The sequence below is a fragment of the Drosophila rhopaloa genome, unplaced genomic scaffold (genome assembly GCF_018152115.1).
Source record: "Drosophila rhopaloa isolate 14029-0021.01 unplaced genomic scaffold, ASM1815211v1 contig_218, whole genome shotgun sequence".
NCBI classification, from domain to species: Eukaryota; Metazoa; Arthropoda; class Insecta; order Diptera; family Drosophilidae; genus Drosophila; species Drosophila rhopaloa.
In genome coordinates, this window is record NW_025335104.1 from 1,853,373 (window position 1) to 2,430,088 (window position 576,716).

Genomic DNA, 576,716 nt, shown 5'->3' on the forward strand with positions numbered 1-576,716 from the left:
TTGAGAACATTTTTCGATTTTTTAGGGTAAATATTTTTTGGGGCAAAATTCCTAATTTTAAGAAAACAAAGTTCCATTTTTACTAAAATATAGAAATTCTTTCTTGAATTTAGGGCAACAATTTCTACATTTGAAACACATTCTTGATTCAAGAAAAGTTTTCTTGTTTGGAGAAAAAAATTCCTTGAAAATAGAAAGCTTTTCTTGGATTTAGAAAAAAATAAAGTTTTATGGCGAATTTCTAAAATTTAGGGTTAATTCTGCTATGAGTGTAGGATTTAAACATCATTGGGGGCAACCGGGGGAAACAATTAAAACTTTACCTAAACAACATTTACGATAAGCAAAGTATATACCATTATTAACAATATCCATTTTATTCGCATTCGTGCTTTAAAATTTATTTTAGTTTTTTTAAAGGGGAAACATTTTTTATCAGATCCAAAAATTGATTTTTGGAAATAATTTCATTCGATTGTAAAACTGTTCAAGAATATTTCTCTAAAATTTCAAGTCGATATCTGAAGTATTTACAAAGTTATGTGATTTTGTAATTAAAGGGCCGGGAGGCGTGTTCAAACGCTGCCGACGGCCGTGCGTTACAATTCTCAGTTTATTTTGTCAACTCCCTGCAGTTCCGAAATTCATCACTACAAAAATTCATCGCCCTTTCATCAGCAGCGGACTGCAACGCCGGCAGGCCAAAGGCAAAGTCGGCAGAGCCGAGTGCGACGCAGGCAGAGCCGAATCGTAGGAAACGCAGAAAAATTTCAATCTTACTTTCTATCTTACTCTGTCTCTCTCCCCATAAAATGAGCTGAGAGGTGGGGCACAATGTATTAAAATCACAACGACCTTTATACACCCTTGAAATGAAATGAGCATAATTTTTGTATTGTAGTCGTCGATTCTTATTAATTATATTATTTTATGGAAATACTTTTTAAAAATAAAATTATTATGATAGTTTTGAAAGGTATGGATTCCTTTTTTAAGTGAATTTAAGTTATGTGATTATTTTGCATAGTCGGTCATGCTTTTATATACCCTGCTTTGACGCGAAGCGAAATATGTAAAGACAAATTAGGCAAAGGAAAGAACAATAGGATTAACGGCGCCCTTGTTATACCCTTGCAGAGGGTATTATAATTTTGGTCAAAAGTGTGCAACGCAGTGAAGGAGACATCTCCGACCCTATAAAGTATATATATTCTTGATCAGGATCACCTCCTGAGTTGATATAGCCATGTCCGTCTGTCCGTCTGTCTGTCTGTCTGTCTGTTTCTACGCGAACTAGTCTCTTAGTTTTAAAGATATCGAATTGAAACTTTGCACACACCCTTCTTTCCTTTGCACGCAGTATATAAGTCGGAACGGCCGGGATCGGCCGACTATATCCTATAGCTGCCATATAACTGATTGATCGGAAATGCCATTACTTTGGTGTTTGTAAAGTTAGGAAGTTGGGACTTTCTATGGGTCTTATATTTGGCCAATCAATCTGACCTACCAAATTCATAAGGATCGGCCGACTATATTCTATAGCTGCCATATAACTGAACGATTGGAAATGCCATTACTTTGGTGTTTTTAAAGTTAGGAAGTTGGGATTTTTTATGAGTATTAAGAATGCATCATATGAATAATTTTGGAGAATATAATTTACAGAGTATTCTGCAAGGGTATATCAACTTCGGCTCCGCCCGAAGTTAGCTTTCCTTTCTTGTTTTCAACTGAAGTTGTTTTCGCGGTTTTTACGTGCACTTGCCTTTGAGACAACGGAGAGAACAGATCGAAACTGGAATTTTTTGTGAAATTTTATAACCAAATTTATCAGAAATTTAGGTAAGTGTTATTTTATTAATTATTTTGAACTGTACCTACATATACTGTTAATATATTTATTCATTATTTAAGGCGAAGCTTATAATAAAATTGTTGGGCCAGCATAAACTAAGCTGGACTTGGCCGGCGGCAAAACAAAAAACGCAGTAAGTTTTTATATATTTTATAATAATTTTTCTATTTTAGATATACTTGGTCAGGAAGAGCCAGTACATAAAGCACGAAGTCAAAAAAAGGGCACCGAAACGGAAACATCCTCAACACCTCCGAGACAACTGAAAACGTACATATGTAGATTGAATTAAGTTAAATTAATTAGTTATATGTAATGATAAAATGAAATAATAATGAAATAATGTAATAAAATAAAAAATGAAATTTATATGAAAATTTACTGAATGAATTTTACTGATGAAAAAAAAGCGATGAAAAAGCGAAGCAAATGCGATGAAAAAGCGATGAAAATGCGATGAAAAAGCGATGAAAATGAGATGAAAAAGCGATGAATTACTGATTAAAGAGTGATGAATTACTGATGAAAATGTTATGCATTCATCACTCTTTAATCAGTAATTCATCATTCGGTAATCACTATTTCATCGCATTTTAATCACTCGTTCATCGCATGTTCATCAGTAAACGCTGTTCAAAGAGTGATGAATTACTGATTAAAGAGTGATGAAAAACTGAAAAAAGAGTGATGAATTACTGATTAAAGAGTGATGAATTTTTCACTGATTAACTCCTAGGACATGCCAATGTTAAATTCATCACTAATTTGTATGAAGTTTCATCGCCGATTAATCAGCAGTGATGAATTTTTGGTGATGAAAAAGCGATTAAAAGGTGATGAACGGTACTGCAGGGAGGTGATGAACGATACTGCAGGGTTGTCACCAATATTTTGTGTGTAGATGTGCGCAGGTGTGTGATGCTGTGCGTAACTGTGTGTTGATTCCGGTTCTTTAGGGAAAATGGAAGTAAATTTCATGAAGGAAATGTTTTCTAGATCAGAAGAAAAGTTGGCGTTCAGTATGTAAACTATATAGTCGACGGCGACTCTAAAACGTTCAAAGCTATCTTATATTTCAATCCGTACGGCAATGACTGTCCTGTACAAAAAAGTGAATGCGTTGTCGAAAAACGAATGAGCACAAGACTTCGAAATGTTAAGAAAGAAAAGAAACTCGGAAAACGTGGAAAGTTAACCGTACGCCAAAATACTGATTCGGTTCAGGCAAAGACCAATATAATCTCTAGAATAGATTTAAATGCAGGTTGATAATATTAGATATGATGTTATTCATATTTACTTAAAATATTTTATGTCATTAGATCAAAGTTTAAAGATTTGAATATACTATGATTGTTAAACAAAAACAAAGCGAACTATTTTTAAATTGAATATATTTAAAGGATATTTAATTAAATATATTTCGCTTTATTTTTTAATCCATGGCCAATTTTAAAATGGAAATATTTCATTTAATTTTTATTCAAATATATTATACCGTTTGGCGTTTTTCTCCTAAACACATCCACAGTGGAGCAAAGATTGTCTCAATTGCTGCATATGTCGCTGCATCGACATTCAATGCAAAATTTTGATGATAACAAGAAAATTGGGTATCGAAATTGGCAACCAAGCCCACAATTTTGCTACCGCGCAGGCCGACAAAAGAGTCAATAGACAGGACCAAAGCTATAACAGCTCAAAAAAAGCAAGAACGGTCGTAGAATGGACATGTTGGCCCAAAACTAATTATACAACTAATTCTCCGACCTACCAAATTTCATAAGGATCGGTTGACTATATCCTATAGCTGTCATATAACTGAACGATTGGAAATGCCATAACTTTGGTGTTTTTAAAGTTAGGAAGTTTGGATTTTTATGAGTATTAAGAATGCATCATATGAATAATTTTGGAGAATATAATTTACAGAGTATTCTGCAAGGGTATATCAACTTCGGCTCCTCCCGAAGTGTGCTTTCCTTTCTTGTTTTTTATTTGTGTCCTACAATTTTTTCTGATTCATTGTTTCCGAAAGTTTTTTATTGTGTCCTTTTTCGTCGTTGCCTCTTTCTATTCTTTTTCGTTGCGAATTGTTGTGAAATAAATTTGCAAGTTTCGTTTTTCTCAATCAATTTGGTTTTTCAAAAATGATCCACATTATTTTTACTACTTTTACTTTACGCGCAGTTTAAGCGTTCTGGGATCATAACCTGATGTAAATCAGACGAGTAATCAATTAGTAAGATTATAATGTACGTACTTGGAGATAACTTCACGATTAGGGATGAGTACGATGAGCAATTTTGGGAATGATATTAAGAATATTATCATAATTGATCCGCCAATTATAACGATGCATGCACCCAACCAGAAGTTTCACAATTATGTTTGAATTCTAAAAATTAAAGTTTTATTATACTACCGATGGAATGAACATGGACTTTAATTTTTCTACCCTTGCAGAGGATATTATAATTTCAGTCAAAAGTTTGGTTGGAACGGCCGGGATCGGCCGACAATATCCTATAGCCGCCATATAACTGATTGATCTGAAATGCCATAACTTTGGTGTTTGTAAAGTTAGAAAGATGGAATTTTTTATGGGTTTTTTTTTGGCAAATCAATCCGACCTACCAAATTTCATAAGGATCGGTCGACTATATCCAATACCTGCCATATAACTGAACGATCTGAATTGTCATAACTTTGGTGTTTTTAAAGTTAGGAAGTTTTGATTTTCTATGGGTTTTATTTTTGGCCAATTAATCCGAACTACCAAATTTCATAAGGATCGGCCGGCTATATCCTATAGCTGCAATATAACTGAACGATTGAAAATGCCATAACTTTGGTGCTTTTAAAGTTAGGAAGTTGTCATTTTTTATGAGTATTAAGAATGCATCATATGAATAATTTTGGAGAATATAATTTACAGGATATTCTGCAAGGGTATATTAACTTCGGCTCCACCCGTAGTTAGCTTTTCTTTCTTGTTAATTATTTTTTCTGTTCTTTGGGATTTGGTATTATTTAAATATTGTTGAGTTACGGTTTTAATTAAATTAAAATCGGACAACAACATCATATAGCTGCCATAGAAACGATGGCAAAATGCAGCGCAAAATCGACACAGCTTCATTGTTTTTAGGCATAGAAATCGAAACGTAGTCGATTTGTAATAACTGCAAGGGTGTATAAAGCTTGCCGAAGTTTGCTTACTTTCTTGTTTACTTATATATACTCCAACCCCTCCCCCATAACTATCACGATCAGAACGATACAAATTAGAGCCATCACATTCCACAAGAACATCAATAAAACCCGGGAGCTACCAGGTTTCCAATAAACAAAGAACATCACCACTTTGTTCCATTCAAGTGGATTTTTTATAGTTAATTGCTGCTAAACGAAGCCATCTAGAAAAACATGGCACTGCAACTTCCGAGTCGGGCTAAGAAGTAGTTTCTTCTTGATTTTTAGTCCCTTCAGGTGTGGACCATTAGCAATAACACGAGGCATGGTTGTCAAACTTGCTTTAACGTTGCATTTTTCCCTTATCTTGGCCAAAGAATCCTGAGAATTGGAAGCTTCTCTTGATTTAAGTCGCTTGTCCGCGCTAGTAAGCATACAGTGTGTGCTACTTGTGTGCTATTGTTATTTTTTGTTTATTGTAAAATTCTGACTTTTTAAGGCGTTCTGATAGTCTTGGTATATGTTACGGACATGTATTGTGTAGGTTCTCTACATTTTGTTTTTTGTTCCATGTTTTGGTGCCTTTTAATTAAAGTTCTAATTAGATGGTTTGGGTTTCTTTTGGATTCTTCATGAAAAATGTTGTCCGAAATGGCTAGCATCCGTTGTATACAACCTACTGCTGTACTGATAATCATTTTTTTAGGGTGTTTTGAGTTAAAGTTGATGATTCGTCCTGATGCTGTTGGTTTTTTATACAACTTTAGTTTTAGAATGCTCCCCTGTCTATGAACCATTGAGTCCAAATATGCTAGTCCTCCATCTTTTCCTGTTCCAGTGTGAATTTTATATTTTTATTGAAAGAGTTTAAAGAGTCAAGTGTGTTTTGTATTTCCTCTTCTTTTACTATTGCGAATAAATCATCCACATATGTACTTCGTCAAAAGTCTTGGTTTGTGTCCTAGTTTTTTCAAAGTGTTGTCTAATAGCTCTTCCATTACTATGTCTGCAATTATTGGTGAAGCAGGGGATCCGATCGGCATTCCTTTTAGTTGTGTGTATATATCGTCATTAAATTTAAAATATCTGTTGTCTTGTATGCAAAATTTTACTATGTCCATAAACATTTTTTTCGGCATATTTGTATGTTCTTTTATTTTTGTCTTTAATATGTTTAAAATATATTTACAAAGTCCGTGTGATGGTGATCGAATAGATGGTTCTGTAAGTTCTCTACATTTTGTTTTTTGTTCCATGTTTTGGTGTCTTTTAATTAGTCACGACAACGGCATTACCACCACGCATATACGGACTACCAAAAATCCACAAGGAAGGGACTCCATTAAGACCCATATGCTCATCTGTTGGATCACCATCACACGGACTTTGTAAATATATTTCAAACATATTAAAGAACATCACCATGGGCTCTAGCTACAACATCAAAAACTCAGTAGAATTTAAAGAAAGAATCAACAACAAGTACATCTGTGATGATGAAAAATTAATATCATTTGATGTTGTCTCACTATTTCCCAGCATACCTATAGACCTATAGAGAAAAATGGACAAAAATAAAAGAACATACAAATATGCCGAAAAAAATGTTTATGGACATAGTACAATTTTGCATACAAGACAACAGATATTTTAAATTTAATGACGATATATACACACAACTAAAAGGAATGCCGATGGGATACCCTGCTTCACCAATAATTGCAGACATAGAAATGGAAGAGCTATTAGACAACACTTTGAAACGAGGACGGAAGCTAACTTCGGCAAGCCGAAGTTTTAATACCCTTGCAGGCTTTGCCGAAATTGCTAAAGACTAGTATCCAGATCGACAAACGATTACGCTATCGTAAAAACTTTAATCTTTCCAGTGTGACCAAAATTTTGAGAGTTGCACTTTTATTGTTTTTTTCGTACATTCTGGACCTAAAAACCATTTTGTTCTGACAAGAGGCACCCCAGATAGTATTAATGTTATTTTGTCCTCAAATGTAAGCACCTGCAATCGACTTTTGTGAGCTTTGTTTTTTATTGTCTAAATATTTCTAATTTTTAGGGTTATATTATGAAATTTTTTTATTTTATTAGGATAAATAATTTTTAAGAAAGAAGAATTTCTCATTTTAAGAAAAATATTTCTAAAAACAAGTACCATATTTACTAAAATATAGAAATTGTTTCTTGGATTTAGGTCGATTTTAGTTTATGGCGTCAATTTCTAAATTTAAGAAACACTTGATTCAAGAAAATTTTTCTTGTTTTGAGAAAAAATCCTTGAAAATATAATTTTTTTTCTTGGATTTAGAAAAAATAGAGTTTTTGGGGGAATTTGTAAAATTTAGAAAGCTTTACGAATTAGTCGCCAGATCCGGATCGTTCCGACTTATATACCACCTGCAAAACCTGAGGTACCTGCTTTAAAACTGAGGGACTAGTTTGCGTAGAAACGGACGGACGGACATGGCTAGATCGACTCTCCTGGTGATGCTGATCAAGAATATATATACTTTATAGGGTCAAAAATGTCTCCTTGACTGCGTTTATAATACCCTCTGCAAGGGTATAAAAATGCAGGAAATGAAAGATCACGTACGTTATAAAATCGATAAGCTCCTGAAATCTAATATTATTCTTCCCAGCTGTTAAAATTTCGGTAATCCTATGATGCTCGCTAAAATAGAACGGTGATCGTCTTTGCGTGGATTACCGTGCTTCTACCAAATACCGGTACAGATTCAATTAGGTATGCCAAGCTACTTTTAGATCCTTTCAACCTTCTCGTATTACAGTTGACTTTTTAAGTCGATTGATTTTTTCGAAGAGCAAGTTGTTTGTAGAAACCATAATGCAGGGTATGAAAAAGACTGTTGGGTGAATATCAAAGTCCTTCTTATCATAAATTTTGATCTCTGTTGAGGAGATCTGGGGGTTTACATTTTCCTTACATACGATCCTTACGCTATCCTGGTGACTCAAAGCGATGGATCGGCCAGTGTAACTTCTATTTTGAATCGGTGAAAGTCCTTTAAAATGCCGCAAAGAGCTCCGAATGGTAAATACTGCTTTTGGGCGTCCTCTTCCCAATCCACATTGGGGCGAAATGCCTTTATTTTGGCCACAACCCTAATTTTAAAGCTAGAAAGTAGAAACTTGCAGAATTTGCTGCTTATATTATTTGTGAATTTCGATTTTTTCTTGACACTGCAACCTTGCCCTCCTTGCCGTCCACGTAATAGAACTGCAGTGTATATAAAATTCATATTAATGTTGTTATATTTTTTTCTTCATATTTTTTTATCCACAATTTTTAGAAAATTTTTCTATTTTAATATTTTTGCATATTATAACATAGCTTAATTAACGAAAACTTAAAAATAAGTACATAAACTTGTTTTAATATAAACGTTCTTCTTCTAAATCAAAATCAAAATATGGTATACTTGTAAGCCCTACTATTGAAATATTTAACCCCCCGCAAATTCCCGCAAATTATTTAAATGCTATCTGAATATACACATAATAACACATACTACCACATAAGTTGTTATTTGAATCCTATTGTATCTTGCTAGATATGCTCCACGAAACACAAATATTTTAAGGTTAAAATCAACAAAACTACTGTTTACGTATTTCATTAAAAACATGACAACACAAAAGCACACATAATTAAACACTTATACAAATATTTTTTAAATACCATGCGAAACATTTTCCATTTTAAGGTTTTTTAATTGGTCAAACTGTTTAAAAATACGAGAACGCCAAAATTAAGAAACTTGTCTAATAAACAAGTTTGCACGCACCACTTGGCAAGAACAGCTGACTTTAAAGTGCTGCTGGAAGACAAGGGGTGCACAATAAAATACCAATTAAATATTTTCGATGTCTAGGGACTTTTCTTAGCTTGAAATAATTTTAACATTATTGATATATTAACACGAACTTTTTAGGTTGTGGCCAAAATAAAAGCATTTCATCCCAATGTGCCATCTAAACATTCGATTCGCCTTGAACCTGCTTTTTAAATTTTTATTTTTGGACACACGCGGTTGATTTTGTTTTTACCTTCTAAAGTCAAAGAACTTATTCTTTAATTTAAGAAACTGAAACGATTTGTGCTTTAAAATGGGATAAAGTTTTACCTAAATAGTTAAATAAAACCCAAGTGTGTCAATAATTTCGTTCAGAGAAATTTGTGTCCATTTTTTGGTTTTTTATTTGTATTAAATTATTTATTAAAGATAATTTAATAAAGCTATTTGTATTTAACAATAAATTACTCATTCTATCTAAAAATATTTTTTTTCATTTAAATATCAACATATTAGACAAATAAAAATAGTCTCTAAAAATATTTTTTTTTTCATTTAAATATCAGCATTTTAGACAAAGCAAAATAGTCTTACAGTTCAAAATGCTTGATGTGCCAATAAATAAATGTGCCAATGTATAAATATACCCATGCATTTTTAAGAGCATTGCCAAATGGACAAATAAGTGTTATGGCCGGTGTCGGTAATTGGGTGTTGATAACACTTATTCGCTAAGGAAGAATTGTTAAGTATGTATGTTCAAAAAAAATGTAATGGAAAGAATGTTATCAAGAAACCAATTGGCTTATGTTTGTCTACATGTAAAGAAATGTTAATGAAACGTTTGTAGACAATTAAAATCAATAACTACTGACGTGTGAAATTGTTGTGACATAGAGTAAAAACATAGAGAAATAATCTATAGTGAAATTATTGGGTTTGAGTCGAATAAATGATTCACCTGTTGGGTTAAAATCAACTCTGAACTTTAAATTAAAACATAATTGAATGCGGTGCTGTGTCTTTATTATTCGAAGATTGGCTTAAGACTAAATTCTTGTGATAAAAATCTTACTTGTTGCCCTTTGTTTACATAAGTTTGGGAGCGAGATCGCCCTCTTATGATATTGATTGTATACAATAATTTGAGAGTACCACTTAGTGCACGGCACTTAGTGATTGCAAAATTTGATTATGTTATTGAAGAGCGGCATAGCCAGCTCCGGATGTAGATTGTTTACATTGAATATTCTTATTTCTCGGTATGAATATGTGAATATGTCACTTCCCTCCCCTGAAAAGGCTTAGGCAGGCATTTCAGGGTACAATGCAGGCACCTGGTTTTGTGCCGGTTCTATTTCTTCTTGTGGTTCTTGATTATTTGTTGCTTGTTTTCTAAATGTTGTATATAAAAAGGTAATTGGATTTATTGTAACAATTTTTGTTGTAGGGAGGGCGATCCTTCTACAAAAAGATTTGAGACACAAAAGAATTCCCACGGTGCAAACGCAAATGAAGACGAAAATGAAGAAGTCGGGGGCGTCGTGGTGTAATTCAGTGTGTTTTATTCAGCTGCATACATGAGACTAAACTTAAAACTAAACCCGCGATCCCGCCCGCTTTACTCCGCTGAAGCGAGAGCGGGAGATGGGCAGCGGCCGTCCGAGGAGTTCGTATGCGAAACCCGAAGCTCGCACTTTGTTCTATGTGCTTTTTATACACTCATACCAAAATTAACCCTAAACACAAGAAATTAGCCCTATTTTTGTCTTCAAAGGCATCGCACCCAAAATTTTAGGGTAAATTTTTCTAAAATTAAGGACGTTCCTTTCTAAAATCTAAGGCAAAGGGCCCTACAAACAAAAAAAAACTTTTCTAAAAAATAGAAAAATATTTCTTTAAAATAGGGCATATAACCATAAATGCATTTTTCTAAAAATTAAAAAAAATGTGTCTACATTCATCATGATGTAATTTTTCATTCAGGATTTATGGACTTATGTATATTTATTTATGTGTATACATATGTATATGATTTAAACTTCGCTTTTTATTCAGAAAAGTCACAAAGTTTGTATTAGTATTGCTCTAATGAATTGACAATATAGATTGTAATTCTGTGGGGAAGAGAGAGAAATTGTGTACAATTAGGATTTATTTCAGTTCTACAAGTAAATTCCGATAAGTATCATATCCGAAAAAACTTTATTCGTCCGTCGGTGGGATTCGAACCCAGGTCTCACGCGCGTGAGTTCAAAGACATTGAATGGAGCCACGGTCGCGCACGGCAAACCAAAGACTATATGATGGGGCGTTTGCGAAGAATATTAGTTAAAAAAAGTTTTTAGAACTCGTTAAGTCGCAACTGTGAAAGTCGAAATATTTAAAATACATTTTCTAAGATGATATTTCATATGACAAAAATGTTTTAATTACTTTTTAATAAAGGGTAAAACCTTTAGTCATGTGTGTTCATAACACAAGTAAAAACGAGGACGGAAGCTAACTTCGGCAAGCCGAAGTTTTAATACCCTTGCAGACTTTTCCGAAATTGCTAAAACTGAAAAAGTAGCGAAAGAAATAAGGTATACATAAATAAACTAGATTTGCATCGTTTGATGTCAATTGCTTTTATACTGCAAAAATGTTATATAAAAATAGAAGAAAAGGGATACTTTCGCAGCCTTTAACAATTTTTCCCACGGAAGCTATAAGATATAGACGTCCGAACGGCAAGCGTTTTTACCCTAATCAAGATATGCGTAAATAAATAAGACTCGGAAAAAATTATGTCAGTAGCTTACACACTGCGCGAAAAATTCTGAAAATCATCAAATTTTGACCGATTTCACCCTATCGTTCCTATGGGAGCTATAGGATATAGACGTCCGATCGTCGCGCGCTTTTACCCTAATCAAGGTATGCATAAACAAATACGATTTGGAAAGATTCATGTCAATTACTTATATACTGTGCGAAATATCCTAAAAATCATTAAATTTTAACCGATTTCACCCTATTGTTCCTATGGGAGCTATAGGATATAGACGTCCGATCGCCAAGCGCTTTTACCCTGATCAAGGTATACATAAAAAAATAAGATTTGGAAAGATTTATGTTAATAGCTTTTACACTGCCCGAAATATCTTCCATTCTTGCAAGTTATATCCTATTGTTCCTATGGGAGCTATAGGATATAGACATCCGATCGGGGCGCTTTTCAAACTTGATCTGCGTACACATGTTTTAGGACGACTGTGAAAGTTTCAGATCGCTAGCTTTTAAACTGAGCTCGCCAACGGTATGGAAACAGACGGACAGACGGACGGACAGAAGGACATGGCTATATCGACTCAAGTATATATATACTTTATGGGATCGGAAACGTCTCCTTCACTGCGTTACAAACTTATGACCAAAATTATAATACCCTCTGCAAGGGTATAAAAAGATTAGCTATACGTAATCAAATTCATTTTTAAATAGCGGCTGTGAGCAAGGTATACATAAATAAATTAGATAAATTGCATAGTTTCATTTCAATAGCTTTTATACTTTAAAATTGTCATATACAAATTGGAAAAAAATTGATATTTTCGCCGCCTTTAACAATTTTTCCTACGGAAGCTATAAGATATAGACGTCCGATCGGCAAGCGCTTTTACCCTGATCAAGGTATGCATAAAAAAATACGATTTTGAAAGATTCATGGCAATAGCATTTACACTGCGCGTAATATCATCAATTCTTGCAAGATATATCCGATTGTTCAAACTTGATCTGCGTACACATGTTTTAGGACGAGTGTGAAAGTTTCAGATCGCTAGCTTTTAAACTGAGCTCGCAAACGGTATTGAAACAGACGGACATGGCTATATCGACTCCCCTATTGATCCTGAGCAAGAATATATACACTTTATAGGGTCGGAAACGTCTCCTTCACTGCGTTACAAACTTCTGACCAAAATTATAATACCGTCTGCAAGGGTATAAAAATATTTCGATGATAAAAGTAGCGAAAACACAGATTCATTATTTGTGGAAAATAGTGAGAAAAGATTGGGATTCGAAAATCCTGAGCACGCCGACGTCGAAATATCCGTCAATAAAAATACAAATATCTTGGGATTCGAATATCCTGAGAACGCCGACGTAGAAATATCCGTCAATAAAAATAAAAATATCTTGGGAATTACAAATCTGAGAACGCCGACGTAGAAATATCTGTCAATAAAAATAAAAATATATTGGGAATTAAAAATCTTGAGAGTGCCGACGAAGTAAATACCGTCAAAAATCGAATAAATAAAAATCGTTTGAAATGTAAAAATTTCAAGCCCGCCGTAATTGAGTTATCCGACAAACAACAGAGAAATAATTTACTAATAAATAAGACGAACTAAAGGAAAAAATTGTTCACCATATTGAAAAAGAGCATTCAAAGATTAATATGCAAATTCCTTTTAGAACAGACATAAAGGGGGAAATAAATCTTATTCATGACAGGCCAATATATGGGAAACAATATCCATATGCTTTATCTGTCACGGACTTCGTGAATAGTGAAATCAGTAGAATGTTATCAGAAGAAATTATAAGGCCTAGCCGAAGCCCTTACAATTCACCAGTTCTGGTAGTCCCAAAGAAAGGAGAAAATCAAGACGGAAGCCGTAAATTAAGACTTGTTATTGATTATAAAAAATTAAATGAAAGTACCATACCTGACAGCTACCCAATGCAAGACCCATCAGTAATTCTATCTAATTTGTGTAGCAGGCCAGTTAATATAAGTATGCTCTGGTACCACTATCCCTTAAGTTACGCTCTCTCGAGAGAGCATGTTACTCTCTCAAGAGAGCGCCTCTCTGTGAAAACGGGGGTTGAAAGCAAGCTGCCTGCGAGCAGTGACCTCACTTGGTTATGAGAGCGCAACGAAAGGAGATCAGTAAAAGACAAGCAGAGATTAGTGAACTAAACCTAAACGAATGTAATTTAAACTTAAACTAAATAAACTAAAGACGCAATAAATAATATATAATAAAAACATCCTGATACAATCTCAGAAGTGGGATCGAGTAAAAAATTTTACGAAACGAATATAACAAAACCAAAATGGATTTGGCTATTAATGAAGTAACAGTGGTTCAGCTAAAAAAGTGGCTGGAGTGTTTGAATTTATCAACAAAAGGTTCAAAAGCCGATCTGTACGGCCGATTATGTGCAGTTCCACCCGAAAGCCGAGGCAGTGCACCAACGATTAGCCAGGAGGTGCAAGAAATAATGGACACGGAGGCGGAATGTGCAGAGTTGGAAAGGCGCATGCAGCAAAACCGCATTGAACTTGATAGTGGCCTGAAAACCATGGAGGAGCTGCATCAGGGAATCGAAAATGCCAAGAAAGTTCTCGAGAATCTTCAGCAGCAAATCGACAGCGTCGGTTCGAGAATTGGCGGCACGCGACACGGTGGCGCCATAAGCTACATATCTGAGAATGGCGGCGGCAACTTGTTGGAGGGAGACGGCGAATGTAGCGGTTCGGCGAATGATGCAGACAGAAACGAAAGAGACGTCAACGAAATTTCGGCACGAGTGTTGGCAGAGGCAGGCGAGACGATTTTTCTTCAGCGGGATTTGGTTTAGCCAAGGAAGTCCTATTGGAATTTTCGGATAATATGTCTGTTCGCTCATGGGTCTCCCAGTGGGACAATATAGCCAAGTTGTATAAGCTGTCGGACACCCAGAGCAGAGTTCTACTTATTGGCAAATTGAAAGGCAGCGCGTTGCAGTGGCTGCACGCAGATGCAACCCGTTTCTTAAGTTCGACGAGTGAGCTGGTGGACCAGTTACAGCTTGCTTTTGGCGGCAACGAATCGAAAGCAGATTTGAGGCGCAAGTTTGAGGCCCGTCTATGGAAGCCGACCGAGAAGTTTGCAGTATATTTCGAAGAGAAACGTAGGTTGGCCCGAGATGTCAACATGGAAGATGACGAGCTGTTGGATGGCCTTATTGTCGGCATTCCAGCAGTGAATTTGCGTACGCAGGCGAAGCTGCAGTGTTTCGACAACCCTGGAAGGATGCTGAGAGCGTTTGCTGACATAATGCTGTCGGCAAGGGCTCCTGGAGGGCAAAAGGTGCAAACGGTGAGGAGTGATCCGGCAAGCAAGGAATCGCGTTGCTATAACTGCAATGGAAAAGGACACTGGGCAAGAGCTTGCATCAAACCGAAGAGAACTCCAGGGTCCTGCTATGGATGTGGGGCAGTGGATCATTTCATCAGTGGATGTCCCCAAAACAAGAAGGATGTCGCTAATAATTATAGTGCTTAATAGATTCAGGAAGCCCAGTATCGATCATAAAATTTGCTTATGTACCCAAAAATATTAAATTAGAACCGCAAGAAGCTGACTTTTATGGATTAAACAAGAGTCGATTGAATACTTATGGAAAAATATTATGTTTCATTATAAAAGAAGAAATAAAGATTTTTTTTAATTTAATTGTGGTGGCAAATGAATCTATGAGCTGTAATATTGTGCTGGGCAGAGACTTTATGGAAGCATGCAATTTGAAAATGAATTTAGAAACTTTAAATATGATTACTGTTGAGAATATTGAAACCCAAGTCGATAAGAGCGCAAATATTAGTTTATTGGATAATAATATTGAGAAACCTAATGAGTTAAATTTTCAGTCCGGAAGTAAAAGTTTAGAAAGTAAAAGTTTAGGAAGTAAAAGTTTAGGAAGTAAAAGTTTAGGAAGTGAGAATTTAGGAATTGAGAGTTTAGGAAGTGAGAGTTTAGGAATTAAGAATTTAGGAACTGAGAGTTTAGGAATTGAGAGTTTAGGAACTGAGAGTTTAGGAAATGAAAGTTTAGAAGAAGAAAGGTTAGGAAAGGAAATATTAGAAAAAGAAAGTTTAAAACTTAGCATTTTGGAAAGCGAGAACTTAAGAAATATAACTTTGGGAGGGAAAAAGTTGGAAGAAAATTTTTCGGAAAAGGAATGTTTAAGCAGTAAATCTTTAGCAGTATTAGAAGATCGAAATTTAAATATGGATCTCTGTTATGATAACTTTGAAAAGGAAATGATGAATATAAATATTTTAGATGATTTTAAAAATGAAAAACTTTATAATATTGGTGAACAAGTAAATTATTGTGATCGAATGAAGTTTATAAAGTTGTTAGAAACAAGTTATGTTCAGGTCAAGCGACCGGAAAATCCGAAAATAAGATGTGAAATGAACATAATATTAGAAAACTCAAAACCATTTAGTTGTGCACCAAGGAGACTGTCATATTGTGAAAAGGAGGCATTACAAAAAATGTTAGAGGAATACGTTAGAGATGGAATTATACAACCTAGTAGTTCGGAGTACGCCTCTCCCATTGTGTTAGTGAAGAAGAAGTCGGGAGAACTTAGGCTTTGTATAGATTTTAGAAGATTGAACAAAATTATGGCAAAGGATAATTATCCGATACCATTAATAGACGACCTTTTAGATAATTTAGTTGGAAAGTCAGTGTTTACGAAATTGGATCTTAGGAACGGATATTTTCATGTATTTGTTAACAAAGAGTCGGTAAAATATACATCGTTTACTACGCCTTTGGGGCAATTTGAGTTTTTGCGGATGCCTATGGGTCTAAAAACAGCTCCACAGGTATTCCAGAGATTTGTTAATGACATATTTTCGGACATGATAAGACAAAACAAGGTCATCATATATATGGACGACATTTTAGTTGCTAGCAAAAGTTTAGAAGAGCATTTAGAAGTATTATTAGAAGTATTTAGGAGACTAGTAGAAAATAAGTTAGAATTGAGAATGGACAAATGTAAATTTTTACAAGACAAGGTTAAATATTTAGGTTTTCTGATTTCGAATAATGGAATTAAAGCTGACAGTAAAGGTTTAGAAGCTATACAAAATTTTCCGATTCCAGGCAAGGTGCAAGCAGTACAGAGTTTTTTGGGGCTTTGCTCGTACTTTCGACGATTCATTAAGGATTTTTCAATTTTAGCGAAACCTTTGTATGACTTAGTGAGAAAGGATAGGCAGTTTAAGTTCGAGGAAGAAGAATTAAGTTGTTTTTCGCTTTTAAAAGCAAAATTAATGGAAGCGCCAGTTCTGGCGATATACGATTACAGGGATGATGTCGAGCTTCACTGTGATGCAAGTGCTTTAGGATTTGGTGCTGTGCTTCTTCAGAAAAAAGATGACAACAAGTTGCATCCTATTTTCTATTTTTCAAAGAGGTCGACAGCAACGGAAGCAAAATACCACAGTTTTGAGTTAGAGACTTTAGCCATAATTTACGCGTTAAGAAGATTTAGAATATATTTACTTGGCAAACGATTTAGAATTGTTACAGACTGCAATTCCTTAACCTTAACGCTCAATAAGATTGAGTTGAATCCAAGAATAGCAAGATGGGCTCTAGAGCTACAGGAGTTTGATTATGAGTTAAAGCACAGGTCAGGCAGTCAAATGCAGCATGTAGATGCATTAAGTAGGTGCAATAACATAATGATAGTAGAGGCGAATACATTCGAAACAAATTTAGTAATTTGTCAGTCAAAAGATGTTAAGGTTCAAGAGATTAGAAAAATATTAGAAAAGAGTGAGCATAAATTATATGAAATGAGAAATGGGGTGATTTATAGAAAAAGTAATGACAACCGATTATTATTTTATGTACCGAATAGAATGGAAGAACATGTGTTATACAAGTACCATGACAAAATGGGTCATATTGGTAGGGACAAAATGTTAGATGTAATTAGCAAAAGCTACTGGTTTCCACATATGAAGGATAAAGTCTTAGAGCATATTCAAAATTGTTTAAAATGCATCGCTTATTCTCCGAAAGTAGGTAAAGGAGTTGGGCACTTACATAGTATACCAAAAGGTAATAAGCCTTTCGAGATTATTCATATAGACCATTATGGGCCGGTGGATAATAGCAGATCGAAAAAACATATATTCGCGGTTGTAGATGCGTTCACAAAGTTTGTTAGGTTGTACACAACAAAAACGACGAATACAAAGGAGGTGATAAGTGCATTGACTGATTACTTTCGAGCATATAGCAGACCGAAATGTATAATATCTGATCGGGGGAGTTGTTTTACTTCTTCTGATTTTGCAGAGTTTATGGAAAATAGTAACGTTAAGCACATAAAAATCGCGACGGGCTCGCCACAGGCTAATGGCCAAGTTGAACGAATTAATCGAAGCTTAGGACCTATGATTGCAAAATTGACAGAGCCGGAAAGGGGATTACACTGGGATAGGGTTATTGAAAAAGTAGAATATTCAATGAATAATACGATTCATAGTAGCATTAAGCAACGTCCAAGTGAAACATTGTTCGGAATAACACAAAGAGGAGAAGTATGTGATGAGCTAAAAGAAAAATTAGAAGATGAAGAAGAGGTAGAAAATGTTAGAAAATCTTTAGAAAACATTAGAAAAGAAGCAGAAGAAACACAGAGAAAGGCTCAAATAAAAAATGAAGAACACTACAATGCGAAAAAGAAATGTGCGACAGAATATAAAGAAGGAGATTATGTTATGGTTAAAAACTTTGATAGTACGGCGGGTGTCTCGAGAAAACTTATTCCGAAGAACAAAGGTCCTTATGTAATCGAAAAAATATTAAAAAATGACAGGTATTTGCTTAAAGATATTGACGGGTTTCAGTTATCTCGTAATCCATATCAAGGCATTTGGAGTGCAAATAATATTAGACACTGGATAAAGATATGATAATTATATGTAATTGTAACTAATAGATTGTAAAAAAAATTGTAAATACTGTAAATAATGTAACGAATGTATAAAAATAATCTATAATATCAAGACAGAGATAGAGGGCTATCTCAAAGTCAGGACGGCCGAGTTGTAGCAGGCCAGTTAATATAAGTATGCTCTGGTACCACTATCCCTTGAGTTACGCTCTCTCGAGAGAGCATGTTACTCTCTCAAGAGAGCGCCTCTCTGTGAAAACGGGGGTTGAAAGCAAGCTGCCTGCGAGCAGTGACCTCACTTGGTTATGAGAGCGCAACGAAAGGAGATCAGTAAAAGACAAGCAGAGATTAGTGAACTAAACCTAAACGAATGTAATTTAAACTTAAACTAAATAAACTAAAGACGCAATAAATAATATATAATAAAAACATCCTGATACATTTGGGAAAAACAAGATATTTATCAAAAATAGATTTAGAATCAGGTTTTCATCAGATATTAATGAAAGAATCTGATGTCGAAAAAACATCGTTTTCAATAAATAATGGAAAATACGAATTTTTAAGAATGCCATTCGGACTAACAAATGCAACAAGAATTTTGTAGAGAGCAATGGACGACATCCTAAGAGAACAAATAGGAAAAACATGTCATGTCTACATGGACGACATAATAATATTCTCAAATTCGATTGAACAACATTATGAAGACTTAATCAAAATTTTAAATATATTATTAAGGGCAAACATGAAAATTTCTTTAGAAAAATCAAAATTCTTTAAACGCGAAATCAGTTTTCTAGGATACATCGTATCTTATAACGTCATCAAGACAGACCCAGAAAAAATTGACACCATTAATAAGTATCCGCTTCCAATATTCGGGAACTAAGGAGTTTCCTAAATTTATTTTAAATTACGCCTTCATAGCGAAACCTCTAACCAAATATCTTGGAGGTCATAATGGCAAAATTTCAAAAAGAATGTCAACAAAAATGTTAATTCAGCTGGATGACCCAGCTATTAAAGCTTTCAACGAGCTGAAAGAAAATCTCATTGCTCAAGTTCAACTAGTTCAACCGGACTATAATAAAAAATTTACCCTGACCACCGACGCTTCGGACGTCGCAATTGGTGCAGTATTATCTCAAGAAGGTAAACCAATTACTTTTATTTCAAAAACCTTGACTAAAACAGAACAAGTTTATGCAACTAATAAAAAAGAACTTTTAGCCATAATATGGGCCCTTTAAAATCTAAGAAATTACTTATTCGGAGTGATTGGAATTGAAATTCAAACCGATCATCAACCATTATCTTTCGCAATTTCTGATAGAAATCCTAATATCGAAATGAAACGCTGGTACTCCTTCATAGAAAGTTTCACTCCAAAAGTCATTTATAAGCCAGGTACAAATAATGTAGTTGCAGACGCCTTATCAAGGATTCAGATCAACAACTTAACTGACAGTAACGAATCGGTCTCAGATCAAAACACTCAACATTCAGTAGAGAGTAGTTTTGAGAATGTTATACAAGAAACTTGTAAACCCTTAAACCAGTTTAAGCAAGAATTCATATTAGCAACGGGGAGGTATAAGTTAACACGCGCAAAAAGAATTTGGAAAAATTGCCAAATTGCAGACCGGATCCGACGGCCAACACGCGCAAGGGCGAAACTGCTGATCGCGCATTCCCGGGGCAGTTGCCCGAGGCTCGGTCCCAACACGCCTGCAGCGAGTGATTGTCGCTAGCTGGATACGGAATGCTGACATCGCACTTAGGCGACTGCGCTGCAGCGCAAATAAGGGCTTCATGGTGCGACCGGGACAGACCTTTAAGTTAGTTTAAAACTGAACTCCGAAACTATAGCTGGCGATCAACATTATAATTAACAATCCATTGTATGAATTAAAATATCTTTGGCTTGAAAAGGCTTAAGTGAAATAAAGAAATACCTTGGTATCTAAATAAATAAACACAATTAAATAACTGTCGCCCAACAGGAATAATTTTCAAAAATCCACCAAAATTAAATTTAAAAAAAAAGTGAAAAAGTGGAATCAATTGAAAATCTAGAACCCAATAAAATTAAATCAAATTCCAAAAAGTGGAACGAATACTACAAAAGTGCAAGTGTTTATGTGAACGCAAATAAAACAGAACGCGCAACAAAGTTTGGCGAGAAAACAAAATATTTGCAAGTTTATAACCAAGAGAGGAACGAAAGGGAGCTGCAGAGGAAACACCTCGCCCCCTCCGCGGGAATAATATTGAGCAAAAGGGAGCTGTAGGGAAACCCCTCGCCCCCCTCCGTGGGAGTAACTGAGCAACAGGGAGCTGTAGGGAAACCCCTCGCCCCCCTCCGCGGGAATAATTGAGCAAAAGGGAGCTGTAGGGAAACCCCTCGCCCCATCCGTGGGATCTACAGCAACAGCAGCAGAATCCAGCAACAATTATAAGAATATTTAAGAAAATGTAAGTAGGCTATTTGTCCGAATTATTATATTAAATAAAAACTCAAATATAAAACCGTTCGCTAAATCTGTGAGAAATAAAACGATTGAACTTAAATAACACTTACCGTGTCGTCTCGTATTTCAAAAAATACACCGGGAGAATTGGTTCAAATTTTTACCAAATATGAAATATTTTAAAACCAAAGTTTTTGTGTACATTTTTTTTTGGAAGAAGCCAAAATCGATAAATTCACCGAAAGAAATAATATAAAGAATACACAAGATAATATTTTAGAACTTAAAAACATTTATGAATAGTAAATAAAACTTTATATTTCTTAAACAACGTTTTTAATGATATTTGATATTATTTCTCCCCGCTAATTTAATCAATAATATAAAAAAACAACTCTTGATCAATTTTTATGATGACCATATATTTTTACCAATATTAACACATGTCTGATACAGACGAGGACATTTTAGAAGAGTATAGGAAGCTCTTAGAAACCAAAATAAAAAAGCATACAACGAAAAAAAAACAGGATTTTAACGAAGAGGGTAGCCACGCGTCGACCAGTGGGAACACAGGCAAGGTACTTATCCGGAAGAGTGCCTTCGATATAGAAAATCTTGAAACTAACAGACAAGCAGAAATGCAGCCAGAACAATTAGCAAATATGGAGGCCGCAATAAATCAGGCACTTCAAACACAGCAGGCGCAATTTGACGAAAAATTAGCCGCAATTATGGGGGAGCTAAATTTACTAAGAAAAACTCCGAAAATTCAAACATTCCAAGAGATTCAAATAGAACCTGAAAAACAATGTAATGAGCCCCTGGACATTATCAAGTCCGTCCCAGAATTCGACGGGAAACAAGAAAATTATGTTTCCCGGAGACAAGCTGCTTTCGCAGCCTACAGGGTATTTGAGCCCTATGAAGGGAGCAGTCGCTTTTACCAAGCGGTCGCAATCCTCAGAAATAAAGTAAGGGGACCGGCAGCTGCCGTATTAGCTTCATTTAATACGGTGCTAAATTTTCATGCCATATTGGCACGTTTAGACTTTACGTATGCCGACAAAACTCCGACACACGTAATACAACAGGAATTAAGCATGTCCAGACAGGGCGACCTGCCCCTTCTCAAATATTATGACGAAGTAGAACGGAAGCTAACGCTTCTGACAAACAAAACAATAATGACGCACGACGCCGCCGCGGCGTCTGTTTTAAACACATAATTTAGGAGCGACGCTTTACACGCGTTTATATCAGGTTTAAAAAAATCATTAAAAGTAGCTGTTTTTCCAGCACAACCACCTGATTTACCGTCGGCATTAGCATTAGCTCAAGAAGCCGAATCGAGTAATGAAAGGAGTATTTTCGCGGCCACTTTCGCTCGGCATAACGACGAAAAGACTTATAGGCCAACTAACCAAAACAACCAGCGACAGGCTGGTTGGAAAAATTCACAATACCAAGAGCAAAATCAAAATTCGGGGGCGATCAAAAAAAACCCTCATTTCATAAGACCTCAAAGAGGAGGCAATAATCAAACGGGTTCGTCCCGGCAAAAAATACACACTAATGGGGGGAATAATCAGGGACGAACTAAAACAGAACCGATGGAGGTGGACGCCACCTCATCTCGATTCAGGCAACCCACGACATGGCAAAAGGGACAGTCAGCACGAACACAACAAAAAATCAACTTCATGCCAGAAGAAGAATCTGGTGCAGAAGATTATGAGTCCGTTGCTCAGGCGTTCGCCACGGAAATTCAGGATGATCTAGATGCAGATGAGTCTTGTAATTTTTTAGGGTAAAGTCCCTGCTTCCATACGTCACATGTAGGCTAGCAGGAAGAGAAATAAAATTGTTAATTGACACGGGCACCTCCAAGAATTTCATCTCTCCACTCCCGGGGCTCAAAGGCATCGTGGCAGTGGATACCCCATTCGACGTAAAATCAATCCATGGCATTACTAAGATAAATAAAAAATGCCTGATTTCGGTATTCAAGGCTAAAACTCCTTTTTTTATCCTTAGCGCTCTTAAAGACTTTGACGGTATTATCGGGCTCGATTTACTTAAACAAGTAAATGCGAAACTCGATTTTACTGGAAATGTTCTACACACCAATAACGGAACTGAGAAAATTCAGTTTACAAGAGTTGAGAATGTAAATTTCATTAAAATCAATGATGGTGACGTGCCCCCCGCAGTAAAAACTGCTTTTGATAAAATAATTATAAAAAACCATAAAGCCTTCGCCGATCCAGACGAGGCGCTACCTTTCAACATTAACACGGTAGCTACGATAAAAACGGATGGGGAGCCGGTATATTCCAGATCATACCCGCACCCCATGGGTTTAACGGAGTTCGTCAACGCAGAGGTTAAACAACTTCTAGCGGACGGCGTAATAAGGCCATCCAAATCTCCTTATAACAACCCAACCTGGGTTGTAGATAAAAAAGGAATTGACCAAAACGGGTTTAAAAAAAAGCGATTGGTTATCGACTTTAGGAAGTTGAACCAAAAAACAGTGGACGATAGATACCCTATCCCTATGATTTCGACAATACTGTCAAATATGGGAGAGTCCAAATTTTGTACCACTCTTGACCTCAAGTCAGGTTTCCACCAGATAGAACTGGCAGAGAAAGACCGAGAAAAAACGGCTTTTTCGATAAATAACGGCAAATACGAATTCTGTAGACTGCCTTTCGGACTCAAGAATGCTCCAAGTATTTTCCAGAGAGCCACAGATGATGTTTTAAGAGAAGGAATATCTAAGATATGCTACGTTTATGTCGATGATGTTATAATATTCTCCAAAACCAAAGAAGACCATATTAACGATATCAATTGGGTATTACAAAAACTTATTGAGGCCGGCATGAGAGTATCCCAAGAAAAGTCAAAGTTCTTTAAAAAGAGCGTTGAATATCTGGGATTCATAGTGTCACAAGGGGGGCTGCGGACATCACCTGAAAAAGTGAAGGCTATCAAAGAGTTCCCCCCCAAAAACTTTGTTTGAACTTAGATCCTTTCTAGGACTAGCAAGTTACTACAGGTGCTTCATTAAAAACTTCGCGGCAATCGCCAGGCCCTTAACAAGTATCCTTAAAGGCGAAAACGGAAAGACGAGCAAATATCAGTCAAGGAAAATTAATATCGATCTTAACAAAGAACAAAGTGAAACATTCCACAGACTAAGAGAAATCCTAGCGTCAGAAGATGTTTTACTTTCCTATCCAGACTTTAAGAGACCGTTCGATTTAACAACGGATGCGTCAGGCTTTGGTCTAGGGGCGGTACTATCGCAAGACGGACGCCCGATAACAATGATATCACGAACACTACGCGATAACGAAAAAAACTTTGCCACCAACGAGCGAGAACTCCTCGCCATAGTTTGGGCACTTAAAAATCTTCGTAATTATCTGTACGGAGTAAAAGACTTACGGATCTTTACCGATCATCAGCCTCTAACTTTTGCTGTCTCAGACAAAAACCCTAACGCGAAATTAAAACGATGGAAAGGGATTATTGATGACCACGGGGCAAAGCTGATTTATAAACCGGGGAAAGAAAATTTCGTAGCAGACGCATTATCTCGTCAAAATATAAATGCATTGGAAGATACAGTAGAATCTGACGCGGCTACCATGCACAGCGAACAATCCTTGACCTACACTATAGAAACAACGGACAAACCGGTAAACTGTTTTAGGAACCAAATAATAATTGAAGAGGGGAACAGTTCATCGGTAAGCACACTCATTTTGTTTAAAACCAAGGTGAGACATATAGTAAACATTTCGGATCATGACAATTTGCTAAATGTGTTACAGGATGTAGTTAATGCCAATGCAGTGAACGCAATACATTGCTCGCTCCCAATCCTGGCAAAAATCCAGCACCGACTTGTAGAATTGTTCCCAGGAACTGTATTTAGACACACGAAATATTTCGTTCAAGACATAACGGACAAAAGCGAGCAGAAGGAAATTATATTAACAGAACACAATAGAGCCCATCGAGCGGCTCAAGAAAATGTAAAACAAATTTTAAGGGACTACTTTTTCCCCAAAATGCTTAATTTAGCCACGGAAATAACCTTAAATTGCAAAACCTGTTCTATGGCAAAATACAAACGCCATCCATCCAAACAGGCTATAGCACAAACTCCAATACCAGGTTATGTGGGAGAAATCCTCCATATCGATATCTTTTCCACAGACGGAATCCTCTTTCTTACGTGTGTCGATAAATTTTCTAAATTCGCCACGGTGCAGGCCATCGCATCAAGAGCTATTGTCGACATTAAGGCCCCTATATTACACATAGTAAACTTTTTTCCAAATATAAAAACAATTTATTGCGACAATGAAAGGTCATTAAATTCCGAAACAATAAAATCAATGTTATTAAACAACTTTAATATTACTATTTCGAACGCACCACCTCTCCCCAGTACCTCAAACGGCCAAGTGGAGAGATTTCATAGCACCTTGGCAGAAATAGCCCGATGCCTAAAAATAGAACACAATCTGAACGACACCACCGAGATAATCCTTTTGGCTACCAATAAATACAATAAATCAATTCATTCGGTAACTAACGAAAAACCCATAGAAATTGTCCATTCCAAGCCCTAAGAATTTGAAAGGGAAATTAGCAAGAAAATCCAACAGGCACAAGAAAAACCATCGACCAAATGAACAAAGATAGGACCCATAGGAACTATCAAGTCGGCGAAAAAGTTTTTCTGAAAGCAAATAAAAGATTAGGAAACAAGCTTTCGCCGCTATGCTCAGAGGGAATCATTGAGGCAGACCTGGGGACCTCGGTTCTCATTAAGGGGAGGGTGGTCCACAAGGACAATCTTCGATAACGATCCTTACTACATTTTTAGTTATTCTATTCTTTTCATATTATTTCTAGGTTAAGACAATATCTTTTTATCTTGGCACTAGTGGTTGTTAGGACAGACGCGACGGTGAAACTCAACGACTACACGAACGCAGACTATATCCCGATAGAAGACAACGACATCGTAATCTGGGAGACTTACGGATACTTACAACACGCAACGAACCTGACAACTTACGAGGACTACGTGGACCAGACAGAAGCAATGACGAAAACGTTCACTGACGATCACAGGACTTCGGTAATATTAACGGACCTCCGACACATTCGCAAGTTGGTAGCTACCTTAAAAATCCACAATAGAGCCGCTAGAAGTATTAACGTAATTGGAACAGCCCTCAAAGTTATTGCAGGTACGCCTGACTTTAGCGACTGGGAGCAGATAAAAATCAATCAAGAGATTTTAATGAGAACAATCGAGGGACAAACAGATTTAAATATCAAATTTCAAGAACGCTTAAATGAACTCGCGAACGCGATGAATGAAATTCAAAAATTCGATACAGAAAAAGAAACACACCTTTTGGAAATTATTTTGGCAAAAAATAGAATCGTTATCACAGATTTAGAAAACATTCTTATGGGCTTAACCCTGGCAAAAATAAACATTGTTAGTCCGGCTATCCTGGATAGCACTGACATTGGCGAATTTAAGGACAAACAGCCTATTAACATTAGTCTTGTAGAAATATTAGAAGTATCTAGCATAAGTGTCTTCCAAAATTCAGAAATTCTTCACTTCCTAATTAAATTTCCAACTCCTAAGTTCGTATGTAAGAAGGTAACGGTCTACCCAGTCCAGCACAACAACAAGATCCTAGACTTTGAGAACGGGAACTTAGTCGCCGAATGCCCAACACAGAACCCTAACATCGGCCACTGTAAAGCGACTGTAGGCGCCACCTTCTGCAAGGAACTACAAAACAACACTTGCGCACAGCAAATCGTTTCCGGAACCACTGCGCACTGTCTCACGCTCCCGGGTCACCTAGAACCGGTTACAATAGTGGATCATGGTACCCTCATCATCAACGACGTTAACGCAACCATTACCGATGATCAGGGCCGAGACCAGGGAATATCGGGTACTTACCTGGTGACGTACTCCGACAGGGTAGCCGTCAATGGAACCTGGTTCATAAACCAACTGGGAAGCTCGAAGAAGAAACCTGCAGTATCAGCTATGACCGTAGTAAACATCACTGGTCACCATAACCGGCTAAGTCTTCCATTTCTTCATGAGCTTAGCCTGAGGAACCTCCACCACATTGGAACCCTTAATGAGCGGTACTCGATGAGATCCTTCCTCAACAATTCTCTCATCATACTAGTCGCCATTCTGTTATGCTGCACTATCTGGCTCGGCAAACATTATCTGAAGAACAAACGTCTTGCCAGATCAAGGGCTGCCGATGACATAGAACAGACGGGTCACCGGGACGGCGACCATTTAAAGGAAGGAGAAGTTAACACGCGCAAAAAGAATTTGGAAAAATTGCCAAATTGCAGACCGGATCCGACGGCCAACACGCGCAAGGGCGAAACTGCTGATCGCGCATTCCCGGGGCAGTTGCCCGAGGCTCGGTCCCAACACGCCTGCAGCGAGTGATTGTCGCTAGCTGGATACGGAATGCTGACATCGCACTTAGGCGACTGCGCTGCAGCGCAAATAAGGGCTTCATGGTGCGACCGGGACAGACCTTTAAGTTAGTTTAAAACTGAACTCCGCAGCTATAGCTGGCGATCAACATTATAATTAACAATCCATTGTATGAATTAAAATATCTTTGGCTTGAAAAGGCTTAAGTGAAATAAAGTAATACCTTGGTATCTAAATAAATAAACACAATTAAATAACTTATACAATACATGAGTCGGTTAATATATTCGCAAATACCAGACATATAATGGAATTTGACACTCTCGAAAATTTGATATCAATCTTAAGGGAATATATTCCTCCTAATTTAACAGTAGGCCTTCATTGTACTTTAGAGGACTTTTATAGAGTTTAAAAACCACTTAAAGATAATTTTATGAATAAATTTTTGTATACAAGAATATTTGTCCAAGATGTAGAAAATTCTGAAGACAGAGCACGATAACATTCCTCAAATTTTAAAAAATACACAACAAAAAGTGTTAGAAATACATAATGGAAACAGAAAAGACAAAGATTATTTCTTCTCAACTACCTGATTTTGAGAAGAAACACGGGGAAAGAAATAAACTTAAAACTCGATATAAAAAACAAGTAGTTAAAGAAAATTTACCTAACAAATAGTATTTTTAGTTATCTTTTATTTAAGGACAATAAAGACGTATAGACGTACGATTCATTCGCAGATTTATTCCACGTAACTAACATAAGTTTTTATAAAGAAATAATAAAATTGGAATCAGATAATATAAAAAGGGATTCTAATAAAAGGTCACAATGGGAAATTAAATATGACATAGAAGAAATCGAATTAATTTTATCACAATTAATATCAACTAGATCAAAAAGAGGTATAAATGAGTTAGGCACTGCAGTGCACTGTATGGAAATGGTTAGCTGGAACTCCGGATCATGATGATTTTATTAAAGTTCAGAATAAAATCAATGAATTAATTGAAAATATTAATAAGCAATCTATTATCAACACCAAATTGTTCAAAGAAATTGAATCTCTTTATGATGATTTTAAAAATGTTTTTATTGATCAAGATTTACCACTGCGAAACATCGTTTACGAATTTTAAAATTTGATCTGCAAAATTTAATTGACACAATCACACTAGCAAACATAAACGTTTTTAATAGCAAAATTTTAAACAATGGTGACATCATGAAAATATTAAAACATGAACAAAAACCAGTAATTATCGCTGACTTAATGGACATCTCAGTTTTTAAAATCGCACTGCATAAAAAACTTTTAATATTTTATAGAAAATACCCAATAATAAAAAAACGATGCGAAATTTATCACGCTAGAGCGATTTCCCAAAATGATGGGAAGATAGTATTAAGCAATCAAGGTGCAAAATGCGCAAATACGTTTTATGAAATGTCTAACTTTAATTATTGCACTTTAATTAAGGAAAAAACTTGTTTTACCCGATTATTAAATGGAGAGAAATCGACTTGTAAAAAATTAAAAGAAAAAAATAAAAAAATTGACAATATTGTTAACAACTCCAATTTAAACGGTTCATTTTTAATAACATTTAATGGTACAACCAATATTAATAATATCACACCAATTTGGAAAACAAAATTCTTGACATATGAAATATCCGATTATATAAAATAATCGTTATTATCAAATAACTCGCAACTTTCTTTAGATAATATAAACATTTTAAATCCTTTTACTAAAATTAATAATACTAAAATATCACTTTCCTTTATATTATTAATTTTAATCATTATATATTTAATTTTTTTACTTATTATAAAATACAAAAATGCTATATTATTTGTAACCAAAAAACAACGGCCAGAACCAGAAAAATCTAATAACCAAGAAAATTTTTTAACAGAATTAAGAGATCAATTAAATGAATTTCATATTGAATCGGGACGATCCATTATAGAAGGGGGAGAGTTATCCAACCCGTAAAACAAGGCCACTTATGGCTTTTATAAACAATATTTTCAAACTCTGCATTTGCCTTTGTCTTTGCCTTTGGCTTTGAAGTCCGATCTTGGTTCCCTAACTAAGTTAAACCAATCAAAATTAAAGTAAAAACCAGCTTCCGTTCGAATCCCAATCAATTGCTAATTGAATTTCACAATGAAATGCGTCAGTTTAATCTTAAGCGCAAATTCAAATTAAAGTCAGCTTCCGTTTGAAGCCCAATCGTTTTGCGCCCTTTTGCGTTTCAAGTTCCCACCAAATTGCATCGGTCAGCATAATTGAATTTCACAATGAGATGCAACAGTTTCATCCTTAGCTTTTAATCTAAACATAAATTGAAGTTCTAAAGTTCAAAAAGAAAAGCTCCTGGCCGATGTTCATTGGATTAGATTTAGAAATGAAGCGGTAGTCCTATTTTTATCGCGACCGCGTTCGGTTGAAAAAAAATTAGAAAGTAACAAAAAGTGTCTTGTATTTAAAGTGTTTAAGAAAAGGTTTATCACCAAAATAATATAATAAAAAATGGTATTTTTTTAGGTCATCGACTAACAAGAAATTTAATTTGCATGCACCCAACCAGAAGTTTTACAATTATGTTTGAATTCTACAAATTAAAGTTTTATTATACTACCGATGGAATGAACAGCATCAGAGTCGATCTGGCCATGTCCGTCCGTCCGTCCGTCCGTCCGTCTGTCCGTTTCTACGCAAACTACTCCCTCAGTTTTAAAGCTATCTGCTTGAAACTTTCCCAAAAATTGTCTTTCTATTGCAGGTAGTATATAAGTCGGAACGAGCCGGATCGGCCGACTATATAGCTCCCATAGGAACAATCGGAAAACAAATTCAAAAAAATTATAACTTTGTTGTTTTTATACCCGTGTTATAATTTTGGTCAAAAGTGTGCAACGCAGTGAAGAAGACATCTCCGACCCTATAAAGTATATATATTCTTGATCAGGATAACCTCCTGAGTTGATATAGCCATGTCCGTCTGTCCGTCTGTCTGTTTCTACGCAAACTAGTCTCTCAGTTTAAAAAGCTATCGATTTGAAACTTTGCACACACCATTTTTTCCTTTGCACGCAGTATATAAGTCGGAATGGCCGGGATCGGCCGACTATATCCTATAGCTGCCATATAACTGAACGATCGGAATTGTCATAACTTTGGTGTTTTTAAAGTTAGGAAGGTTGGATTTTTAGGGGTTTTATTTTTGGCCAATTAATCCGACCTACCAGAGTTCATAAGGATCGGTCGATTATATCCAATAGCTGCCATATAACTGAACGATTGAAAATGCCATAACTTTGGTGCTTTTAAAGTTAGGAAGTTGTCATTTTTTATGAGTATTAAGAATGCATCATATGAATAATTTTGGAGAATATAATTTACAGGATATTCTGCAAGGGTATATTAACTTCGGCTCCACCCGTAGTTAGCTTTCCTTTCTTGTTAATTATTTTTTTTGTTCTTTGGGATTTGGTATTATTTAAATATTGTTGAGTTACGGTTTTAATTAAATTAAAATCGGACAACAACATCATATAGCTGCCATAGAAACGATGGCAAAATGCAGCGCAAAATCGACACAGCTTCATTGTTTTTAGGCATAGAAATCGAAACGTAGTCGATTTGTAATAACTGCAAGGGTGTATAAAGCTTGCCGAAGTTTGCTTACTTTCTTGTTTACTTATATATACTCCAACCCCTCCCCCATAACTATCACGATCAGAACGATACAAATTAGAGCCATCACATTCCACAAGAACATCAATAAAACCCGGGAGCTACCAGGTTTCCAATAAACAAAGAACATCACCACTTGAATGGAACACCCACAAAGTGTATTTTTTATAGTTAATTGCTGCTAAACGAAGCCATCTAGAAAAACATGGCACTGCAACTTCCGAGTCGGGCTAAGAAGTAGTTTCTTCTTGATTTTTAGTCCCTTCAGGTGTGGACCATTAGCAATAACACGAGGCATGGTTGTCAAACTTGCTTTAACGTTGCACTTTTCCCTTATCTTGGCCAAAGAATCCTGCGAATTGGAAACTTGTTTTGATTTAAGTCGCTTGTCCGCGCTAGTAAGCATACTGTGGTTGCGGACCTTCACGTTTTTAAAATAATTAGCCTCCCTATTTAAAAAATTTGGTATTTGGCAATAGATAGCCCAGAATCCTTGTAAGCTGGGATTTTCCCTTCTCTCCGGCTCATATAATGAAGTGTCACGCCCCATTTTAACTTTTTAATTAAATTTAATCGAAAAAAGCAAAATGTTTAAGTAAACTAGAATTTCTCTCCACGTGCCAACGATAACGACCAAATAAAATGTATGGTCTATTCAAGTGAATGCTCACTTGAACAACTTTATAACGGTTCTATTTTAAAACTTGAAATATACCAGCAAGAGCGAAAAATGCTTGCACTAAGATAATATGGAAAAACTAGAGTATTTTTACCAGGGTGTCCTATTCAAGCGACGAGCAGTATAATTAGTTGGTAATTTAAGGGTCATAGCTCTGCACTCAGTTCTTTTCCGTTTTTATACCCTTGCAGAGGGTATTATAATTTCAGTCAAAAGTTTGCAACGCAGTGAAGGAGACATTTCCGACCCTATAAAGTATATATATTCTTGATCAGCATCACCAGGAGAGTCGATCTAGCCATGTCCGTCTGTCCGTCCGTCTGTCCGTCTGTCCGTCCGTCTGTCCGTCCGTCCGTCCGTTTCTACGCAAACTAGTCCCTCAGTTTTAAAGCTATCTGCTTGAAACTTTCCCAAAAGTTGTCTTTCTATTGCAGGTAGTATATAAGTCGGAACGAGCCGGATCGGGCGACTATATCATATAGCTGCCATATAACTGCACGATCGGAAAAGCCATAACGTTGATGTTTTTAAAGTTAGGAAGTTGGGATTTTCTATGAGTTTTATTTTTGACCAATTTATCCGACCTACCAAATTTCATAAGGATCGGACGACTATATCCTATAGCCGCCATATAACTGATTGATCGGAAATGCCATAACTTTGGTGTTTGCAAAGTTAGGAAGTTGGGATTTTCTATGGGTTTTATTTTTGGCCAATCAATCCGACCTACCAAATTTCATAAGGATCGGCCGACTATATCCTATAGCTGCCATATAACTGAACGATTGGAAATGCCATAACTTTGGTGTTTTTAAAGTTAGGAAGTTGGGACTTTTTATGAGTATTAAGAATACAGCATATGAATAATTTTGAAGAATATAATTTACAGAATATTCTGCAAGGGTATATCAACTTCGGCTCCGTCCGAAGTTAGCTTTCCTTTCTTGTTCCGACCATTTTTGGTCTAAGAAAAATTTTCCTATTTTTTTCAAGAGAATTTATGGTTTTTTCTTGTCGCCAACTTTTACATAATTTTTTTGTAAACAAGGCACTAGAAAAATTGGATTTGTGTAGTAAGAAAGGAAGCAATTTTATAAAAAGATTTCGCATGAAAATGACAAAATTAACAAATCCATATCCACCCGCATTTATTCTAATCCTTCTGTTATTTGTTATTTGTGTTAGTGGTAACGTCGCGCAGGCAGTCGAGGATGAAGTAAAATATTAAAAGAATTTACTGTGCTTCCAAGGATTATTAAAAATGATACTCAAATATACATATATTCTGATTCTCGTGTTAGGAATTTATGAATACTCGGAACCATTTTCCTTTTTTATTTGTTTAAAAAGTCAGTCGAACAAAAGCATTTCAATAAAAAAGTGAATTATTGCACATTTTCTTATTTACAGCTCCTATTAATCGCCGAGGAAAATTAATAAAGTCTGCGCAATCGTACGCACGCTCTGTCCCATAGCTGACGAATGGATTGAGTACTAGGTTTTAAGCTGAAATCTGACTTGCTAGTAATACTCCTAGTAAGCGACCCAGAAGACCTCGCCTGCAAAAAGCTAAATTTAGATACTATTTCCAAGCAGAAAATTTATTACGAAGAATCATCTTTTTTTTATATATTTCACGACTCTATTAACTCAAATATGGTAATTTTAAAATACAATTACCTTTAGCACTATTTACTTTAAATAATATACACAATTCTGTGAAAGAAAAGTCCGATCATTAAAAGTAATACATATATACTCGAAAATTTTTGGTTATAACACAACAACTGTTGTTTATCAAATACTTAAGTAAAAGTTAAGCATTAATATATGATACACTAAAATAAAAAACAAGAGAGAATGATATAGTCGGGTGCCCCGACTATCAGATACCCGTTACTCAGGTAAAGGGAGTGCGAGGGAGATGGAGATAGAAACTTTGATCACGCATAACTTTTTAACGAATGGTCCGATTTGAAAAATTTCTTCTACATTTCGATAGGTATTGATAAACACAATAAAACTGCATTTTTACTTTTCCGAAATATTTAAATTTTTAAAATCGTATATTAACGATTGTGGGCGTTTAAGGGGGCGTGGCACCTTTTTGAAACAAACTTGCGCTGCGTAGGAACTCCTAGAATCTGCATGCAAAATGCCAATCTTCTAGCTTTTATAGTTTCCGAGATCTCAGCGTTCATACGGACAGACAGACAGACAGACAGACGGACAGACAGACGGACAGACGGACAGACGGACATGGCTATATCGACTCGGCTAGTGACCCTGATCAAGAATATATATACTTTATAGGGTCGGAAACGCTTCCTTCTAGCTGTTACATACTTTTGCACGAATACAATATACCCTTTTACTCTACGAGTAACGGGTATAAAAACAAGAAAGGAAAGCTAACTTCGGGCGGAGCCGAAGTTGATATACCCTTGCAGAATACTCTGTAAATTATATTCTCCAAAATTATTCATATGATGCATTCTTAATACTCATAAAAAATCCTAACTTTAAAAACACCAAAGTTAAGGCTTTTCCAATCGTCCAGTTATATGGCAGCTATAGGATATAGTCGGCCGATCTTTATGAAATTTGGTAGGTTTGATTGATTGGCCAAGAAAATCCAAACTTCATAACTTTACAAACTCCACAGTTATGGCATTTCCGATCAATCAGTTATATGGCAGCTATAGGATATAGTCCGCCGATCCCGGCTGTTCCGACTTATATACTGCGTGCAAAGGAAAGAAGGGTGTGTGCAAAGTTTCAAATCGATAGCTTTAAAACTGAGAGACTAGTTTGCGTAGAAACAGACAGACGGACAGACGGACATGGCTATATCAACTCAGGAGGTGATCCTGATCAAGAATATATATACTTTATAGGGTCGGAGATGTCTCCTTCACTGCGTTGCCCAAAATTATAATACCCCCTGCAAGGGTATAATAACTACATTTACTTCTTACTGGTTCGTCTTGTAGGAAAAATTATGAGTTTCGTGCTCGTGGGTGCTGGCAACTTGAGCTTAGAACGAAATTTTAAATTGACATTGAACATAATATGTCCTCTGCCATTAATTTTGCGTTGCGAATGATAAATCATTATTTTTGTAATTAACAGCAAAATAATAGGAATGAGTTTCGGCCAATCAGATTGAAAGCGGAAATGTGTCTTTCAAGGGCTTCATGAACACTTCTCAGAAGGTATTTTAGTTGCAACTAAAATGTGATTTGACACCTCTTAAAATACTAAATTAACTTACATGGGTCTCCAACTGAAGACCCTCGGTCAACTCTTCGGCGGCCTTAACCTCCACGCTGAGTCCGTCTCCTGTCTCCCGCAACACATGATGTTTTAGCTGCTCGATCTGATGCAGTAGTTTTAGGGTGCCTTCATCTAAATTGTCGTCCTCTAAGCGCAACTGGCGCTGCTGCTCCCGTTCTTCGTCCACGTCCCATTCAAGCGACTCCGGCGTGGATGTATGGGACCAGGAGTTCTGCGTGGACGAGCAGCAGGAAGTCCGCGTGATTGGGCCCCCGTGGAGCTGGATGTTAAACCTTGCTTGCCGTGCCACATGTCGTCCTTGAACGGTAGCCATTGCTGCAGCTGCCGCCAGCTGGTCTAGGGATGTATATCGTGGCTTGGGCGGCATAGAATGTGGCTCCTTACAAGTTTGTTGGCATTGGAGTTGGTACTGCCGCAGCTGCGAGTACTCGTGCTCCCACTCAAGGTCCAATGAGGAGCTGGCACGTGAGTTAAAAATGCGCAGAACGTTTCCTCGTCCCATCTCTGTCTCTCTGGTGGGCGTTGCCTGGGCGTTAAGCAGCTTGCAGGCGTCCAGGTTTTGCATCTGAATTTCAGGCATGGCTCTGAAAGGATTCTGTCAGTATTCTAACGTTACTGAGGGCCTCACATACCTGCCACACTCACACTGCAACTTGGCATAGCTGGACTGCTGCTCACAGTTCTGGCCTAACAAATTTCGGCATTGCTGCCTCCGCTTAAACCGTAGCACGCGGTAGATGAATCCGTTTCGTTGGCAGCAAGTCCTTTTCGCACTTGATATGAGCTCTACCTGTTGACCGTATCTTTCTCGTTCATCAACTCTACCTCCGGTTTTGTGGTGCCGCCTACATAGTGAAAAATAAAAGAGAGTGGTAAATGGAAAGAAAGCAATTGCTAAAGTTTAGAACCGAAAGAGCTACGTTAAAGACCTTTGCAAAAATAAAAATTTTGCAGAATGTAATAGTACTTGAATTTAGAGCTTATGGATCTGGTTGTGGCTGCGGGGATAACTTGCAGTTACCACCCATTAGGGAGGAAGGCCCAGCGGCCGTTGCACATTTTCAGGCTATTGATCCGTTGGATAGCAGCGACTGGAATTCGACCAGTTGTATTTACCAAGCAGTTTAGACTACCTGTGGGCCAGTCGTAAACCAAATAAACCAAACCCCTAGCTAAGATTATGTTGATTGTCTAGTTAGAAAACTGGTTATTGGATTTGCGAGCTACAAATTTAATAAAGTTTAGATAACATAACTAACTTACCCAAGCCAGCTGTTTGCCATCCAAAAGGGTGATGGGGTTGTCAAGTAAGACGATCCCGAGGTCGTTGAGTGAGTGCTAGAGTTAGACGTCGATGTGTTTGCGGTTTGGGCGGGGGCGGTGGCGGTGGCAGCACTGCTGCCAAGACATGAACCCATGGAAACGTGCAACTCCTGCTGCTGTTGCAAGATCTTTTTTGGTTTCGGTGTAGTTGTGCCTAGCGATTCACATTATTTTTGCGCCTACATGGCGTCATATTCTTGGGTCAAGGCTTTGCTGCTCAGGCCAGCAACCCCTTTCCTTGGTCCTTCCTGTTGTTTTTAAGACCTTTTCAAGTAGAACCAGCGCGTAACTGTTTTGGCCCTGCAACAGCTGAGTGATTGGGAATAGTGCGGTGACTTTCGAAAGTCAGCTGTTTGCCTGTGTTTTGGCTTTCGCTGTTTGCGCTGTCAAGTGGAGTTGAAGGGGAGCTTTGTGCAACGGAAGCTTTGTGCAACGGGAGCTTTGTAAGCGCCCCAAAGCTTTGGCAGGCTTGCAAATTGCTTTTAGGCTTCTGGTAGAAACTTTTTTAGGGGTAATAACGGTAAATGTAAAGGGATAACTTACCAACTTGGTTAACATGCCTTAACAGGGACTTAGATGCGGGGAGAATGTTTTAAATGACTTAGTTAAATTTGCCTTAAAGCTCCAAGGGGAAATGTTAATGAGAAATTGTTCTGTAAACAGTTCTTTTGTGAACTGTGCAGAACAGTGAATAGAAAATGTTGTGAACTGTTCAGAACAGTACTTAAATCAAGCGGATTTTAACTGCAAGTTAAATGTTCTAAGGCAAAACTGTATTTTGTTGCCAATTTTGTTTTTATTAATTGTGTTTTAAATCTAAAACACAATCATTAAATTCTCAACTCAAATTATTTACATTTTTTTGTATTAATTGGGACAACATCTTGAGTACATTACCAAATTTACTGCGAAGAAGCCCATTTGCCTTCTCTTTGCCGTGGAACCATTAAAAACGGTTATACAAATATACAATTGATTGTACGCCCAATTTATAAAGCGATGATCAAAGTTTTTTGTTATTTTTATATCTGATACGTTTTTTGCACCCTTTAATATTTTTTTATACATATTCCTCTCTCATGATAAACATGAAATTTAGTTTGACGCATTCCGGGAAGTACATTAACGGTCTCAGATTTCGATTCAGTTTTTGGGGCACGGCATGTTATGTTAGGTCTGCAACGGGAGCAATAAACATATGTAAGCTAACATAAATCACGGCCAACCGCAACATTTGTTTATCTTTTTAACATGCCACAGCCGAACTGACGACTACCACGACTCGTAGATGGGATGCTGGTTGCTCGGCTGCTCGTTCTCCGCGTTCGTGCCAGTGTCAAATCGGCTGTCATAACGTTCGGTTGTCGCGAGATTCGCTTACGCTTCCGTGTTCGCATCCCTATCCTCCGCTAAGAGTGTCGTATTTGGTTTCGAGACCTGGCGCTGTTAACGGTGACCAAATAGTTAATACTAATATTTCCGGTTGCCATTTCTGGGCCTTTAGTTGCGTCTTGTTGTATATAATCAACATATGTGAGTGTTTCTTATCTATGCACGTCGACTGCCCACTGGAGTTGGTGCTTTTGTAACGGCGTCTAAGTGTCTGCCGCGAGGTCCCCGTATTTAGTAATGTTGTAAAAACGGCAGAAAAAATAATTTATATATCAGTTGTTGTGCTTTCTCCTGCCTCTATTTATAAATTGATTTGCTGATTCCGGCTGACAACTGACGTCCCATCTGCTTTGCAACTGCAGCATCTCATTTAATACTCAGATATTAACTCGGTAAGTTTAAATGGAACGGAACATTAGATAAGGGATAAAGGTAGGGGACAAAAAGACAGACAGGGAAATACTTAAATTATTTTTATTGGGCTTATAGACTACATTACCTTTTATAAAATATGAATTCTCAACGACGTCTGATGAAATAATGTAGGCGAACATCGCTTATGATGTCTTACTATGTATTCATATATGATATTAATGTATCCACAGTGAGGTATCCTCACTTAAGGCATTGCTTGGGATACTTACCACTTTTGCTGTTTGAAGCGATTCTTATTAAGACTGAATTTCACTGCTTATGGTTCGTTTCGTCGATGCAACTGCATCAGACAACTAAACAGTTCTTTGTCCAAGTTTTCCTTTTTGGCACAAACCGAATACGTCATATTAACCTCTTTTTGAAAAGTTTTACCGGCTTTAATACTATTCGCATAAAAAATCACGATCGGCATTAACGGAATCATTCTATGTATGTACATGGTACATGGTATATGGTACCAGAAACTCATTGATGCTTGTCAATGTTGCTGTTCGTTTTAAATGGCAACCGTAACCATAATAAACTTTCGCTTTTGTTGCCGCCAGTAGCAGAAAACATTCAAATGAAAATAGTACACTCACAAATAAAACCTAGTTTTAAGACAAATTTCTCTAATGTGAATTAAAAAAAAATCTTGTATAAAACTGATAACATTTTTTAAAACTCTTGATTCCAAGTTCCAAGCTGTCAAAACAAGAACAACATTTGTAAATCAAGTGCATTCGTACTAAGTAAAACAATTATTTCAACCTTTAAATAAATGTAACCATGAAAACTCCCGAAAACAATTCAACACAATGCATTATCTGAAAATAATTACACGAATCAATCAAAAAATGCAAATCCCTACAAAATATTTGAAACAACCAACAACATTGTACTTGTTTCCAACCGAAATTCAACCGAACAGATATCTTTGTCACACCCTAATTTGTCTGTTCTGCGCTTGTGAAGCGAGAAATGAAGTGACGCCCAGTTGCTACAACAAATTACATTTAAATTTTCAACTCAGTAGAAGATCTTCGGTGTGGAATTCTTGCAACTGATCGACGAAAAGGTTGCCGAACCATGATATAAAGAATCAATAAACGAATCACGCCTTTTGAGCACAGTAGAGGTCAACCTCACAAAACGTGTAAGTATTCTGGAGAATAAGGCAAAGAAGGATAGCAGGACTGTGGATTGGATGCTAAACTAGCAGACAAATGTAATTAGCAGGAGTTGGTAGAAATAAATCTAAACAACGTATATATTTTACTTTTAAAATAAAACCATACTTATAATATTAATGTTTTTTTCCACACAGATCGAAAAGAGATGCAAAGCTTAGAATAGCCTTGTAGTCATAATGGCAATATTACTCTACATTGTTGCACTATATTGTTGCACTCAATCATTGTTTCAGACCGCGAATTTTCGTTAGTGTTCCAATGACATTTTCAATGAATAAAATAATATCACCAATGTTTCATAGCCCTATAAATAGGGCCAATGACATTTTGCAAGCAGCTGATAAGGTCGTAGGTGACTTTTGATTGCAACAATTGCCCTGAGTCGGGCCTTTTTTGATCTCGGTACTCAGACCGACATTTTTGATCTAAGAAACACTCTGCTCTGACAATAGACACTTCAAAAGATTAAATTTTGTTATCTTTTCGGTAGGACATAAAGAACGTTCGCTAAGAGTTCATTTCAGGTGGTTGGTATTTTTTCGCCGATCTGAGTACCGTGGTGACAAAAAGCGCCTCCCGAAAAGTGTATGCTCTGTCCCGTGCTCTTTCTCATAGCTGACGAACGGAGTTCGTCAATCTGAGTACTAGGCTTTAGGCCTTATCGAAAATAATGCATATCCTAATCATTGAAAGTGTTTGTCAGTTTGGGAAAAGATCGCAAGAATTTAATGTAGAGAATAAAAACGTTGTAATATTATCTGTGCAGTTCAGGCCAGTATTTTGGGGTTGATCGACAAAAAGCATTTAGATTCCAATGTTATCAAAAGAAAACTTGGTATAATGCAGTAGATATGGACAAATATTGTAAGTCATAATAGTGCTTTATTAAATATATATATATATAACATTTATAAATACCTAAATCAGATTTATATGTTATTGTCTGTAAATTTCTTTAGATAGCCAAGATATCATCAAAGGTTATTGTTCATATTTATACCCTTGCAGAGGGTATTATAATTTTGCTCAAAAGTGGGCAACGCAGTGAAGGAGACATCTCCGACTCTATAAAGTATATATATTCTTGATCAGGATCAGCTCCTGAGTTGATATAAGCATGCCCGTCTGTCCGTCTGTCTGTTTTTACGCGAACTAGCCCTCAGTTTTAAAGATATCGAATTGAAACTTTGCACACACCCTTCATTCCTTTGCACGCAGTATATACTATATACTATATTCTATAGCTGCCATATAACTGAACGATTGGAAATGCCATAACTTTGGTGTTTTTTTAAGTTAGGAAGTTGGGATTTTTATGAGTGTTAAAAATGCATCATATGAATAATTTTGGAGAATATAATTTACAGAATATTCTGCAAGGGTATTTCAACTTCGGCTCCGCCCGAAGTTAGCTTTCCTTTCTTGTTATACCCGTTACTCGTAGAGTAAAAGGGTATATTGTATTCGTGCAAAAGTATGTAACAGGTAGAAGGAAGTGGTTCCGACCCTATAAAGTCTTGTTCAGGATCACTAGCCGAGTCGATCTAGCCATGTCCGTCTGTCCGTCTGACTGTCCGTCCGTATGAACGCTGAGATCTCGGAAACTATAAAAGCTGGAAGATTGGCATTTTGCATGTAGATTTAAGGAGTTCCTACGCAGTGCAAGTTTGTTTCAAAATGGTGCCACGCCCCCTCTGACGCCCACAAGCCACAAGCTGTGGCCACAGTTTTGATGCTATTATGAAAATTTGAATTGATATGTATTTGTTTCGTCAATACCTATCGATTGACCTAATAAAAGTTTGCCATGCCTACTCTAACGCCCAAAAACTCATTAAACGCTTAAGCCTGGCTAGCGCCTACATTTCCGCCTTTCATGGCCCGTGGTACCAATGTCTTGGGGTAGATGGCGCAATACAATAGCGCCATCTAACGGATGACTTTGGAACAGCTGGCTAGGGTGCTCAACAGAGTCAACGTTAATTCTCTATAAGGATTTCTATTAAAGGAAATTGCGATGGTTTTCATTTGTCAATACCGAACTATATCCCAAGAACTGTGCAAATCAAATCAAGTTAGTTAAATTGGAGGTCTGAGTCAAATAATGGCCTATGTGTGTATGCTGGTGCAGGACAAAAGCTGCCTGCGCTAAAGCAGCGCTGGTGCTGATGCTCGTGCTGTAAAGCTGCCAGCGCTAAGAGATCGCCTAATTCAAATTGATAATTTGAACTTTTTGTCCTATTTTCCTGTGGTCACTCTAAATCACATTATGTTAATGCAAAATCAAAAGTTGTTTAGCTGAGTAAGGGGTATCTAATAGTCGAGGCACTCGACTATAGCGTTCTCTCTTGTTATACGCGTTACTCGTAGAGTAAAAGGGTATATTGTATTCGTGCAAAAGTATGTAACAGCTAGAAGGAAGCGTTTCCGACCCTATAAAGTATATATATTCTTGATCAGGGTCACTAGCCGAGTCGATATAGCCATGTCCGTCTGTCCGTCTGTCTGTCCGTCTGTCTGTCCGTATGAACGCTGAGATCTCGGAAACTATAAAAGCTAGAAGATTGACATTTTGCATGCAGATTCTAGGAGTTCCTACGCAGCGCAAGTTTGTTTCAAAAAGGTGCCACGCCGCCTTTAACGCCCACAATCGCTTATATACGATTTTAAAAATTTAAATATTTCGGAAAAGTAAAAATGCAGTTTTATTGTGTTTATCAATACCTATCGAAATGTTTTCAAATCGGACCATTCTTTAAAAAGTTATGCGTGATCAAAGTTTCTATCTCCATCTCCCTCGCACTCCCTTTACCTGAGTAACGGGTATCTGATAGTCGGGGCACCCGACTATAGCGTTCTCTCTTGTTTTTAATTAATATTAAGCACATTACCGAAAATATAGGGGAAACCCGACGGCAAGTCGTTCAAAACATTAATTGGCATGGATTACATACATTGCGCTGAGACTACCGAATGCATTCTCAGGGCATCGATAATCACAACTTATCCTATAATTAAGAAGAAAGTATCAAAAATCGGCAAGCCGAAGTTCATATTCCCTTGCAGTTATTACAAAACGACTACATATCGATTTCTAAGCCTATATTACCAAAAAAAACAAAATTAAGCTATGTCGATTTTGCGCAGCATTTTTCCAACGTTTCTATGGCAGTAATGATATTGTTGTCCGATTTTGACAAAACTAAAAGCGTAATTCTAATATAGTAAATAAGTACTATATCACAACATTTTAAAAAATACAAATAAATAAAATAAAAATATAATGGGAGCTATATGATATAGATGTTTGATTTTAATTTAATTAAAACAGTAATTAGTATATAAAAATATAAAATATATAAATATATAAAAATCTATTTCTTCCGACATATGTACATAGGTATTTAACAGGATACGGCTTTGTGATGCGCTTATGAAAGCAGAATGCATCATCCCTGTCAATTAAATAAACTTTCCAATTCCATTTATAAAACTTTCGTTCAGGATCGTCCGCACCTCTAACTAACAAAACACCTACCTTCTTTCTAATTCTTTCCTCATTTTTTTTCTTCTCCTCTGTTTTATCAAGAACTCCGTATACCATTTCTTTGCATGCAATTCTGTAGAATTGTTTATGTTTCCGAAGTTTCTTTGCGTCTGTATTGACAATCGGGCATGACAATGTTGACATAATATTTTTCTGTTCATTGACGATTTTTCGTAAACCATGACAATAACATTCAAAATATTTTTCTTTTCTAGTTTCCAGATTTATCTTGTGAAAAGAAAAAGTGATTAATAGATGCCATCGAAAAATATCCTTTGTGTATATGCGCTTTTGGTGAATCTTCGCTACTTCACAAAAAATCGGATTCTTTTAAGGTTTAAAATATGGACAAGCCTAGTACTCATATTGAAAAACAAGTTCTCCAGCGGAAAAACTTGAATCTTTCCAGCGTAACTGCGAGAGTTCATCAGATTTGAATGTGCTATGGTCGTACTGTTAAGCCTAGTTTCCAGATCGACAAACGATTACGCTAGAGTAAAAACTTTAATCTTTCCAGTGTGACCACAATTATGAGAGTTCATCAGATTTAAGCGTGCTACGGTCGTACTGTCAATCAGCTGGGTTTGTTGACAAGCAGTTAAAATTCAAATATCGTATTTGCGGGAAAGAGCCTTTAAAAGATATTATCAAATACCTTGGCAAGACAAGTCTGCCGCTGTACAAAGAAATTTAAAAACAATACAATTTAAATTTAACAGTTGTTTTTTTCAATTTACTGATAATTATTTGCTAATTTAAAGTTCAAAGCTGCACTTTTATTCTGTTTTGTTCGTACATTCTGGACCTAAAAAACATTTTGCTCTAAGAAGAGGCACCCCAGATAGTATTAATGTTATTTTGTCCTCAGATGTAAACACCTGCAATCGACTTTTGTGAGTTTTTTGAGTTTTTCCCTCCATTTCTTATAATGTTAAGTGAGAAGCGCACGCCAAAAGATTAAATTTTTTAATCTTTTCGCTAGGGTTCACCCAAAGTTCATTTCCGCAAGGGTATTAAAACTTCGGCTTGCTGAAGCTAGCTTTTGTCCTCGTTTTCTTTAATGTCTCACTTAACTCTACTCTTGGGCGTTTAACCATTTTTTGAGACTTTTCATTAATACAATTGGAACTGAATTGCATTTCTGATTTTAAAATTCAACAATCGAGTAAAATAAAATAAAAACATGAAAAGAAGCAAACTTCGGCAAGCCGAAGTTTATATAGTGCATATACCCTTGCAGTTATTACAAAACGACTACATTTCGATTTATATGCCTATATTACCAAGAACAATGGTAAAACCGTAAAGGGTCGCACCCACAATATCCTTACTAGCGCGGACACGCGACTTATAGTGACAAATTTAATTATTGGCTCCTCAAGTTGAATTTTAAGTCTATTTTTATACACTTGCACAGGGTAGTATAATCTTCGTCAAAAGTGTGTAACGCAGTGAAGAAGACATCTCCGACCCTATAAAGTATATACATATATTCTTATAATATAAGCATGTCAGTCCGTCTGTTTCTACGCGAACTAGTCTCTCAGTTTAAAGATATCGAATTTAAACTTGCCACACACCCTTCGTCCCTTAGCACACGGTATATAAAACGGAACGGGCGGGATTGGCATCCTATAGCCGCCATTGATCGGAAATGCCATAACTTTGGTGTTTTTAAAGTTTGGAAGTTGGGAATTGGCGATCCTCATGAAATTAGGTAGGTCGGATTGATTGGCCAAAAATAATACCCATAAAAAATCCCTTTACAAACACCAAAGTTAAGGCAATAAATATTTCTTAAGTATGCCGTAGGTTAAAAAGTAATTTTTAATATTTTAGATCAACCCAATTGTCAGTAAAACATTAAAAACTTTATAATACAAAATATATATCTAAAGAAATATCAACATAGGTGGAAAAACCATAAAATTTCTGAAGTCATTATACCCGTTACTCGTAGAGTAAAAGGGTATATTGTATTCGTGCAAAAGTATGTAACAGCTAGAAGGAAGCGTTTCCGACCCTATAAAGTATATATATTCTTGATCAGGATCACTAGCCGAGTCGATCTAGCCATGTCCGTCTGTCCGTCTGTCTGTCTGTCTGTCTGTCTGTCTGTCTGTCTGTCTGTCTGTCTGTCTGTCTGTTTGTCTGTCTGTCTGTCCGTATGAACGCTGAGATCTCGGAAACTATAAAAGCTAGAAGATTGGCATTTTGCATGTAGATTTTAGAAGTTCCTACGCAGCGCAAGTTTGTTTCAAAATGGTGCCACGCCCCCTTTAACGCCCACAATCGCGTATATACGATTTTAAAATTTAAATATTTCTGAAAAGTAAAAATGCAGTTTTGTTGTGTTTATCAATACCTATCGAAATGTAGAAGAAATTTTTCAAATCGGACCATTCGTTAAAAAGTTATGCGTGATCAAAGTTTCTATCTCCATCTCCCTCGCACTCACTTTACCTGAGTAACGGGTATCTGATAGTCGGGGCACCCGACTATAGCGTTCTCTCTTGTTTTATTTTTATTTGACTCAAGCTGTCAACAACAGCCGGAGAGTGCAGACGTGTTTTGCGCGAGCTCCGGAAAAAAACCGCTCAAAAGTGAAAAAACAATAACTAAAAATACTGGAGTGGTGTAATAAAGGCAATCTTATTGCTAAAAACAGTAAATAATAATTAGTGCTATCTAAAAAACTAGTGCAAAGTTATTATATAAACTAAGAAGTGCCACGAGTGATAGCTCGATGAGCGGCGATTCAAAAAATGAGCGTAGAAGCTCAGTTATATTTCTTATTTCTCAACCCGTGCTACAGAAGTAGAAAGAACTCAAAGAGCAACTCGGCCCTTCTGACCATTGACAGTGCGAGAGCACGGTCTTGTTCTCCCGCCCTACTCACACCAACTCCCCCCTCATGGAGCTTGCAGTGTAGAACCCCACCCCCAGCTTCGAGTCACAGCTCACCAGCCACAAGCACTGCGACCTCGTTAATTTCTGCAACCGCAGCCACTGCAACAACAACATCAACGGTCGCCGTTAACAACAACGCGATTTCGAATGCGTTTGCAACTTCTGCAGCGTCGAATAAAACTACAAAGCCAATTGTAAGTACGAGTGCCAGTATCGGCAATATCAAACAACAACAAGTGGTTCCGGCTATACAGACTGGCATGGACCGTTACATCCAAATCAAACGGAAGCTAAGCCCGCAAAATAAAATGGTTGGAAATAAACCAAAACAAAATTGCCCTAATAAAGGCAGCGAACAACCAGGGGCATCTAGTAACAACAGATTCGCCCTATTGTCGGAAATTGATAATAATCAATCCGAATCTGGACAGGCTGTTCAAAAGAAACCAAAGCCCCCACCAATTTACATAAGGGAACAGAACTCAAATGCCCTAGTAAAGAAAATTGTTGCGCTGGTCGGGAATGACAACTTTTATGTTACTCCTCTTGTTAAAGGGAATATTCATGAACCAAAGCTTCAAGCTAAAACTGAAGATCAATTCAGAGCTGTAACTAATTACCTATACGAGGCTAGGAAACCCTAGTACACGTACCAGCTCAAGAGTAGCAAGGGCTTGCAAGTAGTGCTAAGGGGCATAGACGTAAGGGGCCCGACGTATCCACCAATGAGGTAAAAGAGGCACTGAAAGAAAAAGGATTCTTCTCCAAAAATATTATTAATATTATCAACAAAAATAAAAAGCCGCAACCACTCTTTAAGGTCGAACTGGAGCCAGAAAGCAGAGCCTTGAAGAAAAATGAAGTGCACCCGATTTATAAACTGCAATTCCTGTTGCACAGAAGGATTACTGTTGAAGAACCGCATAAGCGGAATGGCCCGCTGCAATGCACAAACTGCTAAGAGTATGGACACACCAGAAACAACTGTGGGCTTCGTTCAGTCTGCGTAGCTTGTGGTGGCTTCCACAAATCCGAACCTTGCCCTGCAAGCAAGGAAGACCCAAAGACAAAGAAATGCGCTAACTATGGAGATAACCATACCGCAAACTACAGAGGCTGCCCGGTCTATAAAGAGCTGAAGAGTCAGTTTCAACAAGCAAAACAAGCACGCTCCCAGAATGCACGAAATGCGTACGTGCAATCCCAAACCACACCTAATGTTTTCATTGCGAAAGCAGCCAGATCTTTATTTGGGCCCCTCAACACAAATAGGGGAGTTTCATACGCCAGTGCCCTAAAATCAGGACTTGCCAATCAAACGGGGTTCCCACAAGCTCAATGCTCTGAGCAAAATATAATAACACCTCAACAAGCAATAGGACAAATACCAAACAGCATGGAAACCATGATGCTGACTTTACAACAGGGTATGATGGAATTTATGTCCTTCATGAAAACAACAATGACAAACCTTATGCAAAATCAAAACATTTTAATAAATATGCTCACATCCCAATAATCTAAATAACCGATGTCTTGTCTTCGAACATCCATGTGGAATGCCAATGGCGTTTCAAGGCACAAACTTGAAATAACTCAATTCCTCAATGAAAACCAAATAGATGTAATGCTGCTGGCAGAAACGCATCTCACAAGTAAATACAATAAGATACAATACAAATAAGAGGTTATACTTCATACTGCACAGATCATCCGGACGGTAAGGCTCACGGAGGAACTGGAATCCTAATCAGGGAACGCATTAAGCACCACTTTCACCAGAAGTTTGCAACAAATTATTTGCAGGCTACATCTATAAAACTACAAGCAGACAACGGCAGTATCACTATAGCCGCTGTCTATTGCCCACCGCGTTTTACAATAACTGAAGAGCAATTCTTGGACTTCTACAATTCACTCGGAGATCGCTTTATAGCAGGAGGAGACTACAACGCCAAGCACACGCACTGGGGATCAAGACTCGTGACGCCCAAAGGAAGACAACTGTATAAAGCAATCATAAATTTGAACAACAAACTCGACTATGTCTCCCCTGGCAGTCCCACATATTGGCCAGCTGACCCCAGAAAACTCTCGGACTTAATTGACTTCGCTGTGACCAAGAACATCCCAAGAAATTTAGTAAACGCCAAATCGCTATCGGACTTATCATCGGACCACTCGCCTGTTTTAATAACTCTCCTTCAAAGCCCGAAAGTAATCGAGCACCCCTTCAGGCTGACCTCGACTAGACCTAACTGGCTAAAGTACAAAAGGTACGTAAGTTCCCACATTGAACTAACACCACAGTTAAACATAGAGAACGACATCGACTTCTGTGCTGATGCCTTGGAGTCAGTACTCGTGGCAGCAGCCAAAATCAAAACCAGAAGAGACAATCGTGCGTAGCAACCAATACAAAACTAATCTACAAATCGAACAACTGGTTCGGGAAAAACGACGTCTACGACGCGCTTGGGAATCCTGCAGATCGCCCCATTCGAAGCAACTCTATAATGATGCCACCCGCAGACTCACCAAAACCCTCAAACAAGAAGAGGAGCTTGCACAGCGCCGGTACATCGAGAAACTGTCGCCGACCAGTACAAAGCATCCTTTGTGGAGAGCTCACCCAAAATTTAAGCTCTCCGATAGAATCAGTCACTCCGATTAGAAACTCCTCGGGTACTTGGGCCCGCAGTGACGAAGACAGAGCCGAAACATTTGCTTTACACCTACGAAATGTATTTCAGCCGAACGCCGCCACAAACTCTCTTCAACTACCGCCGCTTAGCTCTGAAATTGCAATTAACCCGATTTTATTTCAAGCACCTGAAATTGCTAACGTCATTAGGAAGCAAATAAAACCAAAAAAGGCTCCAGGGGGCGACCTAATAACCCCAAAAATGATAATTGAACTTCCAAACTGCGCAGTGGATGTTATATGCAAGCTATTTAACGGGATCACAAAACTTGGCTACTACCCCAAAAAATGGAAAAAGTCCGTGGTTATAATGATACCGAAGCCTGGGAAAGACCACACAATTCCCTCATCGTACAGGCCAATAAGCTTACTATCGTGCCTGTCCAAATTACTGGAAAAATGCCTGCTCACGCGCATTACACCATATTTAAGAGAACAAAACTTAATCCCGGCACATCAATTCGGGTTTCGTGAAAACCACGGAACCATCGAGCAAGTCAACCGGATAACTTCAGAAATTCGTACAGCCTTCGAACATCGGGAATATTGTAGTGCGATATTCCTCGACGTCTCTCAGGCATTCGACCGAGTGTGGCTTGAAGGCCTTATGCATAAAATCATAACATTACTGCCAGAAAACACTCATAAGTTACATAAGTCGTACCTCTACCACAGAGTCTTTGAGGTTAGATGCAATACAACGACATCCAACGAGTATAACATTGAAGCCGGAGTCCCACAAGGTAGCGCCCTGGGCCCTACCCTGTTTGTCCTATGCACAGCAGACATCCCTACGAACGAGAGGCTGACTACGTCCACATTTGCTGACGACACCGCCCTCTTGAGCCGCTCAAGATGCCCAACTAGAGCAACAGCTCAACTGGCTGATCACTTGGTGGTAGTTGAAAAGTGGCTATCAGACTGGCGAATCAAAATTAATGAACAGAAGTGTAAGCATATAACGTTTACCCTTAACAGACAATCGTGCCCCCCGCTAACTTTGAATAGTACGAAGATTCCCCAAGCTAGCAATTTAACATATCTCGGCGTCCACCTCGACAGACGCCTAACCTGGCGGAGGCACATTGAATGCAAGAAAGTACATCTCAGACTTAAAGCTAGCAGGCTACACTGGATTATAAATTCTCGATCACCCCTGTTCCCCTGTACCCCTGTAAAGTTCTTCTCTACAACTCCACCCTTAAGCCCATTTGGACCTACGGCTCCCAGCTCTGGGGGAACGCGAGCAACAGCAACGTTGACATCATACAGCGCTCACAATCAAAACTCCTGCGAACAATCACTGGGGCACCATGGTATGTTCGGAACGAAAACATCCACAGGGATCTGGGCATACCACCGGTCAAAGATAAAATAGCAAAGCAGAAAGCGGCCTACCATAACAAGCTTACACTGCACCCAAATAATCTCGCAAGGAACCTAAGACGGGTTTCGAACAGAACTCGTCTGCATCGTAACGATCTACCAGCCCAGCAATAAATATTAGTCTAAATTCAGTCTACATGACTGTAAGTTAAGTTATATTCTTAAGATTTTATATACTTATTGTTAGTCTCATATAGAGAAGATTCAATAAATAAAGCATATATTATAAAAAAAAAATATTTCATCGTAAAGGTTAACATTCTTAAAATATATTTTAACAAAAAAATAGGGAACTTTCAACAGTAAAATTTAGATATTTTCTTAAATGAACTTGAAAAGTCATAATTTTACGCACAGAAATTATTCGTCCACTTCATATAATATTTAATAAAAACATATTTCTTGATGTTTTAATATTTTTAATATTTGGTGGGTCCTCCCCCAGCATCAATGATAGCTTGTAAGCGTCGACCAATGCTTTTTACCAAGTTGCTTGTCTCATTAGCGCTAATTTGACCCCATTCAGCCATCAATGCAGTTTTCAAGGACTCCCTGGACGAAATGACGTGCTTCCGAATCCTTTTCTCAAGAATATCTTAAACATGTATAATTAATTTGATGAACTGGGTCAAATAAGCTGTGACGTTACAAAAGGCAGTATTTTTAGTTTTTATTGTTTAATTAAGAAGTTCCTTGCTATAATAAATAAATGAAAACATATTTTTTAAGTTAAAACAACAGTTAACCTTTCTGCGTTTTATTTTTATGGGTATCTCTTATGGTTCAGGAGCTATACCTGTTTAATGTTGAAAATTAGGTTTGGGTCAAATAAGCTGTGAGCCACTGTTTATGTTTATAGGCAAGCCGAAGTTTGCTTCCTTTCTTGTTTTCTATTTTTATATGTCTGCAAGGGTATTTAAACTTTGACTTGCCGAATTTAGCTTCCGTCCTCGTTTTTTTAAATTTTTAGATTTTTCTATGGGGGCTATATGAATAAGATGTCCGATTTTAATTTAACTAAAACCTTAATTCCATAAAAACAACAAACTTATCCTTTTTAAAATTTTTTTCCTATTGTTCCTATGGGAGCTTATTATATAATATAGTCGCCTGACTCGTTCCGAGTTAAATACTACACTCATACCAGAATTAACCCAAAAAACCAAAAATTCGCTATATTTTTGTCCTCAATGGCATCGCACCATAAATTCTAGGGTATATTTTTCTAAAATTAAGATCGTTCTTTCTACAATTTAGGGCAAAAAGCCCTAAAAACAAGAAAAACTTTTCTAAAAAATAGAAAAATATTTATTAAAAATAGGCCATCTTATCATAAATTTTAGGCTATTTTTTCTAAAAATTAGAAAAAATGTATAAAAAATGTGCCTACATTCATCATGATGTAATTTTTCATTCAGGATTTATGGACTTATGTATATTTATGTATGTGTATATGTTATATGATTAAAGCACTTCGCTTTTCATTCAGAAAAGTAACAAAGTATAAAGTATTGCACTAAGGAATTGTTAAGATCGATTTCAAATAGAATCCTGTGGGGGAAAAGAGAGAGAGAAATTGTGTACAATTATGATTTATTTCAGTTCTCACAAGTAAGTATTTTTTAGAACAAAAAATATTTTAATTACTTTTCAATAAAGGGTAAAACTTTTAGTCGTTATAAACATTACTTCTCAAGTGAGTTTATAACACAAGTAAAAAAAAAGAAAAATGTATGTCCCGACGGCAGTTGAAATTGAACTTGCGGTGCTTAGATTTCTGGTCAGACGTTCTAACCCCTAGGCTACTCGGACAGGGTTAGAACAATTTTATGGTCAGGGTGTGATATTTTAGAAAATGTTTTCTATGTTATAGAAAATATTTCTATATTTTTGAATTCATTTTTTAGAAAATATTTCTATATTTTGGAATTCATTTTTTAGAAAATAGTTCTATGTTTAGGAAAGCGTTTCTATTTTTTAGGGTTATCTAAATATAGAAATTCTTTTTTTGACTTAGGGCGAATTTAGTTTATGGCGGCCATTTTTACATTTGAGAAACACTTTCTTGATTCAAGAAAAGATTTCTTATTTTGAGAAAAAAATTCCTTGAAAATAGCAATCTTTTCTTGGAATTTTAGAAAAAATAAAGTTTTATGGCAAATTTCTAAAATTTAATTGTTAATTGTGCTATGAGTGTACCTGCAATAGAAAGGCAACTTTTCAAGCAGATAGCTTTTCAACTGAGGGACTAGTTTGCGTAGAAACGGATGGACGGGAGGACGGACAGACGGACGAACAGACGGACATACGGACAGACGTACAGACGGTCATGGCTAGATCTACTCTCCTGGTGATCAAAAATATATATACTTTATAGGGTCGGAAATGTGTCCTTCACTACGTTGCAAACTGTTTATGAATGAAGTGGACTGTATTATTTTTGTATATAGCGTTTGAGATATTATTAATATTAAGGGGACCCCCCATTCTCGATTTTAAATGTTGACGATTTTCAATGGGCTGGTAAATGTACATATATTATTTTTTAGGTCGATCTTAAGGGGACCCCCCCATTCTCGAATTCAAATTTTGAAGATTTTCAATGGGCTGGAAAATGTACATATATTATTTTTTAGGCTTGCAACTTTGCATCCATTTATTTGAAGATTTAAATAATAAGAAAAAAATTTAACATAATTTTTTTTTTTTTTTTTTGTCATTGAACAAAAGCCCTTCTTTTCGGCGGCGCATGGGATTTAAGCTCACTGGAACATCTGAAACCAAAAACTCAAACGGGATTAGGAAGAGTACATGTATGGCTATAGCATGAACTAGGACTTTTAAATTCGCACAAAAATTAACAAAATGGCGGACCTTTGAACATTTTTTGTTTAATTGCTTTCTTTTCAGCCACAAATCAAGTTGAAAAGTAAAGAAGATCTTCACCGATTTGATTTATCCAAGTTCGTGCTATAGCTATATATGTATAGAATAAAGTAATAAAATTTGGAACCGATTGGATTAATAGTTTTTGAGTAGAATGAGGCTACGCCAGTCGTAAAAATACTGTTTCGAGAAAAACGCGTTTAAAGTTTTGAGAAGCTCTCGCCGTCGCTTGACGCTTCCACAACAAATCGACTATATCTTCAAAAGTTTTTTAAATTTTCACTTGACACTTTAGTGTGAACGGGGGGTGCGCACAAAGGTCGATAATTCAGAAGCCCTTCAATCTGAATTAACATGTCAAATATTCCTCGAATGTTAGTGCACTGCTGCCAATCACTCATTTTAGGTGCAACTTTATAGATCACACACCAGTCTCTTAAATGCCTCCAAAATGGGGCGCTGAGGGCGATATGAAATGCCAATTAATTTCATGACTCGACAAGAAGCTCGAAATCTCTTCGCTAAGTTCGCTTGCATTTCAGCTAAGTCTCGTTTGGCTCCGTGAAAAGTTGTGCCGTTGTCCGAATATAAATCCGATATGGGCCCTCGTTGAGACCAAAATCGTTTTAAAGCGTCTATAAAAGCGGATGTTGTCAAATCGCTGACAAGTTCAATGTGTATCGCTTTTGTAGAGAGACAAACGAAGATGGCAAACCAAGCTTTGCCAAATTTTGGTGTCCGACCTGTGGAGGCTTTGATCGTCACAGGTCCAGCATAATCCAATCCAGTGTGAAGAAAACATCGGGCAGATTGAATTCGAAACTCGGGTAAATCAGCCATAAGTTGAGAACTAGTATGTCGTCGTTGCAAGAAGCAAGTTCTGCAATTAAATACAGTTTTGCGGACAATGTTTCGAGTTCCTAGAATCCAATATGTGGATATTGATACAATAAAACAGATTCCTTAGGCAGAATTATGGAATGTTTTGCGTCATAATTAGCCATAGAATTGTCGATGCGAACTCCAACACGTATTAATCTCTGCTCGTCTAAAAAAGGGGTGTAGTCAACTTCAAGTTATTTTTTAATGGCTGTCCGGTGTTTAACTGCTTGTATACCACTTTGGAGAACCTCTTCTGAACGTGGGTGAATATCCCGTATCGGGCATATTGTAGCTCCCACGCCGACAAAAACGCTAAAAGTTGATTTCTCCCACGAATACGATGAACGAGACGAAAGCTGTAGCTGAGTATCGTCAACAAACGAGACCATGAAGAGGTTTTGTTGATCATACGGGTTAGTGAATTTCCGTCGGCGGGAATGTGTAGATTAACCTTTGGTTCGGACTTTAAGTCCAGGCATGCTTCTTCTTCTGTCGACAGAATAAACTTAGCCTTAACGGGTGGCCAAGTTGAGCGTGACTGAGATAGCCAAGCTGGTCCATTCCACCAGATTGGATGGTCCATGAGGTCCTTTGGAAGTATTCTTCGGGATCCACAGTCTGCAGGGTTATCGCCACTTCGAATATAATGCCAGCAGCTACGTGGACACGCCTCTAAAATTTCTGCAGTACGGTTGCAAACATATGTGTTCCAGGTCCGGGGAGGAGATGTTAGCCAATGCAAGACTATTTCAGAGTCTGACCAACAATTGATTCTGGAAATAGGAATAGTTAATGATTGCTTGACCAGGGAAATCAATTTAGAGAGTAAATGGGCTGCGTTTAACTCGAGTCGCGGAATGGAGACAGTCTTAATAGGTGCATTGCGAGTTTGTACCATTATCAGTTTAACAGCATATCCATTGTAGACTTCGACGCGACAATAGATGACGGCAGCATATGCCTGAGATAATGCATCTGCAAATCCGTGAAGTTCCATTGTTTGAAGCGGTGCTGATATGTAGCGAGAAACTCGACAAGTTTCCAATAAACGCATTTGAGATACGAACTTTTGCCACCGTGTACATAATTGGGGAGGTAATACCTCATTCCATTTGACAGAACTCAGCCAACTATCTTGAAAGAGAATCTTTAGAAACACAGTTGTGGGTGCAAGCAAACCCAGCGGATCGTAGATCAGCAGAATGCATTTGGTAAGAGCGTTTGTAATTCCGGCGATTTCCGGCTTGAAGAAAATATAGTCTTTTTTTGGTTCCCAACATAATCCCAGCACCTTAAAAAATCAAAAGGAACTGTCTTTCTCAAAAGCTTCAAGTGGATACTGACAAATCTCGTTTGGCAAAAACTTCAATAGGGCGTGACAGCTTGAACTCCACTTTAGAAGGTTGAATTGAGCTTTGCTTAGAAGCGAAATTAATTCATCTTTGAGTCCAATGATATCCTTGATTTTGTCGCATCCAGTGGGAATATCATCAACGTACCGTCTCTGTTAAGAACGACAGTAGCGCTCGGATAAACTTCGGCATAGTCGTTCGCGATCTGCCTAAGAACTCTAACGGTAGTGTGCCAAATAGTTGCAGAGTACTTGATCCTCAGACGCTTCAGCAGCAGGTATCAATTCCATGTGTCCTCTTTTAAAGTAATCCTCCATGAAATTAACATACTCTTGTTTGAGTGTAGGTAAATTGCGGAAAGTAGACCCAAGACTCAGAAAATATTGTTTTGCAGTGATTAGTTGGGGCGTCGATGAGTGCTCGTCGATGGAAGGCAGCTTCGTCGGGCGTTACGGCTGTTGCACGTAGCCGGGTGGCAAACTGTGGAAGAGATTTGGAAAACACTCGACGATCGCGAAGCGCGAGATAAATGAAAAAAACTCGTTGAACTTTTTCGTGGTAATAGCGCGGACCGGCTTGGCGATGTATTTCATTCGTTTGACATTGAAAAACTAACTTAAGCCTAATTGAGCGCTGCGCTTCAAAGCGCAGTGGAGAGATTCCGGGAGCGGGAAGGCGGGAGAGCCTGAAATCGCAGGCGTCCAGTGCGGGAGAGCCTGGAGTCGCGAGCATCTAGTGCGGGCGAGTAGGTATTCGTCACGAGGGAAGAGCGGGCAATTTAAGAGAGGGGAGAGCGGCGTAAACATTCCGCCCCCCTTGCAATCGCTAGCGTTGCAAAAGAAAAAACCCACTCCTGTCGTCTAGGCTTGACTGCAGGCGCCGGACAGGATCCACCCGAATGCCGTCCTCTGGGCCACTTGGAGGCCCTCGTCGACCAAATGGAAGCCAGGTCGGATGACCTTGGCGTAGACATCCGCACCCAGGACTACGGAGATGGTTGCCGGCAAGTAGAAACGCTCGTCGGCCAACGGGAGGTCCCCGTATCTGCCGACCACGGTGTCAGAGAGCTCTCGGATGGGGGTGCGTTTGCGGACGTTCGGCTCCACTTTTAGGACTACCTCTAGCTTGAAGCCGTTGTCGCACTTCGACCGAATTGTCGCTGTGCAGATCCTCTCATCGCCGACGGTAGTAGTCGGCAAGCGGAACGCAGACGCCAATGATGCGTCGATGCAGCTCGTCGGCGTACACGGGTCGATGAGGGCGGCCGTGTCGAAGGTCTTCAGCCCGGTCTCCAAAGTAATCATGGCCGTCGGCAGGACATTCACGCTGTGCCGTTGGAGGATACACGCAAGTGACGGAGCCGGTGCCGAGGAGGCTGAGCGCGCGGAGAGGCAAGCGCTCTGCGAGTTGGCGGATCTTGCCGGAGCGAGCGCTGCTGAGAAGGGGCGGATGCCGAGCGCCTTGCCGGGGCCAGCTTTCCACACCCGCTTCTCACAGGCCTCCCATATGGGGTGCCCCAGGAGGAATGAATTGCCAGTTGAGCTGCTGATGAATATACGCATCATTCACAGACTGTTTTACGGCTTGTAGAAAATCTCGGGAGAGCAGGGTGGCAGCGCCGACAAAGGTTTTCCCATTGTCGGACTGCACTTGACGGGGACAACCTCTTCTGGATACGAACCGAGCGAAAGCGGCGAGAAATTTCTCGGTCGTCAGATCGGATGTAGGCTCTAGATGGTTGGCCTTTGTAGAGAAACACACTAAAACCAACACATACCCTTTTGTAATTAGGCAAGCTCTGCCTGTGTAATTATACCCGTTACTCGTAGAGTAAAAGGGTATATTGTATTCGTGCAAAAGTATGTAACAGCTAGAAGGAAGCGTTTCCGACCCTATAAAGTATATATATTCTTGATCAGGGTCACTAGCCGAGTCGATATAGCCATGTCCGTCTGTCCGTCTGTCTGTCTGTCCGTCTGTCCGTCCGTATGAACGCTGAGATCTCGGAAACTATAAAAGCTAGAAGATTGGCATTTTGCATGCAGATTCTAGGAGTTCCTACGCAGCGCAAGTTTGTTTCAAAAAGGTGCCACGCCCCCTTAAACGCCCACAATCGCTTATATACGATTTTAAAAATTTAAATATTTCGGAAAAGTAAAAATGCAGTTTTATTGTGTTTATCAATACCTATCGAAATGTAGAAGAAATTTTTCAAATCGGACCATTCGTTAAAAAGTTATGCGGGATCAAAGTTTCTATCTCCATCTCCCTCGCACTCCCTTTACCTGAGTAACGGGTATCTGATAGTCGGGGCACCCGACTGTAGCGTTCTCTCTTGTTTTTTATGTCGAAAGGGCCAGCGTAGTCCATCCCTGTGTACGTAAATGGCCGGGAAAAAGAAACTCGCTCTTTCGGAAAACTTCCCATCATCTGAACTAGCAATCGCTTCTTATGGATAACGCAGACCTTGCAGGAGTTAATAACGGCCTTTACCAAGTTCTTTATTTTCGGAACCCAGTATCTTGACCGGGTGAGACGTACGACTAACTGGTTACCTCCGTGCAACGTTATGAGATGCGTAAAGTTTACCAGTAGTCGTTATGCGGCCGCACGCCCTTATAAGCCCTTTCTCATCTAGAAAGGGGTTCAAGCAACGATATTCATTAGCAAAATATCTGCGCTGAGTGCTAATGACCATGAGCCGTTCAGCGGCGACAAGTTCTTGGGCTGCTAGACGGACTTCCGGAATCGGCGACTGTTTCCTACATCGCTGGACAAAACGGTGGTCATACGCAAGGACCCGTAAAGCTCTATTTAACTTGGAAAAGCGATCAAGGATGTCTTCTGTCAGAATGGACGCAACAGGGGCCTTGACAGGACGCCTTTCCACTTTGGTCACCTGTAAGTCGTTGCTTTGGGCAGGCCACTGATCTCGTGGCTTTTTCAACCAAGTTGGCCCATGCCACCAAAGGGAGTTGTCGACCAGTTCTTTAAGGCGGATCTTGCCGGAGCGAGCGCTGCTGAGAAGCGGCGGATGCCGAGCGCCTTGCCGGGGCCAGCTTTCCACACCCGCTTCTCACAGGCCTCCCATATGGGGTGCCCCAGGAGGAATGAATTGCCAGTTGAGCTGCTGATGAATATACGCATCATTCACAGACTGTTTTACGGCTTGTAGAAAATCTCGGGAGAGCAGGGTGGCAGCGCCGACAAAGGTTTTCCCATTGTCGGACTGCACTTGACGGGGACAACCTCTTCTGGATACGAACCGAGCGAAAGCGGCGAGAAATTTCTCGGTCGTCAGATCGGATGTAGGCTCTAGATGGTTGGCCTTTGTAGAGAAACACACTAAAACCAACACATACCCTTTTGTAATTAGGCAAGCTCTGCCTGTGTAATTATACCCGTTACTCGTAGAGTAAAAGGGTATATTGTATTCGTGCAAAAGTATGTAACAGCTAGAAGGAAGCGTTTCCGACCCTATAAAGTATATATATTCTTGATCAGGGTCACTAGCCGAGTCGATATAGCCATGTCCGTCTGTCCGTCTGTCTGTCTGTCCGTCTGTCCGTCCGTATGAACGCTGAGATCTCGGAAACTATAAAAGCTAGAAGATTGGCATTTTGCATGCAGATTCTAGGAGTTCCTACGCAGCGCAAGTTTGTTTCAAAAAGGTGCCACGCCCCCTTAAACGCCCACAATCGCTTATATACGATTTTAAAAATTTAAATATTTCGGAAAAGTAAAAATGCAGTTTTATTGTGTTTATCAATACCTATCGAAATGTAGAAGAAATTTTTCAAATCGGACCATTCGTTAAAAAGTTATGCGGGATCAAAGTTTCTATCTCCATCTCCCTCGCACTCCCTTTACCTGAGTAACGGGTATCTGATAGTCGGGGCACCCGACTGTAGCGTTCTCTCTTGTTTTTTATGTCGAAAGGGCCAGCGTAGTCCATCCCTGTGTACGTGAATGGCCGGGAGAAAGAGACTCGCTCTTTCGGAAAACTTCCCATCATCTGAACTTGTAATCGCTTCTTATGGATAACGCAGACCTTGCAGGAGTTAATAACGGCCTTTACCAAGTTCTTTATTTTCGGAACCCAGTATCATGACCGGGTGAGACGTACGACTAACTGGTTACCTCCGTGCAACGTTATGAGATGCGTAAAGTTTACCAGTAGTCGTTATGCGGCCGCACGCCCTTATAAGCCCTTTCTCATCTAGAAAGGGGGTTCAAGCAACGATATTCATTAGCAAAATATCTGCGCTGAGTGCTAATGACCATGAGCCGTTCAGCGGCGACAAGTTCTTGGGCTGCTAGACGGACTTCCGGAATCGGCGACTGTTTCCTACATCGCTGGACAAAACGGTGGTCATACGCAAGGACCCGTAAAGCTCTATTTAACTTGGAAAAGCGATCAAGGATGTCTTCTGTCAGAATGGACGCAACAGGGGCCTTGACAGGACGCCTTTCCACTTTGGTCACCTGTAAGTCGTTGCTTTGGGCAGGCCACTGATCTCGTGGCTTTTTCAACCAAGTTGGCCCATGCCACCAAAGGGAGTTGTCGACCAGTTCTTTAAGGGGCTCTCCCCGACTGGCCAAGTCAGCTGGATTGTGTTCAGATTAAACATGCATGTTACCCGATTGGCAACGAACGTTGCAAGCAAGCACAATCGTGGAATCGGTCAAACAATGGAGTTTCGAGGACAGCATCGGCATATGGGGGAGGATGGATTCCGCCATCTCGGATAGCAATAGATCTCCACACAGCTCTAGTCTGGGAAGCGACACAGTTTTTCCTGGCGCCACGCGCGTCTTGGCCGTGAGAAGATGCACTAGCGTCGTGTGCCCCATCTCGACGCGCACATAGATCGCAGCACCGTACGCCTTTTGAGAGGCGTCACAGAATCCGTGATGTTCCACTCGGAACTCTGGGCGGAAGGAAACCCATCTGGGAATTCGGACTTGATCTAGGACTGAGTAGCTTTGAAGGAAATCACGCCACTTTTGGCACAGTTCAATTGGAAGTTCATCATCCCACCCTAGATCATGCAGCCAGATCTCCTGCATGAAAATCTTGGCACAGACCACGAAAGGAGCGAGCCAGCCTGCTGGATCAAACAGCTTCGCAATTTGGGAGAGAACATGTCGTTTTGTGAGCAGTGGCGGATCTAGGGTTGCTGGTGCCCGGGGCAAAGCGAAAAATTCCGCCCCCTCCCTATTTGCTGTACGAATAACATTAGGAGTATTTTAAGTGTAAATAGGTTATTAATTATTAAAAGCTTATATGTTTGAAGAATTGTATTTCATATCGATTCTTTTGTCAGTCAAGCCTAGTATCCAGATCGACAAACGATTACCTAGCGTAAAAACTTTAATCTTTCCAGTGTGACCAAAAGTTTGAGAGTTCATCAGATTTAAGCGTGCTACGGTCGTACTGTCAATCAGCTGGGTTTGTTGACAAGCAGTTAAAATTCAAATATCGTATTTGCGGGAAAGAGCCTTTAAAAGATATAATCAAATACCTTGGCAAGACAAGTCTGCCGCTGTACAAAGAAATTAAAAAACAATTCAATTTAAATTTATCAGTTGTTTTTTTTAATTTACTGATAATTATTTGCTAATTTAAAGTTCATAGCCGCACTTTTATTGTGTTTTTTCGTACATTCTGGACCTAAAAAACATTTTGCTCTGACAAGAGACACCCCAGATAGTATTAATGTTATTTTGTCCTCACATGTAAACACCTGCAATCGACTTTTGAGAGTTTTTTGAGATTTTTCCTCCATTTCTTATAATGTTCAGTGAGAAGCGCACGCCAAAAGATTAAATTTTTTAATCTTTTCGCTAGGGTTCACCCAAACTTCATTTCCGCAGACTGGCAACGCTATGGAATTTTCTGGTATTTTTTTCGTCGATCAGGGGACCGACGTGAAAAAAAGGCCCGACGAAAAGTGAACGCCAGCTGTTTGCCTCTCGCTCTTTCTCATGACTGACGTACGGTTTTCGTCGATCTGGATACTAGGCTTAACAACGGAAAAACATTATTATATGTGTTTTTGCAAGACAAAAAAATATTACTTTTAGAATATAACTTTTCTGGCCTTGATTGCCGCAAATTCAGCAATAATATCATTGTAGTCGAGTGATGCTGCTACTTCATTTTCGATAGATAGTAAGCTAAATTTTACAGCCTGTCTTGGTTCATGGTTCTGCGGAGATAAGATTTTATCAATTTCAGTTTACTGAATGATCGCTCACACGAAGCCACGGACATTGGTAGAGTCAGCAAAATTTTCAATGCCGTCACAAGTCTTTTGTACGCCTCTAACCCCAACGATGAAATATACAATAGTATTCCTTTTGGAGTGAGATCAAGACTTTCTCCCTTTTTATTGGCCCTTTTCAGAAGAAAAATGACATCTTTGATATCGCGAAACAATTCCGTACCATTTAAATCATTAGAATTAATTTCAGCTAATGACTTGCATTTATCGTTAACTTCCAGTAGTTTTCTATTCAACACTTCTTTATCGTCATCAAGATATTCTTTGAAGTTGAAGAAAAATCCGAAGCGCTCATTCAGCACTCTCAAGCTAGCAAAACGAGTAGAAACTTCGATTGAGAGGCTGTCCAAAATTTCAACTAAAAAGCGTCTTGTTTCTTCGTAGGTATCGAGCGCAGCGTCATCAGCAAGTTCACCTGGCATCTTACGTTTCTTGATTATCCTCTTCGAAATCGTTACGCCCATTTCTTCACACAGTTTTTTAGCTTTCAATATGAATGTGTCGCAAAGACTAACTCTCCACTCTTTTATGTGGTCTGACAATGTCTCAAGTAATTCTGTCGCTTCGTAGATGGTGATCCCTTTGGTTGGATGGCGAAGAAAAACTCATCGGATGTTGCTTCCCAACGGACTCCGAGAGTTTTCGCCGTGCTTTCCGTATCTATTTCGAGGAAATCGGCATTTAAAAGATGATCGGTTTCGATATGAGCCAGAACTTCTTTGTGGTTGGAGGTCCATTTCCTCCGTCGCCACTCGTTTTAGAATTAAGGTGGAATAATTTTTCGACAGGAGTGAGTCTGGGATTGTTGATATAAATTGCCGTGAATAGATCCCTAAAGGTTGGCCAACGAAGATAATCGCCGGTAAAAACCTCGGTATCGCACGGCGGAAGCCGGCAGCCTGACGGAATGTACGTCTGAGAAGGATCATGGCGTTGGGGAAGGTTGCGGAAGTTGCGGAGTTTGCGCTATCATATCTGCTATCTGGGTGCCGCACCTTTCGTACGCGCTTTAGCAATAACCGTACTTAGCCTTGAGGACTGGCAAGCTGTCAGCTGCACCTTCTCCGGCTGCTACAAGGCACGCGGTACATGCATCGTACTCTTTTTTGATGCGGACCCATACCTCTCGGATTTCGTCTCGGCGAATATTGAGGACGGATAACGTAGGCGGGACCGCCGAGGGAATATTTATTCGCGATTCCAATTCGGACAGTCGATCCGAGACTTCAATAAACTGGCTCATAGCGAGGTCGGCAGCCGTCGCAACCACTTTTGTGTTGGCTCGCGTTATTCTTTCGATGGGAGAAGGAGCCTGTTTGGGAGGTGGCGACTTTTTGGGAGGTGGCGTCTTTACCTTCTTAGGTGTGGGCGTCCTTAGTTTGTTAGAACTTTCCCTGGACATAACAAACTAGGATGCTGTTAGGATGAAATGTGCGCGCTGATATTTCGGACAAAAATCAGAGAAACAATTACGGACCCACTTATGGACCGGTGGAAATAGAGTATCGACCAGCTAAAAAATAGTCGATATGCGTTGCTGAATTATTGTTAAAATATTCCCCAGGCTTTTGGTGGAACGATGGAGCAAGAATGGAAAAAATACCAAAAAATACTACAAAATAAAAATACTGACAAATAATGTACTTGATGAGGTATTTGTCGTTTGGTATTTTATAGGGGGTGGTTGGCCGAATTAGGATGGGATTGGATGTCCCCGGCAGTGTATGGAGATTATTGGTTTTGTTTTTCCTTATTTTAAAAAATATTCGGAGACAAACAAAAAAAATACCTTGCAGTGGTAGGCGGGTGGTATTTTTTCCCAATTTGTATTTTTTATCCCCAAAAGCCTAGTATCCAGATCGACAAACGAGTATGCTAGCGTAAAAACTTTAATCTTTCCAGTGTGACCAAAATTTCGAGAGTTCATCGGATTTAAGCGTGCTACGGTCGTACTGACAATCAGCTGGGTTTGTTGACAAGCAGTTAAAATTCAAATATCGTATTTGCGGGAAAGAGCCTTTAAAAGATATTATCAAATACCTTGGCAAGACAAGTCTGCCGCTGTACAAAGAAGTTAAAAAACAATACAATTTAAATTTAACAGTTGTTTTTTTTTAATTTTATGAAAATTATTTGCTAATTTAAAGTTCATAGCTGCACTTTTATTGTATTTTTTCGTACATTCTGGACCTAAAAAACATTTTGCTCTGACAAGAGGCACAACAGATAGTATTAATGTTATTTTGTCCTCACATGTAAACACCTGCAATCGACTTTTGTGAGTTTTTTGAGTTTTTCCCTCCATTTCTTATAATGTTCAGTGAGAAGCGCACGCCAAAAGATTAAATTTTTTAATCTTTCCGCTAGGGTTCACCCAAAGTTCATTTCCGCAGACTGGCAACGCTATGCAATTTTCTGGTATTTTTTTCGTCGATCAGGTGACCGAAGTGAAAAAAAGGCCCGACGAAAAGTGAATGCCAGCTGTTTGCCTCTCGCTCTCTCTCATGACTGGCGTACGGTTTACGTCGAAGTGGATACTAGGCTAAAAGAAAAAAAAGGAGTATCGATATATATGTAGATTTAACAAGCTCAATAAATAAGGAAAAAAATACTGGAATGGGCGTTTTGTGAAAAAATGTGAAACCGAAGAAATAAATTAATAAGTCAATAAATTAATAAATTGATTCCACTAGTTTCGCGATGGCGACAGTATTTTATATATCTCTTTTTTTTTGGAACTGGCAGTAATTCTCAGTATTTGTTTAATTTTATTGGAGTTGAAATTGGTTTTTATTAATTTTGTTGGAATTTATTTATGGGATGATTGAAAAACAACTGCCCGAACTTTTGCAGGCTGTGTATTGGTGACGCTGGAATGCGCGGGAATTTCGAGCTTTTTGCGGTACTGCAATTCGTATGTGTAGATGTATGGATGGATAGTGCCCAAAAATATGTAAATAAGAAAAACACACTGAGACACAAAAGTTATTTCACGTCGGCTTTGGGAATTTATTTAATATATATTTATTGGATGGCCGACGGAAATACTTGAACTTTAGGAATTGGGGTGTAGTTATGTAGAAAAATATGTATAAATGTATTTATGGAATATATGTAATATGGATGTAATATATGTAATCAATATGGCGGAAAATTGTGGACTGTATTTGGATTTTTAATAATGTAAGCAAATATTGTCACAGCGAATGTACAATAAAAAATTAATATCAAAAAAATATTTGTGGGCCGAAATTGGCGGAACATTTAATTTTTGTTACCCTTTCTTGTGGGAAATTAATTTGAACTCAATTTTGAAATTAATTTATTTTTCACAGTTCACTGAATTTTTTTAAAATTAATTTATTTTTCACTGTACGCTTGACTTTTTATTTGCACACTTTAATTTGGATTTATATTTTTTATTTTCTTCAATTTGATGTTGGATATATATTTAATGGATGTACGGCCAAATGCGAATATGAAACTTGTAAATCAATATGCACACGAAAAGGAATTGGAAAATAGGCAATATGGCCGCACGTTAAAAGAGAACGATGAAATAAAAGACGGAATTGGAATTGTAATTTACTAACTGCTGTCGCCGGATTAAATCGGACTTGGATTTTAGACAAATCGTACAGAAAGTCAAACGAATTATGTTTTTCGGATGGCTGACTGTCGACCGGCAGTTAATAAAAAATTAATAATATGGCAATTATCCGGCTCGAAGGACCAAAAAATGATTAGTTGGGGCGTCGATGAGTGCTCGTCGATGGAAGGCAGCTTCGTCGGGCGTTGCGGCTGTTGAACGTATCCGAGTGGCAAGCTGTGGAAGAGATTTGCAAAACACTCGACGATCGCGAAGCGCGAGAGAAATGAAAAAACTCGGTAAACTTTTTCGTGGTAATAGCGCGGACCGGCTTGGCGATGTATTTCATTCGTTTGACATTGAAAAACTAACTTAAGCCTAATTGAGCGCTGCGCTTCAAAGCGCAGTGGAGAGATTCCGGGAGCGGGAAGGCGGGAGAGCCTGGAATCGCAAGCGTCCAGTGCGGGAGAGCGGGAGAGCCTGGAGTCGCGAGCATCCAGTGCGGGCGAGCAGGCATTCGCCACGAGGGAAGAGCGGGCAATTTAAGAGAGGGGAGAGCGGCGTAAACATGCAGGATCACTGGCGTCAATCGTTGCTTTGCTCGGATGAACCTGCTCCATGCCCATGAATGATCGAACTAAGGAATCCAAATCTTCGTAAGCGTGGTGGACTTGTGCGAGCGTATATGCTTCGTTACAATCATTATAGCTGCCTGTAATAACCCAACCAAAATTAGTATGTAGTGCGACAGGGTACTCAATATCAAACTCTCGGTAATGTCCAGTATATATGTTCCATAGTTGATCTGGGTCTAAAATTACGTCGATTTTTCCCGGTGCTCCAAACGTCGGGTCAGCTAACGGTAAGCTTCGAATCTTGTTTCAGATAGGAGCGCTGGATTTGACCTGTTGAGCGGGAATCAAAGAACTCAGAGAACTTATAATCAAAGCAGATACCTCCAATTATCCAGTCGTGGTTCTTGAAAGCAAAGTGAAGCTGGCGACCTCGGCTAACTCCAGCTGGGTTAGCACCTAAACCAACAACTGAGATGCGAGCATGCGTGCGTGGAATTCCGATACTTTGGATAAAGGACTCAGCTACCATGGTTATTTTTGATCCAGTATCGAGCAATAACCTACATGTAGTCAGTCTTGTTGCCACATGTGTCAATTACATTGGCAAGTTGGAAGTAGGGCTTGCTTTTTAGCCCTCTCCACAGTATGATAGCTGACAGCGGCAATATTCATATCAGCATCATGATCAATCAAAGGAACTATATTTACCTCAGCGGCAGACATATGGACGGAAGTCAACGGAATCGATCTTGACTCTTCCGGGTGGACTAGCGTGTGATGCTTAGCGTTGCACTGACGGCAAGTGTTCGAAGAATTACAATCCCTGACTTAATGCGATCGACTTAGACAATTAAAACAAAGCTTAGTATCCCTGGCGAACGTACGTTGTAGTAAATCCAGGGCTTTGAATTCAGTGCATGCATATATATTGTCGCGAGAAGACTGATTTGATCCACTTGCATGATAAGCGTCTTGGCGGCGTCTACTCTGGGCTGGTCTTGAAGGTTGCATTACGTGTATATCCTGACAAGACATCAAAGTATCACAATGAGCGAAAGAAAAAGTGAATAGATTATTTATGGTGACGTCTTCCTTGGACGACACACTACAGTTAGCACCAACTTGTTTGATTTATGGGTCTAACTTGGATAGCAAAATATGAATTAGCCACACATCGCGGCTGTCACAGTTCAGCGAGTGTAGGCCTCGGATACATTCGTCGGCAGAGTCAATTACCCTACGCAACTCAGTGATATTCAAATTGTTAGCGGTTGGCGACGAAACAAAATCCTCGTACTTTCCAGAAAATGTCGGAATGCGAGTTAATTGCCCCTTGCAGGCACCACGTTATTGAAACGTCCGATGCATTATCGCGTTCATGACGAAAACGGCGGCTAATTTTTTATGTATTATTCACAAAGAAACTCAAAATCAAACGTGGGTATCCGGGTACTCGAACTGTATTATTTTTGTTTATAGGTATTGAGATTTTATATATATATATTATATATATATTTATATATTATATATTTATATATATTATATATTTATATATATTAATATTTTATATTATAACAATGTGTTTTCAGCGGGTTGCGATTAGCGAGCGGTTGCGGTGAAGTCAGAACTTCAGAATGCGTACACTAAAAGACACAGTCAAAATACACCATAGACAGGGCCGCAGTATTAACATGATAGGATCTGCAGATTTTAAATACTTTAAGACAATAGTAAAACGGATAGCAAAACATGCAAGATAGACTCACCCCACTTGCAAATAGAGCAGTAATAACTGAATTGAAAAACTTATTTACTCCTATAACCTTGGAAAAAGTAAATTATTGACCTCTGTTGCTTTAGACAACGTCGACGTAAGAGTGACACGAATAAAAACTAATGTTAGTGTGACTGAAGTGTTAGCGGTGGATAACGTAAAAATATTATTTGCATTGTCTAGTTAAGTTAAGGTTTAATTATAACCCGTACACCATTCTGTGTCTTAAAGAAAGCGCCGGCCGTGCCAGTAATGACAAAAAATCCATGCGGTCGAGCACCACCAACAAGTCTACTGCATCTACACAAAATCAGCTTGAGATCTTGGTGGTCAAATCGATGTGGCAAAATCCGGTCCGTATTGAGGAATTCAATCAACTTGTTTATATATTAACATTATATTATATTATATTATATATTAATCTTCTACTATAGGTTGTGATAATAGTTTTGAAGAAAATTGTAAAATTAAATAAATAATAAAGTAATTTTCGAAACTATAACCCTTTTTTGAAAGAACATTCATTTTTATGTTCATGCGGTTTATGCCCACAGCTAATTTAGTCAAAAGTTTACAGTGAACGGCACAGTTCCATCCTATAAAAAGTATATTTATTCTTGATCAACAAGTTTAAATATTGATGTAACTTTGCAAAAAATCAGGTAGTATATAAGTCGGAGCGGGGGGATAGTTCCCATAAAAACAATCGGGAAAAAAATGTAAGAAATACAATTTAAACTTTGTCGTTTTTTAACATATATTCCGAGATTTGGTAATTAAAACGATTTAAAAATTACTTATTTTACTTTTACAAAAATAGGACGACTATATCATATACTACAGCTGCTAGAGGAACAATCGAAAAATGTATACAAAAATCAACAAGCCTTCAATATTTTTATGCATTGAAAATAAAAAAAAAAAAAAATATGGGATATTGAATTTTTGGATCACCTGCAAAAGTATATAAACATTAGCCTCCCAAAGTTTCCTTCCTTTCTTGTTTTTGTACATTTCGACTCTCCTTTTTATACCCTTGCACATGGTATTATAATTTTAGTCAAGAGTATAAAGTATATATTATATATTCTTGATCAGCATCACCAGGAGAGTCGATCTGGCCATGTCTGTCTGTACGTCCGTCTGTCGGAACGAGCCTGATCGGGCGAGTATATCATTTAGATACCATAGGAACAATCGGATAAAAAAATTTCAAAATGTTTTTTTGTTCTTTGGGATTTGGTAATAATTAAATAGATTGACAGTATGACCGTAGCACGCTTAATTCTGATGAACTCTCGAAAATGCAGTCACTCTGGAAAGATTAAAGTTTTTCCGCTGGCGAACTCGTTTGCGATCTGAGTACTAGGCTTCAGCTAAGAGAATGAGAGAGCGAGCAAAAAGCTGGCGGACCCTTATTGGCAGACCATTCATTCACCCCGGTAGTCAAATCGACATATCAACATAGCGTTGCCAGCTTTCTGAAATGAAATCTGGCTGGAAGTTCGTCAGGCCCTAGCGAAAAAATTAAAAAATGTTACGTTTTAAAGTGTGTGTTCTTAAAGCAAAGTGTTTCTCAGATGGACAAGATGGAAATGGATGAAAAAGCCACATCTTGGCAAGCTAAATGTTGTGTTGAGTAAAAAAATTATTTATATTAGAGTGGTCGAAAAGAAATTTACTTAGACTGTGCGTAAATATTATCGAAAGAGAGTGGGACCTAAAAAGGCTCTTATAAATGTATATCACGGTGAAATTCGAAAGCTATGTTTAATTTTTAGCTCTTTAATTTTATGTTTGTTTTCGAACCTATTAATGGTTTTATATAAATAATTTGCTCTTATATTTCAGGAAGATTACACAAAATCCAACCAGAAATAAACGTGCAGCTAATACAGTTAAGTGATGATAAAAATTATTTGGCCTGGTTAATTAATTGACTTAATATTTGATAATTAAAAAGCCAAAAAACGTGTAAACAAATTAAAAAAACTTCGGGCAAAATGCTAAACCGTTTCGAAGCAATATTTAATATTCTGTATGTGGGTCTTGGATGTTTACTTGCAACAACTGTGGCTTTAAGCACCGATACCGGAAGTGATGGCAATGCCGTCAACACTGGCGCTTCAACCCTTAACAATGGTAAGTACTGTTGAATAAAAACTTTATAATTATCTTAGATTGTTCTTACAAAATTTCGAAGGCTTCGTACATTTTTATACCCTTGGAGAGGGTATTATAATTTTGGTCAAAGGTGTGTAACACAGTGAAGGAGACATTTTCCGACCCTATAAGGTATATGTATATATTCTTGATCAGGATCACCTCCTGAGTTGATATAAGCATGTCCGTCTGTCCGTCGGTCTGTTTCTACGCAAACTAGTCTCTCAGTTTTAAAGATATCGAATTAAAACTTCTTTCTTTCCTTCTTTCTTTTGCACGCAATATATAAGTCGGAACGGATTACTATATCCTATAGCCATATATCTGATTGATCGGAAATGCCATAATTTTGTGTTTGTAAAGTTAGGAAGTTGGGATTTTCTATGGGTTTTATATTTGGGCAATCAATCCGACGTATCAAATTTCATAAGGATCGGCTGACTATATCCTATAGCTGCCCTATAACTGATTGAATGGAAATACCATAACTTTGTTGTTTGTGAAGTTAGGAAGTTGGGATTTTCTATGGGTTTTATTTTTGGACAATCAATCCGACCTATCAAATTTTATAAGGATTCATTTGTCAATAGACCGTTTGGGCAGTTTGAGCTCTGTTTAGAAACTAAAAGTAAAATACAATTAAATCAAAATGAGTTGAGTCAAAATTTGTTGCTGGCCGAATTTGGTCAGCGCTTACATGGGCAGGATCGGATTTCACCGTCCGGATTACCACTTACGCGCACATCCGGTGTTGGCCCCAGATCGATGACCGTAGTCGGGTTAACGCCTTCCAATTTTAAGTTAAGGCCGCCTCGGTCTTTCCCAGTATATCTGCCAGCAGCTTGTCATTTCGGCGGTTCTTCTTCTCATTTCAGCGACGGATCGCCGATTCGCTGCAGATTGCGATGGCTTAATTTGGGCATAGAGTAAGAATCTATATATAGGTTTAATTTTCTCTGGCCGCACCTCTGCCAAAGCTCTGCTGAGTACCATGTTCGAAGCTATCATCGCTTTCTCACCACCCCTAAAATGTGCGAAGCTCAAGCAATAGTACGTGGAGTTTTCGCAACAAAGCGTCGATCGATGAGACGGCGCATTATCGTGCAATAAACGCCAACTTCCATCTTCCCGATATTTTGGCCGAATACGGCTCACCAAACGCTTCAAAACTCCAAGGTAGAATACCGCATAAGCGTTTTGGCCGGGTGGAACAAATTATTTGTGGACAATATGAGGGTGGTCCGATAAGTACTTAGCCTCCAAAAGAAAAATGAAAATTTTGGAAAAGCGACGATTTATTTCTCAACATAATTTCCTTTTAGCTCAATACACTTGACCCAGCGATGCTCAAACTTCTTTAACCCGTCTGAAAAATACGTTTTCTCGAGGTCTGCAAAATAGGCCTCTGTGGCGGCGACGACCTCCTCTTTCGGCGCAAATTTTTGTCCAGCGAGTGACTTTTTCAAGTTTGGAAACAGAAGAAGTACACGGGGCCAAATCTGGAGAATATGGTGGATGGGGTTGCACAGTTCGTAGCTCAGTTCGACCAATTTGGCCTAGGCTAGGCGGAAGTGTGAGCCGGTGCGTTGTCATGATGGAAGAGCACGTTTTTCTTCGCCAAATGGGGCCGTATTTTCTGCAATTTGGCGGCGAATCGGCCCAATAATTCGGCGTAATGCAGCCCTGTGACCGTTTTGCCCTTCTCCAGGTAGTCGATGTAGATCACACCTTGTGAATCCCAAAAAACAGTGGCCATCACCTTTCCGGCCGATGGGACAGTCTTCGCCTTCTTCGGAGCAGGTTCGCTATCTCGGCGGTCTACCAATACGAGATCGTGGATTTTTGACACGTTATCATCCGTGGTAACCGTTTTCGCGGCGTGGCTCATCAAAAACCGACGTGCGACCACGTTGAAACTCCGCCATCGGCGGTGAGGCTAAGTACTTATCGGACTGCCCTCGTATCCTTTTTGTTGTGAAATCGTAAAAATAGATTGAATGTGTATTAATGTTATATTCCTGAACTGCTTTAAAACCCAAGTCTTCAAATATCTTTTTCCCGTTGCTTTCTTTAGGCATCTCAAACTATTAGTTGAGATTGAGTGTATCCTTTCTATTTATCCGTTATTTGTTTATGCATACGGTACAGTAGTGTCAAAGACCAATATAAACTATATATATTTATAAGCTATATGATTATATTGGTCTTTGGTAGTGTGCACTGATATTTTAAGTTGATCCTACCTTCTAGTTGCTGCTGAACTTAAGGGGGTATATATCTTTTTTGTCGAAAAAAATAGGAAAGTTTGGATTTTTTTATGTATGTAACTATTGTTTTTATTAAATGAATGATTATATTTTCTGAAAGTTTAGATTGTGGACAATGTTTATGCAAAAATTTTTGAAAAAATATTTAATAGTTTTTAAGGTGTGGCTGTTTCCCTTAAACGCCTTTTTTTTAAGTGCCTTGCGGTGATAATTCCCCAGGACAAATGGGTCAACTGATACTGAAAAAATAAAAATATTTCATTAGTTTAAAGTAGTATCCTGTACTTGAACGAAAGTTAAAAAATTTTTTTTTTTGTGCATACGGGAACGTTTAATGCAAAAAATGACGTTTTTGGACGCAAAAATTCTTAAAAAACTATCTATTTCGGCGAAATAAAAATTTTTACATGAAAAAACGATCGTTCAAGTACTAATAAAATTCATTACGAACATTTAAAAAAAAATTTGAAGAAAATCAGTTCAGTAGTTTTTCGCCAATCCATATCACCGCAAAGTCATTTAAAAAAAAAACCAATTCGAGATATTCGCGTTTAAAGTTTCAAGTTTGGGTTTGGGCGGGGACGAGGCGCGCGGCTAGGATCGCTGTAACTTTTTTTCTACTGCTCAAATCTCTATGAAAATGTTGGGAAATATTCTCAAGAAATGGTTCTTTAAGATAAAGCAAAAAAAATTTCCATTTCTTGAAAATGAAAAAGGTATATACCCCCTTAAAGCGCGTTAGTTATCCATTACGATATATATTCTGACATAGTAAATAATTACTATATCTCAAAGGAATATTTTGGTAAATAGATATTTTTTCATTTTAATTATATTTTCATTTTTTATTGTTCCTGTGGGAGATATATGATATAGATGACCGATTTTAATTTAATTAAAGCCGTAATTCCATAGTATTAAAATATTACCAAATCACAAAGGAAAAAAATTCAAAACAACAAAGTAATACTTAAAAAAAACTTTGTTCGATAGTTTCTATGGGAGCTATATGATATAGTCGCCCGATTCAACTCGTTCCGACTTATATACTACCTGCAAAATAAAGACAACTTTTGGGAAAGTTTCAAGCAGGTAGCTTTAAAACTGAGGGACTAGTTTGCGTGGACACGGGCGGACGGACGGATGGACATGGCTAGATCGACTCTCCTGGTAATGCTGATCAAGAATATATATAATTCATAGGGTCGGAAATGTCTCATTCAGTGCGTTGCAAACTTTTGATTGAAATAATAATACCCTCTGCAGGGGTATAAAAATAATAACCAGTGTTAGAGCTGTCTAAATGAAAGACGTACACATATGTTGAGTTATATTTTCAAACTGTTTTTATTTTGTATAAGTTCTAGTTTATAAAGATTATATAAGATTCTTACAACTACTTAACTATATACCGACAGGTTGCGGGGGTAATGTTGTGACCCGAGCGTGGGATCATTCTAAGTGCGCTAAGCGGCATTTCAGCTTCCCCGATAGCACTTATCTCTAAATATATTCTACTATCCCTCACAGGAGGTCCAGTACTTATCATGTGCTGAAAGGGCACAGATATTTTGGTTTTCAGATAGGTATTTTTAGATCAAATACAATGCCATGTTCAGGTGTAAACATTCTGCAAAGGGCCAGGAGGAACTATGGCTTGCATGCGCCATTGATACGTTAATTCGTCTTATCATATATACAATTAAAACTAACATGATAATTCTACGATTAAGGCCGCGTGCCGCAAATATCATGAAATTAAGCACTTTTATTTCCTAATGTTTTTTTATATTTATTTTACTTAATTCCTTCATTTATTTATTTTTTCATTATGGGTAATGACAGGTAAAGTTAATGGATTCCAAACAATACTTGGAATCTTACTTATGTTACTTACGATACGAAACTGCTATTGGCTCATAATTTTCTGAGTTATGTGATGGGCTATTAATATTTTCCTTGTTCCGGAAGATCTATTAATTATTGTAGAAAATTATTGCATTGTATTCTAGTCTTTGTTTTTTCTGAAACCTTGAAACCAACTACCTTTCTTTTGTAGCTCAACCCAATAAGAACTTTCCTGAGTCATTATTTTATAAACACAATTAGAATGACTATTTTTTTTAAGGAAGTGATCTCGCAGGTATTTTCACTTACGATATTCCAAGGCCAGTTACCTTCACATATAACTTTATTAGTTTTCAATTTTTTGGACTTATTTAAGGTAGCTTCTGTCATTAAATGATAGAATCAATTTCAAAAAAGTAAACTAAATATTTTGAATTTAAATCTGCAATTGGTTTTTACTGGCATTCGAATTACCCTAAACAAATGGAAAGGGTGTCAACGAAATAAGGGAATTTTTACTTTTAAAATTAGTTTATTATCTACTAAAATTTGTTTAGCCGTTAATAAAGTATAAATTTCCTTTATTTCCGTTCCCGTTCTTTTACCTGCTAGTACTAAAGTTTCTAGTAATGCATCCTTTATCCTAGCTATTTCCGATTTCAATTACATAGGCTTCAATATATTTGGATTTAATCTACGATGGTTAATATCTATAAGTAGGTTAATTACTTCTGCTTGAATCTTTTTGCACTCCTTAATTAAAGAACCTAACTGTTTAGTTACCATAAAGAAATTAATTGACTCTTTATAAACATAGTACATTTCTTTCAAAACCTGTATTCTCGTATTCATGCTTCTAACATTTGAGTTTACTTCATCTATTGTTCTTTTAAGGTTATTCAATGTCGACTCTACAACAGAAATTTGCTTTTTTACTTAATCTGACGTATTTTCATAATTCTCTAAGAGTTTTTTCGTATTGCACTCTAAGTTTTCCCAATCTTTAGCGTCCATTTTACGAAACAGTATGTGATAGAGAAACCCATAAACTCAAATGGAGCTCTTTTAAATCTCTTCCTAAGGTGTACGAAATTAGTACACGTTATGTTAATGACTTTTTTGTCCACAAAAACAAATTTCTTGAATTTTTTTTCTACGAATTATTCGTGTGAGACATAAGCAAAGAGAATCTAAAAAGTTCAGTAGGATTTTCCCGTTAGGTTTATTCTTATCAAAAGAATTTTGCTTCTGCGAACGAAATAAGTAAGTGGGACAGCTCTTTATACCCGCTACTCGTAGAGTAAAAGGGTATATTGTATTCGTGCAAAAGTATGTAACAGCTAGAAGGAAGCGTTTCCGACCCTATAAAGTATATATATTCTTGTTCAGGATCACTAGCCCGATTCAACTCGTTCCGACTTATATACTACCTGCAAAATAAAGACAACTTTTGGGAAAGTTTCAAGCAGGTAGCTTTAAAACTGAGGGACTAGTTTGCGTGGACACGGGCGGACGGACGGATGGACATGGCTAGATCGACTCTCCTGGTAATGCTGATCAAGAATATATATAATTCATAGGGTCGGAAATGTCTCATTCAGTGCGTTGCAAACTTTTGATTGAAATAATAATACCCTCTGCAGGGGTATAAAAATAATAACCAGTGTTAGAGCTGTCTAAATGAAAGACGTACACATATGTTGAGTTATATTTTCAAACTGTTTTTATTTTGTATAAGTTCTAGTTTATAAAGATTATATAAGATTCTTACAACTACTTAACTATATACCGACAGGTTGCGGGGGTAATGTTGTGACCCGAGCGTGGGATCATTCTAAGTGCGCTAAGCGGCATTTCAGCTTCCCCGATAGCACTTATCTCTAAATATATTCTACTATCCCTCACAGGAGGTCCAGTACTTATCATGTGCTGAAAGGGCACAGATATTTTGGTTTTCAGATAGGTATTTTTAGATCAAATACAATGCCATGTTCAGGTGTAAACATTCTGCAAAGGGCCAGGAGGAACTATGGCTTGCATGCGCCATTGATACGTTAATTCGTCTTATCATATATACAATTAAAACTAACATGATAATTCTACGATTAAGGCCGCGTGCCGCAAATATCATGAAATTAAGCACTTTTATTTCCTAATGTTTTTTTATATTTATTTTACTTAATTCCTTCATTTATTTATTTTTTCATTATGGGTAATGACAGGTAAAGTTAATGGATTCCAAACAATACTTGGAATCTTACTTATGTTACTTACGATACGAAACTGCTATTGGCTCATAATTTTCTGAGTTATGTGATGGGCTATTAATATTTTCCTTGTTCCGGAAGATCTATTAATTATTGTAGAAAATTATTGCATTGTATTCTAGTCTTTGTTTTTTCTGAAACCTTGAAACCAACTACCTTTCTTTTGTAGCTCAACCCAATAAGAACTTTCCTGAGTCATTATTTTATAAACACAATTAGAATGACTATTTTTTTTAAGGAAGTGATCTCGCAGGTATTTTCACTTACGATATTCCAAGGCCAGTTACCTTCACATATAACTTTATTAGTTTTCAATTTTTTGGACTTATTTAAGGTAGCTTCTGTCATTAAATGATAGAATCAATTTCAAAAAAGTAAACTAAATATTTTGAATTTAAATCTGCAATTGGTTTTTACTGGCATTCGAATTACCCTAAACAAATGGAAAGGGTGTCAACGAAATAAGGGAATTTTTACTTTTAAAATTAGTTTATTATCTACTAAAATTTGTTTAGCCGTTAATAAAGTATAAATTTCCTTTATTTCCGTTCCCGTTCTTTTACCTGCTAGTACTAAAGTTTCTAGTAATGCATCCTTTATCCTAGCTATTTCCGATTTCAATTACATAGGCTTCAATATATTTGGATTTAATCTACGATGGTTAATATCTATAAGTAGGTTAATTACTTCTGCTTGAATCTTTTTGCACTCCTTAATTAAAGAACCTAACTGTTTAGTTACCATAAAGAAATTAATTGACTCTTTATAAACATAGTACATTTCTTTCAAAACCTGTATTCTCGTATTCATGCTTCTAACATTTGAGTTTACTTCATCTATTGTTCTTTTAAGGTTATTCAATGTCGACTCTACAACAGAAATTTGCTTTTTTACTTAATCTGACGTATTTTCATAATTCTCTAAGAGTTTTTTCGTATTGCACTCTAAGTTTTCCCAATCTTTAGCGTCCATTTTACGAAACAGTATGTGATAGAGAAACCCATAAACTCAAATGGAGCTCTTTTAAATCTCTTCCTAAGGTGTACGAAATTAGTACACGTTATGTTAATGACTTTTTTGTCCACAAAAACAAATTTCTTGAATTTTTTTTCTACGAATTATTCGTGTGAGACATAAGCAAAGAGAATCTAAAAAGTTCAGTAGGATTTTCCCGTTAGGTTTATTCTTATCAAAAGAATTTTGCTTCTGCGAACGAAATAAGTAAGTGGGACAGCTCTTTATACCCGCTACTCGTAGAGTAAAAGGGTATATTGTATTCGTGCAAAAGTATGTAACAGCTAGAAGGAAGCGTTTCCGACCCTATAAAGTATATATATTCTTGTTCAGGATCACTAGCCGAGTCGATCTAGCCATGTCCGTCTGTCCGTCTCTCCGTCTCTCCGTCTGTCCGTCTGTCTGTCCGTCTGTCTGTCCGTATGAACGCAGAGATCCGGAAACTATTAAAGCTAGAAGATTGGCATTTTGCATGTAGATTTTAGGAGTTCCTTCGCAGCGCAAGTTTGTTTCAAAATAGTGCCACGCCCTTTCTGACGCCCACAAGCCATAAGCTGTGGCCACAGTTTTGATGCTATTATGAAAATTTTAATTGATATGTATTTGTTTCGTCAATACCTATCGATTGACCTAATAAAAGTTTGCCACGCCCACTCTAACGCCCAAAAACCCATTAAACGCTTAAGACTGGCTAGCGCCTACATTTCCGCAATATAATAGCGCCATCTAACGGATGACTTTGGAACAGCTGGCGGCGAAAAACATACAAGAAAGCATATTTATATTAAGTTGTTTAGCTGAGTAACGGGTATCTAATAGTCGAGGCACTCGACTATAGCGTTCTCTCTTGTTTTGTGTTCGTTTCAGTGAAGCTGATGACGTTGGATTAAATTATTTAAATTGCAGTGATTGCTAACAAATACAAAAAAATCAAATTTAGTGAGTTTCGTGAAAAAAACAAGAGAGAACGCTATAGTCGGGTGCCCCGACTATCAGATACCCGTTACTCAGGTAAAGGGAGTGCGAGGGAGATGGAGATAGAAACTTTGATCACGCATAACTTTTTAACGAATGGTCCGATTTGAAAAATTTCTTCTACATTTCGATAGGTATTGATAAACACAATAAAACTGCATTTGTACTTTTCCGAAATATTTAAATTTTTAAAATCGTATATTAACGATTGTGGGCGTTAAAGGGGGCGTGGCACCTTTTTGAAACAAACTTGCGCTGCGTAGGAACTCCTAGAATCTGCATGCAAAATGTCAATCTTCTAGCTTTTATAGTTTCCGAGATCTCAGCGTTCATACGGACAGACAGACAGAAGGACAGACAGACGGACAGACGGACATGGCTATATCGACTCGGCTAGTGACCCTGATCAAGAATATATATACTTTATAGGGTCGGAAACGCTTCCTTCTAGCTGTTACATACTTTTGCACGAATACAATATACCCTTTTACTCTTCGAGTAACTGGTATAATAATAGTTTTAAAGTTTTAATTAACATTTTTTGTACAGATATGCCGACTTTCACTTATTTGAGCGATGTAGAGCGAGCAAGAATATTGGCATTCCGAGAAATCAATAATGTCAATACGCAAAATTGCTGAAAAGTGTGGGAGGAGTAAGCGGACGGTGGAAAACCTTTTAAAAGACCCTTGTTGACGAGCGGAACAAGTGACGAATTAAATTTCATCAATCAAATCAGTGCATCTCAAATACGATGTAATTTGTCTCTGCCAGTATCCACCTGACGGGTCCAAAAAATTTTAAAAGGAACTGAAAATGTTTCTTATGAAAAAAAACTTAAACCTGAACTAGTGCCCAGGTACAAAGTATCCCAATTGCAGTTTGCCAATTAATACATATTTTGGGATATAGAGTGCAAAAATGTAATATTTAGCGATGAGAAAAAGTTTAATTTAGATTAAACTAAGATAAGACAGCTATTATAATCGCGATATAAGAAGTCCCAAAAAATCCACGTCTCCAGGAACATTCACTGTCCCATCGGCCGGAAAGGTGATGGCCACCGTTTTTTGGGATTCACAAGGTGTGATCTACATCGACTACCTGGAGAAGGGCAAAACGGTCACAGGGCTGTATTACGCAGAATTATTGGGCCGATTCCCCGCCGAATTGCAGAAAATACGGCCGAAAATTTGCCGAAGAAAAAAGTGCTCTTCCATCATGACAACGCACCGGCTCACATTTCCGCCCTCGCCAAGGCCAAATTGGTCGAATTGGGCTACGAAATGCTACCACATCCACCATATTCTCCAGATTTGGCCCCGTGTGACTTCTTTTTGTTTCCAACCATGAAAAAGTCACTCCCTGGACAGAAATTTGCGTCGAATATTTTGCAGACCTCGAGAAAACGTATTTTTCAGACGGGTTAAAGAAGTTGGAGCATCGCTGGGTCAAGTGTATCGAGCTAAAAGGAGATTATGTTGAGAAATAAATCCTCACTTTTTCCAAATTTTCGTTTTTCTTTTGGAGGTTAAGTACTTATCGGACCACCCTCGTAAATACCTTTTCCTATTAAATTTATCCTAAAATTAACATTAAGCTTAATATTTTTACTTCGTCCTACTTACTTATTTCGTTTGAAAGTTGTTGATTTATTTTTATGGGTTTTTTTGAAAAATATTCAATCGTTTTTAAACAATAAAATTAGGTGTCCTACATACTTATTTCGGGCACCTTATCTTGGGTCATAAAAAATGTATAATTGTCTTCCAAATCTGTAATCTGTCGTTGATTGTTGTGAAGGCTCAATGTAAGCCTCAAATCCATGAAGTTTACCACACACCTCTCTCATTTTTTAATTTAAAATCTTTCCCTTTTCTATCATATCGATACACAATTATATCCCAAGAAGATGCTATGACTTCGACTTTTCCCATCGGATCTAAATAAATAGACCTAGTGCTCTTCAATTTTGCTACCACTTTTGCTGCCCTTGTGCAGGTAAACTTGCATTAGGAATAACATTATTGCCATTACTCCAAGTTTATGGTTTCTAGGGCTTTTTCGATTCCCCCTTGTCATATACCTCCAAAATGAGGTCCATTATCAGAAAACATATTCGCACATTTTCCTCTTCTGAAAAAGAATCGCCTTAGGGCAGCTTTTTTTTTATATATATATGCTTTATTTATTGAATCTTCTCTATATGAGACTAACAATAAGTATATCAAATCTTAAGAATATAACTTAACTCCCAGTCATGTAGACTGAATTTAGACTAACGGGACCTAATATTTATTGCTGGGCTGGTAGATCGTTTCGATGCAAATGAGTTCTGTTCGAAACCCGTGTTAGGTTCCTTGCGAGATTATTTGGGTGCAGTGTGAGCTTATTATGGTAGGCCGCTTTCTGCTTTGCTATTTCATCTTTGACCGGAGGTATGCCCAGATCCCTGTGGATGTTTTCGTTCCGAACATACCATGGTGCCCCAGTGATTGTTCGCAGGAGTTTTGATTGTGAGCGCTGTATGATGTCAACGTTGCTGTTGCTCGCGTTCCCCCAGAGCTGGGAGCCGTAGGTCCAAATGGGCTTAAGGGTGGAGTTGTAGAGAAGAACTTTAAAGTCCAGACACAGGGGTGATCGAGAATTTATAATCCAGTGTAGGCTGCTAGCTTTAAGTCTGAGATGTGCTTTCTTGCATTCAATGTGCCTCCGCCAGGTTAGGCGTCTGTCGAGGTGGACGCCGAGATATGTTACATTGCTGGCTTGGGGAATCTGCGTACTATTCAAAGTTAGCGGGGGGCACGATTGTCTGTTAAGGGTAAACGTTATATGTTTACACTTTTGTTCATTAATTTTGATTCGCCAGTCTGATAGCCACTTCTCAACTACCACCAAATGATCAGCCAGTTGAGCTGTTGCTCTAGTTGGGTATCTCGAGCGGCATCTCACCTCAAACTAGAGGTACGACTTAAGTAACTTATGTTTTCTGGAAGTAATGTTATGATTTCATGCATAAGGCCTTCAAGCCACACTCGCCTGAGAGACGTCGAGGAATATCGCACTACAATATTCCCGATGTTCGAAGGCTGTACGAATTTCTGAAGTTATCCGGTTGACTTGCTCGATGGTTCCGTGGCTTTCACGAAACCCGAATTGATGTGCCGGGATTAAGTTTTGTTCTCTTAAATATGGTGTAGTGCGCGTGAGCAGGCATTTTTCTATCAATTTGGACAGGCACGATGGTAAGTACACGATAGTAGTAAGCCTATACGATGAGGGAATTGTGTGGTCTTTCCCAGGCTTCGGTAGCATTATAACCACAGACTTTTTCCATTTTTTGGGGTAGTAGCCAAGTTTTGTGATCCCGTTAAATATCTTGCGTATAACATCCACTACGTAGTTTGGAAGTTCAATTATCATTTTTGGGGTTATTAGGTCGCCCCCTGGAGCCTTTTTCGATTTTTTTGCTTCCTAATGACGTTAGCAATTTCAGGTGCTTGAAACAAAATCGGGTTAAATGCAATTTCAGAGCTAAGCGGCGGTAGTTGAAGAGAGTTTGTGGCTGCGTTCGGCTGAAATACATTTCGTAGGTGTAAAGCAAATGTTTCGGCTCTGTCTTCGTCACTGCGGGCCCAAGTACCCGAGGAGTTTCTAATCGGAGTGACTGATTCTATCGGAGAGCTTAAATTTGGGTGAGCTCTCCACAAAGGATGCTTTGTACTGGTCGGCGACAGTTTCTCGATGTACCGGCGCTGTGCAAGCTCCTCTTCTTGTTTGAGGGTTTTGGTGAGTCTGCGGGTGGCATCATTATAGAGTTGCTTCGAATGGGGCGATCTGCAGGATTGCCAAGCGCGTCGTAGACGTCGTTTTTCCCGAACCAGATGTTCGATTTGTAGATTAGTTTTGTATTGGTTGCTACGCACGATTGTCTCTTCTGGTGTTGAGATTTTGGCTGCTGCCACGAGTACTGACTCCAGGCAATCAGCACAGAAGTCGATGGCGTTCTCTATGTTTAACTGTGGTGTTAGTTCAATGTGGGAACTTACGTACTTTTTGTACTTTAGCCAGTTAGTTCTAGTCGAGGTCAGCCTGAAGGGGTGCTCGATTACTTTCGGGCTTTGAAGGAGAGTTATTAAAACAGGCGAGTGATCCGATGATAAGTCCGATAGCGATTTGGCGCTTACTAAGTTTCTTGGGATGTTCTTGGTCACAGCAAAGTAAATTAAGTCCGGGAGTTTTCTGGCGTCAGCTGGCCAATATGTGGGGCTGCCAGGGGAGACATAGTCGAGTTTATTGCTCAAATTTATAATTGCTTTATGCAATTGTCTTCCTTTGGGGGTCACGAGTCTTGATCCCCAGTGCGTGTGCTTGGCGTTGTAGTCTCCTCCTGCTATAAAGCGATCTCCGAGTGAATTGTAGAAGTCCAAGAATTGCTCTTCAGTTATTGTAAAACGCGGTGGGCAATAGACAGCGGCTACAGTGATACTGCCGTTGCCTGCTTGTAGTTTTTTAGATGTAGCCTGCAAATAATTTGTTGCAAACCTCTGGTGAAAGTGTTGCTTCATGCGTTCCCTGATTAAGATTCCAGTTCCTCCGTGAGGTTAAACTCTTATTTGGAAGTTGTATTTACTTGTGAGATGCGTTTCTGCCAGCAGCATTACATCTATTTGGTTCATTGAGGAATTGATTTATTTCAAGTTTGTGCCGTGAAACGTCATTAGCATTCCACATGGATATTCGAAGACAAGACATCGGTTATTTAGATTGTTGGGATGTGAGAATATTTATTAAAATGTTTTGGTTTTGCATAAGGTTTGTCATTGTTGTTTTCATGTAGGACATAAATTCCATCATACCTTGTTCTAAAGTCAGCATCATGGTTTTCATGCTGTTTGGTATTTGTCCTATTGCTTGCTAAGGTGATATTATAATTTCCTCAGAGCATTGAGCTTGTGGGAACCCCGTCTGATTGGCAAGTCCTGATTTTAGGGCACTGGCGTATAAAACTCCCCTATTTGTGTTGAGGGGCCCAAATGAAGATCTGGCTGCATTCGCAAAGAAAACATTAGGTGTGGTTTGGGATTGCACGTACGCATTTCGTGCATTCTGGGAGCGTGCTTGTTTTGCTTGTTGAAACTGACTCTTCAGCTCTTTATAGATCGGGCAGCCTCTGTAGTTTGCGGTATGGTTATCTCCACAGTTAGCGCATTTCTTTGTCTTTGGGTCTTCTTTGCTTGCAGGGCAAGGTTCGGACTTGTGGAAGCCACCACAAGCTACGCAGACTGATCGAAGCCCGCAGTTGTTTCTGGTGTGTCCATACTCTTGGCAGTTTGTGCATTGCAGCGGACCATTTTGCTTATGCGGTTCTTTAACAGTAATCCTTCTATGCAACAGGAATTGCATTAGGGTAGCTAAAATGGCATCTGAAGTCAAATCGCTAACAACTCCTAAAAGGATAGCCTTCGTTGCCATGCAAACAAATACAGCAATTTAACCTTTATAAGATTTTTTACCTCGATTTCCATTTCCTATAACCTTTCTAAATCTCGTACTTCCACAGTAGTAGCTACAATTAATTTTTTACCTTCTGATTTTGTACAACCGGATACAATCCATCTGAATTTAGTGTTCTGTCCTAGTAGTCCGCCTATTTTAACTACTCGTTCCTTTACGATATAGGGATATAAATCTACTCCTATAATATTATATACCCTACTTGGTTTATTAAAGTGAGGGTCCGCCAACGTATATTTCATCCATTTTGACTTGTCAACGTCTAATGTTTTGATCGGTAAAGCCTTCATTAGTTTTGAAAAAATATCAATATTCAGGGGCTTTTTTGGTGCATTGCGATCCACTATCACTTAATGCCCTTAGATTTTCTTAGCCACCTTTATTTGATTTTACTTTTATAAATGCCGTAGCTGGAAATGATTGTTCCTTAGTAACCCACGTGTTTACTTTTTCCCTTTTTTTCAGTCGCAGCATAGAGCATGGTGTGATGTGTTTTTTTTTGCAAATTTAACATAAATATTACGAGCAACACTTTCTGAAAGAAGAATGCTTAAAGCATATATTGCACAAGCGCTGTTTTCGGATAAGCTCCCCTCGTTCTATTGGACTAATTCCTCTAAACGTATAACAATTTGTTAAAAAGTGTCCATACATTTTACAAAGTAGACAACTTTCTTTAACAATGGTATTTACCACTTTTTTAATAGCTTTCTTTTCATCATTTAGTGTTGAGCTAACACGTTGCTCTAAAAATTGCACTACATCGATTAGTAATTGAATTTCCTTAGTTTTTTATATACGTTTCATATATTTGAAGCGGTTCTGTTGAATTTTCGGATAATAATGTGTGCAAATGTGTGCATTCATTCATTCAGCTATCTTTACCATTTTGGTTTTAGAACAAACTTTCAAGATTGCCAATTTACTTTTTAGTATTTCAACAACTTTACAAATCTCTTTAAACAACATTCTGTTAAAATAATCATGATCGCCTTCTCCACATTTTAGTAATGACGCATGATTTGCAACAAATCTAGGTGTTGAGGCTATCCAATTAAGTAATTATTTTACTGGTTAATAGATATACTTATAATATAAGTCTTATATGATTTAAAAAAAAAAATTGTTTAATTTAACTTATCTGCTGCTTCCGATGGGGGTGAATACGATGAAATTGCTGCTTCGAGATTTGGTTTTTTGGTGCTTCGGTGTCGTTTATTTTGTTGTTACTGCTTCGATGTTTTTTATTTTGTTGTTACTGCTGGTTTGGTTGTTGCTTCGACGTGGTTGTGTATTTTTTTTTTTACTTTAAACACTTTAGGTTTGTCCTTTCCAAAACTGTTCCCGTTTTAACCGAATACTTTTTTTTAACAATTTACCAATGTTTCTGGCCTTGGTAACGCCAACGTCACGTAACAAACCCGTGTAATGATGCAGAATTCTATGCCCGTTTGGCTTATTATTTTTTAACAGGATTTTAACTTGTGAATATATTATATTCTCGGTCTCTTACCACTGATGGGGAAAAGACGCGAAATTATTATTTCTTATTTTTGCAGCCTTTAGCTGATCGTGTGCTCACAACAAATCATACTTTAAGATACTGGTTTAAAAACTCTGAGTCTGGTGGGGGAAAACTACAGACTGCCTCAAGACACCAAAATGTTAGAGCTGTCTAAATGAAAGACGTCCACATTTGTTGAGTTATATTTTCAAACTGTTTTTATTTTGTATAAGATCTAGTTTATAAAGATTATATAAGATTCTTACAACTACTTAACTATATACCAACGGGTTGCGGGGGTAATGTTGTGACCCGAGCGTGGGATCATTCCAAGTGCGAAAAGCGGCATTTCAGCTTCCCCGATAGCACTTATCTCTAAATATATGCTACAACCCCTCACAGGTCCAGTACTTATCAGATAGGTATTTTTAGATTTATGTAAACAATGTTATCTTAAATTAAATGTCATGTTCAGGTGTGAACAACCAGTAAGCCACTTTATAAACAAAATATAAGCAGATTACTATTAACTCACATAATTTAAAATAAAAATTTAATTTACGATACTTAAGATACTAAACAATTTGTCAATCAAACAATCGTAATACCTCCAATTTCTTAATTTATATTGCATAACTAAAAGAAGATTTTAGTGATTTAGTTGATATGGGCTTTTAGATAGGTAAAATTTATAAAGAGGCACGTATCAACATAATAAAAAACAGGAAAGGAAGCAAGCCGAAGTTCATATACCCTTGCAGGTATTACAAAGCGTCTACATTTCGATCTATGCATATATTACTAAAAACATTGAAGATATGTCGATTTTGCGTTGCATTTTGCCATCGTTTCTATGGCAACTAAATGATATTGTTGTCCGATTTTGACAAAACTAAAAGCGTAATTCTGATATAGTAAATAATTACTATATCTCAAAGAAACATTTTGATGAATAGAAAAACATTGAAAAAATTTTTTTGTTTTTTTAATTTTTTATTTTTCTATTAGAGTTTTATGATATAGATGTCCGATTTTAATTGAATTAAAACCGTAATTCCATAGAATTTAAACATTTACAAATCCCCAAGAACACAAAAAAATTAAAAACAACAAAGTAATAATATTTTTGAATTTTTTTTTGATTGTTCAATAGGAGCTATTTGATATAGTCGCCCGATCCGACTTATATACTACCTGCAATAGAAAGACAACTTCTTGGAAAGGTTTAAGCAGATAGCTTTAAAACTGAGGGACTAGTTTGCGTAGAAACGGACGAACGGACAGACGGACACGGCTAGATCGACTCTCATCGTGATGCTGTTCGAGAATATATATACTTTATAGGGTTGGAAATGTCTCCTTCACTTTTGACTGAAATTATAATACCCTCTAGCATATTGTTGACCTAGACGTTTATAGTCATTCGAAAAAGTTGCAGAGGTAATTGATGATCTTCAGAAAAAATATTATCCAAACATTAGGTGATTTAACGCATCCCCTATAATACTTAATAGTGAAAAAGAAGTCTGGTAAAACCTCATTTGTGACGCCTTATGACCAACATAAGTATTTACGAATAACGTTTGGCTTAAAAAATGTATATACCTCATTTCAAAGAGTAATTACAAAAATATTAGTGGATTTTATTAAAACATGGTTTGGTTAAAAAACTGAAAAAAAATTGGATATCAATTGAAAAAAATTCAAGTTCTTTAAAGGTTGGTTGTAAATTTATACCCTAAAAAGCTGATCGTAGCGGGGCACCTATGCATTAAACAATTATCTTCAATTTAAATGGGAAAACCAATGCAGCTGAAACTAGGTAACATAGTTTCGAGCTGGAAACCCTTGAAAACATAGGTAGTTCAAAGTAGTTACAGATTGATACTTATTAGTGCGTAGTGAGTAGAAAAACCATACGCCCTAAGATAACAAAATGGTCTATAAAATATCAGTATTATAACCATTCCATAGTTCGTTGACCTAGCGTTAACAGCCTCACGTGGATGCCGTCAGTAGACGAGATCAATTGCTAGATTCTCTAAAAGTAGATTCCGTTGGCATATTTTTTTTTATTACGCTATTTTTATTTATCATCTTTTCTTTTCGAGACTAACATAAATTTAATTAGTTAAAGTTAAGTTTTTACGAGAACGGCCCTAGCTATTGTTGCTGGGTAGGGAGATCTCTTCGCCTGAGTCGTGAATGGCTAGTGTTCCAGGTTAAATAGGTGCAAGCCTATTTGGATGAGACTGTAGCTTGATCGTATACTTTGCTTTTACATTGTCGATTTCGTCTTTAACTAATCCCACATTTAAATCTCTGTGAATGTTTGTACCACGGTGCACCAGTTATAGTTCTCAGTATCTTTAATTGAGCTCGCTGTATTGCTTCCAGGTTGCTAACGCATGCGTTTCCCCATAGCTCGGAGCCATATTTCCAAATTGGCTTGAGAACTGCATTGTACAGAAGTACCTTGTACTCCAATTTAAACGGAGAACGGCATTTAGTTACCAATGTAGGCTTCTTGCTTTTAATTTAAGTTGTGTTCTTTTAGCTTCGATGTGCTTTCGCCAAGTAAGCCGTCTATTAAGGTGGACTCCAAGATATGTTACCTCAGTTCTTTGTGGAATATGAATGTTGTTCAGAGATAGTGGCGCGCAAGTTTGTCTGTTTAGGGTAAAGGTGACGTATTTACTCTTTTGCTCGTTAACCTTTATGCACCAATCTGCTAGCCATTTCTCTAGAAGCCCGATATGAGCTAATAACTGTTGCGTTGCTCTTATGGGGCACTAAGATCGACTTAGAATGGCAGTATCATCAGCAAATGTTGAGGTTGTTGTAAGACTGGTGTCGGAAGGTCTGCTGTGTGAATTATATACAAGCACGCTACTTGAGGTACTCCAGCTACAATTGGATGGTATTCGGAGAGGAAATCTTTACATCGCCCTGCGAAACTTCTATGCTCAAGATATGACTCCAGTACTTTATGGGTGTTCTGTGGTAGCAAGGTTTTAATTTTAGAAATTAAGCCGTCCATCCAAACGCGGTGGAAGGCCTTGGCGACACCACTGCGGAACAATACTCTCGATTTTCAAATGTATTTCGTATCTCGGAGGTTATTCGGTTGACTTGTTCAATGGTTCCGTGTTTCTCGCGAAAACCAAATTGGTGGTTTGGAATGGCATTATGGGACTGAAATATAAATAGATAAACATTGAGATGAAAATAAGGAAATTATAGCGTTAAATATACCTATTGATCTTAACAAAGCGTTAAATTTACCTATTGAGAATAAAATATTAAATATTTTCAGCATCAGAGATAGAAATTGAACCCATGAACCGAGAGAAAAATCAAAGATTGATAACGATGATAATGTAGAAGGTATGAAAGGTTAAAGTAGTTTCTATGTTGAAGGTAAAAAAGTCGATGGAATAGTTGAACTTGAATATGAAGGAAAATCGTTGTTAAAGGCAATTAAATTAGTGGAAGTAGTAGGAGCAACTCCTGAAGATTTTGATTTCATTTTGCAAACAGAGCAGATGTGGGATCCTGAAATAAATAGAATAAGGACAAATATTGAAAAAAAAGCTGCACTACCTTTAAAGTTGTAGATGGCGTTGCTAATAAACAAAACTATAAAAGTTTATTATTCTAATTTATTCTGAATAGTATGGAAGAACAAATAATTCGACTTTTTAATCAACAAGTGACCTTGGCAGCTGAAAAATACACAAACTATTTGAAAAGAAATTATTGGTTCCCAAAAATGAAAAGTAAGCTAACAAATTTAATTATAAAAAAACAGCTGCTTTCAAGCTTTTTACCGTAAGCGCAAGGAATTTTCTTAGAAAATATATTAGGGTTACAGCCGCCCTAAGATAATCGTATTTGATCGAGGATCTTTTTTTATTTTTGTAGAGATTATTTTATTCTGATGGACGTTGATGCACTACGAGCAGTACAAACAAGTGGCCCAACGACACCAAGCACGTGCTTGCTACGCGCGGGCCCTATTATCAATTTGGGCAAAAACTGCGAGTTCGCGAGGAAAATACATAAATTAAATAGAGACAAGACACAAGTGAAAATAAAAGGCACAATTAAAAGAAAAGCAAATGAGTTAAAATATTAGTTTTTAATAACGGGATAGAAGTGGAAATGCAAATTAGATGATAAAGGTTGTTATAAGTATTACATAGAACGCGAAAGGGCTCGTGCAGACAAAAATTTGATGAACATCGTGGCAAATTTAGAGGGATATAATTTCGTGTTAGTCTAACAGGAACATTGAAAGTTAGGCGGTTTACAAGTTCTGCAGAATCAATATCACCTCTTATAAGATTATGCATAAAAATAGTACCAAGCATTTTTCTACGATTTACAAGTGTAGGTAAATTTAGAAACAGTAATCTAATCTGGTAGGAAGGTAGCCTTACGTTTTGATCCCAGTTCAAACTACGAAGGGCAAATAGAAGAAATTTTTTTTGTACCGACTCAATACGGTCAATGTGCACTTGATATTGTGGACTCCAAACCGACGAACAATATTCCAAAATAGGACGGACAAGGGAGGTAAATAATAATTTGGTCGTATAAGGGTCATCAAATTCTATTGACCAACGCTTTATAAAGCCAAGAACACTCATGGCTTTATTAACAGTGGACATTATGTGGCAGTCAAATTTAAGTTTAGGGTCCAGAAGAACACCTAAATCGTTAACTGAATATATACGGTCGAGTGACGTATTTTCAAGAAAATAACTAATAAACGTAGGAGTACCCCTATAAAAAGTCATAACGTTGCATTTAAGGTAGTTCAACTTTAAAAGGTTGTACTCACACCATTAATGAAAACAATCAATATCTGACTGTAAGTTAAATCCCGACGCTATTTCATTATATGATAAACAAAGCTTAGCATCATCAGCATACATCGTTGATAAACAAAGTAAACAGCAAAGGGCCCAGGTGACTTCCCTGAGGGACTCCAGATGTCACGTAGATTAATTTTGAAACAGAATTCTTGAATATAACCCTCTGAGTCCTACCATTCAAGTAACTTGAAATCCAAGTTATGAATATGAACATAGAGCATATTAAAGTAAAAACTGGAGTACCTCAAGACAAGGAGCAGGTAAAAAGGGTAAACAAAGTTTTAACAAATTCGTTAATTAATTATCTTAATCGTTAAAACAAACAGATGCTTATACATTACTTAAAAAGTGAATGGAGGTCGATCTTAAGGGGACCCCCCTCACTGGAACATATGAAACCAAAAATTTCAACTGGACTAGGAAGAGTATATGTATGGCTATAGCATAAACTAGGATTTTTAAATTCGGACAAAAATTAACAAAATAGCGGACCTTTGAACATTTTTCGTCTTCTTTTCAGCCACAAATCAAGGTAAAAAGTAAAGAAGATCTTCACCGATTTGATTTATCCTAGTTCATGCTATAGCTATATATGCACAGAAAAACGTATTAAAATTTGGAACCGATTTGATTAATAGTTTTTGAGTAATCTCCTACGCCAGTCGTAAAAATACTGTTTCGAGAAAAACGCGTTAAAAGTTTTGAGCACCTCTCGCCGTCGCCTGAGGCTTCGACCTTGAAATTTTCACTTGAAATTTTAAAGGAACATTCTTGAATAGTTATAGGTTCGAATTAAATAAAAAAAATTTATTTTTTGAAACCGAGAATGGGGAGGTTCCCTTAAGGGGGTATAGTTAATCGGTAATTTTTTACGATTTTTTATTGGCGATACGGAAAGTCTCAGTTAAATTTTGTTTTCCCATGTATTAATACCAAATTTAAACAATGTGTGTCATAATTTGCGATGTACATCGTTAAAAAAATCAATTTGCATTATTTAAAGGACAAATTTCCCAGGTAATAATGTCGAGTTTTTATTTTTAAATTTTGTTTTCCGATTTTTAAAGGTACTTAAAAGTCAAAAACCTCGATTTTTGTCCAAAAACACGAATTATTTGTTGTTGTAAAAATAATACATTTTTCCAAAAACAAAAAAAAAACTCGACAGTGTTACCTGAGGAATTCAGTAAAGATTGCAAAATTTCAAAACGATTCATACAGTAGATTTTGCAGCATCGTGTACACCGACTTTGAAAACGGCAGCTTTTCAGGAGAGCGTTTCAAAGTTTTGGACACCCAAAAATCTAATATAAAACGCGTTAACTTACCTACGTTCAACTGCCCATTACTTCGATAGTTATACTCGGATCAATCTAAAATTTAGCAAAATATTTTTAAAATGTTGCGCATTTAAAAAAAAAAATTTTTTTACTTAATAGGTTTTGAAAACAAATGTAAAATAAATATTCCAAACTAGAGGTGAAAGTCCGTATTCCTGTTGTTTACTTTCCGGGTCATAAAATCCACATGCATCGAAAGCTTGTGGAGAATTAAAATTTTTCAGATTGGGCTAATAGCCAAAGACCGATACTGTACCAACCGTAAACAGAATAAAATAAATATAGAATTCCAAAGTTAGTCAGGCAAGGAAAGGTAAAAAAAAACTGAAATTTTTTTTTTCTTTTTTATAATTGTTAGTTATAATTTTGGTCAAAAGTGTGCAACGCAGTGAAAGAGACACCTCCGACACTATAAAGTATATATATTCTTGATCAGGATCGCGTCCTGAGTTGATATAAGCATGTCCGTCTGTCTCTTTCTACGCGAACTAGTCTCTCAGTTTTAAATATATTGAATTGAAACTTTGCACACACCATTTGTTTCTTTGCACGCAGTATATAAGTCGGAACGGCCGGGATCGGCCGACTATATCCTATAGCCGCCATATAACTGATTGATCGGAAATGCCTTAACTTTGGTGTTTGTAAAGTTAAGAAGTATGGGTTTTCTACGGGTTTTATTTTCTGCCAATCAATCTGACCTACCAAATTTCATAAGGATCGGCCGAATATATCCTATAGCTGCCATATAACTAAACGATTGTAAATTACTGATCCATCCGTGTGGCGCATACCGTATTCACAGCATGGACCACAACGCCTTGGAGAACGAGAGGATGTCCCCAGACTTATATTTGTGGTTTACAATTACTAATAAAATACATTTATTGCCGGTACTAGGGAATACTTTTTGAAGGTCTTAGATGTGGACATGGAAGCCTCTGCAGCGAAAGTCAACGCTCAGGCAGCTCTGCGGCCCTCGTAAAGCGGGAAAAGGTGGACCACATTTAGACAATATTGGGCAAAAGCAGTTCTTATTTTTTCTGCAGGCTGGCAAAAATCTGCAGACATATTAGTTCGATTTGGTTGTTCGCGTAGATCACTTGTAGTCTGTTACTAAGTATCATTTATAACGCTGTTGTGCTCATTTTAAATTTTGTGCAAAATGCAACGGGCTAAAATGGTGAGCCACAGCTGTAACATTCAGCAAGCCGAAGTTTATATACCTGTTGAACTAACAAGCCCTTTTGTCAGCTATGTTAAACAAATCACAAGGCGAGATAAATTCAATACTTCGGTTTATTAAAGTTTATATGTATGCAAGGGCTACGGGTCTTATGAACACCGTAGCTTGCAATCAACAACAACAAAATGTATGTGCTGGCGACGGACCGTAGGCGTTGAGAGGCGGGGTCAGACAGAGTAGTCCAATTAATAGAGAGATAAGAGGAGCCGCTTAGAAATGAGTGATTCTGACTCTCTCTTTAGTTGGAGTGGTTTGCCGCTGTGCTCAACAATACCCTTTCGATTTCTATGCCTATATTACTAAAAACAATGAAGGTACTATGCCATCGTTTTCATGGCAGCTTTTAATTTAATGAAAACCGTAATTCAATATTTGAATAATACCAAGTCCCAAAGAACAATACAAATTATACAAAAAAAAGTTCTAATTTTTTGAATTTTTTTTTCTGGAAGAGCCTTGCGGTGATAATTTCTCATGACAAACGGGTCAACTAAAACCGTAAAAATACAAAAATGTCCTTAGTTTTTTTGAACGATCGTTTTCATAATTTTATGCAAAAAAATCCATTTCGGCGAAATAAAAATTTGTCCATGAAAAATCCATCGTTTAAGAACACACAAAATTTATCACGAACATTAAAAAAAAACATTTGAAGAAAATCGGTTCAGTAGTTTTTCGCCAATCCATACCACCGCAAAGTCATTTTCAAAAAACACCATTTCGAGATATTCGCGTTTAAAGTTTCAAGTTTGTGTTTGGGCGGGGACGACGCGAGCGGCTAGGAGCGCTGTAACGTTCTTTCTACTGCTCAAATCTCTCAAATTTAAGAAATGTTCTCAAGAAGTTGTTCTTGAAGATAAAGCAAAACAAAATGTTCGATTTTTTTTTAAATGAAAAAGGTATATATTTGTGGGCATTGGAGTGGGTGTGACCACTTTAAATTAAACAATTATACTACTCATAAATTATTTGTCATATATTTCTTTAATTTAATTGATTTATTTTGTTTGTTTTTGCAAAAATAAACAAAGATAAACAAAGAAAACTACAATTTTAAAAATCGAAGCACGTCCGTTTTCAGTATGAGATTAATAAAATTTCAACTGCAAGGTTGTATAAGCTCTTTTTCTGAAAACTAGAAACTAACTTGAATCTAACGTTCAGACCAACTTTGCACCTAACGATTGAAAATTTATAATTTGGCGAATCAGAAGAAAAGCTCGGCTGCTTTCTGGGCAGCAAAGCGGACAAATTCAATAACATTGCAAGGAAAAAGCATTTCTATAATTTATTGACGAAAACAAAATGTACCTTCTGAGCAACCAAAACCGCTAAGATTAGCACGGATGAGATCGCAAACACTGATCCGTTGATCCATATGAGAACTTGCCCGTATTAATGTGCTTTCAAGCTGAGATGACCTTGAGCCGCCAGGCGCTCTCCCTCGACAGAAGTGTCGCCGACTAGCTTTCGACCGCAGAAGCACAGGCAACTATAAATCTATCATGTTTACGCCGGGCTTGACGAGTGTGGCCGGAAAGGCAGTACATTGCAGTACGCTGGAGCACAATTTGTTTACGCAAGTCAAGTGAGGCTGCTAGCGGCAAAACGTTGCTTGATTCATAACTTTGTTTATCCCATATCGCAAGGAGAAAAAAACAAAGTGTTGCTCCCCAATAGGCTTCAAAATGTTCGAAGTAGAAAAATCAGTCCCAAGCGCACTTCATCGGGGGATGACTTCGCCACTATATAACCCGGTGGTGGCGTGACTTGTTATGACATCATATTTATAGCCGTTACTCGTAGAGTAAAAGGGTATATTGTATTCGTGCAAAAGTATGTAACAGGTAGAAGGAAGCGTTTCCGACCCTATAAAGTATATATATTCTTGTTCAGGATCACGATCACTAGCCGAGTCGATCTAGCCATGTCCGTCTGTCTGTCCGTATGAACGCTGAGATCTCGGAAACTATAAAAGCTGGAAGATTGGCATTTTGCATGTAGATTTTAGGAGTTCCTACGCAGCGCAAGTTTGTTTCAAAATGGTGCCACGCCCCCTCTGACGCCCACAAGCCACAAGCTGTGGCCACAGTTTTGATGCTATTATGAAAATTTTAATTGATATGTATTTGTTTCATCAATACCTATCGATTGGCCTAATAAAAGTTTGCCACGCCCACTCTAAAACTCATTAAACGCTTAAGCCTGGCTAGCGCCTACATTTCCGCCTTTCATGGCCCGTGGTACCAATGTCTTGGGTTAGATGGCACAATACAATAGCGCCATCTAACGGATGACTTTGGAACAGCTGGCCAAGGTGCTCAACAGAGTCAACGTTAATTCTCGATAAGGATTTCTATTAAAGGAAATTGCGATGGTTTTCATTTGTCAATACCGAACTATATCCCAAGAACTATGCAAATCAAATCAAGTTAGCCAAATTGGAGGTCTGAGTCAAACAATGGCGTATGTGTGTATGCTGGTGCAGGACAAAAGCTGCCTGCGCTAAAGCAGCGCTGGTGCTGATGCTCGTGCTGTAAAGCTGCCAGCTCTAAGAGATCGCCTAATTCAAATTGATAATTTGAACTTATTGTCCTATTTTCCTGTGGTCACGCTAACTCACATTATCTCAATGCAAAATCTAAAGTTGTTTAGCTGAGTAACGGGTATCTAATAGTCAAGGCACTCGACTATAGCGTTCTCTCTTGTTTTTTTACATTTAAAATAGTGAGTAGCTCTTATTTTAGTAAAAGAAAAGCTTAACCCAAACGAAAGACGGTCCTTTAATAATAACATTCCGTTTTTATTTAAATGTTATTGATTATAGAATTTTCTAATGGACATTTACAGCATGTACAGCAAAACGTCATTAAAGGAACTAAAATAATTGCATAGCAACATTTACTGTTATGTCATTAATAAAAAACTTTAAACCCATCTAACGACCAGGGTTCTATTTAAAAAGCAAATATTATCACTTATAATAGCTAATATTGCTGTCGACTCCTTTGATTATGACATTACTGCATATTTGAAAAGCCGTGTTTAATAATAATAATTTAATAGCGGGGGCGGGGATTTTGCTAGCTCTCATTGTGTGATGTTGGCACTATAGTTCGGAGCATATTTACTAATTACTTATTTTATATTACCGGGTTTTTTTTTTTTTTAATTCTTTTGATTTGGAATGAGGGTTTTATTATTATACATAACAAGAAAGGAAGCAAACTTCGGCAAGCCGAAGTTTATATACCCTTGCAGTTATTATGTGAGAATTTGTGGAATTCCTTGTGTGAATTACCCCCAGTAAATCCGTTCCGAAATAATAACGCCACGACTGAACGTTAAGTTCATAGGAAATTATAACTGTATAAGCCGTGTCTCTTCTTTTCACGGTGAAGTACAATGTCGAAGTCGTTTTAGTGTGAGTGATGTGACCAGTTTGTTACTTTGTAAATAATACTCCAAATTACAACATATTACAAATCGACTATGCCTATATTAATGAATTAAAAACAATGAAGCCATGTCGATTTTGCGCTGCATTTTGCTATCGTTTCAATGACAGCTATATGATATTGTTGTCCGATTTTAATTTAATTAAACCGTATTTCCATAATATTTAAATACCAAATCCCAAAGAAAAAAATTATTTTATTTTTTTAATTATAATTTTTTTGGGAGCTATATGGAATAGTCGCCCGATTCGGCTCGTTCCGTCTTATATACTACCTGCAATAGAAAGACAACTTTTGGCAAAGTTTCAAGCAGATAGCTTTAAAACTGAGGGGAAGGACGGACGGACGGACAGACGGACGAACGGACGGACAGATGGACATGGCTAGATATACTCTCCTGGTGATGCTGATTAAGAATAAATATACTTTATAGGGTCGGAAATGTCTCTTTCACTGCGTTGCAAACTTATGACTGATATTAAAATACCCTCTGCAAGGGTATAGAAAGGGCAGCTATTCTGATATTAGCAACTTTCTTGTCATTGCTAAGCTTAGTATAGCCCACAAATCAAACTGCCGGAAGAAGACTGAAGCGTCGGCACCCTGGCGATCTTTGGACACAAGGACGTCATCAAACCCGCGTCTTGAGACAATAGTGTCTCTGTTATAAAATTGTTACATTTTCTCATTTCTGTTATGTTTCATGTTAATGTTTTTTTTCTTTGTTATTTCCATGCGTTTTATAGCCATTAAGTTGGTTGATCAACGCTTTAATAAATAGTAATAATGCTCCGTAATCTCTACGGATTTTAGCAAAGCCTTTGGTTTAGTCAACAACGGAGCTACTAATCTAAAAGTTTTTCCTCCTAGGATTCCCTTAAAATTTTCTGGCATGAATTCGTTCCTATATAACAAATCGCACTCAATAGGTCCAATACAAAAGCGTTTTTAGAAAAACGGTTTCATTACTAACTTAAGACAACTTCGAGCTACTAATTCAAAAGCTTCTCTTAAGTTTTTCTTACATGAATGTGTTTGAAAACTTTGCAAAAAGAATATAAGTCAGAACGCAATCATATACTCCGAGATATATTAATTTACAATGATTTCAGAATAACGGTTTTACTTTTTTAAGAATCAGACGACTATGCCATTTATTTGGCATCGAAATCAAAATATAGAATATCTAATTATTGTAGCAGCTGCAATTGTACATATGTACATATATAAACTTTGGCTTGTCGAAGTTTGCTTCCTTTCTTGTTTAACTTGCTGTTAACTTTGGAAAAGGCTTTTTGCACACGAGTCTCGAATCCAAATGCACGAAACAAGCTTCAGTACCTTATTGATTTCGTAGCCTCTCCGCAAACAGTTTGACACTTTGGTTTTGGCACTTTGACAAGCCACGTCGTAAAAAAGTAGCACCTAAAATATTTATGAAAATGTTTTTGACACGTTTTTAATAAGGTTTGTTTTACCCAACTTCGCATTTCGTTGCTTGCTGCTGCGGAGACTGACTGCGCTGGCTGCGTTTGACAATTCGTGTTGTTAATTTAATTAAATCCGGCGAATGTGGTCGCGGGCGTTCTTAACAAGACCGCTCCTGTTCATGGCACGACTTTTTGAAATCGCGACCGTCAAATGAGCATTAGCCAAAATTATCTCTCAATTTAGGTCAGTTCAGAAAGACGGCGTTTAGAAGTTTTGAAATGCGAGTTAACAGGGACTTTTAAATCATGGTTTTGAGAAAAAGACACTTAAAATTTTTGCTTCTACATAGAGCAACTAAATACAAAAATGCACATTATACGATCGACCTAAAATAATTACTAATGTTCTTTAAATATTGAACGTATTTTCCCAGATTTGTATATAAATGGACCGATTTTCTAAGGTAACTGGTTTTTGTGATTATAGAAAATTAATATACAAACAAGAAAGGAATGCTAACTTTGGGCGGAGCCGAAGTGATATACCCTTGCAGAATTTTCTGTAAATTATATTCTCCAAAATTATTCAAATACTCAATACTCATAAAAACCCCAACTTCCTAATTTTAAAAACACCAAAGTTATGGCATTTCCGATCAATCAGTTATATGGCGGTTATAGGATATATGTTAGTCGGCCGATACCGGCCGTTCTGACTTGTATACTGCGTGCAAAGAAACGAAGAGTGTGTGCAAAGTTTCAATTCGATATATTTAAAACTGAGAGACTAGTTCGCGTAGCAACAGACAGACGGACACGAATGAATAGAATATATTATAATACCCTCTACAAGGGTATAACAATCTTAATTTTTAGTCAAATGCAAATCAGACAAAAATAAATTCTTCTATGAATTTTTTTTGACATATGTGTCGCTATGTAACATATACATCATTTAAGACCTGCGTTTTGTTTCTGTAAGCTGTTTAGGATTGAGAAAAATTATTTTTAATAAGATTTTTCCTTTGACTGTTAAAAGACTAAGCACAAATTATTTTTATTACTTTAAATATTTTTTTAAAATTGTAACTTAACTGTTAGTACTTGCGTATAAAAAGTCATGAATACAGAATTTTTATAATTTTTGCATTTTTTGACATCTGTTTTTTAATCGTAACCTTTGTGTTTAATATATTTATATATGTTTTCGCATTTTCATACCCTTTCAGTCAAAAGCTTCCAAATCTAGTGAATGACCCATTTCCGTCCCTGAGAAGTGTATATATACTTGATCAGCATAATTCAAGCAAGTCGATCTAGCTATATCCGTTCGTCAGTTACCTCAGTTTAAAAGCTATATGGTAGCTTTACATAAGTCGGAAGGGGCCGGATAAGCCTAATATTTCATATAGATTTTAATTTTTCATTATTTAAAGAAAAATCGAACGATAATATCATATAGCTGCCACAGGAACTATCGTTTATTGTTTTCAAGCATCGAAATCGAAATATAGAATATTTTTTTTTTTGTAATAACTTTGTTTCTTTAAAAGATTGTATGTAAGAGCTTACTTAATACAAGTAATAACGTATGTTTTTCAATGGAGAAACGCTATAGTCGAGAGCCTTGACCAAAAAATACCCGACACTTAGCTAACAAATTTCAATGGGGCAACAACAATTCGACAATTTCACAACTACCAATTAAAATGGTTAATAACTTGTAAAATAATGCTGCGATTTGGAAAATACAATATAAAATGTAAATATAAGCATATACCGCCCAATAACAATAATAATTCAGAAATTGACTTGTAGAATTTGCCTGACAGATTCTAAGTCTCCAGCTCTTTTATGTAGTTTCCGAGATCTCGACATTTATACGGACGGAATTTCTAGGAAAATTGGACAATCGAACTATTTTTAAACTTTTTCATTCAGTTTTTGTTCTGTTTAGACTAGTTTAGCCAGTCCCCTTAACAATCTCTCCTAAACTCAGTCCAAGAATTATTTTATTTTTTTTTTTTTTTAACATTTGCATTTTATTTATTGGATCTTCTCTGAATTGAGACTAACAATAAGTATATAGAATCTTAAATTAAAAAGCTATCTGACAGTCAAGGTGACTGGCGCGAAAATTTAGGGGCTCTAATAACTATAGCTGAGCTCGAAGGTCATTGCGTTGCAATCGGGTCCGGATGGAAGCCCTGGCTAGGCCCCTGGCGAGCTGGTTTGGATGAGAAGTTAGCTTGGTGTGATAGGACGCTTTTTGTTTTGATATTTCATCTTTTACGGGTAGAATGCCAAGATCTCTGTGGATGCTGTCGTTCCGAACATACCAAGGTGCCCCAGTGATAGTTCTCAGGATTTTTGATTGTGCTCGCTGAATAATGTCGATGTTGCTGCTGCTCGCGTTTCCCCACAATTGGGAGCCGTAGGTCCAGACTGACTTAAGCGTTGAATTGTAGAGCAGGACCTTGAAGTCCAGCCAATGGAGACTGTTTGATTTTAGTTTTAGGTGAATTTTCTTAGCTTCGATATGTCTCCGCCATGTAAGTCTCCTGTCTAGGTGGATGCCAAGGTACGTTACATCGTCAGCTTGTGGAAGTGGCGTGTTATTTAGGGTTAGCGGGGGCCACGTTTGTCTGTTAAGAGTAATCGTTATGTGTTTACACTTTTGCACATTTATTTTTATACGCCAGTCTGATAACCACCTCACCACTACAACGAGATGATCAGCTAGTAGTGCTGTTGCCTGAATTGGGCATTTGGACCGACTTATGATCGTGGTGTCGTCTGCGAATGTAGAAGTAGTTAGCCGCTCGTTCGTTGGGATATCTGCGGTGTAGAGGAGAAATAGAGTTGGACCAAGGGCGCTACCTTGGCGAACTCCAGCCTCTATAGCGTAGTCATCGGATGTTGTGGTGTTGCATCTCACGGCGAAGGCTCTGTTGTAAAGGTACGATTCAAGTATCCTGTGAGTGTTTCCTGGCAGGATCGTTCTGATTTTATGGATAAGGCCATCAAGCCAGACTCGGTCGAAAGCCTGTGCAACGTCAAGGAATACCGCACTGCAGTATTCCCGAAGCTCGAATGCAGTCCTTATTTCTGTTGTTAATCTGTTGACTTGCTCTATTGTTCTATGGCTTTCTCGAAAGCCAAATTGATGTGCTGGAATAACGTTGTGCTCTTTCAGATATGGAATGATGCGCGTCAGAAGGCATTTTTCGAACAGTTTTGACAGACACGAGAGTAAACCTATCGGTCTATACGAAGCTGGTATTGTGTGATCTTTCCCTGGCTTTGGGATCATTATGATTACCGATTTTTTCCATTTTTTTGGGAAATAGCCAAGTCGTGTAATCCCGTTGAAGAGTTTACAAATAACCTCAACTGCACAGTTTGGAAGTTCGATTAACATTTTGGGAGTTATTTGATCACCGCCTGGGGCCTTTTTTGGTTTCAATTGCTCGCTGATTACTTTTGCAATTTCATTTGGTTGAAACAGAATTGGCTCCGTCTCAGATTCAATTCGAATTGACGGCGACGGTAGTGCGAATGAATTAGTTGCAGGGTTTGGCTGAAAAACATTTCGAAGGTGTAAAGCAAATGTACAAGCTCTGTCTTTGTCGCTTCTGGCCCAGCTGCCTGAAGAGTCTCTTATGGGGATTACTGTTTCGGCCGGCGCACTTAGTTTTGGGTGGGCTCTCCACAAGGGATGCTTAGTGCTGGTGGGTGAAAGTTTCTCAATGTACTGGCGTTCTGCTTTTTCTTCTTCTTGCCTTAGAGCCCTGGTAAGTCTGCGACCAGCTTCTTTAAGACTTTGTTTTGAGGATGGCGATCTGCTGGTTTGCCAAGTACGTCTCAAACGTCTTTTCTCCAGAACAAGCTGTTCGATTTCATGGTTAGTTTTGTGTTGGTGTGTGTGCCCATCCCTCCCTTGCGGTGTTGAGACTTTGGCTGCTGCGACGAGTACAGACTCCAGGGCATCGGCGTAGCAGTCGATGTCCTCCTTGATGTTGAGCTGTGGAGTTAGTTCAATGTGGGAACTTACGTACTTTTTGAACTTCAGCCAGTTGGTTCGATGCGACGTCAGCCTGTGAGGGTGCTCGATTAATTCAGGGCTTTGATGAAGAGTTATTAGCACTGGTGAGTGGTCCGATGATAGATCCAAAAGCGATTTTGCAGATATTAGATTGCGAGGGATGTTTTTTGTCACAGCAAAATCAATTAAATCAGGTAGTTTTCTAGGATCTGTAGGCCAGTATGTAGGGCTGCCTGGTGAAACGTAGTCCAGTTTGTTGCATATTTTAATGAGTGCATTATATAGTTGCCTTCCTTTGGGGGTCACAAGGCGGGATCCCCAGTGCGTGTGCTTGGCGTTGTAATCTCCTGCTGCTATGAATCGCTCTCCAAGCGAATTGTAGAAGTCCATGAATTGGTCTTCGGAGACTGCAAAGCGGGGTGGGCAGTAGACAGCGGCAATGGCAAGGTTGCAGTTGCCCAACTGTAATTTTATCGATGTAGCTTGCAAATGATTTTTAGCAAACCGTTGGTGAAAGTGGTGTTTGACGCGGTCTCTTATTAAGATTCCAGTGCCGCCATGCGCTTTTCCATCTGGATGATCTGTGCCATAGAACGTGTATCCCCGTATTTGAAAGTTATATTTGCTGGTGAGATGCGTTTCTGCCAGCAACATAACGTCGATGTGGTTTTCGTTCAGAAATTGAGTTATTTCAGGTTTATGCCGTGAAACACCGTTGGCGTTCCACAGAGTTATTCGAAGGCTAGGCATGGTTTATTTGGACTGCTGAGCTGCAAGCATTTGTAGTAAGATATTTTGGTTTTGCATAAGGGTTTGCATAGTGGTTTTCATGAAGGACATAAATTCCATCATATTTTGTTGCAAAGTAATCATCATAGATTCCATGTTACTTTGTGGCTGTCCCATGGCCTGCTGGATGTTATCAACTTTCGGCTGTATGTGAGCTGTGCCTGATCTTAGAGCACTGGCGTAAGAAATTCCGTTGGTGGTAATTGAAGGGCCAAATGATGATCTGGCTGCTTTTGCGAAGAAAACTTCCGGTGTCGTTTGTGATCTCATGTAAGTGTTTTGTGTGTTCAGGGAGCGTGCCGTTGTTGCTCGTTGCATCCGACTTTTCATCGCCTTGTAGACTGGACAGCCTCTGTAGTTAGCTGTGTGGTTTCCTTGGCAGTTTACACACTTTTTAGTGAGAGAGTCTTCCTTGTTGGCAGGGCAGGGTTCGGAGCCGTGGCAGTTTCCACAAGCTACACATACTGACCTGAGGGTGCAGTAAGCCCTGGTATGACCGTATTCCTGGCAGTTTGTGCATTGCACTGGTCCGGTCCGTTTGTGCGGCTCTTCCACTGTGATCCTACGGTGCAGAAGGTACTGCAACTTGTAGATCGGGTGCACTGCGTTTTTTTTCAAAGTTCTGCTGTCTGGCTCCAGCTCGACCTTGAAGAGTGGTTGCGGCTTCTTGTTTTTGTTCATAATGTTTATAACATTTTTTGCGCAAAAACCGTTTTCTTTTAAGGCCTCTGTAATTTCGCAGGGGGTCACATCGGGTTCTATTCCCTTAAGCACAACTTGCAAACCTTTGCAACTTTTCAGCTGGTACGTGTAGTAATTCTTTTTGGCATCGTTTAAGTACTTCGACACTGCTCGGAAATCGTCTTCGGTTTTGGTTTGGAGTTTAGTTTCGCTTATATTCCCTTTCATAAGCGGAATAACATGAAAGTTATCTATTCCGACAAGCTCAACTATTTTGTTGACTAGGGCATTCGAGATCTTCTCCCGAATAAAAATAGGTGGGGGCTTTAGTTTCCTTGGGGCTAATTGTTCAGACTCTGTTTCAGGCTCCGCCAGAATGGAAAATCTGTTTTCATCTAATGGCCCGGGATTTACAGGGCCTTTGCTGGAACGATTTATTTTGGGCTTATTGCCGTCCGAGTTTTTTGGGGGTGTTAGCTTGCGCTTGGAGATATTAATGTAGCGATCCATGCCTGTCTGAATGGCCGAACCCGCTTGCAGAATTGACACTTCTTCTACCGTAGCTTTGTTTTTGCCGTTTGCACCGATTTTTGCACTTGGTTGTGTTGTTGCTTTACCCGCAGCACAAGAAGAGGGTGGAGTCGTTATTGCATTGTTGGCGACAGAGACCGTTGTAGTAGTCGTAGTAGTTTCTGTTGTTGTTGCGCTAGGCGGCAGAAGCCCTGTTGGAGTCTTGCATTGCTCACTCCATGGCGTTCGAGCGGTGAAGAGCAGGGCGGGAGAGCAAGAGTTAGCTCTCTGGTTTTCGGCGGTCAGTAAACTTGCACCTTCAAGCACTTTCGGTTCTAGAGTATTACTCGTCACCGTAAAATAGGCGTTGTTACGGGCCAAAGAGAGACGACGTTTGTCTTGTTCTCTCTGAATTTTTTCACGGGTTTCGTCTTGTTGTTTTTGTCTTTGAGTGCGCTGATCCACGTTCTTACTCATTTGTTTATAGTTAGTGCGTAAAGATTAATTATTTAATTAATTAAAACTTTAGTTTACGATATGCGATTTGCATCGCGAAACGCAAAACCTCGCGCTTATTTTTTTTTCGAACGTTTTCGACTGATTGGCTAATTGTTTTTCCGGAGCGTTAATAAAACACGTCTGCACGCAGCCAAGAATTATTGAATGCTGTTTTACCGATATCATACAACTCATAAAGGCACTCACAACCAGAATACATTTTATGATATTCGGACCAGCCTTAGTTAGAAGATGGCCACTGATCCTTACAGGATTGTTTAAAATCTGATGTTGCTCATAATATCTTATTTAACTTCTTTATATTGAAAAATGCCAGAATCGTGGAAAAAGCCTTCACCTATTTACAGGTATTGAAGATTGATCTAGCCGTCCCTAATATTAAATATCCTGCCGGTAAGGCATTATAAACTCAATATATAAACTCAATAATTTTGTACCTGCCCCGCCAATCTTGAACTTAAGTTTTTAACCAATAATAATAATGTCCTCGTTCTAAAAATATAATTTTATTTTAACGACACCGTGTATATTGAATTTTTTCAGGTTTACAAATTTTTTACCGTTGATAAAAATAAAAAGTTGACCAAATATTTGTTATAAAGGAAAACATATAATTGTTAGGTATCTTGTAAAATATGAAACGAATTATTCGAATAATTTTATTTGCTTCTATAGATTGGTGTATTTGTATACCCTTGCAGAGGGTAATTCCTGCTGTTGCAGGTTGTATATAAGTCGGAAGCGATTACATCATATAGCTCCCATAAGAACAATCGGAAAACAAATATTTTAAAAAGTATACTTAGTTGTTATACCCTTGCAGAAGGTATATAATTTCAGTCAACAATTTGCAATTGCAGTGCAGGAGACATTTCCGACCCTATAAAGTCCGTATTTTCGTCCGTTTCTCCGTATGTCCGTCCGTCCGTTTCTCCGTCTGTGCGTCCGTCCGTTTCTAAGTCGGAACGAAATGGATAGGGCGACTATATCATATACCCCCTATACTCATAGCAAAATTAAACCTAAATTTTATAAATTCGCCATAAATCTTTATTTTTTCTAAATCCAAGAAAAGATTTCTATTTTCAAGGAATTTTTTTCTCAAAGCAAGAAAACTTTTCTTGAATCAAGAAAGTGTTTCTCAAATGCAGAAATTGTCGCCAATAAAACTAAACAATATTTTAGTAAAAATTGTACTTGTTTTTAGAAAATTTTTTCATAAAATTAGGAATTCCGCAAAAAAAAAATACCCTAAAAAATAGAAACGCTTTCTTAAATATAGAAATATTTTCTTAAATATAGAAATATTTTCTAAAAGATGAAAATGAATTTCAAAATATAGAAAAATTTTCTATAACATAGAAAACATTTTCTAAAATATTTCGACTTTTATAGTTGCGACTTAACGAGTTCTAAAAAATATTTTTAGCTAATATTCTTCGCTAACGCCCCATCTTATAGTCCTTGGTTTTGTCGTGACTGTGGCTCCATTCGATGTCTCTGAATTCACGCGCGGGACACCTGGGTTCGAATCCCACCGACGGACGAATAAAATTATAAGTTTTTTCGGATTAGATACTTATCGGAGTTTAACATATGTACTTGTAAGAACTGAAATAAATTATAATTGTACACACAGGATTCTAGTTGCAGTCGATCTTGACAATTCATTAGTGCAAAACTAATACAAACTTTGTGACTTTTCTGAATTAAAGGCGAAGTGCTTAAATTATATACATATACACCTACATAAATATATATAAGTCTATAAGTCCTGAATGAAAAATTACATCATAATGGAATGTAGGCCCTATTACTAACAAGAAAGGAAAGCAAACTTCGGGCGGAGCCGAAGTTGATATACCCTTGCAGAATATTCTGTAAATTATATTCTCCAAAATTATTTATATGATGCAACTTTCCCAACTTTCTAACTTTACAAACACCAAAGTTATGGCATTTCCGATCAATCAGTTATATGGCGGCTATAGGATATAGTCGCCCGATCCTTATGATATTTGGTAGGTCAGACTGATTGGCCAAAAATAAAACCCATAGAAAATCACAATTTCCTAGCTTTAAAAACACCATTTCCCACCGTTCAGTTATATGACAGCTATATGATATAGTGGCCCGATCCGGCTCGTTCCGAATTATATACTACCTGCAATAGAAAGACAACTTTTGGGAAAGTTTCAAGCAGATAGCTTTAAAACTGAGGGACTAGTTTGCGTAGAAACGGACGGACGGACGGACGGACAGACGGACGGACAGACGGACATGGCTAGATCGACTCTCCTGGTGATGCTGATCAAGAATATATAAATTATGTTTTTCGGTTCGGAATATATTAAAAAAAAAGCGATTTTTATTTTAATATATAGCGGAGTCTTTATTGGTAAAGTTCTTTCAAGTTAGATCCCCAATCTTAAACTGATTTTACAAAATGCATTATTCTTATAACTATGGCTTCTACCGGTGACATCGCGCGAGCAGCGAAAGTGGACTTTGATTAGATAATTTTGATTGGTCAAAACTGTGGCCTGATGGGTTGGTTTCTAGGCTGCATCTTTTGTTTAATTAATTTGGATTGGCCAAAGCTTTTATGCTGACGAATGGGTTCTCAGGCTGGACCCTTTGTTTAAAGGTCTGAATATTGTTTATGTCTACCGTCGTCGATAAAGGCGTGTGAAGTGTTTATAATTCGGATGCCGCCGATCGAAGGCGTGGGAAAGATTTATGTCTGAGGGGTTAAATGTTTATGTTGGATTGATTTGAATAACTGTAATAGTAGGCTCTGGACTTATGTTATTGACAATTGTTAAATGTTTATGTCGGATTGATTTGAATAACTGCAATAGTAGGCTCTGGGCTTATGTTATTGACAATTGGAATAATGGGTATCTCTGGATATACAGGTTGTATGTTGGGTGTGCTAGCTAGGGTATTTGCGTATACGTCACTCGCCCCTCCTTTAGAATATTCAACATCCTTGTTGAATTTAAACAAAATTTCTTTTTTGTTGGCTAGGCGCCTATAGGTAAATATGATGTAAGTTGTGATGCTTAAAAGTATAATTATTAATATCGTAAAAACAACCCACTTATAGATTGATTCTTGTTTTTGTTGATGGGTAATAGAATTTTTAAGTTTTAACAATCGTATTGGTTCATATAAAGTAACATTAGTGCTGGATAATATAATTTTATATTCATTTATATTCTTTGAAGTTGTAAATTTTATATCTCTTATTTCTAAGGAGCATTGACTTAATTGTATTTGATTGTTACCCTGAATTGTTTTGTTGAACATTTCGCAATCTTGCTTAATTTGTGTTTCACTTAAATTATAAGTAATAATGATGTTAGGTTCAATGTATTTTACAGATTCATTTTCTGATACAAAAGTGTGTTGACATTTTGCTAATTGATTAGTAAGGATTTGAGAGATACATTGATCCGTGATTATAAATTTTTGATCTAATATAGTTGTTAATGAATTTGGTGAATTTTCCAAGTAAAATACCTTTTTTTCGTTGTTTATAAAATAATCATAATTGTCATTAATGTCAATTTGTCGTCCGATATTATCTGGGTATTTTATAATTCTATATTTTTGTGTTTCTTTAAATGAACTGGGTATATGGGTTAGAATAAAAAAGTCTTTAGTTTGACTGCTTAACCAAGCTGAAGTTTTGATTGATAGTAATTTTTCTTCGTTTATGTTCTCTAACTCTTCATGTTTTAATATTTTAGGATTAAATATTCCTACTCTTGTTAATTGTAAACTCATTTGTAAATCCTCAATGTATTCTAGAACTATATTTAGGGAGTATCTAAAAATGTGCAAAGCATCTTCCTCTTCTTCATCTCTTACGAGTCTGTTTATATGTTTGGATTGCTCGTTTATTATTTGAATTATCTCATTAAATTCTTTGTTTTTAATTATTTTTTCCTGTAAGTTTTCTAGTTTATCTTCCAACTCCTTTTTATCATCTTCAGTTAATGTTCCAAATAGATATTTGTAAGCTATTCCTACAAAGTTGATTAATCCCCGTATTTGTCTTTGTGATGAAGTAATTCCCTTGATTTCATGTTTTAATTGTTTCAATGCTAAAGCAATGTCCGGTACGTGTTTAAATTGGTTTTCGTATTTTATAAAATCTTGATATGTTTCAAATATTTTAGTTTGATTTATTTTAATCATATGGTGTTCATAATTTAGAGGTATTTTTATAGTCCCTGTGTTCAGAAGTAAATAACCGTTGTTCGAAGTAATGGGTGTAATGCTAATTTGTTGAGCTGTTATCAATGGTATTTTCGTCCATGTCAGTATCATGATCAATTTCAGTATAAGAGTTAGTACTGTCAGTCTCCCTGGAATGATGAGAAAGATTATGCATTTTAGCTTTTTTGAATTTACTTCTGTGTTTTATTACTTTATGACCCCTATTAGTTTCTTGCCAGTGCTTTTCATCTTTTTGTTCTAATGCTCCTGTCTTTTTGAATGGGTTTTCTAATTTAGCTTTACGTTTCATTTCTTTTTCAACTTTAGTATATTCCAAATCTATTTCATGTTCCTCGCGGTTTTTATTAATTTTATCTATCTTGTATTCTTTCCGTTTTTGTATATTTTTGTTCGGTTTTATGCCATAAAGAAATATTTCGGCAGGAGTTTTACCTGTGGCATCATGGGTTATTTCATGATTATAAACGTATGTTGCTTTTTCTATATTCATTAATTTATCTTCTGCGTCTGTAAGTGTATTGATAATTCTAAGCTTTCCATTCATTGTTTTATGGACCCTTTCTATGTCGGCTACACCATTCTTGCTAGTTGTTATTTCAATATTGATGTTTTCCTTTTTTAACCAATTTTGTAATGATTTAGATATTAGGCCAGGATCTTGATCCATTTTAATTGTTTTTGGTTTACCTATCATACTAAAAATTTTTAGAAGAGCTTTTTTACTTTCAATCCAATCTGTCGTTTTGGTTTCAATAATAGAAATGAATTTTGAATGAATGTCGATACATGTTAAAAATTTACGTTGGTCAATAAAATAATAGTCTATAACATATTTATCGCGAATATTTTTGGTTTCTGGAGTTTTTTCAAAAGGAAGAGCAACTTTTCTGTGCTCTGCTTTGCATAAATTACAAATTTCACATTTATTAATAATGTTTTGAATAAGTTTTTGTGCGTCTGGGAAATAGTATTTAGTTTTAAAATCGTCATAAGTTTTTTTTATACCTTGATGTATTGTCTTTTCATGTATTTCTAATATTTTCTCGTGAAAGTCTGCATATGTGGGCAAGTTGGGAAGTATAACTGAAGTTTTCATTAATTTCGTTCCAGTATTTGGTTTAATTAATTTCATATAGGCTCGTTGAAAAATAGCAAAGTCTTCGTCATTATTAATGTACATAACCAAATTGTGTCCACATATAAATTTTATAATTATGTCTTTTGCCAAGATTTCAGTCATGCCAAGATTTCAATTTCATATAGGCTCGTTGAAAAATAGCAAAGTCTTCGTCATTATTAATGTACATAACAAAATTGTGTCCACATATAAATTTTATAATTATGTCTTTTGCTAAGATTTCAGTCATGTCACTGTAAATTATTTTATTAATAGTTTTATTAAAGTAGTGAGTAAGTTCGTTAGTGTCTTGATTTCCCTTTTCAAATATAAGTTGGTGATTAAAAACGTTAACTGGTCGTTCGGTAATTTGTATGCAATCACCGTTATCTTCTTGTGCACTATGCACCGTTGCTGCAGTAGTATCTAAATCGTCTTCATTTTGAAATACTTCTTCAATTTTGTTATCTTTAGTTTCTTTCTTTGTAATCCTTGACAAAGCATCTGCTACGTAATTCTCTTTTCCTTTAATGTACTATTATATATTTAGTCAAACTCTCTAAGTTTTATTTTCCAACGTTGTAATTTCATATTAGGTTTTTTTATGTTATGTAACCAAACAAGCGGTTTATGGTCAGAGCATATTTTAAAACTTCTTCCGAAGAGATAGGGGCGGAAATACTTAGTCGCCCATACAATAGCTAATAATTCTTTTTCAATAGCTGCATAATTTAACTCATGTTCATTTAATGTTCTACTGGCAAAACAAATGGGTTTGCCTTCTTGGGATAGAACTGCACCTAATGCATAATTGCTTGCATCTGTAGTTAAATCGAACTTCTTTTCAAAATCTGGATAAATGAGAATTGGATCGTTACTTATTAAAGTTTTTAATTTTTCAAACGCTTCATTGTAATTAGGATCGCTTATATTTATTTTTGATCCTTTCTTTAAGCAAAGAGTCATTGGTTTTGCAATTTTTGCGAAGTCTTTTATAAATTTTCGATAAAATCCACAAAGGCCTAAAAATTATTTTATTTGTTTTGGAGAGTTTGGAATTTTAAAATCTTGAATAGCTTGAATTTTATTTGGATTTGCTTTGATTCCTTCGGTTGAAATTATGTGACCTAAGAATTCCGTTTCTCGTTTCATAAATTCACATTTATCTAATTGTAGTTTGAGATTTGATCTGCGAAGACGTTCGAATACTTTTTAAGAGATTGAATGCGCTCTTGTAAAGAGGTAGAAAATATAACAATGTCGTCTAAATATACTAGACAATGGGTACCTATTATGTCGTGTAATACATTATTCATACAACGCTGAAATGTAGCGGGTGCGTTTTTAAGACCAAAGGGCATTCTAGTATATTCATAGTGACCTTTCTTAGTGGAAAATGCAGTTTTTTGAATAGAGTCTGTGTCCATTTCAATTTGATGGAACCCTTTAGCAAGATCTAATGTTGTAAAATATTGACATTTCCCTAACTTGTCTAAGATTTCGTCCATGTTCGGAATAGGGAATTTGTCATTAATAGTTACTTCGTTCAATCCTCTGTAATCGATAGCCATACGAAATTTGGGTATGCCCGATGCATCCCTTTTCTTGGGTACCATTACAATTGGACTGCAATAAGGAGATTTTGATTTTCTGATAATACCTTGTCTTATCATTTATTCAATTTGTTTTTCTACTTCTGTATCGTAAATATACGGATAGCTATATGGTCTCCTATAAATTGGTTCTTCATGTTTTGTTTTAATAACGTGTTTGATTTCGTTCGTGAAAGTCAAATTTTCACCTTCATGATACTGAATATCAAAATATTTTAACATTAAATAATGAAGTTCAGTTTTTTCTTCATTATTTAAGTGATCGTCTCTTATGTTATTGTCAGATAAATCTGTTTGTAAGGCATAAATATATTCCTCATCGTCTACTATATTTGAAAAAGTTTGTTTAGGTTTTTCCGTTATATTTACCATTGGGAATTCATATTTATTTAATTCAATAGTGTTTTTCATAAAATCAATTTTTGCTGATGATTCTTTTAGAATTTTTCTTCCAATAAGAATGTCATAGTGATTTGAAAAGTGGTTTATATAAAATGTTTGTTTAGATGAAAATAATTTTGGGATACTAAACTGGATATATTTATTCAAAATTACAGATTCACCTATAGTTTCAATTTTAGTAGAATTATTTTTAATTGGGTATTCAAAGAAGTTTTTGTTAATTAAATTTATGGAATATTGGTACTTTGAGTACTCTGGTTACCCTGTCCTTGATTATTTTGAGAATTTTTAGGATAATAATTATTTCCTGAATTATTATAATTATTGTTGTTACCCCAACTTCTATTAGAGTCGAACTTACTCTGTCTCTGCTGATTGTTGTTATATTTGTTTTGATAATTATTATTTTGGAATCTACCCCCTTGGTTATTATCTGAATGACAGTTGGGTTTTGTATTTGAGAATGATTTTGATGTTTTAAAATCTTGAAATTCATAGTCTTCCTGAGAGTTTTGGGACATATACGAACGATTATTTATGGATTTTTCTTCAAACATTCCTACAGATTGGGCAGCTTGTTTTAATTTAAGAGGAGTTGAAATATCAAATTTGATCAACGTAATAAAAGTTTTTACTGGTAATTTTTCACGAATCACTTCAGCGAATGTATCACTCAATGTCCTCGAAACTAGAACTGTGTTTGACGGATTATTATCTAAGCTAAGTTTACAACAAATTCTACTTGTCTGTTCTTCTAATTCTTCAATAAATTTACGTAAATTATTTTTATATTTAGTCTCACGTAATTCGGCTATCATTCGATGTGGAGGCGTTGCGCTGTTGAACTCGCCGATAAGTAGGCTTCTCAATTCCTTCCAGTCCTGTGGTACATTTCTCATCAAGAGTGATCGGGCTTGTCCAACTAGGAGGTTCCTGATGGCTGCTTGTATAATTTGATTTTGGCCTTCTGATGCTGTAGGATAATGGTAGACTAATTCATCGACTTCTTTTATGAAGAGAGCCAAATAGAGTGGGTCTCCATTAAATTTATTTATCTGCTTCAGTTGCAGAAGGAAATGGTTCATTGATACATCTGAAAGGGTTTGTGCAGCTTTTGATGCTGCGGCTACGGCTGCTGCTGCTGCTGATGTTGATGGCAGATCCATATTTAATGTTTTTATACCCTTGCAGAGGGTATTATAATTTTCATCAAAAGTGTGCAACGCAGTGAAGGAGACATCTCCGACCCTATAAAGTATATATATTCTTGATCAGGATCACCTCATGAGTTGATATAGCCATGTCCGTCTGTCCGTCTGTCCGTCCGTCTGTCTGTCCGTCTGTCTGTCCGTCTGTCTGTCTGTCCGTCTGTCTGTTTCTACGCGAACTAGTCTTGAAGTTTTGAAGATATCGAATTCAAACTTTGCACACACCCTTCTTTTCTTTGCACGCAGTATATAAGTCGGAACGGCCGGGATCGGCCGACTATATCCTATAGCTGCCATATAACTGATTGATCGGAAATGGCATAACTCTGCTGTTTGTTAAGTTAGGAAGTTTGGATTTTCTATGGGTTTTAAATTTGGCCAATTAATCCGACCTACCAAATTTCATAAGGATCGGCCGACTATATCTTATAGCTGCCATATAACTGATTGATCCGAAATGCCATAACTTTGGTGTTTGTTAAGTTAGAAAGTTGGGATTTTCTATGGGTTTTATTTTTGCCCAATCAATCCGACATATCAAATTTCATAAGGATCGGCCGACTATATCCTATAGCTGCCATATAACTGATTGATCGGAAATTAAACAAGAAAGAACGCTATAGTCGAGTGCCTCGACTATTAGATACCCGTTACTCAGCTAAACAATTGCAACTGTGTACAATGTAAATACATACATATGTATATGCTTACATACATACACACATACGCCATTGTTTGACTCAGACCTCCAATTTGGCTAACTTGATTTGATTTGCATAGTTCTTGGGATATAGTTCGGTATTGACAAATGAAAACCATCGCAATTTCCTTTAAGGGGTTACCCGGGTCTTGGAGCACAAAAAAACCTATTTTCGTGAATTTTTTTAAAAGATCTTAGGACAATTTCACAAATTTCGTTTATTGTACATTAATGTTTATGGTTTGACCAACATTGTGTAAAAATTTTAACCAAAATTTTTTTTAAATTGAGCTGTTGAGGCAGGCTTGAACTTGACCTCTTAAAAAATTGTGTCCTTGCGGTAGGCAAAATATCTAAGTCAATTTTTATCTGAAATCAAAAAACCAAAATTATTCTGATAGTGTATGTGTCTCGCTTGTCCTCTACGAGCCATTTTTTTTTTAAATTAAAAATTGAATTTTTGGTAGCGCTTTTCATAAAAAGTTTTTTTTTACGTATATTTTGGCCATATTTTGGCTTATAAAATGAGTTGTAATTAAAAATTAAAAAAATCCCTCCGTTAAGGACAAGAGAATTATGTCTAAAAGAAGTGGGCAAAAGCAGAAGTTGATCGGTGCAATAGTTTTTGAGAAATCGTGACTACCGACTTCAAAAAAGTGGTTTTGAAAAAAACGCGTTTAAAGTGCCGCATCTGCCCGACGCCAGGGCCCGAATTGCCCGTTGTGACGTTCGACGCGCTGGGATTTAAATTTCTCCCATTCCTACATTTTTGCTTCGATCGACTTGAAATTTTCAGACAACATTTCTGAAACTTTGTACTATTATATAAACAAGTTTGAAAAAAATGAATTTTTTGAAGTGTCAAGACCCGGATAACCCCTTAATAGAAATCCTTATCGAAAATTAACGTTGACTCTGTTGAGCACCTTGGCCAGCTGTTCCAAAGTCATCCGTTAGATGGCGCCACGAAAGGCGGAAATGTAGGCGCTAGCCAGGCTTAAGCGTTTAATGGTTTTTTGGGCGTTAGAGTGGGCGTGGCAAACTTTTATTAGGCCAATCGATAGGTATTGACGAAACAAATACATATCAATTAAAATTTTCATAATAGCATCAAAACTGTGGCCACAACTTGTGTCTTGTGGGCGTCAGAGGGGGCGTGGCACCATTTTGAAACAAACTTGCGCTGCGTAGGAACTCCTAAAATCTACATGCAAACACATCTACATCTTCTAGCTTTTATAGTTTCCGAGATCTCAGCGTTCATACGGACAGACAGACAGACGGACAGACAGACGGACAGACAGACGGACAGACAGACGGACAGACAGACGGACAGACAGACGGACAGACAGACGGACAGACAGACGGACAGACGGACATGGCTAGATCGACTCGACTAGTGATCCTGAACAAGAATATATATACTTTATAGGGTCGGAAACGCTTCCTTCTACCTGTTACATACTTTTGCACGAATACAATATACCCTTTTACTCTACGAGTAACGGGTATAATAACTTTGGTGTTTGTAAAGTTAGAAATTTGGAATTTCCTATGGGTTTTATTATTGGCCAATTAATCCGACCTACCAAATTTCATATGGATCGGCCGACTATATCCTGTAGCTGCCATATACATAACTGAACGATTGGAAATGCCATAACTTTGGTGTTTTTAAAGTTAGGAAGGTGGGATTTTTTATGAGTATTAAGAATGCATCATATGAATAATTTTGGAGAATATAATTTGCAGAATATTCTGCAAGGGTATTTCAACTTCGGCTCCGCCCGAAGTTAGCTTTCCTTTCTTGTTTTTTTTTAGTTGTTGTATTTAGGCGAAATAATTTAGATTATTTTCACTGGTTTAGACACTAGAAATCCTCATTCGTGATTTAACTAATGTTGTTTTTAAAAAAAAAATTTTTTTAAGTAAGTTCGTTTTGCGGATACAAATAATGTTTTATTTTCGCGAAGTAATTTTTTAATTCCTTTTTAGGTAGTCACTCGCGAGGATATTACTTGTATCCTACCGGCTGCGCCAATTATGTTTTTCGGTTCGGAATATATTAAAAAAAAGCGATTTTTATTTTAATATATAGCGGAGTCTTTATTGGTAAAGTTCTTTCAAGTTAGATCCCCAATCTTAAACTGATTTTACAAAATGCATTATTCTTATAACTATGGCTTCTACCGGTGACATCGCGCGAGCAGCGAAAGTGGACTTTGATTAGATAATTTTGATTGGTCAAAACTGTGGCCTGATGGGTTGGTTTCTAGGCTGCATCTTTTGTTTAATTAATTTGGATTGGCCAAAGCTTTTATGCTGACGAATGGGTTCTCAGGCTGGACCCTTTGTTTAAAGGTCTGAATATTGTTTATGTCTACCGTCGTCGATAAAGGCGTGTGAAGTGTTTATAATTCGGATGCCGCCGATCGAAGGCGTGGGAAAGATTTATGTCTGAGGGGTTAAATGTTTATGTTGGATTGATTTGAATAACTGTAATAGTAGGCTCTGGACTTATGTTATTGACAATTGTTAAATGTTTATGTCGGATTGATTTGAATAACTGCAATAGTAGGCTCTGGGCTTATGTTATTGACAATTGGAATAATGGGTATCTCTGGATATACAGGTTGTATGTTGGGTTTGGTAGCTAGGGTATTTGCGTATACGTCACTTATATACTATATAGGGTCGGAAATGTCTCCTTCACTGCGTTGCAAACTTTTGACTGAAATTATAATACCCTCTATAAAAACAATGAAGCTTTTTGATATTGATGTACGATTTTGACAAAACTAAAAACGTAATTCTGATATGGTAATAAGATATCTCAAAGAAACATATCGATAAACAGAAAAGCAGCAAAATACAATCTTTTTTAATTTGCTATATCTCAAAGAAATGTTTTGATAAACAGAAAAACAACATTTTTTTTTTTAATTTATTGATTTTTCTATGTGAGCTATATGTTATAGATGTCAGATTTTAATTTGACCAATTTCAGAAAAACAAAATTATACTTTTGAAAATTTGTATTTCCTATTCTTCCTATGGGAAAGTTTAAAGCAGATAGCTTTAAAACTGAGGCACTTGTTTGTGTAGAAACAGACGGACATGGCTAAATCGACTCTCCTGGTGAGCCTGATCAAGAATATATATACTTATAAGGTGGAAAATGTCTCCTTTACTGCGTTGAAAAATTTTGGCTGCAATTATAATACTCTCTGGGTATAAAAAACGGGTTGGCATGCGGCATGCGGCTGCACCGTCCCGCACGCTCAGCTTTTTTTGTGTTTGAATGCCAGGTAACTGAGAGCACGCCTGGCTGCTGGATAAAGGACTCTACTTGACTTGACACCAAGGTTATTTATCAAAGCGAAAGTTTTTGTGCAGTTGCATGACTAACAAACATACATAGGAACAAACCCTAAAAGAGAGATCCCTCTCGCTCGCTTGCGGGTCAATTATCGCGCTATGCATTCTACGAACAGTTGTCACTCATCACCCATTCTTTAAACCTCGCTTCCTCTTCTTCTGTGCACCTTGGACCTTTTCATCGTCCGCTGAGTTGGGGGAAAAACCAAAAGCCAAAACAAATTTGTTGCCCCATTGAGATGGCCTTGTTTGTGTTCGCTTGCCGGCTTGTCTGTTTATTTGCTTAGCCCGCGGTTAGCCATTGCAAGAAAAACTTTTTTAACGCTAATTAGGCATTACGAATAGTCGAGCATCTTCAGTCCAGACGCTAAGTCTCGCTTATCTCTGCTTTTTGTGTGCTGCAATGAATGCTTTCAATGTTTGTCTCAAGTGTTTGATGGCGCACCCAAAAAAAAAATATGCAAATTTTATATTACTAAAAACAATGAAGCTATATATGTCGATTTTGCGCTGCATTTTTTTCTTCTTTTTTCGCGCGGAGTCCCACTGCTATCGTTTCTATGGCAGCTATATGATATTTTGTCCGATTGTAATTTAATTAAAACCGTAATTCAATATTATTTAAATAATACCAAATCCGAAAGAACAACAAAAATATTGGGTGTACCACTTTGCTTCCGCCGTTTTTTCCCAAAATTAGAAGCTTTATTGCGAAAAATTGCTTACAGAGGTATTATTGAGAGTATTGTCCGTCGCAAGCGACAACTTTCTCCCATCTTTCCGGCAATTTTCGGATCCCGGCTGGAAAAAAAGAAGTCCTCTTTTGACGCAACCCATGAAGCAATCCATTTTTCCAATTCTTCGAAGGATTGAAAATGTTGATCTGCTAGGCCGTGTGTCATCGAACGAAATAGGTGGAAGTCAGAAGGGGCGACATCTGGGGAATACGGCGGGTGGGGCAAGACATCACATTTTGTCACATTTCAGCGTTTTCATGAAAATTTGAGAAAATTTTTCTATTTTTTAGGGTAAATAATTTTTTAGGGCAAAATTCCTAATTTTAAGAAAAAAATTCTAAAAACAAGTACTTTTTTTACTATAATATAGAAATTTTTTCTTGGATTTAAGGCGAGTTTAATTTATGGCGACAATTTCTACATTTGAGAAACACTTTCTTGATTCAAGAAAAGTTTTCTTGTTTTGAGAAAAAAATTCATTGAAAAAATAAATCTTTTCTTGGATTTAGAAAAAAAAAGTTTTATGTCGAATTTCTAAAATTTAGGGTTAATTTTGCTATGAGTGCAGGTACTTTTTGAACACTTTTGCGACGCGAGGCCTGATCCCACCAAACACAAAGCAAAACCTTGGCGCCGTGAATGTTCGGTTTTGCCTTCGATGAAGAAGCATGACCGTGCTTTCCCCATGATTTTCTGCGTTTGGGATTATCGTATCGAACCCATTTTTCATCACCGTAAGTTTCAGACAGTATTCGATGGAAAACTTCCCGCAAATTGCGAGAATTTGGCACATAATCGGACATTTTCGATCGTTAATAATACGAAAACAAGAACAACTGTCACTGAAACGGCGATGACAATTCGTTAGGCACTGTTTGCACTCACTTTGAAGGCATTCTCATCTACATATGTACATACATATATCGACCAGCCTCAGCCAGTACAGCCACCTATCGGAAAACGGCGAAAGCAAAGTTGTACACCCATTATTAAAAACAACAAAGTTGTTTTTTTTAAATTTTTTTTCCGATATTTCCTATGTGAGCTATATGAAATAGTCGTCCGATCCGGCTACTACCTGCAATAAAAAGACAACTTTTGGGAAAGCAGATAGCTTTAAAACTGAGGGAATAGTTTGCGTAGAAACGGACAGACGGACCGACAGACAGACATGGCTAAATCGACACTCCTGGCGATGCTGATCAAGAATATCGTCTCTACCCTTGTGGACTTTCTCATTTTTCCCATCGGCCATTTGGCTGGTTGCCAATTTTCGTTTATTTAAAGTACTACTTGCCGTTTTTCTAAATTTGGAGTACCTTTTTTCCATTTATACCTCTGTTGCAAGGTATACATGTAGTCGTCTTTCCACTTGACCCAAAAGTCTTTTTTAAATTTCATACCCGTTAGTCGTAGAGTAAAAGGGTATATTGTATTCGTGCAAAAGTATGTAACAGGTAGAAGGAAGCGTTTCCGACCCTATAAAGTATATATATTCTTGTTCAGGATCACTAGTCGAGTCGATCTAGCCATGTCCGTCTGTCCGTCTGTCTGTCCGTCTGTCTGTCCGTCTGTCTGTCCGTCTGTCTGTCTGTCCGTATGAACGCTGAGATCTCGGAAACTATAAAAGCTAGAAGATGTAGATGTGTTTGCATGTAGATTTTAGGAGTTCCTACGCAGCGCAAGTTTGTTTCAAAATGGTGCCACGCCCCCTCTGACGCCCACAAGACACAAGTTGTGGCCACAGTTTTGATGCTATTATGAAAATTTTAATTGATATGTATTTGTTTCGTCAATACCTATCGATTGGCCTAATAAAAGTTTGCCACGCCCACTCTAACGCCCAAAAAACCATTAAACGCTTAAGCCTGGCTAGCGCCTACATTTCCGCCTTTCGTGGCGCCATCTAACGGATGACTTTGGAACAGCTGGCCAAGGTGCTCAACAGAGTCAACGTTAATTTTCGATAAGGATTTCTATTAAGGGGTTATCCGGGTCTTGACACTTCAAAAAATTCATTTTTTTCAAACTTGTTTATATAATAGTACAAAGTTTCAGAAATGTTGTCTGAAAATTTCAAGTCGATCGAAGCAAAAATGTAGGAATGGGAGAAATTTAAATCCCAGCGCGTCGAACGTCACAACGGGCAATTCGGGCTCTGGCGTCGGGCAGATGCGGCACTTTAAACGCGTTTTTTCAAAACCACTTTTTGAAGTCGGTAGTCACGATTTCTCAAAAACTATTGCACCGATCAACTTCTGCTTTTGCCCACTTCTTTTAGACATAATTCTCTTGTCCTTAACGGAGGGATTTTTTTAATTTTTAATTACAACTCATTTTATAAGCCAAAATATGGCCAAAATATACGTAAAAAAAACTTTTTATGAAAAGCGCTACCAAAAATTCAATTTTTAATTTAAAAAAAAAATGGCTCGTAGAGGACAAGCGAGACACATACACTATCAGAATAATTTTGGTTTTTTGATTTCAGATAAAAATTGACTTAGATATTTTGCCTACCGCAAGGACACAATTTTTTAAGAGGTCAAGTTCAAGCCTGCCTCAACAGCTTGTGAGGAGTTAAATAACCCCTCACAAATGAATGAGAGTTTGGAGAATACAGCTGGAGAGAGTTTGGAGAAATACAGCTGGTGAGAGTTTGGAAAACACAGCTGGAGAGAGTTTGGAGAGATACAGCTGGTGAGAGTTTGGAGAACACAGCTGGTGAGAGTTTGGAGAACACAGCTGGTGATAGTTTGGAGAATACGGCTGGAGAGAGTTTGGAGAGAACGTGTAACGGTAGAAGGCGACGGACTTTGGACCGAGTATGGTGCCGTGCGCAAAAACCGAAAAGGAGAAGCCGAGAATTAACGGGATACGCCGGCCTATAAAAGCGGGCCGAGCGCAGGAAGCGGGATCAGTCGATCACAAGGAGTCAATCCAGCAAGATCAGTAGACAAGCAGTAAATCAGCGAGGAAAACAAGTCAAGTCAACATCAGGAGGAAGCAGAGCCGCGCCGAGTCAACAGGAGCAAGATCGCTACATCAAGACGTTCGGGACTTAGAGTTGAAGTCGCCGAGCTGAGAAACAGGTAGCTGAGGTCCTTGAGGCATCACGCGGCTAAGTCCAGGCGCTTTGTTCTAATTCTTGTCGCGACGTGAGCTTGGCATATTGCTCGGCGAGTCCGACGGAAGTGAATAGAAAGAGTCCTTCGACCGAGAACCGTGGGCTCGAAAGGGAAGTTGTCCAGAACGAGCGGCCGTGCGAAAGCAGTTGCCATATCGAATTCCGGCGTACGCCTGAACCGACAGGCGAGAATTGTGCAGGCCCTGGTGCGACTAGCCACGAGGGACGCGCGTTTGAACCACTGGTGTCTCGAGAGGCGTATGCGTCGAGAGCACGGTAATTCACCGCCAGAGTCCTAGACAGGCAACTGACCGAATCTCGAGAGCCAAAGACCGCTGCACCTAGTCTCACTAGAGCACGCAGACCACGACGTGAGCAGAGCAAGGGCATCGAGAACACAAGGAGCGACGAGCAGCCATCGCAGGCCCAGCGGCAACCAAGCCATTCCACAACACATCCAGTCCACGGCTAAGAGGCGAGGGCGGAAGCGTTCGTCTTGAACCTAGCGTCCTGCCACAGGGACTGCATTGGCGGCCTTCCGGCGTATGCTTGAACCGTCAGGTGGAAACTGTGCAGGCGTCTGGTGCGACCGGCCGGGACAGATCCAGGGACAGGAGGCTGTGGCTGCGAAAGGCGTACGCTTTGAGAGCCCGGTGCCTGTTCACCCTAGTCTGGGAACGGTGACGCATCCCTAGACCCTCAGAAACCCCGAGGCCAAAGACAGCGGAGGCGTTTCGGAGCAGCGAGCAGCGAACGGCGAGGCAGCGGAGAGCGACGGTGGAGCGACCACAATTCTTCAAGGGAGGCGTTGAGATACCCATCTGTCACCATTAGTCCCAGGCCGAGGGATAAGTCGGCGAATAAAGATCCCAATACAAGCATCCCAACATTCTGTGCGTTCTCACTAGATAATCGGGCGGTCACGTTTATATAAATTTGGTGGGACGAACAACACACATCTTCTGAGCTAGCCGCACGAAACTCGTAGCGAGCAGACATTCAAATCAGTTCGTTACATCTGGCGCCCAAAACGTGATTGTCCGGTCGGTGAGAATCAGCAAACAAACAGAAAATGGGGAAAGGATGGATTTATCTCCTCAAGAAAGAGGATTTCGCCAAAATAGGAGCCAAGTTAGGCATCACTTTGGAGGGAAGAACGGATGACATGAGGAAAGCCCTCTCAGAGTACCTCACAAGGAAACAGGATGACCCAAGAGTAGCAGAGATCTGGGCTGAGCTGGAAGAGAAATACGGCGATAAGCCAGGCCCAACAATCAAATTGCTGAACCCTGACGCCGAGGAGCTCATAGCAAGTCTCGGAGTGGACAGCATGAGGGAAGCTGGCAGGAGTCGAAACCCAAGCCAAGAAAGAATAACAGGGCAGCAAAGGCCTAGCACTCCAGATTACGCCAAAGTCGCAAAGCAAGTGAGGGAATGGTCGTTCAAATTCGATGGCACAGAGAAGCCACTAGAATTTCTAGAGCAGGTGGAATGGTCCGCAAACACGTACGGGCTGAACCTGAACATGATCCCACGTGCAATGCCAGAGCTATTGCAAGGCAAAGCACTGAAATGGTTCATTTCAAACAACAAACAGTGGAGAACATGGGGAGAGTTCAGCGAAAGTTTCCAGACGTACTTTCTGCCGAGAGGGTTCTTCTCGAAATTGGCAGACAAGGTGAAGCAACGGAAACAGGGTTTCAGGGAACCGTTCAAAGATTACATGGTGGACATGCAGACTTTGATGAGGCCACTCGGGTATTCGCCAAAGGAGACCCTAGAAATAATCAAGGACAACTGCACACCAGACCTGAGAATCTCACTAAGAACGTACAAAGTGGATGATCTGGACACACTAATGATCCTGGCTGACGAGTACGAAGAACTGGACAAAGAGCGAGAAGAGTTCATCCACGAACACAAGTTCTCTCGAAACAAAATCGCAGCAACACCACAAACTACATGCAGGAGATGTGAAGACAGCACGGTAAACCAAACCCCGTCCTTTGGCCAGTGGACACCGGCCAATACAACACAACAAAGGCAACCAACGAACACGTTATGGAGGCCACCAAACACCACTCAGATAGCACGCAACCCAATGCCAAGAGCCACCAATACACAGACCCACGTGGTGAACCCACAGGAGGCATGTCGCCGTTGTGGAGGACACGAACACTGGGCACGAGGATGCAGAAACCAAAGACTACTGTTCTGCTGGGTGTGCGGCAAAATTGGCATCAGGAGTGTAGAGTGCTGCCAAAAGGCGGGAAATGGGCAGCGATCCCAGTCGCAGAGAGGCGCACAGGGGTCGCAAAGTGTCTCCTCTCCAAACTAACTGGCAAGTTGATCGAGGAAGAGCAGCAGTTATCCGCGTACGTTGAAATTGGAGGCGTCGCATACAAGGCCACAATTGACACGGGAGCAACGTCAAGTTTCATTAATGAGGAGCTAGCGGATAGACTGACTGACACAGGAATGATCACAAGGACAAGACGGCAAGTTAGGTTGGCAGACGGCAGATGCAGCCGGATAAGCTCACAGCTCGAAATCACGGTGAAATTTGGAAACAAACAATTGGAGATGAATCTGTTAATACTTCCAGGAGTAGTGGACGAACTAGTGCTGGGATGGAATTTCCTCACAGGAGTCGGTGCAGAAATAAAATGTGCCGGGCATGAATTGCAAATACCGGCAAGAAAACGACACAATGGATGTCTAGAAGAAAGGCTGTCGGTGGCTGTAGATTCACACTTAAGTGATGAAGAGGACATCGAGAAATTCCTCGCCAAACAGTTAGCAGATTTCAGCACCATGTCAGGAACATCTACAGTGGCCGAGCACCAAATCACCATGAAAGACGACAAGCCAATCAAGCAGAGGTATTATCCTAAGAACCCAAGAGTCCAAGGAGAAATCAACGCAAAAGTGGACGAGCTGTTACAGATGGGCTTCATAGAACATTCAAGAAGTCCATACAGCTCGCCCATCGTGATGGTGAAAAAGAAGACGGGCAAGTGGAGGCTATGTGTGGATTTCAGACAAATAAACGCGAAGTCCATAAAAGATGCCTACCCGATGCCGCGAATCAACTATATCCTGGATCAACTCAGAGAGGCGAAATATATAAGCAGTCTGGATCTGAAAGACGGATATTGGCAAGTCCCTTTGGAAGCAAATAGTCGGCAATATACGGCATTTACAGTACCCGGCAAAGGTTTATACCAATGGAAAGTAATGCCTTTCGGACTACATTCAGCATCGGCCACGTTCCAAAGGGCTCTGGATCAGGTAATCGGCCCGCAGATGTCACCATACGCGTTTGCATACCAAGATGACATCATTGTGATCGGACGCACACTGAAAGAACACGTGGAGAACCTAAAGGAAGTGTTCAGGCGCCTAAAGGAAGCAAATTTGAGAATAAACGCCGATAAATGCAAATTCTTCAAGCAAGAATTGCTTTACCTAGGACACCGCGTTACTAGCGAAGGGATAGGCACAGATCCCGAGAAGGTAGCAGCCATAGCCGAACTAGAGCCACCGTCGACAGTACGCGAACTACGGCAATACCTAGGCGTAGCCTCATGGTATCGACGATTTGTGCCAGACTTTGCGCGTATAGTTAGACCACTGAACGATCTTCTGCGCAAAGGCACAAAGTGGACATGGACGCCGGAACACCAACAGGCCTTCGAAGAGGTAAAGGCACGATTAGTAGCCGATCCAGTGCTGGCGTGCCCAGATTTTGAGAAAAAGTTCATCCTTCAGACGGACGCCAGCGACTATGGGTTAGGTGCAATCCTGACTCAAGAGACAGAGCACGGCGAAAGGGTCATTTCTTACTCAAGCCGGACACTGAACGGCGCGGAGAAAAATTACTCCACTACTGAAAAAGAGTGCTTGGCAATCGTGTGGGCAATCAGGAAGCTGAAGCCGTACTTGGAGGGCTACCATTTTAAAGTGGTTACAGACCACATGGCTTTAAAGTGGTTAAACAGCATAGAAAGCCCGTCCGGAAGGATAGCAAGATGGGCCCTGGAACTACAACAGTACGACTTCGAGGTAGCGTACAGGAAAGGACAACTGAACGTAGTAGCAGACGCCTTATCCCGACAACCGTTGCCAGAGACACTTAGGGCCATAAAAGACGCATCAGAACCTACCAATAGCTGCAGCTGGATCAGGAGTATGTTGGAGAAAATAAGAGCACAACCACAAAAATATCCAGATTATGTGATGGAAGGCGAGTCACTATATAGGCACATTCCTCACAGAGCGGGCTATGAAGATGTCGTGGCTTGGAAACTGTGCGTTCCGCAGGGTCTAAGACAAGGCGTCCTAGAAGAGAATCATGACTCCCCATCCGCTGGCCATGTTGGGAGTAGAAGAACAATAGCACGCCTGGCAGCCCGATACTACTGGCCAGGAATGCACAGAGACGCCAGGATCCACGTACGCAAGTGTGAAGTTTGCTTGAAATACAAGCCCAATCAGCTGCAGGCAGCAGGGAAAATGCTAACTCAGGTACCAGAGGAACCATGGGCAACAGTATGTGCGGACTTCGTCGGGCCACTACCTAGATCAAAGCATGGAAATCAAATAATATTGGTTTTAGTTGATCGGTTCTCTAAATGGACGGAAATTGTACCACTACGAACAGCAACGGCAGAGACCCTACAGAAGGCGTTCAGAGAACGCATAATATCAAGATTCGGGGCTCCAAAGATAGTGATAACCGACAACGGAGTACAGTTCACCAGTCGATCCTTTAAAAGATTTCTTAACGAAATGGGAATAAAACACCAATTCACGGCACCCTACACACCGCAGGAAAACCCAACAGAACGGACTAACCGTACGGTGAAGACGATGATAGCTCAATTCGCAGGAAAAGATCACAGAACTTGGGACGAGAACTGGCCAGAGATTATGCTAGCAGTGAACTCAAGCATATCTGAATCAACTGGATACTCCCCAGCGTTTCTCACACAGGGCCGGGAACCCCGTCTGCCAAACGCATTATATGACAAAGAAACGTTAGGCTCTGGGAGAAACACAGAGACACCAGATGAGAAGGCCGCCAAATTGAAAGAAATCTTCGAAATAGTAAGGCGGAACATGGAAAAAGCATCCCAGGACCAAGCCAGATACTACAATCTGAGGAGGAGGCAGTGGACGCCGGAGGTGGGCAGCATAGTATGGGCAAAAGAACACCACCTATCCAAAGCAGCCGAGGGTTTCGCAGCGAAATTAGCCCCGAGGTACGATGGTCCTTACCAGGTTGTAGATTTCGTCTCGCCGGTAATCTGCAAAATACGCCACACACATTCGAAGAAAGAGCGGACTATTCACATTAGCGAGCTTAAGCAGCAACAAGCAGAAACGGCACAAGAGCAGACGGCGGACACACCGGAGGACTAGGACAAGGGTTTCATAAGGGATCCAGACCACAAGGCAACAGGATTCAGCGTCGGGCGTTCGCCAGAGTCATCCATGATCACGCCAGGCGGAAAGGACACTTACGGATACAGCACAAGGACACGATCAACATGCAAGGAACCCAGACCGCAAGGCATCAGGATTCAACTTTGGGCAGTCGCCAGAGTCATCCATGATTACAACTCGCGGAAAGGACACTCATAAGGGATCCAGACCACAAGGCAACAGGATTCAGCGTCGGGCGTTCGCCAGAGTCATCCATGATCACGCCAGGCGGAAAGGACACTTACGGATACAGCACAAGGACACGATCAACATGCAAGGAACCCAGACCGCAAGGCATCAGGATTCAACTTTGGGCAGTCGCCAGAGTCATCCATGATTACAACTCGCGGAAAGGACACTCATAAGGGATCCAGACCACAAGGCAACAGGATTCAGCGTCGGGCGTTCGCCAGAGTCATCCATGATCACGCCAGGCGGAAAGGACACTTACGGATACAGCACAAGGACACGATCAACATGCAAGGAACCCAGACCGCAAGGCATCAGGATTCAACTTTGGGCAGTCGCCAGAGTCATCCATGATTACAACACGCGGAAAGGATACTCATAAGGGATCCAGACCACAAGGCAACAGGATTCAGCGTCGGGCATTCGCCAGAGTCATCCATGATCACGCCAGGCGGAAAGGACACTTACGGGTACAGCACAAGGACACGATCAACATGCAAGGAACCCAGACCGCAAGGCATCAGGATTCAACTTTGGGCAGCCGCCAAATCATCCGTGATTACGCCAGGCGGACACTGAATCGGGAAAACACAAGGATACCCAAAGGATACACGTAAGGACACCACAAGAACACACCAAAGGAACCCCGAGGATACCCTAAGGATTCCCTAAGGGTAACACAAGGATAATCCAAGGATACCCGTAAGGACACCACAAGGATGCCCTAAAGGCACCCAAAGGATACACTAAGGATCACTAAGAATAAAACAAGGACACCCCAAGGATACCCGTAAGGACACCACAAGGATGCCCTAAATGCACCCAAAGGATGCACCAAGGATCCCTAAGGATAACACAAGGATAGTCCAGGGTTACTGCAAGGACACCACAAGGATACCCCAAAGGATATCCAGAGGATCCCTTAAGGGAATCCCAAGGATACCTCTAGGATAAACCAAGGATACCCAAGATATATACCAAAGCTACCTGGACAACATTTGTTAAGCACGGTGAGAAGCGGCGAACCGCAGCATCCAAAGTGCTATGTGGATATGTCAAGCTAAAAGGCTTACAAGTTTTACAAAGAAAGGGGGAAGACGGCACAGCAAAGAGAACTGTGCCGTACGAGAGCAAAGGATAACGGTAACAAATAAAGAGGAGGGCACGAAACCGAGGCTTCATTCGAGGAAAGCCCTGCGACGATTAGGCATTAGGAAAACGTCAGTCAAGATGAGCAGTGTGATAACTCGAGCCGAAGCACGTAGGAGGATGGCGGCCCAGCAGGGACCCAACCCGGGGCAAGGATGGTCGGCAGCCCGGCCTACCCGAACTCCGTGGCGGTCCCTGAAACGGGCTCGCGCCGTAGAGTCTTCGCCGGAGCCCATTATCAGCTCGGACAGCGATGTCGAGATGGTGGATGACCCTGTCACAGAGCAGAGGGAGTGGCGGCTCCGCAAGGCGGCGAGGGATGGTCGCATCCCACCCGGGACGTCGGCTGTCGGGGGCCAAACCCCCGAGATCAGAAACGAGGAGGCAGCGCCATCAAGTGGCCACATCGAGGCGGTCAGCCGGGCCATGGCTCAGAAGCAGGCGGGGCCTGAGCTCCGAGATCCGACGGAGCAAGAGCGGGAGCAGGAGCCCGAAAGGAAGGCCCAACTGCACCGCCACCACGTGGAGGCGGCCATTCGGTGGCACGCCAAATTGAAGGAGGCGGAGGAGGAAGAACGGCGGATGTGGGAGGTCCCGCCAACGCCCCGATATGTGGCGGAGGAGCCTGCGGCGGAAGAGAAGGGCGAGGAGGAAGAGTGGGCACCATCTCCGCCGAGATGGTTGCCAGAGGTGCCGCCGACGCCACGGTACGAACCGATGTGGCACTTCGGCGAGGAACCGGTGAGCGGGGAAGAGGCGCCGATGGCCACGCCTCCATGGCGGCCGGAGGGGCATCGCGACGAAGACCCGGGGAACGGAGGAGAAGTGCCGAGGGCTACACCCCCATGGCGGCCAGCACGGCCACCTACCCCGCGGTACCCCCAGCCCGAGCCAAGTACGCCGGAAACTCCATTCCCCACAACGGAGGGGTCGACGACGGTGAGGACCGACGTACCGGCGGCCCACGTCAGCCACAGCACGCGGGCATTTATTGCCGAGGGTGTGCGGTGGCGGCAGCAGTCGGTAGTATGGACGTGGCCGGAGGGACCAGCGACGGAGGCAGACGGGGATAAGCCGCGTATATGGGAGGAAGAGGCCCCCCACATGAACCCGAGGGATCCCCGGAAAAGAGGCCGGCCGGACGCATGGGCCCCACCGACGCCGAGTACGGGGCCGTACGACAGGAAGGAGGCAACACACTCGGAGGAGCCATTGGAGAAAGGACCCTGGGTGTGGCCAGAACCCAAGGTCAACCACCGACCTCCTCTGCAGCGGCAGCAGTCGGAGCCAGAGGTAGCGCGCGCGAGGCCACTATTCGAGCGGCAGACGTCGGCTCCGGAGCCAGGCGGTTGGCGAGAGGTCGCCCGCGAAGAATGGCCGGAAGGCATTACGGAGGCACCGGCGGTCGCGACGGCGCAAAGGAAGGGCGGAAGGAGGTGCGTCCTGGTCACCCAAGGCGGACGGAGGTTCCGGGTGAGGGTAGGGGCAGCCGGCATCCGGGTATACGCCCAATAAATCAAAAGAAAAAAAACACAAACACACATGTAAACACAAACTTATTAATTTAAAGTCGGGGAAGTAGCTGGAAAGATGAGGGAGGGATGCATCGTCGGCAGCAGTAATCTAAAAAAAAATTAATAAGGAAATATATTAGTACACGCAGGAAAGATGAACGTTAAAACTTATGATACGTACCTGAAGCCGGGGCGAATAACAATGCCCAGCAATGAGTTTAGCTTCTTCTTTGCACTCTTCCTGTCAGGTCGCCATCTCAGCCAGAGAGAGGTTGAGCCTGGAAAGGGCATCTGAAGGGCGAAGGGAGAAAATAAAAAAGGGAAAACAAAAGAAAGCATGAAATACTCACCAAATGCAAAGAATTATGCTACATCACTTCATTACAGGGATGGGGGCGCTTCGATTTATAAGCGGTCGATTGGCACTAGACGATAGTGTCGATCGATGGGCTCAGAAAACTGGAGATGACGGCACAGGAAGGGTCACACTAAAAAAATATATCGCCACAACCGGATGGCAACGCTGCAATAATTCGAATCATCGATATCGGCTGGAAAACCGATCGGGAAAGCAGTAGTGTGACCAGACAACGAAGGAAAGGAGATGCTTAGAACGCGAAGCATATGGGGGAAACATCTTGGGCGGGACATTCAAAGGAGATGCGAAGGAGAACACGAGACGTCTATGGGGAAACATCTTGGGCGGGAAAAGGAATGGAGCATCGGCGCTGTGGAACTCAAATACGAGATGTGAGCGTCGAGGGAACCATTTGGAGGAGCAAGAAGACTCAACGGCTACAAGGATTTACAAGGAAGACAGCCGGGGAGAAGGAAGTCAAGTCTATGGGGGAAACATCTTGGGCGGGAAAAGGAATGGAGCATCGGCGCTGTGGAACTCAAATACGAGATGTGAGCGTCGAGGGAACCATTTGGAGGAGCAAGAAGACTCAACGGCTACAAGGATTTACAAGGAAGACAGCCGGAGAGAAGGAAATCAAGTCTATGGGGGAAACATCTTGGGGCGGTAAATACATAGAACGAGAAGGAGCGACGTCGAGGGAAGGAGGACCAACATCAGCGATCCAGAACAGCGGATCCAAGGAGAACTCCAAGATAACAGCCGGAGAAGAGGAGCAAGTCTCATTTCGTTCCCGAAGAAAGGGGAGAATGTGAGGAGTTAAATAACCCCTCACAAATGAATGAGAGTTTGGAGAATACAGCTGGAGAGAGTTTGGAGAAATACAGCTGGTGAGAGTTTGGAGAACACAGCTGGAGAGAGTTTGGAGAGATACAGCTGGTGAGAGTTTGGAGAACACAGCTGGTGAGAGTTTGGAGAACACAGCTGGTGATAGTTTGGAGAATACGGCTGGAGAGAGTTTGGAGAGAACGTGTAACGGTAGAAGGCGACGGACTTTGGACCGAGTATGGTGCCGTGCGCAAAAACCGAAAAGGAGAAGCCGAGAATTAACGGGATACGCCGGCCTATAAAAGCGGGCCGAGCGCAGGAAGCGGGATCAGTCGATCACAAGGAGTCAATCCAGCAAGATCAGTAGACAAGCAGTAAATCAGCGAGGAAAACAAGTCAAGTCAACATCAGGAGGAAGCAGAGCCGCGCCGAGTCAACAGGAGCAAGATCGCTACATCAAGACGTTCGGGACTTAGAGTTGAAGTCGCCGAGCTGAGAAACAGGTAGCTGAGGTCCTTGAGGCATCACGCGGCTAAGTCCAGGCGCTTTGTTCTAATTCTCGTCGCGACGTGAGCTTGGCATATTGCTCGGCGAGTCCGACGGAAGTGAATAGAAAGAGTCCTTCGACCGAGAACCGTGGGCTCGAAAGGGAAGTTGTCCAGAACGAGCGGCCGTGCGAAAGCAATTGCCATATCGAATTCCGGCGTACGCCTGAACCGACAGGCGAGAATTGTGCAGGCCCTGGTGCGACTAGCCACGAGGGACGCGCGTCTGAACCACTGGTGTCTCGAGAGGCGTATGCGTCGAGAGCACGGTAATTCACCGCCAGAGTCCTAGACAGGCAACTGACCGAATCTCGAGAGCCAAAGACCGCTGCACCTAGTCTCACTAGAGCACGCAGACCACGACGTGAGCAGAGCAAGGGCATCGAGAACACAAGGAGCGACGAGCAGCCATCGCAGGCCCAGCGGCAACCAAGCCATTCCACAACACATCCAGTCCACGGCTAAGAGGCGAGGGCGGAAGCGTTCGTCTTGAACCTAGCGTCCTGCCACAGGGACTGCATTGGCGGCCTTCCGGCGTATGCTTGAACCGTCAGGTGGAAACTGTGCAGGCGTCTGGTGCGACCGGCCGGGACAGATCCAGGGACAGGAGGCTGTGGCTGCGAAAGGCGTACGCTTTGAGAGCCCGGTGCCTGTTCACCCTAGTCTGGGAACGGTGACGCATCCCTAGACCCTCAGAAACCCCGAGGCCAAAGACAGCGGAGGCGTTTCGGAGCAGCGAGCAGCGAACGGCGAGGCAGCGGAGAGCGACGGTGGAGCGACCACAATTCTTCAAGGGAGGCGTTGAGATACCCATCTGTCACCATTAGTCCCAGGCCGAGGGATAAGTCGGCGAATAAAGATCCCAATACAAGCATCCCAACATTCTGTGCGTTCTCACTAGATAATCGGGCGGTCACGTTTATATAAATTTGGTGGGACGAACAACACACATCTTCTGAGCTAGCCGCACGAAACTCGTAGCGAGCAGACATTCAAATCAGTTCGTTACAAGCTCAATTTAAAAAAAATTTTGGTTAAAATTTTTACACAATGTTGGTCAAACCATAAACATTAATGTACAATAAACGAAATTTGTGAAATTGTCCTAAGATCTTTTAAAAAAATTCACGAAAATAGGTTTTTTTGTGCTCCAAGACCCGGGTAACCCCTTAAAGGAAATTGCGATGGTTTTCATTTGTCAATACCGAACTATATCCCAAGAACTATGCAAATCAAATCAAGTTAGCCAAATTGGAGGTCTGAGTCAAACAATGGCGTATGTGTGTATGTATGTAAGCATATACATATGTATGTATTTACATTGTACACAGTTGCAATTTGTAAATATATGATCCCCAATTCTTTTTTGTAAGTGATATTTTACGGACTTATTTTATTTTTGTACGTTTTTTAAGTTAAAGATGATTGTTTATGGTTGGAATTTTTTTTAATGATTCTTGATTATCTCCTTTTTGAAGTTCATCCAAGTCTATATCACTTTTTTATACCCTTGCAGAGGGTATTATAATTTCAGTCAAAAGTTTGCAACGCAGTGAAGGAGACATTTCCGACCCTATAAAGTATATATATTCTTGATCAGCATCACCAGGAGAGTCGATCTAGCCATGTCCGTCTGTCCGTCCGTCTGTCCGTCCGTCTGTCCGTCCGTCTGTCCGTCCGTCTGTCCGTCCGTCTGTCCGTCCGTCTGTCCGTCCGTCCGTCCGTTTCTACGCAAACTAGTCCCTCAGTTTTAAAGCTATCTGCTTGAAACTTTCCCAAAAGTTGTCTTTCTATTGCAGATAGTATATAAGTCGGAACGAGCCGGATCGGGCGACTATATCATATTGCTGCCATATAACTGATCGATCGGAAATACTATAACTTTGGTGTTTTTAAAGTTAGGAAGTTGGGATTTTCCTTTCTTGTTTTTTATTTAAACATAAAAGACTTTATTTATTTTGTCGTTTATAATTGTTATACTCAATCCCTTACAGCGAATGTAATCAATTAATTGTTTTTAGCGACCAGAAAAATAGTCTTTAAGGTGCTGAATTTATTTTGACCAACCACATAGTTTCTTTAAGGCGCTGGTTTATATCTAAACTTCTTACCTACAATCGGAAAACTTAAAGAACGGTTCGAAGACCAAAATGTTAGATGACAACCCAAAAGAAAACACATCTACCATGCGTTGAGTTCTGAATTAAAAGTGTTTTTATTTTACTAAGTCTATGTTAGGTAAATAACATGAGAATCTCATCTATGGTCTACGCAGAGACCACATCTGTTTGCCTGAGCGGGAGCCTTATCAACGGGTACACGTGCATCACTGCAGGGTTGACAGTAGGGTTGTCGAAAATTTTAAAAACATCGTTTCGATGATATTTTTTTATCAAAAATAAATGATAATATTAAAAATATCACATAAAAATGTCGATATATTTATATTTAAATGAAAAATTGACCGCCCACAATAAAAAGACAATAAGTTACTTTTTAAAAACAATAGTATTTTATTATATATATTTTATGACCAGTATGCAGTGTTTATGGATTTTAATAACATCCTTTGCGTTATGTGTGCGTCAGTCATCATCATACAACACATTTGATGGCGGACGCCGTTTTTAATATCCGTATAGTTTGATTTTACACTCAATTTTTTTTGTTTCGCGCCTGAATTCTTTCAGTCTGTCGCTTTGCAATTCAGAGTGACCAAAGACAAAAAAATCAAAAAATATCGGAATTCCGATATTTGGGCAAATAAAAAATCACGTTATAAATATATCATTTTTAGGAAAAAATATCGATATATTGATATTTTGATATATTATCAACAACCCTAGTGGACAGATGGCCGCAGCTGGATAGGTTTTCAGGCCACCAGACGGAGCACGACAGAATGCATCTGCTTCTGCAGAGGGATCAGCAACCGAGAGAAGCCGTAGTAGACTATGTCCATGCGAAGCAGCAGTTAGCCTCTCGCCTAAAAAAACCAATGTCAGAGCGACAGATGGCGAAGATTATCAAAAAGGGCTTGAGAAAGAGCGAACGAATCTTGCGTGTTTACGCAATGGATGTGCTGATGGTGGACGGATTGTGCGAAGATGTGCGGCCTATGCGCAATCCTCCTGCGGAGAAGGCCAGGGCTAGCGAGGCAGCTGATACCCAGACTGCAGAGTAGGTGAATGAGTTGCGTGCGAAGGCCAGGAATACATTCCGAGCGGGCTCCTGGAACTGCGGAGCCGTAGACCACGGGTTCCGTGACCGTGCTGCAACAGAACGCCGGTTGTTCTGCTACCGATGCGAAAGGCCAGACACCGTGTCTCCGAAATATCCGAATTGCGCGGCTAACGGTCGTCTGGGCGATCCGAGGGCGGGAAGGATGCGTCCAGACAAGAATCCCGCAAAGCAGTAAATGTGCTCGACTCTATCCGATTCCTCCAGCCAAGCAGAAGGTGTTTGAGGATGAAGTCGACAAGATGCTAGCGCTCGGAGTCATTAAGGAGATGACCCGTGGAGCAACAGTACCACTGTGGTTTCAAGGCCCTTCTGCACGTCCTCGTGATTCCGCGAGCTTGAGTCCGGCTTTGCGCAACTCAGGAGCTGAAATCCGAAGTCTGGCTTAGTAGAAGTGATAATACTTTATTGATTTGTACTTACCTGGCCCTTTTTTCCCTCTCGGAGCTCGGAAAGCTAGGAAAGAAACGGGGTGTTAAATTTAAGCCGCTCCGAGGGCAAACTTAACTTTTCTCCGTGTCCAAATTTCCTGACTTAAAAAGAAGGCCTTGCAGCTGATGCAGTCCAAGCCCGGGTAGCAGTTTTGCCTGAACTACAATGAATTGTTTAAGAATGAGAAGATGTTTAAATAATGTTCCGAAAAATCTTGTATGTATATACACAGTGGCTCACAGCTTATTTGACCCACACCTAATTTTTAACATTAAACCGGTATAACTCCTGAACCATAAGAGATACCCATAAAAATAAGACGCAGAAAGGTTAACTGTTGTTTTAACTTAAAAAATATGTTTTCATTTATTTATAATAGCAAAGAAATTCTTAATTAAACAATAAAAACTAAAAATACTGCCTTTTTCAACGTCACAGCTTATTTGACCCAGTTCATCAAATTACTTATAAAAAATTGCAAAAAAAATATTATTTTAATTTTAGTATTTGGTAAGGGCGGCGGAAATTAAAATAATATTTTTTCGACAACCGACTTCAGTCGATTGGGAATAGATTCGACCAATTTTTTTGTGGTCTTCAAGTCGTTTTTATTGGAAATATTGCGCTCCCGAATTTTCGAGTCCAGCAAAGCCGACAAATTCTCAATAACATTAAAATCGGGTGATTGAGCAGGCGATTTCATTATATGGGGACAATTATAACCCAGCCAATATTGAACTTTACCCCACTTTTGCTTTGGGTCAGTGTCTTGGTAGAACCGAAAACTCTGTTTTATTCCCAATTTCTCAGCACTTTGGAGTAAATTATCCTTAAGGATATTAAGATAAACATTTTTATCCATTGTGCTTTCAATAAATTTAAGGTTTCCGACTCCTGCTGCGGACTTACAGGCCCAAACCATAAAGTGTCCGCCGTCATGCTTAACGGTGGGTTTTAGATGTTTGTCTTGCAGCTCTGTATTGGCTTTACGCCATACGTAAGAACGTCATATGGATCCAAAAATATTACGTAATTTTCGCTGATGAGTCAAAATTTAATATTTTTGGGTTAAAATGTGATGAATTGCTGATTAAAATGTGATGAATGCATCGCTATTAAATCGCATTTTCATCAGTAATATATCTCATTTTCATCATTAATTCATCGCATTTTCATCAGTAAATTATCTCATTTTCATCAGTAATTCATCGCATTTTCATTTATTTACATAAACACATAATTTGATCAATATTTAATAATAATTTTTTCTGACATTAAATGGTTATTATTATCTATATATATAAAAATGGTACAAAAAATGTACGCCATCACAAAACAAGAGAACGGCTGGGCCGATTTGGCTCAAATTTTTTTTCAGTTGTTTGTAATTGCCAGAAGAAGGTTAATACATAAGAAAATTTTGGAAAGCCTGCCGGAAAAGTCGCTATCGGCTCAAGAGATGTATTCATTGTTGTACATAAAACTGTTTAAACAGCGGTCTTTAAAAATAATGCCTTCATTGTTGTACATAAAACTGTAAAAAATCAAGTTAACGAAACATTGCCAAAGTTTTAATTGGAAATAATGCCTGCTTTTAGATCAAGACTTGGATGGCATTTACGCAATGCGATACATTCTCAGAATGTCCGTAATAATCGAACGCAAGAGGTACGTGCAGAAATAAATGCATCGGCACAAAGACCACCTCAAGCCCGACAAAATGTGAGTAGAAGAAGACCAGCCGCAAATGAAAACTTGAATCGCGCTGCATTCGCATACAATTCCGAAACACCCTACAAAGATCATAGCTGCGTTGTTATTGGTTCATTGTCTGTCGTATGTCAGCATTGCAATGCACTGAAGTTTCGATTGGAAACCCCCGGCTTATGCTGTGCAGGTGGCAAAATTGCCCGTTTTTTCTCATCCACCAGAGCCATTGTATTCGCTACTATATGGAAATTCAGCCCAATCAAACAGTTTCCTAAAGCTTGCACAAAAATATAACGGATGCTTTCAAATTACGTCATTTGGAGCCGAGGTTGCTCATCAACCAGGCTACAATCCGAGTTATAAGGTAATGGCGTCCCTTTATTATCAAAATGGACAACTCTCATTTTTTTCAAAATTGCATCCCAACATTCAGATTCAAGGGCAATTCACCATCGAGCTGGCGCTTTTTTACACCGAACAAAGATCATGAATTCCTTCAGATCTACTTCATTGGTGATTCGGAAGATGAACTAAATCAGCGTTGTGCAATTTTCACTGCAACTAAACGTGAAATTATACAACAATTGCAAAATCTTCTGCATAAGCGTAATGAATTGGTCAGATTGTTCAAAACCGCATTGGATACGAATGCATTGTATGACGACCACAAAATCATTATCAGCGCTGACAAAAGGCCCACTGGAAGCCATGCAAGACAATTTAATGCTCCCACTATTAATGAAGTCGCAGTGGTGATTGTTGGCGAGAATGTGGAATCACGCGATATTGTTCTCAAGCGTCGGGATGATGGCCAATTGCAGTCTAAAATCGTCCTCTTTGTGGCGATATGTCAAGAAGTTTAAATTGTCCACGAATATGAGAGTCGCATTGCAGAATGACCCTTCCGCTGCTTAGTTCTCAAGACAACTCCTGGCGCTTGGCAATGTCGAAATTCCTGTTGATGTTTAGACTGGACTAATATCGTTCCCAGCAAATTTTTGCGAGTTCACATCGTCGAAAGAGGAACTCATCACAAAAGTGTTTCCCGACATTGCACAAAATTATAAAAATCTCGATTGGATTAGTGAACGGGCAATATTAGCAGCGAAGAATAAGGACGTAGATAGTTTGAATTTCGTTATTCAAAGTCAAATCGCTAGAGAACTGCATTCATACAGATCCGTTGACAGCGTGACCGACGAGGATGAAGCGACCAACTATCCGACAGAATTTTTGAACTCACTGGATGTGCCAGGAACTCCGCCGCATAATTTGCAACTGAAAGTGGGACCAATTATTATAATGCTGCGGAATCTAAATCATCCGAGATTATGCAACGGTACGCGGTTGTCCGTTAAAAAACTGATGAACAACATGCGAGAGGAAGTTCTTATCCCACGAATTCTGATTATTCCAACAGATCTTCCATTCCAATTCAAGAGGATTCAGTTCCCAGTTCGATTGGCATTTGCGATGACAATCAACAAATCGCAAGGCAAATCGTAGGATGTCTGCGGGATTAATCTGGAATATCAATGTTTTTCACATGGGCAGTTATACGTAGCCTGTTCGCGTGTGGGAAAGACGTCATCATTATTTATTTTTGCACTGGATAACAAAACAAAAAATATTGTTTATCACATCGCTCTCCACTGATTTCGAGTCAAATACATTTTTTATGAAATTGGAATTACCAGTGTTTTATTATTACTCTGGGCTTATATGAAGTCGTGAAATTGGGGCGAGACAAAGTTCGCCGGGTGCTCTAGTAAAGTATATATATTCTTGATCAGGATCGCGCCCTGAGTTGATATAATCAATTTTTTAATGTGATCAGCTGCTTAAATAACAGTGTTGCAAAATGTGAAAATTTCAGGTCAAAATAATTATGTTCAAAAAAGTTATTAAAAAAACAGTTTATGGTAGTGGCGGTGGCTTAAGTCTATGAGCACCACTGTACGTAGCCTGTTCGCGTGTGGGAAAGCCGTCATCATTATTTAATAAAAAATAAACAAAAAATATTGTTTATCAGATCGCTCTCCAATGATTCCGAGTCAAATACATTTTTATGAAATTTGAATTACCAGTGTTTTATTATTACTCTGGGGTTATATGAAGTCGTGAAATTGGGGCGAGACAAAGTTCGCCGGGTGCTCTAGTTTATTATAATTCTTAGTATTAATCTTAATTAAATTTACATTTTCAGTTGTCTCGGAGGTGTTGGGGATGTTTGAGGTTTCGGTACTCTTAGGCACCAGAGATCTCTGAAATATTTCTCAATTCAACTTAACCCATTCTGCAGAGATGTGATCGCGAGTAATGCACACCCGAAATAAAAAATCGGAGAATAATCATGCTCGTGAATCATTTTGCTTTTGAATTCTTGTAGCATTGAAGTAAGAAACTATACATAGATTCTAGCACAGAGTAAGAAACTATACATAGATGTGCTTTATGTGCTGGTTCTTCCTGACCAAGTCTAAAATGGAAAAATTATTATAAAATATATAAAAACTTACTGCGTTTCTTGTTTTCCGCCGGCCAAGTCCATCTTAGTTGGCCTAACAGTTTTATTATAAACTTCACCTTAAATTATGAATAAATATATTAGCAGTATAGGTACAGTTTAAGCGATAGCAAAAACAAAAATAATTTTACAAGTTGCTGCTATTATATCAGAAGCTTTATTTATATTAAACAGATAAAATTGCATTTCTCCAACCTTTTAAGTTAACTAAGTTAACCGGGCGACGGCAAACCGATCGTACGAAGGTTCGCTCCGGCCAAATTGCTGACACAGCGTCTGGCCGGAAGCTCGTTCATAGTCGGCAAACACTGCACATTGGAGTGGCCGCTATGAGTCTCTTTTTTGTTAGCTTTAAGTTCAGTTCAAATTTAGCATTCATTGAATAAAGAGCAGAAGCTCATACAAATAAAACTCCGGCTATGAGCCGTTAAATTCTTATCACTTAAAATACTGTCTGAGTCTCTAGGCCAGCAGGTAAGAAGGGCAGTCACCCTTCCAACGTAATCTCCCTAAATTCTGGATTAGAGGATCACCGGCCAACCGGCCTTCCCTTACCACCAAGCTATTCCTAAGGAGTATGACCGCTGCGTGGGACCCTCCGGCATCAGCAGGCGTACCACGTAAATTACAACTCACTTATAATTCTAATTGGCGCCCAGTGTAAAAAAAACCAATCAGGTTAAAGTTTGGAAATCATGTAAGTGAGCTATTCCTTTCGCATATTTTCCGAACATCTGCATGTCACTAAACAATTAAATACACTTCCAAAAATTTTTCTGCAGCTCCATTTTTTACATCATAATTAACATATGTATTTCCAATACACTCACTAATTGATTGACGATTTGAATTAAATATTAAATAACGAAATATCGAATTTTGTGTATATTTTGCATTTTTTTTTTGTGTTTGAAATAAAATACTGGCATTAAAACTAATTGCCAACATAAAAGGTGAAAAAATTATAAACATTAAATGCCTCAGCAGATGGGCGAAAGCGCTGTTGAAAAATAATTCAGTAATGCGCAAATAAACCTCTTAATAAGATCGGGTGCACTTTATTCGGCCCTTATACGAGGTCGTTTATGTACTTGTGTATGAATTCTTTGTGTTAGCTTCGAGCAGTTTCGGATTTTTTTTTCTCCCGGCTCCTCACTCCATTTTATTAACCCGATACAGCGACGTTTGCATCGCAACTTTGTTCAGCTGTACGTCTTTGTTTATGCAACGCTTTTGTTTACGTACGCAAATCGCTGCGCGTTGAATTCAGCGCCTTTGATATTAAAAAGTAATGAATAACCACAGGGCAGAAACATGGACTACACCCGACTTAGACGTATAGTTAACAGGTATACAATCCGATACCCTTAACTACAACAAATGATTTAGAATTTGTAGCGAATTGAATTTAATTAGCTCCATATGAGCTCCCCATTCCTCCATTATAGGAATAAAAAACAGTTCGCCCCCGACTCAGAGTCCGATAGTGAAGGGACTCCAATTACGTCCACTCTAAAACAGATATCCGAGAATTCCCCAACAGTAAGCAAAATGGCTATAGATCCAGAACAGCTTAAAGCTGTCATTCAGGTGGCCGTTAACCATGCTTTAGCAGAAATGGCCGCCGAAGACAACCGTAGGGAAAACGAATTGCGCCAGACTATACACAATCTGGCCAGCCAAGTATCGGCGGTGCAGATTGCACCAACCCGAGCGGAAGCTCCTCAGATACAAATATATGAGCCAATAGCAATAAGCGGCGACGTCCAGTGCAATGAGCCTTTGGACGCCGTTAAGTGCCTGCCCGAGTTTGCGGGAACACAGGAAACATACGTGTCCTGGCGACAGGCAGCAGTAGCCGCCTACTACATATTTAGGGGGTATGTTAACAGCTCACGCCATTATCAGGCGGTGATTAGTTTAGAAGCAAAATAAAAGGCCCTGCCGATGCCGTGCTGTCTTCGTTTGGCACTGTGTTAAATTTCGACGCGATCTTAAATCGACTCGACTTCACATATAGTGACAAACGGCCAATTCACGTTATAGAGCAGAAGATGGGGACCCTCAGGCTACCCTGCGCCTTACGTTACTACAATACTATGACGAGGTTGAGAAAAAGCTCACCTTACTCACCAACAAAGCCACCATGTCCTACGAGGCATCTGCAGCGAAGGTTTAGTGTGATAAATTCCGGGATGATGGGTATTCATCTCAGGACTTAAACGAAGCCTCACTGACGTCCTATTCTCGGCAAAGCCGAAAGACATGACGTCTGCGCTCGCATTGGCTCAAGAGGTGGAGTCAAATCATGAGAGTTACACATTCGCAACGTCATTTGCAAGAAGCCAAGAGGATAAGGATCGAAGGTCAATACGAAAGACGCTAGAACGTCAACAAGACAAGATCCCCTCCCAGCCAAACCAGCAGTTTTGTGCGAGTAAAAATCCGCACTTTAGTAGGCAGCAAAAAGCGCAGGCCCAACCAGAACAACGTAACATTAAACCTCAACAAGAGCCCATGGATGTTGACCCATCCTTCTCTAAAATGCTACCGCACCCCCCACCCCAGCCTACCAGAATAGAAGGCCAGCTGCGACTGACCGCACAAATATTCAAAAAAGACAAAGGGTTAACCATGTCACTCAGAGTGACGAACAGGCAGGAAAAAACTACACCAACGTAGCCTCCAATGCGGCGACGAAAATCGAGGACGACATTGAGGAATATGACTCCGACGCCGTCAATTTTTTAGGTGAAAATCCCTGCCACCCGTTCTCAGACGAAGAGTAGCGGGGACTGTTCTAAAATTTCTTATAGACACAGGCGTCTCTAAAAGCTTTATTAGGCCTTATAAGGGGCTAAAAGGCGTCCGACCCAGATAATAGAGAAATGCCTTGTCTCAATTTTGTATATCACGGCCACATTTTTTGTTCTACCGGACTTATCAACATTCGATGGGATGATCGGCTTCGACCTGTTAAAACAGGCCGGGGCGTTGCTCTGCTTAGAATCGGGAAGTCTTAAATGGGGCACGGAAGTCGAAAAAATTTCCTTCCACACCTGCACCAATGTCAATTTTACTAACGTAGATTGTTCTGCACCCTCTTTTATAAAAGACGCATTCCTGAAAATGCTAAAAAGCAGGAAAAAGACCTTTGCAGACCCAAATGAGGCTCTGCCCTACAATACCTCTGTAGTAGCCACTATTAGGACAGAAAATGAAGAACCCATTTATGCAAAACTGTACCCGTACCCCATGGGGACGACCGATTTTGTCAATAAAGAAATTCAAAGTCTATTAAGTAATGGTATAATTCAAAAATCAGTCTCTCCGTATAACAATCCGATATGGATCGTGGACAAGAAGGGCACTGATGAGATGGGCAAGAAGAACATACGACTAGTGATTGACTTTCGCAAACTCAATGAGAAAACGGTGTCTGACAAGTACCCCATGCCGAATATCTCTATGATATTGGGAAATTTGAGCAAGGTCAAATATTTCACGACATTGGACCTTAAGTCAGGATATCACCAAATCATGCTCGCAGAACGCGACCGTGAAATAACTTCCTTTTCGGTAAATGGAGGAAAGTATGAATTTCGAAGACTCCATTTTGGCCTGAAAAATGCAGCCAGCATATTCCAGAGGACAATCGACGACATTTTTTTTTTTTTTTTTTTTTTTTCGCGCGGAGTCCCACGGCCCACTTAGCCGCCCAACCGACCGGGGGGCACAGCCGTGTATCGTACGGCACGATTCGCGATAAGATAGACGCGAGATAGGAAAATAAAGGTAAAGGTCCGGGGAAAAAAGTAATAGTTAGATCAATCTTGTGCCAATGAAGCAAGTATCAATCGTTTTAGGAGCGGCAGAGAGTCAAGATTTGATATTACAGGAAAAAGTCTATTATAGTCAGAACATAATACTCTGAATGGCTCATGCAAGGCATAGTTAGATCTACAATGATTTAAAATTAGGGGAAAATAATTTCTAGTTAATCTACATGGCACAGAAAAGTTTAGCCGACTTAACAAGTCGGGGCAGTCAATATCACCATATATAAGGTTATAAATAAAGATAGTACCAAGCATCGTTTTACGGTTGGCTAGGGATGGTAAATTAATCAAAAGAAGTCTACTAGAATAAGAAGGTAAGATAAGGTTTGCATCCCAGTTTAGGCGCCGTAAAGCAAAAAGAAGGAAGTTTTTTTGTGATTCAATACGACCAATATGTAATCCGTATTGTGGACTCCAGACGGGAGACCCATACTCCAGAATCGGACGGACTAGCGAAATAAATAAAGTTTTAGTCAAATAAGGATCATCGAATTCTTTTGACCACCTTTTAATAAATCCAAGCACTCCTCTGGCTTTATTAACCATGGACGAAATGTGATTAGAAAATTTTAGTTTAGGGTCCAAGAGAACGCCAAGATCGATGAAGTGAGCTCTAGAAGGTTTGTGATTGTGGATCTACGTTTTATAAATCCGTGTTGACACGGAGAAATGATTGATCTGCAAAGGTGCTGCAAATGAGGAGTAATAATTTTTTCAAAAAGCTTAGGAATAGCTGACAACTTAGAAATACCTCTGTAGTTACTGGCTTCTAACTTGTTACCTTTTTTGAGAAGAGGAATAACAAATGATTCCTTCCAAATATTTGGGAATTGGGAAGTTTCTAGAGATAAGGTAAACAACTTGTGAAGAGGTTTGCACAGGGCCTTAGCGCAATACCTAAACACGCACCCAGGAATACCATCGGGCCCAGGCGAATAAACAGGCTTAATACGAAGAAGATCCAAAAGAAGAGAGCCTTCTGTTAAAGTGGGACAGAATATGAGATTTGACTTGGACATGGTGTAAAAATAAGGCTGTGATGAATAATCTAAAGTAGAGTAAGTCGTTTGAAAAAATTGGGCAAATAAATCGGCTATTGCCTGATCTGTGCTTGCCGTCATGTTTTCGAACGACAGCGAGGAAGGAAAAGAATTAGATTGACGCTTGGTGGTAACGAAATAATAAAACTTTTTCGGGTCCTGAGAGAACTGGACCTTACAACGGTTTAAGTAACTATTATAACACTGAGCATTTAGCACGGTAAATCTTGACCGAGCACTTAAATATCTAGTAAAAACAGATTGAGAACCGGTATTTTTATATTTCCTAAAAAGTCTAGACTTTACATTTCTTAAGTGTGTCAACTCTTTGCTAAACCAAGGTGATTTATTGGAAGTTGACGGATAGTACCACGGAACACAGGAACTAAAAAATGAGTTTATTGCAGTGTAAAAAACATTAACTGCATCGGACATAATAATGCATAAGTAAAGATCAGACCAATTAAAGCCAGAAATAAAATTATTTAGCCTCAGAAAGTCTGCCTTGCGAAAACAATGCATTCGTTTGGATTTTTCTGATTTTTCTTCTATAACTCTACCTGTATCAAATGAAAGTTCGATTGTTGGATGATATGGATCTTCAGGTTGCGTGAGTGGTGCTACTCTGGACATAAACATACCTTCAGGATTTGATACAAAACACAAATCAAGTAGGCGAACTAATGAATTTCGAACATGGTTTACTTGAGATAGAGATATGTCAAGCAGGCCATCAATAAAATCATGCTGTGCTATAGGTAGTAAGACATTCGATCCATCCTCAGTGGACCAAATAACTCCAGGTATATTAAAATCACCTAGAACTATCAACTGATCCCTATCGGAAAGCTTATTTGCAACGGACTTAATAACGGATAGGTGATTTAAATAATCAGGAAGTTCAGACAAGGGCGGAATATATGAGCAAGTTATGTATATAAAGTTATTAGGAAGCGATAACTTTACACAAATAAATTCAATGGTCTTGAATTCATCAAAAAATAACTCCTCAGACGGGAAGTTTGAATCAACTCCAATTAAGACTCCACCTCCCCGTCTAGAGGGACGGTCATACCTATATATTGTGTACTTACCTGGAAAAACTTCGGAGCTAAAGATCTCCGGCTTTAACCAGGTTTTTGTGAACACAATAATATGAGATGCAAAGGAAAGGCTATCAGAATACAATTTAGTGAGTTTGCTACGCAAACCTCTTGCATTCTGATAGGAAAGAAGGAGGTTAGAAGTTAGTTTTTTGAAATTGGTACACTGGTTTGGCCTCGACTAGGAAGTTTTACTCCCACGGTCCCCTTCTTCTTTATCTTAGCCTCGAACTCTTTTACAACCATATTATTCGGCCAAAAGTCGCCCGAGCATATGGCTTCAAAAAGCTCGTTAGGGACAGTTATCTTGAAAGATGAAATGTCTCTAGCATAAGAAAACTTAAACTTTTCCACCTTTACACTATTACAATCGGCTTTAGTTTGGTCTTGTATATAAGACAATACATCTGAAGATGTTTGATCAGGGGAAAGCCGAGAAACGAAAATTTGTTTCTTTAGTGGAACCACTGTAAGGGATTTTGGTGGAGCAGACATTGTTTCTGCAAAACCAACTTGAGCCGGTTGTCCGGACTCAGTAGTCCCTTGTGGTGGTGATGCTACATTCTGAGAGATAGGTGGATCCACTAATTGTGAAACCACTCCGGACAAATCGGAAATCTTAGAAGTCCCTGGTTGCATGCATTCTGTAACGGATTGTTTGGATACCGAATCTTTTTTAGCTGCTGATCTTAGCAACATTTGAGGGTTTGCTGAAATCAGCTGCTGATCCGCCGGAATGCTCTGTTGTTCTTTTGATTTCGGTTGCGGGGTGTTCCCCTTTGCTCCTTACCACCAGCGGCCTTTTTGCGCTTAGGGGACTCTTCTAATAGCTTACGACTATTAAACTGCGAGTCCAGCGCAGATAGGAGATCATCAGCTCGGCGAAAACTATCTCTAGCCACTCCGAAACAGCTAATCAGTCCCATCAGGCCGCCTTTAGTTTGGCGCATGAACGATTTCATCTCGTTCGCAACCTCGACACAAGCGTCACAACAAAACTGCAAATTGGGCCCCTTTCAAAGGTCATCACTTGTCCGGCCAGTAAAACCGGCGCACTTGGTGTGCACCATATTTTCACACAGCCAGCAAGTCATATTAGACTGGTCAGCCCTGATTACGAGGCTGCATTTTTTGCAGAACCAGACTAACTTTTTATTATTCATTTTATTTATTTACCACTGTACCAAGAAAGCGAAATTGAAATTTATAAGCGAGCAGTTATAAGTACCGCAAGAGCGCAGAAACTGCACGCTTAGAACTTTCAAAAGCAAAGAGAGCAAGAGAGCGGGAGCGTAAATAAGTTAAGGTGCATGCACAAAAGAGAAACGGCGGGGATATAAGAAAAGAAAACACAGATAAGAATTACGAAAAACTAAAACAATTAATTAGTATTGAGTACAAAGTGCACTCGCGAAGCGAACGGAGTTTAAATTTATGTTTAAATAAACCGGAAGCGAATTAGAATTGTTTTGATAAAACCCACCGATGGGAATAAACGAAAACAAAATGCAAAATTCGAAGCGCAGAAAAAAATCACGACCGTTCACTTTGAAAGTCAAAGACGATGATTTTACGCGAACAAATCGGCAAGTTTTGTTACGTATATATGGTCGATGTGATTATCTTTTCGCAAGACGAGGAATCCCACATCACGCACGTAGATTGGGTGTTAAAGAGTCTTAACGAAGCCAATATGAGAGTATCAGTTTAAAAATCGCCTTTCTTCAAAAAGAGCGTAAGTTTTCTCGGATTCATAGTCACTGGTAACGGTGCAACAACCGACCCAGAGAAGGTCAAAGCCATCCAAGACTTCCCGGAACCAAAATCCGTATTTGAAGTCAGATCATTGCTCGGCCTGGCAAGCTGCTATAGATGTTTTATAAAGGATTTTGCAGCAATAGCAAAACCCATTTCTGACATCCTAAAAGGGGAAAACGGAAGTGCTAGTAGGCATAGGCCACGTAACATTCCGGTAGAGTTCTCTGATACGCAGCAAAAAGCGTCTCAGTAGCTGCGAAATATTCTGGCATCTGAAGATGTGATGCTAAGATACCCTGACTACAAGAAGGCATTTGATCTAACGACGGGCGCCAATGCCTATGTCATTGGTGCAGTCCTATCTCAAGAAGGACGCCCCATCACAATGATTTCGAGGACGTTAAAAGACAGAGAAATCAATTACGCCACAAATGAGAGGGAGCTAGGCCTTGGCCAATTGCGGCACTACTTATACGCGGTAAAAGATATAAATATCTTTACCGACCACCTGCCTTTAACTTTCGCAGTATCGGAATCCAATCCGAATGCAAAAATCAAATCGTGCGCAGCCAATATACACAGCGAACTCTCCCTGACCCATGCAATAGAAACAACGGATAAGCCCTTGAACTGCTTCCAAAACCAAATAACTTTGAAGGAGACACGCTTCCCGTTAAAACGCAGCTTCGTCCTCTTCGGAAACAAGAGACGACATGCGATCAACTTTTCCTGCAAGGAGTCATTACTTGATGAGCTCGCAGACGTAGTTGTTCCTAAAGGCGTCAACGCCATCCATTGCGACTTACACGCGCTCGCAATGGTACAGGACGTACTAGTTCGGCAATTTCCGGCCACAAAATTCTGTCATTGCAAGAATCGTGTAAAGGACATTTTTGCGGTCGGCGAAAGAAGAGAAATTCTCACGGCTGAACATAATAGGGCCCATAGAGCTGCCCAAGAGAACGTAAAGCAGGTGCTCACTGAGTACTACTTCCCAAAAATGACTAAGTTAGCTAACGAAATTGTTACTAACTGCAAAACGTGCGCCAGGGCTAAATATGACAGGCACCCGAAGAAGCAAGAGTTAGGCGAAACACCGATCCCTTCTCATACGGGAGAAATGTTACATGTAGACATTTTTTCCACAGATAAAAAATACTTCCTCACCTGTATAGACAAGTTCTCAAAGTTTGCTGTGGTACAACCGGTTGCCTCCAGAACAATTGAGGATTTGAAAACGGCCTTATTACAGCTCATGAATTTCTTCCCGAACGCGAAGACAATTTACTGTGACAATGAACCGTCACTGAATTCGCATACGATTTCGTCTATGCTGAGTGACCATTTCGGTGTGGCGATTTAAAATGCGCCACACCCACCCCGCCACAGTGTCTCAAATGGTCAGGTCAGCGCTTTCACAGCACTATTCTCGAGCTAGCAAGATGCCTAAAGATTGATAAAGGCATAAGTGATACCGTGGAGGTGATCTTGCTAGCCACCACCAAGTATAACAAGTCGATCCACACTCAATAAGAGGCCAGCCGACGTTATACAAAATGAGAATGAGGACATGCAACGAGACATTTGCGACAAAATTAAAAGTGCCCAGAACGCGCTTAGAGCCAAGGCAAACGTTTCGCGTCAGAGCAGGGTTTTCGAAGTTGGCGACAAAGTCTTAGTGAAAGCCAACAGGAGACTTGGCAAGCTCACACACAAGCTCACACCACTGTGTGAAGAGAAAGCCGTTGAAGCGGACATAGGGACCACAGTCCTTATTAAGGGGAGGGTGGCCCATAAAGACAACCTTAGGTAGGCGAATCACAACCTTGCCATCGCTCGCCAGATAGTTCCTAAATTTTTATATTTTTTATTACTCTCACCACTAGCCACTTGCCATAAGTTTTTTGACCGCTTTCATTCTTAGTAAAGATTATTCTTTATACTTTGGTGGTGGGCTACCCTATTTAGAACAGACATAACAATTTATCCAAATTACAGGCTTACATCCATACCCATGATCTTCCTTTCCAGGCTAAATACATTCCCATCGTAGATGGTCAGATTTTAGTGTGGGAGGAATACGCATTCGTAAGACACACTGCGAATCTGTCGGAACATAGGCGCGTGGTAGAGGAAACTGATGGCATGACCAACATGTTCCCCCAAGCACATATGCAGAAACTCTTGGTCGTCGACGTCGCTCATCTGGTCGACTCGTTGAGCGTCCACCATAGAGTAGCTAGGAGCTTAGATTTCCTGGGAACAGCGTTGAAAGTAGTGGCAGGGACACCAGATGCGGATGATTTAAAAAAAATTAAATTCACGGAATTCCAATTAATAAATGCAAACAATAGGTAAATAGATATCAATAATAAATTACAAGACCAAATTAACAAAATTTCCACAACCGTCAATCAACTTCTGAGGTCAGCCAAAAAATCCCAAATTGACACGAGACATCTGTACGAGATGTTATTATCTCGAAATAGGATGAATGCAGTGGAGCTGCAAAATTTAATAATGGCGATAGCTCTTGCAAAGGTCAATGTTGTGAGTCCAAGCATATTAGATCATGCAGACCTGGAAAATGTGTGGATGGAGGAGCCCAAAAATCTTACAGTCCGTTTACATTTTGCATTTTATTATCAAATTTCCAAAAATCAAGGCAGCCTGTAATAAAGTTACTATTTTTCCCGTTTCGCATCACGACACGATGCTCCGGCTAGTAGACAACGAAGTGGCAGAATGCAATGGAGAGTTCCGCACAGTGAAGAATTGCTCCACAACTACGTTTTGCCAGTTGGCACTAAGAAGTTCGTGCGCTCAAGAACTCCATGCTGGAGGCGTCGCGCATTGCGAGATCCAGTAAAGCGACTTGCAGCCCATTACCTACGTCGACGAAGGTATTATCATCGTAAACGATCGACCGGCTCGTGAGTGTGGACAACGGCACCTATGCTCACATACGAGGAACTCACCTCATCACCTTCATTGAGAGTGCCACGGATAACGAAACCCCTTACGTCAACCACGACGTGGCCCGGAAAAGGGTACCAGGAGTGGCTAGCTCGCCTTCCCTGAACATCACCCTGGAGCACAAAATACTCAGCCTTTTATACCTTCACCGCTTGAGTGAACGTAACCTGGAACATATTAAGAAGTTCGGGGAAGATATCAACGGCTATCGTTCACACCAGACAGTGCTAATCGCAGGAGCGATCTGCTGCGCGTTGATCTGATCGGCATCACCCAGGCCAGGAGATCTACGCCCAGCTAAGGGAGGTGATTGCCCAAATAGGGTCGGCCGACGGCGGCCTTAATTCTGAGGGGGGAGTAGTTAACTAGGTTAACCGGGCGATGGCAATGACCGATCGTCCGAAGGCTCGCTCCGGACAAATTGCTGACTATTGGCTTGACAATTGGCTATGCTCGTGCATAGCCGGCAAACACTATAAGTTTCTTTTTTGTTAGCTTTAAGTTATCTTCAAATTTGGCATTCATTGAATAAAGAGTACAAGCTCATACAAATAAAACTCCGGCTATCAGCCGTTAAATTCTTATCACTTAAAATACTGTCTGAGTCTCTAGGCCAGCAGGTAAGAAGGGCAGTCACCCTTCCAACGTAATCTCCCTAAATTCTGGATTAGAGGATCACCGGCCAACCGGCCTTGCCTTACTACCAACCTATTCCTAAGGAGTGTGACCGCTGCGTGGGACCCTCCGGCATCAGCAGGCGTACCACGCAAATTACAACTCACTTATAATTCTAATTTACATATATTAATGATCAGGATCGCGTCCTGAGTTGATATAAGCATTTCCGTCAGTCCATCTGTCTATTTCTACGCAAACTAGTCCCTTCGTTCCTTTGCACGTAATATATAAGTCGGAACAGCCGGGATTGCTCGACTATATCCTATGCCATATAACTGATTGATCGGAAATGTCATAACTTTGGTGTTTGTAAAATTAGGGAGTTGGGATTTTTTTGAGTATTAAGAATGCTTCATATGAATAATTTTGGAGAATATAATTTACAGAATATTCTGCAAGAGTATATCAACTTCGGCTCCGCCCGAAGTTAGCTTTTCCTTTCTTGTTATACCCGTTACTCGTAGAGTAAAAGGGTATATTGTATTCGTGCAAAAGTATGTAACAGCTAGAAGGAAGCGTTTCCGACCCTATAAAGTATATATATTCTTGATCAGGGTCACTAGCCGAGTCGATATAGCCATGTCCGTCTGTCCGTCTGTCTGTCCGTCTGTCTGTCCGTCTGTCTGTCCGTATGAACGCTGAGATCTCGGAAACTATAAAAGCTAGAAGATTGGCATTTTGCATGCAGATTCTAGGAGTTCCTACGCAGCGCAAGTTTGTTTCAAAATGGTGCCACGCCCCCTTTAACGCCTACAATCGCTTATATACGATTTTAAAAATTTTAATATTTCGGAAAAGTAAAAATGCAGTTTTATTGTGTTTATCAATACCTATCGAAATGTAGAAGAAATTTTTCAAATCGGACCATTCGTTAAAAAGTTATGCGCGATCAAAGTTTCTATCTCCATCTTCCTCGTACTCCCTTTACCTGAGTAACGGGTATCTGATAGTCGGGGCACCCGACTATAGCGTTCTCTCTTGTTTTTATATTAGTTTCTGCGATAAAATATGTTTTTTGCTAGTTTAACTGTTTAAATTGTCTCTCCGTTCTCTCAAATACAAGTGCCTGTAAAAACCGGGAAAAGAACTTCGGTTAAGCCTAGTACTCAGATCGACGAAAACAGTCCGCCACTCATGAGAGAGAGCGAGAGACAAACATCTGGTGTTCACTTTTCGTCAGGCTTGATTTTCACCTAGGTATTCAGATCGACGAAAAATACCAAAAAATTGCATAGCGTTGCCAGACTGCTGAAATGAGCTTTGGGTGAACCCTAGCGAAAAGAATAAAAAATTTAATCTTTTGGCGCGCGCTTCTCAGTGAATATTTTAAATGGAGAGAAAAATCAGAAAACACGCGAAAGTCGATTGGAGGAGTTTACATGTGAGGACAAAATAACATTAATACTATCTGGGGTTCCTCTTGTCAGAGCAAAATGCTTCTTAGGTCAAAAATGTAAAAAAAACACAATAAAAGTGCAGCTATGTGTTGCATTTCGATTTGAAATCGGCTGGAAGAATTAAGCCTAGTATCCAGATCGACAAACGATTACGCTAGCGTAAAAACTTTAATCTTTCCTGTGTGACCAAAATTTTGATAGTTCATCAGATTTAAGCGTGCTACGGTCGTACTGTCAATCAGCTGGGTTTGTTGACAAGCAGTTAAAACTCAAATATCGTATTTGCGGGAAGGAGCCTTTAAAAGAAATTATCAAATACCTTGGCAAGACAAGTCTGCCGCTGTACAAAGAAATTGAAAAACAATACAATTTAAATTTAACAGTTGTTTTTTTTTTAATTTACTGATAATTATTTGCTAATTTAAAGTTCATAGCTGCACTTTTATTCTGTTTTTTTCGTACGTTCTGGACCTAATAAACATTTTGCTCTGACAAGAGGCACCCCAGAGAGTATTAATGTTATTTTGTCCTCACATGTAAACACCTGCAATCGACTTTTGTGAGTTTTTCCCTCCATTTCTTATAATGTTCAGTGAGAAGCGCACGCCAAAAGATTAAATTTTTAATCTTTTCGCTAGGGTTCACCCAAAGTTCATTTCCGCAGACTGGCAACGCTATGCAATTTTCTGGTATTTTTTTCGTCGATCTGAGGAGCGAGGTGAAAAAAGGGCCGACGAAAAGTGAACGCCAGCTGTTTGCCTCTCGCTCTCTCTCATGACTGGCGTACGGTTTCCGTCGATCTGGATACTAGGCTTTAAGAAGGAGGTATTCGTTTTTGGTAGGGCTATCGATAAAGTTGGAGGGTGGCAACCCCTACTGAAGTGGCGCCCCCTTCTGCTGATGCCCTTGGCTATCTAGCTATTTAAACTAGCCCGGTTCGCTCTGGGTATGGCTAGGATGGCCTTGATATGTCCAATGACCCAATTTCGAGAGAGGCAAAGGGAATATGGCGATATAGGAATGATAGGCAGATTTTGATATAGTCGTAGCCATATTGTCCCAGTAGACAGATCGGGAATTATTTAAGTAGTGTTTGTGCCGAAATAAAGAAAAAGTGAGTGTTTGAGAAATGACCGTGTTAGGTTTATTAGTTTATTTTAATTATAAATAATTATCTGTAGGGCAATCGGGGTCCCAACACAAAGGGCCCCGGGATATTAAATTGGGAGATTAAATCGGGAGATTTAATTCGGAGATTGGCATACATTTATATACGCACCTTCGTTCGACCCAGCGATACGATTTGGACCAGCATAACTCGCCTTCCTCGGACGTCGCCAACGCTTTTATAACATACGCCGATGAGTCCGTTCCGGGCTGTTAAGTCGCCTTGGGGTTATCTGGCTGGAAGGCTCGCTCGGCCTTGCCTTACCACCAACCTATTCCTAAGGAGTGTGACCGCTGCGTGGGACCCTCCGGCATCAGCAGGCGTACCACGCAAATTACAACTCACTTATAATTCTAATTTACATATATTAATGATCAGGATCGCGTCCTGAGTTGATATAAGCATGTCCGTCAGTCCATCTGTCTGTTTCTACGCAAACTAGTCCCTTCGCAAACTAGTCCCAGCCGGGATCGGTCGACTATATCCTATGCCATATAACTGATTGATCGGAAATGTCATAACTTTGGTGTTTGTAAAATTAGGGAGTTGGGATTTTTTTGAGTATTAAGAATGCTTCATATGAATAATTTTGGAGAATATAATTTACAGAATATTCTGCAAGAGTATATCAACTTCGGCTCCGCCCGAAGTTAGCTTTCCTTTCTTGTTATACCCGTTACTCGTAGAGTAAAAGGGTATATTGTATTCGTGCAAAAGTATGTAACAGCTAGAAGGAAGCGTTTCCGACCCTATAAAGTATATATATTCTTGATCAGGGTCACTAGCCGAGTCGATATAGCCATGTCCGTCTGTCCGTCTGTCTGTCCGTCTGTCTGTCCGTCTGTCTGTCCGTATGAACGCTGAGATCTCGGAAACTATAAAAGCTAGAAGATTGGCATTTTGCATGCAGATTCTAGGAGTTCCTACGCAGCGCAAGTTTGTTTCAAAATGGTGCCACGCCCCCTTTAACGCCTACAATCGCTTATATACGATTTTAAAAATTTTAATATTTCGGAAAAGTAAAAATGCAGTTTTATTGTGTTTATCAATACCTATCGAAATGTAGAAGAAATTTTTCAAATCGGACCATTCGTTAAAAAGTTATGCGCGATCAAAGTTTCTATCTCCATCTTCCTCGTACTCCCTTTACCTGAGTAACGGGTATCTGATAGTCGGGGCACCCGACTATAGCGTTCTCTCTTGTTTTTATATTAGTTTCTGCGATAAAATATGTTTTTTGCTAGTTTAACTGTTTAAATTGTCTCTCCGTTCTCTCAAATACAAGTGCCTGTAAAAACCGGGAAAAGAACTTCGGTTAAGCCTAGTACTCAGATCGACGAAAACAGTCCGCCACTCATGAGAGAGCGAGAGACAAACATCTGGTGTTCACTTTTCGTCAGGCTTGATTTTCACCTAGGTATTCAGATCGACGAAAAATACCAAAAAATTGCATAGCGTTGCCAGACTGCTGAAATGAGCTTTGGGTGAACCCTAGCGAAAAGAATAAAAAATTTAATCTTTTGGCGCGCGCTTCTCAGTGAATATTTTAAATGGAGAGAAAAATCAGAAAACACGCGAAAGTCGATTGGAGGAGTTTACATGTGAGGACAAAATAACATTAATACTATCTGGGGTTCCTCTTGTCAGAGCAAAATGCTTCTTAGGTCAAAAATGTAAAAAAAACACAATAAAAGTGCAGCTATGTGTTGCATTTCGATTTGAAATCGGCTGGAAGAATTAAGCCTAGTATCCAGATCGACAAACGATTACGCTAGCGTAAAAACTTTAATCTTTCCTGTGTGACCAAAATTTTGATAGTTCATCAGATTTAAGCGTGCTACGGTCGTACTGTCAATCAGCTGGGTTTGTTGACAAGCAGTTAAAACTCAAATATCGTATTTGCGGGAAGGAGCCTTTAAAAGAAATTATCAAATACCTTGGCAAGACAAGTCTGCCGCTGTACAAAGAAATTGAAAAACAATACAATTTAAATTTAACAGTTGTTTTTTTTTTAATTTACTGATAATTATTTGCTAATTTAAAGTTCATAGCTGCACTTTTATTCTGTTTTTTTCGTACGTTCTGGACCTAATAAACATTTTGCTCTGACAAGAGGCACCCCAGAGAGTATTAATGTTATTTTGTCCTCACATGTAAACACCTGCAATCGACTTTTGTGAGTTTTTCCCTCCATTTCTTATAATGTTCAGTGAGAAGCGCACGCCAAAAGATTAAATTTTTTAATCTTTTCGCTAGGGTTCACCCAAAGTTCATTTCCGCAGACTGGCAACGCTATGCAATTTTCTGGTATTTTTTTCGTCGATCTGAGGACCGAGGTGAAAAAAGGGCCGACGAAAAGTGAACGCCAGCTGTTTGCCTCTCGCTCTCTCTCATGACTGGCGTACGGTTTCCGTCGATCTGGATACTAGGCTTTAAGAAGGAGGTATTCGTTTTTGGTAGGGCTATTGATAAAGTTGGAGGGTGGCAACCCCTACTGAAGTGGCGCCCCCTTCTGCTGATGCGCTTGGCTATCTAGCTATTTAAACTAGCGCGGTTCGCTCTGGGTATGGCTAGGATGGCCTTGATATGTTCAATGACCCAATTTCGAGAGAGGCAAAGGGAATATGGCGATATAGGAATGATAGGCAGATTTTAATATAGTCGTAGCCATATTGTCCCAGTAGATGGAGCAGAAATTATTTAAGTAGTGTTTGTGCCGAATTAAAGAAAAAAGTGAGTGAAATTAGAGTGTTATGTTTTATAGATTATTTTATTTATAAATAATTTTCCGTAGGGCAACCGGGCTCCCAACACAAAGGGCCCCGGGAGATTAAATTGGGAGATTAAATCGGGAGATTTAATTCGGAAATTGGAATACATTTAAATACGCACCTTCGTTCGACCCAGCGATACGATTTGGACCAGCATAACTCGCCTTCCTCGGACGTCGCCAACGCTTTTATAACATACGCCGATGAGTCCGTTCCGGGCTGTTAAGTCGCCTTGGGGTTATCTGGCTGGAAGGCTCGCTCGGCCTTGCCTTACCACCAACCTATTCCTAAGGAGTGTGACCGCTGCGTGGGACCCTCCGGCATCAGCAGGCGTACCACGCAAATTACAACTCACTTATAATTCTAATTTACATATATTAATGATCAGGATCGCGTCCTGAGTTGATATAAGCATGTCCGTCAGTCCATCTGTCTGTTTCTACGCAAACTAGTCCCTTCGCAAACTAGTCCCAGCCGGGATCGGTCGACTATATCCTATGCCATATAACTGATTGATCGGAAATGTCATAACTTTGGTGTTTGTAAAATTAGGGAGTTGGGATTTTTTTGAGTATTAAGAATGCTTCATATGAATAATTTTGGAGAATATAATTTACAGAATATTCTGCAAGAGTATATCAACTTCGGCTCCGCCCGAAGTTAGCTTTCCTTTCTTGTTATACCCGTTACTCGTAGAGTAAAAGGGTATATTGTATTCGTGCAAAAGTATGTAACAGCTAGAAGGAAGCGTTTCCGACCCTATAAAGTATATATATTCTTGATCAGGGTCACTAGCCGAGTCGATATAGCCATGTCCGTCTGTCCGTCTGTCTGTCCGTCTGTCTGTCCGTCTGTCTGTCCGTATGAACGCTGAGATCTCGGAAACTATAAAAGCTAGAAGATTGGCATTTTGCATGCAGATTCTAGGAGTTCCTACGCAGCGCAAGTTTGTTTCAAAATGGTGCCACGCCCCCTTTAACGCCTACAATCGCTTATATACGATTTTAAAAATTTTAATATTTCGGAAAAGTAAAAATGCAGTTTTATTGTGTTTATCAATACCTATCGAAATGTAGAAGAAATTTTTCAAATCGGACCATTCGTTAAAAAGTTATGCGCGATCAAAGTTTCTATCTCCATCTTCCTCGTACTCGCCCCTTTCGGGGCACCCGACTATAGCGTTCTCTCTTGTTTTTATATTAGTTTCTGCGATAAAATATGTTTTTTGCAAGTTTAACTGTTTAAATTGTCTCTCCGTTCTCTCAAATACAAGTGCCTGTAAAAACCGGGAAAAGAACTTCGGTTAAGCCTAGTACTCAGATCGACGAAAACAGTCCGCCACTCATGAGAGAGAGCGAGAGACAAACATCTGGTGTTCACTTTTCGTCAGGCTTGATTTTCACCTAGGTATTCAGATCGACGAAAAATACCAAAAAATTGCATAGCGTTGCCAGACTGCTGAAATGAGCTTTGGGTGAACCCTAGCGAAAAGAATAAAAAATTTAATCTTTTGGCGCGCGCTTCTCAGTGAATATTTTAAATGGAGAGAAAAAATCAGAAAACACGCGAAAGTCGATTGGAGGAGTTTACATGTGAGGACAAAATAACATTAATACTATCTGGGGTTCCTCTTGTCAGAGCAAAATGCTTCTTAGGTCAAAAATGTAAAAAAAAACACAATAAAAGTGCAGCTATGTGTTGCATTTCGATTTGAAATCGGCTGGAAGAATTAAGCCTAGTATCCAGATCGACAAACGATTACGCTAGCGTAAAAACTTTAATCTTTCCTGTGTGACCAAAATTTTGATAGTTCATCAGATTTAAGCGTGCTACGGTCGTACTGTCAATCAGCTGGGTTTGTTGACAAGCAGTTAAAACTCAAATATCGTATTTGCGGGAAGGAGCCTTTAAAAGAAATTATCAAATACCTTGGCAAGACAAGTCTGCCGCTGTACAAAGAAATTGAAAAACAATACAATTTAAATTTAACAGTTTTTTTTTTTTTAATTTACTGATAATTATTTGCTAATTTAAAGTTCATAGCTGCACTTTTATTCTGTTTTTTTCGTACGTTCTGGACCTAATAAACATTTTGCTCTGACAAGAGGCACCCCAGAGAGTATTAATGTTATTTTGTCCTCACATGTAAACACCTGCAATCGACTTTTGTGAGTTTTTCCCTCCATTTCTTATAATGTTCAGTGAGAAGCGCACGCCAAAAGATTAAATTTTTTAATCTTTTCGCTAGGGTTCACCCAAAGTTCATTTCCGCAGACTGGCAACGCAATTCAATTTTCTGGTATTTTTTTCGTCGATCTGAGGACCTAGGTGAAAAACCCTTGACGAAAAGTGAACGCCAGCTGTTTGCCTCTCGCTCTCTCTCATGACTGGCGTACGGTTTCCGTCGATCTGGATACTAGGCTTTAAGAAGGAGGTATTCGTTTTTGGTAGGGCTATTGATAAAGTTGGAGGGTGGCAACCCCTACTGAAGTGGCGCCCCCTTCTGCTGATGCGCTTGGCTATCTAGCTATTTAAACTAGCGCGGTTCGCTCTGGGTATGGCTAGGATGGCCTTGATATGTTCAATGACCCAATTTCGAGAGAGGCAAAGGGAATATGGCGATATAGGAATGATAGGCAGATTTTAATATAGTCGTAGCCATATTGTCCCAGTAGATGGAGCAGAAATTATTTAAGTAGTGTTTGTGCCGAATTAAAGAAAAAAGTGAGTGAAATTAGAGTGTTATGTTTTATAGATTATTTTATTTATAAATAATTTTCCGTAGGGCAACCGGGCTCCCAACACAAAGGGCCCCGGGAGATTAAATTGGGAGATTAAATCGGGAGATTTAATTCGGAAATTGGAATACATTTAAATACGCACCTTCGTTCGACCCAGCGATACGATTTGGACCAGCATAACTCGCCTTCCTCGGACGCCGCCAACGCTTTTATAACATACGCCGATGAGTCCGTTCCGGGCTGTTAAGTCGCCTTGGGGTTATCTGGCTGGAAGGCTCGCTCCGGACAAATTGCTGACTATTGGCTTGACAATTGGCTATGCTCGTACATAGCCGGCAAACACTATAAGTTTCTTTTTTGTTAGCTTTAAGTTATCTTCAAATTTGGCATTCATTGAATAAAGAGTACAAGCTCATACAAATAAAACTCCGGCTATCAGCCGTTAAATTCTTATCACTTAAAATACTGTCTGAGTCTCTAGGCCAGCAGGTAAGAAGGGCAGTCACCCTTCCAACGTAATCTCCCTAAATTCTGGATTAGAGGATCACCGGCCAACCGGCCTTGCCTTACCACCAACCTATTCCTAAGGAGTGTGACCGCTGCGTGGGACCCTCCGGCATCAGCAGGCGTACCACGCAAATTACAACTCACTTATAATTCTAATTTACATATATTAATGATCAGGATCGCGTCCTGAGTTGATATAAGCATGTCCGTCAGTCCATCTGTCTGTTTCTACGCAAACTAGTCCCTTCGCAAACTAGTCCCAGCCGGGATCGGTCGACTATATCCTATGCCATATAACTGATTGATCGGAAATGTCATAACTTTGGTGTTTGTAAAATTAGGGAGTTGGGATTTTTTTGAGTATTAAGAATGCTTCATATGAATAATTTTGGAGAATATAATTTACAGAATATTCTGCAAGAGTATATCAACTTCGGCTCCGCCCGAAGTTAGCTTTCCTTTCTTGTTATACCCGTTACTCGTAGAGTAAAAGGGTATATTGTATTCGTGCAAAAGTATGTAACAGCTAGAAGGAAGCGTTTCCGACCCTATAAAGTATATATATTCTTGATCAGGGTCACTAGCCGAGTCGATATAGCCATGTCCGTCTGTCCGTCTGTCTGTCCGTCTGTCTGTCCGTCTGTCTGTCCGTATGAACGCTGAGATCTCGGAAACTATAAAAGCTAGAAGATTGGCATTTTGCATGCAGATTCTAGGAGTTCCTACGCAGCGCAAGTTTGTTTCAAAATGGTGCCACGCCCCCTTTAACGCCTACAATCGCTTATATACGATTTTAAAAATTTTAATATTTCGGAAAAGTAAAAATGCAGTTTTATTGTGTTTATCAATACCTATCGAAATGTAGAAGAAATTTTTCAAATCGGACCATTCGTTAAAAAGTTATGCGCGATCAAAGTTTCTATCTCCATCTTCCTCGTACTCGCCCCTTTCGGGGCACCCGACTATAGCGTTCTCTCTTGTTTTTATATTAGTTTCTGCGATAAAATATGTTTTTTGCTAGTTTAACTGTTTAAATTGTCTCTCCGTTCTCTCAAATACAAGTGCCTGTAAAAACCGGGAAAAGAACTTCGGTTAAGCCTAGTACTCAGATCGACGAAAACAGTCCGCCACTCATGAGAGAGAGCGAGAGACAAACATCTGGTGTTCACTTTTCGTCAGGCTTGATTTTCACCTAGGTATTCAGATCGACGAAAAATACCAAAAAATTGCATAGCGTTGCCAGACTGCTGAAATGAGCTTTGGGTGAACCCTAGCGAAAAGAATAAAATATTTAATCTTTTGGCGCGCGCTTCTCAGTGAATATTTTAAATGGAGAGAAAAAATCAGAAAACACGCGAAAGTCGATTGGAGGAGTTTACATGTGAGGACAAAATAACATTAATACTATCTGGGGTTCCTCTTGTCAGAGCAAAATGCTTCTTAGGTCAAAAATGTAAAAAAAACACAATAAAAGTGCAGCTATGTGTTGCATTTCGATTTGAAATCGGCTGGAAGAATTAAGCCTAGTATCCAGATCGACAAACGATTACGCTAGCGTAAAAACTTTAATCTTTCCTGTGTGACCAAAATTTTGATAGTTCATCAGATTTAAGCGTGCTACGGTCGTACTGTCAATCAGCTGGGTTTGTTGACAAGCAGTTAAAACTCAAATATCGTATTTGCGGGAAGGAGCCTTTAAAAGAAATTATCAAATACCTTGGCAAGACAAGTCTGCCGCTGTACAAAGAAATTGAAAAACAATACAATTTAAATTTAACAGTTGTTTTTTTTTTAATTTACTGATAATTATTTGCTAATTTAAAGTTCATAGCTGCACTTTTATTCTGTTTTTTTCGTACGTTCTGGACCTAATAAACATTTTGCTCTGACAAGAGGCACCCCAGAGAGTATTAATGTTATTTTGTCCTCACATGTAAACACCTGCAATCGACTTTTGTGAGTTTTTCCCTCCATTTCTTATAATGTTCAGTGAGAAGCGCACGCCAAAAGATTAAATTTTTTAATCTTTTCGCTAGGGTTCACCCAAAGTTCATTTCCGCAGACTGGCAACGCTATGCAATTTTCTGGTATTTTTTTCGTCGATCTGAGGAGCGAGGTGAAAAAAAGGGCCGACGAAAAGTGAACGCCAGCTGTTTGCCTCTCGCTCTCTCTCATGACTGGCGTACGGTTTCCGTCGATCTGGATACTAGGCTTTAAGAAGGAGGTATTCGTTTTTGGTAGGGCTATTGATAAAGTTGGAGGGTGGCAACCCCTACTGAAGTGGCGCCCCCTTCTGCTGATGCGCTTGGCTATCTAGCTATTTAAACTAGCGCGGTTCGCTCTGGGTATGGCGTTGGAGTACGCTTCGGCCGGGGGACATCGCGCCCGGGGCCCAGCCTAGAAGTGGCTGAAAATAATGAATGTTAAATTAAATGTGCACATTACTAAATTTATATACTTACCTGTTGACCTGTAAATTTATCCGGACTTAGACCCGAAAACCTCAATTTGTCCTCGTTGTTGCCTGTAAATAAGGGTCACTATTATTAGTTTTCGGCGGGATTGTTTACAGCGCATACTACTTACCGTTTGGCCTGTCCCTTCTTTTCCCCAGGAGCTCCTCAGGATTAGGTGACCCGACACATACATAGTGTGTGCCCTTTTTTGTGCGCCTCGTTCACTGCGAGCTCCACCAATACGTGACTGGTGGAACATATTTTTCGCGGCGCCTGTAGCCTTTGCCAAGGGAAGGTAATCTTCTGCTTTGACCGCGTAAATCCGAAGACGGAGGCGCCGTCCCAGAACGAAATGCAGTTCCGTAACATATGAACTTAAAATTAGCAAATAATTATCAGTAAATTAAAAAAAAAACAAAAAAATAAATTGTATTGTTTTTTAATTTCTTTGTACAGCGGTAGTCTTGTCTTGTCAACGTAGTTGATAATATCTTTTAAAGGTTATTTCCCGCTAATACGATTTTTGAATTTTAACTGCTAGTCAACAAACCCAGCTGATTGACAGTACCACCGTAGCACGCTTAATTCTGATGAACTTACGAAAATGCAGTCACCCAGATTAAAGTTTTTACGCAAGGGAACTCTTTGTCGATCTGAATACTAGGCTTAAAGAATTAGGGCACCGTTAATCCTATTGTTCTTTCCTTTGCCCACTTTGTCTTTACAAGTTTCGCTTTATGTCAAAGCAGTGTATATACACAGATAAAAAAAAAACGGGATAAAGTTGGCAAAAACAATCTGAAACGGTATCATTCTCAGGTTAATCAGGGATTTTCTTATTTATGGTACGAACGTACTTAAATTTTTCAATCCCAACTATCTCAAAATTTGTAATCCCGAAAATTCTTGATACAATCACGACTACTCTTAAAATATTTAATCCCGAAAATTCTTCTTTTAATCCCGACTACTCTTAAAATGTTTAATCTCGAAAATTCTTGATTTTATCCCAACTATTCTTAAATTGTTTAATCCTCAAATTCTTGATTTTATCCCAAAAAGTCTTAAAATTGTTAACTTTTGGTATACACATTTTATTTTGAAATGGTTTTATTTTTAAGTTTAGTTATAGGCTTATATATAATTATTTATTACTTAAAGTACAATGTGAATAAGAATACTAAATATATTTAAAGACTTTTAACTCTTACATATGTTTTTTCTTTGTTTAATAATAATAAACAACCATATTTGTTCACAAGCTTTTGGGTATTCTAAGTTAAGTAGCTGAAAAATTTTAAAGCACACATCAAGGCTTTGTATAAACGAATCAAACTTAAGCAAATTTTGGTCACAAAAAACAAAAAATGCCTTTACATCATAAGTATTGCCTTCTATTATAAGAAATGGCTGCAAGGATTCTTTTTTAAATAGAACTTATTCACTAGTTCGTCTATCTTAGGGCGTATATTGTTCAGGGTACGAAAGAAGTACGTATTTGAAGTACGAAAGACTCCTGGGAATCCGCAATCATCCGTTTTTTTTGTAGTTTTGCAGTTTTCGCTATTTTTAAAGCGCGAACCACAAGGCAAAACACCATTTAATAATATCGATACAAGGAAGTCTTGGAGATCTGTAATGTAGAAATAACTTGTTTTAACAAATATATTTATTAACAAGAGAGAACGCTATAGTCGGGTGCCCCGACTATCAGATACCCGTTACTCAGGTTAAGGGAGTGCGAGGGAGATGGAGATAGAAACTTTGATCACGCATAACTTTTTAACGAATGGTCCGATTTGAAAAATTTCTTCTACATTTCGATAGGTATTGATAAACACAACAAAACTGCATTTTTACTTTTCCGAAATATTTAAATTTTTAAAATCGTATATAAGCGATTGTGGGCAAAATGCCAATCTTCTAGCTTTTATAGTTTCCGAGATCTCAGCGTTCATACGGACGGACAGACGGACATGGCTATATCGACTCGGCTAGTGACCCTGATCAAGAATATATATACTTTATAGGGTCGGAAACGCTTCCTTCTAGCTGTTACATACTTTTGCACGAATACAATATACCCTTTTACTCTACGAGTAACGGGTATAATAATAATAATAATTACCTTTATTTGTAGACGACTTTGCTACTGCCAGTTGTTGTTTACAAAAGTCGTTACGAAGGTGGGTTGAGTAATGAGTCAAAATTTTGACTTTGAATTCTTCCCACTTCGACAAAAGCAAATGACCTTTGCCAGGATAGAGCATTTGAATGTCAATTTCAATCTGAAAATAAAAACCAATTTGAGAAACTTATTGAAACCTAAATAAATTAAAGTAATAACTGTATAGGCAAATTTATCGCATAAGGCTGAGATGAATGTAAAGGCAAAGCTGAAGACAAAAAGCTGTATATAACTGTAATTTCTGCATATATATACATGTCTGTATGTACATAGTCACATTTATATGTACATTGTATGTGGCATATGGCAACGCACTTGCGTATAGAAATACAGTACTGTACTTTTTTCGTCTGCATCTTCGTTCTTCGTATGTATTTATGTATGTACATACATACAAGGAAAAACTACAACCATAAACATATTTTTGCACAGCACTTTTGAACTTCACTTTATGTTAAATATATACATATGTACATTCATATGTATGTATGTATGTATATGTACATAGATAACACGCAAATATTCTAGGTAATTTATTTTATGCAATTGCTCTCTGTCTGCCGGCCACACTTGCACATATGTACATATTCACATACACAACTCAGCTTAATACATATATAGTATATACATATATATATACATATGCATATACATATACATATACATATACATATACATATACATATACATATATATATTATATAGTAAGTACTACTTACCGATTAGATAGTCGCGCACTTTTTCAAGTTGAAACTCTTTCAGCAGGTTTAGCAACCTATCCGGAGTTTCACACATTTTCACTTTCACGTTCATGATTACTTTTAAAACTTTTCCGTGTTGGTCTCTCGACGTTCTTGACTCAATTGCCAAAATGTACGCACCTAAAATGGCATGGTACATTTAACTGAAGAACATAAGGTAGACTATTTAAGATAACTGCGCAGTATTGAACTTGCTCTCTCTTTCTTTCGCATGGCTCTCCAAATGCTTTGAGTTCCCAAGAATTCCGATGACTACCTTATATAGGAATACCATGCGAGAGAGATCAAACGAGAGAGAGATTGCTCTCGCTCTCAGCAAAAATTGACTTTTTAAGAATTTTTAAGCTTAAAGAACGTTTCAGATTATTGTGGCATTTTAATCCCGAATCGGGATTAATTTAACCTTTTAATCCCGAAACGTGATTAAAAATTTCAAGAAAACGCGTTCTATATTCAATCAAAATATTCTTGATTTATTCAGGATATTTTTTTATCTGTGTAAAAACATCTCTGACTATGCAAAATAATTACATTATTTAAATTTACCTAATAAATGAAACAATCATAAGGTATATTATTTTAAAACGTATATCCATAAAATATTATAATTAATAAGTATCGACTAAAATATTTATTACAAAAATAAAAATTATGTTATTTGAATTTCAAGGGTGTGCAACAGGCGTTGTGATTCTTATAGATTTATCATCTTATCGGGAGAGAGACAAAGTAAGAGAGGGCAACATTTGTTGGCCAAAACCCAATTTTGAAAAGTCGTTAAAACCAAAAAAGTTGTTTTAGGATACATTAACAGAAGACCAATCTGAATTGTAACGTTTCAAGAATTACGATAGAGTGCGCTTTTGTTAAGATAACAGCTGTTAAATCAGATGTTTAAGATGCAAGCCACGTGCTTGTGACTACGTGCCACGTGCTTCGACTTATAAATTGCATTTTTAAAGTGTTTAAAAAAACAGTTTATAGCGTTCCAAAAAAATTTTGTGACATGAATTCGATGAATTGAGGTGTGTGCTAAGTGTTTATGTGTTAAAACGGTTGAAATCTATCTTGTTGTCTTTGTACTTAAGTGTTAAAGTGAGTTGTCTAACACGCTTTTTATACCCTTGCAGAGGGTATTATAATTTCAGTCAAAAGTTTGCAACGCAGTGAAATAGCCATTTCCGACCCTATAAAGTATATATGTTCTTGATCAGCATCACCGGGAGAGTCAATCTAGCCATGTCTATCCGTCCGTCTGTCTGTCCGTCCGTCTGTCTGTCCGTCCGTCTGTCCATCCGTCTGTCTGTCCGTCCGTTTCTAAGCAAACTAGTCCCTCAGTTTTAAAGATATTTGCTTGAAACTTTCCCAAAAGTTGTGTTTCTATTGCAGGTAGTATATATATCATATAGCTGCCATATAACTGAACGATTGGAAATGTCATAACTTTGGTGTTTTTAAAGTTAGGAAGTTGGGTTTTTTTATTGGTTTTATTTTTGGCCAACCAATATAATTTACAGAATATTCTACAAGGGTATATCAACTTCGCTTACGCGCAAAGTTAGCTTTCCTTTCTTGTTTTAATTAGAAAACTATAGAGCAACAAAGTGAGTCCAGCGGAGTCGACTGCTGAAACCTATTGAGACTTGTAGATTATTAAATTCTTGTTAAAATGTATATGGTTAAAATCGCCACTTACTGCCACTTTTTCCGAAATTTAATTTTTAAGTAGATAAACTTTAACAGTAGTTTCGTTGAAAATGAGAATCCTTTTTTATTTTCAATGCATTATTGATCTCGAATCCTAAGAGCATAATGTTTAATAGCATGTGCCCTTTTTATACCTGTCAATAAAATATATTCAGCCGAATTTTTGTGAAATCACATTGCACCTTTATAGAATGAGGAACATTTTCTTTTGCATTTTGAATTATATTATATGATCAAGCTACCACATAGGTGAATTTATGAAGTAAATAATAAAAAAACAAGAAAGAAAGCTAACTTCGGGCGGAGCCGAAGTTGATATACCCTTGCAGAATATTCTGTAAGTTATATTCTCCAAAACCGGATCGGTTATTCATATGATGCATTCTTTATACTCATAAAAAATCCCAACTTCCTAACTTTAAAAACACCAAAGTTATGTCATTTCCAATCGTTCAGTTATATGGCAGCTATAGGATATAGTCGGCCGATCCTTATAAAATTTGGCAGGTCGGATTGATTGGCCAAAAATAAAACCCATAGATAATCCTAACTTCCTAACTTTACAAACACCAAAGTTATGGCATTTCCGATCAATCAGTTATATGGCGGCTATAGGATATAGTCGGCCGATCCTTATGAAATTTGGTGGGTCGGATTGATTTGCCAAATATAAAACCCATAAAAATTCCAACTTCCTAACTTTACAAACACCAAAGTTATGGCATTTCCGATCAATCAGTTATATGGCAGCTATAGGATATAGTCGGCCGATCCCGGCCGTTCCGACATATATACTGCGTGCAAAGGAAAGAAGGGTGTGTGCAAAGTTTCAATTCGATAGCTTTAAAACTGAGAGACTAGTTTGCGTAGAAACAGACAGACGGACAGACGGACATGGCTATATCAACTCAGGAGGTGATCCTGATCAAGAATATATATACTTTATAGGGTCGGAGATGTCTCCTTCACTGCGTTGCACACTTTTGACCAAAATTATAATACCCTCTGCAAGGGTATAAAAATGATGTCACTATCTTAAAAAACAACAAAGTTGAATAAATCGATCGAATGGCAGCTATGGGATATATACGTTCGATCCCATTCTTTTTATTAGTTACGTTGCCTAAGGATACCAAAAAAGGTTGGTTTTATTTCGATGTCTTTAAAATTGAGCGAGTTATTAATTTTGGCCAACAAAAGTGGTCGTTGGCCCCATAGTGCGATCGTCGACTGAGAGCTTCGGCTCTGCATACGTCGCATTCGGCTCTGCCGACTTGTCTTTGGCTCTGCTGGCGTCGCAGTCGGCTGCTGATGAGAGGCCGATGAATTTTTGTGGTGATGAATTTCGGAACTGCAGGGATGCGTTAGTATGCAGAAATTTGTCAGAGCGACGATAAAAGCCGAATGCGTGAGACAGACGCCGCTGTGAAAAGTTAGTTGACAAATGTTATCAGTTTTGACTAATTTTGACTAAAGCCTTATTTTATTTGGGTGACTAAAGACGGCTAAGCAATTCAAGAAGATTAATGAGTCAATATAATTTGAGAAGCCGCAAAATGTCGTCCGATGAGGAAAGTTTAAACAAAACAGTGTGTGAAATTAAATAACAAAATGCCTGGTTGGAGAAGCCAAAGAAGCTGTAGCATCCCAGCTAATTTACCCAGATAATGTACGAGATGTGAAAATTAGAGTTCGGGTTCGGTCGCCCAGAGTTACTGATTCTTTCTTGGCCAAGAAACTTTCGGAAAAGTTGCATATAAAAAACCCGAGCAGATTGTCACCTTCGCAAGAAATGTTCGTGAATGGTTAATTTTCTGTTAGCGGCCAACCACAAGGAACATTTAAATAATCCGATCTTATTGGAAGAACTTTTAATAAAACTGCCCATTTACATGGATAGACATGGATAGTCGATAAAGGGCCGACTATTACCAAATTTTCTGAATGGCTGAGTTCAATTTCAAGAGTCGTCGGCCGCTCACCATTGTCAAAGAACGATGGGCTCTAGCCCATACTTGTTTAAGGTGATTCCAGTGGTATTATATGGACAAACCAGTAATATAGAACGACGGAAGTTCAGTTACCTTGATGGAGGAAGCTATTGTTGACAAATTAGGACTAGAAGGTGAAAGAAGTCCATTAACTTTTCAGTCGAGCGATAACAAGCTAAGTTTAAAAATGTCTAAAAGAATAACACTCCGTATGTACCACGTTACTATGGGGTTTTTTACCTGTTTTTGTGGCATTTATTAATAACTCGGTCAGTTTTGGAGATATCGACATGAAACTTTACCAATCGTTATTATTTGTCCCTAGGCACATATAGTGTGAAAATCGTTCGGATCCTATAGCTCCCATAGGAACGATCGGTTAAAACTAAAAATAAATTAATCAAATTTAAGGAGCTGAAATTTGCTCTATGCCTATAAAAGTGGATGATAATAAGTGCAACAAAAGCAAAAAGAAAAAATTCCATCAAACTCATAAAACTCAAAAACTAAAACAATTTTGGCCATAAAATTGATCATTATAATTCGGACGTTGATGCACTATGATCAGCGCAAACAAGTGGCCCTTACGACACCAAGCAGTGCTTGTTACGCGCGGAGCCTAATAGGCGTAAAAACGAGATCGCGAGAAGTTAAAAAGCACAATGTAGAAGCGGACAGACTAAGATTAGAAATACGTACGAGACTAATACTAATACTAATTTTGTGCTAAGTAAGATAAAATTAATGCTTTTAGGCTTGGCAAAGAGTCGGTAGTAGAAATAATGTGGTATAGTCTATTATAGTCGTTACACAGTACTCTAAACGGTTCATGCATATCAAAGTTAGATCTACAAATATTTAATGTAAGAGGAACATAGTTCCTGGTAATTCTATTAGGCACGGAGAAGCTTATGCGACCCAGTAACTCGGGACTCTCCACATCCCCGTGAATAAGTTTATAGATAAAAGTTGTGCCAAGCATCGTTCTACGGTTTACTAAGGATGGTAGATTAATTAGGAGAAGTCTACTAGAGTAGGATGGTAAAATAAGGCTTGCATTCCAGTTAAGGCCCCGTAGAGCAAATAATAAAAAGTTCTTTTGCACAGACTCTATCCGGTCTATATGTACACCATACTGAGGACTCCAAACTGCTGAACAGTACTCCAGGATTGGACGGACTAGTGAAATGAACAGAGTCTTTGTAACATAGGGATCATCGAATTCCTTTGACCACCTTTTAATAAATCCAAGTACTCCCCTGGCTTTATTCACCATAGAAGTAATATGGTCACAAAACTTAAGTTTTGGGTCAAGAAGGACGCCAAGGTCATCAACATGCGTAATTCTAGACAACGCGCAACCACCCAGCGTATACGTTGCATATTGTGGGTTCACCCGAAAAAATGTCATTACTTTGCACTTAGCGCTATTTAAATCCAAAAGATTTTCACAACACCATGTTTGAAAAGCATTTAGGTCAGATTGTAAGTCTGAACTGCTAGAAATTTCGTTATATTGCAGGCATAACTTAACGTCATCTGCGTACATAAGGACACGCGACTTTGTCAAGACTAGAGGGAGATCGTTTATAAATAAAGTAAAAAGAAGTGGGCCAAGGTGGCTTCCTTGTGGGACGCCTGAAGTAACTCGGATCAAATCAGAGATCGAGTTTTTAAAGAGGACTCGTTGAGTCCTACCACTCAGATAACTTGAGATCCATGTTAGAAGATCACATGGAAACCCTAATAAGTCTAGCTTTAATACAAGTAGCGAGTGATTTACTGAATCAAACGCTTTACTAAAATCAGTGTAAACTACGTCAGTCTGCATGTTCTTTCTAAAGCCATTTATTACAAAAGACGTTAGCTCCAAGAGGTTTGTCGTCGTAGATCTTCGCCTTATAAATCCATGTTGACATGGAGATATAATCGATCTACAAAGATGTTGCAAATGGGGTGTAATAGTGTTTTCGAAAAGCTTTGGGATGGCGGATAATTTGGATATGCCTCTGTAATTACTTGTATTGCATTTATTTCCTTTCTTATGAAGGGGAATGACAAATGACTCCTTCCAAATAAGTGGGAAATGAGATGTTTTTAAAGACAAGGTAAACAATTTGTACAGAGGTCTACACAGAGTTTCAGCACAGTATTTAAGCACGCAGCCTGGAACTCCGTCCGGACCCGGTGAATAGACAGGCTTAACTTTATGGAGATCCAAAAGAAGGGAGCTTTCGCTTAACCTCGGACAAAAAATCAAGTTCGACTTGGGTATGGCATTTGAATAAGACGGATTTGGACGGGATGAAACAGAATATGTTGTCTGGAAAAACTGGGCAAATAGATCGGCAATTGCCTGATCAGAATTTGCCGTAGAGTTTTCGAATGATAGCGATGCAGGGTAACAGGCTGATTTACGCTTAGTGTTAACAAAATTATAAAACTGTTTTGGATCTTGTGAAAATTGGACCCTACAACGAGTCAAATAGCTTTTATAACACCGGGCGTTAAGCACGATAAAATTTGACCGAGCCCTTAGGTACCGAGAGAAGGCAGATTGTGAACCGCACATTTTAAATTTATTGAAAAGTCTGGACTTAATATTTTTTAGGTGTGACAACTCTTTATTAAACCACGGAGGTTTATTTGAAATTGACGGATAGTATAACGGAACACACAGATAAAAGAAGGAATTCAATGCATTATAAAAGATATTAACGGCCTTAGCCACGTTAGTGCATGAATAAAATTCGGACCAGTCATAGCCGGATATAAAAGTATTTAAAAGATGAAAGTTTGCCTTACGAAAGCAGCGGATTCGTTTAACCGACTTTTCGGATTTTTTATTCAGCTCTGTTCTTGCGTCTACAGTCAGCTCTAGAGTTGGATGATAAGGATCTTCCGGTTGTGTAAGTGGTGACGTTCTTGATAGGCAAACGCCTTCTGAATTTGAAACAAAACACAAGTCCAGTAAACGTCCTAAGGAGTTCTTAACATGGTTCACTTGGGATAGCCCAATGTCAAGCAAGCCGTCAATAAAGTCATGCTGCGCTAAAGGAAGTAAAATGTTAGAGTTTTCGTCAGGGGACCATGTCGCACTAGGTATATTAAAATCACCCAATACTATTAACTGATCTCGATCTGACAGTTTTTTGGAAATGGACTGAATAACGGAAAGGTGATTTGCGTAAATAGGGAACTCAGATGATGGTGGGATATATGAACAAGTAATATATACAAAACTACCGGGAAACGATAATTTTATACCTAGGAATTCGATGTCATAAAATTCTTCGAAAGTTAGTAATTCAGACGAAAAGGTGGAGTCGACAGCAATCAGGACTCCACCTCCCCGTCTGGACTGACGATCAAGCCTATAAATTGTGTACTTACCCGGGAGAATTTCGGAGCTAAGAATATCCGGCCTTAACCAGGTCTCTGTACATACCATAATATTATATGGGAAAGAAAAACTATCCGAATACAATTTAGTCAGCTTACTAAGTAAGCCTCTTGTATTCTGATAGCAAAGAAGAAAAGAGGAGGCTAGTTTTTTGGGACAGAAGAGGATGTGGAGGGCGCTGGGGATGGTTCTTTAATGGTGTTTTCCATTTCCCCTGAACTATTCTTTTTTCTCTTAGCTTCGTACTCTTTTACAAATATGCCCTCGGGCCAGAAACTGGTGGAACACACAGATGCAAAAAGAGCACAAGGAATACCAATCTTAAATGATGATACTTTCCTAGCATAAGAAAATTTAAATTGTTCGACCTTCAAATCATCAACTTGTTACGGATATAAGCCGTAATATCCAGTGATGAGAGGTCTGGGGCAAGCCGTGAAACAAATACATGTTTTAGCTGGGGCACCCGAACACAAGTAACCGTTTTTGGTACAACACATGCAACCCTTTTTGGTACTACAGAATTTGTATCTGTACTACCAGTATCGGCCGGTAATCCGGACTTTAAGTCTACATGAGGTGTTGGGGCCACTACTTTATTTTGATCGGACAGAGCGGAAGTACCTAGCGGAGCCACATCGATTCCAGCAACTTCGGATACCGAATCACTTTTTGCCCCCGATCTTAGTACCATTTGAGTGGCGCCTAAGATTGGCAGCTGAGCTGGAGTCGAATCGCGGGCAGCAGGTTGCACAGCACCTGCCGTAGAATGCCCACCGACCGCGACTTTTTTGCGCTTTGGGGAATCGGGCTCAGCTAGCATGCGGCTAGTGAGCTGAGATTCAAGCGCCACGAGCAGGTCCGTATTTTTACGGCAGTTCCGGATTAATTCCGTAACACTGCTTTTTGTGAGCCGCCTAATAGTTATTGTCTGGTTCTCGTATACAATGCATTCATCGCAGTAGTAGCGTAGGCCACTCCTCTTATCGATGGCATCACGAACCAGGCCAGAATAGCCAAGACACTTTGCGTGATAAATTTTATCACATGTATGGCAGGGAATACTTTACTGTCCAGCAGAGATAACTTTCTTGCAATTTTTTAATGAACAGAAAGCCATTTTCGCTGACCACGGACCACTGTGCACTATAGCGGACAAAAAAAATCAAAAGCGCTCAAGAACTTTTTAATGAGAGATCAAGCAGAGCGACGGAGCGGGAGCGAAACACCGAATAACTTTTATGTTAGGCACCACGAAACGATATAGAAACGAAAAGAGAGAGAGAGCGGGATTATTAACCGATTAACTCCGGTATTAAACACCTCTGAGAGATATGACCGTTGGAGTGCGTGCCGTTCCAACAGCGCTCAACGACGAAGAGAAAGACTGAAAAGAGGGGCAATAGAAAACAATAACAACAAACCAGCACCGAATTAAATTATGATAAAAACTTTTTGTTTACTAAACACAAGTTAATCACGATGCACTCGCGAAGCGAACGGAAAGTTGTTAGAAAACACTTAAAGGTGTAGCTACTATGAAGAGATTTAAGTAAACCCCGGTGGTTTCAATAGGAAAAATGAAAATTCGGAGCGCAAAACAAAAACACGACCGTTCTCTGTGAAGACGCACAAACATATCCATTAGGATTATAGAGGCAATGTGATAATTAAAAAAAAGTGCCCAAATCGATAAAGTTTTAACAAAATATTTAATTAAATAATAATTTTGTTCACGAAAATTTGGTCCATTCTTTGGTTTTTTTATTTTTAATAAATTATTTATAAAAGATAATTCAATAAAGTCACTTGTATTTAACAAAAAATGTATGATTATATCTAAAAATATTTTGTTTTATTTTAATATCAGCATATTAGAAGAAGAAAAATAGCCTTAAAGTTTAACATGCTTGCTGTGCCAATAATTAAGTTTGTCACTGTAGGTTGCTAACGCATGCGTTTCCCCATAGCTCGGAGAACTGCATTGTACAGAAGTACCTCCAATTTGAGCGGAGAACGGGTATTTATTAACCAATGTAGGCTTCATTTGCCCTCTCTTCATTGCTGCAAACTCATTTTCCTGTTTGTGTGTGTAATGGCGACCCACTTTGGATTGGTGGACATATACCTGATTTAGCTTTCCACAGTGGATGTCGTTTTGTGTTTGTGGACAGATGCTGCAAATAGGATAATTGAGATCGATTAAATTCATCCTCTAAGGCTGAGCGTAGAAGATAGTTTGCTGTTTTAAACCTCTTCTTCGAGGCAGGCGATCTATGGGCTTGCCACTCCCTCCGAAGCCTTCGCTTATTGCGTAAAAGTTCGTTAATATGCCCAGAAGCCCGACAGTTGCTATCAGGATTACAAGCCGGTATAATAGGGGTGGAGTGTTGTGCATCTAGTGACATAACAGACACTTCTTCAACTGAGCTGTCAATCTCTTCTTTTTGGTACATGTTTGGGAAGCCATCAATACTTAAGCCAATCTGTTTTAAGGGAGGTTAGAACATATATGCGTTATGAAAGCTGTGGATGATTGTAAAGATGAAGTAAAACGGGCGTGTGATCCGATGACAGATCTGTTAAGGGTTCCACGTGGACATGATCTCTAGCCACTCTTTTTGTGATGGCAAAATCAATCAAGTCAGGCTTCTTATTAGGATCTGTTGGCCAATATGTAGGCTTACCAGGAGAGATAAGACCAAGCCTTTTTATTGATGTTATTTTAGCGTTGTACAGCTGTTGTCCTTTGGGGATGGTGAGTCGAGATGCCCAGTGGGTGTATTTTGCATTGTAATCACCAGCAGCTAAAAAACGGTCACCTAATAGGTCGAAGAACTGTACAAATTCATCTTTGGAAATGGAAAAGCGTGGAGGGCAGAATTCGGACGTTGATGCACTATGATCAGCGCAAACAAGTGCCTCTTACGACACCAAGCAGTGCTTGTTACGCGCGGAGCCTAATAGGCGTAAAAACGAGATCGCGAGAAGTTAAAAGCACAATGTAGAAGCGGACAGACTAAGATTAGAAATACGTACGAGACTAATACTAATACTAATTTTTTGCTAAGTAAGATAAAATTAATGCTTTTAGGCTTGGCAAAGAGTCGGTAGTAGAAATAATGTGGTATAGTCTATTATAGTCGTTACACAGTACTCTAAACGGTTCATGCATATCAAAGTTAGATCTACAAATATTTAATGTAAGAGGAACATAGTTCCTGGTAATTCTATTAGGCACGGAGAAGCTTATGCGACCCAGTAACTCGGGACTCTCCACATCCCCGTGAATAAGTTTATAGATAAAAGTTGTGCCAAGCATTGTTCTACGGTTTACTAAGGATGGTAGATTAATTAGGAGAAGTCTACTAGAGTAGGATGGTAAAATAAGGCTTGAATTCCAGTTAAGGCCCCGTAGAGCAAATAATAAAAAGTTCTTTTGCACAAACTCCATCCGGTCTATATGTACACCATACTGAGGACTCCAAACTGCAGAACAGTACTCCAGGATTGGACGGACTAGTGAAATGAACAGAGTCTTTGTAACATAAGGTTCACCAAATTCCTTTGACCACCTTTTAATAAATCTAAGTACTCCCCTGGCTTTATTCACCATAGAAGTAATATGGTCACAAAACTTAAGTTTTGGGTCAAGAAGGACGCCAAGGTCATCAACATGCGTAATTCTAGACAACGCGCAAACACCCAGCGCATACGTTGCATATTGTGGGTTCACCCGAAAAAATGTCATTACTTTGCACTTAGCGCTATTTGAATCCAAAAGATTTTCACAACACCATGTTTGAAAAGCATTTAGGTCAGATTGTAAGTCTGAACTGCTAGAAATTTCGTTATATTGCAGGCATAACTTAACGTCATCTGCGTACATAAGGACACGCGACTTTGTCAAGACTAGAGGGAGATCGTTTATAAATAAAGTAAAAAGAAGTGGGCCAAGGTGGCTTCCTTGTGGGACGCCTGAAGTAACTCGGATCAAATCAGAGATCGAGTTTTTAAAGAGGACTCGTTGAGTCCTACCACTCAGATAACTTGAGATCCATGTTAGAAGATCACATGGAAACCCTAATAAGTCTAGCTTTAATACGAGTAGCGAGTGATTTACTGAATCAAACGCTTTACTAAAGTAAGTGTAAACTACGTCAGTCTGCATGTTCTTTCAAAAGCCATTTATTACAAAAGACGTTAGCTCCAAGAGGTTTGTCGTCGTAGATCTTCGCCTTATAAATCCATGTTGACATGGAGATATAATCGATCTACAAAGATGTTGCAAATGGGGTGTAATAGTGTTTTCGAAAAGCTTTGGGATGGCGGATAATTTGGATATGCCTCTGTAATTACTTGTATTGCATTTATTTCCTTTCTTATGAAGGGGAATGACAAATGACTCCTTCCAAATAAGTGGGAAATGAGATGTTTTTAAAGACAAGGTAAACAATTTGTACAGAGGTCTACACAGAGTTTCAGAACAGTACCTCAGCACGCAGCCTGGAACTCCGTCCGGACCCGGTGAATAGACAGGCTTAACTTTATGAAGATCCAAAAGAAGGGAGCTTTCGCTTAACCTCGGACAAAAAATCAAGTTCGACTTGGGTATGGCATTTGAATAAGACGGATTTGGACGGGATGAAACAGAATATGTTGTCTGGAAAAACTGGGCAAATAAATCGGCAATTGCCTGATCAGAATTTGCCGTAGAGCTTTCGAATGATAGTGATGCAGGGTAACAGGCTGATTTACGCTTAGTGTTAACAAAATTATAAAACTGTTTTGGATCTTGTGAAAATTGGACCCTACAACGAGTCAAATAGCTTTTATAACACCGGGCGTTAAGGACGGTAAAATTTGACCGAGCCCTTAGGTACCGAGAGAAGGCAGATTGTAAACCGCACATTTTAAATTTATTGAAAAGTCTGAACTTAATATTTTTTAGGTGTGACAACTCTTTATTAAACCACGGAGGTTTATTTGAAATTAACGGATAGTAGAATACAGCGGATAAGTTTAAGAAACCGCTTCTGGTATCGATGTGTATTAATGTAGCTTGTTTACAGGCTATTGCAAATGATGGCAATTCAAAGTGCAAGATGCGTTTCTTGATCAGTAAGTACAGTACCAACATGAGCCAAGTCTGCCGCTGTATAACGAAATTAAAAAACAGTACAATTTAAATTAAACAGTTGTCTTTTTTTAATTTACTGATAATTATTTGCTAATTTAAAGTTCATAGCTGCACTTTTACTGTGTTTTTTCGTACATTCTTGACCTAAAAACATTTTGCTCTGAAAAGAGGCAACCCAGATAGTATTCATGTTATTTTGTCCTCACATGTAAACTCGTGCAATCGACATTTGCGAGTTTTTTGAGTTTTTCCCTCCATTTCTTATAATGTTCAGTGAGACGCGCACGCCAAAAGATTAAATTTTTTAATCTTTTCGCTTGGGTTCACCCAAAGTTCATTTCCGCAGACTGGCAACGCTATGCAATTTTCTGGTATTTTTTCGTCGATCTGAGGACCGAGATGAAAAAAGCGTTGACGAAAAGTGAACGCCAGCTGTTTGCCTCTCGCTCTCTCTCATGACTGGCGTTCAGTATTCGTCGATCTGAATACTAGGCTTTAGGTGAGTCTCTGATTTAAATTTTAAATTTTTTTCGGCTGTTTTTATACCCTTGCAGAGGGTATTATAATTTCAGTCAAAAGTTTGCAACGCAGTGAAGGAGACATTTCCGACCCTATAAAGTATATATATTTTTGATCAGCATCACCAGGAGAGTCGATCTAGCAATGTCCGTCTGTCCGTCCGTCCGTCCGTTTCTACGCAAACTAGTCCCTCAGTTTTAAAGCTATCTGCTTGAAACTTTCCCAAAAAATGTCTTTCTATTGCAGGTAGTATATAAGTCGGAACGAGCCGGATCGGGCGACTATATCATATAGCTGCCATATAACTGAACGATCGGAAAAGCCATAACTTTGGTGTTTTTAAAGTAAGAAAGTTGGGATTTTCTCTGGGGTTTTTTTTTTTTGGCTAATCAATCCGACCTACCGAATTTCATAAGGATCGGACGACTATATCTTATAGCTGCCATATAACTGAACGATTGGAAATGTCATAACTTTGGTGTTTTTAAAGTTAGGAAGTTGGGTTTTTTTTATGAGTATGGATGCATCATATGAATAATTTTGAAGAATATAATTTACAGAATATTCTGCAAGGGTATATCAACTTCGGCTCCGCCCGAAGTTAGCTTTCCTTTCTTGTTTTAAAATATTTTTTTTGAATGCACAACATTTGAAGAATACTGCGTTAAAACTTTAGATTCATCCGATAAAACTTCCGAAGTTATGGGCAGTATAACGTACGTGAGTTAGATCGTTTTGTGTGCGATTTTTCGGTGTCCAAAACTTTAAAACGCTCTCAGGAAAAGTTGTAATTTCAAAGTCGGTGAGCACGATCCTGCAAAATCTGCTTGTTGAGGAACCTCACTACTAATTACAATAATCTAGTATATTTAATAGCATGTAAGATATTCTTGCTTGAGATGGTCTGGTCTCACTTTGATTTCTCTCTCTTCCTCCTGACCACGAGCTGTCAACATGAAAATAAAGCGTAATTACTCATTGTGAAATAATTGTATTGTTCTATCAACCCAATTTGAGAGTGGTCTTACAAACCATTTAGCGTGATCTATTCACCATCATTGTCTGGTCCTTCGAGAGCCGGAATACTTCCGCATCTACAAACTGTTTTAAGTAAATCTACACACCATGGAGCAACAGACGCTTAAACGCCTTACTCAAGCACGTGGTCGGCTAAAGGCGACCGTAACTCACTTGGTCAATTACATCGAGAATCCACCTCCACAGAACACTTACTCCGGAGTCGATGACACGCTGGCACGGCTAAATCAAGCCTTCAGAAGCCTTGAGGAGATCACTGACGAAATGCACGTGTACGATAACGTTGAGGGTTTCGAGGATCCTACCGAAGACTTCCAAGCGTATGAGGAGAAGCGACCTTCAGCCAAGCGCCATACCTCAAGCGGATCACAACCAGAGCTGCCAAATTGGATTTTTTCCCGTCAAAACTGGCTTTTTTGAAGACTAACTGCGGGAAATATTTGTGAATTGCGGGAATTGTGAAAAGCGGGAATTCTGGCTTTTTTAGAAATTAAGAAATTAAAAGCATCACAGAGTTCCTGGAATGTAAGAATATTGCAGAAATTGAATGCCAAAACAATAACATTAATTCGATCAAGTGGGAAAACATCAGCGACACAAACAAATTTTGGTTTGAGGTGCTCCAATTTAAAGATTCTGGTGGAAACCGAAGATATTTTGGGTTGGCAACTGTGGCCATCCAAATATTATGTTTGCCCTGGTCAAACGCGGAAATAGAAAGGGTTTTTATCCAGGTTAACCTAATTAAATCCAAATTAAGGCATTCGATAGGCCTCAGCACGACTAACAGCATTCTAAGCATTAGGTAAAGTGTTATTTACAAACAAAAGATATACTGTATTCATATTCTATTTTAATATACAGAAGGTTTGGAAAATGCTGCGTCGACTATGAAGTGCCTGTAAAATATCTGCGCATGATAGGCACTAATATGTCATACGCAAATAAGGACAACCAAGAAGATATTGATAAAATTTTGGAAATATTTTAAGCAAAAATTACCTTAATAAATCGTTATTAATTTTATATTTTTTCGCTTTTTTTATACATTTTTCTTTAGCTTTTTATTGGATTTTTTGGATAATATTTTTAGCTTTTTTCTGAATTCTTCCCGTCAAAAACAGCTTTTTTTGCTGGGCAAAAGTTGGCAGCAGTGATCACAACAGCAAAAAGAGTTCTTTCAGAGACTTTCTAAGAACGGAGCACCTACCTTGGCCACGCCGCCGCCTGCTGCAGTTTGTTTAACTGAAAACCCGTTGCCGAAAATCCACATCAAACCCTTTGGTGGAGACTACAAGGAATGGCCAGACTTAAAGGGCATTTACGAGAGCACCGTCCACAACAAGACCCACCTGGGAAAGATTCTAAAGTTTCATTACCTTAAGTCTTTTATTGTTGGTGAAGCGGCCAATCTTCTCAGTCACATGTCCATTACGCCCAAGGCATATCGTGAAATCCTTACTGGACACTTTCATGGGACTGGCTGCTGCCCCCAACAGCGAGGTATCTAATCTACGCATACTTACTGATGGCTCCAATGAAATCGTTCATGGGCTAGATGCAGATGGGGAGACCAGCCGTGACTGCTGGGTGATTCATCTTGTACTGGCTAAAATTGATCCCGACTCTAGAAGGAAGTGGATTGAGGACACCAGAGGCTCTGCGACACCAACCGTTACAGACCTTTTTAAATTTAAATTGATGATGCGTTGCGAGGATTTTGAATTAAGCCAAGCTACATTGGCAATCAAACTCGATCCTGGCAGCCACACGGACAAGCCTGCCAAAGCGAAGCGCGCACTTATTGCAGTGAACCGTGGCAATTGTGGTAAGTGTGGCTCTGCTGACCATCAGCTTTATAGATGCTCTCAATTTCAAAATCTGAACACCGAACATCGACGCTCCTTTGTGAAAGGAACGTCGCTTTGCTTCAATTACCTTCGCCCTGGCCACCGATCTTCACAATGTTATTCGAAACATTCGTGCAAGCACTGCAATGGCCGTCATCATTCTCTTGTACATCCCGAAAACATGGATTCCATGACACTACACAGGCCAGTCCTCAAACTTCTGGATGTAGCTCAAATTTGGTCGCCCAGACGCAAAACAGCACGTCATTAACACAGTCACCGGGACTCAAAAGAAGCACATTGCCCACAGCTTTGGTGTATGTCAAAAACTCTAAAGGTACTTACACAATTTGCCGTGTGCTTCTGGATAGCGGCTCTGAGCTATCCTACGTTTCTGAACGATGCGTTAACGCACTTGGGCTTGCACGTTCATCCTCAAGAATATTAGTTTCCGGAATATCTTCCGTCAAGGCCGAAACTACTAGAGGATTGGCAAAGCTGCATATCAAGTCAATGGTGTCACTGCATACGATTGTTGTCGCAGCCCATGTGCTGGGCAAAATTACATCATCACTTCAACGGGACGACATTGACGAAACAGCTTTAAGGATCTACGATGGACTCCAGTTAGCCGATACTTCTTTTAACACATCTTTACCTGTAGACATATTACTGGGAAATGAACAAATTTGGTCCGTTTTGTCAGGTGATAAAAAATATGACACCGATGGAAATATAATTGCCATCAGCTCAATCTTTGGATGGATAATCACTTCCATTGAAGTGCCGCATCCATTAACCGCCAACACGCTCATGACTACTATTGACATTAACGCAGCACTTTCTGACCACACATTCCCGAGATCCAGACGGCAAATACATCGTTGAATTGCCTTGTAAACACGAATACCAAGAGTTCGGAGACAGCCTGCAGGACGCTGTCTCACGCTTTTATGCGTCGCTTGCAGCGTGATATGGAGCTACGCAAGCAATATTCAAAATTCATAAACGAATATCTACGCCTAGGTCATATGCTTAAGCTGGCCCCTGAAGAATGCAATACATCAGCCAAAACGTTTTACATGCCACACCAGCCACGCTCTAAATGACGCCTTACACATCGGAACCAGCATACAACGCAACCTTTTTCAAGTATGCCTTCGCTTTCGAATGCACAAGTTTGTGTTTTCGGCGGACATAGTTAAAACTTTTCGCCAGATCTGGGTTGCCCCTAAGCACCGCAACTTTCAACGGATCGTATGGAGAGAGGCTCCGAAAGATCCTCTTTAACACTTTCAACTCTGTACAGTCACCTATGGAACAAGCTGTGCATTGTCAGATGTCTCACGAATTTTTGATCCTCTAGGTATTCTGGTGCCTGTGGTAGTACAGTTTAAGATTCTTTTCCAAGAATTTTGGCTACTTGACCTGGACTGGGATTCAAAACTCCCACCGAAACTGGCTGAGTGGTGGCAGACCTGTCGCGACGATATTAACTACATAACAAACCTAAGGATTCCACGTTATGGATTTTCAGATGCATCTATAAAGGCATATGCCGTTGTCGTTTACAGCCGTGTAAGCAACGCAGACAGCACCTGCTTGGTGTCACTTATGGCAGCTAAAACACGCGTTGCGCCACTAAAGCAACAAAGTCTTCCTCGGCTGGAACTCTGTGGCGCGCTATTGGGCACTCGCCTTCTCCGAGCTGTTAAAGAAGGCTTGCATCACAAGGATATAGTTGTGCATGCTTGGTGCGAATCCACGATTGTCCTTTCGTGGCTGTCGCACACCTTTATCGCCAACCGTACTTCGGAGATGCTGGATGTCATACCACGCAGCGCATGGCATCACGTTGGCTCAAAAGATAACCCTGCTAGCAGCCAATCTTATGAGCTTTGAGCTGTGGTGGAAGGGACCACATTGGCTACACCTCAACGATCTGCTTGCTTCAAAGCTGCGTAGTGGAAACAATCCCACAACAATTTTGGATACGCCCATAATGGATGGGCTGAAATCCTCTTCACTATCCAGCCGTATTGAATCTGAACCTATCGTTTCGAGTTACTTCCTGGACCAAGCTGATTTGCTGCACTGCTTGTGTTTTACGGTTTATGCATTGAAGAATGAACAAACGGATTCCGTCAAACCTCACACTCACGTTTGAGGAAATCAGCGAGGCCCGCATTTATTGTCTAAGGCAGGCTCAAGAACCTTCTCATCCGATCTACACCTGTTGCAAAGGGGAAAAGCTGTGTCAAAATCGTCAACACTTCGAACACTCTCACCCATGGTTTGCAAGAACGGTTTGCTTCGTGTAGGTGGGCGCCTCTCAAACTCGCTACTACCGGAGGAGTTCAAGCATCCAATTATTCTGCCGAAACATCATCGCATTTCTCTGCTGATTTTGGAACACGAGCACAGGATACATCTTCATTCAGGCGTGACAGCACTTTTCGTCAACGTTCGCCAACAATATTGGATAGTTGGCGCACGCAACATGATCCGCAAGCTTTCACATGCTTGTCACAAATATTTTCGCCAACGCCACAAAACAACTGATCAATACATGGCGGACTTGCCAGCTGTTCGCGTACGTCAAGCATACCCATTTCAAAATACTATACTAGACTATGCCAGACAGCTTCTACTCAAAGTCCACAAGGGACGGAATCCACGAAAGGAAAAGGATACATTTGTCTATTCGTCTGCCTAGTGACCTCCGCAATTCACTTGAAGTTGGCTACAGATCTCAGCACGGAGACATTTCTCGCTGCACTTCGTCGTTTTATCTCCCCTCGAGGCAAGTGTACCCACATCTTCAGCGACAAAGTCGCAACTTTGTGGGAGCAAAGAAGGTGTCAGACGAAATGTATAAGCTCCTCCTGTCGCAGCAGCATAACACTCAAGTAGCCCAAGCATTGGCCAGCGAGGGTATCAAATGGAGTTTTATACCACCGCACGCACCCCACTGGGGCGGAAAATGGGAATTAGCTGTTCGCTCAGTAAAGCTTCATCTGCACCGTGTCATCGGGAATTCTATCCTCACATTTGAGCAAATGCACACCCTTCTGGCTCAAATTGAATCCGTCGTCAATTCACGCCCACTCTTCGCTACGTCAGACATCGAAGTTTCCTACTTGTCACCCACACAGCTGCTGATTTTTCGCCCTTATACATCAGTTCCAGAGGGCGATCTTGGCCACATAGCAGTTAACCGGCTGGATTACTGGCAGAATGTACAGGCAACGCTACAAGGCTTTTGGAAGAGATGGCATCAGGAGTACCTCACTACACTTCAACGGCGCCCTAAGTGGAATACGGAGAGGAAGAACATTGCTACTGGGGATATGGCGATCATCAAGGATTCAGCGCGAAAAATTGCATAAGAAATTGTGTCCAGTTTTGGGTTCTAAAAATTGTTGGCCCTTGTTATTATACCCGTTACTCGTAGAGTAAAAGGGTATATTGTATTCGTGCAAAAGCTAGAAGGAAGCGTTTCCGACCCTATAAAGTATATATATTCTTGATCAGGGTCACTAGCCGAGTCGATATAGCCTTGTCCGTCTGTCCGTCCGTATGAACGCTGAGATCTCGGAAACTATAAAAGCTAGAGGATTGGCATGCAGATTCTAGGAGTTCCTACGCAGCGCAAGTTTGTTTCAAAAAGGTGCCACGCCCCCTTTAACGCCCACAATCGCTTATATACGATTTTAAAAATTTAAATATTTCGGAAAAGTAAAAATTCAGTTTTATTGTCTTTATCAATGCCTATCGAAATGTAGAAGAAATTTTTCAAATCGGACCATTCGTTAAAAAGTTATGCGTGATCAAAGTTTCTATCTCCATCTCCCTCGCACTCCCTTTACCTGAGTAACGGGTATCTGATAGTCGGGGCACCCGACTATAGCGTTCTCTCTTGTTTTTCATATTATAATAACACATATATATTGAACGTTTTAGGCTAAAATCACGTTTTTGACTTTAAAGTATTACCAAAAATCCAAGAATAGAAAAAAAAAAATCCACGTAGTTACCTCTAGAAACATATTAACTACCTTGTTTCTTGGAGGCGCCTACGGACCTTTGCTGCGAACGGCTCATTTATTTTTATACCCGTTACACGTATAGTAAAAGGGTATATTGTATTCGTGCAAAAGTATGTAACAGGTAAAAGGAAGCGTTTCCGACCCTATAAAGTATATATATTCTTGTTCAGGATCACTAGCCGAGTCGATCTAGCCATGTCCGTCTGTCCGTCTGTCTGTCCGTCTGTCTGTCCGTCTGTCTGTCTGTCTGTCCGTATGAACGCTGAGATCTCGGAAACTATAAAAGCTAGAAGATTGGCATTTTGCATGTAGATTTTAGGAGTTCCTACGCAGCGCAAGTTTGTTTCAAAATGGTGCCACGCCCCCTCTGACGCCCACAAGCCACAAGCTGTGGCCACAGTTTTGCTGCTACTATGAAAATTTTAATTGATATGTATTTGTTTCATCAATACCTATCGTTTGCCACGCCCACTCTAACGCCCAAAAACCCATTAAACGCTTAATCCTGGCTAGCGCCTACATTTCCGCCTTTCATGGCGCCATCTAACGGATGACTTTGGAACAGCTGGCCAAGGTGCTCAACAGAGTCATCGTTAATTCTCGATAAGGATTTCTATTAAAGGAAATTGCGATGGTTTTCATTTGTCAATACCGAACTATATCCCAAGAACTATGCAAATCAAATCTAGTTAGCCAAATTGGAGGTCTGAGTCAAACAATGGCGTATGTGTGTATGTATGTAAGCATATACATATGTATGTATTTACATTGTACACAGTTGCAATTGCCCGGCAAAGATAACTCCTTTCAAAGAAAGCTATTCGCTATACCCGTTACTCGTGTTGTGCAAACATTTAGACTTTAATATACATAATACTATTTAAGAATGTATGTGTTTAGCCAATATAAGTATGTATGTTTAATATTTCTAGTCAATTTATTGCACTTAAAAACATAAACACAGCTGCTGGTGCAGGACAAAAGCTGCCTGCGCTAAAGCAGCGCTGGTGCTGATGCTCGTGCTGTAAAGCTGCCAGCACTAAGAGATCGCCGAATTCAAATTGATAATTTGAACTTTTTGTCCTTTTTTCCTGTGGTCACTATATTTCACATTATGTTAAAAAAAAAAAAACATACAAGAAGGCATATTTATATTAAGTTGTTTAGCTGAGTAACGGGTATCTAATAGTCGAGGCACTCGACTATAGCGTTCTCTCTTGTTTTTTTTATAAAATAATTGATCTGACATTAACCGTATCGTGAGAATAAATTCATGAAAATATGCCTTTTTTTGGCCTGTGCAAAAGAAACTCCCGGGGTCGTGGTCGATGGTATATATGGATAATTTTTTCGGGTCACAGGATTTCGAGCTGCAATTATATGTTGGCCTAGTCGACTTTTCAACTTTTTATAGATAGGACAACCTCTGTAATTTGCACTGGGGTTTCCCCCACAATTACTACATTTTTTGGAGGTGCGGTCCTTCTTTTTTTATAGGGCTGGCCTCAGTTGAATGTGCATCCCCGCAGGCAACGCAGACTGCGCGTATAGTGCAGTAAGTTTTCGTGTGGCCGTATTCCTGACAATTCATGCATTGCACAGGCCCATTCCGCTTATGGGGTTCCTCAACGGTGATCCTACGGTGCAATAGATATTGAAGCTTATAGATTGGGTGAACTTCATTGTTTTTCAAGTGCATACTTTCCGGCTCCAACTCTACCTTAAACATTGGCTGTGGAACTTTGTTTTTATTTAATATATTCCTAACCTGTTTGACGTTAAAGCCCTTTTCTTTAAGTCCAGCTATAACCTCATAGATAGGGACTGTTGCTTCAATACCTTTGATAACTACTTGTAATCCTTTTCAACTTTTTAGCCACTGATCGGTAATCTTGCTCGTCATTCACTTGTATTCTTTTTTCGTTGATGTTACCCCTTTTTATGGACTTTACATAGAACTTGTTTGCTCCAATTTGATCAGTTATTTTATTAACCAATTGCTTCGTTGCTTTTGGATAACTAAGAATAGAAAATTGATTACTTGTCAGCGCATTGTTTGATACAGTTTTTCCAATTTTCTTGCTAACTTTAGATGCATTTGATTTTTTAACTGCTTGTGGGCTTAGTTTTCGATTCCTGTTTTGTATTAATGATCCCTTAACATTTTTTGTATTTCTGGGTTGGGTAGGGGCACTAACCATACAACATATGTTGTATGCATACAAAAGGGGCTAGCTTGTCAGCAAGAGCTGACGAAACATAAACTGCAGTTGATGTGGTTGTTGTGGTGGTTGTTGACGTCATAAGAGTCGAAGTCACCGTTTTAAACGAGGGCATTGTGCTGGTCATTGTTGTAATGAGCAGATCGTTGGTTATGTTGTAGGGGTCGGGGGACGGGCATTGGGTACTCCACGGCTGATTTTGCGATGTGCCGCTTGGACATAATAAGCCGGGAGAGAGCGAGCGTGCTCTCTCCGTATTCGCTTGCAGTGTTGCATTTGTTGTCGGTTCTGTTAACTCTTCCGCTCTTATGGAGAAGTAAGCGTTATTTCTGATTGACGAGAGCCGACGTTCGTCTTGTTGTTGCTGCCGAGTCTTGCTCATTATTGCTTTTGTTACAGAGCTTACGCTCTTACACGTTGCCTTTATTTGTAACAAACTGTATTATCACTTATCTTAGTAATTAGAACACTTAATAATTGATCATTTTCAAAGCACATGAGCACAAGTACCCATGCGTACACTACGAGCGTCTTTTCGCGAAATAGAAATCGGCTATTTGTGTAGTATTTGTAGTTTCGCGGCGGAGCTAAATAAAAACACGTTTGTTGTTATTGACAGTTGTTATGCTGTTGGCAAGATATGATGATAGAGTTTTTAGAAACTGAGAACTTCGGTTTTAGTAACTTGCCACCCATAAAATCCATTGATTATACAAGAGCCTTCACTTACTAATGGGGGAAAGAACCATTCGAACTGGGAAACATATTAAAATCGGATTGCCGTGGAAGGAAAACGTTACAGTGCTAAATAGATACAAAATGCAGAGAAAAGATTGTATGGAATCTGTGGCACCCTGTCACTGCGAGCGTTGCTGAGAGCGGAGAGCAATCCGGCTCTCATTGATGCAGTCGTTTATATAAACTTGTAACTTGCGGATCGCACCGAAGAAATAATAAATATTGTTTGTATATCTGGGTAATTGCGTGCAGTTGGTTTGTAATTATTGGGCAATTTGCAGGTCATTACATTGGCGACGAGAGAAAAACCGAACAGAAAAAGACTAAATAGAATAGAAAAAGACCGATAAAGAATAAAATTAATTTCGGCTGTATGTGTGTTATTTTGGTACATATATACATACATACAAAAAAAGGATAAAAGGTGTGGCCACTTGAATGTAGCCTAAGAAATACTAAAAAAAAAAAGAGTGTGGTTACTTAAATGTATCCTAATTGTGGCAGTTTTAATACAGCCTACGGAAATAAGAAGATAAGATAAAAAAAAGAAATAAAAAGAGTGGCCACTTAAATGTAGCCTAATGGAGGCCGTTTCAATACAGCCTAGGAAAATAATAAAAAAAAAAAAAGCGTTATTACGGCCTTCGTAATAGTTGGTCACTCTAAAGTTGCAAAGTTACATTGAAAATCGAATAAGAAAAAAAAACAAAAACAAAGTAATGGCCGAACTTAAGCCATTCCCATGCAATAGCATAGACAAATCACTTTGGCGCTCAGCTCAAATTTGAAAAAGCGCAATACACTTTTGCATTTGGGAGGCTCACAGTCGATTGTGTATAACTTGCCAGAAGCGATGGTGCCTTATATTCCGGAGGAACACACACCTTTGGTGGAAAAGTTAAATAATACGCAATTCGGTATTTGAGCGACATTTGTACCGTGGCATGACACCGCGGGATGGAGAATGTTTCACCTAGTTTCTTATGCGATTGCGTCAGCAGATGAGGAAGTGTAATTTTGCTACTTCCAAAACAGAAATAGAAGAGATCTGTCTCAAGGATAAACTAATTGATTCTTGGGCACCGGCTGAGCTGGAGAAAAAGTTGCTGTCAACTGAACAGTCCTTGGAGGGAGTTATATCTGCTTGTTTAATTGAAGAACAGGTTAGCAAGCAGACGCAATTAATGTCATCAACGTCATCAAATGGATGCTCAGGCTCTATGGTCAATAAGATTGCATCGCGCACGGCTAAATGGAACAACACCAAAGTAGAGTGCGGCAGATGTGGCAGATGTGCTTTGTCCAGCGAAAAATGCGAAATGTAACAGATGTTCCAAAGTCGGGCACTTTGCTAAGAGATGTCGGACTACTGTGAAGAGATCCGGCGGAAATCATCGTGGAGGTGCAAAGCGGCGCTATGTAGATGAAGCACCGGTCCGAGCAGTGAGTGGTGGTCAACAATTTCACAATTCCTGTTTCCGAGTTGCGAATGATTGTGGCGAAGTCATTTCTTGCCGAGTTGGTGGCTTACCAATTAGCATGGTCATCGATTCCGGATCCAAGTATAACTTATTAAGTCACCATGATTCGAACTATCTACAAGAAAAAGGAGCAGCTATATTAAGTCTGCGAACTGAGTCAACAAATCAATTTCGGGCATATGCTGCGGATCAGTTGGTACGGATTTCATGTGTGTTTGAAGCACAAATTGCAGTTGGAGGGAATGCTGAGTCTATCGCAACCTTTTATGTAATTTGATTGACTCAACGTGTTGAGATTGGGCATAGCTATAAATAGAGTCGAAAAGTTGGAACCTTTTCCAAAGTGGAACAATGTATCTATTCGTCTGTCAATTGATGTGAAGCCCGTGAAACAACCAATGCGACGCATCCCAGCCGCCATTGAAGCCAGGTGATATATAAGTCTGGGAAGGAAAATATTGCTGACTCGATCTCACGCATATGTGACATTTCAAGTACTAAATCATTTGATTGGGGTGAAAATTTCTACTCTCACATCTTTAAATATATCCGAGATTTCCGAAATGAGTACAAGAGACGAGGAAGTTCAAGATGCCATAACATGCCTGGACAATGACTGCTGGAATTCCGCAACAACTAGCCCATATTATCCGTTTCGCCTGGAGCTGTCGAGTATTGGTAATATTCTATTAAGAGGAAGCCGTTTGATTATCCCCCAACAACTACGACAGAGAGTTTTAACACTAGCTCGTGAGGGACACCCTGGAGAAGCAGCAATGAAAAGGCGACTGAGATCAAAAGTATGGTGTCCAAAAATTGACAGGGATGCAGAAAAATTTGTCATGGATTGTCGTGACTGTATATTGGTATCTTTACCAGATAATCCAGTCCCAATGAAGTGTCATGCATTTCCGAGTAGGCCATGGGTAAGGGTAGCCACTGATTTGCTAGTTCTCATTGATTACTATTCTAGATACATAGAAGTAAAATTTGTACAATCAATAGGATCGAATGTGCTTATTGAAGAGATGTCCGAAATTTTTAGTAGATTGGGGTATCCAAAGAAGTTAAGAACAGACAATGGCAGACAATATGTGAGTGTGGAGTTTAAAAAATATTGTGAGACGAATGGAATTGACCTCATTACGACCCCTCCATATTGGCCTCAAGCTAATGGCGAGGTAGAAAATATGAATAGGTCATTAGTAAAGCGGTTGAAAAAAGCACATGTGAATGACAAAAATTATAAACATGAGATTCAAAAATTCATACTACATACTACATGTACAATGTTACTCCCCATGGTACTACTGGCTCGCCACCATCTGAGCTTATATTCAATCGCACAATTAGAGACAAGATTCCTGGAGTTCGGGATATAGTAGGGGAAGTGGGAGAATTTGAAGAGAGAGGCAGGGATTGTATTAATAAGGAAAAAGGAAAAGAGGTGGCAGACAAAACTAGAAGAGCCAGGGAATCTGAAATACAACTGGGAGATAAAGTAGTGCTGAAGAACGTGATTGAACGTGATTTTTCTAACAAGTTAACTCCTAATTTTGATACAACAGTCTTTGAGGTAATTGAAATAGATGGAAGCGTAGTAAAGATATCGGGAGGAGGTAAAACGTATTTGAGAAATAAAGTCATGTTAAAAAGATCTCAGGGGGTTCTAGTTTGGACATCGAATCTTCTCAACAGTTGGATGGCAGCGAGCAAGGAAATGGTGCATCACTTTGAACACAGCCACCACCGCTACCGCAAGCCGAATCGATTCCCGATATCTCCGTGGAGCAGCCTTCAGATGCACAGCAGAACTTGAAGCTGAAGCTGAAAAATATTGGAGGGATGTGGCAGCCTGTCAGTGCGAGCGTTGCTGAGAGCGGAGAGCAATGCGGCTCTCATTGAGGCAGTCGTTTACATACACTTGTAACTTGCGGATCGCACCGAAGAAATAATAAATATTGTTTGTATATCAGGGTAATTGCGTGCAGTTGGTTTGTAATTATTGGTCAATTTGCAGGTCATTACAGAATCGAAAAGAAGATGAACGCTAATCCAGCATGTACTCAGAAATACAAGACAGAAATGGCCAAATATGTCGAAAAAGGTTATGCCCACGAACTCAGTCGGTCGGATATTAATGATGTTTCTAATCCTGTCTGATACATTCCCCACTTTGCAGTACAGTCAGTTCATAAACCACAAAAAATGCGAGTTGTGTTCGACGCTCCTGCTGAAGTCTAAGGTATGTCGCTTAACAAAGCGCTATTTAAAGGTCCTGACAACTTAAAGTCTCTAGTTAAGGCAAAATAAAGTAGGTGTAGCTCCAGATATTCGGGAGATGTTTTCTCAGATAAAGACACGATAAAACGAACAAAACGCACAGCTGTTCTTGTGGCGTCATGGAGATACAAGTCAACTAATCAGACACTTCGCCATGACGTCCTTAATTTTCGGAGCAATTTTTTCGCCATTCTGGGCAAATTATGTCACGAATCTAAACGCCGTAGACTTTAAAGATCTATTTCCAAGGGCAAAGCATGACATAGTTGAACACCATTAGATAATCTTGTTATGAGTTTTACGTCTGGAGAAGAAGCCATCTAGATATGTCAACAAGTTTTAAAGGGTTATATACAGTCAGGAGGTCGAAAAACGGCATTTTTCAAGAATTTTTTCTAAGCAAACTATTTGGTTTATTGATTTGAAACTTGGCAGGTATATTATGACAACCTTAAACTATGTTGACATATTTTTTATTGCCAAAAATAATCATCCGGGAAAAAAGGCCTCTTGACGTGAGCACGATATCTCTGGACTGGATCATCTAAAACGCAAAAACCAAATAAATTTCATTAAGTGATTAATCGAAGGAATTAGCAAACAAAATTTTTTTGACAAAATGGCGGCTACTCAAAGCAAAAGGTTCGATTTTCGACCAAAATTCGGCTCTATAATTGTTTAGAAAAATAAGAAATTTTCATCGGATCGGGAAATCCTTCAATTAATTACTAAAAAATATAGTTAGGAAGCTTGTGTAAAAATTTCAGGCCGATCGGTTCAGCCGTTTCTGAGAAATCTTGCTCACCGACTTTGAAAACACCGTTTCGAGAAAAACGCGATTAAAGTTTTGAAAGCACTTTACATGTAGTTAATTTTTATACCCGTTACTCGTAGAGTAAAAGGGTATATTGTATTCGTGCAAAAGTATGTAACAGCTAGAAGGAAGCGTTTCCGACCCTATAAAGTATATATATTCTTGATCAGGGTCACTAGCCGAGTCGATATAGCCATGTCCGTCTGTCCGTCCGTATGAACGCTGAGATGTCGGAAACTATAAAAGCTAGAGGATTGGCATGCAGATTCTAGGAGTTCCTACGCAGCGCAAGTTTGTTTCAAAAAGGTGCCCCCTTTAACGCCCACAATCGCTTATATACGATTTTAAAAATTTAAATATTTCGGAAAAGTAAAAATGCAGTTTTATTGTGTTTATCAATACCTATCGAAATGTAAAAGAAATTTTTCAAATCGGACCATTCGTTAAAAAGTTATGCGTGATCAAAGTTTCTATCTCCATCTCCCTCGCACTCCCTTTACCTGAGTAACGGGTATCTGATAGTCGGGGCACCCGACTATAGCGTTCTCTCTTGTTTTTTTTAAACTTTCACTGAGTCATCTATTCCAGGGCCATATAATAATCCATCTGCAGCAGTAGCAGCTTCTAATAATTCAATTTGATGCTGTCTGCGAGCCTTTCTTCCCTCCCGCGTGCTCCTTATGCGCTGTGCATCTTCTCTGCCGGCATACGAATGCGCATTGGGCCCAGCTGAGACCCCCATTGCTTTAATATAATATAGAAGTGATGCTGTGCCTTCATTATACATGCCAGCAGATATATATGAAGCCGTTTCCAACGTTTTTGAACCAGACGGAAGTACTTTTGGAGAGATCTTCCATATCAGTTGATTGTAGCTCTCGTTGTTATTTTGTGTAAAACCACCCACACATCGTTCCAATAATTCTTCAGTGCTAAGATCTTCATAGATGGGACGTATAGTTTCAGCAACATCTTCTGGAAATGGTTGATAATCATGCTCATACGTAGATATCTCATTTGCAGCTGCAGCCCGCTGCAAGAGCACCATGATTCTGGTCCGATCGGGCACTTTTCATGTTTTGGATTCTTGTCTGTCGAGCAGTAATGATCAAATGTGGCCCAGATTGCATTAAACCATAATAATCTGTCAATTTATCGATCATTTTCCCTGTCAGTTTGCCTTTCCACCGAGAGTTTTCTTTTGCCTTTTTTTCCCACTCTTCAGCTGAACTGTTTCCATGTTCTCACAATCTCGGAGTCGCGTTCCCATTCTCTTCTGTATGTGACCAATACAATAAAGGACCCGAATTTACGCTACGATCCATACACTGATCGCACGACACTACCACTTTAAATGTAAGACCTCGTTCGCTAGCAGTATGAAACTTCACATCTCCGTTACAGTCTTTGCACTGTACATAGTCGTATCCTTCCGTCTTTACTTGCCACCTGTTTTATGGTACTGGTTCCTGTTGTAGTTGCCCACTATAGTAAATCAATATGCCATATTTCGAGTATAAATCGAGAAGAAGTTAAGCTATCGGGGCCAAATTGAACTAAAACGTATTTTTTCTCCCTTTAGCCTAGTACTCAGATCGACAAAAACTGTCCGCCAGTCATGAGGGAGAGCGAGAGGCAAACAGCTGGCGTTCACTTTTCGTCAACTTTTTTTTTCACCTCGGTCCTCAGATCGACGAAAAAAATACCAGAAAATTGCATAGCGTTGCCAGTCTGCGGAAATGAACTTTGGGTGAACCCTAGCGAAAAGATTAAAAAATGTAATCTTTTGGCGTGCGCTTCTTACTGAACATTATAAGAAATGGAGGGAAAAAATCAAAAAACTCGCAAAAGTCGATTCCAGGAGCTTACATGTGAGGACAAAATAACATTAATACGCTCTATGGTGCCTCTTGTCAGAGCAAAATGTTTTTTAGGTCAAGAATGTACGAAAAAACACAGTAAAACTGCAGCTGTGAACTTTAAATTAGCAAATAATTATCAGTAAATTAAAAAAAAAAGCTGTTAAATTTCAATTGTATTGTTTTTTAATTTCTTTGTACACCGGCAGACTTGTCTTGCCAAGGAAGTTGATACTATCTTTTAAAGGCTCTTTCCCGCAAATACGATATTTGAATTTTAACTGAATTTTAAATCTGATTGACGAAGGCAGTTACGGAAAATTTCAAAGCGTTGCTAGTTTGCTGAAATTAACTTTGGGTGAACGTGCGTTAGGTGCTAGTGAAAAGATTCAAAAGTGTAAACGTTTGAAGTGTCTGTTGTCAAAGCAGTGTTTTTAAAAAAATGTACTTTGGAATAAAATTTCGTCATTTGACAAGCATACTGTGATGCTAGTGCATCGTCAGTCCGTTTACTGCCGTCCAACAAGATATATATTTATTATTTATTTTTATACCCTTGCGGAGGGTATTATAATTTCAGTCAAAAAATTGCAACGCAGCGAAGAAGACATTTCCTATAAAGTATATATATTCTTGATCAGCATCACCAGGAGAGTCTATATAGCCATGTCCGTCTGTCCATCCGATTGTCCGTCCGTCCGTTTCTAGGCAAACTAGTCCCTCAGTTTTGATGTTTTTCTATTTGTCAAAATATTCCTTTGAGATATAGTTATTATTTACTATATCAAAATTACGCTTTTAGTTTTGTTAAAATCGCACAACAATATGATGTAGTTGATATAGAAACGATGGCAAAATACAACTCCAAATCGAGAAAGCTTCATTGTTTTTAGCAATTTCTACAGAAATGTAGTCGTTTTGTAATAACTGCAAGCGTATATAAACTTCGGCTTGCCGAAGTTTGCTCCCTTTCTTGTTTGTTTTGTAATCTTCAAATGTTAGAAGCCTTAAGGCTGAATAACAAACGAGCAATGACAAGCCCCTTAAACACCACCATTTCTTTTTACATGGCTGACGAAGTGCTGGACGGCAAAAAAAAACTGATTACCATCTATTGGTTAAACCAACAGACTAGAGAGAATAAGTAAAGTTTTACTCAAAACAAGAAAGGAAAGCTAACTTCGGGCGGAGCCGAAGCTGAAATACCCTTGCAGAATATTCTGTAAATTTTAATTATATTCTCCAAAATTATTCATATGATCCATTCTTAACACTCATAACAAATCCAAACTTCCTTACTTTAAAAACACCAAAGTTATGGCATTTCCAATCGTTCAGTTATATGGCAGCTATAGGATATAGTCGGTCGATCCTTATGAAATTTGGTAGGTCGAATTGATTGGCCAAAAATAAAACCAATAGAAAATCCCAACTTAACAAACACCAAAGTTATGGCATTTCCGATCGTTGAATTATATGGCTGAGAAACTAGTTTGCATAGAATCAGGCAGACGGACAGACGGACGGACGGACAGAGGAGGTGATCCTGATCAAGAATATATGTATATACTTTATAGGGTCGGAGATTCTCCTTCACTGCGTTGCACACTTTTGACCAAAATTATAATACCCTCTGCAAGGGTATAAATATGAATTACGCAAGCGCTTTAAAATCAGGACTGGCTAACCCTGTCTCAAAAAGTTCATTTCTGTAATCAGCATACCAAGAACCAAACACGGCTCAACAGCAACGATTCCCGGAGCAGTCAAAAAGCAACGTTGAAGATATGATATACAGCCTGCAACAAAGCCTTACGGAGTTTATGTCGTTTATGCGCACAACTATGCAAGATTTAATGCGAAACCAAAATCTATTGTTTCAAAGGCTGGTTTCACAACAATCCAAATAATGACTTCCCTAAGGATATCTACGTGGAACCCTAACGGCGTCCCACAGCATAAACTTGAGTTAGCTCAATTTCTACTCGACAACCATATCGACGTAATGATGCTTTCAGAAACACACCTTACAAACAAGTACAATTTTCAACTACGAGGTTATTCATTCTACGAAACAAATCATCCAGATGGTAAAGCACATGGTGGGATTGGAATTCTAATCAGAAGCCGTATTAAGCACCACTATCATAAAAAATTTGCTAAAAATTACTTACAGGCCACATATATAAATATACAAATAAATACTGGCAACCAACTTACCCTAGCCGCCGTATACTGCCCCCCTCGCTTCATTATAGCTGAAGATGAGTTTATGCAGTTTTTCAACTCACTAGGAGACCACTTCATAGCAGCAGGGGACTACAATGCCAAGCACACACACTGGTGATCACGTCTCGTGACTCCAAAAGGAAAACAGCTCTTTAATGCAATTATAAAAGCCAAGAACAAGCTGGACTATGTTTGTCCTGGCAGACCAACATACTGGCCGGCAGACCCAAAGAAACTACCCGATTTAATATACTTTGCAATTACCAAAAACATTGCTAAAAATCTGATAAGCGCCGAATGCCTCTCGAATCTTTCATCTGATCACTCGCCTGTCCTGTTTATTCTTCTCCGACATCCAGGCGCACTGGAGCAATCGTATAAATTCACATCACAGAAAACCAATTGGGTTAAGTACAAGAAATACATTAGCTCACACATAGAGCTAAGTCCTCATCTCAACGATGAAGTCAACGTAGACAGATTTGTTAATACACTGGAGTCTGTACTCGTCTCTGCAGCTCGAGTTTCAACACCCCAAACTACAAGTACACAAAGCAACCAAAAGAAGACAAATCTACAAATAGAACATCTAGTTCTCGAAAAGCGACGTGGCAACTCCACAGATCGCCATCTCCTTGGCAAAGCATAAAATATGCCCCACGTCAACTCACAAAAGCTTTACAGCAAGAAGAAGCACATGTCCACCGACGCTACATAGAGCAATTGTCAACATCTAGTACAAAACACTCACTATGGAGAGCTCACCCAACTCTAAGCTCATCGAAAGTAACCGTGATGCCTATTAAAAATCCCACAGGCGGCTGGGCGCGCAGCGATGCAGACAGAGCCAGCACGTTTGCCAACCACCTTAAAAATGTCTTCCAACCAAATCCAAATCCGACTTTACCATATGAGCCTCAGCTTCAACTTGAGCCAATTGAGTTTCGCCCAAACGAAATCGTTAACATCATCAAAAATCAGCTGAATCCGAAAAAATCCCCGGGCTGTGACCTCATAGCTCCCAAAATGATCATTGAGCTCCCATAATGCGACGTTTGCCATCGCAAAACTTGGCCACTTTCCAGTGAGATGGAAAGAGTCGATTATAATAATGATAGTAAAGCCGGGAAAAGACCACACAATTCCCATGTCGTATAGACGCGTTCGAAAAACGAGAGTACTGTACTGCCATATTTTTAGATGTCTCTCAAGCATTTGATAAAGTTTGGCTAGAAGGTCTAATGTACAAGATCAAGACAATGCTCTTTTACAACACCCATAAGCTTTTAGAGTCTTACCTCTACGACAGAAAATTTGCTGTGAGATGCAACACTGCTATAACTGACAATTTCACTATTGGAGCTGGAGTTCCTCAATGAAGCTTGCTTGGGCCAACATTATACGTCCTCTACACAGCAGACATCCCAACAAGCACACGACTAACAACATCTACGTTTGCTGATGATACAGCCATTCTCAGCCGATCAAAATGCCCGATGCAAGCAACTGCGCAGCTTGCTCTTCATCTGGTCGATGTTGAAAAGTGGCTATCAGATTGGCGAATTAAAGTGAACGCACAAAAATGCAAGCACGTTACGTTCACCCTGAACAGGCAAAACTGCCCACCGCTCATGTTAAACCATACTCTACTCCCGCAAGCAAACGAAGTGACATATCTAGGAGCACACCTCGACAGAAGACTCACATGGCGCCGGCACATTGAAGCTAAAAGAACACACCTAAAGCTAAAAACCAGTAGGCTTCATTGGCTTATCAACGCTCGGTCTCCCCTTAGTCTTGAATATAAAGTGCTGCTGTACGGCTCTCTGTTATGGGGGAATGCCAGCAATAGCAATATTGACAAAGTCCAGCGAGCTCAGTCGAAGATCTTGAAAACAATCACCGGGGCACCGTGGTACGTTCGCAACGAAAACATACATCGCGACTTAAACATTCTACCAGTGAAAGAAGTGATCGCAGAACAGAAGGAAAAGTACTTTACCAAGCTATCGCTGCACCCTAACCACCCGGCGAGAGGATTTACAAGGTTGATCAACCAATCACGCCTTCGTCGCAATGACTTACCCACCCAGCGACCGAGGGACGCGCAACCAGAATGCAGTCTAATTATTCTGTTAGTTAAATTTTAATGTTAAGATTCGTAAACTTATTGTTAGTCTCAAAATTAAGAGAAGATGCAATAAATAAAAGCAAAGTTACAAAAAAAAAAAATAAATAAAAATAATTTATTTTCAAACAAAAGCGAAAAGGGATAAAAATTAAATTTACGCAGATCCGGCCCGTTCCGACTTATATACTACCTGCAACAGAAATAAAATTTTCACGCAAATTGCTTTAAAACTGGGGGAAAGGGATATTGCGTAGAAACGTATAGGTGGGCGCTTGGACAGAATGATAATGAATATATACATACACTTTATAGGGTAGTAAATGCACCCTTCACGGCATATCAAAATGTTGACTGAAATTATAATATTAAGGGTATAAAAACCAGTTAAAGATTTTTATATTTCTTATAAACTATGGGCTTCGCATTTGCGTAAACTTCTTGCTAAGCCAAGGTGATTTATTTAACAATGTTGTATGGTTAGTGATAATAGGTACCCATTGTCTAGAATATTTAGACGACATTATTATATTTTCAACCTCTTTTAACCTCTTCTAAAAAAAGTATTCGAACGTCTTCGCAGATCAAATCTTAAGCTTGAATTAGATAAATGTGAATTTATGAAACGGGAAAATGAATTTGTAGGTTACATAATTACTAATGAGGGTGTCAAAGCAAATTCAAATAAATTTTAAGATTTTAAAATCCCAATTTCTTCAAAACAAAGAAAATCATTTTTAGGCCTTTGTGGACTTTCTGGTAAATTTATAAAAGATTTTGCCAAAATTGCAATACCAATGACTTAAATAAGGAGCTAAAATAAATATAAACGATCCTAGTTACAATGAAGCCTTTAAAAAATTAAAAACTTTAATTAGTAACGATCCAATTCACATATATCCGGATTTTTAAAAGAAATTCGATCTAACAGATGCAAGCAATTATGCATTAGGTGCTGTATTATCTCAAGAAGGTAAACCAATTTGTTTTGCCAGTAGTAGTATTAAAAAATAAATATTAGCCATTGTATGGGCAACCGTTTGGACCGCTTGTTTGGTTACATAACATAAAATAACTTAATATAAAATTAAAACTTTGGAAAATAAAACTTAGAAAGTTTGATTATGAAATAAAGTACATTTAGGGAAAAGAAAATTACTTAGCAGATGCTTTGTCAAGGATTACAAAAAAGGAATCTAAAGGAAACAAAATTAAAGAAGTATTTCAAAATGAAGACGATGTAGATACTAATGCAGCACCAGTGCATAGTGCACAATAAGATATTGGTGATTGCATGCAAATTACCGAACGATATGTCAACGTTTTTAATCACCAACTTATATTTGAATCAAGACACTGAAGAGCGTTCTCACTACTTTAAGAAAACTATTAATAAAATAATTTACAGTGACAAGACTAAAACTTTGGCCAAAAACCTAGTTATAAAATTCATATGTGGAGTCCACATTGTAGACACAATTTTGTTATATACATATATAACATATATATATACATATATAACACTCATGATGCCACAGGTAAAACACATGCTGAAATATTTATTTATGGTATGGATGTAAATCCATTCAAAAGACAGAAGCGATAAAACAAATACAAAAACCACTGGCAAGAAACTAATAGGGGTCCTAAAGTAGTAAAACATAAGTAAATTAAAACAAGAAAGGAAGCAAACTTCGGCAAGCTGAAGCTTATATACCTTTGCAGTTGTTACAAATCTACCACATTTCGATTTTTATGCCTATATTACGAAAAACAGTGAAGCTATGTCGATTTTTCGCTGCATTTTGCCATCGTTTCTATGCATGACCTGTTTTTGTGGCATTAATTAATAACTCGGTCAGTTTTGGAGATATCGTCATGAAACTTTACCAATCGTCATTATTTGTCCCTAGGCACATATAGTGTGAAAATCGTTTCGATCAGGAAACAATATCCTATAGCTCCCATAGGAACGATCGGTTAAAACTAAAAAAAAATTAATGAAATTTAAAGAGGTGAAATTTGTTGGTCCATGCCTATAAAAGATGATGATAATAAGTGCAACAAAAGCGAAAAGAAAAAATTTCGTCAAACTCAAAACTCATCGGCAGCCACGGTACATATCGACTAACAATTCGCCAGTTTGTAGGCAAAATGATTCGAATTTGTCCAAATTGACGGGCAACTGACAGGACAAACATTTAAAAATGATCCTCATATTATAAATAATTTGTTCATCAAACATTTTATAGCTTTTTCTTGCTCAAGCCGGCCCTTCCCGCTATTCCAAACAGCAACCAAGTCGGCGTTGGAGAAAGTGAGGTTATCTAAGAAAAATTCAAATTGCACCAATAGTGCGGAAAAGTGCACAATAAGACTAACATATTTTTGCTCAGAATTGACAAGGCTACAACATACACTTGGACGCATTGAAAACTAATGCAAACTTCTATTTCAAAACTCTTCCCAAAGTTGAAATTTGTTCCTCAAAATTCAGCTTAAGGTGCATTTATAAAGTGACAAAATATTAGTATAAACACGCATAATTTAAACAATTAATACATTTAACATATAGTACAAGCCTGTGAGATCAGTTTACATTTGTTTTTTTCTTTTCAAATGGTGTTTTACACGAATAAATTAATTTCAAAGAACGCCTTGAAAAAATTGCAAACTTAGCGCTGGTACTTTCGCATGCAACAGCTGACTTTACAGCTGTTATGCTAACATATGCTGTTAAGTATTAACATTTTGAGTATGAGGCATAACAGTTTGATGTTCTGTTAATGCATTCCCATTTTTATACCCTTGCAGAGGGTATTATAATTTTGGTCAAAAGTGTGCAACGCAGTGAAGGAGACATCTCCGACCCTATAAAGTATATATATTCTTGATCAGGATCACCTCCTGAGTTGATATAGCCATGTCCGTCTGTCCGTCTGTCCGTCTGTCCGTCTGTCTGTCCGTCTGTCTGTTTCTACGCGAACTAGTCTCTCAGTTTTAAAGATATCGAATTGAAACTTTGCACACACCCTTCTTTCCTTTGCACGCAGTATATAAGTCGGAACGGCCGGGATCGGCCGACTATATCCTATAGCTGCCATATAACTGATTGATCGGAAATGCCATAACTCTGCTGTTTGTTAGGTTAGGAAGTTGGGACTTTCTATGGGTTTTATATTTGGCCAATCAATCCGACGTACCAAATTTCATAAGGATCGGCCGACTATATCTTATAGCTGCCATATAACTGATTGATCGGAAATGCCATAACTTTGGTGTTTGTAAAGTTAGGAAGTTGGGATTTTCTATGGGTTTTATATTTGGCCAATCAATCCGACGTACCAAATTTCATAAGGATCGGCCGACTATATCTTATAGCTGCCATATAACTGATTGATCGGAAATGCCATAACTTTGGTGTTTGTTAAGTTAGGAAGTTGGGATTTTCTATGGGTTTTATTTTTGCCTAATCAATCCGACATATCAAATTTCATAAGGATCGGCCGACTATATTCTATAACTGCCATATAAGTGTACGATTGGAAATGCCATAACTTTGGTGTTTTTAAAGTTAGGAAGTTGGGATTTTTTATGAGTATTAAGAATGCATTATGAATGATTTTGGAGAATATAATTTGCAGAATATTCTGCAAGGGTATTTCAACTTCGGCTCCGCCCGAAGTTAGCTTTCCTTTCTTGTTTTTTTTTTAATTAGAGCACTTTTAAAAAATGACTAAATGCCACATAAAGTGGTCAAAAACCCCATAGTGCTATGGCAGCTATTTGATATTGTTATCCGATTTTAATTTAATTTAAACCAAAATTCCATAATATTTAAATATAACCAAGTCACAAAGAACAAAAAAAATAATTCAAAAGAAAGTTATAATATTTTAAAATTCTTTTTTTCGTTTGTTCCAATGGGAGCTATATGATGTAGTCGCCCGATCCGGCTCGTTCCGACTCATATTCTACCTGCAATAGAAAGCCAACTTTTGGGAAAGTTTCAAGCAGATAGCTTTAAAACTGAGGGACTAGTTTGCAAAACTAGAAACGGACAGACGGACATTCGGACATGGCTAGATCGACTGTCCTGGTGATTCTGATCAAGAAGATATATACTTCATAGGGTCGGAAAAGTCTCCTTCAATTCGTTGCAAACTTTTTTTTTTTTTTTCCGCGGAGTCCTACGGTCCACTTACCCGACCAACCGACCGAGGGGCGCAGCCGTGTATCGTACGGCACGATTCGCGTTAAGATTTGCATCCCAGTTTAGGCGCCGTAAAGCAAAAAGAAGGAAGTTTTTTTGTACAGATTCAATAAGACCAATATCTATTCCGTATTGTGGACTCCAGACGGGAGACCCATACTCCAGAATCGGACGGACTAACGAAATAAATAAAGTTTTAGTGAAATAAGGATCATCGAATTCTTTTGACCACCTTTTAATAAATCCAAGCACTCCTCTGGCTTTATTAACCATGGACAAAATGTGATTAGAAAATTTTAGTTTAGTGTCCAAGAGAACGCCTTTTACAAGAATTATTCTATCCAAAGAGCTGCCACTTAACGTATAAGTCGCGTATATCGGATTGCCCCGATAAAAAGTCATCAGCTTGCACTTGGAACCGTTTAAATTTAGTAAATTATCTCGGCACCAGTTTTGAAAGTTATCTAGATCGGATTGCAAGTCTAAATGGCAGGAAATGTCCTTATACTGCAGGCACAACTTAACATCATCTGCGTACATAAGTACGCGAGAATGACTTATAATTGAGGGAAGATCGTTAATAAATAATGTAAAAAGTAACGGACCCAGATGGCTCCCTTGTGGGACACCGGAGGTAACACGGAGAATTTCAGAAATTGAATTTTTAAAAAGGACCCTTTGTGACCTGCCATTTAGATAACTTGAAATCCATTTAAGCAGATCAACTGGAAAACCTAAAAGGTCAAGTTTTTGAATAAGAAGTAAGTGATTTACAGAGTCAAATGCTTTACTAAAGTCAATGTAAATGACGTCTGTTTGAAAACTACTATTGAAGCCTTTTATCACAAATGTAGGGAGCTCTAGAAGGTTTGTGATTGTGGATCTACGTTCAATAAATTAACACGGAGAAATGATTGATCTACAAAGGTGAGGAGTAATAATTTTTTCAACAAGAAAGGAAAGCTAACTTCGGGCGGAGCAGAAGTTGATATACCCTTGCAGAATACTCTGTAAATTATATTCTTCAAAATTATTCATATGATGCATTCTTAATACTCATAAAAAATCCCAACTTCCTAACTTTAAAAACACCAAAGTTATGGCATTTCCAATCGTTCAGTTATATGGCAGCTATAAGATATAGTCGGCCGATCCTTATGAAGTTTGGTAGGTCGGATTGATTGGCCAAAAATAAAACCCATAGAAAATCCCAACTTCCTAACTTAACAAATACCAAAGTTATGGCATTTCCGATCAATCAGTTATATGGCAGCTATAGGATATAGTCGGCCGATCCTTATAAAATTTGGTACGTCAAATTGATTGGCCAAATGTAAAACCCATAGAAAATCCCAACTTTCTAACTTTACAAACACCAAAGTTCTGGCATTTCCGATCGTTCAGTTATATGGCAGCTATAGGATATAGTCGGCCGATCCCGGCCGTTCCGACTTATATACTGCGTGCAAAGAAAAGAAGGGTGTGTGCAAAGTTTCAATTCGATATCTTTAAAACTGAGAGACTAGTTCGCGTAGAAACAGACAGACGGACAGACAGACGGACAGACGGACGGACGGACAGACGGACATGCTTATATCAACTCAGGAGGTGATCCTGATCATGAATATATATACTTTATATGGTCGGAGATGTCTCCTTCACTGCGTTGCACACTTTTGACCAAAATTATAATACCCTCTGCAAGGGTATAAAAAGCTTAGGAATAGCTGACAACTTAGAAATACCTCTTTAGTTACTGGCTCCTAACTTGTTACCTTTTTTGAAAAGAGGAATAAAAAATGATTCCTTCCAAATATTTGGGAATGGGTAGGTTTCTAGAGATAAGGTAAGCAACTTGTGAAGAGGTTTGCAGAGGGCCTTAGCGCAATACCTAAGCACGCACCCAGGAATACCATCGGGCCCTGGCGAATAAACAGGCTTAATACGAAGAAGATCCAAAAGAAGAGAGCTTTCTGTTAAAGTGGGACAGAATATGAGGTTTGACTTGGACATGGTGTAAGAATAAGGCTGTGATGAATAATCTAAAGTAGAGTAAGTCGTTTGAAAAAATTGGGCAAATAAATCGGCTATTGCCTGATCTGTGCTTGCCGTCATGTTTTCGAACGACAGCGAGGAAACACCAGTAAAACCGGCGCACTTGGTGTGCACCATATTTTCACACAGCCAGCAAGTCATATTAGACTGGTCAGCCCTGATTAAGAGGCTTACAGAAGCAGACTAAATTTGTATTATTCATTTTATTTATTGGAACCACTGTACCAAGAAAAGGAATTGAAATGTATAAGCGAGCAGTTATAAGTACCCCAAGAGCGCAGAAACTGCACGCTTAGAACTTTCAAAGCAGAGAGAGCGGGAGCGTAAATTAGTTAAAGTGCATGCACAAAAGAGAAACGGCGGGGATATAAGATAAGAAAACACAGATAAGAATTACGAAAACTAAAAAAATTTATTGGTATTATTACAAGTGCACTCGCGAAGCGAACGGAGTTTAAATTTATGTTTGAATAACCGGAAGAAAATTAAAATTGTTTTGATAAAACCCACCGATGGGAATAAACGAAACAAAATACAAAATTCGAAGCGCAGAAAAAAAAACACGACCGTTCACTTTGATAGTCAAAGACGATCACTAAAATTATAATGCAAGGGTATAGCAAGCGTAATAAGATTTCGTTCTTATCGGCAAAATTTGTGCAAGTGTGTAATTGCAAGTCATAGTCAAATTTATTGATTTTTTTTTTTTTTTTTTTTTTTGCGCGGAGTTCCACGGCCCACTTACCCGCCCATCCGACCGAGGGGCAGAGCCGTGTATCGTACGGCACGATTCGCGATAGGATAGACGCGAGATGGGAAAATAAAGGTAAAGGTTCCGGGAAAAAAAGTAATAGTTAGATCAATCTTGTGCCAATGAAGCAAGTATTAATCGTTTTAGGAGCGGCAGAGAGTCAAGATTTGATATTACAGGAAAAAGTCTATTATAGTCAGAACATAATACTCTGAAAGGCTCATGCAAGGCATAGTTAGATCTACAATGATTTAAAATTAGGGGAATATAATTTCTAGTTAATCTACTTGGCACAGAAAAGTTTAGCCGACTTAACAAGTCGGGGCAGTCAATATCACCATGTATAAGGTTATAAATAAAGATACAAGCATCGTTCTACGGTTGGCTAGGGATGGTAAATTAATCAAAAGAAGTCTACTAGAATAAGAAGGTAAGATAAGATTTGCATCCCAGTTTAGGCGCCGTAAAGCAAAAAGAAGGAAGTTTTTTTGTACAGATTCAATACGACCAATATGTATTCCGTATTGTGGGCTCCAGACGGGAGACCCATACTCCAGAATCGGACGGACTAGCGAAATAAATAAAGTTTTAGTCAAATAAGGATCATCGAATTCTTTTGACCACCTTTTAATAAATCCAAGCACTCCTCTGGCTTTATTAACCATGGACGAAATGTGATTAGAAAATTTTTGTTTAGGGTCCAAGAGAACGCCAAGATCGTTTACAAGAGTTATTCTATCCAAAGAGCTGCCACTTAACGTGTAAGTCGCGTATATCGGATTGGCCCGATAAAAAGTCACCAGCTTGCACTTGGAGCCGTTTAAATTTAGTAAATTATCTCGGCACCAGTTTTGAAAATTATCTAGATCGGATTGCAAGTCTAAATGGCAGGAAATGTCCTTATACTGCAGGCACAACTTAACATCTGCTGCGTACATAAGTACGCGAGAATGACTTATAATTGAGGGAAGATCGTTAATAAATAATGTAAAAAGTAACGGACCCAGATGGCTCCCTTGTGGGACACCGGAGGTAACACGGAGAATTTCAGAAATTGAATTTTTAAAAAGGACCCTTTGTGACCTGCCATTTAGATAACTTGAAATCCAATTAAGCAGATCAACTGGAAAACCTAAAAGGTCAAGTTTATGAATAAGAAGTAAGTGATTTACAGAGTCAAATGCTTTACTAAAGTCAGTGTAAATGACATCTGTTTGAAAACTACTATTGAAGCCTTTTATCACAAATGTAGTGAGCTCTAGAAGGTTTGTAATTGTGGATCTACGTTTAATAAATCCGTGTTGACACGGAGAAATAATTGATCTGCAAAAGTGCTGCAAATGAGGAGTAATAATTTTTTCAAAAAGCTTAGGAATAGCTGACAACTTAGAAATACCTCTGTAGTTACTGGCTTCTAACTTGTTCCCTTTTTTGAAAAGAGGAATAACAAATGATTCCTTCCAAATATTTGGGAATTGGGACGTTTCTAGAGATAATGTGTGATATGTGTATACTTTTTATACCCTTGCAGAGGGTATTATAATTTTGGTCAAAAGTGTGCAACGCAGAGAAGGAGACATCTCCGACCCTATAAAGTATACATATTCTTACTCAGGATCGCGTCCTAAGTTTTTATAAGCATGTCCGTCTGTCTGTTTCTACGCTAACTAGTCTCTCAGTTTTGAAGATATCGAATTAAAACGTTGCACACACCCTTCTTTCCTTTCTACGCAGTATATAAGTCGGAACGGCCGTGATCGGCCGACTATATCCTATAGCTGCGATATAACTGATTGATCGGAAATGTTATAACTTTGGTGTTTGTAAAGTTAGGAAGATGGGATTTTCTATGGGTTTTATTTTTGACCAATCAATCCGACCTACTAAATTTCATAAGGATCGACCGCCTATATCCTATAGCTGACATATAGCTGAACTATCGGAAATGGCATAACTTTGGTGTTTTCAAAGTTAGTAAGTTGCGATTTTTTATGAGTATTAAGAATGCATCATTTGAATAATTTTGGAGAATATAATTTACAGAATATTCTGTAAGGGTATATAAACTTCGGCTCCGCCCGAGTGTTGGTGTGACTATATCAAGTAAATTAAAACCTGATACACTTAAGTATCAAATTAAATTAAAGTTACCGAGCATTTTTTAAACCTCTACGTACTTTTAAACCACCATAGGAACGATAAAGCTGTTTCAAGTTTAAGGTAAAAATCGTACTTCTAATTGCCCCTAAAATTTCAGACTGCGTTTACAGTAAATGTTAAGCTAAAGCTGAAGGCGAAGATCAAGCTAAAATTTCATGGTGCAGTACTCTGTGTTGTTAACTTGATTTTTATTGCCAACCTAACAATCAATAACATAAAAAAAGCAATTATAATAAATAGTGGTGCATCGACTAAATATTTTATTTCAAATTTTGAGATATACACTACAGTAGGAAATTACGCAGATACGTTTTTTGAGTCGCTGCAGTTACTTAGTTAACAATCCACTTTATTTTATTTTGTATTTACAGTCATTAGTGAAGATCCGGAATTTACAGATGTCATCGAGAATATTACGGTGCCCGCGGGGCGCAACGTAAAATTGGCTTGTTCGGTGAAGAACCTTGGCTCTTACAAGGTGAGTAGATACAAATGATAACGATTTCACACAGCGACCAGCAGTAGTTACATTTCAAACAAGAAAGGCAAGCCGAAGTTTATATACCCTTACAGTTATTACAAAACGACTACATTTCGATTTCTATACCTGCTAAAAACAATGAAGCTATGTCGATTTTGCGCTGCATTTTGGTATCGTTTCTATGGCAGCTTTATGATATTTTTTATGATATTACTTTAACTCAACGGAATATTTTAATAAATAAAAAAAACAGCTAAATACAATGTTTTTTATTAATTTTTTGATTTTCCAATTGGAAAATTTTTAAATACGAAATGTGAAATTGAGTTCGCGAACTAAAAATAATTCGGTGATATGTACCTTTACGCTGCGCATAGCATGCTTAAAAGACTCTATCGGTTTCTTTTCTCCTTTCGCTCAGCGGGCAGTTTAAATTTGCGTCCAATAGGATTTCCATAATGTGTGTGCAATCAAAACGTGCATAAATTTCATTTTGACCCGACTTTCCGTATCGCTTCTTCGCATTCTCCCCTTTCGTCACATGCTATGTTGTGCTCGTAATAGTTTTTATGACCTCAAAGTTCGGCATGTGCTATGCTCCACCATTTCATATCTAGCTGTTCTCCTCACTGTCCTCAGGTAAGCTCAAAAGTTAACTAGCAGCAGCAACGAGAACCGCTCATGTGCTATGCTCCACCATTTCATATCTAGCTGTTCTCCTCACTGTCCTCAGGTAAGCTCAAAAGTTAACTAGCAGCAGCAACGAGAACCGCTCTAGCTGCAGTAAAACGTGACTTTGCATGCAAAATAGTTGCGTAGTGAATTTTCCTTTCAGCACCACCGCACATTTGCTTCAACACAAACAGACAGGTTACTTTGAATTGATTTTAAAGTCCACAAAGTCTACACAAACCGACCACTAATTAATAATGTATAAACAGCTAACAGGAGTTTTTAGTTTTTCATAAAAATGACATTGACTACATAAAAAATAAATTCTTGCCAAATTAATAGATAGTTTCTTACAAGCTATATTTCTTTCTTTGGTATACGAGAAGCTAAAATAAATTTTTAAATTTTTTCCTTATATGTATATGAAAATATAAAAGAAAAATTCCTCGTTTTGAACGATAACGAAAGTCTTTGAAAAATTGAATAAAGATGAAATAATTTCAAACAAGAAAGGAAGCCAATTTCGCCAGGCCGAAGTTGATATATCCTTGCAGTTATAACAAATCGACTACATTTCGATTTATATGCCTATATTACGAAAAACAGTGAAGCTGAGTTGACTTTGCGCTGCATCTTGTCTTTATTTCAATGGCAGCTATTTGATATTGTTGTCCGATTTTAATTTAAATAAAACCGTAATTCCATAATATTTAAATGTTATCAAATCCAACAGAACAAAAGAAAAATTAGAAACAGCAAAGTTTTAATTTGTTTTGGAATTGTTTTTTCCGATTGTTCTAATGAGAGCTATATGATATAGGACAGACGGACCAACAGAGGAGAGTATTATAATGTTGGGCAAAAGTGTGCAACGCAGTGAAGGAGACGTCTCCGACCCTATAAAGTATAAAGTATTCTTGATCAGGATCGCGTCCTGACTTGATATAAGATGTCCGTCTGTCTGTCCGTCTGTCTGTCCGTCTGTCTGTCCGTCTGTCTGTCTGTCCGTCTGTCTGTTTCTACGCGAACTATTCTCTCAGTTTTAAAGATATCGAATTGAAACTTTGCACACACCCTTCTTACCTTTGCACGTAGCATATAAGTCGGAACTATATCCTATAACTGCCATATAACTGAACAATCGGAAATAACTTTAGTGTTTTTAAAGTTAGGATTTTCTATGGGTTTTATAATTGGCCAATCAATCCGGGCTACCAAATTTCATAGGGATCAGACGACTATATCCTAAAGCCTCCATATAACTGATTGATCGGAAATGCCATTACTTTGGTATTTGTAAAGTTAGGAGGTTGGGATTTGCTATGGGTTTTATATTTGGCTAATCAATCCGACCTACCAAATTTCATAAGGAGCGGCCGACTATATCCTATAGCTGCGATATAACTACGATTGGAAATGCCATAACTAACAGAATATTGGTGTTGTAAATTTAAGAAGTTGGGATTTTCTATGGGTTTTATGTTTAGCCAATCAATCCGACCTACCAAATTTCATAAGGATCGGCCAACTATATCCTATAGCTGCCATATAACTGAACGATCGGAAATGCCATAACTTTAGTGTTTTTAAAATTTGGATTTTCTGAGGGTTTTCTATTTGGCCAATCAAACCGGCCTACCAATTTTCATAGATTATATCCTATAGCCGCCATATAACTGATTGATCGGAAATTCCATAACTTTGGTATTTGTAATATGCCAAATCTTTATCTGATTGTAACTGCAATAAGTCTGCAAGAATTTTTTTTTTTTTTATACTTTATTCTTATTTATTGGATTTTCTCTATTACTTAAGAGACTAACAATAAGTTTTCAAATCTTAATCTATGTTACGTTAATTTATGTTATTGAAGAGGGATGGGAAATCATTCCGCTGTAGACGGGAATGATAGCTTAGCCGGTTGAGTTGTCTGGCTAGCAGGTTTGGGTGATTTGATAATCTGGCTTCATATTTAATTTTTCTGAAAACAATTTCTTCTTTTACGGGATTTATATCCAGGTCTCTCTGGATGTTTGCGTTGCGGATATACAAGGGGGCTCCAGTTATTGTTCGTAGGGTCTTTGATTGTACTCTTTGAATAATTTCTATATTGCTGCTCTTGCATTTCCCCAGAGCTCGGAACCGTAGGTCCAGATCGGCTTTAAGCACGAGTTATACAGTAGTACTTTATATTCGAGTCATAGCCAGTGAAGGCTGCTGGCCTTTAGTTTTAAATGGGTCTTTATTGCTTCTATATGCTTTCTCCAGGTAAGCCTCCTGTCTAAGTGTATGCCGAGATGGTGTTCTTTTAAATGGGCTGTAGCTGTTGTTGGGCATTTCGAGCGGCTGACAATAGCAGTGTCGTCAGCAAAGGTTGAGATGAGGGTCTGGCGGCTTGTTGGAATGTCTGCCGTGTAAAGGATGCACAAGATTGGACCAAGCTCACTTCCTTGGGGTACTCCAGCTTCGATGTTACGGATGGTTGAAGTAAAGGCTTTACATCTCACGGTGAAAACTCTGTTTCTGAGGTATGACTCAAGCAACTTTTGAGTGTTTTCCGGTAGGAGGGTTTTGATTTTGTATACCAGACCGTCGATGCAGACGCGATCAAATGCTTGTGATACGTCCAGAAATAAGGCACTGCAATATTGCTTGTGTTCGAAAGCCGTGCGAATTTCAGATGTTAGGCGGTTTACCTGTTCGATAGTTCCATGCTTTTCCCTAAATCCGAATTGGTGCAGAGGGATCGTTCTGTTCTTTTGAAGATGTGTTACTAGATGAGCAAGAAACAGTTTTTCAAATAGCTTTGATAGACATGGGAGCAGACTGATGGGCCGGTACGAGGAAGGCTGGGATTTGTCTTTTCCTGGTTTCGGGATCATTGTAATGACAGACTTTTTCCATTGGTCAGGAAGGTAGCCCCATTTCAATATTGAGTTAAATATAAATGCGATGCATCTGACTGCGCATGCAGGTAATTCAATTATCATTTTTGGAGAAATAAAATCGTGACCAGGAGCTTTTTTTTGGGTTTATGTGTTCTTTAATAGCTTTAAGTATTGTGCTGGTTTCAAGGGTAACTGGGGAGGACGGCGACGCTAGCGAGACATACGGTAGAGTGAATTGGGTGGATGGCGGGAGAGGCTTGAAGACGTTTTCCAAGTGATGGGCAAAGGTGTTAGCTCTTTCTTCGTCAATGCGCGCCCAGGCACCTGTTTGTGATCTAATTGGCCAATCGGGATCTATTGGTGGTTGCATGTTTGGGTGAGCTCTCCATAGTGGGAATTTATTACCCGTCGGGAGTAGTTTCGCAATGTAGGCCCGTTGGGTTTGGTTCTTTTCGGTAGAGAGGGCCTTCGACAATTTTCGAAATGCTTCATTAAGTCTTTTCTTAGTAGCTGGGGACCGATGAGTCTACCAGACTCTGCGAAGTCTACGTTTTTCAAGTAAGAGAGACTCGATCTGGATACTTGAGCGTCCAGTTCTTAGCGGGTTTGTGGATGAGGGTTCTGGCGTAGAATGTTTGGCGGCAGAGGACATTACGTCCGTGAGGTGTTTAAGCGACTTATAAATGTCAGATTCAGAGGAAATTTTAGGATCAAGTTCGATGTGTCCACTTACATATTTTTTGTACTTCAGTCAGTTTGTTTTTTTTGATGTTAGATGTTGGGGGCGTTACAGAAGCTGCGGCTGTTCAGATAGACAGAGGAGAACTGGCGAATGGTCCGATGTAAGCTCTTCTAAGGTTTTTACGTTTATCAGCCTGTGCGAGACTCTTCTAATAACAGCGAAATCGATAATGTCAGGTTGTTTATTTGGATCTGTGGGCCAGTATGTAGGCCTAGCTGGTGAGACAAAGTCAAGCTTATTACCAGGAGTGATGATAGCGTTGTATAATTGGCTGCCTTTGGGGTTGATAAGACGAGATCCCTAGTGGGGATGCTTTGCGTTATAATCACCGGCAGCTATAAAGCAGCGTCCTAGTGAGCTGTAGAAATTCATAAACTCATTTTCTGCAATACTGAAGCGTGGGGGGCAATATATGGCGGATAGGGTAAGTGGGCCGCCAATTAGGTTTATACGTAGGGATGTGGCCTCCAGGTAGTTAGTAGCGAATGTCTCCAAGGGATGATGTTTTATGCGTTGTTTTATGAGTATACCGGTACGTCCGGGTGGTTGGTCGCGTGGAATATATATCCGATAATATGGAAATAGTTTTTAATAGTTAGATGGGTTTCAGAAAGTAGCATGATATCGATATTGTGGCTGTTTAGGAACTGTAGAAGTTCGTTTTTGTGCCGGGAAACGCCGTTTGCGTTCCAGAAGCATATTCTTAAGGAGTCCATTTATACAGACTTTTGTTTGATCAGCAGTTCCATTAGAAGGCTCTGGTTTCGCAGTAGTTCTTGAAGGGAACTTTGAATCGTCATCATGACGATAGCTAGTGTAGATTCTAGACCGCTAAGTGTTTGTGGGGGAATAGTTTGGTTTTGCTGCGTAGAAGGTTGAGTTGTTGTTTGGCCATTTTGGCTTAAAAGCGGAAAATCATTTAGGTTTGGTATGGGTGGCTGTGGACGCAATGCTGCAGGCTGGGCGGTAGATGTTTGTGAGATTCCAGGGTAGCGGAGTGCGTTGGCAAAGGAGACACCAGGAGTGGTTGTTGATGGGGTGAACATGTTTGGTTGGGCAGAGTGTTGAGCAGCGAATGGATTACTGCGTCTCTGATTTAGGCGGCTCTTGAGTTTCGCTTATACGGTTCCCCTACGGTGATTCTTCGGTGATGGAGATATTGCAGATTGTAAATAGGATGCACTGCATTTTTCTTTAGAGGTTTCGTCTCTGGGGCCAGCTCAATCCTAAACAGTGGTTGAGGAATTTTATCCCTGTTTACTATGTTCACGATGTGCTTAACGTCGAAGCCTTTTTCCGTGAGGCCTTCAGCTATTTCTGCTACCGCAACAGTCGATTCAATACCTTTGAGTACAACTTGTAGGCCTTTCTTAATTTTTAGTTGGTAAGTGTAGTAATTGATAAGCTCATTGTCGAGATATCTTGTTACAGAACGGAAGTTGTCTTCGTTGTTAACCTGGAGTTTTGCTTCTAATATGTTTCCTCTTTTTAGGGTGTTGATATAGAAGTGGTTAGGCCCGATTACTTGTTTAAGCTTATTGATCAGATCGACACTGTTGTGTTTCTTAATATATATTGGCGGTGGCTTTACAGCTTTCATGACTTGAGGCGCCTGACCCTTGTCTTCTTCGGTCTCGCCAAGTATGGCAAATCTGTCTTCTGATGTTCGTTTGTTGCCTAAAGTTTTCGGTACTTTTGGCAAATTTGAGTTTACGTTTTTTTGTGGACTAAGCTTTCACGAGAGTATTATTCGTAAGAGGGTTAGTAGAGCTAAGTTTTACTTGTGGTGTTGAGATATGCCACTGGGTAGCCGCAGACGTTAATGTTGTGTTGTTCGGTTGCTGTAGTAAGAGAGGGTACAGTGCTGGTGGGCGCACAAGCCGAAGTAGTCGGTGCATCGATGAGAGAGAGAGGTGACGGGCATTGTGAACTCCACGACTGAGTAACGGCAACGCTGCTTGAGCATAAAATCGCTGGTGACAGTGAGCGGGCTCTTTCGGTAGCGGTCAGTGACGTTGATTTTGTTGTTGCCTCCGATGAGTCAATTGAAATGTAAGCATTGTTCCGTGCAGAAGACAGCCGTCGTTCGTCTAGTTGTATTTGTTGCCGATCGCGACTTGGCTTCGTGGCTTTACCGGTTGCACTTGTTAATATTTTATTTGCGTTCGACATTTTTAATTGTTTTTGATTAGCTAGATCGGTTTTAAATTTAGTTTTAATCGCAAGGAGATGTTGACCTTTGGATATGGCATTGCTGCCAGCGTCTTTTCGCTATTTTTCTTATTTTTGGTGGTCACTTTGTAGATTTTTGAAAGTCTTTCGGCAGGGCGAGCAAAAAGACACGTCTACGCGGTTCGGTGGTTCTGGTGGTTTTTTTCTGCAAGAAATAAAATATTTGTTCTTTCAAAGTAGCTGAGTTTGTTTTTCAAAGTATCTAATTAAAATTCAGCTGAAATTTTTTATGTTATCCCTAATTATACCCGTTACTCGTAGAGTAAAAGGGTATATTGTATTCGTGCAAAAGTATGTAACAGCTAGAAGGAAGCGTTTCCGGCCCTATAAAGTATATATATTCTTGATCAGGGTCACTAGCCGAGTCGATATAGCCATGTCCGTCTGTCCGTCTGTCCGTTCGTATGAACGCTGAGATCTCGGAAACTATAAAAGCTAGAGGATTGGCATGTAGATTCTAGGAGTTCCTACGCAGCGCAAGTTTGTTTCAAAAAGGTGCCACGCCCCCTTTAACGCCCACAATCGCTTATATACGATTTTAAAAATTTAAATATTTCGGAAAAGTAAAAATGCAGTTTTATTGTGTTTATCAATACCTATCGAAATGTAGAAGAAATTTTTCAAATCGGACCATTCGTTAAAAAGTTATGCGTGATCAAAGTTTCTATCTCCATCTCCCTCGCACTCCCATTACCTGAGTAACGGGTATCTGATAGTCGGGGCACCCGACTATAGCGTTCTCTCTTGTTTTTTTTAAACTTTCACTGAGTCATCTATTCCAGGGCCATATACTAATCCATCTGCAGCAGTAGCAGCTTCTAATAATTTAATTTGATGCTGTCTGCGAGCCTTTCTTCTTTCCCGCGTGCTCCTTATGCGCTGTGCATCTTCTCTGCCGGCATACGAATGCGCATTGGGCCCAACTGAGACCCCCATTGCTTTCATATAATATAGAAGTGATGCTGTGCCTTCATTATACATGCCAGCAGATATATATGAAGCCATTTCCAACGTTTTTGAACCAGACGGAAGTACTTTTGGAGAGATCTTCCATATCAGTTGATTGTAGCTCTCGTTGTTATTATACCCGTTACTCGTAGAGTAAAAGGGTATATTGTATTCGTGCAAAAGTATGTAACAGGTAGAAGAAAGCGTTTCCGATCCTATAAAGTATATATATTCTTGTTCAGGATCACTAGCCGAGTCGATCAAGCCATGTCCGTCTGTCCGTCTGTCTGTCTGTCCGTATGAACGCTGAGATCTCGAAAACTATAAAAGCTAGAAGATTGGCATTTTGCATGTAGATTTTAGGAGTTCCTACGCAGCGCAAGTTTGTCTCAAAATGGTGCCACGCCCCCTCTGACGCCCACAAGCCACAAGCTGTGGCCACAGTTTTGATGCTACTATGAAAATTTTAATTGATATGTATTTGTTTCATCAATACCTATCGATTGGCCTAATAAAAGTTTGCCACGCCCACTCTAACGCCCAAAAACCCATTAAACGCTTAAGCCTGTCTAGCGCCTACATTTCCCCCTTTCATGGCCTGTGGTACCAATGTCTTGGGGTCGATGGCGCAATACAATAGCGCCATCTAACGGATGACTTTGGAACAGCTGGCCAAGGTGCTCAACAGAGTCAACGTTAATTCTCGATAACGATTTCTATTATAAATCGAGCGGCGAAAAACATACAAGAAGGCATATTTACATTCAGTTGTTTAGCTGAGTAACGGGTATCTAATAGTCGAGGGACTCGTCTATCGCGTTCTCTCTTGTTTTCTTTATTTTTGTATTATTTAACTGTATATATTTTCAATGCTCAACAGAATAATTGTGGAGGTAATTCGTTTACATTGCGAGCTACGATTCCAGTAGTTTCACCCACGACACCTTTTTCTCGAAGACTTTTTATTATATATTTATAGTAGACATTTACGCAGCTGAGCCACGCCGCCGCCACCGCCGAATTTTGTCTTTTTTAAGGCGCCGCCGCCGAATCACGAAAATATCAGCGCGGCGGCGGCGTTCGGCGCAATAGCATTTTGTTTAATGCTTTTAAGTAATCGAATAAGTTGAAGTTAGGTTTTTTTTATTCATATTTTTATACCCTTGCAGAGGGTATTATAATTTTGGTCAAAAGTAAAAAAAAAAAAAAAAAAAAAAACACCACCCAAAAAAAAAAAAAAAAAAAAAATTTTAAAAAGAAGAAAAAAAAAAAAAAAAAAAACGATTTAACACTTTGAAAAAAATATAATTTTTTATTTATCAAAATAGTGTAAACGCGAACTGGGAGAGATAGGTCTGCTCCTTACAAGATTCAACTTAAAACTCAAACTTAAAAACTAAGCTGGCGCTTATCAAACCTTCGATTGGGAGAAAGAACTTTATTGATAAATTGAGAGTGTCCAAAATGAGAGCACTGAGCAAGAGAGCGATCTAGGTTTGAGCTGCGTCTGCAATTTTACAGTATTGGGGGATAAAAGCTTTTTGGAGTTTGGGGACATTTGTTTATAATGCAAGAGGATGTTTACATAAATTGGTCAGTCGTGGGAGCCGACAATTTGGGGTTCTTTCATTTGTTTATAACTCAAGAGGATGTTTATATTAATTGGCGACTCTTGGGAGCCGATGATTTTGGGTGTGACAAATGCGTAATGTAAATATGTTTATGTGGTAGATATGTGGGTGTGTGTATGTTACTTTATGTGGTAGATATGTGGGTGTGGGTATGTTACTTCCCCATCCATTAGAAAAAAGCCTGTCCTCAGGCGGATATATTAGGGTATATGTGAGTGGGTATATTAGTTTGTGTAGTATTTTCGTTTAATTGTAGGGTATTTTCATTTGGTGCAATATTGTTTAATTCTGTTAGATTTTCTGGGTTCTTAGTATTGTTTTTGTTTTGATTTTTATATTTAATTACAATGTTTCTCGGAATACTCTTAAATTTATAGATGAAGTAAATAATTAAAATTATAATTATTACAATTAAAATAGTAAGTATTATAATTTGAAATGTGTTATTTTTTCTTGTATGTATTCTTATTATATCTTTTGCTTCAATTATTGACAGTGGTTCTATCATTGTTACATTATTGTTAACATAAATAGTTTGTGTGTAATCCATTATAGTATTTGTTATTAAGATTTCTTCGATTTGTACAGAACAATTAAATGCTTTTACGATTTTATTTCCTTCGACAACTATTGCTTGATTTATACATGTTTGGTTTAAAATAGTTTTCGGTAAGTTCCAAGTAATTATAATATTTGGCTCTATATAATTTGTTTCATATTTTTTATACATTTTTGTGTATTTACATTCGGCATTGGCTTGGTTTAATATTCCTATAATGCATTTATTTGTAACTCTTTCTTTTGTGTTAAATGAAAATATTTGATTATTTTGAAAATAATATTTGTCTTCTAAAGGTTCTGTTAATATGTCATTAAATTCATTTGGGTAAGGCAAAATTTTGAATATTGAAGTTTTTATAATGTCTTTTGGGATATGAGAAATTATCAATATTTGATTAGTATTGGTTTGTAACCAAGTAGAGGTTTTTATTATTAATAATTTTTCTGAATTAACATGTGTTAAAGTATCATGCTTAAGTAATTTAGGGTTAAAAATGCCTAGTCTAGTAAGTTGCATTCCTAGTTCTATGTCCTCTATATATTCAGTAAATTCTTGTAGATTAAAAATAAGTAATGCTAGCCTTTCGTCTACATCATTGACCAAGCTTAAATGATTTATTGTTTCAATACCTTTGTTTACCGCATCTATTACTTTATTAAGTTCATTAACTTGAATTGTGTTTTGTTCTAAATTTTCAATTTTATTTATTAATTCTTCTTTATCTTGTTCATCTAATGTTCCAAATAGATATTTGTATGTTGTGCCTATAAAATTTATAAGACCTCTTTTGCTACGTTTTGCAATTCTAATTCCATTCATTTCTCTGTTTAATTTCTCTGTTAAGTATATAATTTGTTTTAAACCTGAAAATTCTTCTGATTGTTTAATTAAATTAGTATACGTTAGTTCAGTTTTGGTTAAGTTGACGGTTAAACAATGATATTCGTAATTAGTTGGTAAGTCCAAGGTTCCTGTTTTAAATATTAAATAACCGTTTTTTGCTTGAACGGGATTGATTTCCAAATTTTGGCCATTGGTAAGTTTTGTAAAATGTATTAAAATTAATAAGATGTTGATAGTGTTGATCAACAAGTTAGGTTTGGTTTTCATTTGGCGTGCATCTGGAATTATCGTATTTATTTTCGTTAATTTTCTTTGTTTTCTTATATTTAGACTTATAATGTATTATTTTTCTTCCTCTGTTAACTTCTTCGTAATGATTATCATCTAATTTTGTGATTTTTCCTGTCTTTTTAAACGGATTAGTGGTTTTTGATTTTACTAGTGGAGCTTGTCGATATCTAGTATCAAATTCAAATTTATTTCGTGATTCATTTAGTTTTTCTATTTTATTGATTTTATTTGACTGTGTATTATATTTTGGAGTTCCAGCGAAAATAAAAATATCTGCAGGAGTTCTGCCTGTCGTGTTATGTTTTGTTTTATGATTATAGACATAAAGAATAGTTTCAAATTTTGTTAGCTTATTTTCTATGTCTGTTTCACTGTTTATGATTCTTAACTTTTCATTTACTGTTTTATGAAATCTCTCAACGTCAGAAATTCCATTTTTGCTTGTTGTTATATCAATAACAACATCTTCAGATTTTAACCAAAGTTGCAATGCTGCACACATGAAAGCTGAATCTTTGTCTGCTTTAATTTGGTTTGGTTTACCCATTTCATTAAAAACTTTAGTTAATGCTCTTTTTGCTTCTAACCAATCTCGACTGTTGACTTCTATTAAGGTGGCAAATTTTGAATAAATGTCTATACAAGATAAAAATTGTTTATTATCTATCATATAAAAATCAATGACATATTTTTCTCTTGGATTAAAAATTTCTGGGGTTATTTCGAATTCTAATTTAGTATTTCTGTGTTCTGTTTTTGCGATGTTGCATACTTCGCATTCATTAATAAAATTTTGAATTAATTTTTGGTGATCGGGAAAAATAATATTTTCTTTAAAAAGTGCTGTTTGTTTTTCTATTCCTGGATGTAATAGTTCTCTGTGTGTTTTAATAATAATTTCTTTGAATTCTGCGTAAGTGTTAATATCTATTAATTTACTATTAGTTTTCATTGTTTTAGTTAAGTTATCTGGGGAAATAATTTCAACGTATGCCTTTTGAAAAATTAAAAAGTCTGTTTCAATTGGAAAGTATATTACGCTTTTCTTATTAGAAAAGTATTCAATTATTAATTGTTTTGCGTATTCTATTGTCATCTCTTTATATGTTATTATGATTTTTGTTTTATGAAAATAATTTATTACTTCGACTTCATTTAAGTCTCCTCTTATAAATTCTAGTTGTCTGTTATAATAATTCAGTGGTCTTTCTGTTATTGAAATGTGGTTTTGGTTATCTTCTGGTGCACTATGCACTGTAGCTACTGTTGTTATTGTATTTGAATTACTGGAAGTCTCTCCTAAATAGGCTTCCTCTATTCTTATTCTAGATAAGGCGTCTGCCACATGGTTTTCTTTACCGGGCAAATATTTTATTTCATAATCAAACTCATTTAGTTTGATTTTCCAGCGTTGTAATTTCATATTAGGTTCTTTAATATTATTGAGCCATACTAGAGGCCTGTGATCACTTAGGATCAGAAATTTTCTGCCAAAAAGATAGGACCTGAAATATTTGGTGGCCCAGACAATAGCTAAAAGTTCTTTTTCTATTGCCGAATAATTAATTTCGTGTTCATTAAGAGTTCTGCTGGCATAACAGATTGGTTTATGATTTTGCGATAATACTGCTCCTATAGCAATATTACTTGCATCTGTTGTTAATGAAAATGGTTTTTCGAAATTTGGGTATATAAGTATTGGATCGGACATTATTAAAAGTTTAAGTTTTTCAAACGCTTGTACATAATCATTATCTTTTATATTTAAAGTTACGCCTTTTTTAAGCTTTGCTGTCATTGGTTTTGCTATTTTAGCAAAGTTTGGGATAAATTTCCTATAAAATCCACAAAGACCTAAAAAGGATTTTATTTGTTTTGGGGATTTGGGTATAGGGAAATTTTGTATTGCCTCTATTTTGAGAGGATTTGGTTTTATACCAGTTGTTGTTATAATATGTCCAAGGAATTCTGTTTCCTTTTTCATAAACTCGCATTTGTCGAGTTGAAGCTTGAGATTAGCTTCTCGTAATTTTTCAAATACCTTTCGCAAAGATAATACATGTTCCTCCAATGAAGTGGAGTACACGATAATATCGTCCATGTAGACCAAACAATCCTTGTAGATCAAATCTTCTAAGAGATTGTTCATGCACCTTTGAAAGGTAGCAGGGGCATTTTTCAATCCAAAGGGCATTCGAGTATATTCATAATGGCCATTTTTGGTGGAAAAAGCTGTCTTTGGAATAGAATTTTCATCCATTTGTATTTGGTGAAAACCTTTTGCAAGGTCAATAGTGGTAAAATATTGGCATCTACCAAGTTTGTCCAATATTTCATCCATGACCGGGATAGGGTATTTGTCATCTACCGTAATTTCATTTAAATTACGATAGTCAATTACGATACGGAACTTTTTTGTTCCAGATGCATCACCTTTCTTAGGTACTATCCAAATGGGTGAGCAATAAGGGGAATTTGACTTTCGAATTATTCCCTGTTTTATCATATCTCTCATTTGCGAATCGACTTCTTGGTCGTAAGCTTGAGGATATTTGTATGGTTTTTTGTAAACCGGTTGCTCATTTTTTGTATGAATGACATGCTTGATAGTACTAGTGAAAGTCAAATTGTCACTTTCTTTGTACTGTATGTCGCTAAATTCATATAAAATTTTCTTAAGATTATCTTTTTCCTCGTCATTAAGGTGTTCTAATCTAAACTTATTGGTTTCTTGCAAGTCGTTATTTATTGCAAAATTAAAAGGTGTATCTGTTGAAAATGGGGGATCGCAGCAATCAATTTCTGCTTCTCCTTGTTTATATTCGAAATCGTTATAATTAAATCTCATTCCGAATTGATAACCGTTTAAATTAACTGTTTTTGATTTATAATTAATAATTGCGTTACAAGCTTCGAGATATTCTCTTCCTATGAGCATATCATATCTATCGGAAAAATTATGGACCCAAAATGTTTGTTTGGTCGGACAAAGCTTACTTGCATGGTAGGACACGGATTTATTTAACTGAATATTACCATTTATGGTATGAACTTTAAGAGGTGTATTTTTGGTTGGAAAATTAAAGTAATTTTCTTTAATTAAATTAATAGAAGAGCCTGTGTCTACAACACATCGGAACTCTTGGTTATTCATGATGATTCGTATGTAAGGGTTTCTATTTCCTGTTCGGTGTCCGAGGCTTGTTGATGAAAATTTTCGGTATCCATTTTCATATGGCCACTCGTACTTTCGCGATTTCTTTTTATTGGTCGATTAGGAGCATTAACCCCATTTTGTTGTGATTGATAATTTATAGGATTCCTAACCTGATTATAATTTAATTTTTGTTGGAATTCTTGTTTTGTTGCTTTATATAATGGGTGGTTTTCATAAAAAGTTTCGTTGTTATTTTTATTATAATTAGGCTTATGTTGGCCTTGAGATGTACTATCCTGTTGCTTATATTGATTTGGGGAAATATTATTCTGCTGTCTGTATTGGTTTTGGGAATTATAGTTTTGTTGTTTATAAGTATTTTGTTGGGGTTGATAATTTCTGTTATCTTGGTTTTGACTTTGTGAATTCTTTGTTCGATCTGAATAAAATGTTTCATAACAACCTTCTTGTTGTGCTACACATTTTAGTTTATTAGCATTAGTAATATCATACCTAGCCAATGTCATAAAAAAGTCTGTCTGGCAATTTTTTCATAATAACATCTTTAACTGTATTATTAAGAGCATTTGTGTATAAAATTGTATTTGAAGCGTTATTTTCTAAGGCTAATTTATTTAATATTACAAAAGATTTGGACTCAATGTCCTCAACAAACTTACGTATACACCCAGGAAAGGGGGTGTTATACAGACGTCTTAGTAGTTCTTCGCAGGGCGTCTGGGTTTTATATTCGTTGATGAGGGCGTTCCTTAAATCCCTCCAGCATCTGGCTGTTGATAGTTGAGATATCCTCTGGGCATCTCCGTGAAGCTGCATTTCAATCGCACTGAAGAATACGCTCGACTGGCGTATACATGTTGTGGGGTACAACTCCAGGATGAAGTCTATCCTCCTGATGAACGGGCTGAGTTCGAGCGTGTTGCCTCCAAATTGCGGCACTTGCCTGATTTGGTTCAGGGCTTGATTTAGATGGTTTTCTGACAATAATAGCACTGGTTCTGCCATTTTTGGTTTTTTATTTAGTTTTATAAATTTTTCACAATTTTAAAAGTTTTGTATTATGAATTTGATTTAAAATTGTTATACCTTGTCTCTTACCACTGGTGGGGGAGAACTAAGGTGTTTTATTTTTTAGTAACCCTTGTGTTACGAACAAAGGCACTAACTTTTACAATAAAACGGGTTTTTGCAAAATTTTTTTTTGTTTTAGTTACTTGACAGTCACACGGGTCAAGATTTATGTTTTTTAAAAAAACCTCGCAACCTGAGCTTCGATAGCGTGTTGCAAAAATTGAGGTTTCCGTTCGTATATTAGCGACACAAACCGACACTGCGATAGCTGGTTTATAATTGCACTGGGACGAACGACGTTTGGGTTCTTTAAGGATATAACCGTATAAAAAGTTATATCCTACCGGCTGCGCCAATAACAAATTCGGGATTTAACACTTTGAAAAAAATATAATTTTTATTTATCAAAATAGTGTAAACGCGAACTGGGAGAGATAGGTCTGCTCCTTACAAGATTCAACTTAAAACTCAAACTTAAAAACTAAGCTGGCGCTTATCAAACCTTCGATTGGGAGAAAGAACTTTATTGATAAATTGAGAGTGTCCAAAATGAGAGCACTGAGCAAGAGAGCGATCTAGGTTTGAGCTGCGTCTGCAATTTTACAGTATTGGGGGATAAAAGCTTTTTGGAGTTTGGGGACATTTGTTTATAATGCAAGAGGATGTTTACATAAATTGGTCAGTCGTGGGAGCCGACAATTTGGGGTTCTTTCATTTGTTTATAACTCAAGAGGATGTTTATATTAATTGGCGACTCTTGGGAGCCGATGATTTTGGGTGTGACAAATGCGTAATGTAAATATGTTTATGTGGTAGATATGTGGGTGTGTGTATGTTACTTTATGTGGTAGATATGTGGGTGTGGGTATGTTACTATGGGTATGTTACTATATATATTCTTGATCAGCATCTCCAGGAGAGTCGATCTAGCCATGTCCGTCTGTCCGTTAACAGTATAACTTTGCTGTTTCTAATTTTTTTTTGGTCTTTGGGATTTTGTAATATTTCAATACTATTGAATTACGAGTTTAAATAAATTAAAATTGGACATCTATATCATATAGCTCCCATAAGAAAATCAAACAATTAAAAAAATAAATTAAAAAATGTATTTTGGTTTTTTTTTATATATCAAAATATTCCTTTGAGATTTAGTATTTACTATATCAGAATTACACTTTTAGTTTTGTCAAAATCGGATAACGGGCAGAATGGGGCGCAAAATCGACAAAGCTTCATTGTATTTAGTAATATAAGCATAATAATCGTAATGCGTTCTTTTTGTAATAACTGCAAGGGTTTGTAAACTTCGACTTGTCGAAGTTTGCTTCCATTCTTGTTTTTGTACTATTTAGCTTCGCAGGACTACTGAAAAAGAAATCGAAATGAATAGCGCGTTGATATATTTCACAACGCCCCTACTAAAAACTCTTATAATTTCTTTCTAAATTAAAGAGAAATTAAAGAAATTGAATGAGAAATTAAAGATGTTTGCTGTATATTTCCTCTCAGCAATGGATTTTTATGGATTTTCAAATCAACTATCTTACCGGCTGTCTGATAAACTTAACTTCATTAGTCCTCAATTCCTTTCTCCCTTCCAAACCTAGCAGCTGGAAACCTGACTTTTAGTATGCCAATGCTTATTGCGCCGAAATGCAAAAATGGAAAACTTAATATCGACTTCCTCCTTGCTTTTTCACCGACTCACGTCTATTCGGGTGCCCGTTTTCTTTTCAGACATTGAAAAATAAACTGATATTTATAAACGTTTGCGTGGCACAATCCTTCTTGGCTGTCGCGGAGCCCTTTCCGGGTTGTGGATTGTGCAGCTTTTCGGGATATTACTTTAGCACCGAATTGGCTCCCCTTTGGAATACGCGACATTTCCCATGGATTCCCTGACACTCCTCGATAATTTATCATTGAAATGGCATTGACACAATGCGTCCTCCATTTTGGCTCTTTTTTGTTAATGCGTTGGGTGCTTGAATTTGCATAAATTGGTTGTGTTTTCCACCCTCATTTGTATGCCTAAAAGAAAACACTACTCTTGTTGCATGAGATAGGAAGACATACTCTTAAAGTCTAGGATAGTCCTTGCGAAAGCTTCTCCTGTCAGATTTGTTAATATTTATTTACAAAATGCGTTCGTAATCAAACATAATAATTGATGATAGGTCCAAGTTCGACCAGTTAACGCGTTGTAAGCTTCTTATTAACTGATATGTGCTCTTGCAAGAAGCGGAAATGGTCTGCTTGTCTCGAATCTATAATAAGTTTGCTCACATCAAATGCGTTTAATAAAACAGTCGTTGTTTTCCAGGTTGCGTGGATGCACTTTGAGCAGTCGGCGATTCTCACTGTACACAACCATGTGATAACACGTAATCCAAGAATAAGTGTCACCCACGATAAGCACGACAAACACCGGACCTGGTTTCTGCATATTAACAATGTCCAGGAGGAGGACAGGGGTCGATACATGTGTCAGATAAATACGGTTACCGCCAAGACCCAATATGGCTTTGTCAAAGTTGTTGGTAAGTCTTAAACTGACATTGAAAAGCTGTGCTATGTTCCAAGCCTGACCCTTGCATATTTAATTTCATTTGCCAAAATTGCCGCAAGATGTTAGTTTTCCAATACGTTCAGTTTAATCACATCTCTACACATATCTTATCAGTTTGCACCTACAATAAAAAGCCTTATTGTCTTCTGATTTAAAGTCCCATATTTACCTGTCCGTTTATGCATAGCTTTCTAATTTTTAACGTTTGTAAGATATCCTTAAAAGGGGAAACCAACCTCAATGTGCAAAATGTGAGTGCCTTGCGTTCAATCTACAAAATCATCTCCTAATTTGGCTTAGTATCGTTTTCTCGTCCGCAGATTTAAAAGTAAAGTAAATTTTAAACTACAAAATTTCGTCGCTAAAAAAAAGTGTCGAAATGGGACTAAATATTTATGTATAAACAAACAAAGATAATGAAGCTGTTCCGACTTTATAAAGCTAACAGCCGAGTCTATTTAGCCTATTCTTTTTTTGAAAATCTTGATCTTAAAAGCTTTAAAATATGGATTTTTAAAAATTACTGTAATTAGTATTTCTTTCACGGCCAAGGGAATTGATCCAAACTCAAGAATTCAAATAGAATCTCAAACCCAGACTGACAGACGGACATGGCTAGATCGACTCTCCTAGTGATCGGAAATGTTTTCTAAGCTGCGTTGCAAACTTTTGACAGAAATTATAATACTTTCAAGGGTAAAAGGTGATAAGCGGTATTGCAGGGTTTGGTAAGGCTTCGGGATGAGTCTTTTCTTGAGTTGCTGCATAGAGGAACAGTACATACAGAGTTTTAATTTCCTCTGATTCTTACTCTATCCTCAGGAAATTGGTGGGCACCACATCATCCATTAAAGGAAAGATGGAGTTTTTGGGCCATGATTTATCTAACTGATTGTACCTATAAATCCACGAGATCGTTGTCTCCCAATATTTCTGATACCATTATCAGTCCGCCCCTCTTCCAATCCGACAATCATCCTTTACAAATTCGCAAAAAACCAATTTATTTGTTTTTAGTTTTGCTTTATTCCATTCCATTCGCTCAAAAGATATAGCAGGATCGTGTACAATCTACACCGACTTTGAAAATGTCAATTTTTAAGGAGAGCATGCTGGAGTTTTGGACACCCAAAATAAAACGCGCTAACTTACTTACGCTCAACTGCCCATAAGTTTTACTCAGATATATCTAAAATTGTAACACAATATTCTTGAAATGTTGTGCATTTAGAAAAAAAATTTTAAGTAATGCAGAAGAAAACAAGAGAGAACGCTATAGTCGGGTGCCCCGACTATCAGATACCCGTTACTCAGGTAAAGGGAGTGCGAGGGAGATAGAGATAGAAACTTTGATCACGCATAACTTTTTAACGAATGGTCCGATTTGAAAAATTTCTTCTACATTTCTATAGGTATTGATAAACACAATAAAACTGCATTTGTACTTTTCCGAAATATTTAAATTTTTAAAATCGTATAAAAGCGATTGTGGGCGTTAAAGGGGGCGTGGCACCTTTTCCGTAAAAAATAAAAAAATTTTCTCAAATTAACCTCAACAAGAAAAGAAAGCTTACTTCAGGCGGAGCCGAAGTTGATATACCCTTGCAGAATATTATGTACATTCTCCAAAATTATTCATGTGATGCATTCTTAATACTCATAAAAAATCCCAACTTTCTAACTTAACAAACACCAAAGTTATGGCATTTCCGATCAATCAGTTATATGGCGGCTATAGGATATAGTCGGCCGATCATTATGAAATTTGGTAGGTCGGATTGAGTCTCTCAGTTTTAAAGATATCGAATTGAAACTTTGAACACACCCTTCTTTCCTTTGCACGCAGTATATAAGTCGGAACGGCCGAGATCGGCCGACTATATCCTACAGCTGCCATATAACTGAACGATTGGAAATGCCATAACTTTGGTGTTTTTAAAGTTAAGAAGTTGCGATTTTTTAAGAGTATTAAGAATGCATCATATGAATAGTTTTGGAGAATATAATTTACAGAATATTCTGCAACGGTATATCAACTTCGGCTCCGCCCGAAGTTAGCTTTTCTTTCTTGTTTTTCTTTTTTTACTTGTGTTACACAGGAGAAGTTATGTTTAGAACGACTAAAAGTCTTACTCTTTATTGAAAAGTAATTACATTTTTTTTGACATATGAAATATCATCTTAGAACATTTATTTTAAATATTTCGATTTTCCCATGTGCAACTTAACGAGTTCTAAAAAATATTTTAAATTAATATTCTTCGCTAGTCCTTGGTTTTGCCGTGCGTTCTTCACGCGCGACCGTGTCTGAATTCGATGTCTTTGAACTCACGCGCGGTAGACCTGGGTTCGAATCCCACAGACGGACTAATAAAATTATCAGTTTTTTCTCTTAGAGATACTTAAAGAACTGAAATAAATCATAATGATACAAATTTTCTCTTCCCCCCACAGAAGATATTGGCAATTCATTAGTACAATACTAATACATACTTTGTGACTTTTCTGAATAAAAAGCGAAATGCTTAAATCATATTCATGTAAAATTTATTATAGAGTATAGGTTTATTATTATAAACACGATTATGTATATAGCCGAACAGGTAAATGATATTAATTAAGATTCCAAATGACCGACAGAAACTCGCGGATCATTTGACAACTTTCAACTTATTACGACTTCTGTGACGGTCTTCTTCGACTTGCTTCTGTTACTACTTCTTCTATACTCTTATTCGGCGCTTCAAACGTCTTATCTGTCCAAATTTAGCAAATTTGCAATGGGTGGGAATGATAGGTGGTGTGAGTCAAGGATGGGTGTGTCAACTTGTGAGGTGATTGTACCGATGCATTGTACCTTACCTTCGACCATCCTGCTCATCATCTGACCCAGATGATCTATCGTCCTCATCGTATTCGTCTTCGCTACAACCAAAGTAACGCCATAATTTCATGGAATCAGCAGCGGTTGACGTCTGATTTGGGCCTGGAAACTCCGCAGATTTTTGAACGTCATATCGACCGTTCCGCTTTACGTTGATGATTTCTTAAGGTCCTAAAAATTTGTTTGACAACTTTTTCCCGTTGACGAATTGAGTCACTCTAATAGCAACTAAGTCACCTAATTGATAACTGTGGGGGCCTTTCCTCTTTTTGTCAAAGTTCCGCTTGTACGTTTGTTGCGCTTTTTCGATCTGGTTTCTGGCTTCTGCTCTTATTCGGTTGCGTTCGTCTTGAACGCCTCTTGAAGGATGTTGACCAAATCTGCATCCGACTCGTTTCTCATCTTAATTTCAAACAAAATTTCATATGGAGTAAATTTTGTTGAGGAGTGAACGTGTGCGTTGATCGCCCTTTGCACCTGAGAAGTAAATTGATACCATTTCGATGGCTCGGCGGTTGACATTTTTGACAATACAGAAATGATAACCCTGTTACCTCTTTCAATCTGCCCATTTGCTCTGGGGATCCCTGTAGTATTTTCGACGTGTTCAATCTTCCCGACAGCAAAGAACTCCTTGAAAGGTTTAGACGTAAACGCAGTCCTCTTGTCACTGATGATACGTTGAGGGTTTCCCATGAACTAAGAACAAAGATGTTTTTCATTAGCGTCAGTCGATTTAGTGGGATATATCCAGATATACTTTGAAAAGCCATCAATAGCTGCGAATATATATTTGTACTTCCTTGCCAATATAACTAAGGATCCTAGATGATCGACGTGGAGGGTTGATAACGGCTTATCTCCCTTGTCTATGCAATGCAAATAATCTTCTTGTTTTCCGAGTTTTCTGTTGTGGGTTATACACTCGATGCAGTTTGCAATAACGTCCGTCACTTTTTTGTTGAAGTATGAAGTACTCCTGTTGAATTGCATGCTTTGTTTTTTCTGATCCCATGTGACCAAAATTATGAGCTGTTCGAATAATTTCCTCTTTCATACACCATGGAATAGAAAGCAACTCTGCTCCGGCAACATGTTTGTAAATTAAGTTATTTTTCATCGTGTATTGTGCATAGGGCTTTTCCTTCAGGATCTCTGCTACGGCTGATAGGTGCTCATCTTTTTTCGGTGCCCTTACAATTTGTGACTGCACTTCTGATGTGACGATCATGACTGGGAATCGACTAAACTATCTACATGCTTCATTTTGGTGTCAGGACGATGTTCTATTTTGAACAAAAAATCTTGAAGGTACATAAGGCACTGTACTACTTCACGAGGGACGTCTTTCTTTGTTGTTGTCATCTTAAAGACAGCACAGTCAATGACGAGTTTAAATTCGATCCCCATAAGATATTGTCTCATCCTTTGGGTTGCTAAATAGGCGGCTTTCACTTCTAAGAAATAGTTATGTAAGAAGAGTCTTCCTGTGGCGTTGTCTTCTTGGTCCAGTACATAACAGGATGCCACTTGTTGTCATGCTGCTGGAAAAGTGTTGCCCCAAAACCATCCTTCGACACGTATACGTGCAGCTGTTCTTTGCATTCTGTTTGAAAATTATTAGGACGGGCTCGCTTGTTAAAGACGCCTTCAGTTTTTCTACAGCTCGAATCTGCAAACTATCGATTTTAAATTCTGCGTCTTTCTTTAGGAGTTCGGTGAGTGGTCTTGCCATTAATGCATACATTTTCTGAAATACCCCGTCAGTCCAAGAAAAGCCTGTACTCCTCTTATATTTTTGGGTATAAGAAAATTTAGCTCAGCTTTAATTTTTTCATGGCCTGGCCAAACATGTCCATTTTCTATTTTGTGTCCCAAAAAGCTTATCTTCTCCTTTAAGAATTGTCATTTTGACCATTTAATTTCCAAGGCAATCTTTTCACCTTGCTTTAAAACGATCTGCATTTTTTTAAGGCATTGCTCCGCTGAATAATCAAACACAACTATGTCATCTACGTATATCTCCATTATGCCATCATTTATTAACTGATGGAAGAAAGATTTAACATATCTAACGAAGACTGTCGGTGAATTACAGAATCCGAAAGGAGCTCTGTTAAATTCGAATAGACCTTCCTTTGTTACGAATGCCGTGTAATTTCGGCATTGTTTGTCAACTGCAACATGGAAAAAACCGTTTTTTAGGTCCATTACTGTAAAAAATTTGGATGCTTGCATCATATCTAAGACCTCCTCTACGATGGGAACGGGGAAGCTATCTTTTAAAACAAGAGTAATCAATTTGCGATAGTCTACGCTTAATCTGTACGTTCCTTCTTTATTTTTGGCCAGAACTACCTTGCTTCCCACGTCAGAACACGATTCTCGAATAATACCACTGCTAAGCCATTCTTTTACTAGTTTCCTGACAAATTCTCGTTCCGGGATCGACGAGCGACTTGGACTTTCACGGAAGGCAATGCTGTCCTTTGGTCACATATATCATTTCTTTAACAGCATTCGAATGTTTGGGATTTACGTTTATATCAAAATCTTCGGTAGAGTTTACCACGTTGAATACATTTCACTGGGAGGGTTCTTCTTTATTTTCCATCTGTCTTATAGTATACTGAGAGTTATAGTGAATTTCTCCAGAAAATCGCATCCGACCAAAACGTCAACTTTAAGGTTTTAGTCCGGAAAACATTTTTGTAGTACCCGATTTCCGTAAGTCTTTGTAAATTTGTCTTTGCGCATCAATGAAAACTTTCGTCAAGTTGATTATGTGTATGTATCGGCTTGAGCTCTGCTATGGTTGTCTCTTTCTCACTACTTTGATCCTCTATATTGAATGTTTTTTCGCCAATGTTCCTTCGATTCAATTGAAATGTGCTATTTTGCACATCTTCGTTAAGTTTTTCTTGATTCTCCGTAGCTGTCGTAGAATTAATTTGACAAAGAGTTTCTTGTTTTACGTACATAGTTCATTTAACTGGCTGCTCTGATCGGTTGAGCCCCCATGTAAGATTTATTATGGAGTATAGGTTTATTTATTATAATTAAGATTCCAAATGTCAGACAGAAATTCGCGACTCATTTGACAACTTTCAACTTGTTACGACTTCTGTGACTATCTTCTTCGACTTCTTCTATTCTCTTCTTCGGCGCTGCAAACTTCTTAATTTAGCAAATTTGCAATGGGTGGGAATGATGGGTGGTGTGTGTCAAGGATGGGTGTTTTAACTTGTGAGGTGATTGTACCGATTGTAAACATACACAAATATACATAAGTCCATTTATCCTGAATAAAAAATTATATCATGATGAATGTAGTCATATTTTATTTAACATTTTTTCTAATTTTTAGAAAAGATTAGTCTAAAATTTATGGTAAGATGCCCTACTTTTAAGAAGTATTTTTCTATTTTTTAGAAAAGTTTTTTTGTTTTTTGGGCTTTTTGCCTTAGATTTGAGAAAGGAACGACTTTAATTTTAGAAAAATGTACCTAGAATTGCGTTGTCATTGAAGACAAAAATATTGCAAATTTCTTGTTTTTAGGGTTCATTTTGGTATGAGTGTAAATTTTTAGTCCCTTGTTCAAAATATGCTTTGGGGTACGAATTATTTAACTTTTTTGTTATTGTAATAATTTGTTTGCTTTAATATTCGAGTCCTCTTTAAAAACTCTATCTCTAATTTGATCCGAGTTACTTCAGGCGTACCACAAGAAAGCCACCTTGGCCCACATCTTTTTACTTTATTTATTAACGATCTCCCTCTAATCTTGACAAAGTCGCGTGTCCTCATGTACGCAGATGACGTTAAGTTATGCCTGCAATATATCGAAATTTCCAGCAGTTCAGACATACAATCAGACCTAAATGCTTTTCAAACATGGTATTTAGCAGTTTGGAGTGTGGTGTTCATATAGACCAAATAGAGTCTGTGCAAAATAACTTTTTATTATTTGCTCTATGGGGCCTTAACTGAAATGCAAGCCTTATTTTAACATCATACTTTAGTTGACTTCTTCTAATTAATTTACCATCCTTATTAAACCGTAGGACCATGCTTGGCACTACTTTTATTCATAAACTTATTCACGGGGATGTGGAGAGTCCCAAGTTACTGGGTCGCATAAACTTTCCTGTGAATAATAGAACTACCAGAAACTATAGGCCTCTTACTTTAAATCTTTGTAGATCTAACTAGGATACGCATGAACCTTTTAGAGTATTGTGTATTGACTATAATAGACTATACCATAGTATTTCTACTACCGACTCTTTGCCAATCTTAAATGCATTAATTGTCTTACTTAGCACAAAATTAGTACAAGCATTTGGTTTCGTACGTATTATAACTTAGTCTGTCCGTTTCAATATTGTCTTTTTTCACTTCTTGCGATCTCGTTTTTTACGCCCATTTAGGAATAGGGCTCCGTGCGTAACAAGCACTGCTTGGTGTCGTAAGAGCCTTCACTGTTCCTGCCGTGCAGGAACAGTGCAGCAACAGCCATCGAACCAGAGTCCAGAAATTTCTGCCCAACATCCGTATGCAAATACATCCCACTTGCTTAATAGAGTTGGTTCTACTGGATGGTAACTAGAGCAAACGCAATGCGCACTCTAAACCTCTTCCTGGAGCTTTTAATAAAACCAAAATCTTTTTAATTTGTTTCTTTCAACAAAACATTTCTGGAATACAAATGACAGTAGTTCCTAGATTAACAATAACTACTGGCCCACAGATCCTAAGAAAATGCCATGTAAAGAAGATATTGATAGCTCTGTTGAAGCATTAGTGACTGTTAATTAACTGCGTTCAAAAAACTACAGCTCAATTATAATAAACTTTTAAGAGCAGTAGGGCTTTTCGGCAAGAGTGGAAAGCCTTTAGATCACGTTCCTCGAAGGAGAGGTTAAAAATATCCGACTACCCATTGCACAAAGTCTAGAGAATGAAAGAAATCGAGCTCAAATATCCTATATGGAGACACTCTCCCCAATCAGTAAAGGATATCCAAAGCTAAATCACACATAAGTGCACAAACCGAAAGTGAATCACCTTTGCATACACAAACAGAAGAGTGGACTCGCAGAAACAAATAGCTTTGTGCTACTGATTGCCAACATTCCTGAAGCTAACCCGCCTACTATATTTTAATCAGGAGAAGTTTCATAAAGTCTCAAAAAAAAAATAGAAATAGAAAATAGAAAAATTCTATCATTACAATGCTAGGAAGGACAACTCCCAGCCATCGTCATATAGACCAATAAGTCTCCTGCCGTGCCTATCAAACATATATGAAAAGCTGCTCTTAAATCAAGGAATACCTACAGGCCCATAATACCATCCCAATGCACCAATTTGTTTTTCGCAAAAACTTTTGGGAAAGTTTCAATGAGATAGCTTTAAAACTGATGGACTAGTTTGCGTAGAAACGGACGGACAGACGGTCATGGCTAGATCGACTCACCTGGTGATTCTGATCAAGAATAAATATATAGTCTGCAAGGGTATAAAAATGGGACATATCAAACGGCTATATACTTTAGCTCCTATAGGAACAATCGATAAAAAAATTAAAAAAATATATTTTTTAATGTAATTGATTAAGATTATACTATTTATATACATAAAAGTAATATCGTAAGAAAGAATGAAAGTTATTTTTCATATTCATACAGATTATTAAAAAAAAAACTAAAATAACAAGAAAGGAAAGCTAACTTCAGTTGATATATAGTCTGCAGAATATTCTGTAAATTATATTCTCCAAAATTAACCAGCTAGTTCTATCATAGTCTGGTTCACTCCCCAGTGAGTGCTAGTGTGATGAAAGTTAATTGGAATAAATCGCTGTGTTATAGAGGAAATTAAAATATATATATGGTAGCTATAGGATATAGTCGGCCGATCCTTATGCAATTCGGTAGGTCGGATTAATTGGCCAAAAATAAAACCCATAGAAAAATCCCAACTTCCTAACTTTACAAACATTTCCGATCAATCAGTTATATGGCGGCTATAGGATATAGTTGACCGATCCGACTTATATACTGCGTGCAAAAGGTGTGTGCAAAGTTTTAATTCGATATCTTTAAAACGGAGAGACTAGTTAGAGTATACTCGACTATAGAAAGAGAAAAGACGGACAGACAGACAGACAGCTTATACCAACTCAGGACGCGATCCTGATCAAGAATATATATACTTTATAGGGTCGGAGATGTCTCCTTCAATGTGTTGCACACTTTTGACCAAAATTATAATATCCTCAGCAAGGGTATAAAAATCAACAAACAAAATATTAAAAAAACAAAATTGTAAGGAATCATCAAGTAAGGAAACTCTACTTGTCTTTTTGTCTCTGCCCTGTCAAAAATGGATCTGAACGCAATAATACTGTATTCATGACATCTGTGTTTGTTAAAACTCGAGACACTTTCCGACTGTGCTGAAGTCCACATTATAGAAAAGAATTTTCTTGCGATATTTCCATCGTTTGACGAGCCGATGAGGACTTTCCTCTATTTTATTAGATTCTCAATATTGATTTTTTTTTATGAAATGGATTCTTTTTTATTAAGCCATTCAGATTGGTATTGAATAACTGAAGATTTTTTTTCGTTTGTAATTTTTCCAAAAAGTTACAATAGGTTTGCAGATGTGCTCAATTATTTTTGACTCTGGAATAATGTAGCCGTTGTTTTCAATGTTCGCTTGCACATCGGAAATCAATTTCTTCAATTTTTCTGCGTTGATTCCATTTTCTGTGCACTACATATTAAAAATATACACACTTTTGCGAAGCACCTACCAAAATCAATTATTGTTCAAAAAGGGAAAAGGAAAAATAAACAAAATTTTATTATTATTTTAAAAATAAATAGTTTTGCAAAGTTTTGAAAAAACACAAACCACAAAAGACACCAAAGCAACAGAGCAACAGCACAATAGGCAAAGAGTCAGCTTTGACTGCGTTGATATTTTTACTAGTAAGTACACATATGCAAAGTTCTGCAGCTAATTTTAAAATATTTAACACCTTAAAAGTAAGACAAACAAAATGACATACATACCAATTTCTGCATTTTCTTGGATCACAAAAAGACTTTCACAAAATACCCTTTTTATACCCTTGCAGAGGGTATTATAATTTTGGTCAAAAGAGTGCAACGCAGTGAAGGAGACATCTCCGACCCTATAAAGTATATATATTCTTGATCAGGATCGCGTCCTGAGTTGGTATAAGCTGTCTGTCTGTCTGTCCGTCTTTTCTCTTTCTATAGTCGAGTATACTCTAACTAGTCTCTCCGTTTTAAAGATATCGAATTAAAACTTTGCACACACCTTTTGCACGCAGTATATAAGTCGGATCGGTCAACTATTACCTCCTGATTATTACCTCAGGATTACCTCCTGAGTTGATATAGCCATGTCCGTCTGTCCGTATGTCTGTTTCTACGCAAACTAGTCTCTCAGTTTTAAAGATATCGAATTGAAACTTTGCACACACCCTTCTTTTCTTTGCACGCAGTATATATGTCGGAACGACTATGTCCTATAGCTGCCATATAACTGATTGATCGGAAATGCCATAACTTTGGTGTTTGTAAAGTTAGGAAGCTGGGATTTCCTATGGGTTTTATATTTGGCCAATCAATCCGACCTAACAAATTTGGTGTTTGTTAAGTTAGGCAATTGGGATTTTCTATGGGTTTTATTTTTGGCCAATCAATCCGACCTATTAAATTTCATGAGGATCGGCCGACTATATCCTATAGCTGCCATATAACTGAACGATCGGAAATGCCATAACTTTGGTGTTTTTAAAGTTAGGAGCCGATCCGGCTCGTTCCGACTTATATACTACCTGCAATAGAAAGACAACTTTTGGGAAAGTTTCAAGCAGAAATCTTTGAAACTGAGGGACTAGTTTGCGTAGAAACGGACGGACGGACGGACAGACGGACAGACGGACACGGCTATATCAACTCAGGAGGTGATCCTGATCAAGAATATATATACTTTATAGGGTCGGAAATGTCTCCTTCACTGCGTTGCAAACTTTTGACTGAAATTATAATACCCTCTGCAAGGGTATAAAAATAAAACTCGGAGGACTCCAGCTAACGTGTGATCTATTTAAAGAGCGATTTGAACTAGAGAAAAAACTTCCCGAGCGCAGTTGCTTTGCGAAAATGATCACGTGTTCATGATTGCAATGCTATTTTTAGAAAGTACCGTTGGATTTTTATGGAAATCCGTTATGCCAATAAGAAGCTTAGACTTTTAAGAGACAATTTCTATTTTATTGTTTAATTCCTACTTCATCACATTTTTTTTTGGCCTCTGACCGATCCACTGTGCACTGTCAGCCTAGTCACCTAACATGAACGTTATAGAACATTTGTGAGCGATGTCGGATACAAACGTACGCAATTGGAAAATATCCAACAAGTCTTACCTTAAAGTGGTATTGGTTAAGAAAGTGGTCCAAGAGTTGTCATAAGTGGTTGAAATAAGCAGTGAGCCACTGTATATTTTCGAAATTTTAGTTTCTGCGATACATTTAGTTTTACTCAAATTATCGACACTTTACGCGAAGTTTAAGCGTTTTGGGATCATACCCCTATGAAAATCAAACGACGGATAGAGCAATACCTTCGATTGGTTTTTACTCGATATGATCGCAACATTCAATTTTGCGGCTATGCAAATTCTCTCTGCAAGAATTTTCTATGCCAGAAAGCAAGTCGACTTTATCATTTATAAAATTTAAAAAGGGCTGCATTCGTACGAGAAACCCATCAACAATATAATTTTAAGCAAAATTTCAGAAATAACCAGTGAGCCTTATTTTTAAAATCGACAGCAATTACATAAAATATACCAAAATTTACATAGGTGATAATTAATTAAAATAAACAATTCCCGAAACTTTCATATATCTACTTTGTGACTATGCCGCCATATTTACCTTCCAAATTAGAATTTGTTTGATAATTTAGGTCTCTAAAGCTTATTACGTGCAGTCATTCAATGCTTTAAAATTTAAATAAAATAAAGAAATTTAAATAAGGAAACAGGTATATTCGTTATTATGCACGACGTTTGCAACGTATTACAATCACTTATACATACATATATATCATTCAAATATATGATATAAAACAATTTTTGTATTGAAGTACCGAAAACTTTAAAAATCTGGTTTAAGGTTAATTATTGACGGAAATTTGACTAAACAAGTGACTAAAAATGTATTTTACTTAACAAATCCTTATAACTGCTGAAAGCCAAATGGCTCACAGCTTATTTTACCCTCACCTAATTTTCAACAAAAACCATCTATAACTTCTGAACCCTAAAGGATACCCACAAAATTTAAACGCAGAAAGGTTAACTGTTGTTTAAACTTAAAACATATTTATACCCGTTACTCGTAGAGTAAAAGGGTATATTGTATTCGTGCAAAAGTATGTAACAGCTAGAAGGAAGCGTTTCCGACCCTATAAAGTATATATATTCTTGATCAGGGTCACTAGCCGAGTCGATATAGCCATGTCCGTCTGTCCGTCTGTCTGTCCGTATGAACGCTGAGATCTCGGAAACTATAAAAGTTAGAAGATTGGCATTTTGCATGCAGATTCTAGGAGTTCCTACGCAGCGCAAGTTTGTTTCAAAAAGGTGCCCCCTTTAACGCCCACAAGCGCTTATATACGATTTTAAAAATTTAAATATTTCGGAAAAGTAAAAATGCAGTTTTATTGTGTTTATCAATACCTATCGAAATGTTGAAGAAATTTTTCAAATCGGACCATTCGTTAAAAAGTTATGCGTGATCAAAGTTTCTATCTCCATCTCCCTCGCACTCCCTTTACCTGAGTAACGGGTATCTGATAGTCGGGGCACCCGACTATAGCGTTCTCTCTTGTTTTTCATTTATTTATTCTAGCAAGGAACTTTTTAATTAAACAATAAAAACTAAAAATACTGCCTTTTTCAACGCCACAGCTTATTTTAACCATTTCCACAAATTAAATATAAAAATTTGAAAAAAAAAAAAACCGTCTTCGGTCGATTGGGAATAGATTGATTTTAGCCCATTCTTCGAGCAAGGCCGTCTTCAAGACATTTTTATTGGAAATATTGCGCTCTCGAATTTTTGAGTCCAGCAAAGCCCACAAATTCTCAATAACATTTAAATCGGGTGACTGAGCTGGGGGTTTCATTATATGGGGACAATTTTAAACCAGCCAATATTGAACAATACCCAACTTTTGCTTTGGGTCGTTGTCTTGGTAGAACCGAAGACCCTGTTTTATTCCCAATTTCTCAGCACTTTGGAGTAAATTATCCTTAAGGATATTAGATATTTTTTTCCTTTCAATAAATTGAAGGTTTCTGACTCCTGCTGCGGACATGCAGGCCCAAACCATAACGAGTCCGCCGCAACGCTTAACGGTGGGTTTTAGATGTTTGTCCTGCAGATCTGTTAGGAGCTGTTCTTCCTTTATTTTTCACTCGATTTTCAAAAACGAATCGGTTTATTATGACTTTGTTATAATGATTAAGGAACAACTCACGTTGCTCTATAGTTGTGCGCTTTCCCATCGTCGTTACACGTGCTTTCGAGATCAAATCTTACTCAAAGTGGGACATTCAAATAGACGTCCGATCGCCAAGCGCTTTTACCCTGATCAAGAAATGCATAAAAAAATAAGATTTGGAAAGATTTATGTTAATAGCTTTTACACTGCCCGAAATATCTTCCATTCTTGCAAGTTATATCCTATTGTTCCAATGGGAGCTATAGGATATAGACATCCGATCGGGGCGCTTTTCAAACTTGATCTGCGTACACATGTTTTAGGACGACTGTGAAAGTTTCAGATCGCTAGCTTTTAAACTGAGCTCGCCAACGGTATGGAAACAGACGGACAGACGGACGGACAGAAGGACATGGCTATATCGACTCAAGTATATATATACTTTATGGGATCGGAAACGTCTCCTTCACTGCGTTACAAACTTATGACCAAAATTATAATACCCTCTGCAAGGGTATAATAAAATTTGCTGACTCAGATGCAATGTGAGGAATAAAATTCGCAGACATCAGGTCGGGTACAACAAATTTGTGGTTTGAGAATGCATAAAACAAACATTAAATGTTCCAGAATTTAAAGGGCATGCACAAAAATGCATTTAAATGCGCCAGGGATGGCTGCTTGCTATTGTCGGTATTACCGCTGCCGTTGCCTGATACAAACTGAGAACAAGAAGACCCGCTCTGGCCTGAACAAACACGTTTTTCCGCCAAATGACCGCACATTGCAAGAGCAACAGCAAATTCAGCTTGCAACAATTACGAGCTGAACGGGGACGTGGACTAGGCACATGGGCTCATAATTTCTCAGTTCTGCCCACATAATGAGGCCATTTATTAAATTCATTTATTTTGTTGACATACATAGGTAAAGTACAGAGACAATACTACCAGTTATTCCACACAGCCGAGTAACCACCAGATAGTTAGCAATTCGTTTAATTCATCTTGACAAAACTATTATAAAAATACCTTACAGACTTACTTACACAGCGCGGCTGATTTTTTCTACGAGCAAGTCATTTGTAGAAACCATCATGCAGGCCCCGCAAAAAGGGTCTTCGATGAATATCCTTACCATCTGGGAGTTGATATTATCCTTTCATTCGATCCTTGCGCATTCTTGTCCACTCAAAGCCATGGATTGGCCAGTGTGCCTTGGATTTTGAAATGGCGTGGGTCCTTTTAAATACCGCAAATGGCTCCGAATGGTAAAAACGGCTTTTGAGCAATCTACAACAACATTCTATTCGCCTTGATCCTGCTTATTCAATTTTAATTTTTTAACACATGGTGTTGATTTTCTTTTACTTTAATTTAAAACGTTATTTGCTTTAAAATGTACAATCATTATAACATTTAGAGTATAGAGGCAAATAGGATTGGGCAAAAAAGTGTCCAAATCGATCGAGTTTTAACAAAGTATGTAGTTAATTAATACCAAGTGTATCAATAATTTAGTTCAGGGAAATTTTGTCAATTTTTGGTTTTTTATTTTTAATAAATTATTTATAAAAGATAAGCTAATTAAGTCACTTGTATTTAACAGTAAATTACCGATTATATCTAAAAATATTATTCTAATATTATTCTAATATGCTGATATCTAAAGAAAAATAGCCTTAAAGTTCAACATGCTTGCTGTGTCAATAATCAGTTCGTCACTGTACGGTGGCTCGCAGCTTATTTCGTTCAGTTACCTAAAATTCAAGTCGTTATTCCTGCTCAACTAAGAAATATAACAGAAAAATTTAAATGCAGTATTTTAATAGGGAATATTAACATGGTAATTAAACGAAAGCGATTTTCTTAATCATAAAAACAAAGCAATTATTTAAAAAACAAAATGTACCGGCTATTTTCATGGCGCAGTTTATTTCGTGCAGTATATTCTACTTAACTTATTATTTGTAATTTAACAGCTAAGATTTTGTATGTCCTCCTTTCTGGCTCAGGACACCTTCTTTTTTAGTGCAATGTACTTCATTAAATCTCCTTGTAAACGAATTGGAAGCTTTTGATTGATTCCACAAAGCTAACAAAGATGAGTTAACACGTAGGGTCAACAGATGGTGGCCTTATCTTTAATATTTCGATTTTAAAAGTACAAAAAAAGCCTAGTACTCAGATTGACGAAATCTGTTCGTCAGCTATGAGAGAGAGCGAGAGGCAAATAGCTGCCGAACGCTTTTTGTCAGGCTCCTTTTAACCCCGGTACTCAGATCGACGAAAAAAATACCTGAAAATTGCATAAGATCGACAAAGGAGTTCGCTAGCGGAAAAACTTTAATCTTTAATCGTGCTATGGTCGTACTGTCAATTCGCTGGGTTTGTTGACAACCAGTTACAATTCAAAAATCGTATTTGCGGGAAAGAGCCTTTTAAAAATATTATCAACTACCTTGGCAAGACTAGTCTGCCGCTCTACAAAGAAATTAAAAAACAATACAATTTAAATTTAACAGTTGTTTTCTTTTGATTTACGGATAATTATTTGCTAATTTAAAGTTCAGAGCTGCACTTTTATTGTGTTTTTCGTACATTTTGACAAGAGGCACCCCAAAAGATTCCTCCAGCTTTTCCACTCTTTGGTCATACACGGCAGCTTGCAACTATTATCTAAACATAAATATTTTATATGTCCACGTTAACAAATATTTAATAATGTACAATTATAACTTACTGCATTTATCCATTTCACAGGATATTTCCTCCCACGCTCTTTTTATAAAGGTGACATTAAAATGTTTTTTATTTGACAAATGCCACAATTCTGGGCGGGACTCCACAGATAGTATTAATGTTATTTTGTCCTCACATGTAAACTTCTGCAATCGACTTTTACGGGTTTTTGTATTTTTACCTCCATTTTTCAAAATGTTCAGTGAGAAGCGCACGCCAAAAGATTAAATTTTGTAATCTTTTCGCTAGGGTTTAAAAGTTATTTTCAGGGGGTTGGCAACGCGAATTAATTTTTTGGTATTTTATTCGTCGATCTGAGTACGGAGGTGAAAAAAAGCCTAACGAAAAGTGAATGCCAGCTGTTTGCCTCTCGCTCTCTCTTATGACTGACGAACATTTTTTGTCGATCTGAGTACTAGGCTATAGCGTCTGCCGAACTGAACTTTGGGTGAGCGTTCGTCGCGCCCTAGCGAAAAGATTGAAAACAAGAAAGGAAAGCTAACTTCGGGCGGAGCCGAAGTTGATATACCCTTGCAGAATACTCTGTAAATTATATTCTCCAAAATTATTCATATGATGCATTCTTAATACTCATAAAAAATCCCAACTTCCTAACTTAACAAACACTAAAGTTATGGCATTTCCGATCAATCAGATATATGGCGGCTTAGGATATAGTCGGCCGATCCTTATAACATTTGGTAGGTCGGATTGATTGGTCAAATATAAAACCCATAGAAAATTCCAACTTCCTAACTTTACAAACACCAAAGTTATGGCATTTCCGATCAATCAGTTATATGGCAGCTATAGGATATAGTCGGCCGATCCCCGCCGTTCCGACATACATATATACTTCGTGCAAAGGAAAGAAGGGTGTGTGCAAAGTTTCAATTCAATATCTTTAAAACTGAGAGACTAGTTTGCGAAGAATCAGACAGACGAACAGAAGGACAGACGGACATGCTTATATCAACTCAGGAGGTGATTCTGATCAAGAATATATATACTTTATAGGGTCGGAGATGTCTCCTTCACACTTTTGACCAAAATTATAATACCCTCTGCAAGGGTATAAAAATGTAATATTTAGGTCAAATGGACTGAAAATGAACTGAAAAACACAACAAAAACCCAGAAAAAGAACTGCTGCAAGAACTTAAGGCAGCTATGATCTTTTAATTACCAAATAATTATCAGTAATAAAAAAAATATTCAATTTAAATTATATTGTTTTCTAATTTCGTTGTGAGCAAATAGTTTTTTAGGTAAAAAATGTATGTACGAACAAACACAATAAAAAAATTAGAAAAATCGCCTGCTAGAACTAAGTGCAGCTATGAACTTTAAATTTGCAAATAATATCAATATCAGCAGCAAACATGTCTTGTCAAAGTAGTTGAGAATATCCTTTAAAGCCTCTTTCCCGCAAAGAAGATTTTTGAATTTTAACTGCTTGTTAACAAACCCAAGATTAACAAGAAATTCTTAACTACTTTGGCAAGATTTTGTCAGGTTTTGCCAATTTTGCTCTAAAATTTCAGTGCGATTTTCTTTTTTGGGCCATTTTTCATTATTTCCAAAAAAAAAAGAATAGGATGTACATTATTGTAAAAACTTTGCTGCCTGTTTTTAAAGCAGAACAAATAATAAGTTTCGTTGTCAATGGAAAATGTTTGGTATCATCTCTCACGCTGAAAATACTTAAAATAAACCAAATATGATAAAACTAGGAAACAACATCTGCTGGTTACCCTATTTAAGCTGACTTTTGCTTTTATATTCTTTTCTGGTTTGTCCGGCGTTAAAAAACATTTTTCATTTTGGGGAAAAGGACGATGAAACTATTAAGGCATAAGCTTATGAAACTTTTGTTTTTTAATTACACTTTTTCATTAAAAGGTCTCATAGTTATGATAAAGACCAATATAATCTCTAAGATGCGTAACGCCTATACATTGATTTGCAATATGCAGCTCGTTTTTTGGTGGCGACGAAAATTCCGCTCCCTCCGCTCGCACAAAGTTGAGAGCGTAAAAATCTAAAAATAGAATTGCACGAATAAGGAAGTGCGTATGTGTGCGTATTTGTTCGAGAAGACGATTTTCGTCCAGAAATCATTTCTGGACTTAGAAACTAATTGTGTGTCAAAAGAACTTCTATGATTGAATAGGATGTTTATTTAAATTGCATTTATGTATATATGGCAATGAAGCTTGATGTAAAACTTTTTTATATACCTTTAAAATGAATATCTGTGTATTTAATTTTTAGTTTCGTTTTACATATTTTAATTAAAGCTAAAAACATAACTTTTAATACAAAACATATAAAACTGCTTGATTAAATTTAAAAATATTTCAATAAAGTTTTATAGATTTGAATATACTATGATTGTTAACTATACTTACTATATTTAAATTGAATATATTTAAAGGATATTTAATTAAATATATTTCGCTTTATTTTTTAAGCCATGGCTAACTTTAAAATGGAAATATTAAATTTAATTTTTATTCAAATATATTAAACTTTGATCTAATGACTTACAAAATTTTAAGTAAATACGAATAACATCATATCTAATATTATCAACCTGCATTTAAATCTATTCTTATTTATTCAAGCAGTTTTATATGTTTTGTGTTAAAACGTATGTTTTTATAATTAATTTAAATATATAAAACGAAACATTTAATTTAATATGCAGATATTCATTTTTATTTATCCGTCGATTTTTTTGTATACCTAATAAATATTTAAAGCTAATATTATTATTTTATAAAAAGTTAAACTATTTATAACAACACGAATTGAATGCTTAATTATAAAACTAAGCTACAGGATATCCTATTTATATTTAATATTACGTACATACATATTTATAACTTTATTTCGAAGTTATCGAAAGCGTTTTGTTATATTTTTTAGAATGTTTTTTCGATGCCATTTTTTTTTAATTTTTCAGTAAAATATTATTTATTTATTGGTGTCGCTTACAATTAATTTTTAATAAGTTTTTGTTTCCCCTTTGCGTTTCTCTTTTTTCTAAATAATTAAAATAGTTAATATACGAATATTTGTATAAATTTAATTTATACTATGATAATAATTTTATATAATGTTATTATAATACGTATAATATAAAAATACCACATATTTTTTAATCCATATATTTAAAATACAATAAATATAAAAATATTCATCCTGTTCAATCGCAAAATTTCTGAGGCTCCTAAAAATCGTTCACAAGTCGCATGCTGAATACCCTAATGACAATTATTCCAATGTGAAGTCATGTATGAAATAAATTATGTTATTTATTTATACTTAGATATATTTGGTCATTACTAAAAAATATTATACATTCGAATAATTAGTAAATAAAGTAAATATAAAGGCAATACAAAATAAGTATTTTTAATAATGTTATAATTTTAAAATAAAGAGTATATTCGACAGCGCGCTGCAGCGAATTTCTTCGCGTGTGAATACATGTGCACACATACATTCGTCGACTGTCGCAGTATGCGTGCAAAGAGCGGCTGGCTTTTGAGCGCTCTCTCGTTGGCTTTTGGGCAGAGAGCGAAAAGCCAGTTGAAAAGCCCGCACAAAAAATTCGTGTGCAAAAAAATCGTATGGCGTTACGCATCTTAGAGATTATATTGGTTATGACGTGCTAAAAGTTATAACAAGGATGAACTCTTGGAACATTTGAGGGTAAAAAGAAAAAAACCATTTTAAACCCTTTGATGATTCTTGGTGACTTGCATAGATTTTACAAAACAGATTTGATAGTTCAAATACAAAAGACTTTTCCCGACGATTAAAATAACCTCTTTAACAATGAACCGCTTCTTTTTTTTAAGAGAATAACTCCATGTCTAAACCTGGATGCGATAATTATTATTTTTAAAGTTGTCCAACGACTTAGATTTAAAAATGCGTGAAATGTATATTTTTTCCATTTTCTGACTACCTTGTCAGTTGTTCGAAAAAGATGATCTCCCCTTAACAACCATGTTTTACGGAATATTTGCTAATAATAATAATAATATTTCAATTATTTAATTTTTACTATCCGTTTTCGGCTCTTCTGCCAACGAAATATTGTTATCGTTTTGATATTTTTGGAACAGATACAATTTTTTCTTTAATGATAACTTCTTGCCCATCTCAGTGCCGCCCAACATTGACGATGCCCTGACCTCCAGTGACATAATTGTGCGAGAGGGCGATAACGTGACGTTGCGCTGCAAGGCGAAAGGCAGTCCCGAACCTGCCATTAAGTGGAAGAGAGATGACGGAAACAAAATAGTGATTAATAAGTCGCTAGAAGGTGAGCTTACCTCTATTTTAGTCTTAAGGCTTTGACTTACCTTCCCCGTGTAATGTGTAGTGCATGACTTGGAGGCGGACTCCCTTGAACTGGAGCGGATTTCGCGCCTGCATATGGGCGCGTACTTATGCATCGCCTCCAATGGAGTACCGCCTAGTGTGTCCAAGCGAATAAAAGTCAGCGTGGACTGTAAGTAAACAATCTTATTGAGTTAAGTTTTAGTTCGGTAAATTGCACGGGCTTGTCCTTTCAGTCTCGCCAATGGTTTGGATACCGCATCAACTGGTGGGCATACCAATGGGATTCAACATCACCCTTGAGTGCTTTATCGAGGCTAACCCCACATCACTAAACTATTGGACTCGGGAAAACGATCAAATGATTATTGAGTCATATAAGTACGAGTAAGTGTAAAGCAGAAAGCAAATTTATTGCGCAATTTATTTTTGTAAATCTTAAATGAAGACGCATTCGCTTATCTCCTTAGTAAGTTATCAGCTGTTGTGAACATTATTTCCCTGATTTAGCAAAGTAGACAATCGAAAAATGTACTTTTAATCTGGGCTCTTGTTTCAGTGTGCTTGCCGCGATGAAGTGGATTGCCTGCATATTGTTTATTCCCATTTGCGCTGCATTCACAGCTCAGAAAACCGAGTCTGATCCCAATACACGTCTTCTGGACAACATCCTCAGCTATGTAGTCGGGGATGCCAGCGCCTGCGGAAATTATTTCGAGTATGCGTGCGGCAAGTATGCGACGCGCCATATCGACGATTCCTTCACCGAGATCATCCAGATGCTAGACCATAAGGTCAATAAAAACCTCGTCCTACTGATGGAGGAGCTGAACCAGCGTTCGCAGTCGGCGGTTCTGAACGAGTCAAGTGTGGAAGCCAAAGCCTTGCAATTCTATATTACCTGCCGCGATGCTTCACTGAACACGCGCAGTGCTGAACACTATCTGAGACTGGCTCCCCCAGATAAGGGTCTCACATGGCCCCAGTTAACACCTGGTGAGACCGCTTGGCCCAAGGAACAATTTAAGTGGATCAAGACACTGGGATATCTGCATCGCTATGGTCTTACCAATGTTATAGTAAGCGTAATGGTAACTCAGAACTTTGAGAACAGTAGCGAATTTTTATTGAATCTCAGTATGCCCAGTTTCGAGGAAGAGTCGCAGCACCTAAACAGTTTCATGGAAACCCTCGCAACTCTTCACGTTATGAAAGTGCCGTCAAAAAGTGTAGTTCCTCTCGCGAGGAAGATAAGAAGGTTAGAACACGCCATACGGATCTTAGCCGAAGCGGACGATGATGATGATGAAAGTCAATTTATGAGTGTGCAACGATTGGAGTACAGAACCGGTCTCAACTGGCAGATGTTTATCGAGTTGCTCGTTGACCACCGCATTTCACCTAACTTTCGAGTGCAGGTCCGAAACTTGCACTACTTTACGGCCCTTAAGGTGCTGATGGAAACCTCAGACGCCCAGATGGTGGCTAGCTATATAATGACCCGATTCGTGCTGTACCTCCTAAATGATTCAATGGGCGATAGGAGCCCCATCGAGTGCATAAAAGATATGCGCCGTGGCATGGATCAAGCCTCAAACCTGATCTACAAGGAGCGATTCCTAGAACCCGCGACCCTGCAACAGTTCACCAAAGAAGTTATAGAACTCTTCGACCAATTGCGCCGCCAGTTCCAGCTACATATCGATAAAAATAGCCTTGGGCTGACTAGCAGGCAAAACCGTATGGTCGGCACAAAGGTGCAGGATATCGTCCTTAACATCGGCAACATCCCTAGAGGCCGAGACCATCGTAGCTTCGTTAGCCAGTACTATAAGGACCTGGAATTTCCATCTGCAGACCTGGACTACAGTCGGGAACACCTCAAACTGCTGGAGTTCCGCACTCAAAAGCAAATGGCAAAACTTTACCAGCCGGCCCCGAGTAAAGATGAGTTTTTCTTCATATCAGATCCGGATACGGCCATGAGCTCCACCCCATACTACATGATACGGCAGAACATTATAATCGTGCCCCACGGCCTCTTTCAGGAGCCGTTCTTTGTATCAGACAGCCACGACGTGTTTAAGTACAGCCTTTTGGGATTTACAATCGCTCATGAGTTGATTCATTCCGTCGACACCACCGGTCTTTTATTCGACAGTCTGGGAAACGCTGATAAAACTGGCACAGAAATTTCCACGTCCCCGCGCTTCGAGGCAGGCTTGGTGTGCATGAACCGCAACTCGACACAGTACCTCGATGAGCGTGTTGCGGACATTTCCGGTCTGGATCTCGCCTACTCCGCATACCTACGGATCGCCAAGGACAGGAACTATACAGACTTCGCCAATACTAGTCTGGAACAGATTTTCTTTCTCAATCTGGCTCAGTTTTTCTGCGGCGATAGCCACCCAACTAATTTCGTAGATCACGACGAAGACCAGATCCGTTTGCAGCAAATGCTTCACGGGTTTGCCCCGTTCCATAAGGCTTTTGGCTGTCAAACGAGAAGTTTTTACCCCGAAAAGTGTCAGTTGTGGTAGGCAGAGTATTTCAGATCTGCTAGTGTACATTTCATTATCAGGTATTCCTCAGAAATGACTTTAGTTTTTATTTCGCTTCCATTCGATTCAGCAGTACTCTTTTTAGCTGATTTTTCGTATATGTATATTAATGTAAAATGCTTTCCTTTAAATAAAGCAGTAAAAAAATAGATACGTTTTGTGGGAAAGGGATAGTAGTTTAAATAAAACCAGTTCTGTATTAAAACTGAATTTATTTTTCTAAGTCAATGCCTAGGAAACTAACATTAAATTCTTATTCTGGTCTTATCTATGGCCTTCTCAGAGGCCGCGTCTGCTTGGAACCCTTGGTGCAGCATGAGAATCATCTTTAGTGATTATATTTGGTTAGGCTAATTCAAGTGCTAACACCACTCCCTTGTAGGGATTAAGTCACAGATTATAACTTTTATAAAAAATTTAATAGTTCCAACCAGAGCCCATTATTTTATGAGAATTAGAAAATTAAAATAAAATGCACTAAAAATAATGTAATGTTTTCATTCTAAATATTACAAAATCTCCATATTTCCTCCCCGTTAAAATTGAGGTCAAAAAATTTTTATAATAAAAGAAAATCTGCCTGTTTCGATAGCAAAGCGCAGATTCTGAAAATATTGTCTGAATTTATGGGAGAAATCGTTATAACTTGTAGAACAAAAAGTAACCTTCCAATTCATTTTTCAAAATAAAGAACAATTTTCATTTTATTACTCACCAATTTATTTCGGAAGCTAAGTGACGTTAAATTAAATTAATTTAAATTTCAGTAAAATGTTTGCAACGCAGTGAAGGCCACATTTCCGACCCTATAAAGTATATATCAGCATCACCAGAAGAGTCGATCTAGCCAGTCCGTCCGTCCGTTTCTACGCAAACTAGCCCCTGATTTTTAAAGCTATCTGCTTTGAACTTTCCCAAAAGTTTTTTTAAGTCGGTACAAGCCGGATCGGGCGAGTATATCATGTAGTCCCCATAGAAACGATCGGAAAATAATTGGGCAACTATATAATAACTCCCATAAAAAAAATCAAAAAATTAGAAAAAAAATATGAAAAAAAGTATATTGCAGTTTTCTATTTATTGAAATATTCCTTTGAGATATAGTAATTATATACTATTTAATTATGCTTTTAGTTTTATCAAAATCGGACAACGATGTCAAAATGTAGCGACAAATGTAGCCAGCGCTTGTTAAAAAATAAATTTAAGTTTTTAAATCTATCAACATATTGATAATTGTAAAATAGTTATTTTTTGGAATGTTTTCTTAAGGATATGCAAATATTTAGCTAGTTCTAGTATAAATTAATTTTTTTAAATTTTGTATTTTAAAATTTAGATTTTAAGATTCATTTTTTTCTAAAATTTATTTTAGACATTCTTTAATTTGATTAAATTTAGGGAAAAGGAGTTATATGTGTACCGAATAAGTGTCTACACTTAGTCATTGTAATAAATTATGTTATCATTTTAAAAACCAATTTTTTAATACTCTAACAAAACGGTCTAACATTTTAAGAAAAAACCGTCTTATCCTAGTAACACATTATTTTAAAATTAAATCGACTATTTTTATTTTATTATTTATTTTAGAACGATATTGACTCGATTTAAGGCCAAATTGTATTACTTCTGGAACCCGGGCTAAGACCCTAAATATATTTGCATCTAAAATAAATAGGTCTATTAATAGGATATAAATAAAAAGGATAACTTATAACTTAATCGTCAAGTTCTTGAATTCAATTTCAATAACATCCGTTGTAGTTATGTGACATTTATGAAATTTATAAAATTTGGAAGCTTATGAAATTTGTAAATTTCTGATAAACCTTTGTCCGGTTGCCATTGCATTGCTGGTGATCGCGTTCAAAATGGATAATTAGCAGATTCGGCTGCCGAAATCCCTTAAAACATTTTAAGTATTTGTTCACATATTTTAAATGTTTTTTAACAATGTAAAGTTAACAATATTCCTAGTATCCATGATCCTAATTTAACGACTTTATTTTGTATTTTGTGAAACTGGCAAACAAAAAAATTAGCATTTTGCAAAAAGCGACTTAAAATCTTGTGTTTCAAATAACCTCAACATAAAATCGTCTTCATTGCACAAAAATGCTACTGGGCAAAAAACTACACCGTTTTCAACATCATCGCTACTTTTCCTATGCGGATATATTTAGTAGTAGCCTTCGCACACTTACCCGGTGGACATCGCCACTACGTGTACTGTCTCCCTTTGATAATATATATTTTGTCATATCAATCATATTGTTGTACTACACCCAAAAACAAATTCATAGAAATTAAACTATTGGTGAGTGGTATAGTATTTAAATGTTTTTTTTTTTGTATTTTTTTTCTAAACTTTAGATTGATCCGAGTAAGCGAGTTTTATAATTAATTTTTGGGTGTCCAAAACTTTAAAACGCTCTCCTGAAAAGTCGGTGTACGCAATCCTGCAAAATCTACTGGATGAATCGTTTTGAAATTTTCCACAATACTTCTTTACAATATTCCTCAGGTAACGCTATCGAGTTTTTTTTATTATTTTTACAACCGCAAATAAATAAATATTTTTGGGCGACCAGTGTAGCTGCAAATATTCACCACGGAACTCGATTCCAGTTGTTGGAAAAGTCTCTCGAGAGCGCAGGCAGAGCAAATGATGCCTCTATACAGATTATTACACTCTTTATAGAATCGTACTCTATTTTAGTTTTGCAAAAAAGTTGAATATTAGCAAAAAAAGATAGTTAATAAGAAACAAAAATTTACATAACGAGAAGGACTATTACCAGAGCCGGCACCTCTGACTGGGCTGCATTTTGGCTTTTTTTTCGCACCCAAACTCCCTTGAGAACTCCTCAAAGTTGGCCAGCGTCTGCATTACACGCAACTCGTCAGCGGCGTGCTCCAAATGTGCTTGCGACTGTGACCGCAGGCTTAGGTCGGGTGTGTGGCCGCAGAAGAACTGGGCGAAGCTGATGAAGAACAGCTGGCGCTGGCTAAATTGTGGCGTCAACGGATCACGTGGTTCACGTTTGTCAGCCCGCACTCCGAAGAAGGTCTCATATGTAAGCCGGAGTGCCACGAAATCGGCCAGCTTTTCGTTGAGCCACTTTGAGCCGGTGACCATCTGTTGCTGCAGGCAGTGGAGTCCCTGTCGGAATTGTCTACTAGCAAGGATCTCCTCCACGGGCCCCATAATGTTTCCCAGAGCGTCATAATCCATTCCCGACATGTCGAAGCCATGAGCCAGTTCATGGGCCAAGGCGAATCCCATCACAGCGTGCTGATGGAGAGCGCTGATGTTACGATGCCACACGGGCAGCTGGAGCAGACCGTGGGGCACTACCACCAGGTTGCGAGGCCTTACGTACAGGGGTGATGAATTGCTGGCCTCCCAACTTTCTGCCAGGTAGCTGACGTTGCTCTTCGCAAAATTCGTCGAGTTCATGAAGAGCAAATTGTGGTTCGCTTCCACGCGTTGGCGTAGCAGGACCAGCTGGTTTCCGTAGAAGGAATGGCCACCAAGGTCGAGTCGGACGTAATAATGCTTAACAGTTTCCACTTCTTCTGGCTGAACAAAGCCCATCTGAAGGTGCACTGCGCGCAGCTTCTGCTGAAGAATATGCACAAGGGGCTGCGATAGGCGAAGCCGATTTTCAGCCAGGACCAATTCAAAGCGGACTTTGAGGCGCTGAAATAAAGACCGGACGTTGGACTCAGAGTCAGGGTCAGAGAACTGTTGACCAACTAGCCAGCTACTGGCCAAAGGCATAGCCCTTCGAAGACTGGCCACGCACTCACTCCGCGATATCTCCGCAGGACCCTGTTGCTTAAGGAAGGTCAACCACTTGAGCATAATATAGCTGCAGACAATGTCCGGATTTTCGCCATCCACCAGTTCACTGAGGGCCCGAAGGTAGGGAATGTTCTCGATGATTAGTGTGGAACGCAGGTCCATCTGGGTTTCAATGAGAACTTGGCTCAAAAAAGTCACCGATCGGAGTTGGGGCAGGTACGTGGCCAGGTACCCCAATTGCATTTCCCGAGGACCTTCTTCATCCTCCAGCTCCTGCAGGCGGTGCAACTTTCGTTCGAAGTCATCCACCAGACGAGCCAAGGCGTTCGCCGTGCGCTTGGTCTCCCCGATGTCCAGGAGTAGCTCGATAATAACGCCCAGACCCATTGGCAGCGTCTCGTCCTGACTCGGCTTGTTCACGTAGATGCTGTAGGTGCTCGAGTCGTCCCACCGCGGCAAGATATCCTCCCTGAGCAGTACCCCGTTCAGTCCGTGCAGACGCAGTCGTCCCAAGGTCGTTATCCAATCGAATTGTTCTCGACGCCAGCCTCGACTTACAGATGGCCATTGCGTGCGGTTGCTGGGCGCCAGAAGCTGTAAATACTTCTTGAGGTTATAGGGTTTGAGGCGTTTACAAGAACGGTAGTAGAGTCGCATCTGCTCCAAAATTGTAGAATCTAGTTCGGAGGAGCTCTCATTTCTGCGCTTCAGCAGGAGCTCTAGTTTCCGGTTTACGGAGTGGTCTATCAACCCCAAGGTATCACTCGGCAGCAGCTGCCCTTGGTAACGCTCCCAATCCCTGGTCCACTGCCATTTGCTCGGAGAGTGCTGCTCCTGCTGCTGGATCTGCCAGTTGCCACAGGCGTACTGGTAGAAGTTCTCGCAGGGACGCGCTTTCGGGTCCATGTAGCTCTGCAGTTGGGCGGCTAGCATCTGCTGGATGCTCTGGGGGTCGTGAGTTTGGCGACAGGCAGTGGGCGTGGTGCGCCACGCCAAGGAAAAAATTAGCCAGGTCACCAGGCTGAGCTTCAGCATGATAGTTTCGACTGTGATAAACTGTAACTGGATAGTGAACAATTCGACCGGATCGCGGAGACTGCGGACCAGAGCTGGCCAGCGTCTGTCAGTCTTCATCGTGGAAGGGAGCAGTGGATTGCAGCCATTCGAAAATACGAACTTATTTCAAATCTTACCTTGAACTTTTCCTATACGGTTAAAAACATTTTTTTGTTGTTTAACAGTTTTAATTTCTCGTATACAAGCAAAGAAACTTCAAGCATTCTTTGCACTTATGTAAATATTTTATGCATTCTTTGTATGAAAATATTTTTTACAACGAATTAATTGCAAATGGTAATTGTTTATTTTCTCATTATAGCCAACAAGAGTTTAAGCGAACATTGGTTTCTAGGATAAAATACTGTATTGCTTAAAATTAGAAAAACACTCCACATCAGATTTCAATTTTTTTACTGAGGATCGGGTAACAGTATCTGGAGCCACTGTGCTCTGTTGGGTAGGTCGCATTTTGATTAGGTATAAGTGGTTGCTTATCAGTTTCACCTTGGCCTTGCTTTCCGATGCCGTTCGTTGTGGCTGACCCACAACTAGCACAATAGCTGTCATTGAACTTGCCTCATGCTGATGCCTCTATATTTTCAGAACCGAAACGATTCCGGGCCATCCGTCGTACAAGGCAACCATGCGACTGACGATTACCAATGTTCAGAGCAGCGATTACGGCAACTACAAATGTGTCGCAAAAAATCCTCGGGGCGACATGGACGGCAACATAAAGCTTTACAGTAAGTGTATTGTCATTTGTGTTATACCCTAATCTTTGACCACAGCCGCATCCATCAAAGCGTGCGCGTGTGTTTTAGGGGACAGAAAATAAAAAACTCCAACACTTTGTATTTCTTTAATTATTGCGTTGGCGGGTGCGGTTGGTTGAATGTGTTTCAGACAGAGATTACCATCCATTATGTAAGTCAAACGCTTTAGCTTTAAGCAGTTTTAGTTATTACTGTCTCAAAAAAAATATATTTTTTTTAAATTAATATAAGATCAACAAATAATGATTATTCTATCAGTTATATTTTCATCTTGAAAAAAATGCTTGCTTTGTAAAAATAACTAAAAATTAAACTGCATTTTCTTAAAATATAAAACTGATCACCTTAAATGTAGGAAGGAAATAGACTGAGTCGGCTACGGCCAACACCTTAAGACTATTTTTAAGTTTGTACAATAACCAAAAACTGCCCAAAAATTAATATTTAAAACTCTTCATATGCCAGCCGATTTAAAAATAAAGACAAATCATGAACTAACTCTTTAATAAACACATAAGTGGCCAGCTGATGTCTGTCAGACCGCGGGTCGTGAGGTTCGATTTACGCTTGGTTGAAATTATTTTTTTTGTTTTACTCTAATTAAATTAATAGGTCCCCGTCACAACTTGAAACTTTTTCAATTGCTATTCACTGCTTTATTATAGCCGTTATTATAATTTAGGTTTTGCGCAAAAATTCTAAGGAGTATTTTAATGTTAACGTATTAAAGAATTAGGAAGAAAGCCTTTCTAGAAATTATGTGTCAAATTTAAAGCGACATTTACAATTCATTATCCTCATAACAAAGTGTTTAAAAATCTGTGTATCCAACAAACAATAGAAAGTTTTCCAGAAAAAAATTTTCCGTGAGCATGTATCAATGTTAAATTATAACTTGTATTTGACTCCGAAGATGTCAAAGATTTTTGTGATCAGAAGAAATGTTACCACAAAACATTGATTCATCAGACTGGCAAACAATAAAAAGCTTTGTTTATATATTAGATCCAGTTTACGCAGACAAAAAGAAGCCTTAGCGCGAACTGCTTAGTATAAGCGATTTCTTAAAAAAGGTGCTGAAATCAAAGCTCGCCGATCGAAGCAGTCATTCCTTAAAGAAACTCACCGGGTAACTGGACCTCCAGCAATTTATACTACTACGAAATGAATTCCACATAAACGCCGCCAAAAATATATTTGCCTTACTGTCCGCTCCACAAATCTAAATTAGTCAATTTTTTTTGACGAGATTATAAAGGGCAGGTACTTGATCGACTTTCAAACAGTGCTGTTGATGTTGTTTGCAAGCTCTTTATCGGGATCACTAAAACTTGGCTACGACCCAAAGAAATAAAAAAATTATCATAATGATACCGAATCCCGAAAAAGGTGGTCGTTATTGATAATCCGTGTCCTTCACTGAAATGTAAAGCCTGCAGCCTTCATTGAATTATAAACGCGCGATCTCCTCTATGTCTGGACTATAAGGTCCTGCTTAACAATTTCACTCTCAAGCCAATCTGGACTTACGGCTCCCTTATATGGGGGATCAGATCATACACCAGTTTTGTTTATATTTTAAGATTTGATACTTTATTGTTAGTCCCACTAAGAAATTCCAATAAATAAAAGCACAAGCAAAATTATGGGTTTGAGTATGTGGTATTGTTAGGAAATACATATTATAATTAAGCTTAAGAATTCGCAAATAGATTTTATCGTTTATCTTTATTCACAACTTATTCTTTGGCAATGCTTTATTCAGCATGCTTACCGTTCCACCCATTTTTATACCCGTTACTCGTAGAGTAAAAGGGTATATTGTATTCGTGCAAAAGTATGTAACAGGTAGAAGGAAGCGTTTCCGACCCTATAAAGTATATATATTCTTGTTCAGGATCACTAGCCGAGTCGATCTAGCCATGTCCGTCTGTCCGTCTGTCTGTCCGTCTGTCTGTCCGTCTGTCTGTCCGTCTGTCTGTCCGTCTGTCTGTCCGTCTGTCTGTCCGTCTGTCTGTCCGTCTGTCTGTCCGTCTGTCTGTCCGTCTGTCTGTCCGTCTGTCTGTCCGTCTGTCTGTCCGTCTGTCTGTCTGTCTGTCCGTATGAACGCTGAGATCTCGGAAACTATAAAAGCTAGAAGATTGGCATTTTGCATGTAGATTTTAGGAGTTCCTACACAGCGCAAGTTTGTTTCAAAATGGTGCCACGCCCCCTCTGACGCCCACAAGCCACAAGCTGTGGCCACAGTTTTGCTGCTACTATGAAAATTTTAATTGATATGTATTTGTTTCATCAATACCTATCGTTTGCCACGCCCACTCTAACGCCCAAAAACCCATTAAACGCTTAATCCTGGCTAGCGCCTACATTTCCTCCTTTCATGGCGCCATCTAACGGATGACTTTGGAACAGCTGGCCAAGGTGCTCAACAGAGTCATCGTTAATTCTCGATAATTTCTATTAAAGGAAATTGCGATGGTTTTCATTTGTCAATACCGAACTATATCCCAAGAACTATGCAAATCAAATCTAGTTAGCTAAATTGGAGGTCTGAGTCAAACAATGGCGTATGTGTGCATGTATGTAAGCATATACATATGTATGTATTTACATTGTACACAGTTGCAATTGCCCGGCAAAGATAACTCCTTTCAAAGAAAGCTATTCGCTATACCCGTTACTCGTGTTGTGCAAACATTTAGACTTTAATATACATAAAACTATTTAAGGTTGTATGTGTTTAGCCAATATAAGTATGTATGTTTAATATTTCTAGTCAATTTATTGCACTCAAAAACATAAACACAGCTGCTGGTGCAGGACAAAAGCTGCCTGCGCTAAAGCAGCGCTGGTGCTGATGCTCGTGCTGTAAAGCTGCCAGCACTAAGAGATCGTCGAATTCAAATTGATAATTTGAACTTTTTGTCCTTTTTTCCTGTGGTCACTATAATTCACATTATGTTAAAAAAAAAAAAAACATACAAGAAGGCATATTTATATTAAGTTGTTTAGCTGAGTAACGGGTATCTAATAGTCGAGGCACTCGACTATAGCGTTCTCTCTTGTTTTAAATGAATAACAGCAAAAAATGAAGCAAACTTCGGCAAGCCGAAGTTTATAACCCTTGCAGTTATCACAAATCGACTACATTTCGATTTCTATGCCTATATATTACAAAAACAATTGTACCAGGAATGAACACGGTCTCTTTATTTAACTTTAATTTATTATACGCGTTCTAGTTGGTTCTTGGTTCGATCGAGACTGAGCTTCGCTGCACGCAGGCAGCTCTCTCTGGCGCTCTCTCTTGAGAGAGAGGGATAGCACCTCTCTTAATAGTGTGGCCAGCTTATCTTTAATATACTTGGCCTGTTACAACTCGGCCATCCTGGCTTTGAGATAGCCCACTATCTCAGCGTTACAACATACTTAAGCAAAGTCTTAGAAGTAGTTTACAATTTTGTCTTTTACAATTTCATTCTTATTGTTAGTATTTTCATTCTATTTAATTCATTAAGATTTATTTTCATCTTTTATCCAATGACGAATATTACTGGCGCTCCAACCCCCTTGGTATGGATTCCGAGATAACTGAAACCCGTCGATGTCATAAAAATCTGTCATTTCTTAAAACTTTTCCAATAATGGAGTACCTGCAGTACTATCAAAATTCTTTACCATGACATAATCTCCTTCTCTATATTCTGTATTAATCTTTCTTTTCGCATTGTAATAGGCTTCGTTTTTTGTTTGAGATTTTATTTGATTTTCTTCCGCGTTCTGCCTAATCTGTTCTAAATTTTGTTTATTATCCTCAATCTTTTCTTCCTTTCCTAATTTTTCCTTTTATTCATCACTATTTTATCCTCTCTGAGCTTTTCCAAATAAAGTTTCACTGGGAAGCTGTTTGATGCTGCTATGAAGTGTATTGTTTAACGAGTACTCTACTTTTTCAATAATTACATCTCAATGTGATCCTCTCTCTGGTTCCGATAGTTTTGCAATCATCGGTCCCGAACTCCTATTTACTCGCTCAACTTGCCCATTAGTCTGTGGTGACCCTGTAGCAATTTTAATGTGTTTTATGTTTCTTTCCTCAGTAAAGTTGTAAAATCCGTTGACGTAGAACAACTCCCACGATCCGAAATAATACACTTTGGTCTGCTGTATGACCGGAAGTAGTCTGTTAAAGCACTCATAACTTCTTTTGTATTCGTTGTTTTTGTTGTATAAAGCCTATCAAACTTCGTGAATGCATCTATTACCACTAAGATATGCTTTTTTAATCTACTATTATCTACTGGCCCATAGTGATCAATATGAATAACATCAAATGGTCTATTCCCTTTGGGGATACTGTGCAGCGCTCCCTCTCCTTTGCCTAATTCAGGACAGAAAGCTATACACTTCAAACAGTTCTGAATGTGATCACAAACCTTTTGTTTCATGCTTGGAAACCAATAACTTTTACTAATCGCATCTAACATCTTATCCCTTCCAATGTGACCTTATACATCACGTGTTCTTCCATTCGATTTGGTACATAAAACAGTAACTTGTTATTATTATTCTTTCTATATATAACACCATTCCTCATTTCAAACCCCTTATGCTCTCTGTTTTCTATAATTTCCCTAATTTCTTGTACCTTACTACCTCTTGACTGACAAATTACCAAATTATTCTCAAATGTGTTTGCCTCTATTATCATTACATTATTACATCTGCTAGTGCATCAACATACTGCATTTGTTTTCCTGCCCTGTGTTTTAATTCATAATCGAATTCTTGTAGTCAACCTTGCAATTCTTGGGTTTAAATCTATCTTATTCAACGTTAATGTTAGAGAATTACAATCTGTGACAATCTTGAAACGTAAATATATCCTAAACCGTCTAAGTGCACAAAAAATGACTAACGTCTCTAATTCAAAGATATGGTATTTAGATTCAGTAGTTGTGATCTTTTCGAAAAATAAAAAATCGGATGCAACTTCTTGTCTTCCTTTCTCTGAAACAGTACAGCCTCAAACCCTTGATCCTTGTAATCGTATAAAGGTAACACCGGGGCTGCAACTAATTTATCTTTCAACAGTGTGAAACAAGCTAACTCTTCATTTCCAAATTCAAACGTCCTATCTTTCCTCAGTAAATCATATAATGGTTTCGCCAATATCGAAAAGTCCTTTATAAAGCGGCAAGAGTAAGAACAAAGACCTAAGAAATTTTGTACAGCTTTCACTTTACTTTATTATAGGAAAGCTCTTCATAGCTTATAATCCCCTATCATCGGCTTTTATTCCTCATTTGAAATTAGAAAACCTAAATATTATACCTTATTTTTAAGAAACTTGCATTTATCCATTCTTAGTTCTAATTTATTTTCCACTAATCTCATAAATACTTATACTAATATTCGTAAATGTTCTTCAATACTCTGGCTTGCAATTAAAATGTCATCCATATATATTATCACCTTATTGTCTCGTATCATATCAGAAAAAATATCATTTACAAATCTTCGAAATACCTGGGGAGCCGTCTTCAAGCCCATTGGCATTCGCAAAAACTCAAAGTGCCCTAGCTGCGTTGTAAAGGATGTGTACTTCACTGACTCTTTGTTCACGAAAACGTGGAAGAACCCATTCTTTAAATCTAATTTAGTAAAAACCGATTTTCCCACCAATTTATCTAACAAATCGTCAATTAAGGTCCTATCCCCTCTATCTTTAGCCATAATTTTATTCAACCGTCTGAAATCAATGCACAACCTAAACTCCCCAGTCTTTTTCTTCACTAAAACGATCGGAGAGGCGTATTCCGATTTAATACTTTGAATAATTACTTTTTCTAATTATTCATCTAACAATTTCTGTAATGCCTCTTTTTCATTGTAAGGCAGTCTTTTAGGTGCACAACTAAATGGTTTTGTGTTCTCTAAAATAATATTTAACTCACATTTAACTCTCGGACTTTCAGGCCGCAATACCTCAATATAATTTTCCTCTAACGATTCAATAAACTTCATTTGATCCTTATAACTAACCTGATCCCCGATATTGTAAGCCATTTCTTTAGTCTCATCTTCTAAAATGTTTATTTCTAACATTTCACTCTCAAAATTATCCACTATGCTCTATCCTAAGCTACCTGTACCTAAAGCTTCCTCATCTAAAATATTACCTAAACCCTTCTCACCTAAATCATCATCGCCTAAACATATGTGAAAACTCTTCTCACCTAAACCTGTACCTAAATTGTTCTCGCATAAATTTTTACCTAAACTGTTTTTACCCAAACTTTTACTTAAATTCTTTTCTCCTAAATGTGTTCCTAAATGTTTCTCACTTAAATTTTTACCTAAACTCTTTTCACCTAAATATGTACCTAAATGTTTGTCACCTAAACGTGTACCTAAATTTTTCCCGCCTAAACGATTGGCTAAATTTTCCTCAACTAAACTTGTACCTAAATTTTTCTTGCCTTAACTCTCCGAATTGGTTTTAAATTTCCTAATTTCCATACAAATATTAGAAAGTACTTTTACTTTTGTTTTCTTCTCGACTTCGGGTTCAATACACTTTACTGTAGCATTTTTCAGCGCTTCTAAATCAATTTTTAAATCGCAATCATCCATAAAATCTTTACCCAGCACAATATTACAGCCCATAGATTCATCAGCTACTACAATTAAGATAAACCAAATCTTTATTTTCTTTTTGTATATGAAACATAATATTTTGCCATAACTTTTCAATAAGCTATTATTTAGACCAAACTAACTCTTTTTTTGAGGTTCTTATTTTATGTTGGCTGGTAAATAAGAAAATTTTATCAATGACACAGGGCTTCCCGAATCTATTAGGCACTCTGTGATAATGGGGTGGTTAGGGTTTTCAACACTAAAAATTTTGAATAATCTTACATATTTGTTCTCAACCTTCTTCTTGTTCTGGTGATCCTCAGCGCCACAACCATAGCATGATCCAGGCGGCCTATTCGGCTTGGTGCATTCTCTCTTCCAGTGCCCCTTTGCGTTGCAGTTGAAACAACGCCTCTCTCTGCTTGTTGAACCCGTCTTCGATGTTGCCACTTTGGTTGTTGTCGCCCTTCTCGGCAGCATGATGTCCGCAAAAGCTCGAAGCATGCGTTCCGGGCCATCAAAACATTGAAGCTTGGCCTGTGTACGCAAGCTTAAAACTGGAATGCCCTCCACGAGTCCTTCCAGTAGTTAGTCCGCCTCCATGGTGACATCTCGAGCAAGTCTGCATTTTTCTTCGAATTAGACTGTTGACGCCCAAATTTGCGCCTTAATCTTGCTCCTTAATGTAGCCTTTGATTCGAACCCTCCGAAAGTGAGCTGCAGTTGTTCCAGCAGCTCATTTGTGGGCTTCACGAACCGCCCTTCATTCGCATGCAGCCACTGCAACGCCGTGCCCTTTAACTTGCTGATCAGCAAGATACGTCGTTGCATGTCTGAAAGGCTATTCAAAGCCGATATGTTGCCCCATTGAGCGATCCATCGTAGAATAGCCACTTTATCTGTAAAGTCCATCAGCATTTCCTTGGCCATGTTGAATCCCGGTGACGAAAAGCCACCATTCTCCGACGCTATTTCGTCATAAATGACGCTGCCGACGCCTGTGCCACTGCCTCTGTCGCCATCGCCTTCTCTACCACCGCTGTCTCTGCCACCGCTGTCTCTGCCGCTGCCGTCTCTGCCGCCGCCATTTCATCGCGTCTCCTCTACCTGCGCTGTTTCGCCGCTGCGCAGTTTCGCCTCCTCTGTCTCCGTTGTCTCGTCGCATCGCAATTGAGTCTCCTCTGCCTCCGTTCTTTCGGTTGCCGCCACCGCTGCTGATCTGATAGTTTACCTTCTCCAGCATTTTCTGAGCTTTCACAATTTTGGCTCGCAGATTTCCCAAGGTCTCAGCGCCAACTTCTAGTTCACTGCGATTTTCCTCGTCACTTTCTGATTCTGCTAGTTTCATTGTTTCACGCTCCTTTTCTACCGTGTTCTCGATTGCGCTTCCGCGAATTTCATGAGGAACGCCGCAAACCCGAGCAAAAAGTTCCGGGTGCCCTTCGCCGAAACATTTAGGAGCTCCAACCACCTTTTTAACTGGACAACTGTAACATCTGATATGTTCATATCCATATTTCCTTGTTGTAAGCGTTTTTGGATGATAAAAAATTATTTATTTATCCCACTTCTGAGATTGTATGTACCAGAAATGAACACGGTCTCTTTATTAAACTTTAATTTATTATACACGTTCTACTTTGTTTTTGGTTCGATCGAGACTGGGCCATGATACAATAACATAAGGTAGTCTCGTCGGCAAATTTTGGTACCCTACTATTAAAACAATGAGTGCGAGTGAGATGGGAACTGTTTAGTAAGTGCGAGCAGAGCGACAATAGAATGTGTGGATTAACCCTTAGATGGTTCAGGGGGTTTTTTTTTGCCTTTCATAATAAAAGGAGTTTAATTTTTTTTATAATTTAATTTTTAATAATTTTGAATTTGAAATTAGGCGTTGTTTTTGTCTCTGAATACTGAGTCTTTTGTTAAGATTCTTAATTCTAAAATATATTCTAATCTTAAAATAAAACTTTTTTATGTCTAAACTTATATTAACATTTTCGGCTGCGATAATTAAAGTTTCGTTTACATTCTTTGTTATTTTAAAGGTATCACAGCGATTCCTCCCACAGCGCTCTTTTTTCCAAACATTTCGGTGCCTTTACGCCATCGACGTGTTTGCGGCACACATTGCAAAATGTCATGCTGCTCAAGGGTTAATTTCTTAAAAAATTCGTCCGCAGACAACCTTTCCCTTCGAAAGACGAACACGCACTGACCAAAACCCGAACGTTTAGACAGCCGACGAGACTACCTTATGTTATTGTATCATGGACTGGGCTTCGCTGCATGCAGGCAGCTCTCTCTGGCGCTCTCTCTTGAGAGAGAGGGATAGCACCTCTCTTGAAAGAGAGAGCCACTGCTCTAATAGTGTGGCCATCTTATCTTTAATATACTTGGTCTGTTACACAATGAAACTATGTCAATTTTGAGCTGCATTTTGCAATAGTTTCTATGGCAGCTATATGATATTGTTGTCCGATTTTAATTTAATTAAAACCGTAATTCCATAATATTTAAGTATTACCAAATCCCAAAAAACAACTTAAAAAAATTAAAAACAACAAAGTTATCATTTTTTTGAATTGTTTTTCTGATTGTTTTTATGGGAGCTATATGATATAGTCGCTTTATCCGGCTTGTTCCGACCTATATACTACCTCCAAAAGAAAGAAAAGCAGATAGCTTTAAAACTGAGGGACTAGTTTGCGTAGAAACGGACGGACAGACGGATAGACGGACGGACGGATGGCTAGATGGACGGCTAGACGGACATGGCTAGATCGACTCTCCTGGTGATGCTGATCAAGAATATATATACTTTATAGGGTCCAAAATGCCTCCTTCTCTGTGTTGCAAACTTTTGACTGAAATTATAATACCCTTTGCAAGGGTATTTTGAAAATTTAAAAAAACGTTGACGAAAAGTGTACGCCAGCTGTTTGCCTCTCGCTCTCTCTCACGACTGGCGTACAGTTTTCGTCGATCTGAGTACTAGGCTTAAATTAGCAACTAATTAACAGTAAATAAAAAAAAAATTGTTAAATTTAAATTGTATTGTTTTTAATATCTTTGTACAGCGGCAGACTTGTCTTGCCAAGGTAGTTGATAATATTTTTTAAAGGCTCTCCCCAAAATACGATATTTTAATTTTAGCTGCTTGTCAACAAACCCAGCTGATTGACAGTACTACCGTCGCACGCTTAATTCTGATGAACTCTCGAAATTTTGGTTTCACTGGAAAGATTAAAGTTTTTACGCTAGCGTAATCGTTTGTCGATCTGGATACTAGGCTTTAGAAACTAATTGTGTGTCAAAAGAACTTCTATGATTGAACAGGATGTTTATTTAAATTGCGGCCCTGTGCCCCGCAATACCTAAGCACGCACCCAGGAATACCATCGGGCCCTGGCGAATAAACAGGCTTAATACGAAGAAGATCCAAAAGAAGAGAGCTTTCTGTTAAAGTGGGACAGAATATGAGGTTTGACTTGGACATGGTGTAAGCAAAGACCAATATAATCACTAAGATGCGTAACGCCCATACATTCCCTGCAGTTCCGTAATTCATCACTACAAAAATTCATCACTGTTTAATCAGCAGCGGACTGCGACGCCGGCAGAGCCAAAGGCAAAGTCGGCAGAGCCGAGTGCGACGCAGGCAGAGCCGAAACTCTCAGTCCCCGATCGTAGGCAACGCAGAAAAATTTCCATCTCCCTCTCTTACTCTGTCTCTCTCCCCATAAAATGAGCTGAGAGGTGAAGGACAATGTATTAAAATCAGATCAACCTTTATACACCCTTGAAAATAAATGAGCATAATTGTAGTCGTTGATTCTTATTAATTATATTATTTTATGGAAATACTTTTTAAAAATAAAATTATTATGATAGTTTTGAAAGGTATTGATTCCTTTTTTAAGTGAATTAAAGTTATGTGATTATTTTGCATAGTCGGACATGGTTTTATATACCCTGCTTTGACGCGAAGCGAAACTTGTAAAGACAAATTAGGCAGAGGAAAGAACAATAGGATTAACGGCGCCCTTGTTTTCAACTGAAGTTGTTTTCGCGGTTTTTACGTGCACTTGCATTTGAGAGAACGGAGAGAACAGATCGAAGCTGAGATTTTTTGTGAAATTTTATAACTAAATTTATCAGAAATTTATGTAAGTGTTATTTTATTAATTATTTTGAACTGTACCTACATATACTGTTAATATATTTATTCATTATTTAAGGCGAAGCTTAAAATAAAACTGTTGGGCCAGCATAAACTAAGCTGGACTTGGCCGGCGGCAAAACAAAAAACGCAGTAAGTTTTTATTTTTTTAATAATTTTTCTATTTCAGATATACTTGGTCAGGAAGAGCCAGTACATAAAGCACGAAGTCAAAAAAGGGCACGGAAACCGAAACATCCTCAACACCTCCGGGACAACTGAAAACGTACATACATATGTAGATTGAATTAAGTTAAATTAATTAGTTATATGTAATGAAATAAATGAAATAATAATGAAATATTGTAATAAAATAAAAAATGAAATTTATATGAAAATTTACTGAATGAATTTTACTGATGAAAAAAAGCGATGAAAAAGCGACGAAAATGCGATGAAAATGCGATGAAATTGAGATGAAAAAGCGATGAATTACTGATTAAAGAGTGATGAATTACTGATGAAAATGTGATGAATTAATCACTCTTTAATCAGTAATTCATCACTCGTTAATCACTATTTCATCGCATTTTAATCACTCGTTCATCGCATGTTCATCAGTAAACGCTGTTCAAAGAGTGATGAATTACTGATTAAAGAGTGATGAAAAACTGAAAAAAGAGTGCTGAATTACTGATTAAAGAGTGATGAATTTTTCACTGATTAACTCCTAGGACATGCCAATGTTAAATTCATCACTAATTTGTATGAAGTTTCATCGCCGATTAATCAGCAGTGATGAATTTTTGGTGATGAAAAAGCGATTAAAAGGTGATGAACGGTACTGCAGGGTTGGTTTTGCAATATGCAGCTCGTTTTTTGGTGGCGACGAAAATTCCGCTCTCTCCGCTCGCACAAAGTTGAGAGCGTAAAAATCTAAAAATAGAATTGCACAAATAAGAAAGTGCGTATGTGTGCGTATTTGTTCGAGAAGACGATTTTCGTCCAGAAATCATTTCTGGACTAAGAAACTAATTGTGCGTCAAAAGAACTTCTATGATTGAACAGGATGTTTATTTAAATTGCATTTATGTACATATATATGGCAATGAAGCTTGATGTAAAACTTTTTTATATACCTTAAAAATGAATATCTGCGTATTTAATTCATAGTTTCGTTTTACATATTTAAATTAAAGCTAAAAACATATATATAGGATATGTAATTAAAGGATATGTAATTAAATATATTTCGCTTTATTTTTTAATCCATGAAAATATTAAATTTAATTTTTATTCAAATGTATTAAACTTTGATCTAATAAAATAAAATATTTTAAGTTAATATTTTAAGTATACCTGATAAATATTTAAAGCTAATATTATTATTTTATAAAAAGTTAAACTATTTATAACAACACGAATTGAATGCTTAATTATATTATATATTTTATATTACGTACATACATATTTATAACTTTTTTCCAAGTTGTCGAAAGTGTTTTGTTATATTTTTTAGAATGTTTTTTCGATGCAATTTTTTTTTTAATTTTCAGTAAAATATTATTTATTTATTGGTGTGGCTTACAATTCATTTTTAATAAGTTTTTTGTTTCCCCTTTGCGTTTCTCTTTTTTCTAAATAATTAAAATAGTTAATATACAAATATTTATATAAATTTAATTTATATTATGATAATAATTTTATATAATGTTATTATAATACGTATAATATAAAAATACCACATCTTTTTAAATCCATATATTTAAAATACAATAAATATAAATCGCAAAATTTCTGATGCTCCTAAAAATCGTTCACACGTCGCATGCTGAATACCCTAATGACAATGACTCCAATATGAAGTCATGTATGAAATAAATTTTTTTTTTATATGTACTTAGATATGTATATTTGGTCATTACTAAAAAATATTATACATTCGAATAATTAGTAAATAAAGTAAATATAAAGGCAATACAATATAAGTATTATTAATAATGTTAGAATTTTAAAATAAAGAGTATATTTCGACAGCTCTCTCTCTGGCGTTTGGGAAAGAGAGCAAAAAGCCAGTTGAAAAGCCAGCACAAAAAATTCGTGTGAAAAAAAATCGTATGGCGTTACGCATCTTAGAGATTATATTGGTCTTTGGTACTAGGCTTTAGCACTAACCATACAACATGTACATATGTATGTATGTTGTATGGTTAGTGGCTTTAGCTAGGATAATTATTATTGTATATGAAAAGCTAAAACAAATTTTAATTTGTCGTTAAAAAGTAGATGTAAATATAAAAATAAAAGATTAAAACCTAACTGGACTATTTCCCTGCTAAGAATTGTTTTCACTTATGTATGTAATTTGCGCACGCGTATAGATATAAACATGTACCTTTAGTTACATATGTATGTATATATGTACATATGTAATATAGTGACATATTCACATATCCACTTATGTTCTAAGAAATAAGAATCTGAAGCGTAGGCGATCCCACGCTGAACCAATGTAAACAACCACATCCGGAGCAGGCGATGCTGCATCCCAATAACATAAACAATTCTTTCAATGACTAAGTCCGCTCTCTGAGTGGCACTCTTATTCTCAAATTATTATGTACAATCAATATCCCAAGCTGGCGATCTCGCTCGCCAACTTATGTAAACAAAGGGCAGCACAAGTAATATTTTTGTCACAAGAATTTAGTCTTAAGCTGAGATCTATCAATAAAAGACGTGAAACTAATTCTTCGGTTTTTAATTCAACTTGGCGTTTTCCTTAGTCAACTGACGGGACATTAGTTCGACTCAACAAAAATACAAACACTTAACTGGCGCAGCCGGTAGGATACAGAAAGTATCCGCAAAAAAGAACCTCGAGTGAAAAATAAATTAAATTTTATAATTCAGTTCTCGAATATAATAATACGCAAAACATTTAAAGCCCTTCAACTTGGATTATAATTCCAATTCGGTTATCCAATAAAAGTGGAAAAATAGAAACAAAACAATAAGTCCAAAGGCACCTAAAAGTTAATAACAACATATAAATTTAAAAAAAAAATAATTTAAACAAACACGTAAACCTTAATAAGTGAAATCAAAAATAAACTAAAACATAACAGTTAAATTTTAAGAAAAAATTAATTTAAACAAACACGTAAACCTTAATAAGTGAAATCAAAAATAAACTAAAACAAATTTTTAGTTAACTATAACAACAAAATTTACTATAACAATGGCGCAACCAGTTATCACCGCACCCCAAATCGTTGCGCTAAACGACAACAACCTTGCTGAAGCTCGTCGGCAGCTAAAAGACATCATGCCATTTAAGGGAAATCCAGAAACTCTCTACACTTTCGTCAGCAGAGTGGGCTATGTAATTTCACTCTACCCAACTAATGATGTGCGACAACAGAGGATTCTTCTTGGAGCCATCGAAAGAAACTTGGACGGACACGTAACACGATCATTGGGCCTTCCGAACATCGAAGATTGGCCTACCCTTAGATCGAGACTAATTGCAGATTTTAACCCCCAAACCAGCCAGATTTTTATACCCGTTACTCGTAGAGTAAAAGGGTATATTGTATTCGTGCAAAAGTATGTAACAGCTAGAAGGAAGCGTTTCCGACCCTATAAAGTATATATATTCTTGATCAGGGTCACTAGCCGAGTCGATATAGCCATGTCCGTCTGTCCGTCCGTCCGTCTGTCCGTCTGTCTGTCCGTCCGTATGAACGCTGAGATCTCGGAAACTATAAAAGCTAGAGGATTGGCATTTCGCATGCAGCGCAAGTTTGTTTCAAAAAGGTGCCACGCCCCCTTTAACGCCCACAATCGCTTATATACGATTTTAAAAATTTAAATATTTCGGAAAAGTAAAAATGCAGTTTTATTGTGTTTATCAATACCTATCGAAATGTAGAAGAAATTTTTCAAATCGGACCATTCGTTAAAAAGTTATGCGTGATCAAAGTTTCTATCTCCATCTCCCTCGCACTCCCTTTACCTGAGTAACGGGTATCTGATAGTCGGGGCCCCCGACTATAGCGTTCTCTCTTGTCTTATTTATGTTCAGGCAATTAAAGATTCCATTAAAATATTGATCAGAAAATTACCAATACAATTATTCACTATTTTGGTTCATCATGACATTACAGACTTAAGATCATTAATCACTATCGCACAAAATGAGGGAATTTATGAAGAACATATTAATTTTGAATTAAATAAAGTTCCAGAAAACCGTAATAAAAACTTAAACCCTCAGAAATCAGAAAATCAAAATTCTAAACCATACAAATTCAACACAAATACTCAAACCCAATATCGACCAAGTTACCCACAATATTCTCAACCATTCCAACCTAATTTTAATCAATACACGCAACCATTTACACCCACCTATACACACCAAGCTATGTGGCACGCACCAAATGATTTCGGACCCAACCAATACATGAACACACAACCAGTTACTCACAAAAATCCTTTTCCACAATATTCAAATAAAATTCAAAATCCTCAAACAGCATATTTTAAAGGAAATACATACCCTCAACAACGACAACTCTCCACATCTAAAAGTACTAACTTCCCAGTTCCCAAACGACTAAGACCATCGGACAGTGATCAAACCAAAATGCCTAGGTTGTATAAATTACAAAAATAGCACAGTTACTCTTTTTGATAAAACATACAAAATAATTACTTCAAATCAGAAAAAAACCAAAATTTTTATATCCAAAAGACACTAGACGAATTAAAAAATCACCTCAGGAATCAATAAAAAAAAATAGATTTTGGATTGTTTCGATTAGGTCACCTGAATCAGGAGGAAAATTTAAGGTTAAAAGGTTTACTAAATAAATTCAAAAATCTTCAATATGAAGAAGGAGACAATCTAACATTTACAAATACCATTAAACACGTACTAAATACAACACATAACTTCCCAATTTATTCAAAACAGTACCCACTTGCTCAAGCGCACGAAATTGAAGTCGATAACCAAGTACAGGAAATGCTTAGTCAAGGATTAATTAGGGAAAGTAATTCACCATACAATAGTCCTACCTGGGTAGTACCTCAATGAAATAACTATTCCCGACAGATATCCAATACCAAACATGGACGAAATCCTTGGTAAACTAGGTAAATGCCAATATTTTACAACTATCGATTTGGCAAAGGGATTTCATCAAATAGAAATGGACCCAGAATCAATATCTAAAACTGCATTTTCCACCAAAAGCGTTCATTACGAATATCTTCGAATGCCATTTGGCCTTAGAAATGCACCTGCTACTTTTCAAAGGTGCATGAATAATATCCTTCGACCGTTACTCATTAAACACTGTTTAGTTTATTTAGATGATATCATCATTTTTTCCACATCCCTTACCGAACATTTAAATTCATTACAGCTAGTTTTTTCTAAACTTGCAAAAGCAAATTTAAAATTGCAGTTAGACAAATGTGAATTCTTAAAAAAGGAAGCTAGTTTTCTTGGTCACATCGTAACCCCTAATGGTATAAAACCAAACCCCCTTAAAGTTAAAGCCATAGTTTCATATCCAATTCCAACAAAAGTTAAAGAGATCAGAGCTTTCCTTGGATTAACAGGTTATTATCGTAAATTTATCCCAAACTACGCAAACATAGCAAAACCAATGACCAAATGTTTAAAAAAAGGAGCAAAGATAGATATACAAAATCTCGACTACATAGAAGCACTCAAAAAACTTAAAGCTTTAATAATTAGGGAACCAATTCTCCAATTACCCGATTTCGAAAAAAAATTCACTTTAACCACAGATTCCAGTAATCTAGCCCTTGGGGCCGTACTTTCTCAAAATGGTCATCCTATATCCTTTATTAGTAGAACACTTAATGAACATGAATTAAATTACAGTGCTATCGAAAAGGAATTACTCGCCATAGTTTGGGCCACTAAAACTTTTCGACATTTTCTCATTGCTAGTGACCATCAACCTCTTAGATGGCTGCATACCTTAAAAGAACCGAATGCCAAATTACAAAGATGGAGAGCCAAGTTAAACGAATACCAATTTAAAATCGACTATATTAAAGGGAAAGAAAATTCAGTTGCCGATGCATTATCAAGAATTAAAATTGAAGAAAATCACCACAGTGAAGTTACTCAACATAGTGCAGAAGAAGATAATAGTAACTTAATTCATTTAACAGAAAAACCAATAAATTATTTCAAAAAACAAATAATTTTCATTAAATCCGATAACAATAAAGTAGAGCATTCAACAATATTCGGTAATTCCATCACCATCCCATGTAATGACACTCGACAAGGCCAAACAAATTTTACTTGATCATTTTATTCATAGAAACATTACCATTCATATTGAAAGCGATGTAGATTTTGAAATCATTCAAAGAGCACACAGGGAAATTATTAATACCACTTACACTAAAGTAATTCGCAGCCTCCACCTATTAAAGAATGTTTGTTCATACGCCGAATTCAAAGAAATTATACTTCAATCACATGAAAAACTTTTACATCCAGGCATACAGAAAATGACAAAATTATTCAAAGAAAATCACTTCTTTCCAAATAGCCAACTATTAATTCAAAATATTATAAATGAATGTAACATATGCAATTTGGCTAAAACGGAACACAGAAATACCAAAATGCCTTTTAAAATCACACCCAACCCTGAACATTGCCGAGACAAATTTGTGGTAGATATTTATTCATCTGAGGGAAAACATTACATCAGTTGCATTGACATTTATTCTAAATTCGCTACACTTGAACATATTAAAACAAAGGATGGGATAGAATCCAAGAACGCGCTAATGCGCATTTGTAATCAGTTAGGTAAACCCAAAATATTAAAGCATAGTATCCACTTCGACGTAAACCGTACGCCAGTCATGAGAGAGAGCGAGAGGTAAACAGCTGGCGTTCACTTTTCGTCGGGCCTTTTTTTCACGTCGGTCTCCTGATCGACAAAAAAAATACCAGAAAATGCCATAGCGTTGCCAGTCTGCGGAAATTAGTTTTGGGTGAACCCTAGCGAAAAGATTAAAAAAAATTTAATCTTTTGGCGTGCGCTTCTCACTGAACATTATAAGAAATGGAGGGAAAAACTCAAAAAACTCACAAAAGTCGATTGCAGGTGTTTACATGTGAGGACAAAATAACATTAATACTATCTGGGGTGCCTCTTGTCAGAGGAAAATGTTTTTTAGGTCCAGAATGTACGAAAAAACACAATAAAAGTGCAGCTATGAACTTTAAATTAGCAAATAATTATCAGTAAATTAAAAAAAGAACTGTTAAATTTAAATTGTATTGTTTTTTAATTTCTTTGTACAGCGGCAGACTTGTCTTGCCAAGGTATTTGATAATATCTTTTAAAGGCTCTTTCCCGCAAATACGATATTTGAATTTTAACTGCTTGTCAACAAACCCAGCTGATTGACAGTACGACCGTAGCACGCTTAAATCTGATGAACTCTCAAACTTTTGGTCACACTGGAAAGATTAAAGTTTTTACGCTAGCGTAATCGTTTGTTGATCTGGATACTAGGCTTAAAGGCAGCCAGAGACGGAGCTTTCACCAGCTTGACTCTAAAGCGATGGCTTGAAGCAGAAGGAATTTAATTACAACTTAACACGGCAAATACCGGTGTAGCAGACGTCGAAAGACATAATACAATAAATAAAAAAAAATACGAATAATCAACTCATCCGATAATAAAGAAGTAAAATTAAGCAAGATAGAGACAATTCTTTACACATACAACCATAAAATGAAACATGACAAACACCTGCTCAAATATTCTTATACGCTGGAAATCCAATATTAAACACTCAAAATATTAAAGAAAGGAAAATAAATAAAATAAATACAGATCGTCAGGAATTTAACATTGACACTAGATACAGAAAAGGTCCACTTCAAAAGGGAAAATTAGAAAATCAATGTAAAGCTAATAAAAATGTAGAAAAAATAGACGAAGACCATTACCAAATAAACTAATCGAAATAGGGAAACCCAATACTACAAAACACAATTTAAGAAACAAAATATAACAAATGCCGTTACACTTCCGCAAAAATAATGAATTACTACTTATTTCACATATCCCTATTAACCACAAAATCATTAACACCATTAAAATAATTCCTTAACTCGACCATAATGGGTATCAGTTAGACTATTCAGATCAACAATCATATTTCGAAGATGAGAATAAAATTTATAATCAAGACAATAAAGAAGTTAATAATGAATGCATTTAAAATATAATTAAGCGCGAAAATCCAATTTGTAATTTTATACCAATTCTTTAGCCTAGTATCCAGATCGACAAACGATTACGCTAGCGTAAAGCCTAGTATCCAGATCGACAAACGATTACGCTAGCGTAAAAACTTTAATCTTTCGAGTGTGACCAAAATTTTGAGAGTTTGCAGGCCCTGTGCCCCGCAATACCTAAGCACGCACCCAGGAATACCATCGGGCCCTGGCGAATAAACAGGCTTAATACGAAGAAGATCCAAAAGAAGAGAGCTTTCTGTTAAAGTGGGACAGAATATGAGGTTTGACTTGGACATGGTGTAAGCAAAGACCAATATAATCACTAAGATGCGTAACGCCCATACATTGGTTTTGCAATATGCAGCTCGTTTTTTGGTGGCGACGAAAATTCCGCTCTCTCCGCTCGCACAAAGTTGAGAGCGTAAAAATCTAAAAATAGAATTGCACAAATAAGAAAGTGCGTATGTGTGCGTATTTGTTCGAGAAGACGATTTTCGTCCAGAAATCATTTCTGGACTAAGAAACTAATTGTGCGTCAAAAGAACTTCTATGATTGAATAGGATGTTTATTTAAATTGCATTTATGTATATATGGCAATGAAGCTTGATGTAAAACTTTTTTATATACCTTAAATATTAATATCTGCATATTTAATTCATAGTTTCGTTTTACATATTTAAATTAAAGCTAAAAACATAACTTTTAATACAAAACATATAAAACTGCTTGATTAAATTTTAAAATATTTCAATAAAGTTTAATTGTTAAACAAAAACAAAGCGAAGTTTATTTAAATTGAATATATTTAAAGGATATTAAATTAAATATTTGTCGCTTTATTTTTTATCCATGGCTGTTTTTATTAACTTTAAAATGGAAATATTAAATTTAATTTTTATTCAAATATATTACATTTTGATCTAATGACTTAAAATATTTAAAGTAAATACGAATAACATCATATCTAATATTATCAACCTGCACTTAAATCTATTCTTATTTACTCAAGCAGTTTTATATGTTTTGTGTTAAAAGGTATAATTAATTTAAATATATAAAACGAAAAATTTAATTTAATATTCAGATATTAATTTTTATTTATCCATCTTTTTTTTTTGTATACCTAATAAATATTTAAAGCTCATATTATTATTTTATAAAAAGTTAAACTATTTATATAATATAATATTATATAATACGTATAATATAAAAATACCACATATTTTTTAATCCATATATTTAAAATTCAATAAATATAAAAATATTCATCCTGTTCAATCGCAAAATTTCTGAGGCTCCTAAAAATCGTTCACAAGTCGCATGCTGAATACCCTAATGACAATTATTCCAATGTGAAGTCATGTATGAAATAAATTATGTTATTTATTTATACTTAGATATATTTGGTCATTACTAAAAAATATTATACATTCGAATAATTAGTAAATAAAGTAAATATAAAGGCAATACAAAATAAGTATTTTTAATCCCTAAAGATTATAAAATGAAAGACCGATTTTTAAGGGGATACGGCCACAGCCCAAACCGTAAGAGCAAGAGCAGCCAAATTTTTTCACAGTATTCCATTGGGGGCGTGGGCGCCCACTAAGATCCGATATGTCCCCCAAGTGGCACCAAACAGCTCCAACATCCATTATTCTGAGCAAAAAAAAGTTGATGTATTTAAGCTTAACTTCTAAAGTGGTTGGAATTTCGATATTTGGTTTTTTCCGAATTTTAGGTTTTGAAAAGGCCTAATTAGAAATCTAAAAGAAATTTCGATATCCCCCATAATTTGGGGGCTACATTTAAAATTAACTTTTCGATTTAAAAAATCTAAACCGCTGCTCCGATCAAGATGATTTTTCGCTCAATAGTTATTCTATGGCCCAAATGCTTAAGTTTAATTTTTAAAGTTTTTAACATTTTTTAAGTAGTTTTAACGAATTTATTTAGATTTTCTAAGTTATTGCGTTGCATTTTGCGGGAGCCTGTCGAGAGAGCGAAACCCAGAGAGCGGATGCCAAGAGAGCGACGGCCGAGAGAGCAACAGCCAAGAAAACTGATGAGGGGGAGGGGTAGTGCTGCAGGGAAAGGGGAGGGGAAAGATGCAATTTAAGTTAAATTTGTTTTGGATTTTAAAAACTTAAACTGCTGCTCCGATCAATATGATTTTTGATAAATAGTCAGTCCTGTGGATCAAATGCTTAGGTTTTATTTTTCATTTTGTAGCAGAAGTAAGAGCCTTATTTATTTTCCACCATGGAAGAAAATAGAAAATTACTACAAATTCTGTAAGCAAAGCCAAAATGTTTCCAAGTTAAATATTAATCTTAAGATTCGAACTTTTGACCAAATACGTATGTACATATGTATATTTGGATATGTTTTGATTTGCTTATATGTACAATACATGTACATACATACAATGTGTGTGTATGTTTCTATTCGAAAGTAGATAATGTGCTTAAATACAAATAAAATGATTTATTATACCCGTTTATCGATCAAATGTGGAATCTGAAAATAATACGTTACTTTGCTGTTTTTGTATTGGATGTCAATCTTTTACTGTGTGTACAAACGTTTTCGTTTCATTCAAAACAAGAAATTTGAAAACAACAAATTCCAATTTACAAACAAGTATACATATTTGTGCGCAAATTAAAATTGCATTGATAACATTGTAACTGATAAAAAGTATATAAGCTCACGACTTTTACTTGGATCACTTTCATCCCTAAAGATTATAAAATGAAAGACCGATTTTTAAGGGGATACGGCCACAGCCCAAACCGTAAGAGCAAGAGCAGCCAAATTTTTTCACAGTATTCCATTGGGGGCGTGGGCGCCCACTAAGATCCGATATGTCCCCCCAGTGGCCCCAAACAGCTCCAACATCCATTATTCTGAGCAAAAAAAGTTGATGTATTTAAGCTTAACTTCTAAAGTGGTTGGAATTTCGATATTTGGTTTTTTCCGAATTTTAGGTTTTGAAAAGGCCTAATTAGAAATCTAAAAGAAATTTCGATATCCCCCATAATTTTGGGGCTACATTTAAAATTAACTTTTCGATTTAAAAAATCTAAACCGCTGCTCCGATCAAGATGATTTTTCGCTCAATAGTTATTCTATGGCCCAAATGCTTAAGTTTAATTTTTAAAGTTTTTAAAAAGTTTTTTTTATTGCGTTGCATTTTGCGGGAGCCTGTCGAGAGAGCGAAACCCAGAGAGCGGATGCCAAGAGAGCGACGGCCGAGAGAGCAACAGCCAAGAAAACTGATGAGGGGGAGGGGTAGTGCTGCAGGGAAAGGGAAGGGGAAAGAGGCAATTTAAGTTAAATTTGTTTTGGATTTTAAAAACTTAAACTGCTGCTCCGATCAATATGATTTTCGATCAATAGTCAGTCCTGTGGATCAAATGCTTAGGTTTTATTTTTCATTTTGTAGCAGAAGTAAGAGCCTTATTTAATTTCCACCATGGAAGAAAATAGAAAATTACTACAAATTCTGTAAGCAAAGCCAAAATGTTTCCAAGTTAAATATTAATCTTAAGATTCGAACTTTTGACCAAATACGTATGTACATATGTATATTTGGATATGTTTTGATTTGCTTATATGTACAATACATGTACATACATACAATGTGTGTGTATGTTTCTATTCGAAAGTAGATAATGTGCTTAAATACAAATAAAATGATTTATTATACCCGTTTATCGATCAAATGTGGAATCTGAAAATAATACGTTACTTTGCTGTTTTTGTATTGGATGCCAATCTTTTACTGTGTGTACAAAGGTTTTCGTTTCATTCAAAACAAGAAATTTGAAAACAACAAATTCCAATTTACAAACAAGTATACATATTTGTGCGCAAATTAAAATTTCATTGATAACATTGTAACTGATAAAAAGTATACTAGCTCACGACTTTTACTTGGATCACTTTCATTTATTATATAGCTCTGCCAGTATCCTTCTGATTCTCTCTCTTGAAGGATCTTCTACAAAGGTTCTTTACACAAAGGTTTTCAAAAAACGCCCAAATAAGAAATAAGAAAGTCCTGACAACCCAATTTCCTAACTCCAAGCTAATATTAAGCGAACGAGCAAAAAGTCGTATACAATACAATTTTAAAAAGCGTTAGGGCTGAGATGGGTGAAATATTTTTTCTGGATGCACCTGGAGGGACAGGTAAAACCTTCTTGACAAACTTATTGTTGGCAAAAGTTCGAAGTTAAAAAAAATAGCCCAAGCTGTAGCATCTTCCGGTATAGCTGCTACCCTGCTCAATGGAGGTCGAACTGCTCATTCTACATTTAAACTTTCTTTGGATTTAGTTCATTTAGAAACACCTCATTGCTCTATTTCAAAGCAATGTAATATGGCTGCGGTGTTTAAAGATTGTAAGTTAATTGTTTGGGATGAGTGCACCATGTCACATAAAGGTGGGCTTGAAGCCATACATAGAACCCTGCAATATATTAATGAGAAGACTATGTTGATGGGTGGTATTGCAGTCCTGCTAGCTGGAGACGAAAAATAAAAGAGCAACCACTATTAATAATTTATTGCTAAACTCATTTGATGGTTTAGAAGTCTCCTATAAATCGGTCGACTCTGTTCCTGATGCTGATATTGCTGTTCATTACCCTGTTGAATTTTTAAATTCTTTGAATCCTCCAGGAATTCCTTAGCATAATCTGTCTCTTAGGATTATAGCACCCGTAATGTTATTGCGAAATTTAAGTCCCCCAAAGTTATGCAATGGCACACGATTGCAGATAAAAGGTCTTCATAAGAATGTAATCGAAGCAACAATATTTACGGGGTGCGCGAAAGGGGAAACAGTGTTTATACCCAGGATCCCATTAATACCATCCAGTCTGCTGTTTCAGTTTAAAAGGCTACAATTCCCTCTAAAAGTTTGCTTTGCAATAACTATAAATAAATCGCAGGGGCAGACTTTGAAGCTGGCTGGACTAGATCTTAGAGAAGATTGCTTCTCTCATGGACAATTTTATGTCGCATGCTCTAGAGTTAGCTCTGCCAGTAGCCTTATTATTCTCGCTCCTGAAGGACCTTCTAAAAATGTTGTTTACACAGAGGTTTTAAAGTAATCATATTAATTAACATTATTAAACCTAGAAAGTTTCAGTGGAATAGGTCTAATTGGAGATACCACATTAAAAAAAACGCGCCAATTTCTCTACCTCAGGGGTGGTGTGGAATTGGGAAAGTCTTGACAACCGTACTCAAAACTAATTTTAAGCGAACGAAGTCGCGCCGGGTACAGCTAGTAATGTTATAATCTTAAAATAAAAAGTATATTTCGACAGCGCGCTGCAGCGAATTTCTTCGCTTGTGAATACATGTGCACACATACATTCGTCGACTGTCGCAGTATGCGTGCAAAGACCGGCTGGCTTTTGAGCGCTCTCTCGCTGGCTTTTGGGCAGAGAGCGAAAAGCCAGTTGAAAAGCCAGCACAAAAAATTCGTGTGCAAAAAAATCGTATGGCGTTACGCATCTTGGTGTTTATATTGGTCTTTGGTGTAAGAATAAGGCTGTGATGAATAATCTAAAGTAGAGTAAGTCGTTTGAAAAAATTGGGCAAATAAATCGGCTATTGCCTGATCTGTGGTTGCCGTCATGTTTTCCAACGACAGCGAGGAAGGAAAATAATTAGATTTACGCTTGGTGTTAACAAAATTATAAAACTGTTTCGGGTCCTGAGAGAACTGGACCTTACAACGGTTTAAGTAACTATTATAACACTGAGCATTAAGCACGGTAAATCTTGACCGAGCACTTAAATATCTAGTAAAAACAGATTGAGAACCGGTATTTTTATATTTCCTAAAAAGTCTGGACTTTACATTTCTTAAGTGTGTCAACTCTTTGCTAAACCAAGGTGATTTATTGGAAGTTGACGGATAGTACCACGGAACACAGGAATTAAAAAATGAGTTTATTGCAGTGTAAAAAACATTAACTGCATCGGACATATTAATGCATAAGTAAAGATCAGACCAATTAAAGCCAGAAATAAAATTATTTAGCTTCCGAAAGTCTGCCTTGCGAAAACAATGCATTCGTTTGGATTTTTCTGATTTTTCTTCTATAACTCTACCCGTATCAAATGAAAGTTCGATTGTTGGGTGATATGGATCTTCAGGTTGCGTGAGTGGTGCTACTCTGGACAGAAACACACCTTCAGGATTTGATACAAAACACAAATCAAGTAGGCGACCTAATGAATTTCGAACATGGTTTACTTGAGATAATTATATGTCAATCAGGCCGTCAATAAAATCATGCTGTGCTATAGCATTCAATACAAGTGTCTTAAAAAATGTAAACAAAATGTTTTGTTTCTGCCCGCACCCCTAAAATTCAATCGTCGGTAGGGTATGCAGGCACCATCCGCTCGCAACAACCAAAGCTGATTTGGTTTGAAGTTTTCTGAACCACTAAGCGCAGACACCGACAGCGATGTGCCCTGTTCCTATCTCATTAGATTGATTTATATTATTTGGAACACATGCATATATGCAAAACATTTTTCTGCTACCACTGATTTGAATTTGTAAACCAAGATGAAATATATGCTGAAATATTAAAAAATAATAATATTCTTATTTTTATCATTAACCCAATAGTGAATACGTCCATATTGTTAGGGTTCCAAGTCTGAAAAGTAGCAAAAGACAAAATATTCTTGCTGCATCGAAATGAAATGATCGCACACATGCACCCCTGTATGAGAATGCATGAACACGCATACAAACAAAGCCCAATTCAAGCGCAGAGCAACCTTCTTCAAAATGCGCGTCTCTGCGACTGAACCATGATACAATAACATAAGGTAGTCTCGTCGGCAAATTTTGGTACCCTACTATTAAAACAATGAGTGCGAGTGAGATGGGAACTGTTTAGTAAGTGCGAGCAGAGCGACAATAGAATGTGTGGATTAACCCTTAGATGGTTCAGGGGGTTTTTTTTTGCCTTTCATAATAAAAGGAGTTTAATTTTTTTTATAATTTAATTTTTAATAATTTTGAATTTGAAATTAGGCGTTGTTTTTGTCTCTGAATACTGAGTCTTTTGTTAAGATTCTTAATTCTAAAATATATTCTAATCTTAAAATAAAACTTTTTTATGTCTAAACTTATATTAACATTTTCGGCTGCGATAATTAAAGTTTCGTTTACATTCTTTGTTATTTTAAAGGTATCACAGCGATTCCTCCCACAGCGCTCTTTTTTCCAAACATTTCGGTGCCTTTACGCCATCGACGTGTTTGCGGCACACATTGCAAAATGTCATGCTGCTCAAGGGTTAATTTCTTAAAAAATTCGTCCGCAGACAACCTTTCCCTTCGAAAGACGAACACGCACTGACCAAAACCCGAACGTTTAGACAGCCGACGAGACTACCTTATGTTATTGTATCATGGACTGAACGACCGAACTCGAGTAATGAGCGCGCGAGCGTCAAAATGCCAATTAGAACGAGAGCGAAAAAACCCGAAGGCACACGAAGTGTCCGGGGCCTGTTAATATTACCGAAACCGATTATAAAAATGGCAAAGCTTTCGAGTTTGGCTTGTTCATCTCGATATACTAGTCTTCGCGTTTGATGTTAAACTTGCTGGACGTATCCAATGGAGCTAAACATTTTTATACCTTGGCAGAGGGTCAGAAGTTTGTAACTCAGTGAAGGAGACGTTTCCGACCCCATAAAGTATATATATTCTTGATCAAGATCAATAGGGGAGTCGATATAGCCATGTCCGTCTGTCCGTCTCTTTCAATACCGTTTGCGAGCTAGCGATCTGAAGCTTTCACAGTCGTCATAAAACATATGTACCCAGATCAAGTTTGACGTCTATATCCTATAGCTCCCAAGGAACAATCGGATATACCTTGCAAGAATTGAAAATATTTCGCGCAGTATATAAGCTATTGACATGAATCTTTCCAAATCGTATTTTTAATGCATACCTTGACCAAGGTAAATGCAGTGCCGATCGGACGTCTATATCCTATAGCTCCCATAGGAAAAATAGGGTGAAATCGGTTACACGTCCGCGATATTTCGCGCAGTGTATAAGCTATTGACATACATGTTTCCAAGTCTTATTTATTTACGCATACCTTGATCTGGGTAAAAGCCGATCGGGCGTCTATATATTATACCTTCAGTAGGAAAAATTGTTAAAGGCTGCGAAAATATCCATTTTTTTATATTTGTAAATGATATTTTTGCAGTATAAAAGCTATTGACATAAAACTATGCAAATCTAATTTATTTATGTATACCTTGCTAAAACATGTTGCCAATCAGACAACTAAATACTACAACCGCTATTTAAAAATGAAATTGATTTCATATAGCTAATCTTTTTATACCCTTGCAGAGGCTGTTATAATTTTGGTCAGAAGTTTGTACCGCAGTGAAGGAGACGTTTCCGACCCCATAAAGTATATATATTCTTGATCAGGATCAATATGGGAGTCGATATAGCCATGTCCGTCTGTCCGTTTGTTTTAATACCGTTTGCGAGCTCAGTTTAAAAGGAAGCGGTCTGAAACTTTTACAGTCGTCCTAAATCATGTGTGCGCAGATCAAGTTTGAAAACCGCCCCGATCGGATGGCTATATTCTATAGCTCACATAGGAACAATCGGATATAACTTGCAAGAATGGAAGATATTTCGCGCAGTGTAAAAGCTTTTGACATGCATCTTTCCAAATCTTATTTTTATACCCTTGCAGAGGGTATTATAATTTTGGTCAAAAGTGTGCAACGCAGTGAAGGAGACATCTCCGACCATATAAAGTATATATATTCTTGATCAGGATCACCTCCTCAGTTGATATAGCAATGTCCGTCTGTCCGTCTGTCTATTTCTACGCGAACTAGTCTCTCAGTTTTAAAGATATCGAATTGAAACTTTGCACACACCCTTCTTTCCATGCACGCAGTATATATGTCGGAACGGCCGGGATCGGCCAACTATATCCTATAGCTGCCATATAACTGATTGATCGGAAATGCCATAACTGTGGTGTTTGTAAAGTTAGGAAGCTGGGATTTCCTATGGGTTTTATATTTGGTCAACAAAAAAAAGTTGATGTATTTAAGCTTAACTTCTAAAGTGGTTGGAATTTCGATATTTGGTTTTTTCCGAATTTTAGGTTTTGAAAAGGCCTAATTAGAAATCTAAAAGAAATTTCGATATCCCCCATAATTTGGGGGCTACATTTAAAATTAACTTTTCGATTTAAAAAATCTAAACCGCTGCTCCGATCAAGATGATTTTTCGCTCAATAGTTATTCTATGGCCCAAATGCTTAAGTTTAATTTTTAAAGTTTTTAACATTTTTTTAAGTAGTTTTAACGAATTTATTTAGATTTTCTAAGTTATTGCGTTGCATTTTGCGGGAGCCTGTCGAGAGAGCGAAACCCAGAGAGCGGATGCCAAGAGAGCGACGGCCGAGAGAGCAACAGCCAAGAAAACTGATGAGGGGGAGGGGTAGTGCTGCAGGGAAAGGGGAGGGGAAAGATGCAATTTAAGTTAAATTTGTTTTGGATTTTAAAAACTTAAACTGCTGCTCCGATCAATATGATTTTCGATCAATAGTCAGTCCTGTGGATCAAATGCTTAGGTTTTATTTTTCATTTTGTAGCAGAAGTAAGAGCCTTATTTATTTTCCACCATGGAAGAAAATAGAAAATTACTACAAATTCTGTAAGCAAAGCCAAAATGTTTCCAAGTTAAATATTAATCTTAAGATTCGAACTTTTGACCAAATACGTATGTACATATGTATATTTGGATATGTTTTGATTTGCTTATATGTACAATACATGTACATACATACAATGTGTGTGTATGTTTCTATTCGAAAGTAGATAATGTGCTTAAATACAAATAAAATGATTTATTATACCCGTTTATCGATCAAATGTGGAATCTGAAAATAATACGTTACTTTGCTGTTTTTGTATTGGATGTCAATCTTTTACTGTGTGTACAAACGTTTTCGTTTCATTCAAAACAAGAAATTTGAAAACAACAAATTCCAATTTACAAACAAGTATACATATTTGTGCGCAAATTAAAATTGCATTGATAACATTGTAACTGATAAAAAGTATATAAGCTCACGACTTTTACTTGGATCACTTTCATCCCTAAAGATTATAAAATGAAAGACCGATTTTTAAGGGGATACGGCCACAGCCCAAACCGTAAGAGCAAGAGCAGCCAAATTTTTTCACAGTATTCCATTGGGGGCGTGGGCGCCCACTAAGATCCGATATGTCCCCCCAGTGGCCCCAAACAGCTCCAACATCCATTATTCTGAGCAAAAAAAAGTTGATGTATTTAAGCTTAACTTCTAAAGTGGTTGGAATTTCGATATTTGGTTTTTTCCGAATTTTAGGTTTTGAAAAGGCCTAATTAGAAATCTAAAAGAAATTTCGATATCCCCCATAATTTTGGGGCTACATTTAAAATTAACTTTTCGATTTAAAAAATCTAAACCGCTGCTCCGATCAAGATGATTTTTCGCTCAATAGTTATTCTATGGCCCAAATGCTTAAGTTTAATTTTTAAAGTTTTTAAAAAGTTTTTTTTTATTGCGTTGCATTTTGCGGGAGCCTGTCGAGAGAGCGAAACCCAGAGAGCGGATGCCAAGAGAGCGACGGCCGAGAGAGCAACAGCCAAGAAAACTGATGAGGGGGAGGGGTAGTGCTGCAGGGAAAGGGAAGGGGAAAGAGGCAATTTAAGTTAAATTTGTTTTGGATTTTAAAAACTTAAACTGCTGCTCCGATCAATATGATTTTCGATCAATAGTCAGTCCTGTGGATCAAATGCTTAGGTTTTATTTTTCATTTTGTAGCAGAAGTAAGAGCCTTATTTAATTTCCACCATGGAAGAAAATAGAAAATTACTACAAATTCTGTAAGCAAAGCCAAAATGTTTCCAAGTTAAATATTAATCTTAAGATTCGAACTTTTGACCAAATACGTATGTACATATGTATATTTGGATATGTTTTGATTTGCTTATATGTACAATACATGTACATACATACAATGTGTGTGTATGTTTCTATTCGAAAGTAGATAATGTGCTTAAATACAAATAAAATGATTTATTATACCCGTTTATCGATCAAATGTGGAATCTGAAAATAATACGTTACTTTGCTGTTTTTGTATTGGATGCCAATCTTTTACTGTGTGTACAAAGGTTTTCGTTTCATTCAAAACAAGAAATTTGAAAACAACAAATTCCAATTTACAAACAAGTATACATATTTGTGCGCAAATTAAAATTTCATTGATAACATTGTAACTGATAAAAAGTATACTAGCTCACGACTTTTACTTGGATCACTTTCATTTATTATATAGCTCTGCCAGTATCCTTCTGATTCTCTCTCTTGAAGGATCTTCTACAAAGGTTCTTTACACAAAGGTTTTCAAAAAACGCCCAAATAAGAAATAAGAAAGTCCTGACAACCCAATTTCCTAACTCCAAGCTAATATTAAGCGAACGAGCAAAAAGTCGTATACAATACAATTTTAAAAAGCGTTAGGGCTGAGATGGGTGAAATATTTTTTCTGGATGCACCTGGAGGGACAGGTAAAACCTTCTTGACAAACTTATTGTTGGCAAAAGTTCGAAGTTAAAAAAAAATAGCCCTAGCTGTAGCATCTTCCGGTATAGCTGCTACCCTGCTCAATGGAGGTCGAACTGCTCATTCTACATTTAAACTTTCTTTGGATTTAGTTCATTTAGAAACACCTCATTGCTCTATTTCAAAGCAATGTAATATGGCTGCGGTGTTTAAAGATTGTAAGTTAATTGTTTGGGATGAGTGCACCATGTCACATAAAGGTGGGCTTGAAGCCATACATAGAACCCTGCAATATATTAATGAGAAGACTATGTTGATGGGTGGTATTGCAGTCCTGCTAGCTGGAGACGAAAAATAAAAGAGCAACCACTATTAATAATTTATTGCTAAACTCATTTGATGGTTTAGAAGTCTCCTATAAATCGGTCGACTCTGTTCCTGATGCTGATATTGCTGTTCATTACCCTGTTGAATTTTTAAATTCTTTGAATCCTCCAGGAATTCCTTAGCATAATCTGTCTCTTAGGATTATAGCACCCGTAATGTTATTGCGAAATTTAAGTCCCCCAAAGTTATGCAATGGCACACGATTGCAGATAAAAGGTCTTCATAAGAATGTAATCGAAGCAACAATATTTACGGGGTGCGCGAAAGGGGAAACAGTGTTTATACCCAGGATCCCATTAATACCATCCAGTCTGCTGTTTCAGTTTAAAAGGCTACAATTCCCTCTAAAAGTTTGCTTTGCAATAACTATAAATAAATCGCAGGGGCAGACTTTGAAGCTGGCTGGACTAGATCTTAGAGAAGATTGCTTCTCTCATGGACAATTTTATGTCGCATGCTCTAGAGTTAGCTCTGCCAGTAGCCTTATTATTCTCGCTCCTGAAGGACCTTCTAAAAATGTTGTTTACACAGAGGTTTTAAAGTAATCATATTAATTAACATTATTAAACCTAGAAAGTTTCAGTGGAATAGGTCTAATTGGAGATACCACATTAAAAAAAACGCGCCAATTTCTCTACCTCAGGGGTGGTGTGGAATTGGGAAAGTCTTGACAACCGTACTCAAAACTAATTTTAAGCGAACGAAGTCGCGCCGGGTACAGCTAGTAATGTTATAATCTTAAAATAAAAAGTATATTTCGACAGCACGCTGCAGCGAATTTCTTCGCTTGTGAATACATGTGCACACATACATTCGTCGACTGTCGCAGTATGCGTGCAAAGAGCGGCTGGCTTTTGAGCGCTCTCTCGCTGGCTTTTGGGCAGAGAGCGAAAAGCCAGTTGAAAAGCCAGCACAAAAAATTCGTGTGCAAAAAAATCGTATGGCGTTACGCATCTTGGTGTTTATATTGGTCTTTGGTGTAAGAATAAGGCTGTGATGAATAATCTAAAGTAGAGTAAGTCGTTTGAAAAAATTGGGCAAATAAATCGGCTATTGCCTGATCTGTGGTTGCCGTCATGTTTTCCAACGACAGCGAGGAAGGAAAATAATTAGATTTACGCTTGGTGTTAACAAAATTATAAAACTGTTTCGGGTCCTGAGAGAACTGGACCTTACAACGGTTTAAGTAACTATTATAACACTGAGCATTAAGCACGGTAAATCTTGACCGAGCACTTAAATATCTAGTAAAAACAGATTGAGAACCGGTATTTTTATATTTCCTAAAAAGTCTGGACTTTACATTTCTTAAGTGTGTCAACTCTTTGCTAAACCAAGGTGATTTATTGGAAGTTGACGGATAGTACCACGGAACACAGGAATTAAAAAATGAGTTTATTGCAGTGTAAAAAACATTAACTGCATCGGACATATTAATGCATAAGTAAAGATCAGACCAATTAAAGCCAGAAATAAAATTATTTAGCCTCCGAAAGTCTGCCTTGCGAAAACAATGCATTCGTTTGGATTTTTCTGATTTTTCTTCTATAACTCTACCCGTATCAAATGAAAGTTCGATTGTTGGGTGATATGGATCTTCAGGTTGCGTGAGTGGTGCTACTCTGGACAGAAACACACCTTCAGGATTTGATACAAAACACAAATCAAGTAGGCGACCTAATGAATTTCGAACATGGTTTACTTGAGATAATTATATGTCAATCAGGCCGTCAATAAAATCATGCTGTGCTATAGCATTCAATACAAGTGTCTTAAAAAATGTAAACAAAATGTTTTGTTTCTGCCCGCACCCCTAAAATTCAATCGTCGGTAGGGTATGCAGGCACCATCCGCTCGCAACAACCAAAGCTGATTTGGTTTGAAGTTTTCTGAACCACTAAGCGCAGACACCGACAGCGATGTGCCCTGTTCCTATCTCATTAGATTGATTTATATTATTTGGAACACATGCATATATGCAAAACATTTTTCTGCTACCACTGATTTGAATTTGTAAACCAAGATGAAATATATGCTGAAATATTAAAAAATAATAATATTCTTATTTTTATCATTAACCCAATAGTGAATACGTCCATATTGTTAGGGTTCCAAGTCTGAAAAGTAGCAAAAGACAAAATATTCTTGCTGCATCGAAATGAAATGATCGCACACATGCACCCCTGTATGAGAATGCATGAACACGCATACAAACAAAGCCCAATTCAAGCGCAGAGCAACCTTCTTCAAAATGCGCGTCTCTGCGACTGAACGACCGAACTCGAGTAATGAGCGCGCGAGCGTCAAAATGCCAATTAGAACGAGAGCGAAAAAAACCCGAAGGCACACGAAGTGTCCGGGGCCTGTTAATATTACCGAAACCGATTATAAAAATGGCAAAGCTTTCGAGTTTGGCTTGTTCATCTCGATATACTAGTCTTCGCGTTTGATGTTAAACTTGCTGGACGTATCCAATGGAGCTAAACATTTTTATACCTTGGCAGAGGGTCAGAAGTTTGTAACTCAGTGAAGGAGACGTTTCCGACCCCATAAAGTATATATATTCTTGATCAAGATCAATAGGGGAGTCGATATAGCCATGTCCGTCTGTCCGTCTCTTTCAATACCGTTTGCGAGCTAGCGATCTGAAGCTTTCACAGTCGTCATAAAACATATGTACCCAGATCAAGTTTGACGTCTATATCCTATAGCTCCCAAGGAACAATCGGATATACCTTGCAAGAATTGAAAATATTTCGCGCAGTATATAAGCTATTGACATGAATCTTTCCAAATCGTATTTTTAATGCATACCTTGACCAAGGTAAATGCAGTGCCGATCAGACGTCTATATCCTATAGCTCCCATAGGAAAAATAGGGTGAAATCGGTTACACGTCCGCGATATTTCGCGCAGTGTATAAGCTATTGACATACATGTTTCCAAGTCTTATTTATTTACGCATACCTTGATCTGGGTAAAAGCCGATCGGGCGTCTATATATTATACCTTCAGTAGGAAAAATTGTTAAAGGCTGCGAAAATATCCATTTTTTTATATTTGTAAATGATATTTTTGCAGTATAAAAGCTATTGACATAAAACTATGCAAATCTAATTTATTTATGTATACCTTGCTAAAACATGTTGCCAATCAGACAACTAAATACTACAACCGCTATTTAAAAATGAAATTGATTTCATATAGCTAATCTTTTTTATACCCTTGCAGAGGCTGTTATAATTTTGGTCAGAAGTTTGTACCGCAGTGAAGGAGACGTTTCCGACCCCATAAAGTATATATATTCTTGATCAGGATCAATATGGGAGTCGATATAGCCATGTCCGTCTGTCCGTTTGTTTTAATACCGTTTGCGAGCTCAGTTTAAAAGGAAGCGGTCTGAAACTTTTACAGTCGTCCTAAATCATGTGTGCGCAGATCAAGTTTGAAAACCGCCCCGATCGGATGGCTATATTCTATAGCTCACATAGGAACAATCGGATATAACTTGCAAGAATGGAAGATATTTCGCGCAGTGTAAAAGCTTTTGACATGCATCTTTCCAAATCTTATTTTTATACCCTTGCAGAGGGTATTATAATTTTGGTCAAAAGTGTGCAACGCAGTGAAGGAGACATCTCCGACCATATAAAGTATATATATTCTTGATCAGGATCACCTCCTCAGTTGATATAGCAATGTCCGTCTGTCCGTCTGTCTATTTCTACGCGAACTAGTCTCTCAGTTTTAAAGATATCGAATTGAAACTTTGCACACACCCTTCTTTCCATGCACGCAGTATATATGTCGGAACGGCCGGGATCGGCCAACTATATCCTATAGCTGCCATATAACTGATTGATCGGAAATGCCATAACTGTGGTGTTTGTAAAGTTAGGAAGCTGGGATTTCCTATGGGTTTTATATTTGGCCATATTTTTGGATCGGCCGACTATATCCTATAGCTGCCATATAACTGAACGATTGGAAATGCCATAACTTTGGTGTTTTTAAAGTTAGGAAGTTGGGATTTTTTATGAGTATTAAGAATGCATCATATGAATAATTTTGGAGAATATAATTTACAGAGTATTCTGCAAGGGTATATCAACTTCGGCTCCGCCCGAAGTTAGCTTTCCTTTCTTGTTTTATGCAAACCTTGACCAGGGTAAAAGCCCGTGCCGATCGATTGACATCAAATGCCACTTATTTGCTAGTGATGTCGTTCTTGGGTTGGACACGGTTCATATTGGATTTATTTTCAGCTGGCTTTTCTTTTTTCACATAGTTTTTCGAAATATGACCGAACTTGTTGCTTTGGAAGCACTTAAGTCCCTTTTTGCTGTTGCAGTCGTTGGAAAGGTAGCTTTTTACTGGACCGTTTTGGTTTATCATTGAGCTAACTTTCGATTTTCGATTTCGATTTTTGTTTATCACTTTCCGTTTGGTAGTCCTTGAGTTTATTTTTGAATTCACTTAAATTTCTTGCGCCGTACAATATTGATTTACTAACCGATAGTTCTTCGATCCCATCAATGCCGTACTGCATAAGCGCTTCTTTTAGACACTCCCACGCGAGGCGATGTCCTTCATACTATAGAAATATTCGACTTTGCGGCGTTTGGTTTCATCTAATTGCTTGTGAACTTGCTTGAAGCTTACATTAGACTGGAATTCATCAAGCGATTTTTAAGCGATTCCCATGAGTTTAAACCGCGTTCGTTGCTGGCAAAAAGTTTGGCTGTATCTTTTATCGATTTTTGAGCGAACACTAATTTTTGTAAGTCGCTCCAGCACATTAGAGTGCCGTATCGTCGAATTCGCGCAACCGTTCTCCACAGGTAAAAATCGGTACCATAAAAGACCATAAAATTGCAAAAGTAGCTATGTATGTAAAATAAACCCGTAGTCTTTTTAAAAAAGGCCAAAACAAATATGCTAAAAACTTTTTCGGGAGTCACCACACTCCCTCACCAGCGACCTTATTAATCCAATGAGAAACGGTAGATCGGACAGTTTTGTACCTGTCAAGAGTATTAATCCTCTATATTTTATATACGACCATATGGACTTTCCGTGGATTTTTCTTTATATTGTACGCCAAATTCCAAGCCCTTGTATTAAATATAATCTTTTGTTATTTACAGCTGTTTTAACAGCTTACTTACATACTAATGATATTACGTATATTAAACTATTTTAAAGTTATATTTTATATAACTTGTAGAATATTATTAATTTGATAAACAATTAACTTTAATATTGCGCGCCAATTTATGCGCCAATATTAAATATATTATTATAAGGTTCTCAGCCCTTTAAATCTATACATAGGTAAAGTTACATACTTTACATAAAATACGTAAACACATTCCAATCGCGTTATATTATGCGCTGTAAATTTGCATTTTCTTTTTGACTAGTTCCCCCGATTAGAAATAATTTCATCGCCGTCCAAAAGTTTCCGAATTCGTGTTCCAGATTTCTACGCCAATATTAAATATAATCTTTTGTTATTTACAGCTGGTTTAACAGCTTACTTAAATACTAATGAAAGGCAGTGTACGTTTATTAAACTATTTCAAAGTTCTATTTTATATAACTTGTAGAATAATATTAATTTGATTAACAATTAACATTAATATTGTGCGCCAAGTTCCATGCCCTTGTTCTAAATTTATAAGCCAATATTAAATATATTATTATAAGCCTCTCAGCCTTATATATATATATATATGTACATTGGTAAAGTTACATACTTTACATAGAGTAATGGAATATATATAGTTTGTGGATTAAAAATAATTCCATTGCCGTCCAAAAGTCTCTGAATCCTTGTTCCAGATTTCTACACCATACTTCGGGTTATATTTTATATAACTTGTAAAGTAATAATATTTGGTTTATTCATATAATAATTCGCTACTAACTAATTATTTGTTATACATTTAGCCCAGGTAGAGCAAAATTCCGTCGTGATGACTGTAATGAGACTCATAAACGAAAGCTCTTAGTAAACAAAAATTTTAAAATGTCCAATCTATGCTCGTGTTTTGTTTCGTTGTTGAAACTCGTTCCAAAAGCGCCGTGAAGTCTAGTTCAGTTAGCTTCCTTTCCGTTACGGCTTCACTGGTTGAGCGGCATATATTAAAGTCACCCAAAATGACTATTTGATTTCTTACGCCTAACTCCTGCTCTATGCAGTCTACAAGTGCATTCCTTAACTTTGACACTGAATATGAAGGATTTCTGTATAATAATACATATATGATTTGAAGGTGCTTAATAGTTTCAATAGTTCGGTGAAAAATTACTTTAATGTTAATTTCGCAATCCTCTTCGTTAAGAGTCCAACTTTCGACATCAGCCATCCGCAAATGTAATCCCTGAATGTTTTGATAGTAAACTATAATTTTCTCTTCGGGATTGTTGAAGATTTGCTTGTGAAACGGTATAAGATTCTTCTCAGTTCTGAGGCTTTTTGGCTCAATATAAACTAAATCTGTTTCTTCCATTTTCTTGGGGGAGAAAATTTTCCAATGTTATATAGACGTGATTATTATATAGAGAGACCAGGCAACGGAAAGAGCCGCTCGGCTTATTCGATTTTCTACATTCATAACCACTTCGCTATATGTCGCTCCTTGAGTCTTGTGTATCGTTATGGCTTTAGCAGGTACCACTGGAAACTGGAATCGCTCTATCATAGTTCAGTTACTATTACCATGAAATGGAAATTTTTATACCCGTTACTCGTAGATTAAAAGGGAATATTGTATTCGTGCAAAAGTATGTAACAGCTAGAAGGAAGCGTTTCCGACCCTATAAAGTATATATATTCTTGATCAGGATCACTAGCCGAGTCGATCTAGCCATGTCCGTCTGTCCGTCTGTCTGTCCGTCTGTCTGTCCGTCTGTCTGTCTGTCCGTCCGTATGAACGCTGAGATCTCGGAAACTATAAAAGCTAGAAGATTGGCATTTTGCAAGCAGATTCTAGGAGTTCCTACGCAGCGCAAGTTTGTTTCAAAATGGTGCCACGCCCCCTTTAACGCCCACAATCGCTTATATACGATTTTAAAAATTTAAATATTTCGGAAAAGTAAAAATGCAGTTTTATTGTGTTTATCAATACCTATCGAAATGTAGAAGAAAATTTTTAAATCGGACCATTCGTTAAAAAGTTATGCGTGATCAACGTTTCTATCTCCATCTCCCTCGCACTCCCTTTACCTGAGTAACGGGTATCTGATAGTCGGGGAACCCGACTATAGCGTTCTCTCTTGTTTAGGATTGCAACTTTGCATCCATTTAATTGAAGACTTAAATAATAAGAAACAAATTTAACATAATTTTTTTGTCATTGAACAAAAGTTCTTCTTTTTGTCGGCGTAGTGGATTTAAGCTCACTGGAACATCTAAAACCAAAAATTCCAACGGGATTAGGAATGGTATATGTATAGCTATAGCATCAACTAGGATTTTTAAATTTAAATTAACAAAATGGCGAACCTTTGAACATTTTTTTTTTGAAAATCGTCTTCTTTTCAGCCACAAATAAAGGTAAAAAGTATAGAAGATCTTCACCGATTTGATTTATCCTAGTTCATGCTGCATATATGCATAGAAAAACGTATTCAAATTTGGATCCGATTGGACTAATAGTTTTTGAGTAATCTCCTACGCCAGTCGTAAAAATGCTGTTTCGAGAAAAACGCGTTTAAAGTTTTGAGACGTTTGAGTTTTGAGACGCTTCCACCATAAATCGTCTTTATCTTCAAAAGTTTTTTAAATTATCACTTAAAATTTTGAAAGAACATTCTTGAATAGTTATAGGTTCGAATTGTATAAAAAAAAATCAATTTTTTGAAACCGAGAATGGGGGGGCCCCCTTAAATTCAAAAAATTAATAATTGCACTTCATTATCTGAGTCGGAGAAAGAAAAATGCAAGCTTACAAGGATTCTGGACTATCTTTTGCCCATATGAGAAAAAAAATCGACAGGAGCCATAACGCCATATCAAATTTTTGAAATAATAAGTCTAATTACGGTTAAAAACGTGAAGGGCCGCACCCACAGAATGCTTACTAGCGCGGACAAGCGACTTATAAAGGGTGAAAGATTTGCGTCAACATTGCGGTTTATGTATGAAACACCACTTCGTTCATATGGCTGCCTCGGCTGGCTTTACAGTAGACCATTCGGTCGACCCAATTTTTAAACACATTTCCGATGGTATGGCCCATGATACAATAACATAAGGTAGTCTCGTCGGCTGTCTAAACGTTCGGGTTTTGATCAGTGCGTGTTCGTTTTTTTAAGGAAAAGGTTGTCTGCGGACGAATTTTTTACAGAATTAACCCTTGAGCAACATGACTTTTTGCAATTTGTGCCGCAAACACGTCGATGGCGTACAATTTGTAAAAGCACCGAAATGTTTGGATTAGCATTCAAAGACAAAAACAACGCCTAATTTCAAATTCCAAATTATTAAAAATTAAATTATAAAAAAACAAGAGGGAACGCTATAGTCGAGTGCCTCGACTATTAGATACCCGTTACTCAGCTAAACAACTTAATATAAATATGCCTTTTCGTGTTTTTTTTTTTTTTTTTTTTTAACATTATGTTAATTATAGTGACCACAGGAAAAAAGGACAAAAAGTTCAAATTATCAATTTGAATTCGGCGATCTCTTAAAGCTGGCTGCTTTACAGCACGAGCATCAGCACCAGCGCTGCTTTAGCGCTGGCAGCTTTTGTCCTGCACCTGCAGCTGTGTTTATGTTTTTGAGTGCAATAAATTGACTAGAAATATTAAACATACATACTTATAGTGGCTAAACTCATACATTCTTAAATAGTATTATGTATATTAAAGTCTAAATGTTTGCACAACACGAGTAACGGGTATAGCGAATAGCTTTCTTTGAAAGGAGTTATCTTTGCCGGGCAATTGCAACTGTGTACAATGTAAATACATACATATGTATATGCTTACATACATACACACATACGCCATTGTTTGACTCAGACCTCCAATTTAGCTAAGTAGATTTGATTTGCATAGTTCTTGGGATATAGTTCGGTATTGACAAATGAAAACCATCGCAATTTCCTTTAATATAAATCCTTATCGAGAATTAACGTTGACTCTGTTGAGCACCTTGGCCAGCTGTTCCAAAGTCATCCGTTAGATGGCGCCATGAAAGGCAGAAATGTAGGCGCTAGCTAGGCTTAAGCGTTTAATGGGTTTTTGGGCGTTAGAGTGGGCGTGGCAAACTTTTATTAGGCCAATCGATAGGTATTGACGAAACAAATACATATCAATTAAAATTTTCATAATAGCATCAAACCTGTGGCCACAGCTTGTGGCTTGTAGGCGTCAGAGGGGGCGTGGCACCATTTTGAAACAAACTTGCGCTGCGCAGGAACTCCTAAAATCTACATGCAAAATGCCAATCTTCTAGCTTTTATAGTTTCCGAGATCTCAGCGTTCATACGGACGGACAGACAGACGGACAGACGGACATGGCTAGATCGACTCGGCTAGTGATCCTGAACAAGAATATATATACTTTATAGGGACGGAAACGCTTCCTTCTACCTGATACATACTTTTGCACGAATACAATATACCCTTTTACTCTACGAGTAACGGGTATAATTAAACTCGTTTTATTATGAATGGCCCAAAAAAAACCCCTGAAACATCTAAGGGTTAATCCACACATTCTATTGTCGCTCTGCTCGCACTTACTAAACAGTTCCCATTTCACTCGCACTCATTGTTATAATAGTAGACGTACCAGATTTTGCCGACGAGACTACCTTATGTTATTGTATCATGGTATGGCCCTCAATGGCCCTGATGGCGACTTCAATCTTGTGCTTTAGGTCGTCAATCGTCTCTGGGTGGTTGGCGTAACACTTATCCTTGACGGCACCCCACAAAAAATAGTCCAACGGGGTCAAATCGCAGCTGCGAGGCGGCCAGTTGACATCGCCGTTTCGGCTCATTATGCGATTTTCGAACGTACCGCGCAAAAGATCGATTGTGACGTTGGCTGTGTGCCACGTAGCGCCGTCCTGCTGGAACCATATGTCGTCTATGTGTTCCTCTTCCATTCGGGGAAAGAAAAAGTCTTCCAACATCCCGCGATATGGGACACCATTAACGGTTACGGCGGCTTCGATATTTTCGACCGACCGAACTGGACAAGCACGTAAACGTGTTGTTTTATCCATCAACGAGCCAGTCTCACGCACACGCTTCACAAAACTATTCACAAACTGCCTGGAAAGCGTCAAATTACTACATTTAAATAAACTTTATAAAAACACAAAATATATTTTCCTAGATGGATTGGATCAGCAGCAATTAAGAATTGAAAATAGACTTTAGAGGTGTTATAATCAAGTGGCGAGCGGTGTTATTAAAACCATAGTATTTAAATATTATATATATTATTATACTTTTTAAAATTTTGTTTTCCGATTGTTCCTACGGGAGCTATATTATATAGTCGCTCGATCCAGCGTTAATACTACCTTCAATAGAAAGACAACTTTTAGGAAAGTTTTAAAACTGAAGGACTAGTTTGCGTAGAAAGGAACGGACAGACAGACGGACGGACGGACATGTCTAGATCGACTCTCCTGGTGATGCTGATAAAGAATTTACAGTATGTCAATAAAGTGTTTTGAAAAAAAATGCCATAAAAAGTAAATTTGCGGCGTTTTTCAATTTTTTCACATTTTATTATGATTATGTTCGTATCTTAGAGATGATTTATGCATAAAAATAACAAATTTCTTGAGTTAACTTTCTTAAAAATAAATAAAAACAAATAACATTCAATTTTTATAATATCAAAAAAGTGTTTTGACATAAATGTAAAGTGTTTTTATTTTCTAAATTTGAGCTTTTCCATGTCCAATTTCGACAGGGGATGTGTTATCATTCCGTTTAAGGGGAAACCAGTTTAGGAGGCCGAAATTCGAGTGTTTTTCTTGATTTTTTTTCAATAATTTTTTTCCTTTGATAGTAATATATTTTCTAAGAATATGAACCAAAGTCTGTCCGAATTAGTTGAAAATTGAATGTTTTGGAGGTGCTTGAACCAAATTTCATGTTTATACCCTTGCAGAGGGTATTATAATTTTGGTCAAAAGTGTGCAACGCAGTGAAGGAGACGTTTCCGACCCTATAAGGTATATATATTCTTGATCAGGATCAATAGGGAAGTCGATATAGCCATGTCCGTCTGTCCGTCTGTTTCAATACCGTTTGCGAGCTCAGTACGCAGATCAAGTTTGAAAATCGCCCCGATCGGACGTCTATCTCCTATAGCTCCCATAGGAACAATTGGATATATCTTGCAAGAATTGATAAGCATGTCCGTCTGTCCGTCTGTCTGTCCGTCTGTCCGTTTCTACGCAAACTAGTCTCTCAGTTTTAAAGATATCGAATTGAAACTTTGCACACACCCTTCTTTCCTTTGCACGCAGTATATATGCCGGAATCGGCCGGGATCGGCCTACTATATCCTATAGCTGCCATATAACTGATTGATGGGAAATGCCATAACTTTGGTGTTTGTAAAGTTAGGAAGTTGGGATTTTCTATGGGTCTTAAATTTGGCCAATCAATCCGACCTACCAAATTCCATAAGGATCGGCCGATTATATCCTATAGCTGTCATATAACTGAACGATCGGAAATTCCATAACTTAGGTGTTTTTAAAGTTAGGAAGTTGGGATATTTTATGAGTATTAAAAATGCATCATATGAATAATTTTGGAGAATATAATTTACAGAGTATTCTGCAAGGGTATATCAACTTCGGCTCCGCCCGAAGTTAGCTTTCCTTTCTTGTTTTTGGATCAAACAAAGTGATTGAATGACACCAGTCAATGATCTGAGTCGATGATACGAGCCAATAATCATGAACACCCGATAAGTTATAGCTAATCTGGCGAAGCCCTGTGCAAACTCCTTCTCAAATAGTTCACCCTATCTCTAGAAACTTCCCAATTTCCGCATATTGGGAATGGATCATTTGTAATTCCATTCCACAACTGGCTACCTTCTCCTCACTAGCAGCACATTTGTAGATCCGTGTCAACATGGATTTATGAAACGCAGGTCAACAACAACTAACCTTTTGGAATTCACTTCAATTTTGAGAAAGTTCTTAAACAGACGTCATTTGAATTTGACTCTGTAATCACTTACTTCTTGTTTTAGGTTCGGTTTTCCGTGCCTGTTTCACAGCTATTGGTCCGAAAAAGTTAAAGCCCAGATAAATTTGTTGTAAAAGAAATTGTTTAAATACGAAATTATCTCGATCTTTTACCGTTCAAAAGTGCCTCACCTTTTTTGCATTTATTTAATAGTTACATCTTCTCAAAAAATTAAATTAAAAGTGAAAAAAAAACACTTCTATTTATCAAATCTTATTCGCTTTCTTATTATTGGATAAATGTCAATTTAATTTGAACTGAAACGGTATAAACTGAACTGTCTAAAATTTTCAGCTATCGTACATTTAATATTCAATTCAGGACCTTCTCCCTAGGAATTCATACCCAGTTTTTTTCTCCTCGGATTGTTTTTCTCTGTCCGCATTATTGAAGACAAATTGTAGAGAAAAATTGTGGAGCCTGCCTGCGAATCACGAAACTACACGCCTCCCATTTCCTACTGACGTCGCTGTTGTGCGACTGTATCTGCTTCTGACCATTCAATAAAATTATCACAGGCTCATTGTTGTCATTGTTGGCGTTTCTCCTTCTATTGTCGACGGCCATTGTCACCTTTAATTGGTAGAACGACACCCACTTTCGTATGGGCTTCAGCCATTGTTGTGACATAAAAAAATTCTTTATAAAACACTTCCGCTGTCTTTTTACATTAGCGTCTTGATGGCAGGGGGTTTTTATGGTCGTCACCACCAACAAAACGATATTTTATTTTGTTATATGAACTTTTATATTCGAAATGTGTCCTGCCAAGCTGGGCTTAATTGTCCACCCACTGATTGGGAAATAATTTAGCCAATTTGCAGAATATTGACACTTTATTGATTCTGAGTTAACTCTAATTGCCACCTGGGGGCTTTGTCCTTACTTCGTGATAATTGAGGGAAGTAATCATCCGATAGGAAGCAGCTATTAAATATATTTTTCACTTTATTATATAAGAACTTTTAAACGAATTGTTTCATTTTATTTTTTGCTGTTTTGCCGGATAGATTTCAATAGTTTTTGTAGTAAATAAAAACAAATGTTGTCCGTCTTGGGGCAACTATAAAAAACACAAAATCACAAAAAAAAACATTAAAAGTTGCATATTACGTTACATATTATTATACGTTAAAACAACAGTTATTAAAAAACGCGAAAATAAATAAGACTTTGAAAATTTTATGTCAATAGCTAATACACTGCGCGAAATATTCTGAAAAACATCAAATTTGGACCGATTTCACCCTATTGTTCCTATGGGAGCTATAGGATATAGTCGTCCGATCGGCACGCGCTTTTACCCTGATCAAGAAATGCATAAAAAACAAGAGAGAACGCTATAGTCGAGTGCCTCGACTATTAGATACCCGTTACTCAGCTAAATTATCAATTTGAATTCGGAGATCTCTTAGAGCTGGCAGCTTTACAGCACGAGCATCAGCACCAGCGCTGCTTTAGCGCAGGCAACTTTTGTCCTGCACCAGCAGCTGTGTTTATGTTTATGTTTTTGAGTGCAATAAATTGACTAGAAATATTAAACAAACATACTTATATTGGCTAAACACATACATTCTTAAATAGTATTATGTATATTAAAGTCTAAATGTTTGCACAACACGAGTAACGGGTATAGCGAATAGCTTTCTTTGAAAGGAGTTATCTTTGCCGGGCAATTGCAACTGTGTACAATGTAAATACATCCATATGTATGTATATTGCTTACATACATACACACATACGCCATTGTTTGACTCAGACCTCCAATTTGGCTAACTTGATTTGATTTGCATAGTTCTTGGGATATAGTTCGGTATTGACAAATGAAAACCATCGCAATTTCCTTTAATAGAAATCCTTATCGAGAATTAACGTTGACTCTGTTGAGCACCTTGGCCAGCTGTTCCAAAGTCATCCGTTAGATGGCGCTACCACGGGCCATGAAAGGCGGAAATGTAGGCGCTAGCCAGGCTTAAGCGTTTAATAGGTTTTTGGGCGTTAGAGTGGTCGTTGTTGTTCCTATGGGAGATATAGGATATAGACGTCCGATCGCCACGCGCTTTTACCCTGATCAAGGTATGCATAAAACAATACGATTTGGAAAGATTCATGTCAATAGCTTTTACACTGCGCGAAATATCATCAATTCTTGCAAGATATATCCAATTGTTCCTATGGGAGCTATAGGATATAGACGTCCGATCGGGGCGATTTTTAAACTTGATCTGCGTACTGAGCTCGCAAACGGTATTGAAACAGACGGACAGACGGACATGGCTATATCGACTTCCCTATTGATCCTGATCAAGAATATATATACCTTATAGGGTCGGAAACGTCTCCTTCACTGCGTTACAAATTTCTGACCAAAATTATAATACCCTCTGCAAGGGTATAAAGAGGATAACTTTGTTGTTTTTAATTTTTTTGGACTTGTTGATATTTAAATACTATGGAATTACGGTTCTAATTGAAATTAAATCTCGACATCTATATTCATATAGCTCACTTTCTTGGCTTAAAAAATATCATTGTATTAAGAAAAAACAAGAGAGAACTCTATAGTCGAGTGCCTCGACTATTAGATACCCCTTACTCAGCTAAACAACTTAATATAAATATGCGCTTTTGTATTGCGCCATCTACCCCAAGACATTGGTACCAGGGACGTTAAAGGCGGAAATGTAGACGCTAGCCAGGCTAAAGCGTTTAATGGGTTTTTGGGCGTTAGAGTGGGCGTGGCAAACTTTTATTAGGCCAATCGATAGGTATTGACGAAACAAATACAGATCAATTAAAATTTTCATAATAGCATCAAAACTGTGGCCACAGCTTGTGGCTTGTGGGCGTCAAAGGGGGCGTGGTACCATTTTGAAACAAACTTGTGCTGCGTAGGAACTCCTAAAATCTACATGCAAAATGCCTATCTTCAAGCTTTTATAGTTTCCGAGATCTCAGCGTTCATACGGACAGACAGATAGACGGACAGACGGACATGGCTAGATCGACTCGGCTAGTGATCCTGAACAAGAATATATATACTTTATAGGGTCGGAAACGCTTCCTTCTACCTGTTACATACTTTTGCACGAATACAATATACCCTTTTACTCTACGAATAACGGGTATAAATATATTACTATATTTGCCAATGTTTGTCCACTTATTCATCGTACAACAATACTCAAAAATATGGCAATGGTAGCAATTTTCCCGACGTGTCTCGAAAAAAAGTTGAATTGCGGTGCCCCTCATAACTCGGTGCTTGATCATATGAAATCAAAAAATCCAAGTTTATTCGTTAGATAATTGTTTGCTCCAGGTAACGCTGTCGAGTTTTTTTTGAAATTCCAATTTTGAAATGAAGTGAAAAACACAACTTTTTTGGAAAAAAAAATCAGCTTACCTTGCAAAATATGTACAGAAATAGAGTTTAAAATTTCAAAAGGATCGGTGCAGGAGTTTTGAAGTTATGATAGGCATGTCTTTAAAAACGTGAGTTGTGGGAAAAACGCTTTAAAGTTTTGGATAGCCAAAAATACCCTCTGCAAAGGTATAAAAAAAGGCAAAACAAAAATTTTAATACCTTACCTCCCTTTTTAGAACAGGTGGACGGCCTATCAATTATATATCAAAACAAGAAAGAAAGCAAACTTCGGCAAGCCGAAGTTTATATACCCTTGCAGTTATTGCAAACCGACTACATTTCGATTTTTATACCCTTGCAGAGGGTATTATAATTTTGGTCAGAAGTTTGTAACGCAATGAAGGAGACGTTTCCGACCCTATAAAGTATATATATTCATGATCAGGATCAGTAGGGGAGTCGATATAGCCATGTCCGTCTGTCCGTCTGTTTCAATACCGTTTGCGAGCTCAGTTTAAAAGCTAGCGATCTGAAACTTTCACAGTCGTCCTAAAACAAGTGTACGCAGATCAAGTTTGAAAACCGCCCCGATCGGATGTCTATATCCTATAGCTCCCATAGGAACAATCGGATATAACTTGCAAGATTGGAAGATATTTCGCGCAGTGTAAAAGCTATTGACATAAATCTTTCTAAATCTTATTTTTTATGCGTACCTTGATCAGGGTAAAAGTGCGTGACGATGTGACGTCTATATCCTATAGCTCCCACAGGAACAAAAGGGTAAAATCGGTTAAAATTTAATGATTTTTAGGATATTTCGCTATTGACATGAATCTTTCCAAATCGTATTTTTTTATGCATACATTGATCAAGGTGAAAGCGCGTGCCGATCGGACGTCTATATCATATAGCTCCCATAGGAACAATAGGATATTTCGCACAGTGTGTAAGCTACTAACATAAATTTTTCCAATTCTTATTTATTTACGCATATCTTGATTAGGGTAAAAGCGCTTGCCGCTCGGTAGTCTATATCTTAAAGGAGATAGGAAAAATTGTTAAAGGCTGCGAAAGTATCCCTTTTTTTCTATTTGTATATGACATTTTTGCAGTATAAAAGCAATTGACTTAAAACGATGCAAATCTAGTTTACTTATGTATACCTTATTCCTTTCGCTACTTTTTCACTTTTAGCAATTTCGGCAAGGTCTGCAAGGGTATTAAAACTTCGGCTTTCCAAAGTTAGCTTCCGTCCTCGTTATGCCTATATTTGCCATTTGGTAAAGTTGTCTGATTTTTATTTTATTAAAACCGTAATTCCATAATATTTAAATATTACCAAGTCCCAAAGAAAAAAAAAAGTTATAATTTTTTTGAATTGTTTTTTCCGATTGTTCCGATTCGACTTATATACTACCTGCAATAGAAAGACTACTTTTGGGAAGTTTCAAGCAGATAGCTTTAAAACTGAGGGACTAGTTCACGTAGAAACAGACAGACGGACATGCTTATATCAACTCAGGACGGGATCCTGATCAAGAATATATATACTTTATAGGGTCGGAGATGTCTCCTTTACTGCGTTACAGACTTTTGACTAAAATTAAAATACCCTCTGCAAGAGCATAAATAAAGAACGCAAAAAAAGCTGCAGAAATAGCATCCTTGTAGGCAGGCACTGTAAAGTTTTTAGCAAGGCCATGAGGTGTGTTGAAAGCCTGCACTCCATTAAAAAAAAGGTGCTTAGGATCACTGATACCTCTAACAACCCCCAGACAACTGAAAATTCTAATTGATTCAGGATTAAGATTTAGAACTATAATTAATAATAATAACCAATAAATGTAAGAAATAGATTATAAGGAAATAAATGAAAATACGGATGCATTTGGCTGAAACTTAACTAACGAAAACGCGATGAATTGCTGATTAAAATGCGATGAATTACTGATTAAAATGCAATGAATTGCTATGAAAAACTTTGCGATGAATTGCTGATTAAAATGGTATGTATTACTGATTAAAATTTGATGCATTTTTCACTGATTAACAATTTTTCATTATTTTTTACGAAAATTTAACGATTACTCATTACCAGTAATGAATTTTCTCGGACATGATTGATCAACAAGGAAATTAACGATACTGCAGGGTACGAATAAAAATACAACATGTTGTTTTATTACAATATTATAAATATGTTATTAAATATACAACATGTTGTATTATAAAAATATTCCCGAATATGGTAGCCTTCTTGCCCAAATTCAAATCGATCGAATTGGAAGAACTCATTGTTTCCATCGTCTCGACACACGTTTCCAACTTAGATTCTCGGTATTGAAAGCGATGTTTACGGGTAGCGTTAAAACCCAAGCGCCAAAATCTGCAACAGCAACTAAAGGTGCATGCGTCAACAAGTAATCGATTCAAATGAAATACCTCCTTTGCAAACGGATAATCGAGTACTATAGAAACCCTTGCTGTTGCAAATGTTGTAAAGCAGTTAAGTCATTATTTACAAGTATGTACTAGAATTTACAATTCATTAAAGGCGAGCCATTCCATACTAGAGGTTTACGACGATGGCTTTGTCGTCGGCGGCGGCAGCGTAGAGTTACAAAAGAACCGGCGACGGCGGCAGCTAAGCCGTCGAATTTGTCGGCGGCCGGCGGCGTACGCAGTAAAAAAAAAAATTTTAAATAAAATATATAACAATTTTTTCTGAAAGATTTCTTATTTCTTCAATTTTTAATTATTTTCCCTATTAAACGTATAATAACCTTTTTATCCAATAATTAAACAAACATCAAATTTCAAGAAATTAAAAATAAATTAACACTTCCTTTTCTGAGAGATCATTGATTACATTTTCCTTACATTATTTAACAAAATTAAACAGAGTTCTTTTGCGAGATCATTATCTTCATTTTTAAATTTTTAAACTAAAAAATATGAATAAACAAAAACCTAGCTTAAACTTTATTTGCATGTTCTAAAGATGAGACGTTGCGGGATGGAGCTGAGACAATATCAATTCTTTTAGCATAAAACAAATTTTTCGTGATTCGGCGGCGGCGCGTTAACGAAGACAAAAATCGGCGGCGGCAGCGGCTGCATCCCACATCGAACTAACCCCGCAGCTTAACATCGAAGCGGACATCGACTGCTCCACTGATGCTCTTGAAGACGTACTCTTGGCAGGAGCCACTATTTCAACAGCACAATCGAAGGACGTGCAAATCAATTATTTCAAAACTAATCTGCAATTGGTTCAGTTTGTACTAGAAAAGAGGCGCCTGCGACGTCTTTGCAAACCAACAGATCGCCATCTTCAAAACAACGTCTTAAGGAAGCAACTCGCACACTAAACCGAGCCCTGAATAAAGTCGCTGAAAATGCACAACTGCGGTACATCGTAAAACTTTCACCAACCAGTATAAAACATCCTCTGTTGAGGGCTCCACCAAATCTGAGCTCTCCAATCAAAACAGTCACTCATCAGGTAGCTGGCCCGCAGCGAAATTTTTGCTTCACATCTCCGAAGCGTTTTCCAGCAGAACCCTTCCACTGGTCCACTTCTTCTGCTACAAGTCGAATCTGATATAGTTCCTTACCAACTATGTTTCAGCCAAAGGAAATCGCGAAAGTCATTGGGGATCTGAAACCGAAAAAGGCTCCGGGCGGTGACCGAATAACACCAAAAATGATAATTGAACTTCCAAACTCTGCTATTGAGGCTATTTGTAAACTCTTCAATGGGATCATACGTCTCGGCTACTATCCAAGCAAATGGAAAAAATCTACTATCATAATGATACCGAAGCCCGAAGAAGACCACACAATTTCGTCATCCTTCAATAAATTTATTATGGTGTCTGTCTAAATTATTCGAAAAATTCCTCCTTACATACATAGTACCATATCTGGAAGCACATAAAGTTATCTCAGCACATCACTTTGGCTTCCGTCGAAGCCATGGAACAATCGAACAAGTTATCAGAATAACATCAGAAATACGCACCGCCTTCGAACATCGGGAGATTGCAGCGCAATAGTCTTCGCAGTGAGGTGCAACACAACCACATCTGACGATATTCCTACGAACGAGCAGCTAACAACATCTACGTTCAATAACCTCAGCATAGTTGAGAGGTGGCTATCTGATTGGCATATTAAATTAAATGAACGAAATGAAATGACGACTAACCTGGAGAAGACACATCGAACGACGAAAATACATTTAAAACTAAGGGCAGCAGCTTCCACTGGATATAAAACGCTCGATCGACCCTGCGTCTGGACTACAAGGTCCTGCTCTACAGCTCCACTCTCAAGCCTATCTGGACTTTTGGCCCCCAGCTGTGGGAGCAGCAGCAACATTGACATCATACAGCGCGCACAATCGAAAATCTTGAGGACTATCACTGGGACACCACGGTATATTCGCAACCAAAACATCCACAGAGACCCCGGCATTCGTGCAGTAAAAGATGAAATAGACAAACAAAAAATGACCTACAAAGAAAAACTCTCCCTGCACCCTAATCATCACGCAAGAGGCTTGACTCGGGTTTCCAGCAGAACCCGCCTACAACTAAACGACCTTCCAACCCAGCAAGAATTCTTAGGGACGTATAACTCATTAGCAGTCATATGACTGTTAGTTAGATTACTATAAGATTTTATACACTTATTTTTAGTATCCAAAAGAAGAAGATTCAATAAATAAAGAGCAAGGCATAAACAACTAAAAAGTAGCTGTGCACATTCTTAGCTCCCTTTAAGAGGAAAGTCAAGGAATTAGGTTATGCAAGCAGCCATTCGGAACTTCTTACTTGGAATTAATTTATTAATTAGATATGTATAACAAATATTAATGGAGAAAATAAGTAGAGATTCAATTCTGTAACACCACAAAATGTCACGTGCAAGGCACCTAAAACGGCCTCATGTGTTCGGGTGCCACAATAAAAACATATACAGATTTGCTTATCGGCTCGCCCCTGACCTTTAGTCTCTGGATATTAATGTTTTTAATATAGTCTTAAGGTCTCCCAATTAAAATTGTTTAATGCTTGGAAAGTAACATCCTTAAAAATTGGTATTCCTCATGCGCAACTTACAACTGTGTGTTGTACGCTTTTCTGGCCTAAGGGTCTATTTATAAAAAAGAACGAAGCAAAGAAAATAATTATTTAAGGGAATGGGTATTCCAAAAAAAGCGTCAGTCCCATGGTTCTTCTTTCCTATAAAAGTACAAGAGGCTTACTTGGGAAGAAATGGTTTTCCTTCTCATCATCCTTATTGCTTAGAAAATTCGGAGATTATTAGCCTATATGTTTTCCCAATTAATTGCATAGACTGTCTCGTCCGTCGTTGACTCAATATCACGTCTGAATTACTTCACTCAAATACTTGCGTTTAGACTTTATGCATAAGACCATTAAGTATGATGTCACTGTATTGTGATTTTAGAAATGATATCGAACAGTTGAGCAGACACGATAATAAACTTATTGGTCTGTACGACGACAGGACTCATCTCAATGATTATAGATTTTATACAAATAAGTTGTTGTGTGTTTGAAAACTCAAGCTTCGTTGATAAATATTATTTGAATCGCTTTTACTTTTAAACAAGATTTTAAATTTGAACAAGAAAGGAAAGCTAACTTCGGGCGGAGCCGTAGTTGATATACCCTTGCAGATTACTCTGTAAATTATATTCCCCAAAATTATTCATATGATGCATTCTTAATACTCATAAAAAATCCCAACTTTCCAACTTTTCAAACACCAAAGTTATGGCATTTCCGATCGTTCAGTTATATGGCAGCTATAGGATATAGTCGGCCGATCCCGCCCGTTCCGACTTATATATAAATAAATAAATAAATAAATATTTAACACCGTAAAAGTAAGACAAACAAAATGACATACATACCAATTTCTGCACTTTCTTGGATCACAAAAAGACTTTCACAAAATACCCTTTTTATACCCTTGCAGAGGGTATTATAATTTTGGTCAAAAGTGTGCAACGCAGTGAAGGAGATATCTCCGACCCTATAAAGTATATATATTCTTGATCAGGATCACCTCCTGAGTTGATATAGCCATGTCCGTCTGTCCGTCTGTCCGTCTGTCTGTTTCTACGCAAACTAGTCTCTCAGTTTTAAAGCTATCGAATTGAAACTTTGCACACACCCTTCTTTCCTTTGCACGCAGTATATATGTCGGAACGGCCGGGATCGACAGACTATATTCTATAGCTGCCATATAACTGATTGATCGGTAATGGCAAAAGTTTTTTTGGTTTTTTAAAGTTAGGAAGTTGGGATTTTCTATGGGTTTTTTTTCGGGCGGAGCTGAAGTTGATATACCCTTGCAGAATATTTAGTAAATTATATTGGTTAGCCAAAAAAAATTAATAAAAAAAATTCCAACTTCCTAACTTTAAAAACATTAAAGTTATTGCATTTCCAATCGTTCAATTATTTGGCAGCTATAGGATTAGTCGGCCGATCCTTATGAAATTTGGTAGGTCGGATTGATTGGCGAAAAATAAAACCCATAGAAAATCCCAACTTCCTACTTTTACAAACACCAAAGTTATGGGATTTCCGATCGTTCAGTTATATAATAGCTATATAATATAGTCGCCCGGAGCTCGTTCCGACTTATAAACTACCTGCAATAGAAAGACGATTTTTGAAAAAGTTTCAAGCAGATAGCTTCAAAACTGAGGGACTAGTTTGCGTAGAAACGGAAGGACGGACAGTCGGACGGACAGACGGACATGGCTAGATCGACTCTCCTGGTGATGCTGATCAAGAATATGTATACTTCATAGGGTCGAAAATGTCTACTTTACTGCGTTGCAAACTTTTTACTGAAATTATAATACCCTCTGCAAGGGTATAAAAACAGGCGTTGCTTTGGGGATTTCGAGAATACAAACAACAGCCGGAGAGTGCAGACGTGTTTTGCGCAAGTTCCGGAAAAAAAAAACCGCTCAAAAGTGAAAAACAATAACTAAAAATACTGGAGTGGTGTTAAAAGGCAATCTTATTGCTAAAAACAGTAAATAATAATTAGTTCTATGTATAAAACTAGTGCAAAGTTATTATAAAAACTAAGAAGTGCCACGAGTGATAGCTCAATGAGCGGCGATTCAAAAAATGAGCGTAGAAGCTCCGTAGACCAGAGAAACAGTTATATCTCTTATTTCTCAACTCGTGATACAGATGTAGAAAGAACTTCTTCAAAGAGCAACTTAGCCCTACTGACCATTAACAGTGCGAGAGCACGGTCTTGTTCTCCCGCCCTACTCACACCAACTCCCACTTCATGGAGCTTGCAGTGTAGAACCCCACCCCCAGCTTCGACTCACAGCTCACCAGCCACGAGCACTGCGACCTCGTTAATTTCTGCAACCGCAGCCACTGCACCAACAACATTAACGGTCGCCGTTTAACAACAACGCGATTTCGAATGCGTTTGCAACTTCTGCAGCGCCGAATAGAACTACAAAGCCAATTGTAAGTACGAGTGCCAATATCGGCATTATCAAACAACAACAAGTGGGTCCGGCTATACAGACTGGCATGGATCGTTACATCCAAATCAAACGGAAGCTAAGCCCGCAAAATAAAATGGTTGGAAACAAACCAAAACAAAATTGCCCTAATAAAGGCAGCGAACTACCAGGGGCATCTAGTAACAACAGATTCGCCCTTTTGTCGGAAATTGATAATAATCAATCCGAAGGTGGCAGGCTGTTCAAAATAAACCAAAGCCCCCACCAATTTACATAAGGGAACAGAACTCAAATGCCCTAGTAAAGAAAATTGTTGCGCTGGTCGGGAATGACAACTTTTATGTTACTCCTCTTGTTAAAGGGAATATTAATGAAACAAAGCTTCAAGCTAAAACTGAAGATTAATTCAGAGCTGTAACTAATTACCTAGACGAGGCTAGGAAACACTACTACACGTACCAGCGCAAGAGTAGCAAGGGCTTGCTACCTAGGAACAACAACCTAAATAACCGATGTCTTGTCTTCGAATATCCATGTGAAATGCCAATGGCGTGTTACGGCACAAGCTTGAATAAACTCAATTCCTCAATGAAAACCAAATAGATGTTATGCTGCTGGCAGAAACGCATCTCATAAGTAAATACAACTTCCACATAAGAGGTTATTCATACTGTACAGATCCCCGGACGGCAAGGCTCACGGAGGAACTGGAATCCTAATCAGGGAACGCATTAAGCACCACTTTCACCAGAGGTTTGCAACAAATTATTTGCAGGCTACATCTATAAAACTACAAGCAGGCAACGGCAGTATCACTATAGCCGCTATCTATTCCCACCGCGGTTTACAATAACTGAAGAGCAATTCTTGGACTTCTACAATTCACTCGGAGATCGCTTTATAGCAGGAGGAGACTACAACGCCAAGCACACGCCCTGGGGATCAAGACTCGGGACGCCCAAAGGAAGACAACTGTATAAAGCAATCATAAATTTGAGCAACAAACTCTACTATGTCTCCACTGGCAGCCCCACATATTGGCCAGCTGACCCCAGAAAACTCCCGGACTTAATTGACTTCGCTGTGACCAAGAACATCCCAAGAATCTTAGTAAGCGCCAAATCGCTATCGGATTTATCATCGGATCACTCTCCTGTTTTAATAGCTCTCCTTCAAAGCCCGAAAGTAATCGAGCACCCCTTCAGGCTGACCTCGACTAGAACTAACTGGCTAAAGTACAAAAGCCCTGGAGTCAGTACTCGTGGCAGCAGCCAACATCTCAACACCAGAAGAGACAATCGTGCGTAGCAACCAATACAAAACTAATCTACAAATCGAACCACTTGTTCGGGAAAAACGACGTCTACGACGCGCTTGGCAATTCTGCAGATCGCCCCATTCGAAGCAACTCTATAATGATGCCACCCGCAGACTCACCAAAACCCTCAAGCAAGAAGAGGAGCTTGCGCAGCGCCGGTACATCAAGAAACTGTCGCCGACTAGTACAAAGCATCCTTTGTGGAGAGCTCACCCAAATTTAAGCTCTCCGATAAAATCAGTCACTCCGATTAGAAACTCCTCGGGTACTTGGGCCCGCAGTGACGAAGACAGAGCCGAAACATTTGCTTTACACCTACGAAATGTATTTCAGCCGAACGCCGCCACAAACTCTCTTCAACTACCGCCGCTTAGCTCTGAAATTGCAATTAACCCGATTTTGATTCAAGCACCTGAAATTGCTAACGTCATTAGGAAGCAAATAAAACCGAAAAAGGCTCCAGGGGGCGACCTAATAACCCCAAAAATGTTAATTGAACTTCCAAACTGCGCAGTGGATGTTATATGCAAGCTATTTAACGGGATGACAAAACTTGGCTATTACCCCAAAAAATGGAAAAAGTCCGTGATTATAATGATACCGAAGCCTGGGAAAGACCACACAATTCCCTCATCGTACAGGCCAATAAGCTTACTATCGTGCCTGTCCAAATTACTGGAAAAATGCCTGCTCACGCGCATTACACCATATTTAAGAGAACAAAACTTAATCCCGGCACATCAATTCGGGTTTCGTGAAAGCCACGGAACCAACCGGATAACTTCAGAAATTCGTACAGGCTTCGAACATCGGGAATATTGTAGTGCGATATTCCTCAACGTCTCTCAGGCGAGTGTGGCTTGAAGGCCTTATGCATAAAATCATAACATTAGTGCCAGAAAACACTCATAAGTTACTTAAGTCGTACCTCTACCACAGAGTCTTTGAGGTTAGATGCAATACAACGTCATCCAACGAGTAAAACATTGAAGCCGGAGTCCCACAAGGTAGCGCACTGGGCCCTACCCTGTTTGTCCTATACACAGTAGACATCCCTACGAACGAGAGGCTGACTACGTCCACATTTGCTGACGACACCGCAATCCTGAGCCGCTCGAGATGCCCAACTAGAGCAACAGCTCAACTGGCTGATCATTTGGTGGTAGTTTAGAAGTGGCTATCAGACTGGCGAATCAAAATTAATGAACAAAAGTGTAAACATATAACTTAACAGATAATCGTGCCCCCCGCTAACTTTGAATAGTACGCAGATTCCCCAAGCCAGCTAAGTAACATATCTCGGCGTCCACCTCGACAGACGCCTAACCTGGCGGAGGCACATTGAATGCAAGAAAGTACATCTCAGACTTAAAGCTAGCAGCCTACACTGGATTAAACTAAACACTGCACCCAAATAATCTCGCAAGGAACCTAAGACGGGTTTCGAACAGAACTCGTCTGCATCGTAACGATCTACCAGCCCAGCAATAAATATTAGGGCCCGTTAGTCTAAATTCAGTCTGTATGACTGTAAGTTAAGTTATATTCTTAAGGTTTGATATACTTATTGTTAGTCTCATATAGAGAAGATTCAATAAATAAAGCATTAGGTTGTTTGGTAATGACATACCGGTTTTTTTTTGATTTTTGACGACGATTTTAACACAGTTAGCATTGTCCGATTTAAGTGCTATATGTACCGTTGTCTTCGTTGATTTTCTGCCATTTTTATGCCTCTCCTAAAGAAGTCCTTGTCCCTACTGGCAAGAAACTCGGCGGTTCGATTTTCACAATCCTCCCTTGAACTCAATTTTTATCCATCGAAAAAAATTTGCATGGCCAAAAACAGATAATAATCGGTTGGGGTCCGGACTATAAAGTGGATGCATTAACACTTCCCAACCAAGCTCCCGTAGCTTGTGACGCGTCACCAAAGATGTATGGGGCCTGGCGATGTCATGATGGAACACAACGCCCTTACGATTCACCATGGCTGGCCGCTTCTGTTCAAGTGCAATCTTCAATAGCTTCAGTTGTTCACAGTAGAGGTCAGAATTGATGGTTTGGCCATAGGGCAACACTTCATAATGGATAATTCCTCTGATATCCCACCATACACTCAGCAACACCTTCTGAGCCGTCAGTCCTGGCTTTACCACCGTTTGAGACGACTCACCGTGCTTCGACCAGGATCTTTTACGCTTTATGTTGTCATATGTGATCCATTTTTTATCACCAGTGACTAACCGATCCAGAAATGAGTCGAGTTTATTACGGTACAACAAAGATTCGCAGATTGCTACATGGCCGAAAAGGTTTTTTGGGATAACTCATGAGGCACCCATACATCGAGCGTTTTTGTTAAATTTTTCGACTTTAAATGCCTAAGGACGGTTTCCGTGCTTAGTTGCAGCTCCTCTGCGATGGTTCTAATAGTTACATGACGATCTCGATCCACTATTTCCATGATTTTATCCGTATCAACGGTCACTGGTCGTCCGGAAGGCTTGGGTGTTTCGGTATCAAAATTTCCACTTCGGAATCGCCTAAACCACTGTTCGGCGGTTTGAATCGAAAGTTTGTTATCTCCTAAGACAGCAATAATCTGTCTGCGAGATTCCGCAGCAGTTTTTCCCTGTGCGAAATAAAATTTTAAAATTGCCCGAATTTCTGCGTTTGTGAACTCCATTTCAATCGATTGTAATTTTTTAATTAATTTTTTTTTTAACGTGGAAGCTCATGTAAACAAACTATATGTCATTTTAAAGGTGATGCCAATACCTTTCAAACGATATACAGCATTGCTAGATACGATTATATTTGACACAAGCGAAGCGCGATATTTGAATGTAAAAGCCGGTATGTCATTACCAAACAACCTATATCTAAAAAAAAAAAGAAAGATTTGGGTTTAAGTTTATTGGTAGAAAAGGCGAGTTCCGTGCGAAACACCGTGCACAGGTGAGAATCCACGGTATGCAACACTAGAAACAGTGGCTGCGATGCGTTAGCTCCAGCTCAAAGTGTTACCACATAAATATTACGTTATAATACAATTCAGTTCCGACATAATTACAGAGGAACAAGGCGTTTGTCGTAGCGTTTGGTATTCTTCCACTTTCCAAAAATGTGAAACGATTTCATCTAGAGAGCACCCCATCATTTGTATTTATTTATGATCATGGTCATGTTCATACCCATTGTACGCTTTGCAACTCGGATGGCCGCGAAGAATCCTTCAATTTCGATCAGGATGTCGAGATGCTGTAAATGTTGATTCAGTCAGGACGATCCCTTCTGGCATGTTTCATTCGGTGATGTCAACACCGTCACTAGGCTGCTGTGCACAAATAAATACGATAACCGCGAGGTCGATATCCACTCAAAATCCGAATCTCGTGATTTGAGACTTGTGTGTACGTTGTAATTGATTTGCTACGAGGTGTCCGGAAATCCACTAATAACTACAGGCAGTCTCCTCCGTGATCAAGTTTAACTCTGAACCTGAGTCTAAAAACGCTCATACTACTTGAAACAAGCCGTTTCCATCCTTAATATGGACTACCGTTGTTGAATTACTGATTGAAATGTGATGAATTTTTTACTGATTCACTCCTTTGTTTAAAAATTCGTCAATTAATCATCAGCAGTGATACATTTTTGGTGATGATTCATCAATTAAAAGGTGATGAACGGAACTGCAGGGGAAGTTCTTCAACTCTTAGATGTGTGTGTAAGTTCACCACGGCATTGTTTGGGATAGGGAAGAAGAGTTATGCTCCAGGCCCTTTGTTGGCCCAAAAAGATGACGTGTTTCTTGGTCCACGAAGCTACCGATGATCCGGAGTGTGGTTAACCTGTCTTCAGACAGGCAGACAATGCTGGTGATGTCCATCCTTTAATTCCGCTTATGATTGACTAGAACGATGTTTGGTTGACGACCGTCATTGGCTGAAGCGATGCGCAACAGTGGTTGCGACGCGTTAGGTCCAGCTTAAAGGATAAATAATATTACGTTATAATTCAATAAGTTCAAAACAAGGCGTTCCCAGTAAAATAAGTACTCAGTTCAGTCTATTGGAGCTGGAGTTCCTCAAGGAAGCTTATTTGGGCCAGCCTACTTACGCAGCAGATATGCCAACATGAACAACAGTCCTCATCCTCTCCAAAAGCCCAACTCTTTGTTCACCTTAAACATGCAAATGGTCCACCGCTCACGATAAATAACATCTAACGATGTGAAGACATCAAAGCAAAAATATCACACATGAAATTGAAAGTCTTAACCAAAAAAAAAAAAAGACAATCTTTTTTTTTAAACATTTTGGCTTATTATGCCAATTCGAATTGGTGGTTTTCACGAAAGATTATTTTTGGTTTTTGACCCTATATAAAAAAGGTATTTTTGTGCTTGTATTAAAAGGGGTGAAATATAACCAATTTAAATGATTTACGAAACTAATGCCCTTTAATGTGGACAATACTGACTCACGCAGTAAGTGTTATATATGTTTTAGGTTCCCCGAATCTTATTTCCTTTTTCGTTATACCTGAACTTTTGGTCAAGTACCCGTTAATTTAACACATATAATTAATCGTTATATTATAACCCTCTTTCTGTGTAGTGTCAAATCCGCCAACAACACAGCCGCCTCCCACAACTACAACGGTCAGGCGCACGACAACGACAATGGTGTCAAATGCGCCGAACGGCTTGCCCAACACCCCCATTAATGACGTTCTCGGGGAAGGACCAACAAATTCGGTGATTGCGTCTGGCAAACGTAAGTACTGTTAAAATTCAGCCACTGTATAACAACCGATTGACCGGGCACTCACTCTTTGCTTATCTGTTTCAGCGGTCAGTAAATATCAAACGAATCTGAACGAGATTGATAAAACGAAGCAGAAGCTGACGGGCCCAAAGGACTATGATTGGTCCAAAGGCAAGACCAACGGCAGCCATGGCCACCCTACCCCAGCTTCCTACTCGCTGCTCACCGGCTGGCTTCTCACGCTTTTTTTGCTGCAGACAACACGCTCGTACGGCTAGAGCATAAAATTCAAATCGTATTAATAAAGTGCCATTAAAACAGTAGAAGTCAAAAGTGTTCGCAGTCGGACGTAAAAGTAAATACAGAAGATTATGATAAGCTATAACAACTATAACACTGTGTTGGGTATACTTTTCTATTATATTTTTTTTGTGATGAATTGGAGTCTGAATTTGAAAATTAGGATTTCTATCAATTTTGAGCCTCAAGAATATTATGTTATCTAACTTTAAATTGGACCTTTAATTTTTGAATATATTCTTTTAAGCAATTTTAAAAATTTCTTTGCGAAGTTATTAGAAGAAAAGTGAGACTACGTCCCATACACTACTTTAACTAAAATATGTGTGAGAAATAATCGCATTCTTTCGTTCAAAACCTTCTTAAAAATGTTTAAATGTTTGCAATTGAATTTGTTCTTAAAAATTAAAAAAAAACTAATCAGTTGACTGTTATAAAAGATCATATATGGGCAAAAAGGTTTTTGCTACAACTTTGAGGTCACCGAATGCTTTACGAAAAGTATCTTTTCATTTATATGAAAACTAAAAGTCAAATTTTGTAATACAATATAAGTAGTTAAACAAATTGCAAACACCTTCCAAGTTGTACGTTGGTTTTTACGGCTTTGTTGGTTAATACTTGATTTTATTTGTTGTTAATATGCGTATGAGGGCGAACAAAGGCATATTATTAATCAACAAAGCATATTCATTACAGAGTTGCCTCCAAGTACTTTATTAATGTGTTCCAAAAATTAGTTTATATTTTTTGGTTTGGTTGGGCTAAAAAAAATTTAAGTTCTAATAGATTGGTAAGTAAATGCCAGTAAAAGATTTATTAAACTTGCCAAATGCAAACAAGAAAAGAAAGCCAAACCACATAAATCTTGGTTATTTTGGTTTGAAAACAATTTATTTAAATGGACAAGAGAAAAAATATATTTGTAATCCTGACAAACTGTTAAAATAACACAGGTACATTTATAAAAAAAATTGTAAATAAACACGTACATCCATGGATAAAAACCAAATGCAATTGTAAATTATGTACTTGTTATAGACATTAGAAATTAATGTTCATTTGTACGGAAGTAGAGAGCAACCATTTACAAATTTAATAATTAAAATAAAAAATGAATGCTTGAAAATACCCTAGAGCAGGCACTTAAAATGACTTAATCAAAAACCGTTAAAATCATGATACCAAGAAATATGATTAAAAAAATAGACACGATTAAAACCACATCTGTTAAGAAATAATTTAGTTATACCTGGCGAGTTGAGAAGGGCTTTAATTTTAAGCATAATTATAAAATTATCCATCTACCATAAAGATTAATTAAAAATAAGAACGTTCTAAGCTACATTCAGAAATATATTTAAATATATATATATATCATAGGCCTTAGTTTGTTTTTCTTTAAGATAAGAGTGATAATGTATATTAATGATACCATTGCAAGAAATAGGGACAAATAAAATAATTCCAATATATTATGAAAATTTTGTTGCAAAAGTATTATTAAACAAGAAAGGAAAGCTAACTTCGGGCGGAGCCGAAGTTGATATACCCTTGCAGAATATTCTGTAAATAATATTCTCTAAAGCTAACTTCGGGCGGAGCCGAAGTTGATATACCCTTGCAGAATATTCTGTAAATTATATTCTTTAAAATTATTCATATGATGCATTCTTAGTACTCATAAAAAATCCCAACTTCGTAACATCAAAAACATTAAAGCTTTGGCATTTTCAATCGTTCAGTTATATGGCAGTTATAGGATATAGTCGGCCGTGCAAAGGAAAGAAAGGTGTGTGCAAAGTTTCAATTCGATATCTTTAAAACTGAGAGACTAGTTTGCGTAGAAACAGACAGACGGACAGACAGACAGACGGACAGACAGACAGACAGACAGACAGACAGACGGACAGACAGGCGGACATGCTTATATAAACTCAGGAGGCGATCCTGATCAAGAATGTATATACTTTATACGGTCGGAGATGTCTCCTTCACTGCGTTGCACACTTTTGACCAAAATTATAATACCCTCTGCAAGGGTATAAAAAGAAAAGGAGCAAACATCGGCAAGCTATTGTTACTAAAAACACTAAAAGCATATTGATTTTAAGCTGCATTTTGACAAAACTAAATGCGTAAGTCTGGTATAGTAAATAATTACTAAATCGCAAAGGAATATTTTGATAAAAAGAAAAACGGCAAAATACATTTTTTTTTAATTTGTATTATTTTTAATTTTTTGATTTGCCTATGGGATTTTAATTTAATTAAAACCGTAATTCCATAGTATTTAAATATTACCAAATGCCAAAGAACAAAAAAAAAAAAGAAATTATTTAAAACGAGGTCGGAAGCTAACTTCGGCAAGCCGAAGCCCTTGTAGGCTTTGCCAAAATTGCTGAAATTTAAAAAGTAGGGAAAAGAATAGGGTATACACAAATAAATTAGACTTGCATAGTTTCATGTCAATAGCTTTTATACTGCAAAACCGTTATATAAAAATAGAAAAAAAGGGATATTTTCGACGCCTTTAACATTTATTACTACGGAAACTATAAACGTCCGATCGCCAAGCGCTTTACCCTGATCTAGATATGCGTAAATAAATAAGACTTGGAAAAATGTATGTCAATAGCTGAAATATTCTGAAAAACATCAAACTTGGACCGATTTCACCCTATTGTTCCTATGGGAGCTATAGGATATAGACGTCCGATCGGCACGCTCTTTAACCCTGATCAAGGTATGCATAAATAAATTTGATTTGGAAAGATTCATGTCAATAGCTCTCACACTGCGCGAAATATCTTCCATTCTTGCAAGTTATATCCGATTGTTCCTATGGGAGCTATAGGATATAGACATCCGATCGGGGCGGTTTTCAAACTTCATCTGCGTACACATGTTTTAGGACGACTGTGAAACTTTCAGATCGCTAGTTTTTAAACTGAGCTCGCAAACGGTATTGAAACCGACGGACGGACGGACAGATGGACATGGCTATATCAAAGACCAATATAATCCCTAAGCATAGAGTAAGAAACTATATAGAGGTTTCATTTGCTCTGCCCGCACTTCTGCCATAGCTCTGCTGAGAGCCATGTTCGAAGCTAACTTCGGCTTGTCACCACACACAAAATGTGCGAGGCACAAGCAATATTATGGGAGTTCTCGCATCAACCCTTGGGAATAAGAGCGACCAGTGCAGCTGCAGAAACTGACCGCGGGACTCGATTCCAGTTCGATCGAACAAATGAAAAACTTTTTTTTTCCGGTTTTCCCCTACGTGGCATCACTGCCAAAGTCACTCGAGAGCGCGGGCAGAGCAAATGAAACCTCTATATAGTTTCTTAATCTATGCTTACTCCATGCTTGCATTTGAGAGAACGGAGAGAACAGATCGAAGCTGAGATTTTTGGTGATATGTAAGTGTGTTTTATTAATTATTGTTATTTTATTAATTAATTTGAACTGTACCTACATATACTGTTAATATATTTATTCATTATTTAAGGCGATGCTTATAATAAAAATGTTGGGCTATCATAAACTAAGCTGGACTTGGCCGGCGGCAAAACAAGAAACGCAGTAACTTTTTATATATTTTATAATAATTTTTCTATTTTAGATATACTTGGTCAGGAAGAGCCAGTACATAAAGCACGAAGTCAAAAAAAGAGCACCGATACCAAAACATCCTCAACACCTCCGAGACAACTGAAAACGTACATACATATGTAGATTGAATTAAGTTAAATTAATTAGTTATATGTAATGAAATAAATGAAATAATAATGAAATAATGTAATACAATAAAAAGAAATTTATATGAAAATTTACTGAATGAATTTTACTGATGAAAAAAAGCGATGAAAATGCGATGAAAAAGCGATGAAAATGTGATGAATTACAGATTAAAGATTGATGAATTACTGATGAAAATGTAATGAATTCATCACACTTTAATCAGTGATTCATCACTTTTTAAACAGCATTTACTGATGAACATGCAATGAAATAGTGATTAATGAGTGATGAATTACTGATCAAAGAGTGATAAATTACTGATTAAAGAGTGATGAATTACTGATTAATTCATCACTCTTTAATCACTCTTTAAAAAAGAATTACTGATTAATTCATCACTCTTTAATCAGTAATTCATCACTCGTTAATCACTATTTCATCGCATGTTCATCAGTAAATGCTGTTTAAAGAGTGATAAATTACTGATTAAAGAGTGATGAAAAACTGAAAAAAGAGTGATGAATTACTGATTAAAGAGTGATGAATTTTTCACTGATTAACGCCTAGGACATGTCAATGTTAAATTCATCACTAATTTGTATGAAGATTCATCGATTAATCATCAGCAGTGATGAATTTTTGGTGATGAAAAAGCGATTAAAAGGTGATGAACGGTACTGCAGGGTATCGACTCCAGGATCAATAGCCTGATCAAGAATATATATACTTTATAGGGTCGGAAACGTCTCCTTCACTGCGTTACAAATATATGACCAAAAATATAATACCTTCTGCAAGGGTTTATCAAAGTTATACTTTTAAAAAATATGTTTCCGATTGTTCCTATGGGAGCTATTTTTTATTGGAAGGGAGTGTCTGAAGTGCATTCAACATGATAATAATCTTATTAGTGGCTGAACTGGCTTTGGAAAACAACATGCCGCTGACGGAGTATTTATCAATGGACTGCCCTCACAATCCCTGGTTTCGGTAACTTAACATCGACCGACACTCCAAATGAATCCTTCAAATTAAATTTTCTCTGTAAAATTTATTATGTGTAGATTTGTAACATTTTATGTTAATCTGTAGAATCTAATTGGTAAGAAACCGTATTATAAAGTCAAATTATAATGCTATCACACCACCGCTCAAACTTCCACGGCCCTTCGATCCATCAGTGTGTCGAGAATCTTGTCCATGTGGTCGCTGCAATTGGCTAGGCACACATCCGCATATTCGCTGAGAAAATACATGAAGCTCTCGAGCTGCTCCATTGAGCAGCTCCGGAACCCTTCATCGCGTCCGATGTTATCTATAGCTCGGACGATGGAGCGCAGCTTGTGGACATACTGCGGCGTATTGCGGCAGTGCTCCAACGAGGCGTCCGTCAAATTGGAGGGTCTAGCGTAGCAGCGGATGCGCTGCTCCACATTGCGAAGCTTGCATTGCTGCTGCTTCAGGGTCTGCATCATCAGCGGCACAGACATGACTGGTGCTCCATCAACTGGAGCCGCCTTGGCGAATAGTTCATCTAGGGGAACCGCCTCATAGTCCAGGGTAAATATGTCGGGCGAAAACGACAGCCTTCCGCTATTGTTGCTGAAGCTATCGGTTTCCAACTCTGTCTGATCTAAGTCGCTAGTTTTAATTGCCTGGTTGACGTTGATGTTATTGTTGGGCCAGGAGTACTTGTTGCGCCCTTCCAGGCCGTTGCTGGCGCCTGTCTGCAGTCCCACCAGCATGCTGTAGCAGCTCTCAATCGAATACTTCTGGGTAGTGGGCCAGAATTCAGGAACGCTGCTGAATTCAATGTTGTCCACGCCGAAGCGTAACGGGGTCTGTTCTCCGGTGAGAAATGCGAATAACCGCTCAATTTTCTCGTTGGACATTAGTTTTCCGCTGAATGGCACGGCAAGGTCTCCGCTGGCGAACCAGTAATGGGAGCAGCCCTTTACGCTGGGTGGGCGTTCGGGCAGCGACTGTCCGCCGGCGTCGGAGTTTCTACATCCGTGGATAAACTTGTGCCCGTCGATTCCGAAGGCAAGATCTCGAGTCTCCAAGCTCTTCTGCGTAAAGATCTCATAAAGCAGACGAAGGCGCTCAGGACTGTTTTGGAAGATTTCTAATGAGACAGTGAAATCCCCGGATGTGATCCAGAACACCGAATGTGACTTGCTGGCTTGAATCTCATCCTGAGAGTTCATCTCGACAGTCGGGGCATTAGCGAAGAACTCACGCTCACTGCAGGGAGTAGAAGGCGAGCTGGATGTGGCGTCTATATCTAGCGGATGATCCTCCCGAATCACCTGCATGGCCACAGAACTACGACGAGGCCTTTCCTGGACGGGAATGGGACTGAACAGTTGTTGCTGCACCGGACTGCCAGCATGACGGCTTTTAATGGGAGTAGAAAAACACGAAGGCTTCGAGTCCAAGACACCTATCGAGGATCGGCGTAGCGGACTACTGTCCATGGGATCATTCGAGCACGTCTCGAAGCCCTGATCCACAAAACTGTCCCTCATCGTTTGCGCAAGGGACTGCCTTGGTGTCTGAGTTGGTGACTGATCGCTGTCCGCATTTGGCGAGGGAGATGACATTACGGTTAGGGTGTATGCTGACTTGATTTTCCGTGGCGAGTTCACATGGCGCATCAGGGACTTGTCCAACTCAATAAAACTTTGTTCAGGCAGTGGAAAACTGCAGCTCGCAATCGCTTTTTTTTTGGCCTGTGCTAAAACGGGCGGCTTGTAATCCGAATCGGAGTCGGTTGAGGTGATCGCGGTGGCCTCCACAATGGAGTTTTCCTTCTTCCAAGTTAGAGTTCGACGCATCTTCTTCTTACGAGGCGGCCGCTGGGGCTTAACAAAGTCAAAGTCACATGGCTGCAAGCCTTCTTTTGGCGTCTCTAGCTGTGATTCGTCACTTGTAATCTGTGAGTGGGAAGGAAACATAATGAGATCTTATTCTTCCATCTGTCTATTTGAGATAGCACTTACCTTGGGTAGAGTAGACAATCCGGATTCACTCTCTTCAGCCTCGGATTGCTTGCAGCTGGAGGCACTGGAATGGGTTTGACTCAGACTTAGACGTTTCGCAGGCACTGGTGGAGCCTGACGTTTAATGAGTCGCGGAGTATCTTGGATGATCTGATCTTGAGCTATATTCTCCTTCTTTTCTCCTTTTAGTGATTTTTCCAGCTCCAGTTTGGCTATGGCCTCCTCCAGGAGCCGATCAACAGCGGACTTTGGGCTCCCCTCTTCCATCTCGACGGCGTTCGGCTTCAGTATGGTCTGCTCCAGGTACTCCCCCTCCTCGGTGGCTATTTCTATGGGCTGCTGGCCGTTGGATACACAAGTTATATCAAACTGCACTCCATTTTCTGTGCTTAGCCAACTGTAGAAAAGGGTCTCAAGCTGCTCATTCTGAAAAAACACTTGGCTGTCACATCCGGTGCGCTCTTGCCGAGTGCGTCGGATTTTCTTGGGCGGCGCATAGGCCTCCGTTGTCAAGACAGTACGTATCTCCGCAAGGTTACGTTTTTGGGATCGCTCTTGATTGTGGTTCTCGCTCTGACGCTCCAAGCAACGACGAGTCAGTGTATGTGGGACCCGACGCTCCAAATTTGGCTTCAGGATCACAGTAAGTGTGCTTACATGGAGCTGAGAAGTGATTGTATCGGTTTTGCCTTCAGTCGGCCTGGGAGGAGAAACTTCTTTCGGCCGTGGTGGCGATCCGTCCAAAATACACTTCGCTTCCAACTCCTGAGCTAGATGCTTAACGCTGACCTGCTTTTCCGCTACAACCTCGCCACGGGCCATCTGCTTATTCACCTGCGCCTTGAGATCCGCCGCATGTGCGGTGAATTTGGGATGTTTGGCCGCCATGTCGCCAATGAATTTATTAAACAGAAGCGCCTTGTCCTTCACGCTCAGTTCGCGAAATACATCCTCGGCCACTAAGCAGGGTCCTTGCCCCGACTCCAGGTGGTATTGGGGCTTGGGCTCCGGGGAGAGCTCGTTTTGCAGTTGAACGTAGTGCGGCTCCTCTCCGCGACCTATTACCTGGCTAATCTTCGAGTTGAACAGCTGGGCCATCTCCTTCACTTTTATGGGCAGTAAAGCGGACGACTTTCTAGGTCTCAGATGTGCTGGAGGTGGGGTATCCATCTCCGACTGCTGTTCGTACTTCTGCTTGAGTTCATTTATCTTTAGGTTACCACTACCCATCTTCGGCTTATCGGGAGAAACCGTATCCAACTGGTGGCGCAGCTTCGCAATGATGTTTGCCACTTTTCCTGTGGCGCCTGCCTTGGAGGCCCCCAGTGTTTTGGTGGGTGTTACAGGTACCTCTTCGTCGAAGTACTTCATAAGATTCTCGATACTGGATAAATCCAGGTCGGTAACCTGAACTCGGCGCGGTGTCATGTACGAGTTTTGATGCTCCAGGGCTGTCAGGAAGCGATCGTCGTCCAGGGAGGAGATCTCGAAGAGCTCCTCCCGGGTCATTGTAGCCCGAAGCAAGCCGCATGCGTTCCTGGCCTCTCCGTGTCGGCTAGACCGGCGGCGCTCCTCGATCTCCGCATTCAGCTGCAGTAGCTCGCTAAGATCTTCACTGTTCATGGCGGCCGTATTTACTATCATCTCGTTGTGCCTTTGAACGTTGTTCGGTGACTTTCTTTATTTGGTTGTTGACGTTAGACGCTTCAGTTTGTAACTGTGGCTTTCTGTGCTTCTGTGAGTGCTCTTATAGCGGGCACAGGTAAAATTGTAGGCATACCTTTTCACCTCGTTTTTTCGTAATCCACCGATCACAGTTAGGTAAGCTCAACAGCTGTCAATTTGACGTATTTTCCGCGCTAACCGTTATTTAATTGGTTTCGCATACCTTTCCGTAAATACCTTTTTCAGGTCACCTGCAAAACTGGTAAACAGGTAGGTAAATTTATAGCTTTGCAATGACCGCGAGGTAAAGGTATACTTTGAAGATTAGATTCCCGTTTGTCTTGGAAAATTATGGGGCAGGGACAACAAATGTCTTATGCATGTGACAGCTGGCGGACAGACCCTAATTTAATAAGGCGAAAACAACAAGGACCAACACATTGGATAATGGGAATATTAACAACAAGATGGCAATGAGTTCTTTTAAAGGAAATCGGTTGTAATTGTACCATCTTTAATAGATTCTGATTTTTATACCCTTGCAAAAGGTATTATAATTTTGGTCAGAAGTTTGTAACGCAGTGAAGAAGACGTTTCCGACCCCATAAAGTATATATATTCTTGATCAGGATCAATAGAGTATTCGATATAGCCATGTCCGACAGACCGTCTGTCCGTCCATCCGTCTGTTTCAATACCGTTTGCGAGCTCAGTTTAAAAGCTAGCGATCTGAAACTTTCACAGTCGTCCTAAAGCATGTGTACACAGATCAAGTTTGAAAACCGGCCCGATCGAATGTCGATATCCTATAGCTCCCATAGGAACAATCGGATATAACTTGCAAGAATGGAAGATGTTTCGCGCAGTGTAAAAGCTATTAACATAAATCTTTCCAAATCTTATTTTTTTATGCATACCTTGATCAGGGTAAATGCGCTTGGCGCTCGGACGTCTATATCCTATAGCTCCCATTGGAACAATAAGGTGAAATCGGTTAAAATTTAATGATTTTTAGGATATTTCGCACAGTATATAAGCAATTGACATGAATCTTTTCAAATCGTATTTTTTATGCATACCTTGATTAGGGTAAAAGCGCGTGACGATCGGACGTCCATATCCTATAGCTCCCATAGGAAAATTAGGGTGAAATCGGTTAATATTTAATGATTTTTAGGATATTTCGCACAGTATATAAGCAGTTGACATGAATCTTTCCAAATCGCATTTTTTATGCATACCTTGATCAGGGTAAAAGCGCGTGACGATCGGACGTCTATATCCTATAGCTCCCATAGGAACAATAGGGTAAAATCGGTTAAAATTTAATGAATTTTAGGATATTTCGCACAGTATATAAGCAATTGACATGAATCTTTTCAAATCGTATTTTGTATGCATACCTTGATTAGGGTAAAAGCGCGTGACGATCGGACGTCTATATCCTATAGCTCCCATAGGAACAATAGGGTGAAATCGGTTAATATTTAATGATTTTTAGGATATTTCGCGCAGTATATAAGCTATTCTTTCGGACGTTGATGCACTATGATCAGCGCAAACAAGTGGCCCTTACGACACCAAGCAGTGCTTGTTACGCGCGGAGCCTAATAGGCGTAAAAACGAGATCGCGAGAAGTTAAAAGCACAATGTAGAAGCGGACAGACAAGATTAGAAATACGTACGAGACTAATACTAATTTTGTGCTAAGTAAGAAAAAATTAATGATTTTAGGCTTGGCAAAGAGTCGGTAGTAGAAATACTGTGGTATAGTCTATTATAGTCGTTACACAGTACTCTAAACGGTTCATGCATATCAAAGTTAGATCTACAAATATTTAATGTAAGAGGAACATAGTTCCTGGTAATTCTATTAGGCACGGAGAAGCTTAGGCGACCCAGTAACTCGGGACTCTCCACATCCCCGTGAATAAGTTTATAGATAAAAGTTGTGCCAAGCATCGTTCTACGGTTTACTAAGGATGGTAGATTAATTAGGAGAAGTCTACTAGAGTAGGATGGTAAACTAAGGCTTGCATTCCAGTTAAGGCCCCGTTGAGCAAATAATAAAAAGTTCTTTTGCACAGACTCTATCCGGTCTATGTGTACACCATACTGAGGACTCCAAACTGCAGAACAGTACTCCAGGATTGGACGGACTAGTGAAATAAACAGAGTCTTTGTAACATAGGGATCATCGAATTCCTTTGACCACCTTTTAATAAATCCAAGTACTCCCCTGGCTTTAGTCACCATAGAAGTAATATGGTCACAAAACTTAAGTTTAGGGTCAAGGAGGACGCCAAGGTCATCAACATGCGTAATTCTAGACAACGCGCAACCACCCAGCGAATACGTTGCATATTGTGGGTTCACCCGAAAAAATGTCATTACTTTGCACTTAGCGCTATTTAAATCCAAGAGATCTTCACAACACCATGTTTGAAAAGCGTTTAGGTCAGATTGTAAGTCTGAACTGCTAGAAATTTCGTTATATTGCAGGCATAACTTAACGTCATCTGCGTACATAAGGACACGCGACTTTGTCAAGACTAGAGGGAGATCGTTTATAAATAAAGTAAAAAGAAGTGGGCCAAGGTGGCTTCCTTGTGGGACGCCTGAAGTAACTCGGATCAAATCAGAGATCGAGTTTTTTAAGAGGACTCGTTGAGTCCTACACTCAGATAACTTGAGATCCATGTTAGAAGATCACATGGAAACCCTAATAAGTCTAGCTTTAATACGAGAAGTGAGTGATTTACTGAATCAAACGCTTTACTAAAATCAGTGTAAACTACGTCAGTCTGCATGTTCTTTCTAAAGCCATTTATTACAAAAGACGTTAGCTCCAAGAGGTTTGTCGTCGTAGATCTTCGCCTTATAAATCCATGTTGACATAGAGATATAATCGATCTACAAAGATGTTGCAAATGGGGTGTAATAGTGTTTTCGAAAAGCTTTGGGATGGCGGATAATTTGGATATGCCTCTGTAATTACTTGTATTGCATTTATTTCCTTTCTTATGAAGGGGAATGACAAATGACTCCTTCCAAATAAGTGGGAAATGAGATGTTTTTAGAGACAAGGTAAACAATTTGTACAGAGGTCTACACAGAGTTTCAGCACAGTACCTCAGCACGCAGCCTGGAACTCCGTCCGGACCCGGTGAATAGATAGGCTTAACTTTATGAAGATCCAAAAGAAGGGAGCTTTCGCTTAACCTCAAACAAAAAATCAAGTTCGACTTGGGTATGGCATTTGAATAAGACGGATTTGGACGGGATGAAACAGAATATGTTGTCTGGAAAAACTGGGCAAATAGATCGGCAATTGCCTGATCAGAATTTGCCGTAGAGTTTTCGAATGATAGTGATGCAGGGTAACAGGCTGATTTACGCTTAGTGTTAACAAAATTATAAAACTGTTTTGGATCTTGTGAAAATTGGACCCTACAACGAGTCAAATAGCTTTTATAACACCGGGCGTTAAGTACGATAAAATTTGACCGAGCCCTTAGGTACCGAGAGAAGGCAGATTGTGAACCACATATTTTAAATTTATTGAAAAGTCTCGACTTAATATTTTTTAGGTGGGACAACTCTTTATTAAACCACGGAGTTTTATTTGAAATTGACGGATAGTATAACGGAACACAGAGATAAAAGTAAGAATTCAAGCCATTATAAAAGATATTAACGGCCTTAGCCACGTTAGTGCATGAATAAAATTCGGACCAGTCATAGCCGGATATAAAAGTATTTAAAAGATGAAAGTTTGCCTTACGGAAGCAGCGGATTCGTTTAACCGACTTTTCGGATTTTTTATTCAGCTCTGTTCTTGCGTCTACAGTCAGCTCTAGAGTTGGATGATAAGGATCTTCCGGTTGTGTAAGTGGTGACGTTCTTGATAGGCAAACGCCTTCTGAATTTGAAACAAAACACAAGTCCAGTAAACGTCCTATGGAGTTCTTAACATGGTTCACTTGGGATAGGCCAATGTCAAGCAAGCCGTCAATAAAGTCATGCTGCGCTAAAGGAAGTAAAATGTTAGAGTTTTCGTCAGGGGACCATGTCGCACTAGGTATATCAAAATCACCCAATACTATTAACTGATCTCGATCTGACAGTTTTTTGGAAATGGACTGAATAACGGAAAGGTGATTTGCGTAAATAGGGAACTCAGATGATGGTGGGATATATGAACAAGTAATATATACAAAACTACCGGGAAACGATAATTTTATACCTAGGAATTCGATGTCATAAAATTCTTCGAAAGTTAGTAATTCAGACGAAAAGGTGGAGTCGACAGCAATCAGGACTCCACCTCCCCGTCTGGACTGACGATCAAGCCTATAAATTGTGTACTTACCCGGGAGAATTTCGGAGCTAAGAATATCCGGCCTTAACCAGGTCTCTGTACATACCATAATATTATATGGGAAAGAAAAACATCCGAATACAATTTAGTCAGCTTACTAAGTAAGCCTCTTGTATTCTGATAGCAAAGAAGAAAAGAGGAGGCTAGTTTTTTGGGACAGAAGAGGATGTGGAGGGCGCTGGGGATGGTTCTTTAATGGTATTTTCCATTTCCCCTGAACTATTCTTTTTATACCCTTGCAGAGGGTATTATAATTTTGGTCAAAAGTGTGCAACGCAGTGAAGGAGACATCTCCGACCCTATAAAGTATATATATTCTTGATCAGGATCACCTCCTGAGTTGATATAGCCATGCCCGTCTGTCCGTCTGTCCGTCTGTCTGTCCGTCTGTCTGTCCGTCTGTCTGTCCGTCTGTCCGTCTGTCTGTTTCTACGCAAACTAGTCTCTCAGTTTTAAAGCTATCGAGTTCAAACTTTGCACACACCCTTCTTTCCTTTGCACGCAGTATATATGTCGGAACGGCCGGGATCGGCCGACTATATCCTATAGCTGCCATATAACTGATTGATCGGAAATGCCATAACTTTGGTGTTTGTAAAGTTAGGAAGTTGGCATTTTCTATGGGGGTTACATTTGGCCAATAAATCCGACCTACCAAATTTTATAAGGATCGGCCGACTATATCCTATAGCTGCCATATAACTGATTGATCGGAAATGCCATAACTTTGGTGTTTGTTAAGTTAGGAAGTTGGGATTTTCTATGGGTTTTATATTTGGCCAATAAATCCGACCTACCAAATTTCATAAGGATCAGCCGACTATATCCTATAGCCGCCATATAACTGATTGATCGGAATAACTTTGGTGTTTGTTAAGTTAGGAAGTTGGGATTTTTTGTGAGTATTAAGAATGCATCATATGAATCATTTTGGAGAATATAATTTACAGAGTATTCTGCAAGGGTATATCAACTTCGGCTCCGCCCGAAGTTAGCTTTCCTTTCTTGTTTCTCTTAGCTTCGTACTCTTTTACAAATATGCCCTACGGCCAGAAACTGGTGGAACACACAGATGCAAAAAGAGCACAAGGAATACCGATCTTAAATGATGATACTTTCCTAGCATAAGAAAATTTAAATTGTTCGACCTTCAAATCATCAACTTGGATTTTGTTACGGATATAAGCCGTAATATCCAGTGATGAGAGGTCTGGGGCAAGCCGTGAAACAAATACATGTTTTAGCTGGGGCACCCGAACACAAGTAACCGTTTTTGGTACAACACATGCAACCCTTTTTGGTACTACAGAATTTGTATCTGTACTACCAGTATCGGCCGGTAACCCGGACGTTAAGTCTACATGAGGTGTTGGGGCCACTACTTTATTTTGATCGGACAGAGCGGAAGTACCTAGCGGAGCCACATCGATTCCAGCCACTTCGGATACCGAATCACTTTTTGCCCCCGATCTTAGTACCATTTGAGTGGCGCCTAAGATTGGCAGCTGAGCTGGAGTCGAATCGCGGGCAGCAGGTTGCACAGCACCTGCCATAGAATGCCCACCGACCGCGACTTTTTGCGCTTTGGGGAATCGGGCTCAGCTAGCATGCGGCTAGTGAGCTGAGATTCAAGCGCCACGAGCAGGTCCGTATTTTTACGGCAGTTCCGGATTAATTCCGTAACACTGCTTTTTGTGAGCCACCTAATAGTTATTGCCTGGTTCTCGTATACAATGCATTCATCGCAGTAGTAGCGTAGGCCACTCCTTTTATCGATGGCATCACGAACCAGGCCAGAATAGCCAAGACACTTTGCGTGATAAATTTTATCACATGTATGGCAGGGAATACTTTACTGTCCAGCCGAGATAACTTTCTTGCAATTTTTTAATGAACAGAAAGCCATTTTCGCTGACCGCGGACCACTGTGCACTATAGCGGACAAATTAAGAAAGGAAAGCTAACTTCGGGCGGAGCCGAAGTTGATATACCCTTGCAGAATACTCTGTAAATTATATTCTCCAAAATTATTCATATGATGCATTCTTAATACTCATAAAAAATCCGAACTTCCTAACTTTAACAACAACAAAGTTATGGCATTTCCAATCGTTCAGTTATATGGCAGCTATAGGATATAGTCGGCCGATCCTTATGAAATTTGATAGGTCGGATTGATTGGCCAAAAATAAAATCCATAGAAAATCCCAACTTCCTAACTTTACAAACACCAAAGTTATGGCATTTCCGATCAATCAGTTATATGGCAGCTATAGGATATAGTCGGCCGATCCTTATGAAATTTGGTGGGTCGGATTGATTGGCCAAATATAAAACCCATAGAAAATCCCAACTTTCTAACTTTACAAACACCAAAGTTATGGCATTTCCGATCAATCAGTTATATGGCAGCTATAGGATATAGTCGGCCGATCCTTATGAAATTTGGTAGGTCGGATTGATTGGCCAAATATAAAACCCATAGAAAATCCCAACTTTCTAACTTTACAAACACCAAAGTTATGGCATTTCCGATCAATCAGTTATATGGCAGCTATAGGATATAGTCGGCCGATCCTTATGAAATTTGGTAGGTCGGATTGATTGGCCAAATATAAAACCCATAGAAAATCCCAACTTCCTAACTTTACAAACACGAAAGTTATGGCATTTCCGATCAATCAGTTATATGGCAGCTATAGGATATAGTCAGCCGATCCCGGTCGTTCCGACTTATATACTGCGTGCAAAGGAAAGAAGGGTGTGTGCAAAGTTTCAATCCGATAGCTTTAAAGCTGAGAGACTAGTTTGCGTAGAAACAGACAGACGGACAGACGGACAGACAGACGGACAGACGGACAGACGGACATGGCTATATCAACTCAGGAGGTGATCCTGATCAAGAATATATATACTTTATAGGGTCGGAGATGTCTCCTTCACTGCGTTGCACACTTTTGACCAAAATTATAATACCCTCTGCAAGGGTATAAAAATCGAAAGCGCTCAAGAACATTTTAATGAGAGATCAAGCAGAGCGACAGAGCGGGAGCGAAACACCGAATAACTTTGATGTTAGGCACCACGAAACAATATAGAAACTAAAAGAGAGAGAGAGCGGGATTATTAACCGATTAACTCCGGTATTAAACACCTCTGAGAGATATGACCGTTGGAGTGCGTGCCGTTCCAACAGCGCTCAACGACGAAGAGAAAGACTGAAAAGAGGGGCAATGGAACACTATAACAACAAACCAGCACCGAATTAAATTATGATAAAAACTTTTTGTTTACTAAACACAAGTTAATCACGATGCACTCGCGAAGCGAACGGAAAGTTGTTAGCAAACACTTAAAGGTGTAGAAACGTTAAAGAGATTTAAGTAAACCCCGGTGGTTTCAATAAGAAAAATGAAAATTCGGAGCGCAAAACAAAAACACGACCGTTCTCTGTGAAGACGCACAAAAAATTTTGACAAATTATTGACATGAATCTTTTTAAATCGTATTTTTTATTAGGGTAAAAGCGCGTGACGATCGGACGTCTATATCCTATAGCTCCCATAGAAACAATATACCTTATTCCTTTCGCTACTTTTTCATTTTAAGCAATTTCGTCAAAGGGTATTAAAACTTCGGCTTGCCGAAGTTAGCTTCCGTCCTCGTTAAATTGGAGAATAGGTGTCAGTTCAGTCAATTTTTTTCTCTCCTCGTTCCAATTTTAAAATATAATAAGGAGAATGGTAATAGTCAAGTGCCTCGACTATAAGATAACTCACCCAACTGATGCCACATTTCCACAAGAAATCGCGTTTTACGTCCCGTAATCTGCCAAACTGCATGCGGGCATCACGCCCGCCCCTGCTAACAGTCCTTTCACTCTCTTAAATATATGAACCATACTAACTATGTGACGTCATAATTAACTACCTTAACAACTAGTAGCTTCTAAATTAGTGGTTAGATTTAGAAAGTTTTTGATGTGTAGATTGATATTGACCGACAATATCGTATTGCGATTTGTGTTTAATTATAATAACTAAGAATTTGATATTTCCCTTATTGCAAACGGTATAAATAAAGTTTATTTTATTTAGTAATGAGGGTGTGAGAGTCGATTACTGATATTGAAAAAAAGTTTAAGGCTCCTCGATCAACAAATCAATGGAAAGTTTATCATAAAGAACAACTAGTATGCACACATTAACCTATTTAAAAATAAAGCAGTCGTCAACACAGGGAAAATATAATATCGCTAAGAATATGTTCATAAAAAAGGATTGAATAAAGGATTGAACAAAATAATAATAAATAATATAAAAGAAGCCGAGAGCTATAATAACATTATTTCCACTTTATATTTATCCCCTCATCGTGAAGAGCCTTTCCTAGGGCCAAGTGGATTCTTGTTTTTAACCTTAGCCACCACCACTTTCAAGATGTTTTATGAAAAGCTAAGATTTAATGGAGATTTGCTTTTTTAATAATTAACCAATATTTTAAGCCAAAACCAATATTCCGTTTAAGGACAAGAAATTTTAGAATCCAGAATCATATACTCCAAGCAATTTTTAGTCGAAATGTGCAATTAATTTGAACAACAATTATGACATTTGTCCATAGTTTGCAACGCAGTGATGGACACATTTCTGACTATATAAAGTATGTTTATTCGATCTAGACTTGTACGACCTACTGTCCTTCTGTCCGTTTATACGCAAAACACAAGCAACACATATCAGAGGGTATTAGAGGGTCAACAGTTTACAACGCAGTGAAGGAGACATTTCCGACCCATTATATTATATATATATACTATATATATCTTCTTGATCAGTATTACCAGGAGAGTTGATCTAGCCATGTCCCTCAGTCTTAAAGCTATCTGCTTGAAACATTCTCAAAAGTTGTCTTTCTTGTTTATCTAAATGTTTAGATATTCAATTAAGCTCTTAAATGTCATTTCATTTTAATTGTAAGATCTCAAACGGGTGAATTGGGAAGTGCATCATTAAATTCTAATTCACTTTTTTCGTTAAACATGGAATGTTTTGTGCAGTTTCTAAGAACATGCGTCAAGAATTTATTCTTAAAGTATCTTGGGAGTCGTTTGGAATCGAATTTTACACTGATTCTGACATAGTAAGCATCTACTCCAATTTTAGGTCAAACACAGGTTTGAAGTATTTATTCCTATTTATAACAAAAAGGATGGCTCTTTTAAAAAAAATTAGGACGGAAGCTAACTTCGGCAAGCCGAAGTTTTAATACCCTTGCAGACTTTGCCGGAATTGCTAAAAATAAAAAAGAAGCGAAAGGAATAAGGTATATTGTTCCTATGGGACCTATAGGATATAGACGTCCGATCGTCACGCGCTTTTACCTTAATCAAGGTATGCATAAAAAATACGATTTGAAAAGATTCATGTCAATTGCTTATATACTGTGCGAAATATCCTAAAAATCATTAAATTTTAACCGATTTCACCCTATTGTCCCTATGGGAGCAATAGGATATAGACGTCCGAGCGCCAAGCGCTTTTACCCTGATCAAGTTATGCATAAAAAATAAGATTTGGAAAGATTTATGTTAATAGCTTTTACACTGCGCGAAACATCTTCCATTCTTGCAAGATATATCCGATTGTTCCTATGGGAGATATAGGATATAGACATCCGATCGGGGCGGTTTTCAAACTTGATCTGCGTACACATGTTTTAGGACGACTGTGAAAGTTTCAGATCGCCTTTTAAACTGAGCTCACAAACGGTATTGAAACATACGGACAGACGGACATGGCTATATCGAATCCTCTATTGATCCTGATCAAGAGTATGTATACTTTATAGGGTCGGAAACGTCTCCTTCACTGCTTTACAAACTTCTGACCAAAATTATAATACCCTCTGCAAGGGTATAAAAATAGCTGTGCGTCATACGAGATTAGGCCAACACAAGTAATATAAACATAAAAATTCAAAACCTTGTTTAAATTTATTTAATTAGAGAGCTCAAACGGGCCCTGGTTTTTAATTATTTACGTCTTAAGTTTTCTAATCAAACTTTTTTAATTAGAATTTAAAACCATTTCCGCTTACTTGTATAGTAAATTAATACAGGTTTGAAGTATTTTTCCCATTTCTAACAAAAAGAAAGCCTGTTTTGCAAAAAAAATAGATGTGCGTTAAACGAGATTAAGCCAACTCAAGTATATATGTAGCATACAAATTCAAAAAGATTTTCAAATAAATTTATTTAGACAGCTCCAACGGGGCCTGGTTTTTAAATATTTACGATTTACTTTTATAATCACATTTAAATTTTTATTAGAATTAAAACCATTTCCGCCAAACTGAGCGGGGCGCAGCCGTGTTCAGTACGGCACGATTCGCGAGAAGATAGACGAGAGATATATAATAGAGGTAAAAATCCGGGGAAACAAGTAAGATCTAATTTACCAACTTACCAAAATATTGGTCTTGTGAAGAGCTTCGACCAATTATTTGTAATGGGGCCCAAAATATATAGATCCTTAAAACTTTAACGAGAATGGATGGGATTTTTTAAGTCGAGCGAAATATAGATTATGATTCAGCACTCACATAACACCACAGCTGATAATGAAGACAATCACCACGCAACACCGATCAGCTGTTGGCAGTCTCATCACAGCTTACTGATCTTCGAACTGTGAACAAATATTCTTGATGCAAAGGCTGCAGTGCCTTCGAAACCCTAAAGACTTCAAACTTAGGTAAAAACTTTTGAAAGACTCCTTAGTACATCTTACCAAACCAAGCACCGTAGGCTAAAAGATCATTTTTTTGTCCAAAATGTGAATGTTCAAGTCCTTATAAAATATTAAACATTTTAACGAACTTAAAATAACGAATTTAACTGTATTTAAACCATCGGCTTAAAAACGCATTAAAAGAAACCTAAGCAAAATAAAGTTGGGTTCATAAGTCAGCACACGAAAAACAAATTGTTTATAAAAAAAAGTAAAAATAAACATTATTATTGTGTTAATTAAATCATTTTTAGAATGTACAGTTTATTCACTAACTAAAATGTAATTAACTGATCTTGCTAACCAAACGAGCGTGTTTACCACAAAATTAAGAAATTTTATAACTACTTGTTAAGCAAAATTAACACTTTGCTAAAAAAAATACTTTAAATTTTTTGCAGATAAACGTAAAAATCCGTGGTTGTTATATTAAAAAATTCTGAGGACTTCATAAAAATGTCGCATCTATTGCAAAAGAATACCTATTAATATTATATGAAATGTTGAAATAAATAATTCTCAAATTTAAAAGGGGCCCGTTCTCACTTAAATGTTTTTTTCACAAAAAAAACGATACAACAAATATTTTGGTTTTTTAAAACCGGTATATTCGTTTCTCAGTAACAACGATTCAAACATTTTTAATCAACGAAGATTAATTTGCCGAAATCTACCAATACTACATCACTCCCGCCCCCGCTAACAATCCTTTCGCTCTCTTAACTATATGAACTCAATATTCTGTGACGTCATAATCGACAATTTAACAACGAGTAGCTCCTAAATTATAGGTTCGATTTAAAAAGTTTTTGATGTGTCGATTGATATTGACCGACCATATCGTAGTGCGACTTGTATTTGTATAGAGGATATAAATAATTATAATAATTAATGCGTGTATCGCCAGAATCTGAACAACAATTTGTCCATAGTTTGCAACGCAGTGATGGACACATTTCTGACTATATAAAGTATGTTTATTCGATCTAGACTTGTACGACCTACTGTCCTTCTGTCCGTTTCTACGCAAAACGCAAGCTATTTAAACAAAATTTTAAAATAGGTCAGAACGGTCCGGATCGGCCTACTATATCAGAGGGTATTAGAGGGTCAACAGTTTACAACGCAGTGAAGGATACATTTCCGACCCATTATATTATATATATTGATCAGTATCACCAGGAGAGTTGATCTAGCCATGTCCAGTCTTAAAGCTATCTGCTTGAAACTTTCTCAAAAGTTGTCTTTCTTGTTTATCTAAATGTTTAGATATTCAATTAAGCTCTTAAATGTCATTCCATTTTAATTGTAAAATCTCAAACGGGTGAATTGGGAAGTGCATCATTAAATTCTAATTCACTTTTTTCGTTAAACATGGAATGTTTTGTGCAGTTTCTAAGAACATGCGTCAAGAATTTATTCTTAAAGTATCTTGGTAGTCGTTTGGAATCGAATTTTACACTGATTCTGACATAGTAAGCACCTACTCCAATTTTAGGTCAAACTATTTTGTGCCCTAACTATCTTATGGGTATAGTATATTAACACAGGTTTGAAGTATTTATTCCTATTTATAACGAAAAGGATGGCTCTTTTGAAAAAAAACGAGGACGGAAGCTAACTTCGACAAGCCGAAGTTTTAATACCCTTGCAGACTTTGCCGAAATTGCTAAAAATAAAAAAGAAGCGAAAGGAATAAGGTATATTGTTCCTATGGGACCTATAGGATATAGACGTCCGATCGTCACGCGCTTTTACCCTAATCAAGGTATGCATAAAAAATACGATTTGAAAAGATTCATGTCAATTGCTTATACTGTGCGAAATATCCTAAAAATCATTAAATTTTAACCGATTTCACCCTATTGTTCCTATGGGAGCTATAGGATATAGACGTCCGAGCGCCAAGCGCTTTTACCCTGATCAAGGTATGCATAAAAAATAAGATTTGGAAAGATTTATGTTAATAGCTTTTACACTGCGCGAAACATCTTCCATTCTTGCAAGATATGGGAGATATAGGATGTAGACATCCGATCGGGATCTTGATCTGCGTACACATGTTTTAGGACGACTGTGAAAGTTTCAGATCGCTAGCTTTTAAACTGAGCTCGCAAACGGTATTGAAACAGACGGACGGACGGACAGATGGACATGGCTATATCGAATCCTCTATTGATCCTGATCAAGAATAGATATACTTTATAGGGTCGGAAACGTCTCCTTCACTGCGTTACAAACTTTTGACCAAAATTATAATACCCTCTGCAGGGGTATAAAAATAGCTGTGCGTCATACGAGATTAGGCCAACACAAATAATATAAACATAAAAATTCAAAACCTTGTTTAAATTTATTTAATTAAAGAGCTCAAACGGGCCCTGGTTTTTAATTATTTACGTCTTAAGTTTTCTAATCAAACCTTTTTTTATTAGAATTTAAAATCATTTCCGCTTACTTGTATAGTAAATTAATACAGGTTTGAAGTATTTTTCCCATTTCTAACTAAAAGAAAGCCTGTTTTGCAAAAAAATAGATGTGCGTTAAACGAGATTAAGCCAACTCAAGTATATATGTAGCAAACAAATTCAAAAAGATTTTCAAATAAATTTATTTAGACAGCTCCAACGGGGCCTGGTTTTTAAATATTTACGATTTACTTTTATAATCAAATTAAAATTTTTATTAGAATTAAAACCATTTCCGCCAAACTGACCGCGGGGCGGAGCCGTGTTCAGTACGGCACGATTCGCGAGAAGATAGACGAAAGATATAAAATAGAGGTAAAAATCCGGGGAAAAAAGTAAGATCTAATTTTGTGCTAATGAAGTATAGTTTAAGTGCTCCAGAGAATAAAAATTTGAGATAAACTTGGCACAGAAAAGAATAAAGTTGTAAATAAAGACAGTATCAAGCATTGTTTTACTGTTTGGTAATTTCACACCACCTGGACCTTTGTGCTCAGCAATATGTTAACGAATTATTTAAATTGATACATATCAAATATTATTATTATTCTCTGGGTAACAATATTGTAACATTAAGGGGGTATATACCTTTTTCATTTTCAAAAAATCGAAATTTTTTTTTTTGCTTTATCTTAAAGAACAACTTCTTGAGAATATTTCCCAAAATTTTCATAGAGATTTGGGCAGTAGAAAAAAAGTTACAGCGCTCCTAGCCGCGCGACTCGTCCCCGCCCAAACCCAAACTTGAAACTTTAAACGCGAATATCTCGAAATGGTTTTTTTTAAAAATGACTTTGCGGTGATATGGATTAGCGAAAAACTACTGAACCGATTTTCTTCAAATTTTTTTTTAAATGTTCGTTTTTTCATGTAAAAATTTTTATTTCGCCGAAATAGATAGTTTTGTAAGAATTTTTGCGTCCAAAAACGTCATTTTTTGCATTAAACGTTCCCGTATGCACAAAAAAAAAATTTTAAAAAACGTTCGTTCAAGTACAGGATACTACTTTAAACTAATGAAATATTTTTATTTTTTCGGTATCAGTTGACCCATTCGTCCTGGGGAAACATCACCGCAAGGCTCTTTAAAAAAAGGCGTTTAAGGGAAACAGCCACACCTTAAAAACTATTAAATATTTTTTCAAAAACTTTTGCATAAACATTGTCAACAATCTAAACATTCAGAAAATATAATCATTCATTTAATAAAAACAATAGTTACATACATAAAAAAATCCAAACTTTCCTATTTTTTTCAACAAAAAAAGGTATATACCCCCTTAATGTGCAGGCTACTTTACATATTTTTAAATTGATTTTTGTAAGTATATTTATACTTTTTTTGCTGAATTCTTTTTGAATTCTTCCTGACAACTTTTAATCTGATTTGCAACGAACTTAACCAAAAAGTAGCAAGATAAGAAGAATATAAGAAAATGTCTACTTAAATTTTGGGCTTAAGAATAATTGTTATCAAAATGTACTAAAGGTCTGTGTCGTGGTCTTTTGGTCCTCAGACCAATACCTTCAGTTATATAAAAATCGGATGACTATATATATATACATATATACCATATACATAGTTGCCAAATTTACCGTATAAATTTATGCTTTTTACTTGCACATTAAATTTTCCAAATCGTTTTTTTTATGATCTTGTGAAAAATTTTGCCATGTGAACAATCGGGTAAAATTTGGTAATTTACTGTTGTATTGCATAATTCTACGTAAACAGCAATCTCGTTACAATCTCAAGGCTTTTTGTTTTTATATGATGGCTTTAAATCATTTGCGATCCATCTCTTGAGTTATATATATATATATCCTAAAGCTTTGTGTGGAGATCTAGTATCCCATCTGGCTGGACCTTCCCATACTTTGCAGAATGAAACTCAGCCTGGTGCTGCTGATTAATATTCATTCTTATATACTTTATAGGGTCGGAAATGTATTTTCCATTGCCAACTTTTATATGAAGTTCCCTTTGCTAAATTAGAATTGATTATATATGGGATATATCACTTTTGTTGTAGTTAGTGAGGGTATATAAACTTCGTATTGGGGAAGCTCGCTTTCTTTTTATAAGAAGAAAATCCTTTGCGGTTCATAAGAAACGACGTACCCTAAAAAAGTGAAGCTCACCCGATTTTATTCGATGAAAGAAAAGCCACAAATTGACGCAAAATATCACACATTTTTATTTATTTCTACCATTTCTTTGAGAATAATGTTCAACTTACCAAAATATTGGTCTAGTGAAGAGCTTCGACCATTTAAATGTAATGGGGCCCAAAATATATAGATCCTTAAAACTTTAACGAGAATGGATGGGATTTTTTAAGTCTAGCGAAATATAGATTATGATTCAGCACTCACATAACACCACAGCTGATAATGAAGACAATCACCACGCAACACCGATCAGCTGTTGGCAGTCTCATCACAGCTTACTGATTTTCGAACTGTGAACAAATATTCTTGATGCAAAGGCTGCAGTGCCTTCCAAACCCTAAAGACTTCAAACTTAGGTAAATACTTTTGAAAGACTCCTTAGTACATCTTACCAAACCAAGCACCGTAGGCTAGAAAGATCATTTTTTTGTCCAAAATGTGAATGTTCAAGTCCTTATAATATATTAAACATTTTAACGAACTTAAAATAACGAATTTAACTGTATTTAAACCATCGGCTTAAAAACGCATTAAAAGAAACCTAAGCAAAATAAAGTTGGGTTCATAAGTCAGCACACAAAAAACAAATTGTTTATAAAAAAAAGTAAAAGTAAACATTATTATTGTGTTAATTAAATCATTTTTAGAATGTACAGTTTATTCACTAACTAAAATGTAATTAACTGATCTTGCTAACCAAACGAGCGTGTTTACCACAAAATTAAGAAATTTTATAACTACTTGTTAAGCAAAATTAACACTTTGCTAAAAAAAATACTTTAAATTTTTTGCAGATAAACGTAAAAATCCGTGGTTGTTATATTAAAAAATTCTGAGGACTTCATAAAAATGTCGCATCTATTGCAAAAGAATACCTATTAATATTATATGAAATGTTGAAATAAATAATTCTCAAATTTAAAAGGGGCCCGTTCTCACTTAAATGTTTTTTTCACAAAAAAAACGATACAACAAATATTTTGGTTTTTTAAAACCGGTATATTCGTTTCTCAGTAACAACGATTCAAACATTTTTAATCAACGAAGTTTAATTTGCCGAAATCTACCAATACTACATCACTCCCGCCCCCGCTAACAATCCTTTCGCTCTCTTAACTATATGAACTCAATATTCTGTGACGTCATAATCGACAATTTAACAACGAGTAGCTCCTAAATTATAGGTTCGATTTAAAAAGTTTTTGATGTGTCGATTGATATTGACCGACCATATCGTAGTGCGACTTGTATTTGTATAGAGGATATAAATAATTATAATAATTAATGCGTGTATCGCCAGAATCTGAACAACAATTTGTCCATAGTTTGCAACGCAGTGATGGACACATTTCTGACTATATAAAGTATGTTTATTCGATCTAGACTTGTACGACCTACTGTCCTTCTGTCCGTTTCTACGCAAAACGCAAGCTATTTAAACAAAATTTTAAAATAGGTCAGAACGGTCCGGATCGGCCTACTATATCAGAGGGTATTAGAGGGTCAACAGTTTACAACGCAGTGAAGGAGACATTTCCGACCCATTATATTATATATATTGATCAGTATCACCAGGAGAGTTGATCTAGCCATGTCTAGTCTTAAAGCTATCTGCTTGAAACTTTCTCAAAAGTTGTCTTTCTTGTTTATCTAAATGTTTAGATATTCAATTAAGCTCTTAAATGTCATTCCATTTTAATTGTAAAATCTCAAACGGGTGAATTGGGAAGTGCATCATTAAATTCTAATTCACTTTTTTCGTTAAACATAGAATGTTTTGTGCAGTTTCTAAGAACATGCGTCAAGAATTTATTCTTAAAGTATCTTGGTAGTCGTTTGGAATCGAATTTTACACTGATTCTGACATAGTAAGCACCTACTCCAATTTTAGGTCAAACTATTTTGTGCCCTAACTATCTTATGGGTATAGTATATTAACACAGGTTTGAAGTATTTATTCCTATTTATAACGAAAAGGATGGCTCTTTTGAAAAAAAAAACGAGGACGGAAGCTAACTTCGACAAGCCGAAGTTTTAATACCCTTGCAGACTTTGCCGAAATTGCTAAAAATAAAAAAGAAGCGAAAGGAATAAGGTATATTGTTCCTATGGGACCTATAGGATATAGACGTCCGATCGTCACGCGCTTTTACCCTAATCAAGGTATGCATAAAAAATACGATTTGAAAAGATTCATGTCAATTGCTTATACTGTGCGAAATATCCTAAAAATCATTAAATTTTAACCGATTTCACCCTATTGTTCCTATGGGAGCTATAGGATATAGACGTCCGAGCGCCAAGCGCTTTTACCCTGATCAAGGTATGCATAAAAAAATAAGATTTGGAAAGATTTATGTTAATAGCTTTTACACTGCGCGAAACATCTTCCATTCTTGCAAGATATGGGAGATATAGGATGTAGACATCCGATCGGGATCTTGATCTGCGTACACATGTTTTAGGACGACTGTGAAAGTTTCAGATCGCTAGCTTTTAAACTGAGCTCGCAAACGGTATTGAAACAGACGGACGGACGGACAGATGGACATGGCTATATCGAATCCTCTATTGATCCTGATCAAGAATAGATATACTTTATAGGGTCGGAAACGTCTCCTTCACTGCGTTACAAACTTTTGACCAAAATTATAATACCCTCTGCAGGGGTATAAAAATAGCTGTGCGTCATACGAGATTAGGCCAACACAAATAATATAAACATAAAAATTCAAAACCTTGTTTAAATTTATTTAATTAGAGAGCTCAAACGGGCCCTGGTTTTTAATTATTTACGTCTTAAGTTTTCTAATCAAACTTTTTTAAATAGAATTTAAAACCATTTCCGCTTACTTGTATAGTAAATTAATACAGGTTTGAAGTATTTTTCCCATTTCTAACTAAAAGAAAGCCTGTTTTGCAAAAAAATAGATGTGCGTTAAACGAGATTAAGCCAACTCAAGTATATATGTAGCAAACAAATTCAAAAAGATTTTCAAATAAATTTATTTAGACAGCTCCAACGGGGCCTGGTTTTTAAATATTTACGATTTACTTTTATAATCAAATTAAAATTTTTATTAGAATTAAAACCATTTCCGCCAAACTGACCGCGGGGCGGAGCCGTGTTCAGTACGGCACGATTCGCGAGAAGATAGACGAAAGATATAAAATAGAGGTAAAAATCCGGGGAAAAAAGTAAGATCTAATTTTGTGCTAATGAAGTATAGTTTAAGTGCTCCAGAGAATAAAAATTTGAGATAAACTTGGCACAGAAAAGAATAAAGTTGTAAATAAAGACAGTATCAAGCATTGTTTTACTGTTTGGTAATTTCACACCACCTGGACCTTTGTGCTCAGCAATATGTTAACGAATTATTTAAATTGATACATATCAAATATTATTATTATTCTCTGGGTAACAATATTGTAACATTAAGGGGGTATATACCTTTTTCATTTTCAAAAAATCGAAATTTTTTTTTTGCTTTATCTTAAAGAACAACTTCTTGAGAATATTTCCCAAAATTTTCATAGAGATTTGGGCAGTAGAAAAAAAGTTACAGCGCTCCTAGCCGCGCGACTCGTCCCCGCCCAAACCCAAACTTGAAACTTTAAACGCGAATATCTCGAAATGGTTTTTTTTAAAAATGACTTTGCGGTGATATGGATTAGCGGAAAACTACTGAACCGATTTTCTTCAAATTTTTTTTTAAATGTTCGTTTTTTCATGTAAAAATTTTTATTTCGCCGAAATAGATAGTTTTGTAAGAATTTTTGCGTCCAAAAACGTCATTTTTTGCATTAAACGTTCCCGTATGCACAAAAAAAAAATTTTAAAAAACGTTCGTTCAAGTACAGGATACTACTTTAAACTAATGAAATATTTTTATTTTTTCGGTATCAGTTGACCCATTCGTCCTGGGGAAACATCACCGCAAGGCTCTTTAAAAAAAGGCGTTTAAGGGAAACAGCCACACCTTAAAAACTATTAAATATTTTTTCAAAAACTTTTGCATAAACATTGTCAACAATCTAAACATTCAGAAAATATAATCATTCATTTAATAAAAACAATAGTTACATACATAAAAAAATCCAAACTTTCCTATTTTTTTCAACAAAAAAAGGTATATACCCCCTTAATGTGCAGGCTACTTTAAATATTTTTAAATTGATTTTTGTAAGTATATTTATACTTTTTTTGCTGAATTCTTTTTGAATTCTTCCTGACAATTTTTAATCTGATTTGCAACGAACTTAACCAAAAAGTAGCAAGATAAGAAGAATATAAGAAAATGTCTACTTAAATTTTGGGCTTAAGAATAATTGTTATCAAAATGTACTAAAGGTCTGTGTCGTGGTCTTTTGGTCCTCAGACCAATACCTTCAGTTATATAAAAATCGGATGACTATATATATATACATATATACCATATACATAGTTGCCAAATTTACCGTATAAATTTATGCTTTTTACTTGCACATTAAATTTTCCAAATCGTTTTTTTTATGATCTTGTGAAAAATTTTTCCATGTGAACAATCGGGTAAAATTTGGTAATTTACTGTTGTATTGCATAATTCTACGTAAACAGCAATCTCGTTACAATCTCAAGGCTTTTTGTTTTTATATGATGGCTTTAAATCATTTGCGATCCATCTCTTGAGTTATATATATATATATCCTAAAGCTTTGTGTGGAGATCTAGTATCCCATCTGGCTGGACCTTCCCATACTTTGCAGAATGAAACTCAGCCTGGTGCTGCTGATTAATATTCATTCTTATATACTTTATAGGGTCGGAAATGTATTTTCCATTGCCAACTTTTATATGAAGTTCCCTTTGCTAAATTAGAATTGATTATATATGGGATATATCACTTTTGTTGTAGTTAGTGAGGGTATATAAACTTCGTATTGGGGAAGCTCGCTTTCTTTTTATAAGAAGAAAATCCTTTGCGGTTCATAAGAAACGACGTACCCTAAAAAAGTGAAGCTCACCCGATTTTATTCGATGAAAGAAAAGCCACAAATTGACGCAAAATATCACACATTTTTATTTATTTCTACCATTTCTTTGAGAATAATGTTCAACTTACCAAAATATTGGTCTAGTGAAGAGCTTCGACCATTTAAATGTAATGGGGCCCAAAATATATAGATCCTTAAAACTTTAACGAGAATGGATGGGATTTTTTAAGTCTAGCGAAATATAGATTATGATTCAGCACTCACATAACACCACAGCTGATAATGAAGACAATCACCACGCAACACCGATCAGCTGTTGGCAGTCTCATCACAGCTTACTGATTTTCGAACTGTGAACAAATATTCTTGATGCAAAGGCTGCAGTGCCTTCCAAACCCTAAAGACTTCAAACTTAGGTAAATACTTTTGAAAGACTCCTTAGTACATCTTACCAAACCAAGCACCGTAGGCTAGAAAGATCATTTTTTTGTCCAAAATGTGAATGTTCAAGTCCTTATAAAATATTAAACATTTTAACGAACTTAAAATAACGAATTTAACTGTATTTAAACCATCGGCTTAAAAACGCATTAAAAGAAACCTAAGCAAAATAAAGTTGGGTTAATAAGTCAGCACACAAAAAACAAATTGCTTATAAAACAAGAAAGGAAAGCTAACTTCGGGCGGAGCCGAAGTTGATATACCCTTGCAGAATACCATAGAATACCCATAGAAAATCCCAACTTTCTAACTTTACAAACACCAAAGTTATGGCATTTCCGATCAATCAGTTATATGGCAGCTATAGGATATAGTCGGCCGATCCTTATGAAATTTGGTAGGTCGGATTGATTGGCCAAATATAAAACCCATAGAAAATCCCAACTTTCTAACTTTACAAACACCAAAGTTATGGCATTTCCGATCAATCAGTTATATGGCAGCTATAGGATATAGTCGGCCGATCCTTATGAAATTTGGTAGGTCGGATTGATTGGCCAAATATAAAACCCATAGAAAATCCCAACTTCCTAACTTTACAAACACGAAAGTTATGGCATTTCCGATCAATCAGTTATATGGCAGCTATAGGATATAGTCGGCCGATCCCGGTCGTTCCGACTTATATACTGCGTGCAAAGGAAAGAAGGGTGAGTGCAAAGTTTCAATCCGATAGCTTTAAAACTGAGAGACTAGTTTGCGTAGAAACAGACAGACGGACAGACAGACGGACAGACGGACATGGCTATATCAACTCAGGAGGTGATCCTGATCAAGAATATATATACTTTATAGGGTCGGAGATGTCTCCTTCACTGCGTTGCACACTTTTGACCAAAATTATAATACCCTCTGCAAGGGTATAAAAAAGTAAAAGTAAACATTATTATTGTGTTAATTAAATCATTTTTAGAATGTACAGTTTATTCACTAACTAAAATGTAATTAACTGATCTTGCTAACCGAACGAGCGTGTTTACCACAAAATTAAGAAATTTTATAACTACTTGTTAAGCAAAATTAACACTTTGCTAAAAAAAATACTTTAAAATTTTTGCAGATAAACGTAAAAATCCGAGGTTGTTATATTAAAAAATTCTGAGGACTTTATAAAAATGTCGCATCTATTGCAAAAGAATACCTACTAATATTATATGAAATGTTGAAATAAATGTTTTTTTCACAAAAAAAACGATACAACAAATAATTTGGTTTTTTAAAACCGGTATATTCGTTTCTCAGTAACAACGATTCAAACATTTTTAATCAACGAAGTTTAATTTGCCGAAATCTACCAATACTACATCACTCCCGCCCCCGCTAACAATCCTTTCGCTCTCTTAACTATATGAACTCAATATTCTGTGACGTCATAATCGACAATTTAACAACGAGTAGCTCCTAAATTATAGGTTCGATTTAAAAAGTTTTTGATGTGTCGATTGATATTGACCGACCATATCGTAGTGCGACTTGTATTTGTATAGAGGATATAAATAATTATAATAATTAATGTGTGTATCGCCAGAATCTGCTTTTTCCTGGTAGTAACGGGTATAAATACAGTTTATTTTATTATACCCTTGCAGAGGGTATTATAATTTCAGTCAAAAGTTTGCAACGCTGTGAAGGAGACATTTCCGACCCTATAAAGTATATATATTATTGATCAGCATCACCAGGAGAGTCCATCTAGCCATGTCCGTCTGTCTGTCTGTCTGTCCGTCCGTCTGTCCGTCCGTCTGTCCGTCCGTCTGTCCGTCCGTCTGTCCGTCCGTCTGTCCGTCCGTCCGTTTCTACGCAAACTAGTCCCTCAGTTTTAAAGCTATCTGCTTGAAGCTTTCCAAAAGTTGTCTTTCTATTGCAGGTACTATATAAGTCGGAACGAGCCGGATCGGGCGACTATATCATATAGCTGCCATATAACTGAACGATCGCAAAAGCCATAACTTTGGTGTTTTTCAAGTTAGGATTTTCTATGAGCTTTATTTTTGGCCAATTAATCCGACCTACCGAATTTCATAAGGATCGGACGACTATATCCTATAGCCGCCATATAACTGATTGATCGGAAGTGCCATAACTTTGGTGTTTGTAAAGTTAAGAAGTTGGGTTTTTCTCTGTGTTTTATTTTTGGGTAAACAATCCGATATACCAAATTTCATAATAATCCGATCTCCCAAATTTCATAATAATCGGCCGACTATATCTTATAGCTGCCATATAACTGAACGATTGGAAATGCCATAACTTTGGTGTTTTTAAAATTAGGATATTGGAACTTTTTATGAGTATTAAGAATGCATCAAATGAATAATTTTGAAGAATATAATTTACAGAATATTCTGCAAGGGTATATCAACTTCGGCTCCGTCCGAAGTTAGCTTTCCTTTCTTGTTTAGTAATGAGGGTAATAGCGTTGGTAGGGTAATGTTTTGGGTGTGAGTGTGAGAGCAACTTTTTTTAACAAAGACAAAACCAGAACTTTGTTTCAATGTATTCCACCAGCTCAGTCTGCACACATTAACGTATTTAAAAAAAATAAACCAGTCGTCAAGATAGGGAAATATGCTCGAAAATATAATATCTCTAAGAATATGTTCATAAAAAATGATTTAATAAAGGATTGAAGAAATAATAATCCCTAAAGATTATAAAATGAAAGACCGATTTTTAAGGGGATACGGCCACAGCCCAAACCGTAAGAGCAAGAGCAACCAAATTTTTTCACAGTATTCCATTGGGGGCGTGGGCGCCCACTAAGATCCGATATGTCCCCCCAGTGGCCCCAAACAGCTCCAACATCCATTATTCTGAGCAAAAAAAAGTTGATGTATTTAAGCTTAACTTCTAAAGTGGTTGGAATTTCGATATTTGGTTTTTTCCGAATTTTAGGTTTTGAAAAGGCCTAATTAGAAATCTAAAAGAAATTTCGATATCCCCCATAATTTGGGGGCTACATTTAAAATTAACTTTTCGATTTAAAAAATCTAAACCGCTGCTCCGATTAAGATGCTTTTTTGCTCAATAGTTATTCTATGGCCCAAATGCTTAAGTTTAATTTTTCAAGTTTTTAACATTTTTTTAAGTATTTTTAACGAATTTATTTTGATTTTCTAAGTTATTGCGTTGCATTTTGCGGGAGCCTGTCGAGAGAACGAAACCCAGAGAGCGGATGCCAAGAGAGCGACGGCCGAGAGAGCAACAGCCAAGAAAACTGATGAGGGGGAGGGGTAGTGCTGCAGGGAAAGGGGAGGGGAAAGAGGCAATTTAAGCTAAATTTGTTTTGGATTTTAAAAACTTAAACTGCTGCTCCGATCAATATGATTTTCGATCAATAGTCAGTCCTGTGGATCAAATGCTTAGGTTTTATTTTTCATTTTGTAGCAGAAGTAAGAGCCTTATTTAATTTCCACCATGGAAGAAAATAGAAAATTACTACAAATTCTGTAAGCAAAGCCAAAATGTTTCCAAGTTAAATATTAATCTTAAGATTCGAACTTTTGACCAAATACGTATGTACATATGTATATTTGGATATGTTTTGATTTGCTTATATGTACAATACATGTACATACATACAATGTGTGTGTATGTTTCTATTCGAAAGTAGATAATGTGCTTAAATACAAATAAAATGATTTATTATACCCGTTTATCGATCAAATGTGGAATCTGAAAATAATACGTTACTTTGCTGTTTTTGTATTGGATGCCAATCTTTTACTGTGTGTACAAAGGTTTTCGTTTCATTCAAAACAAGAAATTTGAAAACAACAAATTCCAATTTACAAACAAGTATACATATTTGTGCGCAAATTAAAATTGCATTGATAACATTGTAACTGATAAAAAACTGATACTAGCTCACGACTTTTACTTGGATCACTTTCATTTATTATATAGCTCTGCCAGTATCCTTCTGATTCTCTCTCTTGAAGGATCTTCTACAAAGGTTGTTTACACAAAGGTTTTCAAAAAACGCCCAAATAAGAAATAAGAAAGTCCTGACAACCAAATTTCCTAACTCTAAACTAATATTAAGCGAACGAGCAAAAAGTCGTATACAATACAGTTTTACAAAGCGTTGGGGCTGAGATGGGTGAAATATTTTTTTTGAATGCACCTGGAGGGACAGGTAAAACCTTCTTGACAAACTTATTGTTGGCATTTGATGGTTTAGAAGTCTCCTATAAATCGGTCGACTCTGTTCCTGATGCTGATAATGCTGTTCATTACCCTGTTGAATTTTTAAATTCCTTGAATCCTCCAGGAATTCCTCAGCATAATCTGTCTCTTAGGGTTGGAGCAACCGTAATGTTATTGCGAAATTTAAGTCCCCCAAAGTTATGCAATGGGACACGATTGCAGATAAAAGGTCTTCATAAGAATGTAATCGAAGCAACAGTACTTACGGGGTGCGCGAAGGGGGAAACAGTGTTTATACCCAGGATCCCATTAATACCATCCAGTCTGCTGTTTCAGTTTAAAAGGCTACAATTCCCTCTAAAAGTTTGCTTTGCAATAACTATAAATAAATCGCAGGGGCAGACTTTGAAGCTGGCTGGACTAGATCTTAGAGAAGATTGCTTCTCTCATGGACAATTTTATGTCGCATGCTCTAGAGTTAGCTCTGCCAGTAGCCTTATTATTCTCGCTCCTGAAGGACCTTCTAAAAATGTTGTTTACACAGAGGTTTTAAAGTAATCATATTAATTAACATTATTAAACCTAGAAAGTTTCAGTGGAAAAAAAACGCGCCATTTTTTCTACCTCAAATGTGGTGTGGAAATAGGAAAGTCTTGACAACCGTACTCAAAACTAATTTTAAGCGAACGAAGTCGCGCCGGGTACAGCTAGTAAATAATATAAAAGAAGCTGAGAGCTATAATATCTATTATATATATAATAATAATAATTATATCCATTTAATATTTATCCCCCTTTCGTAAAAAGCCTTTCCTAGGGCCAAGTGGATTCTTGTTTTTAACCTTAGCCACCAGCACTTTCAAGATGTTTTATGAAAAGCTAAGATTTAATGAAGATTTGCTTTTTTAATAATTAACCAATATTTTAAGCCAAATTCCCTTTAAGGACGAGAAATTTTAGAAACCAGAATCATATACTCCAAGAAATTTTTAGTCGAAATGTGCAATTAATTTGAACAACAAGTGATGGACACATTTCTGACTATATAAAGTATGTTTATTCGATCTAGACTTGTCCTTTTGTCAGTTTTTACGCAAAACGCAAGCTATTTAAACAAAATTTTAAAATAGGTCGGAACGGTCCGGATCAGGCTTCTATATCAGAGGGTATTAGAGGGTCAACAGTTTAAAACGCAGTGAAGAAGACATTTCCCTTTAACTTTGGTGTTTGTGAAGTTAGGAAGTTTGAATTTTATATGGGTTTTATTTTTGGCTAATCTATCCGACCTACCAAATTTCATAAGGATCGGCCGACTATATCCTATAGCTGGCATTTAAGTGATTGATCGGAAATGCCATAACTTTGGAGTTTGTAAAGTTAGGAAGTTTGGATTTTATATGGGGTTTATTTTGGCTAATCAATCCGACCTTCCAAATTTCATAAGGATCGTCCGACTATATCTTATAGCCGCCAAATAACTGATTGATCGGAAATGCCATAACTTTGGTGTTTGTAAAGTTAGGAAGTTTGGACTTTTTGGAACACCAAAGTTAGTGCATTTCCGATCGTTCAGTTATATGGCAGCTATAAGATATAGTCAGCACACACTAACGTATTTAAAAATAAGCCAGTCGTCAAGATAGGGAAATGTTCTCGAAAATATAATATCTCTAAGGATATGTTCATAAAAAAGGATTTAATAAAGGATTAAATAAATAATAATAAATAATATAAAAGAAGTTTAGATAATTTCAAACTAAATGTTCTTTAAATATGAAAATGTCTACTTAAATTTTGGGCTTTAGAATAATTGTTATCAAAATGTACTAAAGGTCTGTGTCGTGGCCTTTTGGTCCTCAGACCAATACCTTGAGTTATATAAAAATCGGATGACTATATACATATATGTCGGCGCACACTAAGAGTGTGTGCATGTTGGTGTATGGGTGTGTATGGGTATATTCTCGGGAATTTCACCAGAAGGCCTATTTCATCACTATTGGTAATATTGCATTAGCCTCTAATTCTGCTGTGTCATGTTGTCGCTTTAAGAAATTGCGTTTCAGCGGGGCGACTCGCTGTCGCCGAGTGTGGTTCGGTGGTAAGCACAGAAGGAAGAAGGAACGATGCATTGAGTTGCGTTTAGAACATGAGGTGTGCGAAACCGAAACTCGCTGCGCTACTACGATGTCGGACTAGAATAACCCTGCTGCAACATATAAATTAGTAAATGTCCCGCACAGCAGTCAATGTGTCGGCAGTGGGAGGGGGTGTGCCTGGCAAGTCAGCCTAGCGATCTGCCTTCTTTGTTGGGAGTTATGTAGGGAGTTAATCAGTCCCGCGCAGCAGCCAATGTGTCGGCAGCGGGAGGGGTTGTGCCGGGCAAGTCTGCCTAGCGGTCTTCCTTTTTTGTTAGGATTTATGTAGGGAGGAACTACCTCCGTTATTGTTGGACCTTAAGGCACAACAACCAATAATAAAAAGTGTGTAACGGCTGAGCCGGAATTCAAATCAAAGAGCGATGGCTCTGTCTTTATTGAGATATAAAAATGATCTGAACTTAAAGCTAACATAAAAAGGGACTCATAGCGGCCACTCCAATGGGTAGTGCTTGCCGGCTATGCACGAGCTTCCGGCCAGACGTTGTGTCAGCAATTTGGCCGGAGCGAGCTTTCGGACGATCGGTCATTGCCGTCGCCCGGTTAACTTAGTTAACTTATACATATATACCATATAGATAGTTGCCAAATTTACCGTATTAATTTATGATATTTACTTGCACATTAAATTTTCCAAATTGTTTTTTTATGATCTTGCGAAAAATTTTGCCATATGAACAATCGGGTAAAATTTGGTAATTTACTGTTGGCTTTTTGTTTTTAGGCTTTTTGTTTTTATATATTGGCTTTAAATCATTTGCGATCCATCTCTTGAGTTATGTATATATGTATATCCTAAAGCTTTGTGTGGAGATCTAGTATCCCATCGGCTGGACCTTCCCATACTTGCAGAATGAAATTCAGCCTAGTGCTGCTGATTAATATTCATTCTTATATACTTTATAGGGTCGGAAATGTATTTTCCATTGCCAACTTTTATATGAAGTTCACTTTGCTAAATTAGAATTGATTATATATGGGTTATATCACTTTTGTTGTAGTTAATGAGGGTATATAAACTTCGTATTGGGGAAGCTCGCTTTCTTTTTGTAAGAAGTAAATCCTTTGCGGTTCATAAGAAACAACGTACCCTAAAAACGTGAAGCTCACCCGATTTTATTCGATGAAAGAAAAGCCACAAAAGGACTTTATGAATTGACGCAAAATATAACAAATTTTTATTTATTTCTACCATTTCTTTGAGAATAATAATCAACATACCAAAATATTGGTCTTGTGAAGATCTTCGACCATTTATTTGTAATGGGGCCCAAAATATATAGATCCTTAAAACTTTAACGAGAATGGATGGGATTTTTTAAGTCTAGCGAAATATAGATTATGATTCAGAACTCACATAACACCACAGCTGATAATGAAGACAATCACCACGCAACACCGATCAGCTGTTGGCAGTCTCATCACAGCTTACTGATTTTCGAACTGTGAACAAATATTCTTGAAGCAAAGGCTTCCAAACCCTAATGACTTCAAACTTAGGTAAAAACTTTTGAAAGACTCCTTAGTACATCTTACCAAACCAAGCACCGAAGGCTAGAAAGATAATTTTTTTGTCCAAAATGTGAATGTTCCAGTCCTTATAAAATATGAAACTTTTTAACGAACTTAAAATAACGAATTTAACTGTATTTAAACCATCGGAGCGACTTAAAAACGCATTAAATGAAACCTAAGCAAAATAAAGCTAAAAATAAGTCAGCACACGAAAAACAAATTGTTTATAAAACAAGAAAGGAAAGGTAACTTCGGGCGGAGCCAAAGTTGATATACCCTTGCAGAAAACTCTGTAAATTATATTCTCCAAAATTATTCATATGATGCATTCTTAATACTCATAAAAAATCCAAACTTCCTAACTTGAAAAACACCAAAGTTATGGCATTTCCAATCGTTTAGTTATATGGTAGCTATAGGATATAGTCAACCGATCCTTATGAAATTAGGTAGGTCGGATTGATTGGCCAAATATAAGACCCATAGCAAATCCCAACTTTCTAACTTTACAAACACCAAAGTTATGGCATTTCCGATCAATCAGTTATATGGCAGCTATAGGAAATAGTTGGCCGATTCCTTTGTAATTTGGTAGGTCGGATTGATTGGCCAAATATAAAACCCATAGAAAATCCCAATTTCCTAACTTTACAAAAACGAAAGTTATGGCATTTCCAATCAGTTATATGGCAGCTATAGTCGTATATATGGGATATAGTCGTCCGATCCCGGCCGTTCCGACTTATATACTGCGTGCAAAGGAAAGAAGGGTGTGTGCAAAGTTTCAATTCGATATCTTTAAAACTGAGAGACTAGTTTGCGTAGAAACAGACAGACGGACATGGCTATATCAACTCAGGAGGTGATCCTGATCAAGAATATATATACTTTATAGGGCTTATCTTTCAAGATAACTGTTCCTAACGAGCTTTTTGAAGCCATATGCTCGGGCGACTTTTGGCCGGATAATATGGTTGTAAAAGAGTTCGAGGCTAAGATAAAGAAGAAGGGGTCCGTGGGAGGAAAATTTCCTTGTCGAGGCCAAACCAGTGTACAAAAAACTGACTTCTAACCTCCTTTTTTCCTATCAGAATGCAAGAGGTTTGCGTAGCAAGCTCACTAAATTGTATTCCGATAGCCTTTCCTTTGCATCTCATATTATTGTGTTTACAGAAACCTGGTTAAAGCCGGAGATCTTTAGCTCCGAAGTTTTTCCAGGTAAGTACACAATATATAGGTATGCCCGTCCCCCTAGACGGGGAGGTGGAGTCTTAATTGGAGTTGATTCAAACCTCCCGTCTGAGGAGTTATTTTTTGATGAATTCAATACCATTGAATTTATTTGTGTAAAGTTATCGCTTCTTGGTAGCTCTATATACATAACTTGCTCATATATTCCGCCGTTGTCTGAACTTCCTGATTATTAAAATCACCTTTCCGTTATTAAGTCCGTTGCAAATAAGCTTTCCGATAGGGATCAGTTGGTAGTTCTAGGTGATTTTAATATACCTGGAGTTACTTGGTCCACTGACGATGGATTGAATGTCTTACTACCTATAGCACAGCATGATTTTATTGACGGCCGGCTTGACATATCTCTATCTCAAGTAAACCATGTTCGAAAACCATTAGGTCGCCTACTTGATTTGTGTTTTGTATCAAGACCTAAAGGTGTGTTTCTGTCCAGAGTAGCACCAATCACGCAACCTGAAGATCCATATCACCCTACAATCGAACTTTATTGCCTTGCATGAGCCTTTCAGAGTATTGTGTTCTGACTATAATAGACTTTTTCCTATAATCTCAAATCTTGACTCTATGCCGCTCCTAAAACGTTTAGTACTAGCTTCATTGGCACAAAATTGATCTTACTATTACTTTTTTCCCCGGACTTTTACATATATTTCCTAATCTCGCGTCTATCTTCTCGCGAATCGTGCCGTACGATACACGGCAGCGCCCCTCGGTCGGTTAGGCGGGTAAGTGGTCCGTGGGACTCCGCGCAAAAAAAAAATTAGAATGTACAGTTTATTCACTCACGAAAATGTAATTAACTGATCTTGCTAACCAAACGAGCGTGTTTACCACAAAATTAAGAAATTTTATAACAACTTGTTAAGCAAAATTAACACTTTGCTAAAAAAAATACTTTAAAATTTTTGCAGATAAACGTAAAAATCCGTGGTTGTTATATTAACAAATTCTGAGGACTTCATAAAAATTTCGCATCTATTGCAAAAGAATACCTACTAATATTATATGAAATGTTGAAATAAATGTTTTTTTCACAAAAAAAACGATACAACAAATAATTTGGTTTTTTAAAACCGGTATATTCGTTTCTCAGTAACAACGATTCAAACATTTTTAATCAACAAAGTTTAATTGCCAAAATCTACCAATACTACATCACTCCCGCCCTCGCTAACAGTCCATTCGCTCTCTTAACTATATGAACTCAATATTATGTGACGTCATAATCAACACTTTAACAACGAGTAGCTTCTAAATTATAGGTTCGATTTAAAAAGTTTTTGATGTGTCGATTGATATTGATATAGAGGATATAAATAATTATAATAATTAATGTGTGTATCGCCAGAATCTGCTGTTTTCCTGGTAGTAACGGGTATAAATACAGTTTATTTTATTTAGTAATGAGGGTAATAGCGTTGGTAGGGTAATGTTTTGGGTGTGAGTGTGAGAGCAACTATTTTTAACAAAGACAAAACCAGAACTTTGTTTCAATGTATTCCACCAGCTCAGTCTGCACACATTAACGTATTTAAAAATAAACCAGTCGTCAAGATAGGGAAATATGCTCGAAAATATAATGTCTCTAAGAATATGTTCATAAAAAATGATTTAATAAAGGATTGAAAAATTAAAATAATAATAAATAATATAAAAGAAGCTGAGAGCTATAATAGTATAATATCCATTTAATATTTATCCCCCTTTCGTAAAAAGCCTCTCCTAGGGCCAAGTGGATTCTTGTTTTTAACCTTAGCCACCAGCACTTTAAAGATGTTTTATGAAAAGCTAAAATTTAATGGAGATTTGCTTTTTTAATAATTAACCAATATTTTAAGCCAAAACCAATATTCCCTTTAAGGATGAGAAATTTTAGAAACCAGAATCATATACTCCAAGAAATTTTTAGTCGAAATGTGCAATTAATTTGAACAACAATTATGGCATTTGTCCATAGTTTGCAACGCAGTGATGGACACATTTCTGACTATATAAAGTATGTTTATTCGATCTAGACTTGTCCTTTTGTCAGTTTTTACGCAAAACGCAAGCTATTTAAACAAAATTTTAAAATAGGTCGGAACGGTCCGGATCAGGGTTCTATAACATACTCTAAATACCTCGTTGTAAAAGACATTAGTAACAAAAAGAACATTGACTCAAAGTTATATGAATTCCTTTAAACACTTCCAATAGTAAAAACAATTATTACAGATAACGAGCCGAGTTTCGTATCGGCACAAGCTTAAATTCTTTTTTACAACGTTTTGGAATTTCAATTCAATAAAGCCTATCCAACGGACAAAGTGAAAGAGTTCATTCAACCTTAACAGAGAAACTCGTTGTATTAAAGACGAGTACCGCCTACTAGATTGTTCTGAAATTATTTTAAGAGCTGCAAAGAATTACAATTTGACAATTCACTCAGTGACAAACCAAAACCCTTACGACATCTTGTTTAATAAAATAAATCATAGCGACTTACTAGTCAAATTACAGATAGGACAAACTAAAATGTTAGATCAACAAAATAAAAATAAATTACAAAAAACAAGTCGTTCAGAAAAACTTACCAAACAAAGTAATAATTAATAATAGAAAAAGAGTTATTCATGGAAATCTTATTTGTCATCGCTATTTTAATTACTTTTTGCCACTCGGAAATTATTGACTACACTAACAACGACTATTTACTACTAAAAAACGAAAACGATGTAATCTCTTACGTCTCCTTTGAGGATCTATTCCAACATAAGTTTTTACAAAGAAATAATTTAAATTGAAAACAGTATTAGTAATAAAAGTGAGAATTATGACTTAAAATTGGACATTACACAAAATTTAAACATGATCAAAATCCTCATGTTCCAACTATTACCATGTAGAAATAAAAGGGGCATTAACAAATTGAGAACAGTATGGAAGTGGCAGCTGACCATGACGACTTGAATTGAATTGAATTGAAAATAAAATTAAAGAACTTACAGAAAACAATAACAAACAATTTACAATAAATATTCACAAATATTTCAAGAAGTACAATTACTCATCAAAACCCTTGACTCGATCATTTTAAAAAAAAAACAAGAAAGGAAAGCTAACTTCGGGCGGAGCCGAAGTTGATATACCCTTGCAGAATACTCTGTAAATTATATTCTCCAAAATTATTCATATGATGCATTCTTAATACTCATAAAAAATCCGAACTTCCTAACTTTAACAACAACAAAGTTATGGCATTTCCAATCGTTCAGTTATATGGCAGCTATAGGATATAGTCGGCCGATCCTTATGAAATTTGATAGGTCGGATTGATTGGCCAAAAATAAAATCCATAGAAAATCCCAACTTCCTAACTTTACAAACACCAAAGTTATGGCATTTCCGATCAATCAGTTATATGGCAGCTATAGGATATAGTCGGCCGATCCTTATGAAATTTGGTAGGTCGGATTGATTGGCCAAAAATAAAATCCATAGAAAATCCCAACTTCCTAACTTAACAAACACCAAAGTTATGGCATTTCCGATCAATCAGTTATATGGCAGCTATAGGATATAGTCGGCCGATCCTTATGAAATTTGGTGGGTCGGATTGATTGGCCAAATATAAAACCCATAGAAAATCCCAACTTTCTAACTTTACAAACACCAAAGTTATGGCATTTCCGATCAATCAGTTATATGGCAGCTATAGGATATAGTCGGCCGATCCTTATGAAATTTGGTAGGTCGGATTGATTGGCCAAATATAAAACCCATAGAAAATCCCAACTTTCTAACTTTACAAACACCAAAGTTATGGCATTTCCGATCAATCAGTTATATGGCAGCTAAAGGATATAGTCGGCCGATCCTTATGAAATTTGGTAGGTCGGATTGATTGGCCAAATATAAAACCCATAGAAAATCCCAACTTCCTAACTTTACAAACACGAAAGTTATGGCATTTCCGATCAATCAGTTATATGGCAGCTATAGGATATAGTCGGCCGATCCCGGCCGTTCCGACTTATATACTGCGTGCAAAGGAAAGAAGGGTGTGTGCAAAGTTTCAATCCGATAGCTTTAAAACTGAGAGACTAGTTTGCGTAGAAACAGACAGACGGACAGACGGACAGACGGACAGACGGACAGACGGACATGGCTATATCAACTCAGGAGGTGATCCTGATCAAGAATATATATACTTTATAGGGTCGGAGATGTCTCCTTCACTGCGTTGCACACTTTTGACCAAAATTATAATACCCTCTGCAAGGGTATAACAAGAAAGGAAAGCCAACTTCGGGCGGAGCCGAAGTTGATATACCCTTGCAGAATACTCTGTAAATTATATTCTCCAAAATTATTCATATGATGCATTCTTAATACTCATCAAAAATCCCAACTTCCTAACTTTAAAAACACCAAAGTTATGGCATTTCCAATCGTTCAGTTATATGGCAGCTATAGAATATAGTCGGCCGATCCTTATGAAATTTAATAGGTTGGATTGATTGGCTAAAAATAAAACCCATAGAAAATCCCAACTTCCTAACTTAACAAACACCAAAGTTATGGCATTTCCGATCGTTCAGTTATATGGCAGCTATAAGATATAGTCGGCCGATTCTCATGAAATTCGGTAGGTCAGATTGATTGGCCAAATATAAAACCTATAGAAAATCTCAACTTCCTAACTTTACAAACACCAAAGTTATGGCATTAACGATCGTTCAGTTATATGACAGCTATAGGATATAGTCGTCCGATCCCGGCCGTTCCGACTTATATACTGCGTGCAAAGGAAAGAAGGGTGTGTGCAAAGTTTCAATTCGATATCTTTAAAACTGAGAGACTAGTTCGCGTAGAAACAGACAGACGGACAGACAGACGGACAGACGGACAGACGGACAGACGGACGGACGGACAGACGGACAGACGGACAGACGGACATGGCTATATCAACTCAGGAGGTGATCCTGATCAAGAATATATATACTTTATAGGGTCGGAGATGTCTCCTTCACTGCGTTGCACACTTTTGACCAAAATTATAATACCCTCTGCAAGGGTATAACAAAAGTAAGACAACACCGTCTAAAATTAATTACACTTGATATTTAAACTTTAATTACTATAACTTTGGCAAAAGTCGACTTTTTCAATACAAAACAAGAAAGGAAGCAGACTTCGGCAAGCCGAAGTTTATATACCCTTGCAGTTATTACAAAACGCGTACATTTCGATTTCTATGCCTATATTACTAAAAATAATGAAGCTATGTCGCATTTGCGAGGCATTTTGCCATCGTTTTTATGGCAGCTTTATGATATTGTTGTCCGATTTTAACAAAACTAAAAGCGTAATTCTGATATTTTTTCTATTTTGATAAATAAAAAAACAACAAGGCTCCAATGGGAAAATTTCAAAGAGAATGTCGCAAATGTCGCAATTACTCTCGACGATCCTGCAACTCAGGCCAGTAACGAACTAAAAAAACAACTAATAAGCTAAATAGAACTCGTTTAACCAGATTACTCAAAAAAAAATGTACATTAATAACAGCTATAGGGGCACTGCTCTCCTAAAACGGAAACCCAATCAAAAAAATAAATTACGCTAGCAACAAAAAATAACTTTAAACGATAGTTTGGGCACTACAAAACTTAAGAAATTATTTATACGGAGTATCAGGACTGGAAATCCATACGGACCATTAAGAACTTGCGATTCCGGATGAAAACACATATGTTGATTTAAAAAGATGGTTACAACAGATATATACAACAGAAATCTAACTTTAATCCCTATCGGAAAAGCTCCTATTAAAAAAATAGAAGGTCAACACTTACATACTGATATTTATTACGCCCAAAATTTAATGTTTTTAACTTGCATCGATTCATACTCTAAATACCTCGTTGTAAAAGACATTAGTAACAAAAAGAACATTGACTCAAAGTTATATGAATTCCTTTAAACACTTCCAATAGTAAAAACAATTATGACAGATAACGAGCCGAGTTTCGTATCGGCACAAGCTTAAATTCTTTTTTACAACGTTTTGGAATTTCAATTCAATAAAGCCTATCCAACGGACAAATTGAAAGAGTTCATTCAACCTTAACAGAGAAACTCGTTGTATTAAAGACGAGTACCGCCTACTAGATTGTTCTGAAATTATTTTAAGAGCAGCAAAGAATTACAATTTGACAATTCACTCAGTGACAAACCAAAAACCTTACGACATCTTGTTTAATAAAATAAATCATAGCGACTTACTAGTCAAATTACAGATAGGACAAACTAAAATGTTAGATCATCAAAATAAAAATAAATTACAAAAAACAAGTCGTTCAGAAAAACTTACCAAACAAAGTAATAATTAATAATAGAAAAAGAGTTATTCATGGAAATCTTATTTGTCATCGCTATTTTAATTACTTTTTGCCACTCGGAAATTATTGACTACACTAACAACGACTATTTACTACTAAAAAACGAAAACGATGTAATCTCTTACGTCTCCTTTGAGGATCTATTCCAACATAAGTTTTTACAAAGAAATAATTCAAATTGAAAACAGTATTAGTAATAAATGTGAGAATTATGACTTAAAATTGGACATTACACAAAATTTAAACATGATCAAAATCCTCATGTTCCAACTATTACCATGTAGAAATAAAAGGGGCATTAACAAATTGAGAACAGTATGGAAAAGTACAATTACTCATCAAAACCCTTGACTCGATCATTTAAAAAAAAAAACAAAAGTAAGACAACACCGTCTAAAATTAATTACACTTGATATTTAAACTTTAATTACTATAACTTTGGCAAAAGTCGACTTTTTCAATACAAAACAAGAAAGGAAGCAGACTTCGGCAAGCCGAAGTTTATATACCCTTGCAGTTATTACAAAACGCGTACATTTCGATTTCTATGCCTATATTACTAAAAACAATGAAGCTATGTCGCATTTGCGAGGCATTTTGCCATCGTTTTTATGGCAGCTTTATGATATTGTTGTCCGATTTTAACAAAACTAAAAGCGTAATTCTGATATTTTTTCTATTTTGATAAATAAAAAAACAACAAACCAAATTTTGTTATTTATATTTAAAAAATTTTTTTTAATTTCCTCTTGGAGCTAAATGATATAGATGTCCGATTTTAATTTAATTAAGACCGTAATTTCGGCAACCCGAAGTTTTAATACCCTTGCAGAAATATAAAAATAGAAAAAATGGGATTTTTTCACAGCTTTTAACAATTATTCCTATGGAAGCTATAAGATATAGACGTCCGATCAATAAGATCGGCCCTGATCGAGGTATGCGCAAATAAATAAGAATTGGTAAAATGTATGTCAATAGCATATACACTGCGCGAAATATCCTGAAAAACATCAAATTTGGACCGATTTCACCCTACTGTTCCTTTGGGAGCTATAGGATATAGACGTGCGATTTGCGCTTTTACTCTGATCAAGGTATGCATAAAAAAATACGATTTGGAGAGATTCATGTCAATAGCCTTTACACTGCTCGAAATATCTTGAATTCTTGGAAGGTATATCCGATTGTTCCTATAGGAGCTAAAGGATATATACGTCCGATCGAGGCGCTTTTCAAAACTTGATCTGCGTACACATGTTTTAGGACGACTGTGAAAGTTTCAGATCGCTAGCTTTTAAACTGAGCTCGCCAACGGTTTGGAAACAGTGGGACAGACGGACGGTCGGACAGAAGGACATGGCTATATCGACTCAAGTATAATAATACCTCCAATAGAAAGACAACTTTTGGGAAAGTTTCAAGCAGATAGCAATAAAACTGAGGGACTAGTTTGCGTACAAAACGGACGGACGGACATACGGACATGGCTAGATCGAATCTCCTGGTGATGCTGATCAAGAATATATATACTTTATAGGGTCGCAAATGTCTCCTTCACTGCGTTGCAAGCTTTTCACTGAAATTATAAGGGTATAAAAGTGTAAGTGTTTAAAATAGGAAATCGGTAATTCAAAAAGACCGCACTCTGGTCCACTCTCCATCTTTTGCGGCGATGCAGTAGAGCCTTTAATTGAAGGGGGATTTTTTGTGGCGATAGGACTGCGAGTGTGTGTTGTTGCCATTAAACCGTTAACGACCGGAATTCTTTTCGCCTCTTTTTGGCCTGGTTACTGGATGGCATGGGATTTTTTTCCGCGCTTGTTAATAAATTAATAAATATAATTGCATATTTCACTTTATACTTTCTGACGCTTCGGACGCTCTCTCTCTTGTTGTCATAGGTATGGTATATAATGAGTTATGTGGCGAAAAAGCTATTTTTAATATAAATAATTTTCGCATGATTTTCTCTTTGACATACCCAGTACGCCACCTCTCAAACCCATATTTTGGTGACTTAAGCGATGGCTTGCACAAACAAAATTTAAGTACTTCTATTTATTCCCGAGATTTTTTTTCAGATTTTTAACAAGGAATTTTAACCTATTTAAGCGTTTAAGGGGGTATATACCTTTTTTTGTCGAAAAAAATAAGAAAGTTTGGATTTCTTTATGTATGTAACTATTGTTTTTATTAAATGAATGATTATATTTTCTGAAAGTTTAGATAGTTGACAATGTTTATGCAAAAATTTTTGAAAAAATACTTAATAGTTTTTAAGGTGTGGCTGTTTCCCTTAAACGCCTTTTTTTTAAGATCCTTGCGGTGATAATTCCCCAGGACAAATGGGTCAACTGATACTGAAAAAATAAAAATATTTCATTAGTTTAAAGTAGTATCCTGTACTTGAACGAACGTTTTTAAAGTTTTTTTTTTGTGCATTCGGGAACGTTTAATGCAAAAAATGACGTTTTTGGACGCAAAAATTCTTAAAAAACTATCTCTTTCGGCGAAATACAAATTTTTACATGAAAAAACGATCGTTCAAGTACTAATAAAATTCATTACGAACATTTAAAAAAAATTTGAAGAAAATCTGTTCAGTAGTTTTTCGCCAATCCATATCACCGCAAAGTCATTTTTAAACAAGAAAGGAAAGTTAACTTCGGGCGGAGCCGAAGTTGATATACCCTTGCAGAATATTATGTACATTATATTCTCCAAAATTATTCATATGATGCATTCTTAATACTCATAAAAAATCCCAACTTCCTAAGTTTAAAAACACCAAAGTTATGGCATTTCCAATCGTTCAGTTATATGGCAGCTATAGGATATAGTCGGCCGATCCTTATGAAATTTGATAGGTCGGATTGATTGTCCAAAAGTAAAACCCATAGAAAATCCCAACTTCCTAACTTAACAAACACCAAAGTTATGGCATATCCGATAAATCAGTTATATGGCAGCTATAGGATATACCATATACACTATATGACAGCTATAGGATATAGTCGGCCGATCCTTATGAAATTTGGTAGGTTTAGGGTATTGCAGAGGGTATTATAATTTGGGCAAAAGTGTGCAACGCTGTGAAGGAGACATCTCCGACCCTATAAAGTATATATATTCTTGATCAGGACCTCCTCCTGAGTTGATATAGCCATGTCCGTCTGTCCGTCTGTCCGTCTGTCCTTTGCAGGCAGTATATAAGTCGGAACGGCCGGGATCGGCCGACTATATCCTATAGCTGCCATATAACTGATTGATCGGAAATGCCATAACTCTGCTGTTTGTTAAGTTAGAAAGTTCTGACTCTCTATGGGTATTATATTTGGCCAATCAATCCGACGTACCAAATTTCATAAGGATCGGCCGACTATATCCTATAGCTGCTATATAACTGATTGATCGGAAATGCCATAACTTTAGTGTTTGTTAAGTTAGGAAGTTGGAATTTTCTATGGGTTTTATTTTTGCCCAATCAATCCGACATATCAAATTTCACAAGGATCGGCCGACTATATTCTATAGCTGCCATATACATAACTGAACGATTGGAAATGCCATAACTTTGGTGTTGTTAAAGTTAGGAAGTTTGGATTTTTTATGAGTATTAAGAATGCATCATATGAATAATTTTGGAGAATATAATTTGTAGAATATTCTGCAAGGGTATTTCAACTTCGGCTCCGCCCGAAGTTAGCTTTCCTTTCTTGTTTTTATAAGAATTATTATTTTTTCATTGACAATATCTTCGCAATGAGCACGAAAAGACTCAAAACTGTGTTAATATAATGCCATAGAACTGATTTTTCTAGTGACAAAAAAAACAGTATTACGTAGGCAAAGCCCTGAAGTTCTTCTTGGAGATTTGTAGCTCCAAATCTAGTACGGGTTATTGACTTTCCTTTTAGAGTTCGCTGTAGAATGAAATATCTAACGATCTCCTACTAAGCTGAGCTGCCTAATTTAACAAGAAAGGAAGAAAACTTCGGCAAGCCGAAGTTTAAATGCCATTGCAGTTGTTACAGAACGATTACATTTCGATTTCTACACTCATAGCAAAATTAACTCAAATTTTTAGAAATTCGCCATAAAACTTTATTTTTTCTAAATCAAACAAAAAGATTTCTATTTTTTTTCTGAAAACCAAAACACTTTTTAAAAATCAAGAAAGTGTTTCTCAAATGTATAAATTGTCGTTATAAACTAAAATCGCCCAAAATCCATGAAATAATGTTGATATTTTAGTAAAAATAGTACTTGTTTTTAGAATTTTTTTCTTAAAATGAGGAATTTTTCCCTAAAAACTAATTTACCCTAAAAAATAGAAAAAGGTTCTCAAATTAACCTTAAAAATTAGATAACCCTAAAAAATTGAAACGCTTTCTTAAATATAGAAATCCTAGCTGACCCGGCGAGCTTTGTTCCGCCTTAATGTCAATAAATAAGCAGATTTTTTTAATGGACAAAATACAAAAAAAAAAATAAATACGTATATTAATCATTCATAATTATTTCTTTATTTTAGTACATAGGTTACTCTTCATTTAAGTACCTTGTGATACACGACATTTTTTGTTTTATTATCAGGCGCAAAAACAAACAACGCAGATGGTCTTCCGACCCGTGAACATGCCACGTATAATTGACCATGGGAAAAACACGAATGTTCTAGATTTAAACCAGGTATGCCAGGCACGTCCAAAGAGTTTAAAAAATTCAATTGTATAGTTGGTGGCTTCATCTTCATTTGTGACGCAGTCAATAGATTTAAATGAATGCATTGTTGCAATGATATTATTTTGAATTATGTAGTTTAGGTCATCTACATCTTTATTCTTAGCCGCTAAAATTGCTCTCTCACTCAACCATTCATTATTTTTGTAGTTAGAAATAATTTCTGGAAATATATTGTTGATAAGTTCGTCTTTTGATATTAATCCGCTCGATTCATCGACAGGTACTTGACTATTACCGATAGTCAGCAATTGCTCCGAGAAATCTTCAGCAGATGTATCATTAAGCAATTTAACTCTTATGATTGTTGTCAGTTGCAGTTTGTTCACGTGGCGCCATAGATTTAACGATTTGAGGCAAGCGTTTATTTCGTCGGCAGCCGTAGATCTTGGAATTACTGGCAGTATTTGGCGGAAATCAACATCTCGAGTCATTGCGTAAATCTTTTAATGTTTGGTTAAGTGTTTCTAATGCACGTTTATGCCCCATTCTGCATTCGTCCCTGATGATGATTTTCGATACCGCTAAAACTTTGGACATTGCTGAGTGTTTTGCAATATTACACGTTGGTTCATCATCGATTGCCTTCATTAAAGCATCATAAACTTCCTTTTGTTGCTAATTCAACAGGGGTACATTCCTTTGAACTACTAATTCTAATTCCTGATGATCATATTCACGTTCCCGTTCCAATTCTCGATTAAATGCGTCATTCCTTTCACGATATGGTGCTGGCACGATATGGTCCTGATTAATAAATTACCGCACATGACGTATCCCATATCTTCGATCAAGACTAAAGCACGATTATGTATCTCCTCATTCATCTCAATATCGTGATTTCTGGAACTGACACGAATTTGATGTAAATTATCTTCTGACATATTATCCTTGTATTTGTGCCACAGGTTACATGGGTTTGATGGAAAACATGTCGAAATTATGATAGTGAATAATGTGCGTATCTGACTTGGAGATGCAGAGATAATGGCTTCAGCGATTTCCGTATCCCAATGACTATCGTTTTCTAATAACTTCAATATTCACATGCAGCACGATATGTTGTGAATATTACACCATTAACAGTTCGTAGTGACTCAAATGACGTTGGCCCACGCACATTTACCAGCAACAACCGTAAATAGAAACATTCATTATTCTTTAGATGAACTGTATACATACGACCAATCAAGTCACACGGGAATACCTCCCTGCCAATTTTTAGCTAAATCGGTTCAGCCGTTCTTGAGTTATAAGTGAAGTAACTGACACGACTTTCTTTTATATATATAGATTTTCTTAAATATAGAAATATTTTCTAAAGCATAAAAAATAATTAAAATTGTACTAAGGCTGTCCGACTAGCCTAGCGGTTAGACGTCTGACCAAAAATCTAATCAACGCAAGTTCAATTTCAACTGCCGTCGGGCCATACATATTTATTTTTTTTTTTTTTACTTGTGTTATAAACACACATGAGAAGTAATGCTTAGAACGACTAAAAGTTGTACCCTTTATTGAAAAGTAATAAAAATATTGTTTGTCATATGAAATATCATCTTACAAAATGTGTTTTAAATATTTCGACTTTCACAGTTGCGACATAACGATTTCTAAAAAATATTTAAAATAATCTTCGCAAACGTCACATCATATAGTTCTTGGTTTTGCCGTGTGTTCTTCGTGCGCGAGCGTGGCTCCATTCAATGTCTTTGAACTCACGCGCGGGATACCTGGGTTCGAGTCCCACCGGCAGACTATAATAATATTATCAGTTTTTTCGGATAGATACTTATCGGGGGTTATTTGTAAGAACTGAAATAGGTGAATAGGGTGAAATCGGTCCAAATTGGATGTTTTTTAGAATATTTCGCGCAGTGTGAAAGCTATTGACATACATTTTTCCAAGTCTTATTTATTTACGCATATCTTGGTCAGGGTAAAAGCGCTTGCCGATCGGACGTCTATATCTTATAGCTTCCGTAGGAAAAATTGTTAAAGGCTGCATAGAATAAGAAACTATATACAGGTTTCATTTGCTCTGCCTGCGCTCTCGAGTGACTTTGCCAGTTTTGCCACGTAGGGGAAAAACGGAAAAAAAAGAGAGTTTTTCATTTGTTCGAATCGAGATTCATTCGAGTCCCATGGTGAATACTTATTGCTGCACTGGTCGCTCTTATTCCAAAGGATTGGTGCAAGAACTCCCCATACTATTGCTTGTGCCTCGCACATTTTGGGTGTGGTGAAAAATCGAAGTTGGCTTCGAACATGGCTCTCAGCAGAGCTTTGACAGAGGTGCGGGCAGAGCAAATGAAATCTCTATATAGATTCTTACTCTATGACCTCGGTATTCAGAACGACGAAAAAATACCAGAATATAACTTCGCGTTGCCAACCACCTGAAATGAACTTTTGGTGAACCCTATCGAAAAGATTAAAAAATTTATTTATTCTTTTATTTTATTATTTTGGCGTGCGCTTCTCACTGAACATATAAAAAAATAGAGGGAAAAAATCAAAAAACCCGCAAAAGTCGATTGTAGGAGTTTACATGTGAAGACAAAATAAAATTATTACTTTCTGGGGTGCTTCTCGTCAGAGCAAAGTGTTTCTTAGGTCAAAAATGTACGAAAAAATACACTAAAAGGGAAGCTATCAACTTTAAATTAGCAAATAATTATCAGTAAATAAAAAAACAACTGTTAAATTTAAATTGTATTGTTTTTTAATTTCTTTGTACAGCGGCAGACTTGTCTTGCCAATATTTGATATTTGAATTCTAACTGCCTGTCAACAAATCCAGCTGATTGACAGTACGACCGTAGCACGCTTAAATCTGATGAACTTACGAAATTTTGGTCACTCTAGCGTAATCGTTTTTCGATCTGGATACTAGGCTTAACAGTACGACCATAGCACACTCAAATCTGATGAACTCTCGCAGTTACGCTGGAAAGATTCAAGTTTTTCCGCTGGAGAACTTGTTTTTCAATATGAGTACTAGGCTTGTCCTTATTTTAAACCTTAAAAGAATCGTATTTTTTGTGAAGTAGCGAAGATTCACCAAAAGCCCATATGCACAAAGGATATTTTTCGATGGCATCTCTTAATCACTTTTTCTTTTCACAAGATAAATCTGGAAACTAGAAAAGAAAAATATTTTGAATATTATTGTCATGGTTTACGAAAAATCGTCAACGAACAGAAAAATATTATGTCAACATTGTCATGCCCGATTGTCAATACAGACGCAAAGAAACTTCGGAAACATAAACAATTTTACAGAAGAGCAGAATTATGCATATGGAATTTTAGCTTTGCATGCAAAGAAATGGTATACGGAGTTCTTGATAAAACAGAGGAGGAGAATAAAAATAAGGAAAGAATTAGAAAGAAGGTAGGTGTTTTGTTAATTAGAGGTGCGGACGATCCTGAACGAAAGTTTTATAAATGGAATTGGAAAGCTTATTTAATTTATTATTATTATTTATTATTTATTATTTTTATTTATTTAAGGCCCGACGAAAAGTGAACGCCAGCTGTTTGCCTCTCGCTCTCTCTCATGACTGGCGTACGGTTTTCGTCGATCTGGATACTAGGCTTAATAGACGAAGACTATCATTACAGTCAACATGTTTATTCAGAATTTTTGTTAATGCGTTAGATGTGTGCCCTTCAGTTTAAACTCTTACCCATCTGAATTTTTTAGAGAGCATGAAATCCTTTTCTTCCTATGGAGGAGTGAGGATATGAAACTATTTTCAAACTTCAATGAAAGAACATGCTTAAATAATTTGGAAATAGCTTAGGCCAACAAAGAGCAAATGATGTGTGGCATTGACCTTAGCATTTCAGAGGCCGGCGAACTTCAATTTATTATACTTCCCCCGTCGGTATCTGTAGCGCTTGCTCCAAAAACAAAAAAGATACATTGGCTGTTCCATTTAACAATATGTCTGGACCTTTTTAGCGCCACATATAGGGTAGGCCTGTTAATAATATATCAAAATATCAATATATCGATGTTTATACCCGTTACTCGTAGAGTAAAAGGGTATATTGTATTCGTGCAAAAGTATGTAACAGCTAGAAGTAAGCGTTTCCGACCCTATAAAGTATATATATTCTTGATCAGGGTCACTAGCCGAGTCGATATAGCCATGTCCGTCTGTCCGTCTGTCTGTCTGTCCGTCTGTCCGTCTGTCTGTCCGTCCGTATGAACGCTGAGATCTCGGAAACTATAAAAGCTAGAAGATTGGCATTTTGCATGCAGATTCTAGGAGTTCCTACGCAGCGCAAGTTTGTTTCAAAAAGGTGCCACGCCCCCTTTAACGCCCACAATCGCTTATATACGATTTTAAAAATTTAAATATTTCGGAAAAGTAAAAATGCAGTTTTATTGTGTTTATCAATACCTATCGAAATGTAGAAGAAATTTTTCAAATCGGACCATTCGTTAAAAAGTTATGCGTGATCAAAGTTTCTATCTCCATCTCCCTCGCACTCCCTTTACCTGAGTAACGGGTATCTGATAGTCGGGGCACCCGACTATAGCGTTCTCTCTTGTTTTTCCTAAAAATTATATATTTACTAGCTGTACCCGGCGCGACTTCGTTCGCTTAAAATTAGTTTTGAGTACGGTTGTCAAGAATTTCCCATTTCCACACCACCCCTGAGGTAGAGAAATTGGTGCGTTTTTTTTAATGTGGTAACTCTAATTAGACCTATTCCACTGAAACTTTCTAGGTTTAATAATGTTAATTAATATGATTACTTTAAAACCTCTGTGTAAACAACATTTTTAGAAGATCCTTCAGGAGCGAGAATAATAAGGCTACTGGCAGAGCTAACTCTAGAGCATGTGACATAAAATTGTCCATGAGAGAAGCAATCTTCTCTAAGATCTAGTCCAGCCAGCTTCAAAGACTGCCCCTGCGATTTATTTATAGTTATTGCAAAGCAAACTTTTAGAGGGAATTGTAGCCTTTTAAACTTAAACGGCAGACTGGATGGTATTAATGGGATCCTGGGTATAAACACTGTTTCCCCCTTCGCGCACCCCGTAAGTACTGTTGCTTCGATTACATTCTTATGAAGACCTTTTATCTGCAATCGTGTCCCATTGCATAACTTTGGGGGACTTAAATTTCGCAATAACATTACGGTTGCTCCAACCCTAAGAGACAGATTATGCTGAGGAATTCCTGGAGGATTCAAGGAATTTAAAAATTCAACAGGGTAATGAACAGCATTATCAGCATCAGGAACAGAGTCGACCGATTTATAGGAGACTTCTAAACCATCAAATGCCAACAATAAGTTTGTCAAGAAGGTTTTACCTGTCCCTCCAGGTGCATTCAAAAAAATATTTCACCCATCTCAGCCCCAACGCTTTGTAAAACTGTATTGTATACGACTTTTTGCTCGTTCGCTTAATATTAGTTTAGAGTTAGGAAATTTGGTTGTCAGGACTTTCTTATTTCTTATTTGGGCGTTTTTTGAAAACCTTTGTGTAAACAACCTTTGTAGAAGATCCTTCAAGAGAGAGAATCAGAAGGATACTGGCAGAGCTATATAATAAATGAAAGTGATCCAAGTAAAAGTCGTGAGCTAGTATCAGTTTTTTATCAGTTACAATGTTATCAATGCAATTTTAATTTGCGCACAAATATGTATACTTGTTTGTAAATTGGAATTTGTTGTTTTCAAATTTCTTGTTTTGAATGAAACGAAAACCTTTGTACACACAGTAAAAGATTGGCATCCAATACAAAAACAGCAAAGTAACGTATTATTTTCAGATTCCACATTTGATCGATAAACGGGTATAATAAATCATTTTATTTGTATTTAAGCACATTATCTACTTTCGAATAGAAACATACACACACATTGTATGTATGTACATGTATTGTACATATAAGCAAATCAAAACATATCCAAATATACATATGTACATACGTATTTGGTCAAAAGTTCGAATCTTAAGATTAATATTTAACTTGGAAACATTTTGGCTTGGCTTACAGAATTTGTAGTAATTTTCTATTTTCTTCCATGGTGGAAATTAAATAAGGCTCTTACTTCTGCTACAAAATGAAAAATAAAACCTAAGCATTTGATCCACAGGACTGACTATTGATCGAAAATCATATTGATCGGAGCAGCAGTTTAAGTTTTTAAAATCCTAAACAAATTTAACTTAAATTGCCTCTTTCCCCTCCCCTTTCCCTGCAGCACTACCCCTCCCCCTCATCAGTTTTCTTGGCTGTTGCTCTCTCGGCCGTCGCTCTCTTGGCATCCGCTCTCTGGGTTTCGTTCTCTCGACAGGCTCCCGCAAAATGCATTGCAATGACTTAGAAAATCTAAATAAATTCGTTAAAAATACTTAAAAAAATGTTAAAAACTTGAAAAATTAAACTTAAGCATTTGGGCCATAGAATAACTATTGAGCGAAAACTCATCTTGATCGGAGCAGCGGTTTAGATTTTTTAAATAGAAAAGTTAATTTTAAATGTAGCCCCCAAATTATGGGGGATATCAAAATTTCTTTTAGATTTCTAATTAGCCCTTTTCAATACCTAAAATTCGGAAAAAACCAAATATCGAAATTCCAACCAGTTTAGAGGTTAAGCTAAATACATCAACTTTTTTTTGCTCAGAATAATGGATGTTGGAGCTGTTTGGGGCCACTGGGGGGCATATCGGATCTTAGTGGGCGCCCACGCCCCCAATGGAATACTGTGAAAAAATTTGGCTGCTCTTGCTCTTACGGTTTGGGCTGTGGCCGTATCCCCTTAAAAATCGGTCTTTCATTTTATAATCTTTAGGGATATCGTGATTTTTTTTGCCCAAATATCGGAATTCCGATATTTTGATATTTTTTGATATTTTTGTCTTTGGTCACTCTGAATTCTAAAGCGACATCGACTGAAAGAATTCAAGGGCGAAATAAAATATTGAGTGTAAAATCAAACTATACGGATATAAAAAACGGCGTCCGCCATCAAATGTGTTGTGTGCGACTCAAGAAGCAGGATGACTGACGCACACATAACGCAAAGGGTGCTATTAAAATCCCTAAACCAGTATGCAGGTCATAAAATATGTATAATAAAATACTATTGTTTTTAAAAAGAAACTTATTGTCTTTTTATTGTGGGCAGTCAATTTTTTCATTTAACACAAAAGATATCAAATATATCGACATTTTTATGTGATATTTTAAATATTATAATTTTTCATCATCGATACGATATTTTTAAAATTTGCGACAACCCTAATATAGGGTGGCCCACGAAAGATTTGCGTTTTAAAATCGGTATAAAAAAACTCGTTGTTTTTTAATATTTTTCAACATTTTTTTATACCCTTGCAGAGGGTATTATAATTTTGGTCAGAAGTTTGTAACGCAGTGAAGGAGACGTTTCCGACCCTATAAAGTATACATATTCTTGATCAGGATCAATAGGGGACTCGATATAGCCATGTCCGTCTGTCCGTCTGTCCGTCTGTCCGTCCGTCCGTCTGTCCGTCTGTCCGTCTGTCCGTCTGTTTCAATACCGTTTGCGAGCTCGGTTTAAAAGCTAGCGATCTGAAACTTTCACAGTCGTCCTAAAACAAGTGTACGCAGATCAAGTTTGAAAACCGCCCCGATCGGATGTCTATATCCTATAGCTCCCATAGGAACAATCGGATATAACTTGCAAGAATGGAAGATATTTCGCGCAGTGTAAAAGCTATTGACATAAATCTTTCCAAATCTTATTTTTTTATGCGTACCTTGATCAGAGTAAAAGCGCGTGACGATCGGACGTCTATATCCTATAGCTCCCATAGGAACAAAAGGGTAAAATCGGTTAAAATTTAATGATTTTTAGGATATTTCGCGCAGTGTAAAAGCTATTGACATAAATCTTTCCAAATCTTATTTTTTTATGCGTACCTTGATCAGGGTAAAAGCGCGAGACGATCGGACGTCTATATCCTATAGCTCCCATAGGAACAATAGGGTGAAATCGGTCCAAACTTGATGATTATCAGAATATTTCGCGCAGTGTGTAAGCTACTAACATAAAATTTTCCAATTCTTATTTATTTACGCATATCTTGATTAGGGTAAAAGCGCTTGCCGCTCGGAAGTCTATATCTTAAAGGAGATAGGAAAAATTGTTAAAGGCTGCGAAAGTATCCCTTTTGTATATGACATTTTTGCAGTATAAAAGCAATTGACTTGAAACGATGCAAATCTAGTTTACTTATGTATAGCTTATTCCTTTCGCTACTTTTTCACTTTTAGCAATTTCGTCAAAGTCTGCAAGGGTATTAAAACTTCGGCTTGCCGAAGTTAGCTTCCGTCCTCGTTTTTTACTCATATGGCTGCCTCGGCTGGCTTTACAGTAGCCGATTCGGTCGACCCAATTTTTTCGTGTTTTTTGATGAGGCCCATTTCCACCTCGGTGGTTATGTTAATAAGCAAAACTGTCGCAATCGGGGTTCAGAAAATCCACACGTCGTATTGGAGAAGCCAATGCATCCACACAGCCAACGTCACAATCGATCTTTTGCGCGGTACGTTCGAAAATCGCATAATCAGCCGAATCGGCGATATCAACTGGCCGCCTCACAGCTGCGATCTAACCCCGTTGGATACCATCGAACATGAGTTTAAAAATTGAGTCGACCGAATGGGCTACTGTGAAGACAGCCGAGGCAGCCATATGAACGAAGTGGTGTTTCATACATAAACCGCAATGTTGAGAAATATATACTCGTTGTTTTTTTATAGCGATTTTAAAACGCAAATCTTTCGTGGGCCATTCTGTAGAACTGACTGGTGTAAGAGGGCCACAGGGGTATCAGAAGGGAAGTGAGAGAATCAGTGACAAATGTCAACTTCCCTCCAAATTTCATCATAGGCCTATCGGTAGGTTACCGCCAATTTTTCGGCGTGGGGATCGGTCTTTTGGCGGCGGCAGTGTTAAGTTCACATAGTGCAACAAACCCGAACTATAAGTAACTGCTAGTGTCGAGCATTGACCACCAAGGGAAAATGGATTCCCTGTGTTTGGAGCAGGGGCAAGGGGTGAGTGTAAGAAAAAATTAAGAACGTGAAAGGCTGCAGTTCCCTTAGTTGTCTATCGAATGTTAACGGTGGAAAGGGCATTTGGCCTAGTCAGGACGACGGAGAAATTTAATTGAAGCCACTCGAGGCCAAAGGAGCTTTAACCAAGAGCGAATGAAAGAGAAAAACCATTGATAATTTTAGTTTAATTAACCTTAACCTTATATATAAATATATTTTTTGTTTTTTGAGAGGCAATGTGATCGTGGAATTTTTTGTATTTTTTTATCTGTGTAAAAAAAGGGAAAGTTGCAAAAAAAAGTAGAAAAACAAGAAATTAAAGCTAACTTCGGGCGGAGCCGAAGTTGATATACCTAGTCATACAAATTCCCAACTTCCTAACTTTAAAAACACCAAAGTTATGTCATTTCCACTCGTTCAGTTATATGGCAGCTGTAGGATATAGTCGGCCGATCCTTACAAAAATTGGCCAAAAATAAAACCCATAGAAAATCCCAACTTCCTAACTTTACAAACACCAAAGTTATGGCATTTCCGATCAATCAGTTATACTGCAGCTATAGGATATAGTCGGCCGACCCTTATGAAATTTGGTAGGTCGGATTGATTGGCCAAATATAAAACCCATAGAAAAATCCCAACTTCCTTAGTTTACAAACATCAAAGTTATGGCATTTCCGATCAATCAGTTATATGGCTGCTATAGGATAAAGTCGGCCGATCCCGTTCCGACTTATATACTGCGTGCAAAGGAAAGAAGGGTGTGTGCAAAGTTAAAATTCGATATCTTTAAAAATGAGAGACTAGTTCGCGTAGAAACAGACAGACGGACAGACAGACGGACAGACGGACATGTTTATATCAACTCAGGAGGTGATCCTGATCAAGAATATATATTACTTTATAGGGTCGGAGAAGTCTCCTTCACTGCGTTGCACACTTTTGAGCAAAATTATAATACCCTCTGCAAGGGTATAAAAATTGGTGCGTGTAAGCAATTTTTGACCCCTTTTTTTCGTGTTATTGTAAAAGCATATTTTATGACTCCCTCAACATTGTCTCGAACAATGCGATTTCATCGATGGACAAGAAGATGTTCTGGTGAATGGAAATAAGAAGGATATTTTAAATTACAAGGTTTTTAAAAGTATTGGAAAAAAGAGAACCATGAAAGACAAAGAGTAAAGGTAATGAAAATACACAGGCTCATCTACGGTTTTTACACCCACACTTTGTACCTTTTTTATTAAATTTGTCTTCTAATATTTTCATACAATTTACTTATTTTCCCAAACCCATATTTACTCATTCTTATACATTTATTTATTTAATTTTTGCATGTGTTTTATTATGTTTAGATTTCAGATTGATTTTAGCCATTAATAAGCTTATTAAATATTTTAAAAAAGACGTGAGTTGGCCGCAGCTAGCATAATGTACTTGTAGGGTATCACTTGATAGGGGGGTCGCTCAGGCTATTAAGCATGTTGGTAGAAGCGACGGTTGAAGATCTCAGTGAGAAGTGCAGCGATTATATCATATAGCTCCCATAGGAACAATCGGAAAAAAATATAACTTTCTTTGTTTTTTTTGGTCTTTGGAATTTTGTAAAATTTAAATACTATAGAATAACAGTTTTAATTAAATTAAAATTGATCATCTATATCATATAGCTCTCATAGGAAAATACAAAATAAATAAATAAAATAATAAAAATAAAAAATTTGTATACCCTTGCAGACTTTGCCGAAATTGCTAGAATTGAAAAAGTAGCGAGAAGAATAGGGTATACACAAATAAATTAGGTTTGCATAGTTTCATGTCAATAGCTTTTATACTGCAAAAACGTCATATAAAAATATAAAACAAGAGAGAGCTATAGTCGGGTGCCCCGACTATCAGATACCCGTTACTCAGGTAAAGGGAGTGCGAGGGAGATGGAGACAGAAACTTTGATCACGCATAACTTTTTAACGGATGGTCCGATTTGAAAAATTTCTTCTACATTTCGATAGGTATTGATAAACACAATAAAACTGCATTTTTACTTTTCCGAAATATTTAAATTTTTAAAATCGTATTTAAGCGATTGTGGGCGTTAAAAGGGGCGTGGCACCATTTTGAAACAAACTTGCGCTGCGTAGGAACTTCAAAAATCTACATGCAAAATGCCAATCTTCTAGCTTTTATAGTTTCCGAGATCTCAGCGTTCATACGGACAGACAGACAGACAGACAGACAGACGGACAGACAGACGGACAGACGGACAGACGGACATGGCTAGATCGACTCGGCTAGTGATCCTGATCAAGAATATATATACTTTATAGGGTCGGAAACGCTTCCTTCTCGCTGTTACATACTTTTGCACGTATACAATATACCCTTTTACTCTACGAGTAACGGGTATAACTAGAAAGGAAAGCAAACTTCCGGCGGAGCCGAAGTTGATATACCCTTGCAGAATATTCTGTAAATTATATTCTCCAAAAAAATTCATATGATGCATTCTTAATACTCATACAAAATCCCAACTCCCTAACTTAAAAACACCAAAGTTCTGGCATTTCCGATCGTTCAGTTATATGACAGTTATTGGGTATAGTCGGCCGATCCTAATGAAATTTTATAGGTCGAATTGATTGGCAAAAAATAAAACCCATAGAAAATCCCAACTGCCTAACTTTACAAGCACCAAAGTTATGGCATTTCCGATCAATCAGTTATATGGCAGCTATAGGATATAGTCAGCCGATCCCGGTCGTTCCGACTTATATACTGCGTGCAAAGGAAAGAAGGGTGTGTGCAAAGTTTTATTTCGATATCTTTAAAACTGAGAGACTAGTTCTCGTAGAAACAGACAAACGGACAGACGGACATGCATATATCAACTCAGGACGCGATCCTGATCAAGAATATATATACTTTATACTTTATAGATGTCTCCTTCACTGCGTTGCACACTTTTGACCAAAATTACAACACCACTCTGCAAGGGTATAAAAAGGGATATTTTCGCCGCCTTCAACAATTATAACTACAGAAGCTATAAGATATAGACGTCCGATCGGCAAGCGGTTTTACCCTGATCAAGATATGCGAAAATAAATAAGACTTGGAAAAATGTATGTCAATAGCTTATATACTGTGCGAAATATCCTGAAAATCATAAAATTTAAACCGATTTCACCCTATTGTTCCTATGGGAGCTATAGGATATAGACGTGCGAACTACACGCGCTTTTGCCCTGATCAAGGTATGCATAAAAAATACGATTTTGAAAGATTCATATCACTAGCTTTTACACTGCGCGAAATATCTTGAATTCTTGGAAGGTATATCCGATTGTTCCTATGGGAGCTATAGGATATAGACGTCCGATCGGCACGCGAATTTACCTTGATCAAGGTTTGCATAAAAAATACTGCGTGAAATATCATCAATTCTTGCAAGATATATGTATCATGTCCGACTATTCCTATGGGAACTATAGGATATAGACATCCGATCGGGGCGATTTTCAAACATGTTTCGGATCGCTAGCTTTTGTACTGAGCTCGCAAACGGTATTGAAACAGACGGCCAGACGGGTCGGAAACGTCTCCTTCACTGCGTTACAAACTTCTGACCAAAATTATAACATCCTCTGCAAGGGTATATTTAATGCTTTTAAGATTGGCAAAGAGTCAGTAGTAGAAAGAATATGGTATAGTCTATTACAGTCATTACACAGTACACAGTACGGTTCATGCATAGATCTACAAATAGTTAAAGTAAGAGGAATATAGTTCCTGGTAATTCTATTAGGCACAGATAAGATAATGCAACCCAGTAACTCGGGACTCTCCACGTGACATAGGGTAAGAATCTATATAGAGGTTTCATTTGCTCTGCCCGCACCTCTGCCAAAGCTCTGCTAAGAGCCATGTTCGAAGCCAACTTCGGTTTCTCACCACACCCAACAAGTGCGAGGCACAAGCAATAGTATGGGAAGTTCTCGCACCAATCCTTAGGAATAAGAGCGACCAGTGCAGCATGTTTTCGGGAAAAAACTGGGCAAATAGATCGGCAATAGCCTGATCAGTATTTGCCGTAGAATTTTCAAATGATAACGATGGTGGGTAACTGTCTGATTTACGCTAAGTGTTAACAAAATTATTAAACTGTTTTGGATCTTGTGAAAATTGGACCCCACAAGGCAGATTGTGAACAGCACATTTTAAATTTATTGAAAAGTCTGAAATTAAATTTTTTTTTTTACTGACACCGCCTTATTAAACCGTGAAGGTTTATTTGAAATTGACGGATAGTATAACGGAATACACAGATAAAAGAAGGAGTTCAATGCATTACAAAAGATATTAACGGCCTCAGCCATGTTAGTCCATGAATAAAATTCGGACCAGTCATAGCCGGATATAAAAGTATTTAAACGATGAAAGTTTGCCTTACGAAAGCAGCTCTGTTCTCGCATCTACTGTCAGCTCACGAGTTGGGTGATAGGAGATTTTAAAATGGTTTACTTGGGATAGCGCAATGTCAAGCAAGATGTCAATAAAGTCATGCTGCACTAAGGGAAGTAAAATATTATTAAATAAAATGAATCTATAAATCACCTAATACTACTAACTGATCTCGATCTGATAGTTTTTTGGAAATGGAAAGATGTTTCGCGTAAATTTGGAACTCAGATGAGGGTGGGATATATGAACAAGTAATATGTATAAAACTACCGGGAAACGATAATTTGAATCCTAGGAATTCGATGTCGTTAAATTCTTCAAAAGTAAATAATTCGACAGCACTCAAGACTCCACCTCGCCGTCTGGACTGACGATCAAGCCTGTGAATTGTGTACTTAAGCCTAGTATTCAGATCGACGAAATCCGTACGCCAGTCATGAGAGAGAGCGAGAGGCAAACAGCTGGCGTTCATTTTTCGTGAAGCTTTTTTTTGACCTAGGTCCTCAGATCGACGAAAAAATACCAGAAAATTGCATCGCGTTGCCAACCACCTAAAAATGAACTTTGTGTGAACCCTAGCAAAAAGAATAAAAAATTTAATCTTTTGGCGTGCGCTTCTCATCGAGTATTTAAAAAAATGGAGGGAAAAAATCAAAAAACCCGCAAAAGTCGGTTGCTGGAGTTTAATTGTGAGGGAAAAATTGCATTGCATTACCATAAATGCAAGCAACCAAAGAGTGGAAGTGCTGGAGGAGACAACAAGACGGAGCCCAAGCATTGGACTACTCTATGGACGAGTCTCTAGACCCAATTGAAGTTGGCTTTTTGGAAGCGGAAGGGGAGCTGGAGGTCGGGCTGTGTGAGCTCCCCAAAGAACTGTATTCCTATGTAAAATAATATAATTATTTATAAAATATATCTATATTTTCAAAGGGTGGAGGAAGAAAGACCGTCAAGAAGCAAAAGGTGGAGGAAACATCAGCAGCAAAAATTTGCGGCATGCTGGGCAACTTCCTGGAGCAACAACAAAAGGCTCCCCTTCCCACTCCTCCAAGGCCGATATATGCTTACTGGGAATCCATTCTAAGTACGTTTTCTCCGGAACGTGCTGTCGAAGTCGAGAAGAAGAAGACATAGCTTCTGTGGGAGGAGAAAGACTCCAGCCAATAATTCGTCAATAAAAGAAAAAAAATTTAAACATGGCAATATAACTTTTATTGTTTTTTTAATTTCTTTGTACACCGGCAGACTCGTATTGCCAAGGTACTTGAGAATATCCAGCGTTTCGAACCTCCTTACTGAAGTCTTGTGGGCGACCTCGTCGGCAGGGTCGCAAGTCGGTCAGGACAGTGCTAGGTATCTCCTGCATCGAGTAAGTTGCATGGATTGCTTAACAAAGTTCGTTGTACAGCCATCCACCTAGCGCTGCGAGTCCCAAATGCGTTCTCAATGAAACGACGAGCCCGACTTAGCCTGTAGTTAAAAATCAGCTCCTCCCAATGCAGATCCTTGCCACTATACGGCTTCATGATGCGCTTATGAAGGGGGACTGCATCATCACCAACAATGTAATAAGGTGTTCGATGGCCGTTTATAACATTGTCCTCAGGAAAGGGCAGCTGGTCTAAGAGCAACTGTTTGCCAAGATCGCTGTGGGAGAAGGCATTCATGTCTCCCTCGCTACCAAAAGCCCCCACATCAATGTAGGTGAAGCGATAGTGAGCCCTACATTACAAACGATTTTGTTATTAAATTCTATTGGCATTTAAAAAGTACTTACCTTATAATTGTAAAAAAGGCTTCCGCTAGCGTAATCGTTTGTAAATCTGAGTACTAGGCTTTACCCGGGAAAATTTCGGAGCTAAGAATATCTGGCCTTAACCAGGTTTCTGTACATACAATATTATATGGAAGGAAAAACTATTAGAATACAATTTAGTCAGCTTGCTAAGTAAGACCCTTGTATTCCGATAGGAAATTAGGATGCTATGCTTTTGGGCTGGAAGAGGATGTAAGGGGGCGGGGGAAGGTTCTTTAATGGTTTTTTTCTATTTTCCTAAACTGTTCTTTTTTATACCCGTTACTCGTAGAGTAAAAGGGTATATTGTATTCGTGCAAAAGTATGTAACAGGTAGAAGGAAGCGTTCCCGACCCTATAAAGTATATATATTCTTGTTCAGGATCACTAGCCGAATCGATCTAGCCATGTCCGTCTGTCTGTCCGTCTGTCTGTCCGTCTGTCTGTCCGTCGGTCTGTCCGTCTGTCTGTCCGTATGAACGCTGAGGTCTCGGAAACTATAAAAGGTAGAAGTTTGTTTCAAAATGGTGCCACGCCCCCTCTGACGCCCACAAGCCACAAGCTGTGGCCACAGTTTTGATGCTATTATGAAAATTTTAATTGACATGTATTTGTTTCGTCAATACCTATCGATCGGCCTAATAAAAGTTTGCCGCGCCTACTCCAACGCCCAAAAACTTATTAAACGCTTAAGCCTGCCTAGCGCCTACATTTCCGCGCAATACACTAGCGCCATCTAACGGATGACTTTGGAACAGCTGGCCAAGGTGCTCAACAGAGTCAACGTTAATTCTCGATAAGGATTTCTATTAAAGGAAATTGCGATGGAATACCGAACTATATCCCAAGAACTATGCCAATCAAATCAAGTTAGCCAAATTGGAGGTCTGAGTCAAACAATGGCGTATGTGTCTATGCTGGTGCAGGACAAAAGCTGACTGCGCTAAAGCAGCGCTGGTGCTGATGCTCGTGCTGTAAAGCTGTCAGCTCTAAGAGATCGCCTAATTCAAATTGATAATTTGAACTTTTTGTCCTTTTTTCCTGTGGTCACTCTAATTCACATTATGTTAATGCAAAATCTAAAGTTGTTTAGCTGAGTAACGGGTATCTAATAGTCGAGGCACTCTACTATATCGTTCTCTCTTGTTTCTCTTAGCTTCGTACTCTTTTACAAATATGCCCTCTGGCGGAACACACATATGCAAATTGAGCACAAGGATTACTACCCTGCAGTTCCGAAATTCATCACTACAAAAATTCATCACTGTTTAATCAGCAGCGGACTGCGACGCCGGCAGAGCCAAAGGCAAAGTCGGCAGAGCCGAGTGCGACGCAGGCAGAGCCGAAACTCTCAGTCCCCGATCGTAGGCAACGCAGAAAAATTTCCATCTCCCTCTCTTACTCTGTCCCTCTCCCCATAAAATGAGCTGAGAGGTGGAGGACAATGTATTAAAATCAGATCGACCTTTATACACCCTTGAAAATAAATTAGCATAATTTTTGTATTGTAGTTGTTGATTCTTATTAATTATATTATTTTATGGAAATACTTTTTAAAAATAAAATTATTATGATAGTTTTGAAAGGTATGGATTCCTTTTTTAAGTGAATTTAAGTTATGTGATTATTTTGCATAGTCGGTCATGCTTTTATATACCCTGCTTTGACGCGAAGCGAAACATGTAAAGACAAATTAGGCAAAGGAAAGAACAATAGGATTAACGGCGCCCTTGTTATACCCTTGCAGAGGGTATTATAATTTTGGTCAAAAGTGTGCAACGCAGTGAAGGAGACATCTCCGACCCTATAAAGTATATATATTCTTGATCAGGATCACCTCCTGAGTTCATATAGCCATGTCCGTCTGTCCGTCTGTCTGTCTGTCTGTCTGTCTGTTTCTACGCGAACTAGTCTCTTAGTTTTAAAGATATCGAATTGAAACTTTGCACACACCCTTCTTTCCTTTGCACGCAGTATATAAGTCGGAACGGCCGGGATCGGCCGACTATATCCTATAGCTGCCATATAACTGATTGATCGGAAATGCCATTACTTTGGTGTTTGTAAAGTTAGGAAGTTGGGACTTTCTATGGGTCTTATATTTGGCCAATCAATCTGACCTACCAAATTTCATAAGGATCGGCCGACTATATCCTATAGCTGCCATATAACTGAACGATTGGAAATGCCATTACTTTGGTGTTTTTAAAGTTAGGAAGTTGGGATTTTTTATGAGTATTAAGAATGCATCATATGAATAATTTTGGAGAATATAATTTACAGAGTATTTTGCAAGGGTATATCAACTTCGGCTCCGCCCGAAATTAGCTTTCCTTTCTTGTTTTCAACTGAAGTTGTTTTCGCGGTTTTTACGTGCACTTGCCTTTGAGACAACGGAGAGAACAGATCGAAGCTGGAATTTTTTGTGAAATTTTATAACCAAATTTATCAGAAATTTAGGTAAGTGTTATTTTATTAATTATTTTGAACTGTACCTACATATACTGTTAATATATTTATTCATTATTTAAGGCGAAGCTTATAATAAAATTGTTGGGCCAGCATAAACTAAGCTGGACTTGGCCGGCGGCAAAACAAAAAACGCAGTAAGTTTTTATATATTTTATAATAATTTTTCTATTTTAGATATACTTGGTCAGGAAGAGCCAGTACATAAAGCACGAAGTCAAAAAAAAGGGCACCGAAACGGAAACATCCTCATCACCTCCGAGACAACTGAAAACGTACATATGTAGATTGAATTAAGTTAAATTAATTAGTTATATGTAATGATAAAATGAAATAATAATGAAATAATGTAATAAAATAAAAAATGAAATTTATATGAAAATTTACTGAATGAATTTTACTGATGAAAAAAAGCGATGAAAAAGCGAAGCAAATGCGATGAAAAAGCGATGAAAATGCGATGAAAAAGCGATGAAAATGAGATGAAAAAGCGATGAATTACTGATTAAAGAGTGATGAATTACTGATGAAAATGTGATGCATTCATCACTCTTTAATCAGTAATTCATCACTCGGTAATCACTATTTCATCGCATTTTAATCACTCGTTCATCGCATGTTCATCAGTAAACGCTGTTCAAAGAGTGATGAATTACTGATTAAAGAGTGATGAAAAACTGAAAAAAGAGTGATGAATTATTGATTAAAGAGTGATGAATTTTTCACTGATTAACTCCTAGGACATGCCAATGTTAAATTCATCACTAATTTGTATGAAGTTTCATCGCCGATTAATCAGCAGTGATGAATTTTTGGTGATGAAAAAGCGATTAAAAGGTGATGAACGGTACTGCAGGGTAATCTTAAATGATGATACTTTCGTACATTAATAGAATTTTGAACTTCTAAAGGCAAAACAAGACAATGCTGACATATAAACTCAAATTTACTCATAAAAATTTAATCTGGGAACAAGACGGTTTAAAATATCTGACCGAATAATTTAAATAATAGTTATATTAATAACATTGCCTCGAATTTATATATGTTGCTGTAAAACAGGAAAGATTAATTTAAAAAATAAAAAATGTAAAAACATTAATTAACTTATTCTTTTGATTAAAAACAAAAATTATTAAGTAATTAATGTTAAATTTTGGTATAAAAATTAAGAAATAACTCCTATTTTCAATTTCTAAAATTTATACCTGTGCTGTGTATTATAATTAAAATCATAAGCTTGCAACGCAGTAAAAGAGACTAGTGCTACCAGAATCTCCGATGCTAAACTTGCTAGATTTGGATATACATATTTAAAAAACAAGAAAGGAAGAAAACTTCGACAATCCAAAGCTTATATACTCTTGCAGTTGTTACAAAACGACTACATTTCGATTTCTAAACCTATATTACTAAAAATAATGAAGCTATGTCGATGCTGGATTTTGCCATCGTTTCTATGGCAGTTATATGATATCGTTGTCCGATTTTGATAAAACTAAAAGCGTTATTCTGATATAGTATATAATTACTATATCTCAAAGGAATATTTTGATAAATATAAATAGCAAAATATATAATTACTATATCTCAAAGGAATATTTTGATAGATATAAAAACAGCAAAAAATATAATTACTATATCTCAAAGGAATATTTTGATAAAAATGAAAACAGCAAAATAAGTTTTATTGCATATTTATTTTTTTTTTTAATGGGTTTTTATGGGTTTTGTATGATATAGATGTCGGATTTTAATTTTATTAAAACCGTAATTCCGTAGAATTTAAATATTACCAAAACCTAAAGATCAACAAAAAGAATTAAAAACAAGAAAGAAAAGCTAACTTCGAGCGGAGCCGCAGTTGATATACCCTGAATTTTAGTAGGTCGGATTGATTGGCCAAAAATAAAACCCATAGAAAATCCCAACTTCCTAACTTAAACACCAAAGTTAAGGCATTTCCAATCGTTCAGTTATATGGCAGCTATAGGATATAGTCGGCCGATCCTTATGAAATTTGGTAGGTCGGATTGATTGGCCAAATATAAAACCCATAGAAAATCCCAACTTCCTAACTTTACAAACACCAAAGTTATGGCATTTCCGATCAATCACTTATATGACAGCTATAGGATATAGTCGGCCGATCCTTATGAAATTTGGTAGGTCAGATTGATTGGCCAAATATAAAACCCATAGAAATTCCAACTTCCTAACTTTACAAACACCATTTCCGATCAATCAGTTATATGGCTATAGGATATAGTCCGCCGATCCCGGCCGTTCCGACATATATACTGCCTGCAAAGGAAAGAAGGGTGTGTGCAAAGTTTCAATTCGATAGCTTTAAAACTGAGAGACTAGTTTGCGTAGAAACAGACAGACGGACAGACGAACAGACGGGTCGGAGATGTCTCCTTCACTGCGTTGCACACTTTTGACCAAAATTATAATACCCTCGGCAAGGGTATAACAAGAATATTATACTTTTTTACATTTTTTTCCCGATTGTTCCTATGGGAGCTATAAGATATAGACGCCCGATCCGGCTCGTTCTGACATATATACTGCCTGCAATAGAAAGACAACTTTTGGGAAAGTTTCAAGCAGACAGCCTTAAAACTAAGTGACTAGTTTGCGTAGAAATGGCTAGATAGACTCTCCTGGTGATGCTGATCAAGAATATATATACTTTATAGGGTCGGAAATGTCTCCTTCACTTTGCAACTTTTGACTGAAATTATAATACCCTCTGCAAGGGTATAAAAATATAAGGTTTAAACCTTACTAACTTCTTATTTGGTCAGATATGCCTTCACAACATAGTTGCTGGCATCTGAGTGAAATTATAATGCCCTCTGCAAGGGTTTACAAAGTAATTATGTTTTGAAAATATTTGAGGAAACTTTTTATACCCTTGCAGAGGATATTATAATTTTGGTCAGAAGTTTTTAACGCAGTGAAGGAGACGTTACCGACCCCATAAAGTATGTATATTCTTGATCAGGATCAATGGGGGAGTCGATATAGCCATGTCCGTCTGACCGTCTGGCCATCTGTTTCAAAACCGTTTGCGTAGCTTAAAAGCTAGCGATCTGAAACTTTTACAGTCGTCCTAAAACATGTGTACGCAGAAAACCGCCCCGATGGGACGTCGATATCCTATAGATCCCATAAGAACAATCGCATATACCTTGCAAGAATTGATGATATTTCGCGCAGTGTAAAGGCTATTGACATGAATCTTTCAAAATCGTATTTTATTATGCATACCTTGATCGGGGCAAAAAAAGTGCCGATCGCACGTCCTTATCCTATAGCTCATAGGAACAATAGGGCGAAATCTGTTAAAATTTTATGATTTTCAGGATATTTCGCACAGTATATAAGCTATTGACATGAATCTTTCCAAAACTTATTTATTTACGCATATCTTGATCAGGGTAAAAGAGCTTGCTGATCGGACGTCTTTATCTTATAGCTTATTATGTTAAAGGCGGCGAAAATATCCATTTTTTCTATTTTTATATGACGATTTTGCAAGCTCAAAGAAGTTTGGTCGACTAAAATCGAATTTTCGAAAATTTAATAGCTTAATCGTTTGCCCTTTTTTTGCCCATGTTTGCGCTCTTTTTAATTTTGTTTGCCAACCTTTAGTTTTAAAAATATGGAATCTTCGAAAATTTTCAAAAACATAAAAGTTGCCTTTTTCAAACATTTTTTTTTTAATCGCAAGAGAATCGTTTGCCCATCTTTTGGATTTTTGAAAATATTAATACATTTGAAAATATTCGACTTTTAAGTTTTGATCATATTTATCTGCAGAAAAAATGGTTTGCCCACCCCTTAAAAATCGTTTTTTCGAAAAAATAAAAGATGCCCATGTTTGCCAATCTCCTGAAATTATGTTGAAAATTACTTTTTTAAGCCGTTGGCAAACGTTTTTGTCAAAATTAACTATTTTTAAGAGGTGGGCAAACGATTTTTTTTTTTAATTCTTAAATTTCTGCAGATGGGAAAACATGGACATCTCTAATTTTTTCGAAAAAACGATTTTTAAGGGGTGGGCAAACAGGTTTCTGCAGGTAAATATGATCAAAACTTAAAAGTCGAATATTTTCAAAATATTAATATTTTCAAAATTCTAAAAGATTGGCAAACGTGAGCAAACGATTCTCTTGCGAATAAAAATTTTTTTTTGAAAAAGTCAACTTTTATGTTTTCGAAAGTTTTCGAAGATTCCATTTGCAAAACTAAAGGTGGGCAACAAAAATTTAAAAACATGGGCACAAAATGGGCAAACGATTAAGCTATTCAATTTTTGAAAATTCGAAATTTTAGTCGATCCAAATCCCCTTAGCTGATTTTGCAGTATAAAAGCTATTGACATGAAACTATGCAAATCTAATTTATTTATGTATACCTTATTATTTACGCTACTTTTTCAATTTTAGCAATTTCGGCAAAGTCAGCAAGGGTATTAATTCGGTATTCGGCTTGCCGAAGTTAGCTTCCGTCCTCGTTAACATTTTTATTTGCTAACATGTGACACGAAAATTTCTTCGCTTCAAATTGTGTTTAAAAGTCAGGGAATCTCAAGTCGTAAGCAAAAAAAACGTGCACAAAATTTGTTTTTGTAGGAACTTAATTGCTCACAATCGCTCCGAAGCTTTATGATTTCATCAGCCCCCTAACTGTCTTTCAATTTGCCACATTTGTCTGGCATTCAATCAACTTCGTGCAGGACTGTCATCATACTTGTTCCACCAAGAGCACGTGACATGAATAACCAAGTCCCAGCTAATCCCAGGAGTCAAGAAAACCCATTGGAGTGCAGTATTACGGTGCTGATCAAAACTAGTGAGCTTGTCGTCAGCTTACCATTCACACCATGCGCGTCTCTCGGCTTCACGCGATGTGCTGCTATATATTTAAAAAAATTACAAGGCAACCCAATTATAATGCACAAGAGATTTGACTAACATGAATGAATAAAAATCCGAGCTGATAAGTTGGCGGATGGGCCCCAGGAAGACAGTGGGCGGAATACGTCTTAATCAACGGACTAACAGCAAATGTAATGCAACTCAATCAAAGTAACAAACAAGCTCACAATGTTAGTTTTTCTACTGCCTTTGACAAAACAATAGGCAAAAATGTATGAATGTTGTTTTGAACCGAAGATTCCGAAATAAAAAGATTCAGAAACAAGAAAGAAAAGCTAACTTCGGACGAAGCCGAAGTTGATATACCCTTGCAGAATATTCTGTAAATTATATTCTTCAAAATTATTCATATGATGTATTCTTAATACTCATAAAAAGTCCCAACTTCCTAACTTTAAAAACACCAAAGTTAATGCATTTCCAATCGTTCAGTAATATGGCAGCTATAGGATATAGTCGGTCGATCCTTATGAAATTTGGTAGGTCGGATTGATTGGTCAAAAATAAAACCCATAGATAGATAAATCCCAACTTCCTAACTTTACAAACACCCAAGTTATGGCATTTCCGATCAATCAGTTATATGGCGGCTATAGGATATAGACGTCCGATCCTTATGAAATTTGGTAGGTCGGATTAATTGGCCAAAAATAAAACTTATAGAAAATCACTTCCTAACTTTAAAAACACCAACGTTGTGGCTTTTCCGATCGTTCAGTTATATGGCAGCTATATGATATAGTCGCTCGATCCGGCTCGTTCCGACTTATATACTACCTGCAATAGATAGACAACTTTTGGGAAAGTTTCAAGCAGATAGCTTTAAAACTGAGGGACTAGTTTGCGTAGAAACGGACGGACGGACAGACGGACAGACGGACATGGCTATATCAACTCAGGAGGTGATCCTGATCAAGAATATATATACTTTATAGGGTCGGAAATGTCTCCTTCACTGCGTTGCGAACTTTTGACTGAAATTATAATACCAATTAACAATACCAAATAACAATTCCCGAAGGAATAAAAATGTCAGTCAAAAGTTTTGCAACACTGTGAATAAGTAATTTTAGACCCCAAAAAGTATATATGTATATATTTATATATTTCTGTCTATCCGTTTCTAGGCACAGCTTTAAAGCTGTCTGGATGAAACTTTCCCAAAAGTCTTATTTCCATTGCAAGTAGTATCTTTCATTATATTATTTTTTATATATAATATAATGAGCTGCCATAGGTACGATCGAAAGAAAAAATAAAAAAAAAATAATTATAAATCCCTTGTCCACTCACACGCATATATCGGACGACTAAATCGTATAGATTTTATGGGAAAACCCCGAAAATGCGTTGGAAAAGCGACATAAATTTCGCATATTATATTTTTCTCAATTTTATAAATTTCAACGAACTTTCTTATATAACTTCTATAGGAACGATTAAAAAATTGTTGGGAAATAGTCTTGTAACATCATTGTTTTATATAAATCGATTTGTAGTCGGGTTAACGCCTTCTTGTTTCAACATACTTTTTAAATTCAACTTTCCTTTTAATTTTAGTATCATGTGGCATATAAGTTATACGTGCAATGGCCTTGAAAAAGTCAATAAGAGCGCAGCGACCGACTTGTGCCTGAAGATCGGAGTCCGGATTCGGTGTTGCTTTCCTTTTATGCTTCTCCGTCTGCTGGGCTGCTGAATGTCTGAACGGCAGGAAAGTTGTTAAGAAGCATGTTGAAAAAACGCACTGTAGGCATGCATTTGCGTTTTCAGCCGTGTACCTGGTTGTCGTCTGTCATGGATAGTGCGACATTTTTGTTTCAGTGTTCCTTGCAGTTTCGTACATTTCATCTGGCTCTCCACACTCCTAAATTAACTCAGACCGTGCCAAAAATCCACCAGACAGATGCGGGTCGTATATAAAAACAGGATATAGGAGCATCGCTTCGCTACGCTAAGTATAGAAATTTATTCACAATACTTGAGGTTCCTATTTAAAGCTATTCACCATCTAACAACTAGGATTCACTACCAGAAGGGACACTGATCGGCAGAGGTCATACTAGTCCCGCTTTGACACGCAAAGATCTCGGCAAACTGCGGCATCTGGCTGAGGGAGTAGTTGAGACGCTGACTGCCTGAGTCGTGGTACTGGTCGCCCTCGTCGCCGCAGAAGAAGTGTGCGAACTGGAGGAAGTAGAGCCGGCCGTTGTCTAGTTGGTACAGCCAGTTGCCTCCGTAAGTCTGCAGGGCTAGCCGGGACCCGCTGACGTCCGACGTGCGCTCGTTTAGCATTACCGCGCTGCTGTTCAGGCATCCGACTGCTCTGTTGTAGAGCTCAACCTGCCCGAGTTGGTCGCTAAAATTCTTCAAATTGCCCTGCGCATCGTAGTCCACCAGGTCCGTGTCGAGGGCGTGCATCATCTCGTGGCCCAGAGTGTTGCCAAGATCACCATAAAGCAGAGCCGGCCAGAAGCCGGCGTGGAAGAAGGGCAGCGTTAGGTAGGAGTACGGCACAATAATTATGTTGCCTAAGCAATAGAAGTACGGCGTAGCATCGATGTTGTCAGGGAACTCGGGCGTGTGCATATTAAAGCTGTACCAGATTCCCCGCTCCTTTGGATTGGTGCTGCCCTCCAGGTCCGCGACGAGGGTGTAGTAGTACAAAAGGCTGTTCAGATGATTCTCATAAAAGTCACGGCCCACGCTCCACCGCTGGTCGCTGTCTCTATAGAACTTCTCGGAAACGTTAGGCGGCAGGTTGCCCACGTTTATGCGCATATCATGAACCTTCGCCTTCAGAGAGTTGACTAAATCCTGGCTCAAGTTGAAAGGGTTTCTTTGCACCCTCATCTCAAGCTGATTCTGCAGCTGCTTAAACACACGGTTGATGACCAGTTCGTCGGCGCTTCGCCGCCGTGCATAGAAACTTCTCTCGTAAACGTAGTTCATTGGAAGATAGAGAGACCGACGCATATGGCGGATGCAGACTCTACCTCTCGGCATCTTACCGTTCACCCAGTTGGCCATTGGGTTGTGCGGAAGCTCCAGCAGGTGGCTGAGAAACCTCGCCAAGCTGTACCTATTGAGCAGCAGGATATCCGTTTTGTTGAGGTACTCCGCGAGCCCTTTAATGGCGACCAAGTCGTCCACTTGGAAGACATGATCCGCTACCAACGATCTACCCAGTTGCATCCTAAATGCATCGTCCCACTCGAGTCCAGTCACCTCCTTTCGAATCTGGTCCAGGCTGTAATTTCGAAAGGTATCATCCGCTGAATGAGACTTTGCCAAACGGACCAAATTCTGTTCAAGATTTTTAAACTGTTCCTGCATCTGGTCGAGAGGGGGCCAAGAAGAGCCAACATCGCTTAGGGCACTGTAAATTTCCGAAGTTAGACTTAGGTTCACATGACGATTGTGCGGCAGCAGGAATATCATGTGGTGACTTGCGTTGTGCCACCGCACTTCCATCTGAACAAAGTGCCCGTGGTAGCCGTACCGCCCCAGAACTGCCAATATGTTCATCCAGTGCGTGGAGCTCAGTGAGGAAAGCAAGTCCTGGCCCAGAAGATCTAAGTACCTCCTCAGATTGGGCCTTTCCAGGTCAGTGCAGTTCTGATAGTGAGTCAGCAACTTCCCATAAAAGGGATATCCGTGCTCTGGGGCACTAAGATTCCTTAACAGGTAGCTGAAGAGGTCCTCATACTGGCGGTTTATCTGTGTTTCGCTTATTGTCGTCGCCGTGGTGTGGACCCCATGTTTTTCCCGCCATTTACCACAGGCATAAGCATAAAAGTCATCACAGGGATTAATTTGGCTGTCCACGTATGTTAAAAGTGTTTCAATTTGATTTTCATTGATCGTAGAATTGCAGCTATCAAGATACGGGCAACTTTGGTCGAGTATATTTTTTTTAACCGGAAAATGCGTACCAAAGGTAGCACTACTCAACAGTAGGAAGGCAGTCCAAAGACTTTTAACCATTTCTATTGGAAATTATATGCAATATCAACACTGTTCAGTTGATTTTTCAAAACTTATTTTTTGACAAATTTTATAAGCTGCACTTTGATTTTTTCGGTTATTTAAATAGTTTTGTTTTTTGTTGCTTAGATAAGAACATTTCTAAAGTAAATTTATTTATTTATATTTTGCCCGACGTATTTTACAATTGCGGATGCTTATCAATGCTTTAATACGTTTGTAGCGCGTTTGTCGCTTGCTAAAATTCAACTAAAATCTCGTTTCACGTTTTCACTCTTCCATAGTTGCAATACAAAATATTACCCACACTTATTTACTTTTAAGTGTTCTTTTGGTGACTTTCTTTGTGTTTGTAATATTCTTGAAGCTCGATTTTTTTTTGCTTGGTTACCTTATCAGCGTTTTAAATACGTATTTTCTTTTCGGCATTTGTATGGACGGCTTATCAATAAAATACACGACAAAAAACATTTGAATAAGAACCCAAAACATTTCAGAAAGGAACAAATTCCTTGTAAGAAATATATTAGTAAGCTGAAAGGTGTCTCCAAACTTTTCTGACGATATATTTTATCTCCAAATTGATTTATAAATGGTCCATAAGTACTTTGATGTGCATAAAATTGCTTCTAAGGATCGCATTATTAAAGAAACTAGTAAGGAAGCTAGCTTAAGCAAGACTAGGTGCAAATTATCTGTCTATATAAAATATTTAAGTACCACAGTAATTAATAAATGAAAAATGTCATGTGTGCTGAAATTATTTTACAATGAGAAATTAAAATCTCGAGCTTTTTTCGGGTAGAATATCTGGAAAACTTGCTAAAGTATTATAACTTCCGTTGATTTTATTTAATGATTTATTTATTAAGCACATAATCAAAAAAAAATACTTTTTTATTTGTGTTGCCCCTCGTAAATTCCTATTTGTCAACTGTCAATTTGTATACTTTTGCAGACGGTATTATAATTTCAAACGAAAGTTTGCACGGCATTGAAGTACCCTATAAAGTATATATAATCTTATTCAGCATCATTTTTGAAGAAAAGTGCATGAAATTTTCCCAAAAGTCTTGTTTCTATTGCAAGTGATATATAAGACGGAACTGACGACTATTTCATAAAACTCACATAGAATCAATGGTAAAAGTAAACAAAAACAAATTTAGTTTTCTGGCTTTAATCTCTCAGCCTAGTACTCAGATCAAAAAACGAGTTCGCTAGCGGAAAACCTTTAATCTTTCCAGTGTGACTGCACTTTTGAGAGTTCATTATAATTAAGCGTGCTACGGTCGTACTGTCAATCAGCTGAGCTTGTTGACAAGCAGTTCAAATTCAAAAATCTTATTTGCGGGAAAGAGCCTTTAAAAGATATTCCCAACTACTTTGGCAAGACAAGACTATCGCTGTAAAAAGAAATTAAAAAACAATACAATTTAAATTTATTAGTTGTTTTTTTTTTAAATACTGATAATTATTTGGTAATTTAGAAATCATAGCTGCCCTAAGTTCTTGCAGGCAACTTTTCCGGGTTTTTGTTGGGTTTTTCAGTTTATTTTTGACCTAAGAAACACTCTACTCACTAGGGCCTGACGAACGTTCACCCAAAGTTCATTTCAGCAGACTGGCAACGCTATGCAATTTTCTGGTATTTGGGTATTATAATTTCAGACCAAAGTTTGCAACGCAGTGAAAGAGACATTTCCGACCCTATAAAGTCTATCTAGCCATGGCCGTCCGACCCTTTGTCCGTATTTCTGCCCGTCCGTCCGTTTCTACGCAAACTAGTCCACTAATTTTTAAAGCTATCTGCTTGAAACTTTCCCAAAAGTTGTATTTCTATTGCAGGTATTATATACATAAGTCGGAACGAGCCAGATCGGGCGACTATATCATATAACTCCCATAAAAAAAATTCAAAAAAATGATTACTAAACCTTTTTTTTGGGATTTGGCAATATTTAAATATTATGGAATTACGGATTTAATTAAATTAAAATCGCACAACAATATTATATAGCTGCCATAGAAACGATGGCCAAATGCAGCGCAAAATGCTTCAATGTTTTTAGTAATATAGACATATAAATCAAAATGTAGTCGTTTTGTAACAACGGCAAGCCGAAGTTTAGACGGCTTGTCGAATTTTGCTTCCTTTCTTGTTTTCGTTGATCTGAGTACCGGGGTGAAAAAAGAGCCTGACGAAAAGTGTACGCCAGCTGTCTGCCTCTCGCTCTCTCTCTCTTAGCTGACGCACAGATTTCGACGATCTGACTAAAAATTGGTCGACTCAATCCCAAAAAGACTTAAAATGATTGTTTACCAGGAGGCTGGTCATACAAAATATTAATTTATTTTTTAGTTCATAATCTAAAAAGAAATATAATTTTAAGTGCTGGTTAAAATAAGATGTGACATTCATTTTACTAGTTATTTTAGTCTTAAAATAAAATATATATTAAAAAAATTTCTTAAAATTTAAGAATTTGTGAGATAAAAGTAAAAATACAGAGCTGTAAGTCTGCGTTTAAAATGTTTCAATATCTCTCTTAATTTGGCAATACAGCGCTTTAAAATTTTACTTGAGCACTGGTTGAAATAAGCTGTGAGCCACTGTACGTCGGAGCCATGTGTCAAAATTGGTTTTAGGGTTAATGTTGCTATGAGTGTATAATAGCAATATATGCGTTGCAAACTTTTGAATGAAATTATAATACTCTCTGCAAGGGCATACAAAAAAACTATTTATTATACCCGTTACTCGTAGAGTAAAAGGGTATATTGTATTCGTGCAAAAGTATGTAACAGCTAGAAGGAAGCGTTACCGACCCTATAAAGTATATATATTCTTGATCAGGGTCACTAGCCGAGTCGATATAGCCATGTCCGTCTGTCCGTCTGTCCGTCCGTATGAACGATGAGATCTCGGAAACTATAAAAGCTACAAGATTGGCATTTTGCATGCAGATTCTAGGAGTTCCTACGCAGCGCAAGTTTGTTTCAAAAAGGTGCCCCCTTTAACGCCCACAATCGCTTATATACGATTTTAAAAATTTAAATATTTCGGAAAAGTAAAAATGCAGTTTTATTGTGTTTATCAATACCTATCGAAATGTAGAAGAAATTTTTCAAATCGGACCATTCGTTAAAAAGTTATGCGTGATCAAAGTTTTTATCTCCATTTCCCTCGCACTCCCTTTACCTGAGTAACGGGTATCTGATAATCGGGGCACCCGACTATAGCGTTCTCTCTTGTTTTTTTTTTTTTCGCACGGAGTCTCACAGCCCACTTACCCGCCCAACCGACCGATGGCCGCAGCCGTGTATCGTACGACACGATTCGCGAGAAGATAGACGCGAGATAAGGAAATATAGGTAAAAGTCCGGGGAAAAAAGTAAAAGTAAGATCAAGGCTCCTGCAAAGCATAGTTCGATCTACGATGATTTTATATTAGGGGAATATAATTTCTAGTTAATCTACTTGGCACAGAAAAGCTTAGCTGACTTACCAAGTCAAGGGAGTCAATATCACCATGTATAAGGTTATAAATGAAGACTGTACCAAGCATCGTTCTACGGTTGGCTAGGGAGGGTAAATTAATCAATCAAGTCTACTAGAATAACAAGGTAAGTTAAGATTTGCATCCCAGTTTAGGCGCCGTAAAGCAAAAAGAAGAAAGTTTTTTTGTACTGATTCAATACGACCACTATGTATTCCGTATTGTGGACTCTAGACGGGAGACCCATACTCCAGAATCGGACGGACTAGCGAAATAAATAAAGTTTTATTTAAATAAGGATCATCGAATTCTTTTGACCACCTTTGAATAAATCCAAGCACTCCTCTGGCTTTATTAATCATGGACGAAATGTGATTAGAAAATTTTAGTTTAGGGTCCAAGAGAACGCCAAGATCGTTTACAAGAGTTATTCTATCCAAAGAGCTGCCACTTAATGTGTAAGTCGCGTGTATCGGATTGACCCGATAAAAAGTCATCAGCTTGCACTTGGATGCGTTTAAATTAAGTAAATTATCTCTGCACCAGTTTTGAAAATTATCTAGATCGGATTGTAAGTCTAAATGGCAGGAAATGTCCTTATACTGCAGGCACAACTTAACATCATCTGCGTACATAAGTATGCGAGAATGACTTATAATTGAGGGAATATCGTTAATAAATAATGTAAAAAGTAACGGACCCAGATGGCTCCCTTGTGGGACACCGGAGGTAACACGGAGAATTTCAGAAATTGAATTTTTAAAAAGGACCCTTTGTGACCTGCCATTCAGATAACTTGAAATCCATTTAAGCAGATCAACTGGAAAGCCTAACAGGTCATGTTTTTGAACAAGAAGTAAGTGACTTACAGAGTCAAATTCTTTACTAAAGTCAGTGTAAATGACGTCTGTTTGAAAACTACAATTGAAGCCTTTTATCACAAATGTTGTGAGTTCTAGAAGGTTTGTGATTGTGGATATACGTTTAATAAATCCGTGTTGACACGGAGAAATGATTGATCTACAAAGGTGCTATGATGATTTTTTCAAAAATCTGAGGAATAGTTGACAACTTAGATATACCTCTATAGTTACTGGCTTCTAATTTTTTACCTTTTTTGTAAAGAGAAATAACCAATGATTTTTTCCAAATATTTCGAAATTGGAAGTTAAGATAAGGTAAACAACTTGTGAAGAGGTTTGCACAGGGCCATGCACAATACCTAAGCATGGACCCAAGAATACCATCGGGAACTGGCGAATAAACAGGCTTAATACAAAGAAGATCCAAAAGAAGAGAACGTACTATTAAAATGGGACAGAATATGAGGTTTAACTTTGATATGGTGTAAGAATAAGGCTGTGATAAATGATCTAAAGTAGAGTGAGTGGTGCTACTCTGGACAGAAACACACCTTCAGGATTTGATACAAAACACAAATCAAGTAGGCGACCTATTGAATTTCGATCATGGTTTACTTGAGATAATGATATGTCAATCAGGCCGTCAATAAAATCATGCTGTGCTATAGCATTCAATACAAGTGTCTTAAAAAATGTAAACCAAAATGTTTTGTTTCTGCCCGCACCCCTAAAATTCAATCGTCGGTAGGGTATGCAGGCACCATCCGCTCGGAGAACAACAACCAAAGTTGATTTGGTTTGAAGTTTTCTCAACCACTAAGCGCAGACACCGACTGCGATGTGCCCTGTTCCTATCTCAGTAGATTGATTTATATTAATTGGAATACATACATATATGCAAAACATTTTTCTGATACCACTGATTTGAATTTGTAAACCAAAATAAAATACATGTGGAAATATTAAAAAAATATACTATAATATATAATATTCCTATTTTTATCATCAACCCAATAATAAATACGCTCGTATTGTTAGGGTATCAAGTCTGAAAAGTAGCAAAAGACAAAATATTCTTGAAATAAACGCAGACATGCACCCCTGTATGAGAATGCATGAACACGCATACATATAAAAACCAATTCAAGCGCAGGCGCAACCTTCTTCAAATTGCGCGTCTCTCCGACTGAACGACCGAACTCGTGCAATGAGTGCGCGAGCATCAAAATGAGAATAAGAAGGAGAGCGCAAAAAACCCGTGGGGCCTCCCGCAAAAATATTTTTGTGTCCATTTTCGTTGTATGAAATGACCAGTCTATATGTTGTATGGTTAGTCGCTATAGGTAGTAAGACATTCCAGGTATATTAAAATCACCTAGAACTGCCAACTAATCCCTACCGAAAAGCTTATTTGCAACAGACTTAATACGGGAAAGGTGATTTAAATAATCAGGAAGTTCAGACAACGGCGGAATATATGATCAAGTTATGCATATAGAGTTACCAGGAAGCGATAATTTTACGCAAATAAATTCAATGGTACTAAGTTCCTAAAAAAATTAACTCCTCTGACAGGAGGTTTGAATCAACTCCAATTAAGACTCCACCTCCCCGTCTAGAGGGACGGTCATATATTGTGTAATTACCTGAAAAAACTTCGGAGCTAAAGATCTCCGGTTTTAACGCAATAATATGAGATGCAAAGGAAAGGCTATCGAAATACAATTTAGTGAACTTACTACGCACACCTCTTGCATTCTGATAGGAAAGAAGGAGGTTAGAAGTTAGTTTTTTGAAATTGGTACACTGGTTTGGCCTCGACTGGAACTCGTCCTGGAACTCTTTTACAACCATATTATCCGGGCAAAAGTCGACCGAGTTATCTTGAAAGATGAAATATCTCTCGCATAATAAAACATAAGTTTTTCCAACTTTACACTATTACAATCGGCTTTAGTTTTGTCTTGTATATAAGACAATACATCAGAATATGTTTTATCAGGGAAAAGCCGAGAAACGAAAATTTGTTTCTTTAGTGAAACCACTGAAAAGTATTTTGGTGGAGCAGACATTGTTTCTGCAAAACCAACTTGAGCCGGTTGTCCGGACTCATTAGTCCCTTGTGGCGGTGTAGTTACATTTTGAGAGATAGGTGGATCCACTAATTGTGAAGCCACTACGGAAAAATCGGAATTCTTAGAGGTCCCTAGTTGCATGCATTCTGCTAAGGATTGTTCGGATACCGAATCTTTTTATACCCTTGCAGAGAGTATTATAATTTTGGTCAAAAGTGTGTAGCCCAGTGAAGGAGACATATCCGACCCTATAAAGTATACATATATATTCATGATCAGGATCGCGTCCTGAGTTGACATAAGCATGTCTGTCTGTATACATATTATCTTTTATAGTATATAAGACGGAACGGCCGGGATCGGTCGACTATATCCTATAGCCGCCGTTTTATATTTGGCCAATCAATCCGACCTACCAAATGTCATAAGGATCGGCCGACTGAAATTATAATACCCTGTGCGAGAGTATAAGAATAGTATTAAAGTACAACATTGCTGTGCCAATAATTTAGTTCGTCTCTGTATGCAAGCAAATCAACGCCGCTAATCAGACTACAAGTTTATAAGTTTAGTAATTATTTCGGGTTTTTGAATATAACTAGTTTAGCCCCACATTATAGGAAACGAAAAAGCAAAAGTAAACTTATAATTGATCGCGGTAGTAAAAATGTATAAAACAGACACATATTTATTCATGACGTATTTTTCATTTAGGATTTATGGCCTTTTTTATTCATTCAGAAAAGTCACAAAGTGTGTATTCTATATGACTGAAGCATTTCGCTTTTCATTAAGAAAAGTCACAAATTAGTAATGCGCACTTATGAATTGCCAAATATCGATTTCAAGTGGAACCCTGTGGGGAAGAGAAAATGTGTATAATGCTCAGATTTGTGGTCAGACGTTCTAACCTTAAGGCTACGCGGACAGCCGATAATACAAATATTTATATGTTTGGGTTAGAAAAATTTGATGGTCAGGGTGTGATATTCTTAAAAATATTTTCTATGTTATAAAAAACATATTTTTATACTTCGGAAAATATTTCTATATTTTATCAAATTTTAAGGGCTAGGTTGAAAAAATGTTTATATTTTTAGGCAATTTTTCTTGGACTTAGAGCGATTTTAGTTTATATCGACAATTTATACATTTGAGAAAGATGTTCTTGATTTAAGAAAAATGTTCTAGTTTTTAGAAAGAATTTCCTTGAACCTTGAAGTCTTTTCTTGTATTTGGAACAAAACTAAGTTCAATGGTGAATTTTTAAAATGTAGGGTTATTTATAAAGTAATTTAGTAAAGGTAAATTACCTAACTGATTTCCCATGATAGCTTTAGCTAGATTTTCACAAAGTCATAGAACAAATGTTTTTCCTATCGATCTGACCAACACAATAAAAATAATTGCGGGATACTAGAATGTCCCCTCTACTGCATAATCATATTTTCAATAAAGATAAATAATTTTTTTAAGCAAATCTTTGTTTATTTGTGTTCTTATCATTATAATTGAACAGTTGTTTTTAGCAAGTTGAATTAGAATGAAAACAAGAGAGAACGCTATAGTCGAGTGCCTCGACTATTAGATACCCGTTACTCAGCTAAACAACTTTAGATTTTGCATTAACATAATGTGAATTAGAGTGACCACAGGAAAAACGGACAAAAAGGACAAAAAGTTCAAATTATCAATTTGAATTCGGCGATCTCTTAAGCTAGCAGCTTTACAGCACGAGCATCAGCACCAGCGCTGCTTTAGCGCAGGCAGCTTTTATCCTGCACCAGCATACACACATACGCCATTGTTTGACTCAGACCTCCAATTTGGCTAACTTGATTTGATTTGCATAGTTCTTGGGATATAGCTCGGTATTCCATCGCAATTTCCTTTAATAGAAATCCTTATCGAGAATTAACGTTGACTCTGTTGAGCACCTTGGCCAGCAGTTCCAAAGTCATCCGTTAGATGGCGCCATGAAAGCCGGAAATGTAGGCGCTAGCTAGGCTTAAGCGTTTAATGGGTTTTTGGGCGTTAGAGTGGGCGTGGCAAACTTTTATTAGGCCAATCGATAGGTATTGACGAAACAAATACAAGTCAATTAAAATTTTCATAATAGCATCAAAACTGTGGCCACAGCTTGTGGCTTGTGGGCGTCAGAGGGGGCGTGGCACCATTTTAAAACAAACTTGCGCTGCGTAGGAACTCCTAAAATCTACATGCAAAATGTTAATCTTCTAGCTTTTATAGTTTCCGAGATCTCAGCGTTCATACGGACAGACAGACAGACAGACGGACAGGCAGACGGACAGACGGACATGGCTAGATCGACTCGGCTAGTGATCCTGAACAAGAATATATATACTTTATTGGGTCGGAAACGCTTCCTTCTACCTGTTACATACTTTTGCACGAATACAATATACCCTTTTACTCTACGAGTAACGGGTATAATTAAATGACATGTCAATTTTGGCATAAAATATAATTTATAAAATTTGCCCTACAGTTAAAAAGTATGAAAATATGTTTGTTTTCTTTTCAAAAGTATAATCAAAATTTACTTAGTTACTTAATACGCAGAAATTTTGAAAAAAAATTATGGAAACACAAAATTAATTCATAAATCAAATCAAATTCGCGTGCAAATAGTGCATCAAATAATGTTATAATTACCAAAATATACTGTTCGTGAACGCTTAGAGCTTTAATCATCTCTAATATATAGGCTAATAATGCCATCTCTAATCTATTCCATATACTTTAACCTATGTACAAGAAAACATGTATACATATATCTTTTCGGTTTCTGGCAACGCCGCCAAGACGGCGTCGTATTGCGAAATTCAATTCAGCGTTAAATAGACTGCGCAACTGGCAAGAATAAAAATTAATACAGTCCACACATACAAAACTCAACTCGTTTTTATTTCTTACCATATTGTTGGTCCTTCGTTCCGGATTCTTGGAAAGTTCGTGAAGTGCTTTGATTCTCAGGTTAATAGCAAACAATTAATTAATTTACAATTAAAAGCATTGGTGAAAAGCCGTTTCAGGCTCAAGGCCAACATCAAACGATGGCTCAAGGCTGAGCAAGCATAATCAGCAACACAGACGGAGATCACCACGCGCATACAACTTCTCCACAAAGTTTGGAAGGAGTTCAACCAGTTCGGCGATTGCATTACTCTTCACGAGGATGTAGAAGGTTACGTCGAGCCGGAGATCGATAATGCGATTTACAAAGAAAAGTACCTAAGGGCGAACGCAATTCTCAAGGACAGAAATGATGCTCTACAACCGGGTACACCTACAGGCATTGCGAATGACAGCAACGGTCTGCACTCCAACGGCGACGCAATTGTAAATTTGCTACAACAAAACCAACAACTATTTGAGCGACTGGCTTCAAATCAGGCTAATTCGAGCACGCCGGTTCATGTTTGTGGTGACGTCTCTTTGGCGAATTCAAGTTCGGTACATGCGGCGAATTCCAATCTGAGTGAATTGACGAAAATTCAAATCAAACGGTTCTCTGGAAACTACACAGAAGTTCCATCACTTGAAAACACTTCTTGTTGATGAGCCTGTCAACTTGGTACGGCACTTGGCCATTACGGATACAGCTTACAACACTGCTAGGGAACATATGAAGGAAAGATACAATCGCCCGCTGCACATTGTAAACTCATTTTTGGAGCAGTTTATGAGCCTACCAACAACTACAAAGGTAGATGCATCAATTTTAAGAAAGGTGTCAGACGGAGCAAACAAAAAACAAATGGGACGCAATTGCTGGATCATCTATCTGGCCCTGGAGAAACTTGACGCCGACACGCAACGCAGTTGGATTAAGAGCAGCATGGACACAGATTCCCCCACTTTCGAGGAATTCTCCAAATTTCTGGATTCTCGTTGCGAGAAACTGGAACTGAGTAAAAGGGAGCTTGCGACTGGTAGCAAGTCAACAACACTTGCAGAGAAACCTAAAAGGGTCACACAATAGATGGTTGCGGTCGAAGGGAGTGGCGACACAAAATGTAATTCAACAGTACATACTCTGTATAACTGTCAGCTGTTCTTGGATATGTCCGGGATGCAGAGGCGATCCTCGTAAAGGAGAAACTTGACCTGTTGGGTTTTCCCGTTGACCTTCTTACATCCGGTGTCCCACAGGGGAGCCATCTGGGTCCGTTACTATCTACATTATTTATTAATGATCTTCCATCAATCCGATATACGCGACACGTTAAGTATCAGCTTTTTGGATAGAATAACTCATGTCACGATCGTGGCGTTCTCTTGGACCCTAAACAAAAATTTTCTAATCACATTTCGTCCATGGTTAATAAAGCCAGAGGAGTGCTTGGATTTATTAAAAGGTGTTCAAAAGAATTCGATGATCCTTAAATATTAATTATGGTAGTCCGTCCGATTCTGGAGTATGGGTTTCCCGTCTGGAGTCCACGCTATTGCACTGACTACAACAGTAGACATAGGCGCCACGTTTCAGATGTTTTGAGAATTGGAAAACGTTCAAAGCAGCGCCAAATTGGAACCGGAGGATGATCAAGTCGAGAAGCACTTTCTTGCCACTCACAGTCGCGATGAAAACGGGAAGTATATCGTGGATCTTCCATTCAACACTGAAAACCCCGAATTCGGGGAAACTCTACAAGGAGCGCTCAAACGCTTTAAATACACAAATCTGGGGCACATGCGAGAGGTACCACCTGAAGAAAACGCTACTGGAAATCAGTTTTATCTACCACACCACCCAGTGCTGGGCCGGAAGCTACGAGTAGTTTTCGATGGATCATTTCGCGACGCCAATGGTAGGACTTTAAATGAGTCCCTGTTTACAGGACCCAGTATCCAGCGCGATCTACTCGCTTTTTGCCTTCTCAGCGGATATCGTAAAAATGTTCCGCCAGATATAGGTCAACGAAAAGCACAGAAACTTCCAGAAAATCGTTTGGCGAGAAGATCCATCCGATCCCATCAAGCATTTTCAATTGTGCACTGTAACCTATAGAACTTCATGAGCACCATTCCTGGCGGTGCGAGTGCTAGAACAACTTGCTGTCGATCATCAAGAGGAATACCCAAATGCGTCGAAAATCCTGCTGGAGGATATCTATGTAGATGACGTTCCTACTGGGTCAAACAGTGAGAATGAGCTACTTCAAAACCGAAACGAGCTGATTCAGCTGATGTCTCGCGCAAACCTTGAACTCGGGAAATGGGTATCCAATACACCATGTATACAAACGGATGATAGCACAAACGTCACCAGAAAAGGTTCTCGGACTGTACTGGCATCCTGGAAAAGACATTCTAAATAGCTAAAAATAGTGATTGCACAAAGAGACAAGGGTTGTCCCACGTCTCGAGTATATTTGATCCTCTCGAACTCTTGGCACCCATTGTAATCCAATTCAAAATTCTTTTCCAAAAGCTATGGCTCTTGAATTTGGATTGGAATGACCCACTCCCAACTAAACTGGCCGACAACTGGCTGAAATGGAGAGCAGATCTGGACACCCTTCAAACATTCCAACTACCACGATTTGTCGCCAACGACCCGGACAACATCGAACTCCACGGATTTTCGGATGCGTCAACCAAGGCATATGCTGCTGTGGTGTACAGCAGAGTCACAAATGACGATGGCTCCATCTCGGTATCCATTTTGGCTGCGAAAACAAGGGTGGCTCTACTGAAACAACAATCCTTGCCACGTCTGGAACTTTGCACAGCACTTCTCCTCAGCCGACAGATTCGCTCGATCACATTTGGATTGCGCCACAAAAACATAACTGTTTTTGGCTGGTCCATCTGGTTATCGTATACGCCAGCCCAACTCAAGACATTTTTTGGAAACAGAACCTCGGAAATCCTTGACACTATTCCAAGGAGTGCTTCGCGTCACGTAGATTCCAAATCAAACCCAGCTGACTGTGCGTCCAGGGGACTGATGGCTGCTGATCTCATCGACTTTCATTTGTGGTGGAAAAGGCCTTCATGGCTACAAGACAAGGAGCAGTACCTTGTAAGGTTGAACGACTCACGGTTCGGTTTATTTCTTACAGACAAACGCATTCAGGGAGAAGACAAATTCAACGATTTGCTGAGGGTAGGCGGACGACTGCACCATTTGTAATTGTCAAACAATGCACCCAGTTTTGATATCAAAAACACACCTCATCTCAAAACTGATACTTGAACACGAGCACCGAATGAACCTCAACCCAGCAACAAATGGCTGATTTATCCACACTAACACATTACTCAAGCGCTTTTATTTATATAAGTTAACACAAAACGAATTCGCAACCAAAGTTGGCCACGCGCATCCGGTATTGCACCAGCAAGTAGAAGTGCAAGGGCAACTTCCCGGCTTCGGTCAGTAGCTCCCAAAAAGTGCTGACTGCAGCGTGTGAACCACTTCCCGCTGCAGCGACGACAACGGCAAAGCTCCGACGTTGGCAGAGGCAGCGACAAAGTTATTGGGTATAAATATGGCAATTTCTGTAAACATAATTTAGTTCCAATTTTTGTGCAAATAAATACGGACCAAGTGTCCTAAAATTTATATTTTTTTAAATACTGAAGTCACTCGTGGATAACTGGCGCCCAACGTTTAAGGGTCCTGTCCGCGGAAATATCCTTGGTATCGAATCAAAGGAACACTCGTAAGAGCACCCCATAGGCTGCCCGGGTTCCACCGATCCGAAAAATAAGTCGCGACTCCAAAAATCACCTGCAAGTGCACCCCATAGGCTGCCCTGGTAACACCGGAAAAAAGGCGCACCAAAGGAAAGGCAACACTGCTGGACGACCCGCCAAGAAAAGGACTCACTTACATCAGACTGCAGGCGATCGCCGTAGACAACTGGACGGGAGTGTCAGGAAAAGGTACCCCAGTAGCAAGGAGCAAAAAGGACTTCTACCAACTGGCGGTTCAGGATGTATTTTATTTTACTGTAAGCTAACTTTTAATTACAAACCACAAACCAAATAAGAAATCACAAAAGTGAAACATACCATTTTTAAACAAAAGCTAAAAAGCTAAAACAAAGGCAAAAAAGCCACAACAAAAGCAAAAACAAAGCAAAGAAACACACAAAACAAATCATATCTAAAATCTAAAAAATTACTATTTTAAGAATTTATATTTTACATACAACCCTACACATACAATAAATATTTTATTACAATGGCTAATCCTAATAGTTTGATCAGGCCCGCGATGCTACCCAATAGTGGGGTACAAGCCCTGAAATAAACCAAGTCCCAGCCAACTTAGTTAATATACAAGCCCAAATACAAGAAATAGTAGAGAGAATTCTAAATCAAAAATTAAATCCAGATTCAGTGCCGCTACTCTATCAAACCTATACTGCTAATGCAAATAATATGAATGAATTTGACAGAATCCCAGACATAGTAAAAAGCCTCAGGGAATTTTCTGGCCAAGCAGGAGAATTCAGGTCTTGGAGAAAGAGCGTAGAGAGAATAATAAAAATATATTCATTAACAGAAGGATCCCCCAGGTACTATTCAATTTTAAATGTTATTAGAAACAAAATAGTAGGTAATGTAGAATCAGTTCTAGAATCATAAAACACACCACTAAACTGGACAGCAATCTCCAAATGTTTAACAGCCCACTACGCTGATAAACGAGACGTTACGACATTAGAATATGTGATGACTTCGTTAGTACAGGGTAATCAAACCACAGCAGATTTCTACCAACAGGTCTATACTCACTTATCACTCATCTTGAACAAAATTTCATGCATGGAAATGGGAAGAGAATCAATCGATCTTTTTGCCAAATCTTACAGAGACAAGGCGCTTGATACTTTTATTAGAGGTCTTAACGGCGACTTGCCTAGACTGCTAGGTACCAAAGAGCCGGCAGATCTTCCATCTGCACTTCAACTTTGCGAAAGACTAGAAAATCAAAATTTCAGAACCAATTACGCCAATTATAATCAAAACAATTCAAAAAAATTTGAAGGCCCTACTAGAGGACCTGCCTTACCAAAAAAAATTCGCACAGCAACCATTGAACTCAGCTAGACAACCATTTATCTTACATTTAGCTCACGTTCCACAGACCCCGAAAACGACACCCTATTTTCCACAGCAGCAAATGCAATTCAGTGGACATCAACAACAATATTCTGCTTACCCAGCAATACAACCACCACGTCCATTGGCTCCAAAACCTCAGCCTAAGCCAGAACCTATGGATATAGATAAAAGTTTACAGACAAGACAAATAAATTATATGAACAGACCAAATAATGGAATGCAGGGAAAACGACCACCACCTCAAATGACAAGCGGACTGGTAGATAAAAGACAGAGAAATTTTCACATCAACACTGAACTAGAACAGACATTAGAAAATACCGACCAATTAACGGAAACTGACGAGACAGCAGCCGAATACTACGCGGAAATTCCAGATTTCGAACAAGAAACAGAGGAAACCGAATATACTGGCCTTTATTTTTATACCCTTGCAGAGGGTATTATAATTTTGGTCAAAAGTGTGCAACGCAGTGAAGGAGGCATCTCCGACCCTATAAAGTATATATATTCTTGATCAGTATCACCTCCTGAGTTGATATAGCCATGTCCGTCTGTCCGTCTGTCTGTCCGTCTGTCTGTCCGTCTGTCTGTCCGTCTGTCTGTTTCTACGCAAACTAGTCTCTCAGTTTTAAAGCTATCGAATTGAAACTTTGCACACACCCTTCTTTCCTTTGCACGCAGTATATAAGTCGGAACGGCCGGGATCGGCCGACTATATCCTATAGCTGCCATATAACTGATTGATCGGAAATGCCATAACTCTGCTGTTTGTTAAGTTAGGAAGTTGGGACTCTCTATGGGTATTATATTTGGCCAATCAATCCGACGTACCAAATTTCATAAGGATCGGCCGACTATATCCTATAGCTGCCATATAACTGATTGATCGGAAATGCCATAACTTTGGTGTTTGTAAAGTTAGAAAGTTAAGATTTTCTACTGGTTTTATATTTGGCCAATCAATCCGACCTACCAAATTTCATAAGGATCGGCCGACTATATCCTATAGCTGCCATATAACTGACCGATTGGAAATGCCATAACTTTGGTGTTTTTAAAGTTAGGAAGTTTGGATTTTTTATGAGTATTAAGAATGCATCATAGGAATAATTTTGGAGAATATTATTATAGAGAATTCTGCAAGGGTATATCAACTTCGGCTCCGCCCGAAGTTAGCTTTCCTTTCTTGTTTAGAGTAAAATCCTCTTCATTACCTTACTTTCAATGTAAAACCGGTGATGGAGAGATGATCAAAATTTTAATAGACACCGGCTCTAATAAAAATTATATCCAACCGCGATTGGTAAAAAAACCAATCGAAAATAATAAATCTGTTTATGTAAGCTCCGTAGCCGGAGATATCCATATCACCCACCACACAATTGCCAACCCATTTGACTTAAAAGATACATTTGTCAAATTCTTTTTACTACCCTCATTAAAATCTTTCGATGCTATTATAGGAAATGATAACCTTCGCGAAATCAACGCTCAAATAAATATGCAGGAAGGTTACATTTCAATTAAAAACAAACGTAAAATTAAAATAAAACAGAAAGCTTCTCCCGAAGTCAACAAGTTAGATATTCGAATAGACCATACAACAAAAATGCAAAAAGAAAATTTAAAAATTATTTGCTTAAAATTTCCAAACTTATTTGGCGACCCGGACGAAAAACTGACATACACTACCAAAGTAGAAGCCACTATAAGAAGTACAAACGAAAGTCCAATATACTCGAGGCACTACCCATACCCAGAAGCTCTTAGGCCCGAAGTCGAAAAACAAATACAAGAGCTACTCGAAAACAGCGTAATTAGACCTTCAAGGTCTCCGTATAATTCTCCAATATGGATTGTATTCAAATAAATGGATGCCTCCGGACAGAAAAAACATAGAATGGTGATTGACTATAGGAAGCTTAACTTGGTCACTATTCCAGACAGATACCCTATACCAGACATAAACAATGTACTGGCACAACTAGGACAAAATAAATTTTTTTCTGTTTTAGACCTTAAAAGTGGATTTCACCAAATCCCACTCAGACAATCAGACATAAAAAAAACTGCATTTTCAGTAAATCAAGGCAAATATGAGTTTACCAGACTCCCGTTTGGACTTAAAAATGCCCCTTAGAGAACATATAGGAATTAGGTGTTTCGTCTACATTGACGACATTATTATCTTCAGTAAAAACGAAGAAAATCATCTAAAAGACATAGAAATTGTATTCAAAATTCTTGAAGACGCAAACATGAGAATTCAGTTAGATAAATGCGATTTTTTTAAGAAAGAAGTTGAATTTTTAGGATTTTTAGTAGCAGATACCGGTATTCAGAAAAATCCGGAAAAGGTGAGAGCAATCGTCGAATTCCCCGAACCAAAGACACTTAAAGATCTTCGTTCCTTTTTAGGACTGTCAGGGTTCTACCGTCGCTTCATTAAAGATTATGCAAAGCTTGCAAAGCCCCTAACAGCCCTTTTAAGAGGGGAAGAGGGCCGAGGCCGTATCTCAAAAAATGCCTCAAGCAAAACTCTGATTGATCTTGACAAAGAGGAAAATTAGAAAATTAAAACAAACTCTCGCCTCCGAGGAGGTAATGTTATCATATCCAGACTACAATAAAGAATTTCAATTAACTACCGATGCTTCAGATTATGCTATTGGTGCCGTATTGGCCCAAGAAGACAAACCTATAATGTTTATTTCTAGGACTCTAAGTAAGGCAGAAGAAAGTTATGCCCCTAACAAAAAGGAAATGCTAGCTATAATTTGGTCTATACAGACTCTTAGAAATTTTCTGTACGGTCCGACTAAAGTGAAAATATTTACAGACCACGAATCTCTCACACACCCAACTAACCCTAAAAGCCGTAACGATCAGATAAAGAGATGGAAAGCAATTCTAGAGGAGTACAATCACGAACTGCTCCACAAACCTGGCAAAGCAAACGTTGTTGCCGATGCTCTGAGTAGACCTCCCATTCAAACGCGAGGGACTAATACCAATGGCAGAAGAACCAGTAAATGTTTTTAAAAATCAAATACTATTATATTTAGGAAATACACCCTCCATAGACACATTATTACAGAACCAATTTTTAATTCAGAAATCTTATCAAAAATTTTAAGAGATAGACTCAACCCGTCCGTCATTAACGGAATTCATACAGACGAAAAAACCTTAGGTCAACTTCAGGAAATCTATTCACTTTTCAATAAATATAAAACCAGATTCTCAAGCAGACTAGTAGATTCTCCCAGAAATAGTAGTAATGGATAATGAGAAATCACTTAGTTCGGCTCCCGTAATGCGGATGCTACAAGATCAATTTAATATCGAAGTTTACAAAACACCTCCATATAACAGCCAAATCGAACGTTTCCATTCAACACTGTCAGAAATTATTCGGTGCCAAAAGGCCGACAAAGTACACGCTTCGTTAAAAGATCTTATAGACAGATCAGTTGTCAAATATAATTATTCAATACACTCAACCACTAAAACCAGTTGACTTATTTTTTGAAAGAAAGGTAGCACTTAACCCTAAACTACAACAAACAGAGAGACAAACAAGAAAGGAAAGCTAACTTCGGGCGGAGCCGAAGTTGATATACCCTTGCAGAATTCTCTATAATAATATTCTCCAAAATTATTCCTATGATGCATTCTTAATACTCATAAAAAATCCAAACTTCCTAACTTTAAAAACACCAATGTTATGGCATTTCCAATCGGTCAGACTAGTTTGCGTAGAAACAGACAGACAGACGGACAGACGGACAGACAGACGGACAGACAGACGGACAGACAGACGGACAGACGGACAGACGGACAGACGGACATGGCTATATCAACTCAGGAGGTGATACTGATCAAGAATATATATACTTTATAGGGTCGGAGATGCCTCCTTCACTGCGTTGCACACTTTTGACCAAAATTATAATACCCTCTGCAAGGGTATAAAAATTACAGAGAGAATTACAACCACTCAGGAAAAAGATATGTTAGGTCTTTTTCCTGAGTGGTTGTAACAAAAGTAGATTAAAAAAAAAAGTATTTGTTCAAAATAATAAAAGATTAGATACAAAACTATCCGCCAGATATAAAAAAGAAACCGTAAAACTATCCGCCAGATATAAAAAAGAAACCGTAAAAGAAGACAGAAACACCACAGTACTAACAGAAACTGGAAGAATTATTCATAAACAACTTATTCGAAATTAAATCACATTTACAGAACCCTTTTCACTGCGTGCGATGCTGACGTACAAATAACTGACTACACGAAATCCAATATCGTGACTCTAATTATCGGACTGGCAAAGGTTCAAACGGGAACCTTCAGATTAATTCATATTATTGACTTAGAAAAATACGAAGAAACAATTGAAAAAATTAATTACACTGCTAACTATAAATTAAAAACATATTGGGTCGTAATATTGCCATTTATAACCGAAGAAATTAGAATTTAAAAAAATTTAATTAATAACCTCAAGATTAAGAGTAGAAGGAAAAGACATATAGATTTATTAGGCAGGAAATGGTAAGCTGGATCTCCCGACAGTAGACATTTAAAAATAGTTCAAGAAAAAATAAATTCAGCATTAACTAACAACAACAATCAAGTTATTCTAAACAGACTTATCGTAGAAAAAATAAATAATATCACCCAGGCCAATGCAAATCTTATAAACAGCTTAAAATACGGAGCAGATCCTCAAAGAGACACTAGCACAATATTAATGTTTCAAATTAAAATGCTTAAAGAAGAAATTGTCCACTTAAACCACACAATACAATGGGCAAAAGCAGATATTAGTAACACCCAGATATTAGGAGATGAAGAGGTAAATGAAGTTATAAAAACACTTGATCAAGACCAGTTGCCATACACTAATTTTGAAGAAGCCATGAAACTAGCAGAAGTAAGCGTAGCAAGCAATGGGCCAACACTTATTTATATTATTAAAATTCCTATAACCGACACCAACTATTGTGAAGAACTTTTAATCAAACCAATAAAAATTGGTCAATATGTTAATAAAATTCAAAGCAAAAATGTAATCAAATGTAAAGGAAAACTTTTTGCAAAAATTTCCAAATGTAATAATTATAATTAGATAACCATTTGTAAACATAGAAATATGATAGACATAAGTAATTCCTCTTGCCTACCAAATTTATTAAAAAGTCGCCCTGCCACCTGCACTCGAATCAACAACCAACACATTCCAGTTATTGACGAACTCGCACCTGCAACGTACAAATAAATGGGACATCCACAAGTCTCAACGGAACCTTTGTTATTAACTTCAGCAATTCCACAATTAATATTGATGGACAGACCTTCACCAACAAAGACACGGTACACTATCACCTGATGCCAGCAATTCTCCAAACTGAGATGACCATTAAAAAGATAGAAGAAAAGCTATCATTAGAATTGGTAAAGGAACTGAACATCAACAATACCATCCCTTGGAACTGTTAAAAACAACATCGCATACAGCCGATTTTCTAATAAGTTCCATAATAATCATCGGACTAACTGCACTAGCTAGCCGCTTCTTGATTAAAAGGGTCAAAATACTGCACATCAACAAAATAGCTTCTGGTAACGAGTTCAATGACCGCATCGAGCGTGGACACTCGATTTTAAAGGTGGAGGAGTTAACACAAAACGAATTCGCAACCGAAGTTGGCCACGCGCATCCGGTATTGCACCAGCAAGTAGAAGTGCAAGGGCAACTTCCCGGCTTCGGTCAGTAGCTCCCAAAAAGTGCTGACTGCAGCGTCTGAACCACTTCCCGCTGCAGCGACGACAACGGCAAAGCTCCGACGTTGGCAGAGGCAGCGTTAAAGTTATTGGGTATAAATATGGCAATTTCTGTAAACATAATTTAGTTCCAATTTTTGTGCAAATAAATATGGACCAAGTGTCCTAAAATTTATATTTTTTTAAATACTGAAGTCACTCGTGTTTAACTTATATACTGGTTGCGACTATGCAGGTTCAATCCTTCAGAATCCACGTATCAGCAAGGGCTACATATGCCTATTTGTTTGCATGGTCACCTCGGCCATCCACCTGGAACTTGCCACAGATTTGACGACAAAAACCTTCTTGGCTGCCTTGCGGCGCTTTACGTAGCAAGTGCAAGAATTGCTTTCTTCTTCGCGTTCTAAAATCGCTCCGACTAACCCATCTAGTTCTCAGCACAATTCAACAAGCGTAGCCGGCCATCCGGCTCCCATCGGTGGGTTTTATAAAAACAACATTAAATTTTCTTTCGGTTATTTAAACATAAATTTAAACTCCGTTCGCTTCGCGAGTGCACTTTGTATTGATACTAATAAATTGTTTTAGTTTTTCGTAATTCTTATCTGTGTTTTCTATCCTATTTATATCCCCGCTGTTTCTCTTTTGTGCATGCACTTTAACTTATTTACGCTCCCGCTCTCTTGTTCTCTTTGCTTTGAAAGTTCTAAGCGTGCAGTTTCTGCGCTCTTGCGGTACTTATAACTGCTCGTTTATAAATTTCAATTTGCTTTCTTGGTACCCAATAAATATAAAATGAATAATAAAAATTTAGTCTGCTTCTGCAAAAAATGCAGCCTCGTAATCAGGGCTGACCAGTCTAATATGACTTGCTGGCTGTGTGAAAATATGGTGCACACCAAGTGCGCTGGATTTACTGGCCGGACAAGTGATGACCTTTCGAAGGGGCCCAATTTGCAGTTTTGTTGTGACGCTTGTGTCGAGGTTGCGAACGAGATGAAATCGTTCATGCGCCAAACTAAAGGCGGCCTGATGGGGCTGATTAGCTGTTTCGGAGTTGCTAGAGATAGTTTTCGCCGAGCTGATGATCTCCTCTCTGCGCTGGACTCGCAGTTTAATAGTCGTAAGCTATTAGAAGAGTCCCCTAAGCGCAAAAAGGCCGCTGGTGGTAAGGAGCAAAAGGGGAACACCCCGCAACCGAAATCAAAAGAACAACAGAGCATTCCGGCGGATCAGCAGCTGATTTCAGCAAACCCTCAAATGTTGCTAAGATCAGCAGCTAAAAAAGATTCGGTATCCGAACAATCCGTTACAGAATGCATGCAACCAGGGTCTTCTAAGAATTCCGATTTGTCCGTAGTGGTTTCACAATTAGTGGATCCACCTATCTCTCAGAATGTAGCATCTCCACCACAAGGGACTACTGAGTCCGGACAACCGGCTCAAGTTGGTTTTGCAGAAACAATGTCTGCTCCACCAAAATCCCTTTTAGTGGTTCCACTAAAGAAACAAATTTTCGTTTCTCGGCTTTCCCCTGATCAAACATCTTCTGATGTATTGTCTTATATACAAGACAAAACTAAAGCCGATTGTAATAGTGTAAAGGTGGAAAAGTTTAAGTTTTCTTATGCTAGAGACATTTCAACTTTCAAGATAACTGTCCCTAACGAGCTTTTTGAAGCCATATGCTCGGGCGTGATCTTAATATACCTGGAGTTACTTGGTCCACTGAGGATGGATCGAATGTCTTACTACCTATAGCACAGCATGATTATATTGATGGCCTGCTTGACTTATCTCTATCTCAAGTAAACCATGTTCGAAATTCATTAGGTCGCCTACTTGATTTGTGTTTTGTATCGAATCCTGAAGGTGTGTTTCTGTCCAGAGTAGCACCACTCACGCAACCTGAAGATCCATATCACCCAACAATCGAACTTTCATTTGATACGGGTAGAGTTATAGAAGAAAAATCTGAAAAATCCAAACGAATACATTGTTTTCGCAAGGCAGACTTTCTGAGGCTTAATAATTTTATTTCTGGCTTTAATTGGTCTGATCTTTACTTATGCAATAATATGTCCGATGCAGTTAATGTTTTTTATACTGCAATAAACTCATTTTTTAATTCCTGTGTTCCGTGGTACTATCCGTCAACTTCCAATAAATCACCTTGGTTTAGCAAAGAGTTGACACACTTAAGAAATGTAAAGTCCAGACTTTTTAGGAAATATAAAAATACCGGTTCTCAATCTGTTTTTACTAGATATTCAAGATTTACCGTGCTTAATGCTCAGTGTTATAATAGTTACTTAAACCGTTGTAAGGTCCAGTTCTCTCAGGACCCGAAACAGTTTTATAATTTTGTTAACACCAAGCGTGAATCTAATTCTTTTCCTTCCTCGCTGTCGTTCGAAAACATGACGGGAACCACAGATCAGGCAATAGCCGATATATTTGCCCAATTTTTTCAAACGACTTACTCAACTTTAGATTATTCATCTCAGCCTTATTCTTACGCCCGATGGTATTCCTGGGTGCGTGCTTAGGTATTGCGCTAAGGCCCTGTGCAAACCTCTTCACAAGTTGTTTACCTTATCTCTAGAAACGTCCCAATTCCCAAATATTTGGAAGGAATCATTTGTTATTCCTCTTTTCAAAAAAGGTAACAAGTTAGAAGCCAGTAACTACAGAGGTATTTCTAAGTTGTCAGCTATTCCTAAGCTTTTTGAAAAAATTATTACTCCTCATTTGCAGCACTTTTGCAGATCAATTATTTCTCCGTGTCAACACGGATTTATTAAACGTAGATCCACAATTACAAACCTTCTAGAGCTCACTACATTTGTGATAAAAGGCTTCAATAGTAGTTTTCAAACAGATGTCATTTACACTGACTTTAGTAAAGCATTTGACTCTGTAAATCATTTACTTCTTATTCATAAACTTGACCTTTTAGGTTTTCCACTTGATCTGCTTAAATGGATTTCAAGTTATCTAAATGGCAGGTCACAAAGGGTCCTTTTTAAAAATTCAATTTCTGAAATTCTCCGTGTTACCTCCGGTGTCCCACAAGGGAGCCATCTGGGTCCGTTACTTTTTACATTATTTATTAACGATCTTCCCTCAATTATAAGTCACTCTCGCGTACTTATGTACTTATGTAGATGATGTTAAGTTGTGCCTGCAGTATAAGGACATTTCCTGCCATTTAGACTTGCAATCCGATCTAGATAATTTTCAAAACTGGTGCCGAGATAATTTACTAAATTTAAACGGCTCCAAGTGCAAGCTGATGACTTTTTATCGGGCCAATCCGATATACGCGACTTACACGTTAAGTGGCAGCTCTTTGGATAGAATAACTCTTGTAAACGATCTTGGCGTTCTCTTGGACCCTAAACTAAAATTTTCTAATCACATTTCGTCCATGGTTAATAAAGCCAGAGGAGTGCTTGGATTTATTAAAAGGTGGTCAAAAGAATTCGATGATCCATATTTGACTAAAACTTTATTTATTTCGCTAGTCCGTCCGATTCTGGAGTATGGGTCTCCCGTCTAGAGTCCACAATACGGAATACATATTGGTCGTATTGAATCTGTACAAAAAAACTTCCTTCTTTTTGCTTTACGGCGCCTAAACTGGGATGCAAATCTTATCTTACCTTCTTATTCTAGTAGACTTCTTTTGATTAATTTACCATCCCTAGCCAACCGTAGAACGATGCTTGGTACTATCTTTATTTATAACCTTATACATGGTGATATTGACTGCCCCGACTTGTTAAGTCGGCTAAGCTTTTCTGTGCCAAGTGATTAACTAGAAATTATATTCCCCTAATTTTAAATCATTGTAGATCTAACTATGCCTTGCATGAGCCTTTCAGAGTATTATGTTCTGACTATAATAGACTTTTTCCTGTAATATCAAATCTTGACTGCCGCTCCTAAAACGATTGATACTTGCTTCATTGGCACAAGATTGATCTAACTATTACTTTTTTCCCCGGACCTTTACCTTTATTTTCCTATCTCGCGTCTATCCTATCGCGAATCGTGCCGTACGATACACGGCTGCGCCCCTCGCGCTTTTTTATTTTCGCAAACACACGTACAGTGGTGGAAAGCGCTTGCGCGACCAGCTGATCGTAGTGTGCGAAAGGGGCTGCGGGTGCCATAGCAGCGAGCTTCGAACAGGGTGCAGGCAAAGCACATAAGTGCGTGCCGTAGCACGTAGGGAAATATTGGGCGGTTCATTTGAATTTTGGGCGGTAAATTTAAAAAATTCTAATAAATATATTTTAGTACTAAGATTTATTCCTTATATTAAATTTTATTTGTTATTTCCTTTTTTTAATTTGTGTCCGATCGAAGATCAGCAGGATACTGCGGGAAAAAGGTCCAGCCTTCCCGAAAAACCAGTGCACACGCACTGAATCCCCCAGGCGGGGAAATGTCGGGCAGGGGATCGGGGGCACAACACCCTGGCGCCAGCCTAGGAGTGGTGCCAAACGATAGTGGAGGCACGCCGGCAAACAAAGGCCTGGCGCCGCCGCCCAATGCCGACGGTTTTCATACGCCGTTGTCCAGTCTACCTGACTGGGCCAACATGGGAGCTGACCCATTTAAAAAAAGCAACGTGATGGCGAGATCGCCAGAAAAAAGGGTGGAGTGTGGTGGCAAGCAGCCTGGCACCCCCCCAGCAGGAGAAAAAAGCTGCCCAAGAACTGCTGACGGAGAGCAGGGGGATGTGCTTAAACAGCTGACTGGTCTAGGATCGAAGGCCAGGGAGTTGAAGAAGTTAATGGACGGAAAGCGCTCCATCACAAACCCCATGAGGGATATAGTCGATGAAATCGACTACCTCCAGAGGGAAGTTCTGTCGGCTGTGCAATGCATAATCGAAGAACACAAAAAGGCTAAGGAGACAGCCAGGAAAACCTGTGCAGAAGTGCTCGCGAGCGGAAACAGCAAGCGACCCAGGGGCCAAGAAACTGGGAAAACGCTAGCAGCACCAGGAAAAAAGGCGATGCATAGGGCACCGGCAAGCGAAGCCAGTGCTACAAAGGGGATACAAGCTGGGAAAGATAGCACCAGCAAGCCCCAAAAACCTGGGAAGAAGCCAGAGGTGAAGCGGAAGGAAAGGAAGCCCAGGATGCGACCGCCTCGCAATGATGCGATAGTGATCTCAACCTCCACTGGAGGGTCCTATGCGGAAATCCTTAAAAAGGTTGAGGCTGAACCGCAGCTGAAGGAGCTAGGACAGGCCGTACAGGCTGTTAGGCGCGCAGCTAAGGGGGAACTCCTAATCCTTCTTAACAAGGTATCTGACCCTAAAACCGCGGAGCTTCAGACCACAATGAAGGCGGTCCTGGGCAGCAATGTTGACGTCAGAGCGCTGACTGAGACAATGCTAGTCGAGGTAAAGGACATAGACGAGACCACCGAGAAAATGGACATTCTATGTGCGGTTAAATCACAGTTCGATGTGGAGCTGCCTGATTCCGCGGTGGGCAGTCTAAGGGCGGCATACGGGGGCACCCAAACCGCCACTCTTAGAGTCATGCCCGACATAGGGAGACGGCTCATAGAGAAGGGAAAAATTAGGCTGGAGTGGACTTCGTGTAGAATCCGCCCAAGGATAACACCTAAAAGGTGTTTTAAGTGTATGGAGTTTGGCCATATAGCAGGAAATTGCAGGACCCAGGTGGACTGCTCAAAATGTTGCTACAACTGCGGCGCAAAGGATCACCAAGCTAGAGGCTGCAAGGCAAAGGCCTGCTGCATGCTCTGCAAATGCAAGAAGGAGAAAGATTGTGTGTACACCCAACCATGAGTGGGAAATGCCCGCACTTCAGGAGGGCTATGCAAGGGCTTAGGGGTAAATGAAGTTCCTTCAGATAAACCTAAACCATTGTGAGGTTGCCCAATCGTTGCTTGAGCAAAATGTCATCGAGGAAAACGTAGACATTGCGCTCATAAGTGAGCAATACAGGAATAAAAATTCCGGAGAATGGCTATCAAATAATAGCAAAAAGTCGGCAATATGGAGCTGCGGAAATCCAAAGCTTCAGATTACCAAGAAAAAAAGCGGAAATTGCTTCGCTAGGGCCCATGTGAATGGTATAGCTTTCTATAGCTGTTACCTGCCGCCAAGCCATATCCTTCCCCAGGCCATATCTGTGCTCGAAGATATTGCAGAAGATGCCCGGGAAAACCGTCCAGCCGTAATAGAAGGGGACTTTAATGCCTGGGCTACCGACTGGGGCTCCCCCCGAACAAATGCGAGGGGAAAGGCACTACTAGAGAGCTTCGCCGCACTTGACCTAGTGCTGCTGAACTCTGGAACGAAACCGACCTTCTCTAGAGCCGGAACCAGTTCCATCATTGACCTCAAATTCGCGAGCGCTGGATTGGCCTCAGGCTCCAGCTGGGAGGTTAGTGACAGCTACATGGATAGTGACCATGCAGCAATAATCTGCACGATAAAACCGAGAAATGGCCCACCACGGGTTCCTAAGACCGTGCCAGGGTACAAAATAGAAACGCTAGACGTGGAGATGGTACAGATGCTGTTTGAGGACCTCTCCACTAGCGGTACAGCTGAAGAGCGGGCAAACCACATCGCAGACTACACAAAGCTAGCCTGTGATGCATCTATGCAGAGAAAGGGGAAAAACCCAACAGGAAGAAGGGGTGCATACTGGTGGAACCAATCCATTGCGGAAGCCAGGAAAGACTGCCACAGGGCAAGACGAGCATACCAACGCTCAAGAGGAAGGCCCGAATTTGAGGCACTTCAAATACTTTTCAGGGAAAGAAGACGAGCCCTGGAAAAAAATATAAAAGAGAGCAAACGCAGATGCTTTAATAATATACAAGTATGCGAAGAAATAGACTCACAAAACGGCTGCGGGTATTTACTAGGCCATCGCCGACATGCCCTGCCGGCCTAAAGAGGATAGTGGAAACACTATTCCCAGAGCAAGAGAGTATGGCGCGAACCTCACAGATCGTGAATACTGCGACCATAAAGCTCACAAGTGCCGAAGAAGTCCATCGGGAATTGAAGACAATACTGGACGACAAGGCACCGGGACCAGATGGCATCCCGAATAAAGTCCCTAAAATTGCTATTAAGGCTAACACAAAAGAGTATGTTGACATGTATAACGCATGCCTAACAGAAGGTGTGTTCCCTAGTCGCTGGAAAATACAGCGGCTGGTACTCATACCAAAGGGGGACAAGCCAGCGGAGGAGCCTTCTTCATATAGGCCACTCTGCATGCTAGACACGGTGGATAAAATTCTTGAAAGAATAATACACTCCCGGCTAGAAGGTGGTCTTGACGAAACCAACGGCCTCTCAGAGATGCAGTATGGTTTTCGAAAGGGTCTATCCACCATCGACGCTGTCGGTAAACTGTGCGAAGTCGCAGATAAAGCGATCGAGGGGAAAAGGTGGTTGTACGGTACAAAGCAGTACTGCATAGCGGCAACGCTGGATGTTAAAAACGCATTCAACTCCGCTAGCTGGGACCACACACTAAATGCATTGAGAAACCTTAATGTTCCAATGTATATACAGAGAGTAATAGCGAGCTACTTTGAAAGCCGCCTGCTCCTGTATGAAACTGACTCTGGGCAATCGACCCACAGGGTCAGCGGGGGAGTACCACAAGGATCAGTCCTAGGCCCCTTGTTGTGGTATGCCATGTACGATGGGATCCTTAGGATCGCGATGCCCGAAGGTGCACGACTCATTATCTTTGCCGATGATGTAGCCATAGTAGTCACTGCAAAGAAGCTACCAGATGCAGAGAGAATCTGCAACGAAGCTGGGGAACGAGCAAGCGCATGGCTCGACGCCAAGGGACTCACTTTGGCAGCGCACAAGAGGGAAGCAGTCCTGATAAGCACCAGGCAGATAGTAGAGACGGCTACTATCAAAATTGGAGAAGCCACAATTAAATCTCGCCCAAGCCTAAAATACTTGGGCGTTATGATTGACCACCGGCTAACCTTCAAAGAACATCTAGCGTACGCTAGTGGCAGGGCAGGCAGGACTGCGGCCGCGATCTCGAGGATTATGGCAAACACTCGGGGACCGAGGCAACCAGGTCGGAGATTACTGGTAAGCGTTGTCACATCGACGCTGATGTATGCTGCTCCCATATGGGCCCGAGCCACAAAAAATGGAAGTTATATGCAAGATGCTGACTCCGTGCAGAGACTGTGAGCCCTGCGGGTATGCTGTGCGTTCCGCACGGTATCCCATGACGCGGCGTTGGTAATATCGGGAGTTATACCGATTGACCTGCTGGCATTGGAATCATTTGAGATCCGAGCAGGTAGCACAGAAATCGAAACAACTGAATCCCTACGGAAAAGGTGCAGAGAACTTACCTTTGCGAAGTGTCAGGAGAGATGGGCACAAAGTAGCAAAGGACGATGGACGTATAAGCTTATCCCAGAACTGCAGAGATGGCTGGGACGGAAGCATGGACATGTGGACTTAACGCAACTGTTGACAGGACATGGATGCTTTAAATACTATCTTAATAGATTTAAGCATGAACGTTATCCGCACTGTCCACTCTGCGAGTTGGATAACGAAGTCGCAGAACACGTTTTTTTTGTCTGTCCGAGATTTGAAAATGAACGAAGAGATCTGAGCATTAGGGTTGGGAGGACGCCAGCCGCTTGTAACCTGGTGGACATTATGCTCGTTTCAGAAGAAAATTGGTCTGCAGTATGCAATATGGCCACAATAGTACTCAAAAAGCTGCGCAACGCAGAAAGACTGCGAAATTCCAATAGGATAGAATCCTAGAGAGCCCTAAGGGTTTCCCCCCCGGCGAAGTAACACCTAACGGCAGTTCCGCCGGGGAAGCGGGGAGGGGGTGGAGTATTTACTGGGCTAGAGTCCCAGACTTCGGCAAGTTATCTCAGCTCCGAGTTGGCTTTCGATGCTTTAGACCACCACTAAAAAAAAAAAAAACAAAAAAAAAAAAAAAAAAAAACCGTGTCTAGCACACTAGCCGATGATGGTATCCAATGGGTACTTGTTCCCCCGAGAGCCCCTTACTTGGGAGGGAAATTGAAGTCGGTGTTCGTTGTGTCAAGCTGTATCCTCGCAGAAACTAAACGCATCCTTTGACATCCAAAATGGACAACTTCAACACCCAACATCTCGACCGGTGATGTTGTGCTTGTAAAGGAGTCCAATTCACCACCGGCAAAAATTTTTTTTTTTTTTTTGGAAACTTTGCTTTTTTTTATTGAATCTTCTCTTAATTTTGAGACTAACAATAAGTTTACGAATCTTAACATTAAAATTTAAATAACAGTATAATAAGACTGAATTCTGGTTGCGCGTCCCTCAAGTCGGTCGCTGGGTGGGTAAGTCATTGCGACGAAGGCGTGATTGGTTGATCAACCTTGTAAGACCTCTCGCCAGGTGGTTAGGGTGCAACGATAGCTTGGAGAAGTACTTTTCCTTCTGTTCTGCGATCACTTCTTTGACTGGTAGAATGTTTAAGTCGCGATGTATGTTTTCTTTGCGAACGTACCACGGTGCCCCGGTGATTGTTCTCAAGATCTTCGACTGAGCTCGCTGGACTATTTAAATATTGCTATTGCTGACATTCCCCCATAACTGAGAGCCGTACATCCATATAGGTTTTAGTACCGAGTTATACAGCAGGACTTTATATTCAAGACTAAGGGGAGACCGAGCGCTGATGAGTAAATTAAGGCTACTGGTTTTTAGCTTTAGGTGTTTTCTTTTGGCTTCAATGTACCGGCGCCATGTGAGTCTTCTGTCTTTTTTTTCGTTCACTTTAATTCGCCGATCTAATAGCCACTTTTCAACATCGACCAGATGAAGAGCTAGCTGCGCAGTTGCTTGCATCGGGCATTTTGAGCGGCTGAGAATGGCTGTATCATCAGCAAACGTAGATGTTGTTAGTCGTGTGCTTGTTGGGATGTCTGCTGTATAGAGGACATCTAATGTTGGCCCAAGCAAGCTTCATTGAGGAACTCCAGCTCCAATAGTGAAATTGTCAGTTATAGCAGTGTTGCATCTTACAGCAAATTTTTTGTCGTAAAGGTAAGACTCTAAAAGCTTATGGGTGTTGTAAAGGAGCATTGTCTTGATCTTGTACATTAGACCTTCTAGCCAAACTCTATCAAATGCTTGAGAGACATCTAAAAATATGGCAGTACAGTACTCTCGTTTTTCGATCGCGTTCCGAATTTCTGATGTTATCCGGTTGATCTGCTCAATTGTTCCGTGCCTTTCACAAAACCCAAATTAATGTGACGAAATTCCTTCCTGGATTCTTAGGTATTTGTTTATCCGAGTCAATACGCATTTTTCAAAGAGTTCAGATAAGCATGAAAGTAGGCTTATAGGTCTATACGACGTGGGAATTGTGTGGTCTTTTCCCGGCTTTGCTATCATTATTATAATCGACTTTTTCCATCTCACTGGAAAAAGGCCAAGTTTTGCGATGGCATTAAAAAGCTGGGTGATAGTGCAAACGGCGCCATATGGGAGCTCAATGATCATTTTGGGAGTTATGAGGTCGCAGCCCGGGGTATGGTAAAGTCGGCAAAGTGAACGCGGGCAGGATTTGGTTGGAAGACATTTTTAAGGTGGTTGGCAAACGTGCTGGCTCTGTCTGCATCGTTGCGCGCCCAGGCGTCTGTGGGATTTCTAATAGGCATCACGGTTACTTTCGGTAAGCTTAGAGTTGGGTGAGCTCTCCATAGTGAGTGTTTTGTACTAGATGTTGACAATTGCTCTAAGTAGCGTCGGTGGAGATGTGCTTCTACTTGCTGTAAAGCTTTTGTGAGTTGGCCTGAGGCATATTTTATGCTTTGCCTAGGAGATGGCGATCTGTGGAGTTGCCACTCTCGACGTAAGCGTCGCTTTTCGAGAAGTAGCTGTTCTATTTGTAGATTTGTCTTCTTCTGGTTGCTTTGTGTACTTGTAGTTTGGGGTGTTGAAACTCGAGCTGCAGAGACGAGTACAGACTCCAGTGTATTAACAAATCTGTCTACGTTGGCTTCATCGTTGAGATGAGGACTTAGCTCAATGTGTGAGCTAATGTATTTCTTGTACTTAACCCAATTGGTTTTCTGTGATGTCAATTTATACGATTGCTCCAATGCGCCTGGATGTCGGAGATGAATAAACAGGTCAGGCGAGTGATCAGATGAAAGATCCGAGAGGCATTCGGCGCTTATCAGATTTTTAGGACCGTTTTTTGGTAATTGCAAAGTCTATTAAATCGGGTAGTTGGGTCCTTGGGTCTGCCGGCCAGTATGTTGGTCTGCCAGGAGAAACATAGTCCAGCTTGTTCTTAGCTTTTATAACTGCATTATAGAGCTGTTTTCCTTTTGGAGTCACGAGACGTGATCCCCAGTGTGTGTGCTTGGCATTGTAGTCCCCTGCTGCTATGAAGTGGTCTCCTAGTGAGTTGAAAAACTGCATAAAAACATCTTCGGCTATAGTGAAGCAAGGGGGGCAATAAACGGCGGCAAGTGTAAGTTGGTTGCCAGTATTTATTTGTATATTTATAGATGTGGCCTGTAGGTAATTTTTAGCAAATTTGTTATGATAGTGGTGCTTAATACGGCTTCTGATTAGAATTTCAGTCCCACCATGTGCTTTACCATCTGGATGATTTGTTCCGTAGAATGTATAACCTCGCAGTTGAAAATTGTATTTGTTTGTAAGGTGTGCTTCTGAGTAGGAATTGAGCTAACTCAAGTTTATGCTGTGAGACGCCGTTAGCGTTCCACGTAGATATCCTTAGGGAAGTCATTATTTGGATTGTTGTGAAACCAGCATTTGAATCAATAGATTTTGGTTTCGCATTAAATCTTGCATAGTTGTGCGCATAAACGACATAAACTCCGTAAGGCTTTGTTGCAGGCTGTATATCATATCTTCAAAAATGCTTTTTGACTGCTCCGGGAATTGTTGTTGCTGAGTCGTGTTCGGTTCTTGGTATGCTGATTGCAGAAATGAACTTTTTGGGACAGGGTTAGGCAGTACTGATTTTAAAGCGCTTGCGAAAGTCACATTTTTATCAGAGTTTATGGGTCCTAGTGAGGATCTGGCTGCAGTCGAGAAGAAGACTTTAGGGTTTGATCTGGAAGTTGTCATCTGTTTATTTTGGGTGCGACTTTTCAGCTCCTTATAAACAGGGCAGCCTCTGTTAGTGTTGCCGCACTTTTTCGAGTTGCAGTCATCTTCATACTCTGTAATTATCTTCAGACTTCATTTGAACCTTGGATGTTGCCCTTTACTAGAGGTATTATGTGGAAGTTATCATTTCCAATAAGCTCGATAATTTTTTGATAAGAACATTGGAACTTTTTTCTCGAATATAGATAGGCGGAGGCTTTGGCTTCCTTTTCTCGACTTCAGTAGATTCGGCCGCCTCAAACGTCATAGGCGTCTTCCAAGATTTTAAATCGGTTTAAGTTCATGGGCGTTTCTATTCCAGCTAGGCTAGCATTGTTATTTTGCGTTGAGAATTTAGAGGTCTCAGCTTCCTTTTAATTTGGATGTAGCGATTCATACTAGTCTGCACAGCCGGCTTAGCACATTCATTGTTTTTGTTCTGTTTTTCGGGCAGCGCAGCGGCAGACATTTTAATATTTGCGCTGCTAGCTGATGATGTCATTAAACGCGCAGTCGATACAGTTGTAGTTGTTGTTGTAGTTACAGTTAACGTTGTTAAAGAAATTGCGGTGCTAGTTATTGCTGATGAGCTTAGGTTATTGCATACCTGCATTGGAGCACATTCAGCACTCTTTGGCGGCAGAGACGTCGATGGTAGCGAGGGGGAGCAAGAACGCGCTCTCTCGCTCGCTACGTTTAAGAACTCGGTCAAGTTGGGGGTAATTGCCCGCGCTTGATCAGAGCTTGCATTATTTTCGGTTGCTTTAAAAGAGAAGTACGCGTTATTTCTTTGTACTGAGAGCCGTCTCTTGTTTTGCTCACGTTGACGTTTATGCTGTGAGACGCCGTTAGCGTTCCACGTAGATATCCTTAGGGAAGTCATTATTTGGATTGTTGTGAAACCAGCATTTGAATCAATAGATTTTGGTTTCGCATTAAATCTTGCATAGTTGTGCACATAAACGACATAAACTCCGTAAGGCTTTGTTGCAGGCTGTATATCATATCTTCAAAAATGCTTTTTGACTGCTCCGGGAATTGTTGTTGCTGAGTCGTGTTCGGTTCTTGGTATGCTGATTGCAGAAATGAACTTTTTGGGACAGGGTTAGGCAGTACTGATTTTAAAGCGCTTGCGAAAGTCACATTTTTATCAGAGTTTATGGGTCCTAGTGAGGATCTGGCTGCAGTCGAGAAGAAGACTTTAGGGTTTGATCTGGAAGTTGTCATCTGTTTATTTTGGGTGCGACTTTTCAGCTCCTTATAAACAGGGCAGCCTCTGTTAGTGTTGCCGCACTTTTTCGAGTTGCAGTCATCTTTGCTCGCTGGGCAGTGTGCGGAGTCATGAAGATCTCCACAAGCTACACACACCGGGCGCAGTTTACAGTATGACCTTGTATGGCCATATTCTTGGCAGTTCGCACATTGTACCGGGCCATTACGTTTGTGTGGTTCCTCAACTGTAATTCTGCGGTGCAGCAGGAACTGAAGATTGTAAATGGAGTGCACTTCGTATTTTTTTAGGGGCTTTTTTTCTGGTTCGAGCTCAACCTTAAAGAGTGGCTCCGGCTTTCTATCCCTGTTAAAGCCTAGTATCCAGATCGACGAAAACTGTACGCCAGTCATGAGAGAGAGCGAGAGGCAAACAGCTGGCGTTCACTTTTCGTCGGGCCTTTTTTTCACGTCGGTCTCCTGATCGACGAAAAAAATACCAGAAAATTCCATAGCGTTGCCAGTCTGCGGAAATGTGAACCCTAGCGAAAAGATTAAAAAATTTATAAGAAATGGAGGGAAAAACTCAAAAAACTCACAAAAGTCGATTGCAGGTGTTTACATGTGAGGACAAAATAACATTGATACTATCTGGGGTGCCTCTTGTCAGAGCAAAATGTTTTTTAGGTCCAGAATGTACGAAAAAACACAATAAAAGTGCAGCTATGAACTTTAAATTAGCAAATAATTATCAGTAAATTAAAAAAAAACAACTGTTAAATTTAAATTGTATTGTTTTTTAATTTCTTTGTACAGCGGCAGACTTGTTTTGCCAAGGTAGTTGATAATATCTTTTAAAGGCTCTTTCCCGCAAATACGATATTTGAATTTTAACTGCTTGTCAACAAAGCCAGCTGATTGACAGTACGACCGTAGCACGCTTAAATCTGATAAACTCTCAAACTTTTGGTCACACTGGAAAGATTAAAGTTTTTACGCTAGCGTAATCGTTTGTCGATCTGAATACTAGGCTTAAGGATGTTGAAGACTGCGCTAAATCCTTTCTCTTGTAGCGCCTTTGTTATCTCTGCAGGCGTTACGTCGGACTCTATGCCCTTAAATACGACTTGCAGGCCCTTGCTACTTTTTAGCTGATACGTGTAAAAGTTCTTTTTATTCTCGGTAAGATATTTCGATAATACTCTGTAATTATCTTCAGACTTCATTTGAACCTTGGATGTTGCCCTTTACTAGAGGTATTATGTGGAAGTTATCATTTCCAATAAGCTCGATAATTTTTTGATAAGAACATTGGAACTTTTTTCTCGAATATAGATAGGCGGAGGCTTTGGCTTCCTTTTCTCGACTTCAGTAGATTCGGCCGCCTCAAACGTCATAGGCGTCTTCCAAGATTTTAAATCGGTTTAAGTTCATGGGCGTTTCTATTCCAGCTAGGCTAGCATTGTTATTTTGCGTTGAGAATTTAGAGGTCTCAGCTTCCTTTTAATTTGGATGTAGCGATTCATACTAGTCTGCACAGCCGGCTTAGCACATTCATTGTTTTTGTTCTGTTTTTCGGGCAGCGCAGCGGCAGACATTTTAATATTTGCGCTGCTAGCTGATGATGTCATTAAACGCGCAGTCGATACAGTTGTAGTTGTTGTTGTAGTTACAGTTAACGTTGTTAAAGAAATTGCGGTGCTAGTTATTGCTGATGAGCTTAGGTTATTGCATACCTGCATTGGAGCACATTCAGCACTCTTTGGCGGCAGAGACGTCGATGGTAGCGAGGGGGAGCAAGAACGCGCTCTCTCGCTCGCTACGTTTAAGAACTCGGTCAAGTTGGGGGTAATTGCCCGCGCTTGATCAGAGCTTGCATTATTTTCGGTTGCTTTAAAAGAGAAGTACGCGTTATTTCTTTGTACTGAGAGCCGTCTCTTGTTTTGCTCACGTTGACGTTGTGTGCGAACGTCATTCATACGCATTGTATTCGTGGTAATGTTAGAGTTTTATGTGTTAAGTTTTATATTAATTAAATGACCAATCAATATAAACATTCGCGATTTCATCGCAGAAAGCGTGTTTTCGCGTTATAGTAGATTTATTAAAACGGTCACTGCACTTTTGTGATTTTATTGAATTTTTTTCCCGGAGCACAATAAATACACGTCTGCATGCGACGACGCTCCACTTGATGGCTTCAAACCTATCCAGGGAAGAACAACATCGTTCGAGTAGTCAAATTGAAGACCCCGACAGGAGAGATGATCAGACCGATCACGAAAGTTGCTGTTTTGCCCCATTCGGAAACTGTGTTTCAGGGCGGGCCGGGATGTTCGTGAACGCTTGCGGCTTTAATCATCTCTAATTTATAGATACATATCTATTCTATAAACTTTAACCTATTTACAAGCAAACATGTGTACATATATATTTTCGGATTCTGGCAACGCCGCTAAGACGGCGTCGTAATGCGAAATCCAATTCAGCGTCAAATAGGGTTCGCAACTGGCAAGAATAAAAATACAGTGTGTTGCGCGTTATTGTGCCCATATGCAGTACAAAGTGAGTCGGGGACCTTCAGTATTAAGTTCTCAATTTGAGAACAATTTCTCCATTTTAAAATCTGTACCAAAATAAATTCATCCTTATTTTGAGAGTTCGATTACTCAATTTCAGAACGTCGGAATTCTCTTTGTGTACATATACCGTTGTTTCTCAAAAGCAAAATGCCTCATAACATCATAAATACTTATGAGCACAAAAATAAAATATGTTCAAAAATCAACATCAAAAATAAAACTCATCATAAACAAACATATCTCTTTTTTATAAATATTTGTAATTTCTAATTTTTATAACTCTAAAATCTGTTTTTATAAAGGTAACGCCTTTCATTCTAGAAAAGTGATGAATGTTTGCGAATTTCTTGTTTTAAAGGAAATTTGATTTTATTGTATCTAAAATCAAAAGAACAACAGAGCATTCCGGCGGATCAGCAGCTGATCAAATTTTGCTAAGATTAGCAGCTAAAAAAGATTCAGTATACGAAAAATCCGTAACAGAATGCATGCAACCAGGAGCTTTTAAGAATTCCGATTTGTCCGTAGTGGTTTCACAATTAGTGGATCCACCTGTCTCTCAGAATGTAGCATCACCACCACAAGGGACTACTGAGTCCGGACAACCGGCTCAAGTTGGTTTTGCAGAAGCAATGTCTGCTCCACCAAAATCCCTTCTTCTAAGGAAACAAATTTTCGTTTCTCGGCTTTTATCTGATGGACGTTGATGCACTACGAGCAGTACAAACAAGGTGCCCAACGACACCAAGCACGTGCTTGTTACGGGCGGGCCCTATTATCAATTTGGGCAAAAAATGCGAGTTCGCGAGGAAAATACATAAATTAAATAGAGACAAGACACAAGTGAAAATAAAAGGCACAATTAAGAGAAAAGCAAATGAGTTAAAATATTAGTTTTTAGTAACGGGATAGAAGTGGAAATGCAGATTAGATGATAAAGGTTGTTATAAGTATTACATAGAACGCGAAAGGGCTCGTGCAGACAAAAATTTGATGAACATCGTGGCAAATTTAGAGGGATATAATTTCGTGTTAGTCTAACAGGAACATTGAAAGTTAGGCGGTTTACAAGTTCTGCAGAATCAATATCACCTCTGATAAAACATATTCTGATGTATTGTCTTATATGCAAGACAAAACTAAAGCCGATTTTATTAGTGTAAAGGTGAAAAAGTTTAAGTTCTCTTATGCTAGAGACATTTCATCATTCTAGATAACTGTCCCAACGAGCTTTTTGAAGCCATATGCTCGGGCGACTTTTGGCCGGATAATATGGTTGTAAAATAGTTCGAGGTTAGGATAAAGAAGAGTAAAACTTCCTAGTCGAGGCCAAAACAGTGTACCAATTTCAAAAAACTAACTTTAAACCTCCTTCTTTTCTATCAGAATGCAAGAGGTTTGCGTAGAAAGTTTACTAAATTGTATTTCGATAGCTCCGAAGTTTTTCCAGGTAAGTACACAATATATGAACGTCCCTCTAGACGGGGAGGTGGATTCTATATTGGAGTTGATTCAAACCTCCTGTCAGAGGTGTTAAGGAATTTAATACCATTGAATTTATTTGCGTAAAGTTATCGCTTTCTGGTAACTCTATATACATAACTTGATCATATATTCCGCCGTTGTCTGAACTTCCTGATTATTTAAATCACCTTTCCCGTATTAAGTCTGTTGCAAATAAGCTTTCCGGTAGGGATTAGTTGGTAGTTCTAGGTGATTTTAATATACCTGGAATGTTTTACTACCTATAGCGACTAACCATACAACATATAGACTGGTCATTTCATACAACGAAAATGGACACAAAAATATTTTTCGGGAGGCCTCTTAGCGGCAGGCCCCGGACACTTCGTGTGCCTTCGGGTTTTTTGCGCTCTCATTCTTATTCTCATTTTGATGCTCGAGCACTCATTGCACGAGTTCGGTCGTTCAGTCGCAGATACGCGCAATTTGAAGAAGGTTGCGCCTGCGCTTGAATTGGTCTTTATATGTATGCGTGTTCATGCATTCTCATACAGGGGTGCATGTGTGCGTTTATTTCAATTCGACGCGGCAAGAATATTTTGTATTTTGCTACTTATCAATATTTATTATTGGGTTGATGATAAAAATAGGAATATTATATATTATAGTATATTTTTTAATATTTCCACATATATTACGTTTTGGTTTACAAATTCAAATCATGTTTTACATATATGTAAATTATGTTTCTCGGTTCGGAATATATTAAAAAAAAAACAGCGAAAGTGGACTTTGATTAGATAATTTTGATTTGTCAAAACTGTGGCCTGATGGGAAGGTTTTTAGCCTGCATCTTTTGTTTAATTAATTTGGATTGGCCAAAGCTCTTATGCTGACGAATGGGTTCTCAGGCTGGACCCTTTGTTTAAAGATCTGAATATTGTTTATGTTTGCCGTTGTCGATAAAGGCGTGTGAAGTGTTTATAATTCGGGTGCCGCCGATCGAAGGCGTGGGAAAGATTTAGGTCTGAGGGGTTAAATGTTTATGTCGGATTGATTTGAATAACTGCAATAGTAGGCTCTGGACTTATGTTATTGACAATTGTTAAATGTTTATGTCGGATTGATTTGAATAACTGCAATAGTAGGCTCTGGACTTATGTTATTGACAATTGGAATAATGGGTATCTCTGGATATACAGGTTGTATGTTGGGTTTGGTAGCTAGGGTATTTGCGTATACGTCACTCGCCCCTCCTTGAGAAGATTCAACATCCTTGTTGAATTTTTGTTGTTCTTTTTTGTTGGCTAGGCGCCTATAGGTAAATATTATGTAAGTTGTGATGCTTAAAAGTATAATTATTAATATCGTAAAAACAATCCACTTATAGATTGATTCCTGTTTTTGTTGATGGGTAATAGAATTTTTAAGTTTTAACAATCGTATTGGTTCATATAAAGTAACATTAGTGCTGGATAATATAATTTAATATTCATTTAAATTCTTTGAAGTTGTAAATTTTATATCTCTTATTTCTAAGGAGAATTGACTTAATTGTATTATATTGTTTTGTTGAACATTTCGCAGTCTTGATTAATTTGTGTTTCACTTAAATTATAAGTAATAATGATGTTAGGTTCAATGTATTTTACAGATTCATTTTCTGATACAAAAGTGTGTAATTGATTAGTAGGGATTTGAGAGATTTGAGAGAGAGTAAAATACCTTTTTTTCGTCGTTTACAAAATATTCATAATTGTCATTAATGTCAATTTTACGTCCTATATTATCTGGGTATTTTATAATTCTATATTTTTGTGTTTCTTTAAATGAAGTGGGTATATGGGCTAGAATAAAAGTGTCTTTAGTTTGACTGTTTAGCCAAGCTGAAGTTTTGATTGATAGTAATTTTACTTCGTTTATGTTCTCTAACTCTTCATGTTTTAATATTTTAGGACTAAATATTCCTACTCTTGTTAATTGTAAACTCATTTGTAAATATTCTAGAAATATATTTAGGGAGTATCTAAAAATGTGCAAGGCATCTCCCTCTTCTTCATCTCTTACGAGTCTGTTTATATCTTTGGATTGCTCGTCTATTATTTGAATTATTTCATTAAATTCTTTGTTTTCATTTATTTTTTTCTGTAAGTTTTCTAGTTTATCTTCCAACTCCTTTTTCTCATCTTCAGTTAATGTTCCGAATAGATATTTGTAAGCTATCCCTACAAAGTTGATTAATCCCCGTTTTTGTCATTGTGACGAAGTAATTCCCTTGATTTCATGTTTTAATTGTTTCAATGCTAAAGCAATGTCCGGTACGTGTTTAAATTGGTTTTCGTATTTTATAAAATCTTGATATGTTTCAAATATTTTAGTTTGATTTATTTTAATCATATGGTGTTCATAATTTAGAGGTATTTTTATAGTCCCGGTGTTCAGAAGTAAATAACCGTTGTTCGATGTAATGGGTGTAATGCTAATTTGTTGAGCTGTTATCAATGGTATTTTCGTCCATGTCACTATCATGATCAATTTCAGTATCAGAGTTAGTACTGTCAGTCTCCCTGGAATGATGAGAGATATTATGCATTTTAGCTTTTTTGAATTTACTTCTGTGTTTGTAAGTGTATTAATAATTCTAAGCTTTTCATTAATTGTTTTATGAACCCTTTCTATGTCCGCTATACCATTCTTGCTAGTTGTAATTTCAATATTGATATTTTCCTTTTGTAACCAATTTTGTAATGATTTATATACTAGGCCAAGATTGATCCATTTTAATTGTTTTTGTTTTACCTATCATACTAAAAAGAGCTTTTTTACTTTCAATCCAATCTGTCGTTTTCGTTTCAATAATAGAAATGAATTTTGAATGAATGTCGATACATGTTAAAAATTTACGTTGGTCAATAAAATAATAGTCTATAACATATTTATCGCGAATATTTTTGGTTTCTGGAGTTTTTTTAAAAGGAAGAGCAACTTTTCTGTGCTCTGCTTTGCATAAATTACAAATTTCACATTTATTAATAATGTTTTGAATAAGTTTTTGTGCGTCTGGGAAATAGTATTTAGTTTTAAAATCGTCATAAGTTTTTTTTATACCTTGATGTATTGTCTTTCCATGTATTTCTAATATTTTCTCGTGAAAGTCTGCATATGTGGGCAAGTTGGGAAGTATAACTGAAGTTTTCATTAATTTCGTTCCAGTATTTGGTTTAATTAATTTCATATAGGCTCGTTGAAAAATAGCAAAGTCTTCGTCATTATTAATGTACATAAAAAAATTGTGTCCACATATAAATTTTATAATTATTTCTTTTGCCAAAGTTTCAGTCATGTCACTGTAAATTATTTTATTAATAGTTTTATTAAAGTAGTGGGTAAGTTCGTTAGTGTCTTGATTTCCTTTTTCAAATATAAGTTGATGATTAAAAACGTTAACTGGTCGTTCGGTAATTTGTATGCAATCACCGTTATCTTCTTGTGCACTATGCACAGTTGCTGCAATAGTATCTAAATCGTCTTCATTTTGAAATACTTCTTCAATTTTTTTATCTCTAGCTTCGTTCTTTGTAATCCTTGACAAAGCATCTGCTACGTAATTCTCTTTTCCTTTAATGTACTTTATTTCATAATCAAACTCTCTAAGTTTTATTTTCCAATGTTGTAATTTCATATTAGGTTCTTTTATGTTATGTAACCAAACAAGCGGTTTATGGTCAGAGCATATTTTAAAACTTCTTCCGAAGAGATAGGGGCGGAAATACTTAGTCGCCCATACAATAGCTAATAATTCTTTTTCAATAGCTGCATAATTTAACTCATGTTCATTTAATGTTCTACTGGCAAAACAAATGGGTTTGCCTTCTTGGGATAGAACTGCACCTAATGCATAATTGCTTGCATCTGTAGTTAAATCGAACTTCTTTTCAAAATCTGGATAAATGAGAATTGGATCGTTACTTATTAAAGTTTTTAATTTTTCAAACGCTTCATTGTAATTAGGATCGCTTATATTTATTTTTGATCCTTTCTTTAAGCAAAGAGTCATTGGTTTTGCAATTTTTGCGAAGTCTTTTATAAATTTTCGATAAAATCCACAAAGGCCTAAAAATGATTTTATTTGTTTTGGAGAGTTTGGAATTTTAAAATCTTGAATAGCTTGAATTTTATTTGGATTTGCTTTGATTCCTTCGGTTGAAATTATGTGACCTAAGAATTCCGTTTCTCGTTTCATAAATTCACATTTATCTAATTGTAGTTTGAGATTTGATCTCCGAAGACGTTCGAATACTTTTTTAAGAGATTGAATGCGCTCTTGTAAAGAGGTAGAAAATATAACAATGTCGTCTAAATATACTAGACAATGGGTACCTATTTTTTCGGACGTTGATGCACTATGATCAGCGCAAACAAGTGGCCCTTACGACACCAAGCAGTGCTTGTTACGCGCGGAGCCTAATAGGCGTAAAAACGAGATCGCGAGAAGTTAAAAGCACAATGTAGAAGCGGACAGACTAAGATTACAAATACGTACGAGACTAATACTAATACTAATTTTGTGCTAGGTAAGATAAAATTAATGATTTTAGGCTTGGCAAAGAGTCGGTAGTAGAAATAATGTGGTATAGTCTATTATAGTCGTTACACAGTACTCTAAACGGTTCATGCATATCAAAGTTAGATCTAAAATATTTAATGTAAGAGGAACATAGTTCCTGGTAATTCTATTAGGCACGGAGAAGCTTATGCGACCCAGTAACTTGGGACTCTCCACATCCCCGTGAATAAGTTTATAGATAAAAGTTGTGCCAAGCATCGTTCTACGGTTTACTAAGGATGGTAGATTAATTAGGAGAAGTCTACTAGAGTAGGATGGTAAAATAAGGCTTGCATTCCAGTTAAGCCCCGTAGAGCAAATAATAAAAAGTTCTTTTGCACAGACTCTATCCGGTCTATATGTACACCATACTGAGGACTCCAAACTGCAGAGCAGTACTCCAGGATTGGACGGACTAGTGAAATGAAGAGAGTCTTTGTAACATAGGGATCATCGAACTTCTTTGACCACCTTTTAATAAATCCAAGTACTCCCCTGGCTTTATTCACCATACAAGTAATATGGTCAAGCAAAATTTAAGCTTAGGGTCAAAAGGAGGACGCCAAGGTCATCAACATGCGTAATTCTAGAACAACGCGCAACCACCCAGCGTTATACGTTGCATATTGTGGGTTCTACTGGCAAAAAAATGTCTTTACTTTGCACTTAGCGCTATTTAAATCCAAAACGATTTTCACAACACCATGTTTGAAAAGCGTTTAGGTCAGATTGTAAGTCTGAACTGCTAGAAATTTCTTTATATTGCAGGCATAACTTAACGTCATCTGCGTACATAAGGACACGCTGACTTTTTCAAGACTAGAGGGAGATCGTTTATAAATAAAGTAAAAAGAAGGAGTCAAGTTGGCTTCTTTGTGGGACGCCTTTAGTAAACTCGGATCAAATCAGAGGAATCGGGTTTTTTTTAAAGAGGACCTCGTTGAGTCCTACAACTTGGATAACTTGAGATCTTTATTAGAAGATCAGCATGGAAACCTCTTAATAAGTCGACCTTTAATACAAGTAGCGAGTGATTTACTGAATCAAACGCTTTACTAAAGTCAGTGTAAACTACGTCAGTCTGCGATGTTCTTTCTAAAGCCATTTATTACAAAAGACGTTAGCTCTCAGAGAGGTTTGTCGTCGTAGATCTTCGCCTCTATAAATCCATACTAAATCCATGTCCTATTATGTCGTGTAATACATTATTCATACAACGCTGAAATGTAGCGGGTGCGTTTTTAAGACCAAAGGGCATTCTAGTATATTCATAGTGACCTTTCTTAGTCGAAAATGCAGTGTTTTGAATAGAGTCCGGGTCGATTTCAATTTGATGGAACCCTTTAGCAAGATGTTGTAAAATATTGACATTTCCCTAACTTGTCTAAGATTTCGTTCATGTTCTGTAATCGATAGCCATACGAAATTTGGGTATGCCCGATGCATGCCTTTTCTTGGGTACCATTACAATTGGACTGCAATAAGGAGATTTGGATTTTCTGATAATACCTTGTCTTATCATTTCTTCAATTTGTTTTTCTACTTCTGTATCGTAAATATACGGATAGCTATATGGTCTCCTATAAATTGGTTCTTCATGTTTTGTTTTAATAACGTGTTTGATTTCGTTCGTGAAAGTCAAATTTTCACCTTCATGATACTGAATATCAAAATATTTTGACATTAAATAATGAAGTTCAGTTTTTCTTCATTATTTAAGTGATCGTCTCTTATGTTATTGTCAGATAAATCTGTTTGTAAGGCATAAATATATTCCTCATCGTCTACTATATTTGAAAAAGTTTGTTTAGGTTTTTCCGTTATATTTACCATTGGGAATTCATATTTATTTAATTCAATAGTGTTTTTCATAAAATAAATTTTTGCTGATGATTCTTTTAGAATTTTTCTTCCAATAAGAATGTCTATAGTGATTTAAAAAGTGGTTTATATAAAATGTTTGTTTAGATGAAAATAATTTTGGGATACTAAACTGGATATATTTATTCAAAAATACAGATTCACCTATAGTTTCAATTTTAGTAGAATTATTTTTAATTGGGTATTCAAAGAAGTTTTCGTTAATTAAATTTATGCTTGATCCTGTATCGATAAGACAGAGGCATAGTTTATTATCCATTTTGATTTTTATGGCTGTTGTGTTTCGTCCGAGGCTGTTTTTTGAAAATTTTCAAATGTGTCCATTGGTTCAGTCTTGCGTTGTTGATCTGAATCTGAAACTCGGGTATTCTCGTTTTTGGGGAATATTGGTACTCTGAGTACTCTGGCTACCCTGTCCTTGATTATTTTGAGAATTTTTAGGATAATAATTATTTCCTGAATTATTATAATTATTGTTGTTAGCCCAACTTCTATTAGAGTCGAACTTATTCTGTCTCTGCTGATTGTTGTTATATTTGTTTTGATAATTATTATTTTGGAATCTACCCCCTTGGTTATTATCTGAATGATAGTTGGGTTTTGTATTTGAGAATGATTTTGATGTTTTAAAATCTTGAAATTCATAGTCTTTCTGAGAGTTTTGGGACATATACGAACGATTATTTATGGATTTTTCTTCAAACATTCCTACAGATTGGGCAGCTTGTTTTAATTTAAGAGGAGTTGAAATATCAAATTTGATCAACGTAATAAAAGTTTTTACTGGTAATTTTTCACGAATCACTTCAGCGAATGTATCACTCAATGTCCTCGAAACTAGAACTGTGTTTGAAGGATTGTTATCTAAGCTAAGTTTACAACAAATTCTACTTGTAAATTATTTTTATATTTAGTCTTACGTAATTCGCCTATCATTCGATTTGGAGGCGTTGCGCTGTTGAACTCGCCGATAAGTAGGTTTCTCAATTCCTTCCAGTCCTGTGGTACATTTCTCATCAAGAGTGATCGGGCTTGTCCAACTAGGAGGTTCCTGATGGCTGCTTGTATAATTTGATTTTGGCCTTCTGATGCTGTAGGATAATGGTAGACTAATTCATCGACTTCTTTTATGAAGAGAGTCAAATAGAGTGGGTCTCCATCAAATTTATTTATCTGCTTAAGTGGTTGGTGGAAATGGTTCATTGATACATCTGAGAGTGTTTGTGCAGCTTTCGATGCTGCGGCGACGTGCTGCTGCTGCTGATGTTGATGGAAGATCCATATTTAATGTTTTAAGTTGAGTTGTTGTATTTAGGCGAAATAATTTAGATTATTCTCACTGGTTTGGACACTAGAAATCCTCATTCGTGATTTAACTAATGTTGATTTAAAAATTTTTTTTTTTTTTTAAGTAAGTTTGTTTTGCGGATACAAATAATGTTTTATTTTCGCAAAGTAATTTTTTAATTCCTTTTTAGGTAGTCACTCGCGAGGATATTACTTGTATCCTATCGGCTGCGCCAATTATGTTTTTCGGTTCGGAATATATTAAAAAAAAGCTATTTTTAATTTTAATATATGTATAGCAGAGTCTTTATTGGTAAAGTTCTTTCAAGTTAGATACCCAATCTTAAACTGATTTTACAAAATGCATTATTCTTAAAACTTACCGGTGACAGCGCGCGAGCAGCGAAAGTGTACTTTGATTAGATAATTTTTATTGGTCAAAACTGTGGCCTGATGGGAAGGTTTCTAGCCTGCATCATTTGTTTAATTAATTTGGATTGGCCAAAGCTTTTATGCTGACGAATGGGTTCTCAGGCTGGACCCTTTGTTTAAAGGTCTGAATATTGTTTATGTCTGCCGTCGTCGATAAAGGCGTGAGGGAAAGATTTAGGTCTTAGGGGTTAAATGTTTATGTCGGATTGATTTTAATAACTGCATTAGTAGGCTCTGGACTTCTGTTATTGACAATTGGAATAATGGTTATCTCAGGATATACAGGTTGTATGTAGGGTTGTTGATAATATATCAAAATATCAATATATAGATTTTTTTTTCTAAAAATGATATATTTATAGCCTAGTACCCAGATCGACAAACGATTACGCTAGCGTAAAAACTTTAATCTTTCCAGTGTGACCAAAATTTTGAGAGTTCATTAGATTTAAGCGTGCTACGGTCGTACTGTCAATCTGCTGGGTTTTTTGACAAGCAGTTAAAATTCAAATATCGTATTTGCGGGAAAGAGCCTTTAAAAGAAATTATCAAATACCTTGACAAGACAAGTCTGCCGATATACAAAGAAATTAAAGCCTAGTATCTTTAATCTTTCCAGTGTGACAAAAATTTTGAGAGTTCATCAGATTTAAGCGTGCTACGGTCTTACTGTCAATCAGCTGGGTTTGTTGACAAGCAGTTAAAATTCAAATATCGCATTTGCGGGAAAGAGCCTTTAAAATATATTATCAAATACCTTGGCAAGACAAGTCTACCGGTGTACAAAGAAATTAAAAAACAATACAATTTAAATTTAACATTTTTTTTTTAATTTACTGATAATTATTTGCTAATTTAAAGTTCATAGCTGCACTTTTATTGTGTTTTTTCGTACATTCTTGACCTAAAAAACATTTTGCTCTGACAAGAGGCACCCCAGATGGTATTAAAATTACTTTGTCCTCACATGTAAACTCCTGCAATCGACTTTTGCGAGTTTTTTGAGTTTTTTCCTACATTTCTTATAATGTTCAGTGAGCGCACGCCAAAAGATTAAATTTTTTAATCTTTTCGCTAGGGTTCACCCAAAGTTCATTTCCGCTGACTGGCAACGCTATGGAATTTTCTGGTATTTTTTTCGTCGATCTGTGGACCGACGTGAAAAAAGGCCCGATGAAAAGTGAACGCCAGCTGTTTGCCTTTCGCTCTCTCTCATGACTGGCGTACGGTTTTCGTCGATACAATACAATTTAAATTTAACATTTTTTTTTTTTTACTGATAATTATTTGCTAATTTAAAGTTCATAGCTGCACTTTTATTGTGTTTTTGCCCAAATATCGGAATTCCGATATTTTGTTTTGATATTTTTGTCTTTGGTCATCGATCGAGTTTTTAAAGAGGACTCGTTGAGTCCTACCACTCAGATAACTTGAGATCCATGTTAGAAGATCACATGGAAACCCTAATAAGTCTAGCTTTAATACAAGTAGCGAGTGATTTACTGAATCAAACGCTTTACTAAAGTCAGTGTAAACTACGTCAGTCTGCATGTTCTTTCTAAAGCCATTTATTACAAAAGACGTTAGCTCCAAGAGGTTTGTCGTCGTAGATCTTCGCCTTATAAATCCATGTAAATCCATGTCCTATTATGTCGTGTAATACATTATTCATACAACGCTGAAATGTAGCGGGTGCGTTTTTAAGACCAAAGGGCATTCTAGTATATTCATAGTGACCTTTCTTAGTGGAAAATGCAGTTTTTTGAATAGAGTCTGGGTCCATTTCAATTTGATGGAACCCTTTAGCAAGATCTAATGTTGTAAAATATTGACATTTCCCCTACTTGTCTAAGATTTCGTTCATGTTCGGAATAGGGAATTTGTCATTAATAGTTACTTCGTTCAATCCTCTGTAATCGATAGCCATACGAAATTTGGGTATGCCCGATGCATCCCTTTTCTTGGGTACCATTACAATTGGACTGCGATAAGGAGATTTTGATTTTCTGATAATACCTTGTCTTATCATTTCTTCAATTTGTTTTTCTACTTCTGTATCGTAAATATACGGATAGCTATATGGTCTCCTATAAATTGGTTCTTCATGTTTTGTTTTAATAACGTGTTTGATTTCGTTCGTGAAAGTCAAATTTTCACCTTCATGATACTGAATATCAAAATATTTTGACATTAAATAATGAAGTTCAGTTTTTCTTCATTATTTAAGTGATCGTCTCTTATGTTATTGTCAGATAAATCTGTTTGTAAGGCATAAATATATTCCTCATCGTCTACTATATTTGAAAAAGTTTGTTTAGGTTTTTCCGTTATATTTACCATTGGGAATTCATATTTATTTAATTCAATAGTGTTTTTCATAAAATAAATTTTTGCTGATGATTCTTTTAGAATTTTTCTTCCAATAAGAATGTCATAGTGATTTAAAAAGTGGTTTATATAAAATGTTTGTTTAGATGAAAATAATTTTGGGATACTAAACTGGATATATTTATTCAAAAATACAGATTCACCTATAGTTTCAATTTTAGTAGAATTATTTTTAATTGGGTATTCAAAGAAGTTTTTGTTAATTAAATTTATGCTTGATCCTGTATCGATAAGACAGAGGCATAGTTTATTATCAATTTTGATTTTTATGGCTGTTGTGTTTCGTCCAAAGCTGTTGTCTGAAAATTTTCAAATGTGTCCATTGGTTCAGACTTGCGTTGTTGATCTGATTCTGAAACTCGGGGACGTTTTTGGGGAATATTGGTACTTTGAGTACTCTGGTTACCCTGTCCTTGATTATTTTGAGAATTTTTAGGATAATAATTATTTCCTGAATTATTATAATTATTGTTGTTACCCCAACTTCTATTAGAGTCGAACTTATTCTGTCTCTGCTGATTGTTGTTATATTTGTTTTGATAATTATTATTTTGGAATCTACCCCCTTGGTTATTATCTGAATGATAGTTGGGTTTTGTATTTGAGAATGATTTTGATGTTTTAAAATCTTGAAATTCATAGTCTTTCTGAGAGTTTTGGGACATATACGAACGATTATTTATGGATTTTTCTTCAAACATTCCTACAGATTGGGCAGCTTGTTTTAATTTAAGAGGAGTTGAAATATCAAATTTGATCAACGTAATAAAAGTTTTTACTGGTAATTTTTCACGAATCACTTCAGCGAATGTATCACTCAATGTCCTCGAAACTAGAACTGTGTTTGAAGGATTGTTATCTAAGCTAAGTTTACAACAAATTCTACTTGTAAATTATTTTTATATTTAGTCTTACGTAATTCGGCTATCATTCGATTTGGAGGCGTTGCGCTGTTGAACTCGCCGATAAGTAGGTTTCTCAATTCCTTCCAGTCCTGTGGTACATTTCTCATCAAGAGTGATCGGGCTTGTCCAACTAGGAGGTTCCTGATGGCTGCTTGTATAATTTGATTTTGGCCTTCCGATGCTGTAGGATAATGGTAGACTAATTCATCGACTTCTTTTATGAAGAGAGCCAAATAGAGTGGGTCTCCATCAAATTTATTTATCTGCTTAAGTGGTTGGTGGAAATGGTTCATTGATACATCTGAGAGTGTTTGTGCAGCTTTCGATGCTGCGGCGACGGCTGCTGCTGCTGATGTTGATGGAAGATCCATATTTAATGTTTTAAGTTGAGTTGTTGTATTTAGGCGAAATAATTTAGATTATTCTCACTGGTTTGGACACTAGAAATCCTCATTCGTGATTTAACTAATGTTGATTTAAATTTTTTTTTTTTTTTTTAAGTAAGTTTGTTTTGCGGATACAAATAATGTTTTATTTTCGCAAAGTAATTTTTTAATTCCTTTTAGGTAGTCACTCGCGAGGATATTACTTGTATCCTATCGGCTGCGCCAATTATGTTTTTCGGTTCGGAATATATTAAAAAAAAAGCTATTTTTAATTTTAATATATGTATAGCAGAGTCTTTATTGGTAAAGTTCTTTCAAGTTAGATACCCAATCTTAAACTGATTTTACAAAATGCATTATTCTTAAAACTTACCGGTGACAGCGCGCGAGCAGCGAAAGTGTACTTTGATTAGATAATTTTTATTGGTCAAAACTGTGGCCTGATGGGAAGGTTTCTAGCCTGCATCATTTGTTTAATTAATTTGGATTGGCCAAAGCTTTTATGCTGACGAATGGGTTCTCAGGCTGGACCCTTTGTTTAAAGGTCTGAATATTGTTTATGTCTGCCGTCGTCGATAAAGGCGTGGGAAAGATTTAGGTCTTAGGGGTTAAATGTTTATGTCGGATTGATTTTAATAACTGCATTAGTAGGCTCTGGACTTCTGTTATTGACAATTGGAATAATGGTTATCTCAGGATATACAGGTTGTATGTAGGGTTGTTGATAATATATCAAAATATCAATATATAGATTTTTTTTTCTAAAAATGATATATTTATAGCCTAGTACCCAGATCGACAAACGATTACGCTAGCGTAAAAACTTTAATCTTTCCAGTGTGACCAAAATTTTGAGAGTTCATTAGATTTAAGCGTGCTACGGTCGTACTGTCAATCTGCTGGGTTTTTTGACAAGCAGTTAAAATTCAAATATCGTATTTGCGGGAAAGAGCCTTTAAAAGAAATTATCAAATACCTTGACAAGACAAGTCTGCCGATATACAAAGAAATTAAAGCCTAGTATCTTTAATCTTTCCAGTGTGACAAAAATTTTGAGAGTTCATCAGATTTAAGCGTGCTACGGTCTTACTGTCAATCAGCTGGGTTTGTTGACAAGCAGTTAAAATTCAAATATCGCATTTGCGGGAAAGAGCCTTTAAAATATATTATCAAATACCTTGGCAAGACAAGTCTACCGGTGTACAAAGAAATTAAAAAACAATACAATTTAAATTTAACATTTTTTTTTTAATTTACTGATAATTATTTGCTAATTTAAAGTTCATAGCTGCACTTTTATTGTGTTTTTTCGTACATTCTTGACCTAAAAAACATTTTGCTCTGACAAGAGGCACCCCAGATGGTATTAAAGTTACTTTGTCCTCACATGTAAACTCCTGCAATCGACTTTTGCGAGTTTTTTGAGTTTTTTCCTACATTTCTTATAATGTTCAGTGAGAAGCGCACGCCAAAAGATTAAATTTTTTAATCTTTTCGCTAGGGTTCACCCAAAGTTCATTTCCGCTGACTGGCAACGCTATGGAATTTTCTGGTATTTTTTTCGTCGATCTGTGGACCGACGTGAAAAAAGGCCCGATGAAAAGTGAACGCCAGCTGTTTGCCTTTCGCTCTCTCTCATGACTGGCGTACGGTTTTCGTCGATCTGGATACTAGGCTTAATAAACAATACAATTTAAATTTAACATTTTTTTTTTTTTTACTGATAATTATTTGCTAATTTAAAGTTCATAGCTGCACTTTTATTGTGTTTTTGCCCAAATATCGGAATTCCGATATTTTGTTTTGATATTTTTGTCTTTGGTCAATCTGAATTCCAACGCGACATCGAGTCAACGAATTGAAGCGCGAAATAAAAAAATTAGTGTAAAACTCAATCTATACGGATATAAAAAACGGCGTCCGCCATCAAATGTGTTGTGTGCGACTCAAGAAGCAGAATGACTGACGCACACATAATGCAAAGGGTGTTCTTAAAATCCCTAAACGCTGCATACTGGTAATAAAATATATATAATAAAAATACTATTGTTTTTAAAAAGAAACTTATTGTCTTTTATTGTGGGCGGTCAATTTTTTCATTTAACACAAAAAATATCAAATATATTGATATATTGATATATATCAAATATATTGATATTTTTATGTGATATTTTAAATATTATCATTTTTTTTTTTGATAAAAAAAATATCATCGATACGATATTTTTAAAAATTTCGACAACCCTAGTTGTATGTTGGGTTTGTAGCTAGGGTATTTGCGTATACGTCACTTGTATGTATTCCAATTAATAAAATAAAATAAAGCTTTGGTTGTTGTTCTGCGAGCGGATGGTGCCTGCATACCCTACCGACGATTGAATTTTAGGGGTGCGGGCAAAAACAAAACAGCTGTTTGGCTTTTGTTTTGTTTACATGTTTTAGGACACTGATATTGAATGCTATAGCGCTGCATGATTTTATTGACGGCCTGATTGACATATCATTGTCTCAAGTAAACCATGATCGAAATTCAATAGGTCGCCTACTTGATTTGTGTTTTGTATCAAATCCTGAAGGTGTGTTTCTGTCCAGAGTAGCACCACTAACTATACTTTAGATCATTTATCACAGCCTTATTCTTACGCCATATCCAAGTCAAACCTCATATTCTGTCCCAGTTTAACAGAAAGCTCTCTTCTTTTGGATCTTCTTCGTATTTCGCCAGGGCCTGATGGTATTCTTGTGTGCAAATTATTTACCTTATCTCTGGAAACTTTCAAATGCCCACATATTTGGAAGGAATAATTTGTAATTCTCTTTAACAAGAAAGGTAACAAGTTAGAGGCCAGTAACTATAGAGGTATACATATATAAGTTTTCAGCTATCCCTTTTTTATACCCGTTACTCGTAGAGTAAAAGGGTATATTGTATTCGTGCAAAAGTATGTAACAGGTAAAAGGAAGCGTTTCCGACCCTATAAAGTATATACATATATTCTTGTTCAGGATCACTAGCCGAGTCGATCTAGCCATGTCCGTCTGTCCGTCTGTCTGTCCGTCTGTCTGTCTGTCTGTCCGTATGAACGCTGAGATCTCGGAAACTATAAAAGCTAGAAGATTGGCATTTTGCATGTAGATTTTAGAAATTCCTACGCAGCGCAAGTTTGTTTCAAAAAGGTGCCACGCCCCATTTAACGCCCACAATCGCTTATATACGATTTTTAAAATTTAAATATTTCGGAAAAGTAAAAATGCAGTTTTATTGTGTTTATCAATACCTTTCGAAATGTAGAAGAAATTTTTCAAATCGGACCATTTGTTAAAAAGTTATGCGTGATCAAAGGTTCTATCTCCATCTCCCTCGTACTCTCTTTACCTGAGTAACGGGTATCTGATAGTCGGGGCATTCGACTATAGCGTTCTCTCTTGTTATTTTTGAAAAAATTATTATTCCTTACAAAGATGCAACCTTGTAGGTATATTATATTATTATTATATATATTTTTAGATATATTTTATCTCCGAGTCAACACGGATTTATTAGACAATCCAATAACATTTTGAAACTCTCTTCAATTGTGATATAGGGCTTAAAAAGTAGTTCTCAGACATTTACACTGGCTTAAGTAAAGCATTTGACTCTGTAAATCGCTTACTTAACGGGGGAGCCTGCCTTAGAAGCTCCAAAAAATCTTTTTTTCGAGGACTTTTTTGGAAAGGGAAAAAATATTTGACTGATTTCAACAGTCTTCTCAAATATTTTCATTAAAATATATGTCATATTATGCCTGTTACAAGCATTTCGTCGAGGCGCCTTGAGTGTACATACGTCGTGAGGCGGGAATGATGCAGTACGAAATTTCCACCAGAAAGCTTATAGTTAAACCAAAAAAATTTAACTTAAAGTGAGAAATTCAAAATCTTTTTTTTTTAAATCATTTTAGATTGTTTAAAAAGTGGGTTAATCATAACTTTTTAAAGGTTTTTTTTAGGTTCTCCTGTAAATTAATAACATATTTTGAATTTGCTTCTGACATTATAGGGAGACCTTCTTGGATAGTTTGGGTAGACATTTATGCAAAAAAAAAATGTATATTTTTTTAAGCTTCTAAAGCAGGCTCCCCCCTTAAGACTTTACCTGTTCAGGTTTATATCCTTACATGGATCTTAAGTTATCTGAGTGGCAGGTCACAAAAGGTCCTTTTTAAAACTTATCTTTCAAAAATCCTCCGTGTTACCTTCAGTGTCTCACAAGGGAACCAGCTTTTACACCTTGACTCCAAATTCAGTACCCATCAGTCAGGGTAGGTCAATTAGGAGGTAACACGCAGGAAAAGTTTTACGTAGCGCTTCCGCGATAAAATTGTCATTTTCCCCAGGTCCCAATAAGGTGCTGAGTTGTGTTCTCAAAGAGTGCCGGGATCGCTTGCTCTTTTATTGGCAATGATATTTCAAAAACTCAGTTGCCGAATGCACCTTATATGTCATTTGGGAGGTACCCTTTATTTTTACACTTCACAAAAGGGGCAGCAAGATTGATATGAGCAACTACCGGGGCGTAGCCAAAGTTAGTGCTATTTATGGCATCAGAGTCGCTGTATAATATTTTTAAATCAACATGGATGAGTCTTTGAGTCGGTCAACCATGAGCTTCTGATTCACAAGCTTTTAATTCTCGTATTTTTTTTTTTTTTTTTCTGATGGACGTTGATGCACTACGAGCAGTACAAACAAGTGGCCCAACGACACCAAGCACGTGCTTGTTACGCGCGGGCCCTATTATCAATTTGGGCAAAAAATGCGAGTTCGCGAGGAAAATACATAAATTAAATAGAGACAAGACACAAGTGAAAATAAAAGGCACAATTAAGAGAAAAGCAAATGAGTTAAAATATTAGTTTTTAGTAACGGGATAGAAGTGGAAATGCAGATTAGATGATAAAGGTTGTTATAATTATTACATAGAACGCGAAAGGGCTCGTGCAGACAAAAATTTGATGAACATCGTGGCAAATTTAGAGGGATATAATTTCGTGTTAGTCTAACAGGAACATTGAAAGTTAGGCGGTTTACAAGTTCTGCAGAATCAATATCACCTCTTATAAGATTATGCATAAAAATAGTACCAAGCATTTTTCTACGATTTACAAGTGTAGGTAAATTAAGCAACAGTAATCTACTCTGGTAGGAAGGTAGCCTTACGTTTTGATCCCAGTTCAAACTACGAAGGGCAAAAAGAAGAAATTTTTTTTGTACCGACTCAATACGGTCAATGTGCACTTGATATTGTGGACTCCAAACCGACGAACAATATTCCAAAATAGGACGGACAAGGGAGGTAAATAATAATTTGGTCGTATAAGGGTCATCAAATTCTTTTGACCAACGCTTTATAAAGCCAAGAACACTCATGGCTTTATTAACAGTGGACATTATGTGGCAGTCAAATTTAAGTTTAGGGTCAAGAAGAACACCTAAATCGTTAACTGAATATATACGGTCGAGTGACGTATTTTCAAGAAAATAACTAATAAACGTAGGAGTACCCCTATAAAAAGTCATAACGTTGCATTTAAGGTAGTTCAACTCTAAAAGGTTGTACTCACACCATTCATGAAAACAATCAATATCTGACTGTAAGTTAAATCCCGACGCTATATCATTATATGATAAACAAAGCTTAACATCATCAGCATACATTAGAACACGAGAATGTGTTATGAAAGTAAACAGCAAAGGGCCCAGATGACTTCCCTGAGGGACTCCAGATGTCACGTAGATCAATTTTGAAACAGAATTCTTGAATATAACCCTCTGAGTCCTACCATTCAAGTAACTTGAAATCCAAGTTAATAGATTACCAGGAAACCCAAGCAGATCTAATTTGAATAAGAGAAGATAGTGGTTGACGGAGTCAAAGGCCTTACTAAAATCTGTATATATAACGTCAGTCTGCATTTTTTCTGAAATCCATTTATTACAATAGATGACAATTCAAGAAGGTTGGTGGTGGTCGATCTTCGCTTAACAAAACCATGCTGACACGGTGATATAAGCGAGGAACATAAATGTTGCAAATGAGAAGTGATAATACGTTCAAATGCTTTAGGAATTGCCGACAATTTGGAAATACCTCTATAATTCTTGGCATCAGCCTTCGCACCCTTGGAATAATAAAAGAGTCCTTCCAGATAGTAGGAAAAACTGATGATGAAATAGACAAATTAAAAAGTATAAGAATCGGTTTACAAATGGTTGACGCACAAAACTTGAGCACACATCCAGGAAGTCCATCTGGACCGGAAGAATAAGTCGGCGTTGTTGTTTCTAAATCTATTAAGAGAGAGTTTTCAGTAATTAAAGGGGAAAAAATACAATTTGCCCTATTTAAGGGATTAGGGTAGTTAGAATTTGACCAAGCTGTCGAACTATAAGTGGTTTGGAAAAACTCAGCAAATAAATCAGCAATGTCAGAATCCGTCGATGCCTCCATTGAGTTTAGACGTATCGATGAAGGCAATGCCGATGACTTACGCTTGGCATTAACAAAGCTGAAAAACTGTTTCGGATCATTTGAAAATTCAAATTTACATCGATTTAGATACATAGAATAGCAATGACTGTTGAGAACATTAAAATCCGATCGAGCCACTACATATTTCGAAAAATCTGATGGCTTACCCGATTTTTTATACTTTTTATAAGTATTTGTTTTAAGGTTTTTAAGTCTTTGAAGCGCATTGGTAAACCAAGGAGGCCTGTTTAGGTTTAAAGGAAACCTATCAGGAACGCATTCATTAAAAAAAGTATTTAACGCTATATAGAATAGTTCAGTGGCACTTTCAATGTCTGTACAATTGTACAAGTCTGTCCAATTATAATGAGAAATCATATCGTTAAGTTTATTATAGTAACATTTACGAAAACATCTCATTTTAGTTGGGGGCACTAAAGGAGAGAGGGTATCAGAGCAGGGGAGGCAAATTGTCAATTCCATTGTTGGATGATATCGGTCTTCAGGTACAACAAGAGCGTCAATTCTACATACCGTGACCTCGGACGGGTCTGAAACAAACACAAGATCTAATTGTCTATTTAAAGAATTTCGTATAAAGCTTACTTGCTGTAACGATAATTCTAAAAGGCCATCTACAAAATCATGGGCGGATAAAGGTATAGCGACAAGTGAGTCAGTGGGAGGAGACCAAGAAATATCAGGTAGATTAAAGTCACCCAAAACAATCAAAAGGTCTCTGTTAGAAAGCAGGGATAGTACGGATTTTATTGCGGACAGATGGTGCTCATAAATTACTAGATCAGAGCCAGGTGGAATATAGGAACATGTAACAAAAATAGATAAAGATTGAAAAGAAACTTTCACACTTAGAAATTCAATTTCGTTTGGGATATGAGTGAGAATTCTTTCGGATGTTAGGCTAGAGGTAACAGCAATCAGTACACCGCCCCCCTACGTGAGGAGCGATCGGTCCTATAAGTATTAAAGTTATTTGACAGAACTTCCGAGTCAGATATCTCTGGTTTTAGCCAAGTTTCCGTAAAAGCCAAAATATCTTCGGTGAATGCAGAGGAGTCGGCATAAAGCTTGTGTAGCTTCATATTTAGTCCCCTAACATTTTGATACGCCAAGAATAAACTATTTAGTTTTTTGGCACAGTGGAAGGCCTGTTATTTGTTCTCGGTTTATTTGGAACAAATTCTTTAATTACTAAATCATCATTAAGCCAAAAACTTTCAGAAAGTAACACATTAAACACATCAGGCGGAGCAAATATTTTAAAAGACGATATCCTACGAGCGTAAGAAAATCGAAATTGTTCAACTGCAATATCCTCGGAAGGGAATTTTTCACGTATAAATTCCAAAACATCCTCAGATGTGGTATCTGGGGTGAATCTAGAAACAAATAATTGCTTCCTTTGTGGAACAACTGAAAGTTTCTTACGGCCCCCACCGACATTAACGAATATTCAAAAACCGTATCTGCAAATTTGGGGAGTACGACAGGGCATTAATCTTGGTCCGTCACTATTCGACCTATTTTTTATTGATCTACCACAAATACTTGAGTGCTTCTAAGTACTCATCTATGCAGATAAAGTCAAGTTGGAGGTGCATATGGCCTCATCTAGTACACAGCTCAAGCTCGACCTTAATAATCTTCAATCCTATTGACAAGTCATCAAACTACAGCTTATCCCAAATATTGGTAATTTTACCGATCTATTCATAGATGCTTTTCAAGATCTTGGTGTCCTATTCGCCTTTTTTTTTAAATTTTTTCAGAATGCACAATATTTGAAGAAAATTAAAATTTTAGATTGATCCGAGTAAAACTTCCGAAGTTATGGGCAGTTGAACGTAGGTGAGTAGCTCATTTTGTATTCAATTTTTGGGTGTCTAAAACTTTAAAACGCTCTCCTGAAAAGTTGCCATTTCAAAGTCGGTGAACACGATCCTGCAAAATCTGCTGGACGAATCGTTTTGAAATTTTGCACACTTTTTCTGTACCTAAGTCCTCAGCAACTGACGTCGAGTGTTTTATTTTTTACTCACTATTTTTATACCCTTGCAGAGGGTATTTTAATTTTGGTCAAAACTGTGCAACGCAGTGAAGGAGACATCTCCGACCCTATAAAGTATATATATTCTTGATAAGGATCACCTCCTGAGTTGATATAAGCATGTCCTTCTGTCTGTTTCTACGCGAACTAGTCTCTCAGTTTTAAAGATATCATATTGAGACTATGCACACACCCTTCTTTCCTTTGCACGCAGTATATAAGTCGGAACGGCCGGGATCGGCCGACTATATCCTATAGCTGCCTATCCTATAACTGATTGATCGGAAATGCCATAACTTTGGTGTTTGTACAGTTAGAAAGTTGGGATTTTCTATGGGTTATATACCGACCTAACAAATTTTATATGGATCGGCCGACTATATCCTATAGCTGCCATATAACTGAACGATTGGAAATGCCATAACTTTGGTGTTTTTAATGTTAGGAAGTTGGGATTTTTTATGAGTGTTAAAATGCATCATATTAGTAATTTTGGAGAATATAATTTACAGAATATTCTGCAAGGGTATTTCAACTTCGGCTCCGCCCGAAGTTAGCTTTCCTTTCTTGTTTTATTTATTTTTCTTTTAATGTTTAATTTAAATTACATTTGTAACCCTTGCAGAGTGTATCATAATTTCAGTCAAAAGTTTGCAACGCAGTAAAGGAGACATTTCCGACCCTATAAAGTTTATACATATATTCTTGATCAGTTCTTTGGGTTTTCCTAATATTTAAATACTATGAAAATACGGTTTTAATTCAATTAAAATGAAACATCTATATCAGAATCGTCTTTTACTTCAAAGTGAATGGACGTGTTTTTTTTCTGCGCTCCGATTTTGTATTTGGCTTCATTGTTTTTAGTAATCGAAATGTAGTCGTTTTGTAATAACTGCAGGGGTATATAAGCTTCGGCTTGCCGAATTTTGCTTTTTTTCTTATTTTATTTTCATTTATTGGTTGCGAACAGATTTTTTAAAAAGTAAAAAAATGTTAAAAAGGAAAATCGGGCATAGACAAATGTAGTACAACATTTGAAAGTTCGCCTTCAAGCCTAATTCCACTAGGTCATATTTTCACAATCTGCTCAAAGCCCAAAAGACATATGTTTGTATAAAACTGATTTGCTCACTTTTTTATAAAACACTTCATCTTCTTGATGCCATCGAAGCATATTTAGAAACACTTTCAAATTTGTATTGCAACCAGAAGAAACTTCTTCGGATTGTATCATATCTTGGGAACTAAGGAAACTTAAAGGAGCTTTGTGGTGTTAGAAAGGTCAAATTCCTTAGCTTTATTGGAAATGAATGGATAAGAAAATTGTTGGCCTAAAGTGCCGATTTAACCAAATCTTATGGTCGAACAGGACACAAGATCTACAACAGTATACATTTTTAAAATTTTCTCATTTGGCCCACTTAAGCAGAATTTATGTTTTTTGTCTACATTTAGCCATTTATTTAGCCCAAAAAATTTGACTTTTCTTTCTTTTTGTTGTCATTGAAGTGAATTTGGTACACTTAAGCCATGATATTTCAGATTTTTAAAATATTAATTGCTTAAAAATTATTTTATCAAAGAAAATAAAAAAAAGAATTGTTGAGCTTTACTTGCTTTTTTACAAATTATTTTTAGGAAGATTTCCTCTAGCTTTCAATAAAACGATTGAAATTATAAAAACTTCGTTGTTTTTAAGATATTTGCTGATTTGGCTAACCATAAAATAAAAATTTTACAGTTAAAAAGAATCAAAAATAAAATATTGTATAAAACGAGAGCATTTGTTTTATACCTTAAACTATTGAAATTTATATTATTTATACAAAGGCAGCGTGATTTGAAAATAACTCTGCTTAGACAAATTTCCGACGGGTCTTAATAATCCAATAAGAAGAATGGAGAATACGAAATTAAGTTGAAAAGGACACATGGACTTATCGGCTAAAACACATTTGGTACGCTTCAATCGAGCAGTCCAACCAAAACTCTAAATATCAAAGCCGTTTTAGCCAAAGACCCTTTAATAATCAAAACATTTTTGAACATCAAGGATTTTGGTTGTTGGTTAGCTTATCTGTTTACCTATCCAACAACCAAATTCCTTTCCAAACAAGAACGGGCTGCGACCTTTCTCATATACTATATTGACTCAGCTTTCAGAAGTCTGCAATTTTTCGATGAACACAACCCATTCACCCTTCCTGTTGAACCTTTTAAGAAATTAACTTTCTTCATTTAAATGAAAGCCAATCACACTTGGAGAATAATATTTTTATACCCTTGCAGAGGGTATTATAATTTTGGTCAAAAGTGTGCAACGCAGTGAAGGAGACATCTCCGACCCTATAAAGTATATATATTCTTGATCAGGATCACCTCCTGAGTGGATATAGCCATGTCCGTCTGTCCGTCTGTCTGTTTCTACGCAAACTAGTCTCTCAGTTTTAAAGATATCGAATTGAAACTTTGCACACACCCTTCTTTCCTTTGCACGCAGTATATATGTCGGAACGGCCGGGATCGGCCGACTATATCCTATAGCTGCCATATAACTGATTGATCGGAAATGCCATAACTTTGGTGTTTGTAAAGTTAGGAAGCTGGGATTTTCTATGGGTTTTATTTTTGGCCAATCAATCCGACCTACCTATAAGAATCGGCCGACTATATCCTATAGCCGCCATATAACTGATCGATCGGAAGTGACATAATTTTGGTGTTTGTTAAGTTAGGAATTTGGGATTTTTTATGAGTAATAAGAATGCATATAGGAATAGTTTTGGAGAATATAGTATAGTATAGTATTTAATTTAATTTTTTTTTTTTTTTGTTAAAATATTAGATTGATCCGACGAAAACTTCCGAAGTTATGGGCAGTTGAACGTAGATAAGTTAGCTCGTTATACCCGTTACTCGTAGAGTAAAAGGGTATATTGTATTCGTGCAAAAGTATGTAACAGGTAGAAGGAAGCGTTTCCGACCCTATAGTGTATATATATTTTATTGTTCAGGATCACTAGCCGAGTCGATCTAGCCAAGTCCGTCTGTCCGTCTGTCTGTCCGTATGAACGCTGAGATCTCGGAAACTATAAAAGCTTGAAGATTGGCATTTTGCATGTAGATTTTAGGAGTTCCTACGCAGCGCAAGTTTGTTTCAAAATGGTGCCACGCCCCCTCTGACGCCCACAAGCCATAAGCAGTGGCCACAGTTTTGATGCTACTATGAAAATTTTAATTGATATGTATTTATTTCGTCAATACCTATCGATTGGCCTAATAAAAGTTTGCCACGCCCACTCTAACGCCCAAAAACCCATTAAACGCTTAAACCTGGCTAGCGCCTACATTTCCGCCTTTCATGGCCCGTGGTACCACGGTAGCGCCATCTAACGGATGACTTTGGAACAGCTGGCCAAGGTGCTAATTCGAGCGGCGAAAAACATACAAGAAGGCATATTTATATTAAGTTGTTTAGCTGAGTAACGGGTCTCTAATAGTCGAGGCACTCGACTATAGTGTTCTCTCTTGTTTTGTATTCGATTATTGGGTGTCCAAAACTTTATAACGCTCTCCTGAAAAGTCGCCATTTCGAAGTCAGTGTCCTGCAAAATCTAACGGACGGATCGTTTTGAGATTTTGCTAAGTATTTCTCTTCTAAATTCCTCAGGTAACGCCGTCGAGTTTTTTTTTTTTAATTTTTTATTTTTAGAGCAACAAATATGTTGACGTTTTTGGCGAAAATCGGGGTTTTTGACTTTCAAGTACCTTAAAAAATCGAAAAATATATAAAAAACAAGATAGGAAAGCTAACTTCGGGCGGAGCCGAAGTTGATATACCCTTGCAGAATATTCTGTAAATTATATTCTCCAAAATTATTCATATGATGCATTCTTAATACTCATAAAAAATCACAAATTCGTAACTTTAAAAACACCAAAGTTATGGCATTTTCGATCAATCAGTTATACACCGCGTGCAAAGGAAAGAAGGGTGTGTGCAAAGTTTCAATTCGATATCTTTAAAACAGACAGAAAGACAGACGGACATGCTTATATCAACTCAGGAGTTGATCCTGATCAAGAATATATATACTTTATAGGGTCGGAGATGTCTCCTTCACTGCGTTGCACACTTTTGCCCAAAATTATAATACCCTCTGCAAGGGTATAATTAGTTGGTTTCTGCATTAAATCTTAATTAAACTTAAAAAAGCAAGTATTGATAACTTTGTTAAAAATAAACTGAAACAAATTTGTGTAATGATCTTTCGTTGAAGAATTATACTAATTTTCTAAAAAACTCTTACAATTGTGTTTTTATACTCTTGCAGAGGGTATTATAATTTTGGTCAAAAGTGTGCAACGTAGTGAATCCTTTGCACGCAGTATATAAGTCGGAACGGCCGGGATCGGCCGACTATATCCTATAGCTGCCATATAACTGAACGATCGGATATGGCATAACTGTGGTGTTTGTAAAGTTAAGAAGTTGAGATTTTCTATAGGTTTTATTTTTGAACAATCAATCCTACTTACCAAATTTCATAAGGATCGGCCGACTATATCCTACAGCTGCTATATAACTGATTGATAGGAAATGCCATAACTTTGGTGTTTGTAAAGTAAGGAAGTTGGGATTTTTTATGAGTGTTAAGAATGAATCATATGAAAAAAAAGGAAAGCTAACTTCGGGCGGAGCCGAAGTTGATATTCTTCAAAATTATTCATATGATGTATTCTTAATACTCATAAAAAATCCCAACTTCCTAACATTAAAAACACCAAAGTTATGGCATTTTCAATCGTTCAGTTATATGGCAGCTATAGGATATAGTCGGCCGATCCCGGCCGTTCCGACATATATACTGCGTGCAAAGGAAAAAAGGGTGTGTGCAAAGTTTCAATTCGATAGCTTTAAAACTGAGAGACTAGTTTGCGTAGAAACAGACAGACGGACAGACGGACATGGCTATATCAACTCAGGAGGTGATCCTGATCAAGAATATATATACTTTATAGGGTCGGAGATGTCTCATTCAATGCGTTGCACACTTTCGACAGCGTTACCTGAGAAATTTTGTCCTTTAACTAATGCAATTTGATTTTTATACCCTTGCAGAGGGTATTATAATTTTGTTCAAAAGTGTGCAACGCAGTGAAGGAGACATCTCCGACCCTATAAAGTATATATATTCTTGATCAGGATCACCTCCTGAGTTGATATGGCCATGTCCGTCTGTCCGTCTGTCTGTCCGTCTGTCTGTTTCTACGCGAACTAGTCTCTCAGTTTTAAAGATATCGAATTGAAACTTTGCACACACCCTTCTTTCCTTTGCACGCAGTATATAAGTCGGAACGGCCGGGATCGGCCGACTATATCCTATAGCTGCCATATAACTGATTGATCGGAAATGCCATAACTCTGCTGTTTGTTAAGTTAGGAAGGGACTCTCTATGGGTATTATATTTGGCCAATCAATCCGACGTACCAAATTTCATAAGAATCGGCCGACTATATCCTATAGCTGCTATATAACTGATTGATCGGAAATGCCATAACTTTGGTGCTTGTAAAGTTAGGAAGTTGGGATTTTCTATGGGTTTTATATTTGGCCAATTAATCCGACCTACCAAATTTCATAAGGATCGGACGACTATATCTTATACCTGCCATATAACTGATTGATCGGAAATGCCATAACTTTAGTGTTTGTTAAGTTAGGAAGTTGTGATTTTCTATGGGTTTTATTTTTGCCCAATCAATCCGACATATCAAATTTCATTAGGATCGGCCGACTATATTCTATAGCTGCCATATACATAACTGAACGATTGGAAATGCCATAACTTTGGTGTTTTTAAAGTTAGGAAGTTGGGATTTTTTATGAGTATTAAGAATGCATCATATGAATAATTTTGGAGAATATAATTTGCAGAATATTCTGCAAGGGTATTTAAACTTCGGCTCCGCCCGAAGTTAGCTTTCCTTTCTTGTTTTAAATCAGATGATTCTGTGACCAGTTATCGTGTACACCGCAAAACGTGTTTTCCTCGAGGCGCCGTCGGAGATTGCCTGTATCTCACTCAATTTGTAATATTTTTGGATAAAAAAATTCACACATGTTGTTTAAATGTTGCAAAATTGAGCTGAAACTATCCATATCGCCAATACAAATTCTCAAAAAATTACCGATTTTGCACCGAATTAACTATACCCCCCTTAGATCCACAAAAAAGGGGGTAGTGAAACACCAACGCTGACACTCTATATCCCATTTAACTGAAAACATGCGGCTTGGCAACTGTACATACGGCCGAAGAGGAAATAAATAATGACTTACAGATATCAGAAATAGTATTAAACAAAGTTAACTTACAAAAAAAGATAAAGCAATAATGATTTTCAAGAACTTATGTGACCAAAATATCATAAAGCTAGATTATAACACTATCGTCTTTGACTTTCAAAGTGAACGGTCGTGTTTTTTTTCTGCGCTTCGAATTTTGTATTTTGTTTTCGTTTATTCCCATCGGTGGGTTTTATAAAAACAACATTAAATTTTCTTTCGGTTATTTAAACATAAATTTAAACTCCGTTCGCTTCGCGAGTGCACTTTGTATTGATACTAATAAATTGTTTTAGTTTTTCGTAATTCTTATCTGTGTTTTCTATCCTATTTATATCACCGCTGTTTCTCTTTTGTGCATGCACTTTAACTTATTTACGCTCCCGCTCTCTTGTTCTCTTTTCTTTGAAAGTTCTAAGCGTGCAGTTTCTGCGCTCTTGCGGTACTTATAACTGCTCGTTTATAAATTTCCATTTGCTTTCTTGGTACAGTGGTCCCAATAAATATAAAATGAATAATAAAAATTTAGTCTGCTTCTGCAAAAAATGCAGCCTCGTAATCAGGGCTGACCAGTCTAATATGACTTGCTGGCTGTGTGAAAATATGGTGCACACCAAGTGCGCTGGATTTACTGGCCGGACAAGTGATGACCTTTCGAAGGGGCCCAATTTGCAGTTTTGTTGTGACGCTTGTGTCGAGGTTGCGAACGAGATGAAATCGTTCATGCGCCAAACTAAAGGCGGCCTGATGGGGCTGATTAGCTGTTTCGGAGTTGCTAGAGATAGTTTTCGCCGAGCTGATGATCTCCTCTCTGCGCTGGACTCGCAGTTTAATAGTCGTAAGCTATTAGAAGAGTCCCCTAAGCGCAAAAAGGCCGCTGGTGGTAAGGAGCAAAAGGGGAACACCCCGCAACCGAAATCAAAAGAACAACAGAGCATTCCGGCGGATCAGCAGCTGATTTCAGCAAACCCTCAAATGTTGCTAAGATCTGCAGCTAAAAAAGATTCGGTATCCGAACAATCCGTTACAGAATGCATGCAACCAGGGACTTCTAAGAATTCCGATTTGTCCGTAGTGGTTTCACAATTAGTGGATCCACCTATCTCTCAGAATGTAGCATCACCACCACAAGGGACTACTGAGTCCGGACAACCGGCTCAAGTTGGTTTTGCAGAAACAATGTCTGCTCCACCAAAATCCCTTTTAGTGGTTCCACTAAAGAAACAAATTTTCGTTTCTCGGCTTTCCCCTGATCAAACATCTTCTGATGTATTGTCTTATATACAAGACAAACCTAAAGCCGATTGTAATAGTGTAAAGGTGGAAAAGTTTAAGTTTTCTTATGCTAGAGACATTTCATCTTTCAAGATAACTGTCCCTAACGAGCTTTTTGAAGCCATATGCTCGGGCGTGATCTTAATATACCTGGAGTTACTTGGTCCACTGAGGATGGATCGAATGTCTTACTACCTATAGCACAGCATGATTATATTGATGGCCTGCTTGACTTATCTCTATCTCAAGTAAACCATGTTCGAAATTCATTAGGTCGCCTACTTGATTTGTGTTTTGTATCGAATCCTGAAGGTGTGTTTCTGTCCAGAGTAGCACCACTCACGCAACCTGAAGATCCATATCACCCAACAATCGAACTTTCATTTGATACGGGTAGAGTTATAGAAGAAAAATCTGAAAAATCCAAACGAATACATTGTTTTCGCAAGGCAGACTTTCTGAGGCTTAATAATTTTATTTCTGGCTTTAATTGGTCTGATCTTTACTTATGCAATAATATGTCCGATGCAGTTAATGTTTTTATACCCGTTACTCGTAGAGTAAAAGGGTATATTGTATTCATGCAAAAGTATGTAACAGGTAGAAGGAAGCGTTTCCGACCCTATAAAGTATATATATTCTTGGTCAGGATCACTAGCCGAGTCGATCTAGCCATGTCCGTCTGTCCGTCTGTCCGTCTGTCTGTCCGTCTGTCTGTCTGTCCGTATGAACGCTGAGATCTCGGAAACTATAAAAGCTAGAAGATTGGCATTTTGCATGTAGATTTTAGGAGTTCCTACGCAGCGCAAGTTTGTTTCAAAATGGTGCCACGCCCCTCTGACGCCCACAAGCCACAAGCTGTGGCCACAGTTTTGATGCTATTATGAAAATTTTAATTGATATGTATTTGTTTCGTCAATACCTATCGATTAGCCTAATAAAAGTTTGCCACGCCCACTCTAACGCCCAAAAACCCATTAAACGCTTAAGCCTGGCTAGCGCCTACATTTCCGACTTTCATGGCCCGTGGTAGCGCCATCTAACGGATGACTTTGAAAATGTTGGCCAAGGTGCTAATTCGAGCGGCGAAAAACATATAAGAAGGCATATTTATATTAAGTTGTTTAGCTGAGTAACGGGTATCTAATAGTCGAGGCACTCGTCTATAGCGTTCTCGCTTGTTTATACTGCAATAAACTCATTTTTTAATTCCTGTGTTCCGTGGTACTATCCGTCAACTTCCAATAAATCACCTTGGTTTAGCAAAGAGTTGACACACTTAAGAAATGTAAAGTCCAGACTTTTTAGGAAATATAAAAATACCGGTTCTCAATCTGTTTTTACTAGATATTTAAGTGCTCGGTCAAGATTTACCGTGCTTAATGCTCAGTGTTATAATAGTTACTTAAACCGTTGTAAGGTCCAGTTCTCTCAGGACCCGAAACAGTTTTATAATTTTGTTAACAACAAGCGTAAATCTAATTCTTTTCCATTCTCGCTGTCGTTCGAAAACATGACGGGAACCACAGATCAGGCAATAGCCGATATATTTGCCCAATTTTTTCAAACGACTTACTCTACTTTAGATTATTCATCTCAGCCTTATTCTTACACCATGCCCAAGTCAAACCTCATATTCTGTCCCACTTTAACAGAAAGCTCTCTCCTTTTGGATCTTCTTCGTATTAAGCCTGTTTATTCGCCAGGGCCCGATGGTATTCCTGGGTGCGTGCTTAGGTATTGCGCTAAGGCCCTGTGCAAACCTCTTCACAAGTTGTTTACCTTATCTCTAGAAACGTCCCAATTCCCAAATATTTGGAAGGAATCATTTGTTATTCCTCTTTTCAAAAAAGGTAACAAGTTAGAAGCCAGTAACTACAGAGGTATTTCTAAGTTGTCAGCTATTCCTAAGCTTTTTGAAAAAAATATTACTCCTCATTTGCAGCACTTTTGCAGATCAATTATTTCTCCGTGTCAACACGGATTTATTAAACGTAGATCCACAATTACAAACCTTCTAGAGCTCACTACATTTGTGATAAAAGGCTTCAATAGTAGTTTTCAAACAGATGTCATTTACACTGACTTTAGTAAAGCATTTGACTCTGTAAATCACTTACTTCTTATTCATAAACTTGACCTTTAAGGTTTTCCAGTTGATCTGCTTAAATGGATTTCAAGTTATCTAAATGGCAGGTCACAAAGGGTCCTTTTTAAAAATTCAATTTCTGAAATTCTCCGTGTTACCTCCGGTGTCCCACAAGGGAGCCATCTGGGTCCGTTACTTTTTACATTATTTATTAACGATCTTCCTTCAATTATAAGTCATTCTCGCGTACTTATGTACGCAGATGATGTAAAGTTGTGCCTGCAGTATAAGTACATTTCCTGCCATTTAGACTTGCAATCCGATCTAGATAATTTTCAAAACTGGTGCCGAGATAATTTACTAAATTTAAACGGCTCCAAGTGCAAGCTGATGACTTTTTATCGGGCCAATGCGATATACGCGACTTACACGTTAAGTGGCAGCTCTTTGGATAGAATAACTCTTGTAAACGATCTTGGCGTTCTCTGGGACCCTAAACTAAAATTTTCTAATCACATTTCGTCCATGGTTAATAAAGCCAGAGGAGTGCTTGGATTTATTAAAAGGTGGTCAAAAGAATTTGATGATCCTTATTTGATTAAAACTTTATTTATTTCGCTAGTCCGTCCGATTCTGGAGTATGGGTCTCCCGTCTGGAGTCCACAATACGGAATACATATTGGTCGTATTGAATCTGTACAAAAAAACTTCCTTCTTTTTGCTTTACGGCGCCTAAACTGGGATGCAAATCTTATCTTACCTTCTTATTCTAGTAGACTTCTTTTGATTAATTTACCATCCCTAGCCAACCGTAGAACGATGCTTATAAATAAAGATAGTATTATAACCTTATACATGGTGATATTGACTGCCCCGACTTGTTAAGTCGGCTAAACTTTTCTGTGCCAAGTAGATTAACTAGAAAATATATTCCCCTAATTTTAAATCATTGTAGATCTAACTATGCCTTGCATGAGCCTTTCAGAGTATTATGTTCTGACTATAATAGACTTTTTCCTGTAATATCAAATCTTGACTCTCTGCCGCTCCTAAAACGATTAATACTTGCTTCACTGGCACAAGATTGATCTAACTATTACTTTTTTCCCCGGACCTTTACCTTTATTTTCCTTTCTCGCGTCTATCCTATCGCGAATCGTGCCGTACGATACACGGCTGCGCCCCTCGGTCGGTTGGGCGGGTAAGTGGGCCGTGGAACTCCGCGAAAAAAAAAAAAAAAAATTTCAACATTCTAAAAGTGAATAACCAGCGGAGAGACTCCACTTAACTCCTAAAGAAATGTATGGAATTATTTAAGTTGAAAAGTCAGTATATTTCTAAAACAATTACGCATTGCATTCTGCGACCAACCTTACTCCTTTTGAACTTTTCGCTGGCAGAAGAACACCAGAATTCGACCACTCAGAGAAATATTGAAATGTTCATGATTATTTGTAAAAATTCAATGAATATAAACTAAATATATTCCCCAAAAATTAAAGTTAAAATTGAAGAAGTTCATAGCCATTGGATGGACCAAGGATAGGAAAATAAAATAGGATAGGATAATTAAGGATAGATATCCATTCTCATATCTAATGCACCACACGCCATGATCAAAACAAACATTAGTTTGTTCTGCACTTGTGCTTACATTAATATTTCGAATCTCATTATCGTCCACTAGGGCCACGATACTCTTTCTTTTTATCATTTCATTACTTTCTTTTCTTGTTTTAAATTTCATTTCTGAGCTTGATTTACATTATCCAAGTACTCTGTCATTTCCGTTTGACCAGCAGTACTACATCTTTTTGCCACTCTTATTGGCGCACTTCACTTTCTTCAGCAACTTCGTCATTATTAATATTTTTATTTTCGCTTTCAACATTATTATAATCATCGCACACATTAACCTCTTCGGGAACTTCCCCATCTGGTAAGATTCTTAAATCTTCGTGAGCATTCTTGTAAGTTCGTTTGTTAGCTAAGGACTTTAAAATGTACCTGTCACCCTCTAGAACCTGTGTTATTTGAAAAGGCCCCTTGAATTTTGGACTCAGCTTGGTTTGATGTCTTTCCTCGTTTTTAAGTAATACAAAATCTCCAACATTGTGTCTACGTACTTTTGCCTTACTTTTATCAAACTGTTCTTTATCGTAAACTGCAGTAACTAACATATTTTTTTCAGCTTGTGCTCTCAAGTTCGACAAATCTACATCATTTTCTATGTCACAAGGTGGAAGTAATCCTAATGGCCATGCTACTTTTCCCAATAACATTTCTAGAGGACTTGCCTTCGTCACACGATTAGTTGTAGAATTGATTGGCAGCTGCACCTCTCCTAGCACATCCTGCCAAGACTGTGTTCCAGTTTCAGCCGCCGTTAACATATTTTTCAACGTGCTCATTGTTCGTTCTACTTGACCATTAGCGCGACTAGCGCCGGTGGCAATCAAGTGCAAGTTTATTTTTTGATCTGAACAAAATTCAATAAACTTTGATCTAGTAAAACACCTTCCCTGGTCAACTATTATTCGGTTTGGTACTCCAAACAACGAAACAGCGGTCTTGACAGCCTTTATGCAACTCTCACTGTCCAATTTAATGGTGTGACTGAGATAGACATACTTGGTAAACGCGTCAACTTGAACAATAACATATTCCTTCTGGTCACTCTTGCCGCTTAATTTCCCTGTTAAGTCGATATGGATTGTGTGCCAAGGAATATTAACTTTTGGGATGGGATGCAGTTCAGCCTGAATTTTTCCAGAGGTTGATTTAGACATTTTGCAAGTGATGCAATTGTCAACAAATTTTTTGATGTATTTTGACATATTGTCAAACCAGTAAAAATCGTAAACTTTATCCAGTGTCTTTTCGAAACCTAAATGCATTATCGACTCATGAACTTGGTTTATAACGGACCATCTGAAAGCACGGAGCACCACCGGTAAACAGCGGGTTCTGCCATTCCTCTGTATTTTTCGGTGAAGAACCTTTGACCTTATTTTATATGTTTTCGCTATATCTGAAAGCACGGAGCACCACCGGTAAACAGCGGGTTCTGCCATTCCTCTGTATTTTTCGGTGAAGAACCTCTGACCTTATTTCATATGTTTTCGCTATATCTTCACGATTTTGGCTATGTCTGAGTCTCGACGCTGTTCAGCAATGAGCCAATTACTTGAAATTTCGGCCAAGTTAACTCTCTTCTCATCAATTACTTTTGGAGCAGAAGTAGACCCTGGTGAGATAGGATTTCTCGACAAAAAGTCAACATGTGCCATTCTTTTCCCTTCTCTATACTGAATTTCGAATGTAAATGACCGTAAGAAAGCCCACCAACGCTGTGCTCAATGAGTTACAGTCGGTATAAACAGTAAAGTTCCTGCCCAGCAAATAATGTCGAAAATGTTTAATTGAGTTTACAACCGCTAAAGTTTCCAACTCATACGAGTGATATCTGGACCCTGCAGGTGACGTAGTTTTGCTATAATATTCTATTACCTGTGGCTTCTTATTAATTTGGTGTAATAAAATTGCACCGTAACCACTGCCACTTGCATCTGTATGTAATTCAATGGGATATTTTGGGTCAAAAATAACAAGGACTGGTTCATCGGTAAGTATAGAAATAATTTGTTTTCGTATCTGTTCATGTTCTGCTTTCCAAATAAATTTATTTTTGTCTGAAGTTAAGAAATATAACGGTTTCTTCAACTGTGAAAAGCCCTTTATAAACTGTTGAAGTTTACAAGTTATATCGTTCAACTTGCACATCTCTAAGCGATAGTATTTTTCCTATTCATATTCTTCCTTCTTTTTCCTCTTGCTTTTTGATGCTTCGTATGTCTTACTCAATAAAATACGTTTGTCGTGTGCGCACGTAAATTTGGCGTTCTTACTTATATTTGGTATCGGCTCGATTTCAGCATTAACATAAACTGCCGGAAATACGATGCTAATCCAATAAATTGTCTAAGTGATGTTACAGACTGTGGAGGGGGAAGGCCAGTTAACGCTACTATTTTCTGAGGGCTTGGACGAATTTCACCAGCACTAACACTGTAGCCTAGATATTGAACCGATGATTTCAGAAATGAACACTTTGTAATGTTGAATGAAAACCCAGCTTCTGTCAGAACATTTAAAACAATCTCTAATCTTTTAAACGCGTCGTATTGTGTTGTGGCAGTTATCATGATATCATCCATATAGACGATAACATAAGATTTCGCTAAATCTCCTAGCGCCTGCATTACTAAGCGTTTTTAAGCCCGAATGGCATAGACAGAAACTCATACTGGCCATCTGGCGTCACAAACGCTGTGTACTCAATAGAATCCGCATGCAAAGGAATTTGGTAGTATCCACTGGCCATATCTGAACATGTAAAATAAATAACTCCTTGAAGTCTATTTATTTGATCCTGTATGAGTGGGAGCGAGTATTTATCAGCAACAGTGTTTGAATTTAGCTCTCTATAGTCAACGCAGAGTCTATCCGAACCATTTTTCTTTTTTACCAACAATATGGGGCTTGCATAAGGTGAACAGCTTGGTCTTATTATATTACACCTCAACAGCTCCTCAATTTTCTCTCGAACTAAATCTCGCTCGCATGGACTTAATCGATATGGCCTTCTTTGAACTGTTTTCCTTGGATCAATCAATCTAATTTTCATTTCGCCAACTCTTACTTTAGTATATGGAATGCCTTTTATAAAACAATCTGAGTACTTTGCCAACAATGAATTAAGTTTTATTTTATTTTCTCCGTCAAGTTCAGTATCAATATCGGCTGGCTCAGAACCGGTACTCAAATTAATTATTTTGGCTCTCAAAATTGTAAATTTGTTTGAAGAAATGAAAATATCAAAACCCTGCTTAAGTATTTCACGCCCAATGACGATATCGTTTTACATGTGATCATCGCTTATTACATAAAACAAAATCTCAATAAAATGGTCATCAATCTTAACGTTAATTAAAACTTGTACAGTACTTCATATTCCATTAATACCTATGCCTTTTAACATAACAATATTGTTGAATCTTTTTTTTTAGCATTCCGCTCCGGAATCAAAGGTGACTTCAAAAATGTGTCCTCTGTGGTTCATGCTTCCTTTAGGTACTGCAACGCTGCACTGCTCCACTCGTTTTTCCCGGTTGAACGTCTTGTTCCTATCCGCTTCCTTCTTTGTACATTGGGTAGATATGTAGATATAAATATCAGATTGATGCTCCACAAAGCCACTTTTCCTTTTATTAAAAGTGAACGCTTTTAATTCGGACTGTAGATCGGCTCTGGTTCGAACATTTGAAGTGAAACTCAAACGCTGCACACGGTTATCAAAGCTTGCCAGTAATGCGAGAGTCACGGACACAGCAATTTCTTCTTATTCCATTTCATGCCATTTCGTCGTTAGTTCTGTAACCATGCGGCTTGCGTGCAGTGCGAGACACTCGCCATCGGTCGGTCGTTTTGTCGGCATTTGTAGAAACATCAAAGCGTTGTATGAACAATTCCTTAAACTCGAGCCAGGTTATATCAGCATAGCACACTTGGGACCACCATTGCGGAGCGCTACCCTCCAATGCTGCACTTAAAGCCACAACCAACGCACTGCCCTTCAATGTATTTTCTTTTAGTATAATTTCCACAGTTGAACACCACGATGAAGCGATGCCTCCTGCCTTCTCTGGGTTGAATTTGGGTAGTTGCACCGATTTACTCCGCACTGCATCAGGTTCTGTTGTTTGAATTGCTCGCACAAGATTGAGCAAATTTGCATTTTGCAACACTAAGATGGCACGCCATTGTCCTACCATTGTTGTAGGTAGAGGGCCAGATCCCACTTCTGATGTTGCAGCAGGGTTATTTTCGTCCGACATCGTAGTAGCGCAGCGAGTTTCGGTTTCGCACACCTCAAGTCCCAAACGCAACTAAATGCATCGTTCCTTCTTCCTTCTGTGCTTACCACCGAACCACACTCGGCGACAGCGACACTACGCTGTCGCCCCATTAAAACGCAATTTCTTAAAGCGACAACATGACACAGCAGAATTAGAGGCTAATGCAATATTACCAATAGTGATGAAATAGGCCTTCTGATGAAATTCCCGAAAATATACCCATACACTCATACCAACATCCACACACTCTTAGTATGCGCCGACATATATATTTTTCCATTCCTTTGTGAATGAAAGGCGAAAATATTTATAATATTTACTCCTTCAAGAATCCGTTCCCTTGTTAAATAAAAAACGAAATCGTTTAAAATATGTACTTCTTTGAGACACCATATCTTGAGAAAGAAAAGATAATACATTGACAGAATATATATAAGGAACATGTTTTAAAATTAAAACTTAAAATTTAAAACAATAAAAAAATTTAAAAAAAAAACATTAAATACTACACATGAGTCCAAAAGATTTCTAATAATATTAAATAACTTAATAATAAACTTAAGCAAGATCACAGAGCTCCTTGAGGGAATATTGACCATCTTTAACAAAACTTGCAAAAAAAACATTTAACTTTCGGCCCATTAAAATCGGTATCCGCACGGCACATGTCGTACATACAAATTGAAAACAAAATGCTGAATACACCTAAATCCAAATATGTTATCAGGGACTAGTTTGCTTAGAAAGGGACGTACACATGGACATGGCAAGATCGACTCGCCTGATAATGTTGATATAAAATATATAAGATCAAAAATGCGATAAATTTATATTTAACATTTTTCAGAAAAGTACTTACTATTTCTTACTATTTTAACAGCGATGTTACTATTAACTTAAAAATACATTAAATAATAAAGGAACGTTAACTTCGGGCGGACCCGAAGTTGAAATACCCTTGCAGAATATTCTGTAAATTATTTTCTCCAAAATAATTCATATGATGGCATTCTTAACACTCATAAAAATCCCAACTTCCTAACATTACCAAAGTTATGGCATTTCTCGGATTGATTGGCCTAAAATAAAACCCATAGAAAATCCCAACTTTACAAACACCAAAGTTATGGCATTTCCGATCGTTCAGTTATATGGCAGCTATATAATATAGTCGTCCGATCCCGGTCTCAATAATCCAATAAGAAGAATGGAGAATTCGAAATTAAGTTGAAAAGGACACATGGACTTATCGGCTAAAACACAGTTGGTACGCTTCAATCGAGCAGTCCAACCAAAACTCTAAATATCAAAGCCGTTTTAGCCAAAGACCGTTTAATAATCAATACATTTTTGAACATAAAGGATTTTGGTTGTTGGTTAGCTGATCTGTTTACTTATCCAACAACCAAATTCCTTTCCAAACAAGAACGGGCTGCGACCTTTCTCATATACTATATTGACTCAGCTTTCAGAAGTCTGCAATTTTTCGATGAACACAACCCATTCACCCTTCCTGTTGAACCTTTTTAGAAATTAACTTTCTTCATTTAAATGAAAGCCAATCACACTTGGAGAATAATATTTTTATACCCTTGCAGAGGGTATTATAATTTTGGTCAAAAGTGTGCAACGCAGTGAAGGAGACATCTCCGACCCTATAAAGTATATATATTCTTGATCAGGATCACCTCCTGAGTTGATATAGCCATGTCCGTCTGTCCGTCTGTCTGTTTCTACGCAAACTAGTCTCTCAGTTTTAAAGATATCGAATTGAAACTTTGCACACACCCTTCTTTCCTTTGCACGCAGTATAGAAATCGGAACGGCCGGGATCGGCAAATTGTAGAACATTACAATTACGGGCGGCAGACTCCAGTGGAAAACAAAAGGACACATGCTCAGTTTACGTAGACGATATAATTGTGTTTTCGACATCCCCAGAAAAACTCACAACTAAAGCAAAACTCGCAACTAAGCAATTAGATCAATTTCATTTTTTACAAAAAGAGATAGCGATCCTCGTTCACATAGTGACACCAGAAGGAATAAAGCCAAACCCTCATATAATACAAATCAATAAAAAACCTGCCAATACATAAAACGCAGAAAAAAGTGCAGTGGCCATGTGAGAAACAATAGAAAATTTATAAAAGATCTCGCAAAAATAAGAAAGTCAATGGCAGCAATGGGGGGTATAGTATTTAATTTTATTTTTTTAATTGAATACTTTTTTTGAATGCACAACATCTTGAGAATATTGTGTTAAAATATTAGATCGATCCGACGAAAACTTCCGAAGTTATGGGCAGTTGAACGTAGGTAAGTTAGCTCGTTTTGCATTCGATTATTGGGTGTCCAAAACTTTAAAAAGCTCTCCTGAAAAGTCGCCATTTCGAAGTCAGTGTCCTGCAAAATCTAACGGATGGATCGTTTTGAGATTTTGCTAAGTATTTCTCTACTAAATTCCTCAGGTAGCGCCGTCGATTTTTTTTTTTTTTAATTTTTTATTTTTAGAGCAACAAATATGTTGACGTTTTTAGCGAAAATCGGGGTTTTAAACTTTCAAGTGCCTTAAAAAATGGAAAAAAATATAAAAAAAAACTCGACAGCCTTACCTGAGAAATCTTGTCCTTTAACAAATGCAATTTGATTTTTTTAAATCAGATGATTCTGTGACCAGTTATCGTGTACACCGCAAAACGTGTTTTTTTAATATTTTTGGATGGAAAAATTCACACATGTTGTTTAAATGTTGCAAAATTGAGCTGAAACTATCCATATCGCCAATACGAATTCTCAAAAAATTACCGATTTTGCACCGAATTAACTGTACCCCCCCTTAGATCCACAAAAAAGGGGTAGTGCAACATCAACGCTGACACTCTATATCCCATTAAACTGCAAGCATGCGGCTTGGCAACTGTACATACGGCCGAAAAGGAAATAAATAATGACTTACAGATATCAGAAATAGTATTAAACAAAGTTAACTTACAAAAAAAATATAAAGCAATAATGATTTTCAAGAACTTATGTGACCAAAATATCATAAAGCTAGATTATAACATATTTTCAACATTCTAAAAGTGAATAACCAGCGGAGAGACTCCACTTAACTCCTAAATAAATGTATGGAATTATTTAAGATGAAAAGTCAGTATATTTCTAAAACAATTACGCATTGCATTCTGCGACCAACCTTACTCCTTTTGAACTTTTCGCTGGCAGAAGAACACCAGAATTCGACCACTCAGAGAAATATTGAAATGTTCATGATTATTTGTAAAAATTCAATGAATATAAACTAAATATATTCCCCAAAAATTAAAGTTAAAATTGAAAAAGTTCATAGCCATTGGATGGAACAAGGATAGGAAAATAAAATAGGGATAGGATAATTAAGGATAGATAGGAGTCCCTGATGGAGAAACGGTCTTTAGAAAAGAAAATAGACGCAATAATCTAATTAAACGAAAAATTAAAATTATAAGACCCAAAGTACAAAAATATATACTTACTCATTTGAAAAAAAATATATATATTTTTCCATTCCTTTGTGAATGAAAGGCGAAAATATTTATAATATTTACTCCTTCAAGAATCCGTTCCCTTGTTAAATAAAAAACGAAATCGTTTAAAATATATACTTCTTTGAGACACCATATCTTGAGAAAGAAAAGATAATACATTGACAGAATATATATAAGGAACATGTTTTAAATTTTTTTTTTTTTTTTAGATGTGTATATTTATTCAACAATAACAGGTATACTGCTACCTATGTGGCAGCTTGAGCAAGTTGTAAATTACAGGGGAATAACAAAATTTAGGTATACAAGATTATAAATTAATTCTATATTATTTACATTTTAATTTTTAAGCTTCAAACGGTTATATAGATCTGAAAGGAAGGTCATGTGGGTGATATCTTTTCAGTCTTCTTTTTCTAGGTCTCCATATAAGCCTCTTCGCTAGGGAGTTAGGATGAGAACCAAGTCGTGTATAGTACTTTTCTGCGTGAGTACGTATTACATCGCCTATCTTTGGGATTTTGAGATCTTTTTCTATGTCTCTAGTTTTCATGAACCAGGGGGCGTTACAAATTGATCTGACAATCTTGCTTTGCGCTACTCGAATTTTGATACACAAGCACATTTGTTGCAGTTGATACCTATGTTCCATTCTGTAGTCCATTTTTTTAAACGTGTCACGTACTCTTGCAGGCCCAAGGTTTCGATGTCTATGCTTGAACTTCTGACCATAACAGCCGTGTCGTCGGCGTAAGTTGCGATCAGCATATTATCGTCGTCGCCTTCGGTACAGCCCCAGGAATCTGGCATATCTGATGTGTACAGAGAGTACAGAGTCGGACCTAGCACACTGCCTTGGGGTACACCAGCTGAAATTGGGCGTTTTGACGACTTTTCTCCATCGACGACCACACTGAATTTTCTTTCAGATAAGAAGCTCTGAGGCGTTAGAAGGTTCTTCAGCTTGCTTAGAAGACCGTCGTGCCATACCCTATCAAAGGCTTGTTGAATGTCCATGAATACAGCAACTGAATACATTTTGTTTTCCATGGCTTCCAGAGCGAAATTGACTACGCGATGTAGCTGTTCAGGTGTGCCATGACTTTTTCGAAATCCAAACTGCCACTTTCGAATAGCTCTGCTTACTCTCTCTTGTCCAAGGATCCGATCCAGTATAACCCTTTCCATCAGTTTGCCCAATGCAGGTAAGAGACTAATTGGCCTGTATGCATCAACTTCTGAGGGTTGCTTACCAGGCTTGGGTATCATCGTGATGATAGCATTCTTCCATGCACTTGGGTAATGACTCAGCCTTAGGACGCTGTTAAACGACAGGACTATAAATAGCAGTGCCTTGATGGGAAGAATCTTCACCGTTTTTTTGTCTAGAAGGTCCTCTCCTGGTGCTTTTTTTGTTTTTGAGCTTTCCGATCTGTGCCTTGACTTCTTCCAGGGTTACAGGCCTACAGGGAAGAGCCATTTGAAAAGGTCTGTCCAGTCGCATTTCCACAAGCATTCGATTTTCCATCGGAGTTAAGTCCAGCGGCTTGAATCTGTTCTCTTGATTATCAGCAAAGATATCTTCTTCTGCTGACTTGACCCACACCAACCACCAGCGGGATTTCTGAGAGGAGCTTTTGGGATAACTTGTCTCTTAAATCGGCTTGTGAGTTTCCACAAGGAGTAGTTGGTCGATGCATCTGGGCTCGCACTCTCCAACATCTGGTCTATATGGTCTTGCTTGTTCATTGCCAATACTTCGCTTAGCCGATTTGACAGTCTTTTATAAACCTTGTAGACGCGAATATCACCTGTTCTTGTGCATTCTCGGCGGACTCTTCTTTTAAGCTGTATGAGAACTAGAGCATTTTGTGGGAGTAGATTGCTTCTATTCTGGTTCGGAAGGTGTCTTTGGTTCGGGCTAGCAGCTGTCGCAGCAGTGTATATATTTTCCATGAAGGCTGCTACCGCAGCTTCGAGATCGTCTGGATGGTTGATGACAGCGTTGAGGTTAATGCTTCTTTCCAGGGATTGCTTAAACTTTATAACAGAGGAGACGGGCGGTAGTACAGATTTCCTTTTGGCCTTGCATTGCGGTATTTGACCTAGTGTTGCGATCGAAAGTTTGTTGAGTGGAATCCCATTTACGATGAAGAAGTCCAGTGCTGTTGGTTTGAGTCTGGTATTTGAGGAATAAAAAGTAGGCTCCCCAGTAGCTAGAACTTGGCTTGAGCTGGAGACTATGGCCTCCTAAAGACGCTTTCCCCGGTAACAGGACCTTAAATTTCCCCACCATTGATGCTTGGCATTAAAGTCACCTCCAGCCAAAAATTTTGGGCCTAGAGAGCTAGAAGCTGGTTGAAATCGTTTTGTGTCCAAGGCTCGCTGGGAGGAAGATACAAAAAAGCTATTTTAAGTACACCTCCATTTGTTAGAATATTAATACAGGCTAGCAGTAAGTCTGTTCTCGTTGTGGGCTCACACTGCGTGTGGATAATGCTGGTCTTGATGAGGATAGCAGAGCCGCCTTTAGCTGTATTGCTAGGGTGATTGGCAAAATATTGGTCATAGCCAGGAATGTGTAATTTAAGACCGGGACGCATATGTGTCTCGGTAATGAGCATTATGTCTACAGAGTTATCAATAAGAATATGACGAAGTTCTTCACTTTTCTGTACTATACCTCTTGCATTCGATAATCCGATTTTTATACCCTTGCAGAGGGTATTATAATTTCAGTCAAAAGTTTGCAACGCAGTGAAGGAGACATTTCCGACCCTATAAAGTATATATATTCTTGATCAGCATCACCAGGAGAGTCGATCTAGCCGTCCGTCTGTTCGTCCGTCCGTTTCTACGCAAACTAGTCCCTCAGTTTTAAAGCTATCTGCTTGAAACTTTTCCAAAAGTTGTCTTTCTATTGCAGGTAGTATATAAGTCGGAACGAGCAGGATCGGGCCACTATATCATATAGCTGCCATATAACTGAACGATCGGAAATGCCATAACTTTGATGTTTTTAAAGTTAGGAAGTTGGGATTTTCTATGGGTTTTATTTTTGGCCAATCAGTCTGACCTACCAAATTTCATAAGGATCGGCTGACTATATCCTATAGCCGCCATATAAGTGATTGATCGGAAATGCCATTACTTTGGTGTTTGTAAAGTTAGGAAGTTGGGATTATCTATGGGTTTTATTTTTGGCCAATCAATCCGACCTGCCAAGTTTCATAAGGATCGGCCGACTATATCCTATAGCTGCCATATAACTGAACGATTGGAAATGAAAGTTGGGATTTTTTATGAGTATTAAGAATGCATCATATGAATAACCGATCCGATTTTGGAGAATATAATTTACAGAATATTCTGCAAGGGTATGTCAACTTCCGCTGTCATTTTCTAGCAATTAGAACCTGAACTAGATCGCGAAAGGCCTTGTTCGACTCAATCGTTTCCATGACTAGCTTGAAGAGTTGATTCAGCCTAGTGTTAATATCGAAGATTGCCTTCTCTAAAGTAGACAAATTCTTGTTGGTGTTGCGGTCGCCTCGAGGTATATGTGCGGCAGGCTGCGTAGCTGCAGCGCTGGTACTGCTCGGAAGGTTTTTCCTTGCCATACCTGCGTACGAGACGCCATCTCTGGTGGCTGACATGGAGAAAAGTTGACCGTGTCGGCTTTCATTGCTCCTGCTGCTCGTTGAGTTGCTTAGCCTTACCCCAGATTTTAGTTTCCTGCTTAGTTCCATCCTGACTTTGCAGCCTTTAAAACCTGCAGGGTGATTTTCTCCGCAGTTCGCACACATACATTGATTGTTGAGAAGTGACTCGCACGATTTGGAGTTAGTAGGATGCCCTCCGGCACAATTCCCACGCACTGGATTTATGAAGCAACAATTTTGAGTGTGGCCAAAATTTTGGCATTTAAAACATTGAACGAGGTCCTTATTTCGAGTAGCCTTTTTCACAGTAACTCGACTCAGCGACATTCGTAGTAATCTTGAGATTGACATAGAACAGATTTTGTCTATCATCAACATTAACGTCGGCCGTAGTGCCGCGCGTGCCAGGCTTTCTTGGACAGTAAATATTCACTACGTTGAAACCTTTGTCCGTGAAGCAACGTTCTATTTCCTCCTTTGGAACTGTAGAATGTATGTTCCTTAACACCAGCTTAAATGGCTTGTCCTCACGGAGTTGGTGATGCCAAAACTCGCAATTTAAAGCAGTCAGGCTACGAACCACCTTGCGGAATGACTCTGCACTGTCAGTGTAAATGCGAGTAACTCCAAATTTGGATGTATGAATCTCATAATTATTTGCAGCAATAATTTCGTCTAGGGTTCGTTCCAGAGTGACATATGGGCTGAGGTTTTTGACTTGAAATTTGCGCTTGGCCAATAGGATCAGACGTCTCCTCATTTGTCTTCATCTCCTCAATGGGGTTCGTTTCCTCAGCTAAAGGTGCGAAGCGGTTGTTTCGAAGTCCATTGAAGGTCGAAGCTTGGTTTAAATTGCCAATTCTAGCATTGCTCACATTTGCCTTAGTTTTCTTTACTTCGTCTCTTTCTTTACCGCTGTTTGAAGGGTTTCGTTTCCTGCAACGAGACGTACTTGGTGCTTGAAACGAGCACCACAGCGGGTAATATCGGGAGATTATTAGCTCCCAAAGACAGAGGCGTTCCTGCTGTAGAAACTGGGCTGGTATATGAGGAAGCTGCAACGGTGTACGTGGTGGTGCCAGAACTGGCACTCGTAGCTGTAACGGTGTTAGTTACAGGTGTTGCTGCGCTAGTCTTAACAGCATCTACATGCCAGATGCCAGTTGCGTCGCTTGCAAGCTTAGCTCGAAGTTCCGCTGGAGATTGGCCAGCGATTCCCTTCATCTTCTCATATCCGGGCAGCTCTTTCGGGAGCGGCGGATAAGAAGGTGTGTTGTCATCCATTCATTAATTACTATAGTTTTCGTTTGCGAAAATAATAGAAATCAAATTCGAAATTTTCAAAAGTCTTTACTTCTTATCTCTCGCTGGGCAGTGGAAGCGCAAGCGAGAGACAAGACCGAGCCCAATGGGCGAAGTCGTACACAACGCTTACACTATGCTCGGGCGGTAAATAAGTCGGACTAAAAATAGATTACGCGCAGATAAGCACAGCAGAAGAAGTTGAGGACCACTCTCTGGTTGCTAATTAGGAGCTTAACACGACCGTACGAGGCAAGTGCACAAACTCGACTGTTTTAAAACTAAAACTTAAAATTTAAAACAATAAAAAAATTTTTAAAAAAAACCTTAAATACTACACATGAGTCCAAAGATTTCTAATAATATTAAATAACTTAATAATAAACTTAAGCAAGATCATAGAGCTCCTTGAGGGAATATTGACCATCTTTAACAAAACTTGCAAAAAAAACATTTAACTTTCGGCCCATTAAAATCGGTATCCGCACGGCACATGGCGTACATACAAATTGAAAACAAAATTCTGAAAACACCTAAATCCAAATATGTTATCAGGGACTAGTTTGCTTAGAAAGGGACGTACACACGGACATGGCAAGATCGACTCGCCTGATAATGTTGATATAAAATATATGGGATCAAAAATGCGATAAATTTATATTTAACATTTTTCAGAAAAGTACTTACTATTTCTTACTATTTTAACAGCGATGTTACTATTAACTTAAAAATACATTAAACAAGAAAGGAAAGGTAACTTTAGGCGGAGCCGAAGTTGAAATACCCTTGCAGAATATTCTGTAAATTATATTCTCCAAAATTATTCATATGATGCATTCTTAACACTCATAAAAATCCCAACTTCCTAACATTACCAAAGTTATGGCATTTCTCGGATTGATTGGCCTAAAATAAAACCCATAGAAAATCCCAACTTCCTAACTTTACAAACACCAAAGTTATGGCATTTCCGATCGTTCAGTTATATGGCAGCTATATAATATAGTCGTCCGATCCCGGTATCAATAATCCAATAAGAAGAATGGAGAATACGAAATTAAGTTGAAAAGGACACATGGACTTATCGGCTAAAACACATTTGGTACGCTTCAATCGAGCAGTCCAACCAAAACTCTAAATATCAAAGCCGTTTTAGCCAAAGACCGTTTAATAATCAATACATTTTTGAACATCAAGGATTTGGGTTGTTGGTTAGCTGATCTGTTTACCTATCCAACAACCAAATTCCTTTCCAAACAAGAACGGGCTGCGACCTTTCTTATATACTATATTGACTCAGCTTTCAGAAGTCTGCAATTTTTCGATGGACACAACCCATTCACCCTTCCTGTTGAACCTTTTTCGAAATGAACTTTCTTCATTTAAATGAAAGCCAATCACACTTGGAGAATAATATTTTTTCTGGTAAAACTAAAAAAATTAAAAATTAAAATTAAAAAAACAAAATACTCTGCCGGTACAACCTTTTTATACCCTTGCAGAGGGTATTATAATTTTGGTCAAAAGTGTGCAACGTAGTGAAGGAGACATCTCCGACCCTATAAGGTATATACGTATATTCTTGATCAGAATCGCGTTCTGAGTTGATATAAGCATGTCCGTCTGTCCGCCCGTCCGTCTGTCCGTCTGTCTGTTTCTACGCAAACTAGTCTCTCAGTTTTAAAGATATCGAATTGAAACTTTGCACACACGCTTCTTTCCTTTGCACGCAATATATAAGTCGGAACGGCCGGGATCGGCAGACTATATTCTATAGCTGCCATACAACTGATTGATCGGAAATGCCATAACTTTGGTGTTTGTAAGGTTAGGAAGTTGGGATTTTCTATGGGTTTTATTTTTGGCCAATCAATCCGACCTACCAAATTTTATAAGAATCGGCCTACTATATCCTATAGCCGCCATATAACTGATCGATCAGAAGTGACATAATTTTGGTGTTTGTTAAGTTATGAATAGTTTTGGAGAATATAATTTACAGAATATTCTGCAAGGGTATATCAACTTCGGCACCGCGCCAAGTTAGCTTTTCTTTCATGTTAGAAAGTAACTTTATCCATTTAAATAAATCCAATCACAATAATTTTTCTGGTAAACTAAATATTTTAAACTTGTCAAGAAAAAAGAGATTTTTTAACACTTTAAAAACGGTATAACTTTTTTTTTTTATCAAAAATACCAACAAAGTAGAACATTACAATTACGGACGGCAGACTCCAGTGGAAAACAAAAGGGCACATGCTCAGTTTACGAAGAAATTTGGTAGATCGGATTGACTGGCCAAATATAAGACCCATAGAAAATCCCAACTTCCTAACTTTACAAACACCAAAGTTATGGCATTTCCGATCGTTCAGTTATATGGCAGCTATATGATATTGTCGTCCGATCCCGGCCGTTCCGACTTATATACTGCGTGCAAAGGAAAGAAGGGTGTGTGCAAAGTGCCTCTCTCTTGTTTAAAGTTTGGAAATTGGGCTTTTTAGTGGTTTTATTTTTTATAATTTACAGAATATTCTGCAAGGGTATATCAACTTCGGCTCCGCCCGAAGTTAGCTTTCCTTTCTTGTTTATATGTACATATGTGCTCTAACCAAAAATAAACGAGGGGAGTCGTTTTTCTCTTGAAAATCAAAAGCTACCATTTCGTGCCAATTTTTCCCGTGAGTCTTGGTACCTGCTACTTCTAATATTCCCCTCAATGGACTGTGTTCAATCTCAATCTCATAATCGAATCTGCTTTTTATAATAGCGCCATATCATATCAGGGTAGCCTGCTTTCCAATTCGGTTGTTTGCATTCGATTTGTTTCTCGCTTGTGTTATCTTTTGAATCGCTAATTTCTGGGATTAATAAACAGTTGTTTACCAACCGGTAAACAAACACACGCCTGTCAACATGTACTTTTTTGTTCAAGCCACAAGCAGCATATAGTCATCCCGAAGGACGTTTAAATGTATTTCTAATTATACCCGTTACTCGTAGAGTAAAAGGGTATATTGTATTCGTGCAAAAGTATGTAACAGCTAGAAGGAAGCGTTTCCGACCCTATAAAGTATATATATTCTTGATCAGGGTCACTAGCCGAGTCGATATAGCCATGTCCGTCTGTCTGTCCGTCCGTATGAACGCTGAGATCTCGGAAACTGTAAAAGCTAGAAGTTTGGCATTTTGCATGCAGATTTTAGGAGTTCCTACGCAGCGTAAGTTTGTTTCAAAAAGGTGCCACGCCCCCTTTAACGCCCACAATCGTTTATATACGATTTTAAAAATTTAATTATTTCGGAAAAGTAAAAATGCAGTTTTATTGTTACCATTCGTTAAAAAGTTATGCGTGATCAAAGTTTCTATCTCCATCTCCCTCGCACTCCCTTTACCTGAGTAACGGATATCTGATAGTCGGGGCACCCGACTATAGCGTTCTCTCTTGTTAATTATAATTTAAACTATAAACTTCGGATAGGGTGTACGTTTTTTTTAGATATGTCCTCCGATTTCAGCGATCTGTTACTACAATATTGGAAGTCAACTTGGCGACTCCAATAACACAAATATTTAAAAGTAGAAGAAGTCAACCCGGCGACTCTTCCAACTTACAACATCCATATAATCCAATTTCTGGAGTCAACTAGGCGACTCCCAGGATAATCGTCGATTATTTTTTCCGAAATTGAAGTAGTCAACAAGACGGCTCTTCAACTGGAGTTCTAATAAATTCAAGTAGTCAACACGGCGACTCTTGAATAGTTCTGGAAGCGGTAGCATCCAAAAAATTGTAATTGTTTGTTTAAACAATATAATCCAATTTACTGGTGTCAACTATGCAACTCCCAGAATAATTGTCGATTTATTTTCCGAAATAGAAGCAGTCAACTAGGAGACTTATCACTGGAAAAAATAAATTCAAGTAGTCAATAAGGCGACTCTTGAATAACTCTGGAAGCAATAGCATCAAAAAAAATAAATGTTTTTTTTTTTAACAATATAATCCGATTTACTGGAATCAACTTGGCGACTTCCAGGATAATCGTCGATTAACGTTCGAACAACAAGGCTATTCTTCAAGTGGAACTCAACAACTTCAAGTAGTCAACAAGGCTCTTGAATATTTCTGGAAGCTGTTGCACCCAAAACTAAAACATTTATTTAACACACATATTAAATAAAATAAAAAAACTTTTTTAAATAAAAAGGTTTTAAAATATTTTTGTCTCTCTTGTCTTTGACCATAAATAGGTTGCGAATAGAAGCGTAGCTCATAAAGCAAATAAATTATCTTCCAAAGGGTCAGGCAATTGTTAAGGCAAAATGGAGGTTGAAAATATGATTGCGACAGAAAGATCTTCAGATAGTTAAACCGTCGTCGCATGCAGACGTGTATTTATTGTGCTCCGGGAAAAGTATTCAATAAAATCACAAAAGTGCAGTGACCGTTTTAATAAATCTACTATAACGCGAAAACACGCTTTCTGCGATGAAATCGCGAATGTTTATATTGATTGGTCATTTAATTAATATAAAACTTAACATTTAAAACTCTAATTAACTTTACCACGAATACAATGAGTCTGAACGACGTTCACACACAACGTCAACGTGAGCAAGACGAGAGACGGCTCTCAGTACAAAGAAATAACGCGTACTTCTCTTTTAAAGCAACCGAAAATAATGCAAGCTCTGATCAAGCGCGAGCAATTACCCCCCAACTTGACCGAGTTCTTAAACGTAGCGAGCGAGAGAGCGCGTTCTTGCTCCCCCTCGCTACCATCGACGTCTCTGCGGCCAAAGAGCGCTGAATGTGCTCCAATGCAGGTATGCAATAACCTAAGCTCATCAGCAGTAACTAGCACCGCAATTTCTTTAACAACGTCAACTGTAACTACAACAACAACTGCAACCGGATCGACTGCGCGTTTAATGACATCATCAGCTAGCAGCGCAAATATTAATACGTCTGCCGCTGCGCTGCCCGAAAAACAGAACAAAACCAATGAATGTGCTAAGCCGGCTGTGCAGACTGGTATGGATCGCTACATCCAAATCAAAAGGAAGCTGAGCCCTCTAAATTCTCAACGCAAAATAACCCGTAACAATGCTAGCCTAGCTGGAATAGAAACGCCCATGAACTCAAACCGATTTAAAATCTTGGAAGACGCCTATGGAGTTGAGGCGGCCGAATCCACTGAAGTCGAGAAGGAAGCCAAAACCTCCGCCTATTTATATTCGAGAAAAAAGTTCCAATGTTCTTATCACCAAAATTATCGAGCTTATTGAAAAGGATAACTTCCACATAATACCTCTAGTAAAGGGCAACATCCAAGAAACAAAGATTCAACTTAAGTCTGAAGATAATTAAAGAGTATTATCGAAATATCTTTCCGAGAATAAAAAGAACTTTTACACGTATCAGCTAAAAAGTAGCAAGGGCCTGCAAGTCGTACTTAAGGGCATAGAGTCCGACGTAACGCCTGCAGAGATAACAAAGGCGCTTCAAGAGAAGGGATTTAACGCTAAGACAGTCTTCAACATTCTTAACAGGGATAGAAAGCCGCAGCCACTCTTTAAGGTTGAGCTCGAACCAGAAAATAAGCCCCTAAAGAAATACGAAGTGCACCCCATTTACAATCTTCAGTTCCTGCTGCACCGCAGAATTACAGTTGAGGAACCGCACAAACGCAATGGCCCAGTACAATGTGCGAACTGCCAAGAATATGGCCATACAAGGTCATACTGTAAACTGCGCCCCGTGTGTGTGTAGTTTTGTGGAGATCTTCATTACTCCGCACACTGCCCAGCGAGCAAAGATGACTGCAACTCGAAAAAGTGCGGCAACTGCGGTGGCAATCACACTGCTAACTACAGAGGCTGCCCTGTTTATAAGGAGCTGAAAGGGCGCATCCGCCAGAGAGGAACTGCCGCCCGCACCCAAAATAAACAGATGACAGCTTCCAGATCAAACCCTGAAGTCTTCTTCTCGACTGCAGCCAGATCCTCACTAGGACCCTTAAACTCTGATAAAAATGTGACTTACGCAAGCGCTTTAAAATCAGGACTGACTAACCCTGTCTCACAAAGTTCATTTTTGCAATCAGCATACCAAGAACCGAACACGGCTCAGCAGCAACAATTCCCGGACCAATCGAAAAGCAACTTTGATATGATATGTATATGATATACAGCCTGCAACAAAGCCTTACGGAGTTTATGTCGTTTATGCGCACAACTATGCAAGATTTAATGCGAAACCAAAATCTATTGATTCAAATGCTGGTTTCACAACAATCAAAATAATGACTTCCCTAAGGATATCTACGTGGAACGCTAACGGCGTCTCACAGCATAAACTTGAGTTAGCTCAATTCCTACTCGACAACCATATCGACGTAATGCTCCTTTCAGAAACACACCTTACAAACAAATACAATTTTCAACTACGAGGTTATTTATTATATCGAACAAATCATCCAGATGGTAAAGCACATGGTGGGACTGGAATTCTAATCAGAAGCCGTATTAAGCACCACTATCATAACATATTTGCTAAAAATTACCTACAGGCCACATCTATAAATATACAAATAAATACTGGCAACCAACTTACACTAGCCGCCGTATACTGCCCCCCTCGCTTCACTATAGCCGAAGAAGAGTTTATGCAGTTTTTCAACTCACTAGGAGACCACTTCATAGCAGCAGGGGACTACAACGCCAAGCACACACACTGGGGATCACGTCTCGTGACTCCAAAAGGAAAACAGCTCTATAATGCAGTTATAAAAGCCAAGAACAAGCTGGACTATGTTTCTCCTGGCAGACCAACATACTGGCCGGCAGACCCAAGGAAACTACCCGATTTAATATACTTTGCAATTACCAAAAACATCTCTAACAAGAAAGGAAAGCTAACTTCGGGCGGAGCCGAAGTTGATATACCCTTGCAGAATACTCTGTAAATTATATTCTCCAAAATTATTCATATGATGCATTCTTAATACTCACAAAAAATCCCAACTTCCTAACTTAACAAACACCAAAGTTATTCCGATCAATCAGTTATATGGCGGCTATAGGATATAGTCGGCTGATCCTTATGAAATTTGGTAGGTCGGATTTATTGGCCAAATATAAAACCCATAGAAAATCCCAACTTCCTAACTTAACAAACACCAAAGTTATGGCATTTCCGATCAATCAGTTATATGGCAGCTATAGGATATAGTCGGCCGATCCTTATAAAATTTGGTAGGTCGGATTTATTGGCCAAATGTAACCCCCATAGAAATTGCCAACTTCCTAACTTTACAAACACCAAAGTTATGGCATTTCCGATCAATCAGTTATATGGCAGCTATAGGATATAGTCGGCCGATCCCGGCCGTTCCGACATATATACTGCGTGCAAAGGAAAGAAGGGTGTGTGCAAAGTTTGAACTCGATAGCTTTAAAACTGAGAGACTAGTTTGCGTAGAAACAGACAGACGGACAGACGGACAGACGGACATGGCTATATCAACTCAGGAGGTGATCCTGATCAAGAATATATATACTTTATAGGGTCGGAGATGCCTCCTTCACTGCGTTGCACACTTTTGACCAAAATTATAATACCCTCTGCAAGGGTATAAAAATCTGATAAGCGCCGAATGCCTCTCGGATCTTTCATCTGATCACTCGCCTGTCCTGTTTATTCTACTCCGACATACAGGCGCATTGGAGCAATCGTTTAAATTGACATCACAGAAAACCAATTGGGTTAAGTACAAGAAATACATTAGCACACACATTGAGCTAAGTCCTCATCTCAACGATGAAGCCAACGTAGACAGATTTGTTAATACACTGGAGTCTGTACTCGTCTCTGCAGCTCGAGTTTCAACACCCCAAACTACAAGTACACAAAGCAACCAAAAGAAGACAAATCTACAAATAGAACAGCTAGTTCTCGAAAAGCGACGCTTACGTCGAAAGTGGCAACTCCACAGATCGCCATCTGCTAGGCAAAGCTTAAAATATGCCTCACGTCAACTCACAAAAGCTTTACAGCAAGAAGAAGCACGCACATGTCCACCGACGCTACATAGAGCAATTGTCAACATCTAGTACAAAACACTCACTATGGAGAGCTCACCCTACTCTAAGCTCACCGAAAATAACCGTGATGCCTATTAGAAATCCAGCAGGCGGCTGGGCGCGCAGCGATGCAGACAGAACCAGCACGTTTGCCAACCACCCTAAAAATGTATTCCAACCAAATCCTCCCACTAGTACGTTCACCTTGCCGACTTTACCATATGAGCCCCAGCTTCAACATGAGCCAATTGAGTTTCGCCCAAACGAAATCGTTAACATCATCAAAAATCAGCTGAATCCGAAAAAATCCCCGGGCTGTGACCTCATAACTCCCAAAATGATCATTCAGCTCCCATATTCCGCCGTTTGCACTATCACCCAGCTTTTTAATGCCATCGCAAAACTTGGCCACTTTTCAGTGAGATGGAAAAGTTGATTATAATAATGATAGCAAAGCCGGGAAAAGACCACACAATTCCCACGTCGTATAGACCTATAAGCCTACTCTCATGCTTATCTAAACTCTTTGAAAAATGCGTATTGACTCGGATAAACACATACCTAAGAAGCCAGGAAGGAATTCCGTTACATCAATTTGGGTTTCGTGAAAAGCACGGAACAATTGAGCAGGTCAACCGGATAACATCAGAAAATCGGAACGCGTTCGAAAAACGAGAGTACTGTACTGCCATATTTTTAGACGTCTATCATTTGATAGAGTTTGGCTAGAAGGTCTAATGTACAAGATCAAGACAATGCTCCTTTACAACACCCATAAGCTTTTAGAGTCTTATTTCTACGACAGAAAATTTGCTGTGAGATGCAACACTGCTATAACTGACGATTTCACTATTGGAGCTGCAGTTCCTCAAGGAAGCATTCCTTGGCCAACATTATATGTCCCCTATACAGCAGACATCCCAACAAGCACACGACTAACAACATCTACGTTTCCTGATGATACAGCCATTCTCAGCCGCTGAAAATGCGCGATACAAGCAACTGCGCAGCTAGCTCTTCATCTGGTCGATGTTGAAAAGTGGCTATCAGACTGGCAAATTTAAGTGAACGAACAAAAATGCAAGCACGTTACGTTCACCCTGAACAGGCAAAACTGCCCGCCGCTCATGTTAAACCATACTCTACTCCCGCAAGCAAACGAAGTGACATATCTAGAGGCACACCTCGACAGAAGACTCACATGGCGCCGGCACATTGAAGCCAAAAGAACACACCTAAAGCTAAAAGCCTGTAGCCTTCATTGGCTTATCAACGCTCGGCCTCCCCTTAGTCTTGAATATAAAGTGCTGCTGTATAACTCGGTACTAAATCCTATATGGATGTTCGGCTCTCAGTTATGAGGGAATGCCAGCAATAGCAATATTGACATAGTCCAGCGAGCTCAGTCGAAGATCTTGAGAACAATCACCGGGGCACCGTGGTACGTTCGCAACGAAAACATACATCGCGACTTAAATATTCTACCAGTCAAAGAAGTGATCGCAGAACAGAAGGAAAAGTACTTTACCAAGCTATCGTTGCACCCTAACCACCTGGAGAGAAGTCTTACAAGGTTGATCAACCAATCACGCCTTCGTCGCAATGACTTACCCACCCAGCGATCGACTTGAGGGACGCGCAACCAGAATGCAGTCTTATTATACTGTTTGTTAAATTTTAATGTTAGGATTCGTAAACTAAGAGAAGATTCAATAACTAAAAGCAAAGTTAAAAAAAAAAAAAAAAAAAGAAAGATCTTCAGAAGAGCTTGATCATATACAAAAGCTTATCAGACGCCAAGCAGCGGTTCTGGAATCTATGTCATGAACCATGAAACACATATCTCTAGAAAACAAATTTACCTAAAAATCTGTAATTGATAATTTATGGAAACAAATTTAAAGTCGTCATTTTGAAATCCACAAATTATGTATCACACCAGAAGAAGTGGGTTATAGTAGGGAGCGATTTATCTCCGCGGATCCATATGCTGAACCTGTTTCAGTAGCCACCAATCAAGCGGTTTCTACAATCTCTTCAATACAGTTGCCAAAAGTTTCCAATCCAAAACTTGATGGAATCTATCTAAAATGGCAGCAATATCATGACATTTTTAATAAAATGGTTAATGAATCAGCGGTACCAAAAATACAAAAAATGTGGTATCTTAAAGCTAATCTTTCTGATGAAGCAGAAAGGTTAGTTAGGCATTTAGAATTAACAGAAGTTTATTATGACACTGCCTAGACCATGCTTAAAGGACGTTTCAATAATAAGCGGGTCCTTTCGACTGCAATATTTGAAAAATTATTTGATCACCTTAAAGTGACGAATGATTCTCAGTTAATAAAAACCTGCAGGACATGAATATCAATGAATATCTGCAAGCCTTGAAAAATATTGAAATAAAAACAGATACATGGGGTACAGTGCTTCTGTTCCATATGACAAGAAAACTAGATCGGCTTACACACACAAACTATGGGAAATTCAAACAATAAAGGAATTCCTTGGGTTTCTAGAACAACGTTTTCTCGCAATCGTAGCCATCGGCGGAAAAATGCATAAAGATAAACAAAAAACAAGTGCTTCACCAACAGCAAATTCATTGGCATGCCTCTTTTGTAAAAAAGGGAATAGCATATTCAAATGCGATAAATTCAAGGACTCAACTCCTGCTGAAAGGCTGACCTGGGTTCAGCGAAGATAGTTGTGCGTCAATTGTCTCAAGGCACACCACATGTCTAAATATACATGCATGAAAATCAAATACCAAAATACCTTCTGCGAAAAAAAGTTGTGAGAACAAATACACACTGTTAGCAACGGCTGGAGTCATAGTGCAAGGACTAAACAATCAAGAAGGAGATTTTCGCGCACTGCTCGATTCCGGATTAAAAATAAGAAAAATTGAAGACCCAAGGATGCATCCGCAGCCAAAGGTAAGCCCGTCAGCCAGTGGACAGCGTGTCGAGCACTTAGGCGCATTGGATACGTCTCAGAAGTGAAAAAGAAGAAGCCGGCCTTGTCCTACAAAAACATAAAAGCGCGATTAAAATTTGCGAGGGCGCATAAAAATTGGAACATGGACGACTGGAAAAAAGTTATATGGTCTGATGAATCTAAATTCAATCGATACCAGTCGGATGGTAAACAATATTGTTGGAAGAAGCCTGAAGAGTCTTTGCAGAAACGCCACGTACAAGAAACCGTGAAAGATGGAGGAGGAAGTGTCATGGTCTGGGGCTGTTTTACTTGGTGGAGCGTTGGACCAATTAAAATAGATGGAATTATGAAGAAGGAAGACTATCTTGATATTCCTCAGACCCATCTTTGCGATTTTGTTGACAAATGTGCATATAAGGAGAGTGACATCACATTCCTAAAAGATGGGGATCAAAACACACTTCCAAAATCGTCAAAGAATGGATCGCAAAAAAACATTTCAAGTTAATGGAGTGGCCAGCACAGAGTCCTGATCTCAATCCTATCGAAAATTTGTGGTCGATAGTGAAAAGACAACTGGGACTCTACGAATCGGTACCAGCAAACCAGGACGAGTTGTGGCAACGAGTTCAGAAAGAATGGAGAGCTATTCCAAAAGAAATCATACAAAATTTGGTAGAAAGTATGCCAAATCGAATAAATAGCGTAATTAGAAATAAGGGACCAAGTATTAAAAAAAAAGCGTTTGTTGAAAAATTAAAATGGAGCATAACTAAGTACATGCGAGTTTATTTTGTTTTTTCTTTCTTAATGAGACCAATTAGTTTATTTTGTTATGTTTTGTATAAGAACTTGTTAATAAATATTCAAAGAATAAACACATCAAATTTGGGTTAATTAACTTTACTATTAACTTTTTTATGCGGGCCCAAAGTCAATAGTTGCAAACATGTACTCAGATTTGCACGCCACTGTAGCTAATGCTCGTCTAGATTCTCTCAAAGCCTTTCTCTCAATGCTTTGACAAATCAATTATCCATATTGACGGCAGGTCTTCAAAGAGTTTAGACAGAAATTCCACATGTTTTGACATGTTTAATTAAACGGAAAATTCATATGCCTCAAGGAAAAATGCTCCCTCTCATCAAAGATGATGTACTTCAATTAAGTTAATGAGGGCAGAAGCAAAAGTGGTAAAGCATTATGTTATCTTTAAATTAAAACTGCCGTTGTTTTCAACACAGTTATTTGAAATATATAACTTGATTCCAATACCGGTAATCATCAACAATAAATGTTTTTCTTTGATGTTGAATTTCCAAATATGGTTGTGAATCAACGTCGAGATCAATTCATTACTATGTCGTCAAGTGAATTTGATCTTTGTAACTTAATTAATGACGAAGAGTATATTTGCTCAGATAAGCAATCCATGTTATCTATTGAAAATCATTGTGAGTTTCAAATGTTTAAAAACAAATAATCGTCATTGTGCAAACAAAAAGTTCGACGAAATCATTCTCCTGGCAAAGGTTATGAACAAACAATCAATGGATATTTTCAATTAAATCACCAATGGAGTTATCAGCAGTATGTGATGATCAATTATCAACCATTACAATTGATAATATCGGACTTTTATACTTGGATCCGAAGTGCAATTTAAGAAATCCTTTTCTGAGTGTAATTGGCCTTCAGGAAACCTCAACTGGAACATTGAAATTATCGTATGCTCGATTTGGCAGTCCACATAAGTGCTTATGTCGCCCTAATTTTATCACTTGGGGTGATAATATTTTATGTATGGAGACGTTTCCAAATGAAGTCGCGTCAATTAACTACGCCATCGTCAAAGGACATCGACTTGCCAGAGAGGCCAGCGTTAATCAACTTCCCAAGAAGACTGATGTCTTCCTGTATCCGACGGCTGTATCCTTTGAGTTCAACGACCGGGAGCATGTTAGCGTACTGTATTTTACTCTGCGTTCTACGAGTGAGCATCGCTGTGTCTTTGACCCTCATTCGCATGATCTCTCCGAGTTAAACCAATTTAAGTGTTGGTTCAGCGACCTTTCGTCACTAGAGTACTAGTTTTTTTTATTTCTATACAAAATAAATTAAACTATAATCAATGACCTTTATATTACCAAATAATTATCAGTAAATTAAAAAGAAACACTGTTAACGTTTAATTGTATTGTTATCTAATTGCGGCAGACTTGCCTTGCTAAAGTTGTTGAGAATATCTTTTAAAACATAATAAGATTTTAACTGATTGACAACAGACCCAGCTGATTGACAGGGCGCACTGTCAGGTCGCACGCTTAATTCTGATGAACTCTCAAAAATGCAACTGTAAGGATTAAAGTTTTTCCGCTAGCAAACCGTTTTCCGATCTAAGTACTAGGTTTAAGCGTCTTTAAGTTGCTTTATCCCCGCTCCTTTCCTCCGGCCTCCGACGTTGAACCGAATTTTAAAGCTGTCAGATCCTTTAATTTTTGGCAACACTTATAACTAACTTTCATAGCGTTAAACGACCCATAGTAAATTTGCAAACAAGCAAAAGGCGAATGATGAAAAAAATTCAGGGTAAGCCATTTGGGCGGCAATTGAAACTGCTGGACATTGAGCCGCTTGCATGCACGCTCGATATTGAAATTTTCATTACGCATCTCGAGCTGGTGTGCCATTGATGTTTGCTCATATCCTGAAATCAAGTGCGTAACCACAGCCCAGTCAATCACAAAGATATCCTCACAGGCAGACATGATTACAGCTGCCATATTAATCAACTGACCTAAACATACAAATTCCCGATAGCCAAACATTAACAGCTCGTAACAGTCCTGCGACCGGAAATTGTTTTGCTCAAAATTTGCGTACTAAGTCAACCGATCAACACATTTTTTTTAATGAAAAACTCCATATCTTCAAACTTGTTTTCTTTAATTGAATGAAATTTGTGAAAATATGTGTATTGTCTTTAAACCAAAGTTTTATTTTTTACCACTTTTGAAATTTTAAGTAAACAACTGCTTATATAGATTCTTACTCTATGCTCTATGGGACTTGAATGAAGCTCGATTCAAACAAATGAAAAACTCTCTTTTTTCCGTTTTCTCCTACGTGGCATCACTGGAATTGGCACTCGAGAGCGCGGGCAGAGCAAACTAAACCTCTATATCTACTCATTTTTTAATTAAATATAATATTATCATATTAGATATATAAAACATTCATAAAGTTCAACATGCTTGCTGTGCCATTAATTAATTTCGTCACTGTACAAAAATTAAATAACTTTTGAGCAAGGGAGCATATTCTTCTTCCGTTCTCGTTTTGGGATGACGTGTTATATGCTAACGAGTCAAAATGTAACATTTTTGGTTCAATATGTTTGGTGGCGACCTAATACAAAGCTCGAAAACGAACACATAAAAGTTTCAGTCAATCATGGCGGAAGTCATGTTATGGGTTGGGCCTGCCTGGCAGCGTTTGGCGGGGCAACCTATTGGCGGGATTATGTATGGCCAAGAAGTACTTCAGATTTTAAAGGAAAACATCCTACAAATTGTTGAAAAACTGAGTATACGCGATCGATTTCGGTATTACCGCATCAAAATATTAAATTTAAGAAATTAAATTGTTTTCACATTTTTATTACATTGTACGAAATAAGCTTTGGGGTACGAACTAGAATATTTTTGGTTTTTATTAGAATAATTGGTTTGCTTTTCCGTTAATACATTAAGTGTTTCTCTAAAATACTGCGTTTAATTTTAAATTGGAACACCCTTAGTGGTTAAGGAGCAGTGTCGATTTGAAATTTTAGTTTATTCTTGGATGAAATAAGCTTTGAGCGACTGTATATGTATATACATAGCTCAATTCATTTTAAACGTGTTAAATATTTAATTTGTTAAAGTTGTTAGCTATTTTTATTTTTAATAGAATTATCGAGTATTAAAGAAGTTATTGAAGTCATTGTGTCTTCCTTTTTCCTTTCCTTTTCTTATATTTTTAGAGGACGTGACGTTTGAGTCACTCAAAATCCGAAGCTCAGATAATGGAAACATTTTTAAATAAAAATTTTAACCAGTTTTTATTTAATTATTGTAATTACGTGATGAACCTAACATAAAAAAATGTATCTGTAGTAAAAACTTTAATTTTTAAGTTTTTCCGGCTCGAGGTCAACAATTGAAACATTTTTAAAACATTCATCAAAGGTCATCAACAAACAAAAAAAAAAAAGTAAAAACTTTAAGTTAAAAAACAAAAATTTTAAGTATAAAAAAAATAATTTATCCTAATCATAAGACTGACCTCATAATCAAAACAATTTTCTTAATTTCCTTGTTTTCTCAGATTCCCAAGATTTCAAATACAGCTCCTTCTGATCAAGAAAGGGAAACTGGAATTTGCTGCGGCACAGCAGTGCATGGTTCTTCGCTTGAAGACCATAAACGACTACAAAAGGTACGAGAAAGGATGCAAAGTCGAAGTTTATATAACGATGCAGTTATTACAAAACGGCTACATTTCGATTTCTATTACTCAAAACAATGAAGCTATGTCGATTTTGTGCTGCATTTTGCCATTGCAAGCCCCCATGAAGTCCCGATGGTATTCCTGGGTGCGTGCTGGCGAATAAACAGGCTTTTCACAAAGAACATCCAAAATAAGAGAGCTTTCGGTTAAGTTAAAGTGGTACAGAATATGTGATTCGACTTTGGATATGGTGTTAGAAAAAGACTGTTCTGAATAATCTGAAGTTGAATAAGTCGGTTGAAAAAAATTGGGCAAATAAATCGTCTATTGCCTGATCTAAGGTTGCCGTCATAAGAAGAATTAGACTTACGCTTGGTGTTAACAAAGTTATAAAAATGTTTCGCAACGACTTAAGTAATTATTATAACACTGAGATTTATATATTATATATACATATATTTGTTAAAATGTCTGGACCTCACATTTCATAATCAAATCAATGCTAAAACAAGGTTCTTTATGGGAGATTGACGGATAGCACGGAACACAGGAGTTAAAAATACAATTTTTTGCAGTGTAAGAAACATTAAGGGCATCGATATTATTGCATGAGTACATATTAGACAAATTAATAGGGAAATTTAGTCAACGGCGGAATATATGATCAAGTTATTATATAGAGAAACATGGTAACTGAATTCTTCAAAAAATAACTTGTCTGACATGGGGTGTGAGGAATATAAAAGTATAAAATTTAAGACCGAATTTATATACATAGTTTTGTACGTTAAAAACTAGGTAAATTAAGTTAATTAAAAAAAAGGTTCCAAGAAATTCCATACAAATTCCCGATAGCCAAACATTAACAGCTCGAAATAGTCCTTCGACCGGAAATTGTTTTGCTCATAATTTGCGTACTAAGTCAACCAATGAACACATTTTTTTCAAAGGGGGAGACATTATTTTTCAAATTATTAATGAAAAACTCCATATATTCAGACTCGTTTTCTTTAATTGAATGAAATTTGTGAAAATGTGTGTATATGACAATAAACCAAAGTTTTATTTTTTACCACTTTTGAAATTTTAAATAAAAAACTCATTTGCTCTGCCCGCGCTCTCGAGTGACTTTGCCAGTGATGCCTCGTAGGAGAAAAACGTAAAAAAAGAGATTTTTTCATTTGTTCGAATAGAGCTTTATTCGAGTCCCATGGTGAATACTTATTGTTGCACTGGGCACTCTTCTTCCTAAGGATTGGTGCGAAAACTACACATACTATTGCTTGTGCTTCGCATATGTTAGGGGTGGTCAGAAAGCAAAGTTAGCTTCGAACATGGCTCTCAGCAGAGCTTTGGGAGAGGTGCGGGCAGAGCAAATGAGACCTCTATATAGACTCTTACTCTATGCTCTATGGGACTTGAATGAAGCTCGATTCAAACAAATGAAAAACTCTCTTTTTTCCGTTTTTCCCCTACGTGGCATCACTGGAATTGGCACTCGAGAGCGCGGGCAGAGCAAACTAAAACTCTATATAGAGTCTTACTCTATGTCATAACTCTAATTTTTTATTTTTTAATAAATGTTTATAAAAGATTAATTTATTAAGTCACTAGTATTAAGCAGTAAATTTGTCATTTTATCTACTCATTTTTAAATTAAATATAATATTATCATATTAGATATATAAAACATTCAAAAAGTTTAACATGCTTGCTGTGCCATTAATTATTTCCTCACTGTACAAAAATTAAATATTTTTTGAGCAAGGGAGCATATTCTTCTTCCGTTCTCGTTTTGGGATGACGTGTTACATGCTAACGAGTCAAAATGTAACATTTTTGGTTCAATATGTTTGGTGGCGACCTAGTACAAAGCTCGAAAACAAACACATAAAAGTTACAGTCAAGCATGGCGGAGGTCATGTTATGGGTTGGGCCTGCCTGGCAGCGTATGGCGGGTCAACCTCGTACCAAGAAGTACTTCAGATTTTAAAGGAAAACTTCCTACAAATTGTTGAAAAACTGAGTATACGCGATCGATTTTGGTATTACCGCATCAAAATATTAAATTTAAGAAATTAAATTGTTTTCACATTTTTATTACATTGTACGAAATAAGCTTTGGGGTATGAACTAGCACATTTTTGGTTTTTATTAGAATAATTGGTTTGCTTTTACGTTAATAAATTAAGTGTTTCTCTAAAATACTGCGTTTAAATTTAAATTGGAACACCCTTAGTGGTTAAGGAGCAGTGTCGATTTGAAATTTCAGTTTATTCTTGGATGAAATAAGCTTTGAGCGACTGTATATGTATATACATAACAAGCTAAGGGCCACCGCATGGGAGGTAGATTTTCATCCTTTATCAAAACTACGTCGTTGACCTTCAGCATTCGTTCAGGAGATCGCCAATTGGTGCGTTGTTGCAGAAGAGTAAAGTACTCCTTCTGCCAGCCATCCAAGCGGTTATAGTTGAGCTTGGTTAGATCGGGCTCAATGATAGTAGTAGAAGGGCCACCAAAAAGTAGGTGGGCAGGAGTCAAAACATCGAGATCATCTAGATTCTCTGAAATGGATAGCAAGGGGCGAGAATTAATGATTGACGCAATCTGACAAATCAAAGTGCGAAGCTCATCAAAACTAAGCGTTTGGCGGCCAACAGAGCGGTAGAAATGGTGTTTGGCCGTCTTGACTGCTGCCTCCCACATTCCGCCAAAATGTGGTGAGCGAGGCGGAATAAATTGCCAGTCGATTCCCTCCGCCAAGCAAGCTTGATGAACAGACTGCATATGAGAATCGCTAAGCAGCAGCCGCTTCAAATCCGCCAACTCATTTTTTGCTCCTACAAAGTTGGTAGCATTGTCCGACCAAATTTGACTAGGTTTTCCACGTGTAGAAATTAATCTTTTCAAAGCACTTAAAAACGAAGCAGTTGTTAGATCCTAAGATCTAAGCTCTAAGTGCACAGCCTTGCTTGTAAAGCAGATGAACACGCATACGTAGCACTTGATGGGAGACCTGGTGCGAACTTCTGATTTGTAAAAGAAAGGTCCACAATAGTCGACGCCAGAAACAGCAAAGGCCCGTAAGCACTCCAAACGTTCCTTCGGAAGATTAGCCATGATTGGTTTCAGAAATTTGGGCCTGGCCCGGAAGCACTCTACACAGCCTTTCACTACATTTGAGACCGTTCGCAGTCCTCCAATAGGCCAATATTGTAGTGGGATGCTTGCCAACAGAGCGTGCTGTCCTGCATGCAGGTCATCTTATGGAAGTGCATGATGAGCGCTAAGGTGAGTTGGTGACGACGTAGCACTATTATAGGATGGCGAGCCTCATACGCAAGTGTTGAATTTTCGAGGCGTCCACCAGCTGTCTTCCTTTGGGGTCACAAGGCGGGATCCCCAGTGCGTGTGCTTGGCGTTGTAATCTCCTGCTGCTATGAATCGCTCTCCAATCGAATTGTAGAAGTCCATGAATTGGTCTTCGGAGACTGTAAAGCGGGGTGGGCAGTAGACAGCGGCAATGGCAAGGTTGCAGTTTCCCAACTGTAATTTTATCGATGTAGCTTGCAGATGATTTTTAGCAAACCGTTGGTTGAATTTGAAAGGCTCATTACCGATCCAGGCCTTTGTGATTACTGGACCAAGAAGGCCTAGCTGGTCATAGAAACGAGCAATGGTGGCCAGAACAGATCGTCGGCAGGCCTTGAAGCCGGGATCTAGAGACGGCAGCTCGTCTGCTGCCGGATCCCATGCAAGACCAAGAGTTTTGGTTATATCGCTGCCATCGCCGAACTTCAAATATTTCTCCTTGTCATCATCTGACACATCTTTTAAAACCTCGGGGTGGCTGGTGCACCACTTTCGTAACTTAAAGTCACCTCGAGCAAGTATCTCAGTGGTCTGTCGCATTTTCTCGATAGCCTCACCAACAGAGCATCCACCGGAGATGAAATCATCGACATGAAATCTTGTTGCAGAGCAACTGAGCCAGCAGGGAAGGAATCTCTCTCATCAATGGCCAGCTGGTGCATTGCTCGAACAGAAAGGAATGAGGCAGGCTTTGTTCCGTAGCTCACTGAATCCAGTTTGTAAACTTCGAGCTCTTTGTCCGGTTCGTCTCGCCATAAAATGCATTGCAAGTAGTTATCGGGTTCACTCACCCTTACGCACCGATAAATCTTACAAATGTCTCCAGTCAGGGCCACCTGATAAGTACGAAATTTGATCAAACTGTTAAACAGCCTTGGCTGTATAACGGGCCCAGCCATAAGGGCATCATTAAGATTCGACCCGGTTGAGGCTAAAGCCGATCCATCGAAAACAACGCGAAGCTTGGTTGTTGTGCTATCCTCCTTTAGAACACAATGGTGCGGCAGGAAATACTTGCAAAGGCCCACAGCCTCGGGGCTGACTCTGAATATGTGGCTTAACTCCAAGTATTCCTTAATAAAGGCCACATATTGACGCTTTAAATGGGGATTCCTTTGCAGTTTGCAAAGAAATCTCCGGTGTGCCTGTGTGTAGGTATCGCCAAGGGCTTTAGCATGGTGCTTCAACGGCAAGCGAACAGAGTATGCGCCAGAGGGAAGACGATAAAAGTTCCTTGCTGGTCATTATGACTCCACTCTCCAAATTTTCGACTTCCCAAAATCGTCTAACCAGATCCTCGAAGCGGACATTATGTAGTGTAGCTCCATTTTCCAAGCTTTGAGATGCCAAAAGAGATGTATTGCCGCGAAGCCTATCTCCACCACCAGTCACGATCCAGCCAAGGCGAGTTTTCTACAGTAGAGGCAATCCATGAACCAGCTTAATTTGGCCCACGCATAACAGGTCATAAAATAGGCCGGCACCAAGGAGCAGGTCAACGCGCTGGGGACAGTTGAATGCAGGGTCAGCCAACTGTATGTTAGACGGCATATTCCAATCAGCGATATCAATGATGTAACTAGGCTGACTGTCCGTAATCGTTGGCACAACAAGCGCCGTTAGAGCCACAGAGTATTCAGACGAACGCGACAGGAGGGAGATGCTGACTGCAGATCCTTCCGAAGAAACAGCTGTATTACCAAGGCCAGTTACCGTTGCTGCTGACCGATGTTTCCTTAACTGCTACTCCTGGGCGAAGCGTGAGGTAATTAGGTGTAGTTGAGATCCAGAATCCAGTAGGACTCGGCTCTTTTCTTTACAAGAACTATAGCGGTGGCCAAGAGCACAACATCAGAATGAAATCCTTGGGCCGCAAGCGAGGCAGATGGCTGCCTGTAGCAGGAGCTACAGGAGTATATTCCATGACCAGGAGTATCACAAAAAGCGCAGCTACTCTGGCTGACCTGGGCACCAAGTAACGTCCTTCTGGCAGCCCAAGGCATGCTGAACGCTCTCCAGTTTCTGGCATCGCCCTTCAAGGTACGAGAGCAGATCCTCCCAGTAAGCTTGGGTTGCTGCATCCAATTTTTGCACTATCATGTATACAACCATGCAGCCTGAGATTTGTTTTAAATCTCCCAAGGCCTGAAGCGCTCGCATATGCCCAATAATTTTGTCCGAAAAGTCCCGCAATGCCACAGCAGACGCAGACTCGAGCCTCTTGAGCCCAAGAATTTCATTGATGTGTGCCTGGAAAACAAGACGTTTATTATTAAAGCTCTTATTTAGGATTTCTAGTGCCGCACGATAATTGGCACCAGATATTTCTAATGATCGAACCGACTCCAGCGCAGCTCCAGCTAAGCATGACCGCAAATGTTAAAGCTTTTCTATGTCAGCCAAGTAGGGGTCCTTATCTATCACCGAGGTAAGCATGGAGAGGAAGTCAGAGTATTCGGTGTATCCACTGGATAATGTAGGCAGTTTTACTTCGGGCAGGCGAGTTCTATGCCCTCGATCAACCATGACAGTTGACTGATCCAGTCTGGTATCAAGGTGCATGGTGGAAGATGTGGGCACTCGAAGCTGACAGTTGTCAAGTTGCAGCCTTAGCCGTAACTTGACCGATACCATGAGCATTTCAAAATTGTCCCTAAGCTCACTGCCGATTTCCGAATAGTCTAGCTCCTCCAGCGCATTGTGGGCAAGCCTGAAGGAGGCTTGAGTATGCTCAAGAAGTTCTAGCCGAACTGTCAACTCCGCGACTCTAGCTAGCGAAATATCCAGGCGCTTTAAGCTATTGTACACCGATTCGGCTTTGCACTTCAAAAACCGCACTTTATTTTCAGCCGTCAAAATATTATGGTCTGCCACTGTGTTGCCTTCGTCGGAACTCATCTGCGCGTATGTATTTGTATAAAGCAAACCGAAACGCACTGCAAAACTCGGGAGTTTCAGTTAAAATTGTCAGAAGTCTTTGTTTTTGTTATAACTGCAAGAAAGTACAGTCACCAGATGGCGAGGCACTGTGAATTAACGAACTATGATATCAACAAAATAACCACCGCCCTATATGTATAATATATAAGCCCTTGCAAAATATGCCGATATTTATGCAATTATATAACATACAATATTTTATTAGGACCAGCTTAAAGCGGAACCAGCCTAATGTAACAGTTGTTTTGTTGTCTTCTTTGTGCAATGTTTCTTTTCCTCAAACGAATTTCCACAAAAGAATTTAAATATCTCGCCGGGGCCTCCAAATGTTGAGCTATCCAGCCTATTTGTCAACTATTTTAAAACAAATCACAAGGCTCTCGCCTAAATTCAATACTTCAGTTTATTAACGTTTATTTGTATGCAAGGGCTACGGGCTTTGCGAACACCGCAGCTTGCAATCAACAACAACAAAATGTATGCGCTGGAGACGGACCGTAGGCGGGCTCAGACAGAGAAGTCCAATTAATAGAGAGATAAGAGGAGCAGCTTAGAAATGAGTGATTCTGACTCTCTATTTAGTTGGAGTGGTTTCCCGCTGTGCTTAACAGTTTTCTAGAAATATTTGTGTAAGTTCCGCCGAGCATGCTCAAACTCGAGACTTGTCATAAGAACAGAAAAGGCGCACAAATTAAAAAAATAGTGACCTCAATTTTTAAATTGATACAGAACAAAATATAACATTACTTTCCCATTCTATCTGGTGGCGACCAGAAGGTCCCAATTCGACGGAGGAGCTCCAGTGCGAAGAGCATTTAAGTCTTTCACCTGGAGAATAATTTGTTTGCCTTCCTAAGGAACGTAACCCTGTCATGTTTTAATGTATCTTTTGGCGAAATTCGACATTTTAGGATTTTCAGAACCAAGCCACCAACATTTCTATTATAAAAGCAATGCGCAATAGCGTGGATGAGTCTGCTTTATAGGATTCTAGGAAATCATGCATTAGACTTCTAATTTTGTTAAACGTGAACATTTGAATCTCAAAGTGGTGCTCCAATTTATCTAAAGTTTTAAATTAACAAGTCAGAAAGAGAAGTGGCTATAAAATTCGACGATGTAACGGACAGAAAAATGGCTTTAGATTGGTCTGAAAACCACAATGAGATAGGTTGTTTGTTGCAAATAAGGGAAAGGCCATAGAATTTTCAAACAGTCTTTTTTCTTTGTCACCTTTTCTAGATGAATTCGTCTTTGCGAAATACCACTTTCAGTTTTGAGGCCTGACACTCCATTATTCTACCTGAGGATCATCCGATAAAATTACTCTCGTGGAAACAACGTTAGAAATGTCTGAAAAATCCTTTTAACTTTAAAAACGGGTTTTCAATATCGCTCTTCTATTTATAACATTTTAAGAACAAACGGTCTTATCTTATTAACACATTTTCTGAAATTAAGACCACTTGGTACGCCGGCTTAAAAACTGGGACGGCGGCTTAAAAACATTTTGGTCTTACCCTAATATGGTTTCTATATTCCGAAGAACAATTTTTCTCAAACATAGACCAAATGGTATTATGATATATTGTGACTTTTGAGCTCCTGACAATAATTTTTTTGCTGTATAATAACAACTATTTGGTTTTATATTTCTAGCGCTTTTATTTTATTGTTTATTGTATAAAATTATTTGTATTTAAAAATGTAGCTTGCTATAAGGTTTTATCATAATAGCCCGCTTGTTAATTATAAAATGAAAATATTAAAATAAATAGTTATATAAACCATTGGACATCGTCAACTTTTTGAATTCTTTTTATTAATGCAAAATAAAGTTTCTGAAATTTGTCAAATTTGTGCTTAGCATGTGTTTGCGTTTGAATTGAATAATTAGCAGATTCGGCTGCTAAATACTTGTTTTATAAATTAAATACCAGTTAGAGTTACTTTGTGGTAATGTTAAACAGAAAGTTTTGAATCAAAACCCAGGCTTTACTACATGCTTCAGGGTATTATTTAAAATATTTTTGTCTTTGAATTTTAAAGTGAACTGTCGTGATTTTTTTCTGCGCTCCGAATTGTATTTGTTTCGTTTTAACCCATCGGTGGACTTTATCGAAACAAGGGTCTGATAAGCTGTTTCGGCGTTGCTAGAGGTAGTTTTCGCCGAGCTGATAATCCCCTTACAAGTATTAAATATTCTATATTTCGATTTTGATGTTTTAAAGCAATGAAACTAGGTTTAATTTCTGATCGATTCTAAGGAGATTGATTTAAAATCTTCCGATTCTAATCTCTATCTCTGAGCATAAGGAAAAATTAAAAAAAAAGGAGTAAACATTTTATTTCCCCTTTTTCCGCTTCTTCCTTTGAGAGCTATGAGATAATTTGACCTGTTAAATAAGTCTTTTTGCTAAGTTTCATCCAAATAGATTTAAAACTAAGGGACTAGTTTTAGTAGAAACAGACAACCCTGCTGATGCTGATCATAAATCGATATACTTTCTTCACTTCGTTGCAAGCTTTTGATATTTTAATTCCCCTCTGCAAGGGCATAAAAACGGGACTGCCTCCTAGTCGAGGACAATCTTCCTCTTCAAAAATCTAACTTTTAACCTCCTTCTGACCTATTAGAATGCAAAGGATGTTTACAGAAACTTGGTAAAAGACGGAGCATAGAGTAAGAATAGAAAGATTGTTGCGTCAGCAAACATAGTTATTTTATTATACCCGTTACTCGTAGAGTAAAAGGGTATATTGTATTCGTGCAAAAGTATGTAACAGCTAGAAGGAAGCGTTTCCGACCCTATAAAGTATATATAATCTTGATCAGGGTCACTAGCCGAGTCGATATAGCCATGTCCGTCTGTCCGTCTGTCTGTCCGTCCGTATGAACGCTGAGATCTCGGAAACTATAAAAGCTAGAAGATTGGCATTTTGCATGCAGATTCTAGGAGTTCCTACGCAGCGCAAGTTTGTTTCAAAAAGGTGCCACGCCACCTTTAACGCCCACAATCGTTTATATACGATTTTAAAAATTTAAATATTTCGGAAAAGTAAAAATGCAGTTTTATTGTGTTTATCAATACCTTTCGAAATGTAGAAGAAATTTTTCAAATCGGACCATTCGTTAAAAAGTTATGCGTGATCAAAGTTTCTATCTCCATCTCCCTCGCACTCCCTTTACCTGAGTAACGGGTATCTGATAGTCGGGGCACCCGACTATAGCGTTCTCTCTTGTTTTTAGAATTCATTATGTACTCTGCAAACCATTTTATGAATATGTTAGTCCCGACTTCTGTGTGTGCGTGAGCATGCAAAAACGATTAAAATATTTATATTTATAATATATATATATATATATATATATTTTTTTTAAAAAAACATCAATTTTTTAAAAAACATTTATATTTTTTTGGGATAGCCACATTTAGGGTTAGGATTATTATTAAATTATTGAAAACGGTGACGTGCAGACGAAACTAGCTAGTCCTATCATAGTCGGGTTCACTCCCCAGGGAGTGTAAGTGTGATGAAAGTTAAGTGGAATAAATCGTTGTGTTATAGAATAAATTAAAATACAACCAACGTATGACCTCGAGTAATTCAATAAAACATTTATATTTATAAAGAACATTTTTAGTTCTGAGGGTTATTTTAATTTTTAGAAAGGAGCTTGACACTTTTAATACGACCAAGCATGCAAAACCAACATCAAGAGAGCACTTTTCAAATATTTATATTTTTTAGGTCATTTTTAGAATTATTTAAACTATTAAATGGTGTGAAATTTAATAATCTTTTATAAGTTATATTTTATGGCAATTATAAAAAAAAAATTCTCAAATCAAGTGTTTACCATCAACAAATATTATAAAGAGGAGAGTTTCTTATGAAATAAGATAAATAAGCTCTGCTTGTTTTGCCTTATATCATTTGGCTAGGTATTACCGCTCTGGATTAATTTTCAGAGATTCAAACAAAATGTCGCGTTTTGAGGGATATTTTTGAACCCAGCTTTAAAGCCACGGAGACAAATCGATTTTTCACGTGCAGAGAAAAGAGAGACAGAAACGGTCCTAAATCAAGATATGGTCTTTTGAGTTAAAAACATGAATCAAGACAAAATGATCTTGAAGGCGGACAAAAGAAACTTAAACAAAGAATTTGACATCATTGGACGAATATTTTGTTTCCATATAAGAACATTTAATACAAGATTTTAATTGCAAAAACCGGTCAAATTACGTACTTTTTTGTTGTTAAGTTTTGGCAATGTTGAGACCTTTATTTTGTATATTATATATTATATATATATATTATTTGCAGCACTTGTAAGTTTTTTATGTATGGAAAATGTGTAAAAATTTCAGAATTTCAAAATTTCAGTTTTGCGCTAGGATGTTTTCTGACCTCGAAATAACATTCGTAGGAAAATCGATTTCAAAATGTTCGAGCCTCTTGAACCGTTGCACTATGGGGAATTTGCCCGATTTTTTGGAATAAATTAATAACTCGCGAACTATGTAACATATTTCAGTGAGGTTTTTTTTATAGTGTTCTATATACCTATACACACCTGTTGGAAAAGTGAAAGTATACCAAATTTTTTTTTTTTTTTTAATTACAAATTTAGCTCTATATGCTCTTAATTTTAAATTTCAATGTTGTACAAAAAATCATAGTTGTTTTGTTCTTCATAATCATCAACATCTAAAGACTCGTCTCCAGGTTCATATTGGCATAATAACAATTGAATGACTTCTGGTGGAAGAGAAAGCAGCTTATGTTTTCGGACGCACTTCTTCAAATTCATTGATGAAATTATGGGGTCTGAAGTATCCATGGCTCTCTCAAAAACATCTGTAAAGTTGGCGATTCGACTGTGGGATCAACTTGCTTGCTAACAAAAGTAAATACGGCATCTTCTTTTTCTCAAAGACCCTTTTGCCTATGCCACACTTCCAGCAGGGCTGCGTTTTTGATCAAAATATTGGTTTCTAAAAAATTAAATTACGCGAAAAGTCGCACGAAGCGCACGATGAGACAATATGTTCTGAATTCGGAATTAATGACTCTACAACATGGATATAGACACTCACTGAACAAAGTTGAACATTTTTTTAAAACTCTATTGAAAGTTTAACTTTCTTTCCAAAACCCAAACGAAAACATCACCTGCTACATTTACAAATTGTAAAAATTGGACGCACATATTAAGCAATATATAAGTATTTTTACACAGAACATACCTTGAGAATTGGTAATCATTTCAAATTTGACTGACTTACGTCATTTTGTTGCAGAGATAATGATTTAAAAATGAGCTTCATAGTTAAGCAAAATGTAAACAAACCATGTGCGCTTGCAACAGCTGACTTTAACAGTTGGTATTTAAATACTAGACTTTTAAGTTAACATTTGCGGTATGTTACCAAACAGCTTGATGTTTTCTTAATACATTAAAACAAAAAAATTGAAAATCGGCATACTTTTAAAAAATACATTTATTCCAAAAAATCGGGCAAATTCCCCATAGTGCGTTGTAACTTCGTCAGTTGTAGTCTGACTCCGGTAATTTTGGCTCAGTAATCTTAAAATATTAATCAAAAACTCAATTTAAAATACGCTCGAAATGAGCTCTTAAATTGTTTGATTATAATTCTTGTTCCTTTGCCAAATCGCGTGGCAGGTCCGGTGGATTTAGTAAGAACAGTGTGTCCGAAATGGATCCATTTAATCGTTTGGGTTTTTCATTGTCTTTACCGTACGTCATTTTCGTTTTTTAGGCATTGGCATTTTCTTACTAACTTCATTTTAATAGTAAAGCGTATTTAAAAAAGGACAAATGTAGTACTCATTCACGAAGAGTACAACGCCATATAACTGATTAAGCGGAAATGCCATAACTTTATATTGTTTACTTTACTTTATATTGTAACTTTCATTGTTTTTAGTTATATAGGCATAGAAATCAACCGTTGTAACTTCGTCAGTTGTACTCTTATTCCGGTAATTTTTGCTCAGTAATCTTAAAATATTAATCAAAATCTCAATTTAAAATACGCTCGAAATGAGCTCTTAAATTGTTTGATTATAATTCTTGTTCCTTTGCCAAATCGCGTGGCAGGTCCGGTGGATTTAGTAAGAACAGTGTGTCCGAAATGGATCCATTTAATCGTTTGGGTTTTTCATTGTCTTTACCGTACGTCATTTTCGTTTTTAGGCATTGGCATTTTCTTACTAACTTCATTTTAATAGTTGGTTACTGACAAACGTCCCTGTCTTAGAATAATGAGTTCTAATAAATATTTATAAATAAAACAATGTAACCTGCCACGAATCGCAAGCCAATTTGGAAACTCATACTACTTTTTAATTTTAAATTATCACATTTTATTGAAGAGTCACATTAAATCTTGGGTCAAGTTCGTGGTTAAGAAATAACTTTGTAGGTTTGAGGTTGCTCAATCGGCTGCCATTTTCACTTTAAAAATTTCAAAATTTTTAATTAAATGTTTCTGTCTTGTTGTATTTTTAAGAAAGATTTTTATTGGCTTACGGATTCTTATTGCTTTAAATTGTTGAAAAAATATTAATTTAATAAAAAAGGAACACGAATTTGAAAAATCATTTTTCATGGATAACTTGCATTCTGGTTGCAGAACTTAGCTTCCGATTTCGTTTTAATATTAAACTTTAAATGCCTTTGGAATACTTTATTTTACTTACACGAGGATATAGGGGAATATATACCTATATAAGCGGAGATATTAACATCTCACTCAATTCAATGTTTAAAAAGTTATAATTTTATAAAAATCTAGTACACTCATAGCAAAATTAACCCTAAATTTTTGAAATTCGCCTTAAAACTTTATTTTTTCTAAATCCAAGAAAAGATTTATATTTTCAAGGAATTTTTTTCTCAAAACAAGAAAACTTTTCTTGAATCAAGAAAGTGTTTCTCAAATGTAGAAATTGTCGCCATAAACTAAACTCGCCCTAAATCCAAGAATAAATTTCTATATTTTAGTAAAAATGGTACTTGTTTTTAGAAATGTTTTTCTTAAAATTAGGAATTCTGCCCTAAAAAATTATTTACCCTTAAAAATTGAAAAATTTTCTCAAATTAACCTTAAAAATTCGATAACCCTAATAATAATAATATAGAAATATTTTCTAAAAAATAAAAATGAATCCCAAAATATAGAAATAAATTCTTTAACATAGGAAACATTTTCTAAGATATCACACCCTGACTATAAAATTGTTCTAAACCTATCCGAGTAGCCTAGGGGTTAGAACGTCTGACCAAAAATCTAAGCACCGCAAGTTCAATTTCACTTGCCGACATCTTTCTTTTTTTTATACCCTTGCAGAGGGTATTATAATTTTGGTCAAAAGTGTGCAACGCAGTGAAGGAGACATCTCCGACCCTATAAAGTATATATATTCTTGATCAGGATCACCTCCTGAGTTGATATAGCCATGTCCGTCTGTCCGTCTGTCTGTTTCTACGCAAACTAGTCTCTCAGTTTTAAAGCTATCGAGTTCAAACTTTGCACACACCCTTCTTTCCTTTGCAGTATATATGTCGGAACGGCCGGGATCGGCCGACTATATCCTATAGCTGCCATATAACTGATTCATCGGAAATGCCATAACTTTGGTGTTTGTAAAGTTAGGAAGTTGGAATTTTCTATGGGTTTTACATTTGGCCAATAAATCCGACCTACCAAATTTCATAAGGATCGGCCGACTATATCCTATAGCTGCCATATAACTGATTGATCGGAAATGCCATAACTTTGGTGTTTGTTAAGTTAGGAAGTTGGGATTTTTTATGAGTATTAAGAATGCATCATATGAATAATTTTGGAGCATATAATTTACAGAGTATTCTGCAAGGGTATATCAACTTCGGCTCCGCCCAAAGTTAGCTTTCCTTTCTTTTTTACTTGTGTTATAAACACAGATGTGAAGTAATGCTTAGAACGACTAAAATTTTACCCTTTATTGAAAAGTAATTAAAATATTTTTTGTCATATGAAATATCATCTTAGAAAATTTATTTTAAATATTTCGACTTTCACAGTTGCGACTTAACGAGTTCTAAAAACTTTTTTAAACTAATATTCTTCGCAAACGCCCCATCATATAGTCTTTGGTTTGCCGTGCGTTCTTCGCGCGTGACCTTGGCTCCATTCAATGTCATTGAACTCACGCGCGGGAGACCTGGGTTCGAATCCCACCGACGGACGAATAAAATAATAAGTTTTTTCGGATAAGATACTTATCGGAGTTTACCTGTAACAACTGAAATAAATTATAATTGTACAAAATTTCTCTCCTTCTCTCTCTTTCCCACAGAATTAGAGTTGAAATTAGAGGTGGGCACGGGCCGAGCTTTTTTTCATGGTCCGCGGGCTTACACATTTTTAAATAAAATACAATATTTAATATTCAATATACCTTAATAAATGTGCACTTATATTGTTACCGCCATAATTTAAATTGTCAAGCCTGCCGCCAAATCGAATTGGCCACTTAGCGAATATGGCAGCACTAACAGAGTATGATGTGGTAACGCTACGTAAAAGACGCCACTTGACGCCAATACAATCACACCATGTCCAAACTTGACGTTGGCAATGCTGGAAGAAACACGTGAAGCTGAAAAGAAGTACATCGAGCAAAAATACATATTGCTCTCCCAAGCACAGGGAGCACACGCTATGTCACTTCCATCAATATCAATTGGACCAACTGCATCCCAGCTAGCCGCAAGACAAGTGCTATCTCCGGATCTGCCTATCTGCCAATGGCAACGCAGAGGACTGGCCAATCTTCATTAGCATGTACGAAAATAGCTGCGCAGTAGCCGGCTTCTCAAACGCTGAAAACATGCTTCGACTCCAGAAGTGCCTCAAAGGAAATGCCTATGAATTGGTCCGTGATAAGTTACTACTTCCAGCGCTAGTTCCAGAAGTTATCAACACCCTGAAAACCTTTTTTGGACGCCCAGAATATATCCTTGACCGTTTGATCGACAAAATCAGGAAGGTCAACGTACACAAAGACAGATTGGAATCTCTCATCGATTTCGCTATGGCAGTACGCAATGCACGCGCAACTATGGAGGCCTGCAACCTGACCTCGCATCTTGACAACCCAATGCTCCTGCGCGAGCTTGTTGATAAGCTGCCCACGCAACAAAAACTGAACTGGGCCTTTCACCCCCGCTGTAACGTCATACCAGTTGTTTAGTCATTCAGCGACTGGTTGTATAAATTAGCAGAGGCTGCATCAACCGTTATAGCCGTACCAAGTTTAAGGACCAGCACTGTAAACACTCACACACAAGCTCACCAAGGAATGGATAACGATGATGATTCTAAATCAGATCAAGAAGCAGCTTCAAGCCTCACATGTGCGATGTGTAAGTCCACTGAACATCAAGCAGCCCAGTGTCAGAAATTTAATATGCTTACTACTGAAGAACGGCAGCGCATAATTAACGTCGCAAGTGCTTTGAAGACGTGACTGTGGCGTCGACAATTGTCAGTCCAAGCACCACCCACTTCTGCACAGAGATGCACCGAGGCCAGAACTCGTCAGTGCCCACCATAAGGATAGCGACCGTGAAGAACAATACTTCCGAATCGTGCCAGTCACTCTATATGGAAACGGAGTAACTTTCAACACCTTTGCCTTTTTGGATGAAGGCTCATCTGACAGATGCTAATTGACGAAAATATTTTGCGGGTCCTTAAAGTTTCCTTAACAATGGAACCACTATGCCTACAATGGACTAGCGAAACCACTCGCATGGAGGAAACATCTACCAAGGCTCACATTCAAATATCAGAAGCGGGAAATCAAAAAAGGTTGTGGCGAAACAACGTACGCTCAGTTAGAAACCTGGCTTTACCAAAGCAAAGCGTCGATGTCAACAAACTATGCAACCAATATTCACACTGCTGTCAATAGGCGCCAACAACTGGACTTTGGCAGTACCTCGGAAGATTCGTCAAGGAAGACACAACGCTCATATAGCCAGAAAGTGTTTACTGGGATGGAGCATACAAGAATCAAGCAATTTAATTCCTTGCACCACAGGGACTGTAACTGGCCAGAAATCGAAAGAGCTGTGAAGGAGCGGGAGCTCCACTCTGAAAACGATAAAAAGGCTATAGCTATTCTTGAAGATACTTGTAAAAAAAATTAACGGCCATTATGAAGTTCGCTTGCTTTGGCGCGATAAGGAGGTAACCTTGCCAGAAAGCAAGATCGAGTATGGTATCTCCCGATTTTCATTGCCCTGAATCCTAACAAGCCAAATAAAATAAGGCTAGTATGGGATGCTGCTCCAAAAGCCACGGAAAATCGCTTAAAGATTTTATGCTGAATGAACCCGATTATCTGCACCCATTGACAGATATTCTTATGTCATTTAGAGTCGGTCGTATCGCCGTATGTGCAGACATCGCCGAAATGTTTCATCAGATAACTATTCAAGAAAGCAATAGACTTGTACAACGATTTCTATGGCTTACCAAAAATTGTCAGGCACAAAGGATTTTTGTCATGCGCGCAATGACTTTCGGAATTTGCTGCGCTCCTTGCATTGCTCACCATGTACAAGACAAAAACGCATATGAATTCAAGAATTCAAATCCGCGTGCTTATGAATCCATAACACAAGCTCACTACGTAGACGATCTCAAAGACAGGTACAAGCCATTAAAGTTGCGTCTGAAGTCAAAGTTATCCACTCCAAAGGCTGATTCATTATCAGAAATCGGATTTCCAACTCTACCGCAGTTCTTCAGCATTTCGGAGAGCGCCAAAATTCCAAAGACCTGGGGGGGTCCTGTAAAGGTGCTTGGTATGTATTGGGATCCTACAAGTGACGTTTATAGGTACATTTTCAGATTTGCGAGATTGAAACGAGACGTCTTAAATGGTGATACAGCCCCAACAAAACGAGAAGCTCTTCAAGTACTGATGTCCGTGTTCAATCCCCTTGGCCTTTTATCTTGCTACACCGTCGGTCTCAAAATGCTACTTCAAAAGGCGTGGCGCACTGGAATAATTTGGGACGAAGAACTGCCGAATACACTACTCGCCCTTTGGACCCAATGGAAGACCGTTCTACTACAAGCAGGTGAACTGGAGTTTCCTCGATACTATTCCAAACTGTTGCCGAATGCAGACCGGATTGACTTGCATACATTCGTAGATGCAAGTGAAGACGCCTACGCGGCTGTTTCCTACCTCCGTATAAAGCGAGGAAACGACAACGAAACTGTAAAGTCGCGCCTTTAAAGCCCCTCTCCATTCCACGCATGGAACTCTTGGCAGCAGTAATGGGAGTAGGATTGGCAAAGAAGATAATGAACAGTCGAGGACTGAAAGCAAGAGAGAACGCCATAGTCGAGTGCCTCGACTATTAGATACCCGTTACTCAGCTAAAAAAGTTTAAATTATGAATTTGAATTCGGCGATCTCTTAGAGCTGACAGCTTTACAGCACGAGCATCAGCACCAGCGCTGCTTTAGCGCAGGCAGCTTTTCTCCTGCACCAGCAGCTGTGTTTATGTTTATGTTGTTGAGTGCAATAAATTGACTAGAAATATTAAACATACATATGTACTTATATTGGCTAAACACATACATTCTTAAATAGTATTATGTATATTAAAGTCTAAATGTTTGCACAACACGAGTAACGGGTATAGCGAATAGCGTTCTTTGAAAGGAGTTATTTTTTTATCGGGCAATTGCAACTGTGTACAATGTAAATACATAACCACATACGCCAGTGTTTGACTTGCACAGTTCTTGGGATATAGTTCGGTATTGACAAATGAAAACCATAGCAATTTCTTTAATAGAAATCCTTATCGAGAATTAACGTTGACTCTGTTGAGCACCTTGGCCAGCTGTTCCAAAGTCATCTGTTAGATGGCGCTATTGTGTTGCGCCATCTACCCCAAGACATTGGCACCACGGGCCATGAAAGGCGGACATGTAGGCGCTAGCCAGGCTTAATCGTGTAATGGGTTTTTGGGCGTATGCAAACTTTTATTAGGCCAATCGATAAGTATTGACGAAACAAATACATATCAATTAAAATTTTCATAATAGCATCAAAACTGTGGCCACAGCTTGTGGCTTGTGGGCGTCAGAGGGGGCGTGGCACCATTTTGAAACAAACTTGCGCTGTGTAGGAACTCATAAAATCTACATGCAAAATGCCAATCCTCTAGCTTTTATAGTTTCCGAGATATCAGCGTTCATTCGGACAGACAGACGGACAGACGGACATGGCTAGATCGACTCGGCTAGTGATCCTGAACAAGAATATATATACTTTATAGGGTCGGAAACGCTTCCTTCTACCTGTTACATACTTTTGCACGAATACAATATACCCTTTTACTCTACCAGTAACGGGTATAATTAATACAACAACATACTGGTCCGATTCTAAAACCGTTCTTCAATGGCTAACTATGGACCCCCGAAAGTTTCAGTCATTCGTCATGCATCGAGTTGGCGAGATCAACCAACCGCAACCAGTGGCGCTGGGTTCCGACAAAGGAGAACGTCGCTGACTTAGCTACGAAATTCTTCAAGACTCCCTGATGCATCTAGATGGATCAATGGCCCACAATTTTTGGGACAGCCGGAAACCGAATGGCCATGCCAAAGAGTCGAATTTAACATCTGTACTGAACAATCTGAACTTCGTAAACAGGTCTTCCTTGTAAGAAAACTTGATCAGTTTAATTTTGCAGTGGATTATTTCTCAGATTGGAAACGTCTTTACAGGGCTGTAGCGACCTTTATACTTTACATCCAAAAGCTGAGCACAAAATGCTGCGGAAAAGCGCTACCAAAAACACTCAACTCTGAAATTATAGACGCTGCTAAATCATGAATATTTAAACAGTCTCAGGCAAAAGTAAATGTCTATCTAGATGCAAAAGAGATCATACGTGTACAAGGCAGAGCAGATCGCTTGAATCCACAAGAAGACGCCATTGTATTGCCCAAGAAGTGTAGGATCGCCTTTTTGGTCACGAAGGATTACCACGAGAAATCTCACCATATGCTCCACGAGACGACCATCAACTTAATTCGAAGCCAATTCTACATCGCACGTCTGCGAGTCTTGTACAAAAATGTTCGAAAGGCATGTCAAAAATGCAAAAACTCCAATTCGTCACCACAAGTGCCCCAAATGGCACCGATACCAGCAGCCAGACTTGCATGCTTTGAAAGACCATTCACCTATACTGGGGTGGACTATTTTGTCCCGATATTGGTAAATGTTGGTAGACACAAGGAAAAGCGATAGGGAGTTCTATTTACATGCCTTACCCTTAGAGCTCTACACGTAGAAGTAGCATATAAACTCGACGTAAGCTTATGTATAATGTGTCTCAAAAACTTTATGGCGCTCCGTGGAACCCCTAAAGAAATTTTCTCCGACAACGGAACCAACTTAAAAGCCACAGAGAAGGTAGTACAGGAAGAGCTCAGGAAAATAGACTTTAATGATATTACAGTACAGTATGAAGCTATAAAGTGGCGTTTTAACCCACCAGCTGCACCACACATGGGAGGAGCGTGGGAGCGACTAGTCCGATCAGTAAAGTCTGTACTAAAATCAATTTGCCCGGAGAATAATTTCAATGCTGAAACACTCCGAACGCCTCTCATAGAAGCTGAAACCATCATTAATTCCAGACCATTAACCTTTGTATCCCTAGATTCAGCAGACGATGACGCCCTTACCCCAAATCACTTGCACATCGAGCGGCTACAAACCGCCGTAATTTAAATTGTCAAGCCTGCCGCCAAATCGAATTGGCCACTTACCGAATAGGCAGCACTAACACGATACGTAAAAGACGCCACTTGAGAAAAAACCAGCGAAGCAGCAACACAAAGTTTTTTAAAGCTCTCTATTATAATTTAAAAATTTGATTTAAATAAAGACCGCTACATAAATTTGTATCCCTAAAACTGCTTTCGTCCATTATTAACATCGGTGCCTCTACATATAAGTTATGACCTGTCATGGTCAGAGGGGGGATAATTCCCCTTATATTACCTAAATGATACGAATTTCATCCTGATTCGTCCTGCTGATCCTTCGTCCTTCTTCCTTTCGTCCTTCTTACTTTGCCTTTAATTAATACGATTTTACTTTAAAATAAAACTGTAATCGAATTGATTCGTTACAAGCGGTTTTATTATTCAAAATATTGTAGTGTTCAGATCGGAAGTACAAACAGAATTAATTCTAACAATTATATTTTGGTGGCTTGTTGGCTTGGGCAGCGCGGTTGCAGAAATATCCAAGCCGACACCAACGGTTTTGGGTGTCTGACCTGATGTGTTTCTCCACTCCAGATGCTAACGCTGCACTTATGCCTGGGCTCGGCGAAGGGTAGGGATAGCGGCGGCTATAGCTGAGGCAGCTAGCCGACGCTCAGTGTTCTTCCGCTATTGCGCTGTTGCCGATGCAATTGATGTTGTTGACATTCGGTCGCTGGGTCGCTGTTGCTGCATCGCTGTCGTTGTTGGCGTTCGCTCGCTGGGTCGCTCTCGCTGCATTGCTGTTGCTGGTCTCATAATTCAGCGGCGTTATTGCAGCCACTTGGAATTATAGCCACTTGAATATTGTTGCCGTTGATGACTGAGTGGGGTGAAGGGAATGGGTTCCAGTTTGTGGGTGGCCGAGAGGGGTGAATAGAATGGTGCGGTGTTCGGTGCCGTAGGGGTCAAGAGGGGTAAAGGGAAGGGGCAGTTGGCTGGTGTTAACTTTATATATATATTAATTGCATGTCTTTTAAATTTCCTTATATGTGTAAATAAGTTTCGTGCCGGGCCGGGCCAGGCCCGGGCCTTGGTGAAAAAGTTTCCTGTTCGTCCGGGCCGGGCCTCTCAAAAATGAGTTTGTTTTCGTGCGGGCCCGGGCTCAAAATACAGGCCCACCTCTAGTTGAAATCGGCAATTGGCAATTCATTAGTGCAATACTAATACAAACATTGTGACTTTTCTGAATGAAAAGCGAAGTGCTTAAATCATATACATATGTATATACGCATACATAAATATACATGAGTCCATAAATCCTGAATGAAAAATTACATAATGATAAAATGAATGTAGGCACATTTTTTCTAATTTTGAAAAAAAATACCCTAAAATTTATGGTTAGATGTTAAGAAATACTTTTCTGTTTTTTAGAAAAGTTTTTCTTGTTTTTAGGGCCCTTTGCCTTAGATTTTAGAATGGAACGCCATTAATTTTAGAAAAATTTACCCTAAAATTTAAGGTGCGATGCCTTTGAAGACAAAAATAGGGCGAATTTCTTGTTTTTAGGGCTAATTTTGGTATGAGTGTAACTATACCATATAGCTGCCACCGAAACGTTTGGAGTGTAAGCATAACGTCATTAAAAAAAAAAACACAAGAAAGGAAGCAATAGGAGCTATATGATACAGATGTTTGATTTTAAATTTAATTTAATTAAAACCGTAACTCCGTAGTATTTAAATTTAACCAAATCCCAAGGAGCAAAACAAATATTAAAAACAACCAAAATATTCTTAAATTATACTCCGATTGTTCCAATGGGAGCAATATAAAATAGTCGCCCGATCCGGCTCGTTCCGACTTATGTACTACCTGTAATAGAAAGACAACTTTTGGGAAAGATATTTCTTTTATACATTTTCTGTTTATTTTGTTGATATCCCTGAGGTACAGTGCCTTCAACCGAATGTAACCCAAGCTGCTGCTAGCAGTTTCCTTTCTCCGTCTATGATAAAAACAACCCTGCCACTAAACTGCTAAACAATTCAGGCTCAAATATTTGTTTCTGGTTCGGTTTGCTTGCTTGTTTGTAAAACTAATGAAATTTGTGCCATATTCGCCAGCCGGCTGCTGACCTCAAAAACATAAAACTTGACCGGAAAAAATGTAAAATAGAGATAAAAAAACACCACCTTGAACGGGAGGCAAGGAAAGGTAAAGAAATTAGAGGAAAAGATGGCGATGACAAGGCTCAAAGTCAGAAGGTAGAGTGCAAAAGGCAAAGCAAGTGAACGAAGTCGCAAGGAGCCAGCCAGATTATTATGTCAAGTCACGTTTTAGAGCGTAATTCCGTCAAGACCACTTCCAAGCCTGATCCGCTGCAGGGGACATTGGCCCACATCAAAAGGACGCTTGTTTAAGCGGGGAACGCGACATTTTGGCTGTAAAGACACTGCCCGCTGGCAATCAATAAACCGTTTAAAACGCGGTAATAAAGAAGAAGAGTTCTGGTTGAGCACAGTTCTTAGTCTCAAACGTTTTTACAAATGTTTATATACCCTTGCAGTTATTACTAATCGACTATATTTCGATTGCTATGCCTATATTACTAAAAACAATGAAGCAATGATGAATTTACGCTGCATTTTACCATCGCTTCTATTACAGCTAAATGATGTTGTCCGATTTTTATTTAATTAAAACCGTAATTCCATAATATTTAAATACTATCAAATCCCAAAGAACAAAAAAATATTAAAAACAACAAAGTTATAATTTTTTGGAATTTTTGGAATAGTCGCCCGATCCGGCTCATTCCGACTTATATACTACCTGCAATAGAAAGACAACTTTTAGAAAAGTTTCAAGCAGATAACTTTAAATCTGAGGGACCAGTTTGCGTAGAAACAGACATACGGACGGATAGACGGACATGGATAGATCGACTCTCCTGGTGATGCTGATTAAGAATATATATACTTTTTAAGGTCGGAAATATCTCTTTCACTGCGTTGCCAACTTTTGACTGAAATTATAATACCCTCTGCAAGGGCATAAAAAGTTTGTGATTAAAGCTAAAATGAATTGCTGGCTGTGTGAAAACATGGTACAGGCAAAGTGCGCTGTTTTTACTGGCCGGACAAGTGATGACCTTTCTAAAGGGCCCAATTTGCAGTTATGTTGTGACGCTTGTGTCGAGGTTGCGAACGAGATGAAATTATTCATGCGCCAAACTAAATTCGGCTGGATGGGGCTGATTAGTTGTTTCGGCGTTGGTATAGAAGTTTTCGACGAGCTGATGATCTCCTCTCTGCGCTGGACCCACAGTTTAATAACCACTGGTAAGCAGCAAAAGCGGAACACCTCAAAAGAACAGCAGACCATTCCGGCGAATCAGCAGCTGATTGCAGCAAACCCTCAAATGTTGCAGCTAAAAAAGATAGGGTATCCGAACAATCCGTAGTGGAATGCATGTAAACAGGGACTTCTAAGAATTCCCATTTGTCCGCTGTGGTTTCACAGTTAGTTGATCCCTATCCCTCAAAAGGGCCACAAGGGACCACTGAGCCCGGACAACCAGCTCAAGTTGATTCTGCAGAAACAATGTTCTGCTCCACCAAATGGCCTTTCAGTGTTTCCACTAAAGAAACAAATTTTCGTTTCTCGGATTTTCTGATCAAACTTCTTATAATATTAATTATTTATATTCTTCGTAATGAAACTTCTAAAGAAACAAATTTTCGTTTCTCGGCTTTCCGATCAAACTTCTTATAATATTAATTATTTATATTCTTGCAGAGCATTATAATTTTAGTCAATTGTTTGCAACGGAATAGTAAAGATGTTCTTGATCAGCAGCAATAGGCTCTCTTTAGCTAAAGTCTTATCCTTATTGCAGGTAGTTTAACGGAACCTGCCTGATCGGACGACTATATCATATAGCTGCCATAGGAACAATCAGAAAACCAACCAAAGAAATATTGACTAGAAGGAAGGGCTGTAGGGCAATCCCTCGCCAACACTGGAAAAAATTTGTATTCTCTATCGACAACAAGAAGAAGATCGCTTAAACTGGGAGAAGACCCCATCGGACAGTATCGTGAGGATAATTATAATTTTATTTTAAAGGTAAATAAAAAAAAAAAATGTTTTTGATTAAAAAAAAAACATTGAGAATTAAAGAAAACAATCTGGAAAATGTAATATATAGTTTCGGTGATTTAAATTTAACAGTGGCAACTGGAGGATCAACTAATTTTTCTGCAGATGGCTTGGCCACAGCCAGTAACTTAACAGTGGAATTAATTAATCGATTAATTAAGATTCAATTGAGCGAAGTAAGCAAAAAATAGATGGCTACAGATACAAACATAGTAGAGGACTATAAAATTTAAGAAGTTGACCCAAATATAAAATGTTAAACCACTCTTGAAGTAATCAAGTAATCACAAATAAAATTATGGGAACAGCCCATGAGGCTCTAACCAATCATGTCACTCTTCTAAATTTTCAAGCAATTTTATCTATATTGGACTTTATATATAGTCATAAGCGACCAATTCATGTTCTTGAGTCCGAATTAAGTTTCCTTAGACAGGGTACACTCATACCATAATTAACCCTTAAAAACAAGAAATTCGCCCTATTTTTGTCTTCAAAGGCATCGCGCCCCTTAAATTTTAGGGTAAATTTTGTACAATTATGATTTATTTCAGTTCTCACAGGTAAAATCCGATAAGTATCTTTATCCCGCGCGTGAGTTCAATGACATTGAATGGAGCCACGGTCACGCGCGAAGAACGCACGGCAAACCAAAGACTATATGATGGGGCGTTTGCGAAGAATATTAGTTTAAAAAGTTTTTAGAACTCGTTAAGTCGCAACTGCGAAAGTCGAAATATTTAAAATAAATTTTCTAAGATGATATTTCATATGACAACAAATATTTTAATTACTTTTCAATAAAAGGTAAAACGACTAAAGGTCGTTCTAAGCATTACTTCCCATCTGTGTTTATAACACAAGTAAAAAAAAAAGAAAAAAGAAAGATGTCGGCAAGTGAAATTGAACTTGCGGTGCTTAACTTTCTGGTCAGACGTTCTAACCCCTAGGCTACTCTTATAGGTTTAGAACAATTTTTTAGTCAGGGTGTGATATTTTAGAAAATGTTTCCTATGTTAAAGAATTTATTTCTATATTTTGGGATTCATTTTTATTTTTTAGAAAATATTTCCATATTTAAGAAAATATTTCCATATTTAAGAAAATATTTCCATATTTAAGAAAATATTTCTATATTTAAGAAAGCGTGTATTTTTTTTAGGGTTATCGAATTTTTAAGGTTAATTTGAGAAAATTTTTCTATTTTTTGGGGTAAATAATTTTTTAGGGCAGAATTTCTAATTTTAACAAAAACATTTCTAAAAACAAGTACCATTTTTACTAAAATATAGAAATTCTTTCTTGGATTTAGGGCGAGTTTAGTTTATGGCGACAATTTCTACATTTGAGAAACACTTTCTTGATTCAAGAAAAGTTTTCTTGTTTTGAGAAAAACATTCCTTGAATTTAGGATAACGTAATTACCAAAGAAACAAACAGAACAATTAGGAGCAATGCTCTACGAATTTTTATCTCTGGATTAAATGGCCCAATATCAGAAACCCTTTTCTCATTAAATCCACCAGACTTTCCCAATGCTTTGGCAAAGGTCCAGGAATTAGAATCAAACAATTTCCGTGCTCAATTTGCAAACAGGTATTATGGTTTTTTTTATGAAAATAAAAATCAGGGAAATAATTTAAGATTTAATTCCAAACAAAATACTAAACTAAAGGGGCAGGAAATAATTGGAATTATAATCAAAACAAGAAAGGAAAGCTAACTTCGGGCGGAGCCGAAGTTGATATACCCTTGCAGAATATTCTGTAAATTATATTCTTCAAAATTATTCATTTGATGCATTCCTAATATTTATAAAAACTTCCAACTTCCTAACTTTACAAACACCAAAGTTATGGCATTTCCGATCAGTCAGTTATATGGCGGCTATGTAGGATGTAGTCGGCCGATCCTTATGAAACTTGGTAGAACAGATCGATTGGTCAAATATAGAACCCATAGCAAAGCCCAACTTCCTAACTTTAAAAACACTAAAGTTTCGGCATTTCCGATCGTTGGCCAAATATGGCATTTCCGATCAATCAGTTATATGGCAGCTATAGGATATAGTAGGCCGATCCCGGCCGTTCCGACTTATATACTGCGTGCAAAGGAAAGAAGGGTGTGTGCAAAGTTTCAATTCGATATCTTTAAAACTGAGAGACTAGACGGACAGACTGACGGACAGACGGGATCGGACGACTATATCCTATAGCTGCCATACAACTGATTGATCAGAAATCAGTTAAGAAGTTGCGATTTTCTATGGGTCTTATGTTTGGCCAATTAATCCGACCTACCAAATTTCATAAGGACCGGCCGACTATATCCTATAGCCGCCATATAACTGATTGATCGGGAATGCCATAACTTTGGTGTTTTGTAAGTTAGGATGTTAGGATTTTCTATGGGTTTTATTTTTGGCCAATCAATCCGACACATCAAATTTCATAAGGATCGACCGACTATATTCTATAGCTGCCATATAAATGAACGATTTTAAATGCCTTAACTTTGGTGTTTTTAAAGCTATGAAATTGGGATTTTTAAGAGTGTTAAGAATGCATCATATGAATAATTTTGGAGAATATAATTTACAGAATATTCTGCAAGGGTATTTGAACTTCGGCTCCGCCCGAAGTTAGCTTTCCTTTCTTGTTATAATTTTTTTTTGTGCATACGGGAACGTTGTATGCAAAAAATTAATTTTTCGGTCGCCAGAGGTTTTACAAAAAAATCCATTTCGGCGAAATAAAAATTTGTTGGTGAAAAATCGATTGGTTAAGTACACACAAAATTCATCACGAACATTAAAAAAACAAGAAAGAAAAGAAAGTTGATATACACTCATAGAAAAATTAACCCTAAATTTTAGAAATTCGCCATAAAACTTTATTTTATCTAAATCCAAGAAAAGATTTATATTTTCAAGGAATTTTTTTCTCAAAACAAGAAAACTTTTCTTGAATCATGAAAGTGTTTCTCAAATGTAGAAAATGTCGCTATAAACTAAACTTGCCCTAAATCCAAGAAACAATTTCTATATTTTAGTAAAAATGGTACTTGTTTTTAGAATTTTTTTTCTTAAAATTAGGAATTCCGCCCTAAAAAATTATTTAGCCTAAAAACCAGAAACATTTTCTCAAATTAACCTTAAAAATTCGATAACCCTAAAAAATATAAACGCTTTCTTAAATATAGAAATATTTTCTTAAATATGGAAATATTTTCTCAGTTTTTTCGACTCGAGGTCAACAATTGAAAAATTTTTTTAAATAAAAGTTTTTAAATTTTTTTTTTCAATATATTGCGGTTGCACTTCGGCAACCGTCATCAGGGCAGACATGTAAATTTTTTTTGCCCTGAAGACGGTTGACGAAGTGCAACCGAAATATATTGGAAAAATTAAAATTTAAAAACTTTTATTTAAAAAAGTTTTTCAATTGTTGACCTCGAGCCGGAAAAACTCAAAAATTAAACATACATCAAAGGTCGCCAACCAACAAAATTAGAAATATTTTCTAAAAAATAAAAATTAATCCCAAAATAAAGAATTCTAAGCACCGCAAGTTCAATTTCATCTGCCGTCGGGCCATACATCTTTCTTTTTATACCCTTGCAGAGGGTTTTATAATTTTGGTCAAAAGTGTGCAACGCATTGAAGGAGATATCTCCGACCCTATAAAGTATATATATTCTTGATCAGGATCACGTCCTGAGTTGATATAAGCATGTCCGTCTGTCTGTCCGCCTGTCCTCTGTCCGTCTGTCTGTTTCTAAGCGAACTAGTCTCTCAGTTTTAAAGATATTGAATTGAAACTTTGCACACACCCTTCTTTCCTTTGCACGCAGTATATAAGTCGGAACAATTTTATTTTTGGCCAATTAATCCGACCTACAAAATTTCATATGGATCGGCCGACTATATCCTATAGCTCACATATAACTGAACGATTGAAAATGCCATAACTTTTTTGTTTTTAAAGTTAGGAAGTTTGGATTTTTAATGGGTTTTATTTTTGGCCATATTTCATAAGGATCGGCCGACTATATCCTTTTGCTGCCATATAACTGAACGATTGGAAATGCCATAACTTTGGTGTTCTTTAAGTTAAGAAGTTGGGATTTTTTATGAGTATTAAGAATCCATCATATGAATAGTTTTGGAGAATATAATTTACAGAATATTCTGCAAGGGTATATCAACTTTGGCTCCGCCCGAAGTTAGCTTTTCTTTCTTGTGTTCTTTTTATACCCTTGCAGAGGGTATTATAATTTCAGTCAAAAGTTTGCAACGCAGTGAAGGAGACATTTCCGACCCTATAAAGTATATATATTCTTGATCAGCATCACCAGGAGAGTCGATCTAGCCATGTCCGTCTGTCCGTCCGTCTGTCCGTCCGTCTGTCCGTCTGTCCGTCCGTTTCTACGCAAACTAGTCCCTCAGTTTTAAAGCTATCTGCTTGAAACTTTCCCAAAAGTTGTCTTTCTATTGCAGGTAGTATATGTATAAGTCGGAACGAGCCGGATCGGGCCACTATATCATATAGCTGCCATATAACTGAACGATCGGAAATGCCATAACTTTGGTGTTTTTAAAGTTAGGAAGATGGGATTTTCTATGGGTTTTATTGTTGGCCAATCAATCCGACCTACCAAATTTCATAAGGATCGGCCGACTATATCTTATAGCTGCCATATAACTGAACGATTGGAAATGACATAACTTTGGTGTTTTTAAAGTTAGGAAGTTGGGACTTTTTATGAGTATTAAGAATGCATCATATGAATAATTTGGGAGAATATAATTTATAGAATATTCTGCAAGGGTATATCAACTTCGGCTCCGCCCGAAGTTAGCTTTCCTTTCTTGTTTTCCTTGTGTTATAAACACACATGAGAAGTAATGCTTAGAACGACTAAAGGTTTTACCCTTTATTGAAAAGTAATTTAAATATTTTTTGTCATATAAAATATCATCTTAGAACATTTTTTTTTAAATTTTTCGACTTTCACAGTTGCGACTTTTTTTTTTTTTTTCGCGCGGAGTCCCACGGCCCACTTACCCGCCCAACCGACCGAGGGGCGCAGCCGTGTATCGTACGGCACGATTCGCGATAAGATAGACGCGAGATGGCAAAATAAAGGTAAAGGTCCGGGGAAAAAAGTAATAGTTAGATCAATCTTGTGCCAATGAAGCAAGTATCAATCGTTTTAGGAGCGGCAGAGAGGCAAGATTTGATATTACAGGAAAAAGTCTATTATAGTCAGAACATAATACTCTGAAAGGCTCATGCACGGCATAGTTAGATCTACAATGATTTAAAATTAGGGGAAAATAATTTCTAGTTAATCTACTTGGCACAGAAAAGTTTAGCCGAGTTAACAAGTCGGGGACTTAACGAGTTCTAACAACTTTTTTAAACTAATATTCTTCGCAAACGCCCCATCATATAGTCTTTGGTTTGCCGTGCGCTTTTCGCGCGCGACCGTGGCTCCATTCAATGTCTTTGAACTCACGCGCGGGAGCCCTGAGATCAAATCCCACCGACGGGCGGATAAAATTATAAGTTTTTTCGGATAAAGATTTACACATATATAAATATACATAAGTCCATAAATCCTGAATGAAAAAAATTACATCATGATGAATGTAGGCACATTATTTTTTTAATTTTTAGAAAAAATACCCTAAAATTTATGGTTAGATGCCCTACTTTTAGGAAATATTTTTCTATTGTTTAGAAAAGTTTTTCTTGTTTTTAGGGCCTTTTGCCTTAGATTTTAGAAAGAAACGCCCTTAATTTTAGAAAAATTTACCCCAAAATTTAAGGTGCAATGCCTTTGAAGACAAAAATAAGGCGAATTTCTTGTTTTTATACCCTTGCAGAGGGTATTATAATTTTGGTCAAAAGTGTGCAACGCAGTGAAGGAGACATCTCCGACCCTATAAAGTATATATATTCTTGATCAGGATCACCTCCTGAGTTGATATAGCCATGTCCGTCTGTCCGTCTGTCCGTCTGTCCGTCTGTCTGTTTCTACGCAAACTAGTCTCTCAGTTTTAAAGCTATCGAGTTGAAACTTTGCACACACCCTTCTTTCCTTTGCACGCAGTATATAAGTCGGAACGGCCGGGATCGGCCGACTATATCCTATAGCTGCCATATAACTGATTGATCGGAAATGCCATAACTTTGGTGTTTGTAAAGTTAGAAAGTTGGAATTTTCTATGGGTTTTATATTTGGCCAATCAATCCGACCTACCAAATTTCATAAGGATCGGCCGACTATATCTTATAGCTGCCATATAACTGATTGATCGGAAATGCCATAACTTTGGTGTTTGTAAAGTTAGAAAGTTGGAATTTTCTATGGGTTTTATATTTGGCCAATCAATCCGACCTACCAAATTTCATAAGGATCGGCCGACTATATCTTATAGCTGCCATATAACTGATTGATCGGAAATGCCATAACTTTGGTGTTTGTAAAGTTAGGAAGTTGGGATTTTCTATGGGTTTTATTTTTGCCCAATCAATTCGACATATTAAATTTCATAAGGATCGGCCGACTATATCCTATAGCTGCCATATAACTGATTGATCGGAAATGAAATAACTTTGGTGTTTTTAAAGTTAGGAAGGTGGAGAATATAATTTGCAGAATATTCTGCAAGGGTATTTCAACTTCGGCTCCGCCCGAAGTTAGCTTTCCTTTCTTGTTAGGGTTAATTTTGGTATGAGTGACCCTTCTGTAAATTATAAAATTATCAAAAATTATTCATATATGAATATATAATAATTCATATATGAATAAAATTATAAAATTATCAAAAATTATTCATATATGAATATATAATAATTCATATATGAATAAAATTATAAAATTATCAAAAATGATTCATATATGAATATATAATAATTCATATATGAATAATTTTTGATAATTTTATAATTTACAGAAGGGTCACTCATACCAAAATTAACCCTAAAAACAAGAAATTCGCCTTATTATACCCTTGCAGAGGGTATTATAATTTTGGTCAAAAGTGTGCAACGCAGTGAAGGAGGCATCTCCGACCCTATAAAGTATATATATTCTTGATCAGGATCACCTCCTGAGTTGATATAGCCATGTCCGTCTGTCCGTCTGTCCGTCTGTCCGTCTGTCTGTCCGTCTGTCCGTCTGTCCGTCTGTCTGTTTCTACGCAAACTAGTCTCTCAGTTTTAAAGCTATCGAATTGAAACTTTGCACACACCCTTCTTTCCTTTGCACGCAGTATATAAGTCGGAACGGCCGGGATCGGCCGACTATATCCTATAGCTGCCATATAACTGATTGATCGGAAATGCCATAACTTTGGTGTTTGTAAAGTTAGAAAGTTGGGATTTTCTATGGGTTTTATATTTGGCCAATCAATCCGACCTACCAAATTTCATAAGGATCGGTCGACTATATCCTATAGCTGCCATATAACTGAACGATTGGAAATGCCATAACTTTGGTGTTTGTAAAGTTAGAAAGTTAAGATTTTCTACAGGTTTTATATTTGGCCAATCAATCCGACCTACCAAATTTCATAAGGATCGGCCGACTATATCCTATAGCTGCCATATAACTGAACGATTCGAAATGCCATAACTTTGGTGTTTTTAAAGTTAGGAAGTTTGGATTTTTTATGAGTATTAAGAATGCATCATAGGAATAATTTTGGAGAATATTATTATAGAGAATTCTGCAAGGGTATATCAACTTCGGCTCCGCCCGAAGTTAGCTTTCCTTTCTTGTTTTTGTCTTCAAAGGCATTGCACCTTAAATTTTAGGGTAAATTTTTCTAAAATTAAGATTAATTATAGAAAATCTCAACTTCCTTACTATAAAAACACCAAAGTTATGGCATTTCCGATCATTCAGTTATATAGCGGCTATATCCTTATGAAATTTGGTAGGTAGGATTTTTTGGCCAAAAAAAAACCCATAGAAAATAGTCGGCCGATCCTGGCCGTTTCGACCAGTGCTGCCAGTTTAGCTTTTTTCCCGTCAAATCTGTCTTTTTTCAAAGTCGAAATGAGGGAAAATTTTCGGAATTGCGGGAAGCGGGAATTCTGGATTTTTTAAAAAGCTGTTGGCTTTTTTCCGCCTTTTTTTAATGCTACCACATATTTTATGAAAAGACACAAAATTACCATTTGTGATGAAGCTGTGGATAAAAAGTGTACTAACGCGGTAACACCTACCATTTTTCGTACAGATGTACTAAATATGTATAGAAGTGGCCACATTATCATATGTTCTTGTCGATATTTGCCAATAATACCATTGCTATTTTACGTTAAACTACCATAACAATGTAAAAAGTGCACTTAAGTGGTGGTCTACACGTATTTAACAATGCCCAAAAAGTATAAGCAAAAATGCCGAGGCATGGCTTCGCAGCGATGACACTGACGAGAAAAGAGTCTATTGCGGCTACTGCAAGATCGGATAAATATCTTATAAATAACAAAATTAAAAAAGATTAGGAACAAAAAAAAATTGGTTGCGCTTTTTTCTGATTATTTTCAGATCTTTTTTTTCTTTCTCTCTAAAAATTTGAAGAAAATCGGTTCAGTAGTTTTTCGCCAATCCAAATCACTGCAAAGTCATTTTGCCATTTCGAGATATTCGCGTTTAAGGGACCCCTCCCCATTATCGGTTTCGAAAAATCGTTTTTTTTTATTTAATTCAAACCTATAACTATTCAAGAATGTTCCTTTAAAATTTCTAGTGAAAATTTAGAAACTTTTGAAGATATAGCCGATTTATGGTGGAAGCGTCAGGCGACGGCGAGAGCTTCTCAAAACTTTAAACGCGTTTTTCTCGAAACAGTATTTTTACGACTGGCGCATGAGGTTACTCAAAAACTATTATTCCAATCGGTTCCAAACTTTAATACGTTATTCTATACATATATAGCTATAGCATGAACTAGGATAAATCAAATCGGTAAAGATCTTCTTTACTTTACAACTTGATTTTTGGCTAAAAAAAAAAATGTTCAAAGGTCCGCCTTTTTGTTAATTTTTGTGCGAATTTAATAATCCTATTTCATGCTATAGCCATATTTGTACTCTTCCTATTCCCGTTGGAATTTTTGAATTCAGTTCCAGTGAGCGGAAATCCCATGCGCCGCCGAAAAGAAGGGCTTTTGTTCAATTACAAAAAACAAAAAAAAATTATCTTAAATTTGTTTCTTATTTTTTAAGACTTCAAATAAATGGATGCAAAGATACTAGCCTAAAAGATTATATATGAAAATTTACCAGCCCATTAAAAATCGTCAAAATTTGAAATCGAGAATGTTCCCCTTGAAGTTTCAAGTTTGGGTTTGGGGCGGGGACGAGGCGAGCGGCTTGGAGCGCTGTAACTTTCTTTCTACTGCTCAAATCTCAGGGAAAATTTGGGGAAATGTTCTCAAGAAGTTGTTCTTCAAAATAAAGCAATAAAAAAACTTATTCACAGGGATGTGGAGAGTCCCGATCTCGTTTTTTACGCGCATTGGGGAATAGGGCTCCGCGCGTAACAAGCACTGCTTGGTGTCGAAAGGCCGCTTGTTTTCGCTGATCATTGTGCATCAACGTCCGAAGTTATTTGTACTTAACAAAACACATTGTCTACGTATTTTGTTGTTAGTTAATTTTTTGTACATAATGTTTTAGTTTTGTTTTTATACCCTTGCAGAGGGTATTATAATTTTGGTCAAAAGTGTGCAACGCAGTGAAGGAGACATATCCGACCCTATAAAGTATATATATTCTTGATCAGGATCACCTCCTGAGTTGATATAGCCATGTCCGTCTGTCCGTCTGTCTGTTTCTACGCAAACTAGTCTCTCAGTTTTAAAGCTATCGAGTTGAAACTTTGCACACAGCCTTCTTTCCTTTGCACGCAGTATATATGTCGGAACGGCCGGGATCGGCCGACTATATCCTATAGCTGCCATATAACTGATTGATCGGAAATGCCATAACTTTGGTGTTTGTAATGTTAGGAAGTTGGAATTTTCTATGGGTTTTATATTTGGCCAATCAATCCGACCTACCAAATTTCATAAGGATCGGCCGACTATATCTTATAGCTGCCATATAACTGATTGATCGGAAATGCCATAACTTTGGTGTTTGTAAAGTTAGGAAGTTGGGATTTTCTATCGGTTTTATATTTGGCCAATCAATCCAACCTACCTAATTTCATAAGGATCGGCCGACTATATCCTATAGCCGCCATATAACTGAACATATCAGAACAAGCCGGATCGGGCGACTTTATCATATAGCTCCCATAGGAACAATCGGTAAAAACAATTCAAAACAAGAAAGGAAAGCTAACTTCGGGCGGAGCCGAAGTTGATATACCCTTGCAGAATATTCTATAAATTATATTCTCCAAAATTATTCATATGATGCATTCTTAATACTCATAAATAATCCCAACTTCCTTACTTTAAAAACACTAACTTTGGTGTTTGGCATTTGCAATCGTTCAGTTATATGGCAGCTATAAGATATAGTCGGCCGATCCTTATGAACTTTGGTAGGTCGGATTGATTGGCCAAAAATAAAGCCCATAGAAAATCCCAACTTCCTAACTTTACAAACACCAAAGTTATGGCATTTCCAATCGTTCAGTTATATGGCATCTATAGGATATAGTCGGCCGATCCTTATGACATTTGGTAGGTCGGATTGATTAGCCAAATATAAAACCCATAGAAAATCCCAACTTCCTAACTTTACAAAGGATATAGTCCGACTTATATACTGCGTGCAAATGAAAGAAGGATGTGTGCAAAGTTTCAATTCGATATCTTTAAAACTGAGAGACTAGTTTGCGTAGAAACAGACAGACGGACGTGCTTATATCAACTCAGGAGGCGATCCTGATCAAGAATATATATACTTTATAGGGTCGGAGATGTCTCCTTCACTGCGTTGCACACTTTTGAACAAAATTATAATACCCTCGCAAGGGTATAAAAATAACACATAAACCCAACAACACCCTGCGACCAATATTTAATAAAACCAAGTCAAAACAAGAGAGAACGCTATAGTCGAGTGCCTCGACTATTAGATACCCGTTACTCAGCTAAACAACTTAATATAAATATAAATTGCGCCATCTACCCCAAGACATTGGTACCAATGTGAAAGGCGGAAATGTAGGCGCTAGCCAGGCTTAAGCGTTTAATGGGTTTTTGGGCGTTAGAGTGGGCGTGGCAAACTTTTATTAGGCAAATCGATAGGTATTGACGAAACAAATACATATCAATTAAAATTTTCATAAAATCATCAAAACTGTGGCCACAGCTTGTGGCTTGTGGGCGTCAGAGGGGGCGCCATTTTGAAACAAACTTGCGCTGCGTAGGAACTCCTAAAATCTACATGCAAAATGCCAATCTTCTAGCTTTTATAGTTTCCGAGATCTCAGCGTTCATACGGACAGACAGACGGACATGGCTAGATCGACTCGGCTAGTGATCATGAACAAGAATATATATACTTTATAGGGTCGGAAATGCTTCCTTCTACCTGTTACATACTTTTGCACGAATACAATATACCCTTTTACTCTACGAGTAACGGGTATAAAAATATAGCTGCTATAGCAGCGATGGCTTAATGCAGCGCTAAATCGACATAGCTTCATTGTTTTTAGTAATATAGGCATAGAAATCAACCGTTGTAACTTCGTCAGTTGTACTCTTATTCCGGTAATTTTGGCTCAGTAATCTTAAAATATTAATTAAAATCTCAATTTGAAATGCGCTCGAAATGGCTCTTAAATGGTTTGGTTATAATTCTTGTGCCATCGCGTCCGGTGGATTTAGAGAGAACAGTGTGTCCGAAATGGATCCATTTAATTTTTTGGTTATTTCATTGTCTTAACCGTAAGTCATTTTGTTTTTTTTAAGGCATTGGCATTTTCTTACTTACTTCATTATAATAGTTGGTTACTGACAAACGTCCCTGACTGAGAATAATGAGTTCTAATAAAAATTTATAGATAAAAAAACAATGTAACCTGCCACGAATCGCCAACCAGTTTGGAAACTCATACTACTTTTAAAAAATTGTCACATTTTATTGAAGAGTCATATTTTTAAACGTTGTAGCTTATCCAAAATAAATCTTGGGTCAAGTTCGTGATTGAGAAATAACTTTGTAGGTTTGAGGTCGCTCTACCGGCAGCCATTTTCACGCGCGGAGTCCCACGGCCTACTTACCCGCCCAACCTACCGAGGGGCGCAGCCGTGTATCGTACGGCACGATTCGCGAGAAGATAGACGCGAGATAAGGAAATATAGGTAAAAGTCCGGGGAAAAAAGTAATAGTAAGATCAAATTTTGGCCAATGAAGCTAGTATTAATCGTTTTAAGAGCAGCAGAGTGTCAAAATGTGAGATTATAGGAAAAAATCTATTATAGTCAGAACACAATACTCTGAAAGGCTCATGCAAGGCATAGTTAGATCTACAATGATTTAATTTTAGGGGAATATAATTTCTAGTTAATCTACTTGGCACAGAAAAGTTTAGCCGACTTACCAAGTCGGGGAAGTCAATATCACCATGTATAAGGTTATAAATAAAGATAGTACCAAGCATCGTTCTACGGTTGGCTAGGGAGGGTAAATTAATCAACAGAAGTATACTAGAATAAGAAGGTGAGTTAAGATTTGCATCCCAGTTTAGGCGCCGTAAAGCAAAAAGAAGGAAGTTTTTTTGTACTGATTCAATACGACCAATACGTATTCCGTATTGCGGACTCCAGACGGGAGACCCATACTCCAGAATCGGACCGACTAACGAAATAAATAAAGTTGTATTTAAATAAGGATCATCGAATTTTTTTGACCACCTTTTAATAAATCCAAGCACTCCTCTGGCTTGATTAACCATGGACGAAATGTGATTAGAAAATTTTAGTTTAGGGTCCAAGAGAACGCCAAGATCGTTTACAAGAGTTATTCTATCCAAAGAGCTGCCACTTAACGTGTAAGTCGCGTATATCGGATTGGCCCGATAAAAAAACATCAGCTTGCACTTGGATGCGTTTAAATTTAGTAAATTATCTCGGCACCAGTTTTGAAAATTATCTAGATCGGATTCCAAGTCTAAATGGCAGGAAATGACCTTATACTGCAGGCACAACTGAACATCATCTGCGTACATAAGTACGCGAGAATGACTTATAATTGAAGGAAGATTGTTAATAAATAATGTAAAAAGTAACGGACCTAGATGACTCCCTTGTGGCACAACGGAGGTAACACGGAGAATTTCAGAAATTGAATTTTTAAAAAGGACCCTTTGTGATCTGCCATTTAGATAACTTGAAATCCATTTAAGCAGATCAACTGGAAAACCTAAAAGGTCAAGTTTTTGAATAAGAAGTAAGTGATTTACAGAGTCAAATGCTTTACTAAAGTCAGTGTAAATGACGTCTGTTTGAAAACTACTATTGAAGCCTTTTATCACAAATGTAGTGAGCTCTAGAAGGTTTGTGATTGTGGATCTACGTTTAATAAATTAACACGGAGAAATGATTGATCTACAAAGGTACTGCAAATAAGGAGTAACAATTTTTTCAAAACGCTTAGGAATAGCTGACAACTTAAAAATACCTCTGTAGTTACTGGCTCCTAACTTGTTACCTTTTTTGAAAAGAGGAATAACAAATGATTCCTTCCAAATATTTGGGAATTGGGAGGTTTCTAGAGATAAGGTAAGCAACTTGTGAAAAGGTTTGCACAGGGCCTTAGCGCAATACCTAAGCACGCACCCAGGAATACCATCGGGCCCTGGCGAATAAACAGGCTTAATACGAAGAAGATCCAAAAGAAGAGAGCTTTCTGTTAAAGTGGGACAGAATATGAGGTTTGACTTGGACATGGTGTAAGAATAAGGCTGTGATGAATAATCTAAAGTAGAGTAAGTCGTTTGAAAAAATTGGGCAAATAAATCGGCTATTGCCTGATCTGTGCTTGCCGTCATGTTTTCGAACGACAGCGAGGAAGGAAAAGAATTAGATTTACGCTTGGTGTTAACGAAATAATAAAACTGTTTCGGGTCCTGAGAGAACTGGACCTTACAACGGTTTAAGTAACTATTATAACACTGAGCATTAAGCACGTTAAATCTTGACCAAGCACTTAAATATCTAGTAAGAACAGATTGAGAACCGGTATTTTTATATTTCCTAAAAAGTCTGGACTTTACATTTCATAAGTGTGTCAACTCTTTGCTAAACCAAGGGGATTTATTGGAAATTGGCGGATAGTACCACGGAACACAGGAATTAAAAAATGAGTTTATTATATCAGAAAGTCTGCTTTGCGAAAACAATGTATTCGTTTGGGCTTTTCTGATTTTTGTTCTATAACTCTACTCGTATCAAATGAAAGTTCGATTGTAGGGTGATATGGATCTTCAGGTTGCGTGAGTGGTGCTACTCTGGACAGAAGACAGTACATCAGAAGATGTTTGATCAGGGGAAAGCCGAGTAACGAAAATTTGTTTCTTTAGTGGAACCACTGAAAGGGATTTTGGTGGAGCAGACTTTGTTCTGCAAAACCAACTTGAGCCGGTTGTCCGGACTCAGTAGTCCCTTGTGGTGGTGATGCTACATTCTGAGAGATAGGTGGATCCACTAATTGTGAAACTACTACGGACAAATCGTAATTCTTAGAAGTGCCTGGTTGCATGCATTCTGTAACGGATTGTTCGGATACCGAATCTTTTTTAGCTGCTGATCTTAGCAACATTTGAGGGTTTGCTGAAATCAGCTGCTGATCCTCCGTAATGCTCTGTTGTTCTTTTGATTTCGGTTGCGGGGTGTTCCCCTTTTGCTCTTTACCGCCAGCGCCCTTTTTGCGCTTAGGGGCCTCTAATAATAGCTTACGACTATTAAACTGCGAATCCAGCGCAGAGAGGAGATCATCAGCTCGGCGAAAACTATCTCTAGCAACGATTTCATCTCGTTCGCAACCTCGACACAAGCGTCACAACAAAACTGCAAATTGGGCCCCTTTGAAAGGTCATCACTTGTCCGGCCAGTAAAACCGGCGCACTTGGTGTGCACCATATTTTCACACAGCCAGCAAGTCATATTAGACTGGTCAGCCCTGATTACGAGGCTGCATTTTTTGCAGAAGCAGACTACATTTTTATTATTCATTTTATCTATTGGTACCACTGTACCAAGAAAACGAATTGAAATTTATAAGCGAGCAGTTATAAGTACCGCAAGAGCGCAGAAACTGCACGCTTAGAACTTTCAAAGCAAAGAGAGCAAGAGAGCGGGAGCGTAAATTAGTTAAAGTGCATGCACAAAATAGAAACGGCGGGGATAAGAAACGAAAACACAGATAAGAATTACGAAAACTAAAACAATTTATTAGTATTATTACAAGTGCACTCGCGAAGCAAACGGAGTTTAAATGTATGTTTGAATAACCGGAAGAAAATGAAAATTGTTTTGATAAAACCCACCGATGGGAATAAACGAAACAAAACTACAAAATTCGAACGCAAAAAAAAAGCACGACCGTTCACTTTGAAAGTCAAAATTATTAATACAATTTTTCTGTCTTGTTGTATTTTATAGAAAGATTTTTATTGGTTTACGGGTTCTTATTGCTTTAAATTGTTATAAAATTATTCATTTAATGAAAAAAGGGAAAGACAATATTTGAAAAATCCCTTTTCATGGATAACTTGCACGCATTCTGGTTGCAGAAGATAGCTTCCGGTTTCGTTTTAAAATTAAACTTTAAATGAATTTGGAATATTTTATTTTACTTACACGAGGATATAGGGGAATTCAATTCAATTTAATGCTTAAAAGATTATAATTTTATAAAAATCTAGTAACTATACCATATAGCTGCCACAGAAACGGTCAAAGTCATTGTTAAAAAAAAACACAAGAAAGGAAGCAAAGATCGGCAAAACCGAAGTTTATTGTACCTTGCAGTTATTACAAAACGACTACATTTCCATTTCTATTACTAATAGCAATGAAGCTATATAGCCGAAGTTTTAATACCCTTGCAGACTTTGCCGAAATTGCTAAAACTGAAAAAGTAGCGAAAGGAAGGTATTCATAAATAAACTAGATTTGCATCGTTTGATTTCAATTGCTTTATACTGCAAAAATGTCGTATAAAAATAGAAAAAAAGGGATACTTTCGCAGCCTTTAACAATTTTTCTTACGGAAGCTATAAGATATAGACGTCCGAACGGCAAGCGCTTTTACGTCCGATCGCCAAGCGCTTTTACCCTGATCAAGGTACGCATAAAAAAATAAGATTTGAAAAGATTTATGTTAATAGCTTTTACACTGCGCGAAATATCTTCCATTCTTGCAAGTTATATCCGATTGTTGTTATGGAAGCTATAGGATACAGACATCCGATCGGGGCAGGTTTCAAACTTGATCTGCGTACACATGTTTTAGGACGACTGTGAAAGTTTCAGATCGCTAGCTTGATCGGACATCTATATCATATAGCTCCCATAGAAAAATCAAAAAATTAAAAAAAAAAAAATAAAATTTTTATTTTGCTGTTTTTCTGTTTAAACAAATATTCCTTTGAGATATAGTAATTATTTACTATATCAGAATTAATTTGTTTTGTTAAAGTCGGACAACAACGAAACGATGGCAAAATGCTGCGCAAAATCGACATATATTTATTGCTTTTAGTAATATAGGCATAGAAATCGAAATGTCTTGTAATAACTGCAAGGATATATAAACTTCGGTTTACTAAAGTTTGCTTCCTTTCTTATTATACCCTTGCAGAGGGTATTATAATTTTGGTCAAAAGTGTGCAACGCAGTGAAGGAGACATCTTGATCAGGATTGCCTCCTGAGTTGATATAAGCATGTCCGTATGTCCGTCTGTCTGTTTCTACGAAAACTAGTCTCTCAGTTTTGAAGATATAGAATTGAAACTTTGCACACACCCTCCTTTCCTTTGCACGCAGTATATAAGTAGGAACGGCCGGGATCGGCCGACTATATCCTATAGCCGCCATATAACTGAACGATCGGAAATGCCATAACTTTGGTGTTTGTAAAGTTAGGAAGTTGGGATTCTCTATGGGTTTTATTTTTGGCCAATCAATTCGACCTACCAAATTTCATACGGATAGGCCGACTATATCCTATAGCCGCCATATAACTGATTGATCGGAAATGCCATAACTTTGGTGTTTGTAAGGTTAGGAAGTTTTGGCCAATTAATCCGACCTACCAAATTTCATAAGGATCGGCCTACTATATCCTATAGCTGCCTTATAACTGAACGATTGGAAATGCCATAACATTGATGTTTGTTAAGTTAGGAAGTTGGGATTTTTTATGAGTATTAAGAAAGCATCATATGAATAATTTTTGGAGAATATAATTTACAGAATATTCTGCGAGGGTATATCAACTTCGGCTTCGCTCGAAGTTAGCTTTCCTTTCTTGTTTATAATTTTTATACCCTTGCAGAGGGTATTATAATTTTGGTCAAAAGTGTGCAACGCAGTGAAGGAGACGTCTCCGACCCTATAAAGTATATATATTCTTGATCAGGATCACCTCCTGAGTTGATATAGCCATGTCCGTCTGTCCGTCTGTCCGTCTGAACGTCTGTCTGTCCGTCTGTCTGTTTCTACGCAAACTAGTCTCTCAGTTTTAAAGCTATCAAATTGAAACTTTGCACACACCCTTCTTTCCTTTGCACGCAGTATATAAGTCGGAACGGCCGGGATCGGCCGACTATATCCTATAGCTGCCATATAACTGATTGATCGGAAATGCCATAACTTTCGTGTTTGTAAAGTTAGGAAGTTGAGATTTTCTATGGGTTTTATATTTGGCCAATCAATCCGACCTACCAAATTTCATAAGGATCGGCCGACTATATCCTATAGCTGCCATATAACTGATTGATCGGAAATGCCATAACTTTGGTGTTTGTAAAGTTAGGAAGTTGGGATTTTTTATGAGTATTAAGAATGCATTATATGAATAATTTTGGAGAATATAATTTACAGAGTATTCTGCAAGGGTATATCAACTTCGGCTCCGCCCGAAGTTAGCTTTCCTTTCTTGTTATACCCTTGCAGAGGGTATTATAATTTTGGTCAAAAGTGTGCAACGCAGTGAAGGAGACATCTCCGACCCTATAAAGTATATATATTCTTGATCAGGATCACCTCCTGAGTTGATATAGCCATGTCCGTCTGTCCGTCTGTCCGTCTGTCTGTCCGTCTGTCCGTCTGTCCGTCTGTCTGTTTCTACGCAAACTAGTCTCTCAGTTTTAAAGCTATCGAATTGAAACTTTGCACACACCCTTCTTTCCTTTGCACGCAGTATATAAGTCGGAACGGCCGGGATCGGCCGACTATATCCTATAGCTGCCATATAACTGAACGATCGGAAATGCCATAACTTTGGTGTTTTTAAAGTTAGGAAGTTGGGATTTTCTATGGGTTTTCCATTTGGCCAATCAATTTGACGTACCAAATTTTATAAGGATCGGCCGACTATATAGAATAGCTGCCATATAACTGAACGATCGGAAATGCCACAACTTTGGTGTTTGTAAAGTTAGGAAGTTGGGATTTTCTATGTGTTTTGTATTTGGCCATTCAATTTGACGTACCAAATTTTATAAAGATCGGCCGACTATATCCTATAGCTTCCATATAACTGATTGATCGGAAATGCCATAACTTTGGTGTTTGTAAAGTTAGGAAGTTGGGATTTTCTATGGGTTTTATTTTTGGCCAATCAATCCGACCTACCAAACTTCATAAGGATCGACCGACTATATCCTATAGCTGCCATATAACTGATTGATCGGAAATGCCATAACTTTGGTGTTTTTAAAGTTACGAAGTTGGGATTTTTTATGAGTATTAAGAATGCATCATATGAATAATTTTGGAAAATATAATTTACAGAGTATTCTGCAAGGGTATATCAACTTCGGCTCCGCCCGAAGTTAGCTTTCCTTTCTTGTTTTTATATAACTTTGTGGTTTTTAATTTTATTTGTTTGTTCCTTAAGAAGGATGATGTTTAAATATTATGGATTTTCGTTTTTAATTAAATTAAAAAAAGATAGCTACTATAGCAGAGATGGCCAAATGCAGCGCTAAATCGACATAGCTTCATTGTTTTTAGTTATATAGGCATAGAAATCAACCGTTGTAACTTCGTCAGTTGTACTCTTACTCCGGTAATTTTGGCTCAGTAATCTTAAAATATTAATTAAAATCTCAATTTGAAATGCGCTCGAAATGGGCTCTTAAATTGTTTGATTATAATTATTGTGCCATCGCGTCCGGTGGATTTAGTGAGCACAGTGTGTCCGAAATGGATCCATTTAATTTTTTGGTTAATTTATTGTCTTAACCGTAAGTCATTTTGTTTTTTTTTAGGCATTGGCATTTTCTTACTTACTTCATTATAATAGTTGGTTACTGACAATCGTCCCTGACTGAGAATAATGAGTTCTAATAAAAATTTATAGATAAACAAGAAAGGAAAGCTAACATCGGGCGGAACCGAAGTTGAAATACCCTTGCAGAATATTCTGCAAATTATATTCTCCAAAATTATTCATAAGATGCATTCTTAATACTCATAAAAAAAACCCAACTTCCTAACTTTAAGAACACCAAAGTTATGGCATTTCCAATCGTTCAGTTATGTATATGGCAGCTATAGAATATAGTCGGCCGATCCTTATGAAATTTGATATGTCGGATTGATTGGGCAAAAATAAAACCCATAGAAAATCCCAACTTCCTAACTTAACAAACACTAAAGTTATGGCATTTCCGATCAATCAGTTATATGGCAGCTATAAGATATAGTCGTCCGATCCTTATGAAATTTGGTAGGTCGGATTAATTGGCCAAATATATAACCCATAGAAAATCCCTTCCTAACTTAACAAACACCAAAGTTATGGCATTTCCGATCAATCAGTTATATAGCAGCTATAGGATATAGTCGGCCGATCCTTATGAAATTTGGTAAGTCGGATTGATTGGCCAAATATAATACCCATAGAGAGTCCCAACTTCCTAACTTAACAAACAGCAGAGTTATGGCATTTCCGATCAATCAGTTATATGGCAGCTATAGGATATAGTCGTCCGATTCCGGCCGTTCCGACTTATATACTGCGTGCAAAGGAAAGAAGGGTGTGTGCAAAGTTTCAATTCGATATCTTTAAAACTGAGAGACTAGTTCGCGTAGAAACAGACAGACGGACAGACGGACATGGCTATATCAATTCAGGAGGTGATCCTGATCAAGAATATATATACTTTATAGGGTCGGAGATGTCTCCTTCACTGCGTTGCACACTTTTGACCAAAATTATAATACCCTCTGCAAGGGTATAAAAAACAATGTAACCTGCCACGAATCGCCAACCAATTTGGAAACTCATACTACTTTTAAAAATTTGTCACATTTTATTGAAGAGTAACATTTTTAAACATTGTAGCTTATCCTAAATAAATCTTGGGTCAAGTTCGTGATTGAGAAATAACTTTGTTGGTTTGAGGTTGCTCTACCGGCAGCCATTTTCACTTTCAAATTTTCAAAATTATTAATAAAATTTTTCTGTCTTGTTGTATTTTATAGAAAGATTTTTATTGGTTTACGGGTTCTTATTGCTTTAAATTGTTGAAAAATATTAATTTAATGAAAAAAGGGAAAGAAAATATTTGGAAAATCCTTTTTCATGGATAACTTGCACGCATTCTGGTTGCAGAAGTTAGCTTCCGGTTTCGTTTTAAAATTATTACTTTAAATGTCTTTGGAATAATTTATTTTACTTACAAGAGGATATAGGGGAATATATATCTATATAAGCCGAGATATTAACATCTCAATCAATTTAATGCTTAAAAAGTTAAGCTTATAAGCTGAGCTCGCAAACGGTATTGAAACAGACGGACCGACGGACATGGCTATATCGAATCCTCTATTGATCCTGATCATGAATATATATACTTTATGGGGTCGGAAACGTCTCCTTCACTGCGTTACAAACTTCTGACCAAAATTATAATACCCTCTGCAAGGGTATAACAAGAAAGGAAGCAAACTTTAGCAAGCCGAAGTTTATATATCCTTGCAGTTATTACAAGACATTTCGATTTCTATGCCTATATAACTAAAAGCAATAAATATATGTCGATTTTGCGCAGCATTTTGCCATCGTTTCGTTGTTGTCCGACTTTAACAAAACAAAAAGCGTAATTCTGATATAGTATATAATTACTATATATCAAAGGAATATTTGTTTAAACAGAAAAACAGCAAAATAAAAATATTACTTCTTCTTTTTATACCCTTGCAGAGGGTATTATAATTTTGGTCAAAAGTGTGCAACGCAGTGAAGGAGACATCTCCGACCCTATAAAGTATATATATTCTTGATCAGGATCACCTCCTGAGTTGATATAGCCATGTCCGTCTGTCCGTCTGTCCGTCTGTCCGTCTGTCTGTTTCTACGCAAACTAGTCTCTCAGTTTTAAAGCTATCGAGTTGAAACTTTGCACACACCCTTCTTTCCTTTGCACGCAGTATATAAGTCGGAACGGCCGGGATCGGCCGACTATATCCTATAGCTGCCATATAACTGATTGATCGGAAATGCCATAACTCTGCTGTTTGTTAAGTTAGGAAGTTGGGACTTTCTGTGGGTTCTATATTTGGCCAATCAATCCGACGTACCAAATTTCATAAGGATCGGCCGACTATATCTTATAGCTGCCATATAACTGATTGATCGGAAATGCCATAACTTTGGTGTTTGTAAAGTTAGAAAGTTGGAATTTTCTATGGGTTTTATATTTGGCCAATCAATCCGACCTACCAAATTTCATAAGGATCGGCCGACTATATCTTATAGCTGCCATATAACTGATTGATCGGAAATGCCATAACTTTGGTGTTTGTAAAGTTAGAAAGTTGGAATTTTCTATGGGTTTTATATTTGGCCAATCAATCCGACCTACCAAATTTCATAAGGATCGGCCGACTATATCTTATAGCTGCCATATAACTGATTGATCGGAAATGCCATAACTTTGGTGTTTGTAAAGTTAGGAAGTTGGGATTTTCTATGGGTTTTATTTTTGCCCAATCAATTCGACATATTAAATTTCATAAGGATCGGCCGACTATATCCTATAGCTGCCATATAACTGATTGATCGGAAATGAAATAACTTTGGTGTTTTTAAAGTTAAGAAGGTGGAGAATATAATTTGCAGAATATTCTGCAAGGGTATTTCAACTTCGGCTCCGCCCGAAGTTAGCTTTCCTTTCTTGTTTTTTAATTTTTTTATTTTTTCATGGGAGCTATATGATATAGATGTCCGATCTTAATTTAATTAAAACCGAAATTCCATAGTATTTAAATATTACCCAATCCCAAAGACCAAAAAAAATTAAAAACAGCAAAGTTATATTTTTTAAAATTTGTTTTTTCCGATTGTTCCTATGGGAGCTATACTATACTCAAAACTGAGGGACTAGTTTGCGTAGAAACGGTCGGACAGACTGACGGACGGACGGACAGACGGACATGGCTAGATCGACTCTCTTGGAGATGCTGTTCAAGAATATATTTATTTTGTAGGGTCGGAAATGTCTCCTTCACTGCGTTGCAAACTTTTGACTGAAATTATAATACCCTCTGCAAGGGTATAAAAACGCACTTTACGGCCTTTTTATACCCGTTACTCGTAGAGTAAAAGGGTATATTGTATTCGTGCAAAAGTATGTAACAGCTAGAAGGAAGCGTTTCCGACCCTATAAAGTATATATATTCTTGATCAGGATCACTAGCCGAGTCGATCTAGCCATGTCCGTCTGTCTGTTCGTATGTCCGTCTGTCTGTCCGTATGAACGCTGAGATCTCGGAAACTATAAAAGCTAGAAGATTGGCATTTTGCATCTAGATTTTAGGAGTTCCTACGCAGCGCAAGTTTGTTTCAAAAAGGTGCCACGCCCCCTTTAACGCCCACAATCGCTTATATACGATTTTAAAAATTTAAATATTTCGGAAAAGTAAAAATGCAGTTTTATTGTGTTTATCAATACCTATCGAAATGTAGAAGAAATTTTTCAAATCGGACCATTCGTTAAAAAGTTATGTGTGATCAAAGTTTCTATCTCTCCTCGCACTCCCTTTACCTGAGTAACGGGTATCTGATAGTCGGGGCACCCGACTATAGCGTTCTCTCTTGTTTAGCTTAGAAAAGAGTATCAGAAAACTGTCAGAAAACGCCCAAATTGCTTGCTGGGGCGCGGTAAGAATTTTTCTAAGAAGGTGAGGCAAATAATTGTTCAGCCCAATTGATTTTTATTAAGGAAGCAATATATTGAAAAATATCAAGTCTTAAGAACAAAAAAACCAATCGGTTGGAAGCAGCGATATATAGAATAAAATTGCCATAAATACTATAAATGCTATAAAGCCTATAATGTCATTCTATGCATTCTCAGGTGGTGTAATACATCAGTGTAACTGCGACTGCGCCTGTAATAAAGAAATTTGTTCTTTGCTCTATTATGTTAAAAAAAAGTGTTTTTTTTTTTGCACAATCTGAACTGAAATCGTTGATTCCAATTTTGTGCTATGCTATTTTACAGCATATATTGGGCTCAGATGACAAGATTAAGTATTAAAACAGAAATTACTTTTTTTAATACATGTGTAATTGGATTAATCAGCTCAGTGTTGTTGAGGCTTAGGTATTTAAACATTTAAATCAAAAACATCACATATTGCATAACATCGCATATTAGCGAATTAATTTAAAATGTTTTATTTGTATGTACATGTAAGTTTGCTTTCTATGTTTTAGTTTATGTATATCCAGCCGATATCTGACAAAAAACATGGAAAATGGAAAAGTGAACGAAAAACACCGGTGAAAAGCGCAGCTCAGCCTTACAAAATGAAAACATACTATATGTATCGTGCGCCACCTGTGTTTGAATTTAGTTAAAAGGTACATAGGCATGGTTTATAACTTTGCTGAAAAATTAAAGTAATTTACCATAAGCATAGAGTAAGAATCTATATAGAGGCGTCATTTGCTCTGCCTGCGCTCTCGACTGACATTTCTAGTGATGCCACGTACGGGAAAAACGGAAAAAAATAGAGTTTTTCATTTGTTCGATCGAACTGGAATCGAGTCCCGCGGCATAGAGTAAGAATATGTATAGAGGCGTCATTTGCTCATATTTTGTACCATTTTATTTCGGGTAGTTCACAACGTTTGTTCTGAATATCTTAATATTAAAAAGATTATTACCCTTAGGACTCTTTTCTTAATGGAATCAATAAACTACTAATTATTTTATAAATCCGAGTAAGCAAAAACTTTCTTTCCTAAATTTACATATGTATTTGTTCTTACTAACTTACCCTATAAAGTATATATATTCTTGTTCAGGATCACTAGCCGAGTCGATCTAGCCATGTCCGTCTGTCCGTCTGTCTGTCTGTCTGTCCGTATGAACGCATTGGCATTTTTCATGTAGATTTTAGGAGTTCCTACGCAGCGCAAGTTTGTTTCAAAATGGCGCCACCTCTGACGCCCACAAGCCACAAGCTGTGGTCACAGTTTTGATGCTATTATGAAAATTTAATTGATATGTATTTGTTTCGTCAATACCTATCGACTGGCCTAATAAAAGTTTGCCACGCCCACTCTAACGCCCAAAAACCCATTAAACGCTTAAGCCTGGCTAGCGCCTACATTTCCGCCTTTCATGGCGCCATCTAACGGATGATTTTGGAACAGCTGGCCAAGGTGCTCAACAGAGTCAACGTTAATTCTCGATAAGGATTTCTATTAAAGGAAATTGCGCTGGTTTCCATTTGTCAATACCGAACTATATCCCAAGAACTATGCAAATCAAATCAAGTTAGCCAAATTGGAGGTCTGATTCAAACAATGGCGTATGTGTGTATGATGGTGCAGGACAAAAGCTGGCTGCGCTAAAGCAGCGCTGGTGCTGATGCTCATGCTGTAAAGCTGCCAGCTTAAGAGATCGCCGAATTCAAATTGATAATTTAAACTTTTTGTCCTTTTTTCCTGTGGTCACTCTAATTCACATTATGTTAATGCAAAATCTAAAGTTCTTTAGCTGAGTAACGGGTATCTAATAGTCGAGGCACTCGACTATAGCGTTCTCTCTTGTTTTATACTTTATCTATGTACATAAGTAGATACAATTTTGGGATTTGTAAAATCAACACCTTCGCCCAAAAAGTCAACGTAGTAGTGCCGAACCCCATAACGTGCCTCGCAAGTAGAAATCCCCAACATTTCGGTAGAAAGCAACACGCGAGGCAATATGGCAAATTCATTGGTTTATTGTGAGAATCATTGTAGATTTGACACTTATTGTAATTATTATGATACTGATTTAAGGAATTTCTTGGATCATTTTAGGGCGAAATGATATAACACCTAATAGATATTGGTATACAATGACACCAACATAAAATAATAATTTATTTAGTTTGTTTTTAGGTACGTGAATAAGAGGACCCTCAAATATATCTTATTTATTTTATTTTTTAAATCATTTATTATTATTTTGACTCTTATTAGGAATCAAGTTGATGCCAAAAATTATTATTAGATTAGGTCAGGGCGCCCGAGAGTTCAAGTCCGCGATCCCTAGACAAGGAGGAAATAGCTAGGTCGCCTACAAGGGCGGGAGAACTGCATTTATCTTGAGCTTTCATAAAAATCAATTGGCTGTATCCTATAGCCGTCTTATGTATATTTCTCAGAGTGACCATAAGGCGCTTGGTTGATTTTCCGCGAGGTGTACAAGATAGATTCAGTATTGCTTTGATTGAATTGTAGTATGCAAATATCGTTATAGCGAGTATGCACTGTACCAATGCCAACATTGTGTCACAGTCAACTTAAGACACAGAAAAGACTAGCGAACTAGAGTGGCTACTTTATATAAATAAACCCGCGTTGGCAACAGCCCAAAAATTGATTATTGATTATTTAAAATCAAGTCTCAAAAATAAAAAACCCAAAAATCACAACTCACTCAGCAAAAATAAATGTTATAAATGAAAAAATATTAATCAAACCTCCATCCCCAAAACAAGTGCTTTAACGACCGAAAGTCTGCCCTGCCGATTGCCCAGAACCACTGGAGAGCGTGTTCTGCAAGGCCCAGCACTGGTGCCCCCTGAGCTCATAGACCCCGGACATCAACAGCAGAGCTACAAGCGTGAAGGGCAACCAGCCACCTACGCATTCGAAGGAGCATCAACGTGCGCATCAAATTAACAACAAAAAAACTAAATTTTATATATATAATATAACTGTAATATATAATAGACATTGTAAAATTGAGCGGAGTCTTTTCTGCCCGATTAGAGGTGTAGTCCGTAATGCTATGCGAAGCCATAGGCAGGAAAATGTAAAACAAAAAAATGCAATAAAATATTAAATCTTAAAAATCAGAATTGAAAAAGAAACAATTTTTTTAAATTATAAATGAATGAAAATAATAGCATAAGTAGACATACATAATAATTAACAAGAAAGAAAAGCTTACTTCGGGCGGAGCCGATGTTGATATACCCTTGCAGAATATTCTGTAAATTATATTCTCCAAAACTATTCATAAGATGCATTCTTAATACTCATAAAAAATCCCAACTTCTTAACTTTAAAAACACAAAAGTTATGTCGTTTCCGATCAATCAGTTGTATGGCAGCTATAGGATATAGTCGACCGGTCGCGGCTGTTCTGACTTATATACTGCGTGCAAAGGAAAGAAGGGTGTGTGCAAAGTTTCAATTCGATATCTTTAAAACTGAGAGACTAGTTTGCGTAGAAACAGACAGACGGACAGACGGACATGCTTATATCAACTCTGGAGGTGATCCTGATCAAGAATATATATACTTTATAGGGTCGGAGATGTCTCCTTCACTGCGTTGCACACTTTTGACCAAAATTATAATACCCTCTGCAAGGGTATAAAAACAAGCCATACATAAATGGCATAAGAATTCAATTTAAAGAATTGGAAAGCTTACCCAACAAGGGTCTTATATGTTAGATACCAAAACTGTCGACGGCAAACGTCATAAATAAAATAGAATCAATAAAAATTGAGCCAATGGCTTGGATCAAATTTAAAAACTTGCCGATCAAAAATGCAATTATTATTAAAGGTAACCAAAAATAAAAAATAAATTGTTTACATTCGAAATAGAAGTAATTAGATAAATTTATGCAAGGGATGCTTATTTTAAAGAACATGTTCAACAACTGGTCACAACGACCCCAATAAGCATCAGCCAGTTAGAATATGTATTTATGGAAACATTTAATTTACAGAAATCACCCTTAATAGATTGCTCGAAAACTCAAAAAACAATTGAGTACCATTCCAGGTATACAAGTATTTTTAAGGTTAATTTGAGAAAATTTTTCAATTTTTTAGGGTAAATAATTTTTTAGGGCAGATTTCCTAATCTTAAGAAAAAATTTCTAAAAACAAGTACCATTTTTACTAAAATATAAAAATTCTTTCTTGGATTCAGGGCGAGCTAAGTTTATAGCGAAAATTTCTACATTTAAGAAACACTTTCTTGATTCAAGAAAAGTTTTCTTGTTTTGAAAAAAAAAATTCCTTGAAAATATAAATCTTTGCTTGGATTTAGAAAAAAAAAATGTTTTATGGCGAATTTATAAAATTTAGGGTTAATTTTGCTATGAGTGTAAGATCGGTTATTAACGATCATGAAATACTATGTAGAAGTATTAGAAAAAAAAATAATAATTCATATCCATTTAATAATGGAATGGCATGAATTAAATACAGAATTAAATAAATTAAAAAGCTATTTCGATTAACCATACAAATCGTTACCGCAAAATCGGCTAATCCAACAAACAACTTTGAAAAAACTTGCAGAAATATTAGTATCTCGCTTTAACAAAGCACGTTGATCTTAAGTATCAAAATTTTTGATCAGACTACGATTAAATTTAATAACTATAAAGGAAAGGTACAATTTAAATATTTCGGTACAACTATCCTAAACACAGCCTTAACAGTAGAAACTAGACCCCAATAGAAACCCAGTAGAAACAGAAAATTCTGATTCTGGTAGCCCCGAAATAGATAAGAAAGATTTAAAAAATCTCACGTTGCGGGCATAGTTCTTATTCAATCTGAATTATCAGATCAGGACTTAATAGGTTCTGGTACAAGCGCCAGCGTAAAAGAACAAAAACCCATCATAATGGCAGATGAAATCGTTGCCCAACGGACATACATAAAAGATATAACAGATATAAATGTAAAAGATATTAAATGGCAAAAAATTAAATCTTCAAAGATTTATAACAGCTCTGAGATTGGTCAATTTAAGAAAAGCACCATTTGAATAATTAGCCGTTGAGGTAATTAAATCAAACCTTGTACAAGGTTCAAAATGAAACTCCTATTAACGGGATCATACAAAAACTTAAAAAAACTATTATCGGAGAATCATCCGATGTAGTTAAGGCAAAAATGGTAAAAACCACCCATAAGGGTAAAAATGGAGAAAAATGTACATGTTATCGATGAGGGATTACCAGCCAAACTCGATGATAAATTGAGCACCAAAGAAGGAATTAATACAATGGTTAAAAATTGCTACTAAAAACTGTAGGGGTATGATATGATGACCCCCAAAGATATAATTTAACACCGTTGAATATATGATTTTATAGTTAATAGCGTTTATTTAATTTTAAGTCCTGGTCACAATCACTGCTGGCTATCAACTGATCTCGCTCTGCGCTCACATCTCGCACCAACCATGATACAATAACATAAGGTAGTCTCGTCGGCAAAATTTTGGTACCCTACTATTATAAAAATGAGTGCGAGTGAGATGGGAACTGTTTAGTAAGTGCGAGCAGAGCGACAATAGAATGTGTGGATTAACCCTTAGATGGTTCAGGGGGTTTTTTTTTGCCTTTCATAATAAAAGGAGTTTAATTTTTTTTTATATTTTAATTTTTAATAATTTTGAATTTGAAATTAGGCGTTGTTTTTGTCTCTGAATACTGAGTCTTTTGTTAAGATTCTTAATTCTAAAATATATTCTAATCTTAAAATAACAAAGAATTCTTTACATTCTTTGTTATTTTAAAAGTATCACAGCGATTCCTCCTACAGCGCTCTTTTTCCAAACATTTCGGTGCCTTTACGCCATCGACGTGTTTGCGGCACACATTGCAAAATGTCATGTTGCTCATGGGTTAATTTCCTAAAAAATTCGTCCGCAGACAACCTTTCCCTTCGAAAGACGAACACGCACTGACCAAAACCCGAACGTTTAGACAGCCGACGAGACTACCTTATGTTATTGTATCATGGCACCAACCCCCAACTCTCTGATAGAGTTTGAGAGCGATGAGAGCAAGAGAGAGAGAGAAAGCCCAGCGACAGCAAGCTCTACAACAATAACAACAAGTAATACAGTAACTTATACATACTAATAGGTAGCAATCCTGCTACAATTCGGCCGTCCTGACATTTCAAGATCCCCTGATCTTGGTTTAATTTACAATTGATTTTATTTTATATTATCTTACATACTATCAGTCCTTACATTTACAATTCTTTAGATATATTTACAGTTATTTTCTTTTCCCAATCCAATGTTTAATATTTTGATTACTCCAGACACCTTGATAAGGGCAACGCGACAATTGAAAACCTTCCACATCTTTTATCACATACCTATCATTTCTCAAAACTTTATCTATAACATAAGGGCCCTTGTGTTTTGGTATTAGCTTTCTTGTGACTCCTACTGCATTATCAACATTTTTCACCATAATAAAATCTCCTACTTTGTACTCTGAACTACTTTTTCTTTTCTCATTATATCTTCTTTCATTGTCATTTTGTAATTTTGTTTGCGATTCCGCTCCATTTTTCCTAATTTTGTCTAAATCTCTAACATCACTAACATTATCTAATTCTTCTAACTTTTGTCTCAATTCATCAATAACTTTTCCTTTCTGCTCAATTCCAAACAACGTTTTACTCGGCATTGCTTCCTTTGCTTCGTATTGTTCAATAAAAATTCAACATCCTCAACAACTGTATCCCAATGCAGTCCTTTTTCCGGATCTGCCAATTTAGCTATTATTGGCCCCACTATTCGATTAATTCTTTCCACCTGCCCATTGGCATGAGGTGACCCAGTCGCAATTTTTACGTGTTTAGTATTATATTCTTCGACAAATTTTCAAAAAACTTCCGATGTAAAACAGCTTCCTCGGTCCGAAACGATACAGGTTGGCCTGCTGTACGACCTAAAATAATCTCTCAGTGCTATAATGACTTCCTTTGTGTTCGTCGTCTTTGTTGCATATAACCACTAACCATACAACATATACACTGGTCATTTCATACAACGAAAATGGTCACAAAAGTTTCAAAGCGGGAGGCCCCACAGCTGGTAGCGGCAGGCCCCGGACACTTCGTGTGCCTTCGGGTTTTTCCGCTCTCATTCTTATTCTTATTTTGACGCTCGCGCGCTCATGATACAATAACATAAGGTAGTCTCGTCCATGATACAATAACATAAGGTAGTCACGTCGGCTGTGCCGCAAACACGTCGATGGCGTAAAGGCACCGAAATGTTTGGAAAAAAGAGCGCTGGGATACTTTTAAAATAACAAAGAATGTAAACGAAACTTTAATAATCGCAGCCGAAAATGTTAGTATAAGAATCTTAACAAAAGACTTAGCATTCAAAGACAAAAACAACGCCTAATTTCAAATTCCAAATTATTAAAAATTAAATTATAAAAAAAAATTAAACTCCTTTTATTATGAAAGGCAAAAAAAACCCCCTGAACCATCTAAGGGTTAATCCACATATTGTATTGTCGCTCTGCTCGCACTTACTAAACAGTTTCCATTTCACTCGCACATATTGTTATAATAGTACAGGTAGCAGATTTTGCCGACGAGACTACCTTATGTTATTGTATTACTCATTACTCGAATTCGGTCGTTCAGTCGCAGAGTAGCGCATTTTGAAGAAGGTTGCGCCTGCGCTTGAATTGTCTTTATATGTATGCGTGTTCATGCATTCTTATACAGGGGTGCTTGTGTGCGTTTATTTCAATTCGATGCGACAAGAACATTTTGTCTTTTGCTACTTTTCAGAACGGCTTTTTGGCTTTTGTTTTGTTTACATTTTTTAGGACACTTGTTATACTCGTTACTCGTAGAGTAAAAGGGTATATTGTATTCGTGCAAAAGTATGTAACAGGTAGAAGGAAGCGTTTCCGACCCTATAAAGTATATATATTCTTGTTCAGGATCAGTAACCGAGTCGCTCTAGCCATGTCCGTCTGTCCGTCTGTCTGTCTGTATGAACGCTGAGATCTCGGAAACTATAAAAGCTAGAAGATTGGCATTTTGCATGTAGATTTTAGGAGTTCCTAAAATGGTGCCACGCCCCCTCTGACGCCCACAAGCCACAAGCTGTGGCCACAGTTTTGATGATTTTATGAAAATTTTAATTGATATGTATTTGTTTCGTCAATAAATATCGATTGGCCTAATAAAAGTTTGCCACGCCCACTCTAACCCCCAAAAACCCATTAAACTCTTAAGCCTGGCTAGCTCCTGCATTTCCGCCTTTCATGGCGCCATCTAATGGATGACTTTGGAACGGCTGGCAAAGGTGCTCAACAGAGTCAACGTTAATTCTCGATAAGCATTTCTATGAAAGGAAATGGCGATGGTTTTAATTTGTCAATACCGAACTATATCCCAAGAACTATGCAAATCAAATCAAGTTAGCCAAATTGGAGGTCTGAGTCAAACAATGGCGTATGTGTGTATGATGGTGCAGGACAAAAGCTGGCTGCGCTAAAGCAGCGCTGGTGCTGATGCTCATGCTGTAAAGCTGCCAGCTTAAGAGATCGCCGAATTCAAATTGATAATTTAAACTTTTTGTCCTTTTTTCCTGTGGTCACTCTAATTCACATTATGTTAATGCAAAATCTAAAGTTCTTTAGCTGAGTAACGGGTATCTAATAGTCGAGGCACTCGACTATAGCGTTCTCTCTTGTTTTATACTTTATCTATGTACATAAGTAGATACAATTTTGGGATTTGTAAAATCAACACCTTCGCCCAAAAAGTCAACGTAGTAGTGCCGAACCCCATAACGTGCCTCGCAAGTAGAAATCCCCAACATTTCGGTAGAAAGCAACACGCGAGGCAATATGGCAAATTCATTGGTTTATTGTGAGAATCATTGTAGATTTGACACTTATTGTAATTATTATGATACTGATTTAAGGAATTTCTTGGATCATTTTAGGGCGAAATGATATAACACCTAATAGATATTGGTATACAATGACACCAACATAAAATAATAATTTATTTAGTTTGTTTTTAGGTACGTGAATAAGAGGACCCTCAAATATATCTTATTTATTTTATTTTTTAAATCATTTATTATTATTTTGACTCTTATTAGGAATCAAGTTGATGCCAAAAATTATTATTAGATTAGGTCAGGGCGCCCGAGAGTTCAAGTCCGCGATCCCTAGACAAGGAGGAAATAGCTAGGTCGCCTACAAGGGCGGGAGAACTGCATTTATCTTGAGCTTTCATAAAAATCAATTGGCTGTATCCTATAGCCGTCTTATGTATATTTCTCAGAGTGACCATAAGGCGCTTGGTTGATTTTCCGCGAGGTGTACAAGATAGATTCAGTATTGCTTTGATTGAATTGTAGTATGCAAATATCGTTATAGCGAGTATGCACTGTACCAATGCCAACATTGTGTCACAGTCAACTTAAGACACAGAAAAGACTAGCGAACTAGAGTGGCTACTTTATATAAATAAACCCGCGTTGGCAACAGCCCAAAAATTGATTATTGATTATTTAAAATCAAGTCTCAAAAATAAAAAACCCAAAAATCACAACTCACTCAGCAAAAATAAATGTTATAAATGAAAAAATATTAATCAAACCTCCATCCCCAAAACAAGTGCTTTAACGACCGAAAGTCTGCCCTGCCGATTGCCCAGAACCACTGGAGAGCGTGTTCTGCAAGGCCCAGCACTGGTGCCCCCTGAGCTCATAGACCCCGGACATCAACAGCAGAGCTACAAGCGTGAAGGGCAACCAGCCACCTACGCATTCGAAGGAGCATCAACGTGCGCATCAAATTAACAACAAAAAAAACTAAATTTTATATATATAATATAACTGTAATATATAATAGACATTGTAAAATTGAGCGGAGTCTTTTCTGCCCGATTAGAGGTGTAGTCCGTAATGCTATGCGAAGCCATAGGCAGGAAAATGTAAAACAAAAAAATGCAATAAAATATTAAATCTTAAAAATCAGAATTGAAAAAGAAACAATTTTTTTAAATTATAAATGAATGAAAATAATAGCATAAGTAGACATACATAATAATTAACAAGAAAGAAAAGCTTACTTCGGGCGGAGCCGATGTTGATATACCCTTGCAGAATATTCTGTAAATTATATTCTCCAAAACTATTCATAAGATGCATTCTTAATACTCATAAAAAATCCCAACTTCTTAACTTTAAAAACACAAAAGTTATGTCGTTTCCGATCAATCAGTTGTATGGCAGCTATAGGATATAGTCGACCGGTCGCGGCTGTTCTGACTTATATACTGCGTGCAAAGGAAAGAAGGGTGTGTGCAAAGTTTCAATTCGATATCTTTAAAACTGAGAGACTAGTTTGCGTAGAAACAGACAGACGGACAGACGGACATGCTTATATCAACTCTGGAGGTGATCCTGATCAAGAATATATATACTTTATAGGGTCGGAGATGTCTCCTTCACTGCGTTGCACACTTTTGACCAAAATTATAATACCCTCTGCAAGGGTATAAAAACAAGCCATACATAAATGGCATAAGAATTCAATTTAAAGAATTGGAAAGCTTACCCAACAAGGGTCTTATATGTTAGATACCAAAACTGTCGACGGCAAACGTCATAAATAAAATAGAATCAATAAAAATTGAGCCAATGGCTTGGATAAAATTTAAAAACTTGCCGATCAAAAATGCAATTATTATTAAAGGTAACCAAAAATAAAAAATAAATTGTTTACATTCGAAATAGAAGTAATTAGATAAATTTATGCAAGGGATGCTTATTTTAAAGAACATGTTCAACAACTGGTCACAACGACCCCAATAAGCATCAGCCAGTTAGAATATGTATTTATGGAAACATTTAATTTACAGAATTCACCCTTAATAGATTGCTCGAAAACTCAAAAAACAATTGAGTACCATTCCAGGTATACAAGTATTTTTAAGGTTAATTTGAGAAAATTTTTCTATTTTTTAGGGTAAATAATTTTTTAGGGCAGAATTCCTAATCTTAAGAAAAAATTTCTAAAAACAAGTACCATTTTTACTAAAATATAAAAATTCTTTCTTGGATTTAGGGCGAGCTAAGTTTATAGCCACAATTTCTACATTTGAGAAACACTTTCTTGATTCAAGAAAAGTTTTCTTGTTTTGAAAAAAAAAAATTCCTTGAAAATATAAATCTTTGCTTGGATTTAGAAAAAAAAATGTTTTATGGCGAATTTATAAAATTTACTATGTAGAAGTATTAGAAAAAAAAATAATAATTCATATCCATTTAATAATGGAATGGCATGAATTAAATACAGAATTAAATAAATTAAAAAGCTATTTCGATTAACCATACAAATCGTTAACGCAAAATCGGCTAATCCAACAAACAACTTTGAAAAAACTTGCAGAAATATTAGTATCTCGCTTTAACAAAGCACGTTGATCTTAAGTATCAAAATTTTTGATCAGACTACGATTAAATTTAATAACTATAAAGGAAAGGTACAATTTAAATATTTCGGTACAACTATCATAAACACAGCCTTAACAGTAGAAACTAGACCCCAATAGAAACCCAGTAGAAACAGAAAATTCTGATTCTGGTAGCCCCGAAATAGATAAGAAAGATTTAAAAAATCTCACATTGCGGGCATAGTTCTTATTCAATCTGAATTATCAGATCAGGACTTAATAGGTTCTGGTACAAGCGCCAGCGTAAAAGAACAAAAACCCATCATAATGGCAGATGAAATCGTTGCCCAACGGACATACATAAAAGATATAACAGATATAAATATAAAAGATATTAAATGGCAAAAAATTAAATTTTCAAAGATTTATAACAGCTCTGAGATTGGTCAATTTAAGAAAAGGACCATTTGAATAATTAGCCGTTGAGGTAATTAAATCAAACCTTATACAAGGTTTAAAATGAAACTCCTATTAACGGGATCATACAAAAACTTAAAAAAACTATTATCGGAGAATCATCCGATGTAGTTAAGGCAAAAATGGTAAAAACCACCCATAAGGGTAAAAATGGAGAAAAATGTACATGTTATCGATGAGGGATTACCAGCCAAACTCGATGATAAATTGAGCACCAAAGAAGGAATTAATACAATGGTTAAAAATTGCTACTAAAAACTGTAGGGGTATGATATGATGACCCCCAAAGATATAATTTAACACCGTTGAATATATGATTTTATAGTTAATAGCGTTTATTTAATTTTAAGTCCTGGTCACAATCACTGCTGGCTATCAACTGATCTCGCTCTGCGCTCACATCTCGCACCAACCATGATACAATAACATAAGGTAGTCTCGTCGGCAAAATTTTGGTACCCTACTATTATAAAAATGAGTGCGAGTGAGATGGGAACTGTTTAGTAAGTGCGAGCAGAGCGACAATAGAATGTGTGGATTAACCCTTAGATGGTTCAGGGGGTTTTTTTTTGCCTTTCATAATAAAAGGAGTTTAATTTTTTTTATATTTTAATTTTTAATAATTTTGAATTTGAAATTAGGCGTTGTTTTTGTCTCTGAATACTGAGTCTTTTGTTAAGATTCTTAATTCTAAAATATATTCTAATCTTAAAATAACAAAGAATTCTTTACATTCTTTGTTATTTTAAAAGTATCACAGCGATTCCTCCTACAGCGCTCTTTTTTCCAAACATTTCGGTGCCTTTACGCCATCGACGTGTTTGCGGCACACATTGCAAAATGTCATGTTGCTCATGGGTTAATTTCCTAAAAAATTCGTCCGCAGACAACCTTTCCCTTCGAAAGACGAACACGCACTGACCAAAACCCGAACGTTTAGACAGCCGACGAGACTACCTTATGTTATTGTATCATGGCACCAACCCCCAACTCTCTGATAGAGTTTGAGAGCGATGAGAGCAAGAGAGAGAGAGAAAGCCCAGCGAGAGCAAGCTCTACAACAATAACAACAAGTAATACAGTAACTTATACATACTAATAGGTAGCAATCCTGCTACAATTCGGCCGTCCTGACATTTCAAGATCCCCTGATCTTGGTTTAATTTACAATTGATTTTATTTTATATTATCTTACATACTATCAGTCCTTACATTTACAATTCTTTAGATATATTTACAGTTATTTTCTTTTCCCAATCCAATGTTTAATATTTTGATTACTCCAGACACCTTGATAAGGGCAACGCGACAATTGAAAACCTTCCACATCTTTTATCAGATACCTATCATTTCTCAAAACTTTATCTATAACATAAGGGCCCTTGTGTTTGGGTATTAGCTTTCTTGCGACTCCTACTGCGTTATCAAAATTTTTCACCATAATATAATCTCCTACTTTGTACTCTGAACTATCTTTCCTTTTCTTATTATATCTTTTTTCATTGTCATTTTGTAATTTTGTTTGCGATTCCGACATTATCTAATTCTTCTAACTTTTGTCTCAATTCATCAATAACTTTTCCTTTCTGCTCAATTCCAAACAACATTTTACTCGGCATTGCTTCCTTTGCTTCGTATTGTTCAATGAAAATTCAACATCCTCAACAACTGTATCCCAATGCAGTCCTTTTTCCGGATCTGCCAATTTAGCTATCATTGGCCCCACTATTCGATTAATTCTTTCCACCTGCCCATTGGCTTGAGGTGACCCAGTCGCAATTTTTACGTGTTTAATATTATATTCTTCCACAAATTTTCCAAAATCTTCCGATGTAAAACAGCTTCCTCGGTCCGAAACGATACAGGTTGGCCTGCTGTACGACCTAAAATAATCTCTCAGTGCTATAATGACTTCCTTTGTGTTCGTCGTCTTTGTTGCATATAACCACTAACCATACAACATATACACTGGTCATTTCATACAACGAAAATGGTCACAAAAGTTTCAAAGCGGGAGGCCCCACAGCTGGTAGCGGCAGGCCCCGGACACTTCGTGTGCCTTCGGGTTTTTTCCGCTCTCATTCTTATTCTTATTTTGACGCTCGCGCGCTCATGATACAATAACATAAGGTAGTCTCGTCCATGATACAATAACATAAGGTAGTCACGTCGGCTGTCTAAACGTTCGGGTTTTTGGTCAGTGCGTATTCGTTTTTAGAAGGAAAAGGTTGTCTGCGGATGAATTTTTTACAGAATTAACCCTTGAGCAACGTGACTTTTTGCAATTTGTGCCGCAAACACGTCGATGGCGTAAAGGCACCGAAATGTTTGGAAAAAAGAGCGCTGTGAGAGGAATCGCTGGGATACTTTTAAAATAACAAAGAATGTAAACGAAACTTTAATAATCGCAGCCGAAAATGTTAGTATAAGAATCTTAACAAAAGACTTAGCATTCAAAGACAAAAACAACGCCTAATTTCAAATTCCAAATTATTAAAAATTAAATTATAAAAAACAAGAAAGGAAAGCTAACTTCGGGCGGAGCCGAAGTTGATATACCCTTGCAGAATACTCTGTAAATTATATTCTCCAAAATTATTCATATGATGCATTCTTAATACTCATAAAAAATCCCAACTTCCTAACTTTAAAAACACCAAAGTTATAGCATTTCCAATCGTTCAGTTATATGGCAGCTATAAGATATAGTCGGCCGATCCTTATGAACTTTGGTAGGTCGGATTGATTGGCCAAAAATAAAGCCCATAGAAAATTCCAACTTCCTAACATTACAAACACCAAAGTTATGGCATTTCCGATCAATCAGTTATATGGCAGCTATAGGATATAGTCGGCCGATCCCGGCCGTTCCGACATATATACTGCGTGCAAAGAAAAGAAGGCTGTGTGCAAAGTTTCAACTCGATAGCTTTAAAACTGAGAGACTAGTTTGCGTAGAAACAGACAGACGGACAGACGGACAGACAGACGGACAGACGGACATGGCTATATCAACTCAGGAGGTGATCCTGATCAAGAATATATATACTTTATAGGGTCGGAGATGTCTCCTTCACTGCGTTGCACACTTTTGACCAAAATTATAATACCCTCTGCAAGGGTATAAAAATTAAACTCCTTTTATTATGAAAGGCAAAAAAACCCCCTGAACCATCTAAGGGTTAATCCACATATTGTATTGTCGCTCTGCTCGCACTTACTAAACAGTTCCCATTTCACTCGCACATATTGTTATAATAGTACAGGTAGCAGATTTTGCCGACGAGACTACCTTATGTTATTGTATTACTCATTACTCGAATTCGGTCGTTCAGTCGCAGAGTAGCGCATTTTGAAGAAGGTTGCGCCTGCGCTTGAATTGTCTTTATATGTATGCGTGTTCATGCATTCTTATACAGGGGTGCTTGTGTGCGTTTATTTCAATTCGATGCGACAAGAACATTTTGTCTTTTGCTACTTTTCAGAACGGCTTTTTGGCTTTTGTTTTGTTTACATTTTTTAGGACACTTGTTATACTCGTTACTCGTAGAGTAAAAGGGTATATTGTATTCGTGCAAAAGTATGTAACAGGTAGAAGGAAGCGTTTCCGACCCTATAAAGTATATATATTCTTGTTCAGGATCAGTAACCGAGTCGCTCTAGCCATGTCCGTCTGTCCGTCTGTCTGTCTGTATGAACGCTGAGATCTCGGAAACTATAAAAGCTAGAAGATTGGCATTTTGCATGTAGATTTTAGGAGTTCCTAAAATGGTGCCACGCCCCCTCTGACGCCCACAAGCCACAAGCTGTGGCCACAGTTTTGATGATTTTATGAAAATTTTAATTGATATGTATTTGTTTCGTCAATAAATATCGATTGGCCTAATAAAAGTTTGCCACGCCCACTCTAACGCCCAAAAACCCATTAAACGCTTTAGCCTGGCTAGCGCCTACATTTCCGCCTTTTATGGCGCCATCTAACGGATGACTTTGGAACAGCTGACCAAGGTGCTCAACAGAGTCAACGCTAATTTCATTTGTTTTAATTTGTCAATACCGAACTATATCCCAAGAACTATGCAAATCAAATCAAGTTAACCAAATTGGAGGTCTGAGTCAAACAATGGCGTATGTGTATATGTATGTAAGCATATACATATGTATGTATTTACATTGTACACAGTTGCAATTGCCCGATAAAGATAACTCCTTTCAAAGAAAGCTATTCGCTATACCCGTTACTCGTGTTGTGCAAACATTTAGACTTTAATATACATAAAACTATTTAAGAATGTATGTGTTTAGCCAATATAAGTATGTATGTTTAATATTTCTAGTCAATTTATTGCACTCAAAAACATAAACATAAACACCGCTGCTGGTGCAGGACAAAAGCTGCCTGCGCTAAAGCAGCGCTGGTGCTGATGCTCGTGCTGTAAAGCTGTCAGCTCTAAGAGATCGCCGAATTCAAATTGATAATTTGAACTTTTTTAAATAAAGTCGAGGCACTCGACTATAGCGTTCTCTCTTGTTTTGAATGTTATGTTTAATGACCTTTGGTTGATTAATTTTTTGTTTTTGTTCAATGTTGTTATTTAATGATATACTTTTTATTTTTATGTATGTTTGTTCTTAAAAGTCGCCTCTTGAATTAGTTACCGATAAATATACATACATATGGTGTACATCTGTGTTAAATAGTAGTTTTTAAACTTACAACTCACAAGTTAAAATGAATTTAGATTAAACTTCTAAAATACTTTTTATTTTTGTAAAAGGTAAACGGAACAAATATACAAATCTGAATTTTTTATTTAAATAATATTTAAATTTTCAATTGTATAATTTTAATCTCGGAAAATAACAAATTGTTTAATCACTAAAGTACAGCCAAAAAATATTCAAAGTGATTTTCTTAAATGTATATTACTATTTTAAATTAAGAAGTAAACTTTTAATGATTTTTAATATATTTAAATTTCGATCGAATAATGTAAAAGTTAAATAAACAAACAGCCGTTCTTGTTTCTGTCCCCACCCCTTAAATTCAATCGTCGGTAGGGTATGCAGGCACCATCCGCTCGCAGAACAACAACCAAAGCTGATTTGGTTTGAAGTTTTCTCAACTATTAAGCGCAGACACCGACTGCGATGTGCCCTGTTCCTATCTCATTAGATTGATTTATATTTTTGGAATACATACATATATGCAAAACATTTTTCTGCCACCACTGACTTGAATTTGTAAACCAACATGAAATATATGCGGAAATATTAAAAAATATACTATAACATATAATATTCCTATTTTTATCATTAACCCAATAATAAATACGCCCGTATTGTTAGGGTATCAAGTCTGAAAAGTAGCAAAAGACAAAATGTTCTTCTCGCATCGAATTGAAATAAACGCACACATGCACCCCTGTATGAGAATGCACGAACACGCATACATATAAAGACAATTCAAGCGCAGGCGCAACATTCTTCAAAATACGCGTCTCTGCGACTGAACGACCGAACTCGAGTAATGAGCGCGCGAGCGTCAAAATGAGAATAAGAATGTTATTGTATCATGCTACCAGCTGTGCGGCCTCCCGCTTTGAAACTTTTGTGACCATTTTCGTTGTATGAAATGACCAGTCTATATGTTGTATGGTTAGTGATATACCTAACATATTTAATGAACCCTTCTATAACCACAAACAGATGTTTCTTTGATCTTCCATACGTCCTGACAATGGCATCCATAACCTTGTCTCTTCCTAAATGACCTAATTCATTGTGATTATTTCCTCCATTTCTCCTGGCACACAGAATAATAATTTTCCATTATTTGATTTTCTATAAATAACTCTTTTTGGAACTTTTTGCTTTTCTTTCGTTTACCCTTTGCATTCCCTTTTTGCTGATAAGAATGCATGCAGACAACGGGTTTTTGAATGGCATAAGTATTTTGCCAGCATCTTTATGGATATATTTTCACATTTTTGAGCATGCAAGAATCAAACAGCTTTTGTGCTTAGCCGGTATCAAAATTATATGTTGTTATTAAAATACAAAAGTATTAAATAATATTAAATAACATGGGTAAAACTGCTGAGTTAAGTTTGGTTTCCAGATCTTCAATTGTAGCGAAGTTTAAGGCTGGAATTGCAGTCAAAGACATTGCCAAGGAGTTTGATGTGTCGCGTCAGACAGTGCACTACCAAATTAAGAAGTTTGAAAGGCATAACGACTTGCGTAATTTAAGAAGATCAGGTGCCAAGCGCAAAACAAAACCCAGTGAAGACTGAGTCCTTATACGGGAATTTAAAAACAATGTTTTTCTGAAGCCTCAGTCTGCTGCCGATCAATTTAATTTAACAGCGAAGACCCCAATTAGTGAAAACATGCTAAAAAGACTGTCCTTTGCAAAAAAATATATCAATAAGCCAAAGGAATTGTGGAGAAGCGTTTTATGGACAGATGAAAGCTCCTTTGAATATAATTCATCAAAAAATACATTTTATGTAAGATTAGCAAAGGTACAAAGGCAAAAAAGGCGGCCCGTTCGCCAAAAGGTAAGCCACGGTGGAGGCTCTGTGATGTTCTGGGGATTTGTGGCCTATAACGGACTGGGTGACTTTGTTCCAGTCACTGGCTCAATGAACCAACACAAATATTTGTCGGTTCTAAACGAAAACGCCTTTACTTCTGGAGACCGGCTTTTTGGGATATCCTGCAACAGGATAACGCCCCATGTCACAAAGCCAAGATGATAACAATATTTTTGAAGGATGTTGGCGTTACAACCTTGGGTTGGCCACCTCAAAGTCCAGACTTAAATATTATTGAAAACGTCTGGTCTCTCTCTTATTAAACGCAAAAGAACAGTTTCGTTAAACAAAACCAGAGAGGAGGCAATTTCTGAGATCACTTCCCTTTGGGAAGAGATATCTCCAGAGATTCTCCAAAGTTTGATCGATTCTGTTCCACGACGCCTGCAAAAAGTTATAGAAACTAAAGGAAATTATATATTTTACTACATTCATTTGTTTCCTTTACTTATTTTGAGCTTAGGCTATAACCTTCTATCTTATTAAGGGGGTATATACCTTTTTCATTTTCAAAAAATCGAAATTTTTTTTTTGCTTTATCTTAAGGAACAACTTCTTGAGAATATTTCCCAAAATTTTCATAGAGATTTGAGCTGTACAAAAAAAGTTACAGCGCTCCTAGCCGCGCGCCTCGTCCCCGCCCAAACCCAAACTTGAAACTTTAAACGCGAATATCTCGAAATGGTTTTTTTTAAAAATGACTTTGCGGTGATATATGGATTGGCGAAAAACTACTGAACCGATTTTCTTCAAATTTTTTTTTAAATGTTCGTAATGAATTTTATTAGTACTTGAACGATCGTTTTTTCATGTAAAAATTTTTATTTCGCCGAAATAGATTGTTTTGTAAGAATTTTCGCGTCCAAAAACGTCATTTTTTGCATTAAACGTTCCCGTATGCACACAAAAAATTTTTTTTTTTAAAAACGTTCGTTCAAGTACAGGATACTACTTTAAACTAATGAAATATTTTTATTTTTTCGGTATCAGTTGACCCATTCGTCCTGGGGAATTATCACCGCAAGGCTCTTTAAAAAAAAGGCGTTTAAGGGAAACAGCCACACCTTAAAAACTATTAAATATTTTTTCAAAAATTTTTGCATAAACATTGTCAACAATCTAAACTTTCAGAAAATATAATCATTCATTTAATAAAAACAATAGTTACATACATAAAAAAATTCAAACTTTCCTATTTTTTTCGACAAAAAAAGGTATATACCCCCTTAATATTAAAATGTACTTGTCAAAATGCTTATGCCACAACATGAAATTCACTTTAGTTTATAAATTTCTAAGTTCATATGAAAAAATGTTGATTTCATTATTTTTAAGTTTGTATTAGCACTAAGTAAAACAGAAAAAAAATCATTGAGTTATATTAAACCATTATAAAGTTACATAAAAAAATGCATCATTTGTTTTTCGTCAAAATAATTATGCCGACTAGTGTAGTACATTCGTATTCCTACTTAACGCGTCTACGTTTTGCATAAGTTTACCCGATTTATGAACTAACTCAAAGTCATACTCAAGCAATTCTAAGGGTTCAACTCAATCCTATTTAATTTTAACGTCAGTGAGTTACAATCAGTAACTATTCTAAATCGTCTACCTTGCACATAAATTCTGAATCTTCTTAGAGCATAAATTATCGCTAACGTTTCAAGTTCAAAACTATGATATTTTGCTTCGTCTTTTGTTGTGGCCTTTGAAAAATAAAAAATTCGGTGAAACTTTTTATCCTCTTTTCTTTGTAAAAGAACCGCTCCAAAACCTTGTGCGCTTGCATCTGTATGCAATTCTATCTCATCTTTGTAATAATATAATCCTAACACTGGAGCTTCCACTAACATTTTCTTAAGCATCTCAAAACATTGTAATTCCTTCTCTTCGAATACAAACTCTTTATCTTTCTTTAACAGGTCATATAATGGGTTTGCGATCATTGAAAAATTCTTTATGAACCTTCTAAAATATGAACATAAACCTAAAAAGCTTCTAACACCATGAACTTTATCTGGAACGGGAAAATCTCTAACAGCTTCTATTCCTTTGTCATTAGCTTGTATTCCTTTGCTGGTTACTAAAAATCCTAAATACTGCACACTTGCTTGTAGAAACTCACACTTATTCATTCTTAATTCAAGTTTGTTCTTTGCTAAACGATCAAAAACTTCCCTAAAAACATTTAAATGTCCTTGTATCTCTTTACTGGCGATCATGATATCGTCCATATATATTACTACCTTACCATCCCTTATCTTGTCTGCAAAAATTGTATTAATAAATCGTTGAAACACCGCCGGAGCATTTTTCAGCCCCATTGGCATCCGCATAAATTCAAATTGCCCTAATGGCGTCATAAATGAAGTATACTTTATTGAATCACCGTCTACGAACACATGAAAGTAGCCATGTTTTAAATCTAATTTCGAAAATATTGTTTTATTTACCAAAGTGTCTAACAAATCGTCGATTAAAGGTAAAGGATAATTATCTTTCACCATTGTCTTATTAAGCTTTCGATAATCCACACATAGTCGTAGGTCACCTGTTTTCTTTTTTACTAACACTATTGGAGATGCCTATTCCGATTGACTTGGTCTTATAATTCCCTCATTTAAGTATTCATCCAATATAACCTGTAATTTTTCTTTTTCTGTAAAAGCTAAACGTCTGGGCGAACAACTAAAAGGTTTAGAATCCTCTAATCTTAATTTTATTTCACATCTAACTTCTGGTTAATTTGGCCTTTCTTTATTAACATAACAACTTTCTACCATTCTAACAAACTGACACCTAACATTGTAATTCACTTGATTGCCAATTTTATAATCTGGACTTTCTTCTGTTATATCAATATTAAACAATTCCTTTTCCACTAAATCTATTTCATTTGTTTTCATAACTTTTTCTTCATCGGTAATTTTACTAAAAATTTCTTTAATGATCTGCCGATTGTCGCTAATTTCATCGCTAACTATCTGGTTTTCATTTCTAACAATATCACTAACTATCTGCTTTTCACTAACATTTCTAACAATTTCACTGTCATTTGGAGGGTTTTCAATGTTCTCAACCGTAACCATTTTTAAAGTGTCGAGGTTTAAATTAAGATTACATGCTTCCATAAAATCTCTTCCAAGTATTACATCATCACTCATAGATTTGTTTGCCACAATAACTAAATGAAAATGTATTTTATTTAAATTCTTCTTAATATAACATAATATTTTTCCATCCGTTTCTAGGTAATTTTTATTTAATCCATGATATAAACTTAAAACTGGTAATTTGCAAACATTTTCTGGTACTTTGGATATTTTAATAAATGAAATTGGGCTTCCTGTATCTATGAGGCATTCTGTAATTAACCTGGTTTTAGAATCGTTCATAAAATTAATTTCAAAGTATTGCCACCCGGCTTATTTTTGTTCACGCATGTAGCCACAAAATGTCCCATCTCGCCGCACGCATAGCACGACCCCTTCTCCCGTTTCGACTTCCTGCATTCGGATGCCCAGTGTCTTTTGGCATTGCAATTATAACAGCGCGTCTCTTTGTTGTCCTTGAAGTTTACTACTGCCGTCGTCCTTCCAACACTAAGTGATTTGGGCACGCTAACATCCGCAAATGGTCGCTTTATGTGCCCAACATCTACAAAACATTGAATGTGCGCTTGATTACGCAGCCCTTGATTTGGGATTCCTTCGATAATGCAGCCTAACATTTCTCCTACATCCATATTAATGCCCTGAGCAAGCATTATTTTGTCATCAGCATAACTCCCAAAAGTCTCCATTTGCGATTCTCAAATTTGCGCCTTAAATCAAGCTTCGATGTTTTTTCGCCAAACATTGAGATCAGTTCGGCAGTTAATTCCTGCAGTGGTAACAAGACACGCCCTGCATTTGCGTGCAACCAAACATTAGCTTTTCCTTTTATCTTGCTTACCATCAACATTTTGACGTAGTGTCCGGTTATGCCATAGATGCTTGCGATGTTGTACATCTGAGTGATCCATATGCGGGCACACGATTCACCTGCAAACTCACTCAATACTGGCATTGCCATTCCCAACGAAATATCAATACTCTGATTGAAATTGCTCTCCATCTTTTCTTTCGTGAAGCTGACCTTTTTCACAACACGCACGCTGCTTATTGCGTCGTTGAGTGTCTCTCCAGCTTGGTTTTTCATGTTGTCTTCTGTATAGTTTTGATTCTTGCCTTCGCTTTCCTTCTGTTTGCCGCCTTTTTCGTTCTCATCAGCAACTTCGCCAATGCTGCCCATAGCTTCTTCGTTCTCTTCAGCAACTTCGCCTTCGTTTTCTCCATCTTCGCCGTTACTTTCATCGCCTTATTCGTCATAAACCTCGATGCCGCCGTCTTTGTCATTACCTTTGTCGCCGTCTTCTTCTTGAAAATTTTCGATGCCGCCGTCTTCTTGGAAATTTTCGATGTCGCCGTCTTCTTGGAAATTTCCGATGCCGCCGTCTTCTCCGTTACTTTTGTCGTTCTCTTTTTGTATAACTATTTCATCAATTTTATTGCGTATTTCGGTCGGTAATTTGTTTAGACGTAAAATTAATTCTCGTTTTGTACCAGTCGTTGATAACTTTAATACCCTCAACCACTTCTTTAATTGTTCAATCGATGCTTTGTTTAAATCCATTTTGGTTTGTTGGGTCTTAATTTATTTAGCTTCTTTTAATTTATTTGGCTTGTGATCGACCCACTTCTGATTTTGTAGGGGTAAGATATGATGTCCCCCAAAGATATAATTTAACACCGTTAAATAAATGATCTTATAGTTAATAGCGTTTATTTAATTTTAAGTCCTGGTCACAATCACTGCTGACTCTGATCTCGCTCTCCGCTCACAACTCGCACCAACCCCCAACTCTCTGATAGAGTTTGAGAGCGATGAGAGCAAGAGAGAGAGCCCAGCGAGAGCAAGCTCTACAACAATAACAACAAGTAATACAGTAACTTATACATATGTACATACTAATAGGTAGCAATCCTGCTACAAGACTATCCTAGAAGCAGGAAATTTCTCAACTATGAATGAAGCAGTCACAAAGCACATACAAAGTAGTACTGAAATGACTGGCAGTTCTAATTCAATAATGTACACCCGGAGAGGACAACCCTATCACGGTAATAACTTCAGAGGTACCCTGCAGTACCGTTCATCACCTTTTAATCGCTTTTTCATCACCAAAAATTCATCACTGCTGATTAATCGGCGATGAAACTTCATACAAATTAGTGATGAATTTAACATTGGCATGTCCTAGGGGCTAATCAGTGAAAAATTCATCACTCTTTAATCAGTAATTCATCACTCTTTTTTCAGTTTTTCATCACTCTTTAATCAGTAATTCATCACTCTTTGAACAGCGTTTACTGATGAACATGCGATGAACGAGTGATTAAAATGCGATGAAATAGTGATTAACGAGTGATCGCTTTTTCATCTCATTTTCATCGCTTTTTCATCCCATTTTCATCGCTTTTTCATCGCTTTTTCATCGCTTTTTCATCGCATTTTCATCGCTTTTTTTCATCAGTAAAATTCATTCATTCATTTTCATATAAATTTCATTTTTTATTTTATTACATTATTTCATTATTATTTCATTTATTTCATTAAATATAACTAATTAATTTAACTTAATTCAATCTACATATGTACGTTTTCAGTTGTCTCGGAGGTGTTGAGGATGTTTCGGTTTCGGTGCCCATTTTTTGACTTCGTGCTTTATGTATGTCTCTTCCTGACCAAGTATATCTAAAATAGAAAAATTATTATATAATATATAAAAACTTACTGCGTTTTTTGTTTTGCCGCATAATAATCATAATAATTTTATTTTTAAAAAGTATTTCCATAAAATAATATAATTAATAAGAATCAACAACTACAATACAAAAATTATGCTAATTTTTTTTCAAGGGTGTATAAAGGTCGATCTGATTTTAATACATTGTCCTCCACCTCTCAGCTCATTTTATGGGGAGAGAGACAGAGTAAGAGAGGGAGATGGAAATTTTTCTGCGTTGCCTACGATCGGGGACTGAGAGTTTCGGCTCTGCCTGCGTCGCACTCGGCTCTGCCGACTTTGCCTTTGGCTCTGCCGGCGTCGCAGTCCGCTGCTGATTAAACAGTGATGAATTTTTTGTAGTGATGAATTTCGGAACTGCAGGGTAAATATCGCGGTAGAGGATATGGCAAGGGTTACTACCAAAACAATGGTTATTACCAAAACAATGGGTATTGCCAAAATAATGGTTACAACCAAAGATATAATAACCACACCAATAATAATAATTATAGAGGTCGTGGAAATTACAGAAGTAATAACCATGGTGAAACCAGTAACAATAATACCAGAGGGTACTCAAATGCCCAAGTAAGAACTGTCGACGCACAGTCGGAAAACTAAATAATTCCCTTAAGAAAATACAGCCACGGGTATCCAAATTGTACAACCTTTATATACAAATAAAAAATTATCATACAAAAACACCCTTAACTCTTTTAATAGATACACACGCTGAGTTAAGTCTATTAAAAATAAATTCTGACAAGTACGATGACATATGTAGACATAACAAAAACAATAACCATGTCTGGAATAGGGGAAGGTTCTTTTAAATCAAAAGGTTCAACATTTTTGGAAATACAAACAGCAACATTTATATTCCCTTTTAACTTTCAAATAGTAAATAATGACTTTCCAATACCCTGTGATGGTATATTAGGAACTTTCTGAAAACATTTAATTGCCAACTTGACTTTCAAACAGATCATGATTGGTTAATAGCTAGATCTGAAAACTTCGATCAAGAGATCAACATTCCAATTATACATTCAATAGACAATAATTTAATAATTCCTGCTCGATCAGAAGTCGTTAGACAAATTTACCTAAATACTTTCCACAAAGAAATACTCATAAAAAACCAATATATAGCTAATGATATATGTAATTGTACCAAGCACGATAGCCAATTCTAATGAAACTTTTGTCCGCATTTGAAACACAACCGATCCCAATAAAATTATAAACGTTAATAAAATAGATTTTAAACCATTAGATAATTATCAAACACCACAAAGTACAGAATGTTACTCCAGAAAAAAAGAAATCTTATCCAAATTAACATAAAAATGTTCCTGAAATGTTTAGAAGAACCCTCACTAAATTATGCACCGAATTTTCTGATATATTCGGATTAGAAACGGATATCCTCGAATAATTTTTATGAACATAAATTAAGGTTCCAGTCTATATTAAAAACCACAGAACACACCATAGCCAAAAAGAAGAAATAGATATACAGGATGAAAAACTAATTAAAGATGGCATAGTAGAACCCTCTATATCAGAATACAAAAGCCCATTACTTAAGTATTGATTACTGACAAATAAATAAAAAGTTATTAGCAGATAAGTTCCCATTACCACGAATCGATGATATACTCGATCAACTTGGTAGAGCAAAACTTTTTTCATGTCTTGACCTAATGTCAGGATTCCACCAGATTTATTTAGAACAAGAAAGGAAAGCTAACTTCGGGCGGAGCCGAAGTTGATATACCCTTGCAGAATATTCTGTAAATTATATTCTCCAAAATTATTCATATAATGCATTCTTAATACTCATAAAAAATCCCAACTTCCTAACTTTACAAACACGAAAGTTATGGCATTTCCGATCAATCAGTTATATGGCAACTATAGGATATAGTCGGCCGATCCTTATGAAATTTGGTAGGTCGGACTGATTGGCCAAATATAAAACCCATAGAAAATCCCAACTTCCTAACTTTACAAACACGAAAGTTATGGCATTTCCGATCAATCAGTTATATGGCAGCTATAGGATATAGTCGGCCGATCCTTATGAAATTGGGTAGGTCGGATTGATTGGCCAAATATAAAACCCATAGAAAATCTCAACTTCCTAACTTTACAAACACGAAAGTTATGGCATTTCCGATCAATCAGTTATATGGCAGCTATAGGATATAGTCGGCCGATCCTTATGAAATTTGGTGAGTCGGATTGATTGGCCAAATATAAAACCCATAGAAAATCTCAACTTCCTAACTTTACAAACACGAAAGTTATGGCATTTCCGATCAATCAGTTATATGGCAGCTATAGGATATAGTCGGCCGATCCCGGCCGTTCCGACTTATATACTGCGTGCAAAGGAAAGAAGGGTGTGTGCAAAGTTTCAATTCGATAGCTTTAAAACTGAGAGACTAGTTTGCGTAGAAACAGACAGACGGACAGACGGACAGACAGACGGACAGACGGACAGACGGACAGACGGACATGGCTATATCAACTCAGGAGGTGATCCTGATCAAGAATATATATACTTTATAGGGTCGGAGACGTCTCCTTCACTGCGTTGCACACTTTTGACCAAAATTATAATACCCTCTGCAAGGGTATAAAAAGGCTCCAGAGAAATAACTTCATTTTCAACGAGTACTGGCTCATACCGCTTCAAACGATTACCATATGGAATAAAAGTAGCCCCTAATTCATTTCAAAGAATGATGACATTAGCTTTTTCCGGATTAGAACCATCCCAAGCATTCCTTTACATAGACGACTTAGTAGTAATAGGTTGTTCCGAAAAACATATGATCAAAAATCTAACTAACGTATTTAATCTATGTAAAAAACACAATCTCAATTTACACCCAGAAAAATGTTCATTCTTTATGCATATGTTCATTCTTTAGGTCATAAATGCAGAAACAAAGGCATTTTACCTGATAATAAAAAATATGACGCAATAATTAATTACCCTGTTCCTTCCAATGCAGATGAATCAAGAAGATTCGTTGCTTTTTGCAACTATTATAGACGCTTTATAACGAATTTCTCCCATTATTCAAGACATTTAACTAACCTTTGCAAGAAAAATGTAACATTTAATTGGACTCCTCAATGTCATAAAGCTTTTGAATATCTTAAAAACGAATTTATCGAATAAACATCGATGTTTTTCACCAAAAACATCGAAAACATCGATGTCCACAAACATCGATTATTCTCCACCTCTAATTTATTCAACCAACTTTATTAAAATATCCAGCTTTCACTAAACAATTTTGTATCACAACAGATGCTAGTAAAGCCTAGTACTCAGATAGACAAACGAGTACGCTAGCGTTAAAACTTTAATCTTTCCAGTGTGACCAAAATTTCGAGAGTTCATCAGAATTAAGCGTGCTGTCGTCGTACTGTCAGTCAGCTGGGTTCGTTGATAAGCAGCTAAAATTTAAATATCGTATTTGCGGGAAAGAGCCTTTAAAAGATATTAACTACCTTGGCAAGACAAATTGCCGCTGTACAAAGAAATTAGAAAACAATACAATTCAAATTTAACAGTTGATTTTTATAATTTACTGATAATTATTTGCTAATTTTAAGTTCATAGCTGCACTTTTATTGTATTTTTTCGTAAAGTTTTGATCTAAGAAACATTTTGCTCTGACAAGAGGCACACCAAATAGTATTAATGATATTTTGTAATCATGTAAACTCCTGCAATCAACTTTTGCGGGTTGTTTGATTTTTTCCGTCCTTTTTTAAAATGTTCAGTGAGAAGCGCACGCCAAAAGATTAAATTTTTTTAAGCCTAGTACTCAGATTGTTGAAAAATCCAAATAAATCTGATTAATCAGTGGAGTCTCCAACTAATTAAAGCTGGCAGCGTTTCCCAGTGAAGTCCCTTTGTAGTTCCAAGTCCACGTTCCAATAAATACTTTGTCAGTAAGGTTAAATAAATAAAAACACATTTTTAGATTTCAACTGCAGAGAGAGACGTTTATATTATTGGAAGGTCCAGTACCAAAGAGAAAGAGGAAGTAAGCTTTTGTAGTAAAGCGGTATACGCCAAAACAATCGATTACTATTTCATATGTATATATCATTTTTGCTACATTGAAATACTCTGTTTCAACTTATGCGATATTTCAATATCAGAAATACATCATCTCAACTATGAGTGTGATATTTCAACACACCCCAACATATATATATACTTTACATGTTACTTAGTATAAAGAAAATACCAGTTTCTGCTTTAGTGTGGGGAGTTACAATTCCAGTCCAACATTTGTTGCATGGATTGGGGAAAACCCACAAAAACCAAATCAGACCGTTAGAAATTAAATTTACGTTAAAAAATATTTCATATCAAATCAAAATTAAAAATTAACTTAAAATAGGACAGTCTCTCGGTTTTTCATTGAGATCCATTTCTTATCAAATCAAAATTAAAATTGATTTAAATAGGACAGCCTCTCGGTTTTTCAGTTTTTTAAACTCATTTGATCTCTCAGATCACAAAAACGTTGTGCTGGTAATGGCTTAGTCAGCATATCTGCGATTTGTTTACCTGTAGGAATATAAACAATTTCAATTAGGTTCTTGTCAACCTGTTCTCTTGTAAAATGATATTTTATATCTGCGTGCTTTGAACGTTTGTGACATGAGGGGTTATTGGCAATACTTATACATCCTTGATTATCTTCATATAAAAAAACTTGAGATTCTTGCTACAGGCGCAAAAGTTTCATTATAATCAACTAAGTATTCTTGCGTAAATCCACGAGCAACAAGTCTGGCTTTATATTTCATTGGTTCACCAAATTCATTTTGTTTGATTGTAAAAACCCATTTACAATCTACAATATTTTTATTAATGGGCTTTTGTACAATTGACCAACTTTTATTTATTAAATGTGAATCTAATTCCTCTTTAATAGATTTCTCCCAACATATTCTATTCTTACTGTAATTAACTTCTGCAAATTTGTTTGGTATAGAATAGATTAAAGATTGAGTATTCATTACACAATTATTTATTAAATCTAGATAAGATATTTTCGGTTTATTATTTATTCTGTCACTTTTTCTAATATTTATCTGCGATTCCAAGTCTTCTTCTTCATAAGACTTCTCTCCAGACATTTCTGGATCGGAATTCTCAAATTCTACCATATCACTAGGCTGTACATCTGTTTGATCAGATTTCTCATTATTATCTAGGACATCTTCATAGTCAATTTTTGACTTTTAAATATTTTAAAACTGGCTTTTTGTTATGCCACATTTCATAAAATGTTTTCATTAAGTCTTTAAGTGCAATACTTGGACTTCTATTTATTAAATATGTAGCTGTTAATACAGCTTCACCCCAGAAACTTTTCTGTAGGTCGGCTCCTATAACTAAAGCACGAGCTTTTTCCGTTATAGACTTTATCATCCTTTCGGATACACCATTTTGCTAAGGTGTGTGTGGAACAGTAAGATGGTAACTGATGCCTTTTTCTACGCAAAATTCTCGCATTTCATTTGATAAATATTCCCTCCCATTATCTATGTACAGATTGACTACTTTCAGATTAAACTGTACTTCACTCTTTGAAATAAAATCCTTAAGGCAGTAAATACATCTGACTTATAAGTTAACAAGTATGTTACACAGAAATGTGTATATTGGTCTACAAAAATAGCATAATAATTCTTTTTATCTATTGTTGGAGGTGTTATCGGACCACTGTGACGAACCCGCCTAGGAGGCGTGTACGTCACAATGGCTTTTCTTACCTTTAGGATAGTCTTAAGAGAAATTACATGGAGTTCAACAAATATTAAGACCTAATAAGATTAAATAAGTGATATCTAAGTTTAAATCCCAGGGTGGCAACGCTAACCGATATTTAGCCGAGGCGCATTTAATACTAGAAAAGTAAGGAGCTAAGATACCAGGAGTAGGAAAATACTGGAAATCCCGAATGCGGGAACAAGGAGAAAAGGGCACGCGATCACACAATAACCTGGAGCAGGGCCTCTAGGCTCTTCTCTCGGGATCGCGGAACGAGGCAGACGTGTGATCGGCACACGACTCGACGAAACTTCGAGGCGCCACGTGGAATCCGCAAGTGTATTCGCAAAGAGGTTAAACGCAACACCCAACGCGAACTTTCACAGGTCTCCCATCGCGAGTGTTCCGCCGTTTTGGATTTGGCCAAGCGCCACGCTATCTATCGCGGGTGAAATTGAAGAGGTTGGTACGAAATAGATTCTCATACGCTCAGAACGGTGTAGCGGACTCGGGTGAGGACAATCTCAATAAAGTGTTACGATTGTTTAATCATATCTACCGATCGTGTGTGTTTCTTTTGTAGTTAGCAGAGTAACCTAACCTTCTTCGCACAACTACTTTGGGCCCGAACGCGGACATATTTCCCGTTCGCCACTGTAGCCGTAGTTTTTGCTCCTAGTAGTACCATCGGACCGAACGCGGACCCTTCCCGTTCGATCCAGTAGTTCCCCGACCTCCCTTGCGTAGTTTGGGATTTGCGCGTGGACACCCGTCCCGCCGGATCCGTTCTCCAGTAGTTCCCCGACCTCCCTTGCGTAGTTTGGGATTTGCGCGTGGACACCCGTCCCGCCGGATCCGTTCTCCGGTAGTTTCCCTACCCCCTTGCGTAGTTTGGGATTTGCGCGTGGACACCCGTCCCGCCGGATCCGTTCTCCGGTAGTTCCCTACCTCCCCTTGCGTAGTTTGGGATTTGCGCGTGGACACCCGTCCCGCCGGATCCGTTCTCCGGTAGTTTCCCTGCTCCCTTGCGTAGTTCGGGATTTGCGCGTGGACACCCGTCCCGCCGGATCCGTTCTCCGGTGTCTGGTCTACGTAGTAGTTTGGAGACTGGCACGTGGACACCCGTCCCGGCCGGTCAGTCAAGTCAAATCCCTCTGTCCCTTTACTATCCGGCCCCCCTCCCAAAGTATCTTCCCGGCTCGGCCTCGCCCGAAGGTCCAGGCCGGTGGATTTTCCGCCCTTGACACGAGACCCAGGACTTCAACACCCGCAAAGTATTCTCCCGGCTCGGCCTCGCCCGAAGGTCCAGGCCGGTGGATTTTCCGCCCTTGACACGAGACCCAGGACTTCAACACCCGCAAAGTATTCTCCCGGCTCGGCCTCGCCCGAAGGTCCAGCCCGGTGGATTTTTCGCCCTTGACGCGAGATCCAGGACTTCAACGACCACCCAGTATTCTTCCGGCTCGGCCTCGCCCGAAGGTCCAGCCCGGTGGATTTTTCGCCCTTGACGCGAAACACAAGACAAGGATTCCACGCGTCCACGTTTCCGTCGACACGGACAAGAACCTCCGGTGCAGACTCCCCATTAAAATCATCTGTTCACCTGTAGAACGGAACTCTCTAGTCCGGTGTTTCGGTGATTTACAAATTTCTTGTAAAGGACTCTTGGATCCGACTGAGATCTGTACCCCGGCCGAGAAAACATCCTTACAAGTGGCGCCCGAGCAGGGACGCCGAGACTAACTAGAGATTTATACAAGTGGCCTAAAGACCCACTGTGAAAAGGGTAGAGTCGCCCGGGGAGCCGAGACGAAACGACCAGAGGAATAGAAGGATATAAGAAGGAAACCGCCCAGGAAAATAAGACGATGAGTACTCCTAAGGAACCCGAGGGTGAGTACGAAGAAGATAATTATATCAAGAACCCTGGTGTAGGAGTCCGCTGGATATATGCACGCCGAAGAGACGAACTCAACTCCCTTGCCGTTGAGTTCGGCTTCAAAGCGGATGGTACCGTCGAAGAGGCCAGGAAGGCGTTCGCCAACCTGGTCAGCGCAGGGTCCTTCCCACAACGCGTGTGGAGCCGGCTAGCTCAGCTGCAGGAGCACTACAGCAGTCGGGCCCCGAGCCCCGTTCCCACAGGAAAGAACGACGAGATGGAGCAATTCGCAGAGTCCCTCCGAATCCCCGTCATCTCCGACGCTCCGCCGCTCGAGGTTCCCGCTCGTCATCGAGGAGTACATCCCGGAACGGCACACGGTGCCCGGATGCCGCTCAAAGATGTTCGCTTGGCCACTGGCCTGCAGGGGCAGGAGGTGCGGAGTAATACGACTCCCACTCAGCACTTGCTTCCTGAGAAGATACACAAGTGGAACCTACGGTTCGATGGTAGCTCGGATCCGCTAACACTCATCGCTGTACTCGAGGAGAAGATGACGACGTATAGGATAAATCCGGAAGAGATCCCCCGGGCTATGTCCGAAATCTTCGAGGGTCCGGCGGCACGGTGGTTCCGTACTAGCCATCTGCAGTCTGCCTCTTGGGGAACTTTCCGGAGGGAATTCCTGGAGTTCTTCCTACCTCCGCGATATTTCGAACGATTAGAGGACGAGATTCGGACTCACGTGCAGAGAAGAGGAGAGCCTTTCAAAACATACCTAATCGAGCTTAGGACGAAGATGCAGCAGGCCGGGTACCGAGAAGAGGAAGAGTTGTACCGCGCGTACGAAAACATGGTTCCAGAGTACCGGCTATACATCAAGCGAAGTGAATTCGGGACGTTGAAGCAGCTGACCCACATGGCTACTGAGTACGAATGTGTCAAACAACTCGAGTCGACTCGAGACGGGACCACAGGAGGGACGGACAGGAACCGCGAGGGACCGCAACTTCGGCGTTCACCGAACCCCTTTCGGAACTTGGAGAGTACTACACAGGCAGGACACGTGACTCACCGGATGATCGGGCAAGAAACCTCGCGAGTGGACGTGCAGCGTGCCTGCGGCCGTTGTGGTGAGAACGGACATTTCCGTCGTGGCTGTCCCAACCCACGTCGTGACTTTTGTTGGGATTGTGGCCGGGTGGGAGTGCTAACTATAGAGTGCTGCCGTCGAAATGCCTCGGGAAATGGAGGACGTCTCCGCCGGAATCCGGGTACGGCAGAGACGAACGAAACAACGGCCCGACCCCAACAAAACCCCCGTTAAGGATACACGGTGGACTCATCACAGCAGCGATAGAAGTCGGAGGAAGGTGGGTAGACGCCACCGTTGATACAGGGGCATCGAGGAGTTTCGCCAGTGAAAGTTTTACAAAGCTGGTTGCCCGCGCAGACGAGGTTCGTGAAGTTGTCACCAGAATAGCGTTGGCCGATCGGTCATGTCTGGATGTGACAAAATTGTGGCGCACCCCGGTCACGTTGGCGGGTACCACAGTTCTCTTACCCATGTTGGTGATGCCCACCATGTTGGACCGGGTGATACTTGGGATGGATTTCCTCAAAGCAGCCGGGACGCTCGTGCGATGTGGGCAGGCCACCCTCGAATTGCGATCTGAACCCCAAGCAAGAGGGGATCCTTTGTTACAACCAGTGCTCATACCTCCGAGGGACGATCGAGAAAGAGCGGTACACTCTGACAAGTTTAGGGTCCAATTGGGGACTGCCAGACAAGGAGGAACAGAGGTTCTTAGCCCTACGCCTACGTGGAACGCGGCCACGACAAAAGACACTGGGAAAACTGCTAGGACGGAGGCGGAGGACCACGACAAAGGGCGACGGATTGCGCCATTGAGTCCGAGGCAACAAGGCTTCCTCGAACAAGAGTTAGCTTTGTTCGAGAGCCTCCAGGGAGTATCTCAGATCGCAGAGCATCGCATCGTCATGCGCGACGATAAGCCCTTAAAGCAAAGGTATTATCCCAGGAACCCCGCGATGCAACACGTCATCGATACCCAAGTAGATGAACTGCTCCGCGCAGGAGCCATCGAGCCTTCCAGGAGCCCACATAGCGCACCGATCGTGTTGGTGAAGAAAAAGGGGGGCGATTGGCGAATGTGTGTCGACTATCGACAGTTGAACGCACACTCAGTGCCCGACGCCTACCCTGTCCCGAGGATCAATCACATCCTGGAGAAGTTACGTCACGCCCGGTATATCTCCACGTTGGATTTGAAAAACGGTTATTGGCAAATACCCATGGCCAAGGATAGTCGTCAATACACGGCCTTTACGGTTCCAGGTCGGGGACTATATCAATGGAAGGTCATGCCCTTTGGCCTGCACTCCGCCAGCGCAACGTTCCAACGTGCTCTGGACAGTGTGATTGGGGCGGAGATGGAGCCGGTTGCCTTTGCCTACTTAGATGACATCATTGTCGTTAGCGCTACGGAGGAGCAACACCTCGCTCACCTCGCCGAAGTGTTTCGCAGATTACGGGCGGCAAATTTGAGGATAAATCCAAGGAAGTGTACATTCTTCAAGCAGAAACTGGTTTACCTCGGTCATGTGATCAGCGGCGAAGGGATTCAGACTGATCCTGAGAAGGTGTCTGCGATCAATGGGCTGAAGATCCCCACCAACCTGAAGGAACTACGCCAATGGATCGGGATGGCATCCTGGTACCGGAGATTCGTCCCGGGCTTCGCGACCATCGTGCAACCAGTGACCGCATTGTTGAAGAAAGGCCGGAAGTGGACTTGGGGACCGGAACAGCAAACCGCCTTGGAAGAGATTAGAAGATGCCTGACCACCGCCCCCGTGTTGGGTTGTCCGGATTTCGACCGGAAGTTTGTCTTACAGACTGATGCGAGTGACATAGGCTTGGGAGCGGTGTTATCTCAGGACGTCGAGGGCCAAGAGAAGGTCATCGCATACGCTAGTCGTCGACTAACTCCCGCGGAGCACAATTACACGACGACAGAAAAGGAGTGTCTGGCCATCATCTGGGCCATCAGGAAGATGCGATGTTACCTGGAAGGCTACCGATTTGAAGTCGTTACCGATCACTTGGCTCTCAAATGGTTAAATTCCATCGAAAGTCCTTCCGGCCGAATAGCGCGCTGGGCTTTGGAATTACAACAGTTCCAATTCGACGTGCGTTACCGACGAGGGAAGTTGAACGTCGTGGCTGATACGCTTTCCCGACAGCCCTGTGAGGTACTTCAAGGCGCTATCGAGCTCAAGGACCACTGCGAATGGATCAGGAAGATGAAAGACAAGGTACGCGACGAGCCTGAGAAGTTCTCTGACTACATGTTGGAGAACGGTCAGCTCTATAGGAACATGGGTTACCGAGCAGACGACGAGGACTACTTCCCGTGGAAACTCTGTGTACCCACTCCCTGTAGAGCCCGCGTCTTATACGAGTGTCATGATTCCCCGACCGCAGGACACTTGGGTGTCCGAAAGACGATCACCCGCCTGTCGCAAAGATATTTCTGGCCCGGCATGTACCGCGCAGAAATTTAAGACCGTTTAGACCAAAGCATACCCGTGTCGTAAGCGAACCCTTCGACATTCTCTGCGCTGACTTTGTAGGTCCGCTGCCCCGATCGAAACAAGGGAACTCGATGCTTCTCGTTTTCCATGACGTGTTCTCCAAATGGGTAGAGTTGATCCCACTCCGGAAAGCCACCGCTGCGGCAGTCCAGAAAGCGTTTCGGGAACGTATACTCGGGCGAGTGGGCACTCCCCGGAAGTTCGTGTGTGACAACGGAACCCAATTCACAAGTCGGGCCCTAAAAGATTACTTTACTAAGCTCGGCGTGGAAGTCCAGTACACGGCTCCGTATTGTCCGCAGGAGAATCCCACCGAGAGGACCAATCGCACGGTAAAGACGCTGATTTCTCAGCTGTCGGAAGGAGACCAGAGTACGTGGGATAATATGTTGCCGGAGATTTCCCTCGCTATCAATAGTAGTGTATCGGACTCGACTGGGTATACTCCCGCATTTCTCACTCAGGGACGGGAGCTACGCTTGCCTGCGATGCTGTATGACGAACTCACCCCTGGATCAGCGGTCGCGCATACAGGTCCTGAAGACAAGGCGTCACACCTCCAAGGGATCTTCGACATCGTGCGGTCGAACCTGCAACGAGCATCTCTGGAGCAGGCGAGGCACTATAACCTTAGGAGGCGCGAATGGAGACCAACGCTCGGGAGCCAAGTATGGCTGCGACAACATCCCTTATCAAAAGCGACCGAGGGGTTCGCCGCCAAACTCGCTCCTAAGTATGACGGTCCCTACACCGTCGCGAAGTTCACATCGCCGAACTTGGTACGTTTGCAGCGCCCAGGAGACCGTCGGCGGCGGATCGCCAACATATCTCAACTTAAACCCTACTACGCAGAGGACGCCCTCGATGCGAGCGACGACGACATCACCGGGCCAAGTAACCCGGCACGGTAAGCGGCCTGGAACTACGAAATAACTTTAAGATCCATACTTGTAATAGGTTAAGATTAACGAGTCCTTTGTTAGCTACACCGTTAGGTAGGGAGTTCGAGAGGTAGGGTTATACCAATAAGTCTAGATTACTGTTTCAGATGGACGACGTAATCATGCTGTCCGATGACTCCCAAGACACCGAGGCCTTCTATCCACGGGCAAACGACGGGGATAGTCACGAAGAAGAAGAGGAGGAGGAGTTCCTCACCTCCGAAGGGGAAGGCGTTGGTAGCTCGACGAGAGCGGACGACGATCAGTCCCGGGACCCCAACGACTGGCGTTTTGCTGAGCCCCACGAGGACCAGTGGAGCCAATCTGCGTCGCCCCAGTCGGCCCCGTACCGTCTCGACGACGACGAGGATAACACCAGTGACCGAGACTCCGACCAGTTCAGCAGACCGCCACGCTCTCGAGACAGTTCGCCGAGCAGTCATCCCCAGGGACGACGGCCAGGGGAACCGTTCTACACGGAATCGCGCCCATCCGAGTCAGAGGGAGATTGCCCGTGGACAAGGCGCGATCCCCGAGCTGGCCATCCGAGGTACTCAAGGCACAACGAACCACGATTCCCGGACGTGGACCACTTCTACCACCATACGACGGAGGACCAGGTGTGCAGATACGCCGGGCATGTGTCGCTCATGCGCATCGACGTCCGCTCGGTGCTCATCAAGGTGCCTGGGTTACCCGCACAAGGGCCGTACGTGGACGAACCCCCATCTTCGCCTCCGTATCCTGCGCTGGAAGCCGGTGCGGGCGTTGACTTCGAGGCCGACCGCTCGCCGTACGAAGGAACCGTCCAAATGGAAGGAGAAGCCGCTAGGGAACCCGAGCGCCCGACAACTCCGCCACAACGAGTTGCGACTGCCCGTATGCTCTCTCAAGGGGTCCAGACGTCCCCCGTGGTCGGAAAGAGCCATACGCAGAAGGTGTCAAACCAGGGAACCCAAACCTCGCCACCCAACTGGCTGGACTCGCGACGCTTGGCCCCCATGCCTGAGATGCAGGTACCCCACGACCAGAGGCCTGCTAGTCCACGACGCGACACTGGGGACCCTACTCCAGTTGTCCCGTGTTCTGAGTACCTGGCCGGCTTCGAGTTGGTCACGGACAGCGAAGATGATGAAGAAGAAAGGCCCCTGTTTCGTCGATCTTTCGTGGCGTCGGCCCCTCTCGGGGTCGACACCGAATGCCTCCACTATGGGGTTGCGAGGGACCTCTGGACTACGCCGCGGGAAGGGGGAAATCCCCAACGGTCCCCCAGTTGCGCTCATCCAGGTGAGCAGCTCACCGAATGGGAGGATCGTGTTCTGGAACAAGTCCTCTCAGATCTATCAGGAGCTGGCTCCCCCGGGCCTGTTGCCGACGCGGTTCTCATGCGCACGCAGATGGCAACGGAAACGAACGCATCATTCGTGGCTGCGATGGAGGTGCACCAGTCGACAGGGATGGAGGACGACCTTCGCCCATTACCCGAAGGTTGGATCGGGGGAAACAACCTACGCTATCTGCCTCAGCACATCATAGAGCAGATAGAGCGGAAGGTGGCAACCCGGATCGGTCGTGGACGTCGGGTACGGATAGCCGTCGGAGAAGGCGCTTTCAGGTTTACCGTCACGATCAAGAGCGATGGACGCCTCTATATTGCGCCGCGGGAAGAAAGGGGGGGGTGTGACGAACCCGCCTAGGAGGCGTGTACGCCACAATGGCTTTTCTTACCTTTAGGATAGTCTTAAGAGAAATTACATGGAGTTCAATAAATATTAAGACCTAGTAAGATTAAATAAGTGATATCTAAGTTTAAATCCCAGGGTGGCAACGCTAACCGATATTTAGCCGAGGCGCATTTAATACTAGAAAAGTAAGGAGCTAAGATACCAGGAGTAGGAAAATACTGGAAATCCCGAATGCGGGAACAAGGAGAAAAGGGCACGCGATCACACAATAACCTGGAGCAGGGCCTCTAGGCTCTTCTCTCGGGATCGCGGAACGAGGCGGACGTGTTATCGGTACACGACTTGACGAAACTCCGAGGCTCCACGTGGAATCCGCAAGTGTATTCGCAAAGAGGTTAAACGCGACACCCAACGCGAACTTTCACAGGTCTCCCATCGCGAGTGTTCCGCCGTTTTGGATTTGGCCAAGCGCCACGCTATCTATCGCGGGTGAAATTGGAGAGGTTGGTACGAAATAGATTCTCATACGCTCAGAACGGTGTAGCGGACTCGGGTGAGGACAATCTTAATAAAGTGTCACGATTGTTTAATCATATCTACCGATCGTGTGTGTTTCATTTTGTAGTTAGCAAAATAACCTAACCTTCTTCTCACAACTACTTTGGGCCCGAACGCGGACATATTTCCCGTTCGCCACTGTAGCCGTAGTTTTTTTGCATCGGACCGAACGCGGACCCTTCCCGTTCGATCCAGTAGTTCCCCGACCTCCCTTGCGTAGTTTGGGATTTGCGCGTGGACACCCGTCCCGCCGGATCCGTTCTCCAGTAGTTCCCCGACCTCCCTTGCGTAGTTTGGGATTTGCGCGTGGACACCCGTCCCGCCGGATCCGTTCTCCGGTAGTTTCCCTACTCCCTTGCGTAGTTTGGGATTTGCGCGTGGACACCCGTCCCGCCGGATCCGTTCTCCCGCCGGATCCGTTCTCCGGTAGTTTCCCCGCTCCCTTGCGTAGTTCGGGATTTGCGCGTGGACACCCGTCCCGCCGGATCCGTTCTCCGGTGTCTGGTCTACGTAGTAGTTTGGAGACTGGCACGTGGACACCCGTCCCGGCCGGTCAGTCAAGTCAAATCCCTCTGTCCCTTTACTATCCGGCCCCCCTCCCAAAGTATCTTCCCGGCTCGGCCTCGCCCGAAGGTCCAGGCCGGTGGATTTTCTGCCCTTGACACGAGACCTAGGACTTCAACACCCGCAAAGTATCTTCCCGGCTCGGCCTCGCCCGAAGGTCCAGGCCGGTGGATTTTCTGCCCTTGACACGAGACCCACGACTTCAACACCCGCAAAGTATTCTCCCGGCTCGGCCTCGCCAGAAGGTCCAGCACGGTGGATTTTCCGCCCTTGACACGAGACCCAGGACTTCAACACCCGCAAAGTATTCTCCCGGCTCGGCCTCGCCCGAAGCTCCAGCCCGGTGGATTTTTCGCCCTTGACGCGAGATCCAGGACTTCAACGACCACCCAGTATTCTTCCGGCTCGGCCTCGCCCGAAGGTCCAGCCCGGTGGATTTTTCGCCCTTGACGCAAAACACAAGACAAGGATTCCACGCGTCCACGTTTCCGTCGACACGGACAAGAACCTCCGGTGCAGACTCCCCATTAAAATCATCTGTTCACCTGTAGAACGGAACTCTCTAGTCCGGTGTTTCGGTGATTTACAAATTTGTAAAGGATCTTGATCAAATTAAATTTTTTTTTTTTTTTTTGTAAAGGACTCTTGGATCCAAATTTCAAATTTTTGATTTTATCCGTTTTTCCTCTTTAATTTTTTCCTTTTTTTAAAAAAACAAATTGATGTGACGGAATTTCTTCCTGGATTCTTAGGTATGTGTTTATCCGAGTCAATACGTCAA

At 38.0% G+C, this 576,716-nt stretch overlaps 7 protein-coding genes and 1 long non-coding RNA gene across 17 annotated transcripts; 3 read left to right on the forward strand and 5 right to left on the reverse strand.

Moving 5' to 3' along the window:
• Window positions 1–34,983: 34,983 nt before the first annotated feature.
• On the reverse strand, window positions 34,984–36,919 carry LOC108037942. 2 transcript variants are annotated; one of them, XM_017114616.2, is made up of 3 exons: window positions 36,597–36,919; window positions 35,966–36,178; window positions 34,984–35,917 (listed from the first exon to the last, which is right to left on the reverse strand). In XM_017114616.2, the coding sequence occupies exons 1-3, from the start codon at window positions 36,749–36,751 to the stop codon at window positions 35,302–35,304; spliced, it is 984 nt and encodes a 327-aa protein (XP_016970105.2). In that variant the 5' UTR covers window positions 36,752–36,919; the 3' UTR covers window positions 34,984–35,301. The 2 variants fall into 2 exon arrangements, with proteins under 2 accessions (XP_016970105.2, XP_016970106.1); XM_017114617.2 differs by lacking the exon at window positions 36,597–36,919 and having other exon boundaries at window positions 35,979–36,057.
• Window positions 36,920–38,011: 1,092 nt separating this feature from the next.
• LOC108037158 (neurotrimin) lies at window positions 38,012–315,450 on the forward strand. 3 transcript variants are annotated; one of them, XM_044460759.1, is made up of 10 exons: window positions 38,012–38,440; window positions 69,399–69,689; window positions 206,894–207,000; window positions 224,388–224,604; window positions 244,999–245,157; window positions 245,218–245,346; window positions 245,411–245,561; window positions 253,212–253,354; window positions 313,665–313,823; window positions 313,899–315,450. In XM_044460759.1, the coding sequence occupies exons 2-10, from the start codon at window positions 69,551–69,553 to the stop codon at window positions 314,090–314,092; spliced, it is 1,398 nt and encodes a 465-aa protein (XP_044316694.1). In that variant the 5' UTR covers window positions 38,012–38,440; window positions 69,399–69,550; the 3' UTR covers window positions 314,093–315,450. The 3 variants fall into 3 exon arrangements, with proteins under 3 accessions (XP_044316694.1, XP_044316693.1, XP_016969159.1); XM_044460758.1 differs by lacking the exons at window positions 253,212–253,354; window positions 313,665–313,823; window positions 313,899–315,450 and adding an exon at window positions 245,734–248,222; XM_017113670.1 differs by lacking the exons at window positions 38,012–38,440; window positions 69,399–69,689; window positions 206,894–207,000; ... (1 more) ...; window positions 313,665–313,823; window positions 313,899–315,450 and adding exons at window positions 224,268–224,314; window positions 245,734–248,222.
• Window positions 125,403–125,954, forward strand: LOC123037906. The gene has a single exon (XM_044460760.1). It carries the CDS (start codon window positions 125,403–125,405, stop codon window positions 125,952–125,954), a length of 552 nt encoding a protein of 183 aa, XP_044316695.1.
• On the reverse strand, window positions 162,050–164,119 carry LOC108039142. The gene is made up of 3 exons (XR_001768995.2): window positions 163,851–164,119; window positions 163,072–163,231; window positions 162,050–162,576 (listed from the first exon to the last, which is right to left on the reverse strand). It is a non-coding gene; the product is annotated as an uncharacterized LOC108039142 (long non-coding RNA).
• LOC108039143 lies at window positions 177,549–178,643 on the forward strand. Of its 3 annotated transcripts, none has more exons than XM_017116067.2 (2): window positions 177,549–177,619; window positions 177,692–178,643. In XM_017116067.2, exon 2 carries the CDS (start codon window positions 177,778–177,780, stop codon window positions 178,108–178,110), a length of 333 nt encoding a protein of 110 aa, XP_016971556.1. In that variant the 5' UTR covers window positions 177,549–177,619; window positions 177,692–177,777; the 3' UTR covers window positions 178,111–178,643. The 3 variants fall into 3 exon arrangements, 1 of the variants encoding a protein (XP_016971556.1); XR_001768996.1 differs by having other exon boundaries at window positions 177,574–178,495; window positions 178,555–178,639; XR_001768997.1 differs by having other exon boundaries at window positions 177,574–178,495; window positions 178,558–178,614.
• On the reverse strand, window positions 244,982–338,566 carry LOC108041731. Of its 3 annotated transcripts, none has more exons than XR_006417685.1 (4): window positions 338,548–338,566; window positions 338,412–338,483; window positions 245,198–245,344; window positions 244,982–245,097 (listed from the first exon to the last, which is right to left on the reverse strand). XR_006417685.1 is itself a non-coding variant. In XM_044460757.1 (3 exons), the coding sequence occupies exons 2-3, from the start codon at window positions 322,508–322,510 to the stop codon at window positions 319,016–319,018; spliced, it is 3,429 nt and encodes a 1,142-aa protein (XP_044316692.1). In that variant the 5' UTR covers window positions 322,511–322,790; window positions 338,412–338,540; the 3' UTR covers window positions 318,896–319,015. The 3 variants fall into 3 exon arrangements, 1 of the variants encoding a protein (XP_044316692.1); XR_006417686.1 differs by lacking the exons at window positions 338,412–338,483; window positions 338,548–338,566 and adding exons at window positions 333,380–333,451; window positions 333,516–333,567; XM_044460757.1 differs by lacking the exons at window positions 244,982–245,097; window positions 245,198–245,344; window positions 338,548–338,566 and adding exons at window positions 318,896–320,800; window positions 320,867–322,790 and having other exon boundaries at window positions 338,412–338,540.
• LOC108037159 (membrane metallo-endopeptidase-like 1) lies at window positions 250,262–252,615 on the reverse strand. Of its 2 annotated transcripts, XM_017113672.1 has the most exons (2): window positions 250,540–252,615; window positions 250,262–250,451 (listed from the first exon to the last, which is right to left on the reverse strand). In XM_017113672.1, coding segments are annotated over exons 1-2 (2,046 nt in total). In that variant the 5' UTR covers window positions 252,585–252,615; the 3' UTR covers window positions 250,262–250,450. The 2 variants fall into 2 exon arrangements, with proteins under 2 accessions (XP_016969161.1, XP_016969160.1); XM_017113671.2 differs by having other exon boundaries at window positions 250,262–252,615.
• A 49,581-nt stretch (window positions 338,567–388,147) lies between the features above and the next one.
• Window positions 388,148–391,030, reverse strand: LOC108038531 (neprilysin-1). Of its 2 annotated transcripts, none has more exons than XM_044460755.1 (2): window positions 388,798–391,030; window positions 388,148–388,738 (listed from the first exon to the last, which is right to left on the reverse strand). In XM_044460755.1, exon 1 carries the CDS (start codon window positions 390,774–390,776, stop codon window positions 388,818–388,820), a length of 1,959 nt encoding a protein of 652 aa, XP_044316690.1. In that variant the 5' UTR covers window positions 390,777–391,030; the 3' UTR covers window positions 388,148–388,738; window positions 388,798–388,817. The 2 variants fall into 2 exon arrangements, with proteins under 2 accessions (XP_044316690.1, XP_016970848.2); XM_017115359.2 differs by having other exon boundaries at window positions 388,148–388,743.
• Between the last annotated feature and the right edge of the window lie 185,686 nt (window positions 391,031–576,716).

Coding starts and splice junctions, on each gene's coding strand:
- LOC108037159 (XM_017113671.2), bottom strand. CDS start 252,584: ATGCTGAAGCTCAGCCTGGTGACCTGGCTAATTTTTTCCTTGGCGTGG.
- LOC108037942 (XM_017114616.2), bottom strand. CDS start 36,751: ATGGGTTCATGTCTTGGCAGCAGTGCTGCCACCGCCACCGCCCCCGCC. Junction 36,179..36,596: donor ATGGCAAACAGCTGGCTTGG/GTAAGTTAGTTA, acceptor TTCACTATGTAG/GCGGCACCACAAAACCGGAG. Junction 35,918..35,965: donor TTGCAGTGTGAGTGTGGCAG/GTATGTGAGGCC, acceptor GAATCCTTTCAG/AGCCATGCCTGAAATTCAGA.
- LOC123037906 (XM_044460760.1), top strand. CDS start 125,403: ATGATAGCTCAATTCGCAGGAAAAGATCACAGAACTTGGGACGAGAAC.
- LOC108041731 (XM_044460757.1), bottom strand. CDS start 322,510: ATGATAGTAAATACGGCCGCCATGAACAGTGAAGATCTTAGCGAGCTA. Junction 320,801..320,866: donor GATTGTCTACTCTACCCAAG/GTAAGTGCTATC, acceptor TCCCACTCACAG/ATTACAAGTGACGAATCACA.
- LOC108038531 (XM_044460755.1), bottom strand. CDS start 390,776: ATGGTTAAAAGTCTTTGGACTGCCTTCCTACTGTTGAGTAGTGCTACC.
- LOC108037158 (XM_044460758.1), top strand. CDS start 69,551: ATGCTAAACCGTTTCGAAGCAATATTTAATATTCTGTATGTGGGTCTT. Junction 245,158..245,217: donor GATTAATAAGTCGCTAGAAG/GTGAGCTTACCT, acceptor TGTAATGTGTAG/TGCATGACTTGGAGGCGGAC. Junction 245,347..245,410: donor AATAAAAGTCAGCGTGGACT/GTAAGTAAACAA, acceptor TTGTCCTTTCAG/TCTCGCCAATGGTTTGGATA.
- LOC108039143 (XM_017116067.2), top strand. CDS start 177,778: ATGGAGCAACAGACGCTTAAACGCCTTACTCAAGCACGTGGTCGGCTA.